Source organism: Budorcas taxicolor, chromosome 4, assembly GCF_023091745.1.
Source record: "Budorcas taxicolor isolate Tak-1 chromosome 4, Takin1.1, whole genome shotgun sequence".
Classification (NCBI taxonomy): domain Eukaryota; kingdom Metazoa; phylum Chordata; class Mammalia; order Artiodactyla; family Bovidae; genus Budorcas; species Budorcas taxicolor.
The window spans coordinates 73,922,379-74,499,094 of record NC_068913.1 but is presented as its reverse complement, the minus strand read 5'-3'; the positions used below and the strand labels follow the sequence as shown (position 1 = coordinate 74,499,094).

The following is a 576,716-nucleotide window of genomic DNA, read 5'->3' as shown; positions in this document are numbered from 1 at the left end:
AGGCCCAAAGAATTAATGCGCAGAGGCTACTAATAGTCCCTTTGATATCCATCCTCTGCTTCACTCACAATATTAAGCTTAGCTCCACATTTGTTCAGAATAAAGACCAAATTCCCCTTTATAATTTTCAGCAAAAGTAGACCTTTGACTAAGGTCCATTGCTGAGATATAAAAGAAAGTAAATTGTGAAATTTCTAGATTATATTCTTAAAATGAGAGACATGTCCTTTTTCCTTGCTTACTGGCATCCAATATGGCTCACTCTCATAATCATGATGGCAAGCTCTGTTGGACAGATGATGGCAACATTCTAGCAGGACATTTAAATAGAAAGAATAAATGATAACAGGATATTGAAAATAAAACCACACTCCAATATTTATTGCAGCATTATTCACAATAGCCAAGATGAGGAAACAATCTAAATGCCCACTGACAGATGAACGGATTAAGAATGTGTGGTACATATATACAATGGCATACTACTCAGCCATAAGAAAAGAATGAAATAATGCCATTTACAGCAACATGGATACAACTAGAGATTATCAAACTAAGTGAAGTAAGTCAGAAAGAGAAAGATAAACACCATAAAAAAGGGCTTATATGTGGAATCTAAAATATAACAAATGAACCTATCTACAAAACAGAAACAGATTCATAGAGAACAGACTTGTGGTTGCCAAGGGGGAGAAGAAGGAGGAGTGAACTGGGAGTTTAGGGTTGGTAGATGTAAATTATTATACATAGAATGAATAAACAACCAGCTCCTACTGTATAGCACAGGGAAGTCTACTCAATATCCCAGGATAAATCATCATGGGAAAAAAATATTAAAAAAGAATGTGTATAATTAAATCACTTTACTGTACAACAGAAATTGACACTTCATTGTAAATCAATTATACTTAATTAAAAATAAAAAAAGAAAATGCCTAGGTATCATTCTACCATGTTTTTACATTGGTGAAGTCAGATCATTGGGGGTGGGGAATATTCTTTCTAGATATTATATAATCCTTCTTAAAAGGTAAACAGAAAATAATTTAACAAACAACTAATTCTGTCTTAGTTTCTTACAGTTGGTCATTTCATTTATTGTTACTTTTATTATTAACATTATTATCATTGGTTAATATATAAAGTTTTTATTAGATTTAAAATGTTAAAACTGTACATTTTCAATAATTTTGTCATCATCATTTAACATATTTTTAAAGGCTAAATAGTATATAAGCTTATCCTTTAGAAATTTTCAAACGTCTTTGAAACTCAAGATTATTGAATCCTGGTTCCTGGATCCTGGGTTTTCCTTATTCCAAAGGATGTCTTAAAAGATTTTTATACACATTTTCAGCAATTTATATGTTTCAATTTTCTCTGAGCATTTTCCCCCATATTGCTAGTTACTGATGGATATGCCTTTTACATTTATGGACATGATTTTTTTAAATGTTTATCAGGATGTTCACTACACATATATATCCTATATATTTAAGTGATTTAAATTTTTCCTACCCTTAATTTCCTCTGATCCCCAGAACTTTCTAAGATTTAAAGTAATGGGGGACATTCCAATGGACATGGTAGATATAACTATCTACACTGAAAGTATAAAATTTGCTTTATTCATTAACAACACAGGAAACCAAAAAGTAAGAAAATATCCTTATTTCAATATTTACTTTAAAACATTTCTATTAAAATTGCAGGGAACATAAAGATATCCATAATAGATAAGTAGCTCATAAAATCAATTTTAAAAAACAAAGACCCTAAAGAATAAGTGGGCAAGAGAATGAACAGATGCTTTGTAAAATAGGACATCAGTTTGTGAAAAAAATATTTACTCAACATAGTAGGAACTTCTGGTTCCTGTCCATATGGCAACTTAACATGGGACTTCTGGCTCCCTCTATAAAATTAACCCTGAAGTAACTACAGAAGTAAGAAGGAAAATGTATTTCAGCAACTAACCTTTCCATAGAGATGCTAAAGCTGATTTTAAAGATGTGTTGAGCGGTAGTAGTTGCCTAAAACTTGCGACAGGACAGTTGGAGGACCAGTGAGAGAATACATTAGAATAATTTTGTAAGTACTGCTTTGCCCTCTCCTCTGTGTTTGGGATCATCATTTCCTATGTCTTCACCTTAAAAATCAGTGGCAGCCTTTTAGATGCCAGTGCAGATGGTCCAAGGAGCAAAAGTCCCACAGGGGTGTGTGTTCTGTATAAGCAGGTGTCCATTAAGCAGCAGTGCCGAAATATTTGCTTCTACTTCCCTCCCTGTCCAATCCCTGAGTACTGGTTAGTTACAACCTAGGGAGAGATCTTCCTAATGCTGTTTCTCCTACAGGCTTTATAGGAGGCAGAAGAAAGACGATATACAGGAGGAAATGGGAGTGATCAAGACTGGTCTACGTTGTACCTGAGGTTCTCTGTGCTGGGGTTCATCCCCACCATCCTCCTAAGCTCAAGAGACAAGTGAACACTTGGAAGCCTGTTTTCAACCCTTTCTCAACTCACATTATTAAACAGAGTAGCTCATCTCCCAAGTGACAATGGGTTCACAGGTCGAAAAAAGGAGCATCAGGATTTCAATGGAATTTTTAAAAACTAGATAAAGTATGTCAACTGAATTTATTGAAAATACTAGATCAAAATGTAAAATAAGCTTTAAAATGCATTAAGAAGCTGAACAAAGAGTTACAAAAAATTAAATAAAAGGCTGTGGACTGAAAAGGCTCAGAGAGTGAGAGATAAGAAAAAAATCCTGCAAAGACATACAGTGAATTTAAAATTAATGAAGGCAATGATACAATTCTAAATGTTCGTAGATGGAAATAGTAGATCTTTTACAAAGATAAAACAACAACAAGGTTGACATCAGACTTTTCTGCATACAAAAACACAATTGAGAAATATATTTAAATGCTATAATAACTTTAAACTTACCATTTTCTATCCAGCACAGTATCATTTGAGTGTAAAAAAAAAAAAAAAAAAAAATAGACCAGATATATTCCCTCAAAAAATGTACAACAAAAAGCCATTTATTTTTATTTTATTTTAACAAAGCCATTTCACTTTATTTCAAACAGTGAAAATATTTTTGAAATATATATTCAAATAAAGGAGAAACAATCCAGGCGAGTTGCAAAATATGTGGAAATTAGGAAATTAGGGCTTAGCAATACCTTAATAAAGTGACTGCTGTTTTTCAAGCAAAGATCAAAGAACAGGAAAAGAGAATATATGAATAATCACTCCAACATTGATTGTGATAGGGCTGGAGAATAATTGAGAAAATAATGATCATCTTCCTAAAAGCTCCATAGATATGATTAGGCAATTAAAAATGCACACATTCATACATAAATTTAGCAAGCATAGTACAGGATGCCAAAAATCATTGATTTTGAAGAAATGCAAATTAAATCAATGAAATAATACATATTTTAGTCAGCAAAATTAGAACACTAAATGTTGATGAAAATGTGGATATATAGAAAAAATTATCGTACTGCTTACAGAAATAAATCCTATGATCCTATTTAGTCAGATTAACTACTGCATACGCAATGTTCAGAAATTTCAGGGAAATTTTCATAGATCCATATAGGAATATTTATGATGGTGGGAAATTGAAGGATCCTTAGAAATCCGTCATAGGAAATAAAGGAAGGGAAGTTGTTCAGTCATGCCCAGCTATTTGTGACCCCAGGGACAGTAGCCTGCACCAAGCTTCTTGGTCCATGGGATATTCTAGGCAAGAGTACTAGAGTGGGTTGCCATTTCCTGCTCCAGAGAATCTTCCTGACCCAGGTCTCCTGCATTGCAGACAGACACTTTACCGTCTGAGCCACCAGGGAACAAGAAGTGGGCAATATGTGGCACACCATGAAGAATTTTGCAGTGGTTAGAGCAAAGTGGTTATTTGCTGTACAAATAGCAACAAAGATAGATTCTAGGAATTAATATTTAATGGGAAAAAATAGGAAAAAGAATGATATACATAATTGAACCCAGGGCTCTTGCATTGCAGGCAGATTCTTTACCTTCTGAGTTACCAGGGAAACCTCATAAATTGAAATACCTATACCCAAAACAATACACATATTGAAAGAAAATATTTGAGCCAAAAGTTATACATGAAATATAATAAAATAGTTACATGCAATACCAGGAGAATGGGAATGAAGTACAGAAACATAGGAACCAATATATAAGTTGATAAAGACAAACGATGTAAAGTGGATAAAGACTGATAGTTCAGTTCAGTTCAGTAGCTCAGTCGTGTCCAACTCTCCGCGACCCCATGAATCGCAGCACGCCAGGCCTCCCCGTCCAACACCAACTCCCAGAGTTCACTCAGACTCACGTCCATCGAGTCAGTGATGCCATCCAGCCATCTCATCCTCTGTCGTCCTCTTCTCCTCCTGCCCTCAATCCCTCCCAGCATCAAAGTCTTTTCCAATGAGTCAACTCTTCCCATGAGGTGGCCAAAGTATTGGAGTTTCAGCTTTAGCATCATTCCTTCCAAAGAAATCCCAGGGCTGATCTCCTTCAGAATGGACTGGTTGGATCTCCTTGCCATCCAAGGGACTCTCAAGAGTCTTCTCCGACACCACAGTTCAAAAGCATGAATTCTTTGGCGCTCAGCCTTCTTCACAGTCCAACTCTCACACCCATACATGACCACAGGAAAAACCATAGCCTTGACTAGACGGACCTTAGTCGGCAAAGTAATGTCTCTGCTTTTGAATATACTATCTAGGTTGGTCATAACTTTTCTTCCAAGGAGTAAGCATCTTTTAATTTCATGGCTGCAGTCACCATCTGCAGTGATTTTGGAGCCCAAAAAAATAAAGTCTGACACTATTTCCACTGTTTCCCCATCTATTTCCCATGAAGTGATGGAACCGGATGCCATGATCTTCATTTTCTGAATGTTGAGCTTGAAGCCAACTTTTTCACTCTCCTCTTTCACTTTCATCAAGAGGCTTTTTAGTTCCTCTTGACTTTCTGCCATAAGGGTGGTGTCATCTGCATATCTGAGGTTATTGATATTTCTCCCAACAATCTTGATTCCAGCTTGTGTTTCTTCCAGTCCAGCATTTCTCATGATGTACTCTGCATATAAGTTAAATAAGCAGAGTGACAATATACAGCCTTGACATACTCCTTTTCAAAGATAGATAAGAGATAGATGGATGAGTGGTACATGGATTGATAGATAGTCTTGCATGCATGCATAGGAAGAATGTACATGATCCACAGAGTGCAGTTAACTCAAAGATTGCCCCTGAATTCCAAAATTAAAAATTCATTCTCACTAATAATTAAAGACAAATAAAAATTTTAAAAAATTTCCTTCCATTGCTTTCTGTTAAGGATAATAGCAAATTGACAAGAGTATAGGATAACTTCACTTATAAATACTGCTGGTATAAACACAAATTGGCATAATCTTTTCAGGGACAGTTTGGCAATATGTAACAACAGCAATAAAATAAAGATGGTCTATGACAGAGGTATTCTTAAAATCTATTCTTACAAAGTTGTCAGAAGTTAAGAAAGAAATCTGTCTGCAAAAGATTTTAATACTGGAAATATTTATACAAGTTTTAACATAATATAATGACTTATAAAAGTTTTAAAGTTTGGTATGATTTTCCCCTAACTGGTACTAGGACAATAAAGAGAAATTGCTGCTCCCAGTTCCAGGACAAGAAATTCACAAGAATTAGGAATATTTTTCTTTGTGACAGAAAGCAAGGGAAACATCCAATATAAACAAAGTCATGTCAAGGGGACACAAGAACCAGGTTAAAGGGATTCCCACTGACAAAAGATGGGCAATTGGATTATCAAAGAGAATAAAAACTGTAGCATGAAAATGCATTCATTTATCATGAAATTTAAAAAGCAAAACACCTCTTTGGTCACCCTTGCATACTGAGGTACCAACTGTTTATCAGGAAAAGTGAGAAAAGAGAAAGGATCAGACTTCATTTGCACAATCTTTTGAAGTAACCAAATTATTAATGAGGGAAGGTTCTTTGTGAATCTTAAGTACAAAAGGGAAGGTAGAATTTGAAAGCTAACATGTTGCAAAACCCTAATGAAGTTATGGAGCTAATCAATCTTCATCAATGGATGTTAAAATGATTGAAAATAAGGGTGAAGGGAGTACTAAGTGGGCTGAAACACCTGATCTACCTCAGCATCACTAAATGTGGGAAACCAGATGGTATGGGCCTTTGATGCAATGCAATAGGAGCAAACAGCACAAACTATGACATATTCTTGACAAAAAGAATTGAGTTTGACTTCAACAAGTCTCTAGATATAACTATGTATTTACAAGAAATACAGGGGTGAAAAGAACAAGTAAGACAAATCATGAAGAATCAGTAAGTCAAGTCAACAATGTGGAACTCACTAGGAGACAAATACATGATATAAGAAGTCGGGGGCTAGAAGCTTGCTAGAAATTAAGTGAGACTTAACAAACATGACAACCAAATATAGTGTCTGGCTATTTAAACAAGCTAACTCTTTAAAAATATATTTATTTAGTCAGCTGGAAATATCTAAATATATTTTCTCTATTTCTATGTATTTGAAAATAACCATTATAAGCTAAAAAATTAAAAACAACACGTTAGTTTGATAGTTTCATACCCTATATTTGCTTTTTTCCCCCCTCATTTTGAATGAATGAAAATTGTCCAATCAGGATTCTACTTTTAGAATTTCTTACCCTCAAGAGTCAGATACTTTAAAAACATCCTCATTATGGCAACATACCTATGTTTCTCTGCTCTTTGGGAAAGAAGATTTTCTAAAGTTTCAGCTATAAATCTAAGCATTTAAAAATCATTTATCAGTGCATTGAGCTTCAAAATTACCTGCCCATTTCCTCTCCAGATTTCTACTAATTCATAGATCAAACCAGTTTGCCATATTGACTGAGCTATAGGATCTTAATGTCTACACATTAATACATGAGACAGTAAAATTATAATAATTTGCTTTTAGTCAACAGTCATCTTTTGAGTCCCAGCTATATAATTAATACATGCGTTGTGTTGTGCGTGCATGGCCATTTGTGCCCGACTCTTTGAGATCCCATGGATTATAGCCCACCAAGCTCCTCTGTCCATGGGTTTATCCTTGCAAAAATACTGGAGTGGGTTGCCATGGCCTCCTTCAGGGGATCTTTCTGACCTGTGGATCAAACCCACATTCCCTGCATTGGTAGGTGGATTCTTCACCATTCAGCCACCTGGGAAGCTTATAATTAATATGTGATAATGCCTAAAATATAATATCCATATCATAAATGCTATTTTGATAGATATCTATTTCTAATTAACTGGAGGGTTCACTCCTGGGTCAGGAAGATCCTCTGGAGGAGGGCATGGCAACCCACTCCAGTATTCTTGCCAGAATAAACCCATGGACAGAGAAGCTTGGCGGGCTATGGTCCATGGAGTCGCAAAGAGTCAGACACGACTGAAGCAATTGAGCACATACACTCCTTCCATCAAGAAATCACGTAAATTAAAACTTGAAACATATCATAGAAATAAGTATATTTATTCATTTACTTGTCTGGAGACCTGTCAGCAATGATGTGACAGCTGTATAACCTCTCCCCAAATAAGTTTCTTCTCAACTTGTCTTTCCTCAACCCTTTGAAGAATGGCAATAAAATCCATGTGTTCTTTCTCCCTGAACTAAAAATGGCACATGCTATTTCATATTTTGTGCCATGTGCTAATCTTCTGAATGGGTGAAATTAAGAAATATCATCAGACTGTTAGACTTCATTATCCACCATAAAACCATTACCATCTGTTATCTGCACAATTGAAATGGTTTCCTAACCAATCATTCTGGTATTTGCTTTTGCCTAATTCATTCTCCAGAATAAGATAAAAAGCAGATCTGTTCATGTCACTCTCCTTAAGGTTCTGTTAGCACTCTGTTGTATTTAGGATAAAACCTAACAGCTAAGTCTCAAAATCTAGACTCTTGGCTTCCATTTCATATGTCAAATGATGGACTTTTGAGGGTATGTTGGGGTATTCTAAAACACAATTTCCAGTGCAGGGGGTGGGGTGGGGGTTGTTCCCTACACTGATAAGCAATTCTCCGGACCCCATAGTGTGTGCTATAATTCAACTCAATTCTGACACTATCTACCCAGAGGTAGCATCAGATCCCAAAGGTTAAGAGTTCAGTCTTACAAGACTACCACCCCTCTCACTGCAGACATCATCATGAGTCTAGGTCATTACCTGTGCTTCTGAGCAATTAAATATATATCAAAGGCTTCCATGACCCCTTCTCTCAAATTGGGTTAATTTGCTAGAGTGGTTCACAGAACCCAGAGAAACACTTTACTTACTAATCATCAATTTATTATAAAAAAGATATAACTCAGGAATGGCTGTGGGAAGAAATGCATTGTGTAGCACAAGGTAAGGGGAAAAGGTCTGGAGCTTCCAAGACCTCTTCAGACACAGCACCCTCCCCAAATCTCCACATGTTCACCTAGCGAGATGTTCTCTGAACCTTGTCCTTTTGGGGTTTTATGGAGCTTGATTGACTAAATAATGGGCCATTTGTGACTAAACTCAACCTGTTGCACTGCTTGCCTCCCCAGAAACTGGACAGTGGGACTGAAAGTTCCAGCCCTGCCATCACAATCATGTGGTTGGTTCTCCTGGAAACCAGCCCCCATTCTTAGGTGCTTCCTAAAAGTTACTGAAAGAGGAACTCCCCAGGTCAGTAGGTGCCTAATATCCTACTGGAGATCAGTGGAGAAATAACTCCAGAAAGAATGAAGGGATGGAGTCAAAGTGAAAACAGCATCCAGTTGTGGATGCGACTGGTGACAGAAGCAAGGTCCGATGCTGTAAAGAGCAATATTGCATAGGAACCTGGATGTTAGGTTCATGAATCGAGGCAAATTGGAAGTGGTCCAATAGGAGATGGCAAGAGTAAATGTCGACAGTCTAGAAATCAGCGAACTAAAATGGACTGGAATGGGTCAGAGGACCATTATATCTACTACTGCTGGCAGGAATCCCTAAGAAGAAATGGAGTAGCCATCGTGGTCAACAAAACAGTCTGAAATGCAGTACTTGGATGCAATCTAAAAAACAACAGAATGATCTCTGTTCATTTCCAAGGCCAACCATTCAATATCACAGTTATCCAAGTCTATACCCCAACCAGTAATGCTGAAGAAGCTGAAGTTGAACAATTCTATGAAGATCTACAAGACCTTTTAGAACTAACACCCAGAAAAGATGTCCTTTTCATTATAGGGGACTGGAATGCAAAAGTAGGAAGTCAAGAAACACCTGGAGTAACAGGAAAATATGGCCTTGGAATACAAAATGAAGCATGGCAAAGGCTAATATAGTTTTACCAAGAGAACGCACTGGTCATAGCAAACACCCTCTTCCAACAACACAAGAGAAGACTCTACACATGGACATCACCAGATGGTCAATACCAAAATCAAATTGATTATATTCTTTGCAGCCCAAATTGGAGAGGTTCTATACAGTCAGCAAAAACAAGACCGGGAGCTGACTGTGGCTCAAATCATGATTGCCAAATTCAGACTAAAATTGAATAAAGTTGGGAAAACCACTAGACCATTCAGATATGATATAAATCAAATCCCTTATGATTATACAGTGGAAGTGAGAAATAGATTTAAGGGCATATATCTGATAGATAGAGTGCCTGATGAACTATGGACTGAGGTTCATGACATTGTACAGGAGACAGGGATCAAGACCATCCCCGTGGAAAAGAAATGCAAAAAAGCAAAATGGCTGTCTGGGGAGGCCGTACAAATGGCTGTGAAAAGAAGAGAAGTGAAAAGCAAAGGAGAAAAGGAAGATATAAGCATCTGAATGCAGAGTTCCAAAGACTAGCAAGAAAAGATAAGAAAGCCTTCCTCAGTGATCAGTGCAAAGAAATAGAGGAAAACAACATAATGGGAAAGACTAGAGATCTCTTCAAGAAAATTAGAGATACCAAGGGAACATTTCATGCAAAGATGGGCTCAATAAACAACAGAAATGGTATGGACCTAACAGAAGCAGAAGATATTAAGAAGAGGTGGCAAGAATACAGAAGAACTGTACAAAAAAGATCTTCATGACCCAGATAATCACGATGGTGTGATCACTCACCTAGAGCCACACATCCTGGAATGTGAAGTCAAGTGGGCCTTAGGAAGCTTCACTACGAATAAACTTAGTGGAGGTGATGGATTTCCAGCGGAGCTATTTCAAATCCTGAAAGATGATGCTGTGAAAGTGCTGCACTCAATATGCCATCAAACTTGGAAAATTCAGCAGTGGCCACAGGACTGGAAAAGGTCAGTTTTCATCCCAATCCCAAAGAAAGGCAATGCCAAGGAATGCTCAAACTACCACACAATTGCACTCATCTCACACGCGAGTAAAGTAATGCTCAAAATTCTCCAAGCCAGGCTTCAGCAATCCGTGAAACATGAACTTCCAGATGTTCAAGCTGGTTTTAGAAAAGGCAGAGGAACCAGAGATCAAATTGCCAACATCTGCTGGATCATCGAAAAAGCAAAAGAGTTCCAGAAAAACATCTATTTCCGCTTTATTGACTATGTCAAAGCCTTTGACTGTGTGGATCACAATAAACTGTGAAAAATTCTGAAAGAGATGGGCATACCAGACCACCTGACATGCCTCTTGAGAAACCTACATGCAGGTCAGGAAGCAAAAGTTAGAACTGGACATGGAACAACAGACTGGTTCCAAATAGGAAAAGGAGTACATCAAGGCTGTATATTGTCACCCTGCTTATTTAACTTATATGCAGAGTACATCATGAGAAACACTGGGCTGGAAGAAGCACAAGCTGGAATCAAGATTGCCGGGAGAAATATCAATAACTTCAGATATGCAGATGACACCACCATTATGGCAGAAAGCGAAGAGGAACTCAAAAGCCTCCTGATGAAAGTGAAAGAGGAGAGTGAAAAAGTTGGCTTAAAGCTCAACATTCAGAAAACGAAGATCATGGCATCTGGTCCCATCACTTCATGGGAAATAGATGGGGAAACAGTGGAAACAGAGTCAGACTTTATTTTGAGGTCCTCCAAAATCACTGCAGATGGTGACTGCAGCCATGAAATTAAAAGACGCTTGCTCCTTGGAAAGAAAGTTATGACCAACCTAGATAACATATTCAAAAGTAGAGACATTACTTTGCCGACTAAGGTCTGTCTAGTCAAGGCCATGGTTTTTCCTGTGGTCATGTATGGGTGTGAGAGTTGGACTGTGAAGAAGGCTGAGTGCCAAAGAATTGATGCTTTTGAACTGTGGTGTCGGAGAAGACTCTTAAGAGTCCCTTGGACTGCAAGGAGATCCAACCAGTCCATTCTGAAGGAGATTAGCCCTGGGATTTCTTTGGAAGGAATAATGCTAAAGCTGAAACTCCAATACTTTGGCCACCTCATGCAAAGAGTTGACTCATTGGAAAAGACTCAGATGCTAGGAGGGATTGAGGGCAGGAGGAGAAGGGGACGACAGAGGATGAGATGGCTGGATGGCATCACCGACTCGATGGATGTTAATTTGAGTGAACTCCGGGTGTTTGTGATGGACAGGGAGGCGTGCTGCAATTCATGGGGTCAAAAAGATTTGGACAGGACTAGTGACTGAGCTGAACTGAACTGAAAAGTTATTTTATTAACATAATAAAAGCCCTTTGTAGTCTTTCACTTAAGAAAGTCCAAGGGATTAAAGGGCTCTGTGACAGAAACAGGATAAAAACAGAATCTGTAAATATTTCTTATTTTAAGTTATAATATCCAGGTGTATAAAAACCTCTTGCCAATCAACTCAATGAGGTCACTTTGTGAGCCACTTGTACCTTGAAAATCACCTCCTGACCTTCAAAGTTTTTCTATAATTTTGTTGCTTCTGCATCCTTCTAGCTAAGAATTAAGAAATACACACACACACTTGTCCTTTACCTCTATTTTTATTCTCTTTCTCTATACAAAGAGGAATGAAAGTGGAGATATTGCATGAAATGTTTTCATGAACACTTAATCTGCATTCCTAATTAGTATAGAATCAAATTATCACTTACAAAGGATATTGTATGCCTTATTTGGGATTCAGATTTTGAATTCAAGTCCAGCTCATGAATACAGAGAATATATTTAAATAAAAAAATAATAAGGAACCAAAGAAACACATTTAAACTTTTTATATGTATGTAGTTTGACATAGTTTAGGAAATTTGCTTTCTTTATTGTCTGTGTTTTAGTTTGATTTGGTGTGACATTGTACAGTTTGGTTTGATTTCATTATATTTAATAAGAAAAGTTTTATTTTTTATCATTTAAAGAGCTGATATATTTCTAGAAATTTAGAATAAACATATACCTACTCTTCTGAACTCTTCTGAATTTAGATGTGGTTTGGCTCAGACAATATAGAATCTGCTTGCAATGCAGGATATGGGTTTGATCCCTGGGTTGGGAAGATTCCCTGGAGAAGGGAAGAATCACCCACTCCAGTATTTTTGCCTAGAGAATTCCACGGACTTAGGAGCCTGGCAGGCTGTAGTTCATGGGGTCATGGAGAGTTGGACAGAACTGAGGAACTAACAGTTTCACTTTGAGGGACACCACTACTTGAAATCCTTGTACTCCGAGATTATTCATAAACCAAAAGAAAGTCAAACTGTAGGACCCAAGCAACTTTTAGAATTGATGGTGGTGGTTTAACAGCTAAATCATGTCCAACTCTTGCGACCCCATGGATTGTAGCCTGCCAGGCTCCTCTGTCCATGGGATTCTCCAGGCAAGGATACTGGAGTGGATTGCCATTTCCTTCTCCAGGGGATCTTCCCAACCAAGGAATCAAATCCAGGTCTCCTGCATTGTAGGCAGATTCTTTATCGGCTGCGCTGTGAGGGAAGTCCAAATTTTAGAATTAAAAAGTGTTTAAGTCCCTTACAGGTCATATTATTTTCAAATTTTCTCCCATTCAGAAAGTTGTCTTTTCATTTTGTCAACGGTTTTCTTTGCAGTGCAAACGCTTATAAGCTTAATTAGGTCCCATTTATTTTTTTTTCCTTTTATTTCCTTTGTTGTAGGAGACAGATCAAAAATATACATATATTGCTGTGATTTAAGCCAAAGAGTGTTCTGTCTATGTTCTCCTCTAGGAGTTTTATAGTAACCAGTCTTACATTTAGTGCTTTAATCCATTTTAAATTAATTTTTCTATATGGTGTTAAAGAATGTTCCAATTTCATTTTTTTATAAGTAGCTGAAGTTTTCCCAGCATCATTTTTGAAGAAACTATCTTTCCTTCACTGTATATTTTTGCCTCTTTTGTTATAGACTAATTGATCATAAATGCATGGATTTATTTCTGAGCTTTATATTCTGTTCCATTGATCTCTTTGTCTGTTTTGGTGCCAGAACAGTACTGCTTTGTAGTATAGTCTAAGTCTAAGTCTAAGCTAGATAGCATGATTCCTCTAGCTCTTTTCTTCTTGTTTTCACTATTCAGGGTCATAGTGTTTTCATACAAATGAGTGTTTTCATACAAATCTTAAAAATATTTGTTCCAGTTCTGTGAAATATACCATTGGCAATTTGACAGGGATTGCACTGAATCTGTAGATTGCCTTGGGTAGTATGGTAGTTTTAACAACATTGATTATTTCAATCCAAGGACATGATACATCTTTCCATCTGTTTGTGTCATCTTTAATTTCTTTCATCAGTGTCTCATTGTTTTCCCAGGTCTTTTATCTCCTTAGGTAGGTTTATTTGTAGGTATTTCATTCTTTTTGATCCAATGGTAAATGGAATTAATTTCTCTTTCTGACAATTTGTTGAACAGCTGATACATCTCACCATTAAATAAACAGACAATCCACTTTAAAATGAGCAAAAGAACTTTATTTCCAAAGAAAGAGGAAATGCAGTGGCCAACAGGAACATGAGAAGATGTTTAGTATTGTTAGTGAAGTCGCTCAGTTGTGTCCAACTCTTTGCGATCCCACGGACTGTAGCCTACCAGGCTCCTCAGTCCATGGGATTTTCCAGGCAATAGTACTGGAGTGGGTTGCCATTTCTTTCTCCATGGGATCTTCCCAACCCAGGGCTCGAACCCGGGTCTCCCGCATTGTAGACAGACGCTTTACCGTCTGAGCCACCAGGGAAGTCTTAAGCATCAAGAAAACGCAAATCAAAAGCCATAGTGAGATATTACCTCATACTTGTCAGAATAGCTATCATCAAAAAGAACACAAATAACAAATGTTGGGAGGAATGTAGAAAAAAAGGGATTCTTCCTACATTTTTGATGAGAATATAAGTTGATGCAACCACTATGGAAAACGGTTTGTATGTTTCTCAAAAAAACTGAAAATAGAACTGCCATATAACTCAGAAATTCCACTCTGAATATATATCAAAAAAAAAAAAAAGCACTAATTTGAAAAGATACATCCCCTTCAATATTCATAACAGCATTATTTACAATTGCCAAGGTATGGAAGTAACTGAAGCGTCCATCAGCATATGAAGATGTGGTATATATACACAATGGAATACTGTTCTGTCATATAAAAGGATGAAACTTTCCTGTTTGTGGGCTTCCCTTGTGGCTCAGCTGGTAAAGAATCCGCCTGCAATGTGGGAGACCTGAGTTTGATTCCTGGTTGGGAAGATCCCTGGGAGAAGGGAAAGGTTACCCACTCCAGTACTCTGGCCTGGAGAATTCCATGAACTGTATAGTCCATGGGGTCACAAAGAGTCAGACACCACTGAGCGACTTTCACTTTCACTTCACTTTTTGCCCTTTGTAGCAGCTTAGATGGACTTGAAGGACACTATGCTAAGTGAAATAGGCCAGAGAAATACAAAAACTGTATGTTTCCCTCATATGTGGAATCTAAAAAAATACAACAAACTAGTGAATAAAACAAAAAGGTAGCAGCCTTCCAGACATAGAGAACAAGCTAGTGGTTACTAGTAGGGAGAGCTAATGGGCGAGGGGTAATACAGGGGAAGAGAAAAAAGGGTTATTATGAGAATATATGAAATCATGAATGTGAAACCTTTTGAAAATTGTAGAGCACTATACAATTTAGATAAACTTCCATTCAATTTCTTAAAGAGATCACATGATAAATAAATAGTACTTAAAGCCTAATTCCTTAAGTACTAAGGCTACCCACTCCAGTATTCTGGCCTGGAGAATCCCATGGACTATACAAAGAGTCGGACACTACTAAGTGACTTTCACACTTTCAAAGCCTAATTTCTGCTCTCTGAAATTTAAAACTAGGGAACTTTTTATCAGGATTTATTAGATAGCTCTGATAACAGTCTGGTATCAGGGTATGGTTATGGAACCCCCGAAGTAACATGACCATCAAGGCTGGTGACACTGGATTCCTACTGAGTATAGGAGGAGCGCTTATTTCTGAACAGTACATTTCTAATGCTGGAAAACCTAAAGGTCCAGCCAGGCTGGTGAGGACACTGGAAACAAGGAGGTAAAATGGATCAGTTTTGCTGGGTAAGCTAAAGAATTTGGGTCCTAGGAGGCCTAGAATATAGACCCTTTGGCAGTGCTCATCACTTGGGAGTGGGGGTGGAGGGGTGAAGGTTAACCTTCCTCCCCAGAAGAACAACAGCTGCATGCAGGGATGAGCCTAGGCTGTAGTGGACAGCTGTCCATGGGATGTACAAACTCAGTATCAACAGTGACACCATGAATAAGCAGGTTCCCAGTTTCCTTGGATAATTCAGCAAAGCAGAGTGTGGTACCTGCCAGCATGAAGCCTGGGGCTCCGCAAAGTATTTGTGACAATAAGAGGAGGTGATTATATGTTTACTCTCTAAGTTTGAGAAGAAGCCCAAATTGGTCATAAACATAATTTGAACTATCAGGAGTCTTCAGTATTACTCCCAGGATAACACTGACTCTCCTTGATAATAATTACTGACTTTGACAACTACTGGGACATGAATCCTATACATGTTGGCATAATTTATAGGATAATATGCCAGCTGATTGAAATTAGTCACTACTGTAAAGACTTGAAATGTGCCAGACACATAATACGTCCTATATAAGTGTTTACTATTATTTACTACATTCATATTTTCATGCATTGTGGGTTAGAAGAAAATTGCCTATAATGCTCAATTAAGTCTTTGATGTGTTTTAAAATAGAAAGTCACAGAAACCCATCAATTATGCCCCACTTTGCATATGCTGGTGAATATTTTTACCACTGTCGTAAGTGGAATTGAATGTGATATATATTCTGATACATCAGTACCACTTAATAAAATTTCATTCCATAAATTATTTGATAAAGGACACTGAAATAAGTACAAAAGATTTTTAAATCATTACCTAGGCTACTTATGCTTCTAAAATGTGCTAAAAATGTTTAAGAGGAGCACAAGTCTAGTTTCTTCCAAATTTTAAATAACTTAAACCAGAAATAAAAAAGTTTTCTCTGGACTACTATACATATGAACCACCTGTGAATGTCCTAAATGGACTTAATATCTCGGGTACTAGATGAAAGTTTTCATAATTTACTGGAGTCCTAAAATGTCATACAGAGACTTAGTATTTTTAAATATATTCCCATTGACAGAGGACAATTTCTTTTCAACATAATCTGAATGTTTGATAGTCTAAACTTTTAAATAAGGTCTGATATGTGTTTGTGTGTGCTCAGGTGTGTCTAAACTTTGCAAACCCATGACTGAAGCCCGCTCAGCTTCTCTGTCCATGGGATTTTCTCAGCAAGAATACTGGAGTGGGTTGCGATTTCCTACTTCAGGGATCTTCCTGACCCAGGGATCAAACCCTCATCTCTTGCATCTCCAGAACTGGCAGGTGGATTCTTTATAACTGTGCAACCAGGGATCGTTATATTAAAATGCTATTTCAATCTAAGAAAATAAAATAGTCCTGGGATATTAGAAAGTCCCATAGTCAGAAACACAAGAAAATAATGTATGTTAATCTTTATTAACTAAAATATTTTTGTAATTATCATAGCTTGTCTTTATATGAATTTGTAAAGCTGATCTTGAAACTTAATTTCACACACAGGTTGAAGGATGATACATAAGAAATAACTGGTAAGATATATTTGAGAATAAATAAACATACCCACTAACATAAAATTAATCTTCCTTCCCAGAAAACCTGAGTCCAGTTCAGTTCAGTTCAGTCACTCAGTCAGGTCTGATTCTTTGTGACCCCATGGACAGCAACACACCAGGCTTCCCTGTCCATCACTGATTCCTGGGGCTTGCTCAAACTCATATCCGTAGAATGGGTGATGCCATCCAACCACCTCATCCCCTGTCAGTCCCTTCTCCTCCTGCCTTCAATCTTTCCCAGCATCAGGGTATTTTCCAGTGAGTCAATTCTTTGCATCAGGTGGCCAAAGTATTGGAGTTTCAGCTTCAGCATCAATCCTTCCAATGAATATTCAGGACTGATTTCCTTTAGGATTGACTGGTTTCATCTCCTTGCAGTCCAAGGGACTCTCAAGGGTCTTCTACAACACCATAGTTCAAAAACATCAATTCTTCAGCATTCAGCTTTCTTTAGTGTCCAACTCTCACATCCATACATGACTACTGGAAAAACCATAGCTTCATTAGACAGAACTTTGTTGGAAAAGTAATGTCTGCTTTTTAATATGCTGTCTAGGTTGGTCATAGCTTTTCTTCCAAGGAGAAAGTGTCTCTTAATTTCCTGGGTTCAGTCACCATCTGCAGTGATTTTGGAGCCCCCAAAAATAAGATCTCTCATTGTTTCCATTGTTTCTCCATCTATTTGCCATGAAGTGATGAGACCAAATGCCATGATCTTCATTTTCTGAATGTTGAGCTTTAAGCCAACTTTTTCACTCTCCTGTTTCACTTTCATCAAGAGGCTCTCTAGTTCTTCTTCACTTTCTGCCATTGGGTGGTGTCATCTGCATATCTGAGGTTATTGATATTTCTCCCGGCAATCTTGATTCCAGCTTGTGCTTCATCCAGCCAAGTGTTTCTCATGATGCATTTTGCATATAAGTTAAATAAGCAGGGTGACAATATATAGCTTTGATGTACTCCTTTCCCAGTTTGGACCCAGTCTGTTGTTCCATGTTCAGTTCTAACTGTTGCTTCCTGAGCTGCATACATGTTTCTCAGGAGGCAGATAAGGTGGTCTGGTATGCCCATCTCTTTCAGAATTTTCCATAGTTTATTGTGATCCACACAGTCAAAGGCTTTGGCATAGTCAATAAAGCAGAAATAGATGTTTTTCTGGAACTCTCTTGCTTTTCTGATGATCCAGTGGATGTTGGCAATTTGTTCTCTGGTTCCTCTGCCTTTTCTAAATCCAGCTTGAACATCTGAAAGTTCACAGCTCACGTACTGTTAAGTCTGGCTTGCAGAATTTTGAGCATTACCTTGCTAGCATATGAGATGAATGTAATCATGCGGTAGTTTGAGCATTCTTTGGCATTGCCTTTCTTTGGGATTGGAATAAGAACTGACCTTTTCCAGCCCTGTGGCCACTGCTGAGTTTTCCAAATTTGCTGGCATATTGAGTGCAGCATTTTCACAGCATCATCTTTTAGGATTTGAAATAGCTCAACTAGAATTCCATCACTTCCACTATCTTTGTTCATAGTGATGCTTCCCAAGGCCCACTTGACTTTGCATTTCAGGATGTTTGGCTGTAGGTGAGTGATCACACCACCATCGTCATCTAGGTCATGAAGATATTTTTTGTATAGTTCTTCTGTGCATTCTTGCCACATCTTAATATCGTCTGCTTCTTTTAGGTCCATACTATTTCTGTCCTTTATTGTGCCCATCTTTGCATGAAATGTTCCCTGCTTGAATTCCCACCAAAAAGAATAATGTTACAAAATCAATAAACAATTTTTAATTTTCTACAAATGGAGGCATATGCTCCTTTCCTGCATAAACCTGTAAAGTCCCTTTCCCATCTCCCTACATTTACTTGTGTCTCTTCACAAACTTCCTAAGCACACAGGAGAAATTTCTAAGATGATAACCTGATCATGTCTCCTCTTTCCTGTTCTAGTATTTACATGGATTCCAATCCTTTACAAACCAGATTTCAAATTCCTCAGCTTCACAAGTGAACCATGATGTTGATGGGTGGACTAACACTCCGAACTTATCTTCCACTACCACTTTCTCACATTTGCTCCAGCAATTCAGAACAGTTTACAACCTCTCAAGCACACCATATCATTTATACTTCCATGTCATCTGGCACTCCTGTTCTTTATAAAGGATGTGGCCTCTCCTGGAATGCCCACCTTTTCATGTCTTGCTCCCAAATAACCCATATATACACTCTTATGTCCTGTCTGTATAATTCCAACTTCAAAACCCAGTTCAAAATCTGCTTGCTTAAGGCTTTATAGTCATCTGCCTTTTTTCAGAGGAAAAATAATCAGCCCCTGCTCTATATCTTCTACATGCATTCATTCTTGCAGTGTTCATATACTATTAAGTATATTCTGTCTCCTGCATTAGATTATGAGCTTCTTATAACAGAGCCTGTGTCTGACTTGCATTTATTCCAGAACCTAGCAAAGGAGCACACAGGAGGCACTGAATCTTATTTGTGCTTGACTGGCTAGAATTAAGGGGACCTTTAAATACTGTTTTCTTGCTTTTGTTCCCTTCAAAGTCAGAATAGAACTCTGAGATCTCGGCAGGCTCTGTTGTTCTATATGAAAAAGTCTTTATCAACACTAAGCCATTCAACAAAGAAGCTCTTTCTGAAAAATTAGACCTATCTTCAATTATTTAAATTTCCAAAAACCTGCAGTAGCAAGCCTTACTGCCCCTTTGAACAAATTATACCACCTATTTCCATTTCTGAACTTTCATAATTTCTAAGGGCACATGTAAGGAGAGAAATAAAAATGCTTCCTCAGATAAAGGTTGTGAACCTGCTTTAAATCACATAGAAGCTCTGCTCTAAGAGGCAACAAATTATATTAAAACAAAATATTTTTACCAAAAATGGAATGTCTAAGATACTAATCCTTCAAAGTGACAACATAATGGCAAATTTTGACCCACTAAACTCAAAGGAGCAACATTATATCTGAAGAAATATAGATCAGATTGGTGCTAAGCAGTGAACCTTTTTCATGGGAAATTAACAAGGTAACCACCCAGGCTTTTGGGTGCTGAATCACTTACTATCTGATGGAGGACCACATCTGGAGAAGAACACTGAAATCATCTTAGAGCGCTCCAGGCCAACCATTCATTGATATACAAAGATTTAAAAAGTCATCACGGGGTCCTCAATAACCAATAAATAGGTTTTTATATAATCTGAGGACTGCAGGAGGCCTTGTGAATGATACCCAAAAGATATAAAACTAATCTTTGCCTTCAATGAGTTTATAGTCTAGAAAGGGAAATAAGTCTAAAACAAAGAAAATGCAAATAACATGCAAGTTATGTGATTCTCCAATACAATGCAAAGTAATAAAGATTAAATTTCTGACTGATTCATTTCACTAATGTTGATTGAGTTTGACCGAATATCTAATACTTTGCCCCAGAGAGATACAGGCAATAGGAACAAGAAGATTTTAAAGGAAGGAGATCTTAATAGATTAAACTGTTGTTGGAGAATTCCCGATAGTGGAAGAGGAGAGCTGAACTGGGTATTCAGAAGTAAATGATATTTAGATTTGCAGAGAAAAAGGGAAATAACTCAGACATAGGTAACTGGTATGAATCAAAATACATTCCCAGGTTATATTTTAAATTTTGTCTAAATTCTAAAATGACTTGTGGTTTGATATCTCAAAGCCCTGGACTTGTGCGTGTACAGTATACACAGTGGAAATCTCCATTCCTTCATGCTGATTCCTTGACATTACTGAGCTCTACAATTCTACCCACTTTTCTGCCTATTTAACAACAGAAAAGGGATAGAAGGGACCTTTCCTGAATCAACATAAGAGTAAGTCTATAAAATGACTTATGCATTCAAGTATGTGTAGAAAGAGGGATGCACAAAGCTAATCTGGTTTGAATGTTTACTTGCTGAAATTTTAAAATATCCCTTGTGGCTAATAGGCTCATCTAATAAGCATATTCAATACTTCAATAAGTAGCATATACTTCTCCTTGCTTCTTGGAGATTGCTTTCATCCAACTTGCTCAAAGCTCTTCAAAGACATTGAGCCAAATTTTCCACATTTCTAAGTCACTCTCTGGAGGTAATTTGGGCAGTTAAGTAGGTGCATTAATTCTTTCAGGCCACAAGGGGCCCATTTACTGGATATATGGTGACAAATCAAAAGAGAAACAAAAATCCCCTGAGCCCCAAAGATGGGTGAGGACTCTCCCCTGAGCCAGTGAGAAACATCAAGCTCTCTACAGTGTGTTAATTAACACAGAGGAAGCAGAACTTTGCATTTTGGTTTTACTAAAGCTAAGAACATTCACCAATCACTGACCCCTTTATTCTGAAATGAATTATTTCTTCACAATTTAATCATTAATTAAAAAAATACTTCCAGATATAACTATAATTGTAGCAGCCAAGCAAATATGCCAACAAAAAAGATGAATCAACTTAACTCTAATGATAAACTGTATCCAGAGTTTAGAGATATCAAGTGTTCTGTTAATTTTATTATTTTACACTTTGGTTTTCTTTCACCTTGCTGAGGTATTAGGCAATTTGCAAAGATGATGACCTACCCCAGAAGTCTCTTATATAGATATTGAGACTTACTCAATTCTGATCTTGAAAGCACCCTGGAGTATTGTTTAGTCTTGAGAAAGCAGATCCAGACAAGTAACCATTGAGAAAATTTTAAAAATGAAGATAATCTTCTGCAGTTAGATCTGTGTTTAACTCTAACTAAATCCAGGCTTATTTGCATCAAAAAGAAGAGATCATGTCTTTCAACCAGTTTCCAGGGACAGAAGAATCATTAAGATGCGTGTTTCATCTTAACTCCCTAACCCTGTCATGTTATGTCTATTCTTACAAACTCAAACAATCAGGAAGTGACTATTAAGAATGTTTTTACTTAGTAGGTTAAAATATTTACAAGTATAACTGGAACAGCATATAACCAAGAAAAATGAAGAATGAGGAGAAAAAGATAAATTTGCATTTAGTTTTTGTGGTTTGCATTTGCATAGGATTTGGTTATCTGAAATCACTTTGAACTTCTTAGAATTAAGCTGTCTCATTTTAGAAAATGTAAGTTTATCAAATGACCTGTTCCAAAACTCATAATCTATTTTCTATGATCATGTTTAAAATGAATCTGCAAATTAGGTTTATGGAGTCTATCAATTTGTGTAAGATAAGGAAAACATAATTTAATCCAGGTATCCCAGTAGAGGAAATTGAGTACAGGTAACAACGTACAGAGATGTTGGAAGAGATGAAAACAAGGAAAGTTGAGGCAACCAGAAAATAACAACAGCAGGAAATTGCTACCATTTAAAGGCAAATGAGCAAACAGATTAGATGGTATTATCAGAGGCAAATTGAGAAGGCTTGCATGTGTCATGTGTGAGCTGGAACTAGACAGAAGCGACTAGGAAGGAATGCCTGTTTTTTCTTTTTTTTAAGCAATATCATTGGTGGCTTTCTTAGGATGTGAATGTCCATAGACATTAACACCATTTTTCTGAATTCTTATTGAAATATAGTTGATTTTCAATGTTGTGTTAGTTTCAAGTATAGAGCAAAGTGATTCAGTTATACATCTATCCTTTTATGACATGCTCTTCCATTGTAGATAATTATAAGATATTGAGTAGAGTTCCCTGTGCTATACAATAGGTCTTGTTAGTTATTTATTTTAACTATAGTAGTGTGTGTAACTGGATCTAGAACCACAGAGATGTAGCTACTCTCTTAAATATCACTAGAAGCACCATTAGCTTTTTCTTAATGCCTCCAGGCCAATGTCCTGGCAACTCTCCCCCTTCAGCCAAGCCCAATCAGAAGCCAGTGGGAAAGGAAGCCTGGGTAGTGCAGGTTATAGTTATCAGGCTCCCTGAAATCAGTGTGGTGGAAGAAAAGGGGACTCTATTTGTGCGCGAACCACCAGATGTTTACACAGTTTATCTTGTCTGCTCCTCAACGTCTGTCTTCACCCTCTATGCCTATTAAAGCTTCATACACCAGGAACTACTTGCATTTGCCTATATCTTTCATGTTACAAACTAATATACACTCACTTTCTCCTTCAAAAAGGGAGAGAATGTCCCATCAGTGTGAGTTTCTCATCTAACTCAGTGAAAATTCTACCAAGATATTCTCTAACCTAAAAACTACTTGTTAATTAAGGAGTATGCTTCTTTTATGAAATGGTAGGACAAGGAAAGGAAAAGGCAGAAAAAAGAAATGAGTGGTTAATACTGTCAATGTCTTTTAGCCAAAGACGATCCATAGAACAAGGTGGGTTTTATTACCTGACGCATTCATGCAGAACACAAAGTATGGGAACTAAAAGGTGTCATGGTAATACGGTGTTTAACAAACAAACAAAAAAAAACCTGTTACAGGATAGGGTTTGGATTTTAGTTGGTTGATTAGTGGAGGCTCTGAGGAAGTGGGGGCTCCCCCTAGATGGAGTACTGTCAGAAAGCAGGGGCAAGTCTATAATCTGGTAACTCAATAAAACTTCTCTATAACGTGTTAAACTAGAATGAGGACAAATCTATAAATGAAAAGGGAGCAGCAGTCATTCTTATTATCTATGATAGGAATGTTTGCTTGTGGCTGGCTCAATGGCTTTGCTTTTGTCTCATTTCATTCTGGTATCAGATGACCTTGTCTGATATTGATGTTCTGTGAAACTGCTTATATCCAACGTGAGAAAACAGGGCCTGGCGATGAGCAGCAGACCAGTTACCAGATATTGGAGGCTTCTTTTCTTCCTTTTCAATATTCACAGAACTCTTTTTCGTTACCTATATGAATACCTGTATATATAAAAACATACATACATATCTTTTCTGGCCTTTCTTCTAGTAACTGATCATGAGTGACTATTAATATTTTAACACATCCTTTTCCTACCACCCATTCCATGTTCCCTTTGCCCTTCCTTTTCATATCACCCTAGCAAGGATTATGTTCAGCAGAGACAGAAATGTTGTTTTAATCAAAATCACATCTCTTCTTTATGTTCAAAGTAAGTAATTATTGTATTTATGTGATATAGCATTTTAATTTATTTGAAAATATCATGAATTACATTTTTTTCCCAATTAAGCCTGTTCAAAATAGGTTTAAAATGTTTTTATTTTTGTCTTTTATTTCCAGAGCAACAAAGCATTTCCATCTTTTTAATAGATTTTGTTCTACATGCATGTTTTTCTTAAATTTTTGAGAATTTTTTTGCGGGGAGGGAGCATATATTTTTCAAAAAGTTCAGTTCAGTTCAGTTTCTCAGCCATGTCAGACTCTTCGTGATCCCATGGACCACAGCACACCAGGCCTCCCTGTCCATTGAGTTGGTGATGCCATCCAACCATCTCATCCTTTGTCATCCCCTTCTCCTCCCACCTTTCAAAAAGATTTTAAATTTTAAATACTGAAGCAAATATGTTCAATCTTAATGATTAAGTAGTGTTTGAATTCCTTTGGAATTTCAGCTGTGTATCTGGTTGTTCGCTGGATTGGTGGCCTGCTCCATCTCTTCAATTTGAATCTGCTCTGCCCATTATAAAAATGCTCAGTGGATAAACCAGTTAAACCAGTGTGGAGTACCTGCAATGTGCTGTGTTTTTATTTTCAGTCAAGCGTACTATCTCCTTTGGCAGAAAAAGGAACAGTTTAAAATTTTTGTCTGGTTATTAGAGGCATTGCACTTAAATACATGAGTTAACTGATTCCATATTTCTCATTTCTTCTAATCACATTTTAGCATCTTCAAATGACTGGTACCTGGAACAGCCACCCAATTGACCTCCTGAATCTGACCTTAGCAGAGGGAAGAATATAGTTGTGAGACTGAAACAGTCTAGTGTCTGAACCATTTTCTCAATTTTTTAAAAAAATAATAGTTCTATTTCCAGTTTTTTAAGGAATCTCCACACTGTTCTCCATAGTGACTGTACTAGTTTGCATTCCCACCAACAGTGTAAGAGGGTTCTCGTTTCTCTACACCCTCTCCAGCATTTATTGCTTGTAGACTTTTGGATAGCAGCCATTCTGACTGGCGTGAAATGGTACTTCATTGTGGTTTTGATTTGCATTTCTCTGATATTGAGTGATGTTCAGCATCTTTTCATGTGTTTGTTAGCCATCTGTATGTCTTCTTTGGAGAAATGTCTATTTACTTCTTTGGCCCATTTTTTGACTGGGTCATTTATTTTTCTGGAATTGAGCTGCAGTAGTTGCAGTGTGGAGATTCCTTAAAAAACTGGAAATAGAACTGCCTTATGAACCTGCAGTCCCACTGCTGGACATACACACCAAGGAAACTAGAACCGAAAGAGACACGTGTACCCCAATGTTCATCGCAGCACTGTTTATAATAGCTAGGACATGGAAGCAACCTAGATGTCCATCAGCAGATGAATGGATAAGACAGCTGTGGTACATATACACAATGGAGTATTACTCAGCCATTAAAAAGAATACATTTGAATCAGTTCTAACGAGGTGGATGAAACTGGAGCCGATTATACAGAGTGAAGTAAGCCAGAAAGAAAAATACCAATACAGTATACTAACGCATATGTATGGAATTTAGAAAGACGGTAACGATAACCCCATATGCGATAGAGCAAAAGAGACACAGATGTATAGAACAGTCTTTTGGACTCTGTGGGAGAGGGAGAGGGTGGGATGATTTGAGAGAATGGCATTGAAACATGTATAATATCATATATGAAATGAATCACCAGTCCAGGTTCGATGCATGATACTGGATGCTTGGGGCTGGTGCACTGGGACGACCCAGAGGGATGGTACGGGGAAGAAGGAGGGAGAGGGATTTAGGATGATGAACAAGTGTATACCTGTGGCAGATTCATGTTGATGTATGGCAAAACCAATACAATATTGTAAAGTAATTAACTTCCAATTAAAATAAAGTTATATTAAAAAATAAAAAATAATAATAATAGTCAACTTTCCTCAACTGAGGTTTCTTGGTAATTGAATTAAGTCTTAGACAGATAATTGTGAGAGATGAGGAAGGCAGAAGAGGTAAACCAGGATGATCAGAAGATGAAGGACCTGACAAGCAATGCTATAATAAATGAATGGAGAAGTTTAAACTTATACTTGATCCATTAAAGGGGGCAGGAAGTGGTAGCAGGCATGGGAATGGTAAGAGCAGATTAGCATCTTTGAAATCTATTTGGATTACAAGCTTCATTTTCAATATGCAGATAAACCTGAGTAGTTAAGTCTTTGTCACTCAGAGCTTGCTGTGAGTTATTTTGATCAGCTCAACACAGAGCAACTAGAGAGGACTGGGTTTTGAGAAGGTGGAGGTGGTCATGCTCAGAATAGATTTTGTCTAGAGTCTGCTGTGTTCACTATGTCACTCCTGAAATGGGTCCCCTCTCACCTTCAGCGAGTGCTGTAAATTATATACATTTAAGAGCGTAAGGCTAGTATGCACAATTTTGTCCCAGGATATGGCCCTAAAAGAACTATCTAGGCTCTATCTAGTCAAAGCTATGGTTTTTCCAGCAATCATGTATGGATGTGAGAGTTAGGCCATAAAGAAAGCTGACAGCCAAAGAATTGATGCTTTTGAACTGTGGTGTTGGAGAAGACTCTTGAGAGTCCCTTGGACTGCAAGGAGATCAAACCAGTCAACCCTCAAGGAAATCAGTCTTGAATATTCATTGGAAGGACTGATGCTGAAGCTGAAGCTCCAGTACTTTGGCCGCCTGATTTGAAGAGCTGACTCATTGGAAAAGACCCTGATGCTGGGAAAGACTAAAGGCAGGAGGAGATAGGACTGACAGGATGAAATGGTTGGATGGCATCACTGATTCAATGGATGAGTTTGAGCAAGCTCCAGGAGTTGGTAATGGACAGGGAACCATGGTGTGCCACAGTCCATGGGGTGGCAAAGAGTCGGACATGAGCGACTGAACTGAACTGAGGCTCTATTTTGAAAATTAAATCAATTATTTGTGTGATCTGGATAATTGGAATATTACTAAATGAAAAGTTATTATATGTGGGGCCTTAAACATACAACCTGGCTCAGAATAACACCTAATCTAACATGCCTACACCACCTATTCAAAAGAGCAAACCTTTCCCCGAAAAATAGTCACTAAATACAATAAAATACCAGATATTTTAAAAGCAGGATTTCAGAGAAAAAAGTCAGGACTTGTCTGTGACTTGAATTGTCTTTTCAGACTTCTACTTTGCTCTAAGAATATATAACTATCATTTTCAAGATTTTTTCTTATTTACTTCTTATACATCATTTCCTGAAAAAAGCCAAATGTCTTTGTGATATGCTTATAAGCAACTCTAGTTTGGAACTGGTAATTTGTGCATCTAGTTTACACTCAACAAAGCATGAATCATATAGATCCCATTATGTGATTATGCAAATACACACTAAATATACAATTACAAGCATATATGGGCAGTGAAATTTAATTAATTATTATGACTTAGCTCACTTGCCAAATGTAGTTTTATTAACTAACTGTCCACAGATGTGTTTCCTCTCTTGATTCATTTACATTTTAATACCATGTAGAAATGATAAATTATTGTAATAACAGATGATAAAAAACAGATGGAATAAACATAATTGAACCCAAAATAATTTACATAGGTTTGAATTGAACAGTTTGTATATTTAAGCCAGTCTTTAATGCTTTACTCTTGTATTGTGGCTATTTAGGAAAAACTTCACAAACACACACACAAAGACATTCAAAGCAGCCAAAGGCATTTGAAAATGCATGTTTACAGGTAAGTAAGTAAGTTTTTAGATTGATGAGCAATCACTAATTATATTTGAAGGTATAAATATTAAAAGAAAAAGTGATCAAAAAGATCAGACATAGTAACCTAGAGATTATAAAAATTATCAATAAGCATTCATGCCAAGTGAAGTGGACATTTGACAAAAAATTAGATATAATTTAAAATCTCAACCACTTATAGATTACATTCTCCCTTGGAGAGCTGCATTCCAGACTTAAATAATTGATGATTTTTCTAAAGAAGAATCTAAAACCATCAGAATCACTTCATTCCATTCCAAACCAGTATTTGTAGGTGTATATGTGTATTCCCATCACTAAGTCTTTTAATGGCATATATTTGAATTAACACCCAGGACTATTACTCCCATTTGTTTGAAATTCCATCAGATAAAATTGCAGTTACATTGAAAAGTCAATATTAGGGGCATCAGATTCCTCTGATGACCAAAAGGTGAAGAAAAATTTGTTCTTGTTTGTCAAAAAAGATTACAGGAATAGGATAGGACATGAACTGGTTACCAGAAAATAAGTGCTCAGTGGTCTGTGGAAAGCCTCCCTTCTCCCCCATTATATCATATGGTACTCCTGGCAGAATTCTCCTTTAGCAGGAAGCAGAGATTTAGAACTGTGTGGGCTTCAAATCACCTTCGCTCTCCTTCAACAGTTATTTTAGCCATAATTCATTTCTCAGGTGGTATCTTCACCCTTCATACTTTACTTCTGTTTTATTTCTACTTTATGTGCATGCTGCTAAAAGACAGAGCCTAAAATTGTATGAATAGGAAAAGATCATTTTCTAAAACTAAGTTATTTTATAGTTAAATAAGCACTTTTAAAAGAAGTTAGGAGTAGGTATTTCCATGTAAGGCTTCATACTGCCATACTGCAGAAAAATGACTTTCCATTCCTGGCTTGCCTTTCAAACTCAGAGATATATGAGAACTGTGCTTACCTCTCTAGGTTGAAAAGGGCAAGTGTATCTGATGGGAGACATCAAGGCTGATCGATACCTCAACACCAGGAGAACTGGTCCTCTTAAATTATACCATCTAGGGAAGAAGGCACAGGCTGGCGATTAGTCAGCTGCAAAGATATAATTTAAGATATTTAATTAGAAGAAGAAGAACTGAAGTGGGTGAGAATTAAGCACTAGGTTGTTGACAGGCATTTGTTTGTTTATTTTGAAACTTACAAGAAATTATAAAGCTAAGCAGGCAAAATAGCCTTGCTAGAAAGAGAATGATAATATTTATACAATGAAATCACATCTTATCCCTTAGCCACAGTCATCATTTGTGCTTGAGGTAAGTTTAGTGGCTTACTTTTTATTTCTAATTATATCTTTGAATGAAAAGATATAATGCAGTTTGGAAAATGGATCACATCTCCGCATACCCACACTATACATCCACATTCACTGCCTTTGCAAACCCTCATTCACCACTTTTGTGTTCTTCTCCAGTCATCAAGAAGCTTCTTCAATGGTTACAAGTGAAACAGAATGGTTTTGATGAAACAGATATACAAAAGAGCTAACTGACCTCATGAACAACTTCAGTTCAGTTCAGTCGCTCAGTCATATCCAACTCTTTGCAACCCCATGGACTGCAGCACTCCAGGCTTCCCTGTCCATTACAAATTCCCAGAGCTTACTCAAACTCATGTCCATCGAGTCAATGATGTCATCCAACCATCTCATCCTCTGTCATCCCCTTCTCCTCCCACCATCAATCTTTCCCAGCATCAGGGTCTTTCCTGGTGAGTCAGTTCTTCTGAACAGCTTAACACGTTTAAATAATTTTTAAGTTCTATATTTAAAGTTCTTAGCAGATATGTTTTTGTTGCCTTATCTATCCTCAAATAACCATATAAAATTTTTAAATCTTGATACAATTTTCTGGGGATTATAATAATTTTCTGTATAATATACTAGCCACAAGAGATAGGGGTTTGATCCTTGGGTGAGGAAGATCCCCTGGAGGAGGAAATGACTCCAGCATTCTTGCTGGGATAATCCCATGGACAGAGGAGCCTGGCAGGCTATAATCCATGTGGTTGCAAAGAGTTGGATATGATTGAGCAACTGATCAAGCACGCATTGATAGTGATAAAATTTTTGCATCTTCATAAACAAAAAACATGTTTATAACAGCAAGTCTATACTCTCTGTAGTATTGTGTGATTTCTAATAACTTTGATACCCATAATGAGCTTAGTAAATTACATTTGATGATGACATCATACCATCTTTGTGCCAATGATCAAAAACTGTGCAGAAATGTCAAAGCAGAGCCCAGATGACTGAGTTGACTGATTTGAAGGTTCCGTAGAGCTCCATTCTGTCTATATCAAGTGGGACTGCATTTTCATTAATAATTGTCATCCCCACTTTAGCACCATAAATAAATGTGTTTAAAATGGTTTCTATGTCCTCCATGGAAAACACTACCTTGAAAATTCCCTGTTCATAGGTATATTTCCAAATATTAACAATCAAAGTAGTAAATTATCTCTTTCAAGGAATCCTGGTTTTTTCTTCCATTCATAGAAATGTAAGACACTGTTGCTGAGGCACCTCTATACATGCTGATCCAAATCTTTGGTTTGCTGTGCCAGCCTCCAGCAAGCAGACTACAGACTAAACAGCGTATTCAGCTTCTTTGGGGTTCCAGAGATTTGACAATTTGTTCATTTGTTTTTGTTTGTTGTTGTTTTGCTTTACAGTTCCTCACATTGTTGTTGTTATCTGTTTAGAGCATTGTTCAGATACCCTAGCTCTACATCTTCTGTGAGTTGATATGCTAGCTTCTCTTGGTCATCTGGGTTCATCTATTTCCCAGCATTCCAATTCATACACATAGAGATTTCTTGACAACCAGGTCAATCTGCTGCATTCCATAGGAGACATTTCATTCTGAATTACTCAGTCTGTGAAACCTTAAATGACACTGGAAACATGATTCTATAAGCCTACTTTCTATTTCAATTGGATGCATGTCCATTCATGAAGGCTGATCCTTCCCATTCAACTCAGTCACAAATTAACAGCCCTAAGTCTTTAAAGTCAGTGATGTCACTTGTGTCTATTGTATGCTAATATGAAACACCTTCCTTGGTCTGTGCTGTGTGTTTAACATGCTTTATATCAAGATCTGACCATTGACCATCCCCAGAATTCACCTCTCACTATTCTCCTGCATTAGATTCTGACTATCTTCCCTTCCTTTAACAAAGGAAGCTCATTCTGCATTAAGGATTCTTGAAATTGCTGTTCCTAGAAATCTCTGCTCCACAACTTTCCCAGTTTGCACCTTCCTACCAGTTAAGTCTTAAATGAAATGCCAGGGGTGCCTTACCGGATTCCTCACTCAAAATTAGTATCCCCACTCCCATACACCCATCATATACAAATAAGGACATTTCTAGAGATGGTAGGGACTTCCCAAAGCAGGTAAGAATGACTAGCTGCTTAAGTTGGTAAACAGGCCATTAATTTGTAAAGTCAAAGCTCTGAATATTAATAAGCTTTTTCAGAGTTTCAGAAGTTGATATAAGGCTCGAGTCTTAAATTTCTAATAATATAATCTTGAAATGCTTTCTTTAACAGAATAATAATCCATACTATATTCATGATAAGATCATTTACTTCCATTTTAAACCTTCATAAAACAGCTTTTTCAGCTTTTTGTGTGAGAACATTCATGAGATGAATAAGTCTGAAACAGTTCATGAAGGCACCCAGCACTGTGTCTGGAACATGGCAGATGCTTGATAATGCTTGCTAGCCAACTATACAAGTAGCATCTTTCAAAATGACAGCTAAATTCTCTAACAGGCCCAGGGTTAGAGAAGTCACGATTGCAGTATGAATTAAGGGGTGCTAAAATGAGGGACAGACATAAAATCTCTCTCCCACACTGATTCTACCAACAGTATGTCATTTTAAAGTCATTCCTTTCCATTAGAGACCTCTTTTTGAAATGCAAGACTTCAGGAAATTGTAGCAAACCTCTGTTGTTTTGTTTACTCAGGTTCTCCTCTGCAGGAACCATCTCACCTTGACCCCAACTAACAAGGAAACTCCTGGAAGCCAAGTATTTATTACACTACATGATTTTGCCCTAACTAGGCCAATCAGAATTTTTTATCCCAGGAAGTTAAAATTCTAATCTAAGATATACAAAAACTGAGAATTTTGAATCTTCTTCAGATAACAGCAAAGTTCTATGTCTGTCCAATACAACAGCAACTATTCACAGCTGGCTCTTTAAAATTGAATTTCAATAAATTAAAATTAAAAACTCAGCTCCTCAGTTGCATTAGCCATATTTCAAGTATTTGATATTATAGAACATTTTTACCATCACAGAATGTTCCATTAAACAGAGGTAATTTAAAGCAAGGCTCAACAAACTACAGCCCCAAGCCAGTGTTTTTTTGATGAGATGAGTGTTGTTGTTGTTGTTGTTGTTGTTGTTTTAAATAGTTGGAAAAAAATGAAATAAGAAAATTCTAGGATGTTAAAATTACTTGGCATTGAAATTTCAGAGTCCTCAAATAAATTTTTATTGGAACACAGCCATGCTGATTCATTTACTTGTTATAGATAACGTTGATTATTTTCAGCAGATCATATGACCAGCAAAGTCTAAAATATTATCTGAACTTTCACAGAAAAAGTTTGCTAAGCCTTGCTCTAGAGGAAGTGGTAAGGTTTCCAAAGCTTTCTCAGATTTTGAAAAGTTATGAGGAGATCAGAAAACACTTATATTAAAGTATTAATGATGTGTCAGGTAAGTGGAATGGCTTTTCACTTCTGTGTTGAAGGTTCAAAACGGAAAAGGAACAATGCCAAGAGTGTTGATATTGGGTGAATTAGATGGGAAGAGTGTCTTCTTCCTCAGTAACAGGTATGAGAGAGTTGCATTTTACTATGCTTACCATGGCATGCCCAGGTCCACCATTGTCATAAAGGAGAGGTGAAGAAATGAATGCCCTTGCATTTCTATAGTCTAAACAAAAAGCTCCAAGATGTCCTCTGCAAGAGAACTGATAAATTTCCTTTATGTAAGCACAGCACCTTCTCTGCCTCTGCACAGCTAGACACACAAGCCAGAGCGGACGGGCCTCAAACCAAGTGTAAACATCATCCAAGTGGAAATTATGTGACAGCATCCTGGGTGAACTATGAACTCCTCCCAACGCTAAAATGAGGCACACTTACTGTATGTGTTTCTTGAAAAGATTTCATCACAGAAGGGTAATTGACAAAAGTCAAGAAGTGACAAAGGTCATCCACACTGTAGGAGTTATACTTTCCTGGGACTCACCATAAATTGACAGAAAAGGGGAATCCCAGACAGAAGGATATAATAGATCAAGACAGAATTCCTGAAATGGGTACAGAGATGGAAGTGTTTAAGGGCTCAGAAGAGAGACTGTGCTTCATGGAAATTCTGGGTCATTTGCTGCGACAAATAACTCAGCTCAAGACTCTCTTGTAGAAAAGTCCAGAGAATCTTCCCTCTGTTAATAAGCTTGACAAATCATGTTTCATTTTCTCTGAGAGATGCCAGAACTTAACCTCTAGTTCTATCTAATACAATCACTGTGGAAAAGTGGGTGAGAGAACCAGCATGACATCAGAGGGCCTGAATTTGAATCATGCCCCCATCACCTATTAGCTGCCTTGTTTTGCACAACTACAAAATGATATACACTTTAAAATGTGTTGATTAATAATTAATATTATTTCAAATAAAGGTGGTTACCACTGAGACAGGCAAGAACAGTAAAATGGATGCTGATTTGGAAGATACTGCTTATGGCTCAGCAAATGTCCATCCTGCCCCAGCAAATGTCCATCCTGCCCCCACTTTCTTTGCAAATAGATTCTGAGAATGAACAGAGTCAGTATGTAATTCCAAGCAGTGGATCATGATCTGTTTAGACCAAATCTGACAACTGTGTCCTCACATTCCTAGCTTCCTCTCCATCTAGGGCTTATTGAATGCCCCATTTCTAGTCAATGAGACATTAGTAGAAAGTTCCTGGATATTAAGTAGGGTGGAGGTGGAGGTAGTTCTGGGAAAGCTTTAGTTTTCTCAGATGAAAGTAGACAAACAATAAAGTAACAAATATGAAGACAAAGCCACAAAAATTAGAGTCATAGCCATAACAACCCTCAGCCACAGAACCAATAATCAATACTCTAGACTTCTTGTGTCATGAGAAAAATGAGTCTCTGTTAGGCATTATTTTTCTGTCACCCATTCCTAACAATGAATTAGATGAAATAAAGGTACCCAAGTTGTACTGATAAAAATTTTTTAATTTCCCTAGAAATATGTTCATCATCAGTATGAAAATGGGAAAAGAAAGAAGCAAAAAATGTCAACTAGAGTTTCCTTCCCTCACAATTCCTTCTAGAGAGTGTCTTTAAGCCCTACTTCTCTGTTAGTGGTGGTGGTGCTCAATCGTGTCTGACTCTTTGTGACCTCTGTAGCCTGTCAGGCTCCTCTGTCCATGAAATTTTCCAGGCAAGAATACGGAGGTGGGTTGCCACCTCCTACTCCAGAGGATCCTCCTGACCCAGAGATTGAACCCACATCTCTTGTGTCTCCTGTTATCCTGTTACAATCTATAATGTAGGGGCTGCCATGAGTGGTCACATTTTCCTCTGGTTGTGAACTGCCTAATCCTACAGGAAGACAAACACAAGGAGAATAAAAACATATTCCAGTGCTTACTATATGCCAGAGGATGTTCTAAGAGTTTTACAGATTAGGGTCATAGAAATGGGTTAATACAAATGATTACAAATGGGTCAATATCTGTAAAACTCTTAGAAGGGCCTCTGGCGTATAGTAAGCACTGGAATATGTTTTTATTGTCTTTGTGTCTGTCTTCCTGTGGTATTAAATGGTTCCCAACCAGAGGAAAACGTGGCTGCTTGTGGCAGCCATGAATACCTCCCCATCACATTACAGATTCCAGCAGGGTAACAGGAGACACAACAGGCGTGGGTTCAATCCCTGGGTCAGGAAGAACCCCTGGAGTAGGAAATGGCAACTCACTTCAGTATTCTTGCCTGGAGAATTCCATGGACAGAGGAGCCTGGCAGGCTACAGTCCATGGGGTCACAGAGTTGGACAGGGCTGAGTAACTAAGCATACACACATGCTAGTATCAATAACTATTACCAACCCTGTTTCACAAATGGAGAAACTGAAGCACAGAAGAGTTAAGTAATCTGCCTAAGGTCACACAGCTAAAATTGATGGAACCAGGATCCAAACTCAAGCAACAATGTTAATTAAGCAGTATGTGCCAGCACCTCTCCCTCTGAGATGGCAATACGCATGATGTTCAGCAAGATAAGGAGATGAAATTGATCTGATAAACTGATCCAGTGGAGACTTTTTTAAAACTCCCGATCTTACATTTTGCCAAGCCATTTATTTACCAGACTCTTTGAGGTATCCAGCTAATGAGGAAATAGGATAGTCAATTTAGAAATTTAAACCATCTAAATGTCGACCAACTACAAGAGGAGAAGGTGTTTAGTTTTTAAAACAAAGCTAAAGGGACCCATCTAAGCAAGAGAAACTCTCCAGAGAAAGATATGAAGGTGGCAACCCCAAATTTAGAAGGTTGGGTAATATTTATCCCCATCTATGTTAGCCCTCTTGACTGTTAGGATATGGTTCTTACTCTCCCATCCTACCCCCTGCTCAAGGTACCGAGCTGAAATCTGCCTATCATCAGTATTCTCAGCATCTAACCCGGTAACTACCCCTCTGTATCTTTAAGCGACAGTCTAAAAGGAAAACAAGCTAAAGGTTACTTGATTTGACACAAGTCTATTGGTGGGAGTAGGAACACCACACTAGTTTGGACTAAGTTGTCCTGTTTGGGATGGACAACTCAGTTGAACAAGGTAACTGTAAAATTATCTTTCATATTATACCTGAAGTAAATCATGTACAATTTCATTTTAAGAGAAAGGAGTGGTTTAAGTGACTAGTAAAAGCACCATTTATTTCAGTTGGCTCTTGGTAACAGTATTAGCTTTCCTAATGGAACACAAATTGGTCTTTGTCACATACTCACTCATTTGAGATACAAATTATTTTGTTCTAGCAATGTGACAAGCATGGTGTAAAATATATATTAACAGAGCAAGCTGCTGCTGCTGCTGCTGCTAAGTTGCTTCAGTCGTGTCCGACTCTGTGCGACCCCATAGACAGCAGCCCACCAGGCTCCCCTGTCCCTGGGATTCTCCAGGCAAGAACACTGGAGTGGGGTGCCATTGCCTTCTCCAACAGAGCAAGAGATGTGCCCATATCCCTGCTATTTGTTTCTAGAGGTTTTAGGAGTGGAAACTAAATTTTGTGCTGGTCCATTAATATATCTCATACTTACTCATGAAATAGAACCTTGAATTATCTGATAAGCATGATGTGGCAAAGTACAGATAGGCAGCTTTTCTGAAGAAGGCCTATTTGAAAAGTACTTAGTATCAGTATTGAGAAATGAATGATGGCTGAGGATGTCAGAATGTCCAAGGCAGGGGTTCCAAAAAGGCAAGCCTGAATTAGAAAGCATTTGATAAGTGCCTGAAGATTTCACCCTAGTAACCCACTGTCTCTTACTCTAAAACACGTATTCCTTTCTTTGTTCCGTGACATTACGTACACTGTCTACTGCTATCAGGGACACACATACACCCTCAACGAGGACTATCACCACCCACTCTAATGCCTTTTCCCCAAAACAGACTTAGGAAAGTAAAAACTGCTTTATCCACACAAACACACATAAATGTCAACCTGAAATTGCTTGTTTTGATGGGTGATCATTGTTCTAAAGAAATCTGTCTGCATTTATTTTATTGATCATCTTTAAGAAACACAGCAACCTACTGAATTTCAACTACTTTTTAAAGAACAGAAAGAGCTTCTGCTGTCTCAAAGCATAAGAAGCCTCTAGGGCTATTTTTCATGAAAGTCACTCGTGTCTGACTCTTTGCAACCCCATGGACTATACAGTCCATGGAATTCTCTAGGCCAGAATACTGGATTGGGTAGCCTTTCCCTTATCCAGGGATCCTCCCAACCCAGGGATCAAACCCAGGTGTCCCACATTCCAGGTGGATTTTCTACCAGCTGGGCCAAAAGGGAAGCCAGAGCTATTAAGAGGTGGAAATAAACTGCCTACTTAAAAAGAGAGTATGAGGAAAGGACAGAGAGATATCATCCAAATTTACATCAATAAGCTAGATAAATGCAGATTCCCATCTCTCTTTTTTCACACCAAGAAAAGAGAAAGGAGTCTAGGACCATGAAGAGCATGACTACTGCTCCATTCTGGAAGAATGACGCTGAATGCAATGTGAAGATACTAGATGACAAGTCAGAATACAAGATTATCTGACTAGATAAAGGGATGTACGTGTATGTTTCCTTAATTGTAGCTCTGTGGCCATCACCCAGTTGAAAAGCCTGATGATCAGTCGAAGTCTCCAGCACTTATGAAAATGAAGGGGACGATTCATGAGAAAAACTCTAGGTGGTGACATGACTCACCTCTTTTCTACATTTGCAACAATTGTCCTGTTCAGGTTCTTACTGCCTTTAGCAGCACCACTTGCTAGAAACCCTAAATAGAGATGAAAGAAACCAAAACTGTCAGCTGCCATACCAGCTCACAACAGATGAATATATTTCCAAATTAACCGAGTAAGAACATTTGGCTATGTCTGCCAGATTTATTTTATTGTATGATTTTCAGGCTAATAACAAAGACTAAGTTCTTAATTATAAGATTTGCATTCCTCCACTCTATTATGAAAGCTCATGCAAAAGCTGTTTTTCCCTTCATTGAAATAAGGGTTTGAATACATGATAGAGAAAGGATGGGTTGGCAAATCAAAGGCCTAACTAGTATTCAGGACTAACAGTCCTTCTCAAATTACCAAATGGTGTAACTAATAAAATTCAGCTCCTGGTTTCACAATTTTGGATGTTCCACTTATTGTACTACAGGCAAGAAGAAAAGGTAGTGCACTTGTTCATATATGAAGAAATTCCTGTTAACTCAGTATTATCTAAGATGTGTACTGTGAGTCATTTTACAAGATAGATTTTAGTTTTATGTGAAACCCTACATGTAAGTGATTTGGCAGGTTGTGAGGTGAACTACTGAGCATAGGGATATGGCCCTAAACTCCTGACAAAATGGGTGTAACAGGTTCAAGGCTAAAGAAGACCCAGAATGCTAACTTCAAAAGCTCATTAATGCCATGTCCTGAGCAACTGCATGAAATCTCCACTTCCAGCACTGACTCACTGGAGGACAAAGCTCCAGCTTTAGACAATGCATGGAGTGGACCAGTCTTGGGAGACCAAAGCATAGGATTGACCATTGCCAGTATTTTAGAACAACACAAAGAAGACACACTTGTTGCTGGGAAGGAGGTTTCTTTGGGACAGAGAACTAGAGACAGACAAGAAGACCACCAGACAAGAAGGTTCTTGAGGTAGAAGAAACTCTTTAAAACATTAGAAAAATTGCAGTCAGAGGTAGAAAGGTAATCTTTTGTCATCTGTCTAGATTAGCAGTTTTCAGTGGGCATTAGTTGTAAAGGGTCTTGACTTCAGATTTTAGCTACTGGTCAAAGTAAAAGGTTGAATAGAAAGCAAAAATTCACATCTTTTTAAAAGGCTGGAAAGGAAGAAGAAGATAAAAATATCCATTCCAGTGGCCCTTGAACTTTAGCATGTATCAGAATCCCCCAGAGTGTTTGTTAAAAGTACAGATGCTGGGCTCACTCTGAATAGGAAGCCCAAGGTGAGACTTTGAGAGTGTACATGTTTAACAAGTTCCCAGCTGATCCTGATGCTGCGAATCTGGGGACCACGTTCTGAGAACCACTGATCCACATCAGGGTTTCTCACCCTCAGCATGATTGACATTTGGGGCCAGATAATTCTTGTTGTGAGGAACTGTCCTGTGCAGTTTAGTATATTTAGCATCATCCCTTGTCTTTACCCACTCGATGCCAGTAGCAACTCACACAAATATAGCAACTAAAAATGTCTGCAGGCATTGTCAAATATTCCACAGAGGGGACTAATGCCCACTGAAAACTGCTAATCTAGACAGATGACAAAAACTACCTTTCTCTCTCTGAACACAATTTTTCTAATTTTTTAAAGAGTTTTATCCCAGTCTTATTTTTCATTTTTTTCTGAAAATCTATTTGGTAACTGTAAATATTACTCATTTATTTAAAGGTCAGGTTTTTCACACTAAGAAAATAAGAGTTTTATTTCAGTTGTAACTTATCAAGCTACCGAGGACATAAAACATCATTTGTTTGTACTCATTCTATGATATATGGTCCTTTAAATTTCAGATATGTGGGTTAGATTGAGATGTATTCCTCAAAGTGCTTTCAAATTCAAATATTTTACCCAACTCCCTAGAGGAATCACCATAGAATAGATTCTGGAGTCACCTTAAACTAGGAAAATAATGCTGAACACAAGTCTGACAAGAGAGAAAGAAATATACATGTAAAAAAATCCCAGAGAGAAATAATAATTATCAAAAACAAGGGAAATGCCCAGGGGAGAAGAGAAGCATACAGATTCTAACAGCAAATAATAAGCAATGGTTCATAAACAAACTTTCTATTTAAAAAGCAAATCAAGTGTGAATGTAAGTTTTTGGACAGAGACACTACTGAATACAAACTCCAACACAACTGCCCTCAAGAAATACAGTGTATAAATATTTCTTCTTTTGAAGCTCTTCTTTGTTTCTTCTTTAGAGTTGATATAAATGTTAATTTAATAGTAAGTTTAACTTTAAAAGGATTGCTGGTAGAAAAAAAGGCACAAAAATTCATTGTTGAGCAGTTTATAGTCCAAGAGCAAGCAAGATTTTCTGTAGATCCCTCTATTATTTCAAGCACAATTTTCTGGAATTTTGTTAGTAGAAGGAACTAATGAAGATTATCATTATGTTAGGGTCTTAGTGTAAAAGTTATGCTAAAGATAACAGTTAAGGTAGCAATTTCTTTCCTAGATCATGCGTATTTTTGTTTGTTTATTTTTGATCACTCTTATTTTGTAGTTTGCTGTGCATATGTGTGTGTGCATGCTCAGTCATGTCCAACTCTTTGTGAACCCATAGACTATAGCCTGCCAGAATCCTGTCCATGGAATCTTCCAGGCATGAATACTAGAGTGGATTGCCATTTCCTACTCCAGGATCTTCCCGACCCAGGAACTGAACCCATGTCTCTTGAGTCTCCTGCACTGGCAGGTGATTCTTTCCCACCGCACCACCTGGAAAGCCTGTAGTTTGCTATATGTGGTATCATTTGTTCAGTCAGTATACTGTGAGTGAATGTGAGTCATGCATAGAAAACCCTGTAAGATGAGGCAGGAAACATCAGACCAAGCTTTCAGTAGATGCCCTACAGCCCTGAGTATGCCTCTAAACTACAATTTGGTGATCGTTGAAGAGGAGAATTTGGGAGAGAGATTTAATTTTGTTTCCTGCTTATACAGATTGGCCACAAGGACCCAAACGAGTGGTTGAGTAGAAGAGTGAGCTCTGTGCAGAAGGGATTTGTCAGAACCTTGAGGAAAAATAAGCAGACAGTGGAACAACAAACCTAACAGGGACTTGGACATTGGACCGCCCCACTCCATCTCACAATCCAGTGATGTAGGATAGGAAGTAAAAAAGTTTTTCACTCAAAATAATGGTTATCAGTGTAGCAGATGAAAATAAGGGAGAGAGGGCAGAAAGAAGAGTCCTTTGTGTTACTATATACCTCTCAGACTACAAAAGACACTTTATATTTGCTGTGCCATTGAATTATTTTCAAATATGTCATTTTTTTAATCAAGAATCTTAAACAGGGTTTTGGTTTTTTTTGTTTGCTTGTTTTGTTTTTTAGACACTTGGATCTAAGTGTCTCCTAGGAGCCATCAGTTCACTATATAGTTTTTCCTGGGAAAAAAAAGACTGTATTAGCATCTACTTGCAACACTATTTATTGGATAAAAAGTGAATGTGGCAGCCATAGAAATGACCTCCTAATTACATGTGCACCACATCCATATCCATTAGTTTAGAATACTGATGCAATGCTTTTAGGTCTTTAGGTGTATCGTATGGAATATTAGCACAAAGGGGTGTTAGTAGATGTTAGGTTTAAAAAAAAAAAGTTCTATTTATAAATTTAGCTAAACACTGTTTTAAACAAATTTAAAGGTGTTCCTTTATTGCACACGTTTCCAGATCTTTAATATCTTAATGTGCTTTGTGACCCTTCAAGAGAGGTATATATGATATAAAAGTTTCCCAAATCATTTTATCATGCACTTCCATTTGCAAACAAAGCATCCTGGGAGAGTACAGAGCAGCTGACCATAGTTTAGAAAACACTGAAGAATCCAGTTGGTAAATATAATATACATTTGTATATTATATTTCAAAGCCATTTTTTAAAATTTCAATCATCTAGCATCTTCAACTGCCATTTAATTTCCTTTAATTAATCTCTCTCAAGATACATTAAGCATATAGCAAACTTATTATTTTTTCAGGTTACACTATTAACTTTAAAATTTTATAAGCTAGCATAGTGATTACTTGTTTTATTTTTTTAAAAATATTTTCAATTGAAGTATAGTCAATTTATAATACCATGTTAGTTTCAACTATATAGCACAGTGATTTATATATATACACATTTTCACATTCTTTTCCCTTATAGGTTATTATGAAATATTGAGTATAGTTCTTTGTGCTATACAGTACAGTAGGTCCTTTTTGGTTAACTAGTTTATATATAATTGTGTGCATGCTAAGTCACTTCAGTTATGTCCAGCTCTTTGCAACCCCATGGACTGTAACCTGCCAGACCCCTCTGTCCAAGAGATTCTCTCAGAAAAAAACGCTGGAGTGGGTTTGCTTAGAGAGTCGATTCCTAGGCAGGCTGATAAGAAGTCCAGGGTCCCTGAGGAGAAAGGGGTCTGGGGGTCTTAAGGAGGAGGAAAGGACAATAGGTTTTGTTTGTTTGTTTGTCCTTTCTACTACATTCCTTAATCTTAGTCACATAAAACGGTTTTTTTTTTTCTCTTTAAGCCCAGAACTGATGATTACTCAACAAAAACTCAGTTTAAACTCTGTACTAAGGATTATATAACAACAATGTATCCTGCTTGAGGACAATTTCTCCTTTCTGAAAACTTTCTGACTAACCCTGATATCTTAGAATGTATATTATGGAAGTGGGTCTGGTAAAATCTTTTTATTGTTAAATTCTAAACCTCTTATCTTAAAACTTAAATTGTGGAAGTGGGTCTGGTAAAATTTTTACAGTCATGAGACAGTCTTTTGATTTATTGTTATAACCAATTTAAAAAGTATATAGCTCCCTTGCCAAAGACTAGTGAGGAGGGTACTCTCTCTCCCCCTTTTGATGTCTGTCAGAAGCTTTCTCTGTCTTTTTTTCATTTTAATAAAAATCTGCTACGCAAAGTTTCTTGAATGATCAAGCCTGGTCCCTGGTCCCAAAGCTAAATCTTCTTATTCAGAGTTCACAAATCCCAAATCCAACATCATTCACTGTAAGCTATCATTGCCATGCCCTCCTCCCAACCCAGGAATCAAACCCACATCTCTCTTGCATTGGCAACTGGATTCTTTACCACTAGTGCCACCCGGGAATCCTATATAATTGTGTATCCAATGCTATTTTACTTGGACCATGATAGTGCATGTAACACTGAGAAATGTTGTCTCATATCCCTCTTCTTTTGTCCACATAGGTTTCATCTCTGGCCTTATCCTTATACACTTGGAAGTAGAAAATCAGTGCTGAAGAAAGTGAAAATTTTGTCTGTGTAAGGTTTTCTGGATTGGACCCAGAGGTTTTTAACTGCTTTAGTCAATTACTTATTCCTTAAAGCCTGTGGTTTCACACCAAAATTGTTTAATTGAGTTGAAAAAGGTTATTTACAGTATTTTCCACATAACTGACTTTTTCAGCCAACTGATTTGCATACAGTACAACATTGCTAATTTATGTTAATGACTGAGAGGACAGTGGAGATTACACATTTAAGAATTAGCTAATACAGTAAGGGAAAGCATGAAATTAAAAGCAATTAGAGACATCTCATCACAAAAGGGACTTGATTAGTCCATGCTTATTATTTATGGTAGTGATTTATAACACATCATCATTTACTTTGTAATGAAACCTTTGTGATGTGACATTTACTCTCATCCTACAAGAAAGATGAACACAGCTGCCAGAGAGCTGGTAAAGTTTGTCAGCTTTCCTGACAGACCCATTCACTCACTCGGCAATCACTGTTCTATGCCCCTGCCCTGTGCAAAGCACCTTTAAGCATAATTTTAATGGCTTTTTCCCACTGTTATCAGATTCATAGACTTTCACTGGAACCCAGAAAACACTGAAAATACAAAGAATAGAATAAAAAAGAGCATCAATAATCTCATCACCTAGAGATGACCACTGCTAACATTTGCCATGTTTACTTCTGATATATCCTGTGCATATGTATATATGAAGAAAATGTGAAGTATGTAAATGCTTTTGCATAATTAAGATCATAGATTATTTTCAATTTTGTGTTCTGTATTTTCACTTAGCTGCTGATGAGGACACACCAAATTATATACATAACTTTATTATTGCTGCATATTAAAGTGTATCTTAAAGCCATCATTTATGTCAGCCTAGTTAATACTTAGAAAGCAACAATTGTTTCATTGCAATTATTTGAATATAAAGTAATTAACTTCCAATTAAAATAAATAAATTTATATTTTAAAAAAAAGAATAAATTAAAATAGTTCCAAGAGTCCAAACTGGTTTTGCATCATGAGAATATGACATTTGTACATTTTTCTGAATAGCTGAAAATAACTCAGTATGGAAGACTAGACAAATTCAATTCAAAGTTGTTATTACTCACATTGGCTACCAAAGTGTCACCTTCATGGCATAAGCAGTAGCAACTTCAGGGAAAAGGGAACAAGCGCTAATTCAGTCTATACTTAGCCTTCTAATGAAATTGAGCTTCCTCAGTCATCACATTGCATTATAATTTCTGTAGTCAATTTCAGGCCACTTCAATTTTGGAGAACTTCCATTAGAGGTTTCAAAAAAAAATTCTTACTTGCATAGTTACTATTTCTATTTCACAGGTGAATTAATTGTAGCACTAAATGGGTAGGTGATTCTTAGAGGACTACATAGGAATTTAATTTCTTAACATTCTTAAGGGTTTTTCTTTTTTTTCTTTCATCCTCAATCTCCAACATACTCTCTCAAAGAAGACTAAAGTTGTGCCTGAAGGAAACAGATGTGGTGCAGTCATTCTCAGTTGAAACTATGGCCACCACATGAGAATAATTGGCTTTAATTAATGTGTGTAGCAGCTTTAAGCTGACTATGCATTTGCACAACTCTCCTAAAAGCTTCCTAACAGCATCCTCTGAAGTGTGCCTAACAATCTCTGAGAAAGTCCCTTAGAAGCTCTTGATAAAAATATTTTGCCCAGTGCTAGTAAAGCACATTAACGTTTAATAGTTTTGGAATTCACAAGTCCTGTCTCTTCTTTACTCAGTTCTAGAAGACATCTAATACTGCTCACAGTAGGTTCTCAATAAATATTCACAATCACATATTCTTAGTGAAAATTTAAATGGCTACTTAGTTCGTTTATCTCCAGAAATGATGATTTGTAGTCTTTTCATTGGTATTCCCTAGAAAACTGCTAGAGCTTGTAATTTCCATTGTAAATCTGAGGCATTCAGAGTTAATAAAAGAGAAGCAAGAAGTCCTTTGTTCTGTTTTTTCCAGTTCATAAATTAATCTCTTTGGTGTATGTTCATATATTGAGGCAAGGTAAATTCTTTTGTAATGCCCAGAAAATAACAGGAGATAATGCAGAGTTCTTTTCCAGGAAAAGAAAATTCACCCTTAATGGTCCTGCTCTGTGCCTGCCCTGAGCTGGCAACATTACACACACTATTTCATGTGAACCTTGCAATTACTTTATAGTAAAGAAGAGGCTTGGAGCTTTAAATCCAGGATCTAATACGATCCTACATCTGACTTCAGACTTCTGTTGTTTCTACCTTAACCTGAACTATCTAACAACCATTGCATAATCCAAGGGCTTCCCTTATGGCTCAGCTGGTGAACAATCTGCCTGCAATGCTGGAGACCTGGGTTCAACAATCCAATAGATCTGCAATGACACATTGTATGCCAAGTGGCCACAAGTTCCAAGGAGCTGGACATGAAGAGGACCCAGAGGGTTCTCTGCTCCAGTATGTTCTAGAACTCATATCACTTTACAAGAATTCAAAGTTCAGATAAAGTCTGGAGCTTTTCTCCCTTATTTGTTAATATACCAGATAATATGCTAAACATGTGGGATTCTTTTGTAAAACCTTAGGAAAAAAGAATTTTGATGTCTTCCAAAAGAAATCCATCCTGGGCCAATAGTGCCTCACAGAGAATCTTGACTCCAACAAAGAATCATCTGGGCCCAGGAATAGAAAACCACAAACTCCAAAATACTCCAATGCCAATTCTATCTATAACGGCAACTCTAGGGCAGCAGGATTCCTGAAATCATTATTCACTGAACAAATGTGTTTCAAGCATTTGCTTTTTGCATGATACAACTGTACTTTCTCAGGATACATCAGTGGAAAAAGCAGGCAATTCTAGCCCCCAGGGAGCTTTCTTTCTGGCAGACAGAGACAAGAAACAACAGATAAAATAAATAAGCAACATTTTTGTAAAATAAATCAGCAAATATATCAGAAAGTGACTAAGGCCATAGAAAAATATCCAGTATTGCAAGGAGACTTGGGAACGTGCAGATGGTGAAAGTGAAAGTCGTTCAGTCTTGTCTGACTCTCTACTACTCCCATGGACTGTAGCCCACCAGGCTCCTTGTCCATGAGATTCTCCAGGCAAGAATACTGGAGTGGGTTGCTGTTCCCTTCTCCAGGGAATCTTCCTGATCCAGGGATGAACCCTGGTCCCCTGCATTACAGACAGATACTTTACCATTTCAGCCACCAGGTAGATGGTATAAGTTGTCATTTTAAATTGAACAGTCAGATTAGACCCCATGGAGAAGCTGACATTTGAGAAAAGGCTTAAATGAAGTTAAGTGATTAGCTATAAGCACATCTGGGAAAGATGGTTTCTGAGAGATGTACAAAAATCCTAGGACAGAAGCATGCTTGACAAGTTTGAATAAGCAAGAAGGGATATGTTGCCCGAGTGAAATGGACATGAGGCAGAATAACAGGATGGAGGGGGAGAGAGGGTTGGGCTCTGACCATGAAGGGCTCTGTACTACAGCATAGTGACTGGATTTTATCCTAAATGGGATCTGCTGCTAGAGTTTGAGCAGAAAAGTGACAAGACAAACACATTAAAAAGTTTCACTCAGGGTGTTATGGTTTGAGTAAACAATACAGTGGTGGGAGATGGGCAGAGGGATATGGACAGGAGCAGGAAGCCCATGTGACAAGGCTGTTAAGTAAGATGAAGTGATGGTGCCTTGGACAAGTGGAAGCCGTCAAGGTGGTGAGAAATGGCCAAATTCTGGTGAAATATCTGGAGATACTTTGCAGAGAGAACTAACAGTATTTTCTGCTAAACTGAATGTGGGATACGAAGAGAAAGCAGAGTGAAAGATGATTACTCTGGTCTGTGCATGAGCAGAAGGAAAGATGGATTTACTATCACTTATAATGAGAAGAACAGGGTTTAAGAGGTGGATCAGAAACTCAGTTGAACCTGGGACATTGAATCTGAAATATTCGTTAGATATCTGGGCAGAAAATAATCAAAAATATCACTTTGGAGGTAGTAAGAGATACCCAATTGAATGATGTAAGTTTAGGAGTTTTTTTTTTAATTAATTAATTTATTTATTTATTTAAATTTTAAAATCTTTAATTCTTACATGCTTTCCCATACATGAACCCCCCTCCCACCTCCCTCCCCATAATATCTCTCTGGGTCATCCCCATGCACCAGCCCCAAGCATACTGTATCCTGCATCAGACAAAGACTGGCGATTCGATTCTTACATGATAGTATACATGTTAGCATGCCATTCTCCCAAATCATAGGAGTTATTTTTTTATTTGTTCATTTAAGCCACAAGGTTGTATGTGATCACAGATAGAACAACCAAGGACTCTGTCCTGAGTGTGCCAATATTAAGAGGTCTAGGAGATGAGAAAGAAAAAGCAAAGGCATCAGAGAAGGAGCAGCCAGTGATGCAGAAAGGAAATAGAAGACATGGTGTCCTGGAAGCCAGGGGAAGAAAGTCTATTAAAGAGAAGAGAGATCAGTGTGTCCACTGCTACGGAACTAAAAGGAGCACTGAAGTGACCACTGTATTTAGCAATAAGCAAGACATCTAAAATGAGTTTAGACAACTCGGCTTCAAAGAGTTTTGTTGGAGAAAGTGGAAGTCAAAGAAGAGTTACTTTCTTACTTCTCTTTGCTTTTCTTTTGTTTTTAGCAGAATAAAAATGTTTGAATGCTGACATGACTGAAGCGACTTAGCAGTAAAGATTAAGTAGACTAGTAAAAATATAATAAATAAGTAACATAATGATACCAGAGAGAAAGGGGAGAATTTCTAGAGAAATGTCCTTGAGTAGGTGAGAGAAGATAGGACCTGGGGGCTGAGATTGGCATACAGACACATAACTATGGTTACAGGTAAGACTGCAGCGTATAGGGAAGGCAGACCCTGGAAGGGTCTTACTTTTTGAAAGTAAAATGTCATGAGAATTTTGGGAAATCCTTTCCAATGTCCCAGTTTTCTCTGATAATGAAGGTAGGGATGAAAGCATTGAACCTGAGAAATAAAAGAGTAAATGAGCTATCAAGTAGAGTAGAAGAGTGAATGGATTAGTGGAGTTTGGAATGATTGTTGGTGGGCATTCAGAGTCCAAATGAGGTTAAAGATCATGATTTAAGGAGACTAGTCAGTCTCAGTGTGTATTTTTCTTATGCCATATGGGTGCTGGTCTAGAGAAATTAGAGTTGTATTTAACCAGAGAGTTGGTTTGGAGAAGTGAGTATAATGAAAGGAATGGGACAAAAGAAAGATTATAGCCACTGAGCATGGACATTATGCTGGACATGGGGATGTGAAAGTGATTGGTCACTGGTTGGTTAATCCCTCCTATTTGACACATTCTGAGAAGTAGACTCAAGATGGCATGTGTTACATTCCTGAGTAGTTACTGGTGACCTTGTACATTCAGGCTCCTCGACCAAAACAGTGAAGGCCTAGAAAGAGCCAGGGCAAGTCTCTACTTCTCATTCATTGTGTGACTTTGCTCGCATCTATCTCTGTGCATCTTTTTCTCCTCACATCCTTAATTTAGAGATAATACCTTCCTCATTGGAGAAGGTAATGGCAACTTATTCCAGTATTCTTAAGCCATGGAAAATTTTGGACAGAGGAGCCTGGCAGGCTACAGTCCATGGGGTCACGAAGAGTCAGACATGACTGAGCAACTGACAGACAGACAGACAGATACTCGTGCACACGCACACATCTTCCTCATGTGTTTCCAAAAACTTACTGAAAACATGGGTGAAAATTTCAAAATCCTTGAGTGAAAGCATAAGCATTATGATAAATTAACTTAAAAATAAAAAATTTAATGCTTTTATATTTGAATTCTTTGCAGAAGTATGTTCTCCATATGGTTTATACAAAAATACATCTATCCTTATTACTTGTGTAAATAAATCTTATATTGACATTAGTTGTTTCAACTTCCTTTCTTTTAAATTTCCTTAACTTTTGCCAATTTAACATCTGATGTTGAGATGTCAAGGACTGAGTGCAGAATTTAGAACAGAGATTCTAGTTTCCTGGTATTTATTACATTTAAAAACAACAACAACAAAAAGGGAGTTACTATGTAACAGACAGTAAACATTTAATATTCAATTTAATCTTTAAAGCAATGTCATGGGCTTGCTATGATTATCAGCCTCATTTTACAATGAGAAAACTGAGCTCAGAGAGATGATGGAATTTGTGTGGAAATACATAGATTGTGACTGGTGAGCCCAGATTTGAAAACTGTCATACGTGATTTCAAATTACATACCCTTACATACTATTTTATTTCAGTAAAACTCCAAATGTAGGAAATGGATTAAAGCCAATGTGGTTCCACTTTAGAAACGACAATCCAAAAGTGGAGAAACTAAGAATTATGGAGAATCTATGCTACACTACTCAGGGAAGCTTAAATTGGTTAGTTTCCACACAGAATGAACTGACAGCCTCTTTCCCCCACTCCTAACTCCCACTCTACCATCTATGAATCCATGTCCCCACAACGGAGGAAGAGGATCACTTACAGATGGGAAAAAATTAAGTACTTCTAAAAATAAATTCAAAAAGGCTCTCACAGCCTGTAGTATGGGACACAATAGGATTATTTGGTGGGAGGGCCACACTCAGGGAAGGAAACCAGATTTTCGTAGTCTGTATTCTTGTCAGTGCTTAGCACTCAGTGCTTAAAAAACGTCTGTTCAATGACCAGAGGGATGGGTTGTATTGGTGAAAAAATAAGTAGAAACATGGATTCAACCTGTATAAGTGATTTGGAATGCTTTCATAAACTGAATTCCACTTTGATTTGTTTTCATTGTTTCTAAAAGATGCTTTAAGTCCTTAAATTTAAGGGTTCTGTGTCAGAGACAAATAAATAAGGACAAAATAATGTCACACTCAGGGCCAGCAAGTTTCCCAAACAGCATAATCAAACAGTGAAGTGTTAGTTGCTAAAAAGCTGGCTGAATGAAGCCAGATTGGTGAGAGGGCAGCTAACCAAATATAGTATTTCACAGTACTTTACAGGTATTTTAATAGTGTGTCTATTTCTTGAAAAACAAAACTCCTATTCTGAAGCAACAAACTTCCCCTAGTGGAAGAATTCATATAGTTTTCTTATGCTGGCCAATTCCTAAACAATGTGCCCTGGAAATAATAGCATTACAGCTTCATAGCAAAGTGCACTGAAAGTAGATTCTATTTGAATGAAGCAAAAAACCTGACATAAAATGAAACCTGTTCATTCAAGCTATTTGAATGCCTTTTACAGGGGCATTAAGAGAAAAATTAGGAGAGATTTGTACTGCCAGATTGTTTGTTTAATAAAACGAGGATTTCCTTAGGAAAAGTAGTATATAAAATCATGATGGTACTGTAGGCCCTTGTCCATGCCAAATATGTTTTCTGTTAGAGTTACTTTAGAGCAAATTATCCCATAATTCTCTGCAAGAAGGAACGGATGGGGCAAATGGCTGTTTAAAGTATGTTATTGCCCCAACACATGGCCATTATCTACCATCCCACAGGCTAGATACAGTGCCCACCTCTCCTGAAATTCCGCATGGACCAACCATGTCAGTGAACTGATACTGTAATGCTCACATCGACCTAACAGATCATTTTACCCAGTCAGCCTGGGAAGAGAGAACCTTACTTTCAACCCAACCACATTAATTATAATTATCAAGTCTTGAGATAATTTATTCCATTTGGGAATAAATGCTCTTGGTTCAAAAAGTCATCTCCTCATTCTTATTGGCTGCAAAGGTGCTCCTCTCTGGAAGCTGTACTCCAAGCAGAGAAGTGTTTTTTCAGCACATCCTTGAATTAAATCAGCACATCAGTGCAGGCAGCCCAGGGAGCCATGAGGTACCACTTTGCTGTCCTCATCACATTCTCCCCCAAATACCTCCCTAGTGAGGCTTGGGATAAAAGCTTTGCAGTCAGCGTACAGCACAAATGGAGTCCCTGTCATTAGAGAGAAGGATGTTCACATTTCTAACCAGTTCCGTATCCGAGGGCCCATTCTGTGTGGGATGTCTGTTGTCTTGAAGGAAACTGGTATTAATTTAGGAATACCAAAGGCAGATTTCTGGATCTGGTGGCAAATTGGCAAATCTCAATTTACACTGTTTGGCCACAAAATTGGGCTTCCCTGGTAGCTCAGCTGGTAAAGAATCTGCCTGAAATGCAGGAGACCCTGGGTCAATTCCTGGGTTGGGAAGACCCTCTGGAGAAGGGATTGGCTACCCACTCCAGTATTTTTGGGATTCCTTGGTGGCTCAGCTGGTAAAGAATCCACCTGCATTGGCTCACATGTTCTGGCAAAACATTCCTGAGGCTTATGTGTTCCCTTGGTAAGATATATGTTTCTTTCCATACAACACAAGTGCATGGTTTACTCTTAGAATCTGCAGCCAAGTGTGCAGTTGGGTCCAGTAGGATATATGAGGTCTGCAAATGCAACAAAACTCCAGCCTCCTCTCATTATTGCACTCACTCATGAATTGGAGGTTTCCTGTGGTGCCTTGCTGATTGTTGTAATACTGTTTATTTTCTAAGAATGCATAGTGCTGTTGTTTTTCACCTAGTGAAAAGATGATATAATCTTATATAACTGTAAAGAGATTTCAGTTCAGTTCAGTCGCTCAGTCATGTGTGAACTCTTTGTGACCCTGTGGACTGCATCACACTAGGCTTCCCTGTCCATCACCAACTCCTGAAGTTTACTGAAACTCATGTCCATTGAGTCAGTGATGCCATCCAACCATCTCATCCTCTATTGTCCTCTTCTCCTCCCGCCTTCAATCTTTCCCAGCATCAGAGTCTTTTCAAATGAGTCAGCTCTTCGCATCAGGTGGCCAAAGTATTGGAGTTTCAGCTTCAACGTCAGTCCTTTCAGTGAATATTTAGGACTGATTTCTTTTAGGATGGACTGGATTGGATCTCCTTGCAGTCCAAAGGACTCTCAAGAGTCTTCTCCAACACCACAGTTCAAAAGCATCAATTCTTCGGTTCTCAGCTTTCTCTATAGTCCAGTTCTCACATCCATACATGACCACTGGAAAAACCATAGCCTTGACTAGATGGACCTTTGCTGACTAAGTAATGTCTCTGCTTTTGAATATGCTGTCTAGGTTGGTCATAACTTTCCTTCCAAAGAGTAAGCGTTTTTTAATTTCATGACTGCAATCACCATCTGCAGTGATTTTGGAGCCCCCCAGAAATAAAGTCTGCCACTGTTTCCACTGTTTTTCCATCTATTTGCCATGAAGTGATGGGACCAGATGCCAGGATCTTTGTTTTCTGAATGTTGAGCTTTAAGCCAACTTTTTCCCCTCTCCTCTTTCACTTTCAGCAAGAGGCTCTTTAGTTCTTCTTCACTTTCTGCCATAAGGGTGGTATCATCTGCATATCTGAGATTATTGATATTTCCCCTGGCAATCTTAATTCCAGCTCTGCTTCATCCAGCCCAGTGTTTCTCATGATGTACTCTGCATATAAGTTAAATAAGCAGGGTGACAATATACAGCCTTGATGTACTCCTTTTCCTATTTGGAACCAGTCTGTTGTTCCATGTCCTGTTCAAACTGTTGCTTCCTGACCTGCATACAGATTTCTCAAGAGGCAGGTCAGGTGGTCTGGTATTCCCAAGAGACTTAAAAAATTTAAATAATAATTAAATTTAAATAATTTAAAGAGAGTTAAATAATTCAAAAGACTTTTCTTCATGGCCAAAAGGTAGTTCACACAAAAGACAGAAACATTCTACAAAGACTGTAAAAGGTCAAAGAAAAAAACAAAAAACCAACACCCAGTATTTCTGAAAGCTTTGGTGACTTCTAGTATGAATACCTATAGGGTAAGAGGTAGAGAGAAAAATACTAAAAGTAGAGTAAGGCATATGAAGAAGAGAAAGAATAGTCAAGGATGTCAATTTTTGGATGAAATCCAGTTCTTCAATCCTTAAACTCAAAGAAAAGAAAGAAAAACACTTAATATCACTCTGAAATGACTGAGCCAGCCAACAAGGATGCGGCGCTCATGGACCCAGAATAAAATCAAATTATCTCCAGGGAAGATTGGATTATGGCAGAGAAATCTTCTGAAGAAAATGATTAGCTGGTATAGGATAGTGATTGTCTAGAACAAAAGGAAAACTTGCCTGACTTCTCAAAATAAAAAAGCCAATAAGAACACAATGGATGTACAGCTAGCAAATGGGTATCTACAAAACTGCATGCCCAATTATTTCAGTGGTATTTTGTGGCTTTCTTGTAACCCACTTTTCTGAAGGCAGCAAACATAGGGCCAGGCATTTTACAGATAGATGATAATGGCTTTCAATGTTTCTCAAATTGGCTCAAAGCCCATACTGTGTAAATTGCTAAAAGTCCGTATGTAATTCTGAACCTCTTGCAGGCCCTGAGACTCCGTGTGCTGGTAATAATTACATAGACTGGATAATTAACTTCTGACATAAAAAGGAATGAAGGTGAGAGAAGAAAATGCAGACCTTATCAAATTTTACTTAAAACAAGGCACAAATTGACAAAAACCCCAAGGCATTCATTTGGAAAAAAAGCACTACAGTCTTTCTCTCCAATGTTCCCTATAAGAAAAGGAAGAAATTTCTCCATGTTTATACTGTTATTCTTTTCAAACATTTCCCAATGTTACAAAATTACCCATTTAAATTTCTGTTTGAACAGTCTTGCCTTAGCAATCCTAAGATTTTTTAGAGAAGACATAGGCCCAGGGCACATGTGAGCATGGAGTGTTTACACTTCCTCTGGAACAGAAGGTTGGCCTCTGCCTGCTGTTAAGCAGAAAAGCTGAAATGGAACCTTCTGCAAAATATACAGTGTTGAAGAGCTGTCACTTCCATGGGAAAACAAACAAACAAACAAAACTGAAAAGCCTGAGGAAAGAGCAAAAAAGTTTGCCATCTGTCCAGGACTCTAAATGGGAATCAAAGTAAACTCATGAGACATCAAACCCCAGAAATGCAGAGTCTCAATCTACACTAATCAGAAGGTAAGGTATCTTGACAAGAAATTAAGATACAGATCTCTCCACAACCACTGAAAGTTGTTAAGACTCCAGAAGAAGCATCCCCATAAGCACTCTAGGAATATTTTCACAACCGGGATCTCAAGGGACTCCTATGGGGAAAAGTAGCTGAGCTGAAGAGAAACTCAGGGCAAGATTTTAAATCTCCTAAAGAAAGGTAATTCCATGAGGGACAAAACAGATTCCTCCGACAGGTGAAGTTGGCCCCTGAGAGCTGAAAAATACTATAAAATGAACTATTTAGAATTATTACGAAACTAAAACAATAAATAAAATGAAAAAAGCTCCAGCTGAACTTTATTATTTTTTTTTATTTAAATTTTATTTTTTTACTTTACAATACTGTATTGGTTTGGCCATACATTGACATGAATCCACCATAGGTGTACATGAGTTCCCAACCCTGAACCCCCCTCCCACCACCCTCCCCATATCATCTCTCTGGGTCATCCCAGTGCACCAGCCCCAAGCATCCTGTATCCTGTATCGAACCTAGACTAGCGATTCATTTCTTACATGATAGTATACATGTTTCAATGCCATTCTCCCAAATCATCTCACCCTCTCCCTCCCCCACAGAGTCCAAAAGTCTGTTCTTTACGTCTGTGTCTCTTTTGCTGTCTCACATACAGGGTTATCATTACCATCTTTCTAAATTTCATATATATGTGTTAGTATACTGTATTGGTGTTTTTCTTTCTGGCTTACTTCACTCTGTATAATCGGCTCCAGTTTCATCCACCTCAACTGATTCAAATGTATTCTTTTTAATGGCTGAGTAATACTCCATAGAGTATATGCACCACAACTTTTTTATCCATTCATCTGCTGATGGACATCTAGGTTGCTTCTAAATAGAACTTCTGTGAATATAAAAAGATGTTATGGGAAGGGAGGTGGGAGGGGGGTTCATGTTTGGGAACACATGTAAGAATTAAAGATTTTAAAATTAAAAAAAAATAAATTACAGGCCTATTGAGGAATTGAAAAAAAATAAAAATAAAAAATAAAAATTGTTATATTTTAAAATTCAATAGATGACAATAATCTTCACAGCAGATGAGGAAATATATATATCTTCATAAGTGAAAATAACAACCAAGTATGAAACAGAATGGGATAAGTAATTCCATATGGAATAGCATTGAAAAAGATAAAATGCTGTGGATAAATTAAGAAATGCACAAGACCAGTATGAAGAAAGTCTTAAAATGCTACAAAAAGACACAAAAGACAGGACCAAATGGAAAGATACACCACGTTCTTGAGAAGGAAGGCTCAATTTCATAATCTTAATTCTCTTTGAAGAAATGTATAAATTTAACAATCCTTAAAAAAATTTTTCTTAACTAGATGAGTAGATCTTTGAGTTCATATAGAAAAATAATCAAGTAGAACCGTCAGGAAAAACTGGAATAAAAGATCAAAGGAGGGGTTACTATTATCAGATATTAAGACTTTATATTATATACAAATAATCAAATCAGTGTTGTAGTGAGACATGAATAGACACATTGGTGTAGAAAAGGAAATCCAGAATTAACCCAAATATCTATGATTCAGTTATGATAAAGATGGAGTGAGTCTCATGCCAGTGGTGAAAATAGATTAATCAAGAAAGTATTGGGACAATCCGGTAACCATTTGAAAAACTAAATGTAATTCCTACCTACACAAGGGTAATTTACACATTGAACAAAGGTTTAAATATTTTTAAAATGAAGTGATAAAAGTAGCAAGAGGAAACATGGAAGAATTACATTGTAAGGTCACTTTCTATATGACTCAAAATCCAAAATCTACATGAGATAAGGTAGATTTTCATGTAGATTCTGGATATAGACACAGATAAACTGAACTACTAAAAAAAATCTTTTTTAATATTTTTGGTAATAAAAATGATAAGCAAAGTCAAAAGACAACTGAAAAAAAAGAAAAAGCATTTTCAAATCAGAGAGAAAATGTCCCTAATACATACAGGATTCTTTGCAATTGATAAGGAAATGAACAATTGAATATAAAAATGACCAAAAGATATGAACCAGAATGTACACATTAAAAAAAAATGGTTCTCAAATATATAAAAAGATGTTCAGTTCACTTAATACAAAATTAGGACAGAAATACACTTAGAAAACTTTTTATTTATCAGATTGGCAAAGTTTCAAAAGTTTGATCACATCTCAGTAAGACAATGACGAAATAGGGACTCCATGCATTTCCTGAGTGAAGTAAATTGTTACAACACTTAATGAGGACAATACAATATCTATCAAATTACAAATAAACATACCCTTTGACTTGACCAGTTGATTGACACACATTTGAAGTAACTCATGTCAAAGCTATGTGTAATAGGAAAAGTAAGGAAACAATCCAAATATCTACCAATAGGGGCTGGTTAAATAAACTATGTTCCAGGTATATAATGCAATACTGAGTAGTAGAAAAAAATAAATGAGGCCTTTCTGTGTACCACTGTAGAAACATCTCCAAGCTATACTGTTATGGTAAAAACATGAAGATACAGAACAGCGAATAAATATGCTAATTCTGGTGTGTTAAGGAGAAAAGGAGATGAAAGTCTAGGGAAATATCCATGTTATATTTAAATATACATACAGAAACTCTGGAAGTAGACAAATTTACCAAAAATAATGGTTACTTTTGAGCGGATTTGTTATCGAAAATGGAAGAAAGACTTTTCACAATATACCTTTTAATACTTTGTGGGTTGTGAACAATGTGAATATATTACTCTACTCAAAAAAACTAAATTTAAAAATGTATCACAAATGTTTAAATTCAATGATAATAATAAAAATTAAAATGCAAACAGTAACACACTACCTATACCAATAAAATTAGGAATTACTTTTAATAACAAATTCCCAGTTTGGCAATAGTCTACCAGACAAGAGCAAGCTTATATATATAATGGCAATCATACAAACTAATACACTCTTTCTTGGAGCAATTTTGTCAGGATTTTAAATATGTCTGAGTCATCAGTAAAATTTCTGAAATTGTATACTAAGAAAAAAGACATATACATGTAGATAAAGATTTACTTAAAAGAACATGGGGGGGGATGGAAATTGAAGAGAGTAGGATCCAAATAATGCTTCATTTTTATCTATATTTTATTGAAAGTGAAAGAAACATGAATTAAATACAGTAACATGGAAACACATGTTAAATCCAGGTAATAGATATCTGGGTATTTGTTATGTAATTCTCCCTACTTTCCTGTATGGTTTTGGGTTTGTTTGTTTTTTTTTTTATGTTACACAAAATTACCACTGTAAGTGAACAATACTACTTACTATGTATAATAAGAAATTTTGCTCCAAGATGACAAGAATTATGACGTGAATATTTATGCATTATTTAATATTGTGCAAATATATCTAAAATATAAAAAATAATACTTAACACATTGAAGTATTGACTTTAAGCAAAGAGACACTAAATAACTTGAAATTTATGTAGAAAATTAGAGGTGATCCAACACTATAGATCCCAAACACCAGTGAACATCACCAAGAGTTTCTCTGAATTCCCAGGTCCAATATGTGATCCATAAAATCTCATTCTCTAGAAAGATGGCTATGCAATAAATTTAAACTCAATCCAAAGTCTGAGGCTCACTGGTAGAAGGCATAAATAATGTTTCCTGAAGCATGGAATAGCAAGCAACCTGTCTGCAGAGCTTCAGAACACTATAGATTCCTCAATGCTACCCAAGATTCTTTTAATCTATCCCTCTTATGCTGGTGCCCTGGGAATCTGCATTTTAGCAAGCACTGTGGGTTATTCTGATACAAAGTTTTAAAAACACTGGTAAAGGTCATTGATTTTTTTTTTCTTTGTCACTTAGAAAGAACTCTGCTCAAGATACCACTGGAGGGATGAAGGCTAAGTAGAAGGCAAGAGCTTATTAAGTGCCCAAAAGTGTTTCCAAAGGAGGTTATAAAATCTATTGTTCTGGAAAATGCAGACTTGCTTGGCAGCAGAAGGCTAAACTAATGACTTCTGGAAAGCGTTCATAGTCCTATAAGATTTTAGATAAATTAAATGCCCAAAGGTAAAGGAGAATAAGAAATTGAATAGATTTTTGGATGTTAAGTTGATAATACAATAATCAGCTAGCCAGGGAAATTTTAGTGTTCCTTTGAAGTATCACAATGAGTTTCCAAACACTTTAGTACTGAAGGAATATGTGAGACCAAATGTGGTACCTTAAACTTTACTGACCACCACCTCCCCACACCAAGGGATAGTAGGTGAGCAGAATACATGCTTTGCTTTATTTTAGCCACACAACTGACAGTGGCCTGAACTGATTTTGCCACTGTCATCTTGTCTTCCCCTAAGCATTGCCTCTAGCTCCAAACAAACAGGGAATACACAGGCAGATCACACACACACACACACACACACACACACACACACACACACACACACACACACACTCAGAGCTTTCTTATGAACACAATTTCTAACCAAGTAAATCTAAATGGCTGAAATTGAGAGAAGGAAGATGTTACTTTTCATTAAGCTCAGAGTCAAATTTTTTGCAGCCCTGCTGTGAATGTGTAAAATTCAAGTCCCCTTCAAACCTCACAGCATCTTACATGTGCATATGTATTCATGCACTCATATTCATACACTAAGAAGCATATTTTTTTTAAAAAAGGAAAATCACTGCACTGTACTGAAACAATCAACTGTACATCCCTTCCAACTCAACGACTTTTAGTTTCAGAGTCAGAAAACAAGAATAAATTGTGTCATGAAGGAGAGAAGGCTGGATTTAGAATTGAAGCTCTGAGTTTAAATTTGGATTCTCACCTTTACTGAATGTATTACTCATACCCTGTTGTGTGTGTGTGGCAGCTCTTAACTTCATTAAATACAAGATTATTTTCAAGAGTAAGTAAAGTGGACTTAAGATAAAAGTAGGAAATGAAATAAAATTCACTACAAGATCAACATGCAAAGCATGTGTCACTATTACCTTAATCTTCATTATTATGGGCCACAAATCTTGTTCTGAAAGTTCTAGAAAGCAAGACAAGTAAAAAAAGAACATGCTAAGTTTCATAATTTGGCATCCAGAAGACTTAAAAGATATTCATGAGAAGTGCAACTAGTACTAGCACTGAGTCCAGAGAGAATTTTTTTCCCATTAGTTTTTTATAAGGAGCACCAACACAGTGAACAGTGTCCTCCAAATAACCTTACAATAAATACAAGAATGAGTTTCTTATCGTGGATCACATGTACCACAGTGTAAGCCAAAAGTACCACATCCCAAAATCACAATGCTGTAAAACCAGTTCTAGAAAGAAGAATTAATGATGTTAGGTGCAGTCCCCTGATGGGGTCTTAAAGTTTCTGGAGAAGAGGAAATGAAATGAATGGAACAAAAATAGGCTAAATATAGCCCAAAGACGTATTTTCACTGACCCAAGTGGGGTTGTATTATAATTGTTTCCCACATTTAAATTGGGATTTTAAAACAAGATTCAATTCCAGTGTGTGTTTATTTTATTTAGTAAACCTAGACCCACTGGAAGCCCCCTCTAACCTGAGGAGGTCGCTGGAAACTGAAGAGAAGCTCCCCCAGGATCCATTGTCCCCTCTGTGCCCACTTCAGTCATTAACTCTGCCTGCTTGGTCCCTGTAACTCACACGAATTTGAAACTCCTCACCTAGAGGAATAGTTAGAGTATATTTACCTCAGACAGGACAGCATCAGTATTTCTCTCACTAAGCTTCCACTCAGTGCAGAGCAGCAACAAAATTCAATGTGTGGCCTTGAACAAATGATTCAATTGTATCTGAGTCTCCATTTCCTCCTCTTAAGAAAGGAATTAATAATAACCATCACCCTGAGTTTCAGGATTAAATGAGATCTTTCCAAAAACAATGAACTGCTAATTGCTATCAAATGAACGCTGAAGAATTGATGCTTTTGAACTGTGGTGTTGGAGAAGACTCTTGAGAGTCCCTTGGATGCAAGGAGATCCAACCAGTCCATCCTAAAGGAGAACAGTCCAGGGTGTTCATTGGGAGGACTGATGTTGAAGCTGAAACTCCAATACTTTGGCCACCTGATGTGAAGAGCTGGCTCATTTGAAAAGACCCTGATGCTGGGAAAGATAGAGGGTAGGAGGAGAAGGGGATGACAGAGGATGAGATGGTTAGATGGTATCACTGAGTCGATGGACATGGGTTTTGGTGAACTCCGGGAGTTGGTGATGGACAGGGAGGCCTGGCATGCTGTGGTTCATGGGGTCGCAAAGAGTTGGACTCGACTGAGTGACTGCACTGAACTGAACTGAACCATACCAGAAATGATCCATAATGCTAGTTTACTTCATCTTAATCATCATGGGACAACAGACTGAGTCCAAATCAGGAAAGGAGTACATCAAGGCTGTATATTGTCACCCTGCTTATTTAACATATGCAGAGTACATCAGGAGAAACACTGGGCTGGATGAAGCACAAGCTGGAATCAAGACTGCCAGGAGAAATATCAATGCAAATGACACCACCCTTATGGCAGAAAATGAAGAAGAACTAAAGAGCCTCTTGATGAAAGTAAAAGAGGAGAGTGAAAAAGTTGACTTAAAACTCAACATTCAGAAAACTAAGATCATGGCATCTAGTCCCATCACTTCATGGCAAATAGATGGGGAAGCAATGGAAACAGTGACAGACTATTTTCTTGGGCTCCAAAATCACTGCACATTGTGACTGTAGCCATGAAATTAAAGGACGCTTGCTCCTTGGAAGAAAATTTATGACCAACCTAGACATCATATTAAAAAGTGGAGACATTACTTTGTCATCAAAGGTCCATCTAAGTCAAAGCTATGATTTTTCCAGTAGTTGTGAGAGTTAGACCATAAAGAAAGCTGATCACCAAAGAATTCATGCTTTTAAACAGTGGTGTTGGAGAAGACTCTTGAGAGTCCCTTGGACTGCAAGGAGATCCAACCAGTAAATCCTAAAGGAAATCAGTCCTGAATATTCATTAGAAGGACTGATGTTGAAGCTGAAGCTCCAATACTTTGGCCACCTGATGCAAAGAACTGACTCATTGGAAAAGACCCTGATGCTGGGAAAGACTGAAGGCAGGAAGAAAAGTGGGCGACAGAAGACTAGATGGTGGATGGTATCACCAACTGAATGGACATGAGTTTGAGCATGCTTGGGGAGTTGGTGATGGACAGGGAAGCCTGGTGTGCTGCAGTCCATGCGGTCACAAAGATTCGGACACGACTGAACAACTGAACTGAATTGATAGTATTTCTGTTCAGTTCAGTTTGATTCAGTTGCTCATTTGTGTCTGACTCTTTCTGACTCCATGAACCGCAGCTCGCCAGGCTTTCCTGTCCATCACCAACTCCCGGAGTTTACCCAAACTCATGTCCATTGAGTCAGTGATGCCATCCAACCATCTCAGCCTCTGTCATCCCCTTATCCTCCCACCTTCAATCTTTCCCAATATCAGGGTCTTTTCAAATGAGTCAGCTCTTTGCATCAGGTGGCTAAAATATTGGAATTTCAGCTTCAGCATCAGTACTTCCAGTGAATATTCAGGACTGATTTCCTTTAGGATGGACTGGTTGGATCTCCTTGCAGTCCAAGGGACTCTCAAGAGTTCAAAAGCATCAATTCTTCTGCCCTCTGCTTTGTTTATAATTCAACTCTCACATCCATACATGACTACTGGAAAAACCATAGCCTTGACTAGACGGACCTTTGTTGACTAAGTAATGTCTCTGCTTTTGAATATGCTGTCTAGGTTGGTCATAACTTTCCTTCCAAGGAGTAAGCATCTTTTAATTTCATGGCTGCAATCACCATCTACAGTGATTTTGGAGCCCAGAAAATAAAGTCTGTTGTTATCTATTAGAATAAACGTCACTTGTGCACCACTACAGATCCTTTTGATTCACCTCTTACTTCAGCCTCTCCTATAATGACAGGTTCAATGGAAGTTCAACCAGGTTAGTGCAGGACTGACAGTCCTTTACCTGGTATCTGTGGGATAGATCTGTTATTGCTTCTTACCCCATGACCTCTCCAAGGCATCATGAGACACCATCAGAAACCACCTTGGCATTCACCATGCACATCTCAGAAGTCAATGCCCTTGAGATCACTGTTGACAAGTGAGTAAATGGGAAACAGTAGCTAAATATTCCCTTCTTTGGCCCACAGATGAAGTGTTCAGACACATATTTTATAAAGTTCTTCAGAAAATCCTAGCAAGGATCAAGTACCATCCACTCGTACCATTTAGTCAATATCACAGTAACATAGGACAGAAGACAGGTTGACGAAATATTCATCCACGTGTGTTTCACTGTGTATCACTCTAAATATCTTACACCTTGGATTCTACTTTGAATCTCATTCTCAGAGACAAAGAAACAATGAGTGCTCAACCTTTCTGGAAAAACGATATTTTGCTGTGTTTCAGAATAACAATAGACATTTCTGGCATTTATCCTAGTCAGATGCATATCTCCTGAAATTCCATTGACGAATAAATCTAGCCTTAGACTGAAAGAAATTCTTGTCCCAGTAGCAAAACCAATGGATGTATTGCTATATTGCCTACAAACTTAGCTCCTGATTAAAAGAGTCACTATATTTTTCAACACTTTGAGAATTTCTCAGTTTTTAATATCAGGAATTATTTTCTCTACAAACAGTGATCCCACATATCCAATGAATTGAAATGAGCTGACTTCATTGCCCAATGTCAGCATGTGAACCTGATCCAGGAAAGATGTTCAAGAATTATGGTAAGTTTCACTGGATGACATTGATTATTTCTACTATTATCCTTAGTTCTGTATTTCTTTTCATTCTGGACCTTAGGTCAGACCTGCTGGGACACTAGAAGAGAGAAGAAACAAAATTTGTTTGCCAAAATCTTTTTTTCAAGCTGGGCATGGAATTATCACAATTTTAGCTCAGAAACAGCCTAACAACTGCAGGAAGGAAGTCCATCCCTCATTTCAACTTTTCAAATCTCAGTCATAGAAGGCTTGGAAATACAGTTTTTTAGCTTTGAAATTCCTTCAGGTTTAAAAAAAATGAACTTTTGAAAAATTTGCCCCATCAGGAAAAAGAATCTCACAAATATATATACAAATATACATATACATTTATATATGTTATTTTGCTCATACTATGTATACTATTTTCAGATACAAAAATAGAAATTATAAATGAAAAATTAATATTAATAAATAATATTTTGAGAGGTTTATTGTATCTACTAACAGTACTGAGCTATTTCCCTCACACTAAAAAATAATAATACCCTAGTGAGGTAAAGTAGGGGTGATACAATCATTTTATAATGCAGTCAAAAAGGTAGCTAAAATCATCAAACAAGAAAAGTATCATTTTCTTGCTGTTCATTTGTGTTACCATTAACTTTATAGTTTATTTCCTGAAATATTATTAAGTCATTTAGCCACCTTGTGAGGATCAGTTTAGTTAAAACTAGAGAATACAATTTATAACTCTTCTTAACCAGGACAAGTAAAATACTGAAGGCTGTAATATACTAAAAAGAAACCAAGAATTGAGACTGATACCACCAGTCTTTCCAAGCTGTAGAACTTCCTTTGAGTTACATGATTGTCCAGCATTTAGAGTAGAGTAAAGATATTGCAGTCAATTCACTAATTAAATGTGAATAACCCTTAACTTCATTATTGCATTATTGCTAGATTTTTTTAAAGAAATGTTCGAATATTTTCATCCTATATCCCAGTGTTTCTTGTACATATTGCAGTACACAGTTACTCCTTTGAGAAAGCATGTCTTTAGAGGTCAGTCTAGCTACAAAGGAGCTTCCCAGGTGGCCCAGTAGTAAAGAATCCACCTGCTAATGCAGGAGCAACGGGAGATGTGAGTTTGATCCCTGGGTCAGGAACATTCCCTGGAGGAAATGGCAACCCACTCCAGTATTCTTGCCAGAATAATCCTATGAACAGAGGAGCATGGCAGGCTACAGTCCATGGGGTCAGAAAGAGTAGTACATGACTGAGCATGCACACACGATAACTACAAAGTGACAGCTCTTTGATTATATATCAAATCCTTGGAATAAAATATACACGTCATTAGAAATGAGTTTTGTTGCATGTTACAGAATACACAAAATAGAGTGGATTGAACAAGACAGAATTTGTTTCTTTTTCAAGTAAACAAATTTTTATAGATAAGAATCCAAGAGCTAACTTGGTGCTCCAGGATGTCAGGCTGCTTATGTCTTCCTCCTCTGGGCCATCCACACACATGCTTCCCCTTCAACATTCAAGATGACTGCTTGGGGTCTGGAAATCATATCTATACCTCAATCAGCAATAAAGAGAATCAGACAAAGAAAGACACTCTTTATAAATTCCACACAACATTTTAATAATAGCCCATTGCAGATAAATTGTTCAAAAGGCTATACGATTCTGTTATAAAAGAGGACAGCCAAGATACTCAGTCATAATGCATAAAGAAGTACCAATAAATATACAGAAAAACAAAGGAGTTCTACCCTCTTACTATCATCTTCTTATTCTACCTATGTGTTCTATCTGGAATAAAAACTTCAAAGACTATCTAGCCAAAACAATCTATGGACCAGCACGTCTCTCAAAAATATAACAACCCAGCTGAAATAATCAAAATCTAAAAATACATTTCTAGTTTTATTGATTGTAGTCTGGTTTGAAAACTATGAGATTATATCATAACCAAAAACATTTTTATTCCCTAAAACAGTTTTATATCTTCTGAGGAGAGCAATTAAAGTATCATTGCTTTAATAAGCCCCTTTCTGAACTTGTGTGGACAACTTTTCATGTGGGAGTCAGGTCAGAACTGAATTGCTCCATATGATAGAAGGGAGCTGAAGAAGGGCAGAGGTTAGAATCCAGCAGGAAAGAAGAGGTGGCATAAAAGCAGAGCACTTACTGGGAAATGGTCAAAGAGAGACTTCCCACAGAACCATTAAGAAAAGACATTGTTTAAGATGGAGAGTAAGTCGTTTTCTGTGGGGTGCAGGATATAAATCCCCTCCTTCCTTTTGTCTCCTTCAATAAAATCTACCATGCTTATTCAAGCTTTCTTTCAAAGAAACTTGAAGAAGTTCTGAATTCTGGGTCTAATTGACTTCGGGCTCTAATAGAGACAGAAATTAGAGGACAAAGAAGGATCAACATGAGAATGACAATGATAATATGAAAATAGAAATCACCACATTCTCATTAAAACCAAATTTACATATGATTAGGTAAACTGATAAGGGATTTTCTTACCCTCCATATTTCCTCTAATAGAACCAGAAATTAAACATAGATCTATTCACATGCCTTGAAGTATTTTTAAATATATTTGAAATCTGCATTGAATATTTTGCCTAAGGGTGGGAAACTTCACCACACCTTATAGAGTTCATTTATATGAATGCACTGTAGTTTTAAGCACTGAATAAGAAACTTCCTATAAATAGGGTTTGACTGAACAAAGCAGAGACAGAAGAAAATGGATAGAGAGAAAATGAGGCTGATTCAGGGCAGAAAGGAGCAGCAGTACGTTATGGAAGGTAGAAAGCCAGACAGCTCTGCATAATTGAACTAGAAGTCTGAAAAGCCCACTAGTCTGCGTAGACTCAGATTGGATCTTGGTCAGGAAAGAGATCATGTCCAAGAGAGCTGAAATAAAAGGTCATCACAGACAGGCCAAGAGCTGGGAAAAATGACCCAATAACTCAGGCACAGCGTCTGTGCTGACACTGCGGTTTGACTACGCAGCTTCTATCTAAAGCACACCTGTCCTATCCAGGGATTGGGTGAGTGCAGATCACGTGACCTATGGCAAGCCAATTAGCTATAAGCAGAGGTTGCTAGGTGGGATTTAAGGAAAACTTTATCAAAGGTAAAAAAGCAGGTGTCCCCGTTTTCCTTCTCCCTAGAAAGTAAAAGGCACAGCAGCCAACTCACAACCACAAAAGTGAAAAACAGACATTAAGGATGGCAAATCCATAAGACAGAGAATATCCTTGAGCAGCTGAACTATGAGTATCCAGACTCATTAAGTGAAAACAGAGAACAAAACGTAAACAAACAAAAAACCCTTACCTGTTTACACCACCATTAATTTTGTTTTTTGATACCAACAGCTAAATAAATTAATAACTGATTCAACGAGAATTTGGAGCCCAAAAACAGGGTTCTGCAAGCAACAGAACCTAAAATATAGAGCTGCCTGAGTGGAGGAGCTAACAACCGGATATCAAATACCCATACATTCCAGGCTGCGTAGTAGTAACCTTTCTCACTCTAGGGCAGAACTCATTCTGGAACACAAACCAGGATTTCAACACAGAATGTAGTTTTAGAATGGGGCTTTTCAGAATCTGGGAATATGATGGCTAGTTCTTGCAATCTTCAGCCAATTACTACTACAACAACAACGACAGTAAAAAGGATAAACTCAGACTAGAGCAAGCCATTCTGCTTGCACAAGTGGAAAGTAATACATTGTTACTGAGGTACACTCTGCCTTCAGCAAGCAATCCAGATTGACTGGGAGCCCATAGCAAGGATTCTTACAGGGTGAAAAAAAACAATTACTTCTCTACCCCATATTGAAACTCTTACAAGTTGTTAAGTAGCAACCTTGACAGAAAATTAAGTCGGTGACCCTGGGCTGTCTTAAGCACATTCCATTAAAAGTTTCTTAGCAGGAAAGAAAAAAGGGCTCAGTTCACAGGAAGAGTAGTCATTCCACCCAAGAGGTTATTTCAGATTTCTGAAAAGCAGCAGCCTTTAAGCTAATGAGGGTGTTCAAAACACAGAAGCCAAAAGCCCAAAATTCTCATGCCTCAAAGTTAAACAACATTGTTGTAGTTCCTCACATTTAAATCTACTGGAAGCAACTAGATTAGAAGCCTGCCAAGTTTCTGAGGGAACCACACTGCCAAAGAACACCCAAGTCTCTTGGGTGCCCTTGCCAGTAACTGTATTACTCCTAGGTAATCAATCCCCAGGACTATAAATGAGAACAGGATGCCATACACATAGAAAAGTTTGGGGACTAACAAAAGAAAAAGAGGCTTAAATTTAAAATGTAATAATACTGTTTAAAACTCATTAGAAGAGTTGGAAGATTAATTTGAAGAATTCAACTGGAAGAGGTTTATAAAAACATACAGATAAATATGAGAAACAGAAAAAAACAAATAAAACAATAAAGTTCAGAGTTCAACAACTGAATAGTAGGAGAACCAAAAATAAAAAAGAACAGAGAAGGGGAAAGACTATTAAAGAAACTGTTCAGAGTGCTCAGAACTGAAGAACGTATGTCCAAATTAAAAGGACCCATCAAGTTTTCAGCACTACATGAAAATAGGTTTTCACCAAGGCATATCATGGTAAAATTTCAAAACACTGAAAACTGAAAGATTACCCTAAGTGTCCAGAGAGGAAAAGCAGATCATAGTCAAATGATCAGGAAAGAGGATAGCTTCAGATCTTAAAATGGAAGCAAAGCTTCAAAAATCTTGAGGAAAAGTTAGTGAAAACCTAGAATCCAGTAAAGTGTATACCTGGAAGTAGACATTATCTGACTTTAAAATCTAAAATTTTAACCCTATGAACTTGGAAGGTGCAAACAATAAGAGGGAGTCAACAGCAAAAAAGGAATGTCTGAGGTGCAGGACACAGGAAATGCAACACGAAAGAAACAGGAAAGAAATAATATAGCTGAAAATAAAGGGAGATCGCAGGACACCATCTATGTCTCAGGTATAGAAGACCACCAGTCTACACCGGAGTGGTTATAACTCTCTGGCAAAGAAAGGAGAATGAATTTGATAGAAAACCTATCAGAAAAGAGATTAGGAACTTGGACGACAATTTGAAGTTAAGCTATTGATAAATACATAGAAAACTAAGCAAATAAAGAAAATAGACAAGTTTTTTTTTTTTTTAACACTTTTAACCATGGTGAAACAAAGTATACAAACAACAAACAAGAATATTGTGCCAGAAGAGAAATTAAGCTTAGTTTAACACAATTCATCTTTAAAAATGCATACTCATAATAATACAAACAGTGAATAATGAGTTAATCAAAATGATGGTATACATATAGTATGAGAATTGAGAGATGAGTGTAGGCATGCTGGGGAAGTAGTGGGGGAAAAGAACTGCATGTTCATATTCTATAGTGGAAAATCAATTTGCCAGCATGTTTTACAGATAAAGAGATGCCAGAACAATCAATTCAAAGTATTGAAAGGGGTTGCCTCTGGGGAAAAGGAAATGAATGGAGAGCAGGAGAAATGAGACTACTGTCTTTTTTCTCTTTTTTCTTGGCCATACAATTTATAGGATTAACTGGGGATTAAAGCTGGGTCAAGGCAGTGAAAGTGTCAAGTCCTAACCACTGGATCACCAGGAAATTCTCAGGACTACCATCTTCTTAAATTATGCGTTTAAGTGACTCCTTAAACTATGTGCATTTGTAATGTTGATTAAAAATAAATACATTAAAATTCAGTAAAAAGAGGCCAAACACTCTAGTAGAAATTAGGCAAAGGGCATGGAGACATTTCACAAAATGAGAAATAACATGCAAATAACAATTAACATTTTAAAATATTCTCAGTCTCACTAGCAATTAAAGAAATGCTATGATACTATCAAACTTGTATTGAGAAAGATCAGTGTTAAGGATGAGAACCTAGGATATGTAAAAACACTATTATACTATCGATGTAATAAGAAATTGGTACAGCCCTCAACAGAAATCTTTACCAATATTTATGAAAGTCTTGGATCGTTCGTATTTGTTCACCCAATAATTACAGGCACTGGAATTTATCCTAAAGAAATAAGAAATGTGGCAAACATTTACCTACAAGTATGGTTATCACCACTTTGTTCACAAAATAGCAAAAAATTGGAAATAATTTCACATGTCCAACAATAGCAGAATATATAAATATAATATAAAATGAAAAATTGCACTTCTATTAAAAGTGATGATATAGATCATACTAGCCCAGAGAAATGTTCACACAAATTTTCGGTAAAAAAGTAGATTACAAAGTAACATATAATAGGATCTCTTTTTGATTAAAAATAAATGTGCAATATTACATAAGAAAAATCAAAGGATGTGCAAAAAAATTTTTGTGCCTCTGAACACAGTTTATCAGGTTTATTTTTTTTAGTAAATATGTGCACAATTCCTAAAATAGTATCCAACATATAATATGCACTACCCATAAATGTTGGTAATTCTGGAAATTCTCCAAGCCAGGCTTCAAGAGTACATGAATCACGAACTTCCAAATGTTCAAGCTGGATTTTAAAATGGCAAAGGAACCAGAGACCAAATTGCCAACATCCACTGGATCATCTAAAAAGCAAGAGAGCGCCACAAAATATATACTTCTGCTTCATTAACTATGCTAAAGCCTTTGACTGTGTGGATCACAATAAACTGTGGAAAATTCTTCAAGAGATGGGAAGACCAGACCACCTGACCTGCCTCCTGAGAAATCTGTATGCAGGTCAGGAAACAACAGTTAGAACTGGACATGGAACAACAGACTGGTTCCAAATCAGGAAAGGAGTATGTCAAGGATGTATATTGTCACCGTGCTTATTTAACTTATATGCAGAGTACATCAGGAGAAACACTGGGCTGGATGAAGCACAAGCTGGAATCAAGACTGCCAGGAGAAATATCAATGCAAATGACACCACTCTTATGGCAGAAAGTGAAGAAGAACTAAAGAGACTCTTGATGAAAGTGAAAGAGGAGACTGAAAAGTTGACTTAAAGCTCAACATTCAGAAAACTAAGATCATGGCATGCAGTCCCATCACTTCACGGCAAATAGATGGGGAAGCAATGGAAACAGTGACAGACTTTATTTTGAGGGGCTCCAAAATCAATGCCAGAGAAAGCAATGGCATCCCACTCCAGTCTTTCCTGGAAAATCCCATGGGCGGAGGAGCCTGGTAGGGTGCATTCCATGGGGCAACTAAGAGTCAGACTCCACTGACCAACTTCACTTTCACTTTTCACTTTCATGCATTGGAGAAGGAAATGGCAACCCGCTCCAGTGTTCTTGCCTGGAGAATCCCAGGGATGGGGGGAGCCTAATGGGCTGCCATCTATGGGGTCGCACAGAGTTGGACACGACTAAAGCAACTTAGCAACAGCAGCAGCAAAATCAATGCAGATGGTGACTCCAGCCATGAAGATGCTTGCTCCTTGGAAGGAATGTTATGACCAACCTAGACAGCATATTAAAAAGCCGATGATGACCCTGTATGCGAGACAGCAAAAGAGACACAGATGTATAGAACGGACTTTTGGACTCTGAGGGAGAGGGAGAGGCTGGAATGATTTGGGAGAATGGCATTGAAACATGTATACTATCATGTAAGAAATGAAGTGCCAGTCTATGTTCAATACAGGACACAGGATGCTTGGGGCTGGTGCATGGGGATGATCCAGAGAGATGATATGGGGTGGGAGGTGGGAGGGGGATTCAGGATTGGGAGCTCGTATACACCTGTGGTGGATTCATGTCAATGTATGGCAAAACCAATACAGTATTGTAAAGTAAAAATAAAATTTAAAAAAAAAAAGCCGAGACATTACTTTGCCAGAAAGGTCCATCAAGTCAAAGCTATGGTTTTTCCAGTAGTCATGTATGGATGTGAGAGTTGGACTATAAAGAAAGCTGAGCACTGAAGAATTGATGCTTTTGAGCTGTGTTGTTGGAGAAGCCTCTTGAGAGTCCCTTGGACTGCAAGGAGATCCAACCAGTCCATCCTAAAGGAGATCAGTCCTGGGTGTTCATTGGAAGGACTGATGCTGAAGCTGAAACTCCAATACTTTGGCCACCCTGATGCTGGGGAAGATTGAAGGTGGGAGGAGAAGGGGACGACAGAGGATGAGATGGTTGCATTACATCACCGACTTGATGGACATGAGTTTGAGTAAGCTCTGAGAGTTGGTGATGGACAGGGAGGCCTAGCGTGCTGCAGTCCATGGGGTCACAAAGAGTCAGACATGACTGAGCAACTGAACTGTACTGAACTGGGCAAGTTTAGTGGGACCAGCAAGGAAAGTTGCAGTATCCCAGGCCAGGAACAGCAGTCTGCTGTTATTACGTCTCAGTCAGAGCAATGGCAGAAGGGAGCTGTTTCAGCACCCTGAGAAAACGTCTGTCTGGACAGAGTCACTCCCAGGAGCTGTGACTCTGGGTGGAGGGTTACAACCAACCCACAGAAACTTGGCACAGATACAGCCAGGAGACCGATGACAGCTGTCTCGGTCTCCCTTCATCTTTGAGCATCTGATCGTTCCTCCCGTTGCCCAAACTTAGTTAAAAACCAGAGATCAAGGCAACTCATAGAAGTCATATTCCCTGTGAAAGGAGTAGCACAGTGAAAGATATAGAATGCTTCTGCAAGAGCAAGTGTAGAATACTCAAACTACCCCAGGGTGTGGGTTGTGTTGGAGAGGAATGTACTTCTCCATTCCTCAGCAGTGATTTTAGTTGCCACCCTAATTCTAGCAGGATATGGGAAGTACCATAAAAAGAAATCTTCTGCCACATGCCTATTGTTTCTTAAATGCCTGCCCTTACTAGCATCCTAATAGTCACCCCATTTGTTTCCCTCTCTTTGCAGTAAAAATCACTGATTCTATTTTAGTGTCTTGTAAGACAACCTGATGTAAGATCCAGTTGCTCCTGAACTTCACCTCCAGTTCTTTCTTAGCTATGCTTTCATCTTTCCTTTTCCATGGATAATATTGCTCCTAGCTCAGTTGGAACCTATTACAGGTAAATTCCAACTGACTACTCCTAGCCATGTGTGCAACAATAAAACACTCCCTCTCTCCCCGGTTGAATCAGCCAGGTTAAGCTAAGTCAAACTAGGCCAAGAAAAAAACCCAAAATCTAGTGGCTTTAAAATAACAAGGTTTATTAACTCCCCACTACACCATATATAAGCCAGGGATCACTCAACCTTATCTTTTAGGAACCCAGCTAACAGAAAGCTTTTTGTCAACACATCATTTTCCTGATTTTAGAGGCAGAGAACAACGTAGTGATTTATACAATAGCTCTTAAAGTTTCTTCGTGGAAGTTACACACACAGATCACTTCAGCTCACATTTTACTGTCCAAATGAAGCTACATGACCAACTCTAAGTTCAAACTGGCAGAGAAAAAGAGTCCTACTATATGCTCAGGGTGAGAGAAATTTCATTTTTAAGCCAACCCTAATGACTAACATGTATGCTTTATTTGTTGCACCTTATTCTTAGGGGACTGTAACATTGAAAAAGATAAAGTCACAATGTGAGGTACAAAAATTGTTCTTAAAGTTGCAAAGGTTATAATAATTTATTATAGGCATCAGCAACCATTTGAAACTAGTGGACCAAGCTGAGAGATTTGTTAGAAGCTAGACAGGGTCAGAAGACCTTCACAAACTAGTTTCTCCCTTCAGATTTCTCTAGAATGCAATAAATATTAACATTGTCAGTCATCATGGGAGGCAAGAAAATCATGAGAAGAAAGCGTGACCTTAGAGGTTAGGCTTTAGAATAGAAACAGAAGGGTCATATTATTCTCTCTGACTTGATAGAAGTGGAAAGTGTGGACTCTGCCCGCCCCCCCCCCCCCCCCCCCCCCCGGCAGTAGAGAGACTTTCTTATTCTCTCCAGGTCTCAATTGAAATGTCATTTGGTCAGAAACACTTAATCTGCACACTTTCTACTCAATAGCATCCTTCCCACCCTCACCTCGATCTTTCCCTTCTGCCTCTTATGCTTTCTCTTCATAACACTTATCACCATCTTGTGTGCTAAGTTGCTTCAGTCATATCTGACTCTTTGTGACCCTATGGACTATAGCCAGCCAGGCTCCTCTATCCATGGGTTCTCCAGTTCTCCAGGCAAGAACACTGGAGTGGGTTGTCATGCCCTCCCTCCAGGGGATCGTCCCAACCCAGGGAAGGAACACATAACTTTTACATCTTCTGCATTGGCAAAAGAGTTCTTTACCACTAGCATCACCTGGGAAGGCTATCACCATCTTACGTGTCTCATATTTATCTGTCTTCTTACCCACTAGAATGGAAGCTTTGAGGCAGGGACTTGTATATATCCCCAGTGCCTAAAAGAGTGCTTAGCACATAAGAGGCATTTATTAAATATTTGTTTAATAAATAAATGACTACAAGAGAGTTCCATCATGTGTGTGGAGGGAAGACTAGCCTTTCCTTGAAGGAGAGACTCGGCCAGACCTTTATGCTTTGGAGGAAGCACACATGATGAGCCTCTGATAAATCCATACTGAGGCTCCCCTTGTAGGAATTTCCCAAGTCCATTACACTGATAATCCATGCCTTCACTAAGGCCTTGCTAGACATTCTGACATGGTCTCAATTATTCCACAGCATGCATTAAATGGAGAATATTATGAGGTTGTCATGCATGCTTCTATTATTCCAGAGGAAACAGCTCTCGGCTAGAGCTGGGTCTGCAGCTAATGGGTTTTAGCACTGTGGCCATTCTACAACATCCTCAAAGCTGCGCATCCCTGAAGTTTCAGATAAGACACTGACTCAAGAAGTCTTCTCTGACCCCTAAGCTAGGCAGAGTGCCATGACTAATGCCCTTCTGGTACCATTGAAAGTTTGTTGAATTACGACGCCGGGATTCTTGGCCCCCGGAGGAGAAGAATTCAATCCGGGGCCAGAGACGAGGCTTCATCGCTCAGAGCTTTTGTGTAACAAAGTTTTATTAAAGTAGAAAGGAGATAGAGAAAGCTTCTGACATAGGCATCAGAAGGGGGCAGAAAGAGTACTCCCCTGCTAGTCTTCAGCTGGATGTTATATAGTCACCAGCAGTCTGTTAATGAAAGAAAGGAATGTCTCATAACTTAGAATGGCACCAGGCCCCTCACTCATAAGATGTATTTTGGGATAATCTCAGCATCAGATGGTTTATCTTGGGCCATAAAAGGATTAACTTGAACCTTGAAGAAGGGCAGAGCACCATACAAATAGTTTCATTTACATAGATTAGAGGAACAATATCGGAGTATAACATACTGGTTTATCAACTTGGTTCTGAGCCCAAAAGGCGAACCGACTTGAAGACAGAGTTTGGGGTAAATGCATAGTATATTAGCATAGCTTAAGATAAACATTTCCGTAAGAAAAAGGCAATTGTTAACTCTAGGTTTGAGAACAGTTAACTTCAGGTGAAACCAGGTGTCATGGAAACACAGAATTTTAAGAGAAACCTCCTTTTAAATTTGTATAGAGAAGGAAAAAATATCCCTAGTTTGTTTCCTCTTGCTAATTTGTTTCCTCTTACTGCTTAAGAGAGATAAAAATGCCTGACACTTGCAGGCTATTTCCTCAGTTTGGAGACCCCTGGCCTTCCTGCCTGTTACCCTCTCACCATGAACACTTCCTCCATTACACACTTCATACTCAGAACTCTGAGATGTCAGGAACCTGCCTATATGACCACCTCTGTATGCCCACTGCCTTCCAGAGTGCCTAGCATGTAGTGCATGCTCTGTCAGTACCTCTTAAATGAGAAGTTAATGCGATGAGTAAATGAATGAATGAAGTGGTATCATGGCAACCTACAAAACTCCATGTGTACATCAGATATATCTACACACTGAATAAATAGTTCCCCAGCATATATTTACTACTATCATTCAAATGTGAGGAGATATATTTGTCATTCATGAAATATAAGAGTATTCAAAAGAGTTATTGAATTAAGAGTATATATTTGAAATTGTGTCTTTTCTCAATTAGTAATGCTAAAAATACTACTGTTATAGGAATTCAAATAATGCTTTAATTAAAAAAAAATTCTCATACTTGAAGAAGGTAGAAAATAGTGAGCTAGAATAAGATGATGAAATTAAATTCACATACAAAAAGGTATAATACAGGCTGCAAATATACTGGCTCCTTAAGTAAGCATATGAAGTATACAGAAAATTAATTCAGTCATAATTTTAATTGACTCAACATAAAAGGTGAGTCAGACTCATGTTAATTCCTCTCACAGACTATAGATTTCTATTTCCTTTGGATGGGAGTCTCTCAGATGCAACAATATGATTATACTTTCTCCAAATGAATATGACAGTCTAGTCCACACTTCCAACCCAGACATATAAACATGAAACAGCATTCTCTCAGGCAATCTCACATACATTATGAACAAACAAAAGCCCTATAAAATGAGAGGATCAAGACATAATTTTTAAGGTCTTCTTTTTAAGTTTATATTTTGCAACTTTCCAAGAAACCTAGCTGAGAAGTTTATTTTACTGTTACTCAAGAGACCATATTGATAAAATCAACTTAATAAGTCAATCTAAAGTTATTATAGAGCTTGTAAAAATAACTGGATAGATTATTCATGTCTATTTTTGCCTTCCAAATAATAGACCCCAATCATTTCTTCAGACAGGTGAGGATATCTCTGCATTGGCAATACTAACTTAACTTTAAACTACTTTGGTCTGTAGGAGTAAAGTACTTACAAGCACAAGTCTGGAACCATGCAGATCAAGATTGAAACTTACTTCTTTGCATTTATAAGCTATTGGTTATTGGACAAATCACTTCAGACCTCTAGGATTATTTCCTTCATTATCTTGGGGCTGGTGCACTGGGATGACCCAGAGGGATGGTATGGGGAGGGAGGAAGGTGGGGGGTTCAGGATGGGGAACATGTGTATACCTGTAGCAGATTCATGTTGATGTATGGCAAAATCAATACAATACTGTAAAGTAATTAACCTCCAATTAAAATAAATAAATTTATATTAAAAAAATAAATAAAATGGAGGTCACCACATCTATTTCACAGGATATAGTGTAGTGCCTGTCATGTGTGAAAAACTAACTAAATGGCACATCTCTCTATATATTTTTTTGTTATTCAGTCACTCAGTTGTGTTCAACTCTTTGCCACCCCATGGACTGTAGCACACAAGGTTTCCCTGTCCTGTACCATCTCCTGGAGCTTCCTCAAATTCATGTCTATTGACTCAGTGATGCCATTCAACCATCTCATCCTCTGTCATCCCCTTCTCCTGCCTTCAGTCTTTCCCAGCATCAGGGTCTTTTCCAAGGAGTCAGCTCTTTGCATCAGGTGGCCAAAGTACTGGAGCTTCAGCTTCAGCATCAGTCCATCCAATGATATTTAGGACTGATATCCTTTAGGGTGGACTGGTTGGATATCCTTGCAGTTCAAGGGACTCTCAAGAACCTTCTCTAACATGACAGATCAAAAGCATTAATTCTTCAGTGCTCAGCCTTCTTATGGTCCAACTCTCACATCCATACATGACTACTGGAAAAACCATAGCTTTCACTATACAGCCTTTGTCAACACAGTAATGTCTCTGTTTTTTAATATGCTGTCTAGATTGGTCACAGCTTTTCTTCTGAGGAGCAAGTGTCTTTTAATTTCACAACTATAGTCACCATCTGCAGTGATTTTGGAGCCTAAATAAATTCTGTCACTGTTTCCATTGTTTCCCCATCTTTTTCCCATGAAGTGATTGGGTCAGATGCCATGATCTTAGTTTTTTGAATGTTGAGTTTTATGCCAGCTTTTTCACTCCTCTTTCATATTCATCAAGAGGCTCTTCAGTTCCTCTTCACATTCTGCCATTAGGGTGGTGTCATCTGCATATATGAGGTTACTGTATATCTTGGCAATCTTGATTCCACCTTGTGCTACATCCAGCCCAGAATTTTGTATGATGTACTCTGCATATAAGTTAAATAAGTAGGGTGACAATATACAGCCTTGACATACTCCTTTCCCAGCTTGGAACCAGTCCATGGTTCTGTTTGGTTCTAATTGTTGATTGTTGACCTGCATACAGGTTTTGCAGGAGACAGGTAAGGTGGTCTGGTATTCCCGTCTCTTTCAGAATTTTCCACAGTTTGTTGTGATCCACAGAGTCAAGGGCTTTAGTGTAGTTAATGAAACAGAACTGGATATTTTTCTGGAACTCTCTAGTTTTTTCTATGACCCAACAGATGTCGGCAATTTGATCCCTGGTTCCTCTCTTTTTTCTAAATTGAGTTTGTACATCTGGAAGCTCTCAGTTCACGTACTGTTGAAGCCTAGCTTAGAGAATTTTGAGCATTACTTTGTTAGTGTGTGAGATGAGTGCAACTGTGCGGTAGTTTGAGCATTCTTTGGCATTGCCTTTCTTTGGGATTGGAATGAAAACTGACCTTTTCCAGTCCTGTGGCCACTGCTGAGTTTTCCAAGTTTGATGGCATATTGAGTGCAGCACTTTCACAGCATCATCTTTCAGGATTTGAAATAGCTCAACTGGAATTCCATCACCTCCACTAGCTTTGTTCATAATGATGCTTCCTAAGGCCCACTTGACTTCACACTGCAAGATGTCTGACTCCAGGTGAGTGATCACACCATTATGGTTATCTGGGTCATTCATTAAGATTTTTTGGTAGAGTTTTTCTGTGTATTCTTGCCACCTTTTATTAATGTCTTCTGCTTCTGTTAAGTCCATACAGTTTCTGTCCTTTAGACCACTGCCTCCCATACAATGTTACAAACCTCTCTCCATAGTTCTTCAGCCACTCTGTGTACCAGACCTAATCCCTCCAATCTATTTCTCACTTCCACTGTATAATCATAAAGGATTCTATTTAGGTAATAAATGGCCTAGTGGTTTTCCCTACTTTCTTCAATTTAAGTCTGAATTTGGCAACAAGGATTTGAGCCACAGTCAGTTCAAGTCTTGTTTTTGCTGACTGTATAGAGCTTCTCCATCTTTGGCTGCAAAGAATATAATCAATCTACTTCCAGTATTGACCATCTGGTGATGTCCATGTGTAGAGTCATCTCTTGTGTTGTTAAAGAGGGTGTTTGCAATGACCGTGCATTCTCTTGACAAAACTTTGTTAACCTTTGCCCTGCTTTATGTTGTACTCCAAGGCCAAACTTGCCTGCTATTGCAGGTATTTCTTGACTTCCTAGGTTTGCATTCCAGTCCCCTATAATGAAAAGGACATCTTTTCTGGCTGTTAATTCTAGAAGGTCTTATAGGTCTTCATAGAACCATTCAACTTCAGCTTCTTCAGCATTACTGGTTGGGGCATAGACTTGTATTACTGTGATATTGAAAGGTTTGCCTACATACCCACCAGATATATTCTGACCAGGTCTAGAAAGATTGTGACTGGAACATCTTACTTGGTCAATCCCTCCATTTCTGAGTTAGAGAATATGTTTCCACTTTTGGACCTTGAATTGAGTGATATTCATTTTTAAGTTCCTCTTCAATTACATGAGCTTGGTTCAAATCTTATTGATTATAGGACCCTCCTCTAAACAGTCAGATGAAAAGTGGACTGTGTGCTCCATATCATCATACTTTGCATTGTATATCCAGAAGATTGTAAATAGTAAAGATTCTTTCCCTTATGATCTGATAACTTGTAATTAAGAAAAGGCTAAAATAGTCTATGGACGTTTTTCCTTCCATAGAAAACATATTTGAAATCATGGGCCTTCCCAGGAGCTCAGTGGTAAAGAATCCACCTGCCAGTTCAGAAGATGTGGGTTTGATCCTTGGGTTGGCAAAATCCCTGGAGAAGGGAACAACAACCCATTCCAATATTCTTACTTGGCAAATCCCATGCACAGAGGAGCCTGGCAGGCTACAGTCCATGGGGTCACAAAGAGTCAGACATGACTTAGCAACTAAACACACACACACACACTTGAAGTCACATACACAAAGGTATGATACAGAATACAAATGTACTTTTTTTGTAGTGAGTAAACACAGTGTCTATAGGCAATGTATTAGTCATGATTTGTATCACTGACTCAGTATAAGTGAAGACACAAACAAAAGTAGAAATAGATGCTGAATACTTTCATATCTTGCCAACAAAGTAGGTGATTATTTATTGACATTTCTGTCTCATTCCCTCCTCCCACACAGACACACTTTTCATTTTGAGAATTTTCTGTAATAGCCCACAAATCTATATGTTCAGGGAGATGAAAAATAAAACACTCTAAAAAACAATTGTACATCCCAGAGATGTTTCTTCAATTGCTCTATGCCACTGCTAGAGACCCAAAGTTACATAAAGAAACCAGGTAAGTGAAATTCTTTCTGCAGAAGGCTCTAGCCAGACTATACTCATGGGAGAATCAATCTGAATTCTAACTCCAAGGCTAGAAATGGAAAATAATAGAGCAATTTCTCCCTGAAGGAGAAAGCTTTTGATCCTAGCACCTATAAAATGCTATTGCCTTTGTTCTTCACAAATTCTGATATAGCCAGGCTCTGAAAGGTCTGACTCTTAAAAGTAGATGAGGTAGCCAGGTTTATCAGATACCTGACACTCCTCTTTTATGTGCTACTTGCAGTCCAATGGGCTTTATTTAATGGGTGAGAGGACTGAAGTGAGTTAAGAATAAATTCCTAGTTTATTTTGAAACAAGTTTGTTCCCTTTCTAGCACATATATCATTCTACCACTGCATTCTGTTCAGCTTTTTAATATTCACACACATTTAATTCCTACACTGGGATCTTAAACAAGAAAATGTGTATATGTGTGCTGTATTAATTTAACTGTATTCTAAAAAATAATCTAGGGTTCCCAGTGCAAATATCTCACTCTGAAAGGATCTTCATACTTGAAGAAATTCTGCACAAAGAAGAGCTTGCTGAGGCTCTTCATAAATAGAAAATCAGAGAATTTAAAGATAATGAAATGAGCAAGTTTGAATTGTTCTACTCTGCCTTAAAGAGAAGCTGGTCATTTTACCAGAACAAGAATGAAACAGTGTCAGCTGAGTAAAGTGAACTTGTAAGAGTACACATTGAGAAGAAAGGATAACTAATAGACAAAAGGAGTATTTTAGAAAAAAATATTTTTAAGCCACTGATCAATTATCTTAGTTATTTACAGCTGTGATCATCATATTTATCTGGCTGGTTAATACAGTTGGATTTTTAAGAAATATTAAAATTTCAAATACTAAATAGCCTTAAACAGATTAGCTAGATAAAAATTGGGGAAAAAGAAAACTATTGTTTTGTGTTGATTTCAATGAGAGATAGCATAATAGAAAGGTTGTTTCATTTTAAACATTAATGAAAGCATACTACATTTCACTGCACTCCTACATTGTTATTATCTGGTCTAAATGTAGTATTTATGTCCAATATGATGTACTAGTTGGCTGTATTGTCAATTGATTGGTGCATAATGTACCATATATTTATGCATACAACTCTCAATTACAGTGAATTATTTCTTATACATCATCTATAATTTGTGTTACCTTATTTTTCAATTTAAAAACACAGCCTTATTTCCATAAATGTGATTTTCATCACACAATTTCAAAATAAGGTACTAAGTACCAACTGTGTACAACACTAGTGGAAATATACCTAATGTCTCTGTCTACACTAAAAGAAACAATGCATCCATATTAAAATAGATACATCAGATCTATGCACCTGAAACTCCATAATGGCAGGTCAATTTTAATTAGACAAAGACTAATTGATGAAACAAATGGACCATATCTGTATACTCAGTATAGAACCAGAGCTTCCTGTCAATGTCACTGACCAGAGTGGCTTCACGAATGCTCTATTAAAACAAAGATTCACAGAATAGACAGAATATAAATCACCAGCTTTTACATCGAAGATATAAAAAGAATTGTAGTATAGTTGCTTTCTTCACATTAGGTCATTAATGGAAGTATCATCAGTGAAATGTAAGCTGACAAGCTACAGTTTTTCCATTAAGTCATGTACGAATGTGAGAGCTGGACCATAAAGAAGGCTGAGCACCAAAGAATTGATGCTTTTGAACTGTGATGTTGAAGAAAACTCTTGAGAGTCCCTTGGAATGCAAGGAGATCAAACCAGTCAATCCTAAAGGAAATCAACCCTGAATATTCATTGGAAGGACTGATGCTGAAGCTAAAGCTCCAATATTTTGGCGACGTGATGGGAAGAGCTGACTCACTGCAAAAGACCCTGACACTGGGAAAGATCGAAGGCAGGAGGAGAAGGGACAACATAGGACGAGATGGTTGGATGGCATCACCGACTCAATGGACATGAGTTTGAGCAAGCTCCAGGAGATGGTGAAGGACAGGGAAGCCTGGCGTGCTGCAGTCCATGGGGTCGCAGAGTCGGACATGAATTAGCCACTGAACAGCAACAACTTACTGACAAATTTTAGTGATAAATCTTGAAGTAAATATTCACATTTTATGTTATTCTATGGTGATGGACATCAGGATACTTTGATTAACCATTCCTTGAGAACTTCAATCTTTACCTTCCTCGAAAATAAATGCTTCTGTAAGTAGGGTGTGTATATGGAGAGACAACAGTTGCACATAGTTATTGTTTATTCTCTCAGGCAAGTTGTCCATTCAGAAAAGGAAAGAAAAAAAAAAATTCTCATGGTAGCATTCCTCTATGACAGAAGTTTAGGAATTTAAAATGTAATGTGTCTGTGCTATGCTTAGTCACTCGGCCCTAACGTGTCTATCTCTCTATTACCTGCTTTCTACTCTTTTTCCTCTCGACTAGTCTGCTCTTATGTCTAGTTTAGGCTCCCCAACTTCTCCACATTGTCCTCACCTCTGCCACTGCCCACTCTCCTACACGTCCAGACTCTTTCCTATGGAGTGAGTTACCTTGGAGCCATTTGTCATTATTTGAAAGTAGAAACACTTGTTCATTTGTAGTTTTCAACATTCATTCAATTCAACATATGTATATTTCATGAGCGTTATGTGTCCTATCTTTCTTGTCACTGGGGACGCCTATGTAAATAAGAAACTTTTGACTTGTCCTAATGACACAAACACCATCATTCCGCCAGATGTCATGGCAATGGGGCTAGAGAAGGAAGGGAAGAAGACAGGGGAAGTAATTTGGATTAGTAGTGAAATGGCTTGAATTCATCAAATTTTACATTTATTTCAAGATGCTGAAGTTTTACCTGAAAGAGAAATGTCTACTGAGTTCCTGGGTTTCAATAGTTTTTATGACAGGTCACATTTTGTGCCTCATAGTTACTTGAATTGAGTTGACAGTTTTATATGTAACAGGAGATACATCCTACACCTAATTTGTGGACTTCCTTTGCTTTAGAATGATCTGCACTCATTTAACCTGCTATTAAGAACACATTGGATATGAGAGATGAATATCTTGAGAGCCACTGTTTTTTCCCTTATTACAACAAACCACATTAGAAGTTAAGACACATGAAAAAAACATTTGGAAATCTGTGTACCCATCTCTCCTTCAGGTAAAATGACAAGAAGCGCCTTTAAAATTACATAAATGGGCCATTATTTATATTCCACAAATTATGGTTTTTTTAAGCCGATAACAATCTATATTTTTAAGAATTTTTTAGATGACAATTCAAACTTAGAATTTACATGTACAAAGGTTTTTGTTTTTGTTTTCAATTTGGGAACATTGTTAAATCTATTGTTACTGTGCTCTAACATTTTATGTTATTATACCAATAACTCACAACATATAAGGCAATAGTACTTCATAATATTAAATATTTGAGCTTCCACACAATATCATTTAGACAGAAAATTCATGTCAAAAGGGGTACAGAAGATCTTTTTGTTTTCTTCCTTAGATTAACTTTATTAAGGTATAATTTACATTCAATAACATGCATCTATTTTATGTGTACAAGTCTTATAAGTTTTGGCAAGTGTGCACAACCATGTAATCAACTAATCAACACTCCAACCCAGATTTGGAATATTTTCACCCCACCAAAATTCCCTCACACATCTTCGCATTCAATCCCCCAACCCTAGGGGGATTGACCTTGGCCACAAGTTATCACTAATCCACTGTTGCTGTAGATTAGTTTTCCCTTTTCTAGAATTACATGCACAGTAGATCCCCCTTATCCAAAGTTTCACTTTCCACAGTTTCAGTTATCCATGGTCAACTCGGGGTCCAAAAATAATAAATGAAATATAAACAATTCATAAATTTTAGACTGCGCACCATCCTGAATACTGATGAAATCTCACACCATCCTGCTCTTTCTCACCCAGGACGTAAATCAACCCTTTGTCTAGCATATCCATGCTGTATATGCAACATGTACTTAATCTACATATTGTAGTTAATAATACTCATAAAATACTCAAAACTAAGTGCAAAGACTACTTCTACAAGTGACCATAAGCACTAGAGGGACCCAGAGCAGCTACAAAGATAGTGAACAACTGCTATCACCAACTGTTAGCAGCAAATAAATTGTTCTGCCTTTACTCTGCAGGGTAGATCCATTTGGATTAGGAAAAGTTCATAACTGAAACTTTGTAAGCAGAGGAACGTCAGGAAATTCTTATCTTACAGGCTTCCTATGAGGCATAAATGATCTAATTCATGGGAAGGCACTTTGTCTATTATGAAAATGAGAATGTTAGTCGCTCAGTTGTGTCCAACTCTTTGTGACCCCGTGGACTGTAACTCATCAGCCTACTCCATCCATGGAATTTTCTAGGCAAGAATACCGGAGTGGGTTTGCCATTTTCTCCTCCAGGAGCTCTTCCCAACCCAGGGATTGAACGTGGGTCTCCCACATTGTAGGTAGGTTCTTTACCATCTGAGCCACCAAGGAAGCAGAAAACATTATATAAATTTTAGTTTTATATAAATTTAAGGGAAGTTTGAAGTCTCATCTCTGTTCCGAGCCCAGTTTCAAAGGCTCTTCTTGTAACTAGATATACAACAGGTCCTAGAGTTTACAGAATGTTGTTTTTACTTTTTGCCTTTTCCTGCCACATCCATTCTGTGATTTCCACCTGTTAGGAGTCAAAGTCATATGCAGATGTCACCCAAGAAAATATCGTTTCCTTCTCTATATGTCCTGTGCATCATCACTAAGACAGTACTTACCACTTTACACTATGTTTCATTATAAACACTTCTCTGGCCTCACTCAACAGTGAACTTCTTGGAAGCAAGGACTATATCTGATTTCTCTTTGTATGCCTAGCATGTAGCATTATATTTGGCATATACTATGCATTCGATAAATGTTTGTTGAAATTGTTGAATTAATTTGCCATCAAATAACAACAGCCTCCTTCCTATTTAGCTGTGTCTCACAGCAAGCAGCCGGGCCCAGCAGGGAGGAAGAGATGAAGGGAATTCATCTAAAATCAATTTCAGAAGAAAATGTACTGTATTCAATGAAATTATTGTTTCATCTTTTTTGTACATAGCTTCAGAGCTGTACATGATCATAATTTTATGTCAAATATCAACTCCCTTAAGTCATGTGGAGATATATTACTTTTTGGACACAGTATATCACTGTAAAAATAATACTATCAATCCTGCAGGAACTAAACCCTGGAGTCACAAAAAGGGAAAAACCTAACAAATCACCTGATAATGGCTGGATATTATACAGTTAAAAATAAAACAAAAACAAAAACTCCTACAAATTCATAGATACTTCAAGAATGCACATACTCATAAAACAATCAATTTTAAAAAGAAGAAAGATATCTCTTCCGAAAGAGAGAGAACCATATGGCTTATTTTGAAATCAGTAGGCTCCATTCCAATTTACAAGATGGCAGACCAGAAGATTACTTGTGATGTCTTCATGAGAACCTCTTGTATTTTTGGGGGGGGAACTAAAGAAAAATACTCAGGATCTGTCAAGGCATGAGGCATGGATCAGAAAAATATGTACACCTGATTGTGTGATAACACCTCAGAACTGGAAAAAGTCCTTGTTAAAATGAAGCACCCTAATTGACTTAGTATGCCATCCAAGTGTAGTTAGTTTAATGTAGCTTTGCTATACATTATACCTTCTTCCCGGTAGGTATAGAAGCGGTATTTGGAAAGCTTTTAAAAAATTCATTTTGAAGCTCAATGATTGTGTGTTCTGCACAAATATCAGGATTTGACTAGCTCATTTGCAATATCATTTTAATACAGACAAAGTCAATGGCTATAGAGAAAAGAGTTGCCCCACCTGACACAGAGTTGCAACCCCACCTTCATCAGCTGCTCAGAATCTAAGGTCCTTTGCTGAGGTGGGGCCCATGAGAAGTCACTACTTTCTGCTCACTTCGTCTTCCAAACCTTCCTACAAAACGTACTGACCTTGCTGAAGGGACACTGGTCCCTTCCCACTCACAGCTACAGGCACACATCCTCAAGCTGACATTTACTGAGGTGCCACAGCCTCAAAGGTAACATTTATTTTTAATAGAGGCTTTTCTGGAGAGCACGGTGAGAGTCCTTCTAACGGTGGAAACGGACAGCTCCAGGTCGAGCCAATGAGGAAGATATTTCTGACAGCCCTTTTAGCACATCCCAGGTCACACCATAAACAGTCTTTCCCTCATGATTCTCCCAGGGCAGGACTTCTCGGTCAGCCAACAGAAGTATGAAGATTCCCAGGTCTTGATGACTTATCAAGAGCACTTTGGGGACTCCTATAACAGTGACCCCATTTCCTCACCCCAAGAGTCTTATTCTTTACATCCCATGATCCTTGTAAATCACTCATGAAGAAACAGTGAAATCGTTTCCAAAAACTTGTTAATAAGTTATTGTCAAGAGCAGTCCATAAAATTCATGTGTAATAGTTTGTTCTGTTATTTTCATAAAGAAGCGTCAGGAATGATTTGGGGACAAGAGATAGAGACTCCCTCATTTTCTCAGAGGGGGGAGAAAAGTTTATTTCCTTGAAAATAGAACTATTTGGAAAATGTTATCAAAAAATTGAATTAGTAAATTTGGGAGGAGGGGTTATCCTTTTTTTTTTTTTTTTGCTCCCTGAAATCCTATAACTGAAAAGCTGTAGCTCACTTACCACCCTGGGCCTGTTCTTTGTAACTATTTAAAATCTATCTTCTTTTCTCTTTCTCTCCAACTGCCTCTGTTTTCTCCATGTCATCTTTTAGAACTTCCTGAAAAGGTTGAATGGTAAATGGAGTTCTGGGGCAGAAGGAAAACTGTGCCCTTGACAGAACATTTGCTCAGGCCCAAGGTCCCAGCACATGTGTCCCTTCCACAAAACAGGTAGGCCTTGCTTTGCCAATGGTTAAAAGAATTCTAAAAATAAAGTCTAATCTCATCTGAAAAGATTAGAAATATCACAAACTCAAACACAGAAAAATAGTTATCCCCTTTAAATTCTGAAAGAGCTGGGAATACCAGACCACCTAACCTGCCTCTTGAGAAATCTGTATGCAAGTCAGGAAGCAACAGTTAGAACTGGACATGGAACAACAGACTGGTTCCAAATAGGAAAAGGAATACGTCAAGGCTGTATATTGTCAACCTGCTTATTTAACTTATATGCAGAGTACATCATGAGAAAAGCTGGGTTGGAAGAAAGAATTTGGAATTTGGAATCAAGATTGCCGGGAGAAATATCTATAACCTCAGATATGCAGATGACACCACCCTTATGGCAGAAAGTGAAGAGGAGCTAAAAAGCCTCTTGATGGAAGTGAAAGAGGAGAGTGAAAAAGTTGGCTTAAAGCTCAACATTCAGAAAACGAAGATCCTGGCATCTGGTCCCATCACTTCATGGCAAATAGATGGGAAAACAGTAGAAACAGTGTCAGACTTAATTTTTTTGGGCTCCAAAATCACTGCAGATGGTGACTGCAGCCATGAAATTAAAAGACACTTACTCCTTGGAGGAAAAGTTATGACCAATCTAGATAGTATATTCAAAAGCAGAGACATTACTTTGCCGACTAAGGTCCGTCTAGTCAAGGCTATGATATTTCCAGTGGTCATGTATGGATGTGAGAGTTGGACTGTGAAGAAGGCTGAGCACCGAAGAATTGATGCTTTTGAACTGTGGTGTTGGAGAAGACTCTTTTTTTTTTTACTTTGAGAGTCCCTTGGACTGCAAGGAGATCCAACCAGTCCATTCTGAAGGAGATCAACCCTGGGATTTCTTTGGAAGGAATGATGCTAAAGCTGAAGCTCCAGTACTTTGGCCACCTCATGCGAAGAGTTGACTCATTGGAAAAGACTCTGATGCTGGGAGGGACTGGGGGCAGGAGGAGAAGGGGCCGACAGAGGATGAGATGGCTGATGGCATCACCGACTCAATGGACGTGAGTCTGAGTGAACTCCGGGAGGTGGTGATGGACAGGGAGGCCTGGTGTGCTGCGATTCATGGGGTCACAAAGAGTCAGATACGACTGAGCGACTGAACTGAACTGAACTGAACTGGGGATAAAGAACTCTGTGATTGCATTTTACTGAAGTAAACTAATTGCATTCTAGCCTTTCAGGAAAAAGACTGAATACAAGGCAGTCAAGACAAACATGGAAGGATAAAAATGAAACTTGAAGAAATTCCAAGACCTTAAGCTGACAGTGTTTACCAGCACTTTGCAGGTGAGCAATATTCTGCATGTGAGCAAGAGGAGCACAGCCAATTATCTGGGTGGTAGGAATTGATTTATCAAGCCACAGTGGCCTGGAATAAATACTTTCTTTTTTCTCTGAAGTCGTGCTCTCAAATATCCATTTGATAATAAACTGAACTTTCTAGGTCCCTCAATACCAGGAAAACATGATCTGGATAAAACACACAGGCATTCTATCACTGGAAAAAGTTACCACTTCTTGAGTGGGCCTTAGGGTTTATAAATCTTCCCACACAAGATGGGATGCTTTATGTCTTTTACCATGATACTGATTTTGTTTACGTAGATTGAACCTGAGAACCACACACCTATAACTTCCCCCAACAAATAAAATAGCTATCATTTAACTCATTCTTATCATATACTGGACATTCTCTAAGCAATTTATATAAATCAACATTTTTAACCCTCATAATAGCCCTGCAGCTGCTAAGTCACTTCAATCATATCCAACTCTTTGCAACCCCATGGACTATATCCCACCAGGTTCCTCTGCCCATGGAATTCTCCAGGCAAGAATACTGGAGTGGGTTGCCATGCCCTCCTCCAGGGGATCCTCCTGACCCAGGAATCAAACCAGTGTTCTTATGTCTCCTGCATTGGCAGGCAGGTTCTTTACCATCAGTGCCACCAGGAAAGCCCCTATGCAATAGGAATTATTATTACCCTAATTTTACAGATGAGGGAAACGAGGAATTTGCTTATGTTTACACAGCTGGTGAGTGGCAGAGAAGGCTCCTAATCTAGGGTCCTTAAGTCCCGCACGATGCTGCCTTTTACAGTGGTCTGTGCCTTGAGAGCCCTTGTCTGGGCCTCTAGCCAGTCTACTCAGGTGGTGCCTTCTTCAGTGGCAGAGTTCTTAAATAAAATTCAGCTTACTAAGTTTTGAATGAATATTGTAACTGATATGTAGCAAATAAAACTTTTTCACATATTTCACTTGGTAATATTTGATACTTAGAAAAGAACACGGGCAACACTGTAAGTTACTAGCATAATCATAAAGTGACTGTGAATTCCCTCCCAACTACAACATAACATTCACCATTGCATCCACCTACTTGCTACATCTAGTTCCTATCCTCAAATCCTTACTGGAGAAACCACTATGCTAAATGTTATGCTTATAACTCCTATCTTTATCATTATGATTTATCATATATGTTATCATATGTATGTAACTATACATTTTTCTGAACCCAATGAAAATAGCATTGCACTGCATGTACTTATTTTTCCAAACTTACTTCCAAGTTTTATCCATGTTGTTACACGTATGTATAACGCATTCAGTTCATTGATTCCCATAATTATTCTCCAGTCTGAAAAGTTAAGTATAGGAGATTTGAAAACAAGTTTACTTTTTTATAGAGATTCAACAATGGAGGGATAACTTGAGCTGATTCGTAAAAGGTTGTTGGTTTGCTGGAATAGAACGGAAGAAGGTAAACATTTGAGGGAGCAAAAGAAGACCATAGGAAAGTATAAAGGTGGGAACATTCAAGACATGTTCAGATGAAAACATGTTTTGCTTAGAGCAATACGTTGAGGCCAGGATAGGAGGCCCATCTCCAAGCCAAAGAGACTGAAAAGGTACAGAGAGGTGGGAGAAAAATGGAGAATGTGTGATGTTTTAGGAGCAAAAGAGAGGTGTTTCTAGAAATAAAGGAGATAATCAAGTGAGTTGAAAACTGCTATAGAGAAATCTTCCCTTTGGATTTTTTAATACTGTCATCAAATTATCTTTTTAACATTCAATTCATCTAATACCTTTTGTTCTGATTCCATGGTCACTCAATCACTGTCTGATTAAGAACTGATTTTCCATGTAACTCAGCTGGTAGAGGGAGAATTCATCAAGAAGAATAGGACTTCAGGTATTTCTAGTCCTTCTGTTAAGATATTTTATGGTAAATTAATAAAGCAGTTTCTGAATGAGTTTGCATTCCATATGTGACTACAAGAGTATATTAGTCTGCTTGAGCTGCTATAACAAAATATCATAATCTTGGTGGCTTAAGCAATAGACATTTATTTCTCAAAGTTCTAGAGCCTGGGAAGCCAAAGAACAAGATGCAGTTCCTGACATGAGCTCTCTTGCTCACTTACAGCTTCTTCTCTGTATCCTCACATAATGAAGAGAAAGAAATTGCTCCCTTCCCCTTCTTATACAGCTACTATTCCATCATGAGGGCCTCACCCTTTGTGACCTCATCTAATGCTTATTACCTCCCTAATGTCCCTTCTCCAAATACCATCATATTGGGATTTAGGGCTTCCACATATAAAATTTAGGAGACTACAATTCAATCCATAGCATGGGGAATGGTGGGTGTTCCCATATGGCCATAATTGTCTCTAGCACCAACTATATTATACAGATTTTGTATTCTCATCTGCATTGAACACATAACATGAGTCCATCTCAAGGCCTTATCATTCTTGTCCTCTGGCTTCACAGTGCTAGCAAAATCCTGAAATTTGGCACCCAAACAATACTAAGTGAGGGTTAACTTATTTACAAGCAGCTTCCCACAATAATAATCATAGTCTCCAGAGTGAAATCCATCAATTAAACTCTGCAGAGACCTTCAACCTCTTTGTATAACATGAACTATACACATTTCGTCAGGTGGGGCTGGGGCACAGAGTGGGCATGTTGACTGGCTAGTACCACCTGACTCTCAAGGGACTTGGTGAAGTACCAGGCAGGTGGGACAGCAAGCTGGGGTTGAGGTCAGGAGGAAAACTATGTAGAAGGCTCTGCCACACAGTAGCTCCAAGTCAGTGGAATTCTTACACCTCAGTTTTCTCCTCTATCAGTTGGGTCTATTAATTTACAAAGCTCTTAGAAAGACTTGAGCCAAGGGAGGGCTTCACAAATAGTCTGATCATTGCTAGTCCTACTGCTGCTATAACTGTGGGTTATGACATGCCAAGGTGTCATCTGCATCCTCTCAGGCCACCTGTACCAGGGCTAGAAAGTTAATGTTATAAGTGAGGAAATAGGCACAGAGACAAAGTAACAAGTGCAAGGCTACACAAAGGTTTCTCCTAACTCGTAGCACCCACCCATAAAAAAAGAAGAGAAAGAATCATATGCATTTCCTTATGTATAAATGCAAATAGGACAGATGAAGTTATGAGAGCAATTTCCAACTTTGGATCACTAAGAAGTGGATGTAGCCCCTCAAGATACAATGATCAAAGAATATTGTATTCTCTGTCTGGGCCTACAGTCCTCTGCTTTCAGGTCCAGTGATCTTTACTGTGTGCCACATGCTAGTCCAATTCTAAGTTTTCTAACAAATTGCACAAAATGTTTTATTGTTGCTCTTGTACTGGTTACAGTAAAATCATTAAGCACCAGGAATTATCCACTGATTTACACACCACTTTCCTTAACATGGAGACCTCCCTGGTGGCTCAGACGGTAAAGCGTCTGCGTTTGATCCCTGGGTCGGGAAGTTCCCTGGAGAAGAAAAAGGCAACCTACTCCAGTACGCTTGCCTAGAAAATCCCATGGACGGAGGAGCCTGGTGTCCATGGGGTCGCAAAGAGTCGGACACGACTGAGCAACTTCACTTTCACTTTTCCTTAACATGTTTTGCAAAATACAGTCTTCCTCCTCTACTTGCTAAAAAAAAAGACTGAATGGATCAGTGACTTGTTTTTCTCCAACTAATTTCAGTATATTGGGTCTTTGTTCTATCTTCAAGGATCAGCATTACTATCCTTCAAATGTTGATGGGACCAAAGTATTTTTTCCCTTTTCGCAGGAAAGTTACTTCCTGTATGATGTCAAGACTGAAAATGCATTCTTCCCATGGTAAGTCCTTAGGTTTTAAAAGTGACATCATTAACCAACCCTCCACCCACAATACCCACCACCATCCTACACTTCCCAACACGAGTCATATTTAATAAATTTCATTAATATATTTTATTTATCTCAAATTTTAAAAATTAAAAATTTGTTCTAATCTTTTTCCTAGAATTTTGATGATTACTTCTATATGTGTTCTCACAACATGTTTTCATTCTTAGTTAAGGATTTGCTTTTGCTTTTTATATGTTTTAATAGACTCTTGGTTTTTCTAGACAGAGCTTTTCATTTCTGTATTTCACTCTTTGGTACCTAATTCTTTTTAGTTTCTTCCCCCATTGGGATGTACTATTTCGCTGCTGCTGCTGCTAAGTCGCTTCAGTCATGTCCAACTCTGTGCGACCCCATAGACTTCAGCCCACCAGGCTCCCCCATCCTATTTTGCTACTTCCCCAGAATTAAGCTATAGCACAGAACCAACCTGTCCATTTTTCATGTCTTCCATTCTGAAGCAACTGCTGTTTCTGAAACTTTTCAATTGCATCAATATTCCATTTCTCAAATATTTATCTACAACACAGTTAAATGTCAAGTCAATTTCACCACTGCCAAGACTTGGTCATTTTGCAACTGATTTAGACCTAAATGGTGTCATTCATTTTGTAGAAGCATGGAGCTATGACAGTTTCTTACAACAGAAATAGCACTGCTTACTGGCAAGAAAATCATAGATTGTGAAATTGCACTTTCCTTTTCTTGACTCTAATAATGCTTTCTTTAAAAATTAAAAATAAACTATAAGATCTAACTATTTATTTCCTTAATGGAATATATCCTTCTTGGTTTCAGGAATTGGTGAGCAAATTTTACTTCAAAATAAACAATCTAGTTTTTAGAATATGTGCTTCCATAATCACATATCACCAAGCTCATTCTAATGCTTGACTTTGTTAAAGGGTATAATATCACCCATGTCTTGGTTTCCAAATACCTGTTTCCACTAAAAAGAACCATGAGTCCTTGGAGAAATGGTTGAATCCCAACACTACCATCAAAAAATGCATCTGGAACATCATCTTATGCCAGAGAAAAAGTACTCAAAAAATTATGATATTTACAGAATTTAGAGTCAGCTCTGATGAGACTCTGGTCAAATCTAGAATAATTTTAACATCAAAATAGATACAACAGAAACCTGCACACAGATGTTTATAGCAGCTTTATTCATAACTATTAAAACTTGGAAGCAATTAAGATGTTTTTCAGTAAGTAAATGGATAAATAAGTTGTGGACCATCCAGACAATATAACATTGGCATGGTGGTGTTCAGTTGCATCTGACTCTTTGTGACCGCATGGACTATAGCCCACCAGACTCCTCTGTCCATGGGATTTCCCAGGCAAGAATACCAGAGTGCATTGACATTTCTTTCTCCAGGGGATCTATTATTGACCTAGGGATCAAACCCCCATCTTTTGCATCTCCTGAATTGGTAGATGGATTCTTTAACACTGAGCTACCTGGAAAGCCCAATGTAACATTACTCAGCACTCAAAAGAAATAAGCATGTTGATAAATTGTCTAGTTTGCCCCAAAGCTATCTACAGATTAAATATAATTCCTATCAAAATTCCAATGATATTTACCACAGAAATAAAACAAACAATAATAAAATTGTACAGAATTTTGTACAGAATGACAAAAGACCCCAAATAGCCAAAGCAATCTTGAGAGAGAAGAACAAAGCTGGAAGCATCTCATTCCCTGACTTCAAATCTAATAGTAAGCATAATAGTATGGTATTGACATAAAAACAGACATATAGATCAATGGAACAAAATACAGAGCCCAGAAATTTACCACATATATCTGGTCAATTAAATTATGACAAAAGATCCAAGAATATACAGTGACAAAAGGACAGTCTCTTCAGTAAATGGTGCTAGGAAACTGGACAGCCACAGGCAAAAGAATAAAACTGGACTGCTATCTCACACCATACACAAAAATCAACTTAAAATGGATTAGACTTTTGAATATAAGCCCTGAAAACATAAAACTCCTAGAAGAAAACATAAGAAAAAATCCCCTAAACGCTGGGATTTGTGACAATTTTTTGGATTTGACACCAAAGCAGAAGCAACAAAGGTAAAAATAAAACAGTGGGACACATGAAACTAAAAAGCTTTTTAACAGAGAAAGAAACTCAACAAAATAAAATGGCAACCTACCAAATTGGAGAAAATATTTATAAACAATTTATCTTACAGAGGATTAATATCCAAAATATACAAAGATCTCATACAAATTCATAGCAAGAGCAAATAATCCAATTTAAAATAGGCAGAAGATTTGAATAAACATATTTCCAAAGAGACATACAGATAGCTAACAAGCATATGAAAAGATGCTCAAAATCACTAGTCATCAGGAAAATACAAATCAAAATTACAATATGGTATCACCTCACACCTGTTAGAATGGCTAGTAACAAAAAAAAACAAGATATAAAAAGCATTGGTCAGAATGTAAAGAAAAGGAAATCTTTATGCATTACTGATGGCAATATAAATTGGTGCTGCCACTATGGAAAACAATATGAAGGATCCTCAAAAAATTAAAAATAGAACTACTGTATGATCCATCACCCCACTTCTGAGTATGTATCTGAAAGAAATAAAATCAATACCTTGGAAAGATCTGCACCTCCATATTCACTGCAGCATTATTCACAATAGCAAAGATATGGATGCAACCTAGGTGTTGACCAGTGGATGAATGGATAAAGATATGTATTCATATATACACAAAGGTATATTATTTGGCCATAAAAAGAAGCACATTCTGACTTTTGTAACAACATGGGTGGAGTTTTAGGGCATTATGCTAAATAACTCAGAGAAGGACAAATACTGTATGTTCTCACTTACATGTGGAATCTAAAAAAAGCCAAACTCATAGAAATAGAGAGTAGAATAGTGGTTGCCTGAAGCTGGGTGGTGGGAGAAATGGGAGATATTGGTTAAAGTACACAAACTTCCAGCTGTAAGATTAATAAACTCTAAGAATCTAACGTACAACATGGTGACTATCTTCAACAATACTGTATTATATATTTGGAAGTTAAGAAAGCTTGAAATTTGTGGTAATCACATTGCATCACATCTTAAATGTGACTCCCACACACACACACACAAAACCTGGTAATTACGTGAGGGGATAGAGATGGTAGTAAACTTTATTGTTGTAATCATTTCACCATACATGCATGTGTCGAATCATCAGGTTGTATACCTAAACTTACCTATGTTATACATCAACAGTATCTCAATAAACCTGGTAAACTCTATAATTTTCAAAAGTTAAAAAATAAACTTGTCAAAATATACTTCAAACAGTTCAGAAAAATGTTAAGCTATATAGAGGAAACAATAAAGCAAACATGGGAAAATGTGAAGAATTGTTAAGTGTAAAGAGTATAATTGAGTTCTTTCAACTTTTCTGTAAGATTTAATTAATTTCCAAACAAAAACTAGAGAGAGATTTCCTAACCCCGCAACTGTAGAATCATTAACCCTAAAAGTTCTTATTTAACTGATTCAGGGTAAAATCTAGATTTAGGATTTTTAAAGCTCTCCTGGTGATTCAAAAGTACAGCCAAACTTGAAAATCATGCAACTAAAGGACTTGCTCTCACCTGTAAAACGGTTCCATGATATGGTACATTAAATTTATGCCCTAAATCTTCCCCTTGGCTTTTTTAATGAAATAAAATGTCATCATCATTATAATCAATAATAAATATTGACATACCAATGAGGCAAATATCACAAAAGGAATTTCTGGGGTCCACTTTATACATGAAATCCTCAGTTTTGTCCACGTGGCATCTATGAGTCTTCCTCTCATGCCTTCTATGGGGTCACACATACAAACTAAATATTTGAAGTCAAATGCTCTGTGTAAATTTCATTCCCCAGAAAACTGTCCTTCCTTGAAGCTGTATGCGTGACAAGAGTCCTTCTTCCTAAGCATGATAGATAATCCTGAAACAACCAGCTGCAGACAGCATAATGAGTAATGCCCTTCAGTAGGGCAGTAGAAGCATAGAAGGCAATGGCACCCCACCCCAGTACTCTTGCCTGGAAAATCCTATGAACGAAGGAGCCTGGTAGGCTGCAGTCCATGGGGTCGCTAAGAGTCAGATACGACTGAGCAACTTCACTTTCACTTTTCACTTTCATGCATTGGAGAAGGAAATGGCAACCCACTCCAGTGTTCTTGCCTGGAGAATCCCAGAGACGGGGGAGCCTGGTGGGCTGCCGTCTATGGGGTTGCACAGAGTTGGACAAGACTGAAGTGACTTAGCAGCAGCAGGGCAGTAGAAGACCACATGATTTACATTTATCAAAACTAATTAAAACCATGAGCAGAAACTAAAGTTGGTAACTTTTATAATCAACAATTACTGGACTATACCACAAACTTCTTCTAACAATTCTTTTAAAAATGGTCCTATCCAGTTAGCTCTACCCCACACTCTAGATTGGAGTTTAGTGTTGGATTTTGCATTTTGTCAGAGAGGTTACTATTCTGCAGTAGGGACCCTAACTATCACGACACTATCTCCAGTGTAAAATGTAAATAGTATAAGTAGATATATGGGACTTATATCTGACCCAAGTGTGATGTGGTGTCTTCATACATCTCTTCTTTCTTTCCACAAAAATTTGTCAATTCATACTCTGAAAAATACAATACAGGTATTTCTATGATCTGAGAATCACAGTATTTTAAAATTACACAGATTAAAATTTGACCTCTAAGCTGAAGCCATCTGTGAGTATAGTTAGACCCACATTTTATTTAATGATTGAAAGTAAAGTTGTGATTTAATCTCTAATTCAACAATATAATCAATCCTCAAGTGAAGTTCTTTAACTAGACAATAAACAGCACCTCCATCCAACTCCAAGATCTTTAATAAATGTTTTAACATTTATAAAGTCAAATGGTACATTCAGCAAAGAAATTAGGTAATACCATGGATAAGTTTTTAATTCAGTATTCAGTTATTATAATTCTGTATCTTGTAATATTCAGGGATTGGGCTTCATTGACCCTTGGCATAACTCAGTTGCTCAGTTGTGTCCAACTCTCTGCAACCTCATGGACCCTAGCCCATCAGGCTCCTCTGTTCATGGGATTTTTCAGGCAAGAATACTGGAGTGGGTTGCCATTTCCTCCTCCAGGGGATCTTCCTGACCCAGAATTTGAACTTGTGTCTCCTGCATTGCAACTAGATTCTTTACCTACTGAGCCATCAAGGAAGCTGGGATCTTAATTCCCCAACCAGGGACTGAACTCAAGTCCCCTGCATTGGATGGCAGATTCTTAACCACTGGATCACTATAGGACTCATAAGAAATAAAGTAGAAAGACAGTTAAAGAAGATGACCAAGCTCTTGGCATTTATTAGACATAGAAACAAACTATGTTGTATTTTACCACAAGCTGGACCACACATGGTTAACTAATTGCTGTGCGAACTTGTCATAGCTCTCTGCCCTGACACATCATATTTCTCAACTGGGAATCTCTTTTCCTTTCTCCTCCTGAAAAACAATCCATCCCCCCAAAAGGGAAGCCTTATTTGTTTCACCTCAATCTAGTAATACACATTATATTTAGTATTTTTTTGTTTTGATTGTTTGGTTTTGTCTTTTAGGAGTCAATATCACCCTTATTTTATTAATTCCTAAAGGACTAGAATGATATATTTTTGTAGCCTCAACTGCCTAGTAAAGACCTTGGCACAGTGTACAGCCCCAAAATACATTAAAAAAAACTTGAACCAAATTGAAAGGAATACTATCATTTTGAATTACTATGATGCACAACCCATTGCTTTCATTAATTTATATAAATTTATTATTTTTTGTAAACAAATATTTTTACTGAAGTATAACAACTACAACACTATATCATTTCCAGGTACATAGCATATTCAATATTTCTATATACTACAAAATGATTATTACAATGAGTCTAAATATGATCTATCACCATACAAAGTTATTAAAATATTATTGACTATACTCTCCATGCTGGACATCATCCCTGTGACTCATTTATTCTGTAACTCAAAGTTTGTTCCTCTTAACCTGCCTCACCTATTTCAATCATAGATACAGAGAACAAACAGATGACTGCCAGAGGGAAGGGGTTTGTTTATTTTTGCTTTTGTTTCCCTTGCTTGAGGGGACAGATCATTGCTAAGATTAATGTCTAAAAGTATGCATCCTATGTTTTCTTATAAAAGTTTTGTGATTTGAGATCTTACATATTATTTTTTAATCCATTTTGACTTCTGTGTATAGTGTGAGAAAATGGTCCAGTTTAATTCTTTTGAATGTAGGTGTCCAGTTTTCCCAAGACTATTTACTGAAGAGACTGTCTTTTCTCTGTTGTACATTCTTGACTCCTTTATTGTAGATTGATTGAACGTATAAGTGTGGGTTTATTTCTAAACTCTCTATTCTGTTACATTGGTCTCTATGCCTGCTTTTTGCTATTATCGTGCTTCTGGTATGTAATTTTGATTACCATGACACTGCAGTATAGTCAGGGAGCATGACACCACCACATTTGTTCTTTCTCAAGACTGTTTTGGCTATGTGGGGTCTTTTAAGTTGCCATACAAATGTTATAGTTATTTATTATAGTTCTGTGAAAAGTGCTATTTAATATCTCGATAGTGACTTCACTAAATCTGTAGATTGCCTTGAGGACTATGGCATCCTTGTCTTGTTGCTGATCTTAGAGGCAATGCTTTCAGCTTTTCACCATTGAATACAATATTAGTTTATGGGCCTGTTATACATATCCTTTAACTATTTGAATAAATGTTCTCTCCAAATCCACTTTGTAACATATTTTTATCATAAATGGGATGCTGAATTTTTAAGCTTTTTATGAATTTTGATGGTCATATAATCTTTAGTCTTCAATTTGTTAATATGATTTATCATATTGATTGATTTGTGGATATGAACCCTCCTCCTATCCATAAGATAAATCCCCCTCAATAAATGTGTATGATTATTTTAACATATGGTTGAATTAATTTTCTAATATTTTTTGAAGATTTGTGCACCCATGTTCATTAGTGATAATGAATTGTATTTTTTTAATTTTGTTTTTTTTAGGTATCTTTGTGTGGTTCTAGTATCAGAGTTATGCTAGCTTAATAGAATGAATTAAGAAGTGTTTTTATACTCAGTCTTTTGGAATAGTTTGAGAAGAACAGAGTTAACTTTTCTTTAAATATTTGGTAGAATTCACCTATGAAACCATTTAGACCTGGACTTTCTCTTCTTGGGAGATTTTTCATTACAAATTCAGTTTCAGTACTGGTAATTAGTTTGTTCACGTTTTCTACATCTTCCTGGCTCAGTCTCAGGAGATTTCTAAGAATTTATCCATGTCTTGTAGGTTGTCCAGTTTACTGCTGCATAATTGCTCAGAGTAATCATGTAGGATCCTTTGTATTTCTCTCATGTTGGTTGTAACTTCTCCTCTTTCATTTCTAATTTTATTTATTTTGGCCCTCTCCCTCTTTTTGTGATGAATCTGGCTAACGGTTGACCAGTTGTGTTTATTTTTTCCAAGAATCAGTTCACAGTTTTGTTGATCTTTTCTGTTTTTTTAAGTCTCTATTTCATTTATTTCTGCTCTGACTTTATGATTTATTTCTTTCTTCTAACTTTTGGTTTTCTTTGTTCTTTTTATAGATCCTTTAAGTGTAAGATTAGGATGTTTATTTGAGATCTTTCTTGTTTCCTGAGGTAGACTTGTATCGCTATAGAAGACTTCTAGAAATGCTTTTGTTGCATCCCACAGACTGTTTTTTTTTTTTTTTTTTTTTTTTTTACTTCCTCTTTGATTTCTTCAGTAACTCATTTCTACTTAATAGCATATTGTTTAGCCTCTATATGTCTGTGGGCTTCACTGAATTTTCTGCTTATATTTGATTTCTGATCACACAGAATTCTGGTTGAAAAAGATGCTTCATATGACTTCAGTATTCTTAAACTGAGATTTGTTTTGTGGCCTAAAATGTGATCTATCCTGGAAAATGTTCCATATGCATTTGAAAAGAATGTATATTCTGCTGCTTTTGAATGAAATGTTATACACACACACGTATATACACACACATCTATAGAGAGAGTACTGTTTGTTTTATGTAGGGACAGTGTTTCCTTATTGATTTCTGTTTGGATGATCTATCCATTAATGTAAGTGAGGTGTTATATTCTTCTACTATTTTCATGTTAATATTCACTGTATGTGTTTCAGTGCTCCCATGTTGGATCTATATACAGTTTACCCTTGAACAACACAGGGTTGAATTTTGTGGGTTCACTTATAGGAAGGTTTTTAAAAATAATACATAGTACAATACTACATGATCCCTTCATCTTTAGTTTCAGAAACATGGATACAGAGGGAAGACTTTAAAGTTATATAAAAACCACTTTTGACTGCCTGGGGATTGGTGCTTCTGACATCCACATTATTTAAGGATCAACTGTATATTTAACATTGTTGTATCTTTTTACACTGATCCGTTTATCACTATGTAATGTCTTTGTCCCTTATAACTATCTTGACTTTAAAATATATTTTGTCTGATGCAACCGTTCCAACCCCCAACTTTATTTTCACTAACTTGTACATGGAATATCTTTTTCCACCCTCTTATTTTCAGTCTGTGTATGTCTTTAGCTCAGACGTGTGGGCAGCATATTGAAGACTTTTTTTAAAAATCCATGCAGTCATCCTGTGTCTTCTAATTTGAGCATTTAACCTATTTACATTTAAATTACTAACACTTTATGTACTTATTGTCATTTTGTTCATTGTTTTCTCATTGGTTTTGTAGTTCTTTTGTGTTACTTTCTCATTCTTTTGCTCTCTTCCCTTGTGATTTGATGACTATCTTTAGTATTATGTTTGAATTCCATTCTCTTTCTTGTGTGTATTATTACAGATTTTTGGTTTATAGTTACCAGGAGAGTTATATATAATGATAGATAGATAATTATTTTAAATTGATGACATCTTAAGTTCAAATGCATTCTAACAACTCTGCATTTTGATTCTCTTTGGCTTCATGTTTTACATCTTTTTTGTGTGTGTATCCCTTACCCACCTTTTGTGAATATAGGTGATTTTATTACTTTTTTGTTTTAACCTTCCTACTAGCTTTTTAACTGTAATGCGGGAGGCCTGGGTTTGATCCCTGGGTCAGGAAGACCCCTGGAGAAGGAAATGGCAACCCACTCCAGTATTCTTGCCTGGAGAATCCCATGGACAGAGGAGCCTGGTGGGCTACAGTCCACAGGGTTGCAAAGAGTCAGACACTACTGAGCAACTTCTGCACTAGCTTTTTAAGTGGTTGATTTGTTACCCTTCTGTATATTTGCTTTTACCAATGATACTTTTACTTTTATAATTTTCATATTTCTAGTGTATTCTTTTTTTTTCCACTTAAAGAGCCCTTCTAACATTTTTTGTAAAGCCAGTTTAGTGTTGCAGAACTCTTTCAGCTTTTGCTTGTTTGCAACACTTTTTAATCTATCCTTCAAAACTGAATGATGGCCTTACTGGCTGGACTATTCTTGGTTATAGGTTTTTACTTTCATCACTTTAAATATATCATGCCACTCCCTTCTGGCCTACTTATGCTATTTTCTTTTTCTCCACAGCTTGGGTAATTTGCACTACTCTGTCTTCAAGTTCACTGATCTGTTCCTCTGTATCATGTAATCTGTTGATTCCATCTAGTGCATTTTTTAGTTATTACAGTCTCCAACTCCATTTGTTACTTCTTTATATCTTCTAACTTCTTGCTAAATTTCTCACTGTGTTCATCCATTCTTCTCCCAAGTTTGAATTCATTGTCAGGTAGATTGTTTATCTCCACTTCACTTAGTTCTAGGATTTTGGAACTCCAGTTCACTTAGTTCTTGTTCCTTCATTTGTAACACATTCTTCTGTCTCCTCTTTTTGCCTAATTCTCTGTTTTTATTTCTATTGTTAGCTATGTCAGATTTGTGTCCCAATCTTGGAGAAGTGGCCGTATGCAGAAGGTGTCATGTAGGCCCAGCAGCATACTATCCCCTGGTCACAGTGCTTTATGATTGAGGGATGCTCCCATGTGGGTTGTGTGGGCCCCTTTGCTATGGCAAAGCCACTTAGTGCCAGTGCACCAGTCAGCATGCTGACCCTTGGCCCAGTCAGCTGCCAGACCCTGCCTCAAATGTTAGTTAGGTATGCTTGTAGGTAGGGCAGCATCAAGCATGGCTGGGTATGATGCCTGGTAGTAGACAAATTGTATGAGCCTACTGTTTGGTAAGGCAGGTCCCAGCACAGGTGGATGTGGGACCCAGAGGTATCAGGGCTGGTACCACCTCTCTGGTGAATGGTACTATATCCAAGGGTAGCTGGCTGCATCACCTGGGGACCTTGGGACTTGTGATGACCAGATAGTAGGAAGGTAAGGCCCTGGCACTAATTCTCTAGAGGGAGGACTTTAAGATGATGCTTGCCCATATCAGTGTCTTCATGATAGAACAAACTCCCAAAATGGCTGCTACCAGCATCTAGGTCCCTGGGAGAAATGCACTCACCTCCTGCCTCTCTAGGAAGTTCTCCAAGATCAGCAAGTAGGTCTGAAACAAGTTCCTTCCAAATTACTTCCTCTGGACTTGGTCTCAGAGCATGTGAGACTTTGTGTGAGCCCTTAAGAGTAGAGGCTGTTTTCTATAGACCTCCAGCTCTCCCATACACAAGCTCTGTTGCTAGCCTTAAAAGCAGAGACATTCTGGAAGTTTGTCTTCCTGTTGAAGGATCCCACACTGGGGAGCCTAATCTGGGGCTTGAACTCTTCATTCCATAGGGAGAACCTCTATCATTGTGATTATCCTCCCATTTGTGGGTTACCTTCCTGGATATGTGGATCTTAATTATCCCACATCTCTACCCTGCCTACCCATTTCATTGTGGTTCCTTATGTATACATCTTTACTTGTGGAAAATCTTTCCTGATAGTCTTTGGGTCATTCTCATTGATGGTTGCTCTGTGAATACTTGTAATTTTGGTATACCCATGAGAGGAGGTAAGCTCAGAGTCTTTCTACTCCACCATCTCAGGCACCAAACGCACTGCTTTTACAGACTCCTTAAGGAATTATACAGCTCCTTTTCCCAAGGAGATGTAGCATGTAGTTAGTTTTCAATGACTGTCATATTGTGACCTAAAGCAAGACATAGCATGGTAAACACATATACTGTAGCAGGCCACAGCTCCAGCTTAAGGCTTCAGATTCAAATAAAGAAAATCAGGTTCCCGTTCCCTCTGGGAATTCAAACCAAGGGTTATTATTAATAACGCTTTGGCCTAGAATGTTTACTGATGTGCCACTTCCCTTTAGTCAACAGTGAAGACTTAGCTAGTCCTATAAGAGTGACGGAGAGTCCATGTAGTTCCATTGATGGTCAGAATGGTAATACAGAGAGCCATTCTTCCCTTCTTTGAATTTTTCTTTTTAACACTTTGTGATTCTAGCTTGTATACTCTTATGACAAAAATCACTGTACCTTTAGCCAAAATTAAAGGTACTAGGCCAAACTCACTTCTATAAACATTCCGTAACCTTTCAAAAGAGTAATTCTCTAAGAATATTCTAGAAGAACATTTTTCAACTTTTCAAAAAAAGATTGCATCTACTCATCTTTATGCTGTTCTTTTTCAAGGCCATCCATGTAGCCAGTTCAATGGCCTGTATTATTTGAAAACTAACAGTTTTATAGGAAAGCATTTTCACACATTTTTGAAGGATTAATCTTTTAACTCCAGGTAAGGATATTGCCACCCTGCTTATTTAACTTATATGCAGAGTACATCATGAGAAACACTGGGCTGGAAGAAGCACAAGCTGGAATCAAGATTGCCAGAAGAAATATCAATAACCTCAGATATGCAGATGACACCACCCTTATGGCAGAAAGTGAAGAGGAACTAAAGAGCCTCTTGATGAAAGTGAAAGAGGAGAGTGAAAAAGTTAGCTTAAAGCTCAACATTCAGAAAACAAAGATCATGGCATCTGGTCCCATCACTTCATGGGAAATAGAAGGAAAAACAGTGGAAACAGTGGCAGACTTTATCTTTTTTGGCTCCAAAATCACTGCAGATGGTGACTGCAACCATGAAATTAAAAGATGCTTACTCCTTGGAAGGAAAGTTATGACCAACCTAGATAGCATATTCAAAAGCAGAGACACTACTTTGCCAACAAAGGTCCGTCTAGTCAAGGCTATGGTTTTTCCAGTAGTCATGTATGGACGTGAGAGTTGGACTGTGAAGAAAGCTGAGCGCTGAAGAATTGATGCTTTTGAACTGTGGTGTTGGAGAAGACTCTTGAGAGTCCCTTGGACTGCAAGGAGATCCAACCAGTCCATTCTAAAGGAGTTCAGCCCTGGGTGTTCATTGGAGGGACTGATGCTGAAGCTGAAACTCCAATACTTTGGCCACCTCATGCAAAGTGTTGACTCATTGGAAAAGACTCTGATGCTGGGAGGGATTGGGGGAAGGAGGAAAAGGGGACGACAGAGGATGAGATGGCTGGATGGCATCACGGACTCGATGGAGGTGAGTCTGAGTGAACTCTGGGATTTGGTGATGGACAGGAAGGCCTGGCGTGCTGCGATTCATGGGGTCACAGAGTTGGACACAACTGAGCGACTGAACTGAACTGAAGGATATTGCATTCACCTAAAAAGTCCAGTTTCTATAGTTTTACCTAGTTAGAATATTTCTATTTAGAATATCAAATGATAATCCAAACAGACTTTTAAGTCCCTAGTATCATCGCATAGTCCTTAAAAATCAAATATTTATAAATTTATCTATGTCATTATAACTTAATAGAAAAAAATTTTAGGCAATTAAAACAATTTTTAACCAGAAAGACATGAGGAATATGGTTAATAAATGGCTTAAATACCATTGTTTCATATAAAATATTATAAGAAGAAAACCCTATTCTTTATCAATTTCATGCTAAACAGTGTATGTCACAAATGAGAATTCATTACTGTATTGCAGCTGGAGCAAACATTAAATTTCCTTTCTGTTCAGTTATTTTAGTTATCTAAATTGATCTTAATTCTTTTTTCCTATGCATTTCACTTCTGCAAATCAATACCAGAGAAAGAAAGGCCTAGTCAGAGTGAGATACTGAAATTTATATTTCTCAAATATAATTTTGTGTTCTTCAAGCTATTCTCCAACTAGAAAATCAGATCAAAAAACAAAACTCAGAAATGAGAAAAAATTGCAATTTGGGGTCTGTAACTATGTCAAGTCACTTGTAAATCCCCATAACACAAGAGAGGAGAACACTTTAAAGAGGGGAAATAAAGTTGGGACGGTTGTAATAAACAAAGAGTTCATTGAGGAAGTTAAGAGCTTGAAGTATAGTGGCTTTTTTCTTTCTGGCTGAGTTGCGACAGTCTCTCATTGGCTGAGCTCTTACTAGATAATAAGTCTTTCTTTTTCTTGTTGGGCTCTTCTATCATTTCAAGGTATAAGAGTAACCTCTCCAGCATTCTGATTTTATTTTAATTGAGGTTTCTGTTCATTGATTTTCAGAATTCATATAATTTCTACACGTATTTTTACTTTAAATGTAATACTGGGACAAGATCATTGCAGGAGTCACTTCAATTAGAAATTGGTTGAGAAGGAAGAGGATAGAAATTAACTAGAAATTTTTGTGATTCTAATTAGGGGTTATTGTCAATTAATTAGTAGTTAAATACTAGGAGAAAATATTCCAATCTCATAGAAGCCACCTCAGCTCATACTTTGTTTAAAATATTTGGCTACATAGTATTTAATCCAGCATAATAGTCATGTAACTTATCACTCCAAATGCCTCATAATAACCGAAAAAGGCAGATACCACAATTACTCTTATTTTTCACGTAAGAATAAGAATTTTAGGTAGGGTAAATAACTTGCTGAAAGTTCTGTAGAGTAGCTGAAATTCGACGTCAAGGTATCTGACTCCAGGGCCTCGACGCTTTACAGTCCTCTAAATTATCCCCAAACAGTACACTTTCTCAGATGTAGCCTCACGTCTCAATGCCAAGTTTCCAGAAACTAGGAAAGTTGGCTGTAGGAAGAGTGCTCTCAGTAGAAAAAAGGGAGAAAGTCATCTATTTCTTTTGACTTCGATGATTCTAACCTTAGATGATGTGAAAAAAGAATGGTAGATTCACTTAATTTGTTTTCTACACAGCTTTAATACTTGATGTCTCAATATGGTACAGGCATACTTCATTTTATTGCACTTTGCTTTTCTGCACTTCACAGATACTGTGTATTTTTTACCTTTGGAACACATGTGGCAACCCTGTGTTGAGCAAGTCTACTGCCACTTTTTTCCAACAGCATTTGCTCCCTTTGTGTCTCTGTCACATTTTGGTAATTCTCACAACATTTCAGGCCTTTCCATTAGTATTATATTTGTTATGATGATCTGCAACCACTAATCTTCTACGTTACTACTACTACTACTACTTACTGAAGCCTCAGAAGATGGTTATCATATTTTAGCAATCAAGTATTTTTTAATTAAAGTATGTACATTAGTTTTTTAGACATAATGCTATTGCACACTTAGGCTATAATATAGTGTAAACATAACTTTCATATGCACTAGGAAATGAAAAAAATGCATGTGACTGACTTTATTGTGATATTTTCTTTACTGTTGTGGTCTCAAAGTAAACCTACAATATCTCTGAGGTATGCCTGTGTGCAGTTTTACAGTTTGTGGGAAAGGAGCCCCTTTCTTTATGAGAAATATTATATTCCAGTAAGCTTTGATTCATTGATCTGAATCAGCATGTAGGCAATTGGACAAGAATTCACCATTCAGGGGAGAATTCAAACGACCAAACTGTCATCAAATAGAAAAAAAAAAATCTCCTTTTAAGTGAAAAATGAAAATAGTAGAAAGAAGGGGATTTGCACAGTTTTCAGGGCAGGAATGAGGAATAAGAAACAGATTTATGCTGATTGGGGTTACGAATGAAGAAACTGGAAAGGATGTGTTAGAATCTAGAGGTACTTTTGTTGTCATGCTGCTGCAGTAATGGTACAAGACGTGTGAAAAAGTACAGAAGAGAGGAAATAAATGGTCCTGATGCCCATAAAGCTATGTCAAGCATTTAATCCTATGCACTGCTGAAACTGACTATATCTCTTTGAATAGACAAAAAGGGTAGAAGAGATGGTATTTTTATTATTTTTTTTTCAAAAGCATTATGTCAGAGTTTAATTGGAAGGATTTTTTTCTTTCTCAATGATATAATGGCACATAATATACCAATTACATTTCTTTTTTTTTCTTTTTTTAAAATGTTTTATTTATGATTATTATGATTTTTTTTTTTACTTTACAATATTGTATTGGTTTTGCCACACATCAACATGAGCCCTCCATGAGTGTACATGTGTTCTCAATCCCGAACTGTCAGATCATTTCCAGTACTGTAGGCTGCTGCTAAATTAACAGAATATTTCATACATGAGCAAATTACCAAATCTCTAAATACAATTATGGTACATTTTAAAATATCAGTTCTAATTATATTTTCTTTGACAAAGTAATGATACTTCAAGAAACTGTGATCGGAACAATTTTTTGCTACCAAATGAGAACAGAAGGTGGAAAAGGTGGATTTAAATTATCTTAACAAAAGCTGGCTAAACTTTATATAACCTTCTTTCCTAGCCTTATAAAAGAAAGGCTTAAAAATAGACTAACAAACACAAATTTTAATCTCCTTTCAAGTCACTCATTGATTTGTAATTTAATGTTCTTTAGTACAATGTGGTCACATACTGTAGACTGCTTTTCCTTTCTTGCGTATGTTTTATTCATATTTAAAATCACAGGGTAGAGCCAGAAACTTTTTTTTTGTTATTAGTCCAAAACAAATGAATTGAACCCTTAGGCCTCTTTTTCCCAAGAGGAAGCAGTACAGTACTCTCAGTTGGTACTTCAGACTTTAAGATTTCCAACAATATCTCTTCCCAGGAGTCTGTAACTATTTCTTTCCTTCAGAGGTCTGTAGCCCCTTACACTTCTTCTTTCCTTCAACTTATGTCTTAATGAATAAATGTTTCTCTATTCACCTGAATAGGATTTATTTTGCCTCTCTCTGCCCTGAAATTGCTCTCTCAGGATCCTGCCTGGCTTGCCTGCAAAATTCCTAGCACAAAGGTTGAGGGGCAGCCTCCAGCTATAAGTCCTAATATTTGTCAATTTTACCTTTTTGTTCATGGCTTTTCTTACCCCATTAGGTTAAGAAGTCCATAAAATGAAAATGCACAATAAATAAACCAAAAAGTGCAGATGTACTGGTGAATTGGTTGGCACAGATTTTTCTCTCTAGTTAGTATAATTTTGAATTAAGAATTTTAGCAGTAAATATTAAGAATGATCTCTGTCTTCTGAAATAAGGAGTGGAGGGCTGGAAAACGCAGGAGAAGCAAAGGCCACACTGCTGGGTTGAAAAAAGAAGCAAAGCAAAAGGAAACACAAGACACAGTACCTGCCCCCAGGAGCCTGGCAATCTGGAAGGGCACATTTATATGCATAAACACTTTAAGAAAGACAGAAGAGAGCATATAAAGTGCCAACTTATGTAATACTTTGGCTTTTTCAGGTGTGTCTAGACATTTTAATAAGTCCCATTAAACTATTAGAGGCTTCAATGTTTCAGGTGTTCTCTGATATAGATAGAAAGAACTGAAGCTGACACAAAACTGAAAATAGAGAGAAAGGAAGAGTGATGCCCAGATTTCAGTTCCAGGAATTTTCATTCTCTGGTTAGGGCAAATCATTGATCAGTATACCGCCTAATCAGAGATCTTGAATCAAATACTTTCCATTCCTACCCTGTTGGAGACCATAAATGAAGATGTATTTTTGTGTATGGGTTAAGAATAAACACCCTAGAGAAGGAATTATGTGGAAAATGTATAACAAATGATAAACTTGGTCTTCCTACATGATTGTTCCTAATCATCTTGGTAAGTGAGTCTATTTCAGTTTTTAAAAACCTCTGTGTAACATTATCTTTTTCTGCTGTCCATAAACATTTAGAAATGTTTTTCACATCAGAATACAAGAGTATGCCCATTTTATGGAACTGTAAATTAAATAGTTTGGTCTGTCTTATCCTGACAAGTCATATACTTTAAAATATGACACTAAATGTGAAAGTCATATTTATATAAATATTTATATTTATATTTCTTCCTTCCAATATATGTATAAAACTTGTATCCATCACAAACTATAAGGAGGTCCTATGACTCATTTTTAAAAAAAAAAAATCTAAGGGAGGATAACCTTGCTTATTTGTATTCACTCTTCAATGCAAAGCACCACCCAAAAAAACTGATTATTTCATTATTATTATTATTGATTATTGCACTATTGCATTACTATTGATTATTGCATTTTTTTTTTTATGTTTTGTAAGTTGCTCTCTCACCCAGTAGTTAAATGTCTAAGCCTTGTAATTTCTCCCCCAGACAGCAGGGATCAGGAAAAAACAATCCCTCTTTGGTGGGAATCATCAATCATCAATAGTAATTTCTTGGCTAAACTTCAATATTTTTTCTATACATTCTGAAAAATCTAGCACAAATCTTGACAAATACAATTAACACTTAAAAATATTTTTTTTGTCTTTAACACTATCCACAAGAAAACTTACTGACAATACTAGGCAGATCAATTATGTAATCAGAGAGAATTCATGAGGCAGGTTTCAAGATACTTCAGTTCAGTTCAATTGCTCAGTTATATCCAACTCTTTGTGACCCCATGGACCTCAGCACACGAGTCTTCCCTGTCCATCACCAACTCCTGGAGTGTATCCAAACTCATGTCCATCACGTGGGTGATGCCATCCAACTGATATCCCCTTCTCCTACCACCTTCAATCTTTCCCAGCATCAAAGTCTTTTGAAATGAATCAGTTCTTCGCATCAGGTGGCCAAAGTATTGGACTTTCAGCTTCAGCATCACTTCAGTTCAGTTCAGTTCAGTTCAGTTCAGTTCAATCACTCAGTCGTGTCTGACTCTTTGCGACCCTATGAATCGCAGCATGCAAGGCCTCCCTGTCCATCACCATCTCCCGGAATTCACCCAGACTCACGTCCATCAAGTCCGTGATGCCATCCAGCCATCTCATCCTCGGTCATCCCCTCCTCCTCCTGCCCCCAATCCCTCCCAGCATCAGAGTCTTTTCCAATGAGTCAACTCTTTGCATGAAGTAGCCAAAGTACTGGAGCTTCAGCTTTAGCATCATTCCTTCCAAAGAAATCCCAGGGTTGATCTCCTTCAAAATGGACTGGTTGGATCTCCTTGCAGTCCAAGGGACTCTCAAGAGTCTTCTCCAACACCACAGTTCAAAAGCATCAATTCTTCAGCGCTTAGCCTTCTTCACAGTCCAACTCTCACATCCATACATGACCACAGGAAAAAACATAGCCTTGACTAAGTGGACCTTAGTCAGCAAAGTAATGTCTCTGCTTTTGAATATACTATCTAGGTTGGTCATAACTTTTCTTCCAAGGAGTAAGTGTCTTTTAATTTCATGGCATCAGTCCTTCTGATAAATATTCAGGATTGACTTCCTTTAGGATGGACTGGTTGGATCTCCTTGCAGTTCAAGGACTCTCAAGAGTCTTCTCCAACACCACAGTTCAAAAGCATCAATTCTTCAGCACTCAGCTTTCTTTATAGTCCAACTCTGACATCCATACATGACTACAAGGAAAAACCATAGCTTTGACTAGACAAACCTTTGTTGGCAAAGTAATGTCTCTGCTTTCTAATATGCTGTCTAAGTTGGTCATAACTTCTCTTCCAAGAAGCAAGTGTCTTTTAATTTCACCATCCACAGTAATTTGGGAGTCCAAAAATAAAGAAATAATTAAAATCTGTCACTGTTCCTTTGCTTCCCTATCTATTTGCCATAAAGTGATTGGGCCATGATCTTAGTTTTCTGAATGTTGAGTTTTAATCAACTTTTTCACTCTCCTCTTTCACTTTCATCAAGAGCCTCTTTAGTTCCTCTTCACTTTCTGCCATAAGGGCGGTATCATCTGCATTGATATTTCTCCTGGCAATCTTGATTCCAGCTTGTGCTTTGTCCAGCCCAGTGTTTCTCATGATATACTTTGCATATAAGTTAAATAAGCAAGGTGACAATACACAGCCTTGATGTACTCCTTTTTCTATTTGGAATCAGTCTGTTGTTCCATGTCCAGTTCTAACTGTTGTTTCCTGACCTGCCTACAGATTTCTCAAGAGGCAGGTCAGGTGGTCTGGTATTCCCATCTCTTTAATAATTTTCCATAGTTTGTTGTGATCCACATAGTCAAAGGCTTTGGTGTAGTCAATAAAGCAAAAGTAGATGTTTTTCTGGAACTCTTGCTTTTTTGATGATCCAGCGGATCTTGGCAATTTGACCTCTGGTTCTCTGCCTCAAGATAAGCTTAAAGATGGCAGAGGAATAGAATGGGAAGACCACTTTCTCCCCCACAAATTCATCAAAAGATCATTTGAATGCTGAACATATTTCACAGAACAACTTCTCCACACTGGCGGAGGACACCAGGCACCCAGAAAGTCAGCCCATTCTCTTTGAAAGGAGGTAGGACAAAATATAAAAGACAAAAAGAGTTAAGGATGGAGACCTGTCCTGGGTAGGGAGTCGTGACGGAGATGTTTCCACACAGCAGGAAACGCTTTCACAGGTGGGTCTGTAGCAAGTTTTGGAATCTCAGAAGGCAATATAACCGGGAGGGGGGGAAAAAATGACAGAATACACACCTAAGGCAACTGCGGAAAAGAGAACTTCTCTGCAAAAGGCTCTAACCTAACAACCTAATGTGCAGCCTGGCCCACTCATGGAACAAAGGATTGAGGGAATACCAAAGGAGAGCTAGCTGGCTGTGTACAGGCCCCTCCCCACCGGAGGTATAGAGACAGGCTTGTGACAGCCAGAGCTGGAAGGCAAGGGACTGCTACAATCTCAGCCTGAGAGACAGCATCTTCTACCAAACTGTAAGCAGGCTCCCAGCTGCTAACCATGTCTTCCTGAGATCCCGGATGGTTGACATCCACCTGGAGGGTCGCAGCCTGAGATCAGGTCTCCAGAGGAGACATACGGCACACCTGAGATGGTGCTCTCATGGCTCATCAGGGAAACCAAGCAGCCGGGACTGGGGAGGTGGTTAAGATGCATGGCCCACCTGGGACAGTGTGTTCACCAGCCACCTGGTCACCTGAGCAGCTCAGACCTGAAAAGGGCACAAAACTCACACCTAACCTGCAGAGACTGAGCCAGAGCTGTGTCTGAGTGTCTCCTGTGGAGGAATGGGTCAGCAGAGGCCTGCCACAGGGTCTCTCGGTACAGCATACCTGGGTATGGCATAGGCCCTCTTGGAGGAGGTCACCATTAACCCCACGATAGAACCACGAGAACTTACACTGGACTGGGGAAACAGACTCTTGGCGGGTACAAACAAAACTTTGTGTACACCAGGACCCAGGAGAAAGAAGCTGCGGCCTCTCAAGAAACTGACCCAGACGTGCCCATGAGTGTCCAGGAGTCTCCAGCAGAAGCGTGGGTCAGCTGTGGCCTGCTGCAGGGTCGGAGGCACTGAGTGCAGCAGTGCGCACATGGAACCTTTTGAAGGAGGTCACCATTATCTTCATTACCTCCACCATAGTTTGGCCTCAGGCCAAGCAACAGGGAGGGAACACAGACCTGCCCATCAAGATACTTAATCTCTCCTAAAATAAAAATCAACAATCTAGAAAAGCAACATGGAATCAAATTATCTCAGGGACAATGCAGCAAACAAATATCAGTGTACTAACTAAAGGGCATACTAGCCTTCTTGACAAGCCTAAAGACACAGTGTCTTTTCTAAACCAGTTCCTAACATGTGTTTAACACTCAGCAGGTTCCTGACACAGCTTCCCTGATTAAAACTCTTCTCTTCCTGGAAACCTTCCCCAAGAAGTCTTCCCAGGCCTAATCACCTATACTTATGGTAACTTTTCTCTTATTTTGAATTCCTATTAAACCTAGAAACTCAACCTGCTCTCTACTGTCATATGCCTGCCTTAGTATCTTTCTCAAACTATTCCATGATTTCTGTCTTGGGCTTCTCAGCTAAACCCTCATGGGTAGAGAGAAACTGTGATATTTTCTGTATTCCCCATGAATCTTAGCAGAATCCATTGCCCAGCAGTCATCACTCAATAAATTCTTCTAAAGTAATGAATGAATAAACAGAACAAAAGGACCTATTCATTACCCTGAAGCACCAGCATTCTAGTAACCAAGAAAGGGAAAATAATTGCTTCTATTCATGACCAATGTACAAGTGAAAAAGTTTGCTTTATAATATACTTTGATTTGTTTGACTTGTTCATTTCTCACTATCAACCTGGGTGGTGACAGACAATGGTTTCTGTTTGATTTTATCACCTCGCTTTGCTGCTCCCCATTAACATTTATATGCTTTAGAGGATTTCGACTAAAGAAAGACAAACGGTTGGCCTTGGTGTTGGTTTAAACAGTGAGAAAATATTAGTAACCCTGTGTGGCTCAATCTAAGAATTTCTTTTTAAAGATTTTATCAATGTCATCTCATCACATCAACTGTGATGTGTGTTTTTGGGTCCTGGAGAGCTGGAGATTGGATGAGGAAATCTGAAAATTGGCAGACAGAAAAACTCAGAGGGAGCAATGAAGTAATTTGCTCAAATATTATGTTGTTTGTATCTAAAATTTACAAAACAAAACCAAAACAGACGTACATCTACCCTGATCTGAGTGATGTGAGTATTGTTGCTGTTGCCTGTTTGTATATATTGTTTTGCTCCCTCAAAGGATTTCTATATTCAGTCTTTTCCCTTAGAATACAAGTTAATGAATTAATGAATACAAACTAATGAAAAAGGAGGCCTGGGGTCCAAAACTCCAATGAGAAAAAAGCCTAGGGAAGACCTGGGGGCTGTAGGAGGGAAAGGCACTGAACTCACTAAAGCCAGGCAAGGTACACATGCTTTAATGCTGAGCTGTCTCTGATAAACAGAGACTTTAAAGTTGCTTAGTGGTTATGTGAGTGCTGTGGCTATAGAAGTGTTAGTAATAGGTTGGGAGACCCATTTACATTACTATCAGACTAAGGGGGATTTTTTTCATTCACAGTGTCTGTAGCTCCTGAAGAAAGACCTATTCAATGATGGTTTGATAATTTTTGCTTTAAGATTTTTTTTAAGTAAATAAAAATGTGTTTAATTTAGCTTTGTTTCCTAAAGGATTCATTAAGTATCTCATTATGCTCCTTTTTCTTCTAGCTATATTGTCATAAAATTAGTGTTAATATAGTTACGGATAAGCAAAAGTACTATTAGATCTCATGGGGTTGTTTAATCTTTCAAACCAACTATATTACGATTACTTTAATGATCTTTAAATTCACTGTATATTTTATTCGAAGAAGAGTATTTATTAGAATTGTGAAACTTCATTCTTCTATTGTGTCTGCTTACTGTCTATACAAAATTCAGAATAGCATTCCAGGAAAACAGAGAAAAACAGAAATTCCTTTTAATCAAAGGAAAAATAATTTACCAATTATTCCATTAAAATAAAACAGATAGAAAAGATGAATAAATTGATTTTTAAAGAAAAGTGCATCTGCACCTGCAAATAATCAAACAAATGCAAATCAAAATAATTTTAAGGTGCCATGATACAATTATTAAACTAGGGGAGGGGAAAGGAAATAAAAATGTTAAAACATTAGAAAGATTGGAGGAAATAAAAGTTGGGGGTTCTGCAAATTGCTCACTCTTTCTGGAGAGCAATCAGGCATTTATGACAAGACCTATAAAATTAAGGGCAGAAACCATATCTTTTTTATCTTTTAATAATCACCATCATATGCCCAGCAGCAGGCATGATTTCTGATATATATGAGGAAATGAATAAATATTTGATGAAGGAATGAGTGAATGAAATTGTTCCTGCCCATTAATTTGTTAATTCCACTTTGGATAATATGGACAGAAGAATTAATCTAAAAGAAAAAGTGAGACTTTTTACATATATTCATAGTAGTGGCTCAGACAGTAAAAAAATCTTCCTGGAGTACAGGAGACACAGGTTCAATCCTTGGGTCAGGAAGATCCCCTACATAAGGAAATGGCAACTCACTCTAGTATTCTTGCCTGGAAAATTCCATGGACAGAGGACCCTGGTGGTCTACAGTCCATGGGATCACCAAGAGTCTGACATGACTCAAAGACTAATACACACACACACATAGTAGTGAAAAACTAGAGACATTCCACATGCCTAACAAAAAGGGAGTGTACAGACTTGATTAAATGTTACCTGTAGCACAGTATACCGATCATGTTTGAACAATAAAATATAAGAAACATGGATTAATATTAAGTCTCTATGGGGACTCAGGGAACACAGTAGATAGAGCAAAGGGGGAAGTCCAGGTGGGTTCTGTTCAGGTATCCTGATAAGAAATTTCAATTACCAAGTGGAAAAAAGAAGAATTGAAACTTACCAAAATCATTCCAGGAAGCCTAGGACAGACAGTATAGAAACATTGACATATGAAGTAGAGAAGTCCTGATCAATGAGGACAGAATGGAAGGAATACATGGAGCATCCCCATGGCTCACACTACTCTGAAGATTATAATAATTTCCTTACCTTTGATTACCTAACTCTATAAATGATGCAATTTTAGAGATTTAAAAAGGAAATTTCCAACTGAAAACTAAAACTGAACTGCTTAGAAACTCTGATCCATAATCAACTCATTACTGAATATCTCTTTTAAGACAACCTGACTTTGTATGAAGCTATGTCTTAGGTATTGCAAGGAAGGCATTTATGGAGAAAACACAATATGGCTGCAAATGTTCATCACTAAATGTTAACATTAACATATGTAAAAAGATGCTGACTTTTTCAATCAATTGATGTGCTAAAGTGTAACAATGGAGCTGGAGCCAATTTTCAATTGATGTAATATCATTATAATTTCCAATTTTTTAATAAATTTAGATAGAATTTTTGACAGTAAGATAATAAAAATGTTTGAGGCTAACAATAATGGGATACTAAATGTCATCAAAATAATTGGGTCTCTCATGGTTATCCTGTATATTTTAGTTCTGTCATTTGAACAGTAAAAGTAAAGGAACAGGTAAAAAATCATTTGTATATGACATGTTGGAATTAAACAATATAACCATTTCTTTACAATGTTTGACAGGTACTAACTAGGCTGTCAATATTCCATAATAACATACTAAAAAATAATTTTTAAAATCACTTCTAGTGCCCAGATAACAATTCCTGAGCCTATTAAAGAAGTTACAATAATTTACTCTATTTCCTTAGTAAGTTCATGTAAATAACTTAATAATGAATGAAAGTCTTTTGTTCATTTTTATTAACCTACAACAAGCCCGGCCATAAGTATACAAATCAAAAGATTCAAAAATTTAGAAAAGAAAACATTTATGAAATTAAACTTCAGGACTTTCAACATCTTAGATTTTTGCTCATCTTAAGTTTGTTTCCTAGGGAGAGCAGTTTATTTGTTCCAGTCTTGAGTAGGAACTTCCTCAATGGCTCAAAAGTAAAGAATTTGCCTGCAGTGCAAAAGACCTAGGAGACATGGGTTCAGTCTCTGCATTGGGAAGATTCCCTGGAGGAGGAAATGGCAACCCACTCCAGTATTCTTGCCTTAAAAATCTCATGAACAGAGGGGCCTGATGGGCTACAGTCCATGGGGTTGCAAAGAGTCAGACACGACTGAGCACATACATTCATCTTGAGTAGTTCCAGAAAGGAAGGGAAATTTCTGTTATTTTAGTATATGACTCCTATTTGATTAAAAGCAAACTATTTACCCCAAATCTTACAGTTTGTAAGGATGAAGAAAACATTCTATAAGTCAGAGGTAAGAGAAGTCATCTTAATTAGGACTCAACTACACAGAACAGAAGCCATTCTGGTACCTTTATATCTAAGAATGGATTATGGCAACTCACTCCAGTATTCTTGCCTGGGAAATTCCATGGACAGAGGTCCTGGTGGGCTATAGTCAATGGGGTCACAAAGAATCAGACACGACTGAACAACTGAGCATGTTAGGGCCTTACAACATTGTTGGAAGGGTGTGAGGAGAAATGACCCTCAAAACACTGCCAAAGAACTGTCCTTCCAAAGAGTCTACTACCACCACTGTAACCAGAAAGTTGTGCCCAGGATCACACCATAATTGGCCACGACCTAAGAAATAGATGTCACCAGGACTGTGGCCTCCAGAGCCCATCCCACCTGATGTATCCACACAAGCATATGGGTGTTGCATATCCAAATTCTAACTTCCTGTAGGTGCTCCTGATTGACAGAACCTAAATCATGTGGGGACTTCCAGCTGCAAGGTTGTCTAGGAAATGAAATATTTCCTGTCTCTGCAGGACAGGAAAGAGCACTGCAGGGAGATTGAAGCAGATGTTGGAGCAGCTCTGCTACCATACTGAAGCCCTTTAATATTTGATGATTCTTCTTTAGCCTTTAACCACTTATAGGAAAATAAAGATCATACCAAGACATGTTGAGAGAACATTATTTTCAAATTCAGTTGGACTTATTTCCAGATATGTACTTTTTCAAATAAATTAGGAAAAATACGACTAAAACTATGGGTTTGGGGATTTTGTTTCTTAATAAGTATTCCACTTAAGTAATTAAAAAAAAAAAAAGCAGAATACAAAAGAGAACTACAGAGTGCTTATGGACATGTTATAAAGTTTATACATATATTGGTAAATAACAAAAGAGAATATAAATGAAAAGCATGGTATTTCTGACCAGGAAAAGATCACCAAGTCCTTAGCTTGTAGTTTAGAGAAAGTATACAAATGTGGTTGAAAGCTTGGGCATTAGGTCATTGGAAACTCAGCCCCAACACTATATTAGCTTTGTGATCTTGATAAAGTTGTTTCACATCTTTTAGCCTTAGACTCACTTCCTAATCTAATTTTAAAAGGGGAGGGTATGGTAATACCATATTATATGTTTGCTATGATGCTTAAGTAAGGCAATGATATATTTCATTCTTGCCATTTATTTAATTATAGGATGCATATTTTATGATTTCTAAAATCTGGCATTTTTACATTTTTACTATTAAAAAAAAACCTGAAAGCATCCACGCAGAAGAGAAATTATCACTGCCAGAAAGCTACAGTAACTGTTTATCCAATTGTCACTTATATTGACACTGCTGTTGGTTTATTTGGGAGGCGTTTAGTATATGATTGTATTTTTTATGACATCACATTTTTTGCAATTCCTTAAAATGCTTTCTAAAAATTACACTAGTATAAAGCTTTAGGGAAAAAGGTAATGTATAAAATTCATTTTAAAGCTAGGAGTTGTTGGTGTATCTGTCTAGTTTATATGTGGTGAAAGCCTGTCACAAAGCATTGATAATTTATTTAACAAAAGTTTCCAGCTGACTTTCAAGTGATGTTTAATGTCCACCAAGACATAGTTCCAATAAAAAAGTGAAGCTATAAGTTAACAATATACTAACACAGTGAAATACCAGGTACTTTTTTATATGCCTTATTGTAATGCTAAAAGTGCTTTAAAAAGATCACAATCCCAAATACAGAGAGTAGTAGCTTATCAGAGGGCTGGGTAAGACTGTGGCTGGCCAAAATGATTTTTAAAAATTTTGTGTTTATATTGATGACTACTAACATGGTCTAGATTCAATCTCCAGTTTTAATACAAGAAAAAATGTTAGGTTTATAATTTTAAAGTTTGTCTCTTCCTTTATTTTCTTATCTTGTTCCAAAAGTTGTTATCAAATTAATGCCAAATTAATGCTACTTAAAGGTCATAGTATGAGAGGTGAGCAGTTGCTAGAGATAAATTCACTTCAACGTTATTATATTTCCAAGGTTCTGGATTCTTCTCCTTATATTTTGCCAACGAGTTTCATCCATCAGCTTCGTTCAGTATAGACCACATAGGTTTTCATCAGCGAACAAGCAAACAGGTTAGACCACCTCAAGCTGTTCAAGATAACGTTTAATTCATAAAAAATAAATTTCAGTTCAGTTCAGTTCAGTCTCTCAGTCGTGTCCGACTCTTTGCGACCCCATGAATCGCAGCACACCAGGCCTCCCTGTCCATCACCAACTCCTGGAATTCACTAATTGTGTTTCTCCTTTTTCTCTCCAGTATAGGCCCTCAGAATTCATATCTACCTATATTTTCAGGTCTCATATATATTTTTAAAAATTTAAGTGAATTTCTCTGTTGTCTTATGCTCAAGTTGATTATCAAAGTAACAATTAGAAACCAAGATGCAAAAAACCATAACCATTTGACCCAGGTCACGTAGAGAATTAATGACAAACCCCAGTAAGGTAGGTCTGGGGATACGCATACTTGTCACTACTCAACTCCAGTGACAGAGAAGGTTCTCCCAGATATGGTTCAATCTTAAAAGAGGCTGAAGTTCTCTCCTCTGACTAGTCACCATTAGGTAATTGCTTCTTGTATTTTTCCCCTATCAAATCACTAAGTTACTTGCAGTGCCAACTTACATCTGCTCTATTTTCTAAAATATACCTTGAGCCCTCCTTATTTGTTAGAAACTATGCTAGGAACCAACAGGATAGATAAATCTCTACAACCAAAGAAGATTTTATCACTTTACAATTTTTCTCTAGGCTTCAGAACCTTCTAAGTTCATTCTGTTGTTTGTTAGCAGCAGTTTTATTTTTTTTACATAAGGAAAGAAACAAAAATTATGGTTGAATCTTCTGTATAATTTTCCATCTCACTGTATTTAGTTAGTAGTTGCCTATGGATCAAAAAAAAATCATGGTCTTGGCTTCCACTAAAAAGAATAAATAGTCAACCAGCATTTCTCAAATCTCCCCCAAAAAGGTAAATGGAACTGGTTCCTTTTCAAGTCACTGTAAACCTTAAAATACTGGTAGTTCCAAGGAGAAATAGAGGGTTAGATTTCTGCAAGCCTCTGATCACAGTATTTTCATCAACCAACCAATGCCTAACTTTGTATTAATGTGTGTTTCAGTTTAAAGATGCCTTTTAAAATATATACTCTTGACTCATTAATATAGAAATCATGGCCAACATACCCGTGTGAAGTTTGCCCCACATATTCTCTCCATAAGTCACATTAAAGCCTTCCTGTGCACAGAAACTCTTGAGAGCCCTTCAGCACTAAGCTTAGAGACCATTTAAATCACCAACTAAAAGTAGGAGAACAGAATAAACATGGCACTAAACAGACCAAGTCAAGATGTGTGTCTATCATAGGGAAGCTAAATCAAAAGGGTAGAGTGTCCGCCTTGTTTAACCTCAGTTGGGACTGTGTACATGGCTCAAATCAAATTTTTCACTGACACATCCAGGAATGACCGCAAAAGTGGCATGACAGAGGAATGGATAAAAAGATGTGGTACACTGTTTTTGGCAGAAACCAATACAACATTGTAAAGCAATATCTTTCTTTTAAAAATAAAATTTTAAAAACCATGTGATACCCTCTCCCCATTCCCTGGTGGCTCAGACAGTAAAGAATCCTCCTGTTACACAGGAGACCCAAGTTTGATCCCTTGGTCAGAAAGATCCCCTGGAGAAGGGAATGGGTACCCACTCTAGTGTTCTTGCCTGGATAATTCCACTGACATAGGAGCCTGGTGACCTATACAGTCCATGGGGTCACAAAGAGTTAGACATGACTGAATGACTTTCACTATCATTTTTGATCCTCCCCCTCAAAAAAGATGTGGTACTTTTATACAATGGAATATTATTCAGTCATAAAAAAGAATGAAATAATGCCATTTTCAGCAACATGGATGAACCAAGAGAATATCATACTAAGTGGAGTAAGTCAGACAGGGAAAAACAAATATCCCATGAAATCACTCATGTGTGAAATCTACGTTTTAAAAATGATATAAATATTTCCAAAATAGAAAAAGACTCACAGATTTCAAAAACAATCTTATGGTTACCCAAGGGGAAATGTGGGGAAGAGAGAGAAATTAGGAGTTTGAGATTAACATATACACACAGCTATATATTAAACAAATAACCAACAAAAAGACCTACTATATAAGCAGAGGGAACTCTACCCAATATTTTGTAATAACCTATATGGGAAAAGAATATGAAAAAGAATGAATATGTGTATAACTGAATCACTATCCTATCAACCTGAAACTAATACAACATTGTAAATCAACTATACTCCAATACAATTTAATTTAAAAATAAAAATATACACATAAAAAAAGATATGTAGCAGTTTCATCAGAAAAAAGAAACAAACTACAATGAGTTGATTTTAGGGTTACAGAGAAATTCTAGGACTAGAATTTACAAAAATGGAACTCAAGAATAATATAGATCAACTGAACCTGTCCTGGATGAAACCAAAATGGAACCTCAATGGAATTTGCAGTAAGTTCCAATGAAAGCTATATGTATCTAATAAATTTCTTAAGAATTAATCAAGAATACTCAGTGATGGTACACTAAAAAGACTAGAAAAAAATACATAATTGTTGAAAAAGTTTAAGCCCTACTCTCTTTTCTAATGGCTAAGCACATGGCAGCAATCACAAATACTTGTGGAATAAAAGAACTGAGTAGTGAACATGGCTTCCTTTGCCTACAGAACATGAAGATAATTACAAGGCTGAGAGACTTGAAAGGTACAATGAAATCTCATTATTTGGGTTTCCACAAGTTTTATAATTTCTTGCCTTGAGAACCCCATGAAGAGGATGAAAAGGCAAAAAGATAGGACACTGAAAGATGAACTCCCAAAGCCAGTAGGTGCCCAATATGCTACTGAGATCAGAGGAGAAATGACTCCAGAAAGAATGAAGAGAAGGAGTCAAAGTGAAAACAACACCCAGTTGTGGATGTGACTGGTGATGGAAATAAAGTCTGATACTGTAAAGAGCAATACTGAATAGGAACCTGGAATGTTAGGTCCATGAATCGAGGCAAATTGGAAGTGGCCAAACAGGAGATGGCAAAAGTGAACATCAACATTTTAAAAATCAATGAACTAAAATGGACTGGAATGGGTGAATTTAACTCAGATGACCATTATATCTACTACTTTGGGTAATAATCCCTTATAAAGAAATGGAGTAGCCATCATAATCAACAAAAGAGTCTGAAATGCAGTACTTGGACACAAACTTAAAACTGACAGGATGATCTCTGTTCATTTCCAAGGCTAATCATTCAATATCATGATAATCCAAGTCTATCCCCTGACCAGTAATGCTGAAGAAGCTGAACAGTTCTATGAAGACCTACAAGACCTTCTAGAACTAACACCCAAAAAGATGTCCTTTTCATTATAGGGGACTGGAATGCAAAAGTAGGAAGTCAAGAAATAACAGGCAAATTTGGCCTTGGAGTACAGAATGAAGCAGGCCAAAGGCTAATAGGCTTTTGCCAAGAGAATGCACTGGTCATAGCAAACAACTTCTTCCAACAACACGAGAAGACTCTACACATGGACATCACCAGATGGTCAATACCAAAATCAGATTGATTATATTCTTTGCAGCCAAACATGGAGAAGCTCTATAGAGTCAGCAAAAACAAGACTGGGTACTGACTGTGGCTCAGATCATGAATTCCTTATTGTTAAATTCAGACTTAAATTGAAAAAAGTAGGGAAAACCACTAGACCATTCAAGTAGACCTAAATCAAATCCCTTACGATTATACACTGGAAGTGAGAAATAGATTCAAAGGATTAGATTTGATAGACAGAGTGCCTGAAGAACTATGCATGGAGATTTGTGACATTATATAGGAGGCAGAGATCAAGACAATCCCCAAGAAAAAGAATTGCAAAAAGGCAACATGTTTCTCTGAGGAGGCCTTACAAATAGCTGCAAAAAGAAGGGAAGCAAAAGGCAAAGGAGAAGAGTTCCAAAGAATAGCAAGGAGATATAATAAAGCCTTCCTCAGTAATCAATGCAAATAGAGGAAAACAATAGAATGGGAAAGACTAGAGATCTCTTCAAGAAAGTTAGAGCTACGAAGGAAACATTTCATGAAAAGATGGGCACAATAAAGGACAGAAATGGCATGGACCTAACAGAAGCAGAAGATATTAAGAAGAGGTGGCAAGAATACACAGAAGAACTATAATAAAATGATCTTCATGACCCAGATAATCATGATGGTGTGATCACTCACCTAGAGCCAGACATCCTGGAATGTGAATTTAAGTGGGCCTTAGGAAGCATACTATGAAAAAAGCCATTGGAGGTGATGGAATTCCAGTTGAGCTATCTCAAATCCTAAAAGATGATGTTGTGAAAGTGCTGCACTCAATATGCCAGCAAATTTGGAAAACTCAGCAGGGGCCACAGGTTTGGAAAAGTCAGTTTTTGCCCCAGTCCCAAAGAAAGGCAATGCCAAAGAATGTGGAAACTACTGCACAGTTGCACTCATCTCACATGCCTGCAAAGTAATGCTCAGAATTCTCCAAAATAAGCTTCAACAGTATGTGAACTGTGAAATTTCAGATGTTCAAGCTGGATTTAGAAAAGACAGAGGAACCAGAGATCAAATTGCCAACATCCATTGGATCATGGAAAAAGCAAGAGAGTTTCAGAAAATCATCTACTTCTGCTTTATTGATTATTCCCAAACTTTGACTGTGTGGATCACAATAAACTATGGAAAATTCTTAAAGAGATGGGAATAACAGGCTACCTGACCTGACGCTTGAGAAACCTATGTGCAGGTCAGGAAGCAACAGTTAGAACTGGACATGGAACAACAGACTGGTTCCAAATAGGGAGAGGAGTACATCAATGCTGTATATTGTCACCTTGCTTATTTAACTTATATGCAGAGAACATCAGAAGAAACACTGGGCTGGATGAAGCACAAGCTGGAATCAAGAATGCTGAAAGAAATATCAATAACCTCAGATATGCAGATGACACCACCCTTATGGCAGAAAACAAAGAACTAAAAAGCCTCTTGATGAAAGTGGAAGAGGAGAGGGAAAAAGTTGGCTTAAAGCTCAACATTCAGAAAACTAAGATCATAGCATCTGGTCCCATCACTTCATGGCAAATAGATGGGGGAACAGTGGAAACAGTGACAGACTCTTTTTTGGGCGGGCGGGGGGGCCTCCAGAATCACTGCAGATGGTGATTGCAGCCATGAAATTAAAAGACACTTGCTCCTTGGAAGAGAAGTTATGACCAACCTGGACAGCATATTAAAAATGGGTTTTCCAGTAGTCATGTATGGGTGTGAGAGCTGGGCTGTAAAGAAGGCTGAGCACCAAAGAATTGATGCTTTTGAACTGTGGTGTTGGAGAAGACTCTTGAGAGTCCCTTTGATTGCAAGGAGATCCAACCAGTCCATCCTGAAGGAGATCAGTCCTAGGCATTCATTGGAAGGACTAATGCTGAAGCTGAAATCCAATACTTTGGCCACATCATGTGAAGATTTGACTCAATTGAAAAGACTTTGATGCTGGGAAAGATTGAACGTGGGTGGAGAAGGGGACAACAGAGGATGAGATTGTTGGATGGCATCACTGACTCAATGGACATGAGTTTGGGTAAACTCCAGGTGTTGGTGATGGACAGGGAGGCCTGGCGTGCTGCAGTCCATAGGGTTGCAAAGAGTTGGACATGACTGAGTGACTGAATTGAACTGAAGTGAAATTTTGTAGTTCATATCATCAGGAAAAATCCACAAGTGCAAATTTTACATTTAAACTTTCCTTTAGAAAAGTGTTCTTTAGTCATAAAGGAAAAACCTTCAAAAAATATAATAAATCAGAAAACAAGCTTTCAGAAAATATACTAGATGTACCTGTATATATATTTTAAATGCTTACTCAATTAATTCTTTTTTAGTTGTCAAAGGGATTTTTGACTTTTCTAGATTTCTGTTTGTCTAGTTTCTTTTTCTGAGCAAACTTTGAAAAAATAAGATGCCATTTAAAAAATCATGGTGAAAACATTCCAATATTAAATTCATTTACTAACTCATAACTTAGAAAATGAATATCCTATATAATCTGTATACACAAACATTTGATGATTCTGTGATTTGTCCACATCAGTGAGGACATTTTTACACTGACTCTACATATGTACAATATGTCTTCATCTTATGCACAGAGCTTGCTTTCTCTCTGTTTTTAGTCTATGCATGGGATTGACTTAAAGGTATTTTCTCCTCCTCCTCCTACTTTTCTCTATCTCCTATTACTCTTTCTCCTTTCCAGATTTGAGATCAGTTCTAAAAATTCATACCCATTTCCAAAATCCTAGCCATAGTTCTAGTTTAAAAGGAGAAATCTGCAATTCTCATATTTGGTAAATCTGTGGTCTTTAGAATTAATTCATATTCATAAAAACCACTTTCTTTTATTGGACACATATATTACATAGCATTGCAACAATCTAAAAAGGCAGACTATTCATATTTCCATGCTTATAGATGATGAAAAAGAAACTGGCTTAGAAAGGCTGAAAAAATTGATCTACATCTCACAGTTAGGAAGTAGAAGAGCTGCCATGAGTTGCAAAGCCATTAATTTAACCACTATGCTGTCCTGCCTCCAGAAAGATACCAGACATGAGTACTAAAGGGATGCCTGATCCTAGCTCTTCATTAACATTCATCCAACTAAAGGGAACATCTTGATTTTATCTCCTCTTAACATATTAATTACAAGGTTGTTTAAGTCCTTAAAAATATTAAATATTTAATTAGTCCTATTGCAGCATCTCCCTGAGGCGAATAGTTAGCCTGCATAATTGTTATGTTGGTTAAAAAGAAGAGCAAAAGGAAGTTTGAGCATAAATTAACAATAATAAAACAGATCATTACATTTCATGCCTGTAGATTAACATGGATAACTTGTATCAAATAAAATTTTAAGGTGATTATTAAGATCAGTCTTTACAGATGACCTTCATCATTACTTTAACTGGGTCTCCATGCATCCGAAATGACCAGTCATTCCATTAAATATAAGGTTACCATTCTCATCTATTATTTCTCAAAGTGTCCACCAAAGACTGCATCTGGATCACCTGGGAATTTTGTTTAAAATGGAGATTTTGGAACCCACATGAATTATCTTTCTGCCCTTTTAGCAAGTATTTTCAAGTGATTCTGGGGTAAAATATCAACCAGTTTTTTTTTAGGGCTATATCCTTATTTGTAATAAAAATGCACAAAATATTATTTCTACTTAAGTAAGGGTTAAGAGAGTTTATTCCTTTACCAGTCTGGGAATACCTTGAGATTTGAGTCCTGCTTTGTTCAATAATTATGCCACTGTTCAGCAAATGGTTTAAGCTGAGTGAACTTAAACATGGTTGACTGGATTTTTCATTTTTAAAAACTCTGCCTTCAGCAGACTATATACATATCTATGTAGTCATAGTTTTAAATAATCATCCATAACAGTTAGGGAAGATACTTGAGTTTTGCTTCTTTTGTTACAGGGTTTCCAACTAAGCTATGTGCTCTCAAAAATTGGTTTCCTCCATTACCTCATCAGAAGAGATTTGCAACAATGAGTTTCCATAAAGAAAAGAAAAATGCCTTTCACAATGGGATATCAACACTCCTGCCAACATGCCTGGTATTCTAAGCCTCCTTGAGCCAACAGCAGAATATTTTGTTACTTAACACACTCATCTAAAAATCCAGGCTTGACTGCCAAAAAGCCCACTTCACATATACCTAATGCAAGAGGGAGGCTCAATCCAAAGGACATTTTAAGTTACACATTTAGATAAAGCTCTCAAGCTCATGTCACTGTATCCAGCTGTTTAATCATCAAGAAACAAAATACTATCATCACACTATTTTAATTCCATGTCCAAAATCACTTCATGAAATCTAAATTTCATGACTTTTAGCATTTATTGAAGACTAACCTAAAGAATATCAATAACCTCAGATATGCAGATGACACCACCCTTATGGCAGAGAGTGAAGAGGAACTAAAAAGCCTCTTGATGAAAGTGAAAGAGGAGAGTGAAAAAGTTGGCTTAAAGCTCAACATTCAGAAAACGAAGATCATGGCATCTGGTCCCATCACTTCATGGGAAATAGATGGGGAAACAGTGTCAGACTTTTTGGGGGGCTCCAAAATCACTGCAGATGGTGATTGCAGCCATGAAATTAAAAGATTCTTACTTCTTGGAAGGAAAGTTATGACCAACCTAGACAGCATATTAAAAAGCAGAGACATTATTACTTTGTCAACAAAGGTCTGTCTAGTCAAGGCTATGGTTTTTCCTGTGGTCATGTATGGATGTGAGAGTTGGACTGTGAAGAAAGCTGAGCACCGAAGAATGGATGCTTTTGAACTGTAGTGTTGGAGAAGACTCTTGAGAGTCCCTTGGACTGCAAGGAGATCCAACCAGTCCATTCTAAAGGAGATCAGTCCTGGGTGTTCTTTGGAAGGACTGATGCTGAAGCTAGAACTCCAATACTTTGGCCATCTCATGCGAAGAGTTGACTCATTGGAAAAGACCCTGATGCTGGGAGGATTGAAGGCGGGGGGAGAAGGGGACGATAGAGGATGAGACGGCGGGATGGCATCACCAACTCAATGGACATGAGTTTGGGTAAACTCAGGGAGTTGGTGATGGACAGGGAGGCCTGGTGTGCTGTGATTCATGGGGTCGCAAAGAGTCGGACATGACTGAGCGACTGAACGGAACTGAACTGAACCTAAAGAAAAGTATACTTTAAAATTATTTTCATTTTCTTTTTAAAAAATATGACACTATAGATGATGTTACATTATGGCCTTATATACAAAGAGACACCTAATATGTTCTTCTTAGTATTCAGTGGCAAGAAAATGTGTTTCTCTCCAGATGAACGTGAATGATTCTATTCATCCTGCTTTGAGAGCTTGGCAGCCTGTTATATTTCCCTATTTGACTTCACCACCCAAAAGAAGAGAATTAAATTCAGTTTTCAATGGTAGTAACTAATTCATTTCATATGCATGATATAAGTATGTTTTAGCTTCTGAAACTTGTTCCTATGATTTTCCTTTTATCAACTAACTTCTAATGTTCTGAACGACAAGGGAAAAGTCAACTTTTTTCAAGAATTAAACAACCAAATGTAAGTCTGGCAAGGAATGTGACAAGAAGATTACCTGGATACACAGAAAAATCGAGCAGTTAGGAGAGAATCAATATTTCTTGTTTTATAGTCACAAGGTCATTTTAACTAACGATAATGCCACCAAAACAGATCATTACGAAACATCACAGAAGCCAGCACTACACCTGACCCTTGTCAGAATAGGTGAAAGCCAGATGCAGAAGCAAAACAGCTGAAGGATAACGAACTATAATCTAATTTGTAATTAGGTAAAAAGCACAAAGGCCCAAAGATGAAAAGTGTCTTAAATAGAATGTTTTCAATGTCTGATATTTAACTGCCTGCAAGTTTTTAAGAGCCATACATCCCATCTCAAATTTTCACGTGAATATAAGTCACCTGATTATCTTAAAATGCAGATTCAGACCCCATAATATGAGCACCCAGGATTCTGCATTTTAATATTGTCCAAGGAGGCACTGAGACAGCTAGTCCAAGGACCACACTGAAAACATGCTGCCTTTAGAGCTGGTTGTGACTGAATCCATCCCAGCTTTACCCCTTAAAAGCTGTAACATTAACTGAGTACTTTAACATCTCAGACCTTCAGTTAGGCTATAAGTTATGTGAGGATAAAAATATCTACCTTGTATAGCCCACGGGAAGGTTTAAAATGATAACTGCATGGTCCAGTAAGACCCTTGATAGATACTATTTTAGTGAGAGGGCTGTCTTTACTATGACAGAACATCACTGTTAGGGAAAACACTGACTGAAACCACCCACCACAGCCAGCCAAGACACTAGCCACATGTATCACTTATCCATATTTTTTTTTTTTTTAGATTTTTAAAAAATTTTTTTATTTTTTTTTTTTATTTTACTTTACAATACTGTATTGGTTTTGCCGTACATTGATGTGAATCTGCCACGGGTGTACATGAGTTCCCAATCCTGAACCCCCCTCCCACCTTCCTCCCCATATCATCTCTCTGGGTCATCCCAGTGCACCAGCCCCAAGCATCCTGTATCCTATATGGAACCTAGACTGGCGATTCGTTTCTTATGCGATAGTACACATATTTCAATGCCATCCTCCCAAATCATCCCACCCTCTCCCTCTCCCACAGAGTCCAAAAGTCTATTCTATATATCTGTGTCTCTTTTACTGTCTCGCATACAGGGTTTTCATTACCATCTTTCTAAATTCCATATATATGTGTTAGTATACTGTATTGGTGTTTTTCTTTCTGGCTTACTTCACGCTGAATAATTGGCTCCAGTTTCATCCACCTCATTAGAATTTATTCAAATGTATTCTTTTTAATGGCTGAGTAATACTCCATTGTGTATATGTACCACAACTTTCTTCTCCATTCGTCTGCTGATGGACATCTAGGTTGCTTCCATGTCCTGGCTATTATAAACAGTGCTACGCCGGGAGCCAGAGTGAGGAATCCCGCCTGTGACAAGGTCATGAGGAAGGAAGCCTGACAAAACGCAAGGATGTGATTAAGCTTCAGGGATTCCCCCTGGAATTCCCTGAGCATCCACGCCCCCCAAAAATAAGAATCTGCCTGCTTTTCCACTCTTCTGATATTCTCTGGAAAAAGTCAAATCAGGGCTTTAGTCTTCTGCATTTGAAAGGGATGTTTCAGTTAAACCCCTCTGATAGCTCTCTAGCTTGCCTAACAGGTTCCCCCGGACCTCTTACAGCTTGTGAATTGCTTGCAGCCCCCAACTACGAGAGGCACGAAGCTTAAAAGCATCTTAAAGATACAGAGCCTTTTCTTTTTTTTTTTTTTTTTTTTTTTTTTTATTATTATTATTATTTTTTTTTAATTTTAAAATCTTTAATTCTTACATGTGTTCCCAAACATGAACCCCCCTCCCACCTCCCTCCCCATAACATCTCTGTGGGTCATCCCCATGCACCAGCCCCAAGCATGCTGTATCCTGCGTCAGACATAGACTAGCGATTCAATTCTTACATGATAGTATACATGATAGAATGCCATTCTCCCATATCATCCCACCCTCTCCCTCTCCCTCTGAGTCCAAAAGACCGTTATAGACAGCTGCGTCTTTTTCCTGTCTTGCATCCAGGGTCGTCATTGCCATCTTTCTAAATTCCGTATATATGTGTTAGTATACTGTATTGGTGTTTTTCTTTCTGGCTTACTTCACTCTGTATAATCGGCTCCAGTTTCGTCCATCTCATCAGAACTGATTCAAATGAATTCTTTTTAACGGCTGAGTAATACTCCATTGTGTATATGTACCACAGCTTTCTTATCCATTCATCTGCTGATGGACATCTAGGTTGTTTCCATGTCCTGGCTATTATAAACAGTGCTGCGATGAACATTGGGGTACATGTGTCTCTTTCAATTCTGGTTTCCTCGGTGTGTATGCCCAGCAGTGGGATTGCTGGGTCATAAGGGAGTTCTATTTGCAATTTTTTAAGGAATCTCCACACTGTTCTCCATAGTGGCTGTACTAGTTTGCATTCCCACCAACAGTGTAGGAGGGTTCCCTTTTCTCCACACCCTCTCCAGCATTTATTGCTTGCAGATTTTTGGATCGCAGCCATTCTGACTGGTGTGAAGTGGTACCTCATTGTGGTTTTGATTTGCATTTCTCTGATAATGAGTGATGTGGCAATTTACAAATTCAATGCAATCCCTATCAAGCTACCAGCCATATTTTTCACAGAACTAGAACAAATAATTTCAAGATTTGTATGGAAATACAAAAAACCTCGAATTGCCAAAGCAATCTTGAGAAAGAAGAATGGAACTGGAGGAATCAACTTGCCTGACTTCAGGCTCTACTACAAAGCCACAGTCATCAAAACAGTATGGTACTGGCACAAAGACAGACATATAGATCAATGGAACAAAATAGAAAGCCCAGAGATAAATCCACACACATATGGACACCTTATCTTTGACAAAGGAGGCAAGAATATACAATGGAGTAAAGACAATCTCTTTAACAAGTGGTGCTGGGAAAACTGGTCAACCACTTGTAAAAGAATGAAACTAGATCACTTTCTAACACCACACACAAAAATAAACTCAAAATGGATTAAAGATCTAAATGTAAGACCAGAAACTATAAAACTCCTAGAGGAGAACATAGGCAAAACACTCTCAGACATAAATCACAGCAGGATCCTCTATGATCCACCCCCCAGAATTCTGGAAATAAAAGCAAAAATAAACAAATGGGATCTAATTAAAATTAAAAGCTTCTGCACAACAAAGGAAAATATCAGCAAGGTGAAAAGACAGCCTTCTGAATGGGAGAAAATAATAGCAAATGAAGCAACTGACAAACAACTAATCTCAAAAATATACAAGCAACTTATGCAGCTCAATTCCAGAAAAATAAATGACCCAATCAAAAAATGGGCCAAAGAACTAAATAGACATTTCTCCAAAGAAGACATACGGATGGCTAACAAACACATGAAAAGATGCTCAACAGAGCCTTTTCTAAAGAGCTAAAAATCATATTGGTGACAGTTCACTGTTGACTCAATGATTGCTGCCAGGCCTCCATATTCTTTATCTTTTAGGCACCTGGGAGGATGCTAATCAATGTAAACAGGATATGGAAAAAGATATATAAATAGTTTTGATGTTAGCAACTCTAGACTTTTGAGTTAATTACTTTTCTCTTTGTTATATATAACTGCACTCCTCTTGTGTCCTTGCTATGTAAGAATGTAACTTTATTTAGTGCTTTCTGAGAATGGCACCAAACTTTGGGAAGATCAACACAAATAAGTCTTCTAGTTAACAAACCCTTATCAGAAAAAAGCCTGTAAAATGTTAATTTGGCCCTTTTTGGCCAGAAGATGATGTAAATCACCAAAGACTTGTGTATACAATTAGGTATGCAGAGAGGAAAGCCTGGTTTTGATAAGAATCTGGGCTGCTAACGCTGCATAACTTTGTGTTACCCATTGATCTCCATGTATTATCAAAAGTATAAAAAGCCTTCTGAACAATAAAGGATGGACCAGTTTCTCGGACTAGTCTCTCGGCCTAGTTTCTTGGGAATCTGGCTCCCCTTGTGTGTGTCTCTCTCTCTTTTTCTCCCTCTCCCCCCTCTCCTCTTTACTCTAATCTCAGGCTGAATTCCCATCTGGAGCGGGGCAGCTCATCAAGTCTACTTACTTGTCCTGGCTTTTAAGACCCGCACGAAAGGGAGCCTAAAGTGAGGCACCCTTCAATATTCAAGTGGGCACCGGTGGTCCAACGTAGATGGTGCAAGCTCCTTGTCTGGAACTTTATTGGCCTTCCCAGTAAGCCAAGTTATTCAGCCTTCTTTCTCCACTTAATTTTCCTACTACACTATTTCTTCCTAATCTAATCTTATATTAATAAATAAATAAGTTTTACCTCGCCAACGCCGTCCTCACTTCAAATTCCCTGGATCCACCGGGGCTGGACCCCGGCAGTGCTGCAATGAACATTGGGGTACACGTGTCTCTTTCAATTCTGGTTTCCTTGGTGTGTATGCCCAGCAGTGGGGATTTTTAAAATTTATTTTTAATTGAAGGATAATTGCTTTACAGAATTTTGCTGTTTTCTGTCAAACCTCAACATGAATCAGCCATAGGTATACATATATCCCCTCCCTTTGAACCTCCCTCCCACCTCTCTCCCAATCCCACTCCTCTAGGTTGATACAGACACCCTGTTTGAGCTTCCTGAGCATACAGCAAATTCCCATTGGCTATCTATTTTACATATGGTAATGTAAGTCTCCATGTTACTCTTTCCATACATCTCACCCTCTCCTCCCCTCTCCCATGTCCATAAATCTATTCTCTATGTCTATTTCTCCACTGTTGCCCTGTAAATAAATTCTTCAGTACCACTTTTCTAGATTCTATATATATATGTTACAATATTTATCTTTCTTTTTCTGACTCACTTCACTCTGTATAATAGGTTGTAGGTTCATCCACTTCATTAGAACTGACTCAAATACATTCCTTTTTATGGCTGAGTAATATTCCATTGTGTATATATATCACAACTTCTTTATCCATTTATCTGTCAATGGAAATCTAGGTTGCTTCCATGTTCTAGCTATTGTAAATAGTGCTGCAGTGAACAATGGGATATATGTGTCTCTTTCAATTTTGGTTTCCTCAGAGTATATGCCTAGGAGTGGGATTGCTGGGTCATATGGTGGTTTTATTCCTAGTTTTTTAAGTAATCTCCATACCATCTTCCATAGTGGCTGTATCAATTTACATTCCCACTAACAGTGCCAGAGCGTTCCCTTTTCTCCACATCCTCTCCAGCATGTATTGTTTGTAGACTTTTTGCTGGTGGCCATTCTGACTGGCATGAGGTGATATCTCATTGTAATTTTGATTTGCATTTCTCTAAAATGAGCGATGTTGAGCATCTTTTCATGTGTTTGTTAGCCATTTGTAAGTCTTCTTTGGATAAATGTCGGTCTAGGTCTTTATCCCACTTTTTGATTGGGTTGTTCATTTTTCTGGTTTTGAATTGTATGAGTTTCTTGTATATTTTGGAAATTAATCCTTTGTTAGTTGTTTCAGTTGCTATTATTTTCTCCCATTCTGAGGGTTGTCTTTTCACCTTGCTTATAGTTTTCTTGCTGTGCACAAGCTTTTAAGTTTAATCAGGTCCCACTTGTTTACTTTTGTTTTTATTTTCATTACTCTAGGAGGTGGGTCATAGAGGATCTTGCTTTGATTATGTCATCGAGTGTTCTGCCTATGTTTTCCTCTAAGAGTTTTATAGTTTCTGGTCTTACATTTAGGTCTTTAAACCATTTTGAGTTTATCTTTGTGTATGGTGTTAGGAGGTATTCTAATTTCATTCTTTCACATGTAGCTGTCCAGTTTTCCCAGCACCATTTATTGAAGAGGCTGTCTGCCCCATTGTATATTCTCACCTCCTTTGTCAAAACTAAGGTACCCATAGATGAATGGGTTTATTTCTGGACTTTCTATCTTGTTCCATTGGTTTATATTTCTGTTTTTTTCAGTATCACACTGTCTTGATGACTGAGGCTTTGTAATAAAATCTGAAGTCAGGAAGGTTGATTCCTCCAGCTCCATCCTTCTTTCTCAAAACTGCTTTGGCTATTTGGGATCTTTTGTGTTTCCATATGAACTTTGAAATTTTTTGTTCTAGTTCTGTAAAAACTGTCATTGATAATTTCATAGGGATCACATTGAATCTGTAGATTGTATTTGGTAGTATAGTCATTTTCAAAATATTGATTCTAACCAGGAACATGGAATATCTCTCCATCTGTTTAAGTCATCTTTGATTTATTTCATTAGTGACATATAATTTTCTGTGTACAGGTCTTTCATCTCCTTAGGTAAGTTTATTCCTAGATATTTAATTCATTTTGTTGCAGTGATGAATGGGATTGATTCGTTAATTTCTCTTTCTGATTTTTTCATTGCTAGTATATAGAAATGCAAGTGATTTCTGTATTTTCATTTTCTATCCTGCAACTTTGCTAAATTCACTGATTAGCTCCAGTAATTTTCTGATACAATCTTTAGGGTTTTCTACGTAAAATATCATGTCATCTGCACAAAGTGTGAGCTTTATTTCTTTTCTGATCTGGATTCCTTTTATTTCCTTTTCTTCTCTGATTGCTATAGCTAAGACTTCCAGAACTATGCTGAATAATAGTGGTGAAAGTGGACACCCTTATCTTATTCCTCCTTTTAGGAAGAATGCTTGCAGTTTTTCGCCATTGAGAACAATGTTCACTGTCAGTTCAGTTCAGTCACTCAGTCGTGTCCGACTCTTTGCGACCCCATGAATCGCAGCATGCCAGGCCTCCCTGTCCATCACCATCTCCCGGAGTTCACTCAGACTCATGTCCATCGAGTCAATGATGCCATCCAGCCATCTCATCCTCTGTCATCCCCTTCTTCTCCTGCCCCCAATCCCTCCCAGCATCAAAGTCTTTTCCAATGAGTCAACTCTTAGCATGAGGTGGCCAAAGTATTGGAGTTTCAGCTTTAGCATCATTCCTTCCAAAGAAATCCCAGGGCTGATCTCCTTCAGAATGGACTGGTTGTATCTCCTTGCAGTCCAAGGGACTCTCAAGAGTCTTCTCCAACACCACAGTTCAAAAGCATCAATTCTTTGGTGCTCAGCCTTCTTCACAGTCCAACTCTCACACCCATACATGACTACTGGAAAAACCATAGCCTTGACTAGATGGACCTTAGTCGGCAAAGTAATGTCTCTGCTTTTGAATATGCTGTCTAAGTTGCTCATAACTTTTCTTCCAAGGAGTAAGCGTCTTTTAATTTCATGGCTGCAGTCACCATCTGCAGTGATTTTGGAGCCCAGAAGAATAAAGTCTGACACTGTTTCCACTGTTTTCCCATCTATTTCCCATGAAGTGATGGGACCAGATGCCATGATCTTTGTTTTCTGAATGTTGAGCTTTAAGCCAACTTTTTCACTCTCCTCTTTCACTTCCATCAAGAGGCTTTTGAGTTCCTCTTCACTTTCTGCCATAAGGGTGGTGTCATCTGCATATCTGAGGTTATTGATATTTCTCCCGGCAATCTTGGTTCCAGCTTGTGTTTCTTCCAGTCCAGCGTTTCTCATGATGTACTCTGCATAGAAGTTAAATAAGCAGGGTGACAATATACAGCCTTGATGTACTCCTTTTCCTATTTGGAACCAGTCTGTTGTTCCATGTCCAGTTCTAACTGTTGCTTCCTGACCTGCATACAGATTTCTCAAGAGGCAGGTCAGGTGGTCTGGTATTCCCATCTCTCTCAGAATCTTCCACAGTTTATTGTCATCCACACAGTCAAAGGCTTTGGCATAGTCAATAAAGCAGTAATAGATGTTTATGTTCACTGTAGGGTTATCATATATGGCCTTTACTATGTTGGGGTAAGTTCCTTCTATGTCCATTTTTTTAAGAGGTTTAATCATAAATGGATGAGGAAATTTGTCAAAGGCTTTGTCTGCATCTATAGAGATTATCATATGGATTTTATCTTTCAATTTTGTATATGGTCTATAACATTGATTGATTTGCATATTTAAAGAATCCTTGCATCCCTGTGATAAACCCAATTTGATCATGGTGCATGAGTTTTTTGATGTATTGCTGAATTGTTGCTAAAATTTTGTTGAGGATTTTTGCATCCATGTTCATCAGTGATATTGGCCTGTAGTTTTCTTTTTTTTTTTAATTTATTTATTTTAATTGGAGATTAATTACTTTACAGTATTATAGTGGGTTTTTCCGTCCATTGACATGAGTCAGCCATGGGTACACATGTGTCCCCCATGCTGTCCCCCCTCCCACCTCTATCCCCATCCCATCCCTCAGGGTCGTACCAGTGCACTGGCCATGAGCACCCTGTCCCATGCATTGAACCTGTACTGGCGATCTATTCACATATGGTAATATACATGTTTCAGTGTTATTCTCTCAAATCATCCCACCCTAACATTGTCCCACAGAGTCCAAAAGTCTGTTCTTTGTATCTGTGTCTCTTTTGCTGTCTCACATATAGGGTCATTATTACCATCTTTCTAAATTCCATATATATGCATTAATATACTGTATTGTTGTTTTCCTTTCTGACATCACTGCGTATAGTAGGCTCCAGTTTCATCCACCTCATTAGAACTGATTCAAATGCATTCTTTTTAATAGCTGAGTAATATTCCTTTGTGTATATGTACCACAGCTTTCTTATCCAGTTGTCTGCCAATAACATCTAGGTTGCTTCCATGTCCTAGCTGTTGTAAAGAGTGCTGCGATGAACATTGGGGTACACATGTCTCTTTCAATTCTAGTTTCCTCGGTGGGTACACCCAGCAGTGGGATTGCTGGGTCATATGGCAGTTCTACTTCCAGTTTCTTAAGGAATCTCCACACTGTTCTCCATAGTGGCTGTACTAGTTTTCATTCCCACCAACAGCGTAAGAGGGTTGGTTTTCTCCACACCCTCTCCAGCATTTATTGTTTGTAGATTTTTTTATCTCAGCCATTCTGACCAGCGTGAGATGGTACCTCATTGTGGGTTTGATTTGAATTTCTATGATAATGAGGGATGTAGAGCATCTTTTCATGTGTTTGTTAGTCATCTGTATGTCTTTGGAGAAATGTCTGTTTAGTTCTTTGGCTCATTTTTTTTTATTGGGTCACTTATTTTTCTGGTATTGAGCTGCATGAGCTGCTTGTATATTTTTAGGATTAATTCTTGATCAGTTGCTTCATTTGCTATTATTTTCTCTATTTCTGAAGGCTGTCTTTTCAACTTACTTATAGTTTCCTTCGTTGTGCAAAAGCTTTTAAGTTTAATTAGGTCCCACTTGTTTACTTTTGCTTTTATTTCCATTACTCTGGGAAGTGGGTCATAGAGGATCCTGCTGTGATTTATATCAGAGAGTGTTTTGCTTATGTTTTCCTCTAGGAGTTTTATGGTTACTGGGCTCACATTTAGATCTTTAATCCATTTTGAGGTTATTTTTGTGTATGGTGTTAGAAAGTGTTCTAGTTTGACCAGTGTTTGACCAGCACTTCTTGTTAAAGAGACTGTCTTTTCTCCATTGTATATTCTTGCCTCCTTTGTCAAAAATAAGGTGTCCATAGGTGCGTGGATTTATTTCTGGGCTTTCTATTTTGTTCTGTTGATGAATATTTCTGTCTTTGTGCCAGTACCATACTGTCTTGATGACTGTAGCTTTGTAGTATAGCCTGAAGTCAGGCAGGTGGATTCCTCCAGTTCCAATCTTCTTTCTCAAGATTGCATTGGCTATTCAAAGTTTTTTGTATTTCTAAACAAATTGTGAAATTATTTGTTCTAGTTCTGTGAAAAATACCATTGGTAGCTTGAAAGGGATTGCATTGAATCCATAGATTGCTTTGGGTCAGTCAGTTCAGTTCACTTGCTCAGTCTTGTCCAACTCTTTCTGACCCCATGGACTAAAGCACGCCAGACCTCCCTGTCCATCAACAGCTCCCAGAGTTTACTGAAACACATGTCCATTGAGTCGGTTATGCCATCCAACCATCTCATCCTCTATCATCCCCTTTTCCTCCTACTACTGTGGGCAAGAATCCTTACAAGAAATGGAGTAACCATCACAGTTAACAAATGAGTCCAAAATGACGTACTTGAATGCAATCTCAAAAGCGACAGAATGATCTCTATTCATTTCCAAGACAAACCATTCTGTATCACGGTAATCCAAGCCTATGCCCAGACCAGTAATGCTGAAGAAGCCTGAAGTTGAAGGATTGTATGAAGATCTTCAAGACCTTCTAGGACTAACACCCAAAAAAGATGTCCTTTTCATAATAAGGGACTGGAATGCAAAAATTTCGGTGGTATACTCATTTTCACTATATTGATTCTTCTGATCCATGAACATGGCATATTTCTCTACCTATTTGTATCATCTTCGATTTCTTTTATTAGTGTTTTATAGTTTTCTATATATAGGTCTATCTATATAGGAGCTACCCCATGTCCGAGGTCAGGGGAGGCAGCTGAGAGGATCAACCCCACATCCAAGGAGCGGTGGCTGCCTGGGTGCAGGAGGTCCTAGAGGAGCCATCCCACATTGAAAGTCAGGAAGGGCGGTAGTGAGGAGACACCCCTCATCCAAGGTAAGGAGATACCCCACACCCAAGGTAAGAGAAACCCAAGTAAGATGGTAGATGTTGCAAGAGGGCATCAGAGGGCAGACACACTGAAACCATACTCACAGAAAATTACTCAATCTAATCACACTAGGACCACAGCCTTGTCAAACTCAATGAAACTAAGCCATGTCCATGAAGTAACCCAAGACGAGCGGGTCATGGTGGAGAGGTCTGACAGAACGTGGTCCGCTGGAGAAGGAAATGGCAAGCCACTTCAGTATTCTTGCCTGGAGGACCCCACGAACAGTATGAAAAGGCAAAATGGTAAGATACTGACAGAGGAACTCCCCAGGTCAGTAGGTGCCCAATATGCTACTGGAGATCAGTGGAGAAATAACTCTAGAAAGAATGAAGGGATGGAGCCAAAGCAAAAACAATACCCAGCTGTGGATGTGACTGGTGACAGAAGCAAGGTCCAATGCTGTAAAGAGCAATATTGCATAAGAACCTGGAATGTCAGGTCCATGAAACAAGGCAAATTGGAAGTGGTCAAACAAGAGATGGCAAGAGTGAACGTTGACATCCTAGGAATCAGCAAACTAAAATGGACTGAAATAGGTGAATTTAACTCAGATGACTATTATATCTACTACTGCAGGCAGGAATCCCTCAGAAGAAATGGAGTAGCCATCATGGTCAACAAAAGAGTCCGAAATGCAGTACTTGGATGCAATCTCAAAAACGACAGAATGATCTCTGCTTGTCTCGAAGGCAAACCACTCAATATCACAGTTATCCAAGTCTATGCCTCAAACAGTAACGCTGAAGAAGCTGAAGTTGAATGGTTCTATGAAGACCTACAAGAACTTTTAGAACTAACACCCAAAAAAGATGTCCTTTTCATTATAGGGGACTGGAATGCAAAAATAGGAAGTCAAGAAACACCTGGAGTAATAGGCAAATTTGGCCTTGGAATGTGGAATGAAGCAGGGCAAAGACTAACAGAGTTTTGCCAAGAAAATGCACTGGTCACAGCAAACACCCTCTTCCAACAACACAAGAGAAGACTCTACACATGGACATCACCAGATGGTCAACACCAAAATCAGACTGATTATATTCTTTGCAGCCAAAGATGGAGAAGCTCTATACAGTCAACAAAAACAAGACCAGGAGCTGACTGTGGCTCAGATCATGAACTCCTTATTACCAATTTCAGACTCAAATTGAAGAAAGTAGGGAAAACCGCTAGACAATTCAGGTATGACCTAAATCAAATCCCTTATGATTATACAGTGGAAGCGAGAAATAGATTTAAGGGCCCAGATCTGATAGATAGAGTGCCTGATGAACTATGGAATGAGGTTCATGATATTGTACGGGAGACAGGGATCAACACCATTCCCATGGAAAAGAAATGCAAAAAAGCAAAATGGCTGTCTGGGGAGGCCTTACAAATAGCTGAGAAAAAAAGAGAGGTGAAAAGCAAAAGAGAAAAGGAAAGATATAATTATCTGAATGCAGAGTTCCAAAGAATAGCAAGAAGAGATAAGAAAGCCTTCTTCAACGATCAATGCAAAGAAATAGAGGAAAAGAACAGAATGGGAAAGACTAGAGATCTCTTCAAGAAAATTAGAGATATCAAGGGAATATTTCATGCAAAGATGGGCTCGATAAAGGACAGAAATGGTATGGACCTAACAGAAGCAGAAGATATTAAGAAGAGGTGGCAAGAATACACAGAAGAACTGTACAAAAAGATCTTCACGACCCGGATAATCACGATGGTGTGATCACTCATCTAGAGCCAGATGTCCTGGAATGTGAAGTCAAGTGGGCCTTAGAAAGCATCACTATGAACAAAGCTAGTGGATGTGATGGAATTCCAGTTGAGCTGTTTCAAATCCTGAAAGATGATGCTGTGAAAGTGCTACACTCAATATGCCAGCAAATTTGAAAAACTCAGCAGTGGCCACAGGACTGGAAAAGGTCAGTTTTCATTCCAATCCCAAAGAAAAGCAATGCCAAAGAATGCTCAAACTACCATACAATTGCACTCATCTCACATACTAGTAAAGTAATGCTCAAAATTCTCCAAACCAGGCTTCAGCAATACGTGAACTGTGAACTTCCTGATGTTCAAGCTGGTTTTAGAAAAGGCAGAGGAACAAGAGATCAAATTGCCAACATCCGCTGGATCATGGAAAAAGCAGGAGAGTTCCAGAAAAACATCTATTTCTGCTTTATTGACTATGTCAAAGCCTTTGACTGTGTGGATCACAAGAAACTGTGGAAAATTCTGAAAGAGATGGGAAGACCAGACCACCTGACCTGCCTCTTGAGAAACCTATATGCAGGTCAGGGAGCAACAGTTAGAACTGGACATGGAACAACAGACTGGTTTCAAATAGGAAAAGGAGTACATCAAGGCTGTATATTGTCACCCTGCTTATTTAACTTCTATGCAGAGTACATCATGAGAAACGCTGGACTGGAAGAAACACAAGCTGGAACCAAGATTGCCGGGAGAAATATCAATAACCTCAGATATGCAGATGACACCACCCTTATGGCAGAAAGTGAAGAGGAACTAAAAAGCTTCTTGATGAAAGTGAAAGAGGAGAATGAAAAAGTTGACTTAAAGCTCAACATTCAGAAAACTAAGATCATGGCATCTGGTCCCATCACTTCATGGGAAATAGATGGGAAAACAGTGGAAACAGTGTCAGACTTTATTTTGGGGGGCTCCGAAATCACTGCAGATGGTGACTGCAGCCATGAAATTAAAAGACGCTTACTCCTTGGAAGAAAAGTTATGACCAACCTAGATAATATATTCAAAAGCAGAGATATTACTTTGCCGACTAAGGTCCATCCAGTCAAGGCTATGGTTTTTCCAGTGGTCATGTATGGATGTGAGAGTTGGACTGTGAAGAAGGCTGAGCACCAAAGAATTGATGCTTTTGAACTGTGGTGTTGGAGAAGACTCTTGAGAGTCCCTTGGACTGCAAGGAGATACAACCAGTCCATTCTGAAGGAGATCAGCCCTGGGATTTCTTTGGAAGAAATGATGCTAAAGCTGAAACTCCAGTTTTGGCCACCTCGTGCGAAGAGTTGACTCATTGGAAAAGACTCTGATGCTGGGAGGGATTGGGGGCAGGAGGAGAAGGGGACGACAGAAGATGAGATGGCTGGATTGCATCACTGACTCAATGGACATGAATCTGAGTGATCTCTGGGAGTTGGTGATGGACAGGGAGGCCTGGTGTGCTGCGATTTATGGGATCGCAAAGAGTTGGACATGACTGAGTGACCGAAGTGAACTGAACTGATATTTAGGTCTTTTGTTTCTTTAGGTAGATTTATTACTAAGTGTTTTATTCTTTTCGTTGCAATGGTGAATGGAATTGTTTCCTTAATTTCTCTTTCCGTTTTCTCATTTTTAGTATATAAGAATGCAAGGGATTTTTGTGTTAATGTTACATCCTGCAGCTTTACTAAATTCATTGATTAGCTCTAGTAATTTTCTGGTGATGTCTTTTGGGTTTTCTATGTAGAGGATCGTGTCATTTACAAACAGTGTGAGTTTTACTTCTTCTTTTCCAATATGGATTCCTTTTATTTCTTTTTCTTCTCTGACTGCTGTGGCTGAAACTTCCAAAACTATGTTGAATAATAGTGATGAGAGTGGGCACCCTTGTTCCTGACTTTAGGGGAAAGGCTTTCAATTTTTCACCATTGAGGATACTGTTTGATGTGGGTTTGTCGTATATGGCTTTTATTATGTTGAGGTATGTTCCTTCTGTGCCTGCTTTTTGGGTTTTTATCATAAATGGATGTTGAATTTTGTCAAAGGCTTTTTCTGCATCTATTGAAATAACCATATGGTTTTTATCTTTCAAGTTGTTAATGTGGCGTATCACATTGATGGATTCGTGAATATTGAAGAATCCTTGCATCCCTGGAATAAAGCCCACTTGGTCATGATGTATGATCTTTTTACTATGTTGCTGGATTCTGTTTGCTAGAATTTTATTGAGGATTTTTGCATCTATGTTCATCAGTGATAGTGGCCTGTAGTTTTCTTTTTGTGTGTGTTGGTTGTCTTTGTCTGGTTTTGGTGTCAGGGAGATGGTGGTCTCATAGAATGAGTTTGGAAGTGTTCCTTCCTCTGCAATTTTTTGAATTAGCTTTAGAAGGCTAAGCATTAGCTCTTTTCTAAATGTTTGATAGAATTCTCTTGTGAAGCCATCTGGTCCTGGGCTTTTGTTTTGGGGGAGATTTTTGATCACAGCTTCAATTTCAGTGCTTATAATTGGGTTGTTCATAATTTCTATTTCTTCCTGGTTCAGTCTTAGAAGATTGAACTTTTCTAAGAATCTATCCATTTCTTCCAGGTTATCCATTTTATTGCCATATAGTTGCTCATAATAGTCTCTTATTTCTGCATTGTCTGTCGTAACCTCTCCTTTCTCATTTCTAATTTTGTTGATTCGATTCTTCTCTCTTTTTTTCTTGATGAGTTTGGCTAAATGTTTGTCAGCTTTGTTTATCTTCTCAAAAAACCAGCTTTTAGTTTTATTAATCTTTACTATTGTTTCTTTCATTTCTTTTTCATTTATTTCTGCTCATATCTTTATGATTTCTTTCCTTCTATTAATTTTGGGGTGGTTTTCTTTTGTGGTGTTTTTTTTTGTTGTTGTTGTTCTTCTTTTTCCAGTTATTTTAGGTGTACAGTTTGGTTGTCTATTTGATGTTTTTCTTGTTTCTTGAGGTAGGATTGTATTCCTCTAAACTTCCCTTTTAGAACTGCTTTTACTGCATCCAATAGGTTTTGAATTGTCATATTTTTATTGTCATTTGTTTCCAGAAATTTCATTTCCCTTTTTATTTTTTCAGTAACCTGTTGGTTATTTAGAAATGTGTTGTTTAATCTCCAAAATTTCTTACAAATTTTTCTTGCAATTGATATCTAGTCTCACAGTGTTGTGGTCAGAGAAGATGCTTGATCTGATTTCAATTTTCTTAAATTTACTGAGGTTTGATTTGTGACTCAAGACGTGGTCTATCCTGGAGAATGTTCCATGTGTACTTGAGAAGAAGGTATTTCTTCTGCATTTGGATGGAACGTCCTGAAGATATCAATAAGATCCATCTCATCTAATGTATCATTTAAGACTTGTGTTTCCTTATTAATTTTCTGTTTTGATGATCTGTCTATTGATGTCAGTGGGGTGTTAAGTTCCTCTTCTATCATTGTGTTCAAGCTGGTTTTAGAAAAGGCAGAGGAACAAGAGATCAAATTGCCAACATCTGATGGATCATTGAAAAAGCAAGAGAGTTCCAGAAAAACATCTATTTCTGCTTTATTGACTATGCCAAAGCCTTTGACTGTGTGGATCACAAGAAACTGTGGAAAATTCTGAAAGAGATGGGAATACCAGACCACCTGACCTGCCTCTTGAGAAATCTGTATGCAGGTCAGGAAGCAACAGTTAGAACTGGACATGAAATGACAGACTGGTTCCAAATAGGAAAGGGAGTACGTCAAGGCTGTATACTGTCACCCTGCTTATTTAACTTATATGCAGAGTACATCATGAGAAACGCTGGACTGGAAGAAACACAAGCTGGAATCAAGATTGCCGGGAGAAATATCAATAACCTCAGATATGCAGATGACACCACCCTTATGGCAGAAAGTGAAGAGGAACTAAAAAGCTTCTTGATGAAAGTGAAAGTGGAGAGTGCAAAAGTTGGCTTAAAGCTCAACATCCAGAAAATGAAGATCATGGCATCTGGTCCCATCACTTCATGGGAAATAGATGGGGAAACAGTGGAAACGGTGTCAGACTTTATTCTTCTGGGCTCCAAAATCACTGCAGATGGTGACTGCAGCCATGAAATTAAAAGACGCTTACTCCTTGGAAGAAAAGTTATGAGCAACTTAGACAGCATATTCAAAAGCAGAGACATTACTTTGCCAACTAAGGTCAGTCTAGTCAAGGCTATGGTTTTTCCAGTGGTCATGTATGGATGTGAGAGTTGGACTGTGAAGAAGGCTGAGCACCAAAGAATTGATGCTTTTGAACTGTGGTGTTGGAAAAGGCTCTTGAGAGTCCCTTGGACTGCAAGGAGATCCAACCAGTCCATTCTGAAGGAGATCAACCCTGGGATTTCTTTGGAAGGAATGATGCTAAAGCTGAAACTCCAGTTTTGGCCACCTCATGCGAAGAGTTGACTCATTGGAAAAGACTCTGATGCTGGGAGGGATTGGGGGAGGAAGGAGAAGGGGACGACAGAGGATGAGATGGCTGGATGGCATCATTGACTCGATGGACATGAGTCTGAGTGAACTCCGGGAGATGGTGATGGACAGAGAGGCCTGACGTGCTGCAATTCATGGGGTCGCAAAGAGTTGGACACAACTGAGCGACTGAACTGAACTGAACTGAACGTTGTGTTACTGTCAGTTTTTTCTTTTATCTCTGTTAGTGTCTGTCTTATGTATTGAGGTGCTCCTATAGTTGGTGCACAGATATTTACAATTGCTATGTCTTCCTCTTGGATTGTCCCCTTGATCATTGTGTAGTGTCTTTCCTTACCTCTTGTAATTTTCTTTAAGGTTTGATATGAGGATTGCTACTCCAGCTTTCTTTTGCTTCCCATTTTCATGGAATATATATTTCCATCCTTTCACTTTCAGTCTATATGTGTCTTGAGGTCTGAAGTGGGTTTCTTGTAGATAGTATATATGTGGGTCTTGTTTTTCATCCATTCACCCAGTCTGTGTCTTTTGGTTGGAGCATTTAATCCATTTATATTTAAAGTAATTATTGATATATATGTTCCTATTGCCATTTTCTTAATTGTTTGGGGTTGATTTTGTAGATCTTTTTCCTTCTCTTGTATTTCTTGACTATATAAGTCCCTTTAACATCTGTCGTAAAGCTGGTTTGGTGGTACCGAATTCTCTTAACTTTTGCTTGTCTGAAAAAGCTTTTTATTTCTCCATCAATTTTGAATGAGATCCTTGCCAGGTACAGTAATCTTGGTTGTAGATTTTTCCCTTTCAATACTTCAAATATATCCTGCCATTCCCTTCTGGCCTGCAAACTTTTTGCTTAAAGATCAGTTGTTAAGCATATAGGGTTTCCCTTGTATGTTACTTGTTGCTTCTCCCTTGCTGCTTTTAATATTCTTTGTGTTCAGTCCTTGTTAGCTTGATTAGTATGTGTCTTGGCTTGTTTCTCCTTGGGTTTATCCTGTATGGGATTCTTTGTGCCTCTTGGATTTGATTAACTATTTCCTTTTCCATGTTGGGGAAATTTTCAACTATAATCTCTTCAAACATTTTCTCATACTCTTTCTTTTTCTCTTCTTCTTCTGGGACCCCTATAATTCAAATGTTGGTGTGTTTGATACAGTCCCAGAGGGCTCTGAGACTGCCCTCAGTTCTTTTCATTATTTTACTTTATTCTGCTCTTCAGAAGTTATTTTCATCATTTTATCTTCCAGCTCACTGATTCATTCTTCTGCTATTGATTCCTTCTAGAGTATTTTTAATTTCAGTAATTGTGCTGTTTCTCTCTGTATGTTTATTCTTTAATTCTTCTAGGTCTTTGTTAATTGATTGTTGCAATTTCTCCATTTCATTTTCAAGATTTTTGATCATCTTTACTATCATTATTCTGAATTATTTTTCAGGGATTTTGCCTATTTCCTTTTCATTTATTTGGATTTCTGTGTTTCTACTTTGCTCCCTCACTTGTGCAGTATTCCTCTGCCTTTTCATTATTTTTTTTTACTTATTGTGTTTTGAGGTCTCCTTTTCCCAGGCTTCAAGGAATGTTGAATTCTTTCCTCGAAAATGGTTGAATTCTTTCTTCCTTTTGGTTTCTGTCTTCCTGAGGTTGGTCCAGTGATATGTGTGAGCTTCTTATAGGGTGAGATTTGTGCTGAGTTTTTGTTTGTTTGTTTGTTTTTCCTCTGATGGGCGAAGCTGAGTGAGGTGGTAATCCTGTCTGCTGTTGGCTGGGTTTTTATTTTTGTCTTGTTTGTTGTTTAGATAAGGTGTCCGGTACAGGGACACCTTACTGGTAATTGGGTGATGCTGGGTCTTGTATTCAAGTGGTTTCCTTTAGTGTGAGTTCTCACTATTTGACACTCCCTAGGGTTAGTTCTCTGGTAGTCTAGGGTCTTGGAGTTGGTATTCCCACTCCAAAGGCTCAGGGCTTGATCTCTGGACAGGAATGAAGATTCCACAAGTGGTTTATTATGGCACTGTGAGATTAAAACAAATAACCAAAATGAGAAACCAAAGATGAACCCCAGACAAACGGCAGTTACAAAATCAGACATATAATAATTAAAATAATGGAATATACACATATTCATATACACCCATGCTGCTGCTGCTGCTAAGTCACTTCAGTCGCGTCCGACTCTGTGAGACCCCATAGACGGCAGCCCACCAGGCTCCCCCATCCCTGGGATTCTCCAGGCAACAACACTGAAGTGGGTTGCCATTTCCTTCTCCAAAGCATGAAAGTGAAAAGTGAAAGTGAAGTCGCTCAGTCGTGTCTGACCCTCAGAGACCCCATGGACTTCAGCCTTCCAGGCTCCTCTGTCCATGAGCAAAGTGCAGACAATTGAACAAAAATAAAGTACAGTAGATTGACCTGGTGAACAAAGGAAATCAAAAATTATATTTACCAGTTGAGAGCAAAACTAAACAAAGCACAAACTGGAAAACAAAACTAATGCAAGGTGCCAAGTGGGGAATAAAGCAATGAAAAAAATCTAACAAATATGTTGAGAGGAAAGGAAAGAAAGAAAGAATAGATATGCAAAGTTAAATAGGGGTAGATATGGAAGATTTATATATATTAAAAATTAACTCCAAGGGGGGAAAAAACAGTAAGAAAGGCAAACAAAGGAATAAATTGTAGAAAAAATATAATAAGTTTAAAAATTAAAAGTTAAAATTATAAAAAAGAGAAAAGAAAAAACAGAGAGAAAACTCCACAGAACTGCAAAAGCCCAATGTAGAGGCAGAGGTTTATGACAATAAAAAATATGACTGAGAAAAAAAAAAAAAAACTCAAAACCTTAATTGCATTTCTTAGTGCCAGAAAAATTGACAACTACAACAGAGGGAGAAATGTTCCAATGTCCACAGCTATCAGAACTAGTGCGTTTTCTTTTGTGTGAGCTCTCAATGGCCTTTTATATATTCCAGAGACACAGAGTCTGCCTAGTTGATTGTGTGGATTTAATCTGCAGCTTGTACAGCTGGCAGGAAAGTTTTGGGTCTTCTTCCATAGCCACACTGCCCCTGGGTTTCAATTGTGGTTTTATTTCCACCTCTACATGTGGGTCTTCAATGGGGGTTTGCTCCTGAGGATGCCCTAGAGGACTTGGGTTTGCCCCTGTGAGGATCAGATGTGGAGGTGGTGCAGCTGCTTGGGTCACAGGCCGTTGATTGCTGCCTGGCATTTCCCATCACTATCTCCTCCCTCACATCCCCTCAATCTGCCTCTCTGCAATCAACAGCAGCCCTCACCCTGGGATTGCTCCACAATCCCTAAACTCTAGCTCCTAACTACTGTGTTTTCCAGGGTTCCTGTCTGGTGTATGTATGGCTGTGGCATGGACTGTCTGATTCTCATTCCATTTAGGCTGCCATAGATCAGCTGTTCACTTCCAGCCTTAAATGTTTCTCCTCTGACTCAGACAATTGCCCTGATGTGGGGATTGTACCCATGCTTAAGTTCCCCTACCTGCTAAGGGCAGGTCCAATCCTACTAACACTCTTGTTTTCCCCCTAGTTCCTTCATCCTACATAGTTTTATGTGGCTCTATATATTCTTTTCCAACTGGTCAGGTACTCCTGTCCACTCTCAGATGGTGTTCTGAATGCACTTCTGTCTGAAGGTGTATTCCTGATGTATCCATGGAGAGAGATGTACTCCACATCTACCTACTCCTCCACCATCTTGTTCTTCAATGCCTGAGTTATCTTAAAAACAATAGATCCTGGTAAAGAATGAAAAGCTAGCACCAACCAAAGAATTTGGGAAAGGTCAAAAAGAGAGAGGAAACATCACCCCATATATCCTACTAACCTCCCAGGATCCTTCTCACTGGAATCCATCTTTGCTGAGCAATGCACACGCCACAAGGAAGGATCCTGAGTCAGAATGTTTGGCCAGCGACAACCCAGAAATTAACCCATTTACTATAAAACCCAAGACTGTGAGCCACGTGGCAGAGCAGTTCTCTGCCCAGGCGCCCCTTCCCAATAAAGGCACACGGATCAACACTTGTGTCTCCTTGGACAATTAATTTCTGAGTGTTATTTAAAAGCCCCCTCTTGGATTCTGGAAGGGATCTCCCTTTCCTACAACACCACCATTAGGATTTGGAATGTTATACTTTGCATTAAAATATGCAAGATGAAAACCTAGATTCCTTAAGATAAAGTTTACACATTAAAAGCAGATGTGTGTGTATGTGTGTATAAATGAAGTTACACTAAGGAAAGTTAAGTTTCACATCCCTGTATTGACTACTATATAACCAAAATCTGGTATACAACACACATGTTTATCTAATCATCATGTCATTGAGAAAGAAGGGTTGTATACTTCAGAGAAAAAACAGGCAGCAAAGGCAAGAAATTAAATACTACTCTTAAACCCACTTTTCTTTTAATGACTCAGAGCCAAGTTGTCATTAGCACAAAATAGGGTTTGTCAACTTACACTCTTTGTGAAGTGAAGCAAGATATAAACAACAGATAAACAGATAGTTTCTAAAATTACACAAACCATATTAACAACCTAGGCAGTTAATTAAGAAACCAATAAAGGTTTCTAACAGCACTCATGACCAATTTTTGCTGGCTTTTCAATTGATTTTTGACTTCAGGTTATATTCAGGGTCCAGGAAAATCATTTTTTTCTGCTTTGAAAAATCAAACCCTAGACTGAAATAGACAGAAACCTTGGAGAGTTTCCTTCTAACAAGCAGAAATTGCGGTATTTTGCTACACCTAAACCAAGATGAAATCTCTAAAACCCCATTGCCAGAAGCAAAATTCTCAGAAGACTAATAATACTTTAACATTTTCTGTTCACTTCTGAATGTTAATTCTAATCTCTGAAGAAAACCACCAAAATGGTATTCGTTAAGATTAAAGCCATATTACTACAAAAATGGGAAATTTATATGTATGGTTACTATAAAATACAAATACTACCAAAGAATGGGTCTCTACTGAGTTCTCTCTACACCTATTCCTTTGCAAAAATCACACTGGTGAAGCATTTCATAAAGCGGTAAAAAATTATTAAGTAGCTGGTATTAGCTTCTCTGCTGCCAAGGTAGCCCTGCAGGTTTTTGACAATTGTATGCCCCCTGTGAACGCCCACATATGCTCAGGGAACAAGCAAATGGCCCTGGTAATGGAGGTGGACAGGAAACATTTCAGACTTCAGCATCTGGCAAAGTGGAAGAGGCTCCTGCAAAACACAACATCTGATTGGGCCTGTCTTGCCCTTGGATCAAACATCTTGCCTGGTTAAGTCTTTTGAAGAATGTTATTTGCAATGCCTTTTTTCATGATTTCAAAGAAACAAACAAAAGAAAGGGTTATGGAAAAAGTAGACAGTTTATTTCAGAGTTACATTTTTTCACTGTGTTTTAACAGGCAATATTTTTAACACGGTACTGATAAATAGCAATATTCAAATTCATGATTCATTAACAGGACTGCTTGGTCTAAGAGAAAGGGAGTAAGAGAAAGAATATAGATTTGAAGAGAGACTAAAGCATGAAGGAAAAAAAAATGTGAGAAACAATAGTAAGAGCTAAATGTTACATGGTGATTTATACATACTAACTCATAGGATCTTCCTAATAATTCTATAACTCAATAAATTTTGAGTTTACATCTGAGGAAACTGGGGCATAAGGTGGTTTAAGAGCTTCTATGTAGCCCCAAAGTGTAATCTCATTCCAGGTTGTCTGGCTTTTATACAGTACTCTCTACTGCTTCTTGTTCACTGTAGTATGGTTGAGTGCCTGCAGATAACAGTGCTCAATAAATGTATGTGAAGTGAATGAGAAATTTCCACAATCCCTACAGCCATCATGTCCTAGACACAATGTCTCTGAAGATAGGAACCGACTTCTTCATCTTGTCCTAATCCTCAGCACCTGGCACAATGCCATCCACACACAGTAGATACTCACAAGTTGTTTGATGAATGAATCAATACAGACTCAAATAGTTATAGGTAATATGGACCATAAACAGAATCATATGGTAAAATGGGCAAGGGTGGGTACAGTTGAGTATCTTCTCACAGTTCCATAAGGTGGTCTAGAATAACAAACATGATTGTCAATTTTATTATCCAATTTCTCCTATCCAACTACTCATAAGACATTGAACAGAAATTCTAAATTCCTCTTTACAAAAGAAAACCTTATTTTCATGATAAATGTAACAATGGGTTCCAGAAAGAGCTCCATTTTCAAAAACATGATATGATCATTTGCAAATGAAGACAACTAAGGAAATATCCAAATCAAGGTTAACAAGGTTGGTACACAAGCTAGTGTTTCTTAGCCCTATCTAGTGAAGTCACCTTGGTTGCAGAGGAAAGTACATATTGTTCCTCTGTGAGACAGCTAAAAGCAACCTGCTTGAGCATAAAATTTCATTGAGGTCTTATATTTTATCTTTAAAATTCATTTTTTGGTATTCTGAGGTATGTTTGTTTTTGTTTCACCACAAAAATAATGTTGTGATTATTTACAATTATGTAAGATACAAAGGTTACCATTTTTATCCTTTAGCATCCAAAACCCTGTGAAATGTGTCAGCCCATTTGAGAAACCAGGGACTATAGCATCTGGTACAGACTCTTAGAAGCCGAAACATTTACAGGCAAATTACAAATACATTAAGCGAAATATAAATATACTGAGATATAAATAAAATATAAATACTGACCCCAAGTAAGCATAATGGAATTAGGATAATTTGGTGTGAGATACGGTGTCTGTGCACTTAGCAAATACCTTCCTATTCACCTAATAATCAACACCTTCTAAATAACCACATATAAAGGTAAACAAATATGAAAAGCTAATTAGGATAGCTACTCACACACAGGAATATTCCTGCTTCTCTGAGGCAATACGGGAGGATTAAAAATTCCCCAAGTGCCTAAATATACCAGTGTAATTTGCTAGGTTAATAAAATGATTGGAAGTCACCAATGTCCATTCCAGGTGAAAGTAGTAAAGATTAAACACACAATTTCTCATCTTCTCTCTTCCCACATGACTAATAAAGCCATATGTTCCAAGACAGCGGAATCTTCTTCACTCTGGAAGCCTGAGTTGTCACACAGAGACAATTATCTGAGAGAGTCATACAGATGCACAGTGGACTCTAAAGAAGAAATAAACCTTGGTTGGATTAAACCACTGAGATGTTGTTACTATGGCAAAAACTACCCTGTCCTGGCTCATATTCTCCCAGATGCTAAACAAAAAATCAAACAGACCAAACTCTAAAAACATTAAAGAGACCTACCTTCTTTCTGTTTTATTGGTCCAGAGCTATTAAAAAAAAAATCTGTAAGCAATATGGTTATTTGTATGCTCTGCCCAACAGATTTAGGTAATTTGACTCAATAAACTGCTCTCTTAAAAAGAATTCTGTCAAATTGGCCATTTAGAAGTGTGTAAACAAGCAGTCAGTTTACAATTTTCAAATCACTTCAACTAGATGTAAAGGGAAAACCTATATAACACACAAAAAGTTCTCTACTGACACAGTAAATGTTGGTGAATATACTACATTAAATACTAACTTCTACTTAATTACCAACAAATCATACCACAGTCAGTCAGTTCAGTCACTGAGTCATGTCCGACTTTTTGTGATCCCATGAATCGCAGCACGCCAAGTCTCCCTGTCCATTACCAACACCCGGAGTTTACTAAACTCATGTCCATTGAGCTGGTGATGCCATCCAACCATCTCGTCCTCTGTTGCCCCCTTCTCCTCCCGCCCTCAATCTCTCCCGGCATCAGAGTCTTTTCAAATGAGTGAGCCCTTTGCATCAGGTAGCCAAAGTACTGGAGTTTCAGCTTCAACATCAGTCCTTCTAATGAAAACCCAGGACTGATCTCCCTTAGGATGGACTGGTTGGATCTACTTGCAGTCCAAGGGAACACTCAAGAGACTTCTCCAACACCACAGTTCAATAGCATCAATTCTTCGGCACTCAGCTTTCTTTATAGTCCAACTCTCACATCTATTCATGACTACTGGAAAAACCATAGCCTTGACTAGACAGACCTTTGATGACAAAGTAATGTCTCTGCTTTTTAATATGCTCTCTACGTTGGTCATAACTTTCCTTCCAAGGAGTAAGTGTCTTTTAGTTTCACGGCAGCAGTCACGATCTGCCATGGTTTTGGAGCCCCCCAAAATAAAGTCAGCCACTGTTTCCACAGTTTTCCCATCTATTTGCCATGAAGTGATGGGACCGGATGCCATGATCTTAGTTTTCTGAATGTTGAGCTTTAAGCCAAACTTTTTACTCTCCTCTTTCACTTTCATCAAGAAGCTCTTTAGTTCTTCTTCACTTTCTGCCATAAGGGTGATGTCATCTGCATATCTGAGATTACTGATATTTCTCCCAGCATTCTTTATTCCAGCTTGTGCTTTTTCCAGCACAGCGTTTCTCATGATGTACTCTGCATAGAAGTTAAATAAGCAGGGTGACAATATACAGCCTTGACATACTCCTTTTCCTATTTGGAACCAATCTGTTGTCCCATGTCCAGTTCTAACTGTTGCTTCCTGACCTGCGTACAGGTTTCTCAAGAGGCAGGTTAGGTGGTCTGGTATTCCCAACTGGTCAAACAGGAGACGGTTAAACAGGAAGCGGTCAAACAAGAGATGGCAAGAGTAAACGTTAACATTCAAGGAATCAGCAAACTAAAATGGACTGGAATGGGTATTTAACTCAGATGACCATTATATCTACTACTGTGGGCAGGAATCCCTTAGAAGAAATGGAGTAGCCATCATGGTCAACAAAAGAGTCTGAAATGCAGTACTTGGATGCAGTCTCAAAAATGACAGAACGATCTCTGTTCATTTCCAAGTCAAACCATACAATATCATGGTAATCCAAGTCTATGCCCTGACCAGTAATGCTGAAGAAGCTGAAGTAGGATGGTTCTATGAAGACCTACAAGACCTTTTAGAACTAAAATCCAAAAAAGATGTCCTTTTCATTATAGGGGACTGGAATGCAAAGTAGGAAGTCAAGATTCACCTGGAGTAACAGGCAAATTTGGCTTTGGAATGCGGAATGAAGCAGGGCAAAGACTAATAGAGTTTTGCCAAGAGAATGCACTGGTCATAACAAACATCGTCTTCCAACAACACAAGAGAAGACTTTATACATGGACATCACCAGATGGCCCAGACCGAAATCAGATTGATTATATTCTTTGCAGCAAAAGATGGAGAAGCTCTATATACTCAGCAAAAACAAGACCAGGGGCTGACTGTGGCTCAGATCATGAACTCCTTATGCCAAATTCAGACTTAAATTGAAGAAAGTGGGGAAAAACAATAGATCATTCAGGTATGACCTAATTCAAATCCCTTATGATTATACAGTGAAAGTGAGAAATAGATTTAAGGGACCAGATCTGATAGACAGAGTGCCTGATGAACTATGGACAGAGGTTCATGACATTGTACAGGAGACAGGAATCAAGACTATCCCCAAGAAAAAAAAATGGAAAAAAGCAAAATGGCTGTCTGAGGAGGCCTTACAAATAGCTGTGAAAAGAAGGGAACTGAAAAGCAGAGGCGAAAAGGAAAGATATTCCCATTTGAATGCAGAGTTCCAAAGGATAGCCAGGAGAGATAAGAAGCCCTTCCTCAGCATTCAGTGCAAAGAAATAGCAGTAAATAATACAATGGGAAAGACTAGAGGAAAATTAGAGATACCAAGGGAACATTTCATTTTATTGAGCCAAAGATGGGCTCAATAAAGGACAGAAATGGTATGGACCTAAAAGAAGCAGATGATATTAAGAAGAGGTGGCAAGAATACACAGAAGAACTGTGCAAAAATGATCTTCATGACCCAGATAATCACAATGGTGTGATCACTCACCTACAGCCAGACATCCTGGAATGCAAAGTCAAGTGGACCTTAGGAAGCATCACTACGAACAAAGCTAGTGGAGGTGATGGAATTCCAGTTGAGCTCTTTCAAATCCTAAAAGATGATGCTGTGAAAGTGTTGCACTCAATATGCCAGGAAATTTGTAAAACTCAGCAGTGGCCACAGGACTGGAAAAGGTCAGTTTTCATTCCAATCCAAAGAAAGGCATTGCCAAAGAATGCTCAAATTACCATACAATTAACTCATCTCACAGGCTAGTAAAGTAATGCTCAAAATTCTCCAAACCAGGCTTGGAGAATACATGTACCGTGAACTTCCAGATGTTCAAGCTGGATTCAGAAAAGGCAGAGCAACCTGAGATCAAATTGCCAACATCTACTGGATCATCAAAAAAGCAAGAGAGTTTCAGAGAAACATCTAGTTATGCTTTATTGACTATGCCAAACTGTTTGGATCACAATAAACTGTGGAAAATCATACCAGAAAGCAAATACTAATCAGTATTTATTTTTTAAAGTCATAATCAATTTTATTAACTTTCAAAACTCTGATGTTCTACTACTTACCAGCTCACCAAACTTAAAAGTTACATGAGCTAACTTTTTCCAGATGTCTCCATCTGGTCAGGTTTCTTAAACTTGGCACTACTAACATTTGAAACTGGATGGTTTTCTTTAGGGGAGGAAGCTGTCCTGTGGGTCATAGGATGTTTTGAAGAACCCCAGCCTCTTCACACTAGTCACAGATAGCAACTTCTCAAGTCAAGACAACCAAAATGTGTCTCCAAACATTTCCTTATGTCTTCTAGCAGACAAAATCATCCCCAATTAAGAACCACTAATCTACTCTAACATCCCCCGCCCCCCCAAAAAGTGACTGTAACCAGCTCTTTGCAGGTATCCGCTCTCCTCTGGAATCGGCTTTCTGCAAGAGATCTTTTATCTTGTCACTTTTGCAGAGCTATATTTTAACTAACCTTTACACCAGATGCCCCCTGCTCAACTAACCTCTGGCCCAATCACACTTTTCATATCTTTTGATCACATAATTCCTTGCCTAATCTGTTGATTCATTTCTTAAAGAAGTAGAAATGAAGACTAAGTAATTAATAGATGACTGGATCTTTTCCTCAGCTCCCCCTTTAGGAAGATCACAAGAAGACGGTGTGAACAAGTTAGCATTTAAGGAAGGATGGCAAGGAGCCAACAAGCCTGCACACAGTGGAAAATGATAAGTCTGATCTCCTGCCTCAGTGATTAACTGAGATACTTCACCATTTTCCTTTTAAGAACTTTCACGAGCAAGCAAAATCTTCAGGGTTTTGGGACACGAGTCTGCCTTCTCCCCAGGTTGCTGGCCTCCTGAATAAAGCAACCTTCCTTTCTCTAACCACCATCTGTCTCTGTACTGTCTTTTGAGCAGTGAGCAGCTAAACCCAAGTTTGGTGACATGAATTCCATCCTACGGCTCCTTAGGCTGCCTCACTGCAGTGACTTCACAATAGCACAATAAACGAGGTATAACAGAATTTTACTTTATTATGTAAAGAAAACACATATTAATTGTAAAAATTAGAAAATAAAAATTTGTAAAACTAACAAGATAATTACTTGTAATTTCATCTCAATTTGCATGTTTACAGACAGGCTCCCTGGATTCACTCATTTATCAGTAACCGAGTGACATACTTGTGCTGGGCTCTGTCCCAAATGTCAGAAATAGTGTTGAGGCAGACATATAACAGACATATTACTTTCTGGAGTTTACAGCTTCACAGGAGAAACAGATTGTCACCCTGCTTATTTAACTGCTATGCAGAGTACATCATGAGAAATGCTGGACTGGAAGAAACACAAGCTGGAATCAAGATTGCCGGGAGAAATATCAATAACCTCAGATATGCAGATGACACCACCCTTATGGCAGAAAGTGAAGAGGAACTAAAAAGCCTCTTGATGAAAGTGAAAGAGGAAAGTGAAAAAGTTGGCTTAAAGCTTAACATTCAGAAAACAAAGATCATGGCATCTGGTCCCATCACTTCATGGGAAATAGATGGGGAAACAGTGGAAACAGTGGCAGACTTTATTTTTTTGGGCTCCAAAATCACTGTAGATGGTGACTGCAGCCATGAAATTAAAAGACGCTTACTCCTTGGAAGAAAAGTTATGACCAACCTAGATAGTATATTCAAAAGCAGAGACATTACTTTGCCGACTAAGGTCCGTCTAGTCAAGGCTATGGTTTTTCCTGTGGTCATGTATGGATGTGAGAGTTGGACTGTGAAGAAGGCTGAGCGCCGAAGAATTGATGCTTTTGAACTGTGGTGTTGGAGAAGACTCTTGAGAGTCCCTTGGACTGCAAGGAGATCCAACCAGTCCATTCTGAAGGAGATAAACCCTGGGATTTCTTTGAAGGAATGATGCTAAAGCTGCAACTCCAGTACTTTGGCCACCTCATGCGAAGAGTTGACTCATTGGAAAAGACTCTGATGCTGGGAGGGATTGGGGGCAGGAGGAGAAGGGGACGACCCAGGATGAGATGGCTGGATGGCATCACAGACTCTGTGGATGCAAGTCTGAGTGAACTCCGGGAGATGGTGATGACAGGGAGGCCTGGTGTGCTGCGATTCATGGGGTCACAAAGAGTTGGACACGACTGAGTGACTGAACTGAACTGAACTGAATTAGAGTGTAATTGCTTTACAGTGTTTTGTTGGTTTCTGCTGTACAACAACCCAAATCAGTTTATATATATATATATTCCCTCCCACCACTCTAGGTCATCACAGAGTGCCAGGCTGGGCTCCCAAATATATGTATATTCTTCTAATTTTAAATTAGAGGATAATTGCTTTATAATGTTGTGTTGATTTCTGCCATACATCAACATGAAGTAGGTCAAAATGAATCTAATTTAAACTTTTTAAAACAACAGCACTGATCTGCCATCAAGGATTGGTCAGTGATTCCATCTAGTTTTCTCTAATTTCATAAAGAAGAGAACTTGGATATTGTCCACAGTATACTCTTATGATATGAATATCCCCCAAATAACTCTAAGAGAATCTGGTCCTTCTCAGTTATATTGTCTCCAGCTAGCTCACTTTGGATGTCTCTGCTAGAACCACAAGACAGAGAATAGTGTTGCTGCCACTGTTGCTAATAATTAAACTTGATCAGAGTTTCCTATTTTGACCAGATTTTTTAAATATTGCAAAACCAAACGTGGATTGTTCTGAGAAATATTAGTATTTTACATGCTTCATGCAGATAATATTGTCATTACTAAAATAATAAAATCTTACCAATAAATCTCAATATACTGTAATAAATGGAACTGAAATTCCTAATGAAATTGAGAAAGAGCATAATGCCTTTTTGTATAAACTGATCTGGAAAACGAGTTAACAAAGATTTTGTGACCAGTTGCCATTTCAATAAAGGACAAGTAGAGTTATGAAGCCAACCAACTAGTTTCCTTTCTTAACGGCTCCCCTTCTGCTAGCTGGACTGGGAAGAGTAGGTTGGAGAGGCAGGTGAAAAGGCATGGTTCTAGGCACACAGAGAAAGTGAGGCATGAAACCAGCCGGACTCGAACTAGAAGATTGTTAATGACACAGGGCAAGTGATGAGGAGAGGAAATCAACCAATGAACAAGGTCAGAAGTAGACAGCTACTTATCATGAAGGACGAAGTAGGGTTTGATCCTAAAGGCAGCCAGAATTCACTATAAGATTTTAAGTAAGGAAGTGTCATGATCGATCCAGAATTACAGTGCCATCACTTTGCCAACAAGTGATGGATTCTAAAGAGAAAATGCTGAAGAGAAACTGCCATCAGGACAAAGGTTATTAAAAACCAAAGCTAAAAGCAATATTGCTACCAAAACCCAAATCTGTGTGCCCAAAGCACAGTTGAGGCCAAACAATATGAAAACACTGGAGTCTGAAACAGAGAAAGGTTTATCACAGGGCCCAAGCAAGGCGATGGATGGCTTATGCCTTATAAACTCCAAACTCCCCAAAAGCTTTCAGCAAAGCCCTTTTCTAGGAAAGATGAGGGAGGGGTGTGATTATTTGTTGCACACTTTTTGGTGTCAGATCCTTTGCCTTTGAGGTCAGGTCATGGGCAGGTAACTATGTTCCTGTAAACCTCTACCAAGTAAATGCTATTCTCTGTTCTGACAAGAAAGGTTGGGTCCCCAGGCACAACGTTCCCTCTCCGAGGTCCAGATCCTGGCTAAGAGGAGGCAGATCTCAGCTGACTGTTCCCTCAGGGCCAGGTCCCCAGATTCTGTCCAGCTGCCATGGCTGAGGAAGCTAGGCACCCAGGACTCATCTGGCTCTCAAGCTCTTCAGGCTACCTGGACAGCAGGGGCCGGGTTCTGCAGACTGTGACCTAGGCAGACAGTAACTGCCAGCATGTCGCAGAGGCAGGAGTTGGGGAAAAAGTTCTGCGCTGTCTCAAGGTCTGGGCAGGGTCAATGGGCAGCCGTGTCAAGTGCTCTGGAAGGGCAGAGCTCCCAGCCTGTTTCCTAGACCCCCTAGCTCACCCGCTGCCCGAGGCCTGGTGAAGTGGAGGGCACCGGGGAGAAGGCCAGGATCCACTTCTTACCTCACTCTCCACCTGACAACCACCATTCTGATGACCGTTTGCTGAATCAGCCACTAACTGTTGCTCAGTGACAGTTGCTCACTTGGGGGAGGAGCCCACAGTATAGGTAACCAATGGCTGAGCACAACTACTAACAGTCACTCAATGACAGTTGTTTGCTTGGGGGAGGGACCCACTGTGGTGCCGACCAATGGCAGAATGGACCTCTAATGGCCACTCTAGCCCTCTGGATGTTAGTGGTCTCCTGGTAACTGTTGCTGGTAATAGGTTGCACAGTAATGGCGCCAGCAACTGCTAAGGGCTGTGCACTGTCCTGCTCTATTACCCTATAGCCTTCTCTCAAGAGTTTCTTGCACTACCAAAAAAAAAGGCCTACAAATTTTTAAAAGATTAAATCACCTCTGAATTACATACAAACGTATGCTGGAGAGGAAAGGTGCCACCAATCCTCTGACAAACACAACCAGATTTGAAGCTTATTTTAGACTCAACTAGAGAATCACTCCCTACACACACCCATGTACACGTACACACAGACACATGCTTTACCTTTAGAAAATGGGCTTACAATCGAGTTATGAAAGATGTCTGTCCAAACGACCTTATCCATACCATAGTCTGGGTGATTCTCCTCCTCAGTCTCCCCTAGTCCCTACCTAGCCAGTTCTTTAAGTGGTCTACCGGAATTGTTTTCTAAATTATCTGTTCCCACCTCACTGAGCACAGGTTTTCTGGTTACTTCTAGTTTAACTTTAAAAATGCCATGGTTATTTCAAAGAAAAGAACCATTTGTAGGCACCATTTTTTTCCAGTCCTTTTCCTTTCACCTGTCTCCACTCAAGGTTACACCTTCCATTTGCCCATCTTTTCTGTTTTTTCACTACCAGCTAGCTGTTTCAAGGTTCCACAGGGGGGGATATGGGCAGTCTCACTATGCTTTTACTTTTTCACTCTCTGGGCAGCACTCATGCTTGTTTGCTAAAGCATGGTTACCATGGTAACATCAACATTATTTTTAAAAGAAAATGGCAAATCAAAAGCTTATTTTAAATGAAACTGTGAGCAAAATAGGTAGAACTCAGTCAAGAGTCAGATTACTATAGAGTAAGTCCCTTCTCCTGGGCACAGAATATTTCTTAAAAAGCAGCCATATCCAGGGGAATATTAAAGATAAACAGTCTACTTGTTTGTTTTTGACTTATTTCTCAACGTATCTTTTAGCAGGGAGAGTTCCTGGTTTTTCAGTAGTTAGCCTAGGTGAGGAAGCGATCGTGTCTGCTCTCCCAAATGTTGCTAACATCTCTGAGGATTCCATTGAAGTCAGAGTGGAATTTTGCAGTCCTCAAATCTTTCAAAGAAATGTTCAGCCTCTCACTATTTTACCTATCGCTCAAGAATTCATGTACAGAAATCCCACTACAGTAAAACCTCAACAAGGGAGAATAAAAATAATGAATATGTCAGTCCCCTGGCAGCTGATACTAATAGCCAGCCTTATGCAAAACTAATTTCTTGAGTTGAAATTGGTTTATTGCGTAAGTTATGGCATTATATAATGTAATATTTAGCTGTCCCATTTAATAATAACTGTCCCTATTCTCGGCAACTTAAAAAGTCCTAATATTAAACTATGCAATTTCCATACCTTTCAATTTCTTGTGTGCCCATGTTATACACAGCCTGATTTGGAATATAAATACATAAGAGAATATTACATTTTGTACAAGGAGAGATTCAATAGTGATCTGATATTTTTTTCCTTTAAAGTATGTATTTTAAATGCACACATGATAGCTCCTGCATTTTCATAACATCTGAATTCTGAAGTTCTAAGCAATCAAAGCTGCAGGAGCTGACCTATTGCAATTTTGCTGCCGTGGCAAAATCAGCCCCTTTATTCTAAACTATTCATTTTCAAAGACAGTCTCAGCAGTGTGTTTTTTGTTATGACTCCAGTTTATGCAACTTTTCCTTAGGACCTTACCTCATCCATATATCTGAGATTCCTAAATGCAGTGAGCTATCAAGTCATAGCATTATTTTCTTTTTCATCTGTAAAGTGTGAGTACAGAACAGAGGATGAGCAACAAATTGGGGTCACAGGCATGCTGGGCATGTATTCTCTCTGATATCCATTCAGAACTTATGAAAATGTAGGAGTTGACACTTGCATATTTAAAAGAATATATATTCACAAAAGGGGGGAAAGAGTTCACATCATTGTGAATGAAGGGCAAGCATCCTAATGGATACTGTAGGCTCGCATGGGGCTACAGCAGAAATTAATAGTGAGTAACTTCTAAGCAAGACTTCCAATGGGAATGATTCAAAAGAGGAAAACCAAAGTGCATGCATCTTCTTCCTCCCTACCGGAAAATCGGGGTATCATAAATTCACTGAGACATCCAATGAGGACGCAACTGGGATTTTCCAATTTGCAGAAAAGTCAAAGATATCCATGTAGAAGGGATGACAAGAGGGCTTCTTAATTAAGGATTACAGGACTGAACAATTCAGAGACAAAGTTCTTTTTTCCCCTCGAAAAATGTCATCCTTTGATTAATTATGTATTATCTGTGTTCCTATAGTGCCTGGAGCTATGGAACCAATGTATACCAACATATTTTTTTTTATAGTTTACAAAACTTCTGCATTTATTTCTTTGTCCATAACTAAGCTTTTGGCTGGAAGTGTCAGTTTGAGTAGAACCCTAGGAGTAGGAGCATAATCCCTCTGCTGCTGCTAAGTCGCTTCAGTCGTGTCCGACTCTGTGTGACCCCACAGACGGCAGCCCACCAGGCTCCACCATCCCTGGGATTCTCCAGGCAAGAACACTGGAGTGGGTTGCCATTTCCTTCTCCAATGCATGAAAGTGAAAAGTGAAAGTGAAGTCGCTCAGTCGCATCCGACTCTTAGCGACCCCATGGACTGCAGCCTACTAGGCTCCTCCGCCCATGGGATTTGCCAGGCAAGAGTACTGGAGTGGGGTGCCATTGCCTTCTCCATAATCCCTCAACATGACTCTAAAGAACAGAGAAGTACATGGATGAAATTCCTGTAGCCCCTAACACCAAAGAGCTCTTCACCTCCCACACATAGAACTCTTGAACTTTGTGATTCTGAGGATACCAAGGAGAGTTTCAGTGAAAAGGAGTTTCTCACCCAACAGACAAGATAAAGATCCATTCGATTCAATAGTGTGTGAGCTGAACTTCCACTAAAGCAAGTAACTCAACATGTCATAATTTTCAAGGCAGCTTATAAAATCCAATTTCATCTATCAGCAATGCATTGTTGATAATACTTGTTACCTGGATGCCCTGCATATGTGTTTTAGGGATAAAAAAAAGACACTGAATTTAATTTACAGTTCAGTTCAGTTCAGTCACTCAGTCGTGTCCAACTCTTTGCGACCCCATGAATTGCAGCACGCTAGGCCTCCCTGTCCATCACCAACTCCCGGAGTTCACCCAGACTCACGTCCATCGAGTCAGTGATGCCATCCAGCCATCTCATCCTGGGTCGTCCCCTTCTCCTCCTGCCCCCAATCCCTCCCAGCATCAGAGTCTTTTCCAATGAGTCAACTCTTCGCATGAGGTGGCCAAAGTACTGGAGTTGCAGCTTTAGCATCATTCCTTCAAAGAAATCCCAGGGCTGATCTCCTTCAGAATGGACTGGTTGGATCTGCCTCTAAAAACAAGGGAGCTCCTCCGAATTAGAAAATACAACCTTAAAAATCAGTACACCTATTCAGATACAAATAAATATTAATCATATTAGCAAACCAAAGGAATTTTTATCTATTTTGGTTGAAATAACTGGCTTTGCTTAAATTATGTAGCACATATGTAACTAGTAAGAATTTTTGAGAGTAATTCAAATAACTGCTTTAGTTTTCAACTATCTTTTATTGTTCATTTGCCCTAAAGGCTGAGAAGAACTTTAAAATTAATACAGCTACCTTTTACTTATTCATGGGGAAAAGTGAGAATCTGTTTTACTTTCTGACTTCCATTGCCATGATTAAAGAGATTATTATAATCATTTGCCAGTTACTCTTCTGCTACCTTTATGTTTGTGTTTTTTTGCTTATTATTTGAAACTAAAATATTTTATTACCATCCTACCTGGGATGAAGCACAAACTGAAATCAAGATTGCTGGGAGAAATATCAACAATCTCAGATATGTAGATGACACCTCTCTAAGGGCAGAAAGAAAAGAGGAGCTAAAGAGCCTCTTGATAAAAGTGAAAGAGGAGAGTGAAAAAGCTAGCTTAAAACTCAACATTCAAAAAACTAAGATCATGGCATCCAGTCCCATCACTTCATGGCCAATAGATGGGGAAACAAAGGAAACAATGACAGACTTTATTTTCTTGGGCTCCAAAATCACTGCAGATGGTGACTGCAGCCATGAAATTAAAAGACGCTTGCTCCTTGGAAGAAAAGCTATGGCAAACCTAGACAGCATATTAAAATGCAGAGACATTACTTTGCTGACAAAGGTTCATATAGTCAAATCTATGGTTTTTCCAGTAGTCATGTGTGGATGTGAGAGTTGGACCATAAAGAAGGCTGAGCACCAAAGAATTGATGCTTTTGAACTGTGGTGTTCAAACCAGTCAATCCTAAAGGAAATCAACCCTGAATATTTACTGAAAGGACTGATGCTGAAGCTGAAGCTCCAATATTTTGGCCACCTGATGCAAAGAGCTGACTCATTGGGAAAAACCTTGATGCTGGGAAAGATTGAAGGCACCAGGAGAAGGGGATGACAGAGGATGAGATAGTTGGATGGCATCATCGACTTGATGGACATGAGTTTGAGCAAGCTCTGGGAGATGGTGAAGGACAGGGAAGCCTGGCGTGCTGAAGTCCATGGTGTCACAGAGTCGTCCATGAGGTCACAAAGAATCAAATAAAACTGTGCGACTGAACAACAACCTTATGTAAAGGTTAAAAGACAGAGTTTTCTTTACTATGGTGATTTATTTCTCTAAGAAATTACAGCATCACATTCCCACATGGATTGGGAAGCAAAAGAATAAAAAAAAAAGAAAAGAAACAGAGCTGAGTCATTTTTCAGTTATATGACTGAATCATTGGGCTTAAATTTTGAATTCCCACACACTTCAAGAAAACCACTGATAATTAAGCAAACTCAAAGCACACAGTGAGACACTAGAACAAATACTTGAGGATTAGCTATGCAAAAACTATTTCCCTTAAAGGAAGACAACCCAAAATTAAATAGCTATGCATTAACTGAACATGTACTCTGCATGATCATGTAACACACTAAATGCCAAAATTTATTTCTAATTGAAAGACCATCCTGGAAGAAGGAAATCATTGACCTCTGCACATATATAAAATTGAAGAAATTATGCTTATATTAGTCCCGTGACCCTTTTGCACCTAGACTTCTGCATTTCAAAAACTATCTCACTTTCCTTAAATACTGTGATGCTTTGATAAATCATGCTTTCATACTAAAAGTCAAAGGCAGTATACAAATAGCGCTATTTTTTAACATAACAAAATTAAGAATTTTATTCTATATTTGCAGTAGCAGATATTTATCTGTTTGCATCCAAGAACAAAAATGGAACAAAATAAATTTTCAGAATCAACAAATTAAGTGATACATCTGTCCAGACATGGAAATAAATTGTTGAAAATAGTGTTATTTACTACAAAACCTCAGGACTCATTTTGCAATGCCTGTGCTCAAGGAGGAAAGGGAAGAGGGGATGTATCAATTACACATGACGAATGACTTGACACTTCCTGGGTGTTAAGATGGAGTTTTGAAAGACTTTCCTGGGGCCTTGCTTCATGCCTCAGATGAATATGTGTTTCTTCATATTTTTACATTTCAAAGACTTTTAATAAAGATGGCAGAAACACATTATAAATTTTGAATACACACACACACACATTACCCACATTCAGTTGCTCTCAACATTCAAAGAGTGAAGCTCTGAGTTTCTGTAAGAAAGATGGATGGTCCCCATTTATTCATGAGCCTCCAGTAACCTAATGATTCTAGTTCTCCCGTAGGTTCTAGATGGTAGCGTGCATCTTGTTAGTGTTAATATTTCATTCAAAGAAACCTGAATGACATGATGTAGTAGTATTTATGTGTACAATAAAATTATGATTACCTGTGAGAAAAGGGATAGTAATAAAATCTCACATTTGAAAATGACTTTATACCAAATTTCTACCTCCAAACATTGTACCAATATTGGCTTTTATCTTAAAATTGTGCCATTAAAAGACAATTAAACCATTACTTTACTGTATACCTAAAACTAACAAAACATTGAAAATGAACTATACTGTAATATAAACTAAAAATTCAACTTGAACAATAAAATAAAATAAAAATCATTATACCTATTTATATATCTGTTATTTCCAAAGCTGTCAGTTCAAGTTATCCAGAGTTTGTTCCATAGTCTCATACACTAAGTATTCATACAAGAAATCAAGAGAACATCACCAGATCCTAACCAATTCCCCTCTTCCTCCTCCCAAGTGAATAAAGAAGTGATGATTTTATCTCTTTCCTCTTGCCTCAGATTTCAGGAAGCTCACAGTACATATAGAGATGGGTGTTTCCAACAGAGAGAGATGGAAATTGGCAAAGAAAAAAATCGTCATTCTGAGTTATCATGAACATGACAGATTGCCCCCTACAATCTTGAAATTCCCTAATAAAGTAGGTTATAATACATAAGGCCCAATTCGCCACATTTTTTTTTTGCTGGAATGGCTGCTCTGTGATATGTAATGCTGAGATCATCCTGACATAACGTGCAAGGCTGAGATCTTTTTTTTTTCCTGCCCTCACACCAGCTCACTGCCTGCACAATTAATTCATCACCAACAACCCCAGCTCTCAAAGAAAAGGAAAGCAGGGAAGCAGTAGGCTAATCACATACCAGATGTGCAGGCAGTATAATGCCTTCTTTGTCTTTCTCTGCTTGTCACTCTCATTAATACCTGAGAGCAGGGACCACATCCTACTCTATTACATGTCTGTGTAGCATGCAGCAGAGGACCTGGCATCTAATAGGCACAAAATAACTGCAACTGGGAAGAATGAATTTAAGCCATGGCTAGAGCAGAATCTATGGAAGCCTATGTAGTATCTCCAAGCTTCAAAACCTAAGTACTCAGGGATGGCTTCCATGATGTGTAACTTGCCAAAGATCACTGAGAAGACCTCATGGTCCTGGGCAAGAGTTGGAACTTCTGCTTCACACGGAGGTGCCCCTGCTTCCGGCCCACAGAGACACTGATATTTCCACTTGAGGTCCTCTGACCACGGGAGGGGAGGAGGGACAGGGCAGGTAGAGGCCAGTTTAGCAGAGCGGTGAAGACGAGAAGGACAGGTCTACAGTCATGCACAGCTGCCCACAGATGCGGACTCAAGAACTACAAAACCAATTTCCTTTGACTCTCCAGGGCACAAAGAATAGGGTGTAAGTTAAATATTGGCATTTAGATATGCTGCTTCTTCTGAATAAAAAACAAGTGTTTATTTTTCCATTCATTTTTTCAGATAAATATATCTCTGGGTACCTACATAGGCATTCTAAATTGCTTCAGTAGTGTCTGACTCTTTGCAACCCTATAGACTATAGTCCACCAAGCTCCCCTGTTCATGGAATTCTCCAGGCAATAATACTGGAGTGGGTTGCCATTTTCTTCTCCATGGAACCCTCCTGACCCAGGGAGCGAACCCATGACTCTCATCTCCAGCATTGGCAAGAGGGTTCTTTCCCACCGTATCCACCAGGGAAGCCCCTGTGGGTACCCATAAAGTACTTAAAGTTCTACCTCCTTTAAGTTCTGGCATCACTATCTACATGTTTCCCAGATAATTTATGGCTGAAAGTTCACTGAGAATGAAAAGATTAGGCCAAAATATAAAAAGATGAGGACAGTGTAATTTTATAAGATTGCCTCTCAGCCCTTGCTGCTATTTTTCTTGTTTAACAGGTCATGTTTTCCCCAACTCCTAAATTTACTTAGCTGTAATACACTGTTTCAGTTACTATGGGAAAACTATTCAAAATATCCCTTTCTGTGACTTTTCTGAGCTTCCCTGGTGGCTCAGACAGTAAACAATCTGCCTGCAATGCGGGAAACCTGGGTTCGATCCCTGGGTTGGGAAGCTGAAAGTGACTTCTCTATGATTCTCTATGATTTGGAGATGCTTATTGAGGGCAGCAACTGTAACCAGAATCTCCTAGCATAAAGCTCTGTTCCCAGGCTTCAGGAAAAATACCCACTCCTCCCTCTCCTTTCTGAACATCAGCTGTTGATAAGATTCTCTATGCTGACTTTTAAGAAAGCACCATAATTCTATTGAGAAGCTACATTGGGGTGTTGTGTTAAAGTGTACCCTGAAAATCCTGTCAGAACTTTGCAGCCACCCATCCCCCCTCCAAAATATTCTGTCAGCCAGACAGAGAATTAGGCACATTCTTTCATTTAAATAGCAAGGAATAGAAAGCTGATAGGATGCTTAATCACTGCTTCAGATTCAGAGATGTCTCACATTGCCATGATGCGGATTGTTCAGCTTCAATAAACCAATTTAACTCGTATTAGTGCTTCACCAAGTTCCAGTTCTGTCATTTATTGGGTACTTACCGCGTGTCAGTCTCTTTGCCAAGTGGGTTACTACAAACGCTCTTTATTCTTTACAACCACCTAATGAAGTAGGCGCCCTTGCTATTTCCAAACTACAAACCAAAGCTCAGAGAGTGTCCATACCTTATCCAAGAACGCAGGGAGACTCAGGTGAGCGGAGATTCAAACTCACACCATTTCTGAGTCTTGACGGTAAACTTCTGTCCTCAGGTCGCTCTCTGAGGGTCTCGCACCTCCACCCCACCCCCAAAAAAGGTGACTGCTTCTCAAACACTAAAAGGCCAGTCACCTGAACACGCTTTCCTTCTAGAAAAAGTGATGCGTTGCTGAATTACACATCGTGCTCTCTTATATTTAAGCAACTATTCTTTTAAGGCAGGGGTACACGCTGGCCTGAAAATAGGAGTTCGGCGTTTAGGTTGAGAGCATAATTAATATGCGGGATTGGTGTTGCAATCCAAACGGCTCCGCGTGCGGGCTGTTAAATCACCAGAGCTCTGAGCGCCTCCAAGCTGTGCACAAGCCGTGCAGGTTCCGCGGTGTTCCTTCGCCATCTAGAGGCTCGGCTCTGCAGCGTGATGTGTCCCCGGAAGGTCAGACTGGCTTCTGAGATTCATCCTTGTACTCCTGTTCAGATCACTCCTTTCTGATATTTCAGTGTCCTTTTCTCCTCCTTTAAAAGCACGATTACTTTCTTCGTAAGTCTCCAAACTTAATAAAGTCCAATTGCATTAAAAAAAAATATGTTGTTGATATTTTTATGATATTCAATTTGAGAATAACAGCATTGAGAAAAATAAGAGCTCTACTTTGGCATTTTAGAAATATATACACTATTTTCTATACACTGTGATCAAGTACCAGATTATATGAGCAATTATTCATCCCTCTTTGAAGAGGTCCAGTATTTGAATGTTCATCATCTAAGTTACTAGATGCTTTCAGATAGCAAGAAAATAAAAAATAAATATTTCTCAAATACCAATAAGAAATAAAGAAAAACAACAAGATCTAATTTCCTAATCTTTGCCTTATATGGGAAAATTTAGAGAAAAATTTGCTAGCAGATATTTTGTCTGATCAATCATAACAATAATGATAATGGTAATTATAAAGCAGTGAACATTTATTGAGTCTTACTGTGTTTAGATAGCTTTGTATGTTTATATATTATTTCTAACCTCATAACGATTTGAAAGTTATTAGTATCATCATTTGAGGGAAAAAAACAAGTCATATAAATTATAAAGCTGGTAAATTACAACCAGTAATTGATGAAACCAGCATTTAAAACTAGACTCCAAAACTCCATTCTTTTCCACTAACTCATGTTAACTCAAAAATAATAAAGAGATACTGATTATCCCAAATGATGAATGATGGGTTAATATCATTAATCTAAATATTTTACATTAAAGATAAATTTTTTAACTTGTTTAAAGTTGGATTGCAAATCAATGAAATAGGATACATATTAAAACTGAGTGTACAATTTAATCTGCTACCACGTGAGATGGAATTGTTTAACCTGAGGAATACCCCAGGGTGAATATAATAGAGAACAGAAAGGGGTATAAAGAAAGCAGAGGTGAGGGTGATGTGATAAAATGACGGTGTGGGACATTTTAAAGCATCTTTCAAAAATGCATTCACTGCTTCCGGGTTCATAGGCAGGTAGCCTGGTTCTAGATGAAGAGGTAGACTTCATCTTCCTTTCCAGTGGAGCCGAATCCTTCCAGAGTGAGAAAGCAGATGGTTCTACAGAGCATAGGTCAACATCACAATGTCTGTTTCTGATATCCATGCTCTGAGTACTGCTGGCTTCTCCAGAGTCTGTCTACTGCTGAAGATTTTCACTGAGATTTATACTTTCTGACATTTTATTCACTTAGAAATACTTTGATAAAAAAAAGTCATAAATGTTCAATATTTAATGTCCTAGGAGACTTTTTAATGCAAATATTTACATACCATGACAAGTTCTAATATATTCCTGCCACCTCCAGAAGGAAAAAATAATAATTATGAATACTTAGAGGGGTATCCACAAATGGGAAGGGGCACAATTATTCTTCTTAGTATATAAATGTGGATTCTTGGGTATTTTGAAATTGTTAAAGTAGCATATGGGCATTATGAACTTAGAATGTTAAAACTAGAAGGGATGTAAATGTCATCTATTCTAGTCAACATTACATTTTTCACAGATGAGAAAGCTGGGGCCCGTAGAGAAGAAAGAGCTTGTCCAATATTCACAGCAAGATAAGGGCAAATCCAAGGATAGAACTTGGTGTCCCAGTTGCCACTCTTGATCTTCTGACAGACAGTGCAATATGTGTTGTCCATGCATAGTCCTTCCAGCTCACACCCAGTCTAGTAAATGTGATGAGTACCCAACGTCTGTCTTTGCTGGGCCATAACAGATCATGCTAGGTGCCTGTAACAGTGTCTGGCATATAGTAGACACTCCATGAATACTGGCTGAATGATGATTGCCTGTATGAAGGCACTCACTTGGTGGCAATGTCTACATCTATCTATACAGAATAGAATGCAGTGGGAAAGATGATATCCAGAGGACAACTTCTGACAGGAAACCTCTCCACTATTTTGTCGTTCATGTGATGGAAATGGAGGCAGAATTTCAGACTTGCCATAATGAGAAAGCATTACTCTTTTGTCATAACTCCAGAGCACTTACAGAGGAAATAGAAAGTGTTATCACAGATAAAGACAAGTAATTGAATCAAACTGCTAGTCTTTGAATACATAAACTATCAGAAGAAAACACAAATTAGTAGCTATGAAATTCAGTATTTTTATAGACACATATTGGGTTCATTCTAAGAAAAATAGTGGAACACACTTAAGCATATTCTCTGAGCTGTGTTAATGTTGACATCCAGACAGAGCTGGAGAGTCCTGCCTTCCGAGCAGCCCCCATATGACTTCATATTGCATAAAATTATTAGAGCTCAACCAGCACAATCTAACAAGAATTCAAAAGGCCCAATCAAGATTAAGCCATAGATCTCAGCTTCATTCATAAAAAAAGAAATATAAATTAAAACTATCCCATTTTTATCTATCATATTGTGATAACTCAAAATTATGTTAACACTCAGTTGGCCAGGCTATGGGGAGACAGGCACTCTCATATGCTGCTGTTAAGATTATCCTTATGGTAGACAGTTTTCCAATATCTATCAAAATTAGAACTGCACATATCCCTGGATCCTGCAGTTTCACTTTGTGAATTTATCCTGCGTATGTACTTTCACTTGTACAAAACAAAATGGTTAAATGTTCTTCACTACTAATGTGATAGTGAAAGAATGGAACTGATGCAAGTGTCCATCTATATGGGGATAAATAAATAAATTATGTACATTCATATAATGAACGATAATGCAGCTATAAAAAATAACAAGCAAGCTCTTTGTGTACTACTATGGAAAGGTCCCCCAAGAAAAATTGGTAAGTGGAAAAAGCAATGTGCTCCTCTTCATGCACGGCATCTTCTCTTTTGAGGAAGAAAGAAAAGAGATAATGGTATATGCTTGAATGTGTGTGTATGTGTGTGTGTGTGTGTGTGTGTCTAAATTCTGGAAGGACACATAAGAAACTGACAATAGTGGTTAACTGTAGCTGGGAGAAAACAGGAAATGGGCAGATGAGGGACAAGAGTCAAATATAAGATTTCCACAATTTTTTTTAAGCTTCGAAAAATGTGAATTATCTTTAAGAAAGGGGGGTGGTGAAGATGATGTGAAAAAATAAACTGCACAACCTAACATACTTAATAGAGAATTGGCCAAGATGTTCAGACTAGCTGTGGGGTAGCACTGCAGGGAGTCCTGGGCAGGCAAGCAGCTGTGGGAGTAAACGTATGCCTTAAAAGGCCAGAGCAGTCTGTCCCAGGAAAGTCAGACCACTGCATGTACACCTGACCTGAGAGAGGAAGATGACCGAGCTTTTGTTCTTTAAGGGTATTCTGACTCCTACAATGCATTTTGATGAAAAATCTGGATCTGACTGAATTTAAACTAAAAAAAATGTTGAAAACATCTTTTCCTAAGGACAACATACATGCTGTAGGTGGAAGACATGTTGAAGGAGAGACGTTTAAATGGACATAAAAAGGCAGGCCATCTTGGGGTTCCTCCAAGAACTCATCCATACACACTTGCATGTATGCATAAAAGTCAAATGGTAAGGCCAATTGTTGTAAATCCTAACACCAACTGCAAGGAGATCCAACCAGTCCATTCTAAAGGAGATCAGCCCTGAGTGTTCTTTGGAAAGAATGATGCTAAGGCTGAAACTCCAGTACTTTGGCCACATCATGCAAAGAGTTGACTCATTGGAAAAGACTCTGACACTGGGAGGGATTTGGGGGCAGGAGGAGAAGGGGACAACAGAGGATGAGATGGCTGGATGGCATCACTGACTCGATGGACATGAGTTTGAGTGAACTCCGGGAGATGGTGATGAACAGGGAGGCCTGGCATGCTGTGATTCATGGAGTCGCAAAGAGTGGGACATGACTGAGTGACTGAACTGAACTGAACTGAATTGTGAATCCATTTTTTTTTTAACTCTAGAGAAATATAAATAAGTTTAACAAAAACATAAAAGGAAAAACAAAAGAGTATATAGGAACAGTTGTTGACAGAAAAATATTAACAATAGTGGCACTCTCAATCCTATACTTGCATACTATAGATGAGAAAATCATGTGGACGAAGGATGAAAATATGATTCTCCACGACAACATCACTGAGAAAAGGCCTAATTTTATTCCCATGGTCTTTGGTATAGTTAGACTTACCAAGAGATTTCCCAAAGCTGCTGACAACTTCTTTCTCTAAATCTAAATGTTATATTCCGTTTTGAAATGAAGGCAATATGAGAATTACACAATCTATACTTCAGTTACTTTAGCTGTAATTTTCAAAACATGCCATTGGATTCTATGGGCTTGAAAACAGAAAGGCCTTTAAGTCTCTCCTCCTCTAAATGTCTCACTAAATCATAGCACTGGAAAGTTCACACAAAGACATTTTTTTCTAGCCACTGTGTGCCAGATATATGATATAGTTCCCTTTTCTAATCTTCTTAGCAAAGATTATAGACCTTTCAAATATTTTCCATAGGTAAATTTTGTGTTTAAATTATAATATGGAACGTCACCATGAAACCCAGGAGTCTTTTAGTGTACGGATTCTCCACTAGGGTAATTTGCCCCTTCCCCAACACCCAGGACACTTGGCTATGTCTGGAGATATTTTCGGTTGTCATGGTTGGGGAAGGGGGAGATTGGAGGTGCTACCAACATCTAGGAGCTTCCCTGGTGTCTCAGACAGTAAAGGATCTGCCTGCAATGCAGGAAACCTGGGTTTGATCCCTGGGTTAGGAAAATCCCCCTGGAGAAAGAAATGACAACCTACTCCAGTTTTCTTGCCTGGAGAATCCCATGGACAGAGGAGACTGATGGGCTACAGTCCATGGGATCACAAAGAGTCAGACATGACTGAGCGACTAACACTTCACTTCACCAACATCTACTGGCTGGATGCTAAGGATGCTGCTAAACATTCTACAATGCATAACAAAGAATTCTCCAGCACAAAATGTCAATACTGCTAAGACTGAGATAACCCTGACCTGTGTTATAAGACGGATAATTGTATTTACGTGTATGCTAACTTGCTTAAGTCCTGTCCGACTCTTTGCAACCATGTGGACTGTACCCCACTAGGCTCTACAGTCCATGGGATTCTCCAGGCAAGAATAGTGGAGTGGGCTGCCGTGCCCTCCTCTATGGAATCTTCCCGACCCAATGACTGAACCACATCTCTTAAGTTTCTAGCACTGGTTCTTTACCACTCACGCCACCTGGGAAGCCCCTCATAATTGTATTTACATTCCTCAGATTAAAATAGGAATTTTGGCTAGACCACACACATGAAGGATGCTTCTGTTATGATATCCATTCCTAAGGCTAATTGTTGTTTTAAGTATATCGTGTCTCCAGTATTTTATTTTTTTTTTTTTTTTTATATTTCCAATTTTATAAATTTGTAAAAACTGACTCTTCTAAAGAAGTAAAATTAATGATAAAAGTTCCTCATGTGGTCATTTTTACAGGTGTTGGCCAGGAGCTAGCCTGACAGAACAACAGTGGATGTGGTCCAAGGTACAGGTACAGAACAGAAAATTAGGAGGAATCATGGGCTTCTCATCTTTTAGGATTTGAAATAGCTCAACTGGCATTCCATCACCTCGACTAGCTTTGTTCATAGTGATGCTTCTTAAGGCCCACTGGACTTTGCATTTCAGGATATCTGGTTCTAGGTGAGTGATCACACCATCGTGGTTATCTGGGTCAGGAAGATCTTTTTTGTATAGTTCTTCTCTATATTTTTGCCACCTCTTCTTAATATCTTCTGCTTCTGTTTAGGTCCATGCCATTTCTGTCCTTTATTGTGCCCATCTTTGCATGAAGTTTCTTTTTTTTTTTTTTTTTTTTAATTTTTTTTTTATTTTTTTTATTTTTTTTTTTAATTTTAAAATCTTTAATTCTTACATGTGTTCCCAAATATGAACCCCCCTCCCACCTCCCTCCCCATAACATCTCTGTGGGTCATCCCCATGCACCAGCCCCAAGCATGCTGTATCCTGCGTCAGACATAGACTAGCGATTCAATTCTTACATGATAGTATACATGATAGAATGCCATTCTCCCATATCATCCCACCCTCTCCCTCTCCCTCTGAGTCCAAAAGTCCGTTATAGACAGCTGCGTCTTTTTCCTGTCTTGCATCCAGGGTCGTCATTGCCATCTTTCTAAATTCCGTATATATGTGTTAGTATACTGTATTGGTGTTTTTCTTTCTGGCTTACTTCACTCTGTATAATCGGCTCCAGTTTCGTCCATCTCATCAGAACTGATTCAAATGAATTCTTTTTAACGGCTGAGTAATACTCCATTGTGTATATGTACCACAGCTTTCTTATCCATTCATCTGCTGATGGACATCTAGGTTGTTTCCATGTCCTGGCTATTATAAACAGTGCTGCGATGAACATTGGGGTACATGTGTCTCTTTCAATTCTATACACCCTATACATTCCTATACACCAATAATGAGAAAGTAGAAAAAGCAATGAAGGAAACAATTCCATTCACCATTGCAACGAAAAGAATAAAATACTTAGGAATATATCTACCCAAAGAAACTAAAGACCTATATACAGAAAACTATAAAACACTGATGAAAGAAATCAAAGAGGACACTAATAGATGGAGAAATATACCATGTTCATGGATCGGAAGAATCAATATAGTGAAAATGAGTATACTACCCAAAGCAATTTACAAATTCAATGCAATCCCTATCAAGCTACCAGCCATATTTTTCACAGAACTAGAACAAATAATTTCAAGATTTGTATGGAAATACAAAAAACCTCGAATTGCCAAAGCAATCTTGAGAAAGAAGAATGGAACTGGAGGAATCAACCTGCCTGACTTCAGGCTCTACTACAAAGCCACAGTCATCAAAACAGTATGGTACTGGCACAAAGACAGACATATAGATCAATGGAACAAAATAGAAAGCCCAGAGGTAAATCCACACACATATGGACACCTTATCTTTGACAAAGGAGGCAAGAATATACAATGGAGTAAAGACAATCTCTTTAACAAGTGGTGCTGGGAAAACTGGTCAACCACTTGTAAAAGAATGAAACTAGATCACTTTCTAACACCACACACAAAAATAAACTCAAAATGGATTAAAGATCTAAATGTAAGACCAGAAACTATAAAACTCCTAGAGGAGAACATAGGCAAAACACTCTCAGACATAAATCACAGCAGGATCCTCTATGATCCACCCCCCAGAATTCTGGAAATAAAAGCAAAAATAAACAAATGGGATCTAATTAAAATTAAAAGCTTCTGCACAACAAAGGAAAATATCAGCAAGGTGAAAAGACAGCCTTCTGAATGGGAGAAAATAATAGCAAATGAAGCAACTGACAAACAACTAATCTCAAAAATATACAAGCAACTTATGCAGCTCAATTCCAGAAAAATAAATGACCCAATCAAAAAATGGGCCAAAGAACTAAATAGACACATCTCCAAAGAAGACATACGGATGGCTAACAAACACATGAAAAGATGCTCAACATCACTCATTATCAGAGAAATGCAAATCAAAACCACAATGAGGTACCACTTCACACCAGTCAGAATGGCTGCGATCCAAAAATCTGCAAGCAATAAATGCTGGAGAGGGTGTGGAGAAAAGGGAACCCTCCTACACTGTTGGTGGGAATGCAAACTAGTACAGCCACTATGGAGAACAGTGTGGAGATTCCTTAAAAAATTGCAAATAGAACTCCCTTATGACCCAGCAATCCCACTGCTGGGCATACACACCGAGGAAACCAGAATTGAAAGAGACACATGTTCTCCAGTATTTTATAAGTGAAAATGTGAAACAATTTTTTAATGGTCTTCATGAGCTTTGCATCTTACGCTAAGGGACACTTTTCATTTGCTCACAATTCTGAGTCTAAGGACAACAGTTTTGGGAACAAAAGAGCAAAATAAACATGTTCAAGATTTTACTATTTTTTCTTTTCTGCTACAAATCACAACCAGAATTGTCTTTAGCTATAATATAGGCTTCCCTGGTAGCTCACCTGATAAAGAATCCACCTGCAATGGGGGAGACCTGGGTTCAATCCCTGGGTTGGGAAGATCCCCTGGAGGAGGTCATGCCAACCCACTCCAGTATTCTTGCCTGGAGAATCCCCATGGGCAGATGGTCCATGAGGTCACAAAGAGTCAGACATGACAGAGTGACTAAGCACACACATGATATGTATATCTGTATTGTTTTATCATTTGATACATTATGCTATATCATGCCCCAAACATTAGCCAAGTCTATACTACCAACACATAATTAAATGTCAGTCATTTGCGTTGACTGGTTCATTCAGTGATAAGAAACATAGCCCCAGCAGACATGTTTTCATGTTGCCATTGAAGCCAAGGAAACCGTGATTAAACAAACTAACCATTTTAGACTTAGTCTCTCTATAATTGCAGAAAGAATTTTACTACTCATTGTAACCATCCTAGAAACATTACAATATCTTTTCAAATAATTTCTCCTGCCAAAAAAGGCTTGACTTTTTAATCTGGGTCAAGTGGAGACAAAAAGTAGACAAACTGGAGACATGAGAATCCATTGACCTCTACTGAACTTGCTACCCTGGAGAATCTGGAATTTACTAAATGAAGCCAGAGGGGGGGAAAATAAACATGAGAAAACCCAGAACTTTAGACCTAATGGTTCAGGAGTAATACCTCTGGTCAAATATTACATGTTAGTAGTAACATTTGATTATTTTCCAAGAAAGAAGAATAAGCAAAAATTCGATCAAAAAATGGAATTTTTTAGAAAGGTAATTATGAGACAAATGTAAAAGTGGGCTTTCACAACAACATGGAGATACTATTTCAATTCCAATCTAAACATGCTGCTGAGTACATGTATGTGCTCAAAACAACTTATTTTCCTTAGGATTTTGTGTGTCATGTAAAATATTTCATGCACCAGTGGCAAGAAGCCTTACATACAGAGTTGTGAGCTTTTTTTTTTTTTTCTCAAATTGGTAGAGGTACCACAGCCTGGTTCTTTTCCACGACTTCCTCACCTTTTAAAAAATGGGTCCTGAAAGTCAAAGTCAATAAAGTTCAAGCTGACATCTATGCTGTGAGTCACCTTGACAATTTAAGAGTCTGGCCCAGACTCCCAGAGCCTGTTTCAAGGTCCTTTAATATCTCTCTCCCTCCATAACAGGAGCCCACATCACTGTCACTGATGGTCTTATTTTTATCCCTGAAGGACAACACTTCTTTCATTTCCTTACCCTAAGCACAAATCTCACAGAGTAAAGTTCAGCTCAGAATATGTGAGTCGAATTTACTAAACTTTCAAAGAGTGAACCAGAAAATTGAAACATCAGTTAGAGAAACTGGAGACAACATGATGCCCTATGCCTTTTAGAGGTTGACTAGGAGAGATTTTCTAGGATCCTGTGTAAACCTTCTCTCCTTTCTTTAGGATGGATTAGGCCATTCCTGACTTCCCTGGTGGCTCAGACGGTGAAGGATCTACATGTAATGCCGAAGACTGGGTTTGATCCCTGAGTTGGGAAGATCTCCTGGAGAAGGAAATGGCAACCCACTTCAGTATTCTTGCCTAGAGAATTCCATGGACAGAAGAGCCTGGTAGGCTACAGTCTATGGGATTGCAAAAAGTCAGACACAACTAAGCCACTAACACACTAACAGACCATTCCCATCTCTTACTGATGACGAAAACAATTTTGAGGAACACTGATACTGACTCAATTTTTTCGGCAACTTATGACTTGACTTGTAAATTTCTTTCATTCAATTCTCATAACAACCATGTAAGTTAGGGGTTATTTTATTATAAGTCTTAGTATTATTCATGTTATTTCTATTGCTGAGTGAATTGGCCAAAATAAGAATTTACATCTGGAACATGTGAGACTGCATTTTCTGTACAAATTCAAGCAAACTACTGTCATGTTCATGTCTCTGAGGATTTGTCTGCTTATTAGTATAGTTGTCCTAAAATAGATGATGCCATAGACTTATAGAGAGCATTAAACAGTTCAACCTAAGTGAAAATATCCTCCAAAGTGCTTACAACATTCTTTATTTAATGCTATTTTTTAAATGAGGTTTGTTCATTTGGTTTGGTTGGGTTCACTTTTTTATGATGACATGATTCAAATAAATCAGATGATCTTCTTAAGACCTCACAGGCCAGTGTAGTAGGGAAGAATTGAAATTTAAGTCTGGAGTATATGCTATGATGGATGAACGAGACCCTCCCTGTCCCCAACCTGCAATTCTGATATAAACACTCATTCTCTAGCTGCTTCTTGGATTGGCGGCTGGGAGTTCTCATCTGTCTCAGGACCCAGCCTTAGACCTAAGCTATCTAACCCAAGGCAAGCCCTTGCCCCATGTACTGATCACTGCCATGTCCTGGTTCCCTTGCCTCTCTTCCATTGGAGGTCCCTCCTAGTTCCAGAGATCCCTGTAGGATTGGCTGGAGTCTCTGTTGCTATGGCACCCCAGTTTACCTTCTCACTCTGCCCATTCTAGCTTCCCTCACAGGTGCTAATCCCCAGAACATTCCCCAGTAGAATTCCTGCTCACAATCTCCACCTCAGAGTTTTCTAGGAACCAGACTTAATATAGTTTCCTGACTTTGAATTCCATATTCTTGGCACAACAGTACATGTGAGAATGGGCAAAATTTCTTCACAATAAAACCGTATCTGCCTGCCAAGTTATCAGCAAATCTTTTAAGAATGTAAAACAAAACCTGTAGGGCAGTTTCAGGATCAAAAAGAACCTAGTGCCTTGAAGCAAAATTAAACATCAGAAATTCCTCTGCCCTTCACTTTGTTCAAGGAGGTACAAAATGGGATAAAAGTGTCCCTTGCTATCAAGCACTTTGCAACCAAATTACCCAGGATATCACCTCTCCATAGAGGAAGAAAGTGGAGACATGGTTACTACCCAGAAGCCCTTGCTTCGAGGGTCTGCCTCCATCAAAGTACGTAAGCAAAGCATCTGGGTGCTTGCCCACAGAGCTGTCAGAAACCACTAGAAAGTTGTCTGTCCAGCCTTGTCTTTGGGAACCATGCACCTTACCCACATGGGACTTCTCAGAGCTGTTTTATTTCTGTTGTCATTGCACCCTTGACTAAATTCACTGATTTGGAAGAAGATGCCTGAGTCAAGCTGAACCAATCAAATTCTCTCTCTTAATAAAGTGGACTTTTAATGTGAAACTGCAGAAGAGGGATCAAAACTAGCTGCTGTGAAGGCCCCTTGGAGCAGCCCTGCTCCCCAGTGCCCAGAGGGACCTCTTCCTTGGATTCTGAAAGACATACCATCAATTTCCAATGAAGACTGCTCGAGTAATCTATGTTTGATTTTGTTACTTGAAAGAAACTTCATCACTCCAAGCCCTCTGTAAAGTTTTATATAAAGCCTCAGACATTTTAATTATGCCTTTGGCAGAGAGAGAACATCTATATGTCTAAACTATTTCCCACATGGCGATGTTGACAAAAGCAAATGGAATTTGGAAAAATGTCCTCCTATTTTAATGCCATAGGGAAAGACCATAAAAGTAAAATTTTCAAAAATCCATAAAAGCAACAGAAAGTTAATAGGTGACATTGCTTCTTTCTCAAAATCCTCCACTAGCTTCCTATCACACTTCAAATAAGTTGAGCCTATCCACTGGTGGGACCCTGCATTACCTACCTTACTTGACCCTTGGCTATCTCCAACCTCACTTTCTCCTATCTACCCCTTGACTTACCCATCCACACTTTACTCTTTTCAAGCACACTCCCATGCCAGGGCCTTTGCACTTACAGTTTCCCCAAGCAGCACATCTGTAAGTCCTACAGATAAATACATGGCTTATTCTTGCCCTCCCTTTAGGTCTCTGCTGAAATGCCATCTCTTAAGAAAAACCTTCCCTGTCCAGAAAAGTAGCCTCTCTCTCTCTCTTTATCCTTATATGCCACTTAATTTATCTTCAGAGCACTTGTTACTACCTAACATCACATGATAAACTGCTACACATTTATTAACTATCTACCACCCCTACTAGATTGTAATCTCCATTATGATCATGAACTTAATATTTTTTCAATGTGGAGTCTATGTCACTTAGAAGTGTCTGACACGTAGAACGTTCTCAATTTATAATTATTAGTTGAGTGAATAAACAGTTAAAATCTAAGCATTGAGATATTTCCATTTGGAGGCACAGTGTCAAGAGTGTATGTGCAAGATTAAAAATGACCCTTTGTCAGTCTCTCATGGCTCCTGGGTTGGACAAGGACGGTAGATATAAACCCTAGGAGGAGAGTGTAGGCTGAATCCCACTAAGGGAGCAGGCCTTCTAATGTCACTTCAGCACATGCCTGCCATTGGACCAGGTGATGAGTTCCTTGAGGCTATAAGAAGGCAGAAGGCCTCTGTGACATAGAGTTCCAGGTAGCTTTAATGGCTGCAACCAGAACAGTGTGGCAGTGGGGTTCCTGACAAGGGCAACCCCAGGCTGGCGTGCAAGAGGAGAGATGAGACTCAGGGAGGAGGCAAAAGGATGTCCAACTAGCTAACTCTGTTGAAACATCTGCTCTGAAAAGGACCAGGTTTCTCTTAGAAGTCTTTTCCTTCTTGCTAAGTGACTTTTCTAGTAATTCTACATACATGAACTAGGCACATTCTCTTCTAGTTTTGAAAACTAGCCCACACTGCGCATGTTCACTTTTGCTTGTTCCACAGTCTCACTTCACCTGCAAAATAGTTTCCCTTGGGTTCAAAGGAAAAATCAAGTTTTTATATATTAAATTTTATGTCTCACAAAATAAATTTCATTGGAATTTCCTAATCTTCTTTAAAATGTGCCAGAGCAACTAGGACAGTCATTCTGGTTTACACAGGGATGATGAATTGCATTACAAATGATCTCCAAACAAACAGAGCTGGGATACAGCCTCATAATGACAGGTCTTTTCCTGCCATTCTTACCAAACCAACTGGGCATGGGCAGAGGAACAGGTTACAAGGGGCTTGGAAGAGAAAGTGTCCCAGAGAGAGAAATTCACACCACTGCTAAATGTCAGTTTTCCTTATATAGTAAAATATGTGAGGATATATACATGACATATATGTGTACTTATGTCACTTACTTAGATAGTTGATTGACAGATCAAATTGATCCTTACTTAGCCATGAGGTATCATACAATGGAATATAAAATTCATGTTGTCAAAAGGAACAAAAATATAAAAATGGACTCTTAGAGGGTGAAAATAGGTATGATCACTTCAAGAAAAAATTTATCAAAAGCCTCAAAAATGTACTTCTCTTTTTTTATATTTTTATTTTTACTTTATTTTACTTTACAATACTGTATTGGTTTTGCCATACATTGACATGAATCCACCACGGGTGTACATGCGTTCCCAAACATGAACTCCCCCTCCCACCTCCCTCCCCATAACATCTCTCTGGGTCATCACCGTGTACTTCTCTTTGATCGTTGATTTCTGGTGATTTAGACTAAGAGCATAATCATAGATATGCAGTAAAGTTCACTTACAAAGATGTTGGTATTGTGTGTAATCAAAATCATGGAAATGTGGAAATAAGATACATGTCTAATGAGAGGGGTTGAGTAAAATAAGCCGTGAACATTCACAGTGCAAGGAGATATAATGACGCTATTAACAAGATGTTAAAATACTTAGAGTTTGAAAACTACAATATAGTTTTAGTTTTAAAATGTATTCTGTTTTATAACATACTATAATGTCACATTAGTCAAAAAATAAATGTGTATTTTTACCCAAGCATTTATTCAAAAAAATCTGGAAGGAAATATACCAAATGTTATTAGTGGTTGTTCCTAAATATTTTAATTATACGTAATTTTTATTTATTGCCTCTGTACCCTTACTCCAAAAATCAGCTATCATGAATGTATATTGCCTTTTAATAAAAGTGTTATGCAGTGTTCTTGCCTGGAGAATCCCAGGGACGGGGGAGCCTGGTGGGCTGCCGTCTATGGGGTCGCACAGAGTTGGACACGACTGAAGCGACTTAGCCGCAGTAGCAGCAGTATGCATTTTTAAACTGTATGATAAAGGAAATGCACCTATGTACTGCAGAAGATTGGAAAGAAAAGCAATGGTCCATTGCAACAACAGAGAATAATTGGTGTGCTACCTCTTAGAGATATAGCTCTATCTTGCCATTCTGAAATGATAATAAATAGCAACCACTCTTACAATGAAGTAGTGTCAGAATACTACTATGGGAAGCCAAAGTAATATTAATAGTTCCAAAGATGTATGTCAAGCAAATGCAAAAGTTCTCTAGAAAAGGGATGCTGGTAGAATAAATAATCAAAAATAGAAGACTGTACTTTTCATAGATGGTACTCTTTGTGAGATGGCATAAGCAGAATAAGATAACAGCATTTAAAATATTAATTACTATTCTAATTTTTGAGGTATGTTGATAAGTATTTAAAGAGTTATGTTGCTAGATTTACAATCACCACATAAATAGTTTATGAAACAAAAAATTTGAAAATTTTGGTCCACATAGTCACAAAAAAAAATCTGTTTTAAAGGGTTTATAAAATCATTATGCAAGTTGATTAATATATTTATCCTTCAAATGTAACTTCTTTGCTTTAATTTCTCCCTACCTTGCCCAAGCTTGCACGCTCCCCAATACACACACACACACTCATCCTATTGTCATGATATAAAAAACAATCGGTATTTTTCTATAGTTTTACCTGGTATATTTTCTATGCTGGTAAAAAGGGAACTGAAGCAACATACCTGGAAACAGGAGTTCATAAACTATCATCTTCCAAGGACACTGGTCACTAATGGCAATAGTATGGCTTCCAAGTGGGAATCTTCTGGTATACCCAGAAATAGTAAGTCCTCAGAATAATAATGAAGCCTTGTGCGTGAATGATACAAGCAGCACACATTTCTACTTCAAAGTGATGTAAACCATCTAGAATGGGTAGCTTCAATTATTCTAATAATTGAAATTTGTTTCCAATTCTGATACTATTATTATTACTTTTTAATTCCAAGGACCATAAAATGCATGAAAAGTAGCATTCCGCAGCCATTAATTAATTCATGGATAAAACAATGGCATAGTTGCCTTCAGGCCCCATTAAGCATCTATCTACCAAGTAGAAATGTCTCATAGAATTTGAGCTAATAGGCAACTTGTTCAACAATCACTACTCAATGTTCACAGATACTGTTTCTCTTTACACTGAGAGCAACTAATTCTAAGCAAGCCTAGTTTTAGACAGTGTTACACTGTGTCTTTGCACCTGACCAATGAGTAACCAGCAAGTCCTCAGCAAACAGCTTCTGAAATGGAGTTATCAGAGAAGAGGGGTGATAACATTATTTTAATCACTTTGAATCAGGTGTAACTAAAACCTCAAATCCACAATGTGATTTTAAAAACATAATTTTTTTGTTTATAAAATATTTCTGTTAATATAGTGTAAAGAAGTATAGTTTTCTGAATGTTCAACTTTAAGCCAAACTTTTTCACTCTCCTCTTTCACTTTCATCAAGAGGCCTTTTAGTTCCTCTTCACTTTCTGCCATAGGGTGGTGTCATCTGCATATCTGAGGTTATTGATATTTCTCCCAGCAATCTTGATTCCAGCTTGTACTTCTTTCAGCCCAGTGTTTCTCATGATGTACTCTGCATAGAAGTTAAATAATCAGAGTGACAATATACAGCCTTGACATACTCCTTTTCCTATTTGGAACCAGTCTGTTCTTCCATGTCCAGTTCTAACTGTTGCTTCCTGACTTGAATATTGGTTTCTGAAGAGGCAGGTCAGGTGGTCTGGTATTCCCATCTCTTTCAAAATTTTCCACAGTTTATTGGGATCCACACAGTCAAAGGCTTTGGCATAGTCAGTTCAGTTCAGTTCAGTTCAGTCACTCAGTCGTGTCCGATTCTTTGCGACCCCATGAATCACAGCACACCAGACCTCCCTATCCATCATCAACTCCCGGTGTTCACTCAAACTCACGTCCATCGAGTCAGTGATGCCATCCAGCCACCTCATCCTCTGTCGTCCCCTTCTCCTGCCCCCAATCCCTCCCAGCATCAGACTCTTTTCCAATGAGTCAACTCTTCGCATGAGGTGGCCAAAGTACTGGAGTTTCACCTTTAGCATCATTCCTTCCAAAGAAATCCCAGGGCTGATCTCCTTCAGAATGGATTGGTTGGATCTCCTTGCATTCCAAGGGACTCTCAACAGTCTTTTCCAACACCACAGTTCAAAAGCATCAATCAATAAAGCAGAAATAGATGTTTTTCTGAAACTCTCTTGCTTTTTCGATGATCCAACAGATGTTGGCAATTTGATCTCTGGTTCCTCTGCCTTTTCTAAAACCAACTTGAACATCAGGAAATTCACGGTTCACGTATCGCAGAAGCCTGGCTTGGAGAATTTTGAGCATTACTTTACTAGCGTGTGAGATGAGTGCAATTGTGCAGTAGTTTGAGCATTCTTTGGCATTGCCTTTCTTTGGGATTGGGATGAAAACTGACCTTTTCCAGTCCTGTGGCCACTGCTGAGTTTTTCAAATTTGCTGGCTTATTGAGTGTAGCACTTTCACAGCATCATCTTTCAGGATTTGATATAGCTGAACTGGAATGCTATCACCTTCACTAGCTTTGTTCATAGTGATGCTTTCTAAGGCCCATTTGACTTCACATTCCAGGATGTCTGGCTCTAGATGAGTGATCACACCATCGTGATTATCTTGGTCGTGAAGATCTTTTTTATACAGTTCTTCTGTGTATTCTTGCCACCTCTTCTTAATATCTTCTGCTTCTGTTAGGTCCATACCATTTCTGTCCTTTATCGAGCCCATCTTTGCATGAAATGTTCCCTTGGCATCTGGTCCCATCACTTCAGGGGAAATAGATGGGGAACAGTAGAAAGAGTGTCAGACTTTATTTTTGGGGGCTCCAAAATCACTGCAGATGGTGACTGCAGTCATGCAATTAAAAGACGCTTACTCCTTGGAAGGAAAGTTATGACCAACCTAGATAGCATATTAAAAAGCATAGATATTATTTGGCCAGCAAAGGTCCATCTAGTCAAAGCTATGGTTTTTCCAGTGGTCATGTATGGATGTGAGAGTCGGACTGTGAAGAAAGCTGAGCTCCGAAGAATTGATGCTTTTGAACTGTGGTGTTGGAGAAGACTCTTGAGAATCCCTTGGACTGCAAGAAGATCCAACCAGTCCACTCTAAAGGAGATCAGTCCTGGGTGTTCATTGGAAGGACTGATGCTGAGACTGAAATTCCGATACTTCCGCCACCTCATGCGAAGTGTTGACTCATTGGAAAAGACCCTGAAGCTGAAAAGGACTTGGGGCAGGAGTAGAAGGGGACGACAGAGGATGAGATGGCTGGATGGCATCACTGACTCAATGCACATGAGTTTGGGGGAGTTGGTGATGGACAAGGAGGCCTGGCAGTTCATGGGGTCACAAAGAGTTGGACATGACTGAGAAACTGAACTGAACTGAACTGGAAGTAGTATAGAGTAGAGGCCAAGGTCAGGGACTCAGAATTTGATGCTTGGGCTGGAATTCTGGCTTGTCACAAACCAGCCATGCAGCTTTGACAATTCAATAAAGTTCTCCATGCCTCCATTCTTTTATTTATAAAATGAAGGTGATAATGTTTCTGATCCCAATGAATAGTAGTAAGGATCAATACATGTAACACTCTTAGAACAATACTGGGCAACATGGATGAATGTTAACTATTTTTAGTAGTGAATCACCATTTCCACATACTGACTAGTAAGTACTCTGAGTTTATTGAGTTCACAAGAATTATTTGAAAACAGAAGCTGGAAAAAGTTTACTAACATGATTTTATGGCACCCAGATGTTAGTTAATACCTTGAGGAAATTAAACTCTGTAAAAATTGAAAGCAAGCAGTTCTGATTTCAGTAGATTCAAACTTTTTTCTCATTGACTTCTTGGTAAGAAATAAATTATCCACTGCATTGGATAATGCAGTATCCAATTTATTGCACTGTATTGTATCCAATATACAATACTCATGAAAGTGAAACTGTTAACTGCTCAGTCTTGTCCAGCTCTTTGCAACCCCATGGACTATAGTCTGCCAGGTTTCTCTGTCCACGGAATTTCCCAGGCAAGAATACTGGAGGGGGTTGCCATTTCCTTCTCTAGATGATCTTCCCAATCCAGGGATCAAGCCCAGCTCTCCTGCATTGCAGGCCATGGTAAATACTATTTACTCAGATGGTAAATACAATACTCATACCCACACATAAACAAATGAATATGCACATATAAACCAAAAAAATGTTTCCTGACATTCTATACTGTCCTTTTATTCGAGTTTATTAAGATATTGGTGGAAACCTACTGTTGATTTCACCATCCTTAATGGTTCATGACCTAAGATTTGAAAAATTCCTGTATAACCAACATTGTCCACTAGATAATTACACAGGAAAAATATATGCTCTTCCCATTTCTGGCCACTGTTAGGTTCACTCCTGCCCTGTAGCACCAGGGTTAAGCTCTCTCTTAGTACAAAGGGAACCAGGCTTTTTTTCTAGACCTCAAAAATTCCAAACTAGATCAGAATGCTCTGATTTCTAGTTCTGACATCAGGTACTCATCCTCAGCACTTATCTGAATATGAAGGATGTGGAGAGTAATTGCTCCTTCCCAGGAAAATAAAGGACTTCCCGGGTGGCACTCATGGTAATGAATTCACCTGCCAGTGCAGGAGATGCAATAGATGCAGGTTTGATGCCTGGGTCAGGAAGATCCCCAGAGGAGGAAATGGCAACCCATCCCAGTATTCTTGCCTGGAAAATTTGGTGGACAGAGGAGCATGGTGAGCTACAGTCCATAGGATGCCAAAGAGTTGGATACGACTGAATGACTAAGCACCAGAAAAATAAAAATATCTCTCTGACCTAAAGTTCTTCTCCAGTCATGAGAGTGACAGGCCTGAGACTGTAGCAAGAAGGGGGTCATCAACCCCTTGGAGAGCTGTGAAGAGCCTCTTCCCATCCCCAGAATAGACATGGTGACCCTGCCCTTGCATCCAATTTTTAGCCAAAGCAGCACTCAACATAGCATCAAATATAATCCTTGACAATTAAACACATAGCAAGGTTTAAAGGATGGAAATTTTCCAGGAACAAAGCCAGATGGAGTATATTTTTAGATCAATAAAGTTGACTCCCACCACAAAATCACTTAAACCATGACCCATTTGCTTTCTCCTCTTTTTCTACACATATAAGTTGTATATTTTTAAATTCTACCTTGGACTTCCCTGGCGGATCAGCAGTAAAGAATCTACCTGCCAATATAGGAGAAATAGGTTCAATCCCTGGGTCAGGAAGATCCCATGGAGAAGGAAGTGGCAACCCACTCCAGGATTCTTGCTTGGGAAATGCCATGGATAGAAGAGCCTGGTGAGCTACAGTCTATAGGGTTGCAAAGAGTCAGACAAGACTTAGCAACTAAACAACAACAAATTCTACCTTAGTCATGATTCACATTTCTTAAAAGTAGCTCTACTCCTTCATTTCCACACTTGGCAGCTTGAATTTGAGATGTGAGAATTTCACTTCACAAAACAGTATTAAATAAGAGTTATAGAGATAAATGGTGATGATTAGAATTGCATACTGGGAATACACTTAATGCTGTTCATCTGTGCACTGAAAAATGGTTAAGATAGTAAATTTCATGTCATGTGTATTTTAACATGAATAAAAAATAATTTTTAAAGTATTAAATAGAAGTTCTTTCAGATTACATATTTATAAAATCCTCCCAACTCACCCCCTCATTACTAAAAAAAGAAAAATATATAAGCAAGTGTTGCATTTTAAAGTTGCTAGTCAAGTAAAATTTAGTTAGTTATTTAGATCTTTGAATCTAAATGTCATCCATCACCACTTGCTAATTTTTGTGGTTGTGGGGAATAACCAGAGGAAACAGAAATATCCCTCTTAATCTTGTATTTACTTAAAAGTTTCCACATATCCAACCACTCCACTGAAAATGTTCTCCTTAATAAACATGTATCCACAAATAGCATGATATTTTTCCTGATGCCAGAATTGACATAGTAACTTAAGGTTTGGGTCAGAAACCCATTGACTTACTCAAATTGAGAAGTCAAAAGTAATAAAGATATATTCAAAGAATTATATAAACATGCTGTTCTAAGAAATATGAAAATAGAGGATATATTCAAAATTTCTGCTTGGCTACAGAAAACTCAAGACAACAAGGACATTTGATTTGGGTACCTCTACTAAATGAAGCCTTGAAGAAAACCAAAGGAGCGGTTCATTAAACATGTGTTTTTCATTGACCTTGCGAGGCATTCGTCCAGCATCTTAAATAAAAGAATGCTGTGAGTAAGCATATGCTCTTACTGTTGAATTTTCATGGACTTATAAGCCACTCAAGCTTCACCTTTGCGGTTAATGTGTCATCAGAATCTGTTTCTAGTCATTTCTGGATAGCTTTGTTGTAGTTTCCAATTACCATAGTATATATGTTTCTCTCTTATGCCCCTGTTAATATCCAAACCAAACATCCGACTTACTAGAACAAACTCACTTCACCTAAGATTCATTTTAAAAAATATTTTAAGCTTAGGCTTTTTTTCCACAGTGCTTGAATAATGCATTTACACCTCAGTCTTAATTCTAATCTTGAAAATCTGCCTCATTCAAACATAATGGCTTGACAGTACTCCTACGTCCCAGCACAGGTGCCTAGGAACATGCCTCTGTGCTTAGCTGTGTCTGACTCTTTGTGACCCTTTGGTCTATAGCCCATCATGCTCCTCTCTCCATGGGATTTTCCAGGCAAGGATACTGGAGTGGGTAGCCATTTCCTTCTCTACGGGATCTTCCTGACCCAAGCATCAAACCCAGGTCTGTGACATCACAGGTGTATTCTTTACCCTCTGAGCCAGCCCACACCTCCTGATTTCCCCCAAATAATTGATTATATTAAAAAAAGCATTTTTACAGAGACTGAAGGAAATATGCTTAAATTTTATGGCTGGCTATACAAATATTAATACTTGCTTCTCAATGAACAGTTCTGCTTAAGCTAAAGGCATTAAGTACAGCATATTTTGTGGCACCATCCTCATCTGGAACTAAAAGGAAGTTCTAGACAAAAACAGCAGGCCAAAGTTTCCAGGTAAAAAATGTGCAGCTCTGTTATCCTATGTAATATCCAACGACAGTACTATAAGGAGTTGAAAGGAGATAGTCAAATATATCTAGAATTTCAAGGACAAACAATATAAAGAGATCATAATTCACACAACTACCAAAAACCAAATTATATCAACAGCAAGACTTTTTTTTTAACTTGCCAAAAGAGATTTTGAAACTAGCATAATGGGTGAAGAATGGAGTTATATATGCATACTTTGAAGTATTTGTTGTTGCTCAGTTACTCAGTCGTGTCCGACTTTTTGAGAGCCCATATACTGCCGCACGCCAGACTTCCCTGTGCTTCACTATCTCCCGGAGTTTGCTCAAACTCATGTCCATTGAGCTGATGATGCCATTCAGCCATTTCATCTACTGTTGCCCCCTTCTCCTGCTGCCCTCAATCTTTTCCAGGATCAGCTGGCTGTTCACATCAGGTGGCCAAAGTATTGGAACGTTGGGTTCAGTATCAGTCATGAATCAATGAATATTTGGGTTGATTTCCTTTAGGATTAACTGGTTTGATCACCTTGCTGTCCAACAAACTCTCAAGTGTATTCTCCAGCACCACAGTTTGAAAATATCAATTCTTCAGTGCTCAGCCTGTTTTATGATTCAAATCTCACATCCTTACACGACTACTGGAAAAACCATAGATTTGACCATACAGACTTTTGTTGGCAAAGTGATGTCTCTTCTTTTTATTATGCTGTCTAGGTTGGTCATAGCTTTTCTTCCAAGGAGCAAGTGTCTTTTAATTTCATGGCTGCAGTCACCATCTGAAGTGATTTTGGAGACCAAGAAAATAAAGTCTGTCACTGTTTTCATTGTTTCCCCATCTATTTGCCATGAAATGATGGGGCCAGATGCCATGATCTTAGTTTTTTGAATGTTAAGTTTTAAGCCAGCTTTTTTGCTCTCCTCTTTCACCTTCATCAAGAGGCTCTTTAGTTCCTCTTCACTTTCTGTTCTAAGGGTGGTGTAATCTGCGTATCTGAGGTTATTCGTAATTCTCCCAGCAATCTTGATTTCAGCCTGTGCTTCATCCAGTCCAGCATTTCTCATGATGTACTCTGCATATGAATTAAATAAGCAGGGTGACAATATACAGCCCTGACATACTCCTTTCCCAATTCGGAACCAATCTGTTGTTCCATATCCTGTTCTGTTGCTTCTTGACATGCATTAACAGTTTCGCAGGAGGCAGGTAAGGTGGTCTGGTAGTCCCATCTCTTAAAGAATTTTCCACAGTTTGTTGTGATCTGCATAGTCAAAGGTTTTAGCAGAGTCCATGAAGAAGAAGTAGATGTTTTTTCTGGAGTTCCCTTGCTTTTTCTATAATCCAGTGGCTGTTGGCAATTTGATCTCTGATTCCTCTGCCTTTTCTAAATCTAGCTTGTACATCTGAAAGTTCTCAGTTCATGTACTATTGAAGCCTAGCTTGAAGGATTCTGAGTATTACTTTGCTAGCATGTGAAATGAGTGCAATTGTGCAGTAGTTTGAACAATCTTTGGCATTGTCCTTCTTTAGAACTGGAATGAAAATGGATCTTTTCCAGTTCTGTGGCCACTGCTGAGTTTCCAAATTTGCTAGAATATTGAGTGCAATATTTTAACAGCATCATCCTTTAGGATTTGAAATAGTCTAGCTGGATCTCCATCATCTACACTAGGTTTTTTCATGCTAATGCTTCCTAAGACCCACTTGACTTCACACTCCAGGATGTCTGGCTCTAGGTTAGTGACCACACCACCATGGTTATCCCAGTCATTAAGACCATTTTTGTTTTGTCTTGTTTTTGTACAGTTCTTCTGTATATACTTGCCACCTCTTCTTAATATCTTCTGCTTCTGTTAGGTCCATACCTTTTCTGTCCCTTATTGTTCCCATCTTTGCATGACGTGTTCCCTTGGTATCTCTAACTTTCTTAAAGAGATCTCTAGTCTTTCCCATTCTATTGTTTTCCTCTATTTATTTGTACTGATCACTGAAGAAGGCTTTCTTATCTCTCCTAGCTATTTTTTGGAACTCTGCATTCAGATGGGTGTATCTTTTCTTTTCTCCTTTGCCTTTTGCTTCTCTTCTTTCTCAGCTATTTGTAAGGCCTCCTCAAACAACCATTTAGTATTGTTATATTTCTTTTCCTTTGCAGATGGTTTTGGTCACTGCCTTTTGTACAATGTCATGAATCTCCATCCATAGTACAAGCCCCTTAAAAATAAGGAAATCTCAATAAACAAGGAAGTATAGCTCACCCAAAATGTTAGTAGCATTGTATTTGCATTTAACAAAGAGCTGTTAAATAGCCAAGAAGGGTGACAGATGTTGAATGCATTTCATACAATGGCCAGTTTACATTCCTTTCATCTTTGGATATTCCTTCTGAAACCTGTTAGGCCTACACCCATGAAAACTTTCCAAATGACTCATATATATCACAATCCTGTTATTATCACGGTCTACTCTGCTCAGTCTGCTGCTGCTAAGTCGCTTCAGTCGTGTCCGACTCTGTGTGACCCCCATAGACGGAAGCCCACCAGGCTCCCCTGTCCCTGGGATTCTCCAGGCAAAACACTGGAGTGGGTTGCCATTTCCTTCTCCAATGCATGAAAGAGAAAAGTGAAAGTGAAGTCGCTCAGTCGTGTCCTACCCTCAGCGATCCCATGGACTGCAGCCTTCCAGGCAACTGGAGTGGGTTGCCATTGCCTTCTCCGCTGCTCAGTCTAGGGACTTCCAAAAACTGTTGCTTTTTCAACTCCCATTCCTGACTTAGATTACTACTAACAGGACCTATCACTCAATAAGAAAGGGAACAGAATAGAAACGTAAAAGAAAAAAAAAGGGAAATCAAACTTAGAAATAAACAAAATCATTATTTTAATAGGGCAAAATACCTCATTCCACTCTTTTTCCATTCTCTAATTTACTAACGCTGCACTGGTAAAGAATCTGCTTGCCAATGCAGGAGATTCAAGAGGTGCGAGTTTGATCCCCTGGTTGGAAAGATACCCTGGAAGAAATGGCAGCACACTCCAGCATTCTTGCCTGGAAAATTCCATGGCAGAGGAGCCTAGTGGGCTACAGTCCATGGGGTCACAAAGAGTTGGACATGACTGAGCTCACACACACAATTTACTAAATTCAGTAGCCATGTATTGAAAATTTTTCTAATAACAATAGATAGTGTTTACAGGGAACCTATTATGAGCCAAGCATTTCTCTAAGCACCTTACAAATATTATCTCACTTGATAAAACAATTTATTGAGGTGGATAATATTCATATTCCACTCTACAGACAAAGTGTAAGATATAGTTCCGGCCAAGGCAGACAAGCAGGAGAGACAACCTTAGAGGAGGTAGGTTACCTTTATTCAGGCAAGGAGGGGCGACAGTCAACCTAATGACCAGGCTGAGCAAGAGAGGGATCAGGGAGGCTTCATATTTAAAGGGAGGTTTGTGGAAGCAATACGGGAAATGTTAATCAGGCAGGATGTTTTGGATAATCTTTAGTTGAGATGGCATTTGTAGTTGAACAGGAGGTGGGAGGTTTTGGGAAGGGGGTGATAAGTCCCCTGGGCAGGGGGCGTTAAGTCATGGGCAGACATAGCGAGTGGGAGGTTTCTGGGCAGAGGATGATAAGCCCCAGGTAGATACAACCGTCGGAGCATCAAGGCAGGACTTACAGTTCAGTTTTGTTTTTCCTGAGGTTAGATGATTCAGCAAGGGCCTCTGAGACTGTTGTTTTCTTTTCTAGGCCCAAGGACTCCTTCACAAAGAAGCTGAGACACAGAGAAGCTAAATAACTGACCCAAGTTACACAGTTAGTAAGTACCAGATATGGAATTTGACCTAAGCAATCTAATTCTGGAGGTCACATTTTTGCCTTGTAAGTTACATTGCCTTTCTGTATTAGAGAACCTACTAATCACATCATTTGTGGCTTCCATTACAATAACAAGCAATCAGTGGGGAGGGAGAGCCTAAGGATTCATGCCTTCAATAAACTTTCCTGATGAATTGATTCTAGCTTTAGCTGCCTGAAAGAAACACAGAAATGAATGACTCATAGTTCAAGCCCTAGATAAACTCATACTCTAGAGGAGGATATGTAATTACAACACAGTGGAAACAGTGCTTATACAGGTATAATGAAAATGCTACAGGGGCATGGGAGTGGAGACACTAACTGCTTGGAAAATTCAGGGAGATGTCCCAGAGAAGGTGATGATAAACAACCTAAGTTTTCTGAAAGACAAGTAGGCATTTTCAGAAAATAGGAAAGATAGAAGGAGAAAGTAGGTATCCACGTTCTGGATAATGAAGAATTCACTTGTTAAGAGAAGAATTGTTGGGTGCATGTATGCACAAAAGTTTGTGCTGGGGTGTTATAAATTAAAGTTTCTATAAAATAAAATTTTATATAAAATAAATTATAGTCCCTTCCCAAAAGGTTTATAATCTAGGAGAGAGGATAATACACAAATGAATATTAGAAGACTACATTATTTTTAATGTTCTAAGACTTCTAGGTTATGCCTTTTACATGATTTAAGAGTTTCCTAAAATGGATCCAAAGAATTCTGGGGAATTGATGCCTATTCTCATTCTATAATCCTGAATTTAGGAACATGTTTGGATCAGCCAAAGAGTGTGAGGTTAATGGATGAGGACTGAATGCGCTCCCTCGGTCGTGTGCTGCCTTAGGCAATGCTGAGCCTGATAAGGGTGTCCCTGGTGGCTCAGCAGTAAAGAATCCACCTGCAAAGCAGTGGCCATGCAGGAGACACGGGTTTGATCCCTGGGTTGAGAAGATCCTCTGGAGGAGGGCATGGCAACCGTCTCCAGTGTTCTTGCCAGGAAAAGCCCATGGACAAAGGAGCCTGGCAGGCTACGGGCCAAGGGGTCCCAAAGGTGAGACTGAAGCAACTAAGCATGCACACACAAGCCTGATAAAGTGTATCTGGACCAAGTGAGGGTGATCAGCAGAGATCCAGACAAAGCAACATGTAGACATTCTCCAGGCTTTTGCATTAACACTGCACAAGGCAAGGGATAAGTTGCACTTCCAGAAAGACTTGCAGTCTGCACTCCCAATCATGTAATCCCTGGTCAGATGGGGGCGCTCTGAAACTTGCATCTTTGTACTCAGTGATGATGCTAATCGTGCCACTGTTTATCCTAACTGCACTCTGTATTGCACTCCTACTATAAATAAATGTATTTCCTCAAAGGGTATCTATGTCTTGTCTTTCTGTTAATCCAAACCTTCTAAGGAAATTTTCCAGTATGATAGTTGGGCAAGGAGTTGAGTAAATCATATAGGAGTATAGAAGAAGAGACTACTGCTGATTCATTCATTAAAGAGTTCTTGGAGAAAATGACAATGAAAGTATGACTAATTGAATCTATGACCAAACAATCAAGATTTCCATCTGACTCATACCCCTACTGACTGATACATTCACTCATTAGATAGGTTAATATATGCTAAAATATTAGAGTTGAGTTTTATTGGTCTTGGAAATGTCCTGCCCTTTACAAAGTCTAACCTTACAATTTATGTATAAAGAGAAATGTTTAATTCCTAGGTTCTTATTGGCATCTTACAATACTCAGGACGTCAACAATAATAATAAACATCAATTACATAGTGGCAAACTTTATTTTGGGGGGCTCCAAAATCACTGCTGATGGTGACCGCAGCCATGAAATTAAAAGACGTTTACTCCTTGGAAGGAAAGTTATGACCAACCTAGACAGGATATTAAAAAGTAGATACGTTACTTTGCCAACAAAAGTCCATCTAGTCAATGCTATGGTTTTTCCAGTAGTCATGTATGGATGTGAGAGTTGGACTGTAAATAAAGCTGAGCACCGAAGAATTGATGCTTTTGAACTGTGGTTTTGGAGAAGATTCTTGAGAGTCCCTTGGACTGAAAGGAGATCCAACCAGTCCATTCTAAAGGAAATCAGCCCTGGGTATTCACTGGAAGGACTGATGCTGAAGCTGAAACTCCAATACTTTGGTCACCTGAATGGAAGAGCTGACTCATTTGAAAAGACCCTGATGCTGGGAAAGATTGAGGGCAGGAGGAGAAGGGGATGACAGAGGATAAGATGGTTGGATGGCATCACTGACTCAATGGACATGAGGTTGGGTAAACTCCGGGATTTGGTGATGGACAGGGAGGCCTGGTGTGCTGTAATCCATGGAGTCACAAAGAGTTGGACATGACTGAGCAACTGAACTGAACTGAACATAGTTCTTTACCATTTGCAAATCATTTTTCAGATTACTGTCCCATTTGATCCCTCACTAATCCTATAAAATATTAGTCAAGTTTAGTGACTTGCCCCAGACCACATGCCTAGTAAGTGGACAAGCCAGTTTTTCACCATTATCCTACCACCAAGTCCCAGTTCTGACTGAGCCCACTTTGGAACCTCCTCTCAATATAGGAATTCTTCCTCCCCTCTCCTTTCTCTGAGAACTGCCCTCTCCATTACTATCATAAAAGTGTACCCAGCCACGTACCATATAACGTCTCCACTCCACTTGTGCTTAGTCACTCAGTCATGTCTGACTCTTTGCGACCCGTTGGACTGTAGCTCACCAGGCTCCCCTGTCCATGGGATTTCGCAGGCAAGAATACTGGAGTGGGTTGCCATTTCCTCCTCCAGGGGATCTTCCCAACCCAGGGATCAAACCGGCGTCTCCTGTGTCTCCTGCATTGGCAGGCAGATTCTTTACCTGCTGAGCCATCAGGGAAGCCTCAATATCTTCAACCAGGCCCTAGCTAGTTGGCCTCATGTATACATAGATCCAATCCAGAGAGCAAGTTGTCTAAAGGAAGCCTTTGGACATTGATATCAAGATAAGCAGAGTTCTTCTCTCCACCTGCCAGGAAATGAAGTATGTAAATTTAGAAGCTCTTAGGGGCCATGTTCCTCTCTGAAAACAAATGTTAGAGAAGAATTGGCAGAAAGAAGGATGAAGGAGAAACACAAAAAGAATCAAGGAATAGACAGAAAGAAAGAACCCAGCGGCTTTGTCGCCCGCATTTTAGTCCTAGGAGACCTAGCTGCACTCTTAGCCCTGTATTCCACCCTTTCATCTTATTTTAAAGCACTTTCTTACATCACATACAAAAATAAACTCAAGACGGATTAAAGACTTAAATGTAAAACCTGAAACCATTTAACTTCTGGAGGAACACATGGCAGTATGCCCTTTGACATCAGTCTTAACAATATTTTTTTGGATATGGCTCCTTAGGCCAAGGAAACAAAAGCGAAAAAAAAAAAAAAAAAGGGACTACATCAAACTAAAAACCTTTTGCACAGTGAAGGAAACTATCAGCAAATCTAAAAGGTACCTACTAAATGGGAGAAGATATTTGCAAATGATATATCCAACAAAGGGTAAGTTAATATACAAAATATACACTCATACCACTCAACACCAAAACACAAACAACCCAATTTAAAAGTGGGCAGAGGAAGGGAATACTCATTTTTACAAAGAAGACAGACAGATGGCCAACAGGCACAAAAAAAGATGCTTCAACATCACTAATCAACATGGAAGTCCAAATCAAAATCACAATTAGATATCACCTCACATGTGTCAGAATACCTAGTGTCAAAAACACAACAAATAACAAGTGTTGGTGTGAATGGAGAAAAGGGGATACTTGTGCACTATTGATGGCAATGTAAATTGGTACAGCCACTATGTAAAACAGTATCGGGATTTAGCAAAGAATTAAAAATAGAACTACTACACCATCCAGCAATTCCACTTCTGGGTATTCACCCAAAGAAAACAAAAACACTAATTCAGAAGACTATATGCACCCTAAGTTCACTGCAGCATTATTTACAGTATCTAAGACATAGAAGTAACCTAAATGAATAATAAATAAGACGTGGTATATGTGTGTGTGTGTGTGTGTGTGTGTGTGTGTGTATTAGTCAGCCACCAAAAAGAATGAAATCTTTTCGTTTGTGACAGCATGATAGACCTAGAGGTCTATTATGCTAAGTGAAACAAGTCAGACAGGGATAGACAAATACAGAATGACTTCACTTATATACATACATGTGTATATGAGTATTCCGTTTACTTATGTACAGAATCTACAAAACAAAACAAATGAGAAGTCATAACCAAACAGAAGCAGAGTCATAGATACAGAGAATAAGTAGGTGATTGCCAGAGGGGAGGGTGTGGAGGGGAGGAGAAAAATAAGTGAGGGAGATTCAGAGGTACATACTTTCAGTTACAGAGTAATTGAAGCAAAGCTATGAAATGTACATTGTGGATAATATAGGCAGCAATTGTGTAACATCTTTATATAATGACAGATGGTGGCTAGATTTCCTGTGGCGATCATTTTGAAATGTAAAGGAATATCGAATCACTATGTTATGTACCACGTCAATTACAGTGTTGTAGGTTAATTATACTTCAAAAGCAAACAAACTCATAGAAAAAGAAATCAGATTTGTGGTTACTAGAGACATGGAGTGTGGGAGGGGAATTAGATGAAGGTTATTAAAAGGGAGAATTTTCAGTTACAAGGTAAATAAGTAATAGGGATGTAATGCATGATATGATAAAGATAATTAACATTGAAAGTTGAAAAGAGAAAGATGTGAAGAGACTAAATCCAAAGAGTTCTTATCACAAGGAAACATATATTCCTTCCATTTTTTGATGTTGTATCTATGTGAGATGATGGATGTTTACTAAACCTACTGTGGTCATCATGTCAGGATGTATGTAATTCAAATCACAATGCTGAACACCTTAAACATACAGTAACATCTGTCAATTATACATTAGTGCAATAAAACTAGAAAAATTAAAATAAAAAAAAAAGATTCTGGAAGGGTAAAGAAGAACCAATGTGTTTGTGAAATAGAAAATGTGATTTAGAGAGGAAAACAGCTACCTGAGCATGGTGTCTTGCATTCTCTTGGTAACATCGTGGGTGAGGGCTAAGAGAGACAATGCCAGCACTGACATCACAGTCTATAGCAGAGGCAGGGGAGATAATCAGCACTTAACAAATGTTCATCGAATGAATTAATGAACCTGTTACTCAAATACATATGCGTGAATATATACATAAGTACTTTTGCTACTGATGTGGTCTTTTTATTAATTGCTTCAGAAAAGAGAGCATTCTATGATTCTTCACCCTAAGGAGAATCAAACACAACAATAAGCCTGCTTGCTTTGAACATCAAAGAAGAGGAATGTAATTACATGTCATAACCGAGATAATTCAGCCCAACCTGTACACTCAGAAGCCACAACATCAGCAGGATAATTTGCCATTATAAAAGGCAAAGTGATATAAACAGAGAGCATTTTCATTTTCATAAAGGAAATTCTATTATCCTGTTTTCACATGACCTTTCTCTAATGTCACTGTTTTCCTATGAAATGACTTGGTGCCTCCAGCCTTAACATTCCAAGGGTAGCATGCTTCCCATTTCCAGTGACAAATCAAATAAGATCTATGAGTAATGTAGGGTAAAGATTCTCACATGTTCCAGATCAAAACCGAGAGCTGCTAATAATTGATGATTACAACTTTTTGTAACCTTGGGCAGAAAATCTAATCAAACTTGCCCAATATTACACCAAAAATAGTTATTACACAAAGTGTAAATAAAATGTAAAGTAACTAAAGAGAATAAGGGCTTGGATCATTTTTGGAAGACTGGAAAACACATATTGCTATATGTCTATGCCACCAGAAGGAAATATGCTCAATAACCCAGTTTTCTGAAGAGTAAATGATTTCGTAACCTCAGACCTCAGTTGTCTTTCTTTCTAAGAGCTAATGCAGGGGTTCTTAAAATTGTCTGTAACACTGATGTCTTTGACAGTCTGGTAAAGACGGTTAACTCCTCCTCTTATGTATAAATGCATAAAAAGAAACAGATTTACAAATGTAGCTGAAATCAAATTACAATTGAAAAGCAACTGAAACAAAACTATGAAAATATTAAATGAAAATGTTATGATATGGTAACAGGCAACTTCTTTAATAACATATTACATAACAGCTCTACTGATGGAGCTAAAAAATAACTACTATATTTCTAATATAGCTATTAGCATGAACAACATTTTAAAAATACTGTAACATGTAAGGAAATCCAGAAATATTAATAACTTCTATTGTGACAAAATCACAGGTTTATATTAATACATGATAGTTTTAGGCTCCATAGTTTGAAGCCTAAATTCATAATTGAAAGAAATCTTTAGTTTCAGTTTGAGCTTAATATACATAAAGAAGGTTTGCTATGAACCTAAGATTACAGAATCTGGGATAAAAAGCCTTGGTTGTCCCTTTTATAAATGGTATAAACACAATCGGTATTCACCAACTTTGGGGCTTCCTTGGGGGCTCGGTGGTTAAAAAAAAAAAAAAAAAAATGCCTGTCAATCTTTGGTCCGGGAAGATCCCCTGGAGGACGAAATGGCAACCCACCTCAGTATTCTTGCTTGGGATTTGAAATCCCATGAACACAGAAGCCTGGCAGGCTACAGTCCATGGGGTCACAAAGAACTGGACACAACTTAGCAATTGAATAACAACAACTGATTATTAACTAAATTAATTTTTTATGTCCTAGAACTAGTAAGACTTCGCCAAGTGATCAGAAAGGGCAGACATAGAACTGTGAAGGCTGTTGACAAGCATGGAAAAGATTAAAGTATATAGATGAAGGTGGAGAATCTCTGATATACGTTGAGAAGCAAGATCCAAGAAATCCACTAACCTGGCGCCAAGAAGGGCCCTGAAGAAGGATTCTGAAAATCCATACTGTGCAAATGACAATCTTAAGTATCTAAGATCACGTTGCTAAGTATGTTTCTCTCTCCAATATTTTGATTAAAATTCTACCATAAAATTTATTTCACCAAAATTCTAAGTGTGGCATTATTCATTAAAATATTAATAAAAATATGGCCATTGAAATTTTCTAATATGATCATATATAAAATACATATGAAATACTTAAAAAACAAAAGCACAGAAGTACAGCTTTCTTTTTTTGGTAGTTGGTAGGCTGATTTTTAGTATTCGATTGTTCTTACTATTAAGATTGGGAAAAATAGTCCCTAACCCAGGTACTAGAACCAAAGCAGGCATTTGATAATACATGAGACAGGAATGAACCATAAAGTAGACAAGGATCTTCATGGCATTACCCAAGCCTGAATTTATTATTTGCCCACCTAAAACCAAGTGTGAAAAAAGTGAAAGTCTTAATTGCTCAGTGGTGTCTGACTCTTGGCAACCACATGGACGGTAACCCACCAGGCTCCTCTGGCCATGGAATTTTTCAGACAAGAATACTGGCGTGGTAGCCATTCCCTTCTCCAGGGGAATCTTCCCACTCAAGAATCAAACTCAGGTCTCCTGCATTGCAGGCAAATTCTTAACCATTTGAGCCACCAGGGAAACCTTAAATCAGGTACTTTTGTTTCCTAAAGCTGTCATAACAAACTGCCACAAAATGCTGGCTTAAAACAACAGAAATTGATTCCATCACACTTCAAGAGGCCAGAAGAACAGAATCAAGGCGTAGGCAGGGCTGGCTCCCTCTGCAGGATCTGAGGGAGACTCTGTTCCCTGCTCCTCTCCCTTCCTGTGTGGCCAGCAACCTTTGGTGCTCCTTGGCTTAAGACTGTATAGCCATCTACTTCTGTCTTCCCCTGGCCTTCTCCTTTCTGTGTTTGTGTCTCACATCTGTCTCTCCTATAAGGACACAGTTACAGCACACCCTAAAGTCATGATGATCACACCTCAAGATCCTTAATTATGTCCACAAAGGCCCGATTTCCAAATAAGGTCACATTCACAGGTACTGGCTGTGAGGACTGGCATATACCTCTCAGGGGGTACGGGGGACACAATTCAATCTATTCCACCAAGAAATCCTAAAATTCCACACATCCTTGATACAGAGGCTTTGAATAAAAGATGACAAAAAGCAGTACAAAACACATGTTTTTCCTTATAGAGAGTATTAGTAGATACTTGTATATGAAAAAACTGCACATCATAAACTTCTAGCACTGCAGATGTGTGCAGTAAACACAGGGAAGGTATGGATCTACAGAATTGAAATAGAGTTAGTGCAGACTGTATAGTTTAGATAGAAAGTTAAGATATTTCAGGGACTTAACTTAGAGAAATTACAGACACAAAGCAGGTACTCCTGGCAATCATGTCTGGAATGAGCTCTTCCCAGGCTGGCCTTGGAGGATGTGGGCTAGTGTAGGATGTAAAAACAGGATGAAGAGACAAGCTCCCTTAGTCACTGTTGCCTAAGGATATTTCCAGTGGTGTCGCGAAATAGGCTGAGTGTCACCCAGCCTATGCTGGAACTATGACTGGATTGTTTAAGATATGCTGTCTATACTGGTCCTTAAATTACCTCTTTGTGAGTTTAAAAAAAGTTATAGTTCATCTAGTGGTATGTAGAGAACTTTACTGGTGTTTTTATGTTTACATAAAGACTGAAACTAGTGGGAAAAAAGACTCAGTATAGTACGGAGAAAAGTAGTATCTGAACCAGGTAATATTTCCAGTCAAGGTATTCAGAGAGGGCAGACTATCTAATGTACAAACATAAATATTCTTGTTTAGATCCAACACTCTTTATATATCCTAAGATTTCGCAAGTTGGTGCCAAGGTATGGTGATGTGGCCACTTAACAAATATTGTCCATATCTTCGAAACAAATCACATTGTCATCTAAAAATTAGAAGTGTGCATGCGAAGGTATATTTTATCAATTTGTTCATTTTGTTTCATGATATTATACAGGGGTTTTTTTTTGTAATGATATAGCCCTATTACTACATAGATTATCCCCTTTATTTCTAGAAAGGACCGTGTTTTATTCTTCCTTGGTATCCTCCATAATACCTAGTCTGTTCCTGGTGTACAGTGAATCAACAATGATCACGGGTAACTACAAGATTTCCCAATATTTTATACTAAATGGTTATTCTTTCTTATGGAAATGACCACATACAGATGTGATGATATGAGGGGATTCATATTAGATAAGCACTGCTCAATATTTTTCCCACTGAAGCAACAATAAAGCCTGAGTTTGGAGAAACTCCTAATTGTGCTGGTGCACTGGGTGCTTCAGTTTCCCCATTTGTAAAATGGGTGTAATAGCTATATGTGTTTCAATGGGTTGGTGTGAGATTTAAGTAACCTAATATTTGGAGGGTCCAGAAGAGTGTCTGGCACTTAGAGAGTGCTAGACAAGCATTCGTATTACTAGAGGTGTTTATAATATTATTATTATTCACTGGCTGTTATTTAGTTGCTAAAGTGAAGTGAAGTTGCTCAGTCATGTTCCACTCTTTGCAACCCCATGGACTGTAGCCCACCAGGCTCGTCTGTCTATACAATTCTCCAGGCAAGAGTACTGAAATGGGTTGCCATTTCTTCTTCCAGCGGATATTCCCGACCCAGGGATTGAACCCGGGTCTCCCACATTGCAATCAGACACTTTACTGTCTGAGCCACCAGAGAAGCCCCTGGTTTAGTTGCTAAGTTGTGGCCAACTCTTTGTGACCCCATGGATTGCAGCTCTCCAGGCTTCCCTGTCCTTCAGTATCTCCCAGAGTTTGCTCAAATTCATGTCCATTGAGTCAGTGATGCTATCTAACCATCTCATCTTCTGCCGCCCTCTTCTCTTTTTGCCTTCAATCTTTCCCAGCATCAGGATCTCTTCTAGTGAGTCAACTGTTTGCATCAGGTGGCCCAAGAAATGGGGCTTCACTTCAGTATCAATCCTTCCAATGAATATTCAGGATTGATTTCCTTTAGGATTGACTGGTTTGATGTCCTTGCAGTCCAAGGGACTCTCAAGAGTCTTCTCTAGCACCACAATTCAAAAGCATCAATTTTTCAGTGCTCAGCCTTCATTATGGTCCAACTCTCAAGTCCATACATGACTACTGGAAAAATCATAGCTGTGACTATACAGACCTTTTTGGCAAAGTGGTGTCTCTGCTTTTTGACACGCTGTCATAGCTTTCTTTCCAAAGAGCAAGCATCTTTTAATTTGATGTCTGAAGTCACCATCCGCAGTGATTTTTGAACCCAAGAAAATAAAATCTGGTACTGCTTCCACATTTTCCCCTTCTATTTGACAAGAAGTGATAGGACCGGATGCCATGATCTTAGTTTTTCAAATGTTGACTTTTAAGCCAGCTTTTTCACTGTCCTCTCTCACCCTCATCAAGAGGCTCTTTAATTCCTCTTCACTTCTTACAATTAGAGTGGTATCAGCTGCTATTATTCACTAGCCTTCCAGAAATAGGTCTGTTTGAAGGAATAAGTACAGTAATATATCTTTTGCTGAGTGTTGCTGGGGAACAATATCTTCATAGTCAATCCGTCAGTCAGTATTTATCGAGAAACTATGCTGGGCCAGGTACAGTAACAGAGTAGTGAAGAAGAGGCAGTCTATGCCCTCAATAAGCTTACTCTCCAGTGGGAAAATAAATATACAACCACAGTGATTAAAAATAATAATATGCACCATTAAGAAAATAAAATCGTATAATGTGACATATAGTGCCTGCCTGAAAGGTGGTGGATGGGAGAGCTACTTTAAGTTAAGAAGGTCCTCAAAGATTAAGAAGTTGAGCTGAGACCAGAATAATGAGGCCATTGTTATAGATCTGAGAAAAGAGCTTTCCAAACAGAAGCAATAAAAATGACAACATACAAGCATCCTAAGAAAAGGACAAATGCTCAAGATTGCTGTATTAAGTCATTACCTGAGTGCTGTCAGATGTAAGCCAGTGGAGAGAGATGAACTGATAACTGAGAGAAAGAAGAGGATATGAGTGAAGCTGTTATGAAGATGGCATGGGGTCGGATCCACGAATACCTGGAGAATGGCCTTAGAGACGGGCCAAGAGACATGGCAGACTCAAGTATCTATATCACGGGCTCTCAGAATTCGTGGTTAAAAAAAAAATAGTGAGACCATAACATGTAATTGATGGGGAGGGGTGGGGGGGAGTAGAGGTTTAAGGCACCATTTCAGAGACTGAGAAATTGAATATGCTCAGCAAGTACAATAGGACGGCACTCAGCTTACTGTGCCTTTACCACAGTGGTCATGATTTGAAATGCCTCTAGCTGGCACAATCGTTGGATTTTCTCCAGCAACATTTAGCTGCTTGGAGCAGTTATTTGGGTGAAATCAGGATTGGTATTTGCCACGCAAGGAAAGTGAACAAAAATATGGCCAAAGGAATCAAGAAGCATTTGCAAGAAAATAATCATAGTAGTACATGAAATATCAGCTGGGTAGGACGATTAAGTGAAAAGATGAGGGAAGCAACTGAGGAATATGCAGCAATAAAGGATGAGGGCAGGGGATCAGAGGTACTGATGAAGTTAGAAACTAGCAAGGGTGGTATTAAACAGGGTAACTGAGCTGGAAAGACAAGAGGTAATGATCAGAAAATGAGATGTTTGAAATGAAAGTGTGGCAGTTGTTGGTAATGAAAAGGTGGATGTGGTCACTGCATGAGTGGTATCTATGGTAGGAGGGTGGATCAATATTAAAAACTGACCTTAAATTCCTTATTATAATCATTTTGGATAGAAATGCCATTAAAATGGTTTTTACACCATTCCTTGGAGTACATCAAACATATTTTTCTGGTCATAATAAGGTTAACAACACAAAGATTAATTATGTTATGACATATGTGGTAATTGGCTCAGTATTTTCTGATTGTTTTGCCTTTACAATAAGTTATTCCTGACACTTTTGTTTGAAGACCTTAAGGTTTTTTCTTTTTTTTTTTTTTTTTAGAGTTTTCCTGTCTCTTCCTTTGTTCCTTTCATGCATAGCAGCCAGAAAACTGGGCTTCTCAGAATCAGTTTCCTCAGGTGTCCTTTGCTTGGTTTCCCTCCCTCTCTCAGTTCAGTTCAGTTCAGTCGCTCAGTCGTGACGGACTCTTTGCGAGCCCATGAATCGCAGCACACCAGGCCTCCCTGTCCACCACCAACTCCCGGAGTTCACTCAGACTCACGTCCATCGAGTCCGTGATGCCATCCAGCCATCTCACCCTCTGTCAGCCCCTTCTCCTCCTGCCCCCAATCCCTCCCAGCATCAGAGTCTTTTCCAATGAGTCAACTCTTCGCATGAGGTGGCCAAAGTACTGGAGTTGCAGCTTTAGCATCATTCCTTCCAAAGAAATCCCAGGGTTGATCTCCTTCAGAATGGACTGGTTGGATCTCCTTGCAGTCCAAGGGACTCTCAAGAGTCTTCTCCAACACCACAGTTCAAAAGCATCAATTCTTCGGCGCTCAGCTTTCTTCACAGTCCAACTCTCACATCCATACATGACTACTGGAAAAACCATAGCCTTGACTAGACAGACCTTTGTTGGCAAAGTAATGTCTCTGCTCAAATGATGCTTTATTCTTTAAAAAGGAAGAGTGGACACAGGAAGTCAGCCACCACCAAAAATAATAAAAGCTTTTATTTCTAAGAAGTGGATTTTAATGAGATTTTATAAACTTCTCTTTCTCAATTTCTAGTGCTCAATTAAAATATATCATTTGCTTATAAATGATCTCCTTGGAGGATAGCTATTAAGTTATAATGGGCACTGGATTTAAGTTCAACTATTAAAATAGTTCTGATGTAGGGTTTTATAGGAGAAGGCAATGGCACCCCACTCCAGTACTCTTGCCTGGAGAATCCCATGGACAGAGGAGCCTGGTAGGCTGCAGTCCATGGGATCGCTAGGAGTCAAACATGACTGAGCGACTTCACTTTCACTATTCACTTTCATGCATTGGAGAAGGAAATGGCAACCTACTCCAGTGTTCTTGCCTGAAGAATCCAGGGACGGGGGATCTTTGTGGGCTGCCATCTATGGGGTCGCACAGAGTCAGACATGACTGAAGCAACTTAGCAGCAGCAGCAGCAGGATTTTATATAATTCATATTTGACTGACACAAAAAATTATAACCTACCTCCCCACAGCCTCTAAAGATTCTTTCTCTTGTGGCCCTTTTCATGTACAATATCTATCACTGCTTTACAAAATGCAAAAAAACACAAATTAAGAATATTCCCAAATAGCCACTAGTCCAACCAAATTAGGTATCTAAAGGGGGCCATTAGAGTAAGCCCTTTATTTTGTTTTTCTCCACTCCTTTTAATGATAAAAGTATTTTTTTACTTAGGCCAATTGAAAGCACATGTCCACATCTCTTTTTCCTGCAATTATCACATAAAACACAGATGACATTTTTGAGAAATCGAAACTCTTTCAGTGGCTATTGTGCATTTCCAAAATGTGAAGAGGGGAGTCTCGGCTCCCTGTCATATAGCGAATCCTGGACATCGTTCTACAGCCTACTGACAATTGCTAACTCCTGGGATTTAGCAAGCAATATCTCACTACAGAGACACTCTCCAAAAAAGGCCCAAGAACTCTATTATATTTTCACAAAATGCTATTACAGACATAGGTGATATAGAGTTGGGAAAGAAGTAATTAAGTGAAAAGATTATAGATGATAAAAAAAAAAGTCTGAAGAAAAGCAGAACCCTGGGAATAGGAAGAGATAAAGTAGCTGAAGGCATTTGGCCTTTTCTAAACAACTTGAGCACAAACCTGTGTGGAAATCAGCAGAGACGGCTACGTGAGTATTTCACTCTAGCTACTAAAGCACAGGTTTAATCTCACCAATGTTTCTGACATGAATGATTTCAAATATCTTATATTTCTACCTATCTCCTTTATGTATGGGTTTCTATCAGTCCATCATTTCCCCTTCAAACTATTCATTCATTCATTCATCAGTATTTGTTGAAATAGTTAAAACAATACTGGAAAAAACAATATTTTTGTTTTTTAAAGAAAATTTATGACTGCCTACAATAATCCTTTGAAGGTTTCTTATTAGGATGGAATGTGAGTTTTTGAAGATCTGCTGATTTAGTTGAGGCGGGTAGGGTAGAAGAAGCATAGTTCAGTATTTTCAAAAAGTGTAACAATTCAGTAAAGATTTTGATGTTGCCTTAAGTTTTCTGTTGTTTTTTTTTTTCCTCCAGTTTTAAAATGACTTTTTAATTGCAAAGGAAGAGCTTTTAACACAGGAAATAAAATCTAGACCAGTCCATTTTGAGACCCTATTATGCACTAGTCACTTAGGTGTTACCTATACAACAAAGCTCACATTTTACAAGAATTTTCTGTCTTCATGGTGCTTCCATTCCAAGGGAAAGACAATAAACATAATAAATAATTCAAGTACAGTGTGTTACAAAGTAAGGAGTGGTTTAGAAATAAAAGAAACGGGAAGCAAGGAAAGGGAGCTAGGTATGTATGTGTGCAATATTAAATAGAATTGCCTTAACTGCTCTATTCTGAATGAGCTCTGATTTACAATTAGTGAAAAAAGCAAGATGTAAAAGAATGTGACTAGTAGGTTACCACTTGTATTTTTAAGAATAAGTATGTGTTTTTATGCGCACAGTCTGTCTGTGAAAGGAGCCCAATAAATCATCAAAATGGTAGCCTCCAGGCAGGAAAACTCATTGTCTGGGGGAAAAAAATTTGTTTTTCAAGTAGCTTTTTCATATCTTGAATTTTGCACCTATGCATTATTTTTTCAAATATTTCAATTAATACTTTAAAAAGAAGTTTTATATAACCCAAAACAACCTACAGTAGTTTAATCAATGGTGTGGCAAATAATCTGTGAATATAAAATAAACCACCTAGATTTGGTATTTCCCTGCCAGCATGACAGAGGAAATTTTAGAGTTATCTTTAAGGCTATTCCAAGAAAAATAACTCTTATAAGTAATTTATCTTTACAAATATTTTAAAATATGCAAAAATAAAAATATACCTAATATTTTAATTCTTCTTATCCTTTTCTTTTCCTCCTATGATCGACTCATTGCTAACTTTGTTTGAAGGTGAACAGGACAATGGATGAAGCTAAATGCACTTGAATCTTTTTCTCCTCTTTAGCAACTGAAAATCCAACTAACCTGCCCTTACTGGCACCAAGCGTAGATTGATTGGACTGGAATTGTCTTTACTAATAATACCTGCAGTGCTAACAGTAGTCACCACCCTCTGTTGAATCAGAGCTCTTTCCGCAGCTTAATAAATCAGCGTGTCTACTGGGAGGCTGGGGTGAAACTGAGGCATCTTATCTTCACTTTTAGGATTATCAAAGCACATCTCCGTTAGTAACAGTGTCATTTATCAAAATATCAATTCAAAAGTTTCCCTATCTCTTCAAACTGTTTTGAACATCTTGTTCTTTGATACTGTCACAACTAATTGACCACCTCTGAGGTCAGCAGGCGTGGCTTGGCCCACATCCAGATTTCTACTGGGGATGATCAATTCACTGCCCTGCCAGTGGCCTTGGGATCTCCAACATTAACACAGACCTTGTGACCTGGAGAATCAGAGACCTGGATAAAGAGGACTGGGATTTCTTGCCCATTTCTAATTCCCAGAAGTAGCCACCCTTCACCTGCAGTCAGGGACTTTTAAAAATATTACTATTCACTCATCTCACACAGTCAACTCTTCCACTTATACCTTCTCTTGAATTTCTAGTGAGAGTTTCTTTAGGGCATGTTTTATTTTTAAATTCTTTATTGTCATTCCTGACATCATCTAGCCCAGTCTCCACTATTGTCAGTGTCTGGCATATTTTCCCATCAGGACTTTTTTTGGGTGCAAGTGGGTGGCAAAATGTTCGGTTTTGCTTCCTTCTCTGTGTTGGTAGGAATCCTAAAAATAAGTTAAAACCAGGTCCACGGTGTGGGTTTCTTTACTGTACCCTTTACAATTTTATAGTTCAGGGTGGGAGGGTGGATGGTTCACTTAGCTCACTTCTTGGAAAAGTAGGAAAAGAGTAGAAAAAGAAATTTGTTGGGACAAGAAATTAAAGTTCCAAGTCCACCGGGAAGTAGCCTAGAAGCGTCAACCACAGAGATTGATTGCTTACCCATGTCCCAAATCTTCTACAAGAAAATTTGGAAGCTTTTTTCCAAAACAACAAATGTCATCCTTTTCTGTGATGAAAGCACCTTAAACATGTGGTATGACTGGAGAAGCAAGACTTATCAGGTGATCTTCTCATTGTACCCAATCCCATTTTATTAGGCAAACACCCAAATATCAACTCTTGTAACTGAAAATCCCAGCGGTATGAAGTTCCAACAACTTCAGAAATCTATCTCTTCCCATCTGTTTGCTCTCCCTTCCCTGGAAGTGGCTATTTTCTCAGGCTCACTCTCTCTTCACAGCCACCCAGGTTTACACTGTAGCAGTTCAATAACCCTCTGGAAAGATTCCTATTGGCCCAGCTTAGGTAATCACTGAGCCAATTGCTGTGTATTGGCCAGACCTAAGTAATGGGTCTATTCCTGAAATCCCAGCAGTGCTACCACTTCCAGCTGGACCAGGGATTGTGCAAGGGTGTTTCTCAAAGAAAAAAAAATGGGTCTATGATTAGCAGAAAGGAAATGGATTCTGCAAGGCCAGGACAAGAGGAGTTCAGAGAAGCACCAAGAAGGCAAATTTTAAGTTAATCAGACACTCATTTTTAATTCATGGAAGTTTGGTTTTGACAGTGAGCCTTTCCTCAAATTTTCTGCCCTAGGCTCCTCATTCACTTCACCCTCATGCCCTGAATGATGGGCAAACAAAAAATAAAACATCATTATACTCATATTCAAAACTATCTCCCAGTGTGCTTACAATCCCCAACTTGAGACTCACTCCTTTGAGTAGGCAGAAACATCTCCAGGGGTTCTTCAATTTTTTTTTCCTTTCAAAATAGCCAGAAGATAAATCTTTAAGCTGATCAAAGTTTCCTTAATACGTGCCAGTTAGGTAGGGCTGCTGCTGCTGTAAGTCACTTCAATTGTGCCCAACTCTGTGCGACCCCATAGACGGCAGCCCACCAGGCTCCCCCGTCCCTGGGATTCTCCAGGCAAGAACACTGGAGTGGGTTGCCATTTCCTTCTCCAATGCATGAAAGTGAAAAGTGAAAGTGAAGTCGCTCAGTCGTGTCCGACTCGTAGTGACCGCATGGACTGCAGCCCACCAGGCTCCTCTGTCCATGGGATTTTCTAGGCAAGAGTACTGGAGTGGCTTGCCATTGCCTTCTCTGGCTAGATAGGCTATCAAGTCAATAACATCTAGGGCCAGCAAATGCTTGAAAGCCCCACCCCATAAAAATGTGTGTGGTATATATGCTATGAGCACAGACAATAGGGAAGAGGGACAAATGGGTAAGACCTGGAGCTGCACAGAAGAGGGCCCCTAAAGAGGAGAAAAGAGACCGAAGAAAAGGAGATACAAGATGTCAAAGACACACTTCAGTCCAACACTTACTAATACTTAATGAACGCTACCTCTAGCTCTACTTCATCAACTTTCCTAAGCTCTGCCATGTGGAAAAATGGAGGTAGTGCGCTGGCAGGAGAAGAAATAACAGGAAAGACTTAAGGCACAGTCCCCATGGAAATCTCTGAACGGGACCTCTTTGATGGTGTGCAACATCTGGGAAGGCTTATCTGGAGTTCCAATGATAATGCTACAGGGAGAAGGGTGAATCCTGCCAAGGGAAAAATCCTCAGGTTTTCCAGTACCTGGCATCTTTGGAAGCTTAATTTTGCCCTACAGTAAAGGCTTAAGGAAAGACTGGGAGACTTATGAACTGTGTGTCCCTCCTAAGACCAAGGGAAAAATCCATTCTTAAACCACAAGATAAATAAGTCAAGTACCTCATAAATTTGGTACTAATAAAGACAATTTTTTTTTAATCTTTTGTATTCCAGTCATTTTAATCTTCCCTTTCTGGGGAGTTGCCTTTGGCAAAGAAAAGAGCTTATATAACTGAAATATATCTGCCTCTAATAAAAATCAGGCTTCAAAATTTTTTGTCCATCTGATGTTTATCTAGAGCAATGATTATTTATCTAATCATCTAAAGATTCAATTATTAATGGGAGGCTGCATTTGGGAATATGATTTTCTATTTATAAAGGATCCAAACACTGCCCAGAAACTAGAGTGACCTGGTCCACAGACCTCAGCTGTCTGCTTCTGGTGGCATGTACGTCACCACCTTGTGACTGGTGGATGGCTAGATGCCAGCAACTTTGCAATCTTACAACTCACTTTCCCTGTTTATGAAACAGCCTGTTACATAAAATGGCCTCCACGGGACCTCCCAGTGCCTACTGGGAGACCATGTGGTGGCCACAATGTCTGGTGCCCATAGCAACCCTATTTCACACTATTTGCTTTATACTCCATTGACCACTAACAAATCAGCATTCTGATTGTAAGTACCAGGTTCAATGTGCTAAGAATTGAGTTTTTGTGCCCACAAGGATTAAAGCCAGATGCTAGACCAGGAGCAAGTCACAGCAACTGTGTTGATCAACTGTGAGGCTTCTTAGAGACATAGCAAGAAGCCTCCTTTCCTTGCTACACCCTTCTCTCACCCTGTGAGTCTTCAGGCTGGGAAAATCAGATGCTATAAAAGCAATGAATACCTTTTTACGTTCTTCCATCCCCGAAGAATTCTACCTGATGAGCTTTCTGCAAAATATAACTGGCGGTAGATTTACTAATGAGTGCAATAAATGTCGAGTACCTATTATATGCCAACTACTGTGCTAACAGTGGTGGAGAATTCCAGGCTGAAAAGAACAGAGTGTCAACCCTTGAAGCCTGCAGACCAGAAAAGGAGATAGGCAATAATTTTCTTAAGAGGCAAATTATCCTAACTTCTGTAGTAGAAGAATAAATTACGCTGTATGGAGAAAGCAAAGCTTAATTATAACAAGTGGCTCAAAGAAGACCTCTTGGAAGACATGGTGTCTGACCTGACTCCATGAGATCCTCTGGGGAGTGTTGCAGTCCAGGCAGAAAGGGATTTGACTCAAAAGTGCTGGGTAAAGGCCCCCCATGGGGCTGAACATCTTGCCCTGGGCAAGCATATCATTAAGACCAGATGACTGGGTGAGAGACAGATTGAGAAGGCTCTGGGCTCTAGACCACAGAGTTTCGGAGTGCAGTTGTGCTTTGCCCCATAGATTATCATGGTTAATTAAATTTTAAGCCATCACAGGTGTGACTCGAGCTTTTTCTAAGTAGAAAGACCTATCAGTCCAATATATATAATTGCACTATTATTATCCAATATTATATAAGTATAGCACACATTGGCATCCTCATTAGTATCCCTCTCTCTTGGTTTGTTTCCTTTGAACCATTTAATGTACCTAAATTAAGACCTCCAAATTCAAGATCATCCAATGTATGCCCCCCCACCCCCAAACCCAAGGTTTCCAGGTAGAGGAGAAAGATGTCACCTCTGAATTAAGACACTATGGCACAGAGGGAAATGCCTAGAAACCAAAACCAGGTGGTGTCTTCTCAGCTTTTCAAAGTAGCCTCTCTGGTTCCTTCAGAAGAGGGGTCCTCCTCAGCCTCTCCAAGCCTCAATCTGCCAGGGATACACAAGATCTCAAAGGGTCTGGGGAAAATCCTTTAAAAACCCCACTGGCCGGAGATCAATGCCAACATCTGCAGCGACAGTGGCAGCACCGGAATTTCTGGTCCTCCCAGCTGTCTGGGATTCCCAGCTTGAACTCTTCCTGGAAGCGCTTTCTTCACCGCTTCTCTTGCGCAATCTAGCGAGCCCTCCTTCAGCTCTCGGGCTTCTTAAACCGAGTGTGGCTAGGCGCCGGAGACCAGAGCACCGAGCAGCGTCCCCTCCCAGCCTGGCGCTGGTTGCGCACTGCAGCAGCAGCGCGGGACCACAGCCGCTTCGGAAGCACCTCTCCCGCAGGTGGGTCATACTGCTGCCGGCCTACGCCTGGTACCTTTCGCCACAGGGCTCTCCTCCCTTATCAGCTTCTGCCCACCTCGAATTCCTGCTTCCAGGACTCTGCTCCGCAAAACTGCTCGCCCTGGGAAGAAGGTACAAGACCACCCAAGGGTGTGGCGGGATGAGTTAAGCAATTCAGCAAGCGGCTTGCTTCCAGGAGTTTTCTCTCTTGCTTCCTCGGGGTGCGGAGGAGCCCTAAGAAGGAAGGTTTAGGGCTTTGGACTCCTCTCTGTATCTTACTTCTAGATAAAGGCAATCTCAGATCTGAGCACACTTCCTGGCCAAGAGCTGAAAATGCGTCCTGAGATTTGCAACTGCTTCCATCCTTGATCTTTAGCAATTGTTTTTCCAGAAAAATCTGCTTTGGAATGTAATCGATATGAAGAGTAAATAAAACCTTTGGTTCCCTGTTTGTGCAGAGGCAGCTGGAAGGTACTTTCCCCCTCTGGATAGTAATTTTAAAACTTTCTTTAGAAGATGACTGGTCTAAAGGAAAGTCAACTGGATGGAGAATAGGGCAGGGGTGGGACTGGAGAATTCTATTCTTAGTTCTAATTAGAAGTTCAACACCTCAGCCTCAGTTTCCACACACATAAAATAAAAGATTATTGGAGCAGAGTAGCCACAAAATCCACCTCTAACAAGGTAAAAACCCATGACTAAAGATGCTTGCAGTTTTGAAGTACACTGAAAACTTCATCAATGATATATGTGTAACTAAGAAATTTCTTTCTTCATAATAATGCAGGTTTCACTTTTTTAGGGAAACTACCCAGTTGTGGAGAGACAGTCTTTTTCTACTGAATACCTTGGACTTGCACCACTTTTATCATTCAGAGAATACTCTCAGCTTTCCAAACCAATTCTTCAGCCTAGCTGTGTGAGAATGTCCTATTTCATATAAATGACAGTCATATAAATGTCACTCACATGAAAGAACATTTTTTTCTGATACAGTAGGTGTAATTTTATAAAATGGCACATTTATTTGAAGCAGTAACTTCTTTGAGATATGGCCTTTTGCAAGGCCCCAAGTTTTCCAGAATGCTGTGATTTAACATGATATCAATACCTGCCTGTATTCCACCTGCATGGCAAACACCACCACCCCAGAAAACAGGATGAAGCACTCCTTATTTATCAGGCTTGAAGGTTGTAAAGTAAATGGAACATGTGTATGGAGAAATTGGGTCATGGCACTCTCTCCATCCAGTAACATTTATGGTGTTGCTGAAGTTCACGCAGCAACCTGAGGTTCAGAAACCAGCCTGTTCAAGGCCTCACCCCTAATTTGAGAATGATTTCCAGATGCCTGCCTTGCTTAAGCTTGCTAACTGGTGTTAGAAGTAAGCAAATAAATTTTTATAAACCTGTGCTTAAATTGAAAACCCTGAACCTTGTTCTGAACAGTTTTAAGAAAAATAGATTCATTTATCATAGAGTTTCAAAATTGAAGAACGCTTGAGCAGTCACTCCACATTTCCGCAAGGACCAACCCTCATCATGCTACCATTATTCATGACATTATTAAAAGGGTATAAATTCTCTTCTTAAAGTTTCCTGAGTAGCTGATTCTGAAGTTGCCCTCAGAAACACATCCAATGTTTCATGATCCTCACCACCCAGTTCTCTTTGGAAGTCATTTGGATCTTTTGTCAACTGCTATTTCAAAATTATTTCCTTTTAAAATCTTAATAAAGTTAATAAGCTGCTAGCAGAAAAAAAATACAATCACGTTTCAAAGTTGAAGACTTGCCAGGGTACCTTGTAGGTTTCCTCTGGATTATCCTCTGAAAAAGTGAAAAAGTCTTTTTAAAATGTTAGTCACTCAGTCGTGTCCAACTCTTTGCTACCCTGTGGACTGTAGCCTGTCAGGCTCCCCGGCCATGGAATTCTCCAGGCAAGAATAGTACAGTGGGTCTCCAGAGGATCTTCCCCACCCAGGGATCAAACCTAGGTCTCCTGCATAGAAGGCAAACTCTTTACCATCTAAGCAACCAGGGAAAAAGTGCAAATTAGTCACTCAGTCATGTCTGACTCTTTGCTACCCCATGGACTATAGCCTGTCAGGCTCCTCTGCCCATGAAATTCTCCAGGCAAGATTACTGGAGTGGGTTGTCATTTCCTCCTCCAGGGGATCTTCCTGACCCAGGGATTGAACCTGGTCTCCTGCATTGCATGCAGATTCTTTACTGTCTGAGCCACCAGGGAGAGAGGTCAATTATTCAGTGTCTGCAACTACATTTACCTATAACTCTTACTCTAACAGTCTAGGACATGCTGTGGATAGTGAAGTTTTCTGTGTGGGATTTATTTTTTTTGAAGTTACAATTAGGCCAGAAGTAATAAACTTTATAAGGCCTCTGAAGTCACCTGTTTGAGTGCTTTTGTACATCCTTCTGTGCTTTGTACATCCAAAGAGAACAGGTCATTAGTTAACGAAGAGGACAGTTAACTATGAAGAGTTCCACATTACATGTCCCACCTACTATGATATTTTAAATGACTTTTGGGTCATTTCCAAAATGATTTTAACTAACACTTGTTATTTTATTGAGAAAAATCAGGCTTGCAAGGAATGAAGCTAATAACTAAAGGATAACTAATGCTGAAAACAATACATGATAAGAAAACATATTTGGCCAACATACTTAAGCAATTTGTTCTTACCAAATTATTATGGAAAAAGGATCAAAGAGTGTTTACACTGTTTGAAGATCATCTTTCAGAAATACATCACTGCAAAAAAAAATATGCAATGTTTTACTCAAAGAAGCATTTCCACCCTAATTAACTAGGCAGGACATGACATCCTAATCTGAATGCTTCTCCACAAGGTTCTAGAAGAGTGTTGTCTGCCATGTGTAAAGAAGCCTTACCATACTGAATTTTGATGGCTGCATATTTTTGAAGTTATTTTGAGAGACATATGTTACTTTTAAATGTAGATGATATGATCAGTCGTCATGTCAGGATGAAGTTCACTTTTCATCTTATAAGGAAGGCAAATGTATGCAAAGGATAATTTTGAAAAGTCAGGAACTATAATTCTGAACACAAAGAAATCTAAGAGGTAACTTTATATAACTATATAGCATACCTCTTGGGGAGGGGGGTATCAGAACACATACTAGACCATAGCTTTTGCCTTAGCTCCAAATAAACTGAGGGAAAATAATGGTTCAAGCACAGAGCCAAGTGCTCCAATCAGATTTTCACTGGCGATGGCTCAATAATTGAGAAGAATCAGAATAGGAGAACATGGCTAATGGTCCACACTGATCATACATCTGTCATATACACATTTCAGTTTATAAGGCATGGAAATAGCTTTGAGCTCAAATAAAGCAGTGGCTGAAACAGTTATGCACAGACTTTGGTAAACTTTCTTGTTCTGCTTCCCAGGCAGATTAGCACCCTTCTCTGTACATTCAATGTCTTCACATGTTATTTTACAGCAGTTTGATTATGTGTCTATATCCTCCCCAAGACAGGAGCCCCATGAGGACAAGAACAGTCTGGTTTATCACTTTATCCCTCTTATGTAGCACACGGCCTTGCACAGAGAGGTTGTCCAATAAATCTGTCAAAAACATGCAGTGTCTCTGTGTATCAAGACATTGTTTTAGTGTATCAAGACATTGCTGATACACTAATTTTTGTTTTTGAAAGATGATAGTAATTATGGACATAGGAGGTTATATGCACAGATACCTCCAGTGCTATACTAGTTAAGAGGGTCAAAGTGTTCAGATTTCAACTACCTGCCCTCTGGGAAGAAGCATGAGATTGCTTTATACTCTACAAACATACAAAGTAAGTAGTGGAAATTATTCTGCTTTTTTAAAAGAATAAATAAATTGCAGGAATTTTGGTATTTCTTCTAATTAACCTTAATTTAATAACCCTATTATGTTGCTATCTTGGGTAAGATTCATAATAAATTATGAATAAACTCTAATACTTTGGAATTTAATTCATTTTAAAGAGTGACATAATGCAATTGATGCATTTAACTGAGGTCATGAAAGTTGGAATATTGAATTTTTAAAGGTTTTAATTAGTTTAACTTAAATAAAACACTTGAGCCTTTCTTTTAATACCTGAAGGCATGGCATAAGAAATGAAGCCTACTGATTAGCTAAAAAGAACTAAGTTATATCAAATCATTCTTATTTTAGAAATGGCTATTTATTTTCCAGTACCCAAGTACTGCTATTAAAGTGATTTCTTCATTGTATTCAATTGCCCTGACATAGCAGTATGGGATATGGGAGGCACTTGAGGAGAAAACAATCAGTAAGTTGGTACATGATACATTGCAGCTAATAATGGTTATCCCAAACTAAGATCCTAAACTCCTTTTTTTTTTTTTATGCATGTCTGAAAAATTCAAAAATATGTGTTTGGGAATGATGATACACAAAGAGGTCCCTGTATCTATCTTCTGAAGGGAGCCAAGAGTCTAGCAGTATCAGACTTATAGCCCAAATTGTGTTAACTCCATGTGTGGGGTTGTAAGGGCCTGGGAACTTTGCTGGGGTAGAGGGACCCACATGGATTCTGTTTTCATTAAGAACCTATGAGCCTGAGCCTCCCTAGAAGAGGGGGAGAGGCTCTAAGGAAAGAGATTTTAAGGCTTGAAGTCCAGAGTCAGGATTGAGAAAGTGTATCATCCTATCAGTCCAACCATTTTCCCATTTCCATGGTCCCAGGCAGAGCCTTGGAGAGAAGAGACGGAGAAAGAGCCAGTGTGTGCCAGTAAATGGCTAAGGAAAAAAGCACTTGCTGATTTCTATGGCATGAAATCTCCAAAGTTGGCTGATTTCGAACTTTCAGCAGGCAAGCCACCTCCAGCCACACCACACCACTAAAAAGAGCCGTGATTAAAAATCTAGGAATTAAAAAGGAGGAGCTGGTTCACTAAAATATATTTATCAACCAGCAGTGCCCTCAGGCTTGTATACCTTAGTATAACATGAGAAGGGAGAAGGAGTTTCAAGAGCACTTTCTCTCCTGGGGTAAGAAACGGAGCGACTGCAAGGCCAGATCTTTCCATACAGCTCGAGCTCATGGGGTCTTGGCAAATATTAAAGGTACTCTGGCCATTGGGAATCCTTGCCTCCAAAGCCAAATTAAAACTGAAAAAAAATGGTACCCAAATGAAGATGAAGGAGACTCTATAAAGGACATATAAAGCACCCCCAGGAGATTTCTAAATATTGTAAGGAGATTCTTTGAAGCAGATTGGCGTTACACCAGCCACAGGGTTAAAGGGAGAGAGGGAAACAGGATCAGATCCACAGGTTGGCAGTAATCAATATTCAGATAATTCCCAGTGGCCTCAAGGTGAGGATAAATGACTATTTATAGAAAATTTATTTAAACAAAGTTATATCTGAAATGATAGAATAAATTCCTAAATGTCTCTGACTACAGCCATCCTAGAAAAGCAAAATCCACTAATTGACACTAAATATTAAGTGGGCTTTTGCAATCACCAAATTAACCAATAAGCAAATGCTCAGGTATCAATAGTATGTACAAGTCAAATGCCACCAAGTCAGTGAGATAGAGTTGTTGTCCTGATGGTGAATTGAGGTAAATGACAGATCTATAAGAAGTTGCTCAGAATTTAGTATGTAAACAGAAGTCGAGGTAAATTAACTTAGACACGACTGAATCCCTGACCTCTCTGTCATGAGCCCCAGATTTAATCAAATGAACTAACCAGCCTAGACAGGGGCTAATGAACCTACATGATAAAATTCTTAGTCAGGGAATCATAAAACAATCTTCATTTATCTTGACAGATGCAACTGAGATCTAAATGTGAAAACACATATTAGAAAGATCCTTAACTGGATCAGAATTTCATCAAAGAACTAATATTAAAAATAGAGTTTCATCTAAAGTATAATTCAAATAGGTAATACAGATCTGCGTCACATTGCTCTCCTGATAATTCATTGGATGGTAGTGAAATGCTACTGACAGAATCATTTTAGCTATACAGCATGTCATAGCTAGTTTTACTTACTAGCAATCCTCGTGGATATGTATCCCCATAGAACATCAACGTAGAAGTTTTATATTTAGCTATGTTCTTGTTACTTTATCAAGTTGTACAACTTGATTAGTTTCCTTTTGTGTCATTCTATTAGACAGCATAAAAACTAATCATCGGTAAATTAGGGTGCTATGAGATATGTAACATTTTCTCCCAAAATAATTGAAATAATTAGTTTTTTAGCAACCAACCTGCAGTGGTTTCTTTATTTAGACTAAGGGCTTTAGATGACAGATTTATGTTAGTCTATAGCTATTACTAACAGCTACCTCTATCTACAAGGCTAAAATAAGAAAGGTACTATTATATTTTCAAATAACATATATAGACTAAAGATTGAACTGTCAAAAATTAGAAAACTCCATTGATTATGGGCACATTACATTTTTTTATAAACAACAATCAGTGGTCTTTTTAAATCAAGGTCTTCTGATTTTGCTACAATAATATATAACTGTCAGTAAAAGAATATGTACTTAAATGTAAGCACGCTTGCTCTCCCTAAAGAGCCTTGATCTCACTAAATACAGAAACAGCTCCGTGAATAAATAGGATGGGTTCATGTATTATTGTAAGGTTTTTCTTAAAAAAAATTTTGACCATATTTTGCTTTCCAGTTATCCCTGGGATATAGTAAAACAAATGCTCTGAATCACAGGAAGGCTGGACTAGTTGCAGAACTCCCTCCAGCCCCTATGCCTGGTGAGGAAAGGAAATATTTGATTGATGGGCTTCAGCTCATTACAAATATGTTGTCAAGTCATGTAGGGCTTTCAGAGTGAAATTCAGAAGGAATAATAAAACAGAAAGAAGGACTAAGCAGAATCCCTGTTTACAGGCATCAAATTAAAATGAAAAATCCTGCCACAGCGTATGGAGTTTTAAAGTGTTATTTGTATTCTGACTCTCTGGGAGGTGCCAAGCCAGATCATTGGACTTGGAAACAGTAACCCTGAAGGAGGGGAGATGTGTATGTGGAGAGGACAATGTAGGAGGAATTCAAAACCTTGTGTGAAAACTCAGTTCAGAATTCAAACCTGAATTCTCAAAGGGAGACAAGGACAGAATATCTTTAATACTGGCTTCGTCCAAATGTAACCAGGATGTTGTATGGCACCAAAGGAGAGGTGCTATGGAGGAATAACTATAGTAGATTCATGGCTGGATTTGATCAAATTATAACTTGTGGCTCATGGAAACTCATTAAAGATTCCTTAAGGGAGTTACAGAGCAAAGCCTACTAAGTGTGTCTGGCATCCCTTGATCCTCTCCCTTGGGGTGCCTGAACACCCTTCAGTTACAATAAAAATAGGAATTCTAGGTTATCAATTATACCCAGCCAACTATTACTTAGAGGAAGAAATTTTAAAGTAAGTGAAATGTTTCTGCAGCCCCTTATAATCTCCTCCATAGGCTGTTCTCCCTCTGCCTTTTCCCTCCCCACCATCTCTCTCCAGTGGTTCTCGGCTCTGGATGCTTTTGAGAACTCATTTGTTTGGTTTTTTTCACACAAAAAAATACAGATTCCTGGGCCCAATCTCAGGACAATTGATTCAGAATCTCAGGAGGTGGTACCTGAGCATTTAATAGCATTGATTTTTTTTGGTATAAGCATTTAAAAGATGCAAATTTTGTCATTCTATTCCAACATTTCCAAACAAGACATTCAGATAGCAAATAAGCAAATGAAGAAGTCCATACCTTAGATTGAATACTAAAAAAGAACAAACTATTTGCACAAACTATTTACACATGCACCAACCTGGATTGATCTTAAGGGCATTATGCCAAGTGGGGAAAAACAAGAAGCCAATTTGAAAAGGTTTCCTTTTGTGTGGTTTCACTTACATAAAATTCTCAAAATGATAAAATTACAGACTAAAGATTAATGACTTTCAGAGGTGGGGGAGGTGGCAGAGAGGGGGGCAGGTATGACTATAAAGGGGGTAGTAATGGAATAGCTCTGCATCTTGCCTGCAATAGTGGCCACATGAAACTACACGTGAGATAAAACAGCACAGAGCAACACAGCCAATGTGCTGGTGTCAGTCTCTCAGTTTTGATGTTGTCCTCCATACGTGTTGGAGGAAATGGAAAACAATGCACAAGAACCTCTTGTACTATCTTTTTTTAATTTTTATTTTTACTTTATTTTACTTTACAATACTGTATTGGTTTTGCCATACATTGACATGAATCCACCACGGGTGTACATGCGTTCCCAAACATGAACCCCCCTCCCACCTCCCTCCCCATAACATCACTCTGGGTCATCACCGTGCACCAGCCCCAAGCATGCTGTATCCTGCATCGGACATAGACTGGCGATTCGTTTCTTACATGATAGTATACATGTTTCAATGCCATTCTCCCAAATCATCCCACCTTCTCCCTCTCCCTCTGAGTCCAAAAGTCCGTTATACACATCTGTGTCTTTTTTGCTGTCTTGCATACAGGGTCGTCATTGCCATCTTTCTAAATTCCATATATATGTGTTAGTATACTGTATTGGTGTTTTTCTTTCTGGCTTACTTCACTCTGTATAATCGGCTCCAGTTTCATCCATCTCATCAGAACTGATTCAAATGTATCCTTTTTAACGGCTGAGTAATACTCCATTGTGTATATGTACCACAGCTTTCTTATCCATTCATCTGCTGATGGACATCTAGGTTGCTTCCATGTCCTGGTTATTATAAACAGTGCTGCGATGAACATTGGGGTACATGTGTCTCTTTCAATTCTGGTTTCCTCGGTGTGTAAGCCCAGCAGTGGGATTGCTGGGTCATAAGGCAGTTCTATTTGCAATTTTTTAAGGAATCTCCACACTGTTCTCCATAGTGGCTGTACTAGTTTGCATTCCCACCAACAGTGTAAGAGGGTTCCCTTTTCTCCACACCCTCTCCAGCATTTATTGCTTGCAGATTTTTGGATCGCAGACATTCTGACTGGTGTGAAGTGATACCTCATTGTGGTTTTGATTTGCATTTCTCTAATAATGAGTGATGTTGAGCATCTTTTCATGTGTTTGTTAGCCATCCGTATGTCTTCTTTGGAGAAAGCTTCCTATGAATCTATCATTTCTCCCAATAAAACAGTTTCCTTACTAATATTGATTTGTTGAATATAATCATTTAAAATATGAAATTTTTGTATCCTGTTTGGACATTTCCAAATTCTTAATACTCTACTGCAACTGCTAAGTCACTTCAGTCGTGTCCGACTCTGTACGACCCCATAGACGGCAGCCCACCAGGCTCCTCTGTCCCTGGGATTCTCCAGACAAGAACACTGGAGTGGGTTGCCATTTCCTTCTCCAATGCATGAAGGTGAAAAGTGAAAGTGAAGTCGCTCAGTCATGTCCAACTCCTAGTGACCCCATGGACTGCAGCCCACCAGGCTTCTCCATCCATGGGATTCCCTAGGCAAGAGTACTGGAGTGGGATGCCACTGCCCAATAGTTTATTACAGAAGTGATTGCAAGGAGAAGGAATGAGGTGCAAGGGGCTTAAAACAGGGAACAAGGGAAAGACAGGACAAGAGCCCATTAAGCTGGCCACTGTTAAGATGAGTGAGAGCTTCCCAGGTGGTGCTAGTGGTAAGAACCCACATGCCGAAGCAGGAGACATAAGAGACGTGGATTTGATCCCTGGGTCAGGAAGATTCCCTGGAGGAGGAAATGGCAACTCACTCTAGGCAGTACTCTTGCCTGGAGAATTCCCATGGACAGAGGAGCCAGGCAGGCTATAACCCATGGGGTTGCAAAGAGTCAGACACGACTGAGGTGACTTGGCGCACACACAGATGAGTGGTGCTCTATTGCTCTGGGACTTCCAGAATTGCTCTGGCACTTCCAAAGAAGTCTTATGAAATGTGTCAGAACTGTGTTCCAGACAAAGAGAACGGAAGCCCTTATCCACGGAGTCCTGTTCCCCACTGGCCTCTGATGGGGACACGGGTTGTACATGTCTGAGTGCCCAGAACAAAGATCAAGAGATAAAAGATTTAAAGCCCCAAAGTGAGCTTCTGTTAGGCAGTGGAAACAGAGCAGAGCTCAGTTATTGCCCAGTGACTAGAAATAGAACCAGGAGGATTTGAAGTGCAACTCAAGATGTATGCAACACAATTATCAGACTTAAAACTTCGATAACTTAATACAGAGTGACAAACTGCCCAATGGAATAACTATATTTCTTTCTATTAACTCCATCAGTGATATTTTAATATCTCCTTATTGTTTCTATATCTTTAATTTTCCCAGGGATATCTCTGAATATTTAAGAGTGAAAATAAATTTTAATGGTTGCGGTAACAGGCCAAGTGTGTTATATTGGATTTCCAGCTGCATTTTAAGAAGAAAATATTAAAATGTGAAAGAATTACAAATGAGGGAAATTCACACTTGAGCTGTTTTTATACCTATGTTTCGATAAATTCTTATGTGCTGAAGCCATTTCATACATGGTTTTACTTATAGGAAATAAGTGGGGAAATGGCTTCCCAGGTGGTAAAGAATCCACCTGCAATGTGGGAGACTCCGTTTCCATCCCTGGGTCAGAAAGATACCCTGGAGGAGGAAATAGAAACCCACTCCAGTATTCACACCTGGGAAATCCTATGGACAAAGGAGCCTGGTGGGCTATAGTCCATGGGGTCATAAAAGAGTTAGACACAACTTCCAGACTAAATAACAAGTGAGGAAAGAAGTTTCTTAAAAATTACTGAATGTGATTTCAAATACATTTGATAGATTTCCAATAATCACACTTATAGAAGTATAACAAACACTTAATTTATAGAATTTACATAAATACTAAATTAATTAGATATTTAACAGATTGACTAATTAGATTCCAACCAGTCCATCCTAAAGATCATTCCTAGGTGTTCATTGGAAGGACTGATGTTGAAGCTGAAACTCCAATACTTTGGCCACCTGATGCCAAGAGATGACTCATTTGAAAAGACCCTGATGCTGGGAAAGATTGAGGGCAGGAGGAGAAGGGGACGAAGGAGGATGAGATGGTTGGATGGCATCACCAACACAATGGACATGGGTTTGGATGAACTTCAGGAGTTGGTGATGGACAGGGAGGCCTGGCGTGCTGTGGTTCATGGGGTCACAAAGAGTCAGACATGACTGAGTGACTGAAATGAACTGAATTAGATTAAATTATAGCATATTAAATATTATCTTAAGAATGGCCAGCTTATTGAGTACTTATCATGTCTCAAGAATTGTTCTAGGATACATTAATTCATCTGGCCCTTACAATGTCTTTAAAGTAGGTACTACAGAGCTCTCATTTCACAGATAATATAACTGAAACACAAAGAGCTTGAGTAATTTGCCCAAGGTCACACACTAGTAAGTAGAGAACAAAATACTAATGTAGTGTAATTAATATCTTCAGTGTTTTTTAAGTTTATGAAAGTTTAGAATAGATGCATGTGGGGGCCACATGATCAAAATAAAGTCTGGACTCTCTCTCTGCAATGATTCAGTTCAGTTCAGTTCAGTTCAGTCCAGTCACTCAGCCGTGTCCAACTCTTTGCAACCCCATGAATCACAGCACACCAGGCCTCCCTGTCCATCACCAACGCCCAGAGTTCACTCAGACTCACATCCATAGAGTCAGTGATGCCATCCAGCCATCTCATCCTCTGTCGTCCTCTTCTCCTCCTGCCCCTAATCCCCTCCAGCATCAGGGTCTTTTCCAATGAGTCAATTCTTTGCATGAGGTGGCCAAAGTATTGGAGTTTCAGCTTTAGCATCAGTCCAATGAATACCCACGACTGATCTCCTTTAGGATGGACTGGTTGGATCTCCTTGCAGTCCAAGAGACTCTCCAGAGTCTTCTCCAACACCACAGTTCAAAAGCATCAATTCTTCAGTGCTCAGCTTTCTTCACAGTCCAACTCTCACATCCATACATGACCACTGGAAAAACCATAGCCTTGACTAGACGAACCTTTGTTGGTAAAGTAATATCTCCGCTTTCTAATATGCTATCTAGGTTGCTCATAACTTTTCTTCCAAGGAGTAAGCATCTTTTAATTTCATGGCTGCAGTCATCATCTGCAGTGATTTTGGAGCCCCCCAAAATAAAGTCTGACACAGTTTCCACTGTTTCCCCATCTATCTCCCATGAACTGACGGGGCCAGATGCCATGATCTTCGTTTTCTGAATGTTGAGCTTTAAGCCAACTTTTTCACTCTCCTCTTTCACTTTCATCAAGAGGCTCTTTAGTTCCTCTTCACTTTCTGCCATAGGGTGGTGTCATCTGCATATCTGAGGTTATTGATATTTCTCCCAGAAGTCTTGATTCCAGTTTGTGCTTCTTCCAGCCGAGCATTTCTCATGATGTACTCTGCATAGAAGTTAAATAAGCAGAGTGACAATAAACAGCCTTGACATACTCCTTTTCCTATTTGGAACCAGTCTATTGTTCCATGTCCAAGTCTAACTGTTGCTCCCTGACCTGCATATAGGTTTCTCAAGAGGCAGGTCAGGTGGTCTGGTATTCCCATCTCTTTCAGAATTTTCCACAGTTTATTGTGATTCACACAATCAAAGGCTTTGGCATAGTCAATAAAGCAGAAATAGATGATTAAGATGATCCAAATGAGAATATGTCAATAAAGACATCATCCTTCTCACTGCAAGGGACCAGTAACTTTGTTAAATATGTATTTTGCTTGCAAATGTTCAATCCAATATAAAAGAGAGAAAAATAATATAGTAGGACAAATAATGAAAAAAATTGATAGGACAGACAGGCACACTGGCATTCTTTCATTACACTTACAAACCAGTTCCACAAAGTAAAAAATTATGGCATCATTCAGCAGTTTGAGGGTTTGAGTTATAATAACTGTTAACTGATTAGAAATATAATATAGATTGCTACACTAGTTTGCCTTTGAAGATGCTGCTAAGAGTTTTTCAAAAGCATAGCTGTGTTTCCATATGATAGGTTCTGATCATCTCCAGGTGCTTTCTCATATAAAGTCACAGCCTTCTCTGATACAGTTCAGGATATCAGTCATCAGCTAGTTTACAAAATGATTCAGTTGTTGTGATTAATTCAATTATTCAAAGAGTTTCTGTGGAAGTATATAAAAGTCTTGTATATCTTGTCCCTTTTCTCTATAACTTCTGACTACTTATAAAAGTCTGAAAGATCTGCCTGTAATATAGATATTAATACGTACCTTCAGATAAGCTCAGGTGAGTATTCCTTTTTTCTAGTTTGAAAAGATACATGCATTCCCATAGAAGCACTATTTACAACAGACAAGACAAGGAAAAAAACTGAATGTCCATCAAGAGATAAAGTAGACATTGTATATATAAACACTGGAATACTAGCCAGTCATAAAAAAGAATGAACTAATTTAATTTGGATCCACTGAAATAAAGAAACAATGAAAAAAAAAAAAATGAAATAATGCAACATGGATGGACTTGCATACTAAGTCGCTTCAGAGGGGTCCAACTCTTTTCTACCCTATGGACCATAGCTGGCCAGGGACCATCCCTGACCATGGGATTCTCCAAGCAAAAATACTGGAGTGGGCTGCCATGCCCTCCTCCAGGGGATGGTCCTGACCAGAGATCAAACTCACATCTCTTATGTCTTTTGCTTTGTCAGGCAAGTTCTTTACCAGTAGCATCACCTGGGAAGGCCCCAAAGTAACTTAGACAAAGACAAGCATCATATGGTATCACTTACATGTGTAATCTTTTAAAAATGATACTAATAAACTTATTTACAAAAAAGAAATAGACTCACAGGTGTAGAAAACAAAATGGACGGTTATCAAAGCAGAGGGGTAGTAGGGAGGGGAGATAAATTAGGAGTTTGGGATTAACTTATAAACACTAATATATATATATATATATATATATATATATATAATAAACAAGGACTAACTGTATAGCACAGGGAACTATATTCAACATCTTGTAAGAACCTATAATGGAAATGAATATGAACAAGAATATACACACACACATATATATATTTGCTATACCCTGAAACTAACACAACATTGGAAAAGAACAAACAAAAACAAAAAAATTCAGGTATTTTCCATAGGCTAAAATGAAAAGGGCAAATTTCTGAACTTCTTTTAAAAAGGTGAAAGCTTCATATGCTCTGCAATCTGCATGAAATTCACCATGTCGGAAGTGAATAGTGATTAGGTCTGGTTTGAAATTCCACATCAAATTTATGGAGTTTTACTTTAAATCCATTTGGGTGAAAGAAGTAATGTCCTTAATACCTCCCCGCCCCACCCCACCAACTTCTCTCTCTCTTTACCCCTCCCTTCCTCCCAGTGTTCACTCTATTCTCATTCAGCTTCCTCTTCATCATGCACCTCTCACTGTGCCTGACACATAGAGCAAACTGCAGCTTACAACTCCAACAGTCCACCCCTCCAATATCATCCCATAAATATTTATCAACAAGTGCCTGGTCCATCACAGTCAGTGCTCTTTTTAGCACTGAGGATGCATCACTGAACACGAGACTACCACCCACTGCCCCCGCAAAAAAGATTAACTAAAAGCTTACACTATACACTAAATATCAGGAAGAGAATTTTTTTTGAGAAAATTTAGTATTGAATTAAGAAATAATATTCTTTGAAAATGGAGAGTATCCTAGATGATTTTATTAGATCATAAAAACTTCAAGAACTTTTATTTGATTTATTATTAATTTAAATTTCAAAATCTTAAAAAGCAACACAGTCAGATGGTTTATAACTTTATATCAGTTTATTTTTGCCCTGCATTTCTTTTACATTGGGTAAGATTAAGAAATCTTTTACTATATTGAAGTCATAAAGTTTATAACCTTTCCCCTCTAAGGTTATAAAATAATTCTCCATGGCCTCTTACAGTTCTATTATAGGTCCATTTCTTAAAAAAAAAAAATACATTTCAAGCCTTAATATATTTTAAATTTACCTTGGGGAAGAGTGTGAGTATAGATTAAGCTTTTTCTTCCAATTGGTTATTTAGTTGTCATAATATTAGCAACTGAATAAGCCATCTTTTCTACATCGACTTGAGATGCTAATCTTTATCATATAAATTTAGGTTCATTTCTGATTTTTTTTTCACTCTATTCCACTGAACATTTGTTATTCCTGTGACAGCAGCATGATATTTTAGATTTAAAATATTTAATAGAACTGGTCCTCTATTTATTAGAATAGAACTAGCCCACTTTTCAGAATGTATAGATTAAACCAGAGAAAACTGACATTTTTGTGAAGCTGAGGCTACCCACCCAGAGACATGCTGTACATTTCTATTTACATGAATCTTCTGAGTCTTAGGGGAATTTTAATTTTTTCTTCATTTGGATCTTGTACATATCTTGTGCATGTGCATACTCAGTTGCTAAGTCATGTCTGACTCTTTATGACCCCATGGACTCTAGCCCACCAGGCTCTTCTGTCCATGGGATTTCCCAGGTAAGAACACTGGAGTGGGTTGCCATTTCCTTCTTCAGCAGATCTTCCCGATATATATCCTGTATCTTAAGTTCATTCTTAAATACTATCTCTATTTTGTTGCAGCTGTAAACAGGGCCTTTTCTTCTATTAAATCTTCAAATTGGTTTATTTTTCTCATATGAGAAAAGCATTGATATTAATTGAGTGCCCAGACAAGATATTGAATTGCTTTTATGTGTATAGCACTTTTTCAATTGACTTTTGAGTTTTCCATGATTACAGTTTGATTTTCTACAACCCCTTTTGAATTTCTATAACTCTAATTTATTTCTCCAGTACAATTGTGTTAGCTAGAATCCAAACAATAATATAGGATATATATATTTATCTGGTTTATGACTTTATTAGGAATATTTCTAGTAATTCTCTTTAAAGTATGAAACTGTATTTTAGGTTGAGAAAGATACTTTGTATGTTAAGGAAATATCTATTCATTCCTTTTTAAATAAAAATAAATAAAAACTATCAAATTTTAATGTAGGTCCACTTAGCATACATAAATATGGTCATATTTTTCTCTTTAACCTTCTAATATGGTGTATTCTATTAATAGATTTTCTAATACTGAATTTATAGAACTAATCTTTACATTTTTAGAATAATCCTATCTGATCCAAGTGCACTGTCTCCTAAAAGGCTACCAGATATTGTTGGTTAATTTGGGATTTTGCATTACTAAACATAAATAAGTTGGTCTATAATTTCCATATTAGTGCATTCTTTGTCAGATTTTGCTCTTGAGAACTTTGGGAACTCAATAATGTAAGTACTAATGTAATAATGTAAGTACTCAATAATGCAGTATCATTGTAATACACATCCACAGTTTAAGACCACAACTGGTAAATGTCTTGGGTTGTCACTGCATTTCTTTATCCAATACAAGATTTTGTTAAATAAGACATATGAGAATATATGAGACAGTTTTTACTCCTTCCAAACTTTGTCAGGAATGTGCTTGAGATAATTCATCAGAAGATTCAAACATCACTCACTCACTGTTTCCTTGATATAATTTTCATTCCTTTTTACCATAACATTCATATTTTGTTTGGGTATTTGATTATCTTTCAGTTATGGAGAAAATTTCTACAGATGCATTTCCTCTCACTATGCATTCTTCAGAAAAGCAAGAAACTGTATGCATTTTTGGAACTGGAGATTTTGGAAGATCACTGGGACTTAAAATGCTCCAGTGTGGTTATTCTATTGTTTTTGGAAGTCGAACCCCCCAGATGTCCAGCCTGCTGCCCAACGGTGCAGAGGTCATGAGCTACTCTGATGCAGCCCAGAAATCTGACATTATAATCATAGCAGTACACAGGGAACATTATGATTTTCTCACAGAATTAACCAATGTTCTCAATGGGAAAATATTGGTCGACATCAGCAACAACCTCAAAATCAATCAGTATCCAGAGTCAAATGCAGAGTACCTTGCTCAGTTGGTGCCGGGAACCCATGTGGTAAAAGCATTTAACACCGTCTCAGCCTGGGCTCTCCAGTCAGGGGCACTGGATGCAAGTCGGCAGGTAAGATTACAAGATAGATTTACACTCCATCTTTAAAAAGTAAATGTCTTAATATGCACTTACCTCAAAGATTCTAAAACATAATTTCAAAAGAAAATATTTTATTTTGTTAATATGTGCCATGAATAGCTTTTCTGGGTTTGACAAAGTAGGGTAACCAATTGTAGTGATTCATTTCCCATTATCTATACCCTGAGCTTTCAGCTTGATAGAACCCAATGGTGTCAACCTCTAGAGGCCTCCTGTCAGTACTAGAAAATAACACCGCTAAATTGTTGATGGATATCCTTTAGACTCCCATTACTTTGTATGAAATGGGTTCCATTTATTCATCAAGATTAAAAGCAATCCGTAAGTGATATGGCACCCACAAATATAGAAGAGAACACAAGTTGTCTGTACTACAGAAAACCAAGTCTAATCATATCCATGCCATACGCCTAAGCCACTCTCAACTTAAAAGCCTGGTACTTAACTATCCAACATACATGGGCAAGTCTAAACCATAATCTCGTTAAATATGTTCACTCTACAGCCTTATTTCAGAAGCAGTAACTACTATATAACACCGTCCTCCATTACTAAAGAAAGAATAAATACAAAATTAATTATTTTAACCCAGGTGTTTATCTGTGGAAATGACAGCAAAGCCAAGCAAAGAGTGATGGATGTCGTTCGTAGTCTTGGACTTACTCCACTGGATAAAGGATCTCTCGTGGCAGCCAATGAAATTGAAAACTACCCACTACAGCTATTTCCAATGTGGAAGTTCCCCTTCTATTTGTCCGCCATTCTGTGTGTCTTCTTCTTTTTATACTGTGTAATAAGAGAAGTAATCTACCCTTATGTTTATGAAAAAAGAGACAGGACATTCCGTCTGCCTATCTCTATTCCAAATCGTGTCTTTCCAATAGCAGCACTCACACTGCTCGCCTTGGTTTACCTCCCTGGTGTTATTGCTGCCATTCTGCAGCTGTACCGAGGTACAAAATACCGCCGATTCCCAGACTGGCTTGACCACTGGATGCTTTGCAGAAAACAGCTTGGCTTGATAGCACTGGGATTTGCCTTCCTTCATGTCCTCTACACACTTGTGATCCCTATTCGTTATTATGTACGATGGACGTGGAACAACAGAACCGCTACCCAGGTAAATCTCTACTCATTTGTATTCTCCTATTTTTAAATCAAAGAGCAATCTTGCTACATCATATTCCATTTCATAGTTATAGAAAATCAGTCTTCTAAACATCTTTATTTTTTAAAGCAGCTACAATTATTAGACAGTTCATGTTTGTCTTGGGGAGTTTATTGTTTTACTTTGGTTATAACAAATCTGTTGAAATCTCATGTAACTATTGAAGAGTCAAAGTTAGATTCCCAGGTTCACTTGGATCCATATCTGTATTCTCAGGATTCACTGGTACACAGATGTGAGGGCTCAGGAAAACCTAATGAACCTACTTGAGTTACTTCAATAAATGGAAGCCAAAATTTAAAGTTTCTATTTTTATGCATGCTCCTTTCTTTTGGAAGTCCAAACATGAATCAGAGGAATGTAAACAAATTTACAAAAGGGTGTTTATAACTCCATTAATGTTTGTCTTGCGGGATGCCATCCTCAAACAATTCTGAGCAAACGTCAAAAACTGTATTCTGCACAGTCAAAATTTATTCAGAGAGAATCAGCATGGGGAGTCTTAAAGCAGTCCCATAGAAAGTTCTATACATCAGTTCTGGTTTGGAAATAATTGGTTTTGATCAATCCTACTGCAGTGTCAAAGTTTATTAGTCAGTAACTCATTGATGGTGTGTCTGTGGGATTTCTATACATTATTTCCGTAACAAATACATAGCATGTCCTTGGGTAATAGTCATGTTACAGGGGCCAGATTTCTCTCAAGATGTGTTACAACAGACCTGAAGCTACATTCCAAAAAAAAAAAAAAAAGGGAAAAGAACTCAAACTTTATGTGTGTGAATAATCAGCATATAAAGCAGGAAAACAGAACCCTGATGTAATCGTTTGAGAACATCAATTTTTGCTTGGGGAACAAGAAGCCATATGGTAAAGAAGGTTTAAGTAAATGTTTACTTTGTTTTAGGATTTACAGGGTCAATTAAAATTCTCTATATAATTTCTGGAGTTAACTATCATAGTAAAGTCCTAATAGAACCAATTACTTTTTCTATCAAAAAACATAATATCTAAGTGTAATTATTTTCCGTGACTCTTCAGAAATGATATACAACTTGCATTGAGCAAAGAAATGATGTAGAGGTATTTTTTCATCACCTTAAAAGTTTGGGCAATTTGTAAAAAATGAAATTTTAAAAAATTGCTTCTAACTATTTTAGGCAATAACCAAGAAAGAAAATCCGTTTAGTACCACTACCTCCTGGCTCAGTGATTCATATATCGCTTTGGGAATGCTCGGATTTTTCCTGTTTGTACTCTTGGGAATCACTTCCTTGCCATCAGTTAGCAACATGGTCAACTGGAGAGAGTTCCGATTTGTCCAGGTAAAAGGACTTCATGATATAATCTACTTTTTAATGCAAAATGATTCTGAGTTTACAAATATTCTGATTTTTCTCTCATACCTGCATAAATTTTCATTTTGCTCCATCAGTTCCCTAGCAATCACATAAAAATAGCAACTGAAACAAGTTCAGATTAGAAAAGCTAAACTCAAACCCAAAGGCAGATTCCATGATGGTTTGATTTCCTAGCAGGACAAGATTCCTGACCACTCCCACAGACACAGCTAAGAGAACAGACTGAAAAGCATCAACTACTATTGAACCCTGTGTATGGAGATATACTAGGCTCAGGGTGGAAAACCCAAACACAAAATTTCTACTTCTGAAAATCAACTTTAGAATATGGACTTATGGGTATAAAACTTTCTATGCTAGCCTGTCATCGTACCAGATTCAGTGCTGGTCTGTAAGATGGAAAATCAGGGATTCCACACATCAACCACCAGATACGTCATTAAAGGCAATTAGTAACTAATCTTGTAGACCAGCGGTCTTCAAAGTATGGCACCTGGACCACCACCAGCAGCAGCATCACCTGGGATCATGTTAGATACAAATCTTCATGCCCCTCCCCTACCAAACTGAATCAGAAACTCTGGAGGTATTGAGGCAGGAGTTAGATGGGCCCCAGGTTGAACAATTTCTCCCCTGTGGACGAAAACCCCGCAATAGGAGAAACTCCATAGAAGCAGGATGATGGAGGAGGCTGTGCCCTGCACAGATACCAAATTTTAAAAAAAACACACACATTCCTCATTCTTAAAGTTAAGGAGACCTCCCCGACAACACATGCATAGAAAGGCTTCTTGGAGGTAAAAAAGGGAGGGTGTGACACCTCATAGTAAGCAATGTCAACTACCCATGAGCCTCTTCACTATTCACTAGACTCCATCTTGGCAAAGAGATGAGCTTCCACACATGAAAGGATCCTGAGATATACCAAATATGGCCTCAGGACTACACAATCAAAATGATTGGCCAAAGGAAACCCGGAAGAAATGACCCATAAAACTAATTCAAACTGCCACAAAAGAGTGACTAAGCAACTCTCTCTCTCTCTGAGCCTGCCCATGTGTCTACCCACACATACTATACTCTTTTCCTCCTAATAAACACTTTGTTTGCTTCAATACTTTTTGTCTTTGTGGGAATTCTTTTTGGCAAAACCAAAGAGTCAGGTTCTTGTCACTGACCACTGGTCTAGTGGCTAGGATGTGGTGTTCTCACCACCTCGACCTGTCCTCAGTCTCCGGCTGGGAACTGAAGCCCAGCTTCAAGTCGCTGCAGGCCGAGGTCATCCGAGATCATCCAAGATCAGTAAGGCCCAGCAGTTGGTTTGTTTTCACAAGACCTCTGGGTGATTCTGAGGCATATTCCTTGAGAACTAGTGTAACGGAATAGACCATTAGTAACGAAAGTCAGAATTGCACTTTATAGAACTGTTTGAATTCAGAAGTCTTACAGTTTCTCCCAGAAACCAAATGCAGTAAACATTTTCTCATGTTTATACCTTTGTTCAGACATTAAGATGGAAATAAACACTGGGCTTTGTATGTAGGCCTAAACAAACAACCAACCAAAAGTAAAGTTTGCTAACTGCTGTTTACTGCGATACCATTCAGCTAGTATCTGCTTTTAGTCAGCAACATACACTAATGTGGTATTTCTTGAGGACATACTGTGTTTTGTTCATCTCTGGCCTCCAGAAAAGATGATCCAGGAAGGAGTGTTACCCTTGAAAAGGAAGGTACATTACTTATTCAAATGCAAAAGAATCTATTCCTGGGAACCTTTCTCATCCAGTTAGGTTAAGATGAAACCACCAGGTCATTTGTAAGGAGTCTTTTCTTTTTTTTAAATGATACAATAATCATCCTGAAGGAGAGTTAATGTTTTTTCAATTCTTGGCAGTGTTCTAAATACTACAGGTTTCAAAGGCTTGTGGCTTTGACGAATACCCTTCACTGACTCACAGTATTTCACGTGAAAATGTAAACAGTGTTAATGTACATGTTTTTGTTTCTTGTTTATAGTCCAAACTGGGTTATTTGACCCTGATCTTGTGCACAGCCCACACCTTGGTGTACGGTGGGAAGAGATTCCTCAACGCTTCAAACCTTGTGTGGTATCTCCCTTCAGCCTACGTGATTGCGCTGATCATCCCTTGCACAGTGCTGGTGATCAAGTTCATCCTCATCCTGCCATGTATAGACAAGACCCTTATGCGGATCCGCCAGGGCTGGGAAAGGAACCCGAAATACTCAGAATCGGCATTGAATGGGAAAACAGATATTTAAAGCAAAGTTCCAATTCACCTGGACTTCTTAACCATGGTGTTGCATGTTTAGAGAAGAATAATTAGTGCAGTGAAGAAAGTGTTTTTCTCCCACCATGGGCTGAACTTTGTGAACAGAGAAAGAAATCATGCCTGACTTTGAGAAATGGGACACCATTTAATCTCAGGTCCATGTGGAACCACTGCTGGTCTCTGCCTCTCCTTTTTCTGGAGGTGGGGGGCTGAATCGCCATTAGCTTTGTGGTTTCACAATAAGAAGCTTCTTTGCTGTGGGCAATATGCATGACCTAATGTCTTGCAAAATCCAGGGGAAGTACGCATAGTTTCCTTCTCTAATTCAAGGGCTAAGTAGAGTGAAAGAGAAAATACTAAGATGGTGGCCGCTGATAAGGGCTTTATTAGATCTGTCTGAAAAAGAGGGCCAAGGAAGCGAAAGGAATGAGATTTTTATTCTGGTTTTTGAAAGTGCAGGTGATTATAAATATTGCCATGGTAAATTCTGTAGTTATGTGTGCTTTTTGATTTTTTTTTTTACCAACCTGGATATGTAGTGTGGGGAATTATTTTATAAAACAATAAAAATTTAACAATAGATTAGAAATAATCATGGACTGGATATATGCAAACTTATACAGTTGTCATAAGATCGTTCCTTCACAAAGGAATAAATATAAAAAAAGATTGAGTTAAAAATGAGGGATATCCACTTGGATTTCCTCAATGTACCATAAGTGAAGAAGAGTTGATAAAAGCCCTAGTGCAAAAAGTTTAAAAAGAAATTGATTAAAGTTTATAAAGTTTATACCACATCAGGTTTACTATTATTTAGGTTATGTGCTATGCTTTGTAAATAACATATTCCAGATTTGTTCAGTATTAATCATCTATGAAATGAATTGCTAGTATAAAAAAGTAGCTTCTATAATTTATCATAGTTTGTTATAAATTTAAGCAGTGAAGTTAAATGAATAATGAAAGTGTAAGTTGGACCAATACACAGATGAGAGAGAATTTTGAAGTCTTAGGCGAGAGAGGTGTTAGCAGCAGTTTGTAATAGGAGACTTGGTTCTTTCTCAAGTCCTAGCTGGAAGGCAGGAAGCTATTCTCTGCTTTTCGGTGATAATGATGCCATTTCCAAGATGCCCTTCAGCAGGATTAGCCTTCCTGACTCACATATGGAGCTGAGAGGAGCCTTATGTATGACCTTTCCACAAGCCGAAATAACCAGAAGTCTTCAGATTTGACAGTTTTCTGCCTGCCTCACACAGGCCATTTATTTTACTTTTTACTTTCACTATCATATATTCTATATGACATTATACAAAATGATTACAATATATTAAAACACCCACAATCCAGAATATTTTTCTATAAAATGTTTTGAAAATAGTTCTACCTATACTGTATATTCAATTGTGTACCCTTCCTTTTTCACTTAATATACTACAGCTTTGTTTGCTTACTTACATGCTTTATGTATTGAATCAGCGGCTTCATGATATTACATCAAATATGCATTTATTTTACCACTGCTCTAATTCAATGTTCAAGTTATATCCATTTTTTACTAAAACAACATTTCAGAGTATACCTTAGCACTTATAACTTTAGTGTGTATTTTAATTTACTTCTTCAGAATACTTGCGAAGAATTGGGATTAAAAATTAAAAAACATTGAATGTAATTGCCGTATTATTTCTGAAGTTAATACCACTGGCACCATATGAAGATGTTGATTTCATTATACCCTTCAGTTCAGTTCAGTTCAGTTCAGTCGCTCAGTCGTGTCTGACTCTTTGTGACCCCATGGACTCCAGCACGCCAGGCTTCCCTGTCCATCACCAACTCCCAGAGCTTACTCAAACTCATGTCCATCAAGTCAGTGGTGCCATCCAGACATCTCATCCTCTGTCATCCCCTTCTCCTCCCGTCTTCAATCTTTCCCATTATACCCTTACAGATTTTTTTTTTAATTTCAGCTTGTGTTTATGAGAAGACACCCAGAATATATGTTCCATTTATTTATCCTTGATCTACTCAAGGATTCAGAAAAGCTTGAGACTTTGAGCAGAGCTGTGCTGTGTGGTGAAGACCCCAGGGCATCAGTGAGAAAGACAAGGCAACTGTCACTGCTCATTCATTCTATTTTATGCAAAATACCCAAGTATTGTAGGGTTGGCCACTGCCTTTTGGCTAGATAATTGGTTACCTAAAGGTTAAGTACTATCCAGGCTAATCTAAAGGAAACCTTTGGGGTTAACCATGTTCCTTTTTTGGTAAAAGAGTAAGATTTTTACTGGCTATCTGGTCCATTACTAAGACTAGAAAATGCCACTCTTAGGTTAAACAAGGGGCTTCCCAGGTGGCTCAGTGGGTAAGGAATCCGCCTGCAGTGCAGGAGACATGAGATGTGGGTTCAGTCCCTGGGTCAGGAAGATCCCCTAGGATTTAACATGGCAACCCACTCAAGCTTTAAAAAAAAAAAAGCTTACCTACAGTAAAAAGGATTCTGCTTTTATAACCTAGTAAAAATGTTCTTCCTGGGTACTTCACAAAAGGCATCCAGGAAGCCAGATATTCCAGAGCACCCCTGGTGGTTTTGGCATCACAGTGCATTGCTGGGCATGACCCTCAGCCTCACCCACAAGGCTCCAAGCCCCAGCAGCTGACCAGAGAAGCTGGTTCCCTCCTTCACCCCTCCCAACATCCATTCCCAAGCCATCAAACCAATTTGCCCATCCTAACACAGCTGATTCTCCCAGTTTCCTTAAGGTGGAAAAGAGTTTGAAACAGAAACAGGTGTGTCGTGTGAACTACAGTTCTTTTTAACTGTTCCAAACTATTCTTCTCCATTAAAAAAGTCAGACTAAACTTCCTCACTCCTCATACATTTCCTGTATTCTAGGAACATGTTTATTATACGATAGACCTTTTATTTTTGTATATATTCCCCATATTAAGGGATGACTGCTTTTGGAAATGTGTACTCATTAAAGATTGTCTTAAAAGTTTTTCCAGTTGAATAATCATTCTGGTGTTGACTCATCTGCATTCCAAAAAAAGTGTCTTGAAGGTTTTGGTTTACAGTAGTTCCAGCATCTGGAACTAAAAATAGTTTCTTTCAGGGATAAGGAAAAGGAAAGGAAGTACAGTGGCTGGAAAGCACGGTAGTGGATTTCCAGCTTCAGGTGATACATGCCTACGCTCGGCGCATGACGTGTCCCAACATCCTGCATGCTTCATTTTTTACCCTCAGAGAGGGAAAAAGCATTAGCTGGTCAAACAGGTAGGGGCTCAAACTATCCCACACTGGACTTTTGGAAGAAAAAAAAAAAAGGCCTTCCTTCATTCTCCCAGGTGGATGCCACCCAGACAAGGCAACTGCCTTAATGGGTAGACTGATTTCAAGTTGAATTTTAACCTGTGGGACCAGACATGAAATGCCTTGGGCAACTGAACAACTTCAGCCCTGATGAGTGTTACCTTTCTTTTGAAAGCAAAATAAAAACAGATAAATAAAGAAAGGGTCAGCAACCTTGAGTAAGCTAGAAACCGACAGAACAAAGTCCCTTTTAGAAAGCTACTTTAACTAGAAATTGCATTCAACAGCTCTTCATGTGTTTACAGTCCAAGGATCACAGAAGAGTCATGATAACAATGAATGCAAATATAATGAATTTGATCACTAGCAGCTCAAAAGGTTCTGGACCTCCTCCTCAAAGCAAGGTGGAATGGCAGTCAAGTTGCTACACACAGAGCTTGCAATTTCCATTCTCCATTGCGACTGTCCACACCACTACCCTTTTAATACACACACACCAAAAATTTTCCTGTATGATTGATCCTCCGCTACTTAAGATCACAGTGTTGAAAAACCCTCCAGTCTTCCAAAGCTTCATTCAGTAGCATTCAGGAGAAGGGGAGTAAATCACCCTTCTCTGCATTTACCTTTCTGAAGTTTACAGCAAAGCCCTGAGCTCTCAGATATGAAGAAACAAGAAATCGATCCAACTGAAGGGGGAGAAGGATCAGGGGTGAAGGGGAAAGCAATGAAAGTTGGAGTAAAGGGGAGCACCGACCAGCAGGGTCCTGCACCCTGCCTTAGCCCAGCCAGTTTCCTCCTTTCGTCCCTTCCAATGTCTCTCCCTCCCCAAACCATCAAACCAGTTTGACTATCCAAACACAGCTGACTCCTCCAGTACACATAAGGTTCTACCTGTTTCCTGCTAGGAAGGAATCTTGGAGGGCTTTTAATGATGATGACTGTATCATATTATGACCAAACACTAAGCACTTGACATGCAGTACCTTATTTCACCCTCATAACAACTGTCTAAAGTACACTTAATATTACCATTTTCCAGAAGAAACTGAGCCTCAAAAACACTGAGTGCCTTGCCTAGATAGGGGCAAACATGGGATTGGAATCCAGGCCATCTGAGTCCAGGGCCACCACCTTTCAACACCATAGTACAATGGAGGACCCTCATGTGCTCCTCCAAAATATGCCTGAGGATCCATGTATTAGGCTGAGTAGACTGAACCACTGGCAACCTTTTTCTTTTTAACGAGAGCCTTAAATATTTTTGATTGCCCCATCCTTCAGTTCAGTTCAGTTCAGCTCAGTCGCTCAGTCGTGTCCGACTCTTTGCGAGCCCACGAATCGCAGGATGCCAGGCCTCCCTGTCCATCACCAAATCCTGGAGTTCACTCAGACTCGCGTCCATCGAGTCTGTGATGCCATCCAGCCATCTCATCCTCTGTCGTCCCCTTCTGCTCCGGCCCCCAATCCCTCCCAGCATCAAAGTCTTCTCCAATGAGTCAACTCTTCGCATGAGGTGGCCAAAGTATTGGAGTTTCAGCTTTAGCATTATTCCTTCCAAAGAAATCCCAGGGCTGATCTCCTTTAGAATGGACTGGTTGGATCTCCTTGCAGTCCAAGGGACTCTCAAGAGTCTTCTCCAACACCACAGTTCAAAAGCATCAATTCTTCAGCGCTCAGCCTTCTTCACAGTCCAACTCTCACATCCATACATGACTACTGGAAAAACCATAGCCTTGACTTAGCACTCCATATTTGCCTATTGTTGATATTAGGATGCCATTTAAGGTTGTAGGCACCTGTGATCCCTTGGTTTCAGCATTGAACACAGCTCTGTTGTAAGCACCACTTTAATCTTCCCACCACAGTCTGGCCACAAGATTTCTTAAGCAGCAGAAAGACTGCTGGAGGTAGGTACTAGGTAGTTCATGCATAGGTAGGCAAAAACCCCTGACTCAGGAGAACTCAGAGGAGCAGCCAACGAAAATACAGCTCTACAGAAGCTGAAACGCAAGTGTTTTCTTTCTGTTTGGTTTCACCTTAGTGCTTTGTGTACTGAGAGGACTTATTTGTTCTTGAGAGCCAGTGACACACCCAAGAAATTTCATAACACTTTTCACTTCGTATTTTAAGACTATTGAGAAATCTTAGTGCTAAAGAAAACAAGATTCAGTCTCACTACCTAAAGTGTCCAGTTTCTTGGTTTTGTAAATATGAAGGGCTGTTAGAATGGAACTCACAATGCATCAAAACAATCAGAACAGGATTAACTATAATTAAACTCTCCCTTAGGATTTTTAGAGAATCAGCATGCATTAATTATGTATTAAGGAATACAACTCATATATTGGTTTCACTTTTACTGATATTTTCTTTCACAGAAAGAGATGAAAGAGTAAGAGAATTACTGTTCAACTTTCATTAAGGCAGAGAAGTAAAATCTGTTAAGAAGAAGGGTCTGCCCTCAAGCTCAAGGATTCTTTATAGTCTCAACTGTCCAGCCAGCCAAGCAGGCTTAACTCTTCTCAAGATAAGCGTACTAACTGCCACCAATAGGAAATCTTTCCATTCTTAGGTACACAGGACAATTAGAAAACTCTCTCATACCAAACCAAAATTGTCCTGATTGTTCTTCCATCCACTGGTCTCAGTGCCATCATTTAAAGTTGTGCCTTCTTCACCTATGCAGTGTTTTACTGTATTTATTTATTAACTCATCTACATATTTTTGGCTGTGCTGAGTCTTCACTGCTGTGTGCAGGCTTTCTCTAGTTGCGGTGAGCAAGGGCTACACTTCATTGCAGTGTGCGGGCATCTCATTGTGATGGCTGGCTTCTCTTGTTGTGAAGCATGGGCTCTAGGGCACATAGGTTTCAGTAGTTGTGATACACGGGCTTACTTGCTGCAAGGCATGTGGAATCTTTCCCAACAAGGGATCGAACTCATGTCCCCTGCACTGGCAGGCAGATTCCTAACCACTGGACCACCGGGGAAGTCCTACAGTATTTTTATTTTTTTCAGTTCATCACAGACATTTGTGTGTGTGTGTATGTGTGTGTATGTGTGTGTAAAACACAAAATCACCACACTTAAATATCACAGCAACATCAAATTTCTATAGAAGTTTCTAAACTTTCAAGCTCAATTTCTGACTTTATCAGACAGGTGACAAATAGATAACAAACCATCTGCAGGCCACACTTTGAGAAGCACTTATAGATAGGTCTCACAACCTGGCCTGACTTGGGTTCCCCTAGAAGCCAACTCTGAGGCAAAGATTCTAATGCAAATGTGTAGTTTATTCTGGAAATGAAATCATTAAGTGTGGGGCATAGAGTAGGGAAGCAGACAGAGCAGGGAAGGAATAAAGTGTGGGTCCTCAAGTCAGTTACCACTGCAGGTCCAACTCCACTGGGAAACTCTGGGAAACAGTGTCGTATCTGTTATCCTCATCCAGAGGAAAGGAAAATGGCAGCAGGCGGGGGTGGGGGGTTCTACGCCAAATTCCTGTTCATTACCAGATGAGAAGCTTCTAGGCACTAATTTTTTGGCTCTTCTGAAGTTTTCCCAAATGCTCACTGTACATGCCACCATGGCCAAAGAGAAAGCCTGCAGTCAAGGTGTCACAGGTGCTCACAGAAGCAGTTTTGGGCTCATAGGGAGCGTGAGGGGTCAGCACTAACTCAGCTACAGAAGTGAACAGAACGGCCGGTCCGAACAGTTCACAGTGGGACAAAGGTAGCTCAACATGTGAAAAGACATTCAACTTCATTTATAAAGAAATGCATGAAATCTCAGCCTGCATTTAAATGCCATTTCTTACCTCATGGATGGGCAAAATCCAAAAGTTTGAGCACCCACTCTGTGAGTAAGTGCATCACTCTAGGGTGTGTAAATTGGAACAATCCTAAAGAGAGAAATTAGGCCTTATCTTTCAAAATTAAAAATGTACTATGTATAACAGGCTCCAGGTTCATCCACCTCATTAGAACTGACTCAAATGCACTCCTTTTTATAGCTGAGTAATATTCCATTGTGTAGATGTACCACAGCTTCCCTTATCCATTCATCTGCCAATGGACATCTAGGTTGCTTCCATGTCCTAGCTATTGTAAATAGTGCTGCAGTGAACATTAGGATACACATGTCTTTTTCGATTATGGTTTCCTCAGGGTATATGCCCAGTAGTGGGATTGCTGGGTTGCACAGCAGTTTTATGGACTTTCCTGGTGGATCAGTGGTAAAGAATCCATCTGCAATTCAGGAGACGTAAAGAGACACAGGTTTGATCCCTGGGTCAGGAAGATCCCTGGAGTAGGAAATGGCAACCCACTCCAGTATTCTTTCCTGGAGAATCCCATGGACTGAGGAGCTTGGTGGGCTACAGTCCTTAGGGTCACAAAGAGTCAGACACGACTGAAGTGAGTGAGCCTGCATACACAAATGGTAGTTTTATTATAAGTTTTCTAAGGAATCTCCACACTGTTCTCCATAGTGGCTGTATCGATTTACAAAGTCAGAAGAGAAAGACAAATACCATATATTGGTGCTTTAGTTGCTAAGCCATGCCTAACTCTTGCAAACCAACTTGCAGGGCAGCAAACAAAACAGACATAAAGAGCAGACTTTTCAACACAGTGAGGGAAGGAGAGGATGGGATGATTTGAGAGAATGGCATTGAAACATTGCCATATATTAAATACATAACCAGTGGGAGTTTGCTGTATTATGCAGGGAACCCAAAGCCAGTGCGCCCTGACAGTCTAGAGGGGTGGAATGGGGTGGGAAAAGGGAGCATGGTTCAAGAGGGAAGAGACATATGTAAACTATGGCTGATTCATGTTGATGTATGGCAAAAACCACAACAATATTGTAAAGTAATTATCCTCTAATTTTAAAAAAAAGAAGGAAAAAAAATTGAGAAAAATCTGAACTTTGGGCTTAAGAAAAAAATCTGGTTATGAAGGTTTTCATTTGTGTTTTCTATTTATGTGACTTTAAAATAAATTTGCATGTTCAAATAAAAAATTAAAAATGCAGAGTTAAGTTTTGACCCAGGGACTCTGCACAGGAACATTTATCCTACAGGTATGCCTGCAACCATTTGAGATGATGAATGAATATTACTATTCATTTTCCTTATTTTTCAAGAACAACAACATTGTAAAAACAAAATATAGGCAAAAACTCAAGCATTCATCTTCAGGATGGATCAAATAAACTATAATGCTTTCACAGAAAGAAATTCTATGTAGCTATTTAAAACAAACAAGTCACCTTATTTATACATATACAAAAAGATCTCCAAAATATATTATCAAGCAAAAAAAAAATCAAAGTGCAAAATAAAATGTAAAGTTTGATTCCTTTGTATATGTGCATTTGCTGGTATTGCCTAAAGAAATAATGAAAGGATTCAAAAAAAGTAATAAAAAAATCATACCTAAACAGGATGGGGAGAGGGAGGAGCAGAAGCAAGAGTAGATGCACCACATACGTTTCGCATCATTTTTGATTTTTTAATTATATGAATATTTTACCTAATTTTGAAAATAAATTTAATTAAAAAAATAATCGGTCACCAAAAGGAGAAAAAAAAAAAAGTAATTGGTTGTAGATCCCTGCTAAGTCCTCGCTTGTTCATACCAAACCTCTCCAGCTCATTCAGTCTCTCCTCTTACATAATTTCCATATCTTTCATCATCCTGCTCCCTCTTTTTTGGATCACCTACAAATATTTCAGTGTCCCTTTGAAAACGAAACTCAGAACTTCAGATAAGATATAGCTAAGTTAGAGTATGACTGTTGCTTCCCTTATTCTGGATGATGAGTCTCTGTTAATGTATTAATAGTTAAGCATTTATTAGGGTTGTTTTTTTTTTCCTTTTTTGGACAGTCACATATATCAGGATCACATCACAGAATATGCCTAAATTCTTTTCACGTAAAATGTGAAGTCCACCCTCTCTACCATACACCCCACTGTCTCCTTCCCTGCCCCCTTCATCACTAATAACCACTCACTCAGCATTGATTTCCATCAATATTTCTAAAACTCTGTAAAGCAAAAATAAAAAAGCACTCCGTACTATCTTCACAGCAATTCTGTAAATCTAAAACTCTCTTAAACAATTTATTTTTAAAAAACAAACAAATCAACTCTATTAAAGTTTATCTTATGGAAAGTAATCTCTCATTTCAGCCTGGAAGATTTCTTTAAATTGTGTTTTCCTATATATGTGCTGTCCACACATTTCCTAAATACAGCTTTTCACTTTTGATAATAAATACAGAAACATTTTAACTGTAACCTCCACCTTCAACTACAAAATTTCATACTCTAGATGAAGCCTGGAGATTACTTAATCTAATAAGCTCATTCCACAGATTGGGAAACTAAAGCCCAAGCGGGTAAAGTAATTTCCGCAAGGTCACACAGCTACATGGTAACAAAGAAGAGTTAGACCACAGATGACCTGATTCCAATTCCCAGGCCAGGAGCTTCTCTTGTCCTTTTGGAAGCAAGTGATTCAGTTGAAAACAAATTGTTTGCAGATCAAAATCGGAAGGGTCTAAAGGACAAACTGGTCAGAAATAGGCATATCCCGTTGGCAATGTTGGTCTTTTCTCGAAGTGCTAACATGGTGAACAACTTTGTTGTTGTTCAGTCACTAAGCCGTGTCCGACTCTGCGACCCCATGAACTGTAGCACACCAGGCTTCCCTGTTTTCACCATTTCCTTGAGTTTACTCAAACTCATGTCCACTGAGTCAGCAATGTTTACCTTTAAAAAATGACAGGACTAAAGGAACAGTATCATCTAATGGTATGTTTAGATAGCCTATGACTTCTCCAATGCATGAACTAGAATGTAAATAATAAAATCTTGTTTTTACCTCCTTTCACATTCTCTAAATTCAAATAATATTTAAATTCTTAGTAAACATTTTAGGAATATCCAACAACAAAAAGTTGCCCATTATTTAATGTTAGGATTCTTCTCCCCCTTATGAAGGAGACTTTGTCAAACTGCTTTAAAATAAAAGAAATTCACAGGAGAAATATTTCTTTGAAACTGGCTCAATATATCAAGTAGACATCAAGGCAGCCATGGAGATAGTCACATGTCCCTCCAAGAGCACCTGCTACAAGGGAGCATAGCTGATTGACAGCCTCCAGCTGCCACACCCTGCAATGCACCACCTCCTTCACTGGATTCATAATTCATGTTGCCCTTGGCTGCTCTACTGTACATGACAGAGATACCGGAACCATTACTTCCTCATGCAAGATTCCTCTAATGGGCAATATCTGCTTGGGTATTTCCCGTAAACCCAAGAGTGTTTCACAACTGCACTGAAATCTGAGTATCTTCCTATCCAATCTTCCCCTTCCTTTGCTCTTTCACAGGTGTAACACCTGTGCAGTTTGAAAGTTTACCCCTCCTTTATCTTTCAAGGCATTTCCTCCAATGTGTCTCTACACTAATCTTGATGTCTGCTTTCTTATAGGACCAAACTGGCAAGCATTTTTGGTTTTAAAGTTGCAAAATAATTATTTTTATTAGGAAAGTGGAAATGTTAGTCTCTCAGTCATGTCCAATTCTTTGTGACCCCATGGACTGTAGCCTGCCAGGCTCCTCTGTCCATGGAGTTCTCCACGCAAGAATACTAGAATGGGTTGCCATGCCTTCCTCCAGGGGATCTCCCCAACTCGGGGACCAAACCTGGGTCTCCTGCAATGCAGGCTGATTATTTACTGTCTGAACCACCAGGGAAGCCCGTTATGCATGCATGCTAAGTTGCTTCAGTCATGTCTGACTCTTTGTAACCCTATGGACTGTTGTAGCCGCCGGGCTCCTCTGTCCATGGGATTCTCCAGGCAAGAATACTGGAGTGGGTTGCCATTCCCTCATCCATGGGATCTTTCTGACCCAGAGATCGAACCTACATCTCTTGCAGCTCCTGCACTGTAGGTGTATTCTTTACCACTGCGTATTCTTTACCGCTGAGCCAGTGAGGAAGTCCTATTTTTTATATTTTAATTATCATACCATTTATTGTGTCTTTCACCCAAATATATCCTTCAACAATTAGGTTCATTAACTATTTATATTAAAATAAGGTAAGCATACATGAGTGAAAAACCACATCACAGAGTGTGTCAGTAAAGTGTTAAATAGAGCTTGCATCTACTTTTCCAAGCTCTAACCCCTTCCCATAAAAGGGAAGACAATATGTTTCTAAAGGCCTAACAATATAAAATACCCTTTAAAACACCCACACAAAAGAACAAAAATGTGTTTCTATTGCATGGAAAATTGTGAAGCTGATGGTCTCAGAGATGGGCTAATGTGGTAAGAAGGCAAGAGGCTTGGGCAACAAAAGTGAAAATGGCCAAATCTGAGAAAAAGGTGTGGATTTAATCCCTCCTGTCTTGAGTCTGAGGCAGACAAAGGAATGAAGTCTGTGGAGTGAAGTATCTCCAGTGTTGTGTGATGTCTTATTGAGCTGTGCTGTGGTGTGACACAAAGGTTTTAGTAAGATTCTTAGCCACTGGAGTGGAATGCTCTAAGAAACACCTCTAAGGCCACTCAAAGCAAAGTGCCTAAACTGAGCTAATTCTTAACAGGAGCATCCTAAATCCAGAGGAGCCACAATGAAGATGTCAACCATCTTGGGCCCAGAGCCAAACCCCCCACCATCTTCAAACCCTAAACAATCCCTAGATTCAGCTTTGATAAAACAGTGAGGAGAATCAGCCACTCTACGAACTTGCTTTCAGCTAGGTAAGGGGTAACTCCATAAAGAGTTTTCTGATTGAGAGAATGAAAGAATTGTAACATTCCTTATTGGTAGAAGTTGTGCAGCAAAAAATATGGAAGGATAGAAAAATGAGAATTGAAAAAGGTCAAGATTGAACTGGGGGAAAAAGAGCAATTGGGACTATTACCAGTCCATCCGAAAGGAGATCAGTCCTGCATGTTCATTGGAAGGACTGATGTTGAAGCTGAAACTCCAAAACTTTGGCCACCTGATGTGAAGAACTGACTCATTTGAAAAGACCCTGATGCTGGGAAAGATTGAGAGCAGGAGGAGAAGCGGACGACAGAAGATAATATGGTTGGATGGCATCACCGACTCAATGGACATGTGTTTGGGTGGACTCTGGGAGTTGGTGATGGACAGGGAGGCCTGGCGTGCTGCAGTTCATGGGGTTGCAAAGAGTTGGACACGACTGAGTGACTGAACTGAACCGAACTGAGACTTAAATAAAATCAGGTCAGTACTTCATACTGGAATACATTGCAAATGAATCAAAATTTAAATGTATAAACTAAAAACACACTAAAATAAAACATGGGAAAGTTGCCTTATAATCTGATCTGAAGATAACCTTACTAATTCAAAAACTAAAAGTTATGAGATAAAATATTGATCAATCTAATTAAGTCAGTTTTCCTTAAAATACTGGCATGACACAAAAACAACACAAAGTTAAATGATAAATGATGAACTGAGAAAAATATTTGCATTTAAAATGTTAATAATCGTAATATATTAATCGTTCCTACAAACTGAGAAGAAACAAAACAACAATCTGATAAGAAAGTACCAAAATATATGAGCAGACATTCACAAAAGAAGAAATGAAAATGGCACCTAAATGTACACAAAGATGCTCAAACTTGCTCTTATTCAGGGTAATGTAAATGAAAATCACAACGAGCTATAGCTCTTCATCTATCCAATTGTCAAACATCCAAAAATCTGATAACATATTCCACTGGGAAGGTTATTTCAGAAATCAGCTGAAGAGAATACAAAATGTACAGCTCCTAGTAAAAGAAATTTGACAATATCTTAAAAAAAAATACTAGCAATCTACATAGCAAATTCAGTTCTAGGAGTCTACCATCAAAAAATCCTGGTTAAAATAAAAATACAAAATGTCTTGTATGCAAAGTGTATTTTTCCAATGGCAAGATACAGAACAGTACATATACTCTGCTAACATTTAGATAAGAAAAGAGATTGTTAATATATACACAAATGTGTTATATTTGAGAAAAAAAAAACCTAATTAGAATGGTTATCACCAGATCAGTGGTTCTCAGATTTTAGTGTACATAAAAATAACCTTCAGAGCCTGATTCCCAAAGTTTCTGATTTCAAAGTTCTGAGATGGGGCCCAAAAGTCCGCATTTGTAATGAGTCCACAAGTAACAGTGAAGCAGCTGTTCTAAAGATCACACTTTGCCTCCAAACTTAAGATAAATGGAAACAATTGGATCTATCAATATCAAATTACTTACATTACAATATAAAAAATAGATTTATTTAATTATAACTATAGATATAGTGACTTTTGAGTATTTTGAGAGTGTATCCTAAGTGGTGTGTACGTGTATGTGGTCACTCAGTTGTGTCCAACTCTTTGCGGCAGTTTGGACTGTAGCCCACTAGGCTTCTCTGTCTATGGGATTTTTCAGGCAAGAATACTGGAGTGGGTTGCCATTTCCTCTTCCAGGGATCAAACTCACATCTTCTGCATCACCTGCATCACAGACTACTGCTGACCCATCGGGGAAGCCCCGTATGAGTTCTAATTACAAAGAGAGCTTCAAATAAATCTTATATTCAATTCAATGTTTATTATAAATGTTAGTATTACTAATTTGAAACTAGCTTATACATATACAAATACACACAAATATTTATGTTGTTGCTCACTCACTAAGTTGTGTACGACACTTTGCGACCCCATGGACTATACACAGCAGGCTTCCCTGTCCTTTTCTATCTCCAGGAGTTGGTTCAAACTCATGTCCATTGAGCCAGTGCTGCCATCCAACCATCTACTCTTCGGTCGTCCCCTTCTCCTCTTGTCCTCAATCTTTCCCAGTATCAGGGCCTTTTCCAGGGAGTTGGTTCTTCACATCAGGTGGCCAAAGGATTGGAGCGTCAGCTTCAGCATCAGTCCCTCCCATGAATATTCAAGACTGATTTCCTTTAGAACTGACTGGTTTGATCTCCTTGCTGTCCAAGTGATCCTCAAGAGTCTTCTCCGGCACCAGAATTTGAAAGCATCAATTTTTTAGCACTCAGCCTTCTTTATTGTCTCACTCTCACATCCATACATGACTATTGGAAAAACCATAGCTTTGACTATATAGAACTTTGTTGGCAAAGTGATATCTCTGCTTTTTAATATGCTGTCTAGGTTTGTCATATCTTTTCTTCCAAGGAGCAAGCATCTTTTAATTTCCTGGCAGGGGTCACTATACACAGTCATTTGGGAAACCAATAAAATAAAATCCTTCACTGTTTCTACTTTTCCCCCATCTATTTGCCATGAAGTGATGGGACTCTTGATGGAAGTAAAAGAGGAAAGTGAAAAAGTTGGCTTAAAGCTCAACATTCAGAAAACAAAGATCATGGCATCCAGTCCCATCACTTCATGGGAAATAGATGGGGAAACAGTGGAAACAGTGTCAGACTTTATTTTGGGGGGCTCCAAAATCACTGCAGATGGTGATTACAGCCATGAAATTAAAAGGCGCTTACTCCTTGGAAGAAAAGTTATGACCAACCTAGATAGCATATTCAAAAGCAGAAGCATTACTTTGCCAATGAAGGTCCGTCTAGTCAAGGCTATGGTTTTTCCAGTAGTCATGTATGGATGTGAGAGTTGGACTGTGAAGAAAGCTGAGCACCGAAGAATTGATGCTTTTGAAGAGTGGTGTTGGAGAAGACTCTTGAGAGTCCCTTGGATTGCAAGAAGATCCAACCAGTCCATTCTAAAGGAGATCAGTCCTGGGTGTTCATTGGAAGGACTGATGCTAAAGCTGAAACTCCAGTACTTTGGCCACCTCATGTGAAGAGTTGACTCATTGGAAAAGACTCTGATGCTGGGAGAGATTGGGAGCAGGAGAAGAAGGGGACGACAGAGGATGAGATGGCTGGATGGGATCACCAACTTGATGGACATGAGTTTGTGTGATGGACAGGGAGGCCTGGCGTGCTGCAATTCATGGGGTCGCAAAGACTCAGAAACAACTGAGCGACTGAACTGAACTGAGCTGATGGGACTGGATGCCACGATCTTCATTTTCTGAATGTTGAGTTTTAAGCCAGCTTTTCTGCTCTCCTCTTTCACCTTCGTCAAGAGGCTCTTTAGTTCCTCTTTGTTTTCTGCCATTAGGGTGCTATCATCTGCATATCTGTGATTCATGCAGCCCAACAATTCTCATGATATACCCTACATATAAGTTAAATAAAGAGGGTGACAATATACCCTTGATGTACTCCTTTCCCAGTGTGGAATCAGTCCACTGTTCCATGTCCAGTTCTCACTGTTTCTTCTTGAGTTGCACACAGGTTTCTCAGTAGGCAGGTATGGTGTTCTGGTACTCCAATCTCTTTAAGAATCTTCCAGTTTGTTGTGATCTACATTTTTCCATAAAGTCAAATAGTAGTGTCAATATTGTTATGAACTAAAATTATTGGTGTAAAAGAGTTTAAAGTTAAAAAAGTTAAATTAAAATTCCCTGATATTAAATTTGAATTGAATATTGAATATAGACAAATCAGTATTATTGCATGATTGTTTTTTTTCTGTTCAAAATGTATATTCCTTAGCTCTGTAACTGCAAAGATCTATAGGACAGGCAGCGACCACCCAAAAACAAGAGTACCCCTAGTGCCCACATTTTGGTCTCTAAGTAGCATTTCCCAGTACAGGATCCAAAGCCTATGGCAGAATTCTGATCCCAGATTTGGAGAAAAAAATGCATTAAATGGGTTTGTGACAAGTTATGCCAGAAAGCAAGGAGGCAATCAGAGACTAATGGGATATGTCAGAAGCAAATATAAACAGGGGCAAATATAAGTTAGAATCCCATTGGAAAAATATGAGAACATATTAAAAATAGTGACTGCTGTTAATTAATTAGAATTCATGAATTCATTCTATCACTAAAAACAACAGCAACAAAAATGAAAATAAGCAAAACACAGAAGCAAAAATCTAGTTGGTCACTATTGTATTTAGAACACTTCCTTATTTTAAAAATTGACAGTAGAAAGAAAAGAATTAGGCATTTTCCCTGCTTTCTTTGTACAAAAGTGTTGATGACAGAATGTTCTCCATAGAAAACACCCAGTTAATAAAAGTTAAAAGAAAATTAGAAAAGTGCAACTTTGCCCAATGAAAATCCTTTTACCAGTAGATGAAATGGCCAGGTGAAAAGTTTTTAGGTAATTATATCATGTCAGCGTCACAAAACCATATGCTGTCTATGAAGCACCCAAAGACCACAAATGTTTGCTAATAAAGTTGAACCCAAATCTCTTCAAGCCTTGAATGCACACTTAAATTTTAGGAAATACAGTGGGTGGGGTAACAATTAAAAATCACCAACAGGAAGCAGATAGACAAATCCAGAATATGGAAAATTCTTAGGGTTAAAGCACCCAATTTTTTTTCAATAAATCAAGGGCAAGGAGGGTATGGAACTACTCTAGATGTAGTAAAATGCAGAATGTGAATCTTGTGAGTTCTTTAATTAAATAAATCAAATATTATAAGATACTTTTGAAACAGTTGGAGAGTTATAAATATTGACTGTATTAGACTATCCCAAGGAATTGTCAATGTTGTTAGTGGCGATAATGGTTTCATGATTTTTAAGTCCATATTTAGCAAAGCATAGTAATATATGCCAAGTTAAAATAACAACATTTGGGATTTGTATCAAAATGTATCAGCAAAAAAGAAAAAAAAAAGAATGGATTAAGCAAGTGAGGTAAAATGATGATAATGATTGAATCTGGCACATGGACATTCATTATACTATCATTTCTATTTTTATGTGTGTATTTAAAATTTCAAAATATATTTTTAAAAGTACAGCTGGCCCAAAGACCTCTGTCAACTTTCTTAAGTATTTCACATTTCTTAAGTAATTTCACATTACTTCTGCTGAAATACAATGGAAGATTCTAGATTACTGGTAGTCACTGCTTTCTAATCACCTAAGAATTTAATCGAAACCCTACTGCAATAAAAGTGCCCTAGAATACAAGTCCAGAAGAAAGTTAGGGTCAGGCCCTCACACTAATCTTCTGAATTTGACAAATCATTTAATCTTTTCAGATCTCATGATCTGTAAAGATGGGAAATTAGACTACTTTATATGTCATCTTTACCCCAATCACTAGAAAGTAATACGACTGTCCCTTTTCAGGCAAGCAGAGGGCACAAAATTGAGTAACAAAAAAAAAGGCATGAGTGTAGCTTAAACAGAATAACTTTCTTGAATTCCTAACTGGGAAATAAGTGGGTTAGATTACATTGTTTCTAAGATGTCTCTTCGTTCTCAAATTTTATGACATGTAAAAGCTGTAGCCATAGCCCAGACAAATGTTTTATATCAAATTCCAGTGGCTGATGCTGGCACCCAGTTTCAGTAAGGCACTTGTTTCTGTATTCTCAGTAGACGGAATACTTACGCACCAATAGGACAGGAAAACAAAGACCAGTTGTTTTCAAACATTCTTATCCCTGGTTTGTAATCCATGGTCCCTATTAAAGAAAGAGCCTTCTAATGATGACGTGGAGCAGGAACCAGCAACCCACTCCAGTATTCCTGCCTGGAAAATTACGTGGAAGGAGGACCCTGGCAGGCTACAGTACCCGGGGCTGCAGAAAGTCAGAGCTGAGCACGCACACACTAAAGATGAAGCGCGGGCGAGTACACCTCTTTCAGGGTCTGTCGCAGTACCTCAGAGACAGCCAGTGCTGTAACCCCAGATGAAGATCCAGGCTCTCAGGGGAAAAAAGCTTACAACTGAGACAACAATTGATCCTGAGCTGGACAGTGCAGTGTCAGCACTCTAAAGGAAGGTCAGAATTTAAAATGTGGCAAATGACATCTGTCCTTCAGTATGACATTTGACGAGCTGCCATGGTGGGTGGAAACGGTGAGGAGATGCTTTGGCCATTACTAGGACCAGTGAGTGAAAGTCATCCGGAGACGCTTTCCATGGAAACTTCGGGACAAGATTCTTCTTCGTAAGGGCTACTGCTGCCTGAAGACAGAATTGATCATCTCGGGGAGAATGAATTCAGTCACTGGAGGCTGTTTCACCAGAGGTTAGTCTGTATTATACAAATGGATTCCAAGCATCAGAAATTACATAATTCATAAAATTTATATATTATGAATAGTGCAGCTGGGGCTCAAAAAAGCTATTCTATCTGAGAATTTCAATGACCAGTTAATGAAATTTTTAACTGGAAATTCCAATTTGTCTAATCCATATATGAAATAAAGAAAATGGTTGCAAATACTTTGTTAAATAAGTGAATACTTAAGAACTCATAACGTGAAATTTCCAAGGGAAAATACAATTCATTCAACAATGAACGAAAGTACTTTTTGAAAGTCAACTATGTGCCAGAAATTGGTAAATTCTGTCTTTATGGAACTTTTATTCTATCAAGGGCCCATAATGCTAGCAATACATTCTTGCATTATACTGAAACTAATGTAATGCTTTATGTTATTATACATCAATAAAAATATTTTGTCAGGTGGTTAAGTTCTAAAAACAAAAGTAAACCAGATTAAGTGAATAGGATGGGGAGGCTGCAATTTAGACTGGGTTTCCTGGAAAGGATATGTGAGAGGTAACACTGAAGCAAGGGTCTGAAGAGGAGCATGAGGGAGGGAACCACCTGGATACCTGAGGGGAAATCCCAGGGAGGTACAAGAACAGGTACAAAGACCCCAAGGCAGGACGGTGTTTGGTGCTCATGCAAGAACCAGGAGGCAAGCAGGGTGGGAATAGGATGAAGCAGGAGAACAATCAGAAGCAGGTCACAGGTCCTGTGAGCCCCAGAGGCCTGGGCAAGGATAGGAGCTGTGTAGTCTCACCAAAAGGGACATCGACGTAGAGTTTTAGATGGAGGAGTGACTTGTTTCAAAAGGATCACTCACTTGGCTGGGTGAGGGAAAGGAAGAAAGAAGATGCTCATTCAGAAACACATTAATTGTGGTTTTGACTGAAGTGGTCATAGTGAATACAGTGAGGCATGATCAGGTTGGGAAGGAACTGGCTTGAAGAGAGGAAATTTCCTTTTAGACCTGTCAAACGTGAAGTGCCCTTTAGACATATAGGTAAAAGTGTCAGATATGAAGGTAGATGTACACGTCTAAGAACCAAATTGAAGATGTAAATTCAGGAGCCCTCGGCATACAGACCTGGAATTGAATGAATAATCTGAGACATGAGTGTAGACAGAGGAGAAGTGAAGTGAAAGTTGCTCAGGCATGTCCGACTCTTCGCAGCCCCGTGGACTGTAGCCTGCCAGGCCCCTCTGTCCACGGAATTCTCCTGTATCTGCTGCATTACCAGTGGATTCTTTACAACTGAGCCAGTGGGGAAGCCCCAGATATAAAAAGGATAACTGATAAGAACCTACTGTATAGCACAAGGAACTCTACTCAATATTCTGTAATGACCTCTATGGAGATAGTCTCCTTTGCTGGATATTCCTCCCATCATCTTCCCACCCTCCAGGTTCAGGATGCATTTTGTCTGTCTTTAGACTTGATTTATTCTCTATCTGGGCTTCCCTGGTAGCTCAGCTGGTAAAGAATCCGCCTGCAAAGCAGGAACCCCTGATTCGATTTCTAGGTCAGAAAGATCCCCTGGAGAAGGCAATGGCAACCTACTTCAGTATTCTAACCTGGAGAATCTCATGGACAGAGGCTTGTTGGTATTCAGTTAACTAAGTCGTGTCTGACTGTCTGTGACCCCATGGACTGCAGCACACCAGGCTTCCCTGTCATTCACCACCTCCTGGAGCTTGCTCAGACTCATGTCCATTGAGTCAGTGATGCCATCCAACCATCTCATCCTCTGTCATCCCCTTCTCCTCCTGCCTTCAATCTTTCTCAGCATCCGGGTCTTTTCTCATCGGTCAGCTCTTCTCATCAGGTGGCCAAAGTATTGGAGCTTCAGCTTCAGCATCAGTTCTTCCAATGAATATTCAGGATTGACTGGTTTGATCTCTGTGCTGCCCAAGAGACTCTCATGAGTCTTCTCCGACACCACAGAGGAGCCTGGCAGGCTACAATCCATAGGGTTGCAAAGATATCTAGTAGTGTGTGTATGTCAACCCCAGTCTACCAATTCATACCTCTTACCCGCCAATCCCCTGGTAACCATTAGTTTACTTTCTACATCTGTGCATAGTCTCTACCCATTTACAAGGGTTTGAAAATGCACTATAGAGGGAACACAAAGGAATACAAGAAATGACCAACCTGACTTACAACTAGCACATTGTACAATTCGCATTTGTGCAAATAGTTTAAATTTACCTAACATTTTCTGAGAATCTTCTATGACCCAGAAATTAAAAACAAGAATGTCTAACACATTTCCCTATTTATGAATTTTATAACCTAGAGATTGTTTTCTCCCGTATTCCAAGGTAAGATCGGTTGGTTGAAATTACTGATTAAAGTGAAGGAAAGTTAAGCAAGTCAGCTTTGGAGGTAGAACAACATAAGGTTTTGTGATCTAAACAGCTATGAAAATGAGAGAGAAATACGATGCATAATGGGTAACTGGGTTAATTGGAATATGGCCTGGATTTATTATCATTCCTAATTATTAGGAAATTTGTTACATATGACAATGGTATTCTGCTTATGTTAGAAAATGTCCTTATTGTATACAGATAGATAATAACATATTTAGGAGCAAAATGAAAAGATATTACTTATTTAAACCGCTTCAAAAAATAAAAAAGAGAGAGAGAACTGAATTGAAAAGGTATTCTCCACTTCTGCCTAATGCAAATGTTTGTCAGCTATGGAATTTTGACCCATAGAATTGAAGGAATCTTTATCTTTGTCTCCCCAGACAATGTGTACCCATTTTCTGAGAACCATAAGGGCAGACTGGAATTATAGCTCAGTTGGGAACTAGATGTTTTTAAGCTCCTATCCATGCTGAACAGAATATGTCATATAATCTGATTTTTCTCTCATTTCCATTGCCCTTCTTTCTGTTAGTACTTACTTGCCTTTTACTCCATGCCCAATATCTGTTTTTTTAAGTTCCTAATCTTTCTGGATCTCTGTATTTGTGGGCTATATACTAAAAGAGCATAAAATATATACTTTTAAATTTTAATCTATCTTATTTGGAATGTTTAATCCATTGAAACTGATTGTGATTGTGCTAATTGATATATTTGGATTTATTTCAAATACCTTATTTTTTTTTCCGTATCCGTTAGTTTATAATAACCCATTTCCCTCCTTTTTGTCCTCTCCTGGACTGATGGACTATCTCCTTTCATTCCAGTTTTTCCTTCATCCACTTTGAAAATTATAGTCTATTTGTGATCTTATAGTAAGCACCCTGGGCTTCCCTGGTGGCTTAGATGGAAAAGAATCTGTGTGCAATGCAGGAGTCCCAGGTTTGATCTCTGGGTCAGGAAGATCCCATAGAGAAGGGAATGGCAACCCACTCCAGTATTCTTGCCTGGAGCATTCATGGACAGAGAAGCCTGGTGGGCTATAGTCCATGGGGTGGCACAGCCGGACATGACTGAGCAACTAACACTTTCACTTTCAGTAGGTACCCTAGAGATTGTAACATGTATATTTAACTTTTAAAAAGTTTAAAGATAATCGATGTCTTCTGTGGTTGTTCAGTCACTCAGTCATGTACGACTCTTTGTGACCCCATGGACCGCAGCACACCAGGCTTCCCTGTGCATCACCAACTCCTGGAGCTTGCTCAAGCTCATGTCCATCAAGTGGATGATACCATTCAACCATCTCATCCTCTGTTGTCCCCATCTCCTCCCGCCTTCACTCCTTCCCAGCATCAGGGTCTTTTCAAATGAGTCCGTTCTTCACATCAGGTGGCCAAAGTATTGGAGTTTCAGCTTCAACATCAGTCCTTCCAATGAATGAATACTCAGGATTGATTTCCTTTAGGATGGACTGGTTGGATCTCCTTGCAGTCCAAGGGACTCTCAAGAGTCTTCTCCAACACCACAGTTCAAAAGTATCACTTCTTCGGCACTCAGCCTTTTTTATGGCTCAAATCTCCCATCTGTACATGATTACTGGAAAAACCGTAGCTTTGACTAGACGGACCTTTGTTGGCAAAGTAATGTATCTGCTTTTTAATATACTGTGTAGGTTGGTCATAACCTTCCTCCCATGTCTTTTAATTTCATGGCTGCAATCACCATCTGCAGTGATTTTGGAGCTCAAAAAAGTAAACTCTGACACTGTTTCCCCATCTATTTCCCATGAAGTGGTGGAACCGGATGCCATGATCTTAGTTTTCTGAATGTTGAGCTTTAAGCCAACTTTTTCACTCTCCTCTTTCACTTTCATCAAGAGGCTCTTTAGTTCTTCTTCACTTTCTGCCATAAGGGTGGTGTCATCTGCATATCTGAGGTTATTGATATTTCTCCCCACAATCTTGATTCCAGCTTGTGCTTCTTCCAGCCCAGCATTTCTCATGATGTACTACTCTGCATATAAGTTAAATAAGCAGGGTGACAATATACAGCTTTGACGTACTCCTTTCCCAATTTGGAACCAGTCTGTTGTTCCATGTCTGATTCTAACTGTTGCTTCCTGACCTGCATACAGGTTTCACAGGAGGCAGGTAAAGTGGTCTGGTATTCCCATCTCTTTAAGAATTTTTAGTGTCTCCACTGTCCTTCTAAATAACACTAACACCAATAATGTTTCAGCTCCAGCCACTACCATCTACTACTATGAGGTCTGATTATTTGATTTATTCATGCTGCTTATTTACTCACTGTCTCTCTTGTCCAAGCCCATTCTGCTCTGTGCTGAGACTACAAACTGTATTCCCCTATTTTGCCCACTGACTTCCTATTGTGTTTTTTGTAGGGATACAGAAGCGAAGTAAAAGATAAGTGGAGAGGAGAAAAGCACTCCTTTCAATTGCCCACTAGATCAGCAACTTTATTAGTTCAGCCCTCAGATTTTTTCAGAACTTGGAGCAGGCTCTCCAGCAGTCTCCTTCTGAGCAGCCAGCAGCCTCCAGGGTCATCCCTGTACATCCAAGCTGTAGCTGACTACAGCAACAGTGGAAATGCTAGGGAGACTCCAAAATAAATATAATGTTGCAGTGCCACCTCGTGGACATTATCAGTATAGCATGAACCCAAGCATTAGTGAAACGAGCTACACAACCAAAGATACTAGATACTTTGGAATTTAAAAAAAATTAAATATATATATATGTGTGTGTCTTAGTTAATCTAGAAAACTGAATAACAAATAACACAGGACAATTGTATAAATTGGCAAAATCACTTTTATATCCCTTGTGCTAAAGCACTAGCTCATTCCTTAGACTAGCATTCTCTAGTTCAGTTTACTGTCATTTTAAATTTCCCAAGTTTGTAAAAAAAGAAATAAATTTCCCAAGTTTAACCAACCTAGATAGTATATTCAAAAGCAGAGACATTACTTTGCCGACTAAGGTCCGTCTAGTCAAGGCTATGGTTTTTCCTGTGGTCATGTATGGATGTGAGAGTTGGACTGTGAAGAAGGCTGAGCGCCGAAGAATTGATGCTTTTGAACTGCGGTGTTGGAGAAGACTCTTGAGAGTCCCTTGGACTGCAAGGAAATCCAACCAGTCCATTCTGAAGGAGATCAACCCTGGGATTTCTTTGGAAGGAATGATGCTAAAGCTGAAACTCCAGTACTTTGGCCTCCTCATGAGAAGAGCTGACTCATGCTGGGAGGGATTGGGGGCAGGAGGAGAAGGGGCCGACAGAGGATGAGATGGCTGGATGGCATCACTGACTCGATGGACGTGAGTCTGAGTGAACTCCGGGAGTTGGTGATGGACAGGGAGGCCTGGCGTGCTGTGATTCATGGGGTCCCAAAGAGTCGGACACGACTGAACGACTGAACTAAACTGAACTGAACTGAAGTTTAAAGACCTCATTTTTTCCCCAAACAAATCAATAATCCTCACCTTTTCTCAGAATTAAAATGTTTTTCCTATTCATTATGTTTTCTCTGTTGATTTCTTTTTTAATTAAAATTTTCAACCTTCAAAAAGAAAACAACTTTTAACAACCAATCCTAGTAAACTAATTCTGTTTTTTAATGAGACAATGAAATTAGCAGTGATGGAATCATGGTACATCCATAAACTTTTCTAAATTTTCCTTTTTAAAAATAAAATTCTGGTCTTAAAAACTTTCTATTACTATTTGCATGTTCATGCTAGTTATTTTAACAGAATTAAATGACTTTCATGTTTTAAAATTAAATTACTATGGAAAGAAGTTTAGTAGATTAACATATTAGAAAACAAGAATGTTTGCTTAAAGCCTTAAATTCAAGTCTAACCTTTCTATTTATCAGAGATAAGGAGACAATTACTTCAACTTAATTAGCCTCAGTATAATCATCTGTAAAATGAGGATTAAAACACAACTCACAAATTTTAAAATATTAAATAGGAAAATGTACATAAAATTTGTATTATAAACTATTATACACAGAGTTGAAAAACATTTATGCATTATGCTTAGTACCTTTATTCATAAATCTGCTTATTTTATAATTTTGTCTGAAAGAAATTTAAAATAGCCCCTTTCATGCATCAGGCAAGCAATTATTTTTTTTAATCAGGATTTTTGTTTTTTAATTTGGTTGTGCCAGGTCTTAGTTGCAGCAAACGAAGTATTCCTTATGACGTATGGGACCCAATTCCCTGATAAGGGGCCAAATCCAGGCACCCTGCATTGAAAGCACAGAGTCTCAGCCGCTGGACCACCAGGGAACTTCCCAAACAATAATTCTGAGGGTCTATTTTTTTAAGAGTTTATATTTTGAGGGTATATATTTCGAAAGATACTTGAAGATGATGAATAGTTCCCAGTGACCACCTTTAAAGTTTTATAAATTTTTTGAGGGTTCACGTGCACTTAATAAGTCAAATTACAAAAGCAATTAAACTAATCCTTAGGTGGCATCACAGAAGAAGTGTTCAGCTGAGTTTGAGGTAGAACATAGATGAGAACGGAGATTTAATGATGGAAAAATGGTGTGAAAAAAGGAAAACTTTTATTTTCCCTGTCTCAGCACCACTACAGTATTTCCTATTAATAAACTTTATCATTAACTTTTGGCTCCTAAGCATATGATCACTTAACATACTGTTTTAGGCTTCCCAGGTGACTCAGTGGGTAAAGAGCCCCCCTTCAATGCAGGAGACAAGACACAGGAGACTTGTGCTTGATCCCTGGGCTGGGAATAACCCCTGGAGGACGGCATGGCAACCCACTCCAGTATTCTTGCCTGGAGATCCCCATGGGCAGAGGAGCCTAGTGGGCTACAATCCATGGGGTCACAGAGTTGGACATGACTGAAGCCTCTGAACCGGAGAAGACAATGGCACCCCACTCCAGTACTCTTGCCTGGAAAATCCCATGGATGGAGGAGCCTGGAAGGCTGGAGTCCATGGGGTCGCTGGGGGTTGGGCATGACTGAGCGACTTCACTTTCACTTTTCACTTTCCTGCATTGGAGAAGGAAATGGCAACCCACTCCAGTGTTCTTGCCTAGAGAATCCCAGGGATGGGGGAGCCTGGTGGGCTGCCGTCTATGGGGTCGCACAAAGTCGGACATGACTAAAGTGACTTAGCAGTAGCAGAAGCCTCTGAACATGAACATTCTATTTTGGTTCTTAACTATAACTTTTCACTCCTATTAAATTGAGGATGTCTGCATGCATGTTCAACTAGACTTGGTCAATGATTTTTTTTCTTCTCTTTTTGTCCTAGTTTTGCATTGTTTTCATCATATTACCTTTTTTAAAAAAAAATGAACCAGATAGCATCTCATCTCTTTCCATGTTCTGTATAAGATGCAAATAATCTGTTATTTGAAAATTTAGTAGAATATATCATTTGGGCATGGTAGAATTTTGCAATATCATTCATTTTTATTTTTGATAATTCCTCTATTCGATTTTTCTACTTCTTCTTGAGTCTATTTTGTCCAAATGTATTTCTTAAAAAATTATCTGGATTTTTAAATTATTTTTTCAAATTTATTGCTAGAATAGCATAGCTGCAATAATGCTGTATAATAAACCATCCCCAAATCAGTGATATACAGCAACATTTCATTCAGCCCACACACCTCTAAGACAGTTGGGAATTGGTTAATTTGGTGGTTTGGCTCCATATCTGAAGGTATATCTCACAGGCTTCTTGGACCACCTGGCTACCTATGAGAAAAATATGAGCCATGTTCTCATGGTGATGGCAGAAGTTCATGTTAGATAAGTGGAAATAGATGATGCCTCTTAAGGACCAGATTCAGAACTGGAGCACTGTCAGTTCAAACTCATCAACCAATGTAAGTCTCATGGCCCAGCGCTGTATCAAGAATGGAAATGGATATACTCTACTAGGAAAACTGCAAATTGACGTGACAAAGCTTCCTGGTATAGGAAGTGGTAATGACCTGAGAACAATTATGCCATTCACCACAGAGCCTGTTAAAAGGTATATGCATGTTGTGCTCCCATTGCTCTTGGTCAATCATACCAAAGACTTTTCTACGTTATTAGATTTCTTCAAATAACTGACTTTTGACTGTGCTAATAAAGTCAGGTTTTAGTTTCTTTCACTTTTGTGGTCTGTTGCACGGTCAATTTCCAGATACCCCATGCTTCAAAGAGCGCGCACTGCTGTTAGGTGGGCAGTAATCTGTGTACCGTGTGTGCTCAGCCGCTCGGCTGGGTCCAGCTCTTTGTGACCCCAGGGACTATAGCCCGCCAGGCTCCTCGGTCCATGGGACTCTCCAGGCAAGAATGCTGGAGTGGGTTACCATTTCCTCCTCCAGGGGATCTTCCCCACTCAGGGATCAAACCTGAGGCTCCTGCATTAGCAGCCCGATTATTTACCTCGAGCTACAGACTGGTTCCAAATAGGAAAAGGAGTACGTCAAGGCTGTATATTGTCACCCTGCTTACTTAACTTATATGCAGAGTACATCATGAGAAACGCTGGACTGGAAGAAACACAAGCTGGAATCAAGATTGCTGGGAGAAATATCAATCACCTCAGATATGCAGATGACACCACCCTTATGGAAGCAAGTGAAGAGGAGCTAAAAAGCCTCTTGATGAAAGTGAAGAGGAGAGTGAAAAAGTTGGCTTAAAGCTCAACATTCAGAAAATGAAGATCATGGCATCTGGTCCCATCACTTCATGGGAAATAGATGGGGAAACAGTGGAAAGAGTATCAGACTTTATTTTGGGGGGCTCCAAAATTACTGCAGATGGTTATTGCAGCCATGAAATTAAAAGACGCTTAGTCCTTGGAAGGAAAGTTATGACCAACCTAGATAGTATATTCAAAAGCAGAGACATTACTTTGCCGACTAAGGTCCACCTAGTCAAGGCTATGGTTTTTCCTGTGGTCATGTATGGATATGAGAGTTGGACTGTGAAGAAGGCTGAGCGCTGAAGAATTGATGCTTTTGAACTGTGGTGTTGGAGAAGACTCTTGAGAGTCCCTTGGACTGCAAGGAGATCCAACCAGTCCATTCTGAAGGAGATCAACCCTGGGATTTCTTTGGAAGGAATGATGCTAAAACTGAAGCTCCAGTACTTTGGACACCTCATGAGAAGAGTTGACTCACTGGAAAAGACTCTGATGCTGGGAGGGATTGGGGGCAGGAGGAGAAGGGGATGACCAAGGATGAGATGGCTGGATGGCATCACGGACTCGATGGATGTGAGTCTGAGTGAACTCCGGGAGATGGTGAAGGACAGGCAGGCCTGGTGTGCTGCGATTCATGGGGTCGCAAAGAGTCGGACACAACTGAGCGACTGAAATGAACTGAACTGAACTGAACTGAGCTATCTGGGAAATCCAGTGTGTGTTTTAGATTCTACGTGTTAATGATGTCAGTCTAGTCTTCTCTATTCTTATTTCCTGCTTAATTGATCTTCTAGTGTCTGTGAGAGTTGGGTAATAACTGCTAATAGGCTGTACTAGTCCATTCCTCCTTGTAGATCTATCAATTTTGCTTCATAAAGTCTGAGACTGCACTATTTCTGTGTAAAAACTGATGACTAGTGTGCATTCTTTGGTAAACTGGGGTTTTATTCCAATCTGAAATAGCATTCATTAGACCTTTTATCTCAAGAGATAAGCGAGTACAAAAGCTGGGTTTCACTCTGAGGTGCTTACTAGTGTGGCTTCCCCAGTGGCTCAGCAGTAAAGATTCCTCCTGCAACGCAGGAGTTGCAAGAGACACAGGTTCAATCCATGGGTCCAGGAGATCCCCTAGAGGAAGGCATGGTAACCCACTCCAGTATTCTTGCCCGGAGAATCCCATGGACAGAGGAGGCTGGTGGGCTAAGCAGAGAACACTTCGCTTGTCTTTGCATACCTTCTCTTCCTAGATTAGCACTTATTCAAATCTGCCCTTGCGGAATTCTGTGTCCATGGGGTCACAGAAGGTCGGACACGACTAAAGCAACAGCACACACACACACACGTGCTAACTAGTGCTCTTGGGTATCTGTATTGAAAGCTGCTCAGGGTAAGGGGGACCAAGAAGAAGATCTTTCAAGTAACATAGAAAAAAACGGAAAGAGAGAAAAACTCATGAGGGGAAATATTAGAGAATTAAAGCATAAATCCAATGGATGCCATATGCAAACAGACACTCAGAAATAAAAGAAGGAACAGGTTATCATTAAAGAATTAAGAATTTTTCCCAGGGCTAAAGCAAGGCCTCAACAAGTTCCAGGAAGGACTGATTTTAAATATATATATATATATATATAAATATATATATATATATACTATGGGGGTTCCTTCCAAAACTAAAAATAGAGCTACCATATAATCCAGCAATCCCATGCCTGGGCATATAGGGCAAAAAGACAAAAAGAAAAGACAAAAGCTTGAATTAAAAAAGATACATTCACCCCAATGTTCACAGCAATACTATTTACAACAGCCAATACGTAGAAGCACCTTGCTACTGCTAAGTCACTTCAGTCGTGTCCGACTCTGTGGGACCCCATAGACAGAAGCCCACCAGGCTCCCTCGTCCCTGGGATTCCCCAGGCAAGAACACTGGAGTGGGTTGCCATTTCCTTCTCCAATGCATGAAAGTGAAAAGAGAAAGTGAAGTCGCTCAGTCGTGTCCGACCCTTAGCGACCCCATGGACTGCAGCCCACCAGGCTCCTCCATCCATGGGATTTTCCAGGCAAGAGTACTGGAGTGGGGTGCCATTGCTTTCTCCGAGAAGCACCTTAAATGTCCATTAATAGATGAATAAAGAAGGTGTGTGTGTGTGTGTATACATATATACATATATAATATGGAATATTACTCAGCCATCAAAAACAATGACATAGTGCCATTTGCAGCAACGTGGATGGACCTAGAGATTAGCATACTAAGAGAAGCAAGCCAGACAGAGAAAGACAAATAGCGTAAGATATCACTTATATGCGGAATTTTAAAAAATAATACAAACAAACTTATTTACAAAACAGAAACAGACTCACAGATATAGAAAACAAACTTATGGTTACCAAAAGGTAGCAGGGGGAGGATATATTAGGAATTTAGGATTAACAGAGACACACCGTTATATAAAAAATAACCAACCAAGGACCTTCTGTATAGCACAGGCACTGTATTCAATGTCTTATAATAATCTTAATGAAAAAGAATTTGAAAAAGAATATACATATACACATTTATATATATACATATATATATATGCCTGAATCACTTTGCTATACACCTGAAACATTATAAATCATCTATACCAAAATAAAAAATAAATAAAAATAAAGCATATATATATATATATATATATGCACACACCTCAAGGTATATTCTAGAAATTCTTAAACTCCAAAGATAAAGGGAAAACCTTACAAGCAACGCATTCACAAAGAAGAAATGAGTTGTCTATTAATGAGATTGGTAATGAACATCTCAACTGTGATGTTAGAAGACAGATCAGCATCCACAGACCAATGAGAAAAGTCTTGTAGTCCAGCTACCCCATGCTGAACACAGATTTGTGGCTATGCAAAGATTCAGAAAATACATCTTAGTTAAATAAAGATTCAAGGAAAGATTTCGAACCAAAAGTGAATATGAACAGAATAGTCAAAGTAAGGGCCTGCAAGCTAAGTCCTGAGTTACTTGAATAGAAATGACTGGCCAAAAATAATAATAAAATAATGTGACTGTGTATAGAGCACTTCTGGGCACTCGAGATACTGATCTAAATTGGACTCTTATCTCTGTCTCTACAGATGGTTTCACAGCTCCTTTAAAGTTAATTTGGAGCTACAAATATAAAAAGATAGAGTTTATGCCATGGAGAGAATTTTTCTTCTCAAACAAAAGCTGAAATTAGGACAATGCATCATAATTTATTTTTTACTTAGTAAAAGGGCATAAAGACTAACCCATAAACAAGTATGTTTGTCAAAATCAAAATTGTGTATTTAAAAACTGATATTTCACTGTATATAAATTACACATCAATAAACCTGCATTTTAAAATAGAAAGTCTTCTCTATATTTTTAAATAAGTAATCCTAATGTATAGATTAATCCCTAGCTCTAATGTAGGTCTAGATTTTTAGGTCTATTTTTCAATAGCTATATAGTTTAGATAATTTGTCAAGATACTTAGAGAATAAAATTATATCTTGGAAATCATCTCTATTTTTCAAGGAAGATGCAAGTAACATGTGCTGCAAGTAACATGAGACAGTGACTCAGCTAAATGAGATAAGGAAATCTGTTGCTCAAAGGTATGGCAACTTCAGCTGCATAAGTCAGTGGTCTGGCTCTGTGCCCTGAGGGTCTCCAGGTGCATGTATGTTAGTGTCAGAAAAGTAGTGAAACACATGTAGCAATTCCAGGTAACTACTTCTTCTTCAAATGCTCTCTTAAGAGCAAGCAAACAGGTCCTCCTGCCAGCCCCCATGACTTTCCTTCCAATCTCACTGGCCAGAATTAGATTATATGCTCATTCTTTTTTCTTACTGTGGTTAAAACACACACACACACACACACACACACACACACACACACACACACACACACACATACACACACCAAGTTACCATCTAAACAATCTTTAAGTGTACAATACAGTGTGCACAGGGTTGCTCAGTAGGTCTCTAGAACCCTATCTACACCTTGCGTGACTGGAAAGCTATCCCAGTGAACAACTCCATATCTGCCTCCTCCTCCACTCCTAGCAACTACCACGCCACTTTCTATTTCGATGAGCTTGATTACCTATTTCATATAAGTGAAATCATGCAGTATTTCTCTTTTTTGTGACTGGCTCATTTCACTCAGTACAATGTCCTCGAACTCATCACTGTTGTAATGTTTGATAGATTTTCCTTCTTTTTAAGGCTAGATAATATTCCATGTATGATATGCATCACATTTTTTAAAATCCATTCATCTGTAGATGGACATTCGGGTTGCCTCCATATCTTGGCTATTGTGAATAACAATGAAGTTGTTGTTGTTGTTCAGTCCCCCAGTTGTGTCCGACTCTTTGTGACCCCATGGACTGCAGCACACCAGGCCTCCCTGTCCCTCACCATCTCCCGAAGACTGCCCAAGTTCATGTTTATTATATTGTTGATGCTGTCCAGCCATCTCATCCTTTGATGTCCTCTTCTCCTACCCTCGATCTTTCCTAGCATCAGGGACTTTTCCCAACGAGTCGTCTGTTCAGATGACCAAAATACTGGAACTTCAGTTTTAGCATCGGTCCTTCCGGTGAATATTCAAGGTTGATCTCCCTTAAGATTGACTGGTTTGATCTCCTTGCTGTCCAAGGGTATGCAAATATCCCTTGGAGATTCTGTCTTCAATTCTTTTGGATATATACCCAGAAATGAGATGGCTGAATGGTATGGTAGCTTTAATGTTTTTAGGTATCTCCATATACCATTTTATAATCCCACCAACAGTGCACAAGGGTTCTTCTCACATAATGGCTAACACTTGCTACGCTCTGTTTTTCGATAACGGCCGTCCTAATGGGTGTGAGGTAGTATCTCACTGTGGGTGTGATTTTAATTTCCCTGATGACTTATGGTGCTGAGCGTTAGTCATCTGTATTTCTTCTTTGGAGAAATGGTTAGTCAAGTTCTTGGCTCAGTTTTTAATTGGGTCATTTGAGGGTTTTTCTTCGCTATTGGACTGTAAGAGTGCTTTATATATTCTGGATATATATTAAACCAACCATCACGTGTGCTCGCTCAGTCACTAAATCATGTCTGACTCTTTGCAACCCTGTGGACTGCAGCTGCCCACCAGGCTCCTCTGTTCGTGGAATTTTCCAGGCAAGAATACTGGAGCAGGTTGCCATTTCCTCCTCCAGGGGATCTTTCCAACCCAGGGATGGAACCCATGTTTTTTGCATTGGCAGGCAGATTTTTTCCATTGAGCCACCTGGGAAGCTCCAGATAACCATCACCAGGATGCAATGGTTATTGGGTAATCTATCACCACGGGACATATATGTCTCACTTTCGTTTTACATCTCAGTTTCAAATTGAGAGAAGCATTCACTAAGGACATCATCGCAGCTGCAGGTCTTATTTAAGCAGATGTGTATAGACAGGTAAGGTATAAATGTGAGGACACTGGATAGAGCCTCAGGTGACCTGAGTTTTTAGTACTTAGAAATTGCTAACAGTTCAATCTTCTTAAATCACTTTATCTTTTTAAACTATCTGTAAACCAAAGGGTGGTTTCATAATTCCAGCTTTAATCATTAACCAAGGATCTAGGTTAACCATTCATTTAAGACAGTTTATAAGCCTTTGGTAAATGTGACATCAAATTGTTGGGTAGGTAGGTGTGGTCAAGTGTGGATCTGTATAGATATAGGTTTGTAAGTGAGAGTAAGTATCTGTGGGCCAGGGTGTGTATGTGTAGATATAGGATTATAGGTAAGAGTGGATGCAGGTTGATAAGGGCAGGGTGTGTGTACGTGCATATGGAATTATATATGAGGGGGTGGTAGGTCAAAATGCAGAGTAGGTAAAGGACAGGATGAATCTCAATCAAATACATGTTTGATCATTTTAATGATATATTTAATAATTTAATGATTCATTGTAATGATTTATATTTGTGTAGGATATAAACCCATTACGAAAGATGTTGCAACTATCTTTCCTAGTTTGTATGTGGTCTCTTATTTTGTTAATGGTAGGATTTTGCTAACATTACAAACTTTATTGGGTATTTTTTGTTTCCATTAAGAGGACTCTCCTTTTAATGGTCATTTAAAAATATGACAATTTATACACAAAGAAAATTAAATTAAAATGTCCACAAACTCAACACCTGAGGATAATCACTTTAACAACTCAGTCTACAGTCCAGTTCTATAGAGGGAGAGATATGCAGTAACACTGTACAGCCTACACACCTCTCTATAATAGACTTATATATAAATATGAGGTCACTCAGTCGTGTCTGACTCTTTGCGACACCATGGACTATAACCTACCAGGCTCCTCCATCCATGGAATTTTCCAGGCAAGAGTACTGGAGTGGGTTGCCATTTCTGGAGTGGGTTGCCATTTCCTTCTCCAGGGGATCTTCCCAACCCAGGGATCGAACGCAAGTCTCCTGCATTGCAGGCAGACGCTTTACCGTCTGAGCCACCAGGGAAGCCAAATGCTCTCATGTTCTATTAATGATACTATAAATAGGTTACTTCCAAATTCATTCTATGAGATGACCATTACCCTGATACCAAAACCAGACAAAAACACTACCAAAAAAAAAGAGTTAAAGGCCAATATCTCTGATGAATATAGATGCAAAAATGTTCTACACAGTATTAGCAAACTGAGTCTATCAATATACAAAAAGGATCATTCACCCTTGATCAAATGTGATTTAGTCCAGTGATTCAAGGGATGGTTTAATATTTGCAAATCAACATGATACACCACATGAACAAAAGAAAGCATAAAAATCACATCATGATCATCTCAACAGATGCAGAAAAAGCATTTGACAAATTATAGCATCCATTCATGATAAAAATTCACCAAAGTAGCTACAGAGGGAGCATCTCAACATAATAAAAACTATTTATGACAAACAGCTAACAACATATTCAATAAAAAATAAATAAATAAATAGGGCATGGTGATGATTTTAAAGCTCAAGAACTCTTCAGGGAGGGCTGAACTGTGAAGTAGGGACTTTGGGCAGACACAGAGGCATAAGAAGGACACCTAGAAGACCTGGATAGCTGCTCTAGATCCTGGAAGAAAAGACCAGAAAGGCACATGCAGTGGCCCTGAAGACACACTGTTGAAATGCTGCATGTGCAAGCTGCTTCAGTCACGTCTAATGCTTTGCCACCCCATGGACTGCAGCCCACCAGGCTCCTCTACCCATGGGATTCTCCAGGCAAGAATACTGGAACAGGTTGCCACACCCTCCTCCATGGCATCTTCCTGACCCAGGGACAGAACCTTCATCTCTTATGTCTCCTGCATTGGCAGGTGGGTTCTTTATCACTAGCACCACCTGGGAAGGAAATTTTCCCTACATGTGCTTAAAAATCCCATTACATGCTACTTTAGGTTTGGCAATCAATGTCAAGTTCCCAGCCTCAAACTCAGAAATAGTTCTGTAACTCCTTGAGTCCGAAGGATACTCTCTTTCCCTTTAGACTGCAGTCAGCGATGTACTGGTAAATGTTTAACAACTGGCTCTCCAAGGGAAAAAAAATATGCACATATACAGGCATATTAGATTATTACAAGCTTTACTGATATAGGACTTCCCCAGTAGCTCAGACGGTAAAGCGTCTGTCTACAATGCGGGAGACCTGGGTTCGATCCCTGGGTCAGGAAGATCCCCTAGAGAAAGAAATGACAATCCACTCCAGTACTATTGCCTGGAAAATCCCATGGACAGATAAGTCTGGTAGGCTACAGTCCATGGGGTTGCAAAGAATCGAACACGACTGAGCGACTTCAATTTCACTTACTGATATAAAGGATGTGCAGCATACAATTTATAAATAATGATGCAATATATAGTACATTTTATTGTCAATTTCATACAGCCACTTGATTCTCAAAGAATGTTTTTGTTAGTTTTACAAGATTCTTTTATCCATAGTAAACTTGTGGTTGAAATGGACAATGATGGATAAAGTTGCAATAACACTTTCTCAATAAATGACTGCCAGTTCAGATATATGATTTACTGTTAAACACTCACCGTCAAAATGGGCTTCCCTGGTGGCTCAGTGGTAAAGAATCTGCCTGCTAATGCAGGAAACACAGGTTCAGTCCCTGGTTTGGGAAGATCCACTAGAGAAGGAAATGGCAACCCACTCCAGTACTCTTGCCTGGAAAACCCCATGGACAGAGAAGCCTGGTGGGCTACAGTCCATGAGGTCTCAAACAGTCAGACACAGCTGAGTACACACACACATGCACACGCACACACACACACACACACACACAAATTAGAGATTGGTGTTTTGTTTTGTTGCATGTCTACTCCAGACTTACAATTAACACATGAAATTTTCTCCAACCTGCTGATTCCCAAGTTTAGAATAGACAAACAATAAAACAATAAACCAATCTCTTATTTGTAAGTATAAGTTGATATCCATGGAATAAATACTGCCCCCATGGCCTATTTCAAGCTACTAACAGACACAGTATGATCAAACCTGCAGTTGGAAATTAATGTCCAACCTTACCCCCATTACATAGTTTAAGTATAGAAAAATAATTAAGTGATGCATTGGGATTATTTAATAGCTTTGTTTTCAGTAAGCTAAAATTTTTAATTTATAATATTGGCAGTGTTTAACAATAGTCTGGAAAAATTCCTGAAGATTGGCTCTTGCTGGCCAGCTCCCACACATTGCCGATGCAATACAAAGCTCTGAAAGTCTTTGGAAGTCTCTGATGGGGGCAATGATTCTCAAACACTGGGCTATGTATACTGCTGCTGTTGACTCCTATCTGCCTTAGCTAAGGTAATATGTTCTAATACTGAAACACACCTGTTACATAGAAGACCTCTCTGGGGCCAATGGGAAAACTGCCTATATTGTCGACTGTGTTTATTGTTGGTTACTGATTGCCAAGGATCAAGAGGGCAAAGTGATGAATGTAACTGCTGTTACAGTTTATACTTCCTGATCATTCTCTTTGACCATCCAGCAAGGATATGCTCCTCTAAGAATCACAAGTTTCTGCATCCAAGACCTCACATCAAGATGCAGGTAAGTAGAGATATGTATGCAAGGTTAGTTCCATAATGCAAACATTCTAGTTCTACTGATTTAAAAAAATATGTAAGTTCCTAATCTATGAAATTCTATTAACTCATTGTTTTTGGCTGAGAATATGCCAAATTTATAAAATATCTAAACACTCTTGGGGAGCTAAAATTTTTATAAAATATAATCTAAACGCTCTTTGGGAAGCAAGATTTAAGAATGAAGCACAGAAATGAACAAATCTAGTATACAAAATTATTTTAAAATATAAAAATGTCTTCTCAACCTTGAGATTTTTAAAGGTATACAGAAATGACAATTGGATTTCTCCATTGAGAATATTAGCATAGACTAATAGAATATTAAGTTATATGCAGCTTTGGCTTCCAAGAGAATTTAGTTCTCCCAAATTTCCCTGATTTACCAAGAGAAAAGCTTTCTTTCTTTCTTTCTTTTTTTTGTTTTATTTTGCTCTGAGAAATTTGGGTCCAAGTTACTTCTCCCATTTTAATAAAATGGAAACAGCAGATGTAGCTGCATAGAACAGTAATCCTAATAGATTCATCAAAGAATGTCATGAATTGATGCTAAGATACCTGTAGCACTTCTGATAATATGTTTTAGACTGAGATAGTTAGATGGATTTTTCCATAGAGAGTCTTAGACTCTCGTGTATACATGCTCAGTCACTCAGTCGTATCCAACTCTTTACGACCCCATTGACTGTAGCCTCCAGGTTCCTCCGTCCATGGGATTATCCCTGCAAGAATACTGGAGTGGGTTGCCATTTACTCCTCTTTCAAGGGATCTCCCCCACTCAGGGACTGAACCTGCATTTCTTTCAGCTCCTGCACTAGCAGGCAGATTCTTTAACATTGAGCCACCTGGGAAGAAGCCACAGATACTTGACAAACGGATGCTTCTCAGTGTGTAAGAGCACTAATTCTTTGCTTACTATAATAGTATCACAATTTGTGTTTTACCAGCAAAATAAGTCATGAGAATTAATTCACCTAGATTCCTTTTTCAGATTTGCCATTGATTTCCCATTATATGAAAACAGGCAAGTTACTTTCTGGGAAATATATATATATATATAAGTAAAGTAAGAGTTTATTTTACTTTTAATTAAATCCTCAATTTACATATTATTATAACTGATTTATGTATAGGCTTCATACTAGTTTGGCTTTCTGGAAATAGCTTCTCTACCTGGGTGCCTTAGAGTCAAAATGGGTCATTCTTCCTTCCCCAGAGCTCTAGTTTGAACTTTTCTTCTGTTTTTCCTCCCTACCAATGCCACCTCCATAGTAATAGAGCTGATGGAGACTCTACCCTCTACCCCTGCCCGGTTCTGGGTAGACTTGGTGGCATCAGGACTCACAGGATAAAGGAACTGGGCAGAAAACAAGCCTGAGTGAGTGCTCCCCACCCCCTGCCTTGCTCTGCCCTGGCCCCAGGACTGGTTCTTTTCAGAAAAAATATTGAGGGTTATGAAGAACTTTTGAGGGGCTTGCCTAGGAACCAGTCACAAAATGACTTCTATAGGAAAATATATCCCAAGTTGCAAATACCCAGCTTCTAGAACACAATGTCTTTAAGAGTTGAGGACACCGAGTAAGGAGTCCAACGTTCTCAGGAACACTCATCCTCAGGGAACTGAACATAAGTGATTTCCTACCTGGGAATACAGCTCCACTTCTTTATGATGATGCTGCCAACAATCATTTTTCCACAAAGTTGGAGATCTGAGTTCTCTCTAAGGCAGAGTTTTTCAAATCATGAAGTGACAGATGCAGATTAAGAGTTAAATGAAAGCTGAGACATTCATCCGGAAAAGGTTATTGCTCACTTCTTCCTGATATGTTAGGCCTGTGATTAATTCAACTGTAGGAAATGGCGAAACAATGGCAGTTACTTCATTAGAGGACTCCTTCCAGCACTTCTCTGACTGAGACATTTCTGGCTGCCATATGCAATACTTTATGTAAACTTTTCTTCAGGGACAGAAAGTATCCATATGCCTTTTGTCTTCCAAGTGGGAATATCAATGACTGGGGACAGTACACCACAAAAGAACAAGACCCTCTATGAGAAGTATATTCAGATCAACACACAATTTTAATTGGAAGAGCCAAATATTTAAATCAGGCTAGGCAAGGCCTTCAAGAGCTTGAGCCATGTACCTTCTCCCAGGCTTAGTTTCCTCATCTGTAAAACAACAAGGTTGGGGAAGCTGATTACAAATGTTTCTGTGATTCCAATGTCTTCCCTGAATGACTCTGATCCAGAGCCTGTCTAAAAACCTCCTATACTGAGCCATCAAAAAGAACAAAATAATGCCATTTGTAGCAACATGGATGGACCTAGAGCTTATCATATTCAGTGAAGTAAGTCAGACAGAGACAGACAAATGTCATATATCATTTATATGTAGAATCTAAAATATGATACAAATGAGCTTATTTACAAAACGGACTCACAGATTTAGAAAACAAACTTATAATTTAAAAAACAAACTTATAGTTACCAAAGGGGAAATATGGAGGGTGAGATAATCAGGCATTTTGGATTAGCACATACAAACAACTATATATAAAATAGATAAACAAGGTCCTACTGTATAGTACAGGGAACTATAGTCAATTTCTTGTAATAAACCATCATGGTAAATTTTATATGTGTGTGTGTGTGTGTCTGTGTGTGTGTATGTTTATTTGTTGTTCAGTTGCTAAGTTGTATCAGACTTTTTTGCAACCCCATGGACTATAGCCCACCAGGCTCCTCCATCCATGGAATTTCCCAGGCAAGAATACTGGGGTAGGTTGCCATTTCCTTCTCCAGGGGATTTTCCTGACCCAGGGATCAAACTCATGTCTCCTGCATTGGCAGGTGGATTCTTTACCACTGAGCCGCCAGGGAAGCATATATATATGTGTGTATATGTGTGTATACATATAACACAATCACTTTGCTCTATACCAGAAACTAGCAACTAGCACCACATTGAAAACCAGCTATACTTCAATTTTAAAAATAATTAATAAATGTAAACCTCTTATTGTGCACTCTCTGACCCAAGCTACTGCCAGGACCCTCAATCATTGTGGTATGGCTGTATAACTCCCACAGTCTTTTTCTAGGACTTAGGAAATGGTTAGGACAAATAACACAGGATTCACAGGATTCTAGCTCCCCAGACTGTCCAAACCAGTTAGGAATCCCTCTAATAACTATACAGCTCACATACTCTGTTGCTGAGTTTCTTTAAATTATGTGAGGATTTTATTGTCTGTATCTACAGTTCTGTGATTTGAAGGCACAGGAATAAGATGAGTTCTTATCCCACTAGGGTTTTTATTTTGTTCAAAATTAAAACAGACCCAAGGAATGGCAAGGAATGGCTTCTCCTTCTCTAGATTACATCTTTGATGATTTGTGTGGTCTTGCTGAAGGCTGATACTTATAACCTCTGCAGGGTTTTATGCACCTAAATTCTTTTTTGGCAGTTCCTCTTCTGCCCAGATTCCTCAGGAAGCAGTATAATGCGGGGGAAAATGTAAGCTTGGTTTAGTATCTTTGTAGTTTGTTTACATTTTAGACACCGATGCTTTAGAGTTAAGTAAATCAGTTAAGCTCAAGACCTGGTCTGTAACCTTGGGAAAGTTACCTATGCCTCAATTCCCTCATCTATAAAATGTGGGCAATTGCATCTCTTTTCCAAGGTGATTTTCTTGAAATGCATCTATAAGGAAGTACCCAGAACAACACTTGGCACATACAAAGAACCCAGTAAAGCTGCTCTTTTCTCACTCTCTACCTTCACTGCTCCCACTGGACTGAATATCAAAACCATAAAAGTAAATTGCCTGTATTCACCCCATTCTTATAGAATTCTTACTGAGTCTTTAGTTTTTCCTGAATGTTTTCAGGCTTGACAATACTCAGACATAATTAAAGGAACCCACGTTACGTGAGTAACATTTAAAAGCTGGCTTTGCATCCAGCTTTGTCATCACGGGGCACACCCTCTGGCTACTACTATACAGGGCAAGACCGAAACCAATAAGTCAGAGTTTCACAGTGTTCCTTTCAACCAGCTTATTGGGCAATGGGGAAGAGTCTGAGAACTCTATACACAGGATCCTACCCCAGAGAGGTCAGCATTCCTCAGGGTGATTCAGCTACCTTTATCCATTAGCTTCACCCTGAAATCATTTGTTAAAGCGCTATCCTCCCAGAGTCATAAACCAGAATCCTGGAGGGGTCTGCCACAGTGGTTGACAACTACTATACAAGGGACAAATCTACCCCACTTCCTGCTTTTACATACCTAGGACCTAATAATTGAAAAAATAAATAATAGTATTTCTTGACATATGAAAATTATGAGACATAAACTTTGGTGTCCATAAGTACAGTTGTACTGGAACAAAGCCACAGCCATCTATCTGTGTATTGTCTATGGATGCTTGCATGGTACAGGAGCAGAGCTGAGTAGTTGCCGCAGAGACTGTAGAGCCCATAAAACCTATATACTTTCTGGTCCTTTACAAAGTTTCCTGCTCCCTGACATGGGGCACAGACACTGGGAACCAGACCAGGCAGCAGAGTTCAGCTCTCGATTCCTCCCACTTGCCCAAGTTCTCTCATCTCCTTTGTATCCTCCAATGGATAATGAGGCTTTTATGAGGGTCAAACAAATGTATAAAGTGCTTAGAAGAGAGTCTGGTGCATATTAAGTACCATCTATGGGTCTGTTACTATTAGCTGTCACAACTTTTTTCACAAACTAAAGCAGCAGCAGCAGCATACCAGTTAGTTAGCAAAAACTGTGAGAATTTCATTTGTAGCCCTCCAAGTACATTCAATGGGCAGTAGGAAGGTGTTAAAGACACCTGAAATAACATTGAGCATAGATGCTTATCCACAAAACTAGTTCTGCATTCTTAACAAGTATTTTTTTATGCTATTTTCTTCTTTCAGACTTGAGTCTTAGAGAAGCTTACACTCACCTTTGATTTCAGCCCTCACCATCTATTCCTTACAGTTGGAAGAAATAGACTTCAAAACAGAGGCTAAGGAACAGAATAGAGCCCAGAAATAAATCCATGCATATTTGGTCAACTGATCTCGGACAAGAATGCCAAAAGTACACTATGGAGAAAGGATGACCTCTTCAACAAATGGTCCTATGTTAGCGCATGTGTGTGTGCTCAGTTGTGTCTGACCCTTTGTGACCCCATGGACTATAGCCCAGCAGGCTCCTCTGCTCTGGGATTTCCCATGCAGGAACACTGTAGTGACCTGCCGTTTCCTCCTCCAGTGGATCTTCTTGATCCAGGGATCGAACCCACATCTCTTGCACATCTCCTGCATTGCAGGTGGATTCTTTCTTTTTTTTTTTTAAACCACTGAGCCACTGGAGAAAACTGGATGTTTACATGCAAAAGAGTGATTATTGGACCCTATCTCACACCATATACAAAAATCAAAATGGAATAAAGACTTAAATATAGGATCTAAAACTGTAAAATTCTTAAAAGAAAACTTAAGGGGAAAGCTTTGTGACATTAGCCTTGACACTGATTTCATGGCTATGACAGCAAAAGCACAAGCAACAAAAACTAAATAAATAAGTAGGATTAAAAAGGTTCTGCACCACAAAGAAACAACAGAATGAAAAGGCAACTCACTGAACAAGAGAAAATATTTGCAAGACATATATCTGACAAGAAGTTATTCTCTAAAATTTTAACAAAGAAGATACACAAATGCACAGCAGGTATATGAAAAAATGCTCAGTGTCACTAATTACCAGGAAAACGCAAATCAAACCACAACGAGGTATCACCTCATATCTGCCAAGATGGCTATCATTATAAAAAGAAAAAAAAAAAAGACAATAAGTGTTGGCAAGTATGTGAAGAAATTGGAAATCCTGCACATTATTAGTGGGAACTAGAAATGGTGAGGCTGCCATGAAAACAGTGTGGAGTCTCCTCAAAAAATTAAAAATAGAATGACCATATGATCTAGCAACCCTACTTCTGGATATATATCCCCTCAAAAATGAAAACAGAACCTCAAAGAGATATTTGCACCCATGTTCACAGCAATATTATTCACCAATAACCAAGATGTGGCAGCAACCCAAATGTCTATCAATACATGAATGTTTTTCAATGTGGCATATATCATACAATGAATTGTCATCCAGCCTTAAAAAAGGATATCTTATCATATTCTGCAACATGGTTGAATTTCAAGGACACTATGCTAAGTTAGGAGAAGGCAATGGCACCCCACTCCAGTACTCTTGCCTGGAAAATCCCATGGACGGAGGATCCTGGTAGGCCGCAGTCCATGGGGTTGCTAAGAATCAGAAACGACTGAGCGACTTCACTTTCACTTTTCACTTTCATGCATTGGAGAAGAAAATGGCAACCCACTCCAGTGTTCTTGCCTGGAGGATCCCAGGGACAGGGGAGCCTGGTGGGCTGCCGTCTATGGGGTCGCACAGAGTTGGACACGACTGAAGCAACTTAGCAGATGCTAAGTTAATTACAAGAAGATAAATACTGCATGATTCTACTTATATGAAGCATTTAAAATAGTCAAACTCATAGAAACAGAAAGTAGAATGGTAGTTGCCAGGGCCACTGAGGAGGAAATGGAGAGCTGTTTACTGGTAGAGATTTTCAGTCATGTGAGAGGAAAAGTTTTGGAGATCTGCTATGAGGCACTGTAGATGCTTTTAACAATAGTGTACACTGTACACTTGGGCAGGAAGATATCAGGTTGTGTTTTTACTACAATAAAAACACTAGGGAAAAAATAAAACCCTCCATATGGGCCAAAGGACTCATATCTCTAATCTACCTTGATGATGACTGTGGTACTTGAAAACAGGAATCAACTTCCTGAATCAAACACAAAGCAAGTAATATATAGTTGATTCGATATAAGACAACAGGAAATACTAGAATTTTTCTCACAATTCAGGACTTTTATTTTGAGGTTTGGGGGATCCAAAACAACTTGAGAGGGAAGTTTATACAGGAGAGGAAAACAATGACCCCAGTGAGAACCCAGTCCACCACATGAGCAAGCCCTGTCCCACACAGAGCAGGTGCTCCAGTATTTGTTAAATGTTGGTGACTCATTCAATTTTTCTGTGCAACCTCCACAGCAAATACTGTGAATCTTGCTTATTGTTACATTTCTTAAAACAATAAGAAATTGTTGAAATTCAAAGAACTCTGCGTGATAGAAACTGCAGGAAACAAAACCAAACCAGAAAATCTCACGTCTGAATTGCTTCAAACTGTTAAACTGGGTGAAAAACAAAGCTGTGAAGTAAAGAAAACTGCTTCCTGAATCACCTGAGTGAAACTCCAAGATCCAGCTCCCTTACCTTCCTGACAAGTGTGTTTTTACCAACACACTCTTTGCCTGCACTAAACTGTTCTTGCATAAAAAGGAGCTGAGTGATTTTGGAGACAGGATTGTTTTGCCTGAATCATCCAGATAACTGGAACAACTCAACTTCTAAGAACAATCCGGCCGAGGCTGTCCTGCCTAGTAAGTGCCCGCTGTCCTCTTCAGGCCATATCCGAGTCACATCCAGCTTAAACTGGAGATGACAATGTCGCCTAGGAAGGAAACACGCCGTTATTGTTAAGTGAAATGGTCAACTCCAAATGCGCTCAGGTCCTGAAATTCACTGCTGATGTCCAAAGGCGCTTTCGCAGCTTGGTTTTTCGAAGTCTCCTTTCCCTGAGAGCATCACAGGGCTGCCCGAAGGCATTTGGCCCCTTCCCCCAATACCACACTTTGCTTCCAGCCCCGTAGGCCTGTCCAATAGAGTTGTTTCAAATACAAAACGTAGCAGAGGATGCTCGAGCAGGAAGAGAAAAAGAACACCCGGCGAAATGGGTCGGTGTTGGAACGTGCCATTCGTTTTGAAGGGAGGAGAATCCCAGGTGTGAATTGCATCCGAGCGTGAAGTCATTTACCAGACCTCGGGTTCTTCAGGGCCTGAGAAGAGAAAACACCCACGACCCGGCGGAGCGCAGGAAGGGGCGGAGGCCGGAAGCGGAGCCCGGCGCGGGCGGCGGCCCCAGGCGCGTACCCCGCGGGCCAGGGTGGTGCGGCCCTGGGCGGTCCCCGCGGGCAGGCGGGGAGGCGGGAGGCGCTGGGCGGCGGCGCAGAGTGCAGCATGGCGTATCCCGGGCATCCTGGCGCCGGCGGCGGCTACTACGCAGGCGGGGTGAGTGCTGCCCGCGCGGGCTCGTGGCCGGGGCGCGATCCCTGGACGCCCGGGGCTCCGAGAAGCCACAAGGGTCGTATCGCCCGGGGAGGTTCCCGGGCGCCCCCGCCCTGCCCGCCGCCTCGCCCAGCGCCCCCGCCGGCCGGCCTCGGTCTCCGGCGACCTCCTTCCTCCTGTCCCTTCTTCCTCCCGGGTTGCTGCTTGGGGCCGGGACGCGCGTAGTTTAACCCAAGAAGCCCACTCTGTGCCTCCCGGATCCGCGGCGTGAAATCGTGCAAAAGGGGTGTTGCCTTCCGCTCCGCCTTCCCTAAGAGCACCAGCCATTTTACTCTAGAATGGTCCTGCGCTCCACCTCTCTCTCTCTCCGAAATTGAGAAAAACGGGGAAAGTCCGCTGGGGTCGGAGACTTCCGGCAGGAAGGCAGCCTGGCCCTCAGTCTGGGACGGGCATCCTTTTGGGAACTGTTTCCTAAAGAGAATATTCCCTATCCGTGACACACCTCACCCTCCCGAGGCTACACCTGTCTCAGAACGCTTTAAAAATACCTTAAACGCTAGGAAAAATTACGCAAGACAATTCTGAGCCCTGCTGGTAAGTTGCATGGCCAGGTTGCATTCGTCTCAGTAAACTGCAGGTTAATGGAGATTTGCAGAGGTTACTTCATTTATACTGATGTCATTGCCAAGACAACTCATTTTGATCCTAGCTGCGGGTTTTAAAATTATAACGGGTGAGCATGGGAGAAAGGGGAGGAGTGATTGCGCGTAGAGAGTTAAGGGAGGTGGGGGGGAGGGGAGCAAACGACTGGTGAAAGAATAAAACTTGGTCATCGGATTTATTCATTTGTTCCCTGTCTTACAGTATGGAGGGGCTCCCGGAGGGCCTGCGTTTCCCGGACAAACTCAGGATCCGCTGTATGGTTACTTTGCTGCTGTAGCTGGACAGGTTAGCTCTTCCCTTTAACATTAAAGGAATTTCAGATTGTACATTTGTATTAACCTTTGTTACAGTCACACGGAAAAACGACTGTTCCTCTGGAAAAGAATTCCTTTGCTTCTGCTCCAGAAAAAAGAGAGAGAGAGAGAAGGAAGTTCATGGGCAGTTATTTATTTTTGAATATTCAGAACAAACTGGGACAACGTGTTACTCATGCTTATGTTCAATTCAGAACTAAACTTGTGATTGAATTAGGGTCAGATTGAACACAATAAACTAGTGTAAATATGCTTTGAAGATATGTAAGGTAGAAAGATGTCTTTAGAACTGTCAATTGTCAGGATCCAGACAGTGAATTTCCAGAGAAGAAATTCCAGGTCGACTGAACTTTAAACCTTTCTTTGTACAATTAGAATCATGTAGTACCAGTAATTCTGTAGCCAGATTCTGAGGGACATTTTCTTTGCATTGAGTTTGACTGTTAATTACCCCTTTAGGAAATGGGTACTCCAGGTAAAAACCCACTAGCTTCAAAATAAGAAAGGTACTTTCTTCTTGCTATCAGGAAGTTAATCTTGTGGTCAGTTTAGTTTTTCTTAGCTGCGGATGCTATTACTAGGTCAGCCCTTCCATGTCCTTGTTAGGTGTTGTGGTCTGTTGACCCAGACAGAGAATGAATTAAGGTCAACACCCCAAGACCTTTCACTTCTTCTAGTTGTGTGACAGGTGGTAGTTCATCTTGTAGGAGGCCTTTTTCCTCAGCTCCCAGGTCACTGTATATACCATACTGCTGTTATAATCCAACATGTTCAAAGAGGACATTTGTGCTTATGAATTCAACCTAGCTTTCTTTTAATCAGAAGCTAGAAAGAGCACAGTCTTGATGTGAAAATGCCTGTAGACAGACTATTATGGGATAAAAACGTGTGACCACCTTTTAGAACAGCACTGGAAAAAGTACAGTTTGAGAAACTGAATAGAAAATTGAGTCTAAAACTGAAAGAGCTTCCCCTAAGTATCTGCTTCACCTGTTAGTGATCAGTATCTTTGAAACCACAAGACTCGGCAAAGCTCAAGTCTCTGCCCTCTTAGATCGCCAGGACCAGGAGCCATGAAAGGCACCCGCCTGCTTAGCTTTCAGCAGCCCTGGTCTGCGGCAGCATGTCCGTCGTCTTTCCCATTATTGATCCTGCCTGTCATCTAGATTGTATAATAGTCATGAACTTGAGGATTTGGGCATTTTATTTTAAAATCTAACGTGTTTCTAGTTCTGACCTAGGTCAGCCAGTGAATAGGCATGGAGAACTTGTATAATTGTATAACCAGGTATAATTGTGATCTGAAAAAAACATTCATCATATTCTAAGCAAAGGAGATCATCACAGAGGCTGCTTTTTGTGGGAACCAAACTTTTCATTTACTGATGTCATCTGTGTACCCAGCCCTCCACCCCCTCAACAGAAAAAAAAAAAAAAAGCGAGGACAAGTAATAGAACTTCTAATCAAATACATAAATAATTGTATTTTAAATTGCTTACTTTTGCAGTTTCCTAGTTCAGAGTAAGAGTAGTTAAGGATGGGAGCTAGTTGTATTTATATGTTTAAAAATATGTCTCAGTGGAAGAAACTGAATTAATCTTACTGTTTCATTAAGAAGAGGAACCGTATGCTTTAGAAGTTATGCCAAGTCTAATTCAGGAATTTATAGGAAATGACGAAAAGATATTGGTAATACCAAAGCATAGGTGTAAGCAGCTTTCAGACTTGGTAATTCTTGTGTATTGATTGTTGCAAATAAAGCCTGAAATTGAATACCCACTTTGCCTAGGTACTAAGAAAGGTATTTTTGGTATTTGTCCTTAATTATCCATTTGTGGGAGAACCTGGAACAGTTTCCTTTCTTTCTGTAACTTGTTGTTTGGGGAAGTAGAGTGAAGAAAAAGAATGCCTACTTTTGAAAGGCGTCCATTTAAAAAAAGTCTCGGGTGATAATATTCATTTTCTGTATTATTGGTACACTGAATGCTGAATGTAAACAAAGAACTGGAAGGTACAAGTCACTCTTGTAAATCCTTTTCCTGTTTTTTTTTTTTTTCCAAAAGGATGGACAAATAGATGCTGATGAACTGCAAAGATGCCTGACACAGTCGGGCATTGCTGGAGGATACAAACGTGAGTTAGCAGCCCCAGAGTGTCTCGGAAATCTCTTGCGTTGCAGATGTTACTTGTGATTTACAGCCTTCAAGGAATCTGAGAGCTTCTGAAATGGCAAAGTTAAGAATTTCAGAAGCTGAATTTATTTCTTTTGTATTTCAAAATGCTCGTTTGAAGATAGTTCTTTTTTTTATATATAAATTTATCTATTTTAACTGAATCATCCCACGCAACCCACCAGTTTAGTAGGTTTCTTGGATCTGGGTTCCGGGTGTCTGGAACCATTCAAACCAATAAGACATGTGGCCTCCTCCTCAGAAACCGAGGTAGGGTGCTGAAATGAAATCCTCCAGGTCAGGTGTCATTAATGATAGGAGCTAACATTTGCTGCTCACTGTTGGCCAGGAGCTTATTCTGGCTCGAACGTGGTGTCACTTAGGGCTTTCGGTGGCCAGTGCTTGGCACCTGGTCCCAGGGTGACCTGTTCTGCATCCCTAGTTCTGAGTAGTTGGTCCTACCCTCCCTTTTCACAAGTGCCCAGTCCCCCACCCCTAGTCCTCAAGGAGCCAGTTATATACTCCTGCTCTCAGCTTCTGGCAGCATGAGTGCTCACCTCGACATCTCCCAGAGCTTTGCTCTTTCTACATCAGGCTAAGTAAGACGTACCCTTCCTAATTTCTAAACTCTTTGTACTCATCCTTCTTCCCGCTGCCCCCTAGTTCCTCATAGACTCCCCCTGTGCTTATACCCACTTCCTTCCTTTTGAATTCTGCACAAGCTGCAGAGAGGGAACTCTTACCAGGATGCTCATTCCTGGCAGGGGCCTTCTCATTATCCCACACATGCCACATGCTTCCCTTCAAATCCTATCTTTACCATGATAGAACAGTGTCTTGGCTGATATGCATGACCTACCACCTTCTTTGCCTGCTGTTAATTGAGACAGAATATCAAATTGAAACCTCAACTTCTTGGTCAGCTGTGAATTAAAACATTCCAACTAGGGGATTTCCTGACAGTCTGGTGGTAAGGGCTCCAGGCTTTCACTGTGGTGGACCCAGGTTCAATCCCTGTTTGGGGAAATAAGATTCCACAAGCAGTTCAGCATGGCCAAAAAACAAACAAGCAAACAAAAAAAGCCCACAAACTAGAATTCACACCTGTGGACCTGTAGTGGCTATTTTTGACTGTTTGACAGGGCATAGTTACTATGTGGTTCTCTTTTTTAAACTATCAGCATATCCATTTTTATTATCCTTTGTTTTATGAATTTAGTATCCAATCACTATTTCCTAGTTATGGAATTAAAATAGAAACCTTTTGGATTTCTGTCATTTACTCTGGTCCTAGACTAAAGAAGCCCTTTTCTCCACTAGAGATTTTTTTTTTTTTACACTGTTGTAGGCAGTACATTTAAATTGTTAATCTGAAGCAGTTGGGGCTGGTGAACAAAGGAGATCTAATAGCAGAGTTTCCACAAGTGAGCTATGTCACAATACAGACTATATTACTCTACTTCTGTTTAGGAGAAGAGGTGTGGCCAATTTTAAAATCTAACAAAGTGGGCAGTGTATTCTTGTAGAGCAGTCCCTTTAGAAACTTCCTTTGAGGAAGCCACATTTAGTAATGACCTTAGATCACCGAGTTACAGAAAGGACATACCTATCACCTGAATTCTGTGATTAACCTGCTTGCTGTCATCTCGTTGTGAAGGCTGTACACGCATGCCAAGTTGCTTCAGTCGTGTCCGACCATCTGTGATCCTATGGACTGAACCCGCCGGGCTCCTGTGTCCATAGGATTTCCCAGCCAAGAATATGGAGTGGGTTGCCATTTCCTTCTCCATGTGAGACTGTAATGACCTGCAAAACCATCCTGTTTGTGAGTGTCAGAGTTAGTGTTGTAATGGAGAAGTTATGCAGCCATTGGTCTTTTTCAACCCACCTTCTAAACTAAAGATGGGGATGTGGGAGACAGTAAAACCTGTGGCATCTTCTTTTCTTGCCTGGAAAATGCCATAGACAGAGGAGCCTGGCAGGCTACAGTCCACGAGACCGCAAAGAGAAGGACAGGACTGGGCACACACAGCGCATGGTATCCTAACCAGTTTAAGAGGGAGCAGTCATGCCCAGAGGTGGTGCTGATGAGGGAAGCTGCTCTTTGAAATTATTTAAAACAGGATTAGCATTATTTAAAATAGGATTAGCATTAGTAAAAACTCTTCTGGAGGAAAAAAAGAAATGAACAGGAGTTTTCTTCACCCAAACTAATAAGATGTCAGTGTTCTAACTTTTCAGAACTGCCTGCCCAAAATAGTGAATTTTCTCTTTTGTTCCTGCCCATCTCATTCCCTCCCTTCTCAGATCAGATTTCTAACAAAGAATTCTAACCTGTCACTCTCCTGCTCTTAAAAATCGTGAGTAGCTCCATGGTGCCCATATAAAACAGAAGTTAGACGGCTTACTAGGAATTCAGTCCCAGATGCACAGCACCCCCCAACACTTTCTCCCCGCTTCTTGGCCTGTCTGGACTTCGCTGCTTCTTTCCTTGCTTGTGCAGGTCCCCAGCTTTACATGACTATCTCCAGATATCCCAAATCTTTCCTGTCATTCACAGCTTGGCTTAAATGTTACCTCTTCTATCAAGTCCTTCTTTTAACATGAAGGAGCCTCTCACACTTCAAGATCTGGTAGTTTTTGGTGTCTCCATTATGGCTTACCCTCTTCTATCCTGTAGGAAATGACAACCCGCTCCAGTATTCTTGTCTGGAGAATCCCATGGACAGAGGACCCTGGGGGTCGCAAGAATCGGACACAACTTAGTGACTAAGCCACCACCACCCTGTGCACAAGACCTCAAACGGTCAGCCAGCACAGGATCCAGCTTCACAGCTGCTGTCTCCAGAGTCCCTGGTATCCTGAGCCCTGCATACCAGGAGTACTTAGTAGGCATTTGATGAATTAATGAGTATGGAAGACTGCCTAAAATGGGGGGAAAAAAAAAATATATATATATATATATACACACACCCTTATTTGTATTTTGACTTATGAAAGATTGGTATTTACCTAAGGGATTATACATTACTTCTAATTATCAGTGTAAATCAGAAGTGTCCATTTAAACTAATGCCTGATTCCCATGGTCAGATTCTGATCTAATTGTTCTGTGGTGATGCTGACTATACTTTAACAAAAGTTGTTAAGAGAGTAGATCTTAAAAGTTCTCACCACATGCATCAAAGGTAGCTATGTGAGGTGACGCATGTGGTAATTAACCTTCTTACAGTCATTATATACATACATCAGACCATTACACTGTACACCTTAAACTTACACAGTGTTGTATGCCAATCATATCTTAGTGAAGCTAAACAATTAATAATTATTGTTCTGTAGTATAGCCCAGATATCAGGGTCTTATAATGCTTTTGGGTGATTCTTGTAAGTGCTCAGGATTGAAAACCTATGGTCTAGACTAGAGAGGCTTCTTACCTCCACACAACTTAAAAACACAACAAAGAATCAACCAACTCTTAAGTGTTAACAAAGTGTTGCCTTTTCTTACCTCCAAGAATTATCTTTGTGCATCAGATGGAGATTAAGGGACCAAAACAGAAAGAGTCTCCAACCTTTTATTTCAGGGTTCTAAGCTATGCCAAACGCATGAATCAATTCAAAGTAGAAAACCTATAGTTTGTGACATTTGGAAACATTATAGCAAGAAGAGTTAGCCTAGTGTTTTAAGTTCACTTTGGTTAAAGATTCAAATGAAGCTGGTAACAGCTGTAAATAATGCCAACTCTGTACATCTCAGCAGCCTTGTCGAGTTCATGCTGGCCTTGCCCACATGAGCCTTGTCACTCCTTCCTCCTAGTTTTACAGCTTCTTTGCACCTAACACTACTCCCTCAGTCTTGGGAAGATGCAAGGAATCCTTTATTTTTAATTTGTTGATACTTAGGTAGAGTACTTTTAGGCCATAAACCAGCAAATGTATTCTTGTTTGGTTGTCTAAGTGAGGTGTGGAAATACCCTCAGAACACCCTTGAGCCGTGAGTAAACTGAAAAGGCTTCTGAACAATGGCTTTCATTGAGTGGGTCATCGGGTCTTAGTCCAGAATGCTCTCGTTTGACTCACAATTCTAGCAAGCATATTTATCTTATTGTCTATGAAAAGAGGCCATAGGCAGTTTGAGGTAGGAGGTGACCATTCAGTGTCTGACATTAAAGGGAAAAGAAAGAAACAAATGATCTACACAGAGCTAGCAAAACCAACTGAAGTCAATTGTGCGTAGGAACAAAGCAACTGGATTCACCCATTCACCGTGGTAGATATAATACATTGTGGTTCATTATGGTGGATTGAACTCTATTACAGTTTCAAAGGCAAAAAAGGATATAATACTTTTTATGAACTATGTTATAGAAAACTGTAAGCCTGTGCAAAAATAGAGATAATTATACAATGAACTCCCCTGTACTCATCCGTCAGCATCAACAGTTATCAATGTGTTGCCCTTCTTGTTTTATCTATAAACCTAGCCATTTTCTTTTAAAGCAGATTCCAGATCTCTTAACATTATTCTATCTATAGATAACTTCAGTGCATGTTTTTCTTAAAGGTAAGGACACATTTATCCCCCAGCTTAAAAGCCATGAATCACACCTAAAAATATTAACAGTACTAGGCCATGCTTTAAAAAAAAAAAAAAGATTTCTATTAAATTTTTTAAAATCAAATTTGGGTTCTGTAAGGAGTTCTATCTGGAAAATAAGCCTACTTCAAAGCTCCATGAATTTAGTTTCACATAAATTGAGCAGCATGTAAGAATAAAAGTGTATAAATAATCACATTACTATTAATTTGAATGTATCCAATGTAATGTGAATTTTTGAAATTGTATTAATATGTATGTACTTTTCTTGATTTAATAGCTTTTAACCTGGAGACTTGCCGGCTTATGGTTTCAATGCTGGATGTATCCTTTACCTTGATGGCAGTCTAGAGTATTTTATTCTGGATTTAAAAAAAAAAAAAACCTTGAAGGAATTTGTCTAAGAACTAATATTCAGTAAACACAAAGTGACAAATGACCACAGAAAAGTTTTCCAAAATCATTAACTTTTAAGATGTCACTTGGTGTGAGAAAGGAAGTTTAATAAGCAGAACATTTGTTATTTAAGAATTTGAGGAAGCATCATAAACAAACAAGTGTAGAAACCAGAGCAGTCAAGGCGACTTTTTTGCTGTGACATTGATTACCCTGCATGAGTCACACTGACCTTCAAGCAATGGGATTTTTCATATCACAGTTGTTAGACTAGTTTAGTTACTGCTGATGGTTATCGTGCCTTCATCCCACCTCATTTTCCAAAAGCAATAACAGTGGGTCTGGGAGGCCTTACCGTGGGAATATTAGGGCTAAAGAGGACCCTGGACAGAAGGGTGAGCAGCATAGCCTGGACCACTCAGAAAGTGCAGACCACTTTGGTTGTTACAGGTAGCTCACAATGGCTTTTTAATTTCCTTGTAGTCACTCATATAGATGATCTCTTTTTCTCACGGAAGATACGTACTCAGAGCTTTTTCTCCATAGGCCTTTATTTTTATATCATTAGAATATCTTTTTGTCCTGTCATGCCTAAAAGAATGTACAATATTTTTTTCAGCAGAAAGGACGTTAAATTCCCTTATCCTTGATCTTTGATATAATCATTAGAAAATGTTGTAAAATAAAGATGCTTTAATCCTTGATTACAGTTCAGAGAGACATGTCAGGCACAATGGGTTTCAATGAATTTAAAGAACTCTGGGCTGTACTGAACGGCTGGAGACAGCACTTTATCAGCTTTGACAGTGATAGGAGTGGGACAGTGGATCCCCAAGAACTGCAGAAGGCCCTGACGACAATGGGTGGGTATGACTGACTCCATCTCTGTTCACTAGTAGCTTTTTGCTTTTGTTTTTTTGTTTAATTTATAAAACTAAGCATTACATTTCTATTTATAGAAATAGCACCTATTCACAATTTAAATGAGCCCTCTCCTAAAAAATTGGGCTTAAAATTATTTTTAATGTTTTTTTATAAATCCTTGAAATTGGAATATTTTTTCTTCTTCTTTTTTTGCTGGATGATTTTTCTTCCTTTCAGGATTTAGGTTGAGTCCCCAGGCTGTGAATTCAATTGCAAAACGATACAGTACCAATGGAAAGATCACCTTTGATGATTACATCGCCTGTTGCGTCAAGCTGCGAGCTCTAACAGGTGTGTCCTTTGAGATTGCTATTAGCAGGCCTGGCAAATAATTCCGTTTCCTCAGAAATTTTTTCTCACATAGTAAGTAATCTGCCGTTAAAATGATCCAAACTAAATTCCCTGGCAGTCCAGTGGTCAGGATGGTGCTTTTACTGCCAGGACCTGGGTTTAAGCCTTGGTCAGGGAACTAAGACCTGGAGAGCTGAGTGGCTCAGGAGGGGAGAAGGAAGTCCTAACTCAACTTTAGTGTTCTATAACATAAATGAACCAGGCTAATTAGTAAATTTTTATTAGAGTATGAGCAGTATTCTGTGACTTCTCCCTGGAACGTGAACTACTTGATAAAAGTGAAATACTTGAAAAAAGTGAAATTGCCCATCAGCAGCCCTCTTTCCTAATTCCTCCTGTTGGAGAGTAATTTGAAATGGTGGTCTGTGTTTCAGATATCCTTCTCAAATGAGGCTGTATCAATAATCTCTACTTTTCTCTCTCCTCTTTTTCTTTCCTTTGTATGTTTTTTCCTGTTCCATTCCTTTCTTTAGTTTTTTTACCCTTTTTAATATATGGTATTATAATTTTTTTGCATCCTGACAAATTTGAGGGCAGATTTTTTTTTTTTAAGTAAATCCTTTTCATTTAGTAGCACAAAGCTCAAATGGGTGGAGTACTTGATCATAGCTGTTTGTCATATTAAGGACGCCATCCATCTGTGTGTGTGTGCTCAGTCATGTCCAACTCTTTGTGACGCTATGGACTGGAGTCTGCTAGGCTTCTCTGTCCATGGGATTCTCCAGGCAAGAAAACAGGAGTGGGTTCCCATTCCCTCCTCCAGGGGTTCTTCCCAACCCGGGGATCAAACCTGCGGTCTCCTGCGTTGCAGGTGGTTATGGCTGAGCCACTGGAGAAGCATCTGTTTCTTAACATATCTCTGTTATTAAGAAGTCTGAAATTCTGTACTTCCATCACAATTAAGGAATGGTCTCAGAAGTTGTACAGCTTTTACCGACTTTGGGATGAGGCCTTTTCTTCCAACTCCAGGTTGGGGAAGACAGTTGGCCAACTTCTGCTTGCTGTGTTACTTGGCTGCATATTAAATCCATTCATATTGCTACAGCTGACTTCTTTGCTTTGGCCTTTTGTCTCTGTTGGCTGGTTGTACAATTTGTTACTGCATTTGAAACTCTGCTGACATAATTAACTATTAGGATTTCAGATGTTCTAAAAAAGCTCATAAATTTTACTGTTGTGTTTTACAGACAGCTTTCGAAGACGGGATACTGCTCAGCAAGGTGTAGTGAATTTCCCATATGATGATGTAAGTCTGAGTAAATTCGTAACTGAGTAAAAGAGAGGTACAGCAATTGGGCATCCCTTTGAAGCTGGCTCTTTAGAGCATCTTAAGGATCCCAGAGCAGTTAAGGCTTACATGATCAGGAGTCACCATCCAAAATTTATTAATGTCATTTATTTGTCTTATCCATAGACCACTGTTTGTTGCATTAAACAACTGAGGTCAAGGCCCAGCTTTTCTCACTGATTAGCTGGATCACTTAGGCCGGCTTTCATTGCTCAGAGACTATTTGAGGAAAGAATAATAATGCTGTCTTCACTAGACTATTGTGAGATTTCAATAAGAAATGTCCTTGAAAAACACTACCATGCAGATGGTATATCTACTTTTGTCTCCTTTACACAAATCACCTCTGTCAATGAGAAATAACTTGCATGGTTCGAAGCTGCAGTTGGCACGTGTGTTCTTCATTGAGGACAAAAGACACAAACTTAAGTCATAATTTAAAACTGTGTTTACTGTACAGCCACACTAAATGCGTCAGGATACGGACACATAACCAGTGTGAGCATAACCACGTGCTATCTTTGTTGGCCTTGGTTGGATAGACACAGCACAGCTGGGGAGATGTTTAGGTGTGTCTCCAGTTTTTGTTCAGCCATTGATAAACCACTTTTAGAATGGACATCACTGTGACAACAAAAAGGTTTCTCCATTTCAAAATATAAACGTGCACATATTTTCAGTTTCGCAGCAGCTGCAGTTCTGAGTACACTCTTAAAAGGCTGTTGCGTAAATATGTTTACTTCTTTTGCTAAAAGGTGTGTTCCCTCAGTGTGCATTCACGTCTCAGGTAACAGTCCCGCTCTGTTTCCAAGGATGGAGAGGCAGCCTGTGGGGTGGAAAGTGCACAGGCTACGGCCTCTCACGGGGCCACTTAAAGGACATCTGTCTGAATGTCCTGACCCAAGTTCCCTTTACCCTGAAAGAGGGAGCATCAGCTGGTCCTTGCAGGAATGCTGTAGGAATTAGCAGTGTCCAGGGCCTCGCTGATGGTGGAAGAAAGCCAAAGAAAACTGAGAACAGGAGCAGAAATGATTGCTGTGTGTTGGACTGTTATTTATATTTGTGATTAGGTGCCTTTGATCATGATCACATTTAGAGTGAGATATTAATTTGGAATTTAAATAATTCTTTATGCATTAAGGTAGCATCAGCTTCCTATAAGAAGGTTTGATGTGAGGAAACCCTCTGGATTTTATATTAGAATGCTTCCTTCAAAAAATGAACTTTTCCATCCATCATTTACTCTTATTTTTAAAACTTTTTTTTTTTCTAATCCACAGTTCAAATGAATAGCAAAATGTAAGCTGCGTAGAAATAAGCAGGGGTGTGTTCCATGTTCTGGGGTCTGCAGCGTAACACTGATTTCTCTCTTGCAGTTCATCCAGTGTGTCATGAGTGTTTAAGTCAGGAGCAAGCTGTATGAACATAACCTACATTCCGACTGGAGTTCTCCTTTGCTCTTTGCCCTCAGTAATTGTGTGCAGACTTACACAGCCACCTTTCCTTAACAGCTCTTGTAAAAGTTTATTACTTTATGTATAACTGAAGTTTTTTGTTTTGATAATAAATGCTTTGAGATGATATTATGATAAGATCCAGTCTGTTAAACACCATTTAGAACTTCCTTGAGCCACTGTCAGTCAAGCCTTATTTTCTTGTTAAGCCTCTTTTATGTAAATTCAGGTGTGCCAATTGTTTAAGGCACATGATGTATTTTTCATTGTAAGATACTAAAACCTTTTCATCAGACTGCAACTGTTGTCTCCCCTCTTTTAGAAGGGCTTTTACATCAGAGTGAAAGCTTTATATGTGGAGTATTCTTATCATGTAAATGGTTTATACCCACTTGGATACAAAAAAAAAAAAAACACAAAAAACGTGGTGATCCATATCAGGATTCCCCTTGGTAGAAACTTAACACAGGCTTTAAGGATTACAGATACTCTGATGGCTCTATGAATGGACACACTTAAAAAGCTGTTGAAGGGAATTTCCTGGCTAGGAAAAGTCCTACTCAGGGTTAGGACTCCATGATTGCACTGCAGGGGGTACAGGTTCAACTCCTGGTTGGAAACCAAGCCATGTGGCCAAAAAAACCCTGTTGAATAAGTGGCAAATACTGTCACTAAGTTCCACCTTGTCATTATCCATGTAGACCTCTGTTCTGTACTGTGCTTAGTCACTCAGTCATGTCCAGCTCTGCAAGTCATGTCCTACTCTGCAACCCCATAGACTGTAGCCCACCAGGCTCCTCTGTCCGTGGGGATTCTCCAGGCAAGAATCCTGGAGTAGGTTTGCCATGCCCTCCTCCAGGGGATCTTCCCAACCCAGGGATTGAACTTGGGTCTCCCCCATTGCAGGCAGATTCTTTACCGTCTGAGCCACCAGGGAAACCCAAGAATACTGGAGTGGGTAGCCCATCCCTTCTCCAGGGGATCTTCCCAACCCAGGAATCAATCCAGGGGCTTTTGCATTTCAGGTGGATTCTATACCAGCTGAGCTACCAGGGAAGCCCATAACGATAGTTAAAAATCTTGTACATTATGAGCCACATATTTAACTATGTTAAAAAAAAAAAATCGATAGAAAAAGACTAAAAGAATATATGAAAATATTAATTGTGGGGTTTTTTTGGCTAATGGGATTCTAGATGACTTCAATTCCTTTAGTGCATGTCAGTATTTTCCAGGTTTTCTATAATGCATGCACTTTCCTTTTATAATCAGAAGATGCTAATTTTTAAAACAGTGATACATCTATTTTGATACGCCATGGGTTCACACATATTAAACAATACACACATCAGAAAGACTGGAAAGACTATACGAAAATATTGATGTGACTTCCCCTGGAAATCAGAATCATGAGTTCATTTTCTTTCTTCCTACTACTTTTCCAAATATTAAGGCGATGGCAGCCCACTCCAATACTCTTGCCTGGAAAATCCCATGGATGGAGGAGCCTGGTGGGCTGCAGTCCATGGGGTTGCTAAGAGTTGGACACGACTGAGCAACTTCACTTTCATGCATTGGAGAAGGAAATGGCAACCCACTCCAGTGTTCTTGCCTGGAGAATCCCAGGGACGGAGGAGCCTGGTGGGCTGCCGTCTATGGGGTCGCACAGAGTTGGACACGACTGAGGTGACTTAGCAGCAGCAGCAAGTATTGATACTACATTTATATTAATAGTAGACTTTTTTTTTATTTTAAATCATGTGCTTTTAAGTAAGATCTGAATTCTAATGTTGGCTATGCCTCTTACTAGACAGGTGGTTTGATCATTTTAGATCATCTCAGAGCCTTGCTGCTGCTGGTGCTAAGTCGCTTCAGTCATGTCCAACTCTGTGCAACCCCATAGACGGCAACCCACCAGGCTCCCCCGTCCTTGGGATTCTCCAGGCAAGAACACTGGAGTAGGTTGCCATTTCCTTCTCCAATGCATTAAAGTGAAAAGTGAAAGTAAAGTCACTCAGTCGTGCCCGACTCTTAGTGACCCCATGGACTGCAGCCTACCAGGCTCCTTCGTCCATGGGATTTTCCAGGCAAGAGTACTGGAGTGGGTTGCCATTGCCTTCTCAGAGCCTTAATTTCCCTATTTTTGGAAACAACGTAATGCTTACCTCATGAGGTAGTTGAATATGAAATGAATCTGAAAAAGTATTGGCATAATAAGCATCAAAACCTTTGTGTTTCTTAAATTTAAAGCTGGCCTGGTTTATTCTTTTAGGCAAAATAGTTTAACAGACAAAACAAGTTAGTCTCCCTGCCAGCAGGTCAGCTCTCAGTTTAGAGAATTACTATTCAATGATCAATTAATTGTCACGGACGAAAAAATAAAGATTTTCTAATCATCTTTAGCCTCATCCCACTAATAATTTTTTCAAATACTGTGCGCTCGCTCGCTCTCTATATATATGTATATATAAACACATTTAACATACTCTAACATGTATTTCTGTCATGTAATCACACCCAGGCTACATCTCAGAATGTGAGTCAGCCTGCTTTATACTAATTTCACGGGGAACCTAGGTTTCATTCCAGATATACTAGTAGTCTGTGAGGTCACAAAGCCTGGCTTGAGCCTGAGCTGTCCAGAAAAGAATGGATGGAGGCCCAGGAAGCAGGGAACTCACCTTCAGAGTCCCAGCACTTGTTTGCTTCACACTCATCAGGATCCTCTGGAAATCTTGGTTTAAGGCAGTGGTCCTTTCCTAGGTGACTGGAGTGGTAAGGAAGAAGGCCCTTTCTGTCCAGAGGCCATGTACCAGATTTGAATCATCCTGCTTTGGTAGGTCCTGGGGTGTGTTGCATCAGTCATGGTTCTGAGTCTGCTTTGGGTTAAGAGCTAAAGTATTATAAAACTGTGTCTCTCTGGAATATTCAATTTAGTTTTAAATTACTGATAGAGCAAGTCTCCTTATCTCCTCCACTTCTAATTTCCTTTTGAAAGCATACAGCCTGGTCTTCAGTATGTCCCACAGAAAGCTTCCTTCCCCTTGACAAATTTGATATATCTATTCTAGTCCTACAGTTAAAGCCACACTCTTCATTACAAATCAGTCTTGTGTTGTCTTACTTCTGTTTTATGCTGGGTTCTGTTTCACTCATTAGATTCACACATCCAGTGCAGCCTCGCTGCCTTCTTCAAAACTGCTTTTGGTCTATTTTTCTTCGAGCATCTAGTTGGAGCATAATGAGGCTGTGAGCTCAAACTTGAATACTTCACTCATACGGAGAATTGATTACGTTTCTCAAATCGCTCCAACTCAAGATTTAATATTGGAGATGAGAGCTTTATCCTGGTGTGTCAAGAAATTTGTGATGATTAAGTACTTACAGCTCTTTCTGAGCACTTCCAACCAATGTGGCTGCAGGAGCCCTGTGCACCCCTGGCGACAGCTGGCATAGATTTGCACCACAGCAGTCACATTTCATTAATCACAGCTTTCACTCCTGTTGAGCCAAAGAAGAGTCGACTCCACTTTAGTGTGATGTTCCAGGCGATGCCGTCAGTCCATGACATGACATGTGAGCAAACACCTCTGCTATCTCTGAGCTAGACTTTGCTTGGCTGAGTGTGTTACTGTTTCAGTGTTTATCTTAATGGATTATTATATGCCTAAAATATTTATGGACGTGAATTTGTGCAAACTCCAGTGATAGTGAAGGACAGGGAAGCCTGGTGTGCTGCAGGCCATAGGGTCACAAAGAATCAGACACGACTGAACAACTTAAGATTTAAGTAAAAGAAACAGGGCTATATGTAGTCACCATACCTTTTTTTAGTCTCATAATAAATATACAAACCCTTAGTCAATGACTTCTGGTTTTCTCACATTAAAACAGTACTTTGTGGGCTGGGATAAAAGGAAGGGAATATATGTATATTTATAGCTGATTCATGTTGCTGTACAGCAGAAACCAACACAACATTGTAAAGCAATTATCCTCCAATTAAAAACAAATTTAAAAAACAAAACAGCACTTTGACTACTTATAACTGCTTTTTCCCCCCAACAGACTAGGATCTGAAGGCAAGGAAACTGCAAGTGCCAGGGTAAAGATTGGTGGGTGAAAGGGCTGCTCAAGATACTATGAAAAGGCTGGTGGAAGAATCTTTTAGGCAGTGAATTCCTGCACCTAAACTGAACCCATCCAGGATGCAGTCTTACACAAGTGAGCTCATTAGGCCCGAGCATCACTGCCTGGGCTCTAGGACAGAATACAGTAAATGGATCCTTACTAGGCTGAAGGGAGAAAGTGTTCCTGAAATAAGGCAGGAAGATAAATAGAGAAGATTCCACCTGTCATCCAGCTGGGATAATTGCCCAACAAAGTAACCATTCAGACTCCACTAAGGGATCATGGTATTTCTCCCCATGCAGATGGTCTATTCTAGGACACCATGAAACAGAAAAGCAAGAACCGCCAGCAGTATCCCAGCAAAGCTTCTGAAAGAGAAACAGTGACTGGGAGAAAAACAGGATTAAAGGGAGTCATCATCAAAATAACATAAATCTTTTATTGAAAGTCACTTTATTGATGTTACAATGAGAATAACATAGAAAACTGTGGTACCTTATTAGCTTCAGAAGTGAATACTAATAAAATTGTGCCAGAAATTTGAACCTTAAGTTAGAGTGACCTATAAAAACAGCAAGATATTATTTACCTACAGTAAAACAACTTTGTAACTTGAACAGCCGTGACACAAATCACACTTGATCTGGAAAGCAGTTGCCATATATTTCAGTTGCTGTTTGCCAAAACCCAGTAGTAACGTTTAAAGTAGCTTAAGAACCCGAAGTGCAGGGTAGCAGAGAGAACAGAATGTTAAAATGAAGCCAAACTATATACACCTAATTATCTGATTACCGAAAGTGAAACTGTGCTGCCATTAACACCTTCCCATAAAGTGGCTTCCACTTCCTGTAGATGGGACATTACCCCTTGAAGATGACAGATGTGGAAAATACTAGTGCAGACCTACACTGGCTAACATATAACTGCTATGTTTAGGTGAAAAGCTGTTTCCAAAGGAACTTGTATTTTTGTGATGCTAAATTGGAGGGGCAAGTCTCTTCTACCAAGTTAAAAAAGGAGCACATGCTTATTATTCTGAATTAACATTTAAGCACTTTTGAAGTTAGTGTTAAAAAAAAATTGTCTTCCGTACAAAACAAAGATGTTGGGTTATTTTTTTCCCATTAAAAAGACTAGCTATAGAATCACAGTTTGATTTTGTGCTGGATTAAAAAAGAAAAGTGGGGTTTCTCATCAGGCAGTGATACAAGTGTATAATTTAGCAAGGACTCTTGTATTATCACTGAATCAATGAATTAATTTCTGTCAGCACTTTCTGTATTGTGTCATCTGGATTAATTTAGCACCGCTGTGTTTAAAGATTTGGGGGCTATTTGCATTTGTAAGGGCTTGATCATCAAAACACAAATCCATATCTGAAACTTCATAAAAGAAAAAGCTAAGCCCTAAAGTAAATATAGATTGGTATTATATGCATATGTATTTTCAACTTGAGAGGAAAACGCCCTTTTCTTCATAAACTCATAAATTCTTCAAAAAGTGTATTGATGGTTTTGTAAGCACATTATCTTAACATTTGGTAGTCTCATTGTATGCCTTTTTGTAAAAAAAAAAAAAAATACACTTTTTCTCTGGTTTTGATTTCAGGGATACCAAAATATGAAATGATGATGTCCTTAAGCCAAACTCCTGCAGCCTTTAAGCACCTCCAGATACCATACAGGTTCTGTGAGGAATGGAACAGGGACATGCCACACCAGTCACTGGCCCATTGTGACTGGACAATGAGGACTACACAGCCAATGCTCAGTAAAGCTACAAAGCACACAGATCTGCCCTAATCACACAATACACACCACCAGTGGCCAACTTGTGCTCTTCTGAGCTCTCCCTGAAGCTCTCCATCCTGCACCTTCCCAGGGCTAACTGCCCCATAACCTCCCAAGGCTCACTGTTTCTTACCTGCCCTCCAGCCTGAAGCACACCCTGAGAACCAATTTCTTGGTGACATCCCAAGTTGCACAATCCATGCCCAGATGCCAACGGAGGCTAAACATGCCCCTCTCCCGATTCTGTGCCCCCAATGGTTCCACGAGTGCCAGTCCAGGCAGAGGGACTTAACTTCCATGACAGTGAAGGTTCCTAGTCAGGAGAAAAGGTCTGACAGCTACTGAACAGGGAGTGACTTTGAAAGTAGAAAGGGTCTGGAAGCATCTCGCAAACCCACAGTGAGAATGATTTTGGTTTGTCAGATTCTGGATAAAAAGGACAAAAATACTGGGCAGATTTTTGTTCCGTTTCTGACTGTTTTCTCCTTATAAACTGAACCAGAAAATGCTCCATTTGGGGTATTCTGACAAGCTGACAAGCAGAAATACCCGATTTCTAAGACCCCATCTATCTTTGTTTGCTCTGCCTCTGCAGGCATGCTGGAAAATTCCTCTTGGAATTCAAAGCACCTGCCCAGGGAGCATATGCTATGAGCCTGTGCCAAAGGTTCCCAGCAGGTGTCGCTGCTTCCACCCCCCACCCCCACCCCCACCCCCACCCCCACCCCAACTCCCCACCCCAACATACAGAAGCGGATAGGCTTCAGCCTGTCAGCTAATTTTCAGGAGGACAGTCTCAGCACCTCACAATCTCAAAAACACAGGAAGCTGTTCATGAAAGTTCTTAGCTGTCTCATGCTGGAGGAAAGTTGCTGCCTCCAAAATCCGAATAGTCTTACCAATTCAGAAAATATCTCAGAGGAGAAAAAATTTAAAGGTTGAGCCTCTAATTAAGTCCTATTCCATAGAAATGTTTGCTTCATATATTTTAAGCTAATAGAATAAGAAATTGACTCCACTTACTCATTTATCTGGAGAAGGCAATGGCACCCCGCTCCAGTACTCTAGCCTGGAAAATCCCATGGGCAGAGGAGCCTGGTAGGCTGCAGACCGTGGGGTAGCCAAGAGTCAGACACAACTGAGCAACTTCCCTTTCACTTTTCACTTTCATGCATTGGAGAAGGAAATGGCAACCCACTCCAGTGTTCTTGCCTGGAGAATCCCAGGGACAGGGGAGCCTGGTGGGCTGCCGCCTGTGGGGTCGCACAGAGTCCGACACGACTGAAGCGACTTAGCAGCAGCAGCAGCAGCAGCAGCAGCACTCATTTATCAGTTTTAAAGGAAACACAGATGAGGAGGGGAAGACACTTAGGAGCATTAAAAAGTAGACATTATGCTGCAAATGGGAGTCAACGTTTCATGTAAAATTCTTGTCAATTTACCAACTGGTACCTTTGTATTTAAAATAAGGCTGCCCAGGGACTTACTTGGGGACCAGTGGTTAAGACTCAGTGCTTTCTGTGAAAGGAGCACGGGTTCCCCCTAGTAGGGAAATAAGGTCCTACATGCCGCTTGGCCAGGAAAAAAAAAAAATTTGCTCCCCATAGAACAGGGTCCTGTAACGGGGTGGTGTCCTACTAGGCTGTGGAGGCCCTAGCCTGCCTCCCTTCATTCTCTCACTGCCTTTATTCAGTGGCCCTCTTCCCATATTCCTGGCAAGCTACTCAGTAAATTCCAGTAAAGTTCCTTTTCCTTTAAATTTAAATAAAGTGAAATAAAATAGTCTTCTCTATAGGTAAGGATTTATTATCATGTTGAATAACACAAGGAAATATTTAAAGCACTAAATATATGTTTATATTGGAACTGACTCGTTGGAAAAGACCCTGATACTGGAAAAGATTGAAGGCAGGAGGAGAAGGGGACAACAGAGGATGAGATGGTTGGATGGCATCACCAACTCAATGGACATGAGTTTGAGGAGGCTCCGGAAGTTGGTGAAGGACAGGGAAGTCTGGCATGAGGCAGTCCATGGGGTCGCAAAGAGTTGGACACAACTGAGAGACTGAACTGAACTGAAATACATATGTTAAAATAGAATTACATGACAACAGGATATGAAGAAGGGCTGAGATCAATAAATGAGCAAATGATTTTGAAACACTAAAAATGAACAAAAATAAAGTATTTCCTCTGGGTCATAGGTAACTATAAAAAGTAAAGGAGAAAATCTTAAAAGGTAAAGGAGCCACAAGAGATCTGAGACAACGGACAGGATTAAATTATGCAAATCTTCAAGGGGATCAACAGAAAAAAGAGATGTAAGACTGGGAATTCAAACACAGTCTTTCTGTGGAAGTCCACACAATACCTGATTTTATCTTTTCAGCAACTTCTTTTAGAAACCCTATCAATCTTACACTCAGAAATCTATACTAGATTATGTATACTACTTTCTGTAGTAACACAATTTGGAAAGCCTTTTCAAAGCAAGGGGACAGGGCAGTGGGCAGGAGAGAGAAACTGTAGTATCACTTACAGCACCTATATATCAAGCTGAAAAATAGCTTTGGCATTTTAACCTTACATTTACTTTATTAGTCAACTTTTTTTTTTTTTTAAGGAAAAACACTGTATTTCTTTAAAAGAAAAAAAAATACAGCAACCACAGATTGCAAGCCCTCCTGATGCTGCAATGTTTGAGCAGTTTATCCCTTTCCACAGGTTGCTTGTGGCCTACGGGCCACTTTCTATCTGGGAAACTCCAGAGGAGTACGCCACTTCCTCCCTAAAGAGTGGCTGAACACAGTTCCTTCAGGGCTCCGTGATACCATACCTCTGTTGACACTCTTAGTGGAGAACCATGTGTTGCTTTAAATCAGAGTATATTACACTGCAATGACTATGGATAGATTGAAAATCTCAGGCTGCAAAGTTGTCCGATCTGAAGTCTTATCTATGCACAAAACTTTAGAAAGAGAGGGAAAAGGCATACAATGGGACACAAAGGCCAAAATTTGCTTTTCTCTGCTTTTCATAATGGTCCTATAGTTGAGTGAGAGGTATAAACATTAGTTTCATGATGCAAACTGCTATGTGGCCTCAAAGTTCCTCTCTAAAATAGATACTAAAAAAAAGAAGAATGCTGTGCTTGTGTTTACTGCCATGGCTCCATTCTCTTTGTCTTAGTGGATGAACAGTCATAAATATTTAGATTTAATACATCTAGAATGCCAACCATGAGTATACATATAGGGAATTCTCACTACTCACCACTGAAATTATATATGTGTCAAAGAACACTGCAAATGGCTCTAAGGATGTTAATACATTCCTAGATTGAGTAGAATCTAGAATAAAGCATTAAAAGTACTATAAAATCATAGTCTCTCTGCAAATGAAACACTTCTCATTCAGTTCCATATGAAGGTAATATTATCGAGGAAGATGACTATAAACTGTATACCTCTAGAGCAACCATGTCTCCCAAAGGCACAAATAATGATTTTTACTTGAAATAATAATCTTCATGTAAAAATAAATTGAGAAAATGAGGAAAGAGAGAGAAAGGTAAAGGGGATTCATTGACTACATGGCTAATCATTTGTGGATTCTTTCAAATAAGGGATGTGTAACCATAACTAGGAAGCATATTTACATGAGGTACCTTACATTCAAATCTATAAACTCTTTTATAGTCAAAATAAAACTTCTAACATTAGCTTTTATACACTCAGTACCAGAAAACATTCAGTGCACATTAAAGTGATCTTGGTCAAAAGCCACTTTATTTGCTACATCTTTAAATCTGTCTGCCCTCCTGTCCTTAGTTTGAGCCATGTGGCAACATCACCCAACACCCACTCAAACTTGAGTCTGATGATCATTTTATTGTGGTCTCGACAATCACATCCCTTCCTGTCATGAAAAATGCTGCTTATACGGTATCATTTGGGATAATTAAATTGCTTTAAAAATGTTTTCAAAGACTTTCAGAAGAGAGGTCCATTATAGAAGACATAAATAGATAGAGGAGAAAATGCTGCCTTCTAATGGGGCCCTTCAGTTTGGGACTCCAAGATGATTATACTTAAGAGATGAAATGGGTTTTGTTCTCGGACACTACTGGGAGAGATCAAACTTACAGGATATTTCTGAAATCTTGTCTGCAGATTCCATTCCTCTCAAGAAAAAGGAAAGAAAAATAAGGAAATTCAGAAGTACTCTTCCTATTGAAGCATTTGATTGATCCCATCCATTTCTGAGCTCACTAAGTTAGCCTCTGGAGAGAAGTTTTCTTTAAGAATGATAGAGCTGCATGATGATAGCTATGGAACTTTGGTTTCAAAGAGGGGGATTTAACATAGATTTCTCACTTTTCTATGGATTTAAAAAAAAAAAAAAAGAGAGTTCAGGACATCAGATTCTTCCCTGTGCCAGCTGTTTGGGTAACTTCACAGTTGCTCACTTCTGTGGCTTTAGGTTTCTTTGACCCCTCTGTAGTCTGTTGAGGCTTCCCAGCCCACCTCATAGAACCTTCCATGTCTTATTTACAAATCAGTGCAGAATGACTTGTTGGGACTCACATCCCACTGATGATAAATACCCTTAATAAACTGTGTAAAAGTTGTTTTTTTTAAAACAAGTCATTCACATCACAGATAAGGGTGGCTAAAAAGTTTTTTTAAAGAACAAAAGTTTAGGCCACAAAGGGTTGGAGTATTGGCAAGGTGGGAGTTACTAACGCATCAGCAGCTGTGGTCTCCTGTGTCTTTGGTGCACTTTGATCTCAGCAGGACACACTGCTGTGGGGCTCACAGGCCCCCTGGGGTGAGACTAGCAGATGTGCTCTGGTACCGAAAAAGAACAGCTGCTGAGGCAGGCACTGTAGCCCCCAGAAAGAAGATGGACCTGCTGGAGGATCCCCAGGAGCCAGCCAACAGGCAGTAGAGCGCCTGGAGGCAGGAAGCAAGCTGTGGAGGCCCTAAGTTTGGTTGGACATTTTGTTTACTTGTTCAATAAAACTACCTCCAGACTGTGCACACTTTAAAAGGCTAGCACATGGTTTGGACAAACATCAATTAAGGGGAGACACACATACAGCCCTGATCACGATATTTACAACATCGTCCGATTATAATCTTCAAAGAACAGTTGATGGATGACAATGACGTGACTGTGACTGATTGTTTTTAGGCATTTGGCAAAATACACTTGTGTGTAACAGCTGCTTTTTTTTAAATTTTAAAATGTTTACATATGTACAATTGTCCTTGTATGCTGATATAAATATGAAAAGTAAAAAAAGAAAAAAGAAAAATACATGTTTACAGTTAGCATATGGGATATTGGCCTCTCAAGCTTTAAAGTCCTGCAGAAGAAATCCTATATGCCTTAGCCCTGCATGCTAGTTCCTATTATGGGATGTTGTTTCCTTAAATGTCGAAAACAATAAACAGAAGCTTCATGCACATAGCATTGCTGACTTTCTACAATGAGGATGTGCTTCAGAATGTCAAGTTCTGAATCCACTATTGTCCCTTAGTAACTTGCTACATTTGGGTCATGTGAGTTAATTTTAGTGATATTTCTACATATATCTGTCATGCGGATTATCCATTAACATACCAGTACCTTTGTTGTTCCATGTTATAGTGTAACATTTCAGTAGTCCTTTTCATGGTTCGGTTAAATTCTAAGCCAATGACAAAAAGAAAATGGTATCCAGATGTGAAGCTTGGCTTCCTCTCCTCTGTTGCTTCTCAGAGATGTTTTCAAATTGTCTGAAGAGCAGATAGATTTGCAGTGATTCCATGAGGCTGGGTTTGTATAAAAGTTGAAGTAAACAGTTTCGATGTATCACATGTAAACAGCTGATCTTAAATGGATGTTTCCCATAGCTGCAACAGAGAAAAGCAAAACTTCACATTGTGAAAGCAAGAAACAGATGCATTCTGAGCCACAATGATGAAAAAGGTTCAGTGATTCCATCTGCGCTGATGTGATTGTGGGTGTGAAGTCTTATTGATACATAAAATAAACAATCTAATTTTTAGCTCTCTCTTTCCTCTAAGCCTGAGGCTCAACCTTTCTAACAATGGGCCCCCCTTTAATAATAAAAAAAAAACCCTCATAGCCTCATTTACGATTACTTGAAATTACAAATAAATTAAATATGGTATTAAAGGAATAAAAGGTACAAAAGGTATAAAGGTATAAAAGGAATAATTTAAAATATTATTTTTTAAAATTACACATACCCTTGTTTTCCCCAAGATTCTAATACAGTCATCTAGAATAGTAGTTTCAACCCTGCTGTACATTTCATTCATCTGAGGACATTTTGAAAATTCCATAGCCTAGCCAGCACACCATATCAACTAAATCGAAATCACCCTGGGTGAAACTCAGGCATCAGCATATTTTTAAAAGTCTTTTAGACAATTCTGTTCAAAGCTGAAAACTATTGGCCTTAGAAAAGTGTGAGCCCATTAGTACCACCACTGCCCACTTAAAAATCATTGCTCTAGGCCTGTGGTCAGCTATACATGCTCCAAATCCATTGCTATCCCCTGAACAACAGCCGCTCTCAGGAGCTGACACATCAGAGTAGAACAATGCATCCAGGGCAGGATGTCAGGTCCCTAATTCCCTCATCTCTTCCCTCTCCTGGCCTCTGCCACCATTTCTTTACAGCAGCCCTATTCATATCTAATTTCTAAAACGTTCAGTAATTGCCTTAATGGACTGAAAACAAGCTTGGTGTGATCAAAGAGAAGTGCCATTCTGTTCACTAGAGAAGGAAGACGAATTTTAAAAAAAGAAAAAAGAAATCAAACTGATAAAATATGTTTCCAGGCAATATGATCTGGGTATAATTATTATGGACATGAATAAAGAAAGCTGAGATCAGAGTGATATCAGCTGCATCCAATTTCCATCCAAATTCCATTTTTACAGGAGATGCATCCAATTTCCATCCAAATTCCATTTTTACAGGAGATCTGGGGCATATCATAGTAGGATACCTAATGGGTTTCTGAGTCGGGGAGAAGGAGAAATAGCTGAGGAACTAAGTGGGCGTTTCTCTACAGATTTTCTTAATATGTTCTCCTGACTCTTGATGGAAATATTCTGTTATCTGTTTTAGGTCTGCTTTATATGTCCTTTTCATTAAAAAAAAAGACACCAAATCTCCCAACTGTGAGGATCTCTGCTATGGATGACACCTGTTGATGGAGACAAGTTATAATGAATAGTTAGCCAGGAGGTCTGCACGGCATCTGAGGGAGAGAAGATCTCATCGTCTGATGCCCAGACGATGGTGCAAAGTAGAAAAGAGTTCAGACTTCAGCTTCAGTGAGCCCAGTTTCTTCACAAATGGTTAAAAAGATTAAATATTGAGTTACAGCTCACATAAAGAAGAGAAGAACAAAGGAATGACACTGGGAAAACCTGAAGGCCACGATTAATCCAGTGAGGAAAGAGGAGCAAAGAACTGCCAAGCCATCACTTTTAGAAATAGGCATGACCTTGGCTGTATCTGGATGGCTGTAACAGAGGGGTTGATGACAGACAGAACTGCTTGTTACATTGTCCACAGCCCATGAAGACATCCCAGAGATAGGGGTTGCCTATACTGTAGGGATCTGCTACATGATCATGTGACCATTCCACAGTGAATGGAACCAAGCAGACCTTTCACACAATGTCCCCAAGGCTATATTCTTCACAGCCACCCCGTTCAGCCTGGAGATAAGGCCATGGGCCAGCCATTTCTTGTGAGTGGGGATGTCATTTCCATGGGCTCTCATATGGGAACATCCTCAAAAACCCACACCCTAGCATGACAACAGGTGAGTGAATACCCCAGCTAGACAAAAGAAACAACAATGTAAACAGTTTATCAGGGAGAAAATGTGGGGTGTTCTACTTCAACAGTTCCCTGAGCAGGGAAGGAATGACACCACCTAAGGTTTCATTACCATATACTTAGGTCACCAACAACTGGATGCCTACTCACAACTTTTTTTTTTTTTTTTTTTTTAGGGACAGAAAGCTGAGTGATGAGAATCTGTTATCTTTTTTCTTTCCATCTTTTACCATTTCCTATCTTTTTTTTTTTAGTTTTTTATTTTTTTAATTTTAAAATCTTTAATTCTTACATGTGTTCCCAAACATGAACCCCCCTCCCTCCTCCCTCCCCATAACATCTCTGTGGGTCATCCCCATGCACCAGCTTCCTATCTTAACATATGTAGGTAATTTTATGTATGGTGAGTAAAACACCATTGATGGTTTTTAAAGTCATGTGGATCACAATAAACTGGAAAATTCTGAAAGAGATGGGAATACCAGACCACCTAACCTGCCTCTTGAGAAACCTATATGCAGGTCAGGAAGCAACAGTTAGAACTGGACATGGAACAACAGACTGGTTCCAAATAGGAAAAGGAGTATGTCAAGGCTGTATATTGTCACCCTGCTTATTTAACTTATATGCAGAATACATCATGAGAAACGCTGGGCTGGAAGAAGCACAAGCTGGAATCAAGACTGTCGGGAAAAATATCAGTAACCTCAGATATGCAGATGACACCATCCTTATGGCAGAAAGTGAAGAGGAACTAAAAAGCTTCTTGATGAAAGTGAAAGTGGAGAGTGAAAAAGTTGGCTTAAAGCTCAGCATTCAGAAAACAAAGATCATGGCATCTGGTCCCATCACTTCATGGGAAATAGATGGGGAAACAGTGGAAAGAGTGTCAGACTTTATTTTTTTGGGCTCCAAAATCACTGCAGATGGTGACTGCAGCCATGAAATTAAAAGACGCTTACTCCTTGGCAGAAAAGTTATGACCAACCTAGATAGCATATTAAAAAGCAGAGACATTACTTTGCCAACAAAGGTCTGTCTAGTCAAGGCTATGGTTTTTCCAGTAGTCATGTATGGATGTGAGAGTTGGACTGTGAAGAAAGCTGAGCACTGAAGAACTGATGCTTTTGAACTGTGGTGTTGGAGAAGACTCTTGAGAGTGCCTTGGACTGCAAGGAGATCCAACCAGTCCATTCTGAAGGAGATCAACCCTGGGATTTCTTTGGAAGGAATGATGCTAAAGCTGCAACTCCAGTACTTTGGCCACCTCATGCAAAGAGTTGACTCATTGGAAAAGACTCTGATGCTGGGAGGGATTGGGGGCAGGAGGAGAAGGGGACAACAGAGGATGAGATTGCTGGATGGCATCACTGACTCGATGGACGTGAGTCTGAGTGTACTCCGGGAGTTGGTGATGGACAAGGAGGCCTGGTGTGCTGCGATTCATGGGGTCGCAAAGAGTCGGACACGACTGAGCGACTGAACTGAACTGAATCACTTCTTAACAAGTTACATTTTCTTACTGATTCTGAGTTGATCAAGTTAAAATTCAAATGATCCATGTTTACCTTGAACCCTGTAATTTAAGTTCAGAATCTAAGAAGCTCTGAAATATCTTTCACAACCAAGAAGGCTAAGAACCTGGGACCCACTATCAGATAAATCTGTCCAGGCTTTTAAAGCTTCATTTTATTTTTTTGCAAAATTATTTCTGAGAAGATCAAAGTTACAACACAACTAACCACAACAGGGCCTGTGCCTCAATAAAGGTAATTATTCTTTAGTTATTTCTTTCACATTAGTCTCTGAGGGCTGGTCTGCCTCTCTAAACTCAACTATATCTCACATTTTGCATAATGGAAGTGTTCTTGGGAATGTTGTGAGACTAAGAGGACTTAGTATTTCTATGAAACTTCTGGTGAATCATATTTTTATAAAAATAGTAATCTCCAAATATGTTTTTAATTTTTTTAAATAAAAGTTTGCTAAATTTCACTATACTTTGTTATACTCTTTGTTATACTCTTAATCTTACAGATTTTCAAGGCTCCCTTCCTTGCATCTAAATTCCACCTCCATTCCCAAGACACTGATCTGATTTCCTGTTATGGGTTCCTAGTCCTTAAATCCTATTGGGTGTTATTTGCCAGTGAGAAGTCTGAATAAGCAATCTGTGCATGGACATAAGGTTGGTTTACTTAATCTCTAGAAATTTCCAGGTATATGAAAAAATTGATAAAATATAGTCTCTGTTTTATCTATTCCAGATTGTAATATATTAACTTTGGTGAATAACAAAAGACATAAATGAAAAGAAGTGAATGATTAATACATGCCCAATACTTCTAAATTCATCAGTAATTAAACAAACTTGGGCCCAAAAGCCCCAAGAATCATCTACTTTTTCAAACTCAGTTTTTTTCATGTTCTTACAAACAAAAGGGAAAATGGCTCTCTCTTTTAAAACATCGAATCACAAATAAATGATAATGACTGAGGATGTTAATATACGGATGGAAGAAGCTCTCACATACCCTGGCACTTTGTCGGTTCACTTTCTTCTCCTCATCAGGAAGGGGAGGCATTGGATAAGGGTATTTTCTGCTGGAAGCAATAGACCCGGTTGACGAAGAAGGAGACTTGGCAGGAGATAAAGTCCTGAGACGTTGAGAACACATGAGATACATATTATGTAATTGCCTAAAATCTTTTCAAATTCTGAAAAGTGGGTTCAGAAAGAACCCTCTGATATCTACTTTCATAGGCCACTAGTGCAAAGATTTAACTACCAGGACATACTCTGTCATTCACAACACTGGAATGCTAGCTAGTGTTTGTCTTCCTAATTTCACAATTGCAATGGATTGTTTAAATCTTAGTACACAGAATCATACTTTTCAGCTAGAAAGCAAATAATGAGGGGTTTTTTTTTAAACAGTTTTAAAAAGTTAAAGTGAATGAGAGATTAAAAATATTCTAAGAGCTCATAATGGTAAATAAAGTACAACATATTAAGAGTCTGTCTTATTTTATGACTTAATGTAAAAAAATTTTAGTACAGTAATTCCAATTGTATTTTTAAGATCTTAAAATATGATGCAATTGATACGTTTATTAGTTACTAAGTCACACACCAGTTTCTACAAAACTCATGCATTCAGAGGCCAGTGTGTTAGTTGTGACAGAACAAAGGCAGATACAAGGGTTTTAACAACAAATTAGTAAACATGCAAGCGGTAAGGAGTGCAGAGTTCCAGCCAAACAAAGAGTCTGATGAGAACATAAAAGATGGTCTGATTAGTCCCTAATCATCATAGCTATATAGGGAAGGATTCTAAGCCATGGACACAGATCTTGATAACTCATGTAGGGCATACTTGTCATGTCCAGAAGGTGGCAACACTTTAATGACTGGAATTTTTGAAACACAACAACAAAAACTCTTATTTGGAACATGTGTTCTCATCACGGAGATATTCCCTATGAAAAATGTGCATGAGCTCTTGGTGTATTATACTGCTCGTTTTATTCAGCATGTACAGTGGTAATATCCTTGACTAAGCAAAGCACACTGGAAAACCCATATCAGCTATCTTGTCTTTAAAGTGAAAAAAAAAAAAAAAAACTGAAAGTGAAGAACCTCAACTTATACTGTATCAATGAAAAACAGGCATGATCATTTAGCAGTAGCTACCCATTTCACAAATGTTCAGTTCAATTCAATTCAGTTCAGTCTCTCAGTTGTGTCCGACTCTTTGTGACCCTGTGGACTGCAGCCTACCAGGCTCCTCTGTCCATGGGATTTTCCAGGCAAGAGTACTGGAGTAGGGTGCCATTGCCTTCTCCACTTAACTGTACTGCCTGCACCAAATAAAGATATCTTTTCCTCCCTGATTCTAAATTTTGATTCCTATCCACAGATTATTCTTTGCTCTGGTTTTGCTGTAGTTTTCAAGTCAGTTTCCATTTTATGGACACTGAATTCAAGTTAAGGTTTGAAAATAATTTTTCCTACAAATCCTGAGATTTGATTCAATTTTAAGAATCAAGAATGACTCAGTTTACTTTTAATCTGTAATTCCTACTGTTTCCTCTATTTTTGGAAAATGTCCAGGACCAAATGGTCCTTCATGTGAACTGTCAGAATATTGCAACTGTTTGATGCCTCTTGTATTAAAGCTCTCCACTGAAGAGAAGATGGGTGGAACTAAGAATTTATAAATACTGCAAATCCTCTAAAGTATTATTAAAACAATGTACTACTGTATCTTTTTCTAACTCAGAAATTAATGTGTTTTTTTTTCAATTTTAGGAAAACATTTCAAATAGGACTGTGATCTTTAGGAAACAAATTCAGTATGTTCAAAATGAGCATATACTTTTGTATTAAATACTTAAATATATCCTTCTAAAATTAGGGATATTAAACTGGGTTCAGATTTTTAGCCTAATCACTACCGATAAGACATCCAAGTTCAGAAAAGAGTCAGGTACACAAACAACTAAATCTCGTTTACTTTAGGGGATCATACAAACTCAGTCATCTTTTTAACATGTTGCTGTGTGCATGTATGTCCATAGCATGAGGTATTGGCTTATAGCTTCAAAGTCATGCCAGCCATTCACTTGGTCATGGTTCCAAGTGACCAGCTTTGTATACACACAGGGCCATTCCAATGAGGATGCTGGAAGTCCAGCTTCCCTTTCAAATATCTCCCTGGCCAAAGCCAACAATGAGTGAAAAACAAAGAGGTATCCTCCAGAACCTCAAAGAAATTACACATTTGGTACTTCTCACAGTAACACACCAGTTTAACGGACACTTTGAACCCTAACAGGGAGAGAAGCCACGCAGCCCGGTTTAGCAGGGGCGAGAGGCGTCAGGTCAGGACTGAGTGGCGTGTGACAGCATCAGGAACTATCCTGGGGGATGCAGAGCACCAGAGCAGGAGTCGGAATAAGAGGAGAGAGCAAGGTAAGGTCAGTTAGTTTAGGGAAAATGAAAACAAACTTCAAAATTTTCACAAATATCTAAGAAAAATGTTCCTTCAAAACCGCCTCCAGGCACTTTTCTGAACCTGGCTACTTGACCGGTGGTTCCAATCTGGCTTTCACCGAAAACCAAGCACCGACCCAGCTCATTCACTTTACAAAGTAAACTCTGGACAAATGCTAACCATTATCATCACTGCATTTTTTAAAACCATAATAACCCATAATCATAATGGGTGCCATTGAGAATTACACAGTGAAGGTATGTCCATGTGCAGATGGATTGTGGAGTATTTGGGGGCTACATCAGACCTTCTGGGTTTGCCTTCTGTCCACAGACAAGGCCAATCTTGGTTCACTTCTGTCCCTCAGAACAGGCAAAAACCAGTCACACACACGTGGGGCACATGCCCACCCCTTAATTCACTTGGCTGTGTTCATATGCAAATGTCATAGTAGTATGATGGAAAAAGAACAGATGGAAATAGTATGATGGAAAAAGAACAGCCTCGGAGTCAGAGCCAGGCTCGTAATTCGGGTTCTGACACACACTAGCTGTGTCACCTCGAGTTACTCTTCTGCCTCAGTGTTCTCTATACATAGAAAGGAAACAAGAACGCCTGCATCTCCTGATGTAGCGAGAAATAAAGGAACAATGCAGGCACCCAATACATGACAGTTGTTATCATTAGTTTCTTTCCAGAGTTATTACATTTCCACAAGATCATGGAAAAGAACTAACAAACCACGGAGAAGTGAGTGACCAAGTGGATAATACACAACACCAAGGAAACCTTCCAAGAGCGGGTAAAGCACTGTCGCCAGCAGAACTGCTCCCAGGATCTAGCTGTGAAAAGACAATATGCTCACTGTGACCCCACCTGCTCCTTTGTGATGATCTGAATATATACTGACAATAATTTGAACAAATACTGTCATATAAGAACTGGGTAAGGGAGCCCAAGCAAGGCAGTCTGATTACTCAAAATCTTCCTACATAGGCTTTGCTCTTCAGAGTTATATAGATACCATTTTTCTTTTTTCAGTGCTGGACTGTCTTTTGGACCAGTTTGCTGTAGTCAGAGTCCCCACTGCATTTTGATAAGGATGCCACAAACCCCACACCACATGGGTGATTAATATAGTGACCTTTGCCCTCATTGGTGGTTTTGGCAGGTAATCCTGAATGAATGACCTGGCGGCAGATGAAGCAGACCTGAGCTTAAGCATAGGGTTTGCAAAGCATAAGCCTTTGGGTCTCCAAGTGAGGCTTAGTGTGGACAGACAGTGGATGAAATTCACTCTGTTGTGTGAGTATCACATGTTCCAAGCCCTGGAACATCTCAATTATTTACCACTTCCACAAAAATTCTGTGTTGACTTTCAGGTCTTACAGGCATAACCCTTATTAACCCCCATATGACAGTTAACTTATAACCCTCCACTAAATTTTGTCTAGCCTTTAAACATACATATGTATTTAATACGGAATTCTTCATATGACTATCCACTGTAGGGACCAACGTCTCATCATGAGAGGAGATAAAGGAACCCTCTACCATTGCCCTTGCAGCTTTGCACGTGCAACAGGGGAAGCTGAAGCATTCCCCCATCCAAATTGCATTTACTCATGCAGCTTCTGGGCAGACCTGGGTGCTGATTTTAAGAACTGTGAACTCTGCTCTGGGAGCCACATAAACTACTCAGCTCACCCAGGGGAGGTGAATCAACTCTTCCGGAGTACCATTTCACAAATCAGTGTTACAAACATGCTAAGACCATTTAGGTCATGTAAGCCCTACCCCATATGGGACCAAAGTCACTGTATTGCTGTGTTTTGGTTCCATGGCTGATACAAGTTATAATCTGCCCACAAGCCTGAGGAAAATAGAAAGGAGAAGTAGGACCGCAGGTGAGCCAAGATTCCAAATAACATTCAAAATCATCTTACCTGTCTTCCTGACGCTGGCCATCTTGGGAGCTACAGGTGAGGTGGGATGTTTGAATGTGAGTGTATGTGTATGAAGTTCAGTGGGAAAGTGGTATTAGCAGAGGGGCAGGGAAGAAGGGGGAAGATGGGGTATAAAAGCAGGAGATATTTTTGTGAGCAAGCAGGATTATGCTTTCCTTGAGTTATATGCAAATGTATGGATCAAATTAAAATGCAGGTTGGTCTAATCATTTTCTCAAACTATACATGTCTAAACTAAATGGTACACTGGAAGAGAAAGTCCACCTTGTATGGGTGCTGAGAGTTGGAAACACATACATATTTTGATATCTGATCAATGCTGATCCAAGTCATGGCAATAAGGAATCTGAAAGCTAACTGTTGAAGCTATGCTCCGAAGAGGTAGTAATTGAGTCTATATTGCTTCTTTACATTAGTTGTCCACAAAGTTGTCAGATTTAAAGCATATGTTTACATCCAGGAAATCAGTTTGATATTGTAAAGAGAGAAAAAATGCCATTAGGAGCTCTTGTAAATTCTCGCTGACCTCTAATGTCAACTGAGCTGCAGTGAATTGAGTAAATTTGCTAGTTTTCAATATAGAGGAATACTCTGTCTGCTTTTTTGTGAACCAAGATCGTGTTTCTGACCTTTTTCTTGGTTCTACCTGGAGGGTTAGACAATAACATTTTTACTGCAATGAAAAATTCCTTAGAGGCTTTTTTGAGAATCCTTAACACCCTTCTCAGCACAGCTTTTCTCTGGTGGCAAATGGCTGTACTGAACAAATAAAGCCTCATCACATTCCATACTCTCTCTTGTGGTCAACAGTATCTCAATAATTTTCAAGTTCCATCAAATAATTGTTTTTACTGAAAGTAAAATTCCACTACATTTCATTTCGTTCCGTTTCATGTTTTTCCTTGAGTCTTTGTATGTACTATGCACTCTTAAGGCAGTAAGTAGGAAAAATGCATTATGAAACTGCTAGGTTCTAGAAATTAAATTGTTCAGGTTAATAGTGCTTCTTTATTAGTGGAAAGTATGCTTCATGCCCATAGAACAGTACATAGCATAACATGAAGAGAAAGCTACTAAAAAGCTGAAGATGGTGATAGGGACATGCACTAAATGGCAACCCTTTCAAATATGTTCATTTGAAACATTCAGAAAAGAACTAGACTTGCTCATGAAGCCAAAAACAGAGGTCAAAAGGTAGCAAATAAACAAGAACCTTTTCCACCTATGGGAACTTGTATTGGGAGATACAAGATAGAAAACCAGTCACACAACAGTATTTGTATGTGCTGGGAGAGTTTGAAAAGGATATAAAATGAATTTATAAAATACCTAAAGTATGGTCCTTCAGTGTTTTTATTCACATCTTCTACCCACTTAGCTACATTATAGTCTCTTTTGAACCATGGGTTTAAATACCTGCAGAAAGCAATGGAAGGAACAAAGAAAGCAGAACAAGATAGAAAATCTGAAAATACACCGCACAAGCTTAGCAAGGATGTTCTTCACCCTCTAAACGCAAGTGACTATGGCAAATAAACCAGGATGGATGCTGGGTGATTATGAGGCAGTCTGTACAACAACATGACAATTAACTCAGCTCCAAGAAGGCTCAAGGCATTTTAGCATATATTCACCCTTTCAGGGAAAGCCTTTCCAGTGGTTTCCCAAAGTGAATCAGAAACTCTCTTTCAGAGTAATGTCAGCTGCCCCACCTCCAAAGGCTTTTTCCAGTCCACCACTCATTTGTCTCCTTGGCTTTCAAATGATAATGGGCCTTTTTGAAAATACTCAGATGGCTGCAATTCCAACCTGGTGTTTCAGAATATAACATCCCAAGAACAATTAAAAGAAGCCAAGCTCTCTCTCCAGTATGAAAGGAAAGATTTTACATGGCTTCTGTCTCATTCCTGAGAGCAGGTCCCAAGCTGGAGTTTAGGAGAAAGGTGATCCAGCTGGCTCTATAATGAGCAGAAAGGGTCCCACTCTTCTGATCCTGGAGCCCCAACACACAGTATGGACCCAGTAGGCCTCCATGATCTTGAGGTGGGTTTGGTAACTTAGGTGCAGCTGCCATTCCATCCTTCCTCCCCTTTGTGCACTTCACATTCATGTTTCCAGTAGGAAATGCCTCAGAAGCTGCCTTCTGAGTATCTGATCACTGGGGTGAGTGACTGTCAGAGGATAATAATGACCTTAGCTAACATTTTCCTGACGGATCTGACAAAGTCTCCATCAGAATCACTGCACAAAGGAAGATGTTAAAGGCAGTAAAATTATGAGTACAAGAGTTTTTGTATTTTTTTCCAGAGTTTCTTTTGATTTTTAACCCTGGGAGCCAAGCAAAAACACATCCTCTTAGAATATGCCCTTGTCAAATACATAAAGATTCAACAAATTCAGTCACAGAAGAATTTGGAAATTTTACACTGAGATTTCTCATTTAAAAGGTAACTTCCAGAGATACCACAGACAATGAAGATTTTAGCTCAGTAAAATGTTTAAAGTTATTTCAAAACAAACCAGGGGAAATTATAAAATACACTGCTTTTTTTGTGGTTAAAGTTTGCTTCTTGCCTCCATATTTAGTTTTTTGTTTTTTGGTTTTTTTTGTAGATACATTTAAATCAAGATACATTTCCACAGTTATATAAACAATATTAGATTATATTTCCATAGTGCTTTCCCTCAAGTTTCCCTTTCCTTTTTAGTAGTAACCAATGTACACTACAAAATAACATCGTCAGTTCCCTTCTGAGAGAAGGGCTTGCTTGCTTTTCATGCTTACAAGACCATTTTTGCTAAGATAGTGTCTGACTTGGGCACAACTCACACTTCTTTTTGCCTTTAGCCACAATCATTGCCAACTTGTGCTTTTGATATAGATAGCCAATTAAAACTTGCATAAAATTTTCTACTAAGACTCTGAACAAAAAGAAAAAAGTCAAAAAGCAAGTGCAGCCACACATAAAGGCCAGTGAATGCTCTGGCCTGGGGAAAACTGTAGAAAAAGCCCATGCAGCTGTTACTGGGTGAAACATAGCCACACAGCAAACTGAGTCACCCACGGGCAGTCGGCCACTTCCAGGAGGAGACATGTGTTCCTTTCACTGTCAATCTTAGAAGCTCCAAGGAACAGCCATGGCTGTTCCAAGAAACCTACAGCCATGTGGCCTGACTTGCATATGTCAGGCCTTTCTCTCCATGTTAGGGAGCATCTCAGAAAGCTGTGATCACTTCACGCTAGGTCACTGAAGAGAGCTCTCAATCGAGATTCCCTCTGGGGATGTGCCTATGAAAGTGTCTTCACAGTGGGCCTCCTAATAATCTCTAGGTCGTGCTGGCTACAGTGATGAGATTTCATCACATTGAGATGCATCTGCCTACGTAGCTTGACTTGGCTTGTAGCGCAACATGCAAAAAAAAAAAAAAAAAAAAAAAGCATTCAACAGGATAGGAGAGCCCTTTGTGTTCTCCAGAATGGAAAGGCAGAGGAAAATTAGCCGGTACTGGCTGGACCAGGAGCACCTCTGAGCAGACGTTGGGGGTCAGTCAGAGATCAAATGACTCTGCTCTCAGCCAAGGAAGGGACTTGGAGGGAGATTAAGTGGCAGCCCAGAATGAAGGGGCGGGTGGAGACTGACCTGTGATCCAGACTCCCTGTCTGGGGGCTGTCAGAGCCCCCTGAGCTTATGCCTTGGGATGGGACTGTCTGGGCGAGGGAGTGCCCAGGCTCAGGTGCTTGGGGCTCCCTCCTGTAAAAACACAATATATAATACAAAGTCTAAGCCAAACACCTTTTGTTTTTACATCATGTACAACAGTGAGGATGATGCAAAAGCTTTGAGTGGAAGAACAATACAATAAACAAGGACTTTTTATAGCACAGTATGCATTGGTGGTGCAGTTTCTTTAATGAACTCATGTTTCATCATCCTTTGGGATGATCAGATACTAAAGGGAATGTTGAAATAATGGACCTGATAGTAACTCTTAACCTAAAAAAAATTTAAAAGGTATGTTTGTGGTCATACTGCTCCTCTTATAAATCACACAAATGATATTGTTATATCAGATGCAATTGCAATTATTTAATAAACATGGGAAGTATTTAAAAAAAAACTGTTGACATAATTCCTGACATGCTATGTGTTAGGATTTCTTTTAAGAAAAATAAAACAAAACATAGTGTCTGGACAATAAGGTATATGAGAATGTGAGAAGTGGTCAGCTTCACAAACTTGGTTCCATTTAGCTTATATGGGTCATGTAACCAATTCTGAAAGTCTGAAAAAATCTGAGAGCATCCTTAATACTTCTTCATAATGATGACTCCATTATGATGACTTATTAAATGTAGTAATTATCTCACAGGCAAGATTTCTCAAGGGCTGTCTACAGTATCATAATATTTGTTGCGTGATAAATAATTTTTGAAAAATAAGTGATTTGCTAGAAAATGTCACTAAACACCAAGTATTCCTTGGGTCCTAAACTCATAGTTATAATACAATATTGGATATTTGGTGGTTGTTCACTTAGGAGTTTTCAAAGCCTTGTTACAGGAAATACTGTTAAAGCACTATACAGTTACACAAAGGAAGTCCTGAAGAACAATCCAGCAGTTTACCTGTACTCTTGTGAGCAACTGAGATAAGCTAAGAAGCTCTTACCAGGTGACCTCATGCAAAACAAATCAAACATTCCAAGAGTTTATCCATGATGAGCCCTAAAGCATCCAAGTGCTTTGGGAATGTATAAGATAAACTCTAACACATTAGTTATTTGTGATGGAGTTCTATGATGCCATTCTGGACCATGCAATGGTATCACTGGAACCTATTTATTGTTGCTAAGGTAACATATCCTCTAGTAAACTGACAAGCCACTTACAAGACAATACCATCAGCAGGAAGCTCCAAATTTCAGGGCAATGTTATTGTCCTGGACTGAAAAAGGTAGGGTATATGATGGAAAAGCTAACATGAGTTTCTGACAGGCAGTGAACAAATATCTGCTATTCAGATTTTTTAAGTATTAAGGCATGAAGAAGCAATAGAGATCCAGGGAATAATCACTAACACTGCAGTGAGAAATAAGTAAAAAAAAAAAAACAATTAGGTTGGTCCAAAAAGGATGGTTAATTAAAACCAGGTGGCAAGGTCCAGAAGAAAACTAAGGATGTGTTTTATTCCATGATGGGAGATAAAGATTTCAAGAAGCTTGGTTTTGCTTGATTTTTCTTAAGTGGAGAGACAAATTTGAAAAGTGTATGGTGTTTACCTCATTATAAATGACTCTAAATGTAACTGCTAACCCCATCTGACTTAAAAAAAAATATGGCTATCATTTTAAATACAGAGTGTTGCATTCAGTGACAATGATTCCGTTAAAGAGCAAGTTTAGGGAAATAACCTTTTAAATGTCCTCAGAAGGAAAATTTTAAAGGGACCCATATTCCAGTAGTCTGAGAGAATGCTTAGATGGCCATGAAGCCCTGGGAGCGGCGGTTTCACACTGCGAGCAGCTCTCGTGCTCTAGTACAGTGGAAACTTCCACCTGATGCTTCTAGGCTGTGTGAATATCGGGGAAAGGAAAGGTGACCCCTCTGAAATGGCTGGACCCCGGGCGATGAGAAGAAAGGAATGTTATCAAAATTCCCTTCAAACGGAACCAAAACACCACAATGGCAGGTTACTGGAGGACAAAGCCTGCAGCGAGGGTGAGACCCCCCCACTATCAGGGGGTATTGGTATGGGCACAGTTGCGGAGATGCCTATGTAAAAGAGAAAAGCCATGGTTAATTTTAAAACAGCAAAATAAATAAATCAATAAATAAAAGGATTAAAAAGATAAAACCAAGACCCAGAGGCATGGTTTACAGTTCTTTGATGATCAGGTTAATTAACATTTCACACTAACTGCACAAGACCTTGCAGGGTCTTTTTCCATTAGAGGTTCAGACTTACTCAGTTGAATTAGACCGAGGTCTAAATCTTTTGCCTCTGATTTTCTTTCTGTTGCCTCCCAGGTTACCTGAAAAAGATGGTTTATGGCTAGATTTGAATATAAAAAAAAACAATTTCTGTGTGTTTAATTACACTGTATTTCAAGTGAATGCAATTCACAACAGCACCAGCCCAGAACATAGGACTTCAGAGCACTGTGCAGCCTTCTCATGTACCCAGTGCACTGGTGCTACCAAATCCCATCATTTCCCAACCAAGAAAAAAGAACCGGATTCTCTCATAAGAAATGTCCTCCTCTTTGTTGGAAGAAGAGCTGAAGAACTAATGAAAAAGAACAAGTCTTTACAACCAGGTACCATACAATATAGAATTAAGGTTATGTGGACAGATGGGTTCAGAATGCTGCCCTATACCTTGCCAAGAGTTACTCCGAGGTCGTCCATTTTCACAGATGTCTGAAATATGTTTTGTGTCTGGAATCCTTTCACTCCAAGAATGAGAAAGTCCATTTGACCTGAAATTGAAAATGTGTATATACTGTTCAAAAATATAATCAAATGAATGTTTTGAAATCAGTAAGCAACATTTCTAAGCATTACTGAGCATTAAAATAAATCAAGAAAGAAAAAATCTGAAATGAAAGAATGAAGAAAACATGAAAGTCTTCATGAAGAAGGCAGAATTACACAACATTCAATTTAAGAAAAGTCAAATACAATGGAACCCCATTACAAGAGTTTGTAATTGAAAAGTATCAGGATACTGTGCAAGCCAATTACATTCCCAAGAACCACACAGAGCAAATACACTATGTATTTCAGTTACATAATCCATGCAGCAAGAGTTATAATGGGGTCCCACCATAGATGTTTCTTAATTGTAAAGCAATGGCTTCCATTCAAGTATTATGAGAACATGGACTTCCAAGAGATTTCAATAAGAATGGCTCAGTTGAACCTGGTTAACCTTTATCAAAGATTAATCTTTATCAAAACCTAATATTTAAGTTTTCTTAAACAATAAAATTATTTTCTGAGAATTGGCATTTTTCTCCACTAATATGCACCCCCCCCCCCTCCCAAATGCGGTACTGTTGGTTAACTATTCAATAACTGAATTGAGTCGGATCTTTATCATGGAGCTTTCTCTCATAAAGTCCATGTACCATTAAGTCCTTCTGCTCTTTGTGTCCTACCATCTTTAAATGAATTGTCTACAAGAAGCAAAATTTACACACCTACCTTGAACCACATAAGAAAAGCATTTTGACAATCTGCATATACTTAGGAAGAATCACATAATTTGGTACAATATTTAACTGTTTAAAAGTCAAAACCCATTGAGATTTTGCTAAAATCTGGTAAAGATTCAAATCAATATTTTAAGCTCTTCTTGAAGTACTTTAGAAAATAGTGCTGTAATTTACATCTTTTCCATATATCATTCCAGTTAATCGCTAAAAACATCTATTTTAAAAGGAACCTTCTACTGATGAATGAAAATAAATGGAACTCAGAACAATTATTATGTAATTCCCTAGATTTTTTACCATCATTTGCTAAGTATAAAGTAACTCCTATTTTGTACAAATGAACAATAGAAATTCTCCTGGAATCTATTGATTTCTACATTTATTTACCATGTGATTTGATTTAAAATTAAATATTTGATCAAGAAAATATATACTGTGAGGATTTTAAGAAAAGATTATTCTCTTAGCTAAAAAGTACCCAGTGAATTAAAAGAATAAAATGCTTGAACATCCTTCTATAGAATTGTACTCCTTATGCAAAGACTAATAATTTAACTTTTAGATTTAAGCTATGTTATCTGAGTAAAAATAATCCTTTATGCAGAGAACAGTTCCACAGCAGTTCCCAAATCTCACTAATTCCTTCAATTTTTTTTTTCCTGATGTTTATAAAGAGTGAGATCCTCTGCAGAATTTTTGCAGATTACTCTATTTAGAACTCCAGAAGAGATCATGTTTCTTCTCAATAAACTAGCAATTTCCCTTTCAGTCTATAAAGGAACTACTGTGCCCAAAGTATACATTACAGCCCTACCAACAATTTTAAAGAAAATCTTCCAGAGGAATATTTAAGGTTTTTTCAATGGGAATGAAGGTCTCATTTCCTAAAACATTCTATTTATTTCTTCTGTCAGCTTATTTTATTAAGCATTTATAAAGCATGCAGAATTTTAAATGGTCTTATATACCTTAAGACCATAGAGCAGAATACAGCCGTCAAGTTTAAGACACATAAATAATATATTAACCCCATCTGGACTGCTATACAACTTAAATATTAAAAATGCTTAAATTAATTTGGCAACCAGCTCTAAATTATAAAGTCTAGAATTAATCATTCCAGGAATGAAAGGCAAAATCATAATATTCAAATATATGATTCACAGAGAAGCAATTGTTTTTTCACAGCAAGCTTAGCTTTGATAAATTTAAAATTAAAAAAATTCAATGCAGCATTTATATTACCAATTTATTTTAACAACTGCTTTTACTGAAGCGTGACAGTAACCTTTTTCTTTGACTACCAAACATGACATAAAGCTCACCATTTAAAATACAATAAAATACTATGTGTAGTTTCTGAAGCAGTAGAAGAGCAAGATTGAAAAACCCTGGAGTTTCTATATAGACTTAGGGTTGTTATTTGCTTAGTTTTCTTTTGTTTGGTTTTCTGGCCTGATTTGTTAAACCACTGGTTCTGAGCATATGGCATTTTGAAGTAGAGTAATCAAAGAACAAAGGATACTATTTTTAACATTCAAGAAAGAAGGAAGAAGTAATCAAACCTGCTGCAAAATAATGAAATGTTCTGACTAATGGAATAATGTGTGATGGAACAGGTAGAAATCTGAAAATGCGACAGAAAAGCAGACCTCTTCTTAGAACTAGATGCTGAGTTTGTGCTGACTCCAGGAGGAATGTCGCTATAAAAAGAGTCGCCATCTCCAGGCTTTTTTACATAATCTCCCTGGGGTAACTGTCTAAGGCATAATAAACATTTCAAAGTCAGAAAACAAGACACACACATGAACACAGACATATACAAATATTATTTTAGGAAAAAAGAGGTAGGGATAATGATCTACATGAATCAAATCTATAACAACATGTAAGATTATTAATAAATGTGACAAGTTAAAGTCATTCTAATTGTAGAGGTCGGAAATGCAATCACTGAAGTCTTTACAATCTGGATGAATATACCCTTGCTTCAAGGGAAAAATATGAAACGATGAGGTTTTTCACTGTAACTTCATTACTCTTAGAGATGTTAATTGCCATTTTGTCTTTAAAAACAAACTAACAAAAAAAAAAACCCTGGTGCTGAAGGAGACATATCAAGACAGACAGTCCTTGCCCAGATAAGGTATCCTTTTTTTCACTGTGATGTGTAAACTATTTGTAATTTCTAAATACTATAAATGTGATCTTAATTTGGCCTTAAAAGAACTGATTGATTTCTAAACTGTTCTATAATTTAATCCAAATAAATTATTTGAATTCTTTATTCAATCTGGGGCCTCACTATTCATTTAGCAGAAATATAAAGAAATCAAAAGAGATTCAAATGTCAATCAAAAATGTAATTCTATTAACTGCACACTAGAATACATAAAGGAAGATAATTTAGCAAAAGGAAGAAAGAGTTGAAAAATAATGGAATTCTTGTTGACACTATAGAAAGATACTTATAGGTGGCTGGTGGATGACCTCAATTCTTTATCTCCAACAAGGGAAAATCTACACAGTCTGCACTATTACCGACTCCATTCACTCTGATTTTGAATTAACTGAGATTGGAACATATTTTTATTATTTCTGCTAAGGGAACAGGGTAGAAAACTTTAGATAGAATCTGATTTTTTGCCAGTGCATGACCCCGCAGACAGGCATGGCTAATAAAATTTTACAACTGACATAAAGCACCTATATTAACTTGTGTGATCTATCTCCCCTTTAAGGAAATCAAATTTCTCATTAGATGTGTATGTAGGATTAATATAATTATTTGATACATATTCTTTCAAAATATTTGTGACTTCAGATCATAAATATAATATTTTTCCCAGTATATTATGAAACATTAATTTTATAGAAAAGACATGTAATTCCTATATTTATACTGTTAATAACACAAATGATATATCTGTTTATGGAAGAGATCTTTAACTGTCTGGAATCATATTTTCTGTCTTGCTTCCTATCAGTAAAATGCTCTATCAATTTTTTGAAAAATAAAAATAATCAAAGTTTTATAAGTTGCCTCAGGTAGGAAAATTGCCTTTTGTAGCATATCAATACTTATAAAAGAATGCCAAAGAACATCCCATTAACATTACATTTCCAATAATAATCTTTATGGTTAACAAGTCATTTTTGTCACTGTTACCCTTAATGATAATTTTTATAAGCTGATGAGCTGTGCCTCACTAAATTCAAATTTATACTTGCTCTGTCGTGTCTGACTCTTTACAACCCCATGGATTGTATCCCGCCAGGCTCCTCTGTCCATGGGAATTCTCTAAGCGAGAATACTAGAGTGGGTTGCCATGCTCTCCTCCAGGGAATATTCCCAACCCAGGGATCGAACCCAGATCTCCTGCATTGCAGGCGGATTCTTTACCAACTGAGCCACCAGGGAAGGCCAAGAATACTGGAGTGGGTAGCCTATCCCTTCTCCAGGGGATCTTCCTGACCCAGAATCAAACCAGGGTCTTCTGCATTGCAAGTGGATTCTTTACCAGCTGAGCTACTAGGGAAGCCCATAAATTCAAAGCAAATAAATACAAGTTGTGACTTTACTTGACTTTGCACCCAAGTTACTCTTTCTTTACATGGTTCTGGCATTCAGGCATTTACCAAGGGTTCACTTATCTGAGACTGCAGGCTTAAATGGACTGCTTTTCACAGTGGATGGGGCTCAATGGTTTTGCCTGTTGTTTAGCTAAGCATCGTTTACAAATCCTTCAGTGTAATTTCTCTGCAGTCCATGTTCATCTTTTACGCTGCACACAAACATCCTAAATGCTACACACGTCATCAACTATGAGCTTCAGTCAAAGGGTTGAAAGGAAAGTTTAAGTGCAGTGAACTTTGAGGGGCATGGCTTTGCTTTTATCATCCCAGGCAAACTAGACTCTTCTCTATCTCCACCATGAAGTCTTCGAAATAAAGAAATTACACCTCATTCTTAAAATTCCACAAAGAATGCATGTAACTCCTTTACACAGTAAATGCATAAAAATGTTAATAATAACAGATGATAGACTTTGTTAAAGATCTTTTAATACTATTTAACAGCCTTCACTATCCAGAAATTTATTCTTTTTTCAATATCCAATTATATATTATTATAAACCTACTTCCCTAAATAATCTTTAGTGAAGATAAGAGAATATCAGGTCCCTATGATCAATAAAATACTACTTCATCATTTGTTATAAAAGACCATAAATGACCAAGTAAGTGATAGCTTTAAATGTGTTAAAACTGAATGTGTTTTTCTAGTCTTTATGCTTTTCTTCCTAAATTTTACTAGTTTCATAGCATTTTGGAATTAGGTGGCCTGATCAGTACTAAGTTTTATAATGGAAAAATTACCTCAAATTTCCCACATCACAAGCAAATATTTCAGACATGTGAATGAATTTTTCTATAAATAATAACCAAAGGAAAATAAAACTTACTTAGCCAAATTATTTTTCCTCAAAAAAGATTCCTGTTATAAGAGAAGTCTGGTCTTTCCTTAAAGGGCCTGCTGAACCATAATATTTAACATAATAATCCTTACACATACTCAAAACAAGATCACAATGAAAAAAAATAAGTCTTAACCTTAAGACTGAAGGAGACACTTTCCCAAAGCTTTGTTGGTATCTGGACTGTCTGCTATTGGAATTGTCACATTGCTGTCTGAACAAATGTTGTGTACTGTGTACTAAGTCACATTGACAGATGCGTGAATATCACTATAATAATATCAAAAAAACGAAAAAGCTAAGAAAGTCTTGGGGGAAAAAAGGAGGGAGGTTTACAAGCAGAAAGTAAAGTGGCTAAAACAGGTAAGAGAGAGAAAAGAAATGGGGAAGGGGGTTTCTGCTTAAGGTACGGATCAGGAAGATATGAACTAATTATTTATTCTGATTCATATTATGTATGTTCAACAATGTGTGTTCATTTCAGACAAAAGAATATTGCACCTGAATAAGGATGCTTTATAAATCCAAGTTTAATGTTTTATAAATCCAAGTTTAATGAATTCAATTTAACTTGAATTAAATCCAAGTTTAACTGCACCTGAATAAGGATGCTTTATAAATCCAAGTTTATTCTATTGCTATTTGCAAAACTGCCTGAAAACTAAAATTCAAACTTCTGATTCTTATTGCAAAGTATACAGCTGCGAACTCCTAAAGCAATTATGCTAAAATAGAAACAATAGCATCAACTGAAAAATAGATGGAAGGCTTCCTTCCTGGAGATTTTAAAGAAAATTATCAATAGTCATCCTTCTAACTAGACGATATCTAAGAATTCTCCTTGGCTCCTCAGTCCCATGGCTCTACCCTTCACAAGATGACACTGGCAGACTTATATTTATTTATTTTTGCCATATTCACAGCACTTGGAATCCTAGTTCCCCAGCCAGGGATCTAACCTCGCCCCCTGCACTGGACCGCCAGGGAAGTTACCAACCCTGGCAGATCTAAAGTGATATAATTCATGTATGAAGTTCTGTCTCCCAGAATGGGGTTTCTATCTTTTATTAGGCAGCTTATAAAGAAAAACAAAAAGAAAAAAGGGCTTGCTTCTAATTTTTTTGCCAGATGTGAAATTAAACCTATCACACATTCCTTCAATATAAAGAAAACCTGGGGGACACATTCTCTGGTGGGACAATTTACCAGGTTATCAGGTTTCTTCACTGAATTACTTGCCTGACATTTCCAGTCATTTGAAAGTTATGCTGAGTTTGGCATTTCTTAGCCATCGTATCATTAATTAAAGAATCTCATAACTGGCTACATACTTAATACATATTTAGTGTCAAAGCAAAGCTGTATGTTCACCAATGCTTTCACACCAGGATGTGTGGGCCTCACTCATGTCAGGAATGCTGCCTTTCTCTTTAAGGACAACCATACCTACCTATCTCTTTCATCTGAGGATTAGAGAAACACAGTCTTCAGAGACCACATATCAATAACTTTCCTTACTAGAAAGCTTCACAGATTACAAAGAACTTTGTCTGCATTTGGAATTGGGGAAAGTTTAAGTGATTTCCCAAGACCACACACTAGCAGGTAGATTTCTGATTCATTTTTGATTGGTCCTCCCACCATGGAACTTCAGAGCAAAACTTAATTTAAAAGCAACTCAAATTTTTAATTTCTATTCCCTGGCATCCTTTGGAATTGGGCATATCTTTATTGGAATATCTTCAGATATTTTCACATGATTGTAAATTTCCTTATGTAGGCTTTGGTCCATTGGTCTTATCACCGTTTCTATAACCACTAAGATACATTCTAATAAAAGACGGTCCTTCAGAAGATATTTATATACTCAAAACTTCCTGATCTAAAGTTCATTCCTTGCAGCTTCTCCATTTTAACAATTATTATATAACCCTATATAATACCTGGAAAATTCCATGGACAAGAGGAGCCTGGTAGTCTACAGTCCATGGGGTTGCAAAGAGTCGGACACGACTGAGCGACTTCACTTTTTTCATATAACTCTAAGATTCATTAGCTACAGACAATCATAAGGGCAAAAATAAATAAAATTTCTGCTAAAATATATTAAAAAAATAGTATCTGCTGAAAAGTGACAACTCTCAAAATATGAACTAGACTTCAAAGAGTGTCCAGATTGATGAAATGGTGACTCAGTATTCATCATATACTGATAATACTCCCAGGATTACTAGGAGGCATGAAATTACATCAGGCACAAAAAAGAGATTTCTAACAAAAATTTTCTTAACTGTACCTCTGTATATATTGAGTTAGAATAAGAAATTGGTGCTCAGGTTTACATATTTACCATTTGTTTTTGTAATGTGGACAATTCCTTTATTCTGGAGAATACCCCTGGTGAGAACACGTCTTAGAGCACACCATAACAATTTTGCTTATGTTACGTATTTATGACACTGTGCTTTTCTTTTCAAATAGTCAGCAACATTAAATTATACTACAGACTTAATTCTTACAGAAATGGAGCTAAATCACCAGTTTTTGATCTTTGCAGTATAATTTTATTTTTCACTGGTGAAAGCCATCAAACTTACATTTCTGGTGTAACTGATCAACATCTACCCAACAGAAAACATAAACAGCTTTGGCTCTTCTTTAGTGTTTTTTGGACACAGAGTTTAAAACATGTCACAAAGAAGTCTATTTCCTTTATTTAAATAATTTTGTTTCAATTTTACTTTCTCCATTAATGATAGAAGTCAGTGAGTCCAGAGCAAGGTCATTATTTTCTAATATCAATGGCTAACTGGTCAGGATCTCAATGGGTACCCTGTGGGTACCACTTATGGCTAAAACCTTATACAGATTTTAAATTATAACATAGAAGGAAACAGAACAAAGTTTAAAATTCTAGTTTGTGAAAAATAAAATAAAAGCTGTGGCGAGGGTCTGATAAAGTGTCAGGTTTATTGCATCTTATTTCTAATCTGCCTCAAACATTTCCTACAATTGTGGGAAGTTAGGAGCCTACATAGGCATCTTGAGTACAAAACTAGTACTATATGATGTGGTCTTAGGTGGTCAGTTTCCAGTATATTTTAATTTTTTGGTATCAATAGTTAATAGCAATTGTAAGTTTTTAAGTGTGAAAAGTGAGGAGTGTACCTCAACATGGCCTAATTTAGATTTAGAAAAAATAGGCAAGTTTTACCCAACTACATGAATGCTTTATCTCTTTAGATACTGCTGGCTAAACATAGATTTTAAGGTTATATGAACAGAGTGCCTGACATTATGGGGCTTTTTATTGAAAAAAAAAATAGTGCAGTAGGCAATCAGAGATTATTACTAGGCAAATCATTTCTTTCAAAACCTGTACAATTATCTGTAAAAAAACTTTTTTCTTATGCAGAGATAAAACAGATTCCTCAAATGCCAAGATGCTCTCCTGATTACAAAACTGTGCCTTATATAAATTTTATCATTTATTAATGAAAGTTAGTAAAATAACAACAATCACTAAAAATAAATTCCTTTAGAAATCATTGGGCAAGAAAAGTGTTATAAATGTGAAGAAAAGCCAATCAACTAATGTAAACAAAGGTGACACCTTAACATACAGGAATTTTGTTTTAGGTAGGAAAAAATCAACTTCTAAACATATATTACTATAAAAGTAACACAAATAAGAATGACTAATTATAGTTTTGTTGGATGACAAAACCATTAAAACTAAATAATGATAGATCTAGTTTAAACTAATACATTCCACAGCAACAGTACTAAAATGATCATTTCAAGGCCATGAAAAATCAAGATTAGTTTATGACCACTACAACATAAAAACAAAAGTAAACTTAATTTATAACAGTATGTATGAATTCCAAAGACGATAACAAGATTTAAACCTTTTGGTTTTCAGTTATTTGTTCAGATTATTCTTATCACATACCTCTGCTCTCGATAGTTTCTTTTTATGGACAAGAAGAGAGAGAGAGAGAAAGAATTAGTTACCTAAAAAAATACATTAAGAGAAATCACTAAACATAAAAGCATTTGATGAAAGATCTCCACTAGAATTTTTAATTGCAGAATTAAAATGAAGATCAAAAACACAGTCTCCCCCTCTCTCTCTCTGCCTCACACACACACACACACACACACACACACACACACACACACACTCACATACACAAATTTCACTTCATCTTTTGAAGAAATGACACCAAAGGGTTAGTGATAACATTTTCAAGTAACCATTGTTTAAAAGCATAAAGCTTCAGTTATTAAAAAGTAATTGTTTCAACTGTATCATATTAAACATTTAGTAATGTCCTAAAGTCAACCTTATTTCAAATATAGGTTTTCAGACATACACATTGATTTAAATAAGGAAACTAGTCAAGTTACTTATATATATTAAATGTGTTTTCATGCAAATAAAAATTATAATTCATTCTTTTTGGAATATATGCCACAAACTAGAGCTCGTCCTAAGAATTTCAAATATGAAAACATAAATGTACATCAGAACATTTTGTGTATGATAGAATGAACATTCACAGCTGTTATGGACCTCCCATGTCATCACTACTTACTCACTGAAGTTTCACTGAAAGCAACAGTGGTGATACTTTGTTTAAAGTCTCCTAAAATAAAATTGCATGAGTTTCAGAATAAATCGTTCTGAAACAAAAATGTGTTCTAGAGAGTGCGGTAAGGAGGTGCCAATAATTTTTAATTTTTAAATAAAACAAGCTAATTTCAAAATTTCTATCCTGACCTAACTAGCTGTCAGTATTTTGAAGACTTGTTGGAAGGTCAAGCAACTAACAGGGAGGCTCCTCCTTCCAAGATCAAGGCTAATGTTGCTGTATAGATTTTGTTTGTAGCACTTTTACCTGCCAATCTATTCCATGAATTCTCTGGGCATCTTTCTTAATAATGAGCTCATGAGAGTAAAAGTGCCAATTTGATATTTAATATTTTTCATTCCTGAAACTATCATATATGGGAGAAAAATAAGCCAAAATGTTTCAGTTCAACATGTTCTACTTTTTATCCCCTCAATTTGATTACCTGAGCAATCCACCAGTTACAAATGAGTATTCCTCATTTCCTATTCCTTCTATTACCCCAAGACTTGGAGAAGGGGTAGAAAGTTTAATTGGAAGGATTAATGAGAAAATGAATTCTCAAGTCCTAAATTCGCCTGGCATTTTAAATAGAATACATGAAACAGCATATCCATGAATTTAATTACTGTATTAAAATTTCTACCTCCTTATTCTATTTTTACACAAATTCTGAATAAATGTAGTAACATTAAAACTTTCATCATTCGGCTTCAAATTATTTGTGAAGAGAATACTGTATATGAACAAGATTCTGCAAAGTACATATATTCAGAAACAAAAAAGTGAAACCACTTAAATTTCATAAAAATAAGAAATGATATACAGAAAGAAGTATTTTTCATTCTAATCAGTAAAGCAAACAGACATAGATAATTTCATTAGCAGTAGGATTAGATGTTCAGGTTTCAAATTTTTGAAAGGGTAATTTTTTCCAAGATTGTAAACATGAAATATCAGTTTGCATCAGTAGGTGGCAGAAAAATAACAGAACTAACAGTTTTGCTTTCCCTCTCGCATGACCAAATGAAATCACTGAGCTACTTCAAAATAGCAGTGGTTGTGATGGCAACTACTACATGAGCCTTGCACAAGGGAAGTCAAGGAAATAGTGTGACGCCAAGATAGGGCTAATTCACCTAAGGTATAAGGAGAGCTCAAACAATATGTGTACTGAAAAGCCTTTCTTTCAGACATATAATTTTATACTCCAAATTATGCTGAAATCAGCTGGTGCAAATATAAGCATGCAAAGTGCCAAACGATCTGCACATTAAAGAGGCATTTGCTATACTATGCTAGGCCATATTAACTATATTATGCTAAACTTTTTACCCTGCTGTCTGTGCTATCTGTTAACACAGCCTTGCACAAATGTCTCTCTGCATTTTAGTATTCACAACATAGAAAGTTTATCCTGGCAGTCAACTAATTACTCTCTCTTTTCAGCCAAAATAACTTCAATGTTTTGACCTCACAGCCAGCAAGACCCATATACTAGTTTAAAGAGGTGTCTTTTAATTCAGTTGGATTAAAACCATGTCAGGCAGTGATAATAGTAATAACCAATGATTATATACACTATGCTAGTCAATGCCTAGTCAAAAAAGTTTGGTTCATTTAAGTTTTATTTTATTAAACATAAGTTATTTGAATACTAAGGAAACTTTTCACATCATAAGTTGAAGTACTTAATAAGGGGAATGAGCACATTAAGTATACAAAAAGTCTGCAATGTGTGAAGTCATTTACTTAGCTAAATGCTAAGGGGATCCAATATTCAAAAGTTACATAATGTGTAACTTTTTAAATCCTGCACATAGAACCAAAGAATTGCAAGCTGAACTTTGAAGCTTAAGAATTAGGTTTCTAAAAGTTGTAACTAATAGTTGAATTTTAATTTTAACACATTACATCTCTGAAGAGTTTTTCCTTCCCACAAAACACTCACATATTTAACAAATAACAATGTCTTCTTCACATTGGTTGGGGAGAGGCTTGGCTCTTGGCAGGATCCCTGCTCTTAGCAGGAAGCACTAAGGAGCAGATCCTGCTCTTGATCTTGTTGATATCACCCTTGTCACTAAACTCTATGCTCTCTAATACACTATCCTGCCTAGATGTGGGGGAATGGGTTTAAGTCAAGAGAATCTGCATCACTAAAGAGCCAACCAACACAGCCTTTGTATGAGACACGATTTAGATTGATTTTATTTCATGTAATGGTTTTAAAATAAATTCAGTATTTTTTGAATAGATGGGAGTTAATCTCAAAATTTTAAAAATGATTAATTATTGTTACCTCTAATCATGCCAAGGATCATCATGGATTGAATACTGAACCAGACTGATTTTCACTGCAGGTTTATTTATCCAATGATACAAAAATTTCTAGAATCATTTAGATAAATATTTTAAAGTACAGTTTGACAGTAATATACTGAGCCATTTCACTTACTTATAGCCCCATGCAGTGATTCCTAATATGAGGGCCAGCACTAAAATGGTGCCAGCAATTATGCCTATTATAATATTGGTACCAGCAACACCTGGGGGGAGAAAAGAAACAATGAAGATCAGTGAATACAGCTGAAATTTTGATATAAAATTCTTCCAGGAACTTTATTCTACAGATTAAAGATCATCACGCTAATAACATTTGTTTTAAAAAGTGAGCATTTTTTCCTTTATACAGTTTTAATTTTAGAGAAGCTTTTTCCCAAATTTTATTTATGTATTCAGATATAATTGTGACAAAACACTATATCAGTTTCAGGCATATGACAATGATTTTATATTTCTATATATCTTGAAATTAAAAGTAGGTATTTTTAAGGGAAGAGAAATCAACCATAACTTAGCAATTCGATCAATTGTTTTTTGAAAAATAATTATTTGTGTATGTTCCCTTTTAATTCTTGTCCAAGTGCATTTTGAATGGTTTAATTTCCCATGTATTTTCTGGAAAATATAATGAGGTCATTGAACTAAAATGAAAAATAAAGATAAGGAGAAGAAAGGAGTATCACTATATAGCACAATACCCCTGGGGAGGAATACTTAGAAATCATATTTTGGACTCCAACCTCTTCCCTAGAAATTCTAGAAATGTTATTGTTCTTATCATTCCATCTTCACAACCAATATAAGGTCCTTATTTTGTGTGACATTTTGTGTGTGTAAATATAAGCTTCTAAAAGGAGAAAGCATGGCTACAGATGGTCAGGTGGTTTACATGATGAAAGACTGTAGTTCCCAGTCTTGCCAATAATGACTGTGGTATCTGGGAGAAACAGTGGAAAACACAGAGTCAGGTGAGCTGGAGACTGGTGCTGATGACCTGTGAGAGCGAGCGTGCACCAGGCTGGCAGGGGGCCAGGGCAGGGCTGGAGGTAAGGACCAGGTGATGGTGCTGTTGTGTCCGGCAGCAACAACGGTCAGACAGGCTGCGATGCAATTCTTAAGGGATCTCAGCAGTGAAAGGGGCCCAGTGAGTCAAAGGACTGGACAACAAGCACTAGTAAAAGCCCAAGAGCGAAAAACGCAGGCTGGAGGCCTGCCTGGCGCCTGGCGCCTGGCTCCGAAGACCTGTTTGGTTGATAAAGACTTATACCCCATGTTGAATTGTAGCGCTCTCACCCAGGGCAGCTTAGTTAGCTCTTTGTCTGCTGCACTCCTGAGGAATCAAAGGCCGTAATCATGGATGACTGGAACAGATTCCAATTCCCCATGACAGAGTGGCAGCCTCTCTATCGGGGAGCCCTCAGGAGTCACATGGGACAGCGGGGCTCAGACATCCAGGAGACTGGCCGACTCCACCCTGCCCCAGTCATCTGTGGGATAGAGGGTGCAGATCCCAGAGGACCCCTGGAGCCCTGGGATTTTCCCACTCTAAGACCTAGCCCATCTCCCCTTCCTTTCTTTCCAGAGATTTAACATGCGTGAGTGCTTAGTCACTCAGTCATGTCTGACTCTTTCCAATCCTTTTAACTAGCTTGCCCGGCTCCTCTGTCCAGGAAATTTTTCAGGTAAGAACGCTGGGGTTGCCATTTCCTCCCTCAGGGGATCTTCCCAACCCAGGGACTGAACCAGCATCTCCTGTGTCTTCGGCATTGCAGGCAGATTCTTTACCCACTGAGCCATGGGGAAAGCTCCAGAAATTCAACAGGGATCAATAGACCCTGGGAAGGAGGACAGGAGGAGAAAGGAGCGACAGAGAATGAGATGGTTGGATGGTATCAGTGACTCAATGGACATGAGTTTGAGCAAACTATGGGAGATAATGAAGGACAGGGAAGCCTGGCATGCTGCAGTCCATGGGTCACAGAGTCAGTCATGACTGAGCATCTCAACAACAACAATAAACTCAAATGCTAGTCCTGATTACTTCTAAGTAATAGTATGACTTTTGACAAGCCAGTTAAATCCACAGACCTGAAGAGGCTTCTTTCTGCATTAAGTGCAGGAACCAGCCCCACAACCATCGCTAAGACTTAGGATTTTGAAGATGCCAAAATCCTAATTGCTCTGTGAGTTTTATTATGAAAGTCACATTGACTAATATGTTTAACCTGTATGGATGATTAGAATAAAAATAATAATTTTCTCATTCTTTGGAGCTGAATGGACTTCAGGACTTGAACATTATTTTATGCAGAAGAATACTCAATAACAAAATGATAAAAATAGTTTAAAAAGGGACATTCATCTTCAATATATGTTTTCTTTCCACTATCTGCATTTAATTTCTACTTCTCAATTTGGGCCACTCTTGCTTTTTGAACTAAACCTGCTGCTTCTTATCCATGTCAAACCCCTTCCAGGCACCTTGGCCAAGGTTACTACTTCTAGAATTACCCACAGTAGAGGCTACAGATCTGGAGTTTAATATAGATGTGGTTCTTTAAGAGAGAATATTAAAGTTAAAAAAATATTTTAAAAATAAATTCAAATTTTTTCTCATTTACTTAGTCCCAGTATATAAAAAGCATAAAATATAAAATCATACACTTAAAAATTTTGGCAACTTTCTTCATTTAAAAGAAATACTAGGGGTTCCCTGGTGGCCCAGTGGTAAGGAATCTGCCTGCCAGTGCAGAAGACACAGGTTTGATCCCTGGTCCAGGAAGATTCTATAAGCCATGGAGCAACTAAGCCTGTTCACAACAACTATTAAGCCTATGTTCTAGAGCTCGTGCTCTGCAACAAGAGAAGCCACCACAACGAGAAGCCCACACTCTGCAACTGGAGAGTAACCCCCGCTGAGCACAATTAGAGAAAGCCCATGCACAGCAACAAAGACCCAGCACAGCCAATAAATAAAAATCAAATTATATTAAGAAAAGATGCTAGGATTTGTTGTCAGCTCCAAATAAGTACAAAACTTGGAAAATATCAGTCTGATATAGAACAAGATATGGCTAAATCAATAGACTAAGTTATATTCAATATTTCATATTACACGATAATGGAAATAATTGGTTTCATAATGAGGGCCCCAGTTGTACCTTGTAATTCATTATTACGTGGATTTAACTTATATTTGAATTATATAAAAATAATCCAAACAAAGCTTAGGAAGGGCAGTTTTCTCTTTCCTTGTGCATAAAGACAACATAATGGGACCAAAGTAAGTACCTACCATTGCCAGACAGCGTAATGCCAGCTTTTGCATCATCATTGTAAGGGAAGTAAGTGCTGCAGTCTTCACCTACCCAGTGTCTGTTACACACACACTTCAGCTCATTACTGCAAACCTGAAATCCAAAATCAATCTAAAATCAACACTAACTCTTAGGTACAGAGGCATGCAAAATAAACATTAATTTTTAAAAATAAAAATTAATTGTATTAATTTCTAATAATTGTATGCCTAGAATTAGATGGGACTGGACATTTATTGGTACTTTCTTCCTATTTCTAATTACTTACTAATTATCTTGCTCAAAAAATATTTTCTAGAGAGCAAACAACAAAGTTTAAAAGAGAATTTACATTTCTTACACAAAAATCAATGATCAATTTGAATTTTGTTAACCCAAGTTTTATGAGGGAGATTTTAAAAAACTAAGCAGAATTACAATCATTTTCCAATTATTCAATACAAAGTTTTCTTCTTCTAAAGAAAGGGTCTTTATAACAAAATTTTATTCATCTTTTAGGAAGCAGATAAAGGGAAGAAGATAAAGGGAAATCTGACAAAGAAGAGGGGAGGCCTGAGGCTTTGCAGTGGTCTGAGAAGAAAGCTTCACAAAACCATAACCTGGGCACCTCAACCCAAGCTCCAGAGCTTAGCTATCTCAGGGGTCATGGAAACTGAGAAGTCCCTCAAACAAAGCCTAGGGGAAAAATTCACATAAACTGGCAACACATTTTTAAAAATTATCAGACAATAATCTTCACTTATATATTCAGGAAACAGAACCTATGTTTCTGTTCTAAAAGCTTATTATTCAAAGCAACTTTGAAAGGAATGAGAAGTAGGAGAGAATTTAGTTAGGGTTAAGATCAGAGAAGTTCTTCAGGACTCAGGTTTGATGGGATGGGTTTCTCATTTTTGTCTGCTTGAATTTGCCAGATGACAACATACATGCAGATTTAACTGTACTGTACATATGATCAACAAATTGCAGATTTCAAATGAATTCAGATTAGCAACTTTCTGCAGATTAACAAATATGCAGGAAGGAAAAAAAAAAAGAAAGGCCTGAGTTTGAGACCTCACTTCACCCACCATCTTTTCAACAGATCAGGTCAATAATCAGGTCAACTGGTTTCTCCAAGTATGTTTCCATATCATGCAGCAGCACCAGTGATACAGTGACAAGGATAGTGACACTGTGTACAATGGTCATAATAAACACAGTCACAGCTGACATTACTGAATATTCACTGGGTCACAGGGATCGACCTAAGTATTACGTATCAGTTGCAGGTGTTAATTCATTGATTCTTCACAACAATCCTGCATCCTAGGCAATATTATTAGTCCCACTTTATAAGAATAGAGTGAAACACAGAGAGGCTAACTAACTTGCCCAATCTCACCCAGTTAGTAAAGAGGAGAGCTGGATTTCACACTCAAACTGTCTGGTTCCAAGCCCACACTCTTAACCTACATGATGTAGAGCATAAAGAGGATATCTACTGTATTTCCCATTTTAATTGTTGTCACAATACAAAGTTGAGTCACTCTAAGTTAAAAACACATAGGATATAACTTTTCTGTATTATGCATAATTATTATAAACAATTGGATGCTATTTGCCACCTGATTTGCTTGTGTCTATCACTCATTTGTGTGTGCATGTGTGCTAGGTCGCTTCATTTGTGTCCAACCTTTTGTGACCCTGTGGACCGGAGCCTGCCAGGCTATCTGTCCATGGGGATTCTCCAGGAGAGAATACTGGAGTGGGTTACAATGCCCTCCTGCAGGGGATCTTCTTGAACCAGGGATCAAACCTGCAACTCTTAGGTCTCCTGCACTGGCAGGTGGGTTCCTTACAACTAGTACCACCTGGGAAGCCCCATCACTCATCACTCATTACTCATTCCTTAAACAAACAGTTAATTAACACAACTCTGCATTACATACTCAGGACTTCTAGATGAATAAGATACAGGTATTCATTAGCATATGATCAAGAAATTATTCCATTATGCTTTACTCCCATCTCCCAAAAAGCATCTCTCCCTAACATCCTCTTACTTATAAAGGAAAGAAGACTTAGCAGATTCCTTTAAATTAAAGAGCAAAACTACTTCCTATATACCTTCTCTATTCTCCTGTACCAGAAGGATTCCTATTCTTAGGCAAAAAGTAACATTACTAAGACCTTCCTTAGGAAATTCTTGGTGTATCCTTCAGGGATATACACGGAATGACCGGGATTGAAGGCTTACACTTCCTGGACAAGGATTCTCAACTGGATAGTATAACCAGAAGGAACCCAGAGAAGATAAAAAGAAAATCATGGTGCACGCTAAACGAAAAAGATTCAAGAAATTGTCATTAGTGTAGAATTTCTAACTGAAAATGACAAAACTGTAATTGCTAATAGAGCATGTTTATTTAACCTATAAATTTACCTATATCTTGTCAGATATATAGCCTTTTAAATACCACCATTTTTTCTGTTTGGGCTTCCCAGGTTGCACAGTGGTAAAGAATCTGCCTACCAGTGCTGGAGATGCAAGAGACTTGGGTTCAATCCCTGGGTCAGGAAGATCCCCTGGAGAAGGAAATGGCAAACCACTCCAGTCATCTTCCCTGGTCCCATGGACGGAGGAGTGAGACAGGCTACAGCCCATAGGGTCACAAAGAATCAGACATGTCTGAGCACCACCAGCACCACCATTGTTTCTATTCATCTCTGAGATTCATTTCCTTAATTATTCTGCTTCTATTTCTAGACGTTATCCTTAGCTGGTACCCACTGTTTGGATCAAGGCAATTATTTATGGTCTGTTCTAACTGGTCAGTGTCTACTACTGCTACTGCTACTGCTAAGTCGCTTCAGTCGTGTCTGAATCTGTGCGACCCCATAGACAGCAGCCCACCAGGCTCCCCCATCCCTGGGATTCTCCAGGCAAGAACACTGGAGTGGGTTGCCATTTCCTTCTCCAATGCAGGAAAGTTAAAAGTGAAAGTGAAGTCACTCAGTCGTGGCCGACTCTTCACAACCCTATGGACTGCAGCCCACCAGGCTCCTCCATCCATGGGATTTTCCAGGCAAGAGTACTGGAGTGGAGTGCGCCATCGCCTTCTCCAGTCAGTGCCTGGACCATACCAATTGTTAAGTATTGTGGCCACTGCCCCTACTTTGTACTCCCTTTTTCATCCCATTATAGTTTGTTAAAATTTATCTCCTAAGTCACTTGTAGAAAACTCAGATTATATTAAATTAGATCAATTTAACCTAATAAGAGTGGAAAATGGAAGAATTTGGTTAGGAAGATGAAACTTTTTCTCATTCTCAAGCTTTCACAGATTACACAACAGAAATATACAAACGACTATGACCACATGACTGTTTATATACTAGCTGGAGAAACATGGGCAAGCATGTTTTCCATTATTACAGCAATAGGCAGTTCAGGGTCATATCTGTTTCTCTGATATAAAAGAACTGAATAGATCCCTATGGTGAGGCAGTGAATACTTACTCCATTTCCTGAGCAAATAGTGCCTTCTTTATTGCTTAAGCAAGTACTAAAGTTGAAGGAAGCCACAGGAAGACACCTATGTTCTAAACACATCATTTTGGGACCACAGGGTGTCCCATCTTCCACATAGCCAAGGTCAACATCTTCATCAAGCTTAACATGCCCACCACTAAAAATAAATTGAGAGCAAAAAGAAAGCGGGATTCTGTTAATTTACATTTATCTTGAGACTACATTTAAAAACTTAAAAGTAGGCAATATCACTTTCTCTATTTTCTCTTTATTACCTAATTTTAAAAGTAGCATAAACATTTTCAATCTTCAAATGGAGAAAGCAATTGAATCTTTTGATCTAATTATTTTCAGATATTTATATTCCTTAGGATTTAAATGTAATTATTATAACAAGGGCCTGAAATGGCTTTATCATTTTCCTTTGGCTACTATGCCATGTACAAGTCAAGTAAGCCATTATTAATAACATTTGATTTGATAAATAAGTACCTTCAAGATTTTAAATACATTTCAAACAATGATGAGAATTTTGTAGATTTGGTTACATTTCCCCAAAAGATTGTTCTATTTGCAAACTATAGTTGACCTTTGAACAACATGGCTGGTAGGGGTACCACCCCTCCATGCAGTTGAAAATCCAAGTTCCACATCCACAGATTCAACCACTGCGGGATTATGTAGTGTTGTAGCACATATTTATCAAAAAAAAAAAAAAAAGACCTGTATTTACTGAAAACAACATGCACATAAATAGACCCTTGTAGTTCAAACCAGTGTTGCTCAAGGGTCAACTGTATGTTTGAGAATGGCTAAACGACTGAGCGACTGAACTGAACTGACTGAACTAAAACTATTGCAACAACTATTCAATACAGCAACCCACACATTAGGTAGGAATAAAAAAGAAACAGGATAAAAACAATTAAATAAATAGGACAGGGACTAAAAATGTATATTCACGATCTATTTATTCATATAATACCATGTCAGTGCTGCGACAAAAATTTCCATTCTTATTGTTTATTTTTATCAAAATTATGCATGCATACAGTTTTATGAGTTAAATGGGCAAATTGGTTTTTACAATGCAGTGAAGGGATTCATTGCCCCTACTCCTCTTATGTCCTTCCCTGGAGGAAATCACTTTCTACTCTTAACTGATTCTTTTAAAATTTATGTATATATTTTTAAATAATGAGTTTGTATCACTACTATTTTTAGTTTTCCTATTTTCAGTATTATCAATTGACTTCCCTCTATGGAATTTGAGAATTCATCTCTTTCCCCTTTCCTTCCATTACACATTTTGTTGATCAATAGTTAAATCAACAACAAATCATGCATTGTTAGGACTTAGTAAATGAGTGATATAGTACACCATAATTATACCTTTTCTTTTACCTGTACGACTTTTCATTTTCCCTCAGACTCAGTTCAGTTTAGTCGTTCAGTCGTGTCCTGACTCTGCGACCCCATGAATGCAGCATGCCAGGCCTCCCTGTCCATCACCAACTCCCAGAGTTCACCCAAACTCATGTACATCGAGTCGGCGATGCCATCCAGCCATCTCATCCTCTGTTGTCCCCTTCTCCTCCTGCCCCCAATCCCTCCCAGCATCAGGGTCTTTTCCAATGAGTCAACCTTTTGCATGAGGTAGCCAAAGTATTGGAGTTTTAGCCTCAGCATCAGTCCTTCCAATGAACACCCAGGACTGGTCTCCTTTAGGATGGACTGGTGGATCTCCTTGCAGTCCAAGGGACTCGCAAGAGTCTTCTCCAACACCACAGTTCAAAAGCATCAATTCTTCAGTGCTCAGCTTTCTTCACAGTCCAACACTCACATCCATATATGACCACTGGAAAAACCATAGCCTTGACTAGATGGACCTTAGTCGGCAAAGTAGTCTCTGCTTTTGAATATGCCATCTAGGTTGGTCATAACTTTCCTTCCAAGGAGTAAGCGTCTTTTAATTTCATGGCTGCAATCACCATCTGCAGTGATTTTGGAGCCCAAAAAATAAAGTCTGACACTCTTTCCACTGTTTCCCTATCTATTTCCCATGAAGTGATGGGACCAGATGCCATGATCTTCGTTTTCTGAATGTTGAGTTTTAAGCCAACTTTTTCACTCTCCTCTTTCACTTTTATCAAGAGGCTTTTTAGTTCCTCTTCACTTTCTGCCATGAGGGTGATGTCATCTGCATATCTGAGGTTATTGATAGTTCTCCTGGCAATCTTTCAGTCTGTGCTTCTTCTAGTCCAGCGTTTCTCATGATGTACTCTGCATAGAAGTTAAATAAGCAGGGTGACAATATACAGCCTTGATGTACTCCTTTTCCAATTTGGAACCAGTCTGTTGTTCCATGTCCAGTTCTAACTGTTGCTTCCTGGCCTGCATATAGGTTTCTCAAGAGGCAGGTTCAGGTGGTCTGGTATTCCCATCTCTTTCAGAATTTCCCACAGTTTATTGTGATCCACACAGTCAAAGGCTTTGGCATAGTCAATAAAGCAGAAATAGATGTTTCTCTGGAACTCTCCTGCTTTTTCAATGATGCAGGGATATTGGCAATTTGATCTCTGGTTCCTCTGCCTTTCCTAAAACCAGCTTGAACATCTGGAAGTTCACGGATTGCTAAAGCCTGGCTTGGAGAATTTTGAGCATTACTTTACTAGCGTGTGAGATAAGCGCAATTGTGCAGTAGACTGAGTATTTTTTGGCATTGCCTTTCTTTGGGATTGGAATGAAAACACCTTTTCCAGTCTTGCAGCCACTGCTGAGTTTTCCAAATTTGCTGGCATACTGAGTGCGACACTTTCACAGCATCATCTTTCAGGATTTGAAATAACTCAACTGGAATTCCATCACCTCCACGAGCTTTGTTCGTAGTGATGCTTTCTAAGGCCCACTTGACTTCACATTCCAGGATGTCTGGCTCTAGATGAGTCATCACAACATCAAGTCTCTTATTTGATCACTGAATTATCTGTCACTAACTCAAAATTACTTCAACCCTGCTGTCAAAATCTCCACTTAAGATGTGTCTGAACATCAGTTCATCTTGCTGAAATAATATCTCCTAGAGTTTCCATTTGGAGTTGCCCTGCTCCTATCTGATCTGGTGGGCCCTGTAAATGGTACAGAGCTGGGTATCTTGGCTTTCTCCAAGATACTATTCATTGGAGGACTGCCCTGTCTCTCCAGAATGGATATCTTGTTTCCTAAATTCCCTATGTTTCTTTCTTAGTTTTCTTCTTTATTTTGGTGGAGCACAATTTCTAACAGCTTCCTGAGAAAGGACTTAGGGGAATAAACTTGGGGCAAACTTGCATATCTAAATGTCTCTTTATTTTCTACCCTCACACTCGATTCACAGTTTGCCTGAGTACAGAATTCTACTTTGGAAATTATTTTCTCCATTGTGTTTCAGATCCCAGCACTCTTGTTGATAGATTTGAAACCATTCTAATGCCTATTCCTTTTTTTTTTTTTTCTCTCTCTCTCTTCTCTCTGGAAACAGTTGGGATTCTTTTTCCTTAGGTTCTGAAATTTCATATGATAAGTTTTGATGTATTACTAATTTCACTGATTTCACCTTGCACCTGGTGAGCCTGGTAATATGGAAATTCAAGTCCAAAGGTTCTAGATAATGTTCTTGGAGTTAGTCATTGTTATTTTCCTCCCTGCTGTTTTCTCTGTTCTTTATTATTTATATTCTAACATGGTGAACTTTACTCTATGTCGCTTTCTTTGTCTCTTTTACTCTACTTTCTGGGAGATAATTTCAACTCTTGAGTTTAATTTTTGCCACCTTTTTTTTTTTCTAACAGCTTTCCTTTGTTTCCTCTTAATATTCCTCATTTTTAAAAATTCTACCCTATTCTTGTTTCATGATAGAAGTATCTTAAAATATTTATAGGTAGTTTTTGCATTTTCTGGTCATTTCTCTCTCTCTTTTCAGGTTAGAGCCTTTCTTCACAAATCTGGTCACTTGTTTATATTTGAGTTGGGGAACCAGACAAATGATTGGAAGTTCTGGGACTTTCTGACTGAATATCAGTGAGGCTAGACCACTTCTATACACCTCTGATAACTGATTTTTCTGCTGACAGTAAGCTTGGAAACCTTCTGTTTTATTCTTTGCAGACTGTAAAGCTCAAATCTTTCATGGGAGGATGAGCAGTCACCAGCTTAGTTGGGTCAGGGAAGAAAGCTGTAGATCTGGCAGCTTCTCTAACAGAGTTCACCTGTCTTTTTCATTTGAGTTTCTTCCTCTATCCCCAAATCCTTTATTCCCTCTTCCAGAAGTAGATGATGCTGCCCATTTGAGCCTTTGGGGACTGGCAGTACATACTGAGTCAGTTTCTTGGTTTTCCCCATTACTGACTGAGGACTTCAGCATCCTTAGTTTTGATAATCATCTGCCACACATCTGTTTGTTCTCCATGTTCTAGAATTTTGTTGCTATAGTTTCCTCTCCCTTTTTCTGCTTCCCTATGGACATACAAATTCTAGAAAGATATCTGTTTAGTGTCATTTTAGTGGGAGTTCATAAGGGAGCAAAAGAAGATGCATTTATTTAATCCACTGATAAAAATGAAATGCAAGCTAAACCCTGCAAGATTTAACTGGACAATTAAACATAACTCTAGCTACCATACAATAGTCCACATTCAATTAATTCTTCCCTTCTATCTGTTCTCTGTCAGGATTTACTTAATCATCCCTATGGACCAGAATCCATTTCATCTTACTAACATACATATGAACTGAAAATAGAAGTAATCCTAAGCTTCATTCCTGGGAAATAAGATGGCTAATGTTCTCACAGAATGGTTAGCTCATTACCTGCAGTTTAATGTTCTTCCCTGCTGCACAACTAAAGTAGACGTGATTTCACCATCGAGTTCTCCAAGTCTTGGGATATTACCAATGTTCGTACACAAGAGGTAACCACAAAGCACATCCCTGTGTTAAAAAAGTACCAAGTATTTACGTCTTCCTTCAAAGATACAGCAAAATCCATACAGTTAGAACAATAATGTTATCTTACTTAAGCATTTGTTTTTTCATCAACTGTACTATTTCTTCTAATTACAAGCAAAACAAAATAACTTCAAATTAGTTTACTTCCAGCTTTAAAAACTGTCTTCTCTGAAACTTTTGGTGCACCAAAATCCCAACTATGTTCTAGATTTTCCTTTATTGTCTGCAAAGTATTTATCTAAAGAAAATTACCCATCAAATGGACTTCTTTTATATCTGAATCTCTTTCCTCGTAACACATCACAGGATATACTGAGACATTAAAAAAAAATATATTTGATAAGTGAATGAATGAACTTTGAGTGAGTATTCTTTTAGAATACAGTGTTTTCTTCAACCACTGGCACCAGAATTAAAGAACAGATTATATACTTTGTGGCTTCTCAACCACATAGGATCATGATTCCTTTTCCAATATATTCCACTTCTCCCCCAGCTGGCACATACAATTCTAATTTAACTTGTAACATATTTTCATTTGTGTTAACTACTATCTTACATATCCTCTATATTTAACACATTTTAATCATTAAGATAGATAATGATAAACATATTCTAATAAATGTCTTCCAAAGACTTATTAGCAGGCCAGCAACTATATATGGAAATATTAGACTTTACCATATAGAAAGAGAAAAATTAAGACTTGCATCTATTGCCAACATAGAAATATATGTATTACTGTATTAAAAAATAATTTTTAAAAGTTATATCATCACATTATTGTATATATCACGAATAAAAATGCTTTTTAACATAGAAGACATTCAACATTTTTTGTTGGAGTTTACTAAATACTTTAGTATAATATTAAAAACATTAGACGATTTTTATTCTTAAGGAAATTATACTCTGGGTAAGAAGCGAAATTACATACGTTAAACATCTATAAAACAGAGAGTTAGTGACAAGGACCATAAAAGTAGTGCAGAGGATGCAGGACAAGAGGGAGGTGTGGGGAAATAAATAATAACAAATAAAATAATCCAGAAATAATTTACAGAGTAAGTGCTATCCAAGGGGATGGGGATGAGTCATTTTTGGATAGGTAAAATTTTTTATGGAGTATATAGGGTACTTCCTAAAGTATGAATAGCACACATACCCGTGTGGAAGTAGGACAATAAAATATGTTAAAAATGGCAAGGTTTGCTAGACTTTGAAAGAGTAGATAAGAAAAAAACAAAATATGTAGGTTGGGGAAAATTACGGAAGAGGTACAGTGCCAACCTAAGGTTCCATTTCATGTGTTAAGCAAGATGGTACTGCATTAAGCAAAGTGGTTAAAAGAAAATTCTAAAATCAGACTGCTGGGTTCTAATTCTGCTCTTATTATATCCTAGCTACATGACCTTAGTCAACTTAACTGTCTCAGTTTCCTCCTCCATAGAACAGGGCAAACTGCTATTAAGATTAAATGACATCACTTATGTAAAGTGTAATACAGTTCCTAACACATAGTGTGCACCGAATAGATGTTATTCTTACTATCAATTAAGTACGTGGAACCAGTGAAATTTGAACAAAGGACTGACATGGGCAAAAGGTTCAGGAAAAGATTATTTTAATGGGGTCATGCTAGACACTGCTGGCAGAGAAAACTAAGAGGTTTCTGTATTAGTTGAAGAATTGACATAGGTCTTAGTTGGGGTCATGCAATAGGCACAGCAATGAAGAGGTGAGTTAAAGACAAATTGTGGAGGAGTGAAAAAGAAGAATAAACAGGATTTGGCATTTGGATAATGAATCAGAGAGAAGGTAGCATCAGGGATCACTCTGAGGCTTCTAAACAGAAGGAGAGTGAGATATTAAGACCTTTGGGGAAAAGAGTTCTCTAGTAAAGTCACGGTCAGATAATTCCATCTATCAGCACTGACAACATTCTGTTGGCTTTAATTTTTGTTGCCTTTGAGATGCTGACAAGTGTCTTCTAGGTGAGAAAGACCTAAGGCAGCCGTAGGCATCGCCTGAGCCTTAGGAGAGAGGTCAGAATACATATTGAGATTCAGAAACCCTCTGCAAAGGTGATGTTGGAACTCTGGGAAGAGATGAGGGAGAGAGAATGCTTGATGGCATATGCAGAAAACAGGGAAGTCCTGGTCTCTGAAGAAGCGGTGCCCGGAACGAGGTATACGCTCGGCCAGTTTCTCCGCCTCACCGTTTGTTGCACTGTATCCACGTGTCTTTGTCTTTCCCACAGTTGCCCTTCTCGGTGCCTTCTATATTCAGTTTCTCATAGCAGTATTTGTCTGATGACATCACATCTGAAGCAGAATAGAGTTTTCTATCAGTGAGAGATATACCACATGAGCCGTTCAACTTTGCAGTAAGGGGAAAACACTTGTGAAGAACTCTCTTCTTTCACTACAATGTTACCAATTGCAAAGGTTGTACCCATGCTTCATAAGAGTTCCCCATACCAAAAGCATCCATCACTTGGGTGCATTTCTCACAAATGCTCATTTAAAACTTGAAAACAAATCTACTTAGATCTTTGATATGATTCCAGCTGTAAGTTCTGAGAATTACACTCCTGAGAATTTAGCCAATAATTGGGGAAAGATGCTACTCAATGGTTCATTGACAAATGTTCAATGCTTTAATCTCAGTGCCAGATATAAAGCATGAATTTTTCACTCAGCAACTTTTATGAATCATAAAGACAATTTTATTAAAAGAATAATGCATGATAATTAAAGACTCAAGAAAGAGTAGTATTTCCACCTTGTTTATTAATTCTTAATGGCTATCAAAAAGTTACTCTGCTTGTAAGCAAATCTCAATTCATGTTAAATCTCTGATTGTCAAATAACATTTTAATTCATGTCAGCATTTTTGTCAGGATTTTATTGTTGCTAAAGCCAAGGTCAGTTGATGGAGCTATCCAAGATTTAGATCAAAACAACTTTTGCAAACTAATCAAAAGATGAGTATATTTTTTAAACTGATAATGTTTGGTAGTTTCTTTTCCTACTTCTTGCTGTCAGCCACTAATTTTTCTCCAAGAGGAGGAAGCAAAAACCATATTTCTTTGTCCAGAGCATAAGCCTACATAACTAAAATGTTCTCCCATCCCAATGTTTCTCTAGTTGTTCAAAAGAGAGCATACACTTCCATTCCCAAAAGGATTATAGCCAGTATTTGTGACAGTTAAGGGTTATCTTTATAGCTTGCTTTCCAATATAAATCATCTTTTGAAAGAGTTTGAATTAAACACTTCTTTCAGAAGGGCCAGTAATACTTCTGGAAAAATATAACATTTAAATACGCATTTAAATTAAATATGTTTTAGATATGAATGTTACATATTTCCTTCTGAAAATCTGCCAAACTTTGAAGGGAATAACATTAAAATTTCTTTCTTATATGACAGAGCTACCTTAGCAGAAATTCACCTATAACTAGGAAAACCAGCTAGAGTTTAAGAAAGAGAGATAAGAAAGAAGAGGCAATTCTAGCTAAAAGGCTACAGTTCTTATCCAAAGGTGCCCCACTTGGGGTCCATGTCCATTCCACATAGTTGATGGGTTTTGCCTAAGGATACTAAGTTAACGACAGCATAAAAGGATCAGAAATCCAGGTTTGCTTTGTTCTCCAAGTTGCATACCCTAGAATGGATTTTACCTGCCTGACAGAAAAGGCACTTTCCATCCAAAGACATGGCTAACTAGCCAAGACGTACAGAGCTGTGTCTTATCAAAGGAGGTGCTTTCCTGTAATTTCCACAAAAGTGCTCCTGCTAAGAGCTGCAGTGGCTCTGAAAGTCCCCAAGTCATAATAAAGTGGTTGAAACATTACTTCCATCCAGTTCACATGCCCTTGGGCCAGCTGCTAGACTTGGAGAAGGCTCAAGCCTTGTCATTTACTCACTTTGCCCCCAGATGTATTTGCATTGTCTATCCCTGGTTTTACATCTTCCTCCAAAGCAAATTCCCTAAAATGGAAAAGTATACCCATTAGCAGCACAACGTCTACTTCCATCAAGTAACTGAAAAATATGACCAGGAAAACTAGTAGGTGAGTATTATAAAGACATTTTACCTTAAGAGTCGACTACGAAACATTTAATATGATCTTCCTACTTTGGTGAGACTTAGTATTTCTTTTGTGCTGGTATATAGGAAACATTTAGGTAAAGATGAAGTAACCTACCTGGACACCATCACAGGAATAACCATCCATCTTATGAATATTGGGGGCACACTAGGAAAAGAAAAGAGAAATATGAACCAAATGCACAGCAAGATATTAAGATGAGCTAATCTCTCTCAAGGTTTTCATTTTGAAAATGAAGTCTCATAATACAAGGTGGTCTCCCAAATCATCTGAAAATAAAAAAAAACAAGATCAAGAGAAAACAAAAGGAAATGTAACAATTGATGCATTTTCCCCTAAAAATATGGATCTACCAGAGGAAAAGAGCAGTTGATTTGTAAATCCTTATTTACAAATAAAAAGAACCAACAGCAAAGACTCAGCTAACTTAGACAGACACACTAGTTCTCAGAGTAAGAAAAACAGGAACACAAGACAAAGCCAAAAGGATGCCACCAGATGGAGCAATAGATACGGTTTCCCCTTTTTTAACCATGAGAAGTAACAGTTCTTATACTTAGAAGTGAAAGTCTACCTTGGACATGTCAGAAAAAGACATGTTTTATAGCCACCCCCCTCCCTTTTCTTCCCTTGGAGCAATTGCAGAAAAGACTGCAAAAGATTGCAAAGCATTCCTATCTGGATAGAAACAGAGTGTAACTTTAAAATTTAGTATACATTTTTCTATTATTATAGTAATTACATACATATTTGAGAAAAGTTAGGAAATGTAAAAAAAAAAAAAAAAAATGGAAAAATGAAAGACCAAAGTCTCTAATATTCCCACCATCCAGAGACAACTATTTTTTATAATTTGGTACATTTTTTTCCTCTACCTTTTTCAACATAATGTGGTATTTTATAATATAAGTATAATCAGATTATAGATAATGCTTTATATTCTGTTTCTGCCCTTTACTTTCATCATGCAAATTTAACTTTTTTGTAGGTATCATCTTTATAGCTATAACACATTCCCTGAGCTAACAAGTCATATAATCAATGTATTAAAATATTTACTTATAAATATCTCAAATTTATGCCATTACAACCAGTGCAACAAGAAAACCTTTGTATGCACATAATTTTCAGATTTAGATTTCTTTTGAAATCCTGCTTATCACAGAATTACATTTTAAAGAAGTTGCTTTAACATACTTTCATTCCCAGAGCCCATTAGGTAATTATTCACTGTATCCCCATCCTCACCAGGCGTAAGCTTAGGAAAACAATGCTAATTAGACAGTAAGAATGCAAATCTTTAATCTCTTAGGATGACCGCTTCTAAAAGAAAGCATTTTTAATGGTTAAAGTAGGGCTTCCCGGGTGGCGCAGGGATCAAGAATCTGCCTGCCATTCATCTGATGAACATCTAGGTTGCTTCCATGTCCTGGCTATTATAAACAGTGTGGCGATGAACACTGGGGTACACATGTCTCTTTCAAAGCTGTGGTACATATACACAATGGAGTATTATTCAGCCATTAAAAAGAATACATTGGAATCAGTTCTAATGAGGTGGATGAAACTGGAGCCTATTATACAGAGTGAAATAAGCCAGAAAGAAAAACACTAATACAGTATACTAACACATATATATGAAATTTAGAAAGATGGTAATGATAACCCTGCATGCGAGACAGCAAAAGAGACACAGATGTATAGAACAGTCTTTTGGACTCTGTGGGAGAGGAAGAGGGTGGGATGATTTGGGGAAATGGCATTGAAACATGTATAATATCATATGTGAAATGAATTGCCAGTCCAGGTTCGATGCATGATACAGGATGCTTGGGGCTGGTGCACCGGGGTGACTCAGAGGGATGGTACGGGGAAGGAGGTGGGAGGGGGGTTCAGGATGGGGAACACGTGTACACCCACGGCAGATTCATGTTGATATATGGCAAAAACCACTACAATATTGTAAAGTGAAAAAAAAAAAAAAAAAAAAGAATCTGCCTGCCGATGAGGAGATGCAAAAGATGCGGGTTTGATCCCTGGGTCAGTAAGATTCCCTGGAGTAGGAAATAGCAACCCGCTCCAGCATTCTTGCCTGAAAATTTCCATGGACAGAGGAGGCTGGCGGGCTACAATCCATGGGTTCGCAGAGTTGGACATGACTGTCTGAGCACAGCACAGATAAACCACTACTAATTCTCTTTTCTCTAGAGAAAGGAAGATGTGGGCAGTCTTCACTTTGCATGGCTCCAGTGTGAAGGAATTTCACTATGGTTTTGTTAAATAACACCAGTACCCCCAGGACACAGTTTCAGTTTCAGTTGCCACAGTAGATTAAGTGTGGGTAATTGCATGAAGAACAAACTTTGCTATTAGCTCTTCAGCCCACCAATCGCTTGGTAAATAAGATACGGCCATCACGGTCAACAGCCTGTCTAGGCGCTTCTTTCAACCTCTGTCAGGATTGATCGCTGAGCATCTGTTCATTCAGTTCATGTACAGACAACAAAGGACATAGCTTGTTGCCGTTCTGTCTCTGGGTGATACCATGTGACATCTTATAATAAAACTGAATAGCTGAAAGAGGAAACTGGCCAAAGGTGAAAGTGCAGCAAAGAAATGAAAAGTGATAACACTGGAAGAGAAAGTAAAATCAAATGTAAATAGCATGACAGAAAAAAAAAATCAGTGACTATGGGAATGGGATGCTGATACCACTGTTCAGCAAAACAATTCCCATTCACAGCTTCACATCTCTTGGATATTTCACAACATTGAAAGCACAAAGGATCATGTCAAAAAACTGACCCAAAGTTAGGAGAGTAGCAATTCAACAAGACACAGGAAAGATGCTCACTAAGTATCATTAGGTTTCTGACCAGGAGAAGGCAAGCACGGCTCAAATTACCGGTAAGTTTTTTACAAAGAAATAAAATGCGTTAATTTTCAATATTTTCGTTTTAATTTAATGTGAGCTAAATAAATTTTAGTTCATTTTTTTCATTTCCCTATTCATTTAAGTCCAACAGTAAGGGAGTTTTTAATCACCTGATATTTTTTAAAGCTCACAGAATAATCGTAAATTTTTCCATTGATTACTACAATACTTCACATGTTTTCAGCTTTCATGGTCACTGCTGTGATCCTGCATTAAATGCAAAGCAAGGACTGCCTGTATACACATACACTGAGATCTGTGATCCCCTGACGAAGTTTATTAACTTCTGTATCTTCCCTGAAGTGAAAGTGTTAGTCGTTCAGTCATGTATGACTTCTTTCAACTCCATGGACTGTAGCCCACCAGGCTCTTCTGTCCATGGAATTCTCCAGGCGTGAATACTGCAATGGCTAGCCATTCTCTTTTCCAGGGAGTATTCCTGACCCAGGGGCCCGTGTCTCCTGCATTGCAGGCAGATTCTTCTTTAACATTTGAGCCACTAAGGAAGCCCTTATCTTCCCTACTGACAACTAAATGATATTAAATTCAAAATCAGCAATTAGTGGCAAGCTGTTTCAGGTAAATAAAAGTCAAGACAGGCCCTGTCTCAGAACCCAGGATCCTGTGGTTCTCTCTGCCTTGTCTAACTCGTTTCAACTAGTTGAAGAGAGTCTTTCTGTTTCCTCCTTCACTAGCTGGACTAAACACAAAAGCCTTTTATTCCCTACTTTCAACAAAAACAAAATAGTTAAGGCAGATATACAGTCTTAAGATTAGTTCAACGGTAAGACAAAATCACACTGAACATCTGCTCAAACTTTGCTTACTGAAACTTCAATTCCAAAAAATTAATGAAAGGAAAGAAAGAGTTGACGCAAAAGAGAAACATGAATATCTTGCCCATTTCCATTCCATCTGAGGGTCAGTTCACTAAACTCCAACTTTTCCCCCCTTGGATTCAAAGAAATGATTCATAAGTTACCTGGCTTGAATTTCCAGAGCATGTTTCACGAATATCACAATCATTTACTGCTTCACGGCACACGGTTCCCATAGGCTGAAACTAAAATGAACAAAACTCAATGTGCAAAACTGTCAAAGGAAAAAAAAAGCAAACCTCTTACAGTATCATCTTAAAAATGCAAAATGAATTTTTTTTGGATAGGAATACCTTAAACTAGTTTAAGATGAAAATCTGTGAAAACCATAGCTACTGCATGAAAATGTTAATTTAATAGTTCTCAGGGCGAGTTTCTCACATATGAAGTAATTTGCATAGTCATCACACATAGCCTTACAAGATCTAGCTAAAATAGGATGTGCTTGATGGTACATCTGTACCAGAAGGACAAGCCAGTCCAAGTTCCAGCAATTCTTTCTTCCAACTAGCTTATGGATTTATACTTTATCCTCCATTCTTACTGGCACTTTTATCATATTATTCTTTTTTACCTCATCAGCTAAGAATTTGAAAATTACATTTTGGACTGAATTGTAAAAGTTAGAGGAAATGGCAAAGCTATTTCCTCTCATGATTTCCTTTACCATCTTCTCTTCTTGCATCATTTTTTTTACAGATCTATAGCTTGGTCTTTTATTCCCTTTTAATGTTTATATTATTTGTACCTGTCTGTAAGACTCTTCTTTGGTCTGTTTTCAACTCAAATATTTTTTTTAAGTGTAGGAGTCATACAAATAAACTTGTATGCTTGTTGGATTCATCAGTTGCAAGAGTATTCATTAAAACAAAACAAAAAGAGATACATAAAGCTACCATCTTTCTCTTTTCCTCTTCAATCCCACTCTCTTTCTTGCTCTAAATGGTTACTATTTGGGGCTGCATCCTTCTGTGTTTCTAACTCTGCTCACACAAGCATATACAGTATTCTAGACCCCTTTTCTCCCCCAACACACACCCACACACAACTTCCATCCTCTCTCCCTGGTTCACCATTCTCCAGGCAGTTGAGCCTCCTGTTGCTCATAGAACATGAGCAGCACAGTGCCAACTCCAGTCAGGAATTCAACGGATACTTTTCAGAAGGGCTGAACAAAATTTTGTGTTTGTTCATTCATTCATCAAGCATTTACTAGGCACTTAAAATGTGCTAGGTGCAGCCAGTGGAGATTCAACAGAAAACAAACACAAGAATCTTGTTGGCAAGGAATTTAGAATTTAGTGGGGATGATATCACTCTAATGGCAGAAAGTGAAGTGGAACTAAAGAGCCTCTTAATGAGGGTGAAAGGAGAGAGTGAAAAAGTTGGCTTAAAACTCAATATTCAAAAAACGAAGAACATGGTATCTGGTCCCATCACTTCATGTCAATCAGATGGGAGAAAAGTGGAAACGGTGGCAGTTTTTATTTTCTGGGGCTCCAAAATCACTGCAGACAGTGATTGCAGTCATGAAATTAAAGGACTCTTGCTCCTTGGAAGGAAAGCTATGACAAACCTAGACAGCATATAAAAATGTGATGTCAGCAGAGACATCACTCTGCCGACAAAGATCCATATAGGCAAAGCTATGATTTTTCCAGTAGTCATGCACAGATGTGAGAATTAGACCATAAAGAAGTCTGAATGCCGAAGAATTGATGCTTTCAAATTGTGGTGCTGGAAAAGACTCTTGAGAATACCTTGGTCAGCAACAAGATCTAACCAGTCAATCCTAAAGGAAATCAATCCTGAATATTCCCTGGAAGGACTGATGCTGAACCTGAAGCTCCAATACTTTGGCCACCTGATGCAAAGAGCCAGCTCATTGGAAAACACCCTGATGCTGGAAAAGATTGAAGGAAAAACAAGCAGGGGATGGTAGAGGATGAGATGATTAGATAACGTCACCAACTCAATGGACATGAATTTTAGCAAACTCTGGGAGATAGTGAAGGACAGAGGAGAGGGTGTACTGCAGTGTATGGGATCACAGAGTCAGACACGACTTAGCAACTGAACAACAACAACAAGTAGGCCATAAAAATAAGGAAACAAGCAAGATAAGTTAATTTAATATACTCTGGTTCTCTTCCTCCGGGGAATTGGTACAAGCTACAATTTTAGAACTTTTGAGGTAGAAGTATAGGCAGATTTAAGGTACAGTTCATACAAGAATGTAAATGTTCAAGAATTGTCAGGAAACTTCCAAAAATCAGCATGGTAGTGGAGGACTTGTGCTAAGTGCTGGGGTGAAGCAGTAAGTCAACCCAAATCACCACCCTCTTGGAATTTTCACATAAAGAAAATAGAAAATGAGCAAAGAAGTAAATAAGCAATATTTTACAGCAGGAGTTCCCAAATCATGCCTCAAGGACAGTTTTGGCTGCCTGTTTGTGTTGTATTTGAAGTTTTATTAGAACACTGCCACATGTTTCTTCTGTATTTTTGATGGCTGCTTTCAAAGAAAGAGTTGAGCAACTGACATAAAGACCTTATAACCCAAAAAATCTGTCCCTTTACAGAAAGTGTTTGCTAACTCTGACTTACAGATAAATCATTATAAACACATATAGAAGAAAACAAAAATACACACGCTTCCTCATTTTGTTCTTCTGATCCCTCTTTTTCATTTCCTCTTCTGCTTCTGACTCCTCTAGGAGCCCAGGGTGGGGTGAGATGGGAGTATGGGGTAGAGAAAGTGGCAGAAAAGATCTTACTTGACTGGTAAAGTTGTAACTCATATTCTAAGATAGTTAACCATACCATTTTATTTTATGTATTTTAATTCTATTATTTTGTACCTGCTCATTTCAGTGATTATATCACAAAGAGCTTAATTCTATGAATCCAAGAAAAAATGGCATAATTGACTGCATTTGATGGATCAGTCAGTTCAGTCGCTCAGTCATATCCGACTCTGTGACCCCATGGACTGCAGCACATCAGGGCTCCCTGTCCATCACCAGCTCCTAGAGTTTACTCAAACTCATGTTCATTGAGTCGGTGATGCCATCCAACCACCTCCTTCTCCTCCCACCTTCAATCTTGCCCAGCATCAGGGTCTTTTCAAATGAGTCAGTTCTTCGCATCAGATGGCCAAAGTGTTGGAGTTTCAGCTTCATTTAATGGATGGGCAGACTTAAAACATTGAGGATTAAAATATATGATTAGGAATCCCTAGATGGCAGTTGGAGAAACTAACAGAATAAACAGTTGAGATAGACAAAATGAAAAAATATGTGTTTCACATTTAGTTTGGTCTTTGCTTTTTAGAGAGTGCTTTCAGAGATCTCTGCCAGTGCCTTGCTTCTCTTAAAACTCTGCCAGAGACACAGTGGTAAAGTGGGAACAACAGAAACTGCTGCCAGCAGATCTGGGGTGTAACTGCACATTTCTTCTTTACTAGCTGAGTGAGACTATGCAGGTTATTTCACTTCCCTGAGATAGGCATTGCTCAGCTGGAAAAAATCTAGATAATAATATCCATCCCCAAAGTGTAGCTATGAGCATTATCTAAGACAGCAGTCTCAACCAGAGAATATTTGGCAATGGATGGAGGAGCCTGATAGGCTGCAGTCCATGGGGTCACGAAGAGTCGGACACGACTGAGTGACTTCACTTTCACTTTTCACTTTCATGCACTGGAGAAGGAAATGGCAACCCACTCCAGTGTTCTTGCCTGGAGAATCTCAGGGATGGGGAAGCCTCGTGGGCTGCCATCTATGGGGTCGCACAGAGTCGGACACGACTGAAGCGACTTAGCAGTACGACATCATGGTGTAATGACTTGGAGGGATGCTGCTGCAACTAGTAGGTAGAAGTCAGAGATGCTGCTAAACAGCCTTCAAGACATAAGATAACCCTCACAATAAGGAACAATCTTGCCAAAAATGTCAACAGTGCCACAGTTAAGAAACCTGGATATAGGATGATATACTTTGCAAGTACTTAGTACAGCTTCTGGCACACAGTAGGGCATTAAATATGATAGTTTCATATTTTGCCCTCTATTAATTCATTAGAGCTGATCAGTCAGCAAAGAATTAGTAAGAGAATGCTATGCATACTTATTCATTCATTTAGCAATTATTTACTGAAGTCTTGTTCCAATTACAGTGCAAATGCCTGGCTCTGCCTCTGCCAAATGTACAGACTGGAGGGAAAGAAAGATATTATACCTTAGAAATAATATAAAATTATACCAGATTTTATATGAGAAAAGAAAAAATGGATTTCTTTGAGCAAAGTAAGCCCCAAATTACCAGAGTCTTGATGTAAAGGCTTAACTATTTGGAGACAGGCATGAGGATGTTACTGGGAGAAGGAAAATAGCCAAGGTGTGTAAAGATGCATTGAACAGTGATGTACAACAGGTGAAAGGTGTTTTAATGTCTACAAAGATTTCTTTTGTTGCCTCAACAGCTAATACACGAGACATTCCAAGTTGAGCACCATGAAAAGAAGGAGATGACACCACCCTTATGGCAGAAAGTGAAGAACTAAAGAGCCTCTTGATGAAAGTGAAGTGAAGAGCAGAGTGAAAAAGTTGGCTTAAAACTCAGCATTCAGAAAACTAAGATCATGGCACCTGGCCCCACCATTTCATGGGAAATAGATGGGGAAACAATGGAAAGAGTGACAGACTTTTTTTGGGGGGCTTCAAAATCACTGCAGATGGTGACTGCAGCCATGAAATTAAAAGATGCTTACTCCTTGGAAGTTAAGCTATGACAAACCTAGACAGCATATTAAAAAGCAGAAACATTACTTTGCCAACAAAGGTCCATCTAGTCAAACTATGGTTTTTCCAGTAGTCATGTATGGATATGAGAGGTGGACTCTGAAGAAAGTTGAGCGCTGAAGAATTCATGTTTTTGAATTGTGGTGTTAGAGAAGACCCTTTAGATTCCCTTGGGCTGCAGGGAGATCCAACCAGTCCATCCTAAAGGAAATCAGTCCAGAATATTCATTAGAAGGACTGATGATAAAGCTGAAACTCCAACACTTTGGCCACCTGATGCGAAGAACTGATTCATTTGAAAAGACCTTGATGCTAGGAAAGATTGAAGGCAGGCAGAGGATGAGGTGGTTGGATGGCATCACCAATTCGATGGACATGAGTTTGATCAAGCTTCAAGAGTCAGTGATGGACAGGGAAGCCTGGTGTGCTGCAGTCCATGGGGTCGCAAAGAGTCAGACATGACTGAGCAACTGAACTGGACTGAACTGAATTGAATATCTACTTGGCTTTACAATAAAGGAAACACATTATTCAAAGAATAGTTTCATTTAAATTATATTACATTATGTTATTATTATTAATATTGTTCAGTTCATTTCAGTCACTCAGTCGTGTCCGACTCTTTGCGACCCCATGAATATCACAGCATGCCAGGCCTCCCTATCCATCACCATCTCCCGGAGTTCACTCAAACTCACATCCATCAAGTCGGTGATGCCATCCAATCATCTCATCCTCGGTCATCCCCTTCTCCTCCTGCCCCCAATCCCTCCCAGCATCAGAGTCTTTTCCAATGAGTCAACTCTTCGCATGAGGTGGCCAAAGTACTGGAGCTTCAGCGTTAGCGTCATTCCTTCCAAAGAACACCCAGGGCTGTTCTCCTTTAGAATGGACTGGCTGGATCTCCTTGCAGTCCAAGGGACTCTCAAGAGTCTTCTCCAACACCACAGTTCAAAAGCATCAATTCTCTGGTGCTCAGCTTTCTTCACAGTCCAACTCTCGCATCCATACATGACCACAGGAAAAACCATAGCCTTGACTAGACGGACCTTTGTTGGCAAAGTAATGTCTCTGCTTTTCAATATGCTGTCTAGGTTGGTCATAACTTTTCTTCCAAGGAGTAAGCGTCTTTTAATACGTATATATTACAGCACATTAAATGGTTTCATTTAAAGTGCACGCTCTTCAGGGAGGCAGTACAAACAGCACAAACTCTAGGGATTACAAAAACACAGGCCCTAGCTCCTTATTTACTTGGTATATTTAATCACTAGAAGCCTCAGTTTTGTCATCTGTTAGATGGGAATAAAAATAGTAACTACTCCTCACAAGACTTTTGAGACTCCTATAAAGCCTCTGGCACTTGTCACTCAACATTCATCAGGTCTTACTATTGTCCATTGTTATTTGCTTATGTTTACCTTAAATATTAACTATTTAAGTTATTGCCTTAATAACTTATCAAATATATCCTCTTTTCTTTCAGCTGGTTATCAATCAACATTTATTTACCTTGCACTTTTTACAACAAAGACCATCACTGCATTGGGAGTCTTGAGTTAAGGTACATTTCTTACAACACTCTGCTCCTTCAAGGACACATTCCTAAGGAATATAAACATTTGGAAAAAATGAAAGTGGTGTCATTTTCCTGAAAGCATCAGGCTATTTTCCAAAATAAATGTACAGCCTCAGAATTATCATCTTTATTCCAGAATCTCATGAAATTTCTAGGCACAACACTTGCTCTGTATGGTTCAGTATGGATCTAGAATATCCCCAAATAACCTAAAGAAATCATCCAAACTCAAAGACTTACTGCAGGGGTCCCACAGTCACACTCCTCGCCAGTTTCAATGAAGCCATTGCCACACTCAGGAGGATCAAGAAGCTGTGGGATGAAAAACAGGAAGGGCACTAAAATGTAGAAAAGTCAGCACCAAATATAATATGAGAGACCACAAGTGTCACAACTACACTTCTGGCCTGTCAGTCATTTCAAAATATATTTTTATTTTCCTAAGCTATAAAGTATGACTGTAGAATTTTAGAACTGGAAACTTTAGAAGTGTCTAGTATTGATTCCATTTCAGACTTAATCATATTTTCATATATAACACATACACCAAATAGGGTCTGATAAGTGCCATCAAAGCAAAAAATGATCTAGGCATTGGCTAAAACAAAGCCAGATGGACTCCTAAAATTTCATTTCAAACAAGAGCAAGGGATTTGGAGTCAGAATGTCTGTATTCAAATCTTGGCTTAGCCATGTATCTTGGGCAAATGGCTTGCCATCTCAGAGCCCAAGTGTTTTAGTATTTAAAACAATAATAACAATAATATTAGTTTCCATCTACATAATGAATTATTCTGAAGATCAAATACAATTACCTGTGAAAAGCTCTGTATCAACTGTATTAACTTGTGAAACAAAGTTATTTTGTGGGCAATGAGGAAAACATCACAAAAATTAATAAATTCATGGATTTATTTAATATAAAATTCAGCTGTACCTATTCACATAGCTCTGCAGAGAACAGCAGTAATAATTTGCCCCAGAGATGGGGATTAATGAGAGGACAAAGACCTCCTTTTCCATCAGGATGAATTATGATTCAGTATCCAAAGGGGAAAAAAATGCATCAAGAAAATGAAAAAGAAATGCAAAGTAAAGCTGTTTTTGTAAGCAAACCCTGAATCCTCCTTTGGCTTTATGAAAAGAAAATGAATGTCTTTCAGAAAGCAAAACTCTAATTTATACCTGCTTTTTATTCCCATCAGGATAGCCCATGATTAATTTAATTCAGAAATGCAGACATTCAGCATATCAGGAATACATATGAACCAAGTTGAAAAGTTTCATTCCATAAGACACAATGAATGAAAATTTGTGTTTATAATATTTGAGAAAGATTAATAACTTAACAACTCTGATCACACTTATTACCTTAGAAGGTTTGTTGAAAAGGCAAGCACCACCTCCACTATTTAGAAAGTCATGATACTCTTCAATATTACACTGGGTAAACTTTTTAGGAAGATAATATCTATAAGAGAGAAGAAAGGCAATAGCTGGGTATAATTTCTGTCTCTCTTGTTTGTAGACTAGTTTTAAAATTTAACGCTGTTAACACTGTACATTATTCCTAAAAATTAAATAAATAAATAATAAATTCCACTTATGCATAATATCTGCATTGAGAAGGGAATGGCAACCCACTCCAGTATTCTTGCCTGGAAAATCCCATGGACAGAGGAGACTGGCGGGCTACAGTCCATGTGGTCACAAAAGAGTCGGACACAACTTAGTGACTAAACAACAACAACACATTCTTCACTGGTGACCAATGGCAACTATGTGCTCAGTCAAATCCGACTCCTAGCGACCCCATGGACTGTAGCCACCAGGCTCTTCTGTCCATGGGATTTTCAAGGTAAGAATACTGGAGCGGGTTGCTATTTCTTCCTCCAGGGGATCTTCCTGACCCAGGGATCAAGCCCGTGTCTCTTGTATCTTCTACACTGGCAGGCAGATTCTTTACCACTGTGCCATCTGGGAAGTCCAGTGGCAACTATGATTTGCTCTGCATTATCTGCGTACCCATTCAAAGGAAACACACATCTACATATGTGTAATTTCCATCAAAGAGAGTTAGAAATAATTTATTTCACAATAAGTCTTTCCTAAATATTACACTTGGGCTGGAACCCAAACTGCAGAGCATTCTGCAAAATAATTCTGACCTGTAATCTACAAATGTGTCAAAGTTGTGACAATCAAAAATAGACAGGAATTATCCCAGACTGAAGAGACCAAACCCTGACTGTAATAAAAAAATCCTGATTCTGAAGTTTTTGCTAAAATGCCATTGTAGAAACAAAGGGCCAATCCTGAATGAGGGCTAAGAATTAGATGATTTTTTTGGTTGAATTGTGGTCCTATAGCAAGATGCCCTTGTTTATAGAAATGTACATTTTTTTGTTTTTGTGGTTGTTTAGTCACGAAGTTGTGTTCAGTGTCCAACTCTTCACAGTCCCAAGGACTGCAGCACACGAGGCCTCTGTCCCTCACCATTTCCCTGAGTTTGCCCCAGTTTATGTCCACAGAAAGGTACATTAAGTTTGGCATTTTGAAGTGATAGGCACCATGGAAGAATTTATGATTCAGTAACAAAAGGTTCTTTATAACTATTCTTCCAATTCAAGTCTCAGATTGCTTCAAAATACTATATATATATATCTCTCTCCAAATAATATATATTTTATTATATATATTTATTATATATATATATATATATATATATATATATACATACACTCCAAAATAATCAAGGGTCAATAGAAAAAGAAACCTGGCAATAGAGCAAGTTGGTACTACGCATTAAGAATGTTCAGAATGTGAAATAGCCTTAAATCTAGTAATTTTACTTTAAGAAATTTTTCTTGAGGAATTAATTTGCTCTGTGTGCAGAGATGTCTGAATAAAGATGTTTATGGGGGCACAATTTAAAGCAGCAAATAACATGAAAATAACCTAAATGTTCAACAGAAAACTGTTAACTAAACCGTGATATATTAATAAAACTAAAATACCATGTAGTTACTAATAATCATAGTGTTAAAGAATGAAGACTTAGAAAAATGCTGAATCTATAATGTTAAGTAAAAAATGAATAAACACTTATAACCAATATAATCCAAATTGTATAAAACAATAAAAATGGAAAGAGAAAAAATACAAAACTACTGGATTTATTTTATTTTCTTGGCTGCACCTCATGGCATACAGGATCTTATTTCCCGATCAGGGATTGAACCTTTGCCTTCTGCAGTGGAAGCATGGATGGCCAAGGAATTCCCAAAACTACTAGGTTTAAACAAAACTATTTTAATGTTCTGTTAACAGGGGCTTCCTTGGTAGCGCAGCTGGTAAAGAATCCACCTGCAATGCAGGAAAACCCAGTTCAATTTCTGGGTTGGGAAGATGCCCTGGAGAAGGGATAGGCTACCCACTCCAGTATGCTTGCCTGGAGAATTCCACGGACAGAGGAGCCTGGTGGGCTACAGTCCATGGGGTCTCAAAGCGTAGGACAGGACTGAGTGACTAAGCACAGCACAGCACATTTTAATATTAACCAGAGTGATCACCTGAAGGCCAGAAAAGAGGTGGTCCAAATTTTATTTTCTGTATTTTTCAAAACTTCTTTTACATTGAGCTTTTTATAAAAGTGAAAACACAATTAAGATAAGAATGAGTAGGTTTTTATAAAAATCTCTCCCCCTAGCCTGTGCACTTATAGTCCCACTTCTTAGCATAATGGCTAATGTTTAAGTGAATTAACTAATGGAATTTACAATTATTTACTGTAAACTCATTTATCAAGTGTTTCATGTCAAATCTTCCAAATAAAGCTGTACTGAATTTAAACTGTCGGAACAACTTCATTCCTTCCTTATTCTGAAATAATGCCATTTGTAGCAACATGGATGGAAATAGAGATTATCATAGCAAGTGAAGTAAATCAGAACAAGACAAATACCACATGATATCACTTATATGTGGAACCTAAAATATGACACAAATGAACTTATGTACAAAAGAGAAACAGACCCACAGACACAGAGGTCGCCAGAGGGGAGAGGGGATGGAGAAGGGATGGACTGGGAGTTTGGGATTAGCAGATACAAATGCGTGCATGCTAATTCACTTCAGTTGTATCCAACACTTTGCGACCCTATTCTCTAGGTAATTCTCTAGATAAGAATTCTGGAGTGGGTTGCCATGCCCTCCTCCAGGGGATCTTCTTGACCCAGGGATTGAACTCACATCTCTTATGTATCCTGCATTGGCAGGCAGGTTCTTTACCATTAGCACCACCTGGAAAGCCCTGGGATTAGCAGATGAAAACTATTATATAAGGAGTGAATAAACAGCAAGGTCCTACTGTATAACACAGTGAACTATATTCAATATCCTATGATAAACCATAACAGAGAAGAATATGAAAAAGAATGTACATATATATAACTGAATCACTTTGCTGCACTGCAGAAATTAATGCAATATTATAAAACAACTATACTTCAATAATCTTTAAAAAAGAAAGCAATTCTTTAAAAAAATTATTATATTTACCTGAAGTTGATGGAATCATTTATCCTGCATGGCCCTGACTTACCACATTTCAAAGTCCTATCCCCTGCCCCCCCCCCCCCCCAAAATCTTTGACTTACTAGCTTAACAGACAGCAATTGTTTTCATAAACAAAAGACTGTTTTGTGAAAATACATTTCCTACAGAGCCACTGAGAAAATCAACTGCCAATTTTGTCTTAAATCCCTATAGGTAGGGTTCCAGGCAGTAACTTATTGACTGCCATCCTCCTAAGAAGACAACAGCACAGTAGAGAAAGGAACAGTGAGTTATTTTTAAATAGAAGTGGCTCACCCAGTGTCCCCCATTATGCATCCAGACCACGTGTCCTCACATTTACACTCACCTAAGAGAAAATGAATACATACACCTTGTTACAAAGGGAAAACATGTGCATTAGAGTAGTTACTATTTTTAAAAGTATATGTTCACTTTATTCCTTATGTACATTTACAAATCAGTAAAGGATCAGTCCTCTAATTTTCCTCACATTTGAAGTGCTTTATGCAATGCATAGCAACAAAAATCTACTTTGACTCTATTAAGCTTATATAATTTCTACTAAAAGTCTTTTGCAAAATGTTAACAAGTGGCTGTATTTTTAAAGTACTCAGTTAAAATGGCTTAACAATCAAATAGCAATGAAATAGTGATGCCTGACCACAGAATTTTGGTTTCATAGGTTTTTATGGAAATTCCTGTAATTTCTCATCCATTTTTAAAACCTCTGCACTCAAGGTTGCTGGTAGGAGGCAGTACAGTATATTGGTTAAGCGGAAGAGTCTTAGAATCAGATACACCTGGGTTCAAAATCTGGGTATACCACTTAATATGTGTGTGATCTTACAGACATTACCCTTTTAAGATCCAGACACTTTATAAATCTTCATTATCAGCTGATAATGAATACATTGCAGGATCATCTTGAGGATTAAATGAGCATCTAGATGTAGATAGTTCTGCCATTCAACTATCTTTTATGGAGTGGGCACTTCACAAATGGTAATTTTTGATGTTGTTTAGTCGCAAGTTGTATCTGACTCTTTTGTGACCCCATGTTCTGTAGCCCACCAGGCTCCTCTGTCCATGGGATTTCCCAGGCAAGAATACTGGAGTGGGTTGCCATTTCCTTCTCCAGGGGATCTTCCAGGCCCAGGGATCAAACCCATGTCTCCTGTATTGGCAGGCAGATTTTTTAGCACTGAGCCACAAGGCAAGCCCATAAATGGTAATAGTTGTAATTATTATAAACAATCATATTTATGGTATTTGTTGCTAAAATAATAAATACAATTATAGTCAACTTACTTCCCTGGTGGCTCAGATGGGTAAAGCATCTGCCTGCAATGCCAGAGACCCGGGTTCAATCCTCAGGTCAAGAAGATCCCCTAGAGAAGGCAATGGCAACCCACTCCAGTACTCTTGCCTGGAAAATTCCATGGATAAAGGAGCCTAGTAGGCTACAGTTCATGGGGTCACAAAGAGTCGGACAAGACTGAGTGACTTCACTTTCACTATAGTCAACTTACTCCAAATATATAGTGCTCGGTCATTCCTGGTAAAGTAACTTTACCTACTGGGAATATATATTCATCATAGATGCTAAACCTAGCATATTTTACTAGGCCCATATTTTACTGAGCCCTTTATCAGATCTGATTCTGCAGGCAAATTCTACCTCTGTAGCAATGCTAAGAGATGTTTTAAGTAAACGATAATAAAACATACACCTTAAGCCTCTATGCCGAGATCATTCAAAATTACCAAACTGAACTTATGTCCTTTAAATTCATAGTTTAATTTAACAACACCTGGCTTTAATGTTTATTATACACTGAGGAAATTTCATATGTGATGCAAATATTAACATTTGTATTACTTTTGGAAAAAAACATTTTGTGCCCAGGCTATCTTTATACTATCACTCAAAATCTTTTGATTAAAAAACTGAGTTAAAGAATTTCACTCTGCAAAATATTTTATAGATAGTCTCTTTTAAATATAACTAAACCACACATGTACTTAAACTTACCACTTGCTAACTTTCTTTTGTCTGAGATAATACCAATATTATGGGCTAATGACTGGGCAAGTGTAACTGCCATTAAGTCCGTTTTCCCAAACTGAAAAACAAAAATAAAATACTTATAAGTGCAAATTATTTTTTATTTAAGATGAACCAGGGAGCATGTCACAATATAACTTAAAAAAAACTTCTAAACATTTTATTTAGCAGAGGTTAATACATAATAGCTAGTACTGAACTATGGAGCATTAAGGAAAAGGTAGTAAGAAATAATTCCATGTGTGACTAAGTCTTATAGAGAAGAAACCAGAGAATCATCAACTTCCAGATTTGGAAACTTAAATCTAATTTTTGAGTCCAAATTTCACCAGTGACATTTCTGAAAAGCTTTATACTTGTATACAATTAAGCCAGTCATCCAGTTAATAGAAAATAAAAATAATTTATTTTGAACTTGCTCATCTTTGTTTGTCTACTAGCACTTCTAAATTCCCCAAATTAAATAGAAGTTGGCTTCAGAAAACAAACAATATGAGTTAGAGGTGGTGGTGATGATGTTCGGTCAAAATAAACTTGAAAACATCTAGGCATATTTCTTTTCAATATGTAGCCTCTCAAAGATTCAGGTATTTTTCTTCTAGATCACTTCCATCAGGTTTAGTGCCCGAGGGGTAGAAGTAACCCTTTGGAAAACCTTGTCTATTTTTTTCCTCCAAAAATTTGCCAAACATTGAGGAAGAAAATTTTCAACTGAGTTGTTAAGTAGTAATCCAATGTTTCAGGGAATTTCTCAATTCTCTGGAAAATCAGTCAAAGTGATAAATAGGGTCTTCTTTTCAAGGAAGGTAAAGATTTTCTCTATATAATCAGCATATTGCTAAGCCTGGAAATTATTCTGAGTAGAATATGAACAGAATTATCCAATATTATCTTCCATTATTTTCCTATTCTGTCCTTGGGTCATTTGCAGTAACCAGGTTGGCTGTTAATAAAATAACAATATCTGGAGTATATAAAATACTGAGAAATTGTCCCTTAAATATTAGGAAAACATCGTCAGCCATCATACCACTTTGTATTGTACAGATGTTCACACCTACTTCATTCACGCCTCCTCCTTTCAGCAACGAGCAAATCCCACCAATATAAGCTGCCCCGCTCCGGCTACTCTCAAATTGACTTCCCCTTTTAGAAAAGGAAATGAAAAAGGCTTACTGCTCACAGCTCAAATATCATAGCACCTCTCATTATTAATTTACCACGTTTATTTTCTCAATACACATACATGTCTATACTATATATTCTGGAGGTAAGAGAAGAATATGAAAATTGTTCACACACATAACCAGAAGAAAACATTTCTGAGGAATGTTTCCCATTGCGATGAACAAATATCTTAAATAGAACTATACCTCTTGAAAAAGAATCTCTAATATGAGTTACATGTATGTGGTATTTCTGTCAAAAATGCATATAACTTGAATCTCACAATGAGAAAACATCAGGCATTCTCACAATGAGGAACATTCTATAAAATAACTGGTCTAAACTCTTCAAAAATGTTAACTTCAAAAGAGACAAAGAAAGGCTGAGGAAATACTACAGATTAAAGGAAACCGAAGAGACATGATGAATAAATGTAATGTGTGATCCTGGATCGGATCTTAGATTTGGACAAGGGGAAGGAGTAGCACGCTATAAAATAATATTGAAACAATTGGTGAAATTTGAATCCAGACAGTGGGTTAGATAAAAACATTGTACTGAGGTTAAAGTTTCCGGTTTTGAGAGTTTACTGCGGTTTATTCTCGGGGAATATACACAAGTATTTAGTAGTAAAGGCCCAATAACTAAATGTCTCCAACTTACGCTCAAATGGTTCAGGAAAAAAAAAAAACACAAACACACACACAATGATAGAGAGATGGATAGATGGAAGGAAGAAAGAAGAATACAAAGAAGAAAATTATAAAACAAATGGAGTAATCTATCAAAAACTGATGAATCTGGGTAAAGGGCATATGGAATTTCCTTGTCGTGTAGTATTCTTGCAACTTTTCTGTAAATTTGGAATTGTGTAAAATAAAAAGCTACCTCAAAACTACACTTTTGCTTATAACTTTCTTCAACAGCTCTGGCATTAGATGATTTTATATTAAATATACATGTTACCCCCCAGAACAAACCATAAGAGTCAGAAAAAGTAAAATATAAAATATACCCTAGAGATACTAAGCTCTCTCGTAGACCAAAAACAAAGAGAAAATTAGCATTTAAAAGACAGCAATTTAAAGAATATAATTATTCTGTTGTTAAGAATATGAGAACTCCTTATGAGAATTAATGGTACTTTCACTCAGTAAATGCTCTGATTAGATCTCTTAAAAAATGAAATATACATGCAATAATAAAATAACTCAAAATTAAACCTACTGAATATTCGTGACAATTTCAAACAATCTGTGCTTTAAAACTTCTTTCAAATATATCTGCTACATCAAATCCTAATTGCATTATGCAGTACAAACAATACATCTCATCACAAGTAATAAGAGTATTCAACATGGAATGAAGAAAAGTACTAAATCATTAGAAAAGTTACGTACGAAAAAAGGTGAACTGCATCACTTTTCTCTTTGATAAAATCCCTCCTGTATTTCATAAACTCACGTAGGGTGATCAGTGGATTTTCAGATATGGCAAACTTGTTGTCAGCAGCCCAGGTTTCCATGGCAACCAATACTATCCTTGTCTTAAGTTGGTCTTTATATATCTAGTATAATAACAAAATGAACACACCAGCTATACACATGGGGAAAAAAATCAAATGATTTATGAACAGGCCTACAAAGCTCCTTTTATGGAAAATCCTGTAGTTTTAGTGAAATGTGAGAAACTTCACTGTTTTTAAGGGAGTTAACTGTTTTTCTAACTTACACGTTTCTCTTGAGTAATAAGAATCCAACTGTTTACCAAGTAACACCCAAAGAAAAGAGTACTAATTAGACATAAAATACCCCTTTTTGACAGATATTTGCACCCTTACTCAAGGTCCCCCCAGAGTCCATTTTCTGGCACCCTGTAAGACTCAGGCTTTCCTGAGTTGCCCCAGTAAAAAATAGAACACTCTCTAAGGAGATGATTTCTGTACTCTCTGACTGGCCTTAATTAAACTCATGGGGAAGGTATGGGCACAGACCTGTCTGGGAAATTTGGAAAGTAGGTACAGTAGAACTACTTATTTGCATCATTCCCACAGCACCAGGCACTCTTTTGAAAAGGCACAGCTGTTTTTTCATTGCTAGAAATACACTGTGAATATCTTTGATAGGGGCTAGGACTCAACTTTTTCTTTTCCAGTGTAAAAAATACAGGAAAAAAAAATTTAGTCATAAAGGTGTATCTTTGACCTCTTCCTTTTATCATCTTCCCAGTCAGAGATCACAAGTTAAATAAAGTTCATGACAGAGTTACCACGGACTTACAGGACACCTTGGCTAAAGTGCAATTTAGGTAGGTGAAAACATAAGAATATTATCCAATTTATTAGCAATCAGGAGATAAAATTCCTCTGTGGCAATTTTGAATCGGGTTCATACTTACTAAATCTGCCATGTTCACCACAGATTTCGCGTACGTATTGGTAAGTACCACTGAAAGCCGGTGCTTTTTAAACTGAAAGCAAAAGAAAACAAGTGAAGGACTTCAAGGTCATCAACAAATGCTCATCTCAGCACAGGAAACACGGTGTAACTAAAAGGCCTTTAAAGTTTTCTGTAAAAAAATTCAAGAGTTGACACGTAATTCTTTAGATACTGCAAAGTCTGTGGCAAGGCTCCTAAAGTTTGAGGCCTCACAGATCTTTGAGATAAAATAAAAAATACCCATTGCATCCATTTCAAAAGGTTATTTTTTTGTCACAAGATTATTATTCAAAATGAGAACATATACGAAAGTTATCAATGAATTGCAAGACATACAAATAAAAGTAGGGTGAAAGCCAGAGAAAGTAAATGTGAATAATGCTGAAAGTATGAAAAGTTCCACAAGGGTTACTCAGTAAAGACAAGAAAGCTCTAATGGTCACAAGGAGGTGACTTACAGCTTGATGTGAACAACATATATCTTTGGTTTGACCTCAAGGCTGTTTTAAAACTCAAGCTATATCGTGTAAAATCTGGTTTCTGGCTTCATTTAAAATCAGTATCCACACATGGTAATAACTGGCAAGGGCTGAGAAGCAGTCACTCCTATTAGATAGACAGACCATGTGACTTCTCTTTTGCCATAGACCTGACCCTTCCCTATTGTTTTATATCTGGCTCACTTTGAACTATCTGCCTATAGATGCTTGCAGACATTTGAATTTATGATATCCTAAAATGTCAAAAATATGTGTTTTTACAGCTTATTCTGTAAAAATCTCAGGAAAAATAACATTCATGAAATTAAATTAGTAGAAATACAAAACTCAGTCCTACCATAAACAAGGAAGAAGCACTCTTTAATAATAATTATTGATAATTAATTAAAATCTCTATTAGCTTAATCATATTTAAATAAATGACATATTTTCTCCCAAATAAATAATTCAAAGTAAATTAAAATGTATATGTACCTGAAATTAAGTAAAATTCAACAAAGTGAATCACTGAATATATTTAGTTTAAAACTTTGGTTACATGAAACAATTATAATTCACTGATGTGCAATGAATGCAACCAGGCTGATTGTAATATGCCCATGAATTGAGTATAAAACATGCCCGTAATCTGGGCATAAAAAAAAAACTGACTCAATAAAAAGTTTGGCTAGGTCTTTATCCTAAAAATCTTCACAGCTTGGCTATATAAGCTTTTCTTTTTTTATTTTATATTGGAGAATATTTTTATTAACAATGTTGTAGTAGTTTCAGGTATACAACAAAGTGATTCAGTTATACATATACATGTATCTATTATTTTTCAAATTCTTTTCTCATTTAGGTTATTATAAAATATTGAGTTCCCTGTGCTATACAGTAGGTCCTTGTTGGTTATATATTTTAAATACAGCAGTGTGCACAGGTCAATCCCAAACTCCCAATCTATCCCTCTTTCCATCTTTATCCTCTGGTAACCATGAATTTTTTCTCTAAGTCTATAAGTCTGTTTCTGTTTTGTAAATAAGCCTATAAGCCTTTCCAAATGGTTTATTGCACAGCAAAAGAAAAACAGAAAAAAAAAATGCTTTTATTAGGACAAAGCTAAACATTGCAAATTAAAGTGTCACATTATTGCTGCTACACTTTTTCAATTATAAAATGGAAGTTTCCCTTTTTTTTTAACCTTGCCATTTTAGTAAGAGAAGATATTAGCCCCTACATTAACTAAGCAAATCCAAGGAGTTAACATTATGAATTGCACAAATATTTTTGGAACTTCACAAAATACTGTGAATTGATTCACCTAAGAGTGTTTTCCTATTTACAGGTTGTTGCTGGGTAACAGAAATGTTTGATTATACAAATACCTTCTCCAGGTTACAACTTTTTAGGCTTCTTTCTTCTAAACATTTTTCTGCACCCACCCGTTTTATGCTAGGCATGGGCAAGTTCAAACAACACAAAATTCAGCAAACCTTACCATGAGATGATCATTCACAATCATCAGTTCAATGTATTTGGTTTCCTCCTCTACATTACGAGGATATCGACGAAGCTGCAGCATAATAAAGGAAACAGCGCATAAATAAGCCCTGGAACCTGGCTATGGGAAACTTACACATTAGGTCCTCAGATATGACCCCTCTTAGAACTGGAAGTGTGCACCCTCTTACTAATCTCTCCCTTTCCCCCCATTGCCTAGCCGCTGGCAACCATGTTTCTACTCTGTTTCCATGTGTTTTTGTTTGTTTGTTTTGTGTTTCGATTCCACATGTAAGTGATACCATGCCATATTTGTCTATTTCTGCCTGGCTTCTTTTTTTTCTTTTTTTAAAATATAAATTTATTTATTTTAATTGGAGGTTAATTACTTTACAATATTGTGTTGGTTTTGCCAAACATCAACATGAATCCGCCACAGGTATACACATGTTCCCCATCCTGAACCCCCCCTCCCTCCTCCCTCCCCGTACCATCCCTCTGGGTCGTCCCAGTGCTTATTTCACTCAGCTTAATGCCCTCCAGGTCCATCCATGTTGTTGCAAATGGCAAGATTTCCTTCTTTATTAAGGCCAAGTAATATTCAACTGTGTGTCTCAGGGACAAGACTTCTAGGTCAGAATCCCAGCTCCATTGCTAGATAACCCAGTGCAACCATGGGCTGGTTTCTTAAGTCTCTTACGTTTCAATGTCTTTAAAATAGGGATAATGATAATGCCTTCCTCAAAAAATTATGAGGATTAAATACGTTAATACAATTGCCCATGGTGAGTCCTCAAAATATTTAGCAATTATTATTCATGTTAGATATCTGTCTGTAAACATATTTTACTTCATACTTACTGCTGCTGCTGCTAAGTTGCTTCAGTAGTGTCCAACTTTGTGCGACCCCATAGACGGCAGCCCACCAGGCTCCCCCGTCCCTGGGATTCTCCAGCAAGAACACTGGAGTGGGTTGCCATTTCCTTCTCCTAATACTTACTAAACATATATTAAAAAGAAAATACATGGTCCCTTCAACTGCTTTGTCTTACTAGACACTTATTTCTCTCACCCTGTTTTTATGTCATACACACCCCTACACCAACTACCACCACAACTGTGATGATATCTTAATTCTGATGACCAGAGTTTTTATTTTGTATAAACCATTTACCAGATCTATGATTCTGGGCAAGTCATGTACACATTTCAGAGACATCTATTATTTTTCCTGTGAAAGAATAATAATAGTACCCACTTCATGTGGCTTAAAGCATTGTACAGTAAACAATAAACTGCTATTATTATTATTAAGTTCAATATGCACTGAACATTCATAAAGCAGACATTCTGATTTTATATCCTAGACTCCAGAGTAGTTCAAGTGTGAAAATAGCATTTTGCAGTTTTAAAACTTGATGGAGTCATTCTTAAGGGGGTATTCTTAAGGGGATAAACATAAGGGCTAGTACCATCCAAGCAGACTTCATGATGTGGTTGGTATATACTCAGGCAAGGAAGGAGGCCTATGGTAGAAACAGCCTGAGATGCCACGGCAGCGGCCCCATAATCCATCTGTATGGAGAGTGTCCATATTATCGCTACTATCTTGAGTGTATTTTGAGTCTATGAAATAATATGGCCCTAACTCCACTGCTCCTATCAATGTGTCACCCATGCTGTTTACCTCACTGTGGCAAATGCCTGAAACTAATTCTTACTTCTTACAGACTTAATGTAGATTAAGTTGACTGGCAGTTGCCAAAGTTTTTAAAATATTGTGACATACACCTGTGAATACATACCTGCCGTTTACTTCTTTTTGGTCTTGGCTTCAAAATAAATTTTGGTGGAGTGATATTTACTTGTTGGAATTCTAAAAGGAAACAAAAATAAATTTAACTTAGCGCATTTGCCAGGTTTCTTTCATGAAGGGCAATCAAACTTCTACCAGCCCTAATTAGTATAAATTATATAACTTTACTTTAATCAACAATGATTATTATAATTATAATATATAAATTATATAATTATACATAACTGTTATTAATTTTATAATGTAAACATCACACTTAATTAAAATATAGAACATTAATCTAGGTAATTACATTTACATTAATATAAATAAACATACCACAAAGGAATACAATTCAAAAAAATCTCAAGCATTATTCCAGTTCTAATTTATCTCAAAATTTTTCTCATATTTCTCTTATAAATACCATCATATTTTAATGGGAAACCATCTAAATAGCCACTTGACCTTCCCTTCCACCACTAACCTTCACTAAAGAATGGCACACCAAAGGTTGGTGAAGATGTGGAACAATTAGAACTCTCATATAATGCTGAGAGTATACAATGGTATGACCAGTTCAGGAAAAGGTTCAGAGATTTTTCATTCAACAGTGGTTCTTAAATTGTGTTCCTTGGACTAGTGGCATTAGCATTACCTGAGAACTTGGAAAAGTAAATTCTTCTAACCCCCCCAAGACGTACTTAATCAAAAGCTCTAGAAATTTGTACAGCCACTATGAAAAGCATTATGAATATTTCTCAAAATATTTGAATAGAAATACCATATGATTTTAACAATCCTACTCCTAGGCATATAGCCTAAGGAATTTAAATCAGGATCTCAAAGAAGTGTCTGCACGCCCATGTTCATTGCAACATTATTGACAGCAGTCAAGAGACAGAAGCAACCTAAATGTCCATCAGTGGATGAATGGATAAAGAATATATTGTATATACACATAATGGAATATTAATCAGTCTTAGAAAATCCTGCCATTTGCAACAACACACGTGCACCTAGAGGACATTCTGTCAAGTGAAATAAGCCAGACAAAGAAGGACAAATACTACATAATACCATTTACATGAGGAATCTAAAATAGTCAAACTCAGAGAAACAGTGATTAGAATGGTGGCTGTCAGGGGCTAGGAGGAGGGAATATGAGAAGTTACTAGTCAAAGCAGACAAAGATTTAGTTATACAAGGTGAATAAGTCTTCAAGAGCTACTGTACAGTTCAGTGCCTACATTAACAATACTGTGTCGTATACCTAAAAATTTGCTAAGAGGTTAGATTTTATGTTAATAGTTTTTATCATCATCACCATAAATAGTGCGGGAGAAACTTTTGGAATGGATGAATATGTTTATGACATAGGTTGTGGTGATTTCATGGATGTATATTTACCTCCAAACTCATCAAGTTCTATGCATTAAATATATACAGCCCTTTGTATTTCAATTACACCTCAATATAGTGGCTGAAAAAAATAGCCTGAAGATGAAGCCATCAATCTGTGTTTACCAAACCCTCCAGGTGATTCTGGTAGATGCTGAAGCTTGAGAACAATATTATAAAGTTAAAGATATACTACCTTGTGACCCAGTTATTAAACTCACAGGTATTTGATAGAGAAATATAAATGTGTGTCCCCAAAAAAGATTTTTACGAGAATGTTTATAGTTGTTATATTCATAATAGCCCCAAACTAGAAGCAATCGAAATGTCCATCGACAGAAGAGATGAAAAGTTGTGCTATATGCATACATAACAACATAGTAATCAAAATAAAGAACTATTGCTGCCTTTGACAACATAGATCTCAGCCATGTGCTAATAAGGAAACGAAGCTGAATATGATGAATGAGTCCATTTGTATGAACAGGTGAAACTAATCTACAGTGAAAAAAGTCAGAAAAGGGACTGCAGAAGTGGGAGACACTGACAGAAAAGGGACACAAAGGAAATCACTGGGGTAATGGAAATAGTCTATTTTTCATCAGGGGAGTACAAGAGTGTCAGAACTCGGCAAATAGTACACAAAATTGGTGTATTTCATCATAGTAATTTTCTATTGCAGTATAACTGACATACAATATCATACTATTTTCAGGTGTACAAAATAGTGATTTGGTATTTATATACATTTCAAAATGGTTACCACTGTAAGCCCAATTATCGTCTGCCTCTGTACAAAGTCATCACCGTATTACTGGCTATGTTCCCTATGCTTTACATTACATTCCCATGACTTCTTTACTTTATAACTGGAAGTTTGTGTCTCTAAACCTCCTTTTCCTCTTTTGGCTGGCCCCCATCTGCGCTGGCAACCACCCCTTTGTTCTCTATATTTATGAGTCTATTTCTGTTTTGTTTGCTTCTGTTGGTTGGTTGATTGGTTTTTTATCATAGTAATTTTTAAACAGTGAGTGCTCAGTGGTCATATGTAAACAAAAATCTTTTCTTAAAATGTGTTCTTAGGAAAACTAGTCTTGAGAGATGTGTCATGTAAAACAAGACATTCCATAATCAAATAAGATTGGGGAACACCTGATCATATGCTGTCTCTGGGAAATACATAATGCATAGCAAAAAAGACATGATATAACCCACAACCCAGTGACACTTTATTAAACTTAAAATTAAAAGTTTAATAAACTTAGCTTTAAATAAAATTTCAACTTTGACATTTGCCTATTTTTTGTTTCCTTCCAATTTGTCATAGTAAGTCTAAAAAGCTTGAGGCAAATAATACTCTTAAAATGAATACTGTCAACTTCTGATACTAAAAGATAACCAGGAACAAACTGAGGTTTTTCAAAGAATATGGTCAAAACTCATTTTCACAGCAGAAAAACTACTGAGTAACCTCCAAAGTTTCTGTTGTGAAGAAATTCTGAATGAAGTTTTTTTAAAAAAATTGTAAGATTGTATCATGGCAAGCCTATAATAAAGTCCTTAGTGGGGAACTTTTAGTTATTACTTTAAATATTAATTAATGTTTATCACATCCAGTAATGCCTATTGGATTGCAACTTTGTTCTCAAGCAGCTAATCAGGATTTATTTTCTTACCATACTAGGAATTCTAAAAAGTTTCATATGATAACAAAAGAACGGTATAAAGCGTCTATGTGAAGTAAAAGTATCTGTTATTCATTTGCAGATTTTTCCAAATAGCAAATTCTGTAAACTAGGAACTTCCTTCCCTTTGGCAGCAGGAGAAAAGGGGTGAGTTCTGTTTCTCTTTAGGGTAACTGCAGAAGGTCAAGGAGCTATGAATTTATTTCAGAGGAAAGAATATTTGAAAACACTTACTTCATTTTCTAACAAGGAGACAATGCAGCCTTTAAGTCATTTTCCTAAGCAGGAGTTTAGACTTTGCTTTAGTCTAGTAAGTTTCCCATTTGCCCTGGTGCCTGTCTCCCAAGGCACAGTCTCCCGGTGCCATAATCCAAACACCCACTCAGCCTCTTACTAGCTGTGGAACCCTAGAAAAGACAAACTAGCTGAGCTTCTGTTTGTTCATCTATAAAATGGGAATAATAATATTGACCTCACAGAGTTGTTACAAAGACTAAAAGAAGTTTAAAAATTAGACTATACTGTGGCCATAATCGGAGAAGGCAATGGCACCCCACTCCAGTACTCTTGCCTGGAAAATCCCATGGATGGAGGAGCCTGGAAGACTGCAGTCCATGGGGTCGCGAAGAGTCGGACACGACTGAGCGACTTCACTTTCACTTTTCACTTTCATGCATTGGAGAAGGAAATGGCAACCCACTTCAATGTTCTTGCCTGGAGAATCCCAGGGACGGGGGAGCCTGGTGGGCTGCCGTCTATGGGGTCGCGCAGTCAGACATGACTGAAGCGACTTAGCAGCAGCAGCAGCAGCATGGCCATAAGCAGGCTGGCTAAGAAGGGGAGGAAGCATCTCCACATCAGCTATACCCTCTCTTTAGAAGGAGAACACGGAAAGGAGTCCACTGTGGACAAAGACAAATGCTCTCTGCATAATCATTGCTCCTCTGCCAAAGCTGAAGCATGAATACCCTGCCCTTCTCACCAAAAGACATGGATGCAACTCTCAAATCAAACCTATAAACAGATGGACTCATAAACACACAATGGAAGGAAAGATCAATTTCACAAATAGCACATCATCATAATAATACATATTAATCTACAATAGCTCTTTATTAAAATGCTGGGGCAAAAAGAAATGATGAAACAATAAATGGGAAAATATTTACAAGTTCATCTCTATATGTGCAAACTGAGTACTTCACCAAGAGTGAATTTTATATATTCTACCTATGCAGACCAATTTTTGCTTTAACAAAGTAAAGGAATACTTTACTTTGAGTCTTTTAACGTTAATAAGCTCTTCTTTGTTGAATACAAGCAATATCTTTCCAAACTCACCCACTATAAACACGAGGTCAGTTTGCATTTTTTTCTCTCTCTTAATGTCACTTGACTTTCTAAAACTGTTATGAGCAGTCGTAGGCTGATGATATTCCTCATATAATTAGTTATAAAACATTAAAATGAATTATTAAAGCTGTCTTTTTTTAAAAAAATCACTATATGAAAATCATACCAGATGGAAGATCATCCAAAGGAAATTCAAACAGTCTGGATTTGTAAACCGAATGAACATGGAAATCCTCCTGAAATAACACAAACGAGAGATGAGGCATATACAACCAGAAATCTCCAGGCTCAGGCGATCACAGCTGGGGGAAGTGAAACCTTAAAAGAATCATTGCTTGACTACACATTCTCTCAAGTTTGGGAAGGCAATGAGCCCTTGCACATCTCTCCCACTCACTCCTATATTATCCCAGCACCGCAGTGATAGCCCATTAGAAATAAAATGCCTTCATGGATGGAGAAGCCAAAGCCTGTGGTAATGGCAAAGAAATGAATGCACCTATTCCCTCAAGGAGAAGTAAGACATCTGGGGGATGGGGTTAATGTTTTCTATGACTGGTTCCTATCCATGACGCCCTGCTTCTTGTTAGAACCTGACAGCTTTGCTAGGCAGACTGCAGAGCTATCAGTCTTCCTATTGGGAAGCAGGTGACTGGCACAATCAGAATGCCCACAGTAGAGCCTGCCTCAAAATTCAAGTGTCACACAAACATCTATAAAAATCCAACAGATAAAAAACCATGTTTCATCTATGAAAAATTAATAAGCATTCAAATAATTTCATCTGGCTTCCTTCAATTACTAAAAATGGAAGGTCATAAATAGTCAAATTTCATGATATCACTGTTTAAAAATCACACTGTCAAGCAAAGGGACGAGGACAGCTTTCAGCGGGTACTTGGAAAGTAACACAAAACAGTTTCCCATACAAGATTGTTTATGAGTGGCAGAACAATGAGCGTCTCTTGAAATTATTTGCCTCTCTAACTGCCTGATTGGTGTTCCATGATACGTGGAAGACTATTTGTGTGTACAAAGCTAGGATGGAATGCATCATGTTTCTCTTTAGTCAATAATAGCAACCATTTCCTAATTTGTGAGAAAGTGAATGTTTAAACAAACTGAGGAGGAGAACTGAGAAAACTCAGATTTCTGTAAATTTTATCAGCATGGGGCCTTAAAGAAAATAGGCAAAAGAGAAAAATCTGGAATCTAGAAAAGAAAAAGAGTGGGAAATCACATTATCTGTGGATTTGATCCATCATGAACTGAATGTCTATGTCCCTTCCAAACTCATGGTTAAGTCATAAATTCCTAATGTGATTGTATTTGGAGATAGGGTCAGAGGGATGCGATAAAGGTTAACAGAGATCACAAGAGTGAGGTAAGTCCGATAAGGCTGGTGCCCTGATGAGAAGAGGGAGAGACACCAGACCTCACAGGACACCATCTGCACCCCAAGGAGAGAGCCCTAAATGGACACTGACCCCACTGGCGCCATGAAGTTGGACTTTCAGTCCCCAGACTGTGAGAAAATAAATTTATGTTGTTTAAGCCAACTAGACTGACAGACCACAGCACATCACGGTGGAGTTGGTAATGAAGGCTTCAGAACACCTCAGAAGGGAAGTATTTCCAGCAGATGGGAAGAGTAAAAGGTAGACTTATAAAAAAAAAAAAAGATCGCTGTGGTTTTGCTTTGTTATTGCTGTCCAACTCTTTGCAACCCCATGGACTGCAGCATACCAGGCTTCCCTGTCCTTCACTGTCTTCAGTATTCATAATTTGAGCAAACTCCAGGAGATAGTGAAGGACAGGGAAGCCTGGTGTGCTGCATTTCATGGGGCCCCAAAGAGTCAGACCCGACTTAGCAGCTGAACAGCAACAAGGCAAAACCACAGTGATCTTTTTTTAAAAAAATCTACCTCTTACTTTGGCCACCTCATGCAAAGAATTGACTCATTGGAAAAGACTCTGATGCTGGGAGGGATTGGGGGCAGGAGGAGAAGAGAATGACAGAGGATGAGATGGCTGGATGGCATCACTGACTCAATGGACAGGAGTCTGAGTGAACTCCAGGAGATGGTGATGGACAGGGAGGCCTAGCGTGCTGAGATTCATGGGGTCGCAAAGAGTCAGACACAACTGAGCAACTGAACTGAACTGAACCTCTTATATTTCCCCTCTGCTGGAAATACTTTTCTTCTGAGGTGTTCTGAAGCCTTCATTACTATCTCCACCATAAAGTGCTGTGGTCTTAGTCTGGGTGGCTTAAACAAGATAAATTTATTTTCTCGCAGTCTAGGGTTTTTCCTTATTCACTATTTAACTTAAAATATATGTATACATATTATATGCATTTATATATATATAATATGTTTGTGTTTATACATATATTCTTGACCCTGAAATATGAAAAGAAAGCAAAATAGAAAAAAGAGAAGAAAAAGAGGGGGAAAGAAATCACCCAGCATTGTTTACATTTGCCATGGCAAACAGAAGGAGCACTTACTTGGGAGGTGTCATTTCCTTCCGGCTCAATGAGATAGGTGTGGTTCCCATCATAGAACATCCCACTGCCAAGGATAAGAAGACAGTTAGGCCTGGCAATTGACTCTTGCCTCAGAACCAGATCATTTTAAAGTCAGCAGCAGTTTATTTCTCAAACCCTACTTTTCAGTCGTACCTATTACATGGAGTACCCATCACATACCACACACACATGCACCACACATACCACACACACACACTACACATACATACATACACACCCCCACATCATACACACACACTACCACATACCAGACACACACACCATCCACCCATACATATACACCCCCACATCATACACTCACACCACCACATACCACACACACACACCATCCACCCATACATATACACCCCCACATCATACACTCACACCACCACATACCACACACACACACCTATATACCATACATTACACACTACACCTCCACATATATAAACACCACATACCACACTCAGGTATGCCACACAACACACATATCCGAATCCATATATCTTACACACAGACATGCCATACATTACATACACACCCACGCATACTGCTGAGAAGGAAAGGCCTTGCCCCTGATCCCCCATAAGCAGCAGGGTCCCCTCATCCTGACTCTTCCCCAGGCTCAGGACTGCTGCTGCTGCTGCTGTTTAGTTGCTTCAGTCGTGTCTGACTCTGAGGCTCAGGATTATCATTCTCCAACTGTGGCCCATTTTCCTTCCTCCAACATATAAATCTAAAATTTTAATATGTAAAATATCACCTGGAAAGCATATAAAAATTAAAAAGTCTCAGAACCCTCTCGGACTTCCAGGCTGGAACCCAGGAAACTGCACTTCAAACAAACCCCCAGTGATTCTGAGGCAATTGGCCAAGGGTTATACAGAGACTAGCCTAAGCTGCATACTTGGAAGATGCTCTAGCAGTAAGAGCTGACATATTTTAACAACTCACCATGAGCTAAATCCTTTACATTCATTTCATCTTTTCCACAAATTTATGCTGGAGGTACAATGACTACCCACATTTCACAAGTTACAGAAACTGAAGCCCAAGAGACAAGTGGCTGACAAGTAGCTGACCCAGCCAGTGCAACTGGCCACACACTTTCATTCATACAACAGGGTGGTAATGGTGAGGGTGGTGAGAACCGGTCAAATTCTGAATATTTTTCCAAAGTAGAATCAATAGGACTAGTTAATGGATTTAAAATGGAGTTTGCAAGGAAGAGAAGAGTCAGTGAAGACTCCAAGGTTTTGACATGAGCAACTGGAAAAATGGTGTTTCATAAGATCCATTTAATAAGATGGAAAAGGCTGCAGGAAGAGCAAAAACAGGATGGGCACAAGGAAGCAGGATGCAGGGCGCAAATCCAGAGTTCAATTTTGGACCTCCTGGGCTAGAGATGACCATCAGCCAATTGAGAAATTCTCTGGGGGCATCCTAAGCTACATATGGTCTCAACTCCCACTCAGAAAGATTCTGATAGCCCCTTCTTTTAGAGGAACATGGTCTTTCTATTAATATCAGTTTTCTCCTGATACTGAAGGAACTTGTCTTTACCTCTCAGGTATCTGAGAAGAGTAAAGCTGTGATCTTCTGCAGTCATTTATCAGTGTTAGGTGGAAATGACTGCATGAAGCCCAAGTTGCTAACCACAGAACAGTATGTGTCTTTCATTGATCACTTAGTGAAATCTACTGGTTTTCCTGAGCTATAATTATAACGGCCTCCAGCTCTGTCTCTATCCAAATTCTTTCATTCTTGCAGTAACATCTTCCACATGTCCTCAAACTTTCATGTACCCTTAGAACTGCCCTTTACACATCTGTAATGTTTTCGACCCAACGTGCACTTTCTGAATTTGAGTGACATTGCATTTGGAATTTAAAGATAAACAGATGCAGTTTGTAGAATATTACTGACAATATATGCCTAAGGAATAAGTGGGGGGAAACTTTTCAAAACAGTAGGCAAATATGGCAGTGAACATTCTGCTGATAACTGGTCAGATCCATCCAGAAAACTGTACAAAACGTTCACCCTTTGCCAAAGTTCACACAACTACACTGATTAAGTAGCAAACAGATGGCTTTGTTTAAACAGCATCAGGGGCTGTTTCCTCTTGAATTAGGTTAGTATCCAATGCAAAAATCAGTCACTTTTTATTGAACTCAAACATCTTGATACACAGTATAAACAAAGCAGATTCTAACACCATACATATATAGAAGATTCTGGTCCCATAAAAGAAAATATGCCATATTTAATTTAAAATATGTTCAAATCTTTAACAATTAAAAAGCAGGTATGTTTCATTTGCTTTGTTTGAAACCTTTCTGGTTGATTTTTTATACAATCCAGGAAGTATACTGAGTCTATCACACAGTTTATAACTTGTAAAAATCTATAGCTAGGACCAAGTCATTACTGGCCAGTTGAGAGAGGTAAAATTTTTTAAAGTTACCATCAAAACCAGATTTTGAAAGGAAACAGTAATTCCTGCAAACTGCCACAAGTGGGCAATAAATTTACAGTTGATTCCATTCATTAACGTTCCCATAGTTACAGGATTTTGTCAAAACATCAAACATTGCAGGCCCCAAATACTAACTATTAGGTCTTCAAATTTGAAAATAACATGTACCTGCAGGTTATTTATGGAAAAGATATGAGTTTGATTATTTTACCCATTATGTTCTTTAATGGAATTCTGTATATCAGGAAAATGAAAACTCTCAACATGCATTTGGCAATTTATAGAAGATGAGTCATGGATGAAATAATATATCTCATATTGAATAACTACAAGTGAGACAACATAAATTATTTACTATTTAGAAATCGCTCCCCTAAATATTTGTCAGCAATGTTTGTTCATAAGGTAAAATCAAGATGAGAAGTAATAAAGGAACAAAGAGTGAATTTATTTATCATGCTTATAAAAGTCTGCATACACCAAAACACACTTATACACAAACGTGACAGTGTTCCCACACACAGTGGGCTTTCTGTTTGTCTTTGTTTAGTCTTAAGTGAAAGTCTTCTAAAGGGAGAGGTAAATTTTAGTTAGTTAAAACACCTCAGTTAGTCACTAAAAGGTCCTTCAAGTTCCCTTTCCATCCTCTTTCAAAGGACTGCATAGGATTAGTAGCCGTTGGTCTGAGGGTCTTGGGTCTGTTAGGGTTTCTAGAAGGCAGTAATACCTTTTCTCTGCTCATATGATGTTATATCCACCTGGGAAATGGGGGGGGGGGTGGGCAGTACTGGAACATGTACTAGGCAAGATGCTGAAACTGTGACTTTGGACTGAGATGTTAAGAGGAATGAGAGAGGAAGGGAAAAGCCTACAATAGACACTTGCTGTCACAAGAGTTGGCAGACGCAGTGTACTATTCTTGGCTGACAGCTGTGCTTGCCTTGAGATCAGAGATAACAATATTATTGCTGAAGGATACATCAATGTTTGTTTCCAGATTAAGAAAGCTGAGGCTCTCACATATTAGGTACGGGTTCCATGTTTGTAAAAATGTCTCCTTATTCAAAGGATTTATTTAAAATGAGTAAAACAGTCTTTTAGTACAAATAGTAAGTGAACTTTCTGCCTTGCTCTCACGCATGTGCCCTCCTTTCTCTGGTTATTTATCTGATCCCTGTGTTATCTTCTTCCTGACTCTCAAGTACCTTGTGCCAGAGCCTAACCAGAAGCACAACTTAGGCAGACTGGCAAGATTTCCCAGCCTTTACCATTAGGTCTCATTTCTCAATTTCTTGGAAGTTGTGGTAGTTGAACCCCTCTCCTGGAAGATCCCTTGAAAGCCTGTTCCAGGGCCCATTCTATCTTCTTCAGGTAATGATTCTCTGGAACCCTTAAGAATGACCTCACTTTTCAGTGACCACTCTCAGCTTGCATTTTTCTCAGTTTTTTCTCTCACTGAAAACAACTATACCTACCACATTCCATAGCACGAAGTTGGGCTAGGTTTAGCTTCCCCATTAGACTGGGAGCTCTTGGGGACAGGGCTCACGTTCTAATCTGCTTAATATTCCAAGCAGCTGGCACACAGCAGATGCTCCATAACTGTTTGTTAGATGAAAACACTCATGTTTCTAACTTGGTAACAGACAGGAAGTCTTTTACAGATTTCAAACAAGAATTTCACAAAACTGAAGTGTGATTGGTTCCTGCCCCAAAAAAGTAGCAGAAATGAGCTGAGATGAATTAGACTAACTAGAATGCTAAACTTAGATCACGAGCTCCTTATTGCAAAATTCAGGCTTACAAAGAAGGAAGTAGGAGAAACCACCAGACAACTCAGGTATGACCTAAATCAAATCCTTTATGATTATACAGCAGAAGTGACAAAGAGATCAAGGGATTATATCTGGGTGACAGAGTCCCTGAAGAACTATAGATGGAAGTTTGAAACATTATACAGGAGGCAGAAACCAGAACCATTCCAAAGGAAAAGGAATGAAAGAAAGCAAAGTGGTTGTCTAAGAAGGCTTTAGAAATAGCTGAGAAAAGAAGTGAAAGACAAGGTAGAAAGGGAAAGATATACCCATCTGAGCACAGAGTTTCAGAGAATAGCAAGGATAGATAGGAAGGCCTTCTTAAATAAACACTGCAAAGAAATAGAGGAAAACAATACAATCACAGAGACTAGAGTGGGGAGCCTGGTGGGCTGCCGTCTATGGGATCGCACAGAGTCGGACACGACTGAAGCGACTTAGCAGCAGCAGCAGAGGTATCTTCAAGAAAACTGGAGATATGAAGGGAATATTTCATGCAAGGATGGGCATGATAAAAGGCGGAAACAGTAAGGGCTTAACAGAAGTAGAAGATATTAAGAAGAGGTAGCAAGAATACACAGAGCTGTACAAAACAGGTCTCAATGACCTGGATAACCATGATCGTGTGATCACTTACTTAGAGCCAGACATCCTGGAGTGTGAAGTCAAGTGGGCTTTAGGAAGCATTACTATGAACAAAGTGAGTAGAGGGACAGAATTCTAGCTGAGCTCTTTCAAATCTTAGAAGATGAGGCTATTAAAGTGTTACACTCAATATGTCAGCAAATTTGGGAAAATCTGCACTGACCGTAGGACTGGAAAAGGTCAGTTTTCATTTCAATCCCCAAGAAGGACAATGCTAAGCAATGCTCAAACTACCATACAATGTGCTCATTTCACATGCTGGCAAGGTTATGCCCAAAATCCTTCAAGCTAGGCATCAGCAATGCATAAATCAAGACTTACCAGATGTACAAGATGGCTTTTGAAGAAGCAGAGGAATCAGAGATCAAATTGTCAACGTTGGTTGACAGAAAAAAACAAGAGAATTCCAGAAAAACATCTACTTCTGCTTCATTGACTACACTAAAACCTTTGACTGTGTGGATCATAACAATCTGTGGAAAATTGTTAAAGAGATGAAAGTACCAGACCACCTTGCCTGTCTCCTGAGAAATCTGTATGTGAGTCAACAAGCAACAGTTAGAACCTGACATGGAACAACAAACTGGTTCAAAACTGGGAAAGAAGTATGTCAAGGCTGTGAGCTTCCCAACAGACCCAGTGGGTAAAGAATCCACCTGCAATGCAGGAGATGGAGGCAGACACAAGAAAGTGAAGGGGACCTAAAGAGCCTCTTGATGGGTCAGGCAGATCCCCTGGAGGAGGGTGTGGCAATCCACTCCAGTATTCTTGCTTGGAGAATCCTATGGAGAGAGAAGCCTGGTGGACTATAGTCCATAGGGTCACAAAAAGCCAGACACGAGTAAAGAAATGGAACACACACACATGCATGCACACACGTCAAGGCTATATATTGCGATTCTGCTTATTTAACTTATATGCAGAGTTCAGTACACTTCAGTCACTCAGTCATGTCCAACTCTTTGTGACCTCATGGACTGCTGCACACCAGGCTTCCCTGTCCATCAACAACACGCGGAGCTTGCTCAAATTCATGTCCATCGAGTCGGTGATGTCATCCAACCATCTCATTCTCTGTCATCCCCTTCTCCTCCTGCCTTCAATCTTTCCCAGCATTAGGGTCTTTTCCAATGAGTCAGTTCTTCCCATTAGGTGGCCAAAGTATTGGAGTTTCAGCTTCAACATCAGTCCTTTCAATGAATTTTCAGGACTGATTTCCTTTAGCATGGACTGGTTGGATCTCCTTGCAGTCCAAGGGACTCTCAAGAGTCTTCTCCAACACCATGGTTCAAAAGCATCAATTCTTAGGTGCTCAGCTTTCTTTTTCGTCCAATTCTCACATCCATATATGACTACTGGAAAAACCATAGCTTTGACTAGATGAACCTTTGTCAGCAAAGTAATGTCTCTGCTTTTTAATATGCTGTCTAGGTTTGTCATAGCTTTTCTCCCAGGGAGCAAGGGTCTTTTAATTTCATGGCTGCACTCACCATCTGCAGTGACTTTGGAGCTCAAAAAAATAAAGTCTATAACTGTTTCCATTGTTTCCCCATCTATTTGCCATGAAGAGATGGGACCAAATGCCATGATCTTCATTTTTTGAACGTTGAGTTTTAAGCCAGCTTTGTCACTCTCCTCTTTCACTCTCATCAAGAGGCTCTTTAGTTCTTCTTCACTTTCTGCCGTAAGGGTGGTGTCATCTGCATGTCTGAGGTTATTGATATTTCTCCCCAAGATCTTGATTCCAGCTTGTGCTTCATCCAGCCCAGCATTTTGCATGATGTACTCCGCATATAAGTTAAATAAGCAAGGTGACAACATACAGCCTTGACATACTCCTTTCCCAATTTGGAACCAGTCTCATGTTCCATGTCCAGTTCTAACTGCTGCTTCTTGACCTGCATACAGATTTCTCAGGATGCAGGTAAGGTGATCCAGTATTCCCAGACTACCTGTGAGAATTCTCAACAGTTTGTTGTGATCTATACAGTCAAAGGCTCTGGTGCAATAGTCAATAAAGCAGAAGCATATGCAGAGTATGTCATGTGAAATGCCAGGCTGGATGAATCATAAGCTGGAATCAAGATTTCCAGGAGAAATATCAACAACCTCGGATATGCAGGTGATACCACTCTAATGTTATCATTAAGAAAGTGAAGGGGACCTAAAGAGCCTCTTGATGAGAGTAAAAAGGAGAGAGAAAAAACTGGCTTAAAACTCAATATTCAAAAAACAATGATCATGGCATTTGGTCCCATCACTTCATGGCAAATGAAACCTAGACAGAGGATTAAAAAGCAGAGTCTTCACTTTGCCAACAAAAGTCTGTATAATCAAAGCTATAGTTTTTCCAGCAGGATGTATGGATATGAGGTTTGGACCACAAAGAAGGCTGAGCACTGAAGAATTGATGCTTTTAAATTGTGATGCTGGAGAAGACTCTTCAGAGTCCCTTGGACAGCAAGGAGATCAAACCAGTCAATCCTAAAGGAATTCTACCCTGAATATTCACTGGAAGGACCGATGCTGAAGCTGAAGCTCCAATACTTTGGCTGAAAAATGCAAAAAATGGACTCACTGGAGAAGGCTGTGATGCTAGGAAAGACTGAAAGCAAAAAGGGTAGGGAGAGGCAGAAGATGAGATGGTTAGACAGCATCACTGACTCAGTGGATGTGGATTGGAGCAAACTCAGGAGATAATGGAAGACAGAGGAGCCTGGTACAATGTGGTCCATGGGATTGCAAAGAGTCAGACATGACTTAGTGAATGAACAACAACAAAATGCTGAGGGATGACTCATTATAAAATGCTTTATAATTACTTTGCCAACAAAGGTCCGTTTAGTCAAGGCTATGGTTTTCCCAGTGGTCATGTATGGATGTGAGAGTTAGACTGTGAAGAAAGCTGAGCACTGAAGAATTGATGCTTTTGAACTGTGGTGTTGGAGAAGACTCTTGAGAGTCCCTTGGACTGCAAGGAGATGCAACCAGTCCATCCTAAAGGAGATCAGTCCTGGATGTTCATTGGAAGGACTGATGTTGAAGCTGAAACTCCAATACTTTGGCCACCTCATGCGAAGAGTTGACTCACTGGAAAAGACTCTGATGCTGGGAGGGATTGGGGGCAGGAGGAGAAGGGCACGACAGAGGATGAGATGGCTGGATGGCATCACCAACTCGATGGACATGAGTTTGAGTGAACTCTGGGAGTTGGTGATGGACAGGAAGGCCTGGCGTGCTGTGATTCATGGGGTCAGAAAGAGTCAGACACGACTGACGGACTGAACTGGAAATGGAACTGGAAGGGGTCACACGACAAGAAAGAGATAGACAGCCACCTGGGTATCACCATCATGGTGATAGAGATAGACAGCATGGAGGAAGCTGATACATTCCCATGTTAAACACCAGCAAACACACTTTGATATTGAAGGTTATGAGAAAGGAAGCAAGGCCTTGAAGAAGGATGAAGTCTATTCCATAGTAATTTCTGAGAACAAATGGACCCTCCCATGAGTTTGCTGTAGGTTAAATGGGATTCTGGCTGAATAAAGTGCTAAAATACATGAGCTCTGGTGGTCATCCTTTGTTTTTGTGCAAGGAGTCAGGAGTTTCCTGTCTTGAAATTTCTATTATTCCATACATATATAAAAATGAACATCAAGGACGAGGAAGGACAGAATTGGTACCAAGGGGCTAAATACCCACGGAAACAGAAACCAAAGTTACACAAACCACTCCCATCTCCATCTGGATGAAACCAGAAAAATGTTTCAAACATCACTAAGGAAGCATATTATAATCATTAGCGCCTCTGGCTTCTACAACTCTAATTTAACAATCTGCTTGGTTTACAAACTACAGAGAAAAAAAGTCCTGATCCATCACTGTTTGAAAACTATTAATAGCTCTTGACATAAAATAGAGATTTCAACCACAGTGCATTAAAAATAAAGTAAATCACTGGGAAAAAAAAATGGATGATACAAAAACTTTGGGGACACTTACTGAAGTCCATGGCATGTCGATAATGCCACAAATGAGGCAGGATTTCCTCGGATGTGGCCCTGGTAGTAACAGTGTTCTCCTCCCTGAAAGCAGAAATAGAGAATATAAACCTTTGCCATCACAAAGAGAATCAGCCACATCATTTCACAGTCTTCTACCCACACTGCACCTTCATGTGCAACGGTCTGTACAACGTTTCATTATCCAGATTAGTATTATCAAACCATTTCTAACAGAATTATTCATAAGCACTCCCAGTGAGCCGACTCCAAATCAAAAGATAAGGAAATAAAAGTTGACTTAAATTTCCTTTTATGTAGGTGATAGATGGAACAAAGAAACACATATTGAAATGCATATGTGACCCCCAGCACCAGGAAGAGTTCAGTGAGCTATTTCCCTAGTTGAGTTCCCCTGAGGAACTCAACCTTGCATGCATGCATGTTAAGTCACTTCAGTTGTGTCTGACTCTTTGCAACCTTATGGACTTGTAGCCCTCCAGGCTCCTCTGTCCATGGGATTCTCCAGGCAAGATCACTGGAGTGGGTTGCCATGGCCTCCTCCAAGGGATCTTCCAGACCCAGGGATTGAACCCATGTCTCTTACGTTTCTTGCGTTGAGAGGCAGGTTCTTTACTGATAGCACCACCTGGAAAGCTCACTCAACACTGAGTAGCAGCAAAATGACAATTTTCTCAACATTAAGTAAAATGAATACAAATCATCTGAGAGTTACTAAATTAAATTAATGGAGGAAAATGCCCTCTTTCATAGAGTTTATATTAAAACTTAACAACTTTATGATATTCTTTTCTCCAACTAGGAATGGCTTTACTGGTATGCAGTCCAGCAAGTCACATTAACTGAATTTCACCAAGAGACTCATTTCTTTGAATTAAGTATTCCTGGAAATGTTAGCAGGGTAGAGCCTCTGACATCTCAAGGTGGTACCCTAGTCTAGATGCTGGCTATTCAAGAGTGTGGTCTAGAAAACAGCACCAGCACTGGCATCAACAGAAGCACGTCAGAAATGCAGAATCCCAGGCCCCACCTCAGTGGATCAGAATCGGCATTTTAACAAAGCACACAATAGTAAAAAATCCACCTGTCAATGCAGGAGATGGAAGAGACGTGGGTTCAATCTCTGGATCAGGAAGATCCCCTGGAGAAAGAAATGGCAACCCACTTCAGTATTCTTGCCTGGAGAATCCCATGGACAGAGGAGCCTGGCACTAGGTGATTCATATGCACAATAAAATTTGAGAAGCACAGGTCTAAATGACCTTTCTCAATCCTCCACTAATTGCTCATTTCCTCAGAAGCTGAAAGCTTCTAGTTCAACTGGCTCACTGAGATGTGAAATAGTGACGTAAGGACTAAAGGAATGGGTGGTTTAAAGGGGCAAATGTCATCTACTTCACAATCTGTCTTAAGGACTAACCCTACTTAAAATACACAGTGCTTGACAAGTGCAGAGGAGAGAACAGGAAGATATAGTAATGGAACAACGGTGAAGATATTATCTTCACTGCAATTCTGGGGAAGGCAGCCTGTTTCTCCTCATGAGATAATCCCAAGAATAGGGCAAAGTTCAGCTTTGCTGGGGGACAAAGAGCAGGCAGAAAGGCACACAGTGCGAGCCCTGACACCTCCAAATTCCCATGGAGTCACTGGGCATCATGAACTGAGGACTGGGGTTGGACTGGATGGAGGGTAAGATAGGGAAGTGCTTCAGGTGTGGTTCTGACAACAGATGGAACCCAGAAGGCCATAGACTTATGGGCAGAAACGAAGTCAGGCCGTGACTTCCAGGATAGGGTTGGTTTAGATGTTAACAGCTCGAGCTATCAACTCCTTCACTTACTAGTCATACAAGCTCAAGCAAATCACAGAGCCTCCCTGTGTAATAATCACATAAGGCTGTTCAGAGGAATAAAGAGGTAACATGCATTAAGGGCTTAGGATAATGCTTGGCACTTGGTACACACTCAGTAAATGTTTTCTACTATTATAATTACTGTGTGCCACTTATTGTCCTTCTCATTTTACACACACAATCTCCCTATCCTCACATCACTTCTACAAAGAAATACTGTCCCCTCTATTTCACATAGGAGGTCACAGTCTCTGAGAGTCAAGGTTGTCTGCCTGGGAAGTTGCCAAGTCGGGGTGCAAACTTTGTGTGAATGTGTGAATGTAACATCTATGTCCTTTCCCATATACTACTTATGAGTTGGACCTAGAAGCTCTGAGCTATGCAGTGCAAATCTAAGCTTTTCCTAGGCTGTTTTTGTTTTGCTTGTTCGCCGTGTGTGTGTGTGTGTGTGTGTGTGTGTGTGTGTGTGTTCTTTATTTTTTGGAGTAGCAGCGGGGGAGTAAATTTAACAGATTTTAAATTCACTCTGTTGGGCGTTTGGACTGGTGAACTATCCACAAGATTAGTGGAAGAGAGGTTATTATGCTTCAAATGACCTTGATTTCCTGGACGCATCTAATTGGGCTAGAAATCGAAACTTTAGCATTTGATTGTATGTGTGCGCTCAGTCATGTCCTACTCTTTGCAACTCTTTGTAGCCTGCCAGGCTCCTCTGTCCATGGAATTTTCCAGGCAAGAATACTGGAGTGGGTTGCCATTTCCTCCTCCAGCAGAATCCTCCTGACCCAGGGATTGAACCTGCGTCTCCTGCATCAGCATGGGGATTCTTTACCACTGCATCGCCTGGGAAGCCAAGCATTTGATTGGCCAGACACGAAGACCAACAGTCAATGGGGTGACCTGGAAAGAGAATTCTATCTAAAAGTACTTCTTTAAATTGGATACTGACTAAACAAACCAATGAGATCTTCTCTCATAGATGTCTAACAGTCACAGTGAAAAGTAGCTAGAAAGACAGTAGAAACAAAGATGAATGGTAATCACAAAATTACGGTATCAGATGAGGGAACAATGGAAGTTGACAAGTCATTCTATGCAGGGAAAATATATCAGAGTTAAAGGCATACAAAACATATTTTATAAATTACTAGTTTTCTTTAAAATGCCAACGTTGGAAACATGTTAATTAAATCATAAAAAAGGACAAAGAATTTATGTTTTGAAACAATACTTCATTATACTGGGGTTAAACAGATGAGTAGATAATAGAAAAAAATCTTTCACTAATTTTCTGGTTCTGAAAAATAGGAGTCAATCCAAAAACAGCATATGATCATGATCCATCTGCACAAAAACCTAACAAATGAAGTGAAGAGCTCAATATGGTTGAATCATTATCAAATATTTTCATGACACTTCAAGAAAAGCATAAACACCAGGGGGGCTGTCCTCCATTTAGACTATTATCATTCAAATCTTGAGGCTCTCAACCAGCATTATCTGTAATTTTCCAAATAACAGTGGAAATTAATTTTTGTTGCAATTTTTTTCAGGAATTATTTGCCATAAATCAATAATTATTTCAACTTAGAACTAAAATAGTTTTCTTTTTTCCTTTAATATGCCTGGAAATATTTCTTAATCCAGAATAGAGGCCTTAATATTTAAAGGCTCCTGTAATTTATATAAATCTATTGTTAAATTATTAAAACAAATAAATAAATTTAATAGATTTTTGCTTTTAAATAAGTATTGTTATACACTGTTTATAAGATAATAAATACTTATGGCAACAATCCTAAGAATTCAGGAGTACATTACAAAGAGTAAAAATATCCCCTTCCTACACACTGTCCAGGCTGCAATTGCCACCTTAAAGGTAAATACTTTTACCTTTTTTGTGTACCACAGATTTTGTGTCCTACATCAGGAATCATCTATGCATATTTAGGGAATTGTACATATACATAAGTAAACATATATTCTTTCAGTGCACATATAGTTTATACAACCCACACTGCTCTGCCACTTGATTTCTATTTTTTCTTAAGGTAACCTTGACATCAACCTCATTCCTTCAATGAAGGCAGAATATTCCATCACAGGAGTGAACCATAATTCATTTAAACAAACCTGTACAATTGGATGGTTAGGTTACTGCAACAAACATCCTTTCATATATTTTTTGGTGCACTTCTGTCAGTATGTATGTAGGCTAGACTACCAGATGTGGCCTGCAAGGTCAAAGAATATGTGCATTTAAAATTTTAGTGGATATTTTAAAGAAGAAATATAATTGTATTCCATTATACATATCTGTTTTAAAAATTGCTTTGCTTTTAAAGATAATAAAATACACTTTATTAAAAATTTTATATTTCAATAGAGACTAACACTTAAGCCAACTTACTCAAATCTTACCAATAATAAAGGTTCTCCATATTTTCATATGAATTTCTTGAGGAAACAGATGCTTCATGGAAGTAGGTCTTATATAAATAATAACCAAAGACAGATGTTGTAAAAAAAGAAAAAAGCCAGCACATCCCAGTAGACTTCAGCTCTTTATTCAACTGCCAGTCATGGCTTTATTCCTTACTATCTCTTTTGTTCCAGTAATCCATTGTCCTTGAAACTTTCCTCATACTACTTGATTTAAATAATTAGATAGTTGTAGCTAAAAAATTATCTACCTCTACAAAAATGAACTACATATTAGTTCACATGTCATATTGGTTTCTATTTCCTGGGGGAAAAAAAGCTTATTGCAAATTTAATTCTAGGGAAGTAAAAATAATCATTTATTTGAAAAATTCAAAGACAAACCACATTTTTATTAAGCAGACAGAAAGATCTCAAAAGAAAAGTAGAATTTACTATAAATAGGATGAGATGATTATGCATGAAAGTTACTCAGCCTGGGTTATAAAACTATGAAAACTTAGTAAGGAAAACCGATTCCAGTACGGCCACAAGGCCATGGTCATTTGCTCTCAATCCAGATCCTCACAGGAAATTACACCTTTATCAGCTCCAACATGGACTAGGGTCACCTTTTCCAAAAAGTCTTCTCAGATTCCCTCCTCCTCATAAAATGAAACTTTCTTGTGCTTCATCCAGCCTGGCATTTCACATGACATACTCTGCATATAAGTTAAATAAGCAGGGTGACAATATGCAGCCCTGATGTACTGCATGAAGCACAAACTGGTATCAAGATTGCCAGGAGAAATATCAATAACCTCAGATACGCAGACGATGTCACCCTTATGGCAGAAAGGGAGAAAGAACTAAAGAGCCTCTTGATGAAAGTGAAAGAGGAGAGTGAAAATGCTGGCTTAAAACTCAATATTCAAAAAACAAAGATAATGATATCTGTCCCATCACTTCATGGCAAATAGATGGAGAAACAATGAAACAGTGACAGACTTTATGTTCTTGGGCTCCAAAATCACTGCAGATGGTGAGTGCAGTCATGAAATTAAAAGATGCTTGGTCCTTGGAAGAAAAGCTATGACCAACCTAGACAGCATATTAAAAAGCAGAGACATTTCTTTGCTGAAAAAGCTCCATCTAGTCAAAGCTATGGTTTTTCCAGTAGTCATGTATGAATGTGAGAGTTGGACTATAAAGAAAGCTGAGCACCAAAGAATTGATGCTGTTGAACTGTAGTGTTGGAGAAGACTCTTGAGAGTCCCTTGGACTGCAAGGAGATCAAACCAGCCACTGTTTTCCACATCTATTTGCTATAAAGTGATGGGACTGGATGCCATAATCTTAGTTTCCTGAATGTTGAGTTTTAAGCCAACTTTTTCATTCTCCTCTTTCACTTTCATCAAGAGGCTCTTTAGTTCTTTGTCACTTTCTGCCATAAGGGTGGTGTCATCTGCGTATCTGAGGTTATTGATATTTCTCCCACCAATCTTGATTCCAGCTTGTGCTTCCTCCAGCCCAGCATTTCTCATGATGTACTCTGCATATAAGTTAAATAAGCAGGGTGACAACATACATCCTTGATGTACTACTTTTCCTATTTGGAACCAGTCTGTTGTTCCATGTCCAGTTCTAACTGTTGCTTCCTGACCTGCATACAGATTTCTCAAGAGGCGGGTCAGGTGGTCTGGTACGCCCAGACCATCCCCAGGTAGAAGATAGCAGAAAGACTGAGATGTTTCGAATCATCATCTGAAGAATGAAAGTGTTAGCCATATCCTGGGCCTTCTGCTTGGTGATAAATGTACTATTTCATGATGACTGATGAATGTGAGAAAATGTAGATCGAAAGTGAGCCTTCTCACCCATGTACGTCTGATGCAGAGTCAAGTCTCCTTATGTTGGCGGTTCTTAAAGAGTCGTGTCCAGCCCCAAAGCATCAGCTTGTTAGAAATGCAGATTGTCAAGCCTCTCTCCAGACACACTCAATTGGAGGCTGGAGAAGCTCTCAGGTGACTTCCCCGCACTCTAAAATTTGAAAACAACTGCTTTTCACTACATCTGCCTCTGCATTCTAAAACTCCTCGTTTATTGAGCTCTCTGAAATCTTACACTAGTTCCTGAGCAGATTCTATTATAACTGAAGCATTAAGAATATAAACAGCCATGGCTCTTCTCTACTTCTTCTCTTGTTATTCCCAAACAGCTGGTTTTATCAGAAACAAAATGGAGGGGGGAAGGAGAAACAAGAATATGTGAGGATTTTACCATGTACAGACAGGAAGAGCAAAGCTACTTTTGGTAGGTGCTGGTAAGATGGTACCACACAGGATGCTTTGACCAGGACTAAAAGGGACAGAGCAATCAACGTCCCATTAGCCTGTAACTAAGGGGTCTCCCAGGATGCGGGTCATTCAGTGCAGTAGCCGTGAAAGTCACAGGCAAATCAGTATGAGTTTAGTCACTCTAAAAGGGACAGGTTAGTGCAGACATTTCCAGACTGAAACACCAGCCTGTAACCCTTGTGATCCTGCTGTCCTCCCTGAGTCACAGCTCTCTCCCCTCCTTGGTGGGCACCAGGTCCAGGACCAGCTTCTGCCTTGCAGATCAGACATCCTCCTGCATAAGTGAGATCCCTGCTCACACTAGAAGTTCACCACCCTGGGCTCACATTAGTGTCACATTACCGGCACAAGGGAAGCTTTTTATAAAAGATCAAACCTTACTCTATGCCGTTTATATCAGGACCTCTAGGGAAGAAACCCGGGCATTTTTTTTTTTAACTGCCCAGATGACTCCAACATGCTGCCTTAGGCTGAGAAGCTATGCTCTAGCCTATTCCCCTTTGCAGGAACTGAAGACCTGCCCCTGAACTCAACTGCACCCTAAATTTCTCCCAGGCATGTGCACTGACCAGACCTTTGTTAGCAGCTGCGAGACTGGAACCTGTTTCACCAGCTGCTTGTTTACAATAGCCTCTTCCCAATTTCCCCCTGATTGGCATTGACATGATGAACCTGCCCTCCCCTCAACCTTGCCTCTCCCTCTCAATAGTGAGAAATGACATTTCAAAGTCAGGAAAATCCCGAGCCTCCCTAGGGTCATTAGGATGAAGGAAATTCCTAGAAAAGCTAAATTTTACTTTGGAGAGGATCCAGCAACTTATCCTGATTAAAATGTATAACCTGGGATTATATAGACTCAGACTGGATTCATAAAAGGGACATAGGTTAAACATCTGTTCAGTTACACAGTGTAAGGATATCTGATTCCATAGGCTCCCTAAGGGAAACAGAGAGAAAAACAATCTCATCTCATTTTACAGTAAATTAAAAGTTAAATAATGCTAACACACGGTTGATAATCCATGGATCTACACTATTGTGTGCCAAAATCTTTACCAATTCATGCCAAAACAAGAAAAAAGGGCAATTCAGTCAATTTTTTATAAAGTTAAAAGTAATTTTCATATGACTGTCCTTTGTTCTGAGATTTGCTCTTGTCTTCTCTTTGATTATAAAGATTATCCATTTTTTATTTTAATAGCCTTTTTATTTTGAAATAATTTTAGATTCACAGAGAAGTTCCAAAGATGGTGCAGAAAGTTCTTGCATATCTATCACTCGATATCTCCTATTGTTATTACCTTACATCACCTGAGAACATTTGTCAAAAACTGAAAGACTGACATGGTATGTTACTGATTATGAGGTTCTGAACATTTATATTTCACTAGTGTTTCCATTAATTTCTTCTTTCTGTTTCAGGATCCAGTCCAGGTTACCATATTGCATTAGTTGTTATATACATTCTTTTTGAACTGGTAGCAATGGTAAATATGATTTAGGTATTCTGAAGGCACTGTTTCCATATATGGCAAAATAAAAAGATTGGCAACCCTATACTGATCTAAAATTTGTTTTGTTAGTGTGTGTGTGTGTGTGTGTGTGTGTGTGTGTACTCAGTCATGTCTGACTCTTTTCAGCCCTATGGACTGTAGCTCACCAGGCTCCTCTGTCCATGGAGTTTTCCAGGCAAGAATACTGGAGTGGGTTGCCATTTCCTACTCCAGGGGATGCTCCCAATTCAGGGATTGAACGTGCATCTCTTGTGTCTTCTGCTTTGGCAGGTGGGGTGGATTCTTTACCACTGAGCCGCCTGGGAAATAGAAGTCCAGGGTCAGGAGCATGAATGAATACTTCCTAGACTCTACTCTACTCTCACTGTAGATTTCAAAATACTTTTTTTTAAACTACCCTTATATGTCCTGTGCTGGGCTCAGTCGCTCAGTCATTTCAACTCTCGGCAACCCCATGGACTGTAGCCCGCCAGGCTCCTCTGCCCATGGGGATTCTCCAGGCAAAAATAAAGGAGTGGGTTGCCATGCCCTCTTCCAAGGGATCTTCCCAACCCAGGGATCAAACCCATGTCTCCTACATTGTAGGCAGGTTGTTTACTGTCTGAGCCACCAGGAAAAAGCCCAAGAATACTTGAGTGGGTAGCCTATCCCTTCTCCAGGGGAACACCCTTATACAAACAGGGTTAATTTAAATGACTAACTAAAACACAATTTTTAATATAATCCATGGAAATAATTTTTGAAAGGTTACTCAATAACACTTTGCTATAATATTAATAACAATCTCGGATTCCTCATTGCCCAAGATTGTCCTGGACAATCCTTTCAAGGATGTTTGCATACTGGAAAGCCTTTGAAGATAGAGAGATGTCTCCCTCTAGAGCAAAGAGCAAGCATGTTTACTTCCTATGATAAAAGATTCAGGTTTTTCAAATTCAGAATTTCTCTAGTAACACAACACACTGTGTGTGCAGGTGTCACCTGGCCCTTTTCCTCTGTCACCCTCTAGGGATCGAGGCTCAAGATACAAGTATAAGAAAATGTTGTTCTGGCTACTTCTATTGCCATGAGAACAAAGTTCTTTGTCTTTGACCCAGGATCTCTTGTCTTCTGCCAGCATAGATGAAACTGCAACAGCCTAACTTGTTGATTTGTAAGTAGGATAAAATCTCAGACCCTCACAGTTGTTGAATCTTGAATTTCCATTTTCCCCTAAAAATTAGGTTTGTTAACAAGGAGTCTCCATTCCCACATTCCCGTTTTCCCATAGGATACAAATTAGCTGCTAACGAATAAGATACACATTGTCCATCTTATTATAGCTAGCCTGTCTCTCACTTATGCCATGGGTTGGTATCTTTGGACATTTGTGTTTGCCATTCCATTCCAGGGTACAAGTGTTTGCTGCTGCTGCTAAGTCACTTCAGTCGTGTCTGACTCTGTGCAACCCCATAGACGGCAGCCCACCAGGCTCCCCCGTCCCTGGGATTCTCCAGGCAAGAACATTGGAGTGGATTGCCATTTCCTTCTCCAGTGCATGAAAGTAAAAGGTGAAAGTGAAGTTGCTAAGTCGTGTCTGACTCTTAGCGACCCCATGGACTGCAGCCTACCAGGCTCCTCCGTCCATAGATTTTCTAGGCAAGAGTACTGGAGTGGGGTACAAGTGTTTGAGCTGTATCCAAATTATCAGCTCATTCCAACATTTAAAGGTAAATGATTCTTAAAAAATCTCTGCACTGCTTTAATACTCATTGATAAGCACTTGCAGATTAAACATCAACCAAAAAACATTTTAAAAATTAAAAGGAGACAAACCTAGCTAACAGAAGAGAGAATAATTTTATTTAAAACATGCATGTACCTATGCCTGATTCATGTTGACGTATGGCAGAAATCAACACAATATTGTAAAGCAATTATCCTTCAGTTAAAAATAAAGTGTTTAAAAAAACATGCATGGTTAAGAATATTGTTGCAGCAAACATTCTTAAATATTTTAGCAAAAGTTTCCACAAGAAAGGAGAAAAGAGAGAACTAGAAAGCCACTGGATATGTTAATAAATAAAAGTGATAAAGAAAAGAGCTTCTTTTTGGAAAATGGTGAACACCACAGAAAATAGGGACCGTAGAGTTCTCGAGTTAAAAAAAAATTACAGATCCAGTGAATTTAAAATCTATTTTTATTGTTGTGCAGGAATCTGTCCTTATACTGTTTTCCCTTGGGTAATGTTAGCTGTTGAAAACAAAACATGAAAACAGGGATAGGTTCCCAGGAGTTAAAGCTCCCAAGTACCCTAACTAAACAATTGTTAAAATCTTTTGAGATGCAATCTATTTTTCAAAGTTAAAGACTTATTCCCTCTCCTCTCCTATGTAGGCTCAGGCACTTACAGGACTTACTCCAATTGTTTTTACATTAAGACCTCCATAACAAATTAGCAAAAGCTGGGTGGCTTAAAACAAAAACACTTCATTCTCTCACAGAACTTCAGATGAGAATTTGAAATCAAGGTATTGGCAGAGCCATACTCTCTAGAGAAAAATTCTTCCTTACTTCTTCCTAAATTCCAGTGGTTGCCAACAAGTTCCCAGTGTTCCTTGGCTTGAAGCTGTATCCTCTAATCTCTGCCACCATCTTCACATGGCTTTCTTCCTGTGTCTCTGTATCTAAACTTCCCTCTTATACAGATAACAGTCATGGATTAGGGTTCTCCTCTTAACTTGATCGCATCTGAAAAGATCCTGTTGGCAAAAAAGACTACATTCACAGGTACCAGGGGATATGACTTTTGCGGGGACATTATTCAACACAGTACAAATTCTCATCTCTTTTCAAGTAACCACGTGAATTTTTTTATTCATGATCCAGAGATGTTGATTCTAAGAAGCTTGGTTCAGTGAAATAAAATGCAAGTGTCTACAGCAGCCCTCACCTAAAAAGATTAACCCATATCTTAATTACCTCTAGCCAGACATTCTACTTTCCCATAGCTTCAATGAACAATACTCATCACCTTTTTACACAAATATACAGTAAACCTGGTAATTCAGCTGGTAAAGAATCCACCTATGATGCAAGAGACCCTGGTTCGATTCCTGGGTCAGGAAGATCCCCTGGAGAAGAGATGGGCTACCCACTCCTGTATTCTTGGGCTTCCCTGATGGCTCAGACAGTAAAGAATCTGCCAGCAATGGGGGAGACTCAAGTTCTATCCCTGGGTTAGGAAGATCCCCTGGAGGAGGACATGGCAAACCCACTCCAGTATTCTTGCCTGAAGAAGCCACATGAATAGAGGGGCCTGGTGGCCACAGTCCATGGGGTCACAAAGAGTCAGACACTACTGAGAGACTAAGCACAGCACAGTAAACCTGACCTTCAGTTCTTTTATTAAGTCAACCAGAGCTTCCAAATTGCTTATTTTTAATCAGAGAATAGGCAAGAGAAATTATTTCTCAGCTGTCAGGTAATCGTTTACAGACACACTGATATAACAATGTCTGAGCAGACTATGAAAACATTCTAGGTTCCCACAAAATGCTCCTCAGCAGCAAATTACAGTAAAGCAGAGAGGGTACTTGACAGGTTCTCTGGGATGCAGTTCTAAATTGAGAGAATGGAAAATCAATGCGAAGCACATACAGTGACTAAATAATTACAAACTCATGAAATTATAACTCTTTCCAGGAAACTACTGCATTATTGTATTTTAACAAATAATAGATGCTTAAATATATTGCTCTATATGAATTCTTTAGCACAAGTCATGCGTATTATGTAAAACCTTATCCTATAGCTGATGTTTGAATATCATTGGGGAAGAAATATAATTGTCTAAAAGGCAGTTCTAAAAAATGACAGCATATCCCTAAAATGAAGGAAGAAAAAGATTTTTGTTCCATCTGAAAAGAATAACATTTTTTTTCTTCTCTTCCTTTTTTTTAATCTAATAATATGTAACTATATGAGGCTTTAAGGTAAAGAAAAAAGACACTGTTTTTCCACTATCTCCTTTAATTTCACTTCCATTCTGTTACCCATCCATTTGCTCTTTTTTAAAAAAAAGGAAGGATAAACAGGGAAAACTTCTAGCTGCCAAAGCTAGGCTGCATTGCAGCATCTCTTTCTCCTCTTATACCTTGAACCTTAAAAACTGTGTTCAAGAACTCAACACTAGCATTCAATGGTCATTTCTATTCCTCTACAGATGATGTTTGAATTAGCCCAAGATTAATTTAAAGATACAAACAAAGGGTTGGCTTACTAAGGACAAACTTCTCAAAGTCCTTTGGGAAGGCAGACTAATATTTAAGGATTGTATCTGTCAAAAAGTGACACTAAATCTGAAAAAAAATTTTTCCCGGCAATATTTCTATGAGTACATGAGTGTCATTTGCCACTTGGGGGGTGTTTTACTGTAAAATGAAGGACGGAGTTGAATTTGGTGGTCTCTAAGGTTTTTCCTGGGTCCATGAATTGCAGTCTATTTTTTTAAATCAAAGATTACAAACTTTCTATTTCTTTTAAATAACCAGCCGACTTCCAAAGAGTTAATACATTTTACATTGCATTTACCATTAAAAAATTAAACCCAACAGTGAAAGAGGTGTTTGGAAAATTTTTAAATGTTTCATGTAAAAATTTTAAACAATTTAAAAATTATTTATACAATTTCTATAATTTATGAGTCATAGTATAAAAAGATATACATATTTATAGGCAATGAAAAATGTATGAATCAGAACTTTTAGGAAGCTGCTTTTATCATCCTTAGATGCTTACAGAAAAGAAAGATTGATAATTAGTAAGTTATATTTTGGGTTTCCCTGATGGGCTCAGATGGTAAAGAATCAGCCTGCAATATAGGGGACCTTCATTCCATCTCTGGGTCAGGAAGATCCCCTGGAGAAGGGAATGGCAGCTCACTCCAGTATTCTTGCCTGGAGAATTCCATGGACAGAGAAGCCTGGTGGGCTACAGTCCATAGGGTTGCAAAGAGTCTGACACAACTTAGTGACTAACACTTTCACTTTTTTCACTTTTTCAAGTTAAATTTTAGCGATAACGAAAGTAAAGCTCATTCTTTGAAACAAACATTTTAATAAACTCAAATAAGATTAACCAAGTAAGAGTAAAGGCACAAATAAAATATAATAGAAATGAAACAGGAGACGCTCTGATACAGAATTATCAGACCTTACCAGACCTTAAAAACCTAAAATGATTTGAAGCAAATTTAGCAAAATACTAACATGTATCTACACATGTATCTGTTACCATATTTTATATAACTTCTAATATGTTTGAAACATTTCAAAGTTACTGAAATTTTTATCATAGGTCAATTGCTGGTATTTCATGACTTGAAATTTAAAAGTAATTTAGAAGTGACTCTAAAATACCTTCCAAAGACAGCACATGAATATAATCAGTACACAGGATGACCTTAGCATCAGGTGAGCAGATGGAAGCCCTTCATTTTTCCTGTTTATATTCACTGCATCTTTTCACAGCAGGGGGAATAATCTGCTCTCCCAGATTCGTCCAAATTGAACTTCTCCCCACATACTGTTGGGTAAACAGGAGAAATTACCCAATTTCCTAACGTGTGACTTACTTCATTCACTTATTTTTTTGTTGTTGTTGTTCAACATATATTTATTGTCTTTGAGGTCCATACATTATGCCAAGAGCTAGGTATGCAGTCCAAGCTCCCCTGGGAGTTTGCTCTTGGAGTAACTTCTCATAGAATGTATAATCTAGGGCATAGAAGATTGCCTTCTTACAGAGCAGGGCATAAAGAAGTGCTGTTGGTGATTGTGATATGCTCCCTGCATCACGAGCAGAATCAGAAACCAGCAGTGAAAATGAGTGGAGGGCACCAAAGACCTATCCAGAAATTCTTTTCAAATTTCCACTTTACCTCAATAACAATTTCAACATGGAGCATTTCCCATAACCAAAGCTCTGAGCTACATGTCTGTCTTTCTCATTTAACAGGTGAGGAAAAAATGAACCAGGGAAGAAATAATTAACTTGTCCAAGGCCACATGAAAATTAATTGGCTTATCAGGATATGAATGTAGGTCTATCTATCTCTAAATAGAGGGCCTTCCAGGTGGCGATGGGCTTCCCTGGTAGCTCAGTTGGTAAAGAATCCTCCTGCAATGCAAGAAATCCCGGTTCAATTCCTGAGTCGGGTAGACCTTCTAGAGAAGGGATAGGCTACCCACTCCTGTATTCTTGGGCTTCCCTGGTGGCTCAGCTGGTAAAGAATGGACCTGCAATGTGGGAGACCTGGGTTTTACCCCTTAGTTGGGAAGATTCCCTGGAGAAGGAAATAGCTAACCCACTACAGTATTCTGACCTGGAGAATTCCATGAACTGCATGGGGTCACAAAGAGCTGGTCACAACTGAGCGACTTTCACTTTCCAGGTGGTGCTAGTGGTAAAGAACTTGCCTGCTAATGCAGGAGACATAAGAGACTCAAGTTCAACCCCTAGGTCAGGAAGATCCCCTGAAGGAGGGCATGGAACCCATTTTAGTATTTCTTGCCTGGAGAATCCCATGGACAGAGAAGCCTGGCAAGTTACTGTCCACAGGGTCAGGTTACACAGAGTCGGACACAACTGAAGTGACTCAGCATGCATGCATCTCTAAATATAGCCTCAGTCTCTAAGTTTTACTGCCTCCAAACTACAGATCTATCCTATATTTAGGAACAAATGAAGTGATTAGTTTCATTTATTAATACTAGTGGAGAAAAAAATAATCATTTTTTTTAAAAGTCAGAAATGTAACATGATCTCAAGAAGACAGCACTTACTTTGTCTGAAAAGTCAAATTGCTAAGTGGACTACCTATTGACCCCACTCAGAATTACCCAAAAAACCACTCTGCCTTCTAAAGACATTTAGAGGTGCACTTCCAGCTTTTGAGAATATGAAGAGAAGAGAAAACACAGGCATAAAATAATCAATACATGAAGTCCAAAGGCAGACTTGGTCTTGTTTCCATTAGGTCATACTTGATTGTTTGGGTTGAGGCTCTGCTCAAATATTATACTCCTACCTTCCCTCTATTTTTTTTTTAAATTAATTTTATTGAAGCACAGTTGACTTACAATGTTATGTTAATTTCTCTTGTACAGAAAAGTGATTCAATTATAATATATATGTAATTGAATAATTAAGAATTTCTCATATTCTTTTCCATTAAGGGTTATTATAGAATGTTGAATATAGTTTCTGTGCTATATATCCTGTTATTTATATATCCTACATGTAGTAGTTTGCATCTGCTAATCCCAAAATGCCAATCCTTCCTTCTCCTAACCAACCCCCTCCTTGGCAACCACAGATCTATTCTCCATGTCTATCTGTTTCTGTTTCGTAGACAAGTTCTTTTGTGTCATATTTTAGATTCCACATATAAATGATGTCATATAATATTTGTCTTTGTCTGGCTTACTTGACTTAGTATGATAATCTCTAGGTCTATCCATGTTGCTGTAAATGGCATTATTTCAGTCTTTTTTATGGTTATGTAATATTCCTGCAATACAGACCCAGGTTTGATACCTCAGTCAGGAAGATGCCCTGGAGAAGAGAATGGTAACCCACTCCAGTAATCTTGCCTGGAGAATTCCATGGACAGAGGAGCCTGGCGGGCTACATTCTATGGGATCTCCAAGAGCAATTAACAGTCACATATATATATATGCCATATTTTCTTTATTCATTCATCTGTTGATGGACATTTAAGTTGTTTCCGTGTCTTGGCTATTGTGAATAGTGCTGCTATGAACATACGGATGAATGTTATCTTTTCAAATTATCATTTTATCAGAAAATATACTTACAAGTGGGATTGTTGCATTATTAGGCAGCTCTATTTTTAGTTATTTGAGGGACCTCAATAGTGGCTGCACCAATTAACATGCTCACCAACAGTGTAGGTTCTGTCTCTCTTGTACAACTGTCTCCATCTCTTCTTCTGCCCACCCTCTCTGGTTTCTTCCTCTTCCTCTCACACACCAAGGTCCTGCACATCAAGGCCTCTGGGCCTTTGTACATACTAATTTCACTGTTCCCTTCCCATTTCACCTCCTATTACTTATCATTTAAACTTCAAAGTTAATCTCATTTCCTCAAGGAAGTCTCCCCTAACCAACCAGATTAGATTAGGTCTCCTACGCTCTCAGAACAATAGAAACCTCTCTTTATGGCACTCTCATAACTGACATTGTAAAAGACCTACTGGCGGTTACTTTCACTATGCCTATCACCTCTACTAAACTATCTGCTTTACAAGGGCAAGAATTATATCATATGTTGTCCACAGCTATCTCCCTGACCCAATGGCAAGCTCTCAATACACATCTATTGAATGAAAGAAGGCTGAGAACACAAGAGGGGTGTCTGACCACTGGAGCTTCTGTATATTCTGCCAGAAATCTCTAATGTCAACTTTTCTGTCTAAATGTCTAATCTCACTTAATCTCCACATTGCCTAAATTTTTAGGAGTTTCCTATGGGGATAATCAAATGCACTGGCACCCCTTCCTTTTCTATTTCATAGTGTGCTAGTCACTCAGCGTGTCTGACTCTGCCACCCCATGGACTGCAGCCCACCAGGCTCCTCTGTCCATGGGATTTCCCAGGCAAGAATACTGGAGTGCGTTACCATTTCCTTCTCCAGGGGATCTTCCCAACTCAGGGATCAAAGCCGGGTCTCCTGCATTGGCAGGTGGATTCTTTACTGCTGAGCCACCAGGGAAGCCCAAATGCCAAGGTGCCAATTTTCTAGTTGTGACCTGTTCTTATTTTTATAGTAGCCACTTACTCACCAGAAAATAAGAACTTTCTATAAATGAAAAAGAAAATAATACCAGTTTGGGACAATACCAAGGGAATAACTTGCAATTTCTTTCTTTTTTTTTTTTTTTGGCTTCCAACCAGTTTCAAATTGATCAAAAACAACATTTCCACAAATTACTTCTTAATCACTGTTCACTCTGATTTCAAAGTTTTCTGAAAGTAGATCTGTATAAGACATTATATAATACAAAGATTAGTTCTGCAATTAGAATTAAAACAGGAAAAATATTCTATTATAGAATAGTTACTTGGTTTCATATATAGAAACACTATTAGTGCTACTTTGATTTTTTAAATTTATGAACATTTTTTTAAGTTTATAGATAACATCTTGAATATTAACAGATTAAATAATCATTTAGATACTTATTTGAAAAATTTTTTACACAGAAAGAAAATAAAGAGGACTTTCTACTCAAACAGGTTACAGAGCTTAGAAACAGAACTCATGCTGACACCAGCTGTCACAGTCCATTTCTCCTTATTCCCAGCAATGAGATACCTGACCTGTATAAACTGGTAATGGGCCAGTATATTTTCTTCACACTACAGAGTTAAGACTAGTTGCAATCTTTAAAATGCCATTAAGGAAGCTGATGCATTATACGTGATGACTGACCTACAGCAACCTTGCTTTGGTCCCAAGGGAAAGAAAAATTTACTTAATTCCCAAAGAATTTTTTTCCAATAATACAAAAAGAATTAAATCATGAAACCTGAGACCTCACTGAAACCACACTGATTACAAGATGGCAGAGGAACATATGTCTGCATAAGCCTGCCAGGGGGAAAATGCACAGTGTCCAGCTCATCAAAAAGATGCTAAATAGATGACTAACAGTGGATAAAAAGTAAAGTTAGGAGACAAACCTGGAATAATTGTTACATGTGATCAAGAAACAGATATTTTATCAGTTTGTTTAAGAGATTTGTGTAGCTCTTTCACTTTCTTCCATGTGTGTGTGTGTCTGTATGTTGGGGAATGAAGGGGATGGGCATTTTGAAGCACCTTGGCAGGGATACAACAAAATATTGTCTAGTTTTTTTGCAGAATGATGACACGTTTCAGGTTCCCTACTCTTGTCCATAAAACTTTACATTTCCTCCACAGCAGACAAAAATACATGTAAGAATAAGATGGGCATAAGAACGAAGCCATGTGTTTGCCATGTGCAAGATGGCAACATATTTCATATGGTTACAGTTTAAAAGCCACAGCAATTCCCTCTACTGAACAATACTCAGTCTAATTTCCAAGGAGTACAAAGAAAGACTAAAAATAAACCCCAAGAGAAAATGATTGAAAAAACAGGGCATTCTTAGAAGGCATTTACTTTTCTTTAGGATAATGGAAATTTTATATTTAGAAGAAAAGAGACTCACCCAAACCAAACGATTACAACTCCAATTCATGGCTTACTAAAACATCTGCTAAGGAAGATGTATTGATAATTGTAAATGGTAAAATGACATGCTGTAATTTAAATATCTGTATTTTGATTCCTCTGCTACTGTAATTATTGGTTTCCATAAAGAGCATAAATTATAGTGAATAATAGCATGAATTCCAGCATCAGACTGCTTGGCTCCAAATTCCAGGGAAAGTTAGTTAAATTTTATGTGCTCAGTTTCTTCATCTGCAAAATGAGGATACCAGTGGTACTACTGAGGGAGTAAATGATTTAAAATATGTAAAACACGTACTAGACTAGTGCCTGGCACATAGTAAGTACCATACAAATGTTTGCTATTTCTCCAACTGCAACTACTAATTCTACTTTTATTATTCTTCAGTGCAGTTATCAGTATTGATCTCATTGAGAATATCAACATAATTCAAAGAGGTAGAGATTGTACAAAATGGGAAATTCAGGATGGTAAAATTTAGAGCACTTATGGGTATAATAATTATTTGCAAAAATACAAAATTTTGAGAATGATATAAAGTCATTATAGCAAATCATCATATTTTTAAATTCTGATAAAGTGATCATTTCTTTAGCCAGAGAGAATATGCCACCCATAGCCTTAAGGAAGCAAAATGAGTTTGGCTTTGTGAGACATGGTTAACTCTTCCAAGTGACTAGCATTAAACTGCTGGCAGCAGTTATTCGCCTCTAAGATGAGACTAGCCTTGGAGTTAATAGATAGTAAAAAAAAGAAAAAAAAGCATAGTCTTTCCACAGGACAGTAAGACAGTAACATATGGTGATTATCAATCAATGAAAGTAGCTCACTAGGACACCCTATGTGTGTGTTTAGTCATTAACTCATGTTCAACTCTTTGGCAACCCCATGAACTGTAGCCCGCCAGGCTCCTCTGTCCATGGGATTTTCCAGGCAAGAATACTGGAGTAGGTTGTCATCTCCTCCTCCAGGGGATCTTCCTGACCCAGGGATTGAATGCAGGAGGATTCTTTACCAGTGAACTACCACAGAAGCCCAGGACTTGCTTTACCAACCATCAGATAAATAGTTTTTCCAGTTACACTTTTGTTCAGCATTTAAAATACTTCATAAAACTTCTGTGAGAATATCATGCCTCTTTCAACAGTAACAAGAAAATTGAATCACTCTTTCTGATATAATTCACCATTAAAAATGAAAGCATTTAAAAATGGGAAGCCACTCAAACCCACAGGACCCAAAGGAGGAGGTTTCCTGTGCTGGTCCTATTTGCAATTACAGAATCATCTCTGAATTAGAAGATCCTGGAATTGAATCACACCATCCCTGAAATTCAACTCAATAATTTCTAATCAATTATTAGAAGATTAACTCTGTTTATACGTTTACTTTTTAGAAAGTTTAGAAATCATTCTTAGAGGCTTCTTATATCCTGAGGCTAAGAAAAATCTTTTATGTCAGCTGTTAGGAGCTAACGAAGTCATTAAATATAACAAAGTTTAAAACTAGTTTAGCTATAGCTAATAACTAATTACTATGTATAAGGAAAATATATTGATCAATATTTCTTTAATCATTCTAATTTAATTACAAGTCATATTGATGTTAAGTCATGGCTAAACTCTTTTAGGGAATGTACTTGAGAAAAAATGCTTCCAAGTCATCTAATTTTAAAATATGCATATTTGTGGTTAAATTATTTTTTTAGTAGTGTAAACAAATGTTATGTCCATAGCTATGACATCTGAAATGTTCTCTCTGGCCAAAATAACATGTGTGAGGTACCTGCATGCCCATCTCACCTATGACAACTGCATCTTTAGTTTTCCTTTGCACCAGAGGTTCTGCTCTCAGAGTTTAAGCTCAGTGCTGGGAGTCCTTAACCTAAATCTCCCCGCAAGTGCAGCAGAAGCACATACATACAGATTCTAACATATGGGTAGTCGCATCTGCCAAACATTCCTATCATTGTAGCAGGAGTCCCTCAAGGACCAACTAAAGGTCTTTAATTGATAGTCTGCCCTTCAGCTGGCCTTGAAATGATTACTGGGTTTCTTTACTGGACAAATACCTCCCCATCTCCTCAGAGTCAGGGAAAATGCCTGAAACTTCAATTTGAAATTAACGGTGATAAACCTAAGAGCTTACATGACAACTATAAATAGATCCATTTAAAAAATTCCTTTATAAAAGCATCTTCATAGGCCATATGACTTCATTACTATCTAGGTGACTAAGTATTCTTCCCATATCCAAGAAGTTCTAGAAAAGCTACTATAGTGAGAATTCAAGATAGAAAGCCTGTTTCTGTAACATAAGGAAAAGATGTAAATAAGAAAGACATTTTGGAAAAGAAGTACTGCTGCTGAGTTGTTCTCCTTAAAATAAAAAGAGAGAGAGATTTTAAATAGCCTTTGTATAGATTACTTGGCTACTTTGTATAGATTCCGTGGCTATTGCTTGTATTTCATCTCAAAGACAGCCTCAAAAACAAAGATATTCTAAAAGCTATTTGAAAAAAAGATTCATCACTGATACAGCAGTATGGGAGGCTCTGTACTAAGGCGTGCAGCAAAATTTACTGCACACCAAGGTCTGGTTTTTCTTTTCTATTTAATCATTTACTCTTCTTGCTTCTATAGAAAGAACCAAGATCTGGATGGTAATGCAGTTCTGAGAATCAATAAGGAAACTGGATATGCAGGATAAGTAAAAACAGACTAGTCCCTTTGTTCATCTTTTCTGCTGCAATAAATATATGTAATGACACTTTGGCAGTTGACTAGCTATTTTTGTGCTCCCCATGACTAAAAAAAGAAACAGTTCAAGCACTTATGTACTATTCAATTATATGCAACGAGTTTGGGAAAAATCTACATCTCATAAAAGGATATGTTAAGTAAAGGTGTCATTTAAAAAAAAAGTAGAAGCAGAATGAAGTCACTAAACTATAATGTACATTTTAAATAAATTAAATCCTGTCAGTAATAATTGAGATGATTGTTTCCTAATAAAGGAGTCTACAATGTTTTATAGTACCATATAATCACTTGTGGGGTTTTTTTTGGTAAAAATAAAAATTCTTAAAAGATACCTTAAGAAACATTATTTCTTTAACACATTGTGCACGTTTTTAAGTACTCAAGTATTGAGAATTATGTTCCTCATGGAGAAATCTAGAAAACAATATGAGAAAACCTGAATACAATTCAAGATCACAAGCAATTTTATATGGATGATTTTCAGGTTTATAGACACTAGTAAATTAGCATAAGCCAGGAAGGTATCCATTGTCCTGACAGTTATCACATGTAAATTTTTCTAAGTGATTTCTTATAGCTGTCCTCCACTGGTATTTTTTTTTGCCTGTCATTGACACAGTCATTTTGGAAGACAAAATGATTAAGACAGGATTTTTAAGGTATATCTCTCTCTTTTTTTAAAAGAAAATAGAATTGAGCTGGAAATCTGCCTTTAAAAATTGAATGCAAAGGGAATCTTCTTGTAGCACAGCCTCCTGCTGGGGGACAATACTGTGCTGAGCTAGAAATCTTTCATAAACCACCAAACCTCAGGGAGGGGAGATGGATGTGACCAGCAGGGGAAAAGCTATCTGGTAAAAAAACACTCAGGCTTTCTCCTTGCTTCTATATCAACTTCTCTGATACTCAGTTCCCAGAAATGACCATGGCCAATTCAGTTTGCCTAAACAATATTTTTAAAGGAAAATTCCACCACCATTCCATCAAAGTAAAAGGTTCCCTCTCTCTGCTCAGTCACTCAGTCATGTCTGACTTTATAACCCCAAATGACTATAGCCTGCCAGGCTCCTCTGTCCACGGGCTTTTTCCAGACAAGAATACTGGAACGGGTTAGTCACAATAACCTCTCCCACCCCTTAAGCAAACACGTTCTCCTCTGACACCTGATCTTCAACACACAGCACTCTCCAATCTCCAGACTTCAACCTTGACCCACTCTCCAATGCCTTCTTACCCATCTTCTTACTGCCACTATGGAACCAATTAGGACTTTGAGACAATGACCCCTGAGTGCACTCAATTCAATTAAGTGATGGACAGTAACCAGTTAAGTGCCAGTCAAAAGTCAATACTGGAAAATGGGTGTCTCTACATATCCATCCTTAACGATTAGGATTCTGACTCAAGGACAGGTTAGGAGTGGTCACATTCAGTCTAGAAATAATTTGATCTAATAAAAAAGATACCCAGCAGTTATTACTTTGTGATCATTACCTTTAGAGATCAAATAACTTCACCAAATACTATCAGAACTAATAACACTGGTGACTGGTCATTATCATTCACTGGTAATGATACAATAACAAATCATATCTCTTCCTAGACGTCTATTTTTACTTTTTGACTCCAAGGAAATCTACTTCCTTCCCCATCCATAAATACAGAAGATTTACCATTCCTTTCCTAGTGTTCTAAAACTCCTACTATGGCAATTTTCCTGAGATATGAAAAATAAAACAGGCCTTATACAGGAGTATGTCTTTACCATTTTTGCCCAAGGCAACTGATGCTACCAAAAAGCTACCCAAATGCATAACCAAATTTGAGAGGGATACCTAAAGGCCCATTACACAGACCACCATTTCAATTTAAAGATAAGATTATAAAGGTGCAATTGTTAGGAATCTCCAGAAAATGAGATATGCATTTAATAAGTCTAAATAAGATACATTTCACTTCGTATGGCTATCCTATTTTACATTTGCTGTTGTTGCTCAGTCACTAAGTCGAGTCCATCTCTTCATGATCCCAAGGATTGCAGCACGCCAGCCTCCCTTATCCTTCACTATCTCCTGGAGTTCACTCAAATTCATGTCCATTGAGTCAATGATGCTCTCTAACCATCTTGTCCTCTGCCACTTCCTTCTCCTTTTGCCTTCAATCTTTTACATAAATGTAGACTATATGGTAGATAGCATGGTGTAAGAGTCAGCTCCAGAGACAGATAACCTAGATGCAAGCTGCAGCTCTACCCCTCCTGCCTGTGTTACTTTCAGCCAGTTATGTAACCTCTCTGTACCTCAGTGCCCTGTCAAGTGGGATAATAGTTATTTTATAATCACAGGCTGTTTGGAGAATTGAACATATATAAATTCATATGACTGTCACATCATGAGCAATAAATGTTAGTGATTACTATTATTATGATTATAATACTGATGAACCAGAGCCTATGTAATGGGACACTTCGACTAACCAAATCCTGGCACCTTTCAGCTTCAAGACAGAAAAAGCTAGCTAGCAATAAAACAGCAAACTGCATGGTTTAGACTTATTCACTGCTCCTCATCAACTCCAGTTTCCTTTGTCATAAAAATCCAGAGCCATAGTTTAACAAAATCAAAACAAAATTACAATCCCAGGGTATTCTAATTAATTGAGATTTCGCTCTCACATTATTAGTTTATGTTAAACACACAGAAGTTCTCCCTAAACTAAGGGACAAACTTCAAATTTAATTTTTAAATGAATTGGAAATAAATGTCAGTGAAAGATGATATTCTGCTACTGCTGCTAAGTCGCTTCAGTCGTGTCCGACTCTGTGCAACCCCATAGATGGCAGCCCACCAGGCTCCCCCATCCCTGGGATTCTCTAGGCAAGAATACTGGAGTGGGTTGCCATTTCCTTCTCCAATGCATGAAAGTGAAAAGTGAAAGTGAAGTCGCTCAGTCGTGTCTGACTCTTAGCGACCCTATGGACTGCAGCCTACCAGCCTCCTCCATCCATGGGATTTTCCAGGCAAGAGTACTGGAGTGGGGTGCCATTGCCTTCTCCAAAGATGATATTCATGTATTTTATTTAAAAACACAGAACCCCATGAACAGTATGAAAAGGCAAAATGGTAGGATACGGAAAGAGGTACTCCTGAGGTCAGTAGGTGCCCAATATGCTACTGGAGGTCAGTGGAGAAATAACTCCAGAAAGAATGAAGGGATGGAGCCAAAGCAAAAACAATACCCAGCTGTGGATATGACTGGTGATAGAAGCAAGGTCCAATGCTATAAAGAGCAATATTGCATAGGAACCTGGAATGTCAGGTCCATGAATCAAGGCAAATTGGAAGTGGTCAAACAGGAGATGGCAAGAGTGAACGTCGACATTCTAGGAATCAGTGAACTAAAATGGACTGGAATGGGTGAATTTAACTCAGATGACCATTATATCTACTACTGAGGGCAGGAATCCCTCAGAAGAAATGGAGTAGCCATCATGGTCAACAAAAGAGTCCGAAATGAAGTGCTTGGATGCAGTCTCAAAAACGACAGAATGATCTCTGTTCATTTCCAAGGCAAACCATTCAATATCACAGTAATCCAAGTCTATGTATGCCCCAACCAGTAACGCTGAAGAAGCTGAAGTTGAACGGTTCTATGAAGACCTACAAGACCTTTTAGAACTAACACCCAAAAGAGATGTCCTTTTCATATAGGGGACTGGAATGCAAAAGTAGAAAGTCAAGAAACACCTGGAGTAACAGGCAAATTTGGCCTTGGAATGCAGAATGAAGCAGGGCAAAGACTAATAGAGTTTTGCCAAGAAAATGCACTGGTCATAGCAAACACCCTCTTCCAACAACACATGAGAAGAATCTACACATGGACATCATCAGATGGTCAACATCGAAATCAGACTGATTATATTCGATGCAGCCAAAGATGGAGAAGCTCTATATAGTCAACAAAAACAAGACCAGGAGCTGACTGTGGCTCAGACCATGAATTTCTTTTTATCAAATTCAGACTTAAATTGAAGAAAGCAGGGAAAACCACTAGACCATTCAGGTATGACCTAAATCAAATCCCTTATGATTATACAGTGGAAGTGAGAAATAGATTTAAGGGCCTAGATCTGATAGATAGAGTGCCTGATGAACTATGGAATGAGGTTCGTGACATTGTACAGGAGACAGGGATCAAGACCACCCGCATGGAAAAGAAATGCAAAAAAGCAAAAGAGCTGTCTGGGGAAGCCTTACAAATAGCTGTGAAAAGAAGAGAAGTGAAAAGCAAAGGAGAAAAGGAAAGATATAAGCATCTGAATGCAGAGTTCCAAAGAATAGCAAGAAGAGATAAGAAAGCCTTCCTCAGTGATCAATGCAAAGAAATAGGGGAAAAGAACAGAATGGGAAAGACTAGAGATCTCTTCAAGAAAATTAGAGATACCAAGGGAACATTTCATGCAAAGATGGGCTCGATAAAGGACAGAAATGGTATGGACCTAACAGAAGCAGAAGATATTAAGCAGAGGTGGCAAGAATACACAGAAGAACTGTACAAAAAGGATCTTCACGACCCAGATAATCACGATGGTGTGATCACTCATCTAGAGCCAGACATCTTGGAATGTGAAGTCAAGTGGGCCTTAGAAAGCATCACTACAAACAAAGCTAGTGGAGGTGATGGAATTCCAGTTGAGCTGTTTCAAATCCTGAAAGATGATGCTGTGAAAGTGCTGCACTCAATATGCCAGCAAATGTGGAAAACTCAGCAGTGGCCACAGGACTGGAAAAGGTCAGTTTTCATTCCAATCCCAAAGAAAGGCAATACCAAATAATGCTCAAACTACCGCACAATTGCACTCATCTCACATGCTAGTAAAGTAGTGCTCAAAATTCTCCAAGCCAGACTTCAGCAATACGTGAACCGTGAACTTCCTGATGTTCAAGCTGGGTTTAGAAAAGGCAGAGGAACTAGAGATCAAATTGCCCACATCCGCTGGATCTTGGAAAAAGCAGGAGAGTTCCAGAAAAACATCTATTTCTGCTTTATTGACTATGCCAAAGCCTTTGACTGTGTGGATCACAATAAAGTGTGGGAAATTCTGAAAGAGAGGGGAATTCCAGACCACCTAACCTGCCTCTTGAGAAATCTGTATGCAGGTCAGGAAGCAACAGTTAGACCTGGACATGGAAAAACAGACTGGTTCCAAATAGGAAAAGGAGTACATCAAAGCTGTATATTGTCACCCTGCTTATTTAACTTGTATGCAGAGTACATCATGCGAAATGCTGGACTGGAAGAAACACAAGCTTGAATCAAGATTGCCAGGAGAAATATCAATAACCTCAGATATGCAGATAATAACACCCTTATGGCAGAAAGTGAAGAGAAACTAAAAAGCCTCTTGATGAAAGTGAAAGAGGAGAGTGAAAAAGTTGGCTTAAAGCTCAACATTCAGAAAACGAAGATCATGGCATCTGGTCCCATCACTCCATGGGAAATAGATGGATAAACAGTGGAAACAGTGTCAGACTTTATTTTGGGGGGCTCCAAAATCACTGCAGATGGTGACTGCCGCCACGAAATTAAAAGACACTTACTCCTTGGAAGAAAAGTTACGAGCAACCTAGATAGCATATTCAAAAGCAGAAACATTACTTTGCCGACTAAGGTCCATCTAGTCAAGGCTATGGTTTTTCCAGTGGTCATGTATGGATGTGAGAGTTGGACTGTGAAGAAGGCTGAGTGCTGAGGAATTGATGCTTTTGAACTATGGTGTTGGAGAAGACTCTTGAGAGTCCCTTGACTGCAAGGATATCCAACCAGTCCATTCTGAAGGAGATCAGCCCTGGGACTTCTTTGGAAGGAATGATGCTAAAGCTGAAGCTCTAGTACTTTGGCCACCTCATGCGAATAGTTGACTCATTGGAAGACTTTGATGCTGGGAGGGGTTGGGGGCAGGAGAAGAAGGGGATGACCGAGGATGAGATGGCTGGATGGCATCACTGACTCAATGAACGCAAGTCTGAGTGAACTCTGGGAGTTGGTGATGGACAGGGAGGCCTGGCATGCTGCAATTCAGGGGGTAGCAAAGAGTCAGACACAACTGAGTGACTGAAGTGAACTGAACTGAAAAAGTATTTATGATGTTTTTCAGCCTAAAACCTTTCTTTGTAAACTTGGATGGGAAAAAAGGTTTAATAGAACTTTAAAATCAGGATTATGCACCTCTCTGATCAGAATAAAACTTCCTTCAATGAGACATAGAATGCCTTGCAGATAATACAAATCTTTATCTTAAGGAAAGGTCACTAAAATGTATTTTATTTTACTGTAAATATAAAATTACAATCAAGAGCAAAACCCTGACTGTGAGAGACTGTATAGGATAAATAACCTGACTTCTTCAACAAATAAACCGCATGGAAGAATAAAAAGAAAGATAAGCGATAACCAATGGAATAAAAGAGAGTTTTTAAAAACTTAAGTAAGACTAAACTCTAGAACACACTTGGGTAATAAACCTATAAGCAAAAGTCAGGAAAAAATAACCACAAAAGTCAGGATAGTGTTTACATGTTTTATAAGAGGAGGGAAGGCCCTGGGTTTGGAAAGCAGCACATGGAAGAACAGGACAAGCTCTATTTCCTAAACTCCTGTTCAGAAGAAAATAAACACTTAGCTAAAACTCTTTATATTAAACATTGGTCCTAAAGAAACTCTTGGGTGATGTTTGGTCTCATAGACCTTAGACAACATCATCAGCTGAAAAACACGTTCTTATGCCTATGAAAGGGAAAGCGCTAGCTGCTCAGTTGTGTCTGACTCTTTGCAACCCCTTGGACATGTAGTCCATCAGGCTCCTTTGTCCATGGAATTCTCCAGGCAAGAATACTGGAGTTAGTAGCCATTGCTTCTCCAGGGGATCTTCCTGACCCAAGGATCAAACTTGGGTCTACTACTTATAAATCAGAAAAAAAAAAATTTTTTTTGTTTGAAATCTTTTTCAGTTTACCCAACAAGAACCAGTATCCTGAGATTTGTGTCTCCAGGGACTTAAAACTCTCTGGGACATCCCTGTTGACATAATAAGTTCATAATTTTTCCAGATGAATTTTTCCAAATGAATACAAAGCCAGGCACCTACCCTAGACTCGAGATTTCACCTCTTTGTTCTCAGTGCTAACCTTAAAAGCCAATTTCAGAAATTATTTTCTGTGATATAATCTAAAAGAGAACTACTTGCAGTAATATTAATCCCACAAAGCATAACTCCAACAATTCCTGTAGTAAAGACTTCTTTTACTGATAATTAAGTTTTCCCCTAAGCCAGTGACACATTTTAATGATAAATTCTGAAATATAAAAAAACCCAAATTGTATATTGGAAGCATCATGGAAAATTAAAATTATCATCAGCACTTAAAAGTTTCTCAGAGTTTTTCCCAAGAGAAAAATTTTACCTACTTTCACTTCCACCGTCTTCCCTCCATGTTCAATGTGTCTCTCCACATATTCAGAGGACAGCAAATCACTGCAGAAAAAAAAAATGATAATGAAAAAGGACCTTGAATATGTAAATCACTTGAAAATCACCATTGTTGACAACGTTCCAGCATGAATGATTTAATATAGATTTTAAGGCAAAAACAAAACTTTTTAGGTCTCTCTCTCTTTCTCTCATACACACACACACACACACACACACACACACACACACACACACACAGCCTAGTACTTGTAAAAGGATATGAAGCTGAACTGACTAATCCACCTGTCACTCCCTTGCTTAGCAGAGCTAATTCCACCAATAAAGTTCAGCAAGTTTAGGAAACTACCATTATTTTTAAGACATCTTATTCTTCCCTTTTTTACTTTGGCTTTTTTGTATACAAAGATTTTAATTTGAACTTTTATTATTCCTTACATTCTTCTTAGTTTCCTTTGCTGTTTCTCTTCTCCAATGTTTGAATAGTGAGGTACTCCCAGGAGACAGTCTCTCCATATTCCTTGGTGCTCTTTTCCTGTCTCATGGCTTTAAGTATTAAGACACTGTCAATATCTAATTTTTTTATTTCCAATTCAGACCTTTTTTTCCTCAGACTGGAGATTTAACTGTCTACTGGATGTCTCTGCTTGAATATCTAATAGGCATATCAAGCTTAACATACTAAAGTGGAATTCTTTTACCCTCACCCACTCCCCACCTCCTGTTCAGCCACAGCCTTCCCCAACAGCTAACTGCTTGGCCCCTAACTTTGAAATGATCTTTGCTTTAGCTTTATATCAAAGAGTTTTGATTTGCTACTATACCATGCCATTTCTCATGCGTTATGTGAGATATTTTATCTAACAAAATGTTTCCCCCAGAAAAAAAATTAAACAGAGGCAAGGAAGTTTAGAAGAAATGAAAAAAAAGTATACTTCAGCTTTCTAAAATAATCTTTTCTGAAATCTCTCCTAAACAACCACCAGCTTCTTATATATTAATAACTGTTAAATATTTACATCATCTTAAATATACTTATCTCTAATTCTACATATGAGAAAAAATGTCCCCTTTAGTAAGGTGCCTCAAGACACAACACTCATGAAATGTTTTAAAGTCTTTAAATTTTTAAAGCACATTCACATCCTAATCTTTATCCAAGACCATACCCCTAACAGGAGAGGTACCAGCCAGATGTTTTCAAAACATTGCCCCCAACCTTACTATCAGTCTCCAACAACTTCTCCATCAGTGAGAGTGGCACCATTTGTTAGCAGAGCCAGCCAGGTTCCCTCTCTTGGGAACCTGAACTAGCAAATTCAGAAGGGAAAAAAAAAAAATTACCAGATGAAGGAAAGAGAAATAGAAAGTCAAAAATAAGCAGTCTCTTGAGAGAAACCTAGCTGTGCCAGTGGGTGAAACCTGTCACCTCAAACCTAGTCTCTCTCTTGGTGGCTCTCAAGCCAAAAGATACAACCAAGCCAAAGAGCTTGGAGAATAAAGAATCTATTACTTGCAACAAGTAAGGAAAACACCTTGCCCAAAGCAGTGTCTTCTCCAAGAGCAAAATTGGGAAGTTTCAAGTAAAGGGTATGTGCATATTCATGAAAAGACTTGAGAAAATTCAGCAAAGAACTGGAGGAACAGTCAATAGAGTCCACACTTCAGTTGCCAGAAGTCATGAGGGTCAGGAAAATTCGACATCATCTTTCCTTAGCTTCCACTTGATGTAATGACTGAGCGCTAGCCCTACATGAGTTTAAAGTCTGCAAAACAGCTCAAGAAAGTACTTAGGCCAATCTTTACCACTGAAACAGAACTGGGAGTCTTTACAACTGATTTATTATCTTTGCTGTTGCTATTTCTCTTGCCTGAAAACAGTTTATTTTGTTTCCTTAAGAACATTATTACTGAGATCTGCTCAAGGTCAAGGACTTGGCCCGGCTTATATCACAAATGGCTTTTATGTCAAAAAGCTATATCTAGTTCTTTTTCCCCAGGGACACCTCCTCCTCACCTTATTTGCTTACCAAGTCAGAGTAAAAGCCCCAAATCTCCACTGAGTAAGCCACAGAATCCAGAACAGCGCATCCCTAATGTTGGATCCTTTCTCCTTCACTGCCATGTGAGTAACTCCCCATGATGGGAGCCAGCAGGAGTAAGATCAAAAGCAACTATGTAAAATGATACTTCGAGGGGGAGGAACTGTAGTAGCAGTAGAAGTAATAATAATAACAATAATACATTTCTGAAAAAATAGCTTTTGAGTCTTCCAGGTTTTCAAATTTCAAGGGAATAGTCTTCTTTGAATTATAAAATCAAGAAATTAAGAAAGTATGAGTCACCACAGGAATGTAATTACAGAGAAGAAAAGCCTCTGCTCAGAAATTATGCAGCTATTTCAATCAAGCCTCTATATGTAAAGGTTTTCTGGAAAGGGCGCTATGTAATTTAAACCAAAAGCAGCCCACATAATTTGGTTCTGTTTGCAGTATTGTGGAAGTCGGGTAAGTATTGTTATTTAATTATTGGGCTGAAAAACCTTCTATTTAAAATATCATATTTTTTTCCTCTACTGAAACATAAAAATCCTTATGTTTCATCCTAACCACCAACTTAGAACCTCAGTACAAATTTTTGAAGCCTCCTAAAGTAGAGATAATCAAAATTATCTTTTTAAGTTCTATTATTTATTTTAATCATCATTGTTTATCATTAAGTAGGAATCTACTTAAGTTTAAGTACAGGAAAACAGAGACTCTCCTTAACATATGGGAAATTTTATTTCATCTGATCGGGAAGAATTTACTCCATATTAACAGTTTACTCAAAACTGCTGTGTGAATGATTCTTCGTGAATTTTGAAAGACAGAAGTGAAAATCATTTCCAGTCAAATTCTAAACCCACTTATTTTCTAAATGAAGTAAGGAAATGTTTTAAAAATTCAAAATGAATTCTGGGGTCTCCTTTTTAAAATTTATTTGCATGCCGTAATAAGCCTGGAAAAAGCAAAACAAATACAATGTCAACATTTTCAGTCATAATAATGATTATCCTTTGTCTAGCAGGCAACTGTCATGAATCAGGCAGCTGGTATATTACAAAGTTTTGGAATTTAAAAACAAAAGCAAATATTTTTATTTCCTATCCAAACTGCCATTGACTAGCTTTGTGACCTTGGCCAAGTTATTTAATCGTTATGAACACAATTTTGTCCATGTCTAAAAGGAAGATAATAAAAATTTCCTTATAAAGTTGGTATGGTATTAAACCAGAACATATGTGAAAAGTTTCCCAAATCCTGATTTCAATTATCCCACTCCTTACGCATCATCTCCTACCCATCTTTCTCTTGAACTCTCACTTTAACTGTTTGTGTTACCAAACCCAGGTTTGGCTCAAAAGCCAATACTTGAGAGACAAGTGTTGGTTGGAAAAAAAAAAAAGTTGCTTTAATCAGAAGTCCAGCACCCTGGGGAGAAGGCAGATTTGTGTCCAAAAACCTATTCCAAACATTCTACATGACCAGGAAAGTTTTTAAAGAGAGAATCATTTGGGGAGGAGGTCAGAGTCTTCGTTATCTTCCACTGTGTGCAAACTTTCTTCAGATTGGCTGGTAGTGAGGTAACACAGGGACTTCCCAGGTGGCACTAGTGGTAAAGGACCCTCTTGCCAATGCAGGTAGACATAAAAGATGTGGGTTTGATCCCTGGGTTGGGAAGATTCCCTGGAGGGGGGCACCAGTAACCTACTCCAGTTTCCTTGCCTGGAGAACCCCGTGGACATAGGTGCCTGGGGGGCTATGGTGCATAGGATCACAAAGAATCAGACACAACTGAAGTGACTTAGCATGCATGCATACATGAGGTAACACAGTGGTGTTCTGGTTTTCCAGGAATCTTGCAGTCAGTCTGAAGTTACCATCCTCCACCTGGATGAGGGCCTTAGTTCCTACAGAAGAATCCAAAGGTATTGGGAACCAGGACCGTGCCCTGATTGATTCAGCCATTTGGAACACAGGTCAAGGAGACTGAATGAAGCCCGTTATCATAAATAAGAATGGGTAAATGGAATGGCCCTTGGAGGGGACCTACAGTGTCCAGTTCCACTTCATTTGGAGATTTTTACACCACTGACCCTACCTACTACTTTTTCACTGCCATTCATCTCTCTCCTTTCCACCTAATCTAGTTTACAGTCCATGATTTATCATGAAATCGCTCCCGTGTTCCTCTTCCTCTCTACACTATGCTCACCTGGCCAAACTTCAACCTTGGTAAAACTTAACTTCTCTACTAATCAGTCTGACCCTAAGAAGCAGAACATCCTGAATGGTCATACATGTAGCCACATAATCTATGAATACAATGGCACGTGGTCCCCCTTATCACAACACTGCCCATAAATCCACTAGTGCATTTTCCTAGTCAATTTACTCTGAGAAGATCCTTTCAAATTTTTCTCTCCTGAAATCCCCAAGGCATTTCTTTATTATAACTCCCTGCTAATGACTTCACTTCTATATTCACTGAGAGGATAGAAACAGAAAAAGGCTGCTTCATCTTTCCAATCTACCAACATCTCTGTTTTCTGAGCCAGTCTCTGAAATGGAATAAGACCCTATGGGGCCTTCCCAGGACAGAACTTCCTCCATGCCCTCTGCCTGACTTGCCTTTAGAAAAACTTTAGTCAGATAATAAATATAATGAGAGAAATGATAAAATGCAGAAGCAAAGGAAAATAGTCAAACAAGACCAAACAGTAGTAGTTTAGTCATTAAGAAAAGCCAAAGACATTTAGCTCCTCCTCGAGGGCTACAGATAATATTCTGAGCCATATCCTGTGAGCTGTTTTGTAGATAATGAAATCCCACTAGGAGGAAGAAGTTAACTACATGATGACCAGACCACAGCCATGACATCAGTTGCCACAATTCTGAGAACCAGACTTAAGAAAATCAACCCTGGAACTAAAGATCAGCTGCACCTAAAATAAGCAAAATGATGCTGATCAGGCCACTACCTGACTAATTCAAGATGACTGTCAGAGCTGACTGCGCTGTTCTGCATATAGCCCCTTCCCTCTGCCTACACACCTCTGAAACTCCCCTTTAAAAACATGCCCACTGATTAATGGTGGAGATTTGGACTTCGGACATGAGTCTGCCTTCTCCCCCAGTTGCCAGCCTCCAGAAAAAAGCAAACTTTCTTTTCTATCAACACATGCCTCTCTGGTATTGGCTGTTGAGCTGCTAGTGAAATAGAAATTGCTAGGCAGTCAGTGCAGGACCCTGAGACCTCTGTTTTATTTTCAATAAACATCTCACTCCATTAAACTAAAATTATACCCTTTGTCGAGAATTCCTGGAATGTGTCCTTGGTCTGATAAATTATCAGCATTCAGACCCAGGGAAGGGCAGTAATTAACTTCTGTTCCATATGGGCGATCATTAATCTTTAGCCCATACTTCTGGTCCATTGTAAAATGGCCAATGGGCATGAAAAAGGGTGGCTACTTAATCTGAGGATCAAGAAAAGCAATAAAGATGTTAAACATCTTGACCTTTAAACTGATTGGTTAAAAATGACATATTTTAAGGACAGGAGCCAACCAAAACTGTACAGATTAATACTGGTAAGGATATAAACTGCTGTTAAGTCCCACCCTGGGGGGACTCTTTACCCTTCTCAGTGTCTATGCTGACAGCTTTGTACTTTCCTTCTCTTTAATAAATCCTATTCTCTTGTTTGGGAAGTTCATTCTTTGGTTCCGTGAATAAGAACTCAATATAGTTAATGCATAACTCTCTCAGATAAAACCCAGTATTCAAGTCTCCATTCTAAATGTATCCTACTAATAACTTCACAGTGAAGAAAACTGTGGGACATCAACCTTAACTGAGTGATAATAGCTAACATTGTTAATAACAGAAGAAACCAAAATCATGAGCCCCTGCAGTGATGCACTGAGGAGGCATCATTACAGTATTCCCACTAAATATGCATAAGAAAGAAACAAATGAATAGAGAAATCCAAATCAGCAATAGATTTTCAACGAAATAGCCTCAAAAAAAAGATCTAATCCAAAATTCCATGCAAATGTGACCTCAAGGTCAAGATCAAATCAAAGGTATGATAGTAAGACCCTTTGATAAGACCTCAGAAGGTCTTAGAGTTATTTTGCTTAAACTATATCAACTATATTTTTAAAGTTTCTAATATTTTTAAGAGCCTGTCTATTAGATTCTCAGCTATAGCAAAAAGTATCTAAGAATCTCAAGGTATGACCCATAGATATTCTCACCTAAACAAAAAGACTTCCAAGAATCTTAAGGGCATTTTAACTCAAAGCTCTAAGTAGAGAAAGGCCTGTCTCAAGACTTGTGGATTTGGTACGTCTTATATGGTTTTTCCAGTAGTCATGTATGGATGTGAGAGTTGGACTGTGAAGAAGGCTGAGCGCCGAAGAATTGATGCTTTTGAACTGTGGTGCTGGAGAAGACTCTTGAGAGTCCCTTGACTGCAAGGAGATCCAACCAGTCCATTCTGAAGGAGATCAGTCCTGGGATTTCTTTGGAAGGAATGATGCTAAAGCTGAAGCTCCAGTACTTTGGCCACCTCATGCGAAGAGTTGACTCATTGGAAAAGACTCTGATGCTGGGAGGGATTGGGGGCAGGAGGAGAAGGGGACGACAGAGGATGAGATGGCTGGATGGCATCACTGACTCAATGAACGCGAGTCTGAGCGAACTCCAGGAGTTGGTGATGGACAGGGCGGCCTGGTGTGCTGCGATTTATGGGGTCGCAAAGAGTCGGACACAACTGAGCGACTGAACTGATAGGATAAATACCAATAAGATTCACATGAAACCCTCCAAAAAATCACTGCCAGCTTGGATTAAAACACACAAGTTAATTCAAGTCTTTTACAGCCAGGAAGCAGACCTAGAAAGATACTTAGATTAAGGCCTGGGTCATTTCTCATGGAAAGAAAATGGTGATGTAAACGTTGGAACCAAGAACCATAGGCAAGCACTACCAGGAAGATGAACAGAGCTTTAATCAACATATAATCCCTTTCCCAAAACAGGGGAACTGGTGACTATCAGAATTTCAATGGAACAGTGATAGCTGGGTATCTCCTATTTCTCTGGTTTTTAAATAGCAATATCTACTGAAATCATCCTATCCTTATCTCCCACTGTATATTAGTGTATGTGGAATAGATAACATTGTCCTTTTAGTTCAAAGGCCTGTATCTGTGTCACCTCATCTACAAATGTTTAATGAGAATGAGATGATAAGAATTTGAACCTTGAGTTTGAGCCTGATAGCATAATGGAATGAGATCCTTCAGGAGTCTTTGAAGGAATATGTGCATTTTACATATGTGAGAAATGTAAATAATTTGTGGTCAGATGATAGACTGTGGTTGAACAAAGATGTCTACGAACTCTTTGTCACTCCTCTCATGGTAAAGTGGAGATCATTTCTCCTCTCCTTGCATCTGAGCTGGTCCTAGAACAAACACAATGAGACAGAAGTGATATTGTATAACACCTGAGATGTGCAGCTTTCACTTCCATGCATATGGAACTCTCCATCTTTGAATATTTGAATCCATTCACCATGCTGTGAGGAAGTTTAAGTAGCCATACAACAAGAGCCTTGTAGAGTTTCTAGCTGACAGCCCCAGTTGAATTTCCAGCCAGGGCAGGCAATAATTCCTAACCATACGACTGAGACCAGTTTGGATCTTCCAGATGTAATATAATAGTGCCCCAGCTAATATCATGTGAAACAAAACTGCCCAATCAAACTACAAAATTTTACAAAATAATACACTGCAAGGCAATAGGCTAATCATGCCTATTAGTCATATATTCAATGATCATTACATTGTACAAAATTAAGATCATGTTTTCCTTAGAGCAGTCTCCAGGGAATTCCCTGGCAGTACAGTGGTTAGGACTCAATGCTTTCACTGCAGGGCCCAGGTTCTATCCCTGGTCAGGGAAATAAGATCCCACAAATTGTGTGGCATGGTCCCCGCCAAAAAAAGAGAGAGAGAGAGAGAAAATGTGCACAATGTAACTTGTTTTAGATGTTAACATAGAGACAACTTACCATTTTTTGACTTTAAGATGGTGCAAAAGCTATATGCATGTGGCAGAAATCATATTTAGATCTTGGATTTTGACTGTTTCCTGGCCTAGCAGTATGCTGTATGATACTCTCTTGTGATGCTGGGCAGGTCAGAGAACAGCAGCTCCCCGTCAGCCACACAATTACAGTAGTAATCAATCTAAGTACTTACAGCCATTCTGTTTCCATGCCAACCTTTCCATTTTTCACTTTTAGTACAGTATTCAATAAATTACATGAGATATTAAATACTTTATTATAAAGCAGGTTTTGTATTAGATGATGATGCCCAACTATAGACAAATGTAAGTGTTCTGAGCACATTTAAGGTAGGCTAGGCTAAGCTACGGAGAAGGCAATGGCACCCCACTCCAGTATTCTTGCCTGGAAAATCCCATGGATGGAGGAGCCTGGTAGGCTGCAGTCCATGGGGTCCCGAAGGGTTGAACGTGACTGAGTGACTTCACTTTCACTTTTCACGTTCATGCATTGGAGAAGAAAATGGCAACCCACTCCAGTGTTCTTGCCTGGAGAATCCCAGGGATGGGGAGCCTGGTGGGCCGCCATGTATGGGGTCGCACAGAGTCGGACACGACTGAAGCGACTTAGCAGCAGCAGCAGCAGGCTAAGCTATGATGTTCCATAGGTTATGTGTATTAAATGCATTTTCAACTTATCAGGACATAACCCTATCATAAGTTGAGGAAGTTCTGCAAAAGAATTATAAAGTTTCAAATATGACTGTGAAATAGTGAAATAGTGAAAAGCCCCATAGGTCATGGGTCACAATGGAAAATCAACAGATTCTGTTAGGTACTTAGACCAAAAAAACCTTTTCAGAAGTATAGAACTGGGAAAATAGAAATTTTAAGGACTCAAATATCATTATTTTATTTGAGTAATAAAAAATGATAAGCTTAGAAATTTTTTTAAAGAAAACATTCTTCCCATTCTATACATTGTTTCCCGCATTTCATCTTTTCTCTCCTTTATTTTCTTACTCTGTTTAGCCAAGCATTAATCTTCCAGATTTCTCTGACAAGCTAATGTCTTTGCTGAGAAGCCTCACTACAGAAAATGGATAAATGTCCTGAACTTTCATATCACTGAGAATTAATCATCCAGTTTTTAGCACTGTTATGTGTATACTGTATACTCAGTTATCTGTTATACTCAGTATGTAATAACTAGTACTTAAAATTATCTGTATACTCAGTATGTATACTGTATACTCAGTATGTAATACTGTATACTCAGTATGTAATAACTAGTACTTAAAATTCCTATTTTGTTTAAACTAAGTTAAAGGGAAACTACAAATGTGAATCAAAAGTTTTTCCAAAATTTGCCTTTGGATGAGAGTTTCATTGTATTATTTTACAATTTCTAAACATGAAAACTCCTATCCTATTTACACATATACAAGAGATTTTCTGTGTACCCTTGTAACTAAAGGGGAGGCTATTTTAGCTATGTTCTGCTGAGGAAGTCTTAATCTGATGAAAATTTTCAGGGAGCTTACATTGTGAATATCAAGGACTAGGGACTTAAAGTAAATATGATCAGATGAAAGTTGCAATAGGTACTGTCATTAACATTAGCCCTTACTTATAAAATCCTTATTCTTACTAAGGCATAAGTTTCCAAGCCTTGCTTTAGAGCAGAATCATGGTTTTGTTTATTAATGACTGGTATCCTCACATCTACCGAATCAGAATCTCCTAGGCTTACTACGATATATGAAAAATATACATGATGATATATGAAAATATATATACCAGGACATGAAAGTACAATCAAATTATATCTAAAAATATTCTAGTAAAATTTTATTAATATAATGGTATGTTGGCTTATTCTGATCATTGTGACTCATTGCCACATTGAAAGCCAAAGACACAAGGGAACCCATTACAGCAAAGCAATTAAAACCAATCCCTGAAAAATAGTATGGCAAACAATGAATGGGGTTGGGGGGAACTCCATTACAACCAAATCAAGGACTGATTTTTTCAGAAAAAATCTGACACAATTAGTTAAAAATATACTTAGATTTTCGATAAGTACCCTAGAAGTGAGAGGTTTTGGTATTCTTGTTTTTAAATTGCAATTTTTAGGTGTGGTTCAAATAAATTATTTATTTATACTAATTAAAGATTTCAATTTCTATATCAATTAGTTGAAAATCATCAAGACAGAGCTAGCCTCAAATTCTCTCTGTTGCTGTCTACCTAATTAACATCTTTACCTTCATTTCCTTCCTCTCTACATCCATGTTCTAGGAGTGAGACCATACCCCTTAGCTGGACTCCATAGTCACAGGTCAAGAGCCCAGGGCTCAAAATAAGACTTCTCCACACTCTCACTTGTGCAACGTTTTGAGTTGGAATCAAATGGGAGTCCCAAACTCCGTTAGTTCCTGGCAAGACAGCATCTACTTGCCAACAAAACTCAGTGATATTCTTTAGAATCACCAAGATTAACCAAATCAGGCCTTTTGTCTTAGTTCATGTAGTGGCCTCAAGAAGCTCAGGCTCCCAAATCACCTGTCATCTCCAGCTCTCTAACCTCCATGTGGTTCTGCCCCTTTTCCCATCATGCCCCATCTCCAGATATGATGCCTTTCAGAACTTACCTCATGGCCATTAGGAAAATCCCCTGTCTCTAATCTCTTCTTTGAATACTTCCTTCACTATCTTCCACTGGAGGAGGAAATGACAACCCACTCCAGTATTCTTGCCTGGAGAATCCCATGCAAAGAGGAGCCCGCTGGGTTACAATCCACAGGATCACAAAGAGTTGGACACGACTGCGCAACTAACACTTTCACATTTTCACCATCTTACTCTGAGAACCAGCTTTCCAGTGGAGGAACTGCTTCTCCTGCAAACCCTTAAGTGTAGACTGCACGTCTGGAGAGGATGGGGGAAGCTACCCTTTTTACCTCTCATTGCTAGGTCATGCCATTCTCCCTCACTCTGTTGGGGAAATACTGACTGAAACCACCCACCTTGGCCAGGAACCAGAGTCAACATTTGCATGAGTTATTTTATGACAGGAGGTCCTGGTAAGGAACATGGAAATAACAAGCCAAAACCAATCAGGAGAATTCGGGAACGGTACTAACCTCCCAGAATCCTCCTCGCTGGAATCCATCTTGGCTGAGCAATATGTGTGCCACCAGGAAGGACCCTGAGTCAGAATGATTGCCCAGAGAGAACCCAGAAATTAACCCCTTTACCATAAAACCAGAAACTTGGAACCACATTGGCAGAGCAGTTCTACTGGGTTCCCTTACCCTCCTGTTCACTGCCCAGGTGCCTCTTCGCAATAAAGTCTCTTGCTTTGTCAGCACTGTATCTCCTCAGCCATTCATTTTGGAGTATTAGATAAGAGCCCACTCTTGGGCCCTGGCAGGGGACCCCTTCCTGCAACAATTTCACTAAAAATCATCCCATTTTATATCTCATATCATCAGATTATACTACCTATCATTGATCCTCATAGTAACTTATTGACTCCTGGTCATTTCCCCTCATTTCCCTGAAGATTTTAACTTTTAGTTTACAATCACACTTGCCAGCATTACTCCTGTTGTAATTACTGGTGATTTTGATATCTACTTAAGTGATCCTTCTAATTCTGGCTTCTCACCCTGTTGACTTCATGTCTTCCAATGATCTTCTCCATTCTATATTACCCTTACATCACTCACATAACACATTCTCAAATTCAAGCATCTCACTCTCTGACCAACTCCATCCCTTTTAGCTTTCTCTTTCAAAATTCCATTTCAATCCTTTGACCCCCAATAAGACCTAAAACTCATGAATCGACTACGATTTCACTGTCCTCACCTATCTCATGTCTCACTCCCTTCCTTTCTCAGCTTAAATTCAATCTTAGTATTTACTATTTTGCAAATCTCCCTACCCATCTCCTAACACATGTTTCTCCCTTCCCTAAGCCAATTCTAGTTTAAATGAACTTTTTACTGGCTTCATACCCACTCAATGCAACTTAATTGAGCTGAAGAACAGCATATCATCAGGCTGACTGTACTCACTTTACGCTGACAACCACCAACCTCAAAGAGTCCCTTAAAGCTGCCTGGAAATTCTATTCCCCTTGTCCAGGACATTTACTCTCCTAACTGTGTCTCAACACCATTTCATGCCTTCTCCTTCTTTATTCAAACCCCCAACATCTACTCCCCATGTCTTTTAAGAGGATGATTATGTTCCCTACAACACTAAGGGAAAAAAAAGCAATCAAAAGGTAAGTTCCATAGACTTTTATCACCACTTCTTTGTACCTACAAGCATCCTCCATACTCATACGCTCAGTCCTTCCTCCTATCCTAGGAGTTAGCTGCCCATGTAATTATCCCAAGTCAATACCTCCACTTGTACACCACAATCCTTGTCTATCTGAGAACATGGCCACCAGACAGTCCTTGCTCTCTTCTATCATCAACCCCCTCTTTTTACTAGCTCTTTCCTATTACTGTATAAACTCTTATTTCTTCCATTTCCAGAAACAAAACAATTCTCTTAACACAATTTTCCTGCCCAAAGGCTGCTATGTGTCCTTCTGTCCATTAAGCAAAACAACTCTAAAGAGAATTATCCATAGTCATTATTTACCTTTTTCTCCTCCATTATCTCCTGAACCCATCTAGTCGGATTTTCACCACACTTCACCAAAACCACTCTTATCAAAGTCACTAATTACCTTTCCATGTTGTTCTATCTAACATCAATTCTCAATCTTCCTATGACTCAACCTACAAGCAACATTTGAGTCAGTCGACTACCCCCTTCTCTTGGAAATACTTCCTTCGATTTTCTACCAGACACCACATTCTCTTGGTTTTTCTCTTACTTTTCCTCTTGCCGTTTTTCCACACCCTTTGCTAGGTTCTTCCCATTCCTCCAGTCTCTAAACATTGTAGGATCTGGAGGTTCAGCTCTTGATGCTTCTCTCACTCCCTTGGTGATTTCATCCAATGTCTCTCCTTGAATAACAACTACATTCTGGTGACCCTCAGATTTATATCTCCAGTTTAGAATTCTCAGAATAATGTCCCACTGCATACTCACTATCTCCTCGCTGTTTATCAAATAAGCACATCATACCTAAAAATGTCCAAACGTGAGCTTCTGATCTGTTCTGACACTCAAGATATATGTAAAGGTTCAATCCGGCAGAAATATGGAGGGCATTTGAAATGTTTATTCTTCTATCATGATCATACAATTTTTATAATGGAAAATTATTTAATTAAATCCAAGCCAAGGAAATCCAGAAAACATGGATATGAAACAGACACCAAAGAAATAAAATTGTATCTCATCATGTCTCAAAACTCTAGCAATGAGTCCTTAAAAGGTGCCCTTTCTGCTCTCATACATTTCATTCTAATCCATTAGCTGTTATTTCAGTACCTGTCTTTCAATTCCAAGAACCATTTCCAGCTAATGAGCAAATGATAATCATACCAAGACAAACTATTTTATTTTTGTTCCAGAAAATTGCCTTTGTTTCTTCACAATACCAGAATGCTACAATAATGAGTGGTTTTTAAAAACTTTAACAGAAGTAACCAGCTGAACACTATCACTTTCAAAACTGTCTTCCTGAGATCCTCTTTATTCATGCCAGTAACTTTGCAATGGCTGAAAATTTTGTTGATATTTCCTTTTTGGAATTGCTTTCAGAGATTATTTACATGACACATAAGACACCAGTCTCATTTTTTTCCAAATCATATCCTCTAAATAAAAAATAGGACAATTATCCATTCTAGTGAAAAGACAATTGTGACTTGCTACTTCCGAGACACAGATATACCTGTACTAAATGATGTAATGCCACCATAACATAAAAATTCCAAAAATCTTCTATAGACTTTGATAGCAAACCTCCTCAAAAGATCTCACATTGCTTTGAGCTGAGCTGTTATTGTAATGAACGTTCTGCAGTGACAACGTTGAATGAGACAACTCACCTAGCTATACAAGTTTTGAAAAACTTGTTTTAAAAAAGCTTCATTAGGTCACAGTCACTCCTCAATCGGCATAAATGAGCAATAAATGAAAAGAAAACTAATCAGGATCTTGACTCTTATGATCTGACCCAGATTACTTTCTATATTCTAAGAGCTAATAATCAAAACACAAAACTGCAAACAAAAGTTAAGGATACTTTGGTCTCCTATTCTCTCCAGTTCAGTTCAGTTCAGTTGCTCAGTCGTGTCCGACTCTTTGCAACCCCATGGACCACAGCAAGCCAGGCCTCCCTGTCCATTACCACCTCCTGGAGTTGACCCAAACTCACATCCGTTGAGTCGGTGATGCCGTCCAACCATCTCATCCTCTATATCCCCTTCTCCTCCTGCATTCAATCTTCCCCAGCATCAGGGTATTTTCAAATGGGTCAGCTCTTCACATCAGGTGGCCAAAGTATTAGAGTTTCAGCTTCAGCATCAGTCCTTCCAATGAATATTCAGGACAGATCTCCTTTAGGATGGACTCATTGGATCTCCTTGCAGTTCAAGGGACTCTCAAGAGTCTTCTCCAACACCACAGTTCAAAAGCATCAATTCTTCGGCGCTCAGCTTTCTTTATAGTCCAACTCTCACATCCATACATGACTACTGGAAAAACCATAGCCTTGACTAGATGAACCTTTGTTGGCAAAGTAATGTTTCTGCTTTTTAATATGCTATCTAGGTTGGTCATAACTTTCCTTCCAAGGAGTAAGCGTCTTTTAATTTCATGGCTGCAGTCACCATCTGCAGTGATTTTGGAGCCAAATAAAGTCAGCCACTGTTTCCCCATCTATTTCCCATGAAGTGATGGGACTGGATGCCATGATCTTAGTTTTCTGAATGTTGAATTTTAAGCCAACTTTTTCACTCTTCTCTTTCATCAAGAGTCTCTTTAGTTCTCCTTCACTTTCTGTCATAAGGGTGGTGCCATCTGCATATCTGAGGTTATTGATATGTTTCCAGGCAATCTCAATTGCAGCTTGTGCTTCATCCAGCCCAGCATTTCTCATGATGTACTCTGCATACAAGTTAAATAAGCAGGGTGACAATATACAGCTTTGACATATTCCTTTTCCTATTTGGAACCAGTCTGTTGTTCCATGTCCAGTTCTAACTGTTGCTTCCTGACCTGCATACAGATTTCTCAAGAGGCAGGTCAGGCGGTCTGGTATTCCCATATCTTTCAGAATTTTCCACAGTTTATTGTGATCCACACAGTCAAAGGCTTTGGCAGTCAATAAACCAGAAATAGACGTTTTTCTGGAAGTCTCTTGCTTTTTTGACAATCCAGCGGATGTTGACAAGTTGATCTCTGGTTCCTCTGCCTTACCTAAAACCAGCTTGAACATCTGGAAGTTCACAGTTCATGACTGCTGAAGCCTGGCTTGGAGAATTTTGAGCATTACTTTACTAGTGTGTGAGTGCAATTGTGCGGTAGTTTGAGCATTCTTTGGCATTGCCTTTCTTTGGGATTGAAATGAAAACTGACCTTTTCCAGTCCTGTGGCCACAGCTGAGTTTTCCAAATTTGCTGACATGTTGAGTGCAGCACTTTCACAGAATCATCTTATAGGATTTGAAACTGCTTAACTGGAATTCCATCACCTCCACTAGCTTTGTTTGTAGTGATGCTTCCTAAGGCCCACTTGACTTCACATTCCAGGATGTCTGGCTCTAGGTGAGTGATTGTACCATCGTGATTGTCTGGGCCATGAAGATCTTTTCTGTACAGTTCTTCTGTGTATTCTTGCTACTTCTTCTTAAGATCTTCTACTTCTGTTAGGTCCATACCATTTCTGTCCTTTATTAAGCTCATCTGTGCATGAAATGTTCCCTTGATATCTCTAATTTTCTTGAAGAGATCTTTAGTCTTCCCCATTCTGTTGTTTTCCTCTATTTCTTTCCACTGATTGCTGAGGAAGGCTTTCTTATATCTCCTTGCTTTTCTTTGGAACTCTGCATTCAAATGTGTATATCTTTCCTTTTCTCCTTTGCTTTTCATTTTTCTTTTCACAGCTATTTGTAAGGCCTCCTCAGACAGCCATTTTGCTTTTTTGCATTTCTTTTCCATGGGGATGGTCTTGATCCCTGTCTCCTGTACAATGTCACAAACCTCCATCCATAGTTCATGAGGCATTCTGTCTATCAGATCTAGTCCCTTAAATCTATTTCTCACTTCCACTGTATAATCATAAGGGATTTGATTTAGGTCAAAATTACCTCTAGGCAAACCTTTTAGGAATACATTTTCTTGTGGAAAATTACTGAACTTTTTGCATTTGAAAAATATGCAAAAGGAGATAAGGAAGCAATGGAAAAACTGTCATATCCATCAGTTGTTCATGTCTATAATTCCAAACACAAAGGGATTGATTATCTAGGGTCTTTGAATGTGGCATCTCTTCACAATTGTCTGATGAACCATTGTATTGATCTCAATCTCAATTCAACCGACAACCCAGGAAAAAGACTGTTTTCATTGCTGTTTTTCAGTTATAAATTCCAAATTATGTTTTTATAAAAGAGAAATCAATGCATAATGGTAGGCTTCATGTTCAATTCCTGGGGAATAAGCAGAGATCCTGAAACAAAACAATCTCTATTAATACATACATCCAAATGAAAAGGACCCAAGATATATCTACAAGGTTGACATATTTCCCACGTGGCTCTCTCTGGTTTTTGCTCTAATTTTAGGCTTCAATATCAAATGAACTAGGCATTTGGAGGGAATATTTTAATAAAACTTGAGCATTTATCTTGCTTATTAAACAAAGAGGATGGAGAAGAAAGAATCTATGAATATTCTATGCAGATGCACCAAGACGTATAAACTGTAACAGTTGTCAGGGACTCCATAAATATTAAAAAACTGCAATGTAATGAAATTGAAGTGGGAACTAGAGGTTGCACTGGACATTTCTCAAAATGCTTGAGAGTCATGTGGGGATTTTATTATACGCAGATTCCTGGGCCATGAGGAATGCTATTAGGGCTGTGAAAGTCTGAGATGACTGACAATCAAAACAATAGATAAAACATTTGTCCTGGTGAGAGGCTGAAGACTAAGAAAACCGGGTTAATACAGTTCAAGCAGAGAGACCTGAAAGATGCAGGGAAGAACACATAACACATAAAAAAGGTGTGTACAAGAAACAACAACAACAAAAAAGCCGTAATAAAAATGAGAAGTGGTTAAGAAAGATGTGTTGGGATTCTCAGTCCCCTCCCATACTTCTCATTTTCATGTGAAGGATTGGCACTGGATTCTTTCCTGGATTCCCACTCTTTGCCCTATCTTGAAGGAGTGAGTGGTTAGGTGTACATCGGTCCACATTTCTGAAATGGGTAAAGTTAACCTTTTAGAGGGGCTTCCCAGGTGACGCTAGTAGTAAAGAACTCGTCTGCTAATGCAGGAGACATAAGAGACAGATGCAAGTTCCATCTCTGGGTTGGGAAGATCCCCTTGAGAAAGGCATGGCAACCACTCCAGTTTTCTTGCCTGGAGAACCTCATGGACAGAGGAGCCTGGCGGGCTACAGCCCATGGGGTAGCAGAGAGTCAAACACAACTGAAGCAACTGAGCACAACCTTTTACAAGACTGTAAACATTGGGGACCTCCTCTCTTTTCCTCTCTGCTGCAACCAATGTGAACACAGAGATTATTACAAATTGTGTCAACCCCACACACCCAAATCTGTCCTAAATACCAAAGTCTAGACTTCACTGGAGGACATGGAGACAGGAAGCATTAATAGAATCATTTGGCCTTCTCACTAAAGCATGAAGTTTTTCAACTGTTTTATCAGTGAAAACAGTGATTATTTATTCTCCAGCTTCCTCTCATCTCTCAGTGTTTCCAAACTTGGGCAGGTCCTGGGAAACTTGTTCCAAGCAAGGTCCCAAGAACAAAGGACAATTGAGCAATAAAATAAATGGATAGAAGGGAAAGATTGGTATTATCTGAGTTTGAAGAAACAACAGCTTATTCCATGATAAAAACCATCCACATCAAGGGTGGTAGTACTAGGGTATTGATTTGAGCCCAGAGAAAAAGTCAAAGGCAAGTACAAAACAACTGGCTTCAGTTTTTCCCTTAAAGAAAGGTAAAACAATGAATTGCTTGATTCTAAATTTAGAACATTAAGATGAAAAACTTTTACTTTTCACTAATAAAGTGAATGCACTGGAGGGATTAAATCACCAAGATTCTATCCAACTCTAAAATTCTGACATGGATTTAGAAAGTGAAAGTCGCTCAGTCGTGTCTGACTCTTTGTGATCCCATGGACTATACAGTCAATTCCATGGACTATATATAGTCAATTGACTATACAGTCAATTCCATCGACTATACAGTCCATGGAATTCTCCAGGCCAGAAGAGTACTGGAGTGAGTAATCTTTCCCTCTCCAGGGGATCTTCCCAACCCAGGGATTGAACCCAGGTCTCCCACATTGCAGGTGGATTCTTTACCAGCTGAGCCACAAGGGAAGCCCAACATGGATTTAATTCACTCAAAAACACATTTACTGAACCTCTACTACATGTTGGCATAGGAGAGTATTTGGGGCAAAGAAATGAAAATAGTACAGTCTGGAGATAAATTGAACAGAAGTAGGAGTAAAGAACCAGTACAATTCAGGGTGATAAGCATGTAACAAATATATGCAGGAGAAATCTGTTATTTTTGCAGGGGAATTTCACACACACATACACACACACACATATATAGGATACCACACTGGGTCTGGAAGCTTCCCACGGAAGAGAGCAGAAAGGTGATTATGAAGCAAGGATGTTCCTAAGAGGAATTTATAATAGAGCTGAGTAATTCACCAAAATGATCAAAACCCTCGCCTTAAATACCATCTTCAACTGAAGATAAAAGAGGATGTTGGGGGTAGTGGTTTGGGATTTCCAAGAATAGGAAGGGAATTCACATGGAGAGGGAAAGGCAAATGTTTGGTAAACAGGTGTTTGCTGGACCCTGCAAAGCCAATGGGACAAAGAGAGGAATCTTAACAGACTTTGCTAGGTTCCTCCCTGTCTACACACCTAGTTTATACGATAGTTTTCTGTGGGAATGGCTCCCTTCATGGAACAGGATCTTATCCACATTCTTTTAGGCAGCTTTAGGGAAAGTCAAAGAGTCTTTTGATCATTTTCAGCTCAAATTATTGTCATAACAAGGAGATATTTTATTTGTCTATATTATCTTATGAAATCTCTAGGATTGACTCTAGATATTTTTCCCTTCTGCTTAATGTTATAGTTTTTTTCAAAATGTTAAGTTATAATATTTAATAAATTAAAAATCACTTTCACATAAGAGCTTCAAAAGAGAAACTCCAAATTAAAACTATGTTTTATATCTGTACATATTTCTGAATTGACCTTTTGTTGTATTTTTTCATAAAGTACACATTACTATTTCCTCTTCTGAGAGTACTTCATATGTTAAAGTTTCTGTTATAAAAAGCAGTTTATATAAAGTGATACCATATTTCATCAGTCTAAAATAGCATCTAATGATCAAAAATAAAAATTACATGCCATTTACCAACTATAACCTTGCTGCTGCTGTATCATTTCAGTTGTGTCTAGCTCTTTGTTACCCTATGGACCATAGCGTACTAGGTATCTTTGTTCAAGGGATTTCCCAAGCAAGAATACTGGAGTGGGTTGCCATTTCCTCCTCCAGGGGATCGTCTCGACCCAGGGATCTAACCCGTGTCTCTGATGTCTCCTGCATTGGCAAGTGGGTTCTTTACCACTAGTGCCACCTGGGAAGCCCCAACTCTAACCTTAGATTTCTCAATTTATGATCAATGACAAATCCCATTCACCCCAAACTTTAGTTATCCAAATGGCACATCAAAGAGTAGACATGGAAAAGCTCTGTTCCAAAATAGATAATATGTCAGGCCCTGGACAAGTAATTTACCCTCCATGGACTTTGATTTAAAGTGGGAAATAACCTAACTCCTTATTTTGAAATAAGAAAACTCAGAGTCAGAAAGGTTAAGGGATTTCCCAGAACTGGTAACCTGTCAGTAGCCACTAAAACTTCAAGAAGAGGCCTCCAATGAGAACAACTGGCAGGTCTTTTGGAAAAGTAAAGCTGGAAACTTACTTCACACTAATCCCTGCATACATTCTAAATGGGCAAAATCGAAAATTATTAAAAATTAAAACATAAAAGTAGTAGGAGAAAATTTGAATGACTACTTCCTCAAAGAAGAAGACCTTTCTAAAACCAAAACAGAAAGTAAAACATATACTAGATTTTGCTACATAAAAATTTAAGTAGTTCCTTTGACAAGTGACATCAAACTCAGTTAATGATAAATGATGTGCTTGGAGGTAAAGGGAGAACTATTTGCAGGACATACAGGGTGGCTATAAAATACAGAAGCACAGGTAATATTATTTGGTCATGAATAGCAATATAATACCTATAAATTATTCATTATATATTCTTCTATGTTTCCAGGCTTGGAGACAATCTGTATAACAAACAAATAGTTAATATTATTAATGTATAAGTCAATAAGAAAAAAGTGACCATCACAACAGAAACTGATCAGAGTACATGAAGAAACAATTAATAAAATGACTACAAATGCTAATACATTTAAAAAGATGTGTGCAAGCTTTCCAGAATCAAAGAATAATGAATTTCAAAAGAAGAAAAAAAATAACCTACCATAGGCAAGGATTTTGAAAGATTAATGAAGTTAGAGGAACACAGACTAATGCTGAGAAAATAAAATAGTAAATAACCTTTATAAAAGGGTTAAGGGATTTCCCAGAACTCATAACCTGTTTGACAATATGCATTATAAATAAAGATATGTCTGGAATAAAAAGACTGGTCAAGAACACTAATATATATGCACAAGGATATTCATATTATAATTGAAAAATATTAAAAACAATCAAAATATCCACTAAAAGCTGAATTATTAAATAAATTATAGAACAATCATACACTGGCATACTATGTATCTATTAAAAATAATGATATGAATCCACTTTTAATATTGAGATATTTATACAATAAAGTTAGTAAAAACAGCAGGGCACAGAACAGCATACATACTGTCCTTTTTACACATGTAACAGGGAAAACTTTTTTTTTAATAGTTGGCAACAATCCAGAAACAGGGCAGGAGATGAAAAGAAAACACAATCATAGAGGAATACTAGATGGCTAAGATGTTCAAGGAACTACCATTTTCAGTTTTATCAAAATAAAATATCAAAAATAGAACATAAAAGCTAGATTCATGCTCACTGAAGCATTATTTACAATAGCCAAGACATACAAACAACTTTAGAGTCCGCTGAGAGATAAGGAGGTAAAGAAAACGTAAATGTATACAATGGGATATTATTCAGCCGTAAAAAGAAGGAAATATTGCCATTTGCAGCAACATGGGTGGATCTTGAGGAAATTATGCTAAGTAAAATAAGTCAGGGAAAGACAAATATTGCATTCTACCCATATGTTGAATCTAAAATAAATCCCTAACCTTTTTCATTCTTACTCCCATTTTTATTTTACTTTTAAAAAAAGGTATTTAATTTTGTTCTTACATATATACACACATAATTTTTTTAAATGCTTACATTTGATATCTTTACTTATTTGATCCATTTGTTTATTTATAAATACATAGTGCCCTGCATATATTAATAATAATATAACATTTCACTTTTTAAATAAATACTTGTGAAAGACCCTGCCAAAATAAATGATGAAAGAAATTTTCAGATTAATACATTACAACCTTACACATTTAATAAAATTGTTAACAATGAACACATTTAGTAGATATTCAGTTTTAATTTGCAAATATATGCAGTTAATGGTAAATAATGCCGAACCATTTTTTTTAAAGAAAAAAAAAATTCAATAACATGCCTGCATGCTCAGTTCTTAGGAAGGAAGACATGAGAATTTAAAGGGCACTTGAACCTATGGAACTTCAACTCTTATTATGAAAGCAGGAAAATACAAAGAATAGATCCCAGCACACGTATGACTGAGAGTCATGGTAAATGGAACTGACCATAGGCACGTGGAATCCACAAAAAGAAAAGATCTCAGTGAATTAGAACAGTCATTTCAGGGTTCATGAAGGTGCTAACAGTTCATTCTTGGAAGACAGAACGTTAGTAGGGTAGAGAGAAGCAGAGAAAGACATTTCAAATGAGAGGAATAACAAAACTGGAATTGTAGAAGGGACAAAAATACAAGTGACTTCAGAGGTCGCAAAAAGATTAGCTTGCCTAGAGCTGAGGGCTAGAGTAGAGGAAATGATACTAACAGCTAGTGTTTGTGGAGGGCTTCTCATGTGTCCAGCACTGTGCTAGGTGCTTTACAGGCATTAGTAGCTTACTGAAGTGCACAAACTGCCAACATCCATTGGATCATAGAAAAAGCAAGACAGTTCCAGAAAACATCTACTTATGCCTTACTGACTATGCCAAAGCCTTTGGCTGTGTGGATCACAACAAACTGTGGAAAATTCTTAAAGAGATGGGAATACCAGACCACCTTACCTGACTCGAGAAATCTGTATGCAGGTCAAAAAGAAACAGTTAGAACTGGATATTGAACAACAGACTGGTTCCAAATTGGGAAAGGAGTACCCCAAGGCTGTGCCTTGTCACCCTGCTTGTTTAACTTATATGCAGAGTACATCATGTGAAATGGCAGGCTGGATGAAGCACAAGCTGGAATCACGACTGCCAGAAGAAATACCAATAACCACAGATATGCAGATGACACCACCCTTATGGCAGAAAGCAAAGAGGAACTAAAGAGCCTCTTGATGAAAGTGAAAGAGGAGAGCGAAAAAGCTGCCTTAAAACTCATTATTCAAAAAATTAAGATCATGGCATCTGGTCCAATCACTTCATGGCAAACAGATGTGGAAACAACGGAAACAGTGAGAGACTTTATTTTCTTGGGCTCCAAAATCACTGTACATGGTGACTGCAGCCATGAAATTAAAAGACACTTGCTCCTTGGAAGAAAAGCTATGACAAGCCTAGACAGCATATTACAAAGCAGACATTTACTTTGCTGACAAAGGTCCATCTAGTCAAAGCTATGGTTCTTCCAGTAGTCATGTATGGATGTGAGTTGAACTATAAAGAAAGTTTAGTGCTGAAGAACTGATACTTTTGATTTGTGGTGTTGGAAAGACTCTTGAGAGTCCCTTGGACTGCAAGGAGATCAAACCAGTCAATCCTAAAGGAAATCAGTCCTGAACATTCATTTGAGGGACTGATGCTGAAGCTGAAACTCCACTACTTGGCCACCTGATGTGAAGAACTGACTCACTGGAAAAGACCTGATGCTGGGAAAGACTGAAGGCAGGAGAAGAAGGGGACGACAGAGGATGAGATATTTGGATAGCATCACCGACTTGATGGACATGAGTTTGAGCAAGCTCCAGGAGTTGCTGATGGACAGGGAAGCCTGGAGTGCTGCAGTCCATGGGGTTGCAAAGAATTAGACACAACTGGGCAACTGAACTGAACTGAGGTGCACAATAAACCAATAAGGTAGAATAAATATGATCCTGTTTGGGTAGGTGAGAAGCAGAACCCGGGAGACATCAAGTGGAAGCCTAAAGTTCCCCATCTGGTCAATGACAGCATCAACAGATTAATTCCCAGTACGTCTGATTTCTGAGTACACTCTTGAACAGCCACATCCCTCTATTAATAAAAAAGGGTTTTATCCTATAGCAACAAGATGGCCAATGAACATGAAAGGACTATTCAAGATGAAAGTCCTATTAAAAATAATCTAACTACAGTAGGTAGAGAAGATTAGAAAATGAAATTCATGATAAAAATGTCTCTATTGCAAGTGTTACTTGAATTTCTCCAATTTAGAGTAGATTAGTAGAAAATTCCTCATATCCATCCATCTTTGTATTTTCATTATGAGAACATCTAAAAGAGCAGATAATGTGGTAGTTCATAAGCTTTCTAAAAAAGCCATCATCATAGTCACAGATATGTCAATGCAGTATGTACAATCCAAATGGGAGGAATAACTTCATATAAATTTTAAGTCATCTTGTTTAAATAATGGAATTACCAATAGCTTAATAAGAATGAAACTACAGTGTAATATCTAAGCATTATAAACAGTCATAATACAACTATAAAATGTTGGCAAGTATTTGAAATATCTCTTTTTTAATAGATTGCATATTGTTTCACTTCCCTATTCCGATTTCAAAAAGATGTACCTCTCTTTGGTTTTAATATGTCATATTGTAACAATGAAAAGAATGGTATATTTGATTTATGTAACGCATACACATAAGAATAGATGGAAAGAAGTATCTTTGATGCTAAGGATGAAACTATTTTCCCTGGCATGTCTTGTACTTTTAAATGTTACACAAGCTGATGGAAAACTTTATGCCATTTCCACCCACATATCAACATGTGTAGATGCACACATGGATGTATCTGAAATAACGCAAATGTTCTCCTTAAGTATCTTGCCTATATCATTATTAAACTTCTCCATTTATTCAAATAAAAAGGAACATATACTTCTAAGTTTACATTTTCTTACAATATGGAATGCTACAATCCTTACCATGACGAATGCATGCTAAGTCACTTGTCAAGTCTGACTCTGTGCAACCCTATGGACTAGAGCCTGCCAGGCTCCTCTGTCCATGGGATCCTCCAAGCAAGAATACTGTAGTGTGTTGCTATACCCTTCTCCACTGGAATCTTCCCAATCCAGGGATCAAACCCGCGTCTCTTATCTCTCCAGCATTGGCAGGTGGGTTCTTTAGAACCTGTGCCACCCAGGAAGCCCCAACATGAAGAATAGAACATTCCTTATCCATATGTTAATATATCTGTGCTAATGTACACATTTAATAAAATAATGAACTGAATTAATCATTACTTTTCCAACAGTTACTTCCCCCATACCCATGTTTTGATAAGAAATGGCAGAGTTGTTTGAAACTGCAGTTTGATTCATGCAACAAGGATCAAACATTCATTAAAAGAAAAAAACAGTCAGCTACTTGAAAAGTTGGGAATTCCTTGGTGGTCCAGTAGTTAGGACTTCACACTTCCATTTCAGGAAGCTCAGGTTCAATCCCTGGCTGGGAAACTAAGATCCTGCAAGCCAAGTGTTGGGGCCAAAAACAGAAAAAGTGAACACGCTGCTAAGAAGTGTGTTTCATCCACCTTCTTGCTACCATTAGCAAAAAATTCTCCCTTCTACGGTTGTGGTATATGCCATCCCTTGGAAGGTTATTAATATTATCAAAATTAGATCTAGTACATCCAGGAAATAGGAAGAAATATTGATGAATGAACAAGATAATCAGGGCTTAAAACACATCAAACCTTGAGATTGGGTTAGAAACACATTTTAGTGACACTCCAGAATAAAACATTATCTTATGGATTCATCTCTATCACCAAAGTTTCCTTAATATATATAAAATGTCAGCCTGACCTAACCAAGTTCAAGAAAGACTTGAACTGGAAGAGGAATACGATTACTGATGAAGCCATGAATCTTTTTTTTTTTTTTTTCCCCTTAAGAGAGGAGAAATGCAAAGCCAATTAAAAGAAATAAAAACTGAATGTTCATGTGGGTAAAAATAGGCATATTAATTTCCAATCTCATTTTCAACTCCTTCAGATCAAGTACAAAGTTAGAGGGACTACAGCAGAGTAATCTATGAATACATATGTAAAGTATTATTCCCCATAATGGCCTTGATAGCTATAGACATTCCAAATTAAATAAATAAACAAAACAGGCCTTCAAAGTGTCAGGATTTAATTTTAACTTCATATCAGTTAGCTATCTTATCAGGATAACCCACTGATGTGAAAATAAAATAAAAATTTATTTCTTCCATTTTTCTTACAAAATACTCTGGCCAACACACCATATTTACAAAAATAATAAATTTTTGAATCCCAGTCTCTGTAAAATACAAACATTTGAATATCTCTTTTTTATAGTCTATTGAATAAATAGCCAAAAATTGGCAATAGGCTCTGACTAATGCAGAATCAACAAAACAAATCCGTGACTTCCCAAAAGAGATACTTTCTTCTTTAGACTGGGGAAATGGTTTAGATAGTAGAGCAAAGAATACAAAAAAATATGACTCAAAGAAAAGCTCTATTACCAATTTTAGCAACACAAGCAGAAATTAAGTAACTACTGAGCAACTGAACTGAACTGATGCTATGAACAGCCAATGGAAGAGATGATATAGCAAGTACCCAAGGGTGCTATTTAGAGGATGAAAGAAGTCTCCAGACAACAGCTAGCAAGAAAACAGGGACCTCAGTTATATGATCACAGATTAATTCTGAATTCTGCCAACAACCTGAATGAACTGGAAAGAGAACTCTGAGCCTCGGATGCAATCACCTCTCCAGCCAGCACCTTTATTCTACCTTGCGTAGAAGACTCAGCTAATCTGAAAATGGTCTCCTGACCCACAGAAACAATGAGATAATGAATTGTGTTCTTTCAAGCATCTATGTTTAAGGTAATTTGTTACACAGCAACAGAAAGCTAGCCCTAATCAACATTCTCATTTTCTCTTTACCAAGTCATCTGCAACAGATATCTAATATACCTGGATATCTAGAGAAGTAGAACCACTTACAGATATGTGAAAGTCTTGATAAAGGTGAGATTAGCAACAGACATGTTGATCTAGAAGTGATTATAAAAACCTTGTCTGTTGAGAGGTAGCAACAAGAACCAGAGGTGTGAGAAGACTCATGAAAGATGTCAGGTTTAGGAAATATCTCCAGAAATAGAGTTCAGCTATGACAATAAGTGATCAGTGAGAAAATGAAAAAGTGGTTCGTTAGTTTTACTTTTTTTAGAGAAATAATAAATACCAGATAATAATCATCAAAACCATCTTAAAAATGAATACACACATATGTATGAAGAAGGAAAAACATTTCAATTATAATCCTATTATCTATTCCTGTCCTTGAATTTTTCAATATTTGGAAAGGTTTGAAATTATAGCTAGTCTCTGGGAAACTATTTGTTTTCTAATTTATAATTATTTCTCATAAAGTTGATTATGGCTATCATCCTTTGCAGATCTATAGTCGGGAAAAATTTGGAAATGCCCAGGTGGATAAAGAAATGTATATAGACAATTACTGGGTAAAATAACAAAGATGCACCTTTCTGTTTATGTAAAAAAAATTTTTTTGAGCTTGCTTATAAATGGAGACTTTAGCTTATGTTTCCATCCAAGGACTTTGGAGTTTACAAGGCAATGAATAGGTCTGACAGACAACTCTAAGCCAGCATGTTCTGGAATTTATACTGTATATTAAAAATGCTGACAGAATGAATTAATATTTTATAATTTTCAATGTTACATCAAAATAGTCAACTATTCATGAGACGTCCCTCTATAGTCTATATTCTTTCTCACAGAATGAAAAATACCTTTTCAATACTTATCTCTCCAAGAGGCGTGGAGCATGCTAAAAGTCATACTTGCCAGGGACTGAACTAGTGCCCTCAAACACAAACGAAATACAAGATGATATCTGATTTCTCGAGCCTCCAAAAGTGGCTCACACCTCCTGAACATTTCCATACCAGCTATGACACAACATTCAGTGTCCACAGGGTGAAAAAAAGCTGGTAATGAGGTACAATATTCAGAATTAATCCATTATCTTTGGTTTTTCAAGCTGTCCAACAGGTATTGAAGACTTTTCTTAATATTCACACAATTTCCCAATGAAAGACTCAAAGAGAGGGGATACACGATTATACCCATCATAAAACATTTAAAATATATAGCTTTATGAAAAATTCCCAGGAGAGTGTATATGTTTACAGTAAGGGTGAGGGCAAGGTAATCATCCAAAAGTTTCTTTTGAAGAGAAAGAAATATTAAATCATCATTCTTCATTGACCAATGATTGGGTTTAAAGCTTGACACATAGAGTCATGAAATAAGCTTTTATTAATAAGCAACAAAAGGATAAAAGAAATCCAGGTAGACCCTAATGGAAATTAGGTAGAAGGAAAACCTAATGGAAATTAAGCAGCAGGCACACAGTGGAAATCAAACATCAGGGTGAAAAGAAAATCAATACATGGCCCCTCACCTTTCTTTCTCTTTTCTTTCTTTTACATGTGAAGTTATGCTTTAGGTTTTCATTTTTTCCCCACATAATTAACAGAGTTTAAAATGTAATTTGGTAGAACTTATGGGATGGAGCCAATGAATAATAAAACCTGCACTCACATAACTTCAGTTTAAAAAATCTATAACACTGCAGCTACACATTTTCAATTCTTTTAAAAGTTTCTTATTTTATTTTTTGACTGTGGTGGATCTTTATTGTTGCACTAGGCAAGTGGGGGCTACTCTTCCTTGCAGTGCTCAGGCTTCTCATTGCAGCGGTTTCTCTTGTTGAAAAGCATAGCCTCTAGGTACACAGGCTTCAGCAGTTGCAGAGTCCGGTCTTTGTAGTTGCAGCTCGTGGGCTCTAGAGGGCAGGCTCAGTAGTCGTGGTGCACTGGCCTAGTTGCTCCAAGGCGTGTATGTAGGATCTTCCCAGACCACTGATCTGGTGTCCCTTGCATTGCAAGGTGGATTCTTAACCACAGGACCACCAGGGGAGCCCCTCCAACTTTTAAAATATCTCAAATTCATTGTAAAATTACATTATAAAAAGTTCTTTTACTGTTTGAGCCAATGACCCCATTATTCAGAATTTTTCTTGAGGAAATAATCCCCCCAAATGCTCTAATGTACATATACTCATAATATATGAATCATTTATGAGGTCAAGACCAGAAATGATGCACACACCCAATCAAATGTTAATTCTTTTGCAAATTATGGAACATCAGCAAATTAGATCATATGTAGCTAAAGTGGATGTGCAATAGATGGAAACAGGACAAATGTTAAATAGAATAGGCAGAATACAAATTCTAAGGATGATGACAGTGATATAAAATACCTGTGTATATATGTATGCGTGTGTATATATGTATGTGTATATATATATATATGTATGTGTATATGTGTGTGTGTGTGTGTGTGTGTGTGTGAGTGTGTGTACAGCCCCATCCCTGTTGAAAAGGACAAGAAAGAAATGAAGATGGAAAAGCCAGTAGTTTTCTTTGGATGTTAAAATTTTGTAAGAGGTCTTTCTTTTTCTGTTATTTTTGTCATGGATTGTGGACATCTTTTATAAAGTAACCTTTCAAAAAAGGGTGACTAAATCAGGAAAACTTTTCATTTTATTCTAATTAATTTCTCATCATTTAGGTGGGAAGGAGGAATGACAAAGAACAATCATTAACATCGAAAGAGACTAAGGATGGGCTCAGAGATTTTTATATCAGAGAAAAGGAAAAAGCTACAGTTTTGTCTGTTCCAATGAACTGCAAGGTAGTAGTAAGAAAACTTTCTCATGGCTTTATTCCATGGTGGCTGTGTATATGGCTGGTTGTACTGTCAATGTATTGTTACTTTATCCCAAAGATAATAAGTTGTAATAAATATAATGAAGAAATGAATTAATATATTGAAACTGGGATTGTGAAAAATATTTTGTATCTTTATTCCTTTTAGTGTCTGTGTCTTTATTAAGTGGTATTAAGAAAACTATTATTAAGAAAGGTATTATTAGCTTTTTTCCATCAAAAAATTAATGGAAAGAATATATTCACTCTAGAGGATTTCTGAACTTTGGGAGGGGCAATAAACCTTGTATCAACTATAACTCTTGATTCTTTTAATCCCCTAGTGAAGGTTTTTTGCAATTTTCAAAAGAAAAAAGGAAGATGATATGGGAAAATGAGCAGTGAAGGCCTACTGCATTCAAAATAACTATGTAGGAATTATTTCCAAATATGTCAGAAGCATAAGACATAATAACCTACTTATTTTTCATTTGCATTCATATTTAATTTTATCATCTAGTCAGAAACTTAAAAGCCTTCTGTGACAATAACGATTATGTGGTGATTATATTTAAGTATTATATACATTAACATCCTTCTACAGGAAGATTAAGAACATGTGGAGATCAAACAAATCCTTATTTTCCCAGACTTGGTGGTTTTATAGCTAAAATAGAACAAGCAATTTAATTCTCAGCTTGTAGAGCCCAGAGGATGACATTCTAGTTACTAATTCAGCAGCAGGATTTTCTGACACATGTCTATACTAACTCACTGTGCTGGACCACTGCTGGTTAGGCCAGTCCAGCAACCTTATTCCCTTACTCTGCTAATAGTATCACCCCTCTTCCTTTTCCGGAAATGGCTCCACTTTTCAATGAATGAACTCCTAATCATGGGATAAGCTGTTGACATTAACACTCAGTCCAACAATTAGACATGCTAAGCTGAGAAAGGTCTTTCCCTTGGATTTTTATACATTCTTAAGAAAAGAAGAAAGATAAATTTTCTAGTCTGCTGGCTAGAATGCTACAAGCCTGGATATTTCTGTAACTATGTCTTTCTCAGCATAGAGAAAAACTATCAAAAGAGAATGAGGTTGATACAGACAGAAGAAGAGCTGGGAAATAAAAAGGAAGAGGCTTGAAGTAACTGGAACTCTGAATGTGGTAGCCATGCCTGATGCCAGCGTGGCCTCCATTGTTCTGAGTATAATTTATATAAATTTTTTAAAAAATTCCCTGTTTTAAGTCAGTTAGATTTCAGACACTTGCAATCAGTCCTAAGCAAAAAAGGAATATGCTGCTGCTGCTGCTAAGTCACTTCAGTCATGTCCGATTCTGTGCGACCCCACAGACGGCAGCCCACCAGGCTCCCCCGTCCTTGGGATTCTCCAGGCAAGAACACTGGAGTGGGTTGCCATTTCCTTCTCCAATGCATGAAAGTGAAAAGTGAAAGTGAAGTCGCTCAGTCGTATCCGACCCTCAGCGACCCCATGGACTGCAGCCCACCAGGCTCCTCCGTCCATGGGATTTTCCAGGCAAGAGTACTGGAGTGGGGTGCCATCGCCTTCTCCGAAAAAGGAATATAAGGTGAAGTAAAAGGTTGACTTACCTAATCTAGACTAACGATGCATTATACAGTGCAGTAGGAATTATGTTGCTCTACTAATAGTTTCATTCCTTTAAATGCTGCTAGGAAAATCATAGCTTGAACTCACTCAGAGATTTTAAATATTAAATTCAATTTTTCTTCACAGAAAAATATTTGGCCAGAGGACAGAGTACATAAAGCAGGAATACAAAATACGGTAAGCTTTTGGAATCATTCACATAAAACAATCATTTTATGACAAAAATCTTAGATGTGTTTAATTTATCAAGTCTTTGTTTAATTTATCAAGTCTCCTTATATGTATGAAGTAAATCAATGACAATTTACACACAACAGAATATACTATAACATTGTTAGACAACTTCATGTAGAAAAAAATAGTATGCAATTTTCTAATTTATCTAAATCTTTCCTATCACTTAAGCAAACATTTTTCTCTTGGTTAAATCCAAAACAAACAAACAAACAAAATTCTCATTGAACACAAACCATCTTATAAGCTGGCCATAGCAGAATTTCTTGACCAAGATCACACTCTTTTATATTTCAAAGATCATTTAGCACATATTAATCAATCATACTAGAGAATTTTAGTTTGCAAGTTACTGAGATCATTTGAATTTCCACATCAAGAAATGTGTGTCAGGTATCTTTCACTTTGTCCAGGTTACTGAACCCCAAGAATGCATTAAAAATATGTAATAATAAGAAATTCTAAATGATCAAACTTTCTTCAGATCAACGTTCTTTTATGTCACAAAGATCTCAGTGAGAATCTAATGAAAGCCATGGCCCTGCTCTCCTAAAATTCACGTTTAATGTAATTTCAGGAGTTCCTAAAAGTCGGTGTCCATCTGTGAACACAGTTAGGAGACTCTGCTTTAGATCCATTAAAAAGTCTGTTTAAGGAAAAAATGCTATAATCACTTGTCTGAAAAAAGCCAATATATTTTTACACGTTTTATTTCTAAGCCAGATCACTAATAGGAAACACAAGGCAATAATACAAAAACTTAACCTATTTAGCATTTTTAAGGCCAAAATGGACCATTCAAAGCATCAAAAAAGCAGGAAAAGCATATGCATCATATTGTCTTATGTGATCCTTTGCAAACCTTTGGCACACATCGGGGGATCCTTCCCAGAAACAAGGTTTGCTTTAAAACCTCAGTTTTCTTACAAAGCACCAAGATTTAAGATCTCTGGAAGGTTCTGGTAAACAGTTGTTTTGCGCTGGGGTACTGGGTGATGGGGCAGGAGAGAAAGATTTTCCTCGTATGGCTGGTGTGCTAGGTATTTCCACTTGCTTCCTGTCACCTTGCTTGTGCCCCAGAAGGCTAACTACAGCGTTAGTTAGAATCAAGGGTTTCCTGCCCTCTGGCTACTTGCTGGGTTGGACAATGGGTAAAAGGACAGAAAGTCAATGGGAAACAGAAGTGTAGGAAGGGAGTATTTATTCTGAGCTCTACCAGTTAAGGTCTTCTGAAGTTGGTCATCTTTCTTTGTCAGATCGCAGCTTCTAGTAAGGGCTGACCACTCTTCCGTAGGACTCACCCCCTTAGTTCTGATACCTTCTCCCTTCTCTCACCCCTCAACACGTCTGGTACTAACAGTTTACTGCATCATCGCTTGGAGTATGCTTGCCCCTCTGCTTTTGCAAAAGATTTCACTGCAATTAAATTATCTTGTAATAACCTATTTTGAATACCATTTGCTGCCTGCTGGGCCCCTGACTGAATCATGCTTTTTCATATTTTGAATTATATATTATGTGAATAGAAAATAAAATTTTAAAAATTTATTTGTGTGTGTGTGTGTGTGTGTGGTATCTTGGAGTAAACAATTAAGAGAGTAGTACTGAAACATGTAGGGAGCCAGTGGGAATTTGCTATATGATGCAGGGAACTCAACCTGGTACTCTGTGATAACCTAGATAGGTGGGATGAGGTGGGAGTTGGGAGGAGTTCAAAAGGAAGAGGACATACGTATATCTATGGCTGATTCATGTTAATATATGGCAGAAACGAACACAACATTGTAAAGCAATTATTCTCCAATTAAGAAGAAATATATATATATATTTTTTTAATCTGCAGGACTTGGTGACTGCCTGGATCTATTGCCCTGGGAAGCAGAAGAAGGAGTTAAAAATTTCATGAGAATTAACCTGGTAAAATTTCAGCAGTACTGTCAAGGTAGATTAGAATAGTGAAGGAAGGAGTGAGACCAAGGTCCATACAAATTAAGGGAAACAAACCAGACAAGAGTGTTGTTTCTTCCCTTGTAGTGACAGCTTCAAAGTATCACAAACCTGTGCACTTGGCAGAGAGGGGCTCTCCTTTCTGGGTGGAGGTGCATTGTGAAGTATAGTGCTCCCTGAAGAGTGTTACTTGGAGTCATATGTCAGTGTCTCCCTTCTCTGCACAGCATGGGCAGAGCACATAAAAACCTACATGGCTTTCACCATCAAGTCCCAACTTTCAGTTGAAGAGTTATATGGGTCTGGCCTGAATGAGGCCCCAGAAGAAAAGATACTAACAAGTGCATCATTCTTATCATCAATTTCTTCCCCACTGGCAGTTGGAGGGCATGCCATGGGTAATTTTAATGCTGCTCATTAACACCACACTACCATTCATGAGAATGCAATGAAGTCTCAAGTGTCACAGCAAAGCCTTTTTTGATTAATTATTAGCATTCTCCAGAAAAAAAAAGCTTACTATCCATGTAAAAGATGACTTTCACAATTCTTAGTGAAATTCAGGAACTTAATACTTAATTCACTTTTATCAGTATTATGGAAGATGACAACACTAAAGTCATTTTTCATCATTGAAGGTTTCACTTTTTTAACAATAAAACATATTTAAAAGTAAGTTTCCCCCATAAGAATTTCATAATCAGTATTCTGAACTTTAAAAAGGGCTAATGTATCTTGTCCCTAGCTCAATGCTAAATTGCTTGAGTTTTTTCCCACCATACAAAAATGGAGTGCTAGTTAATGGAATGAAAGTAATCACTTTTCTAAACAAAATCATTATATATTATATATAATGATATATATTAATAGTATACCATGATACACATTTTGATATTATAACTAAGCTCAATCTTTTACATCAAAAAATTTGAGAGCTCATAAGGTATTTATCAAAAGGAATGTGAACTGATACCACCTCTGTCTAAAGCTTTATGCAAACATTATTTATATATATTCAGTCATTTGTTGCAAAGTAATTGTGCAGTTTTCTTCCTAAGATTACTATGTCAGAATCAGAGCTATTTATTGCTAAGGAGCCATTATTCACTGCTAAGAAACCATTCAAATAACACTTGACCTCCAGGGGTTTTCATGTTCCAAGTTTGTGCGCCGAAAACAGGAAAACAGGAAGTGAACATACCATTGGGAATCTCAGTGAGTTCAATTGGAAAATCTTTGTTTGGAAAGAAGGATTTCTTTTCTTACAATACGCCTTATTGTCAATACATGTTGCAAATCAAGAAAAAAACAAATGCTTTGTATTTCTACTGAAATCCCAATCATATCAGTTATCCTATTAGATTTGGCTTATTTATTTTTCATTATTTTCTGTTCTAGTTAATGTGAATATACAAATTTGGTAAAACACTTAAGTGATGGGGGGGAAATATCTAGATTACCTAATATAATTTATTTACAAAATAAAAGGTCCCTTACAGAGAACTCAAATGATGACACTGCTCTATAATGATTCTCAATAATGTTTTTTAAGGAAGAAAAACCACACAAAAATAGACTGTGGGACCTAGAACAAACTGAAACAACAGGTGATATGCTGATTTCTGAATACTACATCTGGATCTTTTATTTTCAGAGGACAAAGGGAGGCAAAATCACTTCTTTCTTAGCCACCTGACATTAATATTGTTTGGACAATCTATCTATGAGATAGCACATGAACAAGATACACTGTGCTATTTCCTAAGTTCTTTTCACTGGCATGGGTAGTAAATACTGACCCTGAACAACAGCTCTTTTAAAGTAAAGGGTCTAGTTTAGAGATCTGAAACAAGAGAAGATCTAAAAAGAACAAAATGAACCATTGACTTAATGGGACCATCTCAGAATCTTTGGCAAGTTGGGAGAAACTGGCAGTTTACAAAGATGTCCCTTGATCTCTAGGATCTACATGATAGGGAAAATGTGAAGAAAAACATGCAAAGCAAATATGATTTGTATTTGTTGTGAAAAAGCATGAGGAACAAGTTTTATGTAAATGCTATTATATATGTATTTAATCATTTGTTGCAAATTATATAGGTTTCTTCTTCATATATATGTCTACATTTATACAAATAATGAAAGGATAAGTGAGAAATTAAACAGTTACCTGTAAGAAGGGAGAAGGTCAAAAAAGAACGCATTTGAGTCCGTTCCAATGAGGTGGATGAAACTGGAGCCTATTATACAGAGTGAAGTAAGCCAGAAAGAGAAACACCAATACAGTATATTAACGTGTATATATGGAATTTAGAAAGACGGTAACGATGATCCTATATGCAAGACAGCAAAAGAGACACAGCTGTAAAGAAGAGACTTTTGCACTATGTGGGAGAAGGGGAGGGTGGGATGATAAGAGAGAAGAGCACTGAAACATGTGTATTACTAAATGTAAACCAGATGACCAGTGCAAATTCAATGCAAGAAGCAGGGCACCCAAAGCTGGTGCTCTAGGGCAAGCCAGAGGGACGGGGTGGGGACAGAGGTGGAGGGGGGTTCAAGATGGCGGGACACATGTACATCCATGGCTGATTCACGTCGAAGCATGACAAAAACCACCACAGTATCATCAAGTAGTTCACCTCCAATTAAAATAAATTAATTACTTTTTTTAAAAAAAAGAAGGGAGGAGGTAGAAACTAGGTGGAGGAAACAGAGATGTAGATGAAAAGGTTCTGAACATACACTTTATATATTTTGTCTAGTTTTTAACATGTATATGCCTTACCTATTTCAAAAATTAAATAAAATCAAAAGAGAAAATGTTGACTCTATCTGAAAGCAGAGTGAAACAAATAACCTATATATATGCTAAACTGGTAATATAAACAAACAGAGAAAACAAGTATTTTTAAAGTAAACAGAAGTATAGTACTTTGTACATCCTTACCGAGAAATATTCTAAAACATTCTAAGAAGGTACAAAGTAATCTTTAAATATAATTCAGCAGTTTATGACTAGCAAGAAGTATACTTGTTACTTTGAACTATGAATTTTAATATAAGAAAAAAGATATATAATTTAGTACACTATAAAGTACCTATTGATAATTCTAATTTTAAAACAGCTCACAACTTTTACATCTCTCCCAAAAAGAGCCTAGAAGCAATACTTCAATAGCAATAAACACATATAGGACTCACATTTCCAGTCTCTAGAGCTATTTCCCATTGCTCCAGGAGGGGATGAACTTACTATTCTGTCTTGTTTGTATTAATATTATACATGAAAGCTATAATCTTTATTAGGAAGGCTTCTACCCACATGACAATGGATACGAAGACAGAAATAAAATCAGAACATGTTACGTCCTCTGGCAAAACTCAAGAAACTTTTGGAAAGCAACTTTCAAACTTTAATTTGTATAAGGATCACTTTGACGCTGTTTAAAATACAGATGGCTGGGTCCCAGCAAGTCTAACTTATCAGGTCTGGGATGGGACACCTCATTTTTAACAATCATCCCAGCTAATACTGATGACACTGATTACAGAACATACTTTGAAAAACAGAGTCTTGAGGAAAAGTATGATGGACATTGGGCTTCCCAGGTGACACTAGAGGTAAAGAACTTCCCTGCCAATGCAGGAGACATAAGAGATGGAGGTTTGATTCCTGGGTCAGGAAGATACCCTGGAGGAGGGCATGGCAACCACTCCAGTATTCTTGTCTGAAGAATCCCATGGGCAGAAAAGTCTGGCAGGCTACAGTCCATAGGGCTGCAAAGACTGGGACATGACTGAAGCAACTTGGCACGCACACATGCATGACAGACATTTCCTAGTTCTATCTCTCCTTCTATATTTATTATTAATACATATGAGGAAAAAGAAAGAATTGAACGTGGTTGCCTCATGGAAGGGAAAGTAGACAACTATTAAATTCATTTATTCAACTATTTATTCAGCTATTACATTTATTTTAAAATTCACATATGTAAACTTGATTAAATATAAAAACTCAAGGGGGAAAAAAAACAGTAAGTGCCCCTGCTCCACCCCACAAATTTCACTAGCACAAAATAAAGCAGAGATTTTTAGATTAGTAATAAGAGAACAATACATGAGAATATTAAACCTCATCATTTGCTGGGACATGTGCTCAAAGAAAAATCCAAGCCACCTGGCTTCAGAAGTCAAGCTCTTATTTCCTGGGCTTTGCTTGGCTTTGGTAAGAAGATGTTTAATGCACAAAGATGAAAAGTGATGGCTAGAGATCTGGTTCCATTTCCTCCTTAAGTTTCATCATTGCGGCTGTTTTTTATTTGATCCAACATATTCCTTTTGCCATTTAGCTTCTCTGAATGTCTTTCTTGAAACCAAATGCTCGCAGCTATGCGTGCCTGTGATGATTGATTCCAAATGTACAAAAAGGGTATCAGGGATGATTGAGACTGCCTAGTTACACAGACAGGGCTAGAATCCACAACTGCTTTACTTTGCTATGATATGGAGAAATTATTTAGATATTTTACTACTCACTTTCTACCTCTTTAAAAACAGAGCAAGATGTTTCTACCTCATAGCTAATCAGTATTTATTAAGCGCTTTCCAATGTCTTAGTCTGTCCAAGTTGCTATAACAAAATACCAGCCTCAGTGGCTAAAACAGCAGACATTTACTTCTCACAGTTTTGGAGGCTGGAAGTCTAAGATTAAGGCGCCCACAGATTCAATGTCTAAAGAGCACAACTCTTTCTAGCTTGCAGAGGGTGACTTTCTTGATTATCCTCTCATAGCTGAGAGAGAAAGAAAGCTCTGGTCTCTTTCTCCTCTTATAGGTACACTAATCCTAACCAGGGGCTCCACCCCCATGACTTCATCTAAACCTAATTACCTCCCAAAGGTGTCACCTCCTAATGCCATCACACTAGAAGATAAGAATTCAGCATACGAATTTGGGGAGGACACATTCAGCCCATAAGACCAATCTGGAGATGACATTTATTAGGGTTCAACTCAGTGCAACCAACTTTTACCCCTAACTTCTGACATAGTTTTGAAAGTTCTTTTGCTCTCCAGAAGAACAGTATATTCAATACCCACAATCCACATCTTTTTTTTTTTAACTAAACCCTTGGTATTTTATTTGGAGAAGGAAATGGCAATCCACTCCAGTACTATTGCCTGGAAAATCCCATGGACAAAGGAGCTTGGTAGGCTACAGTCCATGGGGTCGCAAAGAATGGGACACGACTGAGCGGCTTCACTTTCACTTCACTGGTATTTTATTAGTACTTGGTACTTTTTTAAAAGTAAGTAGTATCACAGTGTACATTGAACTATTAGACAATGTTTCTACTCCATACCAGTGTCACTACCAAGACCAGAACACTCATATTCATGGCTCTATATGGGGATCACCTGCGGAGCTCTACAAGATTCTGCTCTAGTAGATTCCCAGGTCCTCTGCAACACTTCTGAATCAGACTTTCTGTGGGTGGGACTTGGCTTGGGAATCATTTCTTCAGAAGTCTTCCAGATGCCTCAAGTGATTCTGCTGCAGCCAGTCTGAGAATCAGCATTTGGATATCACTGGGATCTGTCTAGTCAAGGCTATGGTTTTTCCTGTGGTCAAGTATGGATGTGAGAGTTGGACTGTGAAGAAGGCTGAGCGCCGAAGAATTGATGCTTTTGAACTGTGGTGTTGGAGAAGACTCTTGAGAATCCCTTGGACTGCAAGGAGATCCAACCAGTCCATTCTGAAGGAGATCAACCCTGGGATTCGTTTGGAAGGAATGATGCTAAAGCTGAAGCTCCAGTACTTTGGACACCTCATGCGAAGAGTTGACTCATTGGAAAAGACTCTGATGCTGGGAGGGATTGGGGGCAGGAGGAGAAGGGGACGAGAGAGGATGAGATGGCTGGATGGCATGATGGACTTGATGCACATGAGTCTGAGTGAACTCCGGGAGATGGTGATGGACAGGGAAGCCTGGCATGCTGCGATTCATGGGATCGCAAAGAGTCGGACACGACTGAGCAACTGAACTGAACTGAACTGAACTGGGGTATCACATTTCTCAATAGAATGATGACTTGGGAAATGTTGACTGATAAATTTCCAAAGATAAAGACAGACATCAAACCACAGATCCAGGAATTTCAAAGACAAAAAAGCAGGATTAATACCAACATATCTACATTTGGGTATTTCATATTCAAATTGCAGCAAATAAAATACAAAGAGAAAATCTTGAAAGAAGTTAGGGGGGAAAATCCACCTTATCTACAGAGAAACAAGGATAATAATTATAGTAGAATTTCCAGCACAGACCATGCAAGCAAAAAGAGAGTGGAATGAAATATTTAAAATTGAAAGAAAAAAGCGTGGCAAACTAGTATTCTATATCTAGCTAAATTATTCTTAAAAATAAAGAAGAAATGTAAAGACTTTCTCAGACACACAAATATTGAAGGAATTCATCACAAGCAGACCTGTCCTGCAAGCAATGTTAAAACAGATTCTTCAGAGAAAAGGAAACGTGAGAGGCCAGAAACTCAGTCCTATGTAGAGAAAGAAAGAAGGCCAAAGAAGGAATCAATGAAAGTAAAATAAAATCTTGCTACTTTTCTTATCCTTTCTTTTTTAAAAGATTATTTTGAGGTGGACCATTTTTAAAGATTGTATTAGTTTTGTTACAATATTGCTCCTGGTTTATATTTTGGTTTTTTGGCCATGAGGCATGTAGAATATTAGCTCCCCAACCAGGGATCAAACCCACACTACATGCACTGGAAAGTAAAGTCTTAACTACTGGACAGCCATGGAAGTAAACTATAGTAACAAAAAAAATCTTTCCTCCCATAAGAGCAATTACATTTTTTTTATATTGAGTATACAAACTGTCCTCTGGAGAAGGACATGGCAACTCATCCTAGGATTCTTGCCTGGAAAATCCCAGGAACAGCAGAACCTGGTGGGCTACAGTCCATAGGGCCACAAAGAGTCAGACACAACTGAAGTGACTTAACACTCAGGCTGCTGCTGCTGCTACTACTAAGTCGCTTCAGTCGTGTCCGACTCTGTGTGACCCCATAGATGGCAGCCCACCAGGCTCCCCGGTACCTGGGATTCTCCAGGCAAGAACACTGAAGTGGGTTGCCATTTCCTTCTCCAAGGCATGAAAGTGAAAAATGAAAGTGAAGTCGTTCAGTCGTGTCTGACTCAGAGACCCCATGGACTGCAGCCTACCAGACTCCTCCATCCATTGGATTTTCCAGGCAAGAATACTGGAGTGGGGTGCCCTCAGGCACGCACATACAAATTGTTTATACACAGTGTTAAGTATGTTCTTTCAAAAGCAAATTTATAAATTTTACATTTATGTTGATTATGCATTCAGTCAGTTCAGTTGCTCTGTCATGTCTGACTCTTTGTGACCCCATGGATTGCAGCATGCCAGGCTTCCCTGTCCATCACCATCTCCTGAAGCTTGTTCAAATTCATGTCTACTGAGTTGGTGATACCATCCAACCATCTCATCTCATTTTCCAGTAGTCATGTATGGATGTGAGAGCTGGACTATAAAGAAAGCTGAGTGCCAAAGAATTGATGCTTTTGAACCGTGGTGTTGGAGAAGACTCTTAAGAGTCCCTTAGCCTACAAGGAGATCAAACCAGTCAATCCTAAGGGAAATCAGTACTGAATATTCATTGGAAGGACTGATGCTGAAGCTCCAATACTTTAGCTACCTGATGATAAGAGTCAACTCATTGGAAAAGACCCTGATGCTGGGAAAGATTGAAGGCAGGAGGAGAAGGGGATGACAGAGGATGACTATGCATAACACCCAGCAAAATCTAAACTATCTTATCACATTCAAAGGTATGATACTATTTATTTTTTACTAGAATAAGACAATGTCATTATAACATTCTACCAAGAAGAATGTTTCTCACAAAAGTATTATCCAATATATTATCAATATATTTCTTCCAGAACAGAAGTATGAATCCAATAAATGAAGAATGAAGTTTATGTTACATTTCCATGAAGTTTACACAATGATCCTTGGACAACACAGGTTAGAATTGTCCCAGTCCACTTATATAAGGATATTTTTCAAGAGTAAATACTAGGGTGCTATACTGTCTGCACTTGGTTGAATCTATACCAAGGAATCACGGTTACAGAAGGCTGACTACTAATTATACTCAGATTAATATACACATTGTTCAAAGCCAATTGCACTTCTTTAAACTGACGTATGACCATGGTAATACTAAAGAATCTCAAATAATTAAGAAATTATTATAAACTACTAATTTAAACAAATTATAATGCAGTCCAACTTCAGTCATATTTGATATATAAGGAAGGTTCTTTTCAGGGTTCACATTCCATGCAAAAACAAATATTGCTCAACTAATAATATTCTCTACCAGGTTGACTTAAGAAGAACAAAACTGCTGAGTCTTTAATTCCAATGTTCAATATAAGTTGTTTTAATTAATTTAAATCAGCAATACTTTAATTTAAACATTCCATTCTTTACCATTTGAGTGGAAACACTAACAATGTTGCTTCTGAAAGTCTCTTGGCCCTCTGATCTCTTTGTTTCCCAGCTGCCAATCAAGCCGCTATATTTCAAATTATGTGAATTTGTGCCTTGAATGATTTTTAGAACTAATTTAGTCCCACTTTATCCATGCATCAAGGGAGGGTTACATGAATTAACTCTTAATACACTATGACACACTTTAAAAGATATAATAATGAACAAGCACAGAGAAGTCACTTTCTGAGAATTAGTAAATTTTGTGCCTAAATTTATTTTCAAAGTGGGGATAAATTATGGGTCCACATAAGGAATGGCATGCACCATGCAGTGGGTTTTATCAGTTGTGTGCCTTCAACGTCCACCTCTACACCAAGCCTTAGCCTGAGCTACTGCATTGGACAACTGTGGTTGTGTCTGACCAAATGACCCCTGCTCCGACAGGTGACATACTCCTCCCCCACAACTATCACATGCCAATCACCATGCCCCAACCCTTGCTGCCTGCAATCATTTTTTAGAAAAAGATTATTTTCAGAGTGAAGAATAAAAATAACATAGAGAAATATATTAGAAAAAAATCCAGAATGAATAGATGTGAAGCTATTCAAATTCATGCGATCCTTAGGTGAGCTCCAACCTGTGCTATCTTTCAGGGTTTTGTTACACTGCACAATAAGTTCTTTCTACCAAAGCCATGACTAGTTAAAATTGGGTGTCTGTCATGTGCAACCGGAAGAGTCTTGAACCAAATTCATAAACATACAATTCAGACAAGAGATCTCTGATAATTTCATATGTTGCTGTTCAGTCACTCAGTCATGCCTGCTTTTTGCGACCCCATGGACTGCAGGACTCCAGGCTTCCTGTCCTTCACGATCACCCAGAGCTTGCTCAAAGTCATGTCCATTAAGTCGGTGATGCCATCCAACAATCTTGCCCTCTGTCGTCCCCTTCTCCTCCTGCCTTCAATCTTTCCCAGCATCAGGGATTTTTCCAATGAGTCAGCTCTTCACATCAGGCGGCCAAAGTACTGGAGTTTCAGCTTTAGCATCAGTCCTTTCAAAGAATATTCAAGATTGATTTCCTTTAGGATTGACTGGTTTGATCTCCTTGCAGTCCAAGGGGTTCTCAAGAGTCTTTCCAACACAACAGTTTGAAAGCATCAATTCTTCAGTGCTCATCCTTCTTTACAGACCAGCTCTCACATCCATACATGACTACTGGAAAAACCATAGCCTAGACTAGACAGACTTTTGTTGGCAAAGTAATGTCTCTGCTTTTCAATATGGTATCTAGGTTGGTCATAACTTTTCTTCCAAGGACTAAGCGTCTTTTAATTTCATGGCTGCAATCACCAGTGATTTTAGAGCCCAAGAAAATTAAGTCTCTCACTGTTTCCATTGTTTCCCCATCTACTTGCCATGAAGTGATGGGACTGGGTGCCATGATCCAGGGATTGAACCTGGGTTCACAGTAGTGAAATCACTGAGTCTTAACCACAGGTCTACCAGGGGATTCCCCAAGTTCATATGAGACATATTTGAAAGTAGGTCAGTTTCTGGCACCTTTGAGCCAGACTGTCTCATGGGCTGTCCTTTCTTGATTACCCTAAATGATCTGTTTTGAGTGAAGTACAGCCAGATGCAGGTTTATCCTGAACCTAAGAACCCCTTCCAAGCACAGTTTTCTTCCAAGTCCTACAGAAGACCTTAGCAATATCTTCACATGGTCTTATTTGTTTATTTTGTAAAAGATATTTAACCACAATGGGTTGGAAGAGTGGTGGGTATTTTTGGCATCCAGATAAAGGAAAAGCAGAGCTGGGAAAATATTTATGTGATTCACATTACCTTCATATAGCATTAAGTTATTGCCAATCTTAGTGGTATCAGAATGGCATCCAGGTACACTCCCAAGCTTTGTGCCAACTCAGTCATAAAGATGACAAGCAGCTGCAGGGCCAAAGTCCTATCACTGCAAGGATGTGCCCTATGATAGCTGACCCTGAAGGATACTAATAGTGAAGATGAAAGGTTTGAAATAAAAGCTAATCTGTGGGCAAGTTTCCCAGTCACCAGATGTCTAAAATTACAAGCAGAGGCACTGATGTCTAGTCAAAATTTAAAGTGCTCTCCTGTCAGAAATATACTCAATATATACACTACATTTTTTAAAGGCAATGGCATATTTTGCAAAGTTTAAATACATCATTTTAACTGCAATTTGAAAGACATTTCAATAAACTAGTGAAAATTACAATGCCTGATTTATACATATATATACACAAAGGATAACTTCTTGTGTCATTTTTAAATTTATTAAATGACTAAGAGAAAATTCAGATTAAAAATTAATAGAATCTGAAACAAAAGTGACCAAGAATGGCCATGTAACCAATTGAAATTATTTTGACATTGAGAAGTAAATGTTATAATTTTTTTCATACTGTATTATAAGAAAAGCAGCAGTCTATCAAAAAGAAATAAAAATAATGAACAGACTCGAGTTATTTAAAAAAATACAATTATGAAAGTGAGTTAATCAAATGATTATACTAGAAAAAGATTTAAATATCTTACTAATTCGATATGAAATACTGACATGAGTTAGGATAATGCAAGACTCATTAATGTCAATAATGACAAACCATTTAATTAGGGTCATTAATTCAGAGTATTTAAGATTAATTACAGTCCCCGCGAAACTTGAAATGCCATAAAATCTTACTGTATATTATGATAGAGGTTTTCCCAAATTTGGTCCAAAGTTCCCTAAATTTATAAAACATTATTAATAACATGATGGAAAGCTGAAAGAAAACTTTCTAAAGTACCAATAATTGAATGCAAATTTTAATCCACCCTTGCCACTGGAAAGGTTGAGTTATCTCTATAGAAAATTATATTTCAAAATGATTTTTTTTGGACATTTAAAATCAGGTGTTTTAATAGACAGCATTTTTCATTCTTACATCCCTTCTATCCTGAGGTTGAACTTCTTTTGTTTAACTTTACTTTACTATGAAGAAAGAGAATTAGAAAGTATGCAGACACTGCATACAGATTACAATGAAGTATTACAGGGGTCTGTCAGGCAACTAATTTTTTAACGTTATTTTCCTGTATTTTGTGATGTTTCCTGTATTTGCTGGCCTTTAAAAATATATAATTTCTTTCCTCATTCTGTATGAATGTTCATATCCATAGCTAACTTTGTAGTTATCATTTTGTATTTTTTTTCTTTTAAAGGGGTCATCAAAATTATGTAATTTTCAGGCCTTAGGAAACCTGGAGCCAACCATGGATCCTGCTCTGTGTCATTCTAATAAAATCCCAACTTAAACCTGTATCAGTCAAGGTCAATACAGCAGACTGAACATCTCTCTCTGACTGATCCCTTGACCTACCCACTTCGGCATCTTTATTTAATTAGGGGCTCTCTGGCTCCCATGATCTCACATCTATCTAACCCGAGAACCAAGATCTGAACCTGTCAATATTCTAATACAGAGCTCTAAGAACAAGTTGGGTCTGGAAAGAGTACTTTGCTAGTGCCTTAAAACTCAGACTGTTTGAAGGCTGCAGATCCTGTGGTGATGGTGACAGCAGGAAGTGCCCACAGGCTCCACAGTCTCTCTCCTCAGTAGGAACCTTCCGCTTATTTGGACGGCTTCTACCACCCCTGCAATGCCCGGAAGGTTTCCTGCTTCCCCGGACCCTGACATCAAGAAGGTGGCAGCCCTGTATTCCTGAACATTAAGGACCTTCCCCATTCCAGTATCTCTTTCCTCCAAGTCCTATTTCCTTGTCATGCTGTCAGCAACTTCCTGACAAACACCAAGTTATCAATTCAGTCTGAGCCCACCATTCACAATCCCCAAAGCTCTGAATTATATGGTAAATCCCCTACATCCGAACTTTCAAGTTGCAAATTTCAAAGGTGCGAATGTGTGTTCACATGTCCAATCAGGTAACTTGGTTCACATATCTGGTGTATACTGTTATATGCAGGCATCCCCTACAAGCGGTTGTGCTTTAATATACTTTACTGTAGAGCAGTGTATAGACTATATTAGTACAGTATCTTTATTTGAAGCCCAGGATATCCGGAAGCAAGCATAAAAGCAGCAGTGATGTACCCAGTACTGCTAACAAGCACCAAATGATATGATGGAAAATGTCTTTAGTTTATTTGCTTGCTTTTTAAATGAATTGTTTACATGAAAAGTATTATAAATTTATTATAGTACAGAACTACATAGCTGATTGTGTTATCTGGGTATCTAAGGAGAAGGGGACGACAGAAGATGAGATGGTTGGATAGCATCACCAACTCAATGGACATAGGTTTGGGTGGACTCTGGGAGTTGGTGATGGACAGGGAGGCCTGGCATGCAGTGGTTCCTGGGGTCGCAAAGAATTGGATATGACTGAGCAACTGAACTGAACTGAGGCCAACTTTGTTGGCCTTACAACAAACTGGACTTACAAATGCACTCTCAGAATGGAACTCATTTGTATGTAGGGGACTTACTGTACACTGTTGATTTATGACTTTCAACTGAAGATGGGAATGATCTACCCAAATGTGGACCTGGTCCTCCCACCAGAGTGGCCTTCTCTTCTGTTCTGGTATTTCCCCCAAAATATGCTGATCCCTTTCCCTTAGTTCAGAACAACATGCAACACCAACCTGGCAAGCAGACAATCTCCTATCCTTATAATATATAAATTTATTGGGAAGCAAGTTGGTAAATTCAGGGTGCAATTATTGTAATATAGTAATAGAACAAAAAGGGCTTTCCTGGTGGCTCAGATGATGAAGAATCCCCCTGCAATGCAGGAGACCCGAGTTCTATCCCTGGGTCAGGAAGATCTTCTAAAGAAGGGAACTTTAGGGGACTGAGCACACAATAGAACATAAAATTCCTACATTCAGTGCTGAATTAACAAAAAGTCAATCTATGCTGATGATTGTGTGCTTGCGTACTAAGTCACTTCAGTTGTGTCTGACTCTTTGAGACCCTAAAGACCATAGCCCACCAGCTCCTCTGTCCATGGGGTTCCCCAGGCATGAATACTTGAGTAAGTTGCCATGCTCTCCTCCAAGGGATGTTGTCGACCCCCGACAGGGGTTGAACTCATGTCTCCTATGTCTCCTGCATTGGCAGGTGTGTTCTTTATCACTACCACCACCTGGAAAGCCCATGCTGATGATAACTAATGCTCTAAAGAAGCAAGACTCCCCACCATGGGGGGGAAAATGAGAGAAAGAAACAGAAAAAAAATTTTTTACTAACAATTCAACTTTCAAAAGCACTGAAATTGTTGATCTAAGAAATAGAACAAATACTGCATAAGAGCATAAACTCTGGTATTAAATTGCCCCTTTCTGCATCTCAGCTCTACCACAATCTTCATGAGTGGACTCATACAATTTACTTAATCTCTCTGTTCCTTGGTTTGTTGTTGTAAATTTTGAACACAGTTAGACATGAAGCGCTTAGGACAGTTCCTGGCAAACAGTAAGTGGTAAGTGCTTTCATCATTTAGAAAATGAGAACTTCGTGAGACTTCCTCATTTATCACCTTATTATTGTTCAGTTGCTCAGTCATTTCCAACCCCATGGACTGCAGAACGCCAGGCCTCCCCGTCCATCACCAACTCCCGGAGCCTGCTCGAACTCATGCCCATCGCATCGGTGATGCCATCCAACCATCTCATCCTCTTATCATCCCCTTCTCCTCCTGCCCTCACTCTTTCCCAGCATCAGGGTATTTTCCATTGAGTCAATTCTTTGCATCAGGTGGCCGAAGTATTGGAACTTCAGCTTCAGCATCTGTCCTTCCAATGAATATTTAGGGGAGATTTCCTTTAGGATTGACTGGCTTGATTTTGCTGTCCAAGTGACTCTCAAGAGTCTTCTCCAGCACCACCATTTCACACTTTAGTGTTCTTTTATTTTAAAAGACATTTGACATGGTCATCATCCTCTCTTCATTGTCTCTGGTCTAAAAATTCTTAATTTGATCCTGGTCATGTCTTTGGCCCTTTTTCCCTAGCTGTGGTCCTGAATATGCTAACAGGGCATGCCTGCCCCTCCCTTCCCACCAAAAGAAAGTAATACATGACCAGGTAAGTTCGAAAAATGCTGAATAAGCAGGTTTCTTTACCTCAGGGCATCTCCATAGGAAGAAAAGTCAACTTCTAGGCCCTCAGATCTCCAGGAAAGCTAAGCCACTGCAGTTCCACTTTAATGCTTTAAAATTTAGGCTTTGAAGTCTTTTTTTTGTACTGTCTTCCCTGACCCTCCTAACTGTTGTGCCGCAGGCCTTGAATCTGCCTGTCCACAGGATGCAAGTAACCAATAACAATCCCGTAATTTACTAAGTGTGCAGTTGAGACTCTCAGGTAAAGCAAGTCCATTCCCCAGGTACCACAGGCTCATCTACATAAAATTCCAAGAGGCAGATACAGTGCAGAGCATTTACCAAATTTCTCTGTCCATAGAAACTTTTCTTGAGGAACACTAAAAATCATATCCAGAAATACCAGCTGCCCTTAAACAGTGACAAGAGTTTTTTATTTCAAAGTTTCTGAAAATACTTGTCTTTTGACTCAGAGTCTCCTTTTCTTAAAGAACAAGATTCCCCTACTTTGAACAATATTTCTCTACTCTGAACAAGATTTCTCTACTTTCGGACACAATAATCTGTCTTCTGTTTCCCAAATTTAAAATAGCCAAGTATTTTCAAATATCTTACTTAATTCCGGCATACAACTCTGTCCTGAAAAAGTTTTTTAAAGTGATTCTCAGGACATATCTGATCTGAGGGAAAATCCAGATGAATGAAGCTCATTCCCATCCCTAAGAAACTGCACAGAATACTTGAATTATGGCAGGAACACCATGGATCCACTTGATTTCTAGGGAAACCACTATCTCTAACTTTGAGCAGTAGTAAATAATTTGCAGTAGTAGTAACTGACAGTTATTTAACTTCACTAAGCTTGAATTTCTCCATCTGTAAAAGAAAACGATCATGAAGTTTAAATGAGATGGTGTACATATGAATTTATGGAACAAAAAAATGCCTCTTCAAATTGTTACTTTCTTTTCAGAGTTACAGGTGTTTTACTTTTTGCCTTTCGATATCTCCTTTGTTTATTTCAGATCTCCCCAGACTCGCAGCTGCCTGCTTTTCCCAAAGAAAACTGTTTTCGTAATTTCCTGCTGCAACATTTTTTTTTCTGACCTCACTTAGTCACTGAAAATCAGAATCAATTTTACAATTTTCATAGCTACTTTTTTGGCAATAACATGTACATTTCTCACAAAAGAGTTACTGGTTCTAAGTAAAGGTTCCAACACTTCAAAAATTACATCCTCCTTTTATCTCAGCCAAGGATGATGTTTTTCCTAATCCTACTCCTTTGGACTGAGCTCAATCTCCCTAAAAATGAATTGTTTCTTGGGTTAGGATCAAGAAAGAAGTGAAAACAGTCTCATAAAATGGTCATCTAATAGGGTGGAGGTCAGTTTCCTTAGATATGAGGAGTGTCTTCCAAGCTGCATAAAGTAAAGGGTCTTGCCTCACCCAACTCATTAACTTTATCTGTCCTCAATCCATGTCTGATCTTTTTCTTCTTTGCTTTACTAAATAAAATTTCCCTTTGAAATTGTGCCCTTTTTTGACTTTTACAAATGCCTATCAACTATTTAGCTTTTAAACCATGAAATATTCTCTTCACAGAGAAGAAAACAACAGCATCTTGTTCACCAGAAAATTGTTCTTGTGACAGAATTTCTTGACATTGGTAAAGTCCTTTGTGAAATCACCCCTCCCCCACATTCAGTTCCTGTAGTTTGGGAAAGATCCCAGTTCCAGGGGTAGGTCCACACTGGTCGTGGACAAAGGCTACGTCATATTTTCTGGTTTTGGTACCTAGTTCAGAGATGGGCATGTGAATCAATCAAAGCTGCTGGTAGACAATGAGACTTACTGGAACAGAAGTAGGTGGTTCTCCCTACAGGACTGAACTTGAGGCACATCAGAGCTTGTGGCCAGAGGTATATATTGAGCTGGAAATTAACAATGGAAAGAAGCAGAACTAAGAGTGGAGAGCAACAGGGACATGAAAACCAGAAATGCCCCTGGATTCAATAGTATGAGTCAATAAATCTCATTTTCCTTTATATATCTAAGCTAAGTTTTTGTCACTTGCAAATGAAAGGTTCCCAACTGATACACATATTTGACTACCCAGAAAAGTTTATAAACATTAGCTTTTCACAACTTTGCCAGGTCAAGCACAGTAAGAACATTCACCATTTGAAAGCCAAGGAAACTGATCTCTAGAGAGATTACGCAGCTCCGCCAAGGTTGCATCACTAGTTACAGAGTAGCGACAACTCAAACCTGGGTCTTCTGAGTGTCTGCTCTGTCATAATTTTCATTACAGAAGCTTGCAATGTGCTTGCTCCCATAGTCTTGCCCTGCCAGGTCTTCACCCAAGTGCTAGATCCTGTAAGACTCACCTGTTGGTAATGCAGAGAATCACAGACATTGTTAGGGACTATGGGAAACAAAGGGGAAATGATGACTGGTTTCTATACTACACATAAACTGAGCCTTGAAAATACAAAGTTATTAAATGGCAGTACATGGTGTCCCAAACATCAGTACCAGCATTAAAGCTCAAAATGGTATCTCTGCTGGCTTTGGAATGAGTGGCAGGTATAAACACAAGAATACAAAATCAGGAAATCAGAGAGCCTCAGTCCCCTCTCCAAAGAGACAGTGATATACTAGATCTCCAGACAAGAGGGAATTACTTATTCCTAAATGTCTTGGCCTTTGAGTTTGCACTGTCTTTCATCGTGTCTTGGCCTAAAGCTTATATATTATTTTTCTGCATATGTTTCTATACCTTGTCACTGAAAGATAAGCAAGTACCAGAGTAGAAACTGCCTTCCATGGATGATAAAATCCAACCAATCTCAATTCTTCTGAGCCCAAAAAAGATAGAAGCAATTCCAAAACAATATACTCTCAGTGCCTGATTTTGTCTATAGAGCAAAAGCAAATTATAAACAACAAACTAAATAGAGTGCAATCTTATTCAAGACCAGGGTAAAAACAAAACCTAGTGCTCTTTTCTCAACTATTCCATTCCTTACCTTCTGAACATACCACAGTTAATTAAAATTGCATTTATTCCTACTGAAAGAAATATGTATCTTCCAAACCATTAGTCTAAATGGATGAATATTCAAATAGTCATATTCAGTATAGGCATCTATCACAAAGCTTCATTTGTAACATTATTTTTGTTAAGGAATCCATGTTATGCAAAATAAAATTTATTTTTTGAATCATGAAGTTGTTCCCTAACAGCCAACATTTAAAATATTTTATCATAATAAATCATGTAAGTTAGAATATGTTCTTTGTGGATATGAAAACAAAATAACAGGAACAGAATGAAGACATTAGAAAAATCTTTCTTCATGTTTATTTTTCAAAACAGCACACAATCCTGAATATGCATGTCTAGTCCATTTTTTTAATCCTGTGATAAATTATAAAATGAAAAACAATAAGATTATTTTAGTAACAATTCTGGAAAAATTCTTATTCAGATTTATTACAGCTGTGTTTCTCATGTCTTAGCTAAAATACTTCTCTCGAAAACTACACTGTGATTTGCTGTTCTAATTGATGCATATTTTTATATCTCTGTACAGTTGCTTTCTGTCAACACTTTACTACACAGAGCAAACAGAGAGCAAAACAGAGAGGAGGAAATGAAACAGAAATCAGCAGGAAAGCTGCTTACTTTTCAAAAGAGAATATTTTACATCAAAGAAATAACAAACTGGATATCCAGCAAATAATAAGGGGTTACTTAACAACAATGAATGTAAAGAAATGTTCCAGTATTGGAAAAATGTATTATTTGCATCATTTAATAATGTTTGTTAAATTAGTAAACTGTCTCATTTTAAGAGATGGCAATTTACAATAAATAACTTTTAATAGAGAATTCATTCAGGAATAAAATGTTCAATTTGGCTCTAATTTTAAGGTTTAACTGATTTTAAAAATCCTTAAAAATGGAAAATTTTAATCCCACATAACTGATAATCCTAAATACAAATTAATTCTAGTAAAAAAACAAGCATCATAAATTGTTTGGTTTTGTAAGAAGTTTTAAAATGTTTTAAATATTTCAAAAGCACTTGTAAATCAACAATTATGTATTAAAAATAACTATCTGAACAGAGCAAAGCAGGAGACTAGAGTTTAAATCCCAGATCTGCTTCCAAATAGGAGCTTCCTTGACAAATGGATAAAATGGAGACTTTGAAGTCAGAACTAAGTTCAAATTCCAGTTCCACACTGACCAGCCATGTGACCCAGAGCAAGTTACTCAGTTTCCCTGATTCTTGATTCCAGCATATATAAAATTAAAAAAAGAACAACATATACAGGTAGTGAAGATTAAATCACACACACACATTGTGTGAATGCACAGAAAGTCAATAGCATAGTGTTCAATGTGTTTTTATCTTCCATCCTTTCCTTTCTTATCTGCAATATTGGTGCCTCCTGAATCTTCAAAACGAGTCTGTCTTGAAAGTACCATATAAAGTCCATTTCAGTGTGAGTCTGGAGAACACAGTAATATCCCTTTTCTCAAGAAGTAAGTGTTATACAGGCACCATTTCGTAGTAGTTTAAAATATAAATACCTTAAAAAATCTTTTACCTGTAACTTTTTATAACACATTCACAATCCCTTCAAGAACCGTTGAGACCAGATGTATTCTGGAGTTCAGATATGTTTTTATTTTAGAAAGGTAACAATGTGCATAGATCATATATTACATACTGCTCCCAGCAGAATCAAAGGATCAAGGACAACACCCTTTATTAAGCATGGAGATACAGGCATATCTCATTTTATTATGCTTCCCAGATAACGTACTTTACAAATTGAATGTTTGTGGCAGCCCAGTTGTTGAGCAAGACTATTGGTGCCATTTTTCCAACAGCAATAATTTTAAATTAAGATATACACACTGTTTTTTATACTTAATACTATTGCACACTGAACAGACTACATACAATGTAAAGGTAACTTTTAGAGGGATTTTTGGGAATCCAAAAAATGTTTTTGGGAAACCAAAAAATTTCATGACTGGCTTTATTTTGATATGAGATTTACTACAATGGTTTGGAATTAAACCCACAGTATCTCCAAGGTATGTCTTTGATTCCTGTACCAAATGAGATTCACACTAAGTGGGATCAATAAAGACTATTAAGTAGTCTTATGCATTGAGATTCAGAAAACTAAGACATAAAACTACAACATTCAGAAAACTAAGATCATGGCATCTGGTCCCATCACTTCATGGGAAATAGATGGGGAAACAGTGGAAAGAGTGGCAGACTTTATTTTCTTGGGCTCCAAAATCACTGCAGATGGTGACTGCAGCCATGAAATTAAAAGACGTTTGCTCCTTGGAAGAAAAGCTATGACCAACCTAAACAGCATATCCAAAAGCAGAGACATTACTTTGCCAACAAGGTCCGTCTAGTCAAAGCTATGGCTTTTCCAGTAGTAATATATGGATGTGAGAGTTGGACTATAAAAAGAAAGCTGAGTGCCGAAGAATTGATGTTTTTGAACAGTGGTGTTGGAGAAGACTCTTGAGAGTCCCTTGGACTGCAAGGAGATCCAACTAGTCCATCCTAAAGGAAATGAGCCCTGAATATTCATTGGAAGGACTGACGCTGAAACTGAAATTCCAATACTGTGGCCACCTGATGTGAAGAACTGACTCACTGGAAAAGACCCTGATGCTGGGAAAGATTTAAGGCAGGAGGAGAAGCGGACAACAGAAGATGAAATGGTTGGATGGCATCACCGATTCAATGGACATGAGTTTGAGTAAGCTCTGGGAGTTGGTGATGGACAGGGAAGCCTGGCGTGCTGCAGTCCATGGGCTCGCAAAAAGTCAGACACGACTGAGCGACTACACTGAACTGAACTGGTGCATTGAGATAGGCACAGTTTTCAAGATTTTCACCCCCGCAAAATTCTCATTCTCTGATCAATCAAACACAATCATCTCTTGGTATCTTCAGGGGATTGGTTCCAGAACCTCCACATGTACTAAAATCCACAGGTGCTCAAATCTCTTGCATAAAATGCTGTAGCACAATGAATGCGGCAGTCTCTCCATAGTCACAGGTTTCACATCCTCAGGTTCAACCAACTGCAGATGGAAATTTCAATTCCTGGTGGTTAGTTCCACAAATAGGAAACCCACAGATATATAAAAGGCAAACTGTATATTTATTGGGAAAAAATCTGCCTGAGCAGTTCAATACCATATTGTTGAAGGGTCAACACTACTAATCTAGGTACTGCACAAAGAGATTCTGCAGATGAACTTTAAGTTACTTATCAGTTGACTTTAAAATACAGAGATTATCCCAGGGCAGCCCCATGTAATCACAGAAACCCTTAAAAGAAGAGAGAGAAAGAAATGTCAGTCAGAGTGGGATGGTGGAAGAGAATGGCAAAGAAAGGATGAAACAGAAGCAGAGGCCAGAGAGAGGGACCTGATTGGCTATTGTTGCTTTGGAAGATGGAGAAAGCGGGCCACTAGCCAATGAATCAGAGAAGGCAGTGGCACCCCACTCCAGTACTCTTGCCTGGAAAATCCCATGGACGGAGGAGCCTGGTAGGCTGCAGTCCATGGGGTCGCTAAGAGTCAGACACGACCGAGTGACTTCACTTTCAATTTTCACTTTCATGCATTGGAGAAGGAAATGGCAACCCACTCCAGTGTTCTTGCCTGGAGAATCTCATGGACGGGGGAGCCTGGTGGGCTGCTGTCTATGGGGTCGCACAGAGTCGGACACGACTGAAGTGACACAGCAGCAGCAGCAGCAGCAGCAGCCAATGAATGTGGGCAGCCTCTAGAAGAACAGTCTGTGCCAACAGCCAGCAAGGAAATGAGGACCTCAATCCTATAAACTCAAGGAACTAAATTTTGCCAACAATCTAAAAATGCTTGAAGTAAATTCTTCCTCAAAGCCTCCAGGAAGGAGCATAACCTGGATGATATCTTAACAGAGGCCTGTGAGACTCTAAGCAGGGAATCCAGCTGAGCTGGACTTCAGACTCAGGGAAACTGTGAGATAATCAATTTGTGTTGCTTTAAGCTGCTAAATTTAGGGTAATTCATGACAGCAGCAATACAAAACTAGTATGTGTATGTTAGAGTGAGATTTTTAAGGCCAAATGAGTTTCTGGAAATATATAAAATCTTTTCATTTTCAGAGCTTCTGGGGTTTCAGAATTGCACAGAAGGGATTCAGAACTATTAATTTCCATTATTTAAATATGTTCAGTGACATCACCAAGTTAATAAATAGTAACTAGGCTTTGAAACTTTTTATAAAACATTGTTATATATGCATTAAAAAAGAAAAAGGAAAAAGGGCTACTGTAGTGGCTCATTGGTAAAGAATCCCCTTGCCAATGCAGGAGACACGGGCTTGAGCCCTGATCTGGGAAGAGCCCACATGCCACGGAGCCACTAAGCCCATGAACCAGAAGTACTGAGCCTGTGCGCTAGAGACTGGCAGCCACAACTACTGAGTCTGCAAGTCCCAGAAGCCATGCTCCGCAACAAAAGAAGCCACCACAGTGAGAAGCTGGAGCACCCCAGCTAGAGAATAGCCCACGAAGCAGTAAAGACCCAGAACAGTTAAAATTAACTTTTTTAAAAAAGAAAAAAAAAAAAAAACACTCCAATAATAATCTCAGTACCTAGCTCCCTTTTTGCTCTAAAGGTTTCAAAGTTAGCCAGTCCCTTCAAGACAGCTGGACTCAGAGTAACTCTGAGTAAAGGACACTGCCTCTGTTAGCCAATAATAGATAACATTCTCTGAACACCTCCAGAGCCAGGTGCTGTTCTGGGTGCTTCTGTCAACCACCCTATGAGAAAGTACTGCTCCCATTCCTGTTTTACAGGTAGAGGAATCCACGCAGTGAGCAGTTAACTGACTTGCCTGAGAACACACAGCTAGTTCGGGGCATAGTTTCTAAACCTAGGAAGTCCAGCTGCAAAATCTTCGGGGCTAACCACTTGTCAATGTTGCTTCTGTTGGTACAGGCACCATTTAAACAAACACGGACAACTGGCACAGTAAATACAAAGTAGCCACTACCCTAGAATTAATAAGAGAAATCTTTTTCTATACGAACTTTTGTATTGATCCCTCAAGTCCCAACAGTATTTCCTTCAGGAAGCACAGTGTACTAACCAGCCAACCAGTATGATCTGCTATCCAAGGTTACCTGCTGTGCTGCCTTTTCTCTCGCTTATCCTGGTGTGAAAGTCTGCAAAGTCACGCCCACTACTGGGTCCAAAATCCTGAACAACCTTGTGTCATGACATGTCATGACTTATTACTAAAGCTTCTGCTGCTTAGTCACTCATAGCTGTGTCCAACTCATTGAGACCCCATGGACTGTAGCCCACCAGGTGCCTCTGTCCATGGGCTTTAGGGACCTGCCAAATAAACTCATGGTGACCGGCTGAGTTCACCACATGAACCAATTCACAATTTTCCAGCTCAAGAATACAACACCTCAGGTCAGAGCAAGCTACACAGGGCCCAGTAGGAAGTCTTCTTTGACCTAATCTGTAATAACCAAGCATACTGAAAAAATCAACAACAACAAAAAACCATCTTAGTTTTCAACAAGATTTATCCACAAGATGCTATCTTTATTATGATATGAGTGAGCACAGTTTTAAGCTCCTCTTGTAATACACATAAGAAAATGAGTGCCACACAAATGCAGGGCTGAGATCTGGACTATATTAAGATCATGAGAAGAAACTGATGTCCTGGGAAAGATACGCTAGTGGTTCTCAAACTTGAACACACATCAGAATACCCAGAGAGCTTGTTAAAACAGTTTTCTGAGTCCCACCCCACCAGAAGTTCTGATTCAGTAGGTCTCAATGAGGATCCTGTGGATGCTGTTGCTCCAGGGACCAAACTGGGAAACTGCTAGTTTGCGGTTTGGGACCCAGGTATTGGCAGTTTTTATAAACCCCCAAGTCATTGTAATATGTAGCCAGAATTGAGCTCAATGGGCTAGGAAAACTGGTAATGAGGAAGACATTAATTAGAAACTTTGTATTCATTCGTATGATGGAGATAACCTATCACAAAAGCTAACATGTCCTTGAAGGAGTATCTGCAGGCAAGATCACGGCCTGTGAGAAGAGAGCTTCCGGGCATCAAAAGGAGAGCCCTTCTGGACACTGCCCAGTAGCCATTAGCCGTGTACTTCAGGGAAAATGCTAGGCCTCTCCATCCAAGCATTGTGATTTCCAAGATCCTTTCTGCAAAGGGAGGAGTAAAGCCACATCTGCTGTTTCTCTAAAATCGTCTGGTATTCATATCCATGGCCATGTGTTACTAGTTAACTAAGAGACCTCTACAAAACCACTGCCAGAGGCCTGTTTCAAAGCCATGTCACCACTTTGCCTTTGAAGAATATTTATTCACATGATAAATTTTAATTAGGAAGTTTGTGTGATTCTGCACTTTAAATGCAAGGTACCTTGCAGAGTGAGAACTGGGATTTTCTGTGACCTCTATTAAGCTTCGTTGTCTGTTACAATCTGAGCCACCAGCTTTAAAAGAGGAATTGGGGTGGGAACAGAGTCAGAAAAAAATATTTTTAAAAAAGAGATACGATCCACATCAAAATTGGATCCAGAGAAGCAGAAAGAAATGGGGGGAAAGAATTACCCAAGTGACAACTGGATATCTGATCTCCACAACGAAGTGTGGTTGAAGAATGACAGCCAATCATTTTCATTATGGAACTGAATTAATTAAAACCACTCAAAATAGTTTTTGTAAAGAGGAGTGTGTTTTTTAGTGTGTTATTTATATCAAAAACTTTGAAGCTTTCAATTATTAAGATGGTTTGATTTTGTTCTTTCTCTAAATGATAATTTCTTAAGCATTCGGAATCTCTCAGTGAAGTCTAGTATAAATCTGGGTTCATAGGTTCAAACCATCCTTTGAATAAGGCAAGTTCTATGCATATCATGCTTTCTGCACAGTGAAAATGAAAAGATATGCAGTGCTTAAAATGCTTCTGTGTCGTCCTCAGTTCAGTTCAGTCGCTTAGTTGTGTCTGACTCTTTGCTACCCCATGGACTGCAGCACGCCAGGCTTCCCTGTCCATCACCAAATCCTGGAGCTTACTCAGACTCATCCCCACCAAGACAGTGATGCCATTCAACCATCTCATCCTCTGTTGTCCCCTTCTCCTCCCGCCTTCTATCTTTCCAAGGATCAGAGTCTTTTCCAGTGAGTCAGTTCTTCACATCAGGTGGCCAAAGTACTGGAGTTTCAGCTTCAGCATCAGTCTTTCCAATGAATATTCAGAACTGATTTCCTTTAGGATTCACTGGCTTGATCTCCTTGCAGTCCAAGGGGCTCCCAAGAGTAATAACTAAGTATATCTGTGTCATCATAGCTGGACTGAAATACACCTTTTAGAATCAATCCTTGGAGTTACTTTGAACAGATAGAAACACCACTGAAAAGTCACATATATGGACTAAGAAGGGGACTAGAACCAGGCAACACTTTACCATGAAATAATATATCAGAGAACAGGTTCTTAACAGAACCATGGTAGCTGAATGACTCCCAGCAGGGGGCAGGACAGACTGCAGTTGAAGGGTGAGGTAATGGAAAGGGTAAAGCAAGGGCTGGAACAGCCTGAAGCACATTGATTCTCCTACAGAGGGAAGTGATAGCTCAGGTTGGGGTTCAGAGTTGGGCAGCCGCAGGGCTGAATTTCACAGCATGCCTAGAGCTTTCTTGGAGAAATCTGACATTTGATACATCTAATCTGATCATTCACCTTCTTACAGCAAAGTTACTAAACTGAAAAAAAAGTTAAAGCAATTTATTATAGGATCTCATTAGATATGAACAAAAAGAAGATGTACATGGGATTATAAAAGTCAATGAATAAAATTCAATATGAATTGACTCATTATTTTTTTTGGTAAAGGCAGTCCCTCTTGGATCAAGAATAAAAGGAAGATCAGAGGGTTCTCATGTCAAAAGTCTGTGGAATGAACTCAGCCTCAGCACTGCAAAAGCACTCTAATCTATTCTTTGAAGATCACCTTCATCCAAGGTTCTCTTTGGCAGACTCTGTTGGCTACCTGTCAATATCCACTCCATATGCCACTAGCTCTCAGAACCCTGAATGGGTCAGAGATCCTCTCTTCTCCCATACGACAGGGGGGAAGATGAACTCACCCCAACTCCAGAGTAATCCTGATTATTATCAGCTCATCACAGAGAAACTTTTCCTCTGCCAAGGACTGGTTTAACAGAAGGCTTGACTCAGTTCTGCCCAATAAGACTTTGGAAGTTTCAGTAAAAGCCGTCCTGGATCCCAACGGTTAGACAGATCTTTCCATCTCCTCTGGACGTAAGAATGGCAAAGTAACAGAGCTGAAGTCACACCTGGGACTGCCCAACCTCTGGACTAATAATTATGTGAGACTGGAATCTCCTACTATGTAAGGACTCATTGAGTCAGACTTTTCCATCATTTTTAACCCAAAGCATCCCAACTAATTTATTATCAAAATGTGCTATAGGAAAACAATTTCATAATATGAATAAGTAAAATCAGCCCTACGGTAGGCCTAAAAACTAATACTACCTATAGGATTAAGGAAACATTTTGAGACTCAAAACCACTAATTAAGGAAGCTTATTAGGTAACTCAAAACACACCAGGTTTTGTTTTCATGATTAATAAACTTTCCAAGCTACTAGTAAAAATATCTTTCTGAATTTATGATTTAATCACTTAAAAACACTGACAGTCCTCCACTGCCAACCAGAAAAAGTTTAGATAGTGTGGCAATCAAGAAATCACTTAGACATACTTGTCAGACCCAACCTAATAAAACAGTTTAATCTCCTAATTCTCCAGCCCCCCAACTTTATACAAATCTGCCCCAAGGCACGTTCCCATTACCATATCATTGTTCTGTCCCTTTTTTCTGCTTTAGATAATCCCTGCCCTAGCAAAGTTTTACACAGCTGAATACTCAGAACAAAATATCATTTTGTGTGTGTGAAGTTTTATCAAAAGTCCTGTACTGGGCAACATCTTTCATTCGTTTCCAAATTGATACCACTGGAATCAACTTTGATTATCTTGCAGTACAGATCACAGGATAGATATTTGTTTCCTCCACATGGTCAAGAGTATCCTGAACACCAATATGATTTATCTGAGTTGAATCTTTTTAGGGTTTACAATTTCCAACCAAATCCCTTTTGGTTGGAAGAAAAAAGACATGGAGATTTCACTAATGGGTAAGGAAACAAACATAGCTCTGTTTTAATTGATTCCTTCAACCTTAAAAGTATTAAGAACTTACTCCTTCAGAACTCTAATGCTACTTTAAAATCCTGCTTATCACCTCCTATCACCTCCTTATGGTTTATTACTATAACATTCTTAAGGAAGTTTTATCTGAGATTTGCTTTTACCGTCTGAGCCACCAGGGAAGTCTTTCTTTCTTTTCTTTCCATATTTCATTTAATTTGTTATGTGTAAGATAATCCCCCAAAAGGCAAGTAACTGAAATGCTTTTGTCATTTATTCATGTGTTGCCTCAAACTTTGATTAAAATAAGAATAATGATAGCTGTCAATCTTGGGCTTTTTTATATAATAAGATGATATTTATAATTGATTAGCAAAATGAAGATAAGGACCAGGCTATTAAAAAACAGAAATCAGTTCAAAAGTAAAAAGTGAACCTGACTGTCTCAGAGGGAAGAAGTTTTTCTCGTTGGCCCAGAAGGCAAAGAAGCACTTAGAGATTAATGGGGTTGTGTGATAAGAACATAGGAACCACAATGAAAGGGTTCCCACCATCCAACTTTGGAACAATTTGAGCATCACAAAGACTAATGACTGTGATTGAATATAAACACTGAATAAATAAAAATCTACAAGTATATCCTATGTTCAAAATATTTAAAAGAATAAAAGCTGTACTTTGTGTTCAGGGATGCATATAGAGGGGCTGGGCTTCTCACGTGGTTCAGCAGTAAAGATTCTGCCTGCCAATGCAGGAGACACAGGACACATGGGTTCAATCCTTGGGTCAGGAAAATCCCCTGGAGTAAGAAATGGTAACTCACTCCAGTATTCTTGCCTGGAAAACTTCATGCACAGAAGAGGCTGGTGGGCTACAGTACATGGGGTCACACAGAGTTGGACAGGACTGAGCAACTGAGTACACACACACACACACATACACACACAGGATATAAAACTGTATAATGGTATGCTGCTGCTAAGTCACTTCAGTCGTGTCCGACTCTGTGTGACCCCATAGACAGCAGCCCACCAGGCTCCCCTGTCCCTGGGATTCTCCAGGCAAGAACACTGGAGTGGGTTGCCATTTCCTTCTCCAATGCATGAAAGTGAAAAGTGAAAAGGAAGTCGCTCAGTTATGTCCAACCCTTCGCGACCCCATGGACCGCAGCCTACCAGGCTGCTCTGTCCATGGGATTTCCCAGGCAAGAGTACTGGAGTGGGGTACCATCGCCTTCTCCGGTATAATGGTATAAGTATGGACAATATAAAAGATTGCACCCAGTCCACACTAAGATGTAACTCCCTGTCTGAGATTGGTTACAGCTGACACTCACAGGACGAGAGTATCCAGCACATCCACCACATCAGATCTCATTGGTTAAGAACACATGCCAACCGCTGAAGCGTGAGAAGATACACCTATATTCACAGGGTGTCACAACCGATCAGTAGATATTCTTTGTATGTGTGAGAAAATATCTCAGAGACAAAGAGCAACAAACAAGTTCTATGCAGATAGTTCACCTGGGTAAGCATGTACCTTACACCTCACTCTAAGACACAGTCTTTATTATAAAACAAATACTGCAGAGGCGTGGGGTGGCGGTGGCCTGCTGCAGGGTCGGAGGCACTGAGTGTAGCAGTGCCTGCATGGGACCTTTAGAAGGAGGTCACCATTATCTTCATTACCTCCACCACAGTTTGGCCCCAGGTAAATAAGAGGGAGGGAGCACAGCCCCACGCGTCAACAGAAAATTGGATTCAATACTTACTGAGCATGGCCCTGCCCATTACAACAAGACCCAGTTTCCCCCTCAGTCAGTCTCTCCCATCAGGAAGCTTCCATAAGTCTCTTATCCTTCTCCATCAGAGGACAGACAGACTGAAAACCACAGTCACAGAAAACTAACCAGTCTAAATCACATGGATCACAGCCTTGTCTAACTCGATGAAACTAGGAGCCATGCAGTGTAGGGCCACCCAAGACGGGCGGGTCATGGTGGAGAGTTCTGAGAAAATGTCCACTGAAGAAGGGAATGGCAAACCACTTCAGTATTCTTGCCTTGAGAACCCCATGAACAGTATGAAAGGCAAAAAGATAGGACACTGAAAGATGAACTCCCTAGGTCGGTAGGTGTCCAATATGCTACTGGAGATCAGTGGACAAATAACTCCAGAAAGAATGAAGAGACAGAGCAAAAGCAAAAACAACACCCAGTTGTGGATATGACTTGTGATGGAAATAAAGTCTGATGCTGTAAAGAGCAATATTGCATAGGAACCTAGAACGTTAGGTCCATAGTGAAGTTGCTCAGTCATTTCCAACTCTTGTGATCCCATGGACTGTAGCCTACCAGGCTCCTTCATTCGTGTAATTTTCCAGAAAAGAGTACTGGAGTAGGTTGCCATTTCCTTCCCCAGGGGATCATCCGAACCCAGGGATCGAAACCAGGTCTCCCACACTGCTGGCAGACGCTTTACCATCTGAGCCACCAGGGAAGCCCGGTCAAGGCAAATTGGAAGTGGTCAAACAGGAGATAGCAAGAGTGAACGTCAACATTTCAGGAATCAGCAAACTAAAATGGACTGGAATGGGTAAATTTAACTCAGATGACCATTACATCTGCTACTGTGGAAAAGAATCCCTTAGAAGAACTGGAGTAGTCATCATAGTCAACAAAAGAGTCTGAAATGCAGTACTGGGATACAATCTCAAAAACGATAGAATGATCTCTGTTCATTTCCAAGTCAAACCATTCAATATCATACCTGTCTAAGTCTATGCCCCAACCAGTAATGCCAAAGAAGCTGAAATTGACTGGGTCTATGAAGACCTACAAGACTTCTAGAACTAACACTAAAAAAAAGATGTCATTTTCATTATAGGGGACTGGAATACAAGAGTATCAAGTCAAGAAATACCTGGAGAAACAGGCAAATTTGGCCTTGGAATACAGAATGAAGCAGGGCAAAGGCTAATAGAGTTTTGCCAAGAGAACACTCTGGTCATAGCAAACACCCTCTTCCAACAACACAAGAGATGACTCTATACATGGACATCACCAGATGGTCAATAACGAAATCAGATAGATTATATTCTTTTCAGGCAAAGATGGAGAAGCTCTATATAGTCAGCAAAAACAAGACTGGGAGCAGACTGTGGATCAGATCATGAACTCCTTATTGCTCAATTCAGACTGAAATTGAAGAAAGTAGGGAAAACCACTAGACCATTCAGGTGTGGCCTAAATCAAATCCCTTATGATTGTACAGTGGAAGTGACAAATCGATTCAAGGAAATAGATCTGATAGACAGAGTGCCTGAAGAACTATGGACAGAGGTTCCTGACATTGTACAAGAGGCAGGGATCAAGACCATCCCCAAGAAAAAGAAATGCAAAAAGGCAAAATGGTTGTCTGAGGAGGCTTACAAATAGCTGTGAAAAGAAGAGAAGTGAAAGGCAAAAGAGAAAAGGAAAGATATATTCGTTTGAATGCAGAATTCCAAAGAAGAACAAGGAGAGATAAGAAAGCTTTCCTCAGTGATCAATGCAAAGAAATAGAGGAAAACAATAGAATGGGAAAGACTATAGAGATCCCTTCAAGGAAATTAGATATACCAAGGGAACATTTCATGCAAAGATGGGCTTAATAAAGGACAGAAATGGTATGGACCTAACAGAAGCAGAAGATCTTAAGAAGAGGTGGCAAGAATACACAGAAGAACTATACAAAAAGATCTTCATGACCCAGATAATCATGATGGTATGATCACTCACCTATAGAAAGTTATCCTGGAATGAGAAATCAAGTGGGCCTTAGGAAGCATCACTGCAAACAAAGCTAGTGGAGGTGATGGAATTCCAGTTGAGCTATTTCAAATCCTAAAAGATGATGCTGTGAAAGTGCTGCACTCAATATGCCAGTGAATCTGGAAAACTTAGCAGTGGCCACAGAACTGGAAAAGGTCAGTTTTCATTCCAATCCCAAAGAAAAGGAATAAAATGGTCAAACTATGGCACAATTGCACTCATCTCACACACTAGTAAAATAATGCTCAAAATTCTCCAAGCTAGCCTTCAACAGTATGTGAAATATGAACATCCAGATGTTCAAGCTGGATTTAGAAAAGGCAGAGGAACCAGAGATCAAATTGCCAACATCCACTGGATCATGGAAAAAGCAAGAGAGTTTTAGAAAAACATCTACTTCTGCTTTATTGGCTACACCAAAGCCTCTGACTGTGTAGATCACAACAAACTGTGGAAAATTCTGAAAGAGATGGGAATACCAGACCACCTGACCTGCCTCTTGAGAAACCGTATGCAGGTCAGGAAGCAAGTTAGAACTGGACATGGAACAACAGACTGGTTCCAAATAGGAAAAGGAGTACAACAGGCTGTATATTGTCACCCTGCTTATTTAACTTGTATGCAGAGTACATCATGAGAAACGCTGGGCTGGATGAAGTACAAGCTGGACTCAAGATTGCCAGGAGAAATATCAATAACCTCAAATATGCAGATGATACCACCTTTATGGCAGAAAGTGAAGAACTCAAGAGCCTCTTGATGAAAGTAGAGGAGAGTGAAAAAGCTGGCTTAAAACTCAACATTCAGAAAACTAAGATCATGGTATCTGGTCTCATCACTTCATTGCAAATAGATGGGGAAACAGTGGAAACAGTGACAGACTTTATTTTTTTACACTCCAAAATCACTGCAAATGATGACTGCAGCCATGAAATTAAAAGACACTTGCTCCTTGGAAGAAAAGTTATGACCAACCCAGACAGCATATTACAAAGCAGAGACATTACTTTGCCAACAAGGTCTGTCTAGTCAAAGCTATGGTTTTTCCAGTGGTCATGTATGGATGTGAGAGTTGGACTATAAAGAAAGCTGAGCACCGAAGAATTGATGTTTTTGAACTGTGGTGTTGGAGAATACTTTTCAGAGTCCCTTGGACTGCAAGGAGATTAAACCAGTCCATCCTAAAGGAAATCAGTCCTGAATATTCATTGGAAGGACTGATGCTGAAGCTGAAGCTCCAATACTTTGGCCATCTGATGTGAAGAACTGACTCATTTGAAAAGACCCCGATGCTGGGAAATATTGAAGGCGGGAGAAGAAGGTGATAACAGAGGATGAGATGATTGGATGACATCACCGACTCAATGGACATGAGTTAAAGTAAGCTCTGGGAGTTGGTAATGGACAGGGAGGCCTGGTGTGCTGCAGTCCATGGGGTAGCGAAGAGTCAGACACGACTGAGTGACTCAACTGAACTGAAGTGAATTGAAAACCTACACCCACACAGAGACCTGCCTGTGAATGTTCACAGCAGCATTATTCATAATACTTCCAAACTGGAAACAGCAGTGGATCGATAGAATGTGATATATCTATACAATGAAGTAACATTCCACAATAAAAAGGAACGAAGCTCATCACAGATGAACTTCGAAAACACACCAAATAAATGAAACCAGATCAAGACCACACATTCATATGAAATGTCCAAAAAAGGCAAACTTACAAAGATAAAAGGTAAATTAGTCATTATCTAGAGATGGAGATAGGAATGTGAATTAAGATTAAATGGAAATAAGGGATATTTTGGGAGAGATGGAAAGTGTTTTACAACTGACATTGCCTTTATTGATGGTTGTACCGCTCAGTAAAGTTACTTTAAAAAATCATTAAAATGTATAACTTGAAATGGCTGAATTTTATGACAAACAAAAATACCTCAGTAAAAAACTTTATGAAAAGTCTTTAATTTTATGCAATAAATATGTTTCTAAACATAGTGTTTAGTTTCTAAATGTCTGTATATGTCGAGTTATATTTGATAAGTACAAATAAAAATAGCATTGAGAAAGAAATTATATAATAGGTACAGACAAAATTTTAGAAATTATTTTCTAAAAAGCACACTTAGGCATTTCCCTGCTTTCCCGTGGTTAGCAGTCTACCCTTCCACTACCAGGGGCCCAGGTTCACTCCTTGGTGTGGGGACTAAGATCCCACAAGCTGTATGGTGCAGCCAAGAGGGGAAAAATGACTATTTTAAAATAAAAATTACATTTTGGGAAGATGTAATTTCCCAAAGTTGGCTTAAAAACAAGTAGATGAATACATTAATCCATCAAAGAATAGTTTATCAATGTCTTATTTATTAAAAGTATTACAGGACCAGTCAGGGTAAAGATAAGGACTTTAAAACAATAAAATATATATGTATGATTCCTATACTACAGAAAATAATGTTTCAGGAAATACTTTTTAAGTGAAAATATCATTTTTATAGCTTTTATGTCTGATACAAAAAAAAAAAGACTAATGCCAGTTTCATGACAGTTGATGCAAAAGTCCTAAACAATATAACAGCAAAACTATTTTAGTAGTTTTTAATGGAGTACCGAAAAAAACTGGATCTTATCATTTTAAGCTAGAAATTGCCTTAAAATTAGTTGCAGCATTCTAAAATGGAAACCAGAATTTGTAAGTGGGCAACCTTCCCTTTTTGGAGGGGCAAGTTCCCCTAAAATATACTCGGAGTTCTCCGAACCCTGGGGAAATCTTGAACCAGCAGAGAAAACCAATTACACTCACCTCAAGGTGTTAATTGCAGAGTTAAGCCACTACACACCTGTTGCTTGTCAACCTGCTCCAGTCCTGAAAACTACCTGTCCTTGCCTAAGTACAACATCAGAGGAAATTAGGAGCCAGAGTTAAAGCAGGAAGGCTGTGCAATCCTGATCTTTTCTACCCCTCATGCAGGAGGAACGACTGTGACAAAGATGTATCTGGTGTCTGGACTGTATTGTGTCTGGGCTATTGTTTAAAGTTGAATAAGCCATCCTTTGAAAGCCACTGTCACGTCATGGGAGTCAAGTCAGAACAAAACTCTGAAAACAGGGGTTCAGTTTCACCTTCTGAGAGTGGACGTCCCAACTGCTTTTTACCTGGAACTAGGATGTAAGGTGCGCCTTGGACAGGAAAAAGAAAGAACTTCCTCTCTGCTCTGCCTGACTCTAAGCAGAGGGCATGTCTTTGTGCACCTGGTGGCAGCACCGACCTTCACAAGAAGGACTGTGGACGGGTTTGGGCTTCTGGGTTCTTAGAGGGACCACTCCTGGCAGATGTTAGCAGCCATCACCTTGCGGAGGATAGCTGTGCTCAGCAGAGCAGCTGTCACAAGCTTCTATCTGAGGCAAGAATAGAGTGGCAAGACAAAAGAGTAGAGAACAAACCTCACAAACAGTTGAGGGAAAGAGACACTTGGAGATGCAGGCAATTTACAGCAGGAAAACCAGCAGGGACTTGTGCCATGGTAATTTAAATAAAAACAGGAAGTGGGATTCCCTTTTATAGTCACCAGCAGAGAGGCCAGAAACAATGAATTATCCAACATAGACAATTATCCTACATTATCCAATGTAGAGCTTATCCTCTACGGTCAAGAATAATTTCTCATAACAGGAAACATTAACATAATAAACACAAAAAGTCAGTTAAGAAAATCTGTATGTTCACTGCATTGATTAAAAAGGTATTCAAGAAAATCTAATACTCTTTAAAAAAAGGAAAAAACTTAAACAAGACATGGGATATTGGTCTAACACGATAAAAACTTTGTTGTTCTGTCACTCAATCGTATCCAACTCTTTGCTATCCCATGGACTGAAGTATGCCAGGCTTCCCTGTCCTTCACCATCTCCCGAAGATTGCTCAAACTCATGTCCATTGAGTCAGTGATGCCATCCAACCATCTCACCCTATATCGTCCCCTTCTAATCCTGCCTTCAATCTTTCCCAGCATCGGGGTCTTTTCCAATGAGTCGGCTCTTCACATCAGGTGGCCAAAGCACTGGAGCTTCAGCTTCAGCATCAGTCCTTCCAATGAATATTCAGGACTGGTCTCCTTTAGGATTGACTGGTTTGGTCTCCTTGCTGTCCAAGGGACTCAACAGTCTTCTCCAACACCACAATTCAAAAGCATAAATTCTTCAGCACTCGGCTTTCTTTATAGTCCGACTCTCACATCCATACATGACTACTGGAAAAACCATAACTTGAACTAGACAGACCTTTGTTGGTAAAATAATGTCTCTGCTTTTCAATATGCTGTCTAGGTTTGTCATAGTTTTTCTTCCAAGGAGTAAGTGTCTTTTAATTTCACGGCTGCAGTCATCATTTGCAGTGATTTTGGAGTGCAAAAAAATAAAGTCTGTCACTGTTTCCATTGTTTCCCCATCTATTTGCCATGAAGTGATCAGACTGGATGCCATGATAAAGACTAGCTCTCAAAAATCAAGAATCAACATCCTGCTTAACAACAAATTCTAGAGATACTCCTATCCTCAAAAGAACCAAGAGAAAAATGTTATTATCATCAAATAATAGAATTCAGGAACTTCTAGAAAAAGCACTAGAGTGTGTAACAGTAATAACTATCGTCTTGCAAAGACAACTAAAGCTCTCATGATTTTCCAGTCATGTTACTATCAAACTATAAAACCCAAAGAAACAATCAACAGCCATTAGTAATATTAAGAATGATACTAGTAATTAATTATAAAATATGATGGAAAAAATCTCCACAGTAGCAACAAAAAAACATAATTCCCATGAATATGTTCTACATGAAATGTGTAAGACCTACAAAAACCAAAGTACTAAATTTTACTGCGAAACAGAAAAAAGATGCTTAAACTTAAAAAACAACAACAATCACAATGATATAGATGGAAAGACTTAGTACCATAAAAGGTGCACTTTTCTCAAATTAAATTATAGGTTTAGTGGCAGTCCAGTTAAAATTCTAAAAAGACAGTGACAAAATTACCCTAAATTTCCAACTAAGAATAGACAAAAATATCTTAAGAAATTTTGCAAAATAAAACTAACAAGAGAGGTTTCCATGCTAGATGTTAAAACACTTTAAAAAGCTATGATAAATGGTATAGTGGTACTAGGCCCAATAACTAATGAACAGATCTTTAGAAGAGATTGCCTTCAGAAGACAGTAAAATATACAAAAACTAAATATGATGCAGAAAGGATCATAAATCAGTATGGAAATGAGTGAATACTGCAACTTATGGTGTAAAAATATTAGTTACATCTGCTTAGACTATTATTTAAAGTCTTTCCTGTGGCCTAAAAGGATCCTTCTACTTTTCTACATGATTTGGGTCTCTCTACCATCAAAATTTCCCTGGTGGCCCATATGGTAAGGAATCCACCTGCAGTGCAGGAGACCTGGGTTTGATCCCTGGGTTGGGAAGATCCCCTGGAGAAGGGAATGGCTACCTACTCCAGTATTTTTGCCTGGTGAATTCCACGGACAGAGGAGCCTGGCAGGCTACACTTCTCGGGGTCACAAAGAGTCGACATGATCGAGCAACTAACACACACACCATCAACCTCATTTAATAACCTCTTGGCTCCTGTTCCAATCTTCTACGCCATCTTCCTGTCTCTCAAACACACTAAGCTTACTTCTGCCTCCAGGTCTTGATACGCACTGTTCTTTCTCTCTGCCCTTACAGCCAAATGTCATCTTCTTAGAGACGGCCTGATAACAACTGCTGCTTAAATTAAAAAAAAAAAAAAACCAACAGCAACAACCACAGTGATATGGATGGAAAAACTGCTCAGAGAGCATCCTCACCTCCACATCAGGCACCTGCTATTAATGGCACCATCACTCTCCAAAATTACTTTGTTTGTTAACATGTTCATTGCTTTTTCTGACTAGAATACAGGCTCCCTAAGAATAGGATACTTATTCCCTCATTCTATTGAAGGAAGATGAGGAAAGAAGAACTCTTACCATTTACTAAAGGTTTAAAAATGAAGACACATGTATACATATGAATTATGTACATGTGTGTCTGCATTCATATGTGTTATGTACCTATGTGTGTGTGCATCTTATGTATACATACATGAGCACATATATTTATATACACCTACATGTGTATACAAAATGAAGGCAAGGACCATTATTGATAAGAACTATTCAACACAGATTTGTGTTCTACATAATAATTTGTATTAAATGTACATATAAACAAATATTTACCATAATGAATTATGTTAAACAAGATAGTTACAGATTTATTAGTAACAGTGAGAAATCTCTTATGTTATTCTTTATCATCACATAATACCATTATTTAATTATAATATTATCCTCCTCACTTATTTTTATCCACACTGTAAACATCTTATTTACCACACTGAAAATTGGACATGGTTAAGTAAATGAGACTTAACCTTCAGTTCCAATTGAATTCATGCCCTGTCTTTTACTTATTGTGACTCCCAGTTTTATTGCAAATTCAAGAGTCCCAGTGGAAAGCAAGCATGTGATTCCCCTAAATGAAAGAAGACTGGACTTGCCCATCTGAATAGAATTTGGGTGTTCCTTGTCTGAGCTTTCTCCTGTTTCTCCTCCCACCACATCCCCATCCCCAAACCCTGGCTCCTCATCACCTCCTATCTGCATGGGCAACCCATCTACTGCCATCTACTGTTACGTTTGAGTCTTTAGTGTCCTCCCTACCCCCAGTGCCCTGGTGAAGTAGGAAAAAAAGCTGATATCAGAGGGAGATGGGAGCCTCAGGACGGGGGGACACATGTACACCCATGACTGATTCATGTCAATGTATGGCAAAACCACCACAGTATTGTAAAGCAATTAGCCTACAATTTAAATAAATAAATAAATTTTTTAAAAATTGTAAATCAACTATACGTCAATAAAAAGAATTTTAATTAAAAAAAAATCACAGAGTGAGAGAAACTATTATTTTGTTGTTACTGATGTAAGAAGATGAAGAGGAAACAATCTATTTAAAAAAGTCAAAATTTACAAGTTGGATCATCCTAAGATCTGATAGCTGGACAGCAGAATCTCTTCCAAATGCACACACACTACTATATTTAAAATAGATGACCAACAAAGACCTACTGTACAGTACAGAGAGCTCTACTCAATAATAATCTAAATGGGAAAAGAATTTGAAAAAGAATATAGATACATGTATATGTGTATAACTGAATCCCTTTCCAGTACACCCATCTGAAACAGACATTTTTGATCAACTATAATTCAACATAAAATACAATTTTAAAAAATCATCGACAAAAAAACAGACGGGTTCTCTCTTTACTGTTATGTATTTCACATCCTAGAACAACCAACCACAGTTCACGTGGAATATTTGCTCCTTGCATGGTGGGGGGTGTGGCGTGTACATGAATGTGTATGTGTGGTTTACATCTGTCAGGCCACCTATTGTAGAAAAAAATCACGGAGTTGTATAAAAAATATTTTCAGTATTTTTGCATTCCTTTACACAGTTTAATCATCTACTTCTTAAAGAAGAAAGGAGAGAGTTACAGGAACAGACTTGGCCTGAATTGTTTCAATAATAGAGTTAAATGTCTTTATTAAGCCTTTTCTTTCTGAGGAATGGTTCACAGTAAAGTGTAACACCAGTTGCTGACCTCTGGAACAATCCAGTGTTGGCCTCAAGACTTGTTTGACCAGGCCAAATCAGGTCAGGACAGGCATATGTTTGGTTTTATTAACATATCTGTCCAAAAGAGTGAAATTCCACAACTGTATGACCCCTTAAAGGCATTGAGAACTGCTTCCCACCCTTCCTAGTCTTGATAATACAGGAACTGACTGTTCTTTTCATTTTTAACCACCCCATAGTCTTTATCTGCTGCCTGTATGAGTTAGGACCCAAAGATTGAACTATTATATAATTTGGTTACAGACAAACTTGCTTCCTGAACATTCAGAAGGAGTATTATATAATGACACTTTTCCTTCCTTCCAATCTAAAAATACATATTTTGGGGATCCACTCTGCAACTGGAATTCAGCTACACAAGGACTTGACTTGCCTCCAGTTTAAAACAAGAGCAAAAAAAAAAAAAAAAAAAAAAACGACCTATTCCACAGCCCTGGAATTGCTTCATAAAGCAAACAGCTTAGATTGAAGAGTTCCCCAGATGGTGGAGTAGGAAGACCCTGGGCTCACCTCCTCTCAAGGGTATCCCAAAATGACAACTATTTACAGAGAAACCACTGATGTGAAAGACCAGAACCTACCAGAAAAAAACCTTCTACAATTATAGATATAAAGGAGGAACTGCAAGGAGGCAGGTAGGAGAGGTGACAGTTGCCATATAGTTGAGACCCACAGCAGTGGGTGGGCAAATCACACATGGGAGAAGAGCTAGAACTGCAGAGATTGTCCCCTAGGAGTGAGGAATCAGAGCCCCACACTGTGCCCCCCAGCCCAAAGGTCCAGCGCCAGGAAGATGAACCTACAGAATGTCTGGGTTTAAAGGCCAGCAGAGATTACTTTTGGGGGAAGCCAGAGGGCTGAGGAAAATAGAGACTCCACTCTTAAAGGTCACACGCAAAATCTCACGTGCTCTGGGACCCAAGGCAGAAGCAATAATTTGAAAGGAGCCTGCATCAAACCTACCTGATGATTTTGCAGTGTTCCAGAGAGACAGGAGGCACCAAGATGCTGGTGGCAGACATTTTGGGGAGCAAGTTCTACCACGTGGACACTGGCCCTGGTGGGCACTATTCTGGAATCCTCCCTCTAACTTATTAGCTCCAAGACCCAGCTCTGCCTGCCAGCCAGTAGACATTAGTACTGGAACATCTCAGGCCAAGCAACGAGCAGGAGGAGACACAGCCCCACCCACCAGGAGGCTAGCTGCCTCAAGACCCACTGAGTCCACAGCCAATCCTGGACACGGCTTTGTGCATCCACCAGGGGTCCCAGGACCTGGCTCCACACACCAGGATGCAAACATTAGTTTCAGAACACCAAGGGTCCTGGAGCCAGAGGCGCTGGGATTCTGCTTTGCTCACACCGGCCCCGGAATCTTCTTCCCTGCCACGCCCCCTCCTCCCCAACCCTCAACATCAGTCCCACCCCGCGTCTGGCTCCATTCACCAGTACAGAAACACAACTTCAGGACATCCTCGACCCCCCAGCAGCTCTATCAGGAATTGGCCTCAACCAACAGTGATCCAACACCAGTTCTGAGACCCCTGGATTCTGTAGCCAGAGACCCCAGGACTAGACCCTGCCCACCAACAGGCTGATTCAAGATTTGAGACATCTCAGGCCCCTCAGACAGTGGTCCTAGGGTCTAGCCCCACCCACCAGTCTTGGGATTCCCAGGGCCCTGCAGTCAGAGCCCTCGGGACCCAGTTCCACTCACCAATGAGCCAGCCCTATCGCTGGGAACCTTCGAGGTTCCGCAGCCAACCTTGTCATTACCTGGCCCCACCAGCCAGTAGCCAGAAGCCTCTACACAAGGGGCAACCAACTGAACAGGGAGGCCAGTCATGTCAAGCAGCATGCCCACAGTAGTCAGCACACTACATCAGAAGCACCCACACAACCCACATAGGCAGAACCCCTATAGCACATAGCAGTGATGACCAGAGCTACTAGAACACTACAAAAGGCCAGTTCTCCAACACTGGGAAAAGTAACCAATTCACCATATACACAGGATGAAATTTTGCATTTTCAACAACATAGATGGACCTAGAGCCTAATATGCTTAAAGAAATCAGTCAGTCAAAGACAAATACTTTATGTTATCACTTATATGTGGAACCTAAAACACACACAAAAAAGAATCAATATGACAAAACAGAAACAGATTTACAGATATTTAAAATAAACTAGTGCTTGGAAAATCCCATGGATGGAGGAGCCTGGTAGGCTGCAGTCCATGGGGTCGCTAAGAGTTGGACATGACTGAGCGACTTCACTTTCACTTTTCACTTTCATGCTTTGGAGAAGGAAATGACAACCCACTCCAGTGTTCTTGCCTGGAGAATCTCAGGGATGGCAGAGCCTGGTGGGCTGCCGTCTATGGGGTCACACAGAGTTGGAGACGACTGAAGCGACTTGGCAGCAGCAGCAGCAGCAGAATAAACTAGTGGTTTCCAGTGGGGCTAGGGAAGAAGGGGGTGGGTAATACAGGGATAGAGGATTAAGAGATACAAATCACTATGTATAAAATAAATTATCTACAATGATATATTGTACAGCACAAGGAATATAGGTATTATTTTATGTCAGATGGAGTATAATCTATGAAAATTTTGAAACACTATGTTGCAATCTGGAACTATCATAATGTTGTAAACCAGCTCTATCTCAATTTTAAAAACTTAAGGAGAAAAAGTAAATTAAAAAGTATGTTAAATAAATATTATGACACCGATGAGTGAGAAAAAAGAAGGAAGGAAGGAAAGAAAGAAGGATAAAGAAAGCAATGGAGGAAGAGTGGGAGGAAAGGAGAGCGAGAAAGAAAGAAGGAAAAGCTTAAAGAGCAAAATAATCAATTTTTCATCTTTCTGCTCCCTAACCAGCATAACCACAAGACAATATATAAAGTGAAACCATGAAATAAAAACATTCTCCATAAATATAAGGAAAAAACCCTTTGTATAAAATCATTCTAGATCATACAATATAAAGAAAATAGATATTTGACACCTATGTTTAATATAGATCATAGCCAAAAAACAAAACAAAACACAGTTTGCATATTTCTCAGTCCAAACAATCTCTATTTATGCCATTTATGCCATTATTTTATCCTTGTACTGCACTAAGGGTGGAGTTTCTTGCCCCTATCTCGAAAGAAATTTTGCTGCACCCTTACTATTCTGTTTCATGCTCTGATAAGTATGGCCATAGGTACTTCTCCTTCAGGAACAGAAAGCTTTAGGGCTCAGATATCTCCAGAAGAAGTCAGGTGACTTGGGAAAGATGAATAAATATCCTTTCTTCATTGGGGTACTGAAAGTCAAGGCATTACCACTGTCAGAAACCAGAAAACAAAGCAGGAGCTATTCCCAGAAACTATTTAAAGGAAGGATGGGAAAGAGTCATTAAAGTAAGAGTCTTTCCGAACCATACCCAGACTTTCCAAATCATGCCCAGATACATATCTGCACTTTTAGAAGCCAGCCCCAAACACTTGCCCTCTTTCTCTTTTTTATTTTCAGTTCAGTTCAGTCGCTCAGTCATGTCTGACTCTTTGCGCCCCCGTGAATTGCAGCACGCCAGGCCTCCCTGTCCATCACCAACATCCAGAGATCACTCAAACTTATGTCCATTGGGTCGGTGATGCCATCCAGGCATCTCATCCTCTGTCGTCCCCTTCTCCTCCTGCCCCCAGTTCCTCCCAGCATCAGAGTCTTTTCCAATGAGTCAACTCTCCATGAGGTGGCCCAAGTATTGGAGTTTCAGCTTTAGCATCATTCCTTCCAAAGAACACCCAGGACTGATCTCCTTTAGAATGGACTGGTTGGATCTCCTTGCAGTCCAAGGGACTCTCAAGAGTCTTCTCCAACACCACAGTTCAAAAGCATCAATTCTTCAGCGCTCAGCTTTCTTCACAGTCCAACTCACACATCCATACATGACTACTGGAAAAACTATAGCCTTGACTAGACGGACCTTTGTTGGCAAAGTAACGTCTCTGCTTTTGGATGTGCTGTCTAGGTTGGTCATAACTTTCCTTCCAAGGAATAAGCGTCTTTTAATTTCATGGCTGCAGTCACCATCTGCAGTGATTTTGGAGCCCCCCAAAATAAAGTCTGACACTGTTTCCACTGTTTCCCCATCTATTTGCCACGAAGCGATGGAACCAGATGCCATGATCTTATGTTTGTTTTGTTTTTTTAATTTTTGGTCACACTGCATGGCATGCGGGATCTTAGTTCCCAACCAGGGAATTTCCCCTTGAAGTGGAAGCTCAAAGTCTCAACCACGGTACCACCAGGAATCCCTGACATCTTTCTTTTTTGCTGCCTCATTCTTCCCCAACTGACAGCCTCCACTCTCATCAGTCATCTCCTCTATCTCCTGGCCTACTCCAGCCTTTGGTTTCTAGGTCAATATGACTTCCCATTCTAGACTTTAGTGCCTAACCTGTGCTAAGGATGCATCAGTAAAGGAAAATTAATCTCAGTCCTCAGGAGCTTAAATTCTAGTGGGAGGAAAAAGACCAACAATAAAAATTAGTTAAAAATTAAAATATAGATAACTAGTTGACCGTACAACAATGCTGCTCAGCAAATTTTTGACCTGCAAAAATGTCCATTTCATGAGTCAAACTTTATATTAAATGGTGATAATATTATTTTTAAAATTAAGCAGGGAAGAATAGGTAGTAGGGTGGATAGGGAGGTAAGCACACAGACGGTAAATTAAAACAGGGCAATCAGTCTCCAAGTGGTAAAATTATATGAGATGGTTTTTCTGCTCTTTCATTATTCTTCTAAGGAGCATGCATTCCTTCATAATGAGTTTAAAATAAAAACTTTATGACATCAAAATTGCTGAAAAACTGAAATGAGTCATTGTTATTTTAGCCACTAAGTTGTGTCCGACTCTTTTGTGACTCCATGCACTGTAGCCTTCCAGGCTTCTCTGTCCAGGGGATTTTCCAGGAAAGAATACTGGAGAAGGTTGCCATTTCCTTTTGTAGGGAATCTTCCTAATCCAGGGATCAAAGCTGCATCTCCTGCATAGGCAGGTAGATTCTTTACCACTGAGCCACCAGGGAAGCCCAAAATGCATCATACAACCATCAATTTTACGGTATTTACATCAAGGAAGAATATAAGACAGATCATATTAACACAATCTTATTCATGCCCTATGAAACTGGAAAGTCACACCCTACGAAATTGAAATTCACACCCTAAAAAACATTATGTAGTATAAAATATCTAACATATATGTTCTAAGCCATGAATTTTAAAAATAAGAAATAAACTACTTTAATCAATATTGTACAATTTTGTTACACTTTTTAATATACATGATCAAAGAACAAAACAATGCAAAATATTAAAGTATTTCCCTCAATTTTGCATTCTTGAATCTGTTATACTTGTTCAATTTCAAATGGATATCCATTTTCTGTTATTTATCAGACTTTATAACTTATAGTCAATAGGTATCATAGTTTCAAATGTAGCATTTAACTGTTATTGGAGAATGAACTGGCAATCCTCTCCAGTATTCTTGCCTGAGAAGTCCCATGGACAGAGGAGCCTGGTGGGCTATGGTCCATGGGGTCGCTAAGAGTCGTACTTGACTTACTGACTAAACAACTACAAACTGTTACAGGAAGATGAAGTAAAATGTAGGAAGCAAACAAAACTTTACAGAAGGATAAGAAAGTAGATTCAATGTGTATCTAAAAACAGTGCATGCAGCTCAGGAAAGACTTACTGATTTAGGAGGACATCAAGAATAAAAGATGTTCCAAAGGCGTCCAGCTGGAAGCTTGCCTGGTCAACGTGAGTCAACTGCAATATCAAAAAGATAAGAGGAATTTATTATGCGGCCATGGAGATCTGATGATAAGCATATCTCATGGTCCTCTGAAAGTTTTATAATATTAATTAGAAAATCAATTCAACATGGAAGTGAAATAAAAACAAAGTAAAACTTTACCTTCTTTGAAGCCATTCACTAATCTAAAGTACCACTTAACCAAGGAAGGCAAGTACCCTCCCTTTCTGCTTTATCTCAAGTGACTAAATATTTCATTTCCAAGAAGACTGAACTACATTTCATTCTGGTTTAAATGACTGACTCTTTTAAAATTAAGCTTTGCATATTAAAAAAGAAATAGGGAAAATAAGTTAATGCCAGACTAGATTAGTATGATGAATGTGATCTATTATAAGGAAGATATCTAAACTTCTAAAAACCCTTTTCATCCTATCTCAAATACATACTTTAAAAGTAATAGTTCAGTTCTAATTTACCAAATGGGATTTCATCAAGGTTTCTGCAATTCCTAAGAGAAAAACTGAACCCTCTCCCATCTACTGCAAACATCACCCATTAAAATTTTACTGGGAAAACCCATCACTATTTCCCATGCCATTTTAGGGACTCCCAGAAAAAATCACAAGGGATTCTAAAAAACATACAGTGTTATCAATAATATTAACATATTGAATAACCACATGCATTAACTGAAAAGAGTAAGCAAAACTATTTATTCCAACTCCTCATATAATAGAACTACACCTAAGCAGTAGAACTATAAATTATTTGATTTTTTTTGGTGCTATATTTATCTATAGCATCCAAAATTTCTACAGTAAGCATGTATAATTCCTGCAGTAAGCATGTACAATTCCTTCAGTAAAAAAAAAAAAAGCAAACACTATTTTAGAGATGTAAATCATCTGAGCAACTATATTTATGTAGTATGTGAGGGAGATGGTGGTGCTGCTCCCCAAGAACCAGAGCATCTCAGTAAGGGTCATCCTAGGATTCTGTGGGACACAAAAGGCACCTCAACCATATCTGGGATTTCCACTCTCATCAGACTATGGTATCAGGAGAAAGGAGAGAGCTTAATAATGATAAAGCTTTCTGGAATCAAAGGATAGCCCTTCAGTTTTAAAGTCTTTGAAATAAATGAGCGTGGGAGAATGCTAACACATTCTGATCATCATGAAATCCCAAGGGTGAAGAACTCTCTGGATACTTCTTAGCCTCATTAAACATTCAACCCCCTAACTACTCACTGTTCCCAATTAACACGCTGGTTATTACCAAATTCTGACTTCTCTTCTATGATAGTTCTTGGAGCCACACCTTACTCTTCATTTCCATGTATGCCACAGCTCATATCCTCTTTAATCTTTCTAAAACTGACACTACCATGTGAAAATAGATAGCTAGTAGGAGGCTGCTGCATAACACAGGGAGCTCAGCTCAGTGATCTGTGATGATCTAGCGAGGTGGGATGCGGGGTGAGGTGGGAGGATCAGGAGGGAGGGGATATATGTATGAATGCTCAGCTGCTCAGCTGTATCCGACTCTTTGCGACCCCATGGACTGCAGCCTACCAGGCTCCTCTGTCCATGGGGTTTTCCAGGCAAGAATACTGGAGTGAGTTGCCATTTCCTACTCCAGGGGATCTTCTCAACCCAGGGATCAAACCCATGTTTCTTGCATGCCCTGCATTGCCAGGCAGATTCTTTACCACTACAGTCACCTGGGAAGCCTGAATAAATATATATATACATATAGCTGATTGACATTGTTGTATTGCAGAAATTAACACAACACTGCAAAACAATTATGCTCCAATTAAAAAAAGAAAGGTGACTCCTTACCAAAATAAAATCCTAACTATAAGTCCTATATTTTCTACTACATCAAACACAAACTTTCTCTCTCTGCATATCAAGAGCCTCAACAATCATCCCCACCTCGGACATAAAGCAAACAAGTCCCGAGGGACTCAGTCATATCCCATTTGCACTCAGTTCTCTCTTCTACTCTTTAATTCCACAAGTTTTGTGCATTCTAACCTTTTATGTAGCTTTCATGACTGTGCTTTTAAAAACCAGACCCTGAGGTGGTGATCTTTACCAAGGCCATTTCCCAGAAATGGCTCTACCCACCTTTCAAGACTTCCCTAGTGGGGCTTCCCTGGTGGCTCAGTTGGTAAAGAATCTGCCTGCAATACAGGAGACCCAGGTTCAATCCCTGGGTCAGGAAGATCCCCTGGAGGAGGAAATGACAATCCACTCCAGTATTCTTGCCTAGAGAATTCCATGGATGGAGGAGCTTGGCAGAATACAATCCGTGGGGTTGCAAAGAGTTGGACATGACTGAGTGACTAACACTTCAGCACTTACAATTTGTATTAATTCTGTCTAATTCTTCTATTTTCTTTTTCCTGCAGCTACAGTTTACAGCTGGTACTTGTATTTTATTGACCTCACTCAAGTCCCAAGGAGAAACCAGTGACTTGAATTCAAAAAAGAAATCTATTGACAGCATGGTTAACTGCTGTTTAGTGAAAAATGTTTGTATTATTGATAGTAAAAGGAATGGGATTATATTAATAGTGTTTTAGTGTAAGACAGGCTTCCTTAGACTTTATGCGAATTGGTTCATTCGACAAATATCTTCTGAGAGTCTACCAAGTGCTGGAATGCTTTTGATTTGGGGGACAAAGTGGTGAAGAAGGCTGCCCATGTTTCCCCTCTAGTGGGGCTTATCCTCTAGTGGAGGGAGACAGAAAGTGACAATTAAATAAAATGACACGAAATGAAAAATAAATTTAGAATATAAACACACTGTTCTCAGAGTTAATAAAACATGGTAAACAGGAACCAGGATAGATGGGGTTCTAGGTAGTATGGAGGCCTCTCTGAGGAGGTAACACCTGGTTGATGACCGTAATGATTAAAAGGGATCTACGATAGATAGATCGTAGATCTTGAGTCCCTGGGACTGCAAGGAGATCCAACCAGTCCATTCTGAAGGAGATCAGCCCTGGGATTTCTTTGGAAGGAATGATGCTAAAGCTGAAACTGCAGTACTTTGGCCACCTCATGCGAAGAGTTAACTCATTGGAAAAGACTCTGATGCTGGGAAGGATCGGGGGCAGGAGGAGAAGGAGACGACAGAGGATGAGATGGCTGGATGGCATCACTGACTCGATGGATGTGAGTCTGAGTGAACACCAGGAGATGGTGATGGACAGGGAGGCCTGGCGTGCTGCGATTCATGGGGTCGCAAAGAGTCGGACACGGCTGAGCGACTGACCTGAAGTGAACTGACAATAGATAGAATAACAGCCCCTAAAGATGCCCACACTGTAATCTCTGGAACCTATGAACATGTTACCTCACATGGCAAAAGGGCTTTGAAGATGTGGTTAAGTTAAGGACCTGGAGATGGGGAGTACATTGGATTATCCAGGTGGACCCATTGTAGTCACCCCAGACTTATAAAGGTCAGAGTCAGAGAAGGAAATGTGATGAGGATTCTCTAGGCAAGAATACTGGAGTGGGTTGCCATGCCCTCCTCCAGGGGATTTTCCCATTTGAGGGATCGAACCCTGGTCTCCCACATTGCAGGCAGAGTCTTTATCATCTGAACCACCAGAGAAGCCCAAGAATACTGGAGTGGGTAGGCTATCTCTTCTCCAGGGAAACTTCCTGACCGTGGAATTGAACTGGGGTCTCCTGCACTGCAGGCGGATTCTTTACCAGCTGAGCTACCAGGGAAGCCCTGTCATAGTGAAAGTAGAGATTAAACTGAGGTGAGGAAAAGACCACATGCCAAGGAATGTTGGCAGCTCTAGAAACTAGAAAAAGGAAAAAGAGCCAATTCTCCCCTGGAGCCACCAGAAGGAGCATAGCCCTGAGAACACCTTCATCTTAGCCTTTTAAGACCCAGTTCAGGCTTCTTATCTCCAGAACTGCAAGAAAATTAATTCCATTGTTTTAACATTAAATTTTCAGTACAACATGTTACAGCAGCCATGGGAAGCTGGTGTAGCATCACTAGCAATGTTCCTGAACATTTAGAAAAGTAACTCCAATAACAAGTTGATTGCATCAGTATTCAATGTCATTTTCCTCCATGGCTTGGTTAAAAACCAAGGCACTTGCAACAGTGACACTCACAAACAAGGCACTGACACTCATGATGGTACCAGGATCAAACTCCAAACACAGAGGGACTTCCCTGAAGGTTTAGTGGCTAAGAATCCACGCTCTCACTGCAAGGGGTTCAAGTTCAGTCTCTGGTCAGGGAACTAAGATCCCACATGCCAAGCTGCATGGCCAAAACAAAAACAAACAGACAAACAAATGAAAGTTCCAATATAGGACTTCCCAGCCTAACCAAACTTGCAGTGGTGATCACTGAAATACACATTAGCCTTTTTTTTTTTCTTGCATTCTGGATAATCTCCTACCACTCGGGGACTTGCAATCCCCATATGTCTGACTTAACCAGTAGGCCGAAGAGAAGAAATGTATTTACTTCTTCAGGTTAGCTTGGAGAAATACTAAATTAAGTAGAATTACACAGAATTCAGGCAATATTAACAATCCAGCTTATTACTTAACACTTTTGAAGTGAGCCAGGACGGCTCACAGAAAGTTAATCTTAAACCTTACCTTCTTAGCTCAAAGGAAAAGAAAACATTTAAGAAGAGAGAACTAATCTACTGAAGATTTTCCTCTTTATTTTGGTGGGGGAGTACCTAACATATATTGCTCCCTGAATTCTAATATTGATTAACTTTAACTAGAAGATTCAAAGGTAACAATGACTCTTAGAGATATTTGAAAATTATTATTTTGCAGAAATGTACTTTTTCAAATTACTTTGTAAGAATGACTTGTGATTTTAAAATCTTAAATGCTTCGTTATCATAGAATAATATTGAGAGAACCCCTGGAGCTCATTTAAGGTACATCCTTATTTTACAAATAAACTGAGCCATGTGGGCAATGTCATTTCCAAATCATATTGGTAGTAGGGCAGCATTTCACCTCCTGGCAGGTCTTTCCCACCATGCTTCATCTCTTTGCTTTCATTCTGCAGTTTGGAGGTGCTTGCAGTTTTTCCTGGGTTCTAAAGAGCACCATTAGAGCATATGAGAAGACAATCAAACCATGACAATCTTTGGAACTATTGACTCCATCAGAAAAGTCAAAAACATTACCACATCTGACACAAACCACAACCTTAGAAATTAAGAATCATAGTTTACAACACACATAGAAACCAATTTTTAAGGGAAAAAAATTACAAAGGTAATGGTGAAATGTTTGTGTTTTAAGCAGTGAGGCTGACTTTGATCATAGCTGTGAAAAAAGACTAAGGGAGAAAAATGGAAAAACATAAAATAACTAACCAGATGGCAATAAAACTTAATAAATCAATATAATTACATAAGGATAATTTAAATTTCAAATTTCAAAAATGAATCATAGGATTTTAAGACCAGAAAACCTGATACAATCCCCAGATTGAGGCCTATTTATTATTCACGGGCAAGAGCTAACATTTAAATGTGAAGTTAATATAACCTCCATGCTCCTTATGCATTTTGCTTCTTGGCAACCTGTTTTTTTCTCTTCAGTTCTCCCAGAGCCAATGAACTAGGGCCAACCTACAGAATCCAAAGAGCAGCTATAAATTAACTTTTCGAGCTTGTGTTATTTACAACCTTTTTTTTTTAAAACAAAGATGCACTAAAACTTTCACAGTAGAATCAGAAATTTGACACAAGGAGAAAGACAGGTAGTTGGATTTTTAATTAAGCCAACCTAAATAATCAATCCATGAATATTAATAGAGTGAGAGTAGTACCAATAAAACGGAATTGTGCAACAGGATACTTCTGTAAATAATTAACAAAATTAAAAAGAAGTCTTCAATGCATGTAACAGAGTCTTCAGCTATTCTGCATCCTAAATTCCTTTTGACATTTTATTGCTTCTACTTTGTTTTTTAAGAAATACAAATGCAATTTTTTGCATCCAATACTTTCGGTTCAATAAAAAACAAAAACACCACTAATTAGTTTTATCTATTTTCCCTGTTTTTCTACATCAGACAAGGCAACTGAAGAATCACCATAACCTCTCTGTAATTACTCCTCTACCTTATGCAAACTTCTGACAAAACAGCTCAAAGAGACTGATATAGCTTATTAACATTAAGATCCCTCATTCTGGAGTTTCTTACAACCACATCAATAATATAGTTTTCTCCTGTCTACTTAGTTAAGATATGGAACTTATTGCAGCAGAATTGTATAACAACAGCATTTTTAACAGAGCATTATACTCAGTAGATCTACTTAATACATAAATTAATAGAATATATGTGAGAACATTAGTGCTTTCTATCCTTAATTCTATATCTATGACTCTATGTTAAATACCTACCTCTTTTCATCTGGTTAACTCAATCATACCCATGGCTGTCCTAATCTACACTATATTTGACACTTACTTTACATACTATCACAGTGCTCTTAAAATCCAACCTTCTACATTTAACATTGTAAGAACCAAATAGTGTTCAACAACAGAACATGTTAAAACAAAATGAAAGAAAACAAAAAAACATAGCCTTTAAAGCCAAGCAGACTGGTTTTGAATTCTAGGTCTTCCATTTATTAATGGAACAAACTAGGGCAAATTGTTTAATGTCTCTGAACTGAAAGTCTCTGCCTCTAAAAGACCAAAAATAATAAAAAACACTTCTATAGCTTTATTGTGAAAACTGAAGGAAAGTTACAATGTATTCAACCTTGGTGGAGCACTGACCATACCTCTGGAAATACACAGGGCCTTGAGTCAGACATGTAACCCAGGAAACTCACAGTCAAAAAAAGAAATCATTAACCAAAGTATTACAAAATATTTCAAAGTCCAATAATCAGTTCAGTTCAGTTGCTCAGTCGTGTACAACTCTTTGCAGCCCCATGGACTGCAGCATGCCAGGCTTCCCTTTCCATCACCAACTCCCAAGGCTTGTTCAAATTCATACCCATCAGGTTGGTGATGCCATCCAACCATCTCATCCTCTGTTGTCCCCTTCTTCTCCCACCTTCAATCTTTCCCAGCATCAGTGTTTTTTCCAGTGAGTCAGTTCTTCACATGAGGTGGCCGAAGTATTAGAGTTTCAGCCTCAGCATCAGACCTTCCAATGAACATTCAGGACTGATTTCCCTTAGGATTGACTAGTTGGATCTCCTTGCAGTCCAAGGGACTCTCAAGAGTTTTCTCCAACACCAAAGTTCAAAAGCATCAATTCTTCAGTGCTCGGCTTTCTTTTTAGTCCAACTTTCACATCCATACATGACCACAGGAAAAACCACAGCCTTGACTAGACGGACCTTTGTTGGCAAAGTAATGTCTCTGCTTTTCGATGCTATCTAGGTTGGTCATAACTTTCCTTCCAAGGAGTAAGCGTCTTTTAATTTCATGGCTGCAATCACCACCTGCAGTGATTTTGGAGCCCAAGAATATAGTCTGTCACTGTTTCCATTGTTTCCCCGTCTATTGGCCATGAAGTGATGGGACCGGATGCCATGATCTTCATTTTCTGAATGTTGAGTTTTAAGCCAGCTTTTAACTCTCCGCTTTGACTTTCATCAAGAGGCTCTTTAGTTCTTCTTCACTTTCCGTCATAAGGATGGTGTCATCTGTGTATCTGATGTTATTGATATTTCTCTCGGCAATCTTGATACCAGCTTGTGCTTCATCCAGCCCAGCATTTTACATGATGTAGTCTGCATATAAGTTAAATAAGCCAACAGAAGAGAAGACTCTATATGTGGACATCACTAGATGGTCAATACCGAAATCATTGATTATATTCTTTGCAGCCAAAGATAGAGAAGCTCTATACAGTCAGCAAAAACAAAACTGGGAACTAACTGTGGCTCAGATCATGAACTCCTTATTGCCAAATTCAGACTTAAATTGAAGAAAGTAGGGAAAACCACTTTTTCAGGTATGACTTAAATCAAATCCCTTACAGTGGAAGTAACAAATAGATTCAAGGGATTACATCTGATAGACAGAGTACCTGAAGAACTATGGATGGAGGTTCATGACATTGTACAGGAGACAGTGATCAAGACCATCCCTAGGAAAAAAAAAATGCAAAAGTGGAAAACAGTTGTCTGAGGAGGCCTTACAAATAGCTGTGAAAAGAAGAGAAGTGAAAGGCAAAGAAGACAAGGAAAGATATACCCATTTGAATGCAGAATTGAAAAGAATAGGAAGAAGAGACAAGAAAACCTTCCTCAGTGATCAATGCAAAGAAATAGAGGAAAACAATAGGATGGGAAAGACTAGAGATCTCTTCAAGTCCAAAAACAGATATATGTGAAAGATTTGTATCTTTTACAGCAGACCTCTGGCCATAAGATTACAGAGGAGGTACTTTTCAGACCAAGGGTGCAGGGGAAAGCACTCCTAATAACGGATCTACAAAGACACAAAAATAGAAAATGACTCAGCACATTCAAGGATGGAAGGACATGCTATATTCCTGAGACAGAGAATGGGAGGCATCTATTGTAGGAGAACAGGCTAGAACCCCAGTGGCAAAGAATTTTCAGACCAGTGGTTGTCAATCCCGATTGCATATTGAACCAGTGAACCAGTAAAGTTACTCAGTCCTGTCCAACTCTTTGTGATCCCATGGATTGTAGCCTACCAGGCTCCTCCATCCATGGAATTTTCCAGGCAGGACTACTGGAGTGGGTTGCCATTTCCTTCTCTGGGGGATCTTCCCGACCCAGGGATCAAACCCAGGTCTCGCGTGTTGCAGACAGACACTTTACCGTCTGAGCCACCAGGGAAGCCCGCATATTAGGCTACATATGCGGCCCTAAGATCGTATATTAGGCTTACTCAGAAAGCTCTTTACTTATTTTTATTATGTATTTATTTACTTTTTTTTGGAGTATAATTACCTTACAATGTTGTGCTAGTTTCTGCTGTACAATGAAGTGAATCAGCCACATGTATGCATATATCCCCTTCCTCCTGATCTCTCAACCTCCCTCCCATTCCTTCCATCCCACCCCTCTAGGTCATCATAGAGCAACAAGCTGAGCTCTCTGTGTTACACAGCAGCTTTCCACTGGCTATCTATTTTGAGCATAGCACTGTATATACGTCAGTGCTACTCTCCCAATTTGTCTCACCCTCCTCTTTCCCTCTGCATCCACAAGCCTCTGTCTGCATCTCTATTCCTTCCCCGTAAATAGGTACATCCGTACCATTTTTCTAGATTCCATATATATCCATTAACGTATGATATTTGTTTTTCTTTTTATGACTTATTCATTCTGCATGACAGACTCTAGGTCTATCCACGTCACGACAAATAACCCAATTTTATTCCTTTTTATGGATGAGTAATATTCTATTATACATATGGAGCACATCTTCTCAGAAATATTTTTTTAAAAAATACCAATGCCTGGGCCCCAAACTCAGAGATTCTAATTCTTTTAGTCTAGAATGGATCCTGGGCATCAGTATTTTTTAAAGAACTACCCTGTGATTTCTGAGGGTGGCCAAGGGTTAAAAACCACTAGTATAAAACAATGTAAGAAATGTACTCTTTATCCTGGAAACAGTAATAAATGGATGTAAAAGCCTTTGAGATGATAGATGTTCGATAAATACCTCCTTTCCCATCTCTTCACAGTTTATGACAAAATATGTTTAGTTTTGAAATAATGATATACTTATCAAATTCTCACATATTTCTTGCAAGAAAAATGTATGCTCTTGTGACAGTTTACTGCTTGAATTTTTTTGTTGAATTCAACCAAAATAATAAATGTTTTAAAAGTTAAAAAAAAAAAAAAAAAGGAAGGGGACAGTAGAAAAGGCAAAAAAAAAAAAGAAAAGGAAGAAGAAGAAAAATAGATCCCATCTGGTGGCCTTCCAGATAAACTGAAAGCCAAGAAGTTTACAGAAACATCTCTACAAGCACCTTAGCATACTCTTTTGCACATAGCAGGCTCAAAAAAATTTTAAAAAAGAAGAAGGAAAAGGAGCACTAGATTGGAATTCCCACGAAAATTTTTAAAGAGCTCTCTGTGACAGTCTAACAGGTAATCAATTACCATGGAATGCCTCTCTAGTTGAACTTGCTCTATAATGCAAATACCAATTCTTGCTATTATTTGCTGTGAAAAACTTTACGACTGATGCAAACATGTCCCATTGTTGTGGACATGCACCTATTTAGGGATGTGTTATCCAAGAACAAAGATTATGTTATGCAGATCTCAGCACACAGGAACGCAAGATGAAGCCACACATACCATCAAAAAAAAAAAAGAAAAAGGTTCTTAGATGAGTTCATGTTATAAAATTTTATATTGGAGTATAGTTGATAAAAAATGCTGTGTTAGTTTCAGGTCTACAGCAGAGTGATTCAGTTATACACATCTTAGGAGGCACACTCTGAATTAGCCTTACTGAGTTTCCAGTTCTGATGTCACTGAAAGGCCTCGATTCTGTGATTCCTGGTGGCCAAGGACCCTTCTCTCCAGTGGCTGCTGCTCCAACAAGCTGGGGTGGGAGGATGCTGTGCAGACACTGGCATCAGCTCTGACTTTCTCATCTCCATTCAGGAAGTTAGGCAGCCTCATTACCTATTTATGCTCTGCTATATTCTGATAAATCAGTCTCTCCATCATCTTGGCCATTAACTGCCCATTACTAGGACTTCATTTTGGACCTGAACAAGAAAACGCTTACTCACACAGGCCTGAAAGTAGAAGCAGATCTTTATGATCTTTAGCAGCCTGAGAACAATACAATATGTAGTCATAGTGAGCTGTAATTAAATCTGAGTGCAAGGAACCCCAATGTTTGAATGCAATAAAATCAGCAGACAACATCCCACAGAAGAACCAGTCCTGGGAAACTGATACTTTCCCTTAATGGAAGAAAGGCTTAGGAGAAAGATTACAGGTCTTCCTGGCCCCACTGCTGATAGGACATTTCATTTATGGAGCTACTAAAACTTTCTCATTTTGTTTCTCGCAAAATGATAACTAAAAATAGTATGAATTACAGGTTGCTGCAAGAAAAGTACTTTAAAATTTTTGTTTATGGTGAAAAAATGGATAAAAGCTTGCTGTGAAGCATAATGTAACTACTGAGAGCTAAATAAGAGACAGGTAAAAAGAACAGAGGAAGGGAGAGGCAGTTAAGCTATTACATTATCAAATGAATGACTAGTCAGTTCAGCTCTAAATCGGATAATTTTAAAAGCAGGCCTGGAAATAAAGGTTGTCTCTGCCAGCTGGGTCACAGTCCTTCCTGGAGGCAACTTCAGAAAGAGGTCAAGTCCAAAGAATAAAATTAAGAATGGTGAGTTCTTCACATCAAGATTCACTTCAACCAGTTGTTATGTGAATGGATTTTTGTTTGCTTGCTTGCTTAATTTCATCTTCCTTGTATGGATATCAGAGGCATCTGAGAATTAAGGCTCAATACATGAAAGAGCCAGCTCCCAGAATTAGAAGAAAGAAATCACTGACCAAAATGTCATGATGAATACTGGTACATAAGAATTCCATGGCATTTTCTTTAAGAAAAAAATTACATAAGGTAAGAAAGTTTTTTCTTTCCTAGAACTAAAGACTAACACTACACAACTATAGAGACTTTCTGCTCACACACACACACACACACACACACACACACACTCTCACACAATATATACATACATATATACACATATATATATATATACACATATATATATATATACTAGATGTTCAAGCTGGTTTTAGAAAAGGCAGAAGAACCAGAAAACAAATTGCCAACATCATCGAAAAAGCAAAAGAAAATATCTATTTCTGCTTTATTTTCTATTTCCAGAAAAACATCTATTTCTGCTTTATTGACTATGCCAAAGCCTTTGACTGTATGGATCACAATAAACTGTGGAAAATTCTGAAAGAGATGGGAATACCAGACCACCTGACTTGCCTCTTGAGAAATCTGTATGCAGGTCAGGAAGCAACAGTTAGAACTGGACATGGAACAACAGTCTGGTTCCAAATAGGAAAAGGAGTATGTCAAGGCTGTATACTGTCACCCTGCTTATTTAACTTCTATGCAGAGTACATCATGAGAAACGCTGGGCTGGAGGAAGCACAAGCTGGAATCAAGATTGTGGGAGAAATATCAATAACCTCAGATAAGCAGATGACACCACCCTTATGGCAGAAAGTGAAGAGGAACTAAAGAGCCTCTTGATGAAAGTGAAAGAGGAGAGTGAAAAAGTTGGCTTAAAGCTCAACATTCAGAAAACAAAGATCATGGCATCTGGTCCCATCACTGCATGGGAAATAGATGGGGAAACAGTGGAAACAGTGTCAGACTATATTTTGGGGGGGCTCCAAAATCACTGCAGATGGTGACTGCAGCCATGAAATTAAAAGACGCTTACTCCTTGGAAGGAAAGTTATGACCAACCTAGATAGCATCGAAAAGCAGAGACATTACTTTGCCAACAAAGGTCCGTCTAGTCAAGGCTGTGGTTTTTCCTGTGGTCATGTATGGATGTGAGAGTTGGACTGTGAAGAAAGCTGAGCGCTGAAGAATTGATGCTTTTGAACTTTGGTGTTGGAGAAAGACTCTTGAGAGTCCCTTGGACTGCAAGGAGATCCAACCAGTCCATTCTAAAGGAGATCGGTCCTGGGTGTTCTTTGGAAGGAATGATGTTAAAGCTGAAACTCCAGTACTTTGGCCACCTCATGCAGAGTTGACTCATTGGAAAAGACTCTGATGCTGGGAGGGATTGGGGACAGGAGGAGAAGGGGACGACAGAGGATGAGATTGCTGGATGGCATCACCGACTCAATGGACGTGAGTTTGAGTAAACTCCAGGAGTTGGGTGATGGACAGGGAGGCGTGCTGCGATTCATGGGGTTGCAAAGAGTAGGACACGACTGAGTGACTGAACTGAACTGAAACTTCAAAAGGACCATATTCTTCCTTTATTATTTAAACTATACAAGTTTTCCAAAAACATATGCTTATGCTTAGTTGCTCAGTCATGTCCAACTCTTTGAGATCCCATACAGTGTAGCCCACCAGGCTCCTCTGTCCATGGGGATTCTCCAGACAAGAATACTGTCTTCCAGGGGATCTTCCCAATCCAGGGATCAAACCCAGGTCTCCCACATTGCAGAGATTCTTCACTGTCTGAGGTACCAGGTAAGCCCCTCCAAAAACTTAGCTGAGAAAAATCTAGTAAAACATTTCAAGAACAAAGATTCAGCATAAAAGAAAAAGAAGAAAAGGGAAGTCTCTAAAATCAACGATCCTCAGAAGATGTTTGTTTTTTATCTGTAACTTGATAGATAATGCTTTCTTTATTGAAACATAAAATGAATACAAACCCCTGCAAAACGACCTATTTATTTTTACGATTCCCAAGTAGTTAGAATGAAGATTGGTTGGAATAACATACCAGTTACCTCAATTATCATAGTTTCAAAGTGAAGGAAGGAATGGATATGTGTGTGTGCATTTGTGTGTGTGTGTGTGTGTGTGTGTGTGTGTGTGTGTGTTTATGTGAGAGAGAGAGAGAGATTGAAAGCAAGTATGCAGATTACCAGTCATCACTGAGGATCACTGAGGAAAGCATGTCTCAAAATCACGTCTTCTTTCAATACATACATAGGTTACAACATAGCAAGAATCTGCTGTGGAGACTCAGGATGACATGAATGTGTCCAGCAAATTCTTAAACTGATGGGCTTCCACATACTGCCACTTGGTGTCTCCAAGCTGCTTTGAAGAGTAACTCCTTGCCCTTAAATTACAGGGGAATTGAAAAAAAATCATTCATGATGCATGTTTATTAGAAAATACAAATGAGAAAAAATTTGTTACAAGTATCTGGTCTGTAGTCTCTTTTGGATATAAACTTCAAAAGCATCTGAATTTAAACAAATATACAACACTGTAAAGCAATTTTCCTCCAATTTGAAAAGAAAGAAAGAAATTAAAGAGTGAAAATTTTTAAACACATAATTAGGAACTATTTAAAAGGTAGCAAAACAATGAAATTACTCTATTGGACAACAGTAATAAAAGAAACTCTAGAAATTACTTTTTCTTACACTTCCATTATTTATTGGCACTAGTGGCTACTGGCCCCTATGATAAGTAGATCAAACATGTTACTTAATCCTTAGCACAAAACACTTTCCCTGGTAAAGTGAAATGCCTTTTAAAAATACATTGACTATAAACGTTAATTAAGGTTGGGTTTGTGTATTTCTCAGTGTTCTTCTTAGATAGACTGTAGTTCAAGTGAACTAGAATAAAGCACAAGCTCTAATGTTTACTGAATGCTTGACAAAATATCTGAAAAAAAGGAACAGTAATAGTTTTCTTTAAATATTTATGGGATGCATTCAATACTATGCAAGAAATTTAGAAACATACAGAGTTCACAGTAAATATTCAAAAAGTATTGTTGTTGTGCTTACTATTCTATTAGATGCATAAAATCCATAAAACATTTTAAGTTCAAAATTAAATATGAATGTTTTGTGTTCCTTATTATCTCTCTGCTATTTAAAATTGTGGTTAATGAACCAGAGACTGCAGCAGCACTAGTTAAATGAGCTTATTAAAAAAGTAGAATTCAGGCCCACTGGAACTACTGAATCTGCATTTTTACAATATCCCCAGTGTATTTGTTACCCATTCAAAATTAAAAGGTACATAATAGAATCAATGAAAACTAGATTAAATATTGCTGACACTTCATGTACACAGACCACCATTTAAATGGGCTCTTTGGATATGTTAAGTGATCTGAAGAAAATATTTATGTCAGTGAAATCAAGATAATTTTTCATTGAGTAAAACTTACACATCTATATATGGATGACATTCTATATTTTTAAGATATACTCAGGTGTGAATGTACAAAGGATATTAAATAGATCAGTGCTATTCGTAAAAATAAATTCGTAAATACATTGACTATAAATAATCTCTTATAGTAGGATTTCTATCTCTAATTAGAGATACTGTTATTGAGACATAAAAACTCACCAAACCAAGTCAACGTTATCCATTGTACATCCAATAATGCTTGCACATGCATGTACGTGGGTACATGTGTACACACCATAGCTTATAGCCAATGTTAACATAGAAAATAATTACTACTTGAAACAAGTAAACTCTGTAAAGCGCTGGTAATCCAACTCTAAAAAGATCTGATAGGAAGAATAGCTGCTGCCCTAAAAAAAGATCCTCACTGGAGGGTGTGTGGACCTAGGACAAGCTAACAGTATATAGTGACACAAAGTCAGAATCAAATGCAGACTATCCCATAGGCCCAAAATGTCTTCACTGCAACAAAATAACACAACAAAATTTCTGAGATTTCTAACTATTGTTTTGAATTTGTGTCTTCATATAAAAAGAAAACAAAATCCTGGTCTGATGACTTTTTTTTTCTTTTTGGCCACATCGCACAGGTTGTGGGATCTCAGTTCTCCAACCAGGGATCAAATCCATGCTTCCCTGCGTTGGAAGCATGAAGTCTTAATCACTAAACCTCCAGGGAAGTCCTTGACCACTCTGTGCTTCACTGGTATGAACTCAACTCTAGATAGGAACAATATCATGCCAGAGGTTGATGAACCTTGACCTCCTCTGTGTTAGAAAGGGAAAGGATAGAGAATTCTCTGGCAGTCCAATGGTTAGGACACCATGCTTTCACTGCTGGGGTCCTGGGTTTAATTCCTGTTTGGAGAACTAAGATACTACAACTCGTATGGTTGGCAAAAAAAAACAAAACAAAACAAAAAAAAAGCCAGAAAGGACACGCAGATAGGATCACAAGGAGTCAAGACCTTGTGAAGGCAAGTCAGTGGAGCTTGGGAGGCAATAGCTTGTTTAGAGCTATCTAAACATATCTTCCTCTGCTTCAACTCTCAGCCTTAACAAAAGAGCAAGCATGCAGGGGCACTCCACTGTTTTCAGTGTTCCATACATGACCCAGGTTTCTATGCTGTTGATATGTTTTGACATAAAGCTGAATAAACCAAACTCTCTAGTCATTGCCTCTACTGAGGGCAAATTACAGCAGTTTAACGAGCCCTCTGTGCAGCTGACATGCTGGGTTAAAGAAAGGATTTCTGCAAGATACCCCAGTTCTCTTTTACAAAGGAAAAGGGCTGGGCACAGCCTTTCTTTCTGTTCCCTTTTAATAGTTTCGTGTTGTTTTCTTTTTAAACTTTTTGTTGCTCTGAAGCAAATGCATACCTTGAAGTAACACACACGGTTCACTTTTCAATTAATTTATTAAATGATACCCTGGGAGAATTTCTTTACTTCTGAGAAGTGTAGGTCGTCCCTGTGAACTATCCCCACTGAGTTTCTGGGAAGCTGCCTCCTGGCAAAGCCTCCTGATCAAAATGTTCCCTAGTACAGCATCCTCAGCACACTGCCACCAAGCCGACCTTTTTGTCCTTCTCTGGCCTTCCTGGCAGGTTCCACCACCTCCATAACCACCATCACATTCTGAATCCCTAGGTGTGAACCACAACAGACTCTGAGAAAGATACAACCCCTGTCTACAGATTTTTATTGTCCAGTAAAACATGTTACTACTCTTGTGCAAGGTAGTAACATAATTCAGAACCAAGCTCTTTTGTCCTAAAGAGTCTTCCCTCTCTGAAAACTGTGAGCAGTTATTTACAAAAAGTGGCAGAGGGTAGTGGCTTAGACTCCCGATTCTAGAGCCAAATTTCCCGTTTCAAAGCCTCCCTCCACCCCTTCCCAAACTGAACAATCTTGGGCAAGTCATTTAAGCTCCCTGTGCCTCAGTTTCTCCATTTAGTAGATGGGAACAGTAGCATCCACTTCTGAAGATTGCTGAGAAGACTGGATGCCTGTAAAGTACACAGAAAGTCTAGATCCTTCGAAGCTATTTATTATTACACTGCATGAGCAGCACAAGTCTAAGTGTGTGTGTATGTGAAGTTTGAGTTTGTGTGTGTGTGAGAAAGAGAGAGACAGAGAATTCTGTGTTACATCTAGAGTCATATTTTTTCTCTTTTTAGCTGTACGTCCTCCCAGATCTCATCTCCCCCAGCAGGAACTGAACCCGGGCCACTGCTGTGAAAGCCCTGAGTCTTAATCACTGGACCACCAAGGAGCTCCTTAGAATTATTGCTTCCCTCCAGTCACTTCCAGATGACAGTTCCTCTGCTCCTCTCTCTTGAGGTCCATGCCCCACAGCTATACTACCCTCCACTCTCAACTCTGCACCAACTGCCTATGGATTCCCAACACTTAGTACCTCCCTTGGCATATGACACATACTCACAAATTTAAAATAATTCTGACAATAAGATTAACAAACATTATTTTGCAAGTTTAAACTTACTTTCCATTTTGCAAATGGAAAATAGTTCTCAGAAATATCACCCTAATGAGGGTTGCTTTCATATGGTTAGACAAACCAATCATTTTATTGGTTTCTTTATTTGGTTCTCTAGTAGCTTGTAAGCACCATCACTGTTATACAGGGTAAAAGCTTTAACAGCATATGCTCTCTATTGATTCTCCTTAAAAATTTCTTACCTGGGACCTTGTGCTCATTTTATTCAACCAACATTTGTTGTGTGTTTGTAGCCATTTGGCTACATGGCTTGCAATATGCATTATCCGTAGTTCAGAGGGAGAAGGATGAAACTTTGAGTTTTAGGGAACCTCAGTGAGTTATGTGATTCATTTCTCACCTGAGAAAGAAACAAACATCTACTCCATACCATCTTGAAAAAATGATTGTGGAGACTATCTTTTACATTTTTGAGACAACCTTTCATTGTAGTCTTTCTCAATGCTGAATTATCTTTTTCCTCTTCAATAGCTAACAGAACTCTCTTAATGTAATTTAGACCTATTTCCTCCCTTTGTGAAACAGGATATGTTAAAAAATGACTTGAAAGTATGCCTCTCCTCTGTTAGGCACAGCAGAAACTATCTGCTACTTTGTAGGCTTTATAGCAGGCTAGCACTAAAAATATCTACCAACTACACAGGGTAAAACATCCTACAGAGTGATCCATAGCCATGCAAGTATAAACATAAAAGAGAAGTACATTTAAGTTCACCGAAGTAATACTTGGGCTTCCTGCTGGCTCAGTTGGTAAAGAATCCGCAACAATGCAGGAGATGCTGGTTCAATCCCCGGGTTGGGAAGATCCCCACGAGAAGGAAATGGCAACTCACTCCAGTATTCTTGCTTGGGAAATCCCATGAACAGAGGAGCCTGGCGGGCTACAATCCATGGGGTTGAGAGCATCAGACATGACTGAATGACTAAACCTACCTACCTACCAACCAGCCTAATGTAATACTGTCTTGCAAAGAATCCAAGTGCATTGTATACAATACAATCCATTGTATTGGGGGTGGGAAACAGATTACATTCAGATACTTTATTGAAAATTTGTGTGGTCTTCTTTGGAGAGATATGGATAATTTAAAATATTTCCCCCAGTACAGTTTTAACTGAGATCTTCCATCACCAATCTTCTCTGGAGTAGTCTTGTTACTCATACCTGATAGACATGCTCTAGCCTCAGGGTCGTTGTACCAGCTGTTCTCTCCTACTGAAATGCTCTTCCTCAGAAGAGCCTGGCTCACTTACCACTTCCTTCAAGCTTTTCCCAATGTCACCTTCTTTCTGAGATCTATTGGATCATCCTATTGAAAATTACCATCTATGTTCCCCACACCCCTGGCAGGCACTCCCAATATCCATTACAATGCTGTACTTTTTTATCTTGTTTTTCACGCTACTTATCACCTCCTGCTATACTAAATAATTTATCATTTATTATGGTTTTGCCTGTCTACTAGAACATAAATCCCATGAAGAAACAAACTTGGTTTAATTCATTTATATATCCCCCAAAGCCAGATAATGCTTTCTTATAGTAGGCCCTAAATAAACATTCAGGGAATCAATTTTTAAAATGTCAGCTCACAAATGAAATCACAGGAAATAATTCCATCACACACATGCATGCGTGTGTGTGCACATGCATGCACACACACACACACACACCCTATGTTAATATTGCCCAAAGCTGTTATGGAGCCTTAATCTGAAAAATGAATGAAGCAATGGAAAAGTTTCAATTGCAAAGCTGGCAAGTTTAACTTTATAAGAAAAGGAACAGAATCTAAGTCTATTAAATATTTGCAGTCTTCTCAGCTCCCTCATTATTCAAAGATAGAACAAGGAAAAGAGAAATCAAGAATCTCTAGTTCTAGTGAAAACATGCTGCAGAGAACAGGAGCTATAAAAAGGCATGATTAATAGCTCTAACATAACTAAAATACCCAACTGCACAAGGGCCAGAGGTGCAGAGACAAGTGTAGATTTTTCTCTCATTCACTGAAATGTGAGAACTAAAACAGACCCAGTGGCCCAACAGAGATGGGCTATTCCATAAAGACTCTCCAGACAGATATACACACACATACATACGCACATCACTAACACCACCAGCAACAATGATATCTGCACTTACAGCTGCTCTTTGCCGAACACTTTCTGCAGGGAGCATATGATGCTAAAAGGAAAGCATACGGGCTTCCTCTAACCCAATTATTTCTTGAGACAGAGAAATAACACAAACAATTAACTTCGGAATAACAGATTTTGGAAAGACTGTTGAAAACTGTTGGAAATTCAGAAACACATGGTTGATTGATTAAGCGTTAAAATATTTATTAAATATGGGAATCCACTGCAAGATAATGGAAGTTCTTTCATAGAGCTGAAGGCCACATCTAATGCTAGGCCAAGTCAGCTCAACAAGAAGCTGAGGAAAGGAACTAATGATTATGACTGCTTTACAATGGGACCAAAAACAACAGAATGACAAAAAACAGAAAGACAGAAGAGAAAGGGAAAACTAAGAACTGAGAATGACTAAAAGGTTCATTAACAGCTATATTAAAAACCACTGATTAGGGACATCTCTGGCTGTCTGGTGGTTAAGACTTCCCCTTTCCATGCAGGGTGTGCAGTTTCAATCCCTGGTCGGGGAGTTAAGATTCCACATGCCTCAAGGCCAAAAAACTAAAACAGGAGCAATACTGTGACAAATTCATTTAAAAATGATCCACATTAAAAAAAAAAAAACACTTTATAAAAAGACCTCACTGAATGTACACTTTCAAAGAATAAATTTTATGGTACATAAATTATATTTCAATAAGGCTGTTATTAAAACACTATGTTGAAAACCAAGATTGTGGCCATAAACATATTTCAAATGCAGGAAACGTATGGTCTTTCTTATAGCAACTGCTATCTTTTATAAAATTCTGGAGAGCCCTTTCTTCCTCAACTATCTGTCCTCTTAGATTTTTGCCTTTTGAAGTTCTGCAGATAAAACATGTTTTTAAAATAATAAAATAAAACAAGCTATTAAAATGGAGCACCCTATTTTCTACTAAAGTTAAAAATACAGATTCCAACACTCAGCCTAGCTTGGGAACTCTGGTCCAACCTTTATCTCCCTGCCTGTTAATCTCTTCAAGTCCTGATCTCCCTACCTTCCCTCATCTCCCAGCAGGGAGCAGCCCTATGAGGATATAGACTATTGAAAGTGAAAGTGAAAGCCACTCACTCATGTCCGAATCTTTGCAACTCCATGGACTGTACAATCCATGGAATTCTCCAGGCCAGAATACAGGAGTGGGTAGCCATTCCTTTCTCTAGGGTATCTTCCCAACCCAGGGATCAAACCCAGGTCTCCCACATTGCAGGCAGATTCATGAGGATTCAGCGGATGCAGAGATGCTTCTTGTCCCAAAGCAATGGAGCTGCTTTGTTACTCATTTAATTGTAAGAAAACAAATTACACTGGATGTTTAGCCATTATTATGTGGGAGGAGAAAGAAGGCAATGTTAACTTGGTTTGTTAAACTCCTGAAAAAAAAAAAAAAGTGCAGTGAGATCAGAGTTGGTACCCAGAATTAGCATGAGGGTCCAAACTGTTCCACCTCCTGGAAGGTTTGATGCAAATCATAGCTCTTGTGAAAACAATCGAAGAAATCCAGTGATTTGTGTTTCCAAGAAACTGGGCAGTTATTTACACCAAGAAATGATCATTATGGGAGCTAAAGAAAGAGAGAGAAAGCTAACATGTATAGAGCCCTTGTTGTTGTGTTGTGTTCAGTCATTCAGTCGTGTATGACTCTTTTGCAACCCTATGGACTGTAGCCTGCCAGGCTCCTCTGTCCATGGGATTCTCCAGGCAAGAATACTGGAGTAGGTTACCATTTTCTCCTCCAGGGGATCTTTCAGACCCAGGGATTGAACCTGCATCTCCCGAGGGCAGATTTTTTCACTGCTGAGCTACCAGCAAAGCTATGTATACAGTTCTTGTGTTTTGCTGTGCTGTGTTTAGTCACATCTGACTCTCTGTGAACCCACGGACTACAGCCCACCAGGCTCCTCTGTCCATGGTGATTCTCCAGGCAAGCATCCTGGAGTGGGTTTCCATGCCCTCCTCCAGGGGACCTTCCCAACCCAGGGATTGAACCCAGGTCTCCTGCACTTTGGGCTGATTATTTACTGACTCAGCCACCAGGGAAGCCCAAAAATACTGAGGTGCGTAGCCTATCCCTCCTCCAGCGGACCTTCCGGTGACCCAGGAATCCAACTGGGGTCTCCTGCATTGCAGGCGGATTCTTCACCTGCTGAGCTACCAGCTCTTACTATATGCCAAATGCTTAGCTACAAGCTTTATGCATATTACCTCCTTAAACCTATGATATGGGTGCTATTCTTATCCTTATTTTATTGATGTAAAAACTCAGTATTAGAGAAGTTAAGTGCAGCCAGTGAGTGGCAAAGGTGGGCTTTGAATCCATGTACTTAATTCCAGGTTCTCTAACTCAATCTCTATCCTATAATACTTTCTTAGAAGAAAATGGTTTATCAGGGAGTTATCTTACTAAAAATGAAGATTTATTCTGAAACTCTAGTAGATTCTGCAGTAGTATAGGATTACACAACACAATCATGAAAAAAATAATTGACATGGATAACATCAAGAAAAATCTTTTAATCTATTACAACAAAAGATACCATGAGAATGAATAGATAAGACCCAATATTTAAAATGTCTGCAACAGAGATAACCAACAATAGGAAAAAATCCATAACATACTTAAAATGCCTGTAAATCAATAGGAAAGACACTTGAAAAATGGGGAAAGCATATGATTAGGCCATTCAAAGGAAGAAATACAGATTACCAAAGGCTTTACCTCATGAATCATCAGGGAAATGGAAAGCAAAGTAATTAGACACTACTTAACACCCATAATACTGTTAGAAATTTTAAAGTCTTCTGATTTCAAATGATAAAGATGGGGATACACAGAAATTCTCATGCATGGCAGATAGAGTATAAATTGGTATATCATTGTGAGATTTGTCTATATGTGCAGACGTCAAGAATGACAACCCTAAGAACCAACAATTTCACTTTTAAATGTATGCCCTGCAGAAACACACACACATATATGTTTCAATGGCAGACACTACTTATACCATCAACAAATCCAGGTCAATCTATAAATGCCATTAATAGGACAATAAATACATAAATTAGGGTAGGCTTAAAAAAATGGAAAGAAAGATAGCAATAAAAAGAAGTGAATTATTTTACTTGTGTCAAGATAAGAGATTAAAAATAAAAGTTGAGAAGTGGCAAAGGATATGTATGATACCAAATATATACATTTAAAAAATACAAAATAGTAATATACATACACTGTTTATGATTAAATGTTTATGTAGTATGAAAACAAAGCCAGAAAAGATGCCCACTAACTGCAAAATAATTCCTCTGGGAAGGAAAGGTATCACCTTCCTCAATAACGTTTATCTCTCAAAAAAAAAACACTACTAAATGTTGTTGACCCTGGGTGGTGAGTACAAGAGTGTTTGTCACATTATTCTATCTACTTTTTAAAATATGTTTAAACTATTATAAGACATAAGATTTTCAAATTTTTAAAAAAGTAACAAAAATTGTCTTGAAGAAATTTTCATATGCCATATTTTATATTCATCAGTTTTCATTGGTGCCACACATAACAGCTCAGGGGTGAGTAACAAAACCATAGATATGTCTTTAATACTGTTGCCAGGAAAACTACAAGAAGCAAAAATTAGCAGCTGGAAGCTGCCAGGAGGCACAGGACTCCATCTGTAAAGCCTTAACCAGAGCTGCCTCACAGGTACCACTGGGCTCCACTGTCAGGGCTCTGCAGGACAGTGTTTTAAACTGTGGGTCAGATCTGACCCATTAGAGGATTAATCACTTTAGTGCACCACAGCCAGGATTTTTTAGAAAATGACAAAGAACAGAGTAGAATGAAAAGCATGCACTGCGTGTGTCACAACACACTTGTATTGATCTTTGGTGCATGTCGTGTTTTCACATATTGATACAAAAACATCAACACAAATGTTCACAGCAGTATTACGCATAATTTCCCCAAAGTGGAAACAAGCCAAATCTCCCTCAAAATGAATGGATAAATAATGGAATGTTATTCATCAATAAAAAATGACGTAAAAACACATGCTACAACATGGATAAACCTTGAAAACATTCAGTTCAGTTCAGTTCAGTCACTCAGTGTGTCCGACTCTTTGCGACCCCATGAAATCATTATGCTCAGTAAAAGAAGCGAGTCACAAAAGACCAGATAGTGTATGACCCCATTTATTTGAAATGCATAGAACAGGCAAAGCTATAAAGACAGAAAGTAGACTAGTGGTTGCCTAGGGCTTGGGGTGGAGACAGGCAGGGTGGGAGTCTGGCAAATGTGTATGAGGTGGTGAAACTTTCATTCTGAGGTGATGTTTAAGACTGATTATGGTGATGCCTGCATACTTGTTTGAGTATACTAAGAAACTCTGAATTGTATACTGTTGTTAAATGGGTGAATTCTATGGTATCCAAATTATGTTTGAATAATGATCTTATAAATATATAATTCAAATATGAGTCATTTTGTTCCTGAGATTATACTACATCAGCTGAAGTCATGAAAACTGTTGAAGAGTTCATTTTGTGGGCTAGGTTCTTGATCTTGGGCTTCTCTGGTAGTTCAGACAGTAAAGAATCTGCCTGCAATGCAGGAGACCAGGGTTCAATCCCTGGGTTAGGAAGATCCGCTGGAGGAGGAAATGACAACCCACTCCAGTATTCTTGCCTGGAGAATCCCATGGACAGAGGAGTCTGGCTACAGCCCAGGGGTTGCAAGAAGTTGGACACAACTGAGTGACTAGCACTTCTCAATCTTAAGATTTTAATCTGGGACCCCTCACCAACACAAGCCCTTACTTTCTCTTCTGATCATAAATCTACTTTCAGATCAATCTTTCATTCACACTAAGATATTAATGCTTGAAAGCATCTCAGAGTGCCATCCCTCCCTAGGTCTCTACTTATTCCAAAGTGGCTATTCTTCAGTAGGGTTTTTTCTGATTTAAATCAAATGTGCAGACCTTTTAGAGCATGTAGATTTCATGGAGTAACAGTAGTAAGAGTAGTATCTACTGTCTAAAAGACAAAGTAAATATTTTTTGTTAACTTGTTAGTCCACAATAAGGAGATAAAAATTTGCTAAAAATAAAACAAAATATTAGATAAGAAATTATTGGAGGCTTAGCTATAGGGAGAAAAAAAAGAGGATGTTGTCCTGGGTTCAAAGAAAAAAAAATTCAATACTTAACGAACAAATATCATGAAAACTTCTTAGCTAAATATGTCATATGAGTTTAAAACTATCAAAAATACTATATGTCACTTTCCCCGAAGACAGACATCACTGTCTTAAAGAAAATGCAGCTCCAGGCAGCAAATGGCAATCTGATGAACAAAGTCACACACAAAAGTTAAATAGCTTGGATTTATTTGTGTTGGGAGAGACAGGGCTTAGAAAATGACATGAATGAGTTTGTCACAGTGATTAAAGCAGCTGACAACAAGGCTGCTTTATATGGCAGAGTATCAGCCTGCCCATTACTGTCCGAGTTCCCGCCACTTTCTCTAGCCTTCTTTCGGCTTATCCTCATGGCCCTGCCTTTCCTAATAAACCTGACCTCACTTGTGAAACAGGAGAGACAGCTACTGCAGCTCAGACTCTCACAGTGATGGGATCCTCCCAGAACCTGGGTGTTCTACATATACAGTGGGACTCTGTTAGGCCAGGCAGACAAGAATGTACTGGCGGACTTCCCTGATGGTCCAGTGGTTAAAACTGCGCTCCTAAGGCAGGGGGCCCAGGCTTGATCCCTGGTCAGGGAACTAGATCCCACATGCCACAACAAAAGATCCTTCATGCCACAATTAAGGCCTAGTGTGGCCAAATAAATGGAGGGAGGAAAAAGTCTGTCGAGGGAAGAGGAAGAAAGAGGTCAGAGATAAAGGTATAAACGTGGAAGGAGGCCCGTACTCCTCTCAAACCCCTCCCAACAAAAGATTTTAACAATCCAAAATAAAGAAAATACTGTGATGGTTGGAAATACATCAGAAGTACATAAAATCAGTCACATAAATGGTCACACCAGAACTCTTTTTCTGCATCTCTGAAACTGAAACAAAGGCAGATCATAAATATTTGCTGAGCACCAACTATCCATCAGGCAGAGTGTTAAGCAGTGAACAAATAATAGTGACCACAAATGACAAAGTTCCAGCCCAACATTAGGTCCATCTCACGAGGACGAGTCTTCCTAGGTGGCACTAGTAGTAAAGACTCCACCTGCCAATGCAGAAGATATGGGAGACATGGGTTCTGTCCCTGGCTTGAGAAGATTCACTGGAAGAAGGCATGGCAACCTACTCCAGTACTCCTGCCTGAAGAATCCCACGGACAGAGAGGCCTGGCAGGCTACAGTCCATGGGTGCAAAGAGTCAGACATGACTGAAGAGACTAAGCACGCATGCACATTAACACACCCAAATGGCCAGTACTCCAATACCACTGCATCAACACACACAAAATTCCTATAATTTCACGCCAAGCCTGTGAGGCAAGCTGAACTTTCAGGATACCTGTTAAAGTGCTTCATCATTGCTGCTGCTAAGTCGCTTCAGTCTTGTTCGACTCTGTGCGACCCGATAGATGGCAGCCCACCAGGCTCCTCTGTCCCTGAGATTCTCCAGGCAAGAATACTGGAGTGGGTTGCCATTTCCTTCTCCAATGCAGGAAAGTGAAAAGTGAAAGTGAAGTCACTGGATCGTGCCCAACTCAGCGACCCCATGGACTGCAGCCTTCCAGGCTCCTCCATCCATGGGATTTTCCAGGCAAGAGTACTGGAGTGGGTTGCCATTGCCTTCTCCATCATCATTGCACAATTCTGCATCATAATCCTGCAGCAATGGAGCAGTCAACCTCTCTGGAAGACTTCAAGAAGTAACCGTTCAGCAAGCATGGAGGGTGGACCAGGCACATAACTCAGAGTTTAAGTTCACGGGATTATGAGCAGTGAGAACAAGGAGAACGATTTTCGGAAGGTGACTATTCCAACAGCAAAGAGCAGAAGTGATACTCCATGCAATCCACACCCAAAAAGGAAAATGAATGAGGGACAGCTTAAGGGAAACAAACGAAACAAAAGGAAAAACCAGATAAAAAAACAAACTTAAAGGTAAGTAGTAGAGTGGGAAGCTTGTTGAACTATAACACATTTTGCAAATCCCAAAATAAGTCAGTCCAGCAACAAGCAACAGGGATGGTTCCCGACACTGAATATAAATAACCTTTCAGAGGCTTGTTTTTACTTCAGTTGCTAAGAGAAAACGAGGCACTTGACAGAAAGAAAGTAGGGGGGAAAACACAAAATAAACCAAGGGTCACAGGGAAAGTGAACAGAGCAAGACTATGTTCACAAAAATGACAAATGGAAAGAGGCAATGGGAATGTGATGGAGCCTGTACCGAGAGCTGAGAAAAGAAAAAAATGAGAGGAAAGGAAAGAAAGAATTGACCAGGGAAAACCTACTATAACAACAAGGGTCTGGAGGCATAAGAAAAGAATAGACTCTCTACCTCGTGGCATCAAATCCAGTTCTCATTTGCCTGTTGAGCACTTGCTACCTACAAGCCTCTGAGCTCAACACTGGGAAGAAATAAAAATGAAGATAAGGGTGCATGCCTTAACACCATGTTTTTCCTACAATTAAATTGAAATAATTCTTATTCCATCACCCGAGGACAACTGCAAACTTCATGATTTCATAAGCAGAACGCTTAAAATAACATCCCAGACAACACATTAATCAATGACCTCAAGTAGATTTCGTATTAAGTTGGTTAAGTTTGAATGACTAATACTCTGCCTTCATTAATTATGAGAGAATACCGTCCATGCGAGATCATTAAGAACCCTAAGGCCATCACACTAAACTTATCTCAGAAACTAAACAAAACGAAAAATCACAGTATTGCAGCAACAATATTTTTCTCCCTTTTTTTTCACCCTGGAGGACACTGAGAACCAGCAAAAGTTATTATACACCATGGTTTGAAATACCCTCATGTCTAGTCACTCATCCAGTCAGAAATGGCTTCAACTTTGGTGACAGCAATGAATACAACTTGAATTTCGCCCACCTTCTTATCAATCAATATCTGTATAAGCTTTCAGGTACTTTTATGAGGAAATCAGTTCAAAAAATAGCAATGTACTATTTATAGCTAACCAAGCTGTATAAGACCCTAAAATGTAAGAACAGTTTTGTGATCCTGAATCAATGATGTTTAAGTTTCTATCATAGTCAATAAAACTCTTCCTAAGAAATGGCTTGATTATTTAGCAAATGGTAAATTTGTAAATGCATCTGTAAAAAAAAAAAAAAAAAAAAACTTTCCATTCTTCTTATTAAATACTTCCCTAAAGTTTTCTTCAAAAGCACATCAAAGTATTCCTAAACTATTGCTAAACTGCAGGTGATACCAAACTAATCATGAAAATGACCCAGTATTTATAAAAAATGAAGACTGACATCAAAATTATCTATCTCAATAAGAACAAATTTTCCAAACTCCAACTAACAAGATTCTTCTATTGCTAACACACTTTTTGAACACATACCAAGTGCATGTAAAATTAGCCCATTGCTCCTTTTGTACAAACTAAATATGATTTTTCAGAGCATCAATTCCTACATGAGTTAGGAAATCAATCTTTATGTAAGTATCATCTCTGACCCAGGAGAGGCACAGTCTGCAGTCTGAATTACATTAATGGGGAAGAGAAGAAGAGAGAGTCGGGAGAGGAGTGAAGGGGGAAGAAGGAGGAGGAGAAAGTAGCTCTTCCCCCGAACCAAACATGCTCATGGGGGCATGGAAACAATCTCAGGGGTCATCAGAGCCAGTCTGACCAAAAAACACAAGGTTCTCTTTTAAAACGTAAGAGTGGAGCCAACCACTGAAACCTCGTGAGCTAAGATTAAAACCTCAGAAAGTGCCTCAGACTCCTTCAGGTCTCTTTCTCTAGTTGAGCCAGGATACTGGACTGAGCTGGCACAGTGGGCCCAATATCTTCTCTCTAGATCTGATATTTTTTATTTTCCTGAATCTCACCTTCCACCACCCTTATACCCACAGTTTGCTCCTGCCCACGTTCTGATGCCTCAAGATCACTCTTCTGCCAACTCCTCCTATTCTGGCCTCTCCTAGATTGATACTGCCCTGCATAACCTTGACTGCTATGGATGCATAGCTAGGTTCTAGGCCAGACTCTGGACAGGATATTCCAAAGGCACTAAAAACCCATGAGAGAATTCACGTACATCAGGTCTGTGACGTGGCATTTTCCTCTGCAGCATCTTGCTAATCTAATCCAAAGAAAGAGAAACCATTGATCCCAGAGCTTAAGCTCTGACCAGGTATAGCAATTGGTGTGTACCAGCCTGCTACTAACATCCTGACCTCAATTTCTTGCAAACAAGCCTGCTTAAAAAGCAAACTGAAAAAAAAAAAAAAAAAGTATATAAGAATAGAAATTGACTAACCAGAGGGGAATGCTAGAGGCGTAAGTCCATGCCAGTCACAATAAGTGGTTGAAAAGAACTGTCCACCCATTCTACTGCCTTACGTAGAAAATTTTAAAACGACTTATAAAATGTGAGCTCTTGAGGCTGAGTTTCAGGAAAGTATCATTGATTTCCCATCTTCAAAGAGTCATCTAATGTTCTTTTACTTGGGACAAAAGAAAAAATGCAGCAAAGGGGCAACTATTGCTAAGTGCTAAAATCTCCTGATACAAAATTAATGTTTAAAAAGGAGAAGAAAAACGTTGAAGGATATGGCAATCCACTCCAGTATTCTTGCCTGAAAAATCCCATGGGCAGAGGAGCCTGGTGGGCTACAGTCCATAGGGTTCCAAATAGTTGGACTATTTGGACATGACTGAGCGACTAAGCATGGACCCTTACAGATGAATATAATTCTGAAACATCCCTTCAATACAAACAACAAATAGATGGTGAGACAGGGTGGGGCAGAGGGAAAGAGGGATTAAACTTTTTCCTTCTCTGTCCAGCTTTAGAACTGCTGATATTTCTGGATCATAGTACTACATTTTAAATTTTATTTTCAAAATAAATTTATATATAATAGTCTGCTCTGGGGAAAACAGATTTCTGTCTTAAAAGCAACTCGAAAGGTAAAATGAAGAAGGACACTTAGAACTTTAAAATCAGTTCTTCTATATGATATCTTCATATTTTTTGAAATACAGCATTTTAAACTCTATTTCTGTGTCAAATAGTTGTAATTATCAAAGGTGCTGTACATTCAATATTTGAAAACACAAAAAAGTATTCATTAATTTATTCATTTGGAACACAACAGCATTCCAAAAGAGAGTTCAGCTTGTTTTATGTGGATAATTACAAGAAAAAATTTTCAAGTGGATAAGAAAACCAGGGGAGAAAGAAAACTCATTGATTCAATAAATATTTATTAAGCATCAACTCTGTGCCAGTCACTGCTCTAGGCAGTGAAGATGTGTGGTGACCAAACAGACAAGATCACTATTCTTGTGTCTTTTACAGTTCGATGATGGCATAGTGAAAGAAAGACAATAAACAAGTCAATTGTTAAAGGAATGTCAAGTGCTAGGAAGGAAAAAAGAGTACTGGTGACAAGAAGGGGAATGGAATAGGACTACTTTTTAAAAGTGAACGAATGAAACCTCTTGAGATCACATTTTTAAAGCCTAATATTTACTTCAATTTAAATCTAACATGCACTTGAAAATGTGCACAGATATGAATTCCCAGGGTGATAAGTTGGCACAAGTCAAGAGGATTTCAGATGACTTTTGTATTGAAGTGGGGATGATGAGCAGGAACAGGACAATGATCTAGGAATGAAGCTACTATGAAAACTCATGCTAAGACTTCTCCTCTGGAAGAGAGCACAACTCTCCTGGAAACTTTTGGCATCCACATTAAGGAAGGGAACAAAAGTATAAGACAAATCTCTCCTCTTGGTCCTGATGAGAAATCATGCTTGATGTTCTCCACGACTTCAATGTAACTGGTTTTGCAGGAATATTTCTTACAAGATTTCTTCAAATTATCCTTTAGAAAAAGCCGGGGAAGTGATTGAAGTGGTCAGGGGAGTGACTGAGAAAGTGTTAGCTCTTCAGTCATGTCCAACTCTTTGCAACCCATGGACCGTAGCCCACCAGGCTCCTCTGTCCATGGAATTCTGCAGGCAAGAACAGTGGAGTAGATTGTCATTCCCTTCTCCAGGGGATCTTTCCAACCCAGGGATCGAACTCAGATATCCTGTTGATACCAATTCTAATACCAAGTTCCCTTGTGACTAACTGAAATCCAAAGAGATTTATGAAAAAATAATTTAAATCTTGAGAATACAAAGAGCTCCTCGGCCCTGGGTGCAAACTGGAATCCCCTGAAGACTTCAAAAGAAAAACCAAACTCCTACCCTAGAATCTCTGGAGGTGAGGCCAGTGCCCTACAAAGGAACAGATGATAATTCTCCATAAATAGCTTCTGTTACATGAATTTCTGACAGATAAAACTCCAAGTACTCAGAGTGCAGATATTCTCTGCTGTTATTCAGATGCACATGCAGATATTTCCTTGTGGTTAAAAGAATATCTGAGGTACGGTTTCCCCGGTGGTCCAGTGGCTAGGACTCCAGGTTTCCACCGCAAGGGGAATGATTCAGTCTCTGGTTGGGGAACTAGGATCCTGTGCCTCACAACATGGTCAAAATAAATAAACGTTTTAAATGTTTAAAAAAAAATCTGAGATAGAAGTAGAAATCGTAACCATTTCTAGAAATGAAAACCTATAACAAGTCCTAAACATGACATCAAGTCACCCCTAAATGAAGTTAGCAAGGGAGGAGATCAGGGTAGCATAGGAAATCAGGTAGGAGATCAGTTAGATAGGAGATCAGTTAGATAGGAGATCAGTTAGATAGGAGATCAGGTCAAGAGTTTTCAAGAAATGTTACATTTGTTCCAACTCATAGATAAATGGGTAACCACATATTAAATAAGAAGCAAAGATTACAAAAGGGTCATTTTATGTTAATCTCTAACATTTTCTTTGAGAATTCTTAACCCAGTTCTATTACTTATCAGTTGTATAACCTTGGGCTGATTAATTAGCTTCCTTAAGCCTCAGTTTCCTCATCTATAAAATGGGTATAATCATACCTACCTCATAATGAGAGATAACACATGTAAATCACTCAGCACAGTGCCTGACATAAATAGTAAATATTAATTCTTATTTTTCAACTCTTTCTAATGCTTTTATTACCTAAGTGAACATATCCAGCTAGACGTTCAAAGAAGCTATCATTTTGGTTATTATTGATTATGTATCTCTTTGACCTGAATGCTTTGACATTTGGGACTCTGGAGCTATTTGTTCTGGGAAGACATGAAAGATATTTTATATCTTTTCATTTGAAAAAGTACACACAAATATGGATTTCTATTGAGCATCTCATGTTTCTGCTTTATAAAGCTTAGACCACAAAAAAGCATATATAATTTTAGTATTGACAATTGGATACTGAAATCTTTGATTTACAAAGATTAGATCAATATGCACATCCAGTTTGAAAACAAAACACACATCCTTTGAGAGGTGTTGTTCACCTTTTAAATGTTAAATATCTTCATATATTCCATTCTCATTCTCAAGGTAGTAGAAAAGTTTCTTCACTACTGTACAACTTTTTAAAGATATTTTCAAGTGCTGCAAGAAATATATAGCTCCAGGGGAACGGATGTAAGAAATCATTGACCCCAGCACCACTGAATGATATCCAAGGAAATGTTGATGACTTCCTGCACAAAGGCCAGTTTAGCATAGTGCTTCAGCACACAGGCAGTGCAGTGGAACGAAAAGATTGCGTTCAAAAACCCTCTCAGCTATCTACCAGCTTTGTAATTTTGCAGTTAAATATTACTGTCACATGATTCTTGTGAGGATGCAATGAGTGGTATAGGTCACAAGTACTCAGAAAACTGTTTGGCACATAAAAAGTAGCCACATATGTTACCATTTATTAAATATTATTAAATATTTTAGTGTATTTTGTAACATGACAACACTGTATAAGTATTTATCTCTTCCTGATTTCTCTTGCCTTTCTCCTTCTCGCCATTCATCTCAAGGTGTTTTCCTTTTCTTGCATGCTCCCCAACTCTTTAATAATATCCTTTTTCCTTTTGGGGTTTATCCATAATCCTTAATGGTGGATGTGGCAATATCTGGACCCCACTGGAGTTAAAGAGTACTACTAACCCTATATGACAAGAAAGCAGGCCTTCCTCCATGTACTTTTAGAAGAGGCTTTCATCATTAAAAATGACAGAACACTTGGCATTCATTAAAATAAGAGAAAGCAAATAAAACTTAAGGACAATTTTTATCATCCCATAAGCTCTTAGAGTTGGTCACAGTTATCCATGTGTAGCTGTAAAGAAGTGATGAAAGACAACGTTCTTTTGTGCACGGTAAAACAACTGGGCAGAATTTCAAAGATTCCCAAAAGAAATAAACACAAATTGGGATCTCATAGACTGAAAACAAGATGCAAGAATACTACAATTTTAAATTTTATTTTCTTTTAATTATGTAATTGTAAGAGAAGGTTGGTAGGAAAATAAAAATGTGCTGGGGAATGTCTCCTTCCTGTTTATTACAGTGGAACAAATTTTTTACTGGTTGCACATTTTTATCAATATTGAGCTATTTAGGTTTAACAAATGCACATTAAGGGAAAAAAAGATGTATGTCCTATACTCACAAAATATTTCTAATTTCTAGGAACCCTTTTTCTCCAGGAAAGCAGTACTACAGACAATGGACGGTCATGCTGAAGCACTGTTCCCAAGTGAAACAACCCAATTTTTGGTGCAGCTCATGCATGCTTAGGCATATAGATAATTATGTTCATAAAAACAGTGCGCAGCTATCTCTTGCCATCCTGTGCCCATCTTGCATTTCCCCATTCATTACTGATTATCAAAACTATAATAAATGGTAGGTCTATGTTCTCGACACTTGACTACTTGAGAGGCTTACAAACGCTTTCCAGGGAATGAGATAGAAAACAAGTAGCCTGTCTATTCACTGACAAAGACTTCTGATAGAAAGAAATTCTGCTTCTTGTAGCAAAACCAATTACTGGCTGCCAAACAAATTATTTGAAAATGTATGGGGTGACCACACAGCAAAACAAGCCTATCTACCACACAGCAAATAACCTATCTTTGATGCTGCGCTAAATCTATCATGCTTGGCTTGCAAAAAAAAAAAAAAAGAAGAGTAACCAGGAAGGTGCTTGCTCTTTATAATAGCAATTACGTGACCATCGGTTTCAAACCAATAGCAGAACTCTGTAAGTGATACCTTGCTTATATGGGTGTTCTATTAAAATATGTTTTATCCTATTATCTACAACATACAATTTTTCCAGCATAAGTAATTTTGAGTCAGATGAAAGGAAGACTGCATACTTTGAATATTCCAGTTCTGCATGCTCTTTTACAGAACTGAAATTACTTCAGATCAGGAAGACAATCTTGAGGAGAGCAAGGTTACCCACGATCAAATACAATTCCTTTGACTACCATTTCTAGAACTTCATGGCACAATAAGCTTTCAGTATGGGTCAGTCATCTGATTCAGGATGAAAATAAAAGTATACATTCAAGTAACTGGTCATACAAATATGGACTTATACCAACAGAATTAATTATTTCACACCTATCAAATTGCCAGTATTTCCACAGAACTAAAATAAATTTTCCAAAAACATAAAATGTGCAGTTCCATTTTGGGATGAAAACTGAAGTAAGGACACAGTAAAAGTAAAATTAAGGTGTTTTATACCATCATAGTTCTTGTGAGCTTTCTCAAACATTAAGTAAAACATTGCTGGTTTCCTTACTCTAGATCAATGACTATCTTACCAGGTAAGAAACGATTCTTCAGTTAGGTTAGATGACCTATAAGATTTCTTTCATCTTTATAATCATTAAGATTCCATTTAGTTATGTAAACTTGAGTAATTTGTAACTTACTTCTGGGAAAATGTTAAATTCTGGTAATTAGGGCACCATTTTGCATTAAAGTGATGTCATAAAATTTCTAAATAGTACTCAACCAGCCTAAGGGAGTTAATGTTATTTAACAAAACTCATATAGTGCTTGTAGAACATGCAGAACTGTTCTAAGTGCTACATAAATATTAACTCATTTATACTAAGCAGCTAAGGATGCTTAGTAACTAAGTTCTTATGAAGCTTAATGAGTATGTGAATTGGCATTGAACAATGAATTAAAGTGAAGAACCACATTCACTCAGCCTTTGAAATTAACATTATTCATTTCTAACAATTAGGGTTATACCATAACAACATGATGGTATAGGTAAGTCTAGTAGGTTACCTATACGTAGGCCGGTAACTCTACCTGAAATCCTTGAACTGCCTTCAGGAGAAGCCCAAATTCCTCAGCAAGTCATGAAAATGCTGCAGCACCTATTTTCTGGTTTGTTTCTTCTGTCCCTTAAATCGTAACTATTTGCAGTCAAAAATGCGTCTGATTTCACATGTCCATGTATCTGCTGACCCTTCATTTGATATGACCACCCCTTCCCTATAATTTGGTCAGTTCTTACCAACCCTCAAAACACAGTTCAGATAGTGCCTCCCCTTGAGAACCCACCCTGACTGCTCAGCTAGGTTAAGCACTGTCTTCTCTGCTTCCACATCTCTCTGTGATCACCTCCAGAAAATCACACACAAGGACACAGTGTAACTACCTATCTTTTCACTCATCTTCCTACTTGTCTACAAACTCCTTAAAGGCTAGAACTGAGTCTTTCACCTCTAAATCCCCAGGGTCTTACAAAAAAAGAAAAAAATGGTATATAGCATGAACTCAAGTATATAAATGTATTTTAAATAAACAAATCAGTATATACCTTTGTGAGCTGATAGAAAGCATCCTAATTTTATTATTAGAAAGGAAGTTATTAAACATATTTATGAGTATAAATTACATCCATTTAATCACCAAAAAAATAACAAGGTCCATATATAATTAACTTATGTTTTTAGATTCAATGAACAGTTCTCAATGAAATAAGAAATGACACACTGCAGGACCACTCCTCAGTTTCCTAACTGGAGGAAATGCTGGCATTCGGCAACTAAGTCCTCACAACTCTGCCAGATTCAGCCCTACTAGTCAGTGATCACTAACTGTAGCTGAGGAACATAATAAACTGCTGTAGCTACCTAGATGACCCAGCATGCAACCAAATGCACTATTTGTACCTCACCAGGTGCCAGAATGGAGATAACTGCTTGTCATAATTACTTGGATAACAAGACAGTATCTTCACTCTCATTTCTGACTTGAATGAATAAACTACTCATGCTGTTGTTTAAGCTGTTGCTGCTGCTGCTAAGTCACTTCAATTGTGTCCAATTCTGTGTGACCCGATAGATGGCAGCCCACCAGGCTCCGCCATCCCTGGGATTCTCCAGGCAAGAACACTGGAGTGGGTTGCCACTTCCTTCTCCAATGCATGAAAGTGAAAAGTGAAAGTGAAGTGGCTCAGTCATGTCTGACTCTTCGAGACCCCATGGACTGCAGCCTACCAGGCTCCTCCGTCCATGGGATCTTCCAGGCAAGAGTACTGGAGTGGGGTGCCATTGCCTTCTCCAGTTCTTTAAGCTAAATCCTACCAATTCATTCACACCTCTCCACAAGTGAGGGCATTTGGTGGTCACGGTCATTCTTCTCAAATGTGAGGTTTATCCTTGTAGGACGTAGAAGCTGCACAGGCCCCAAGTACCTTCTGCCCCAAGTGGAGAGATCTATGAACCAATAAAACACCCACAAAAGTGGTATTCCAGAAATGGGGAGAAAAAGGAGGACTGGCCTGTTGTCTAAGAATAGCAGTCTTTCACCGACACAGAGAAGGGCAGAAGGTACCTAAAGACATCACCAGCATGAGGCAGAGGCTCCAGGAGTCTCCGGGTTCAATCCTGCAGTTTTTTTTTCTCCATCTCTACTTTCTTCCTCTCTGATTTGTTTTAAAGCACTGTGATTTGTTTTAAAGCAATGTCTATATCAGCAAAAATTTGGCTTGTGGAAGACTCTACTGGATGAGAGACCCCATATCTTCAATGAATAAATTGTATGGAAAAAAGGAAGAAAAAGGATGAGGGAAACCATGCATTAAAGAGGCTTTAAAAAAACTAATTGCAGTTTATAAACATTATCTGGATCTTGGTTCAAACAAACATATATAATATTTATATGTTTATTTTATATATTTATATATAATATATTGACGTTTAATATATATTAGCTATGATAATATCATGATTACATTTTCTAAAAAATCCTTGTCTTTTAGAGGTGCATAGTTAAATTCTTTTATGAAATGTTTCAAAATAATACAGAAAGGAAAAGAAAATAGGATGTATATAAAATAAGATTGGCTATGAGTTGCAAATTGCTGAAGCTCAGAGTTCATTATAATAGTCTGTCTACTTTTGTGTGTGTGTGTTTGAAATTTTTTGTAATAAAAGTTACAAATGAGTGTGAGAATATTCCTCTACAGAAGTAATTCTAACAGTGTTTGATGCTTCTTCAGCTTTACTATGGAAACAAATCATAATGGAAAGGTATTTACCAAACATTAATTCAAATGATGGGATCCTTCACTAAAACTTGACATATTAAATTTGCTATTATAATAATCTAGTTGATGGATATTACTATAGCACTTTAATTTCTATCATGTTAAGATTTTAACAAAATTAAGGACTTGGCTACAAATAAGGAACATTTTTCTATTTTTACATATTTTACACTTATAGTAAATTACTATGATTATCACATCAAGACACATCTTAAAATATTAAGAATATATTTAGACATGTAAAAATATTCAGCCTACTTTAGTGAAGTGTGCAAAATTTTCAACTACATGAACATGTTATATCTTAATATGTACTTACAGGTGGATGAACTGGTTGCCAGGTTGATACATGTAAATAAAAAAAAAAATGCTTGCAGAGCCCCAAAATATTTACTTAGATTAAACAGTAAGTTCAAAAATGAATTTTCAAGCATATCTGTGAATGTGTGATATTGACCTAAATATGCTAAACGGTAGTTAGATTTTTATTTTAAAACATACTTTATCAATGCCCCCAAAGCCACACTGCCCTAATTACACCAAGAGGACTGCTACCAATAAAGAAAGGGGAGAAGGATATGTCTTCTTTGTAAGGTGGAGGTGAGTGGGTCCATCTCCGATGTTCACAAATTGAGTGAGTTGAGAACCTTGTAGTTCAGCTTACTTTTAAGGTTTAAGTTTAGATAGGGATGTCTACGCTTGTTTTTCCAATTTTCCTACAGTACCAATCTTGGCTTAAATCACACAAAGCCTTCTCTTTGAGAATTAAAACAACAACAACCACCACAACAACAATGATGTAAATCCTGCTCAAATATTATATCCCTTCTTGCCTACACACGGCTTTTGCTCGGCAGCGGTGAGAGGGTCTCCGCCCCTTCACTCAGGTTGCCGCACACATGGAGGCATCCCGCACAAACACCTCTTGAGCAAAGCCCCTGGCCTGTGACTCTTCGGGGGTTTTGTCCGCCTTTCTCTTCTTTCTTTTGCACAGGGAGCGCCATATATGACTCGCAAGAGAAATGCGCTGCTTTCACCCAAGACACTGCATCTCCAGGGCAACCGAGAGCAAACGCAGGGTCGGAGTGGGCCGGGCCGCGCGTAGGACCACCCCTCTGGACCGCGCCTCTCACCTGCCCACTGCTGGGGTCGCCCCGCACCCGCGTGTCCAGCGCGTCGTGCCCAGTTTCGTCTTCTCCACCCGAGCTGTAGATGAGCCGGAGTGGCACGATGCTCTGGCGCTCCAGGAAGCGGTTTTCGTTCCTCCTCTCCAGCTCCGTCAACGAGGCGTCTCCTTCGGGCAGGAAAGAGGGGAAGGAAGAATTAGGGAGAAAAGGAGAAAATAATGACCCTGACGGACACTCGTCCATCCTGCGGTCCGATGATTCCCCAGAGAAGATCCTACCTCCCCTCCCTCTCAGACCCCATCTGGGAAGGACGCAGAGATACCAGACGCAAAGCCTTGGACCAGCTCATCTGAGAGCATCCAAGATCGGGGCCCAAAAGCAGAGCCCCCTCTCCCATCCTCCGCATTCCTCTTCTACTTCCGAAGAAAAACAAGCATTTGACCTAAAGCTTCTAACGCATCCGCGCGCCCCCACAATATATTTTTGCTTCACTTCTCACCACCCTTCTAAATGAAAAAATCTCCCCGCTAACTCGGGAAATGGGGATGCCCCTTTATCATGCGCTTGAGGGCTGCAAAGATGCCCGGAAAATGGTACGTCCCAGAGCCACAGAGGGCGGCGAACTTACCTGCCCGGCCGCAGCGCGCCAGGGGACAGGTCCCCAGGGTGCAGAGCAGCAAGAAGGGCACGGACACAGCCGTCGCTGCCGCCGCCTGCATGGTGCTGCCGTCCGCCCGCCTCGCCCGAGATGCTCAGCTCCTCATGCCCAGGCAGCCGCGTCCGGATCCCGCGCCCCGCGCCCCGCGCCCGGGGCTAGCCTGGGCCACCAGCTCCCAGCCCCGACCCGAGCTGTGGCGACCCGGGCGCTGCAGCCTCCACCGCGGCGCTGCCTCAGTGCTGCATTGTGCTCCGCGGGCGCTTCCGCTGGTGGGGGGAGCGAGCGAGTGCTGCATTGGGCGGTTGGCTGTAGCTAAGTGGTTTCTAGCGCCTCCCACTTCATCCCCTGGCAGAGGCTCCGGCGGGCGACGAGCGCTCGGCGGGGAGCGAGCGCCTGCTGCAATCGCCCCCCGCACTGGGGCAGGGGCGCGCGCACGAGAGTCAGCTGGGAAATGTAGTTCTTTCTCCACGTCCTGCTGTCTCCACGACGGCGCGAACTGTCGCGACCTCGTGACCACGGAATCATCTACAGCCTGGAGATGGGAGGGAGGAAAAGGGCAAGAGAAAGAAAGGTCAGTCCTGGCAAGGCCTCCTGGGACCAAAGATGCCCTAGATGCGCCACTGCGGAAGCCAGGATTCAGCCACTGCGTCCCCCAAGAACTGCAATGATGTTTCCTTTAGATGTAGTAGTTAATTTAAATTATGACCAGGCAATCATACCCTCAAGATTACATGGATTACATGGTAACGTAACTATTCAACAAACATCGACTGAGGACCCACTGTGTGTGCGGTGGTCGACTTAAGAGCAAGGGACACAATGGTGAAGGACAGGGCTGTAAGAGGTACCAGCTATTGAGTTAATACCATTTTGTACAATACTGGGATGTTTTCCTCTTTCCCTGGCAGAATTTTTTATACTCCCTGCCTCTGTTGAGGTGAGCTTCCCTGGTGGCTCAGAGGTTAAAGCATCTGACTCCAATGCAGGAGACCCGGGTTCGATCTCTGGGTCAGGAAGGAAATGGCAACCCTCTCCAGTATTCTTGCCTAGAGAATCTCATGGACAGAGGAGCCTGGTAGGCTACAGTCAGTCTCACGGGGTCGCAAAGAGTCGGACACGACTGAGCGACTTCATTTCACTTCTTCTTCTATTGAGGTGGTTTCAGATTCCTTCACCATCGTGGTGTTTTGAAAATACACGCCAATGTGCCAGTGTCCCAGATCAAGTGTGGTATCCAGAATTAAATACAACTTAGACAAGGTTTCACAGAAAGGGATTCTTTTCTCTGTTGTCCTAAATTCTTGCCTAAGAGAACAATCCATCATATTTTGGTAATTGTATCTCACCAAACTTATTGTCGCTTTGAAAAATTTCCCCCAAATCTTCAACTAATGAGACCCTTAAGAATTCTATATATGACATGCAACTGAAGCCTGAATAGGGCTACAAGATTTCAATAGTGCACTCTAGACCTTGATGCAGAAGATTTCACAATACAGTAAAATAAAATTAGAACTCAAGGCCTAGAGAAGCCCTTAACTTTCATTTCCTACATCATGAACCCAAATTCTTACCCCAGTTCTCTCAGTTGGGAGAAATAATTTTACAGTTTTGTAACTACTGTGCTGTGGTAAATATACCCCGAAATTTTTAAATTTAAATCTCTTGTTATAAGCAATGCCCTGTGTATGTGTTGCGAGCATTTCTTTAAGGCAGATTATACCAGAACAAGAAATTGTTTGGTCTACAGGGTTTGCCCATTATTTTTAGTGTAATAGATGCATACCTTTAAACAATTCCATCTCCCTGGCACAGAATGGACATCATGAGAGGCGAGGTAAGTGAGAAAATTCCTCTGGTATTAAGCTATAGTTTCCCAAGGTATATTATGGAGGCAGAAGAGTGGGAATAAACTTGTCTTAATAGCAATTTAAAACACAGTATCCCATCCTTTAGGGACAGAATATCTCCTTTGACTCTATTTGAAGGCAGTGCATATGTATATATATAGGATTTTTGCTGTCTTCATTTTCATTTCCTTCCCACCTAGTTATTTAATTAATAACCAATTAATCTAGTTAATTAACACATTTATCACCTCACATATTTATCTCTTTTTTGATGAGAATATTTAAATTTTATTCTTAGCAAATCTCAATTATTTAATACAGTGTTATCAATATTGGAGAAGGAAATGGCAACCCACTCCAGTAATCTTGCCTTAAAAATTCCATGGACAGGGGAGCCTGACAGGCTACAGTCCATGGAGTTGCAAAGAGTCAGGCATGACTGAGCACCTATCACTATCAACTATAGTCACTATTTTTACATTACATTCTTAGATATTATTCATTTTATAGCTGAAAGTTTGCATGCTTTTACTAACCTCTCTCTATCTCCCCCATTTCCAGTGCTCAGTTCCTACTCTTCTACTCTCTATTTCTATAATTTTGACTTTTTTGGGGTTAAATTCCACATATAAGGGATACCATGCACTATTTGTCTTTCTCTGTCTGACCTATTACACTTATTAAAATATCTGCAAGGTCCATTCACAAGTAACAGGATTTCCTTCTTTCTTAGCGCTGAATAACATTCCATCATATATGGAAATGAAAACATGACAATCCAAAACTTATGGGATGCACCAAAAGTCGTTCTAAGAGGGAAGTTGAAAGCAATAAAAGCTTACCTCAGGTAACATGAAAAATCTCAAATAAAAAACCCAACCTTGCAACTGAGGCAACTAGAGAAAGAAGAACAAACAAAACTCAAAGTTAAAAAAAATCATAAAGATCTGAGCAAAATTAAATAAAATAGAGGCAAAAAAAATAGAAAAAAACCAATAAAACTAAAAACTGGTTCTTTGGAAAGATATACAAAATTGATAAGCCCTTAGCCAGATTTATCAAGATAAAAAAAGGAGCAGGCTCACATCAATACAATCAGAATACAAAGGATCATAAGAGTCTGCCACAAGCAACTATACACGAATAAAATGAGCATTATAGAAGAAATGGACACGTTCTTAGAAAGGCACAATCTCCCAAAACTGAATCAAGAAGAAATAGAAACTATGAGCAAACCAATCACCAGTATTGAAATTGAATCAGTAACTTAAAAACTCCCAAGAAACAAACATTCAGGACTAAATGGCTTCGCGCAGGAAAATTCTACAAACATTTAGAGAAGAGTTAATACTTATTATTCTGAAACTGTTCCCAAAAAATGTAGAGAAAGGAATACCTTCAAACTCATTCTATGAGGCACCATCACCCAAAGTAAGGTGATTATATTGGGATTATATTGAATAATATATATATTTTTTAATATATATTTTTGTCTTACAAAAATACCACACAAAAAATTATAGGCCAATATCACTAATGAACATATAGATACAAAAATTATCAAAAAATAACAGTAAACTGAGTGCAATAATACGTTAAAAGGACCATATACCAAGATCAAGTGGAATTTACCCTAGGGATGCAAAATTTTTTCAATATCTGAAAATCAATGTGATATACTACATTAACAAATTGAAGAATAAAAACCATATGATCATCTCAATAGATGCAGAAAAAGCTTTTGACAAAATTCAATACAATTTATGATTTTAAAAAAACTCTTCAGAAAGTAGGCATAAAGGAAAACTACCCCAGCATAATAAAGGCCATATATAACAAACCTACAGGTAACATCATACTCAAAGGCAAAGAACTGAAAGCATTTCCTCTAAGATCGGGAACAAGGCAAGGACACCCATTCTGACTACTTTTATTCAACATAGTTTTGGAAGTCCTAGACACAGAAATCATATAAGAAAAAGAAAAGGAATTAAAATTGGAAAAGAAGCAAAACTGTCACCATTAGCAGATGACGTGATGCTATACATAGAAAATCCTAAAGGCACTATCAGAAAACTATCAGAGCTCATTGGTAAGTTTGCAGGCTACAAAGTTATTATACTGAAATCTATAGCATTTCTATACACTAACAACAAAATATCAGAAAGAGAAATGAAGGAGATGGTAAATCCCATTTACCATCACATCAGAAAGAATAAAATACATCTGAAGAAACTTACCTAAGGAGGCAAAAGACTTGTACTCCAAAAACTATAGGACTGATGAAAGAAATTAAAGACAACGCAAACAAGTGGAAAGCTATACTGTCTTCTTGGATTAGAAAAATCAGTACTGCTAAAATGACTATACTACCCAAGGTGATCTACAGATTCAATATAATCCCTATCAAATTACCAGTGGGATTTTTCACAGAACTAGAATAAATAATTTTTAAAAATTATCTGGGAACACAAAAAGCCCCCACATAGCCAAAATAATCTTAAGAAAAAAGAACAGAGCTGGAGGAGTCATGCTTTCTGATTTCAGGCTATACTACAAATTACAGTAATTAAGACAGAATGGTACTGGCACAAAAACAAAATATAAATCAGTGGAACAGGATAGAAAGCCAAGAGATAAACTCATGCACCTATGGTCACCTAATCTATGACAAAGGAGGCAGCAATATACAATGGGAAAAAGACAGTTTCAAATAACTGGTGCTGGGAAAACTGGACAGCTAGATGTAAAAGAATAAAATTAGAATATTCTTTAACACCATATACAAAAATAAATTCAAAATGGATTTTGGACCTAAATGTAAGACTGAATACTGTAAAACTCCTAGAGGAAAACAGAAAGAACACTAACATAAATCACAGCAATATATTTTTGGATCTACCTCCTAAAGTAATGAAAATAAAAACAAAAATAAACAAATGGGACCTAATTAAACTTAAAAGCTTTTTCACAGCAAAGGAAACCATAAACAAAATGAAAAGACAACCTACAGAATAGGGAGAAATAATGCAACTGACAAGGGTTTAATCTCCAAAATATACAAACAGCTTATACAAGTCAGTATTTAAAAAAAACAATGCAATCCAGAAATGGGCAGGAGATCTAAATAGACCTTTCTTCAAAGAAGACATACAGATGGTCTACAAGCATATGTAGAAATGCTCAACATCACTATTATTAACGAAATGCAAATCAAAACTACAATGAGGTATAACCACCCTTCAGTCAGAGTGACTATCAGCAAGAAGACTACAAAGAGGACTCGTATTGGAGGAGGATTCCAAATGGGTCGCAGCTGCAGCGGCTCCCCACCGATGGAGCGTAGGCGGCCCGGGTCCACATCTGAGAAAGAGAAGCCAGGCGCCTAGAAAGGTCCCAGTCTGGGAAGCGAGATAGAAGAAGCCGTTCTCGTTCCCCGCACAGAAGGCCGTCCAGGTCCCCAAGAAGACATGGATCCACATCTCCTGCCCCTTCTTAACTGAAAGAAAGAAGAAATGAGAAGAAAGAAAAGAAACAAAGAGTAAAGAACATCAGATAACTGAAGAAGACTTAGAGGGCAACACAGAGGAAGAAATAGAAATGAAGTTAATGGGATTTGCCTCCTTTGACTCCGCAAAAGGGAAAAAGGTGAATGGCTCTGTAAATGCCTATTCCATAAATGTGTCGCAGAAGAGAAAGTATAGGCAGTACATGAATTGAAAAGGTGGATTCAACAGACCTTTGGATTTCATTGCATGAGAACTGAAGTGCTGAAGAATGATTTTTTTTTTTTCCCCTCATCTTGATCAGACGGAGAAGGCAAAAATGGCAACCCACTCCAATACTCTTGCCTGGAAACTACCATGGACGGAGGAGCCTGGTAGGCTGCAGTCCATGGGATCTCGAAGAGTCAGACACAACTGAGCGACTTCACTTTCACTTTTCACTTTCATGCTTTGGAGAAGGAAATGGCAGCCTACTCCAGTGTTCTTGCCTGGAGAATCCCAGGGACTGGGGAGCCTGGTGGGCTGCCATCTATGGGGTTGCACAGAGTCAGACATGACTGAAGCGACTTAGCTGCAGCAGCAGCAGCAGCAGCAGCATCTTGATCAGAACAGTGGATTTCGTATTTAACATGCATCAAAAATGGGCTCACAGTCCTTCCTCCTTGTAAAGTAAGAAAATTTTATTATGACATGTATAGTTCACTTACCCTGCCTCAAAAAACAAAGTTAAATATTACATTTTTTCCTTTAGGAAATATCATTTGAGGCAGTCATCAACCCAATTTTTTTGTACTTATTCCTAGGAAAATGTATATGATTTTTTCTTGGATGCTCTTTATGACTTTTTAAAACACATGAAAGTAATTTGGAAGTAAGTTTCTCAAGTAAAGCAATAATTTCTACTCTTGTATTTGATATTTTTGTAACTAGGAGAAAAAAAGGATCTCCCTACACATAGATTTAGGTATCGTGATTCTTAATAGTTTAAAAATTAGAAGATTGAAAAAATACAACTGAATTTTTTTATGTCTTCTGTGTTTTTTGCCCCCCACACCAATACCATATTTCCCCAGTTGAAAAGCAATATATGCTTATTATTAAACTAAAAAACACCTTGGGAGAAATCAGAAGGTAGGGGAAAAAAAGCCAAAAATCACCTGTAATCTACTCCCAAGATGTTAATATTTTGCTATACATATTTCCATTTGGATACATATTTCCATTTCCTATGGATATGTATTTCTTGCCCCTAGCCAAAGAGATCAGATGCTGCTTTCTTTGCTAATCCTTATTCTCCTGTGTACTGTGAACATCTGTTAAATGTTCTTATAAATTGTTTGGAAAGTTAAAAAAAAAAGTCTACAAAGAAAAAATTTTGGAGGAAAATTTAGGAACATTAGGGAACCCTCCTACACTGTTGGTGAAAATATAAATTGATATAACTGCTATGGAAAACAGTACAGAGGTTCCTTAAAAAACTAAACATTGAGCTACCATATGATCCAGCAATCCCACTCCTGGTCATATATTTGAAGAAAATTCTAATTGGAAGAGATACATGCACCCCAGCATTCACTGCACCACTATTTACAGTAGCCAAGACATAGAAGCAACCTAAATGTCCATGAGAAGAAGAATGGATAAAGATGTGGTACATGTATACAAGCAAATATCACTCAGCCATAAAAAAGAATGGAATACCACTTGCAGCAACATGGATGGACCTAGAGATTTTCACACTAAGTGAAGTAAGTCTTGTGGAATCTAAAAAACGACATAAATGAACTAATTTACAAAACAGAAATAGAGTCTGTTTTGTAGAAACAGATGTAGAAAGCCAACTTACATTTACCACAGGGAAAAGAGGAAGGGATAAATTGAGAGGTTGGGACTGACATATACACATTACTATACATAAAACAGATAACTAATAAAGATATATTGTATAGGATGAGGAACTCTCCTCAATACTCTCTACTGACAAGAATCTAAAGAGTGAATATATGTATATGTAAAACTGATTCACTTTGCTGTACAGTGAAAACTAACACAACATTGTAAATCAACTATATGCTAATAAAAAATTTTTGAAAAGAAAAGAAGATGTGGTATACACACACTCACACACACGGTGGAATATTAGCCATAAAAAGAATGAAATAATGCCATTTGCAGCAACATGGATGGATCTAGACATTATTAATATCATACTAAGTGAACTAAGCCAGACAAAGACAAATATGATATTATTTACATATCATTAAAAATGATATAAATGATCTTATTTACAAAACAGAAATACACTAACAGACATAGAAACAAACTTATGGTTACCAAAGGGGATTGTGGAGGGGTGAATAAATTAGGACTTTGGGATTAACATATACATACTACTTTGTATAAAATAAACAAGATACTGTATAATATAGGGAACTATATTGAATATCTTATAATAACCTATAATAGAAAAGAATCTGAAAGAGAATATATACATATGTAACTACATATATATAACTGTATAAACTGTTCAAGACAGAACAACAGACTGTCTTTCTGCTTTCACCTTCATGACCAAACTTGTTTTCATTAAAAAGACACATGTACACCCGTGGCTGATTCATTTCAATGTATGGCAAAAACCACCACAATATTTTAAAATAATTAGCCTACAATTAAAATAAATTAATTACTTCTAAAAATTAGAAAAGAACGGTCTACTTTTCACTCCATCATCTCCCACCCTTCCTTACTCCACCTATTCTGGATGCTGCTTCCATCACACCCAAAGAGGTTGCATTAATATCATAATGTGCATAATGTGCTCTAGACAGGCAAGTGTGCTGCGCTCTGCTCAGTCTCTTTGCAACCTCATGGACTGTAGCCCTCCAGGCTCCTCTGCTCATGGGACTATCCTGGCAAGAATACTGAAGGGGTTTGCCATTTCCTCCTCCAGGGTACCTCCTTTCCAAAGTAGGGGAAATTTGAGCTGATTCCTGAGGATGGGAGTTGGATAAGTAGAGATGGCAGGAAGGAGGGCTGATGCTGCATTAGCAGCTGTGTGGTGGTGAAGGAAAGGCCAAAGGCACTGCAGAGATGTCAGCAATTTAGCTGCTGAACCAGCTAAATTTGTTTCAACTGCCTCAGTTGAGATTTCTATTATTTTTAGTAAAATGCATTTCAAACTCTAGAGAATTCAGTACCACAATGGAGTACAAAAAACAAGAGACTTTAAAGTACAGAATTGGCTATTTAGCAGTGTTAGGATAGTGGGCAGTGAAGACCTACAACTTTTCTAGGTTGGTGATAACAGTGGAAAAATTGGTCAAATTATCATCTGCTGTGTTTGGGGACTAAGAAAACACAACCGTAACAAGGCTATAGTTTTAGGAGATATGTTTGGAAAATCCCAGGTTTTTCATGTATGTTGCTTACTTCTTATTGAAAATAAAAAGATGGAAAAAGATATATAATAAAAATAAAATTGGTATAGTGTTGGTTACTACGAGTGAAATGACACAGAACATAAAAGACATACAAGACGCACACAAGAGACATACACTCTGGCCAGAGGGACAAGAACTGGGCAAACTAATTGCCGTTAATTATTATAAAGCCCTCCTTAGGCAGAATTCCAGATTGTAAGAATAAGCCTTTTCAGTACAGTGCAGGTGCATACATGTTATCGTACAGCAAAGGGGAGTGAAATCTCTGTCTACTGCAGAGTCTGCACAAAGCCCTCATCTCCTTCTTATCTCAAGAAGGGAATGCTCCCTTGTTTGCAAGGGACCATTAAACTCAAGGCTGTGTCCAGACTCTTTGGCAGAACGCCTAGTATGCAAGGACGCTCAGCCTGAGCAGAGAGACCCGTTTGCAGGCACATCTCTGCTACCCTATTAACCCTTCAGTATAGCTTTTGTTAATAGCAAATAAAATAGACTTTAAACCAAAAAAAAAAAAAAAAACCCAAGAACCCTCTAAAATGGATTTACTTCATTTGGACATGTACCTTAATGCACCAAACTTAGCAATTAAAACAATACCAGGGCTTCCCTGGTGGCTTAGTTGGTAAAGAGTTTGCCTGCAGTGCAGGAGACCCACGTTTGATCCCTGGATCAAGAAGATCCCCTGGAAAAGGGAGTGGCAGACCACCCCAGTATCCTTGAGTGGAAAATCCCAGGGACAGAGGAACCTGGTGGGCTGCAGTCCATAGGGTCGCAAAGAGTCAGGCATGACTGAGCGACTAACACTTTCACTTTCATAACAATTCTAAACTTGTATTGCTGCTACTTGCCTAAAACAACTTAAGCATTCAAAATGTATAAAGCAAAAAGAGAAGGAAGTGATTAGGTGAAAAGTGGAAGGGGAACATTATGGGTCAGGTTGGCAAAAACTAAACTCAGAGATCAATGTTAACATCACAGAGACACCCAAACCTGATATGTACATTCCACATGGGAATATCCACCACCACCTATGAGATATTTTTGCTAAAATTTTGAACCTCAATCTGATCAAGGCTCTAGATCATGGGAAATACAGAGTACAAAGGAACAAACTAAGTCTAACCACAAGAAGGTAATCAATGAAAGTCACAATGTGGAAAAAATACAGGACAAAGTGGCCCAGTGTCTTCAATAAATACATTTAAAGGGGGAGAAAAAGGATAAATGCATAGATTAAAGTACGTTTAGGACACTGTCTTAGGCTGTCATGTCTGACTCTTTGCAACCCCCTTGTAATTCTCCAGGCCAGAATACTGGAGAGAGTAGCCGTTGCCTTCTCCAGGGGATCTTCCCAAACCAGGGATGGAACCCAGGTCTCCCACAATGCAGGCAGATTCTTTATCAGCTGAGCCACCAGGGAAGCCCTGTCTTAGGCTGGTTCCTCCTGAAAGTGAGTCTTTCATGTGGGAGTGAGAACCTAGAGATTAAGGAAGTGAAAAGAGAAAGAGTGAGGACAGGTTACGGATGAGGAAATCATTCAATCCCATGGGAGCTTTGGAGATGCCATATGAAACACATCTCATAAATACTGTAGAGGGGAAAGAGGGACATATTTATTGGCTCATATTCTCCACTGGTCAAAGTTTGCTCCCAAGGGCACTAACTTGCCCTTCTGGGTTTTGCTCGTGCATGAACAACAAGAAATATCCTACACTAAAATAGCTCTGAGAACATTAGCTCTTCCAGGCAAACTTGTGCTTTGGTTTTGATGGCTTAGCTCAGGGAGGAGAACTGAGGTCAAAGTCTAGGGTAATGGCTAATAGGAGACCTTCTCACGTTAAGCTGGGATCCCAAAGGGCTCTGAGTAAGGCTGAATGGAGTATTTCCAAAATCTCTCCTTCATCCACAGAGGACTACAGAGAAAATGGCCTTGGTACTGAGCTGAGTTGAGAGATGGGGAAAGAAGGGAAATTGTTTTTGTTTTTAATATTTATTAATTTATTTGGCTGTGCCAGGTCTTAGTTTCAGCCTGTGAACTCTTAGTTGCAGCATGTGTGATCTAGTTCCCTGAGCGGGGATCAAACCCCAGCTCTCTGCCTTGGGAGCACAAAGCCTTAGCCACTGGACCACCAGGGAAGTCCTAGAAAATGGGTTCTTAGGTATACAGCACCATGTTATGTGGGCCTTATAGGAATTTTCAGGCAAGGCTGTCACCAGAAGTCAAGAATTCAGAACATAGCATCAACAGTGAAAAATTCTTTTGAAAAGAACTTCTTCTGAGTGTAATAGCCAGTGAAGTCTTCAGACATCACCGACTCAATGGACATGAGTTTGAAAAAACTCCAGGGGTTGGTGATGGACAGGGAGGCCTGGCGTGCTGTAGTCCATGGGGTTGCAAAGAGTGGCACGTGACTGAGGGACAGAACTGAACTGACCTGACCTGAAGTCTTCAGATTCATGTATGAATTTATGGAAGATAGGGGCTAGAAGATTATATTAAATGACATTTTTTGCTAAACAAAACAATCCAGAAAGATATTCTACAAGAAAATTGACTCTGTTTTTTTCCAACAAATAAATGGCTCAAAAAATCAGCATGGGAGAAAGGGAACTGTTTAAAATTACAAAAGACTTGTTATATATTGCATGCTGCCTTGCTTCAGTCACGTTCGACTCTTTGTGACCCTGTGGACTGTAGCCCACCAAGCTCCTCTGTCCATGGGATTCTCCAGGCAAGAATACTGGAGCGGGTTGCCATGACTTCCTCCAGGGAATCTTCCCAACCCAGGGATTGTGTCTCTTAGGTCTCCTGCATTGGCAAGTGGGTTCTTCACCACTAGCACCACCTGGGAAGCCCTGTTCTGCTGCTGCTAAGTCACTTCAGTTGTGTCCAACTCTGTGCGACCCCATAGACGGCAGCCCACCAGGCTCCCCCGTCCCTGGGATTCTCCAGGCAAGAACACTGAAGTGGGTTGCAATTTCCTTCTCCAATGCATGAAAGTGAAAAATGAAAGTGAAGTCGCTCAGTTGTGTCCAACCCTCAGCAACCCCATGGACTGCAGTTTTCCAGGCTCATCTGTCCATGGGATTTTCCAGGCAAGAGTACTGGAGTGGGGTGCCATTGCCTTCTCCAGGGAAGCCCTGTTAAGCATATATAAACTGAATGCAAACTATCGACTTTACCTGGATTCTAATTAGAACAAAATCAAAGAAATTTGAATGAAAGTTGGATATTAGATGACATTAGGGAATTCTTGCTTAATTTATTAGGTATCATAGTGATATTATAGATCTTTTAAAACTTATTTGTTAAAGATAGATGCCAAAGCATTTATGAGTATGAAAAGATATGACACCTGGCATTTTGCTCTAAAACACTTTAAAATATATCAGGAGGGACATAGGTAAAGTGTTTATTCACAAACTGATCCTTGTACACAGAGGGCAAGGAGAGACTAAAGAAAGAGGCAGACCACTCCAGACTGGTAGGTGGCAGGTTAATAAACAAGGGAAGTTACTTATAAGGGCTTGTCTTCGGTGACCACAGGACAGGCAGATCTCCACATTAGCCTTATAGAATCTTATATTTTATATGCAGACCTTAAGTAGGTTTAGTCACGTATACTATTCAGATGGTCTCAACAACTCTCTCAAGGCTGTAGCCTTGAGCAGGAATGGTGGGTGAAAGTGAAAGTGAAGTCTCTCAGTCGTGTCCGACTCTTTGCAACCCCATGGACTGTAGCCTACCAGGCTCCTCCATCCATGGGATTTTCTAGGCAAGAGTACTGGAGTGGGGTGCCATTTCCTTCCCCAGGGGATCTTCCTGACCCAGGGATCGACCCCAGGTCTCCTGCATTGCAGGCAGACGCTTTACGCTCTGAGCCACCAGGGACGCCTACATTCCAATTTACAGGGTGTAACTAAACAGGACTCTACGGGGCTTTCCCAGGACAGGCTCTTCCCACATATCGTCTGCTTCAGCTCCTCTCTGAAGTATTGACACCTAGATAACACTATCTAATGCATGTTCTGGGGCTTTCCAGATGGCCCTAGTGGTAAAGAACCCACCTGGCAATTCAGGACATATAAGAGATGTGAGTTCGATCCCTGGGTTGGGAAGATCCCTTGCAGGAGGACATGGCAGTCAAATCCAGTGTTCTTGCCTGAAGAATTCCATGGACAGAGAAGTCTGGCGGGCTACAGTCCATGGGATCGCAGCATTGGACACTACTGAAGTAACTTAGCCCACACACATCACACAAACACCTTCCTGTGTTGTTTTTTACAGATGTGGAAACTCCTCACCAAGTGGAGGATGGTAAGTACCTGATAATCATGAGCACATAGCTCCCAGACCTACCGGCACCTAAGGACTGACACCACCCTGTTCTTACCATCAATCAGTGAACTGTGCACAAGTTGATCACACAAGCTTCAGACAACACCCTACAGCCACCTGGCCTTTAAAAATGCTTTGCTGAAACCCTTTGGGGACTTTGAATTTTGGGGGGACATGAGCCATCTGTCTCCTTGCATGGCCCTGCAACAAACCTTCTCTGTTCCAAACTCCATGTTGTTTTGCTTGGACTCACTGTGTGCCTGGTGCAGGAACTTGTGCTGACAAGGGGAGAGGGTGAGTAATCTCCAAGCCAGGAGAACAGGCATTATAAATAAAAATTCTCAGTCCCTTCTCAGACTTTCTAAATCACAAGCTCTGAGGATGGGGCCAACACTTCGTTTTAACAAGTTCTCTAGGTGATTTTAATGTATATTAAAATTAAACAACGACTGTCCTAGAGAAAATTTTTTAAAGGATATATATATAACTTCCTTTGTGGCTCAGTGATAAAAAGTCCGCCTGTCAATGCAGGAGCCACAGGTTTGCTCCCTGGGTCAGGAAGATCCCCTGGAGAAGGAAATGACGACCCACTCCAGTACTTTTGTCTGGGAAATCCCATGACAGAGAAGCCTGGCAGGTTACAGTCCATGGGGTCGAAAAAGTCAGACAAAACTTCGAGACTGCTGCTGCTGCTGCTGCTAAATCGCTTCAGTCGTGTCCAACTCTGTGCGATCCCATAGACGGCAGCCCACCAGGCTCCTCCGTCCCTCGGATTCTCCAGGCAAGAACACTGGAGTGGGTTGCCATTTCCTTCTCCAATGCATGAAAGTGAAAATTGAAAGTGAAGTCGCTCAGTTGTGTCCAACTCTTCGCAACCCCATGGACTGCAGCCTACCAGGCTCCTCCGTCCATGGGATTTTCCAGGCAAGAGTACTGGAGTGGGGTGCCATTGCCTTCTCCGAACTTCGAGACTAAACAACAACAATATATGTATTTATATATTTATATTTTATTTATAGGTTTATTGATACATAACTTACATAGGATAAAATTGTTTCAAGTGTCCCCTGGGGAAACATTTGCACCAGGAGAGATGTACCTTGGACATTCCCCATTCTTTCCTTTTCTGAGAGCTTTTTAATTGAGGGCTTCCCTGGTGGCTCAGACAGTAGAGTCTGCCTGCAGTGCGGGAGACCCAGGTTCCATTCGTGGGTTGGGAAGATCCCCTGGAGAACGAAAGGGCAATCTACTCCCACTATTCTATCATGCTAACTATTATATGGGATATTTTGGGACAGGGAGAAGTGACTTTCTTGTCCTTTAGCTATTGACTGCCAAACCTTTAAGAATGAATGATAGTGGGAATTCCCTGGCAGTCCATTGTTAGGGCTCTGTGCTTCCACTGCAGGGGATAAGGATTCTATACCTAGTCAGGGAGCTAAAACCCTGCATGACATGAGGCGTGTCCAAAAAACTCCAAAAAACAAAAAAAAAAAAGAAGAAAGAGCGAATGACAGAGAAGACTTCAAATCAGTTTCAGTAGCTGGCTGAGACTTTGCGGTTGCCTTCCTTAGGGATCTGATGAATACATTTAATGTAAAATGCCTGCATCTGGTAGAAAGGGGTACATGGGTATTAAGCAATTCAAGGGGTGAGCTGGGCAGACTCTATAAACTGACTAACCAAACATACTTTTCTAGACTCTTCGTGACCACCTCATCATAGACCCTGGGAAACATTAGTTCTGGATTTGCTTTCCCAGTCTCCTTTATACATGAGGGATAGCCATATGAATAGGTCTGATCAATACTACATAACTGAAAAATGTTTAGAGGGGCTTCTGGGAAAACTCTTTCTTACTTGATAAAAGGAATGTCAGATATTTGTTGCCTCCTTTCTTTCTTCTTTGAATTTGGATATAATTTCAGCAGTTCTTGCAGCTATGGGGAAAATGTCCTGAGAAAATGCCAGCAATCACTTACCCCAATAATTCTTCAGAGTAACAAATACAAAAACTTTATGTTTAATTAAGCCTCTGTTAGATTATTCTGTTATTTTCAGAAAAAAACTTATATTAACTTATACATCACTGCAAAATGCTGATATTTCCAATCTCATTTTATGAGAACTAAATATGTAAAATGTCTAATACTTGCCAAGGCAAGCTTCTCTCTCTCATGTCCTTCTGTCCATCTTATTTCCTGGATCAATTTAGATACCTTTGGGGATAAATTATAGTTCAATTATACTTAAAAAAATTAAAGCAGAGGTCAAAACCATGTATAATATTCTAATTAGCAAAGGTGTCAGTTTTCTCCAAGGATAGGATAATATTTTGCATTTTGTTCTGTAGTTTTATTTGTCATTCCTAATATTTTTGTTGACTTCTTTGATCAGAGAGTTTACCGCTCCAGCAGCTTCCTGTAAGGGTTCACAATTGCACTAAGCCTATTTTAATTATTTCCCTCTAGATGCATTAAACTGTACTGCGCAGACACTCCCTTGCCACTTTTTCTGTAAGTTCATGTAGCCTAGCACTTTATGTTATTTGTCTTTGCTAGTTTCAGTTCAGTTCAGTTCAGTCGCTCAGTCATGTCCGACTCTTTGCAACCCCATGAATCGCAGCATGCCAGGCCTCCCTGTCCATCACCAACTCCTGGAGTTCACTCAGACTCACATCCATTGAGTCGGTGATGCCATCCAGCCATCTCATCCTCTGTCGTCCCCTTCTCCTCCTGCCCCAATCCCTCCCAGCATCAGAGTCTTTTCCAATGAGTCCACTCTTCGCATGAGGTGGCCAAAGTACTGGAGTTTCAGCTTCAGCATCATTCCCTCCAAAGAAATCCCAGGGTTGATCTCCTTCAGAATGGACTGGTTGGATCTCCTTGCAGTCCAAGGGACTCCCAAGAGTCTTCTCCAACACCGCAGTTCAGAAGCAAGCAGAGCTAGGGGTTCAAAACAAGATAAAAGGCAGCAGCAGCCCATAGGTGTGTTGAGCATTGCTCCTTCCCCTAAAATAGCCCCATTTCAGGATCACTCCTTGACCTGAGTGTTGAAAGCTTTTTAACTTTAAAATGTGTTTATAATATGCAAATATGGGTGGAAGAGACTTCAGAGTTTATTGGTTAAGATTGAGTTGGGAGATAACACTGATAGAAGGGATATTAACAGAGTAGCGAGGGTGTCATTGTTGGGATTGAAACCCAACAATGGGTCTCAAAAACAAAATACTTTATTTTTGAAATAAAGTATTGGAGTTCAACATTTTTTTTAAACTGGATTTTCCCTCTCTGACAATTTATAGAAGGTGCTCAACCTGATCTCTGGGCTTCCCTGGTACCTCAGCTGATAAAGAATCCGCCTGCAACGCGGAAGACCTGGGCTCGATCCCTGGGTTGGAAAGATCCCCTGGAGAAGGGAAAGGCTACCCACACCAGTATTCTGGCCTGGAGAATTCCATGGGCTCGCAAAGAGTCGGACAAGACAGAGCGACTTTCACTTTCACTTTTACCCTGATCTCTAGGGAGCCTCAGAGTTTGATTCCTGAATAATAATGGATTTCCTACCTCTTTTCCAGGTAACTAAACCAAATTCTGGACATATTACCAATCGCCGGTAATTCAACTTTAAAATGGATTTTGCGGAGAATATTTCCAAAGGTTTTCGGTTTTGTTTTAATCCTAACTAGTTTCTCCTGTTACCCCTTAAATCTGCTACTCACTTTTTTTTGAAGAACATGTTGCTATAGTGACACTCAAACAGAACACAGACACTCAAGACTGATTTACTACGTCACAGTGTTTTTAATGCCAAATCTGAAAACACCGCTGGCAATTATAGCGATTAGAGCTCTCAAACTATCCAAAACCTTCTCAGAACCAGCGAAAAGTGCTGCACAAAGAAATACGCCCATTCTGTGCATCCATTACATGCAAAACACTGCACTCCATCGTCACTCATTATTTTATTTACTACAAGGAGACCAGGAAGGAGACGGGCAAGGTTTGCGGAGTGCGGTAAACAGCATCCCTACAGCAGCAGGGTTCAGCGTGAAGAGCGAGTTTCTAGCGCCGGGAGCGGCCAGCCAGGTGAAAGCGCGAGCTCTGCGCAGTCACCGCGGTCGTCCTGCAGGGCCAATAGCGGAGCGGGCGAGAGGGGGCGCGGCCGGCCGGGGCGGGGCAGGTTTTGGCTGCTCCCGGCTCGGCTCACGTGCGCAGGGCGGCTGGAGCCGGCGCCTCCCGGTTCCCTGCCCACCATGGAGCGGCTGACGTTACCTCCTGGCGGCGCGGCGGCAGTGGACGAGTACTTGGAGTACCGAAGGTGAGGCAGCGCCTCTACGGAGCCAGGAGGCCGGTCCGATCCCCTTCGCGGGAGGAGTGCTGGAGGCCTGGGCAGGGGACCGGCGCTGGGTGGCCTTGGCTCCCGGAATCCCGTTCCCGGGCTGGTGGAGGTGGCTTACTTTGACTGCAGGTTTCTTATTTCTAGTATTGTGATGACATGCAGTTCTATTCTAATAAGTCTCTTCCGAGGCCATTTAAAAGATCTCCAGCTCTGATCCCTTTGAGAAAGGATTATTAACTCCAGATTTATGCAAAGGTCCACTGTTCTTAACTGCCGTTGTAGATCACACGTTTGAGTACACCTGGCCTGTAAAAGCAGACATCAGGTTTGCATGTTCACTTTGTAATAGGGTGTGACGCGAACTTCCAAACGTGCCCCGGACCACGAGGTGCTGGTTTTAGGAGAGACTTTGACTGGTTCTAGAGAAACTCTTATCCGGAGACTGGAAGCGCAGCCGCCCCTAGGGCTTTTGGTAGTGACTCACTGCTTGGGGCCCTGACAAAGGCCGGTGTACCTGCAAGAATGTGTTCTTTTTTTTTTTTTTTAAGGTCTCCCAAGAAAGATTTTTGACAGTTGGGAAACTGGATGAGAGGCAGGTGTGTGCATGTGTGTGTGTGTGTGTGTATGCAAAAGGGAAGTCAGATGATCACTGCCTCAGTGGGGAGCAGGTGCAGCCTGAAACCTGAGCCACAGGGGTTGCTCTGTCTAAAGGTGGTCCCACCAAATCCCTTGGGTACAGGGGTTGCTGTCTGACTGGTCTTCCTTTGGACTGTCTAGGTGGTATACTTCTGAGTGACGTCTAGAAATATCTAGTAATTCTGAGCCAGAAAAAGTGAGGATGAGAAGCTTGATGGGTCAGGTCCCATTCCCAGTTAGGTTCATGTAAGGCCAGCAGTCGGGAACAGCTTCTACCCAGAGCTTACCTAGGGCAGAGCTGCTCCTTTAGCCTCCAGTTCTCTAGGCCTTTTCCCTAGGAGCACTATGCTGGGTCCTGATGTTGACTGGACACCTTAGATACTTAGATGTTTAGGTATGTGGAATGTGGGCCTTCACTTGTAGTCTCATGCCTGGCCTATGAAATGTTCGGGCCTGGGGCGAAATTATTTTCCAAACATAAACTACTTGAAATAGTTCTCTGTAGAAGTTAGAGCCTTGCTGCTCATATTGTAGCCATCATGGACCAGCAGTGTAACCGTCGTTGGGGAGCATCGCCAGGCCCATTGACATATATTAACCGAATCTGCATTTGAACTAGATCTCCTGGGGATTCTGTAAAGTTTGGGCAACAGTGGTTTAGAACTATATATAATTAATCTCTTTCTTTAAAAGTCTGCATTGATCTTAAGGTCTTTTCAGTAGCTGTTGATATACTTCTTGGTAGCTATATAAAGGTGAAACAGCCCAAAACTTAGCTCAGAATAAAATGCCCTTAGTTTTATTATTTATTTATTATTATGTACCTTAATTATTTAAGGAAGAAAGTTGTGATGATTTCATAGCTTCTGAATTGGTTTTTATTTTATCTACCATAGCTAAAGGCTTGAAAATATGAGAAAAGGCACTGACTGCACTAAAAATTATGTAACATTCTACAAATAACACTTTCCATGACTTTTAGAGGGAGTATGTTCAGTGAGAAATTTCTTCAGTTTTGACCACATGCTTTTGGTTGTGCTTCCTTTTTTCCAAGGGGGACAATTGTTAATTTCCTAAGAAATTAAGAAATAGCAGTAGCTTAATTTTTCCCATAAACATTTGAGGTCTTACTTCCAGAATTAGAAAATGATATGCCTGATTACTCAAGGCATATGTTAGGTATGAAGTGGTGCAGATCTAAGGGTGTTTGTGGGTTCTATCTTAGTTTAAACTTCTGACCAGGGTTTGGAGTCAGGTGTGGACATTAATCATGTTGTCTTTAGCATGGATGATTTTTGTACTATTTTGTTTTGGGGGCAAAGTATATTTAAAGGAGGAAAATATTAGAATTTTTAGCAGTTTAGTCTCCAACTTTAATGTGAAAAATGAGCGTTTACTTCAGAATCAAAGGAGAAATTGAGATGAATATGTGGTAATTCTCCAGTGATAAACCTAGATCTGTGAAGTCAGATGTTACGAATTCATTGACTTTATTGTTTATAATCCTTTTTCATATGGGAAGCAAAAGCTTTATTACTATTGTGTGTAATTTTGCTGTTAACATGAGCCTAATGTGACAAAATAAAGCCAAAGCAGTCTTTCTTCTGACTATACATTTGACGATACAAGTATAGCTTAATTTTAGAGTTTATTATTTTTAACCCAGAAAAGAAATACACATGGCTTAAGAGAAGTATCTTTTGTTGTAGAATTGTTGGTGAGGATGATGGAGGGAAACTTTTTACTCCTGAGGAATATGAAGAATACAAAAGAAAAGTCTTACCTATGCGTTTACAGAACAGATTGTATGTGAGTTGGCGATCACCCATGGGAATGGATTGTAAACTTGTGGGTCCAGAGACACTGTGTTTTTGTACACATAGGTAAGTTATTTTATTGCTAAGTTTTTGGTGATTAGGAAATATAAAACTGTAGCAGGGCATATCTTCCTTCTATAAATAACATTAGTGATGATAACTGAGAAACATTTGAAAACAGGTATTTATATAATACGGCAGAAATTATCTAAGGTTTTTGGGGGCTATATTTTACATTTTTTCTGTTGTATCTTGTTAGAACTCATTATGGAGTCCCATCACCGTTAAGCATCTTACCTCTTAGCATTGATAAGAAAGATATTGGTGCCTGCAGGCTTTGCTGGGGGTTTTTCGGTTTGGCAGGGGAGCACACTCACTCTGCCTCTCTCATCACTGGACAAGGTAGTAGAGAATGGGTCATCAGATTGCAGAGCTGATTTTATTTTGTTTATTTATTTTTGTCAAATGTGTTTTAAAATTCGTTTTTATTGGAGTACAGTTGCTTTACAATATTGTGTTAGTTTCTGAAAAGTGGTAGTCACTCTGTTGTGTCCGACTGTTTGCAACCCCACGGACTGTAGCCCGTCAGACTCCTCTGTCCATGGAATTCTCCAGGTGAGAATACTGGAGTGGGTTGCCATTCACTTCTTCAGGGGACCTTCCCTACCCAGGGCTCGAACCCAGGTCTCCTGCTTTGTAGGCGGATTCGTTACTGTCTGTGCCACCAGTGAAGCCCATTTTAGTTTCTGCTGTATAACAAAGTGAATCAGGATATATGTATATCCTCTCTTTTTTTGGATTTCCTTCCCATTTATGTCACTGTAGAGTACTGAGTCAGAGAAGGCAATGGCACCCCACTCCAGTACTCTTGCCTGGAAAATCCCATGGGTGGAGGAGCCTGGTAGGCTGCAGTCCATGGGGTCGCAAAGAGTGAACGAGATTGAGCGACTTCACTTTGACTTTTCACTTTCATGCTTTGGAGAAGGAAATGGCAACCCACTCCAGTGTTCTTGCCTGGAGAATCCCTGGGACAGAGGAGCCTGTTGGGCTGCTGTCTATGGGGTCGCACAGAGTCAGACCCGACTGAAGCGACTTAGCAGCAACAACAGCAGCAGAGTACTGAGTAGCATTCCCTAAACTGATTTTAAAGTTGCTTGAGCTGATCCACACTAAAAAGTTCACAGTCTACAAATAGAAGCATTTTTCCTCACGTTTACTAGTCTCTTTTTATATGTTAAGAAATGTTTTACATGAATTCCTTTCTCTTTTATTTATACACACACACACACACACACACACACACACACACACACACACACACAGAGGACTGGTTCCAGGACCCACAGTGGGTACCAAAATCTGGGGATGCTGTGCCCCATACCTGGGCCCTCCTGTTTGCAGATGTGGATTCAACCAACCTTGGATCATAAACATGATCCTTGGAACACGATATGTGGTTAGTTTAAGCACAGATATGGAACCCATAAACACTGAGGGCCTACTGTGTATTTATTGAAAAAAATCTACACTTTAAACCCATATTGTTCAAGGGTCAATGCTGTGTGTGTGTGTGTATGTATATGTATATACCTTTCTTTAAACAAAAATACAAGCACACAAGAAAAGGAAATACATGAGGCTGCAGCCATTGATGTGTGTTACCTGCACTTGAGATTTGCATTTGGCTGTGTTTGTCATTTTCTGCTTTAAATTTTATCACTGCTACAGATCGTAGTTGTAGAGCTCAAAAGGACAAAGCTGCTTCTTGGAAAAATTACAGAAACTATTATGTGGTTTTAGGTAAAAACTTTAGCTTTCTATTCCAGAGGAGCCATGGGAGAGCCTTCCTGTCCTGATCATTTCTGGGGCTCTTTCCTGGCATAGTCTTTGTGCAGTTGCTGTTTACACACTTAAGATTTGCCAGAGGTGGTTAGGCAGTTGCTAGGATGAGTCATGTTGTGTGTAGATTGACTTGAAATTTATTTAGCAACCCCAACTAAAAACACTGGAGGAACAGAGGATGAGGGTTATGTTGATATTGTTCAGAATTGAAGAGAGCTTTGGTAAACTTCCATTGAAGTGAAAGTGGTAAAGAATCCACCTGCAATGCAGGAGAGCCGGGTTTGATCCCTGTGTTGGGAAGATCCCCTGGAAAAGGGAATGGCTACCCACTCCAGTATTCTTGCTTGGAGAATTCCATGGGCAGAACAGCCTGGTGGGCTAGAGTCCGTGAGGTCGCAAAAAGTTGGACATAACTGAGAGACTGACACTTCCAATGTTTTCTGGTAAACTTATGTTAGTTTTATCATTTTTCCTTATATACGTTTAGTGCCAGTCTCATATCTATGTATAATGGTACAGCATAGAATTGACCTTCAAAACTGACCAACCCCACTTGGATGGAAAAAGTTCTTTAGTACCAGTTGCTCAGTGAGATCTCTGTCTAAATTAATTTTTCTCTTTTATAAAAGTGAAACTTGGGAGGTGGGAGGGTGGTTCAAGTGGAAGGGGACATATGAATACATATGGTTAATTCATGCTTATATATGGCAGAAACCAGCATAGTATTGTAAAGCAATTATCCTCCAATTAAAAATAAATATTTTTTAAAAATAGAAAAGTGAAAACATTGGAAACACTGAAATGAAGAATATAAAGAAACGCAGAAAAAAGACACCACCTAAAGCCAGATGCTGTTAAGTTTTAACATGTGTATGTACTTTTTTAATTTACATAATTCAATTCAGTTTAGTTCAGTTCAGTCACTCAGTTGTGTCCGACTCTTTGCAACCCCGTGGACTGCAGCACACCAGGCCTCCCTGTCCATCACCAACTCCCAGAGTCTACTCAAACTCATGTCTAGTGAGTCAGTGATGTCATCCAACCATCTCATCCTTTGTCATCCCCTTCTCCTCCCGCCTTCAGTCTTTCCCAGTGTCAGGGTCTTTTCAAATGAGTCAGTTCTTTGTATCAGGTGGCCAAAGTATTGGAGTTTCAGCTTCAGCATCAGTACTTCCAATGAATATTCAGGACTGATTTCCTTTAGGATGGACTGGTTGGATCTCCTTGCAGTCCAAGGGACTCTCAAGAATCTTCTCCAACACCATGGTTCAAAAGCATCAATTCTTCGGCACTCAGCTTTCTTTATAGTCCAACTCTCACATCCATACATGACTACTGGGAAAACCATAGCTTTTACTAGACGGACCTTTGTTGGCAAAGTAATGTCTCTGCTTTCTAATATGCTGTCTAGGTTGGTCATAACTTTTCTTGCAAGGAGCAAGTGTCTGTTAATTTCATGGCTGCAGTCACCATCTGCAGTGGTTTTGGAGCCCAAGAAAATAAAGTCTGTTACTGTTTCCCCATCTATTTGCCATGAAGTGATGAGACCAGACGGCATGATCTTAGTTTTCTGGATGTTGAGTTTGAAGCCAACTTTTTCACTCTCCTCTTTTACTTTCATCAAGAGGCTCTTTAGTTTTTCATTGCTTTCTGCCTTAAGGGTGGTGTCATCTGCATATCTGAGGTTGTTGATATTTCTCCCGGCAATCTTGATTCCAGCTTGTGCTTCATCAAGTCCAGCATTTCTCATGATGCACTCTGCAAATAAGTTAAATAAGCAGGGTGCCAATATACAGCCTTAGTTGTTAACTATACGTGTGTATAAATACTGAACCAGTTTTTCATGACAGAATCACAGAAATGTTTCCACCTTGTTCATAGTAATTGCACACAAGAGTTTTAATACCTCCTTGATACTCTGGCTAATCCAGTTGTGTTCACCATGTTTCCCCGAGAGCTCCCACAGAATCTCAGGGGCTCATCAGGTGGAGGGGCAGCTAAAGGGAAGGACAGACTCTGCTTATGGCTCTTCCCCTAGTGTTAGCCAATTCTGTGTTATCTATTTTATATAGTATTATGGTCTGTAAAAGATTTTATTTGAAGATAAGTTTTCACTGTTAAGAGTTAGAAAACTGTTTTCTTGTAATATACTTATCCATTCCTTTATTATTAGTTTGTGTTGTGTACATCACTATTTAAAGTACTGTTGCTAGTACTACCCTTATGCACAGAGCTCTTTATATACATGGAATAATTTTCTTAGGGTTTATTTTTGAACCATCTGGCTTAATGGATGGATCTTTTTCTGTTTCTTGAAACCCTAATAAATGGGATTGGTTCTTTTATAACACTCTTTATAGTGTTGTGAAATATGCACAGTTTTTAAAAAAAACTTTGACTCTCTTTGCTAAGTAAAAATGGTATCTTATTGTTATTTTAACTTGTTACCTAGTATAATATTGAGAGTAATAAATTTAATATGATTTTACTGAGTATCATCTAATGAGAAGGAAGCCAGTGGTCTGAGAAAATTACGTACAGCATTTTAGCAAAGAGTTTTGGCTTTTAACAGTGTTTATAATTTATTTTGAAGTTTAAAGTTTAAGGTATATTAAAATAAATTATATTAATATGTGTTTATTGAACTCATTTCAATTCTAAATAGCAGACCTGTGAAAATAAATGTAAATAATGCACTTTGATAAAGAGAATTTCATGAGCTTTTCTTCATACTCGTGGGTTGTGTTTCTATATTAAAGAATCTGTAATAGTATTTTAAGAGAATTATATGCTATATCTTCATATGTTGCTGTGAAAATTCTCCTTGATTAAAAATCTAGATGGGTGAAGATTTTCTCTGACCAAAGCAACGTAAGTGACAAGTACTGCATTTCGGGGGAGTGTATTTACACCTTACTAACAAGAACAATGAACAAAAAATAAAAATGAGAATCATTTTGCCTGTAAGAGAATACCAGTTGTAATTTCTGGCAGTATCTGCATTGTGCTATTATTTCATCCCTTTCATTTCTTTTAGGTATAAGCAACATAAAACTGACTTTGAAACAATTCCTCCGCAGCGCCCCATCAGTCTGCCTTGCCAAGTGAGGGGCTGCCCTTGCAGGGCTTACCTCTATGTGCCTCTGAACGGCACACAGCCCATTCGCTGCAGATGTAAGCACTTTGCCGATCAACACAGTGCAGCCCCTGGCTTTGTATGCAATGCCTGTGAGTTACATTATGATAAACATATAAACAGAATGCTTTTATCCCCTTACTGAATGATGTGTCTCTGTGCCAATTTCATTCAGCTACAGTGACATTGGACAACTGGGAATAATTTGATGAATACGTACTCTAAAAGTTTGTGGAAAAACTTGGTTGTTCATATGCTTTGTAGTCGTCGACCTTAATCTCTAATCTCATGTAATTTGAATAAGGTTAAGTAGTAGTCAGTCAGTCAGTCAGTCAGTTCAGTCGCTCAGTTGTGTCCGACTCTTTGCGACCCCATGAATTACAGCACGCCAGGCCTCCCTGTCCATCACCAACTCCTGGAGTTCACTCAGACTCGCGTTCATCGAGTCCGTGATGCCATCCAGCCATCTCATCCTCTGTCGTCCCCTTCTCCTCCTGCCCCCAATCCCTCCCAGCATCAGAGTCTTTTCCAGTGAGTCAACTCTTCTCATGAGGTGTCCAAAGTACTGGAGCTTCAGCTTTAGCATCATTCCTTCCAAAGAAATCCCAGGGTTGATCTCCTTCAGATCTCCTTGCAGTCCATGGGACCTTCAAGAGTCTTCTCCAACACCACAGTTCAAAAGCATCAATTCTTCGGCATTCAGCCTTCTTCACAGTCCAACTCTCACATCCATACATGACAGTAATAGATTTTAAAGAATTACTAGATGTGATCTAATTCAAAATTTCAAATTCTGTATGTTCTACCAAGTGAAATCCATTTACAGAATAATCATCCGTAAAAAGGATTTTACAGGTCTAAAAAGTTTTTATGATTCACTTGCAGATTATTATGTTACTGCATAAAACATGACTTGATGGGAAAAACAAAATGTAGCTTGATGATTTTAACACTTTGTAGGCAATAGCACCCTTATCTCAAACGTGCTTGTGCTGTGCTCAGCCCCTTCAGTCATGTCCGACTCTTTGCGACACTATGGACTGTAACCTGCCTGGCTTCTCTGTCCATGACATTCTTCAGGCAAGAATACTGGAGTGGGTTGCCATGCCCTCCTCCAGGGAATCTTCCCGACCCAGGAATCAAACCCCATCTCCTGCCCCACTGAATTACTGTATCTCAATACCTGTACCCAAATCCCAGCCACCGTTTCATGTGCTCTTTCCCTTGATCATCCTTTTCAAAACCCTTTGAAATAGGTAGAATATTTTTAAAGTTAGGTCCAGTATTTTTCTTCAGGAGATAGTTTTCCCAGTTCTCTTTGTAGTGTCTTGAATTGAAATCTTATGATTAAATATGTTATAAAACATTTTTATTGACAATGGCAGTCATAAATTGTTTCACTAAGTATGGAAGTATTTGAATAAAACTTATTTATTATGTGCCTTGGTTTCTGTACATATTTGTCAAAAGTGTGAATGTTTAATGGTTTTGTTAATGGTATATTCTGGACTCTTTTAATATGGTTTGTATTTTTATATATAGTGACTTCATTAAGATATAAGTAACATGCTAAAAAATTCATATATAGTTGAAGGGTACAGTTCAGTGGCTTTTACATTCAAAGTTGTTCACCATCACCACAATAAATTTTAGAATATTTTCATCACCCCCAAAAGAAGTTTCCTATCCATTATCAGTCATTCCTTATTCCTCTTACCCCTCAACTCTAGACAGCCAGTAACCTACTTTCTACCTCTATGGATTTACCTATCCTAAACATTTCGTGTAAGTGGAATCATAGAGTATGTGGTCTTTCCTGACTAGCATCTTTCACTTAGTATAATGTTTTTATGATTCATCCATTCTGTTGCACACATCAGTACTTCTTTCCTTTTTATTGTTAAACAATATTCCATTGCATCCTTCCTGTATCTGTGAGTTGGCCTTCCATTATGGCTTTTATGGGGAATTGATGCAGAGACATGTTTCTACATTATTTCCTCACTACGAGTTGTCCCCCCACACCTGCTTTTAACTCAGTATTTGAGGAGAGGGCCTTCGCTTCCTAGCTCTCCAGTGTTTAGCCCAGTATCCTTTAGTCCTAGTTGGTTTTTCCAATTTTTTTGTTGTTGTTGTTTTGCATACTCCCTTATGCTTTAGCATCTTTTAGAAATAAGAGCAGTGGCTGGAGGAAAGGAGTTCAGGGGTAGAGGTAAGAAGAAGCACTGGCGTCAGAGGACAGTGTATGAAAGATCCAGAATTCAAGTGATTTGGGCCAAATAGTGTAGTGGGCATATAACAGATTACCTATATTTGAAAACATTGAACTTCTTTTATATCTTGATTTAGGTTCTAAGTGTTCGGGATTTCACAGTTGCTTCACTTGTGCTTGTGGTCAGCCTGCATATGCCCATGACACAGTAGTGGAAACTAAGCAAGAAAGACTGGCTCAGGGAAAACCAGTGGGGCAGGACGTTCCTTATGCAGCAATGGGAGGATTAACTGGCTTCAGCTCGCTGGCAGAAGGCCACATGCGATTAGATGACAGTGGAATTGGTAAGTGATGATATATGAACTGTGAGCTCGTCATTTTGCTTTTATGTGTGCTAACAATACTGAACCGTTATATTTGTTTTGCACTTTAAGTTCTTTATGTTATTTTCAAAAAAAATCTCTCATTTGATTTTTATTTTTTTAATATTTTTATATGCAATGTTTGATTATTAAAGGAAAATTAGAAAACATAAGAGGAAAGATCCTTGTTTATGGTATTTAGATTATTCCAACTCACAGCTCCATTGTTTGTGATAGTGAAATAATACTTATTTGATGTGATACAGTTTACTTGTTACCCTACATTATTGTATGTAAGTTTCACCATTATAACTACCTCATTTTGGAAACATAGGCTTTTGTACATGTGTGTATATATACACATACATGTTTGTATGTGATAGTTTCAGGTGAAACTAAGGGACTCAGCCATACCTATATGTGTATCCATACTCCCCCAAACTCCCCTCCTGTCAAGGCTACCATATAACATTGAGCAAAGTTCCATGTGCTCTATAGTAGGACCTTGTTGGTTATCCATTTTAAATAGAGCAGTGTGTACATGTCCATCCCAAACTCCCCAACTATCCCTTCCCCACATCCTTCCCCTTTGCAACCATAAGGTCGTTCTCTTGTCTGTGAGTCTCTGTTTTATAAGTATCTACTGTAAATACTTCTGTTTATGTGGATTTTTAAATAATAAGCATTTACTTTGTACAAACAAATTTTTACTTTATAAAAATTATGTAAACATAAGTGAATATTTTCTTATTATAAAAGATTCAAATCATAGAGAATATTTTCTTGTTATAAAAGATTCAAATAATAGAGATGAAGCACAAATCTCTCTGGAACGTTTCTCTTAACCCCAGATTCTTTCGTAGAGGGTAATTTGCTGACATCAGTTGATTTGTATTATTCTTTTTAGCATATTTTTTTATAGTTTAGTATTTTTAACTTAAAATTTTTTTCAAAGCATTATTATACCAGGACATACACATCTCTTGTTTTTTGTAACTGCTCTAGTATTCCACATTTTATGTGTATATATATGTATATAAACTGTGCTTAGGTGCTAGTCGTGTATGACTCTTTGCAACCCTGTGGACTGTAGCCCACCAGGCTCCTCTGTCAGTGGGGATTCTCCAGGCAAGAATACTGGAGTGGGTTGCCATGCCCTAACCCAGGGATAGAACCCGGGTCTCCCGAATTGCAGGTGGATTCATTACCATCTGAGCCACCAGGGGAAACCCATACATATGTATGTATGTATGTGAATATATATATACACACACACATATATACATACACACACACATATATTTGTATATGTGCACATCAATTTGTATATGTGTGTATATATGTATATATGTGCATATATATGTATATATACTATATACACATAGCAGTTTATCTAAATGTTTTCCTTGTTCATGGTATTTAGATTACTTCCATTTTATTTATTTATTCATTTTTGCTTTGAACTTGCTTCCTTGTGTACTATGTAAATTTGAGTCTAAGGTAGATGGAGAGAAGTAAAATTCTTGGGTTGAAGTGTCTGCATATGTGAAATTTTAATACATTCTGTTGAATTGCCCTTCAAAAATGCCATACTTGTTTATACTTCCTCTAGTGATGTTGTAGTTTACCTATTTCCAAACATTTATACTGATCATTGATGTCATTAACCTTAGTTTCATTGCCAGTCTAATGTGTGAAAATATTGTCATTGTTTCAGTCAGTTAATTTCCCTGGTTATTAGTGAGAGAAGAGTCTCCTTATATTCAGTGGCCATTTTACTTTCTTTGAGTTGTCTGTTCATATGATTCACTCATTTTTATGCTTTATAGTTTCCCATTGATTTATAGGAAGTCTTCTTATATATATATATATATATATATATATATATATATATATATATGCTGTGTACTAATCCTTTGTATTTATTTTGGATGTATTTTCTTCCAATACATCATTTGTCTTTTGGGATTTTGTTGTGGTTTTACAGTTTTTAAATATTGGAGGCAGGCCTTATCCTATCTCATTTTATAAATATGCTCTTCTTCACTTTATTTAATTTTTAAAAATTCCATTCCAACTTATTTCATTTTACTTTAATGCTTAATTTTTCTTTTGTTTTTATGTTTAGCTTTCTCTTGTATCTGGAATTTTTTTGTGTGTGAAAGAGTAAGGTGTGTATAACTTCAGTTTTTGTCCAAACTGATGACAAGTTATCCAAAAACATTTTTTCCCAAATAATTTGAAACTGTATCTTTACTATATTCTATCATACTTATTTTATGGCATTGGCTTATTTATCTATTTTGTGCAAATATTTCATATTTTTAATTATTCTTCATAGTGTGTTTTGATATTTAGTTAAATTCTTTCTGTTTGTGTTCTTTTTTCAAGATTGCCTTGACATATTTATGTATTTTCTTCTCTTGGTTATTTTACAACTAGCTTGTTAAATTCCATAAATAAATTCTTTTCAGTTTTTATGGATACATGATTGTATTAGGCTCATGTGTCTGTTACAGAAAACCCAATTATCAGTGGCAAACAAAAAATGATGGTAGTGATGTTATTGATAATTATGGCTTTGTACTGCCAGGGTTTGGTCCAGCCTCTTTATGTCTATTACCTCATTTAATCCTCAGAACTATTCTGAGTGAGGTGCTGTTATTAATCCTTTTTACAGACAAAGAAAATCAGTGCAGAATAGTAAAACATCTTATTCTGTGTTATTCAACAAGTAAGTGGTAGGGTTGAGCTCAACCCAGAAATTGTTCTGGTCTCATTAGTCTGCCTCATTGTTGTCTGCTGCTGCTGCTGCTGCTAAGTCACTTCAGTCGTGTCTGACTCTGTGCGACCCCATAGACGGCAGCCCACCAGGCTCCCCCATCCCTGGAATTCTCCAGGCAAGAACACTGGAGTGGGGTGCCATGGCCTTCTCTAGTGCATGAAAGTGAAAAGTGAAAGTGAAGTCGCTCAGTCGTGTCCAACCCTCAGCGACCCCATGGACTGCAGCCTACCAGACTCCTCTGTCCATGGGATTTTCCAGGCAAGAGTGCTGGAGTGGGCTGCCATGGCCTTCTCTTTGCCTTCTTCATTGTTGTCTATTTCCGTGCAACTACTCTATTGTTTCCATAACTACAGCTTTATAATAAATTATTATGTATGACTTCATTTTATTACTTTAGGATTTTCCTGACCTATTCTTTCCTTTCAGTTTTTTCAGAACTTTGATATTATTTTTGAAAACATTCTATTATTTTAGTTGAATGTGTAGATTAATATAGGAAAGAAATACTGTTTTAAAATATTGAGTCTTCATTTCTTTGTTGTCTTCTGTATAATTACGTGGAACTCTCAAGTTATCTTCATAAAAGTCCTACACAATTCTTAACTTTATTTCTAGATATTTCATCATTTTTTGTAGCTATGATACATGAGTTTTTCCCTTCCTTTGTATTTTCTAGCTGATTGTTTATAAAAAAAAGGAAATATTTTATGCAGCTTTTGTGACTAGTCATTATGACTTAATCTTAGAATTTTAAATGTAAATCTTTAGTTGATTTTGCAAATATTATTGACCCTTGAACAACAGGGGTTTGAACTATGAGGGTCCACTTATATGTGGATTGTTTTCAATAGTAAACACCATAGTACTGCATGATCTGCAGTTGGTTGAATCTGTGAGTGTCGACCTGGAGATACAGAAGACGGACTATAAAGTTATATGCAGATTTTGACTGCATGTAAAGGGTTAATACCCTTAACCCTTGCATAGTTCAAAGGTCAACTGTAATGATATTTTTGCCTCTTCCTTTCCAATATTTATGAGTCTTCTTATTTTTGATTAAACAAAATGGCTGGTACTTTAAGAACACTGCTAAGTAATCGTGGTAGTAGCCAGCATCTTTGCCTTTTTGTGACTATTGGTCTTTTATCACTTAAGCATCTTTATAATAGAAAGAAAGGAAACCTCCCCCTTTTGACTCCTGAGGGATGGTGGGTGTAAAGAGAGGTGAGAGTGAGAAGAGGAAACATAAGATGTTTTTGTCTTGATTTTATATGTAGGGGAGCCTGGAGCAGAGAGAAGTCTGCCCTATTAGCCATGTACAGTCCTGGGTAGAGAGAACATCCTGCTGGAATTTGGCTCCTTTGTGAGGCTGAAGGAGGCTGTGATTCCCAGCTCATAGAGGGTGCTTGGAAGGCAGCAGAGCTGTGAGGCAGCAGGCCTGCCATGACATCTGTCATAGCAAAGGGCAAAGGTGACAGCAGAGCAGAGCTCCATGTGGGTCTCCTGCTCTAGGGAATTCAGTAGAAAAAGAGGCAGGCATCTGAGAGGTCTGTGAGGCTTGCTGTGCAAGAGTGTGAGGCTACCAGGCCCTGAGAAGCTGAGAGATTAAATTCCAACTTAAGGCCGGCCTTTAGCACCTGAGATCAGTAGTGCACGTAGCAACCAGAGGACACACAGGGACCTGGCTGCACCTGAGCCCCCTTGTCTGAAATTCCCACAGGTCACAAGAGGGAGGAGCTGGAAAAGAAGGGAGAAGGAATCTGAAGGCCTGAGCGGTTGTCCTGAACAGCACACTGTTCACTTTATAGGAAAGGATTCAGTTTAAAAAGCAAATGGGACTAGAAGTTTATTTCCTCCCCTCTACCCGTGGAAGGGGACAGGCATGTGGGGGAAGGGTGACATTTATGAAGAAGTAGGGCACTTACCACTTCTCTCTGCAGTTTCCTTCCTTTTGGTCCTGAAGTCAGTGTATTCAGCAGGAGGTCTTTGTAGGTTGTGGTTTAGGGTTGTGGACGTTTCCTCGTTTTATTGAATAAGTTTTCTTTATTTTTGCATTCCTTGTCTTTAGATGGTGTCCCAGTGAGGAATGGAGGAAAAATGTTTATTCAGCCCTCTTCAACCAGAGGCTTTTTTTTCCTCTGAATGTCTCACTTTTTATTATGTTTTTTGACTATGTTAAGGTTTTATACTTCTTTGCTGACGTATAGTTGTGTTTTTGTGTAATTTTTTTCTGTGAAAAAGATCTCTCAGAAATGCAGAAATGCTTTTACCCATTTGACTCTATATGGGAGATAAAAATTTAAAAAAAAATTCTTTTTACAGAAAGGATTTTTCTAATGATTCTACTGGGGTTCTAATTTATTTCACTTTTGAAATAACTTCCTTGTATCCTAACAGAGATTTAATTTTCATTCTTCACATTTTTGTCCTCAGGTGCACCATCAGCTGAATTTTTAGACTCTCCAGTTACGGCCATGGACCACCCATTTCTAAAGGCATTTCAAGCATCATCTAGCTCTTCTCCAGAAACGCTAACAGGTGGTAATGAAATTAAACTGAGAAATATTTTTGGTTTTAGTAAACAAGAATGTAAATTGATATATTTTCCAGATTACTGTTTTCCCCCCAATATTACCATAATTTGATTATAATTTTTCTTTCATATTACCCAGGCACTAAGAAAAAACAATGAACTTCATTTTTAACTGGGAAAAACTGCTAAATTATGAAGTGAACTGAAGCTCAGTCCTGTCCGACGCTTTGCATCCCCATAGACTGTAGCTTGCCAGACTTCTCAGTCCATGGGATTTTCCAGGCAAGAGTACTGGAGTGGGTTGCCATTCCCTTCTCCAGGGGATCTTCTCGACCCAGGGATTGAACCCGTGTCTCTTGCATTGTAGGCAGACGCTTTACCCTCTGAGCCACCCAGGAAGAAGATTCTGATAATACTATAGTTTGGAGCTTTAAAACCTTACTCTGGTTCATGTAATTGCTTTGATGTCTGAATAAGAACACCCTCTAGTGGTCTAATTGCTTTGATCCTTGAAACTTTAGGTTCTCCAAAGTAAGATGTAATCTAGTGATAATCATAGGTTAGCAAGGTTTTATCATTCATAAGTTACACATAAAAATGAATGGAATTTATTTTTAAGCACTTTATTACATTTTCCTTATTGTAAATAAGAATAAAAACAATGAAAGACTATATGATTTACGAGGTACTTACAACCCACTCCAGTATTCTTGCCTGGAGAATCCCATGGACAGAGAAGCCTGGTGGGCTACAGTCCACGGGGTCGCAAAGAGTCGGACACGACTGAGCGACTTAACTAACTAACTACTGTTTAAAAATATTTTTAAATAAGAATTTTCCTTTTATTTTCATACAGCCTTTCCAGGTACCCTGACCTTTTCCACAAAGAATTTTAAGGCTGCTTAAAAAACAACACACAATGACGAAATTATAAAATGTAGACAGAAGTTAAGAAATTAAAACCAAATCAAAAGGACATAATTGTGTCGTTTTGTTTTGTTTTGTTTTTAGTTAAGGTATAGTCAGTTGGAGATAGTTAAAAAATTATTTCAGTCTTGAAAACTTTGAAAGCAGATATTAGCATCACTTATGGTTGCCTATGCAAACTGTCGTAGTCCATTCAGGTGGCTGTAACAAAATGCCATAGATTTGGGTGGCTTATAAACAACAAAAAGTGAGTTCTCAGTTCTGGAGGTGGGGAAGTCCAGGTAAGGGTGCCAGCATGGCTGTTCTGGGGAGGGGCCTCTTCCTGATCCTCATGCACTGCCTTCTTGTGTCCTCACGTGGTAGAAGGGCTGGGGAGTCTCTTTGGCGTCTCTTTTATAAGAACACTAATCCCATTCATGAGGGCTCCACCTTCATAACCTAAGAACCTCCCAAAGGGCCCACTTCCTAAGACCATCACACTGGGCATTAGGATTTCAACATATGCCTTTTGGTGGTGGGGGGCACACACATTCAGACCGTAGCACAAACCTTCAGCAGTTACTTCTGTGCATTATCTGTTGCAGGGTTACAGCAATTTTTAGTTACAAAATGTAAAATGTAGTTGAACAAAACTGAGCACTGATGTGAAATAGCTATATGTTGTTACTTAATAGTGCTTCCCTGGTGGCTCAGATAGTAATGAATTTACCTGCCATGCAAGAGACCCAGGTTCAGTCCTTGGCTTGAGATGATCCCCTGGAGAAGTGAATGGCTACCCACTCCAGTATTCTTGCCTGGAGAATTCCATAGACAGAGAAGCCTAACTAGGCTACAGTCCACTTGAATATTTGGAGAATGTTTACCAATGAACATTACTTTTTAAAAAACACATATATATATTCTTTTTAATATTTTTTTCCATTATAGTTTCTCACAGGATATTGAAATAGTTCCCTGTGCTATACAGTAGGACCTTGTTTTTTTTTGATCTGAATGTAATAAATTTGTGTCTAACAACCCCAAACTCCCAGTCAATCCTGTCCCTCCCTCCTACCCCCCTAACATTACTTTCGTCTTATGATGCTTTCTGAAAAAGAGGGAATAGGATCAGTGATTCATTTAGATAATTTCTGGTTTGAAAAGTAAAATCACTTGGTAGGAGGAAAGTTTTTTTTTTTCTGTTTTTTATTTCAGAAGAATTTATAATTATATCAAATGTTACGTATTACAGTTGGCCCTTGAACAGCACAGCAGAATTAGGGGCCCCAACCCCTGTGCAGCTGAAAATCCTCATGAAAGTGTACAGTTGGCCTTCTATATCCGCAATTCCTTCACATCTGGGCATACAACCAACCTAGTATCATATAGTACTGTGTGTAGTAGGTATTTATTGAAAATAACCCAAGTGGATCCACACAGTTCAAACCCATATTGTTCAAGGGTTTGTACTGAGATTTGATTTTCCTTGTTAGTAGGTACAAGTAGTCAAGTTTCTTCCTTAAGGAAACCGGAAGAGGACGATATGGCTTTCTTTGAAAGACGACACCAGGAGAGGGTAAGTCTGTTGGAAAATCTGCTTACATTAAGCATTTACTTGTAACAGAGACACTGTAGGGCAATTATATATTGATTGTGGATCATCATTAAAATCTTTACTTGCAGCTGGTGTTAGGCCTTGAGGCTTATTTAGAATAATTCAGAGAGAAACAGGTCTGCTAAAAATGATATTAATGGCCACATAACCACGATGGTGTGATCAGTCACCTAGAGCCAGACATCCTGGAATGCGAAATCAAGTGGGTCTTAGGACGCATCACTATGAACAAAGCTAGTGGCAGTGATGGAATTCCAGCTGAGCTATTTCAGATACTAAAAGATGATGCTGTGGAAGTGCTGCACTCAGTATGCCAGCAAATTTGGAAAACTCAGCAGTGGCCACAGGACTGGAAAATGTCAGTTTTCATTCCAATCCCAAAGAAGGGCAATGCCAAAGAATGTTTAAACTACCACACAGTTGCACTCATCTCACAGGCTAGCAAGGTAATGTCCAAAATTTTCCAAGCTAGGCTTCAGCAGTACTTGAACTAACTTCCAGATGTTTAAACTATATTTAGAAAAGACAGGAACCAGAGATCAAATTGCCAACATCTGTTGGATCATAGAAAAAGCAGAAGAGTTCCAGAAAAACATCTATTTCTGCTTCATTTGACTGTGAATCACAACTGTGGAAAATCCTTAAAGAGAATACCAGACCATCTTACTTGCCTGCTGAGAAATCTGTATGCAGGTCAAGAAGCAACATTAAGAACCAGACATGGAACAATGGACTGATTCCAAACTGGGAAAGGAGTATGTTAAGGCTGTATGTTGTCATCTTGCTTATTTAACTTATATGCAGAGTACATCATGTGAAATGCTGGACTGGATGAAGCATAAACTGGAATCAAGATTGCCAGGGGAAATATCAATAACCTCAGATATGCAGATGACAACACCCTTAACGGCAGAAAGCAAAGGGGAACTAAAGGGCCTCTTGATGAAAGTGAAAGAGGAGAGTGAAAAAGCTGGCTTAAACCTCAACATTAAAAAAAATGAGTTTTTAATTAAGTAGCAAGTATCTTTTTTTATCTGACTTTACATCAGAATCGATTTTGTCCTGACATGGAAGTTTCTAAGGGCTACTTCTAAGTAATAAGAAATATACCAAAATGTACAAATAATTCCAATTATGGAAAGACATTAAGCATATATATCTAGACAGCATATTAAAAAGCAGAAACATCACTTTGCCAACAAAGGATAGTATTTAGTCAAAGCTGTTTTTTTTTTCCAGTAGTCATGTATGTATGTGAGAGTTGGACCATAAAGAAGGCTGAGCACTGAAGAATTGATGTTTTGAACTGTGGTTTGGAGAGTCCCTTGGACTGAAAGGAGATTAAACCAGTCAATCCTAAAGGAAATCAGTCCTGAATATTCATTGGAAGGACTGATGCTGAAGCTGAAACTCCAATACTTTGGCCACCTGATACAAAGAACTGACTCATTGGAAAAGACCCCGATGCCGGGAGGGATTGAAGGCACGAGGAGAAGGGGACGACAGATGATGAGATCATTGGATGGCATCACCGACTTGATGGACTTGAGTTTGAGTAAACTCTGGGAGTTGGTGATAGACAGGGAAGCCTGGCGTGCTGCAGTCCACGGGGTTGGCAATGACTCAGACGACTGAGTGACTGAACTGAACTGAACTGAAATGAGATATCCAGTGAACTAGTGAGGTTGCTCAGTTGGTCTGACTCTTTGCGACCCCATGGACTGTAGCCTACCAGGCTCCTCTGTCCATGGAATTTTCCAGGCAAGAGTACTGGAATGGGTTGCCATTTCCTTCTCCAAGGGATCTTCCCAACCCAGGGATCGAACCTGTGTCTCCCTCATTACAGGAAGGTGCTTTACCATCTGAGCCACCGGGGATGCCCATATATATATAATGTATATTATATATTATTAAGATAATATGTATAATATATATTTTTTATATTTATATTATAATATATTTTTTATCTTAATAATATATAATATACATTATATATATACTATATATATGGGCATCTCCAGTGGCTCAGCAATAAAGAATCCACCTGCCGATGCGGGAGACACAGGTTCCATCCCTGGGTTGTGAAGATCCCCTGGAGAAGGAAATGGCAACTCACTCCAGTACTCTTGTCTGGGAAATCATTTGGACTGAGGAGCCTGGCAGGCTACAGTCCATGGGGTCGCAGAGAGTATATACCTTATTGGGCAGCACAGAAAGTTCTTTTGGAAAACACTGATCTAAGAAAAAGAAGTGTGACAGAATCTCAGGGGGAAAGAGGAAATGGTCAGAGTGAGAAAAGGAGAGACTATTATTGCAGCATCATCAAGGATTTAATCAAATCAGTGTTCTTGGAAAACACACAGACACAACTGAGCTTTAGTGTTTCCTCATAAGCTTATGAGGGGCAGGGTTCTAAATTCCTTCTTTCCCTTCTCCAGGAACTTGGGCAGTGTTGACTGCCTTGAAAACATGTGAATAGTATTTGCTTGTGGCAAGGTAAATGGAGGGAGTTCTTATCTGTGAATGTTTTAGGGGATATCCCTGGCCCATCCAGACTAGAATTTATGGATCTATTGGTTGTAGTTTTATTATAACTCTTTAGCCTGTGTGATGAATGGAGTGTAAAAACTAAGAAACTCAAACCTAATGACTTTCTCTCGGCTGACCTGTACCATTCACATTACTAGTGCTTGTCTTATACTCCAAAAAACTTAAGACAAGCACCATTGAGGGAAAAGGACAATTAGGATGCTGAATCTGATGGGTTCAGGGCCGCCTGTAGAAAGCAGTAACATCCAAATCTGGTCTTGCTTTTTGCTAATCGGTATCATTGGGTGTGGGGAAAAGTTGGTTTTGATAATTGAAGCTTTTGTGGTAAAATAGCTTACTAACTACGTCTATATCTTATTGAAGAGTTGCTTCTTAGCTTGTTTTATATATCAGGTCAACTTGTTTTCTTCCATTGTGGATGACCTTTGGTCTCTTTTCCCTATAAAAGGAGAATTGTATTAAGGAAACAATTATTAAAGGTCAACTAGTGGCACAATACTGTGTTAATGCCAGAAAAATTTTTTAAAAGGGAGCAAAAAGAGGTGTTTTGCCATTTGGACACTGTATTGGGGGGATGTATTTGCTAGGTGGGCTTCCCAGGGAGCTCATTGGTAAAGAATCTGCCTGACAATGCAGAAGGCGCAGGAGACCTGGGTTCAGTCCTTGGGTTGAAAAGATCCCCTGGAGAAGGAGATGGCAGCCTGCTCCAGTATTCTTGCTTGGAAACTTCCATGAACAGAGGAGCCTGGCGGGTTACAGTCCACAAGATCACAAAGATTCAGACACAGCTGAGCACACACACACATTTGCTAAGTACTGTTTGAAATGAGCAAACACTGCTTTGGCTTTTGCTTGTATGTTTAGCGTCTTTGATCTTTTTGATGTTGTGTGAAAGTGTTAGTCACTCAGTCATGTCTGACTCTGTGATCTCATGGATCGTCTCCTCTGACCATGGAATTCTCCAGTCAAAAATACTGAAGTGGGTAGCCATTCCATTCTTCGGGGGATCTTCCCAACCCAGGAATCAAACCCAGGTCTCCTGTATTGCAGGCATACTCTTTACCATCTGAGCCAACAGGGAAGCCCTTTTCCATGTTACTACAAATCTAACCCTTGACCCTAAATGAGAGGGGTGAGTGAAAGTTGCTCAGTCATGTCTGACTCTTTGCAACCCCAGGGACACCACAGTCCATGGAATTCTCCAGGCTAGAATACTGGAGTGGGTAGCCTTTCCTTTCTGGGGATTTTCCCACCCAAAGCCAGGTCTCCCACATTGCAGGCAGATTCTTTACCAGCTGAGCAACAAGGGAAGCCCAAGAATACTGGAGTGGGTTGCTGCTGCTGCTGCTGCTAAATTGCTTCAGTCGTGTCCGACTCTGTGCGACTCCATAGACAGCAGCCCACCAGGCTCTGCTGTCCTTGGGATTTTCCAGGCAAGAACACTGGAGTGGGTTGCCATTTCCTTCTCCAATGCACGAAAGTGAAAAGTGAAAGTGAAGTCGCTCAGTTGTGTCCAACTCTTCGAGACCCCATGGACTGCAGCCCACCAGGTTCCTCCATCCATGGGACTTTCCAGGCAAGAGTACTGGAGTGGATTGTAGCCTATCCCTTCTCCAGCAGATCTTCCCTACCCAGGAATCGAACTGGGGTCCCCTGCATTACAGACGGATTCTAGCATTTATCGAGTGCTTACTAAGTACCTAGATTTATATATATATATAAAATCTTATTTAAACCTTTGGAACAACCCCTTACATAGTACCTATTACTATGCCTTTTCTAGAAATTACAAAGCTGTTAGCTAAATAACTTGCCTTAGGTGGTTAATCCTACTTAAGGGACTTCCCTATAGCTCTGATGGTAAAGAATCTGCCTGCAATGCAGAAGACCCAGGTTCAATGCCTGGATCAGGATGGTCCCTTAGAGAAGGAGATGGCAACCCACTCCAATATTCTTGCCTGGAAAATACCATGGAAAGAAAAGCCTGGGAGGCTACAGTCCATGGGGTCACAAAGAGTCGGACACAATTAAGCGACTAACATACACACAGAGAATTCAAGTACTCTTCTGTCTGATTCTAAGGCTTATAATCTTTGTCTTAGAATGGAGTGTTCTTTGAGGGACCTGTGGATGGCCTGTTGACTGACTACTGGTACAGAGTATAAGTGTGATATGAGTGTATAATATTTATATTTGGTTGTGCTACGAGACATGCAGGATTTCAGTTCTCTGACCAGGGGTCGAACCTGTGTCATCTGCAGTGGAAATGTGGAGTCTTAACCACTAGACCACCAGAGAAGTCCCGAGTGTATGTATCAGTGAGGTTCCCAACCAACTGAAAGAGGAGAGAGAAAGGGGAAAAGATGGGAAAGAGACTGAGGTGGGAGTCATTCAGTTTTATAATTAGGAAGTTATTTGTAAGTTGGTGAGATTGGGTAGACTGATTTTACTAGATCTCTTCTGCTTTCTTGGTATTATTCCTATCACATTAGAAGATAAGAGGCCCTGCCTCCACCCACCCAGCCCCATAATTTCTCTTCCTTCTCCTGCAGGGCCAAGGCAGTGGTGCTGCCTGTGGGAATTGGTGTATATGAGCATGAGTAGCAGTAAGAAGACATGTTTTGTGTTCTTTGGAGTCTTCCCCCCGCCCCTCCTAGAAAAGACTTGGTGTGTTTCTAAAAGATCAAAAGGCTGCTTCTTAGGGTATGCAAGCTTCTTCTTTGTTTCAGTTACAATGGAGAAAGACAACCTTCTGGAAGGTAACTGTTGCAATGCAGAAATGCGAATTATAGGAAACTATCCTTTAAGCAGGATGTGTTCCAGGGGTAATCGAACTGGATTAGGTGTTTCCTGTAATGCTGTAGGGAATGTGCACAGGCTGGATCTAAGTTTAGGCATTCAAGCTTTTTTTTTTTTAATTAATTTTAGAGGCAATTAAAAATAATCATTTCTCCAAATCAATATTCATTATATGTTATGTTGTTAAAATGCTTTGGTAAAGTTGAAATCAAACCGTACTTGATTATGTTTGTAATTAGAAAATTTTGTCAGTCTTTGACAATGCTTCACCCACACACAGAGCCCTTGATAGGACCCTCTCTGCAGGGTTCTTGCTTTTGTGCTCATTGTGTGAGTCCTCTGTTCAGTCAACACTCCTCAAGTCTCTTGTGTGCTGAGCTCTGTGTGTATGTGTTTATGTGTGTGTGTAAGTGAGACTCTCTGCCTCTTCCCTTCCCTCTGGCCCACTCTCTCTGTCTCTAGGGTGTTGCTGAAGTCTGCCTTTGCTCTGAGAGAAAGAGAAGAAAAAGAGGAGCAAGAGGGATTGGGAGCTTGCATACCCCAATAAACCATATTTTAAAAATTCAATTAGGTCCCTTCAACATCAGGTTGTGGCTTTAGTATTTAGCAGCTTAAGAACTGCTAAATAACTGTGTAAAATGGCTGTGATAAATAAGACATGAATCCAAATGAGGTATGTACCACTTTTTTTTTCTTTAGGATATTTTATAAATTATTATATCAACAAATACTTTAAATTTTCAGATAAAAATGGAAAAGGCTGCTAAGCAGAAAGGAAAAGCACCATTGCCAGCAACTATGAAACCTTCATGAACACTACTGGGGAAATTAAAACCAGCATCCAAATATGTCTTTTGTGTGTTAATTATTTAAACATAATAATAGTTTATTTTTCCTCAAATTACTTACATTTTTTCTATGTAAAAATGTCTTTTGAATGTTTCCTTATTTACACGTGACAGTACCTTATATTACTTTTGCCAAAATTTATGATTTATTACTTTATATAAACTTTTTTCTCTCTCCTAACAAATGAGGCTATTTTCATGTTAGTCAAAACCTTAAAATACAGTAGCTATTTTGAGTTTATAATAATGTAACCTTTTCAGGCTACTTAAAAATTTTAAGATGTTATTGAGGGTTTGAACAAACATTTCATTCAAAATAGTTAAAATCTTTAGTTTTTTTATTTTCTAAACTTTGTAATGTTGATTTATGTTTTAAAATAAAAACTTTTAAAATTATATAATTACTTTATAGTGGTATCTAATGATTTTTAGGTTGTTTTGTTAATATGAGGGGCTTTCCTGGTGACTCAGATGGTAAAGAATATGCCTGCAATGCAGAACACATGGGTTCGATCCCTGGGTTGGAAAGATCCCATGGAGGAAGGCATGGTAACC

At 38.6% G+C, this 576,716-nt stretch overlaps 4 protein-coding genes across 5 annotated transcripts; 3 read left to right on the top strand and 1 right to left on the bottom strand.

Moving 5' to 3' along the window:
- Positions 1 to 214,096: 214,096 nt before the first annotated feature.
- Positions 214,097 to 236,167, top strand: STEAP4 (STEAP4 metalloreductase). The gene is made up of 5 exons (XM_052639123.1): positions 214,097 to 214,150; positions 230,869 to 231,326; positions 231,949 to 232,476; positions 233,685 to 233,849; positions 235,904 to 236,167. The coding sequence occupies exons 2-5, from the start codon at positions 230,871 to 230,873 to the stop codon at positions 236,165 to 236,167; spliced, it is 1,413 nt and encodes a 470-aa protein (XP_052495083.1). The 5' UTR covers positions 214,097 to 214,150; positions 230,869 to 230,870.
- A 44,915-nt stretch (positions 236,168 to 281,082) lies between these two features.
- Positions 281,083 to 293,531, top strand: SRI (sorcin). 2 transcript variants are annotated; one of them, XM_052638726.1, is made up of 8 exons: positions 281,083 to 281,169; positions 282,031 to 282,114; positions 284,208 to 284,277; positions 289,196 to 289,239; positions 290,027 to 290,174; positions 290,413 to 290,526; positions 291,774 to 291,832; positions 293,251 to 293,531. In XM_052638726.1, exons 1-8 carry the CDS (start codon positions 281,119 to 281,121, stop codon positions 293,275 to 293,277), a joined length of 597 nt encoding a protein of 198 aa, XP_052494686.1. In that variant the 5' UTR covers positions 281,083 to 281,118; the 3' UTR covers positions 293,278 to 293,531. The 2 variants fall into 2 exon arrangements, with proteins under 2 accessions (XP_052494686.1, XP_052494687.1); XM_052638727.1 differs by lacking the exon at positions 289,196 to 289,239 and having other exon boundaries at positions 290,022 to 290,174.
- Positions 293,532 to 305,128: 11,597 nt separating this feature from the next.
- Positions 305,129 to 534,702, bottom strand: ADAM22 (ADAM metallopeptidase domain 22). The gene is made up of 32 exons (XM_052638378.1): positions 534,612 to 534,702; positions 533,990 to 534,150; positions 495,428 to 495,504; positions 417,519 to 417,585; positions 388,838 to 388,920; positions 379,868 to 379,931; positions 377,522 to 377,591; positions 372,927 to 372,997; positions 371,120 to 371,194; positions 369,099 to 369,170; positions 368,102 to 368,268; positions 366,596 to 366,680; positions 365,502 to 365,592; positions 363,764 to 363,815; positions 360,263 to 360,362; positions 359,132 to 359,203; positions 358,825 to 358,917; positions 352,616 to 352,696; positions 348,795 to 348,845; positions 348,513 to 348,576; positions 346,801 to 346,906; positions 344,445 to 344,564; positions 339,585 to 339,753; positions 336,061 to 336,175; positions 332,878 to 332,968; positions 329,738 to 329,755; positions 322,870 to 323,064; positions 320,466 to 320,566; positions 320,053 to 320,119; positions 317,728 to 317,838; positions 309,657 to 309,780; positions 305,129 to 305,149 (listed from the first exon to the last, which is right to left on the bottom strand). The coding sequence occupies exons 1-32, from the start codon at positions 534,700 to 534,702 to the stop codon at positions 305,129 to 305,131; spliced, it is 2,925 nt and encodes a 974-aa protein (XP_052494338.1).
- Positions 534,703 to 552,034: 17,332 nt separating this feature from the next.
- On the top strand, positions 552,035 to 576,126 carry FAM221A (family with sequence similarity 221 member A). Its single transcript, XM_052638941.1, has 7 exons — positions 552,035 to 552,099; positions 554,466 to 554,639; positions 559,453 to 559,643; positions 561,901 to 562,107; positions 567,344 to 567,451; positions 569,843 to 569,925; positions 576,058 to 576,126. Exons 1-7 carry the CDS (start codon positions 552,035 to 552,037, stop codon positions 576,124 to 576,126), a joined length of 897 nt encoding a protein of 298 aa, XP_052494901.1.
- Positions 576,127 to 576,716: the final 590 nt, after the last annotated feature.

Bases quoted from the DNA above. Each gene is read 5' to 3' on its own strand.
- STEAP4 (XM_052639123.1), top strand. From the start codon at position 230,871: ATGGAGAAAATTTCTACAGATGCATTTCCTCTCACTATGCATTCTTCA. The intron at 231,327-231,948 runs GTAAGATTACAA...ATTTTAACCCAG, and splicing joins CACTGGATGCAAGTCGGCAG to GTGTTTATCTGTGGAAATGA. The intron at 233,850-235,903 runs GTAAAAGGACTT...TCTTGTTTATAG, and splicing joins GAGAGTTCCGATTTGTCCAG to TCCAAACTGGGTTATTTGAC.
- SRI (XM_052638726.1), top strand. From the start codon at position 281,119: ATGGCGTATCCCGGGCATCCTGGCGCCGGCGGCGGCTACTACGCAGGC. The intron at 284,278-289,195 runs GTGAGTTAGCAG...TTGATTTAATAG, and splicing joins CATTGCTGGAGGATACAAAC to CTTTTAACCTGGAGACTTGC. The intron at 291,833-293,250 runs GTAAGTCTGAGT...TCTCTCTTGCAG, and splicing joins TGAATTTCCCATATGATGAT to TTCATCCAGTGTGTCATGAG.
- ADAM22 (XM_052638378.1), bottom strand. From the start codon at position 534,702: ATGCAGGCGGCGGCAGCGACGGCTGTGTCCGTGCCCTTCTTGCTGCTC. The intron at 368,269-369,098 runs GTAAGTATGAAC...TTATTATACTAG, and splicing joins TGGTGAACATGGCAGATTTA to ATATATAAAGACCAACTTAA. The intron at 346,907-348,512 runs GTGAGTAAATGA...ATTCTGCTTCAG, and splicing joins CAAATACATCTGGGGGCAAA to ATGTGATGTCATCAGACAAA.
- FAM221A (XM_052638941.1), top strand. From the start codon at position 552,035: ATGGAGCGGCTGACGTTACCTCCTGGCGGCGCGGCGGCAGTGGACGAG. The intron at 559,644-561,900 runs GTGAGTTACATT...ATCTTGATTTAG, and splicing joins TGGCTTTGTATGCAATGCCT to GTTCTAAGTGTTCGGGATTT. The intron at 569,926-576,057 runs GTAAGTCTGTTG...TTAAATTTTCAG, and splicing joins AAAGACGACACCAGGAGAGG to ATAAAAATGGAAAAGGCTGC.